The sequence below is a fragment of the Saccoglossus kowalevskii genome, chromosome 1 (assembly GCF_978046115.1).
Source record: "Saccoglossus kowalevskii chromosome 1, keSacKowa6.1, whole genome shotgun sequence".
Taxonomy (NCBI): Eukaryota; Metazoa; Hemichordata; class Enteropneusta; family Harrimaniidae; genus Saccoglossus; species Saccoglossus kowalevskii.
The window spans coordinates 8,342,085-8,918,800 of NC_140641.1; the positions used below are offsets into that span (position 1 = coordinate 8,342,085).

General features: G+C 35.7%; 18 protein-coding genes and 4 long non-coding RNA genes across 31 annotated transcripts in view; 13 read left to right on the forward strand and 9 right to left on the reverse strand.

Moving 5' to 3' along the window:
• Positions 1-447: 447 nt before the first annotated feature.
• LOC146750348 (uncharacterized) lies at positions 448-3,085 on the reverse strand. Its single transcript, XR_014929454.1, has 2 exons — positions 2,755-3,085; positions 448-582 (listed from the first exon to the last, which is right to left on the reverse strand). It is a non-coding gene; the product is annotated as an uncharacterized LOC146750348 (long non-coding RNA).
• Positions 3,086-9,197: 6,112 nt separating this feature from the next.
• Positions 9,198-31,044, forward strand: LOC100369112 (ATP-binding cassette sub-family C member 4-like). 3 transcript variants are annotated; one of them, XM_085498653.1, is made up of 28 exons: positions 9,198-9,358; positions 11,818-11,890; positions 12,329-12,434; positions 12,737-12,847; positions 13,262-13,385; positions 14,193-14,408; positions 14,600-14,689; positions 14,971-15,134; positions 15,603-15,728; positions 16,717-16,966; positions 17,705-17,812; positions 19,517-19,606; positions 19,941-20,132; positions 21,711-21,892; positions 22,001-22,097; positions 22,242-22,511; positions 22,834-23,046; positions 23,309-23,491; positions 24,213-24,423; positions 24,665-24,895; positions 25,199-25,429; positions 25,951-26,051; positions 26,768-26,959; positions 27,063-27,218; positions 27,479-27,568; positions 27,684-27,856; positions 28,187-28,292; positions 30,337-31,044. In XM_085498653.1, the coding sequence occupies exons 3-28, from the start codon at positions 12,370-12,372 to the stop codon at positions 30,616-30,618; spliced, it is 4,254 nt and encodes a 1,417-aa protein (XP_085354779.1). In that variant the 5' UTR covers positions 9,198-9,358; positions 11,818-11,890; positions 12,329-12,369; the 3' UTR covers positions 30,619-31,044. The 3 variants fall into 3 exon arrangements, with proteins under 3 accessions (XP_085354779.1, XP_085354780.1, XP_085354781.1); XM_085498654.1 differs by having other exon boundaries at positions 24,665-24,763; XM_085498655.1 differs by lacking the exon at positions 24,665-24,895.
• Positions 31,045-129,709: 98,665 nt separating this feature from the next.
• On the forward strand, positions 129,710-148,067 carry LOC100369001 (uncharacterized). The gene is made up of 7 exons (XM_085499481.1): positions 129,710-129,996; positions 131,692-131,830; positions 132,327-132,546; positions 140,786-140,880; positions 141,047-141,192; positions 147,797-147,883; positions 147,973-148,067. The coding sequence occupies exons 1-7, from the start codon at positions 129,792-129,794 to the stop codon at positions 148,047-148,049; spliced, it is 969 nt and encodes a 322-aa protein (XP_085355607.1). The 5' UTR covers positions 129,710-129,791; the 3' UTR covers positions 148,050-148,067.
• A 14,595-nt stretch (positions 148,068-162,662) lies between these two features.
• On the forward strand, positions 162,663-191,441 carry LOC100373891 (cullin-4A-like). Its single transcript, XM_085498656.1, has 19 exons — positions 162,663-163,053; positions 168,153-168,372; positions 168,804-168,873; positions 169,357-169,430; positions 169,558-169,720; positions 170,181-170,270; positions 170,356-170,506; positions 171,153-171,271; positions 171,555-171,747; positions 172,885-172,989; positions 173,231-173,341; positions 175,109-175,194; positions 175,974-176,081; positions 177,453-177,566; positions 178,368-178,473; positions 183,244-183,317; positions 183,699-183,797; positions 186,518-186,670; positions 187,357-191,441. Exons 1-19 carry the CDS (start codon positions 162,771-162,773, stop codon positions 187,450-187,452), a joined length of 2,415 nt encoding a protein of 804 aa, XP_085354782.1. The 5' UTR covers positions 162,663-162,770; the 3' UTR covers positions 187,453-191,441.
• Positions 191,442-192,570: 1,129 nt separating this feature from the next.
• LOC100373743 (GPI alpha-1,2-mannosyltransferase 4-like) lies at positions 192,571-195,942 on the forward strand. The gene is made up of 3 exons (XM_085501457.1): positions 192,571-192,583; positions 193,104-193,253; positions 194,255-195,942. Exons 1-3 carry the CDS (start codon positions 192,571-192,573, stop codon positions 195,940-195,942), a joined length of 1,851 nt encoding a protein of 616 aa, XP_085357583.1.
• Positions 195,943-196,224: 282 nt separating this feature from the next.
• On the reverse strand, positions 196,225-205,316 carry LOC100373593 (mitochondrial chaperone BCS1). Its single transcript, XM_085499531.1, has 7 exons — positions 204,871-205,316; positions 202,617-202,756; positions 201,227-201,421; positions 199,806-199,869; positions 199,187-199,356; positions 197,784-197,895; positions 196,225-196,679 (listed from the first exon to the last, which is right to left on the reverse strand). Exons 1-7 carry the CDS (start codon positions 205,188-205,190, stop codon positions 196,424-196,426), a joined length of 1,257 nt encoding a protein of 418 aa, XP_085355657.1. The 5' UTR covers positions 205,191-205,316; the 3' UTR covers positions 196,225-196,423.
• A 223-nt stretch (positions 205,317-205,539) lies between these two features.
• Positions 205,540-230,154, forward strand: LOC100368095 (calpain-5-like). Its single transcript, XM_085498657.1, has 13 exons — positions 205,540-205,681; positions 213,709-213,881; positions 215,256-215,387; positions 215,620-215,828; positions 217,508-217,694; positions 220,210-220,409; positions 221,417-221,494; positions 222,141-222,336; positions 222,596-222,712; positions 223,983-224,179; positions 225,605-225,726; positions 226,257-226,393; positions 228,728-230,154. The coding sequence occupies exons 1-13, from the start codon at positions 205,678-205,680 to the stop codon at positions 228,908-228,910; spliced, it is 1,935 nt and encodes a 644-aa protein (XP_085354783.1). The 5' UTR covers positions 205,540-205,677; the 3' UTR covers positions 228,911-230,154.
• Positions 230,155-240,762: 10,608 nt separating this feature from the next.
• LOC100372901 (ATP-binding cassette sub-family C member 5-like) lies at positions 240,763-303,167 on the forward strand. Its single transcript, XM_085498658.1, has 24 exons — positions 240,763-240,887; positions 245,079-246,118; positions 248,644-248,802; positions 248,915-249,062; positions 252,723-252,956; positions 253,824-254,000; positions 257,142-257,289; positions 257,799-257,947; positions 258,057-258,164; positions 258,991-259,290; positions 259,979-260,248; positions 260,599-260,802; positions 262,617-262,878; positions 264,445-264,629; positions 269,355-269,501; positions 270,192-270,321; positions 272,939-273,221; positions 273,762-273,948; positions 274,544-274,633; positions 274,836-275,025; positions 275,184-275,343; positions 294,523-294,715; positions 299,776-299,940; positions 300,236-303,167. The coding sequence occupies exons 2-24, from the start codon at positions 245,103-245,105 to the stop codon at positions 300,347-300,349; spliced, it is 5,019 nt and encodes a 1,672-aa protein (XP_085354784.1). The 5' UTR covers positions 240,763-240,887; positions 245,079-245,102; the 3' UTR covers positions 300,350-303,167.
• On the forward strand, positions 265,028-267,313 carry LOC146750349 (uncharacterized). Its single transcript, XR_014929383.1, has 2 exons — positions 265,028-265,150; positions 267,077-267,313. It is a non-coding gene; the product is annotated as an uncharacterized LOC146750349 (long non-coding RNA).
• On the forward strand, positions 295,066-297,433 carry LOC144359202 (uncharacterized). Its single transcript, XR_014929527.1, has 2 exons — positions 295,066-295,290; positions 297,192-297,433. It is a non-coding gene; the product is annotated as an uncharacterized LOC144359202 (long non-coding RNA).
• A 7-nt stretch (positions 303,168-303,174) lies between the features above and the next one.
• Positions 303,175-310,754, reverse strand: LOC100373049 (GPI alpha-1,2-mannosyltransferase 4-like). Its single transcript, XM_006811186.3, has 3 exons — positions 310,708-310,754; positions 306,260-306,382; positions 303,175-305,575 (listed from the first exon to the last, which is right to left on the reverse strand). Exons 2-3 carry the CDS (start codon positions 306,369-306,371, stop codon positions 304,059-304,061), a joined length of 1,629 nt encoding a protein of 542 aa, XP_006811249.2. The 5' UTR covers positions 306,372-306,382; positions 310,708-310,754; the 3' UTR covers positions 303,175-304,058.
• A 324-nt stretch (positions 310,755-311,078) lies between these two features.
• On the forward strand, positions 311,079-328,607 carry LOC100373197 (DNA-directed RNA polymerase II subunit RPB1). The gene is made up of 25 exons (XM_002730436.4): positions 311,079-311,541; positions 312,698-312,967; positions 315,834-316,016; positions 316,254-316,535; positions 316,767-316,928; positions 317,034-317,254; positions 317,663-317,795; positions 318,054-318,178; positions 318,496-318,706; positions 318,931-319,140; positions 319,357-319,695; positions 319,960-320,088; positions 320,230-320,452; positions 321,625-321,835; positions 321,954-322,098; positions 322,265-322,370; positions 322,599-322,804; positions 323,048-323,272; positions 323,515-323,862; positions 324,163-324,267; positions 324,495-324,677; positions 324,793-324,996; positions 325,574-325,754; positions 326,114-326,236; positions 326,407-328,607. Exons 1-25 carry the CDS (start codon positions 311,455-311,457, stop codon positions 327,591-327,593), a joined length of 5,799 nt encoding a protein of 1,932 aa, XP_002730482.2. The 5' UTR covers positions 311,079-311,454; the 3' UTR covers positions 327,594-328,607.
• A 1,597-nt stretch (positions 328,608-330,204) lies between these two features.
• Positions 330,205-336,556, reverse strand: LOC100372751 (dynein light chain Tctex-type protein 2B-like). Its single transcript, XM_006811184.3, has 5 exons — positions 336,367-336,556; positions 332,991-333,124; positions 332,369-332,438; positions 331,520-331,583; positions 330,205-330,383 (listed from the first exon to the last, which is right to left on the reverse strand). Exons 1-5 carry the CDS (start codon positions 336,444-336,446, stop codon positions 330,336-330,338), a joined length of 396 nt encoding a protein of 131 aa, XP_006811247.1. The 5' UTR covers positions 336,447-336,556; the 3' UTR covers positions 330,205-330,335.
• Positions 336,557-336,785: 229 nt separating this feature from the next.
• Positions 336,786-379,005, forward strand: LOC102805359 (guanine nucleotide exchange factor DBS-like). Of its 4 annotated transcripts, none has more exons than XM_085498659.1 (26): positions 336,786-336,877; positions 347,812-347,895; positions 349,713-349,827; positions 352,269-352,292; positions 353,316-353,406; positions 353,669-353,782; positions 354,405-354,521; positions 356,096-356,364; positions 356,992-357,106; positions 357,742-357,861; positions 358,800-358,991; positions 359,450-359,641; positions 361,704-361,718; positions 363,921-364,190; positions 365,378-365,484; positions 366,474-366,656; positions 367,474-367,543; positions 367,670-367,768; positions 368,373-368,465; positions 368,635-368,760; positions 370,466-370,672; positions 371,762-371,854; positions 373,541-373,619; positions 373,852-373,939; positions 374,126-374,333; positions 375,949-379,005. In XM_085498659.1, the coding sequence occupies exons 2-26, from the start codon at positions 347,823-347,825 to the stop codon at positions 376,216-376,218; spliced, it is 3,330 nt and encodes a 1,109-aa protein (XP_085354785.1). In that variant the 5' UTR covers positions 336,786-336,877; positions 347,812-347,822; the 3' UTR covers positions 376,219-379,005. The 4 variants fall into 4 exon arrangements, with proteins under 4 accessions (XP_085354785.1, XP_085354786.1, XP_077868423.1 ...); XM_085498661.1 differs by lacking the exon at positions 336,786-336,877 and adding an exon at positions 337,354-337,651; XM_085498660.1 differs by lacking the exon at positions 361,704-361,718.
• A 5,890-nt stretch (positions 379,006-384,895) lies between these two features.
• LOC100373345 (cholinesterase-like) lies at positions 384,896-394,729 on the reverse strand. Its single transcript, XM_002730437.4, has 3 exons — positions 393,124-394,729; positions 391,896-392,059; positions 384,896-385,289 (listed from the first exon to the last, which is right to left on the reverse strand). The coding sequence occupies exons 1-3, from the start codon at positions 394,626-394,628 to the stop codon at positions 385,150-385,152; spliced, it is 1,809 nt and encodes a 602-aa protein (XP_002730483.2). The 5' UTR covers positions 394,629-394,729; the 3' UTR covers positions 384,896-385,149.
• A 31,787-nt stretch (positions 394,730-426,516) lies between these two features.
• On the reverse strand, positions 426,517-439,378 carry LOC100370293 (acetylcholinesterase-like). The gene is made up of 4 exons (NM_001319968.1): positions 439,269-439,378; positions 429,126-430,663; positions 428,822-429,009; positions 426,517-426,656 (listed from the first exon to the last, which is right to left on the reverse strand). The coding sequence occupies exons 2-4, from the start codon at positions 430,634-430,636 to the stop codon at positions 426,517-426,519; spliced, it is 1,839 nt and encodes a 612-aa protein (NP_001306897.1). The 5' UTR covers positions 430,637-430,663; positions 439,269-439,378.
• A 7,524-nt stretch (positions 439,379-446,902) lies between these two features.
• On the forward strand, positions 446,903-457,904 carry nrln (neuralin). The gene is given in 12 exon segments (NM_001164999.1): positions 446,903-446,976; positions 447,121-447,216; positions 452,458-452,561; positions 452,664-452,757; positions 453,316-453,458; positions 453,698-453,791; positions 454,826-455,050; positions 455,191-455,288; positions 455,828-455,930; positions 456,278-456,463; positions 456,584-456,691; positions 457,199-457,904. Coding segments are annotated over 11 exon segments (1,437 nt in total). The 5' UTR covers positions 446,903-446,976; positions 447,121-447,134; the 3' UTR covers positions 457,399-457,904.
• Positions 457,905-458,911: 1,007 nt separating this feature from the next.
• LOC100370443 (DNA polymerase delta subunit 3-like) lies at positions 458,912-470,663 on the reverse strand. Its single transcript, XM_002730580.3, has 10 exons — positions 470,564-470,663; positions 468,222-468,277; positions 468,030-468,123; positions 467,304-467,343; positions 466,906-467,038; positions 466,444-466,660; positions 465,587-465,776; positions 462,211-462,306; positions 461,644-461,769; positions 458,912-459,138 (listed from the first exon to the last, which is right to left on the reverse strand). Exons 1-10 carry the CDS (start codon positions 470,624-470,626, stop codon positions 458,978-458,980), a joined length of 1,176 nt encoding a protein of 391 aa, XP_002730626.1. The 5' UTR covers positions 470,627-470,663; the 3' UTR covers positions 458,912-458,977.
• A 3,116-nt stretch (positions 470,664-473,779) lies between these two features.
• Positions 473,780-519,483, forward strand: LOC102805865 (uncharacterized). 4 transcript variants are annotated; one of them, XM_085498662.1, is made up of 13 exons: positions 473,780-473,955; positions 477,819-477,979; positions 480,430-480,471; positions 490,418-490,528; positions 499,947-500,011; positions 500,121-500,201; positions 500,916-501,061; positions 502,084-502,583; positions 505,729-505,968; positions 506,962-507,138; positions 509,641-509,773; positions 510,279-510,386; positions 514,219-519,483. In XM_085498662.1, exons 2-13 carry the CDS (start codon positions 477,827-477,829, stop codon positions 514,542-514,544), a joined length of 2,082 nt encoding a protein of 693 aa, XP_085354788.1. In that variant the 5' UTR covers positions 473,780-473,955; positions 477,819-477,826; the 3' UTR covers positions 514,545-519,483. The 4 variants fall into 4 exon arrangements, with proteins under 4 accessions (XP_085354788.1, XP_085354790.1, XP_085354789.1 ...); XM_085498664.1 differs by having other exon boundaries at positions 510,279-510,372; positions 514,219-514,389; XM_085498663.1 differs by lacking the exon at positions 514,219-519,483 and adding an exon at positions 510,867-510,934.
• Positions 519,484-543,499: 24,016 nt separating this feature from the next.
• LOC146750350 (uncharacterized) lies at positions 543,500-544,482 on the reverse strand. Its single transcript, XR_014929602.1, has 2 exons — positions 544,163-544,482; positions 543,500-543,673 (listed from the first exon to the last, which is right to left on the reverse strand). It is a non-coding gene; the product is annotated as an uncharacterized LOC146750350 (long non-coding RNA).
• An 11,480-nt stretch (positions 544,483-555,962) lies between these two features.
• On the reverse strand, positions 555,963-560,023 carry LOC144356792 (tetraspanin-21-like). Its single transcript, XM_078011510.2, has 2 exons — positions 559,836-560,023; positions 555,963-557,473 (listed from the first exon to the last, which is right to left on the reverse strand). Exon 2 carries the CDS (start codon positions 557,455-557,457, stop codon positions 556,438-556,440), a length of 1,020 nt encoding a protein of 339 aa, XP_077867636.1. The 5' UTR covers positions 557,458-557,473; positions 559,836-560,023; the 3' UTR covers positions 555,963-556,437.
• Positions 560,024-565,307: 5,284 nt separating this feature from the next.
• LOC100376736 (rhomboid-related protein 4-like) overlaps positions 565,308-576,716 on the forward strand; it is a 20,193-nt gene continuing 8,784 nt past the window's right edge. For both annotated transcript variants that reach the window (XM_085498665.1, XM_002737422.4), the window contains exons 1-3: positions 565,308-566,070; positions 567,251-567,481; positions 569,332-569,535. In XM_085498665.1, coding sequence (XP_085354791.1) covers positions 565,608-566,070; positions 567,251-567,481; positions 569,332-569,535 — 898 coding nt within the window. In that variant the 5' untranslated portion in view covers positions 565,308-565,607. The remainder of the gene's footprint in view (positions 566,071-567,250; positions 567,482-569,331; positions 569,536-576,716) is intronic.

Genomic DNA, 576,716 nt, shown 5'->3' on the forward strand with positions numbered 1-576,716 from the left:
GGATTGTGTTCAAATAATAGAAGCTGACATTTTTGGACTAACATTATGTAATTGAAACACAAAATATAAGTATTAGAGGGATTACAAAAGAGGCTATAGTTAATATGGGCAGATGATTTGCTGGAGCTGTTGGTAAATTTATTTAATTGATTTTGCTGTGACAATGTATACAAGTATGAACAATTATGTGAATATGGTGTTGTGTGTTATAGGAAGTAGGTGATGTCTTAAGTCTTTTGGTTATGTCATTTGAATCAAGAGGGTTAAAGTACTTGATCAGAAAGAATGATTATATTTGTTCTTTGGCAGTGAATGGCTTATTTGTACTTGACTGTGACCCACCCACCACTCGATTGTAATTTGGCCAGCTGCTATTAGACATCACTCAGCATGACTAGTTGGAAGACAACCATGTAAAAATAGTGTGAATAGAATAAACGTCTGTAATGAACAAGGAAAAAATAAAGTTTTTATTTTTTATCTTAACCATCAATATACAACAAGTTTACAAAAAAATTCGAGTAAGAATAAAGTAAAAAGTTGAACCAATAGGAGATACAGGTGATGGTTGAATTATCTCGCCTGGAAGAAAATAAAAAAACAAGTGGTAAGGATTATATATTGTAATGAATGATTTGAGTAAGGTGTTGAGGAATGTTCAATAGGAAGAACATTGTTGAAATGCTTTGGATATGATTGGACTTTCCATAAATTAAATCTTGAGGCACATTGTAAATAACTAGTGAGAGGATGCTGAAAGCACTACCGTGCATTCAAGCATCCTCTCAATGAAAACACAGGTTATGCACATTATAATGAGGTAAATTAGTGTTGTAAACGGAGTGTCATGATTAAATCTGGTATGATGTGCATGGAACGACTCATGGTGCAAAAGCAGATAAGTGTCGATGGAAGACCCAAATGATAGGTATCACCACCGACCAATTTGGTAGTAGTCATATTACCGAAAATACTATATCTTGTTTTTTCAACAAATATATGTGCAGCAACAATAAACTATACAAAACCAGTAGTTAACTGTGTACAAGACAGTATTATAGACCCATATCATGCAAAGTTACAGGGTGTTGTACAAATATACCCCCTAACTTTTAGGCTATTGTATGTTCATCCAACTGTCCATTCAGAATGAACAAGAAATAAAGTAGGTGCAAAGAGACTATATGGAATGTAATTGTACTTCATAGAGTTATCAATGATGATATCAATTCCATCAGACTGATAGAACCGGTAAAAGTAATGAATTTATCGCATGGCAATGGTAATGTGTCATCTGACATATAACCGGAGTGAATTGACTATGTGCAAAAACAGCATTGTTGGTTTTCATAAGACAGCCCACACACATGCTATAAGGAGTAAACTTCTTGTATCACCAATGACAAGGCTGTAAATGAGTCAACATCAAACCAGAAACATAGAATGTAAATGCATGGACCTGTTTGTACAGAATCCCAGTTCATCCCTCATTATTTATGTGGATCATGTTAAAAAGATCTCAAACCATTATGAGGCCAATGAAAAACAAATTTGGTGTTTCCAGTATTATTAGAGTAAAAACTATTGGGTAGTTAGGCAGGGATTTTATTATTTTAGATTTATTTTTTCCCCAACATGTTCATTCTATATCAAATACAATCATTTTAAACAATTTTTTTTACATGATGATATTACTATCAAATTTTGTTTATTTTAGAAAAAGGTAACTCATTTCCATAAAAATAGAATTAATAACAAATGACAACACATGTCATTGTTTAAGGTTGAGGTGAGTGGCATGAACTGTTGATCGGTGGCACCATTTCAAAAATGACAGCTGGCAACAGAAAAACCTTCACTGATGTACATGTGTATGTAGTGAGCACAAGGAATTGGCCCCTATCAGTTTCTGCCTAATAAATGACAGTTATGTACATTCCTGCTGTGGCCATTTACCTACAGTAGCAACATCACAAGCATGATAAAAGCCTCCTGATGTACACATTGCAGCTCTTGCTGTTTCTTGCATGTGACAAAAATACGTCTAAATCACAAGAAACTTGTAGTGAGCCAAACAATGATCATGAAAAAGTAAGAATGAATACAGCCAGCCATGCCAATGTGGTGAATCAAATGCAATTTCTTGCATGACTTTCTGCTCAATATTATAGTGTGTGGTAGCCTATGCCGAATAATCAATGGTGTGGTCACAAATGATCATGAAGATTAATCATGATCACATACTTCATATACATTATAACATTACATTAATGGGCAAAGACTATAAATCATATCCATGCCCCTAGACATGGCTACATCCGAGGTCATCATTTTGCCAATGCCATTCTTGCATTTTATTATTGCTGGTTGCATAGACAAGACTATTAATGTACAAGTATTTACACATATCGGTCTTAATTGGTTTTAGATGCTATTTTATTGAGACGCATCGCGACAACTGTGGCCGTGGTAATTGTTACTAGTCGCACCGTGCACACACATCATATGAGTTCACAGGCCATAGGCCTAGTAAATCGCTGTCATCATTTATATACGATGCAATATTTATTTTTGGTCATTAGTTTCTCTGATTCATGACATCATGTGCCAATAAATCCTGAAAATTGGCTTTGCTAAGCGATGAGTCGTTTAGTACAAAACACTGAATGATCATAGCATGGTGTGCAGAGTTTTAGAGGTAAAGCAATTGTTAAGAATATATTAAAATTTGTGGAAAAGGGCAAAGGCTCTTACCTTAGTACAATGTCTGTACGGCGTCCTGGGCTGGCTGGTAAAATAAACACGTCATCGAAAGATGCGTGTACGTGTACTGTCGACAATTTCCATGACGCTGCATTGTATGCGTAGAGTCAACGTCACGATTTCTGCGTATCAATTTTTCTCCGCCTTTTTCAACAAATAATTCACTTTTTTCTCATGGGAAAACGTCGTCAATCTTATTTTATTAGCCTGAACTTTGTCTTGACAGCGCAAATTATACCCAAATAAACGTCTTTTGGATGATTTCTGGCACCCAAAATTGATTCTCGACTCAGTCCTAATTACGCGTTTAGGAATGACCCGGTGATCCAAAATTGACCTCGAATGGAAATACTGCCGCCTACGGCGGGTCCCGGGATCATTGCGTCTAGAAATTACCCTATTGGCCTTTGTCTGGATATATCCATATTAGTACCTTTTAAACAATGTGGAAACATATTGTGACGTTGTATGCAAAGGGTCTGTCCACTAGAAACATATGTTATTATTACAGCAAGGCTACCACATATGTGAAACGCGTACTACACTTGTTCACATTTGGTGTAATCCTTTATGCTTATCTAAATGCACGCACATTGAACACTAACAACTTCTAATCAACTAGTTAGTATATTTAGGCGACTTTATGTTTTAGCGACAAAGTGACCTCATCTGTACAACATTACATCAATGTGAATAAGAATGTCCCCAATATACCACTGTTCTAATGGTTCGCTATACTGTACTGTATTGTCACGATTACTTAGGCACGTTTGCCAGTGATTAATGGCGATTAAAACATTAATTTAAAACAATTAGCAATACAAATATAGCTAGCAGAATGTGTCATGGTTTCCATGTGAAACTGCAAAAAGGGAATGTTCTACTATAACAGTTGGACATACGAGTATGTAACAAAGAAAATATACCACGCATACGCGAATATGTAAACATGTGAACTCTAAAAGCTGGCATAAATACGACTTTATAAACACTCGTACGTTTCTATCTGTGAGTATGCTGTATTTCGATGCTCGGATTCATCTTTTGCATGTCTCGTGTACATTTTCTTTTCGTAATTTATTGTGAGACATAGACTGTAATACTAGTATTAACTTGTACCTCTCTTGGCATGTATTGTAATGTTTTCATTTTGTGATACTTCTGCTTATGTCCAAGCCGTTTCGGCTTAGGGTCATGTCTAAAGATACATCCGCTATATGAGGGATTCCCAGTCGCTTTTTTGTTTTCAGTCTTCGAGTGATGATATCAGTGTTTTCGTAATTTATTTTCTGCTATATTTCGCTTTCATATTAATGCTTTCTAAGCTTTCGTGGTAATGTTCTACTCAGGTTCTGTTCAGTCCTTTGGCCTGTTAATATTACATTCGAATCTGTGTATATAATTTTTGGACGTATGAATCAATTCTTTTTTTTTCAAAAATGGTACGTATTTGTTATCAAAATAGTTACAAGAAGAACCGAACAATCGTGACTCGGTACGAGTATTAATAATATCAACATTTGTATTCATATCCCGAAATTATCAAAAGAAACAATGATCCAATGTTAATACGCCTATTGCCTGCAAACTTTACATTCAAAGTCATAATTTTATTTGAAATATAAAGAAAAAAGTATGTCATATAGGGGTGTGTGGTGTCCATAGTAACGTCATTACGGCAGTAATTTGGTTCAAGAACAATAAACAATTTATTTTTTTCACATGAAGTCTGTGGGATACATGCATATATTATGTCCGTGAGTGTATTGTGTGTTCTGGGTCAAATGGGTGTATTTAATTGTGTGTACTTGGTCAAATGGGTGTATTTTAATTGTGTGTACTGGGTCAAATGGGTGTATTTAAATTGTGTGTACTGGGTCAAATGGGTGTATTTTAACTGTGTGTACTGGGTCAAATGAGTGTATTTTAATTATGTGTACTGGGTCAAATCGGTGTATTTTAATTGTGTGTACTGGGTCAAATGAGTGTATTTTAATTATGTGTACTGGGTCAAATCGGTGTATTTTAATTGTGTGTACTGGGTCAAATGGGTGTATTTTAATTGTGTGTACTGGGTCAAATGGGTGTATTTTAACTGTGTGTACTGGGTCAAATGAGTGTATTTTAATTATGTGTACTGGGTCAAATCGGTGTATTTTAATTGTGTGTACTGGGTCAAATGAGTGTATTTTAATTATGTGTCCTGGGTCAAATCGGTGTATTTTAATTGTGTGTACTGGGTCAAATGGGTGTATTTTTATCGTGTGTTCTAGGTCGATTGAAAATATATTTCAATTGTGTTTTCGGAGACAACTGGGTGTATTTTAATTGTATGTTCAAGGTCAAATGGTTGTATTTTAATTGTATGTACTGAGTCAAATTGGTGTATTTTAACTGTGTGTACTGGGTCAAATGGGTGTATTTTAATTGTGTGTACTGGGTCAAATCGGTGTATTTTAATTGTGTGTACTGGGTCAAATGGGTGTATTTAAATTGTGTGTACTGGGTCAAATCGGTGTATTTTAATTGTGTGTACTGGGTCAAATCGGTGTATTTTAATTGAGTGTACTGGGTCAAATTTGTGTATTTTAATTGTGTGTACTGGGTCAAATGGTTGTATTTTAATTGTGTGTACTGGGTCAAATTGGTGTATTTTAACTGTGTGTACTGGGTCAAATGGGTGTATTTTAACTGTGTGTACTGGGTCAAATGAGTGTATTTTAATTATGTGTACTGGGTCAAATCGGTGTATTTTAATTGTGTGTACTGGGTCAAATGGGTGTATTTTAATTGTGTGTACTGGGTCAAATTGGTGTATTTTAATTGTGTGTACTGGGTCAAATTGGTGTATTTTAACTGTGTGTACTGGGTCAAATGGGTGTATTTTAACTGTGTGTACTGGGTCAAATGAGTGTATTTTAATTATGTGTACTGGGTCAAATCGGTGTATTTTAATTGTGTGTACTGGGTCAAATGAGTGTATTTTAATTATGTGTACTGGGTCAAATCGGTGTATTTTAATTGTGTGTACTGGGTCAAATGGGTGTATTTTTATCGTGTGTTCTAGGTCGATTGAAAATATATTTCAATTGTGTTTTCGGAGACAACTGGGTGTATTTTAATTGTATGTTCAAGGTCAAATGGTTGTATTTTAATTGTATGTACTGAGTCAAATTGGTGTATTTTAACTGTGTGTACTGGGTCAAATGGGTGTATTTTAATTGTGTGTACTGGGTCAAATGGGTGTATTTTAACTGTGTGTACTGGGTCAAATGGGTGTATTTTAATTTTGTGTACTGGGTCAAATGGGTGTATTTTAATTGAGTGTACTGGGTCAAATGGTTGTATTTTAATTGTGTGTACTGGGTCAAATTGGTGTATTTTAATTGTGTGTACTGGGTCAAATTGGTGTATTTAAATCGTGTGTACTGGGTCAAATGGGTGTATTTAAATTGAGTGTACTGGGTCAAATGGGTGTATTTTAATTGTGTGTACTGGGTCAAATTGGTGTATTTTAATTGTGTGTACTGGGTCAAATGGGTGTATTTTAATGTGTGTACTGGGTCAAATGGGTGTATTTTAATGTGTGTTCTGAGACAAATGGGTGTATTTTAATTGTGTGTACTGGGTCAAATGGGTGTATTTTAATTGAGTGTACTGGGTCAAATGGGTTTATTTTAATTGTGTGTACTGGGTCAAATGGGTGTATTTTAATGTGTGTTCTGAGACAAATGGGTGTATTTTAATTGTGTGTACTGGGTCAAATGGGTGTATTTTAATTGTGTGTACTGGGTCAAATGGGTGTATTTTAATTGTGTGTACTGGGTCAAATTTGTGTATTTAAATCGTGTGTACTGGGTCAAATGGGTGTATTTTAATTGTGTGTACTGGGTCAAATGGGTGTATTTTAATTGTGTGTACTGGGTCAAATTGGTGTATTTAAATCGTGTGTACTGGGTCAAATGGGTGTATTTAAATTGAGTGTACTGGGTCAAATGGGTGTATTTTAATTGTGTGTACTGGGTCAAATTGGTGTATTTTAATTGTGTGTACTGGGTCAAATGGGTGTATTTTAATGTGTGTACTGGGTCAAATGGGTGTATTTTAATGTGTGTTCTGAGACAAATGGGTGTATTTTAATTGTGTGTACTGGGTCAAATGGGTGTATTTTAATTGAGTGTACTGGGTCAAATGGTTGTATTTTAATTGAGTGTACTGAGTCAAATTGGTGTATTTAAATCGTGTGTACTGGGTCAAATTGGTGTATTTTAATTGTGTGTACTGGGTCAAATGGGTGTATTTAAATCGTGTGTACTGGGTCAAATGGGTGTATTTTAATTGTGTGTACTGGGTCAAATGGGTGTATTTTAACTGTGTGTACTGGGTCAAATGGGTTTATTTTAATTGTGTGTACTGGGTCAAATGGGTGTATTTTAATGTGTGTTCTGAGACAAATGGGTGTATTTTAATTGTGTGTACTGGGTCAAATGGGTGTATTTTAATTGTGTGTACTGGGTCAAATGGGTGTATTTTAATTGTGTGTACTGGGTCAAATTTGTGTATTTAAATCGTGTGTACTGGGTCAAATGGGTGTATTTTAATTGTGTGTACTGGGTCAAATGGGTGTATTTTAACTGTGTGTACTGGGTCAAATGGGTGTATTTTAATTGTGTGTACTGGGTCAAATGGGTGTATTTTAATGTGTGTTCTGAGACAAATGGGTGTATTTTAATTGCGTGTACTGGGTCAAATGGGTGTATTTTAATTGTGTGTACTGGGTCAAATGGGTGTATTTTAATGTGTGTTCTGGGTCAAATGAGGTATTTTAATTGTATGTTCTAGATCAAATGGGTGTATTTTAATTATGTTTTCTGAGTCAAATGGGTGTATTTTAATTGTGTGTTCTAGATCAAATGGGTGTATTTTAATTGTGTGTTCTAGATCAAATGGGTGTATTTTAATTGTGTGTACTGGGTCAAATGGATGTATTTTAATTGTGTGTTCTGGGTCAAATCGGTGTATTTTAATTATGTTTTCTGGGTCAAATGGGTGTATTTTAATGTGTGTTCTGGGTCTAATGGGTGTATTTTAATTGTGTGTTCTAGATCAAATGAGTGTATTTTAATTATGTTTTCTAGGTCAATTGAAAATATATTTCAATTGTGTTTCCGAACACAACTGGGTGTATTTTAATTGTGTATACTGGGTCAAATGGGTTTATTTAAGTGTGTGTTCTGGGTCAATTGAAAATGCATTAATTGTGTGTTTTGGGTTAAATTACATATCAGAAACGTACTTTTTAATAAAACTAAATTATAAATATTCAGCAGTCGCATTTTTTCTTTTACCGAGAACATTGTAGATGGTCTGCTCTATGTAAATGACAAATAATCATTGCATCGTCATTTCATCAACGGAGGAAATAGTAATATTACACTGGGTGTGCGCCCTCTATAGACTTTCAACGTGGTATTTTAAAGTAATCTATTAGGCGACACAATTGCGAACATTGTTTTTTCGTCATAATTTTATTCCCGGGTGTGTTTATTTGGACTATGTTATTATTTGCTGTTTTATTAGCGGGTGCCCTTAACTTTTAAGATAAACGTGGTACCAACTAGTTAATATTGACGGAGAAAAACACTTTATCTGCCGGAACTGGCTCCCACTCACAACAATTTTAAACTAATATATTGCAGCTAAGCTTTGTCTTATTTAACGGCATTTATATCTAGTCATCCTATTTTATTCTAAATTCTGTGCCAGTAATGCTTACACCGTGTAACTAAAATTAAATACGCATATCAACGAACATCAATTAAATAGAAAATGTATTAGTCACTTCTTCCAGCCAAAATGCATATTAAAAGTTCGTTTACTACATTGCGGGGGCAATAGCGTCGTCTACTTCCTCGCAATCCTAATAGACAAAATATGTTATGAATAAATATCTAATAAAAATACTTATTACATTATTGTGTAACCTTGATGGTAGTGCACGTACAGTGATAATATTGAAATATTTATCGCGTATGTTTGAGTACGTATTCTTTTGTTTACATTCTACTCGGCGTACAAATGTAATATTTGTTTTCATGACAAACGATCCTTGTGTAATAGTTGAGCCGACAAGTGTTGTTTTGTCTTCGTCACTATTATAGCATCGACCAGCTACTTTTACCCTCGCTGATGACCGTGTGTACTTTGTAAGTATACTGTGTGTCAATTAAGTTGTGTCGTTCGATGGCTATAGGGTGTATGTGAGTATGACTGATATGTTCAGTCAACTAGAACAGTGCTGGGTGAACATATATATTACGCGAATGGTGGGCGTACATCGCTACATATTTCCTGGTGATATGACAAACAACTTCGTAGAATTCTTTTTTTATCGCGGGTAATATATACTGTGTTCAAAGTGTGGTCTATATTGTATCAATGTAAGGCGTGTCCAATCACATATTGATTAGGGATCAATATACGTATGTGTGTAGGCGGTACCCCGAGGTTACCCCTTGCTGTAGTTTGCTGATACGCCGCTCTGATAGTAACATACTCCTTCGTTACGTCGGCAGTTCTGGGTGGCTTGCGTCTGGTAAGTTAACACCTTCGTTGAATGATATGTGAGTTTTTAATTACAGCGTACTGTGGTTTGTAGTTGTATAATTCGTTGGCAACCATATGTTGATATTAAAGTTGTCCTAGGAATCCAAGTCCACCTATATTATGTCTAAATTCCTATCTATGACGGTGTCCGAATCACGCTTCATGCGTGCTATGTGATTGGTATGCCATACAAAACAAATGAGCATCATCCTTGACGACAATGTGATACAGGTACATGTGTATAAGAAGATTACATGGCCTGATACAGATTTTTTTTTTGAACTTGTAGTTTGAGACTGGTCAGTGACAACTCGGTCAACATTAGCGGTCCTAACCACGGGGGAATGCGGGTTCAAAGAGCATTCGAAAAATACCGTATGTCTTTTAGCAACATGTATTGTTATAAAATAGATTGGCGACTGTTTAACGTCTAGGTATTTATAGCATTGAACAGGCATTCCCATAGTAATGTCGCGCTATGTAAACATTTCAAACGGGATGCCACGGTCAACTTTAAAACCACAAATATACGAAATATAATTTAGTCACTATTTGATATACAATACGTCGCGTATGTGTTATTCCGTGATGTCATAGAATCAAGTTCAATATATGATTTAGTAATCCAAACGTGTCAACTGTAAACGTTCTGCGTATTGTATGTTGTCGTAGATACGGAACAAAAAAATAAACACATAGTTTTATAACTAAGTTTTAGCGTGTATATGAAAAAGTTAGTTTTGAAGCAAGTTCAATGCCGCCGTGCTTGTGGGTTGTGGTAACAAACACGCGACAATTGATATTTGTTAAAACAGTCCACCCACTTCATTCAGTCAAAAGTCTCACATACCGATCATAAGTAGACGTGTTTATTAATAATAACAATGAAGCGATTTAAGATTGATGGAGCATTTGATACAATCATTGGCCTCTATACACACGTCATTATTTGGATCCCTAAGACTTTTCCTACTGACACGTTTCAGTGCGATGGTATGATGTTTGTTTTGTTTTTAAACTCTCATATGTATGTATGTTATTGGATACGTTAATGTCATATGGCCAGTGGCGTACTCATATACTATTTAAGCAATTATTCATAATTCCAATCTTAGAATGAAAGAATCACACCATAAAAAATACTTTTAAAAGTTTAAATTCTTATACTTCTATTCATTCAAAATAATTATGTTTTTCAATAATAATTTATTAGATTCACAATAACTCAGTGAGTTTGATCGTGAAAAAAAATAAGTTTTTACCTCACAGAATTAACTGGATGGGGTCGACGATACGGTAGACGTATGGTAACGTGGTGAGTTGTTATTCGTTCAAAGGGCGAAATGAATCCGTCACAGTCAGCCACACCTAAAATAACTATTACGAATCGGTATACATAAATGACGCGTGTTTGGTTCGGCTAAATGAATACTTAAAGAGACAACGTAATGTAAGCAAATGTTTAATTATTTTGGAAACATAAATAACTGTGGCGGGCTTGCGTTCAGACGTCATAACGACCGTTACAGAAGTGTAGCCACATCACAACTTTTGTTTCTCAAATATTTACCCGGTTGCCTCGTCATAATGTCCACTGTGGGTGGATATTGTTTCCAGTAACCAATTTTGATTTCATTACAAATACTTCGCATATAATATGTTTCGAAATCGCGATGCTGTGATAACTTATCTATATATGTCACCAGATAATGTAAATAGTTATTGACATCGAGGTCGTGTCTTCCTGTTTCTAATGATTCTTCTATCGTGTATGGCCACTTTACTAGCACTCACATATAAACATTGGACATGATACGTAAACAAAGGGATACGTGATAGAATGCGTTCGGCCTCCAAATCAAAGAACGATTTGCGCAGGAACACATTCGTGACAGTTGTAATAATGTGTGTTTTCACATTCTAGTTTAAAAGATTTGTTTGCCCCGGAATATAACCAAAATATCACAGGTATTTCCCAAGTATACCGCCGGTATATTATCAATCAATCACTGTGTATTTTTTCAAAAAGAGAAGGCACAGAATACAGGATACAGTGTTGAAATTTGAAATAGTAGTCACCCACTGAATGGCTTGACACACGCGACCCACTACCTCTTGCCTGTAAACAATATGTTAAATTTAAAGACATTGATACAGGTCATTGCAAGCCTTGCTCTCACACCCACTCATGCTGGTACAGTGGTCGACGTACAGGTCATCGTAAGCGTGACTCTCGTAGATATCCTTCTTGACTCTGTGTCCGACGTACATTTCACCGCAAAGCTTGCCTTTCACACCTTCCCGCTCTGACACTGCGACCGACGTACGTAACCAGCGCAATTTTGACGTTGATGGATCACGACCAGTAGGAAGAAGATATGCATACTAATTAGATGATGCAGTGAAACAGTGAATATAATATCTACCTGTTTTTTTTTCCTTTCTCAGCTGCGTAATTATTACCAGAATTGTGAGTTCGATATTTGAACGTGTTAGCATCGCAAATAATCAGTAAACTGAGGTAAGTGCGATTGGCATGTTTCCGTGAATCCTCGCTGTTCAGTGTCTTTATAAAAGCTTGGGTCGTTTCGGTTCATCGTGTCTATAGTACCTTGGGGGCAACATCGCTCTTTGATTGTAGTTTTACATCTTCTCTGGCCTAAATACTTGAAGAAGCTTTACTGTCATCGTAAAACGATATGATACTGCTATTTGGTAATAATATGCGAGCTCAACGCACAGAAACAAGACATAAATAAATCAACGTAAATACGCACTACCAACCCTAAAATAGTTTTAATTCCATCCTGTACTGGCGTACATAGTTTATGCTATTATAATCTAATGTATGTGGTATGGACACAGATATTTACATCCACAATATTTGAGCTTTACATAACCCAGGACCATGTACACGTGACATACCCCCCCCTAGTCATCTGCCCATATGTGTTTACAGGTGCTTCGAATATAATAGTAACCTACGAAGAGTAGAGCAAGATGAATACGCCATTTGAACAACATCCATGGGAGTTTGCAACTTGTTTGTCCAAACTCTCATTTTGGTGAGTTTTATTCCTATTACATATTATATATATATATATATATATATATATATATATATATATATATATATATATATATATATATATATATATATATATATATATATATATATGTATGATACAGTATTCGGTCATTTGTCATGTATGCACTGCATATTAATAAAGTTAGTAGTCAAAGGGCTAACACATAGGCTCATTAGTTACTGATATTGTATTATCACATTCGTTATTTATGGACAAAATATACATTCCTATAAATTACCAAGGTCACTAATATTAAATATCGATTATTATATCTACAGGTGGTTGCACCCAATCCTAAAATTTGGGTATACAAACCAACTTAAATGCGAACATCTGTATAGTGTACCAAAAGAAGAAGCCTCAGAGAAACTGACAAGAAAACTTGAAAAGTAAATATTTGATACTAAGAATGTATTGCCCTTCGCCTGAAGTCGATACATTATTATTTGATGTGGTAATACATTACATTATATTACATTATTACTTGACATGGTAATACATTACATTTCATTATTATTATTTGGCTTGGTAATACATTACATTATTATTTGACTTGGTAATACATTATTATTATTTTTATTTTTATTATTATTATTATTATTATTATTATTATTATTATTATTATTATTATTATTATTATTATTATTATTATTATTATTATTATTATTATTATTTGACTTGGTAATACATTACATTACATTATTATTATTTGACTTGGTAATGAAATGAGTCCCTTTGCGTGACATGTGTTAATTTCATATGTCTCACTTCTTTATATTATTTTAATTTTGATAATTTTACAGAGAATGGGAAACTGAAGCTTCAAAAAATATTCCAACCAGTAGCAGAAAACCAAGCCTGTTTCGTGCAATACGAAGAACTTTTGGACGTAATTTAATACCGTGGGTGTTCGCTGCCTTGTTTGAGGTATTGTTGCGATATCGAGTATACTCAAATAAAACGCAAATATAATGTAACAATGTAGACTTACATATGGTGTACAACGTTTGTTCCTTATCAACGTGTTGTAAACTAGTGCATTGCACATATATTGTGGTAAAATAACGCACGCTTTTGAGCTTAAAATACTTGGGATATGGATGTCCCTCCCACCATTGTTTCAATTTATTCGTCATCACGTTGTAATTCGGAGGAGCCTCTCTTACTATAATATGTTTGGGTTGAAATCCGAGTAAAGGGCGTGTTTTAGGGCAGCATATCTGCGAATTAAATTTGCATATAGTCTCGTGTAACCAAAATCCGCTTCCACAAGAACTACCGACAAAACGAGGGCCGCCGTTCGCAACCGATGTTACCCGACACCGCTCTTTTGTCCATTCGGCATAATTTAGCAATCGTTGCATACATGGAAATAAGAAAATTGACGTTGACAGGCGTTGGATACAGGTCACACTATCATGAGGCGAAGGCAAATTATTGTATCTCATTTTGTATGAGCTTTTTCTAATATCGGTTAACAATATTTTCAAAAGAAGTAAATATTTGTTATTACATCCACTGGTGGGTGAACATGAATAATTTGCATTGAATAAAAGGTGTAAAATCGTCAACACGTGGTAAGATGGGACTACTACTTCGATTGTATTTTATATTTTAGGTCCCGCTGGCCCACCTACATGAAACCTGATTTGAAGTATGGATATTTCTAGTCCCGCCCTCTACTATTGTATTTTATGTTCATGGCGTCATGCATTTTTCTTTGTTTTCTTTCAGGGTTTTTTCAGTATTATACAATGTTTTTTTCTACAAAAACTAGTCTGGTACTTTACCCCCAATTCCGGCATAACTACATTTTATGCCTACTTGTACGCAGCCGGACTGAGTTTAAGCGTCGCTCTAATTGTAATTGTAAGCCATCCGGAATCGTTCGGACTTGCTCGGATTGGTATGCGTATACGAGTTGGCTGTAGTTCTCTGATTTACAAAAAGGCAAGTGTTCGTTTTTGAGAAAAGAAAAATAATCATGCAATAAATATTGTATTGTAATCACTTTTACATATCATCAGAAATATAGTACTAAATCTGTGCAAGCGTGTCACTTTGATGATCAATTCGATAATTAATAGCTATCTTCCATTAATGACATTAATATTAATTCTCAATATTGATTATTGCTATAGCTTTTGAAATTAAATCACGTGGCAATGCAAGAAACCAACTCGGGCCAAGTGATCAATCTATTAGCCAATGATGTCTACAGGTTTGATACAGTATGTAATTTATTTATTTATTTATTTATTTATTTATTTATTTATTTATTTATTTATTTATTTATTTATTTATTTGTTTATTTATTTATTTATTTATTTATTTATTTACTTACTTACTTACTTACTTACTTATTTATTTATTTATTTATTTATTTATTTATTTATTTATTTATTTATTTATTTATTTATTTATTTATTTATTTATTTATTTATTTATTTATTTATTGGGAACACACTGCTACACGCATCGCCACTCTAACCATACTTTGGTTCTTCTACAGGCCTTGTCGTTTATCAATTCGCTGTGGACTGGTCCAGTTATGATAATTGTTGTGTACGCTCTGGTATTTTTAGAGATAGGGCCTTATGCACTTGCCTCATTAGTACTAACCCTTATAATGATACCATTTCAAATATTAATCGGGAGACTGGAGGCACATATCAGGTAGGTTGGACACATAGTTACAAGAATGGTGAAATACAATGTTTCAAAGTACATATTTGCATGAATAATTATCGACTACATATTTTTCTTTCCAATTCAGTTATCAAAACATGTACATTTCAAACAAAACCATATGTTTCACTGCTCAACAACAATATGTAGTTAATTCGTCAAACAAGATTAATTTAACCAGTTTAAAATGTGGGTATTCTTTTTCTACAGACCACGATGGTATGACATATTTATTTTCAAACTTGTCATATTTTGTATGTATGTCGCAAATTAAATTTCTTATTTATACGCAAGGAGTATTAGTCGGCAAACCCCTTGGCTATAAGTAAATCATAACTAGTAACTTAGCATTGGACACAGTGTTGAGTTAACACCATGGTCTGATCACAAATTATTTCTAGAATATATATTCACCGTACATAACTGTGGTTCGCATTATATTTTGAATTTCAACAGAGACAAGACCGTGGTACAAACTGACGACAGAGTTCGCTGTCTAAGTGAAGTGATCACCGGTATGCGAGATATCAAGATGCATAATTGGGAGGAGTTTTTCAGTAAGAGGGTTAAAAGTATTAGGCAGTAAGTACAGTAATACCTACGTGGGATATTATGGTAGACGAAACATCTTGTCACGTAATGGGGAGGGGGTTAATAGCAGGCTTAAATGTGTACACCAGTTACTGTAATATGGTGACTTCAAATGTACCCAACGCCAAAACTTATTTTTGGGTGTAAAAATACGTACATTATGGTCAGTCTTCGGAGGTTGTTCTGATCTGATATAATGATAGCCTGTGACTTTCAATAGCATTCTGAGAATTACATTAACTAATTAATTAAAAATAGAATACATTATCACAGAAAATATTACGCTAAGAACTTTCTGTTTTTGACATTGTGAAATTGTTTCGTTTTTTTTTTTAACCGGAAAACAACTGATTTTGACAAGTTAATTCGGAAATATATAAAAAATATCTCATAAGAAAATGTATTCCACATGCACACCAATAATTTTTATAGTTACCGATTGCGCGTGAATATTAAAGACAAAACATAATTTGTTTGTCATATTCTCGATATTTTTGCATTTTATTTGTCTAGAATTATTACTGAAAGCTGCTGAATGAATTAAGAAATATGTAGCGAGTTTAACAACTCATGTTTGAACAATAACTTTCATAAACATCATAAATCTTCCTCCATAAAAACGAAAAAATTCCATAATGTCAAAAACGGAAAATCTTTGACGTTGTTTTAGAAGTAGTAGATTACCAAAATAGATACGTACGTAACTTTGCCATGTGAACCTAGCTGTCACTGGAATGACTTTTATTTACATTACATAATGTTGTCTCCTTGACGACGCCTTAACTTATTATTTAGTGACAATAGTGTTGTGTGGTCTATGTTGTAAACAACAAACAATCCGTAAACATTTGTACGTCCCCTGAAATGTGAACTGTTTCCTTAAAATGCAATATACACTAGTATATATTTCCTATAATTGGATTAATGAATAATTCCAAAATACAAATCATCCAAGTTAGTATCTCTGTATTTTTTTTAGGGCGGAAATCAATCAAGTTTCGCGAAGTTCTTATTTACAAGCAACAGTGTTCTTTTTATACTGTTCATGGAGTATGTTAAGCGGTTTTGCCACGTTTTTACCATACGTACTCAGTGGACATTCCTTACAAGCATATCAAGTATTCTACGCATTGGCTTTATACGATGTACTACGTGAATATACATTTTACGATTTCCCGACTGCCTTACAATACTCATTTGAAGCTATCGTGTCGATAACACGATTACAGGTTAGTATAATGGTATAACAAAATGGCAGATTATCTCAGCAATATACAGATCGGATTAAAACAAAATAACCTGATGATTATGTATAATTAATATCACATATTTGTAAAGCCGGTTGACATTCTAGAAACCAGTGACGTGACAGGCAACCTTATTTTCAAAAGGTGATGGTTATAACTGTGTCATACTACGGAATTTCGCCTTTGACGAAATCGCGTTCTATTATGACGTACGAGGGCGTCGTATTTACTTAATTGAAACACGTGGACCTGCCAGTACCTTGTGTGGTTCTCTCATACATTTGGCACTTTATGAACATATTCGATCTGTTACTCATTTTGGATCAACACAATGACATTTAAGAAACATGGTTATTTATTTCATTATGATATCTCTAAATTGCTAATATAGTTCTTGTTCATTCTGTCTGTTCATTCTGTTACTACTATCCACATATATAATGTTTACTATGTCTGGCGTCATACAAGCTGACCTTGAGAGTTGTCCGTTTCCTGAACTTGAATGTATCGTGAAACATATAAAGGCATTTTCAATATTTGTTCACAACTTTTTGTCCGATTATATAATCTAAAGACGTAAATAAGGTGTAATTATGTTAAAAGTTAAATGTTAAAGTTAAATGTTGAAGTTAGTGAACGTTTTCCAAAATTTTCTGATCAATCATGAAATGCCAAACAAATATACTAAGCCTATCGTATCACCTGTGGTTCCTACTTTAGAATTTTCTGCTGCTTGATGAGTGGAATGGATTCAGTGAAAACAAAAACAGTGAAATCGTTGCAGTTGGGAGTATTGATGTTAAAGATATGACAGCATCCTGGTCTAAGGTACGTATGCATAAAATATCAGTTATCGCCAATAGTACTACCTAGCGTACTGTTAGTTATCGCCAATAGTACTACCTAGCGTACTGTTAGTTATCGCTAATAGTACTACCTAGCGTACTGTTAGTTATCGCAATTGTACTACATAACTTACTGTTTGATTTCGCCAATTGTACTACCTAGCGTACTGTTAGTTATCGCCAATAGTACTACCTAGCGTACTGTTTGTTATCGCTAATAGTACTACCTGGCGTACTGTTAGTTATCGCCAATAGTACTACCTAGCGTACTGTTAGTTATCGCAATTGTACTACATAACTTACTGTTTGTTATCGCCAATTGTACTACCTAGCGTACTGTTAGTGATCGCCAATAGTACTACCTAGCAGACTGTTAGTTATCGACAATAGTACTACCTAGCGTACTGTTAGCTATCGCCAATTGTACTACATAACTCACTGTTTGTTATTGCAATTGTACTACCTAGCGTACTGTTAGTTATCGCCAATAGTACTACCTAGCGTACTGTTAGTTATCGCCAATTGTACTACATAACTTACTGTTTGTTATCGCCAATTGTACTACCTAACGTACTGTTAGTTATCGCCAATAGTGCTGCCTAGCGTATTGTTGGTTATCGCGAGATATGTTGGCGAGATTTAGGTGGTTTTGTAACTCATTTTGTGGAGATGGGCAATAAGCTCATGGTCTGTAGACATCGCACTTGATATATGTATTATCATATTGCACTGCATGTTGCATTCTATCACAAATACCCAGCTTAGCTCACACAACTTAGCTCACACAGCTTAGCTCACACAGCTTAGCTCACACAACTTAGCTCACACAGCTTAGCTCACACAGCTTAGCTCACACAGCTTAGCTCACACAGCTCAGCTTAACAGCTTAGCTCAACCGCTTAGCTCAACAGCTTAGCTCGCACAGCTCAGCTTAACAGCTTAGCTCAACTGCTTAGCTCAACAGCTTAGCTCGCACAGCTCAGCTCGCGCAGCTTAGCTCACACAGCTTAGCTCATACAACGTAGCTCGCACAGCTTAGCTCAACCGCTTAGCTCAACAGCTTAGCTCGCACAGCTCAGCTTAACAGCTTAGCTCAACCGCTTAGCTCAACAGCTTAGCTCGCACAGCTCAGCTCGCGCAGCTTAGCTCACACAGCTTAGCTCAACGCTTAGCTCAAATAGCTCAGCTCACACAACTTTTCGCACACAAACCACACTAATTGTTGGTTCGAATTGAATGTGTTGCTCAATCAATTTCCAATTTACACGTAGTAATGAAAAAATTGTATTCTCTTAAATCATATGAGAACAAACTCGTTCTGAATTTGGTTATAAGTAAATAAAAACATCCTCGTAAACACGAACGTTTCGTACAAAATAAAGAAACTTTCAGAGTAAGTGACTAAGATGATCTATTTCAAGATAAATACGGACACAGGATGATGAACGAAAATAATATCCGTAAAGTTATCTGACTTAGAACAATGAACACGAGACAATTTATCACAATATGTTGTAACACGTAGTGTATCGATAGTTATCGCCAATACTACTTACTATCAGTTGTAGCCAATAGTACTACCTAATGTACTGTCAGTTATAACGATAGGGCTACCTAGCTCATTGTCACAGATATCGTCAAAAACTGTACTGTCGTTGACCTGTGAGTTTTGTTCATTTTCGGTCAGACAATGGAAACTCCCGTACTTCATCAGATTACCATGGACGTGAAACCAGGAGAACTTATTGCAGTAATCGGCCCCGTGGGCTGTGGCAAGGTACGTGATCGACCTATGGTTGTCTCAAAGTACGTAGTGTAGTGTAGTGTAGTGTAGTGTAGTGTAGTGTAGTGTAGTGTAGTGTAGTGTAGTGTAGTGTAGTGTAGTGTGGTGTAGTGTGGTGTAGTGTAGTGTAGTGTAGTGTAGTGTGGTGTGGTGTGGTCTAGTCTAGTCTAGTCTAGTCTAGTCTAGTCTAGTCTAGTCTAGTCTAGTCTAGTTTAGTCTATATATTAGTAATATGCCAGTGCCGATGAAAATATTTACGTGATATACTTGCCGAAATCACTACTCTAATTACACACACTTGACGAATATCAAATAATATTTTTTTCAGTCCTCGTTACTTCGAGCCTTAATGAGCGATCTCACACAGGAAAGTGAGAAATTCAGTGTGGCTGGTACCTTATCTTATGGTTCGCAGCAACCATGGATATTTAAAGATACGTTGAAAGAAAACATAATATTCGGTAATACGTTCGATGAAAAGAAATATCAGACAGTGCTCGAAGTATGTAATCTTGTACAGGTATGTCGTTTATAGAATACATACTGTCATTATTACACACCGCTTACAGAGACTTGTGGTTTTAGGTTTGTTTTTCCTCGCTACGTTTCCTCGTGTTCTGTCTACAATTGGAAATTCCTGGTATTGCAACTAAATTCTATATTGACAAATACGTCACCATTAGGACCAACAATAAGATGTAAGTGTCGTTTATTTCATAAATATGAAGAACAATTCGTTCAACGGTGCCTTGAACTATGAGAGCGTTTTGCTGAACATTTACGCCACTTTAGACTGGTTTCACTTCCTTTTAATTATAAAGGGCATAGTATTACGGATATGTCCATTTCAGTAATATGTGATGTCAATTATCACGAGAATAAACTCCGATAGTATAATTACAGAAATATTTTGATAATAGCCTAATGGGCGAACGGCTTAAATCGCCATAGAATACCCTTCTTTTCTCTATTGATTCAAAGCTAGAGAAATACCCAATGAACTGGCTATTAATTCGTTTCTTTTGATTTTGTGTCATATTTAAATAACTTTCTAGAAATTTTATTCAATTAAGTGGGTTTCAATTCACAAATAAATAAAATTAAAAGAATTTACGTAACCACATATATCGCAATAGAGTTGCCCGGACAGTGACGGCGTTATTTCCCGCTTTTATCATAGCTTAATTCAATAGTTCACAGTACTATCTTATGTTCCAACAACGATTACCAAATATTCAGTTTCATGCTATATATCATATATCTATATTGCGTAATGCGATATGATTGTGCCACGAGAGTGATGAGAGTGATTACTCTGGGGCCCAATTGGACAAAATAATCACAATCAACTAAGGGATCAGTTTCTAGTACTATTTAAAAAGAAAATGTCCGAATCAGTTGACGACGAACACCATATATACACAAGTACGGCTCTGTTGTTCTCTATCAGATCGGAGGGCGTTTGGTAAACTGGTGTCGTTTTTACAAACTAGTTTTACAGAGTAACTGATTTTGTCGTATCGATATTTGCTATTTACTATTTTCTGAAACATAATAACCATATGGTGGGTTAGCACAGTTGGTAGCACAGTCACGCGTGATCATGTATCAGTCATATGTTCATTTCAGAATTTGATACTCGGTTTACATTTGAGAAATTTTGCAACGCCCGGTCGTCAATTACAACTACTCGGTCCTAATTCCCGGGAATGTTGTTACCCTAAAATGTCCTTTCATCTACACACTTCGTTGATATTGCCACAGAAATGTGTACTTTCAAATTTGCCCCCTCATTTATGTGACAATACTGTGAAAGAGTGTATTTTGACCGATATTCCATTCACGACGCCTTATCAGTTTGCAGTCAACTTCGCCCCGGCTGAATCATGAGATTAAAAAGAGGCAAAGAACGCCCACTGATTAGTGCATGTACAACTATATTGTACCAATCAGGGGGCGTCTACATGCGTGTTTGTCATGATTCATCAGGCGAAGTTTTGACCTACGTCAGGGCGCGACGACTGGGGCGTGTTATGAATCCTTAATGTGTCAAAATGCACAAACAGACATAAATTACTAGTTGAATCTTTTTTTTCAGGACATCGCGTCACTTCCAGAAGGGGATTTGACGTCACTTGGAGAGAAAGGCGAAGTCTTAAGCGGGGGTCAAAGGTCGCGGGTTAGTCTGGCACGTGCAGTGTACCATAACGCTGATATATACTTGATAGAAGATCCATTCAGCGCTCTAGATTATAAAATAGCCAGGGATATAATGGACAAGTTAGTATATGACGTAGTGATTAAATTAAATTATATTAAATTAAAATTAAACCCATTAAAATTCCATATGCTGTGAATCCAATAGACTTTTTTTTAATTCTATTGTAGATGTGTGTGTGGATACTTGAGTGGGAAAACACGAATCTTAGTAACACATCAGACGCAGTATCTGGACACAGTTGACAAAGTACTTGTGTTAAAAGAGGTATGCGTACATAGAGGGCGCACTGGCACCAATATGTAATTTGTCTTTCAATATTATCTTCAAGGCGACCGTCATGTCTGGTGTCTGTCGCAAACAATAATAGATGGCAATATTATATACATGTTTATCATACTTTTGGTACAGGGAGAAGTTCTTGCATTTGGTACCTTGCAAGAAATTCAGAATTCTGGCATTGACTGTGCTGACGTCATCAGAGAATGCCAACAAGGCAAACAACGCCGAGTACAGGCTAAACGGCGATGGGGTCGTTTAGCTGTTACCTTGGTTACGACGGGTGCATTCAAAACAACTGCACAACAACAGCGTAAACGGAAAAGACTGAAACACAGATCTGTGACGTCATTCGGAAAAGGTCACTTCATGACACTGCCATCTAGTTACAACGCACAACAGGTGAGTAATATATTGTTTACTGTGACGATTTAGTATGATATACATTAAATTAATAAATTTTGACCGAATAAACCCAAGTTTGACCTGATTTATTGTTGCAAAGCAGATCTGACAACACGTGACCCATAGTTAATATGCTAATTACCTAATTATTATGCATAAACATATACTAAAGCGATTACAAGTGTGTAAACTCTCTTCACACCACACCGTCGTGATTACCTAGAGAATCCCACTTGTTCAGACATTGGTATGACTTATATCAGACCCACTATATGATTTTGAAGTCATTTGGACTATTTGTTGTCGCTTCCCTTTTCAGGAGAGTTATTTGTCAGAAGATTATTTAAAGGAAATTAAGGCGCGCAAAGCTGGAAGGACTGAGCAAGAAGACGAGGCAGCCGAGGACGAGGACGAGACAGAAGAAGAAAGTGGAACGGGTCACGTGGGGTTACGAGTCTATGCACATTATTTGAAAGCAGGATTTGGCATAATTGGTAGCCTTGTTGTTCTACTAATTAGCATATTAGCTCAGGTAAGTAGAATGATGTCATAAATGAATATCTTTGATTGGAATAAATATTTTAAATTATTGATCCTAATTGTACTATTTTAATCACCAGAAAATCGTATAAAATGTGGTGGGATACAATGTTATTTTATTATTTTGTGATATTATGATATGATTAAAGTCACGGTAACCCTCCCAAACATGACTAATAATAAATAACTTATTGGTATTTGCGTGGCTATGTTGTTCTAATTGGTTGTTTTTATGTGTGTGTGTTTTCCACCAGGCGTTGTACATTTCATCCGATTGGTGGTTGTCAATATGGGTGGATGGTAATATTATGTTATTACACACTACTGAAATCAATGATACATTAATAGATAATGTTACCATGCCAACGTCGACAGAGCTTGCTATACAGTACGATGCAACTAATGGAAGTACAAATTCGTCCATTATAAATATACAGGTATGCTTAGCTGTGGATTAAACAGGTTATACCAGCGTCCAAGCTGACTCGGAGTCCACCCACTATCTCCGCACTTTTCCCGGCAATCACCACACTACATGTTTTCTCTCAACAATATGGCTAGCTTGAGCGTCTCACTGAATTTATAAGGAAGCAATCCCCTGGAACACTATAAACACAGCATAAAGACCACGAATATAATTGCCACACTGGCCATATCTCGCACTGTCAATGGATTCAGACCACAAACAACAGTCATTTTTCCATAATATAATGATGTGGTGGAATGTCTAACGTTGCCTACAGGTATCTCTGAGGGCCAAAACACTTGATGTCCATTTTGCCGCCCACATGGTTATTAGAAATTATTGAAATAATACAATTCGTTGTCTGATAGTTATGATTTGTTTTCAATTAATTGTATACACGCATTTGTAGAATAGCAAGAAACTGTTTTTAATTATTGGGGTACATCACGAATTAGTTGTAGCATTGCGTGACACGTAATTTGCCAAGTCATACATATACGCGTTGATACGTTTGCAGAATATCGGTCTTGAATGACAAATCCCTCTATTAAAATTGTGGCAATAGAACCGTCTCTGCCTGTACTTGTTGATCCCCTCACTTTTTCGGTAATATATGATAATAGTATGTGTGTTATTATTTTTAAATTGTTGTTATATTGTGTCTCGTTATATTCCCACCATATTCACTGTAGGTACCGATATTTGATGACAGCGCCCTCAGTGAAGATGATTACCTGTTTCTCGTTATCTACTCGTCGTTGGTGGCGGCATCTATACTGTTCGGACTAACCAGGACTGTCACGCTATTCAAAGGCGCCGTGCATGCGTCTAAAAATCTGCATAATCAGATGTTTGATTCAATAATGCAAACATCCATATGTTTTTTTGACAACAACCCAACAGGTGAGAACGTTGAGGGCACGCTAAGATATAATTGTTGTTTTTTCGCTTTGTAAATTGTTCAGTATTGGCGGATCTTTTTTGTGTGAGTATAGTGTAATTTAATCGACTTCTATACCCTATGGCATCACATAATGTTGAGGTTAAAGCATAGAGAATATCATTAAAAAGTGTGGCATCTTTTGATGAAATTAATTGCCATACACTTTTATATTCATTGCAATTACTTCCGTTTTCTTCAAAGGTCGCATTTTGAACAGGTTTTCCAAAGACGTTGGCATTACCGATGATCTACTGCCGTTTTCGTTCGTTGATTTCGTTCAGCATACAATGATATTACTTGGTATATTAATTGTGGTATTTCTGGTGAATCCATACGCCATACTTCCTACACTTCCACTCATAGGGATGTTTGTCTATCTACGCCGCTACTTTTTAATGACATCAAACGACATCAAACGACTTGAAGGAGTCAGTAAGTCAACATATATTGCACAGCCCCGAAAACGGGAAAGGGGTGAAATGTGGTTACTCTTTAATATATCCCGAACAAACATGTGTACTCAGTTAAAAGGGTAGGCACCGATTAGCCACTAATGAGCAAACACAGTATCTAACAATATAGTGAGCAAATCAACATAAGCTCACAAACCATATATGTATAGTCTTTTAATGTCAATTATTGGCGCCTCTACCCTCACTTTGCATTCAACGTTTGTTCACCTACATACTGCGCAATGCCCACAGTCAATGTCATATTTACTTTATAATTTTCCAGCTCGAAGTCCTGTATTTTCCCACATTTCGAACACTCTTAACGGAATATGGACAATACGTTCAGCCAGGGTTGAACACAAGATGGAAAAGCAGTTCTTCCAGCACGAGGACAAACACTCATCTGCCTGGTTTCTGTTCTTAGCAACTACTCGCTGGTTTGCGATACGATTGGACATACTTGTAGTGCTTTTTGTCACTGCCGTGGCTTTCTTGTGTGTCATAGCTGGTGATTGTACGTGTTTCAATACGGTATTTTACGATTTTGATTTGTTTATCATGACTTTATATATTGGTTATGTTACTGCCGTGAATCTAATATCTCGTGTGTTGATGTTACTTCACAAACCATTCAAAATAGCTGACAGGGCGCACCTGATTGTTTATGTGTGCGTGTTTACGCAACTCCAACTTAAATGTTAACTTGATCTTAAAGCGGGAGGGTCGTCACCTGTGCACGCGCGGGAATTGAGTCTCAAGCGACGATAACAACACACACTAAAACGCAAAGGCTCATGGGTAGACGCTTGTTTGTAAAGAATGACACGCTATGCCCATCTGACGCATGCGCAGGTGACGACTCCACCGCTTTAAACTGTAACTCCAAGAAATGATGTAATTTACTCCAATGGAAACACTGATTTCTAATCAATTTCAAACCGTACTATAGGAATATTCTTTGTACGTGAAAGAGTAACATGATACATTATAATTCATAGTAAGTGGTGTTATATTGATAATTGTGGTCATTTGCAGCTTTGGACGCAGGATTTGTCGGTTTATCACTTGCCTACTCCCTTAATTTAATAGGAGTCTTCCAGTGGTGTGTTCGAGCCAGTACTGATGTAGAGGGTCAGGTATGTGAACAAGCAATATATGTTATTTTATTTCTGAGGCCTGATCTTAATCTTGCACAGAAACAACACATTGCGACAGACGGACAGTGTCTGTCGTTTTCTACAAAAAAGCGTTTGCCCGGGAGGTCTTGTGTTTTAGCGCGCGTTGTTATCATCGCTTTCGACTCGATTCCCTCGCATGCGCGAGTGACGACCCCCCTCCCGGCTATAATTGTTCAAATATTTTAAATCATGTGGCAAAATAGCTGACATTGCTCTGACTATAGAATGACATAGTGCCTTAGACAACATTAGTTATAAACAGAGGGGTGAACGTATAGTGGTGATGTTGGCACAGCATCGATGTTTTGTAATTCATCAGTCGATAAACCCTTTATATGGTACATCACATACAAAGCAACAATACATACAATTAGATGTTAATTTTGAGGCGATTTTCACAGTTTTAGTACTCAAAGTTCCAAGTTTATTATTTTTTGTTTTAGTTTTTAGTTAAACTTTATTTACAAGCTTTCCGTGAAGCCTTGAAAACAGACGATATAAGTCCAAACTTGTATGCATTGCGCCTTGGCTTGGCACGTAATGCTTTCAATTTCCAGGGTCACGTTCATCTGTGTCTGCTGTTTTATTGAATGAATAAACATAATTATCCTCCACGACAGTACTACCTACATATATTTATTCGTTTACAAGATGTATATCGTTTTATGTGACAGATGATATCGGTGGAACGCATAATAGGATATACAAACCTGACGCCCGAATCCGACCCCAACGAAGAAACGCAACCGCCCATAGACTGGCCAAGTGATGGCGCCATTACATTCAGAGATGTGTCATACTCTTATAGCGAGGATGGTCCCTTGATATTAACTAATATTGGGTTCAGCATAAAACCAAAGGAGAAGGTAAACAATGTTAAGAATCATGTATTGTATCTCTACTAAGTATTGTTCATTGTTTCAAGTTATTTGTTTTATTACACTTTCTAATACTTGTATTCACCCGCAGGTTGGGGTTGTGGGACGAAGTGGCTCGGGTAAGAGCACAGTGATAGAAGCGTTGCTGCGCATGTCCAAACCCACAGGAGTTATTGCTATCGACGGAATTCCAACAACAAACGTTAAGGTTACAGAATTACGAAATAGAATTGCAGTGATTCCACAGGTAACTTCAAAAGTTAAAGGTGGTGGCGCCGCGTTCTGTTCGATATGAAATTCATAGCGACGCATACAAAGCGTATGTAATACATTGTTTACGTAAAATTTGAACGCACGCTCTGCAACAAACATCGCCCTTTAATATTTCGGTTAGAATATCACGAGAACGACGACTATGCGCAAATAACGAGGAGATAAAAAAAATCAGACAAACGATGAAAAGTTATTTAAAAAAATATCTAATTTTGCCTTAATTCAATCTATTAGGTACCAATGCTGTTTAGCGGAACATTGCGTATGAATCTTGATCCCTCCGAAGAATACGATGACGAACATTTGTGGAAGGTTATTGACCAGGTGAGTTTGACTGCTCCATCGATTTCTACCCTCCAGCAACAGCCCATAAATAAGTACGTACCTTAAAAACAACTTGAAAATATTGCATTTTAATAGGGAATAAACTGTTTTGCAGGTTGACCTACGTGACTTAGTGGTAGGAATGGGCGAAGAATTTGACAGTGAACTGTGTGAAGGTGGAAGTAATTTGAGTGTTGGGCAACGACAACTCGTATGTCTGGCACGTGCTATACTGCAAGGAACACGAATACTCGTGATTGATGAAGCCACAGCGAATGTAGACGCCACGTAAGTGATGTGTTATATCCCCTATAAACACGTGAACCTCGTGGTAGCACGTTTAGCCTGATAACGTGCGTGTTGCATCTCTCGTGTTATGTCTCGTATTATTGTGATCTTACTGAAATTGTCGTTCTTGGTTTACCTTGAAGACGACAGAAAACACATTAACTGTCTTGTGTCGTATATAACGGCTTACTTCTATATCAAGAATTCTACAAGCATCGACCAACGGCTTCGCAAGCACGTCACCAACGGCAAAATCTGTCGATGCTTGAAAAATGCTGCAATCTTTGTCGTTGACGAGGACGCCATATTATTATATTTATGTTTTTACAGGACCGATATGAAAATACAGAAGACTATACGTGATCAGTTCAAAGATTGTACAGTGCTTACAATAGCCCATCGTTTAAATACGATAATAGATTCTGATAGAATCATGGTAGGTGCATTTTACCTACTTATATATGACCTGAATTTAAAGGGAGGTGGTCGTCGCGCCGCCTGTTCAATACAGGACGCATAACGACGTAAACAACGCCTGTAAAATACATTGGTTGTTTACATGAAATTCGAACACGCGCTGCGCGACGACTAGCGCCCTTTAAGTTAGGATGGCTTTTCTGTTTCCTGTTCATGTATTAAAGTTCGCTAAATCACGGTCTGTGGGGCACACACACATGGGAAAATTTAAAACATGTTTTGAGGAACAAATACAGTGCAAAACGATTATTGAGAAAAAGTCGATCATCTCTGTTATCAAGAGAATTAAAAACTGAAACAAGAACTTATATTCTGCACTAAACAGATGTTAAATCTCTGCGCTGTGGCGCACTCAAGGGAGAGCGGATCAGATCGCAGCACCCCGAGACAGTGTTCAGATTATATTACACAGCATTGGGAGGGAGGGAGGAAAATGCCACATATCGTTGTCAGGGTTACTACGTATCACGACGATAACGACATCATATTCAGTGATAACACACAACGCAGCGTTTATGTAAATAACAATATTAAATCCAAAACGTGAAATGACTTATAATAGTGAGAAACACGTGTTTACAATGTGAGAAGTTCTAGATCTCGAGGCGTAAAATAAACTATATCTCCGTTAGTTTTCTTATCAACTAACTAGATGGACATGTTGTGATGCATAAATAACCTTCCTCATGACCGTGATAGAAAGCAATTGATAAAACCAATCAATGTGTACCGAACTAGCCGATAACAAATTTGAAGATTTGTTCCTATACTGCTATAAGTTGACGACTAGAATAATGCCTTAGATGTCATTAATACCCATACCTGTCATTGATTGTACGTGGCATTATTATCTGTATGTGTGAATAATGCCGTATATATCATTATTACATATACCTGTCATTGTTTTTACGTGTCATTACTATCTGTATGTGTGTGTAAATAATGCCTTATTTGTCATTATTACCTATACCTGTCATTGATTGTATGTGTCATTATTATCTGTATGTGTGAATAATGCCGTATATGTCACTATTACCTATACCTGTCATTGATTGTAAGTGTTTTATTACCTGTATGTGTGAATACTGCCGTATATGTCATTATTACATATACCTGTCATTGATTTTACGTGTCATTATTATCTGTATGTGTGAATAATGCCTTATTTGTCATTATTACCTATATCTGTCATTGATTGTAAGTGTTTTATTACCTGTACGTGTGAATAATGCCTTGTATGTCATTATTACATATACCTGTCATTGATTGTAAGTGTTTTATTACCTGTATGTTTGAATAATGTCGTATATGTCATTATTACCTATACCTGTCATTGATTGTACGTGTCATTATTATCTGTATGTGTGAATAATGCCTTATTTGTAATTATTACCTGTACCTGTCATTGATTGTAAGTGTTTTATTACCTGTACGTGTGAATAATGCCTTGTATGTCATTATTACATATACCTGTCATTGATTGTATGTGTCATTACTATCTGTATGTGTGAATAATGTCTTATTTGTCATTATTACCTATACCTGTCATTGATTGTAAGTGTTTTATTACCTGTACGTGTGAATAATGCCTTGTATGTCATTATTACATTTACCTGTCATTGATTTTACGTGGCATTATTATCTGTATGTGTGAATAATGTCGTATATGTCATTTTTACCTATACCTGTCATTGATTGTATGTGTCATTACTATCTGTATGTGTGAATAATGCCTTATATGTCATTATTACTATACCTGTCATTGATTGTACGTGTCATTACTATCTGTATGTGTGAATAATGCCTTATTTGTCATTATTACCTATACCTGTCATTGATTGTAAGTATTTTATTACCTGTATGTGTCGATATTACTCATGTATGTTATTACTTTGCGTGTCATTATAAGCCGTACGTGTAATTGTTATATATTTATAAGTCATTATTTGCCATATATGTGTCAATATTTCGTTCATCTTTTTTTTTACATACCTTATCAACAGGTAGTGCAAACTGGCAACGTAATAGAGTTCGACGAACCTCTCAAATTGATGGAAAAAGAAGAAGGCGTATTCTGTAGCATGGTAACTGCATCCAAAATGAGCAGTAAGATAAAATCAAAATTAAGACAACATGAACATAGAAAAGTGAATGAAGAACAAAAACATTCAGAAAGCAAAGAACATGAAAACAACACTGATATTCCAAACGGCGGTGCTTCAGTTGATGTAACAAGAAGTGGTTCTACTGACACTACAGGGCTGGACAATGACACGATAGTCTGATACCTCCCAGTAGAAGTGCCTGTCGTCGTTCAACTAGCGGTGCATCTGTACTCGATGGAAAGGCACCAGTGCGGACATTGACAAATGACCACAAGCAGTGCAATGGACCAGTGAGTTATTTGAAAGAACTAACGCTGTGTCGTCGGAGAGGGAGAGGCGTCAAACCGTTGATCATTTGAGTTTGGGACACAGACTTTATTAAGCTAAATATGTATATATTATACAGTTATTTTTTTGTATCAGTACATACACGGACTTGATAATATTATATTTACTCAGTCTTCGCAATATACACTATATATTTCGTACAGTAACGGGTTTTTTTTTAATAATCAAGCATATTGGCAATAAGTATTAGGTCTATCTTTATATATTGTTCATTTTATTAACATATCCATTTACTAAAAGCAATTATTGATCTTTTGATTCGCTTTTGCGTTTTATTGTGTGTTTGTGTTTGTGTGCGTTTCCGTGCATATATCAGGCCAAGTTGAATGTTCGACAAGCCATTATTAGCTTTCGTTCGGACGAAATCCTAAAACGTGGATTGACCTCCTGGTGTCCGTCCGTGCGTCGCCACTTGTATATTAGGCATGCTTCATACATTTTAGGAGACATATGTACGTCAATTCGTTTCACGATCTGGTCGAAATGGCGGGACTGCGACCATTTTTATGCTTAAAATTCATCAAAGTCAACCATTTCTGCCATTCCAGAGCCAGATTTCGATTGTGTATTGATTGACTTCATTCATACTTGGTACAGATATTGGACATAATTAGACCTTGATGCTCATCCTATTGTTTTTCAGATCGAATTTAAAATTGCCGACTGGCGGCCATTTTTTTATAAAAAACAATGTTCCGGGCCCATTTCTCGGACAGACATTTCAAGTATTTCTGCTATTCTGAAACAAAAATGGTGTTCGAGGGTTACGACACTGATAGTCTAGACTGATTGCAGTTAAACCTTAAAACTACACGGTGCAGCATGTTACACTCACTAAACATGAATTCATTTCAAGTTCCAATTCAAAATCGCTGACTCATTTCACTGTTGTTTACTATTGAAGGCTATCATGTCCCAGGTCAATTGTATACGCCTTACTTGAATCGTTCATTGTACATGGACTGTGGGCATCATTAAATATGCACGCAAAAACATGTAAACCGAGACCCAGATTATATATGACATTTCTTTGTCATTGAGCAGATACTGTTTTCGTGTTGCGTAAATAGTGCCTAGACTACTTTAAATTCTCCGAATTAAAAGCAGACCCCGAATATATTATTTAGCTCAATATATGGAAACCGTGTGCTAAATGGTTTATTTCCTCAAAGGAGATTAATTTTTCAACAGTTGCAGTGTCGAATTAAACACTAACTTGCTCAAATGAATGACGTAATCCACTTTGACAGGTTCCAGTAATAGCGACAAATTTGTGAAATATTAATAAATAACTTATATTCCTTTAATGTTTGTAACTTAAGATTAGAGATATGATAGCATCCATTATCACAGCAGTCAAAGCTGACGTCAGCGCGTCATTGAAGATATTCACTTTAAATAATTTATTATTGTACTTTATCAATCCTTGTCTGCCATGAGCTGAAAACGGCGCGTTTCGGTCATTTGTTAAAACCCGCTTTTATCAAGAACACATGTTTCTGGGCATGGTATGATGCCATGGTCTAGCTGTTGTTTATGCACCTTTAAGTCACACACAATGGGACGATTTACCGAAATTATTTTTCGTGCCTCGGTGTGTTTTTTCGGACTAGTATTTTTGAACCTTCAGTATATACGCTTCCGATTTGTTATAGGTGTACGTGTGTACATTTTGTCATGCCGTTTAAAAAAACAGTTTGTGACAAAATGGGAACTATTGGTCCATACTTCTAAATTAATATGCGTCATACATTTACCGCGTTCCGTTTTCGGGCAACCGTCTTAGCCACAGCTCCTCTATCCCCGGCCTAAAAGCAAAATGCAATATGCTGTACACATGCTCTGAGCGGTTAAATACATTGTTAACATACACTTCTGATAAGTATTTCGGAAGTTACACCATCTGTGACGTGACCCAAAATAGGCGTGCATGATACTAACTTACAAAGTTTAGTATCAGTGCGCATGCGTCGTAAGTCATAATAAAACCAAGCGAGCCTGGAATATAGAAGTCATTTAGGAATTTATTGTGGATTTAGTGAAGTATAATATCAATATTAGCATAAACATCAAAACAATCTGCCTAATAACAAATATGCAGGACAAAATCATTCTGCCAACAATTATCCCATCTTTAAGACATCGTCATTTTGACTTTATGGACGTTTTTAGTATCTTAAAATGAAAACGATATTCAACAAGCCGACCAATTTAACTACACATTGAATTTTTCAAAATGAAATATTTGCCGTTGTTTCACAAAATATAACAGGAACAGAAACATTTGATACGTTCATAATGTCGGCGATATGAACGTCATCGCATATTGAAAAGAAATAGTTCATAGTTCCTAAAAAAGTTAACAACATGCAGAATAACTGTAAAAATGAGAAATGATTGAAACCAATTCGTTTTATTCTTGCAAAAACAACGTTAAAATCTCGACCAAACTACTGTGAAAGTGTCTCTGTATTATAAGAATGTCATCGAAATTTTACATATTTATTTTCTCTCTAGTTTAATTCATGTTGCATTATGGGTATCAAGTGATGATATTGTTATTCATATCCACTGACGTTTACGTTAGTTATTGTCAAACTGGTTTATAGATGATTATTTAGACTTTCATCGCCCTCTTTCGTCTCCTAGCGATGGTGCGCTTCCGTTTCATCCAAATGAATTACTGGATAAAAGCAAGGTGGAATCACTGGCAGTTTATTAGTGTTGTAATTCGTCATTTAGAATATAGTCACATTATTAAAAAGAGTATTTGTTTGAGTATACGATTACAAGTCTAAACAACATCGCCTTTCTTTTCACTCATTTTGTCACCGATGATCCTAGTTCGATCTTTTGTCGGTTTGTCTGTTAATAAGATAACTAAGAAAGATGAATTCTCATAAATAAAGAGGGTTGCATTGGATACAAAAACGAACCTTTTGATTTTTGGTGCAACAATAGACAATAGGTTGCCAAGGAAACGGCAATTTCGTGAATGATTTTTCATTTATAACATAAAAAGTTATAAATGGATTCTTTTCATGGAGAGGTTGGCCATTTTTGCAAGCACGAATCAATGTAATGTAACTCCAAAGGTTACCAATGGATTCCCATGAAAAAAAGAATAGTCAATTAGATTGAGGTAGAAATGTGGGTTTAGTTGCCGTGGTAACAAACATTTTGGGAATAAGTTTAAATTCAGCAACTTATGGATGAATTTACATACAATTTTCAGAAAGGGGTCGCCCTTCCTATGGACCAAGCGTTTAGATTTGGTAAATATTCAAATGTGGCTACCATGAAAACAACTATTTCCTGAATTATTTTTCATTTATAACTCAAACAATAATAAACGGATTTTCAAAAACAAACATTCTAGAAAGGACACCCCTGATGCAATGATTAATCCATTAAATGTCGATAGAGATGTGGATGTGGTTGCCATAGAAACAACAGTTGAAGTAATAGTGGTATACATATAGTACATATACTATCTGAATCAACTGAGTTGTTTTAATTGCCAATGAATCCAATAATGTATACTAAGTGAAAGTAAGGGAAATGATTTTAAGTGTAAGTCATATAATTAATGTGGGTAACGAGCTGATTGGCGAGGTCTGCACGTTCTAAGTACTTTTGGTTATTTTATATATATTTTAATTTAGTTTATTATTTATTTGATAGTAGTCCTTTGAATGTTGTTGTAATCATGAAAACACAAAATGTGATGCATGTAATAAAACATATAATAATAAAAAATAAAAAAGTACATGCCATACATTACATTAATCAGAGTGCAAACAATCCATCTCAAATCCGAGTAAAATTGAGTGTACCCAAATTATTGTGCTCGCTGCCTAGAGCGTACATTGTACTTATTTAGAATGAACCGGCAATGTTGTATTAGCGTAACATACAGTCCAATCATGTTTCATTGTGGAAAGTGTAGACCCATTAGTGCTTCGCTAAATTACACAACATAGTGAAGTATATCTTTATAAGACTTAAACAGAAAATACAATAACAATTCAAACGCAGTTGGATTCCCGGGAGTTTGCATAATTTCGTCTAAGTACACAGCTGTTCTTTCGATGTCAGTTCTTTAGAGTGTCTTTTTGTTGTATAATCGATGAGGTTTTCAGACTAAAATGCTTTCTGTGTTGGCACTATGCATACAGGCATGGTAAATATATCACTAGCGTGCTAATTTGTCAAATTCACATTCAGCAACTCTGATTTATCAACGCCTGAAGAGACTCAACTAAATTACTAAAAGTGATTCCAACTAGTACGGTGTTTTAATTGCACACGGGTCGAAAATGCACAATATGAATGGCAAGGAACGGTGTGTATTTAATTCGTTCACTACCCCGTGTTTCCAAAATACGTATAATAGTCCCGAGTCAGACAACATATATTCGAACTCCCAGCACTGGAATGCGAGGAGATCTCATAAATGTGTTCCTCTATGTAATTCGTGACGCGAGTTACGAGTCATCAGCCTCGTTCTAGTAATCGGATATAAAACGTATTTTACTTTTAATAATAATCCATTTATGTACATAAACCAATGATTCGGACTGTGTTGACTTTAAGGTGGCATACATGTATATCATTTCAAACATAACATTTTTATATTCTAGAATTCAACAGAGTGAGCGGGAGAGGGTCTATTCGAGGGTCTTTCACTGAAAACCGCACAAAACCGGATTAAAAAGCGTGGAAATTTACATACCATATGTCGAACAAAATGCGGTAAGAAATAAATCAACCCATTTTAATGTTAGAATTTAAATTGATCTAAAACATGGTCTGCTTTTGTGGTTATTTGAACCTCCTATTCAACAGGTCATAACGTAAATCAGCACGTAAATCGTATGTCACTGGTGACATTTTGGAAATATCTGAGCGATGATTCAAATAGAACATCTAAGCACCAAAACCAAACACTAGTACCATGCAGGCGCTGTATATACGTATTGATCCAATTTACGAGTGAGAAGCAGACCAATTCACACACACACAACTGTGATAAATCCGTATTTATCGACAATTCTTGATAGAATTTTTTTCACAAAATCGTCTTTTTCTAACTCCTGGAGTTATATTGAGAAAAATTCCATAATTATTCCATGGTTACAATTCTATTGTAAGTCGTTTTTTTTTTCAGAATTGTAAAATTTCTCTTACGATTTTTGTACAAAGATCTATATGGTTTGATATGCTATTTTCATTTCGTCGTGCCATAGACCCTTGTCAATACCAAATGAAAACACAAAAGATGTTACAGCCTAAACACATGTCAAACGCACTTAAGACATGTAAAAACACTTAGACAGCTGTGAGATTAGTTCGCATTAAAAAAACTAATTCGATTCTAGCTATCTGTATACATATCAGCCTGTATTTACATTGCCGGACACATTGCTCATCGTCTTTTAATGTGCGTTTTATAATTCATGTTATCTGCACTGTCTGTGCGTACTTAAACATGATTGCTTCGTATTTTAGCGCGAATTAAGTGAACGTCGTCATGAAAGCCGAAGCCCTGAAGATAAGGTAAGGAAGTTACGAGAAGGAAAAAACACTTATTCAAAACCGTCGTGCCATGGTCAAAAAAGGTCGTTTTAAAGTAAAACTTGAATATTAATAACAATATAACTGAACTTTGGACGAAGCGAAAAATTGACCAGCCTTTCGCGATTATTCCAATGTGGAATACAAAGTTGTCAATCCGAATTGTATTCACGTCATAAAATTGGGTATTTCACGACCATCATAATGTAGGTTTTCTGCACCGACTTCGTACCGCCCACGACTCCGCCCTTATTGGTGCGACATAACACGGTGTCTGCACCGAATTCGTGCCGTCCACAACTCCACTCATATGGTGCGACATAACACGGGGTGTCTGCACCGACTTCGTGCCGTCCACGACTCCACTCGTATGGTGCGACATAACACGGGGTGTCTGCACCGACTTCGTACTGTCCAGGACTCCGCCCTTATTGGTGCGACATAACACAGAGTGTCTGCACCGACTTCGTACCGTGCACAACCTCACCGTATGATGCGACGTACTGAGCAGTACTACTTGTTCAACGAAAGTGTGACTTCTACAATTGCTGACAGTAAGCGGGTTCTGGCAGTGCTGCACACAGATTCGAATTTACGACGCCACGAGAAGTATCCATTACTCCGAACTTATTGCCTCAGGCATTTACGACAGAACTTAAATATATATCAGTTTGCATTATCATTTGGATGCTAGTTAGTTGAGAATACGAATATTTTGAAAATAAAAATTATTATAGAATTGTTATTTACAATATTGATGATTATTATTACTAATTACTAAATGAGACTTTTTAATTTGTACATGTATAAGCATTTTATTATTTGTGCAATAATTTAATAACCCACCAAACAATTATGGGTAATTATTATCCCATAAAATATTATTTGATATCAGTAAATAATAAAGGCATAAAATTGCCTCGTCAACTTAAAAAAATAAATTTATTCTTGTTTGTGGTCAATTTAGACGGCTAATTTACATATTCACATTTAATAAAACATGTTTTTTGGAATGCAAACAATATACTGATTTGGCAAAGTTTTGTTTCACTGAGGTAACTGTTTCCTATGTCCATTAACAAACGCATTAACGCACTCGCATATACTAGTATAACACGAGTTTTCATTTAAAAATATGTGTGTAACACGAGACGTATTAGTTACAGAACATCCATTATGTACTTCGCTTTGTATTCATATGCCAAATATTAGCAAGAATGCACATTTTGTTAAAACAGCAAAAAATGAATTCTAACGATAATGTACATAGTTAACAACTGCTTTGCGAAAACACAGTTTGGTATTTTAAAAGTAACATTATGATAATGTTCAGATATGTAATGCGTCGAAAAGTTTGAAAGTAACATGATATTTTTCTAATTTGTAATGCGTCACATAGTTTGAAAATAACATGCGATTTTTTCAAATTTGTAATGCGTCACAAAGTTTGAAAGTAACTTGAGATTTTCTAATTTGTAATGCGTCACAAAGTTTGAAAGTAACACGAGATTTTCTAATTTGTAAAGCGTCACAAAGTTTGAAAGTAACATGAGATTTTCCAATTTGTAATGCGTCACAAAGTTTGAAAGTAACACGAAATTTTCTAATTTGTAATGCGTCACAAAGTTTGAAAGTAACATGAGATTTTCTAATTTATAGTGCGTCACACAGTTTGAAAGTAACATGACATTTTTCAAATTTGTAATGCGTCACACAGTTTGAAAGTAACATGAGATTTTTCTAAATTTGTAATGTGTCATATAGTTTGAAAGTAACATGGGATTTTTCAAATTTGTAATGCGTTACAAAGTTTGAAAGTAACATGAGATTTTGCAAATTTGTAATGTGTCATATAGTTTGAAAGTAACATGGGATTTTTTAAATTTGTAATGCGTTACAAAGTTTGAAAGTAACATGGGATTTTGCAAATTTGTAATGCGTTACAAAGTTTGAAAGTAACATGAGATTTTTCTAATTTGTAATGCGTCACAAAGTTTGAAAGTAACATGAAATTTTTCCGATTTGTAATGCGTTAATGTTCTAATTTACAACGCTAGCAGCGCTGCTTAAATCATCATTTAAACACGTTTCCCACTTGCCCATTTCTTGGTCTAGTTCCCAGAACCTCTTTGATATCGATTTGCCGCTCAGTTTTTTCCGTTTCCCTGAATCAACATTCCTTACGCGGGAGTCAGAAGACATCCAGGCAAGGGATTTGCTAATAGTTCGTGGATATTCTTGACGCTTTAGTCTTTGGCTCGGTAATAGAATCTGTGACAACTGTCTACTAAGATTCTTGTCTCTCTCTTTAGTTTTCACATTTTCTTTTGCGTTTGTTTCCCGCAAAGTTTCTGGAGACGATGGACTAAACGAGGAACACGAGTATGTAGCTACAAGACTATCCGTAGGTGTATGTCTGCTGATAACCATGCTGTATTGACCAAATATGTCCGAATTCAGAGACTCCACTCGCACGGGGTAAACAAGTGTCTTATCCCCACGAGTGCAGTGGGGCAAATCCTCTTTCATATTCTTATCCGATGGAAGTTTCTTCGAGCCGTCTCTGCCACAGGTAATTTGTTTCAAGCGTCTACGGAAATTAGTATTAATGTAGCTATATATAGCTGCATTCAGTAGTGAGTTGCAGTAAATCATCCAAGTAAAAACACGAAATGTAATGAATACATTATTGCTGGCATGCCCTCCAATGGCTGCCGATACTAAAAGTACGTGATAAGGTGTTTGCAATACAACGATTACTATAAGAATCAATAGAATGGCCATACTGAGACGTTTTTCTAAGGTGCTAGTTGGAGGTGCTGGAGTCGCCGAGACAACGTGTTTGACAGCAGGCACATTTAAATTTAAGTTCTCATCCTCGTTATCTCGATGGCTGATATTTTGATTGGAAACGGTGAAAATCGCACTTGACGGTGGTGGATACTTTGGATCGTTGTTATGCCACTCGTTGATCTTACGTGAGCGCAAACGAGCCGTCCGATAGATTCGTAGATTAGTATACAGAATGACGGAGAGAGGAAGCGAGTAGCTAAAGACAAATAGAACGATAGAAGCCGGTATACCTTCAGCTTTCCCGAGGTCTAGAAAACATCCACGTAGTACGCAGTTATATTTGTAGTTAGAACCCAGACATATCGGTAGGGCTGCACATACGAGTCCATACAGCCATGCAAGAATTATCAGCACCATTGCACGTCGCGGTTTTAAGAGAGACTTGTATTTTAGCGGATGTAAAACGCAGACATAACGATCCAAACTTATAATCAATAAATTAGACAGTGTTGTCGTAAAGAGAGCAGCAGATATGTATCCATGGAAACCACAAAACGTGATCCCCAGCGTGTTGGGATTCACAACAACCAAGACGATATTTGAAGGGAGCAAAATGGATCCTATGACAAGATCGGAGACCGACAAACTCAGAGCAAAATATGGTGCAACAACTCGTTTGGTTTTGTATATCTGTACTTTGAAGAGAGCCACAATTATTAATATGTTAGCAGCGATTACTAGAAACATAGTTATTGCCAGGCATAGAGCAAACCACGGTTCAATCCCTGTATCAGACCAACAGGTTACTGCGCCGAAGTCGTTGCTGATGTTATTTCCTTCCATCTCCCACTACTGTAGCGTGGATTAATATCGAGCTTCGTGCAACTAGTATCTGTTTTCACCATTCAGTACTGATGGGCAGTTGTATTTGTCCACGAGCAGCCAATGAAGCGTTAGAAATGATCCTAGTTTGAATAATTAATATATCAACGTGTCACCTGACTTAACACTGCTTCTTATCCCAAGTAAACTGATAGGGTTGTCTGCATTAATGATATGAACATCGAATTATGCATATACGTGTTATTTAACAATTATATTGCACAAACTAAATTGATGACCATGAACAAATTTTATGAATGGTCATGCGCATGAATTAAAAAGGTCATGTGTTGGTGGCTTATTTTCAAGAATAGAGGACACTGAATTTGATCCTAACGGAATTGCGGATTGTAAAATGTTAGTTGTTACTACCAGATTTGAGAAAGCATAAACGCGATAATAAAATAAAATAGAAGAAATCCATAATACGCGTTTCCCATTTAATAAAAAAATGAAATGGACATAAAATGCATTTTTTAAGCAATAAAACAGCGCAGTAAAACATTTTATTGACTTTTATTACCAAAGGTGTTTTATCTCAGCGAATAGTTGGCACCATTATTCTATCCCAATACTCTTCGTGCTAGCTATCGCACTTATATAGTTTATTTAATGAATTGCTTAGAAAGAGTCTGGTCATGTTAGCTAGTGTAAACTGGGGAAGTATACGACAGCCTATTTCACACCAATTTCCGCAGTTCGACAACCTATTTCAAATGGCGTTAAAGTCACTAAGTGAGTTAAATTGGACGTGTCTATGAATATGTAGTAGAAAGTAAGTCACAGTGGAATGGAAACCGACGCTTCATGGAACATAGTATTTTCGAGATCCAGTTCGAGTTCAAGTTCAGACACACGTTATATTGATATAAACATTAAAAATAAAATGTATTCGACAAAGTTATGTCATAGAAAACTTAATCAATATATGATTAATAATGTATGATTTATAGGAAATGATTCATTTTATATTTAAACTAATTTTTTTGCACTTTTGATAAATTGTATTAATTATATTATTGCATGTCCCCGTAATGATTATCCCTTTTAACGATATTCTTCAATCTATTTAGCTCCATACATCCTTTTGATACAGGGCCATGCGACGTATACAACAGGTTACAAAATGCATTGTTTACACGAAATTCAACAACACACTGCACGACCGACGAAATACGCCTCTTACATTTTCCTAGTACATGAATTACATGAATTAGTTATATCATGACGCCAAATACACATATATGGTGTAACTTACATGTAATGGAATCACACGCCACATTCCTTCTTACACGTATATCTCCGTATTGATGTTAATGCTAATAGTTTTATATATTTCCACAGTCTATACAATTTATATATTTAGTCCCCTGTAAGCATGCGTTTTGTTTTGATCTTTTTAGTTTTAGTTTATATACAATGAATGCCACTGTAAACGAGTGAATCTCGTGTTATCCAACATAACTAGTCATGTAACCATAACAATAGCTAGGCATTACAAATCAACATTATGGTATCGTATTTTATATCGTTATTTTATTACATTATCCTGTTTGCGGAAATTTGTGTTATGTTTCGCGAATCATAATTGCGATAATTTTATCACAATCATAAATGTAATAATTTTATCACAATCATAAATATAATAAATTTATCACAATCATAAATGTAATAATTTTATCACAATCATAAATGTAATAATTTTATCACAATCATAAATGTAATAAATTTATCACAATCATAAATGTAATAAATTTATCACAATCATAAATGTAATAATTTTATCACAATCATAAATGTAATAAATTTATCACAATCATAAATGTAATAATTTTATCACAATCATAAATGTAATAACTTTATCACAATCATAAATGTAATAAATTTATCACAATCATGAATGTAATAAATTTATCACAATCATAAATGTAATTATTTTATCACAATCATAAACGTAATAATTTTATCACAATCATAAATGTAATAATTTTATCAAAACCATAATGTAATAATTTTATCGCAATCATAAATGTAATAATTTTATCATAATCATAAATGTTATAAATTTATCACAATCATAATGTAATAATTTTATCACAATCATAAATGTAATAATTTTATCACAATCATAAATGTAATAATTTTATCACAATCATAATGTAATAATTTTATCACAATCATAATGTAATAATTTTATCTCAATCATAATGTAATAATGTTATCACAATCATAAATGTAATAATTTTATCACAATCATAATGTAATACTTTTATCACAATCATAATGTAATAATTTTATCACAATCATAAATGTAATAATTTTATCACAATCATAATGTAATAATTTTATCACAATCATAAATGTAATAATTTTATCACAATCATAAATGTAATAAATTTATCACAATCATAAATGTAATAATTTTATCACAATCATAAATGTAATAATTTTATCACAATCATAATGTAATAATTTTATCTCAATCATAATGTAATAATTTTATCACAATCATAAATGTAATAATTTTATCACAATCATAATGTAATAATTTTATCACAATCATAATGTAATAATTTTATCACAATCATAAATGTAATAATTTTATCACAATCATAATGTAATAATTTTATTACAATCATAAATGTAATAATTTTATCACAATCATAAATGTAATAATTTTATCACAATCATAAATGTAATAAATTTATCACAATCATAAATGTAATAATTTTATCACAATCATAATGTAATAATTTTGTCACAATCATAAATGTAATAAATTTATCACAATCATAAATGTAATAAATTGTATTTTTTCACCTTATTGCAGAATCAAAACGCAATTAAAACAAAAAACAGTTAATTTAAAACATTCATTTTATGCAATATCAATAGATTCTGATCAGAGTGTAATGTATGATGTAATAATCTCACAATGTGTTACAGTTAAGGGACACGTCTACCTGAACTAGTAGTCACGAGGAGACCTTCGTATACAGGGAGAAGTCAAATACTCTGAGGATATAAAAGAAACACCCAGTGGGTAAAGAGAAATCATTCTAGATTACACTGAAGCATATCGAAGGATGATAAGAGACAACTCGGTTGACTGATAAAGACTGATAAAGAGACAGTAGCGTAGTTGCTTAGCAACTAAATTTTAAATTTATCACTACCGCAATAAATATGCGAGGTGTAGTGCTTTACTTCGTGAGGCATTGCGTCCTCACTGTTAAGACGTAAATATATGAAAATACAAACATAATTGTGGAAAAAACTACGATAACAAAAAATATTTTCAAAATGGTCTCTTCTGAGTGCCTATTGTTTATATTGACGTTTTTTCTCCGGCTTAGAATGTATCGCGGCATGGCTGTATCAAAGCACACGTTAGACGTAGAAACGAAGTAATTTTTGGACTTGATAAATGCACAGGTGCTAAGCCATTCAGTGAAAGAGGCAATGTTATTTGGTGGTGAGATCGTATTCGAGGGGAACATTAATGATATCAAAACAGAGCATAACATTGCTGGAAGTACGTACTACTGGATTTGTAGTAATCGGCAATTGTTTATCGTTTAACTTGAATCTATATATGATATCAAAACAGAGCATAACATTGCTGGAAGTACGTACTACTGGATTTGTAGTAATCGGTAATTGTTTATCGTTTAACTTGAATCTATATATATATATATATATATCTTTACGAATCCATGAACACTGTTACGCGCCGGTCATATATTTACAACGGTGATCAATGCATGTGTGTGTGTTACGTGGTAGAATGGTAAACTTTGCTAGAATTAAACACGTCAAAAATATAACAAAATTATTCTGTATTCTAAAGTTTGATCCTACTACAATATTATTTTAGAGGTCTGAGACACCGAAACATTCATACACCCTACAATGCACGTTGTGTTGAGAATAGAGCTATTACTCGTAATTACCGTGTCATTTACATTAATATATTCGAACTAAATTTGAATGGCATATCCTGTGATATATTGCAAGTGTACATTAAAATGTGTTTTGTTCATTTTGTTATATTCCTCAATCCCATAACTCCGGATGCGACTCACAATGTCAATAAAATATCCTTTTTTGGGTAATTAATCAAGATAATATTATATGTCCTATGTTGCAGGGAGAGTTTGTATCACTGAGTCTACAAACCCACTATTTGCCAAGACAACCCGTATTCTTATATACTTCCATGTCGGTGGTGTTGTGACAGATCGGTTACACAGCGTGTACAAAACATGCGATAGCTTTGTACAATATTACTCCATACATCATTACAGTACTAATGGAAGCGCGTTTACATCACATGCAAGGAGTGTTTATGTAATGGAAAATGTGTTTACGTCATTGAGTGTGTGCTTACGTCATGGAAAATGATTGTGTGTGTCACTTACACTGCCGGACGTATTATGACGTAACCGTTATATACGTACGTGTTTGCTTCCTATTCGGGTATCTTATTTGTAATTAATAGCTTTACTGAATAAAAACCGCTGTGTCTAGCGACCTCTGGGGGTGAGATTTCCTGCAGAGGGTGTCTTTTTCGCTTGTTCTCGGCGTCCCTTGCGAATGGCAATTCAGACGCAGGCAGGACGCAGGTAACTAGTAATCGCCATATATTTCCACTGGGCCCTGATTCCGGCCCAATGGCACGTGACTGAGTGACGTAATTCGAAAACATTCCAAGTTCCACTCTACGTAAACGTGTCTGCAATACTACAATAACGCCACGTCCATTCATTCCGCCTGAATATACTTCATACTTGAGGTGATTCTAGCCTTTTCACTCTTTTTGTACAAAGTGATAACAAACAAAAAAAGTTTTATATTCGTGAAATCCAAAGGAAAACTCTGCCCTCTATACAGAGCGTAAGCGCTGACGTCATGTAAACTAGGCGAATAGAACAAAGATTGAGAAGGTGATCAACCAATCGGAATGCTGGATACATTACTAGTTACCGGCCATCGGTGCTTTGGTGCGCCATGACACTTGAGGCGAGAACCAGCCAATGACCGGGTTTGACCGTTCCGAAAATTAAAAGAATTATACAAGCTCTATATTACTCACAGCAGTATATACTCTCCCTCGCCCAAACCTGTATTGAATATACTCTCTTTCGCCCATATTTGTATTGAATATACTCTCCATCGCCCATATTTGTATTGAACATACTCTCCATCGCCCATATTTGTATTGAATATACTCTCCATCGCCCATATTTGCATTGAATATACTCTACATCGCCCATATTTGTATTGAATATACTCTCCATAGTCCATATTTGTATTGAATATACTCTCCATCGCCCATATTTGTATTGAATATACTTTCCATCGCCCATATTTGCATTGAATATACTCTCCATCGCCCATATTTGTATTGAATATACTCTCCATCGCCCATATTTGTATTGAATATACTCTCCATTGCCAATATTTGTATTGAATATACTCTCTTTCGCCCATATTTGTATTGAATATACTCTCCATCGCCCATATTTGTATTGAATATACTCTCCATCGCCCATATTTGTATTGAATATACTCTCCATCGCCCATATTTGCATTGAATATACTCTCCATCGTCCATATTTGTATTGAATATACTCTCCATCGTCCATATTTGTATTGAATATACTCTCCATCGCCCATATTTGTATTGAACATACTCTCCATCGCCCATATTTGTATTGAATATACTCTCCATCGCCCATATTTGTATTGAATATACTCTCCATCGCCCATATTTGCATTGAATATACTCTCCATCGCCCATATTTGTATTGAATATACTCTCCATCGTCCATATTTGTATTGAATATACTCTCCATCGCCCATATTTGTATTGAATATACTCTCCATTGCCCATATTTGTATTGAATATACTCTCCATCGCCCATATTTGTATTGAATATACTCTCCATCGCCCATATTCGCATTGAATATACTCTCCATCGCCCATATTTGTATTGAATATACTCTCCATCGCCCATATTTGTATTGAATATACTCTCCATCGCTCATATTTGTATTGAATATACTCTCCATCGCCCATATTTATATTGAATATACTCTCCATCGCCCATATTTGCATTGAATATACTCTCCATCGCCCATATTTGTATTGAATATACTCTCCATCGCCCATATTTGTATTGAATATACTCTCCATCGCCCATATTTGTATTGAATATACTCTCCATCGCCCATATTTGTATTGAATATACTCTCCTCGCCCATATTTGTATTGAATATACTCTCCATCGCCCATATTTGTATTGAATATACTCTCCATCGTCCATATTTGTATTGAATATACTCTCCATCGCCCATATTTGTATTGAATATACTCTCCATCGCCCATATTTGTATTGAATATACTCTCCATCGCCCATATTTGTATTGAATATACTCTCCATCGCCCATATTCGCATTGAATATACTCTCCATCGCCCATATTTGTATTGAATATACTCTCCATCGCCCATATTTGTATTGAATATACTCTCCATCGCTCATATTTGTATTGAATATACTCTCCATCGCCCATATTTATATTGAATATACTCTCCATCGCCCATATTTTCATTGAATATACTCTCCATCGCCCATATTTGTATTGAATATACTCTCCATCGCCCATATTTGTATTGAATATACTCTCCATCGCCCATATTTGTATTGAATATACTCTCCATCGCCCATATTTGTATTGAATATACTCTCCATCGCCCATATTTGTATTGAATATACTCTCCATCGCTCATATTTGTATTGAATATACTCTCCTTCGCCCAAATCTGTATTGAATATACTCTCCATCGTTCATATTTGTATTGAATATACTCTCCATCGCCCATATTTGTATTGAATATACTCTCTTTCGCCCATATTTGCATTGAATATACACTCCATCGCCCATATTTATATTGAATATACTCTCCATCGCCCATATTTGCATTGAATATACTCTACATCGCCCATATTTGTATTGAATATACTTTCCATCGCATTGAATATACACTCTCCATAGCTCATAGTTGCATTGAATATACTCTACATCGCCCATATTTGTATTGAATATACTCTCTATCGCCCATATTTGTATTGAATATACTCTTCTTCGCCCATATTTGTATTGAATATACTCTCCATCGCTCATATCTGTATTGAATATACTCTCCATCGCCCATATTTGTATTGAATATACTCTCCTTCGCCCATATTTGTATTGAATATACTCTCCATCGCCCATATTTGTATTGAATATACTCTCCTTCGCCCATATTTGTATTGAATATACTCTCCATCGCCCATATTTGTATTGAATATACTCTCCATCGCCCATATTTGTATTGAATATACTCTCCATCGCCATATTTGTATTGAATATACTCTCCATCGCTCATATCTGTATTGAATATACTCTCCTTCGCCCATATTAGTATTGAATATACTCTCCATCGCCCATATTTGTATTGAATATACTCTCCATCGCCCATATTTGTATTGAATATACTTTTCATCACCCATATTTGAATTGAATATACTCTCCATCGCCCATATTTGTATCGAATATACTCTCTTTCGCCCATATTTGCATTGAATATACTCTCCATCGCCCATATTTGCATTGAATATACTCTCCATCGCCCATATTTGTATTGAATATACTCTCCATCGCCCATATTTGCATTGAATATACTCTCCATCGCCCATATTTGTATTGAATATACTTTCCATCGCCCATATTTGTATTGAATATACTTTCCATCGCCCATATTTGTATTGAATATACTCTCCATCGCCCATATTTGTATTGAATATACTCTCCATCGCCCATATTTGTATTGAATATACTCTCCATCGCTCATATTTGCATTGAATATACTCTCCTTCGCCCAAATCTGTATTGAATATACTCTCCATCGCCATATTTGAATTGAATATACTCTCCATCGCCCATATTTGTATTGAATATACTCTCCATCGCCCATATTTGCATTGAATATACTCTCCATCGCCCATAATTGTATTGAATATACTCTCCATCGCCCATATTTGTATTGAATATACACTCGATCGCCCATATTTGTATTGAATATACTCTCCATCGCCCATATTTGTATTGAATATACTCTCCATCGCCCATAATTGTATTGAATATACTCTCCATCGCCCATATCTGTATTGAATATACTGTCCTTCGCCCATAATTGTATTGAATATACTCTCCTTCGCCCAAATCTGTATTGAATATACTCTCCTTCGCCCATATTTACATTGAATATACTCTACATCGCCCATATTTGTATTGAATATACTTTCCATCGCATTGAATATACACTCTCCATAGCTCATAGTTGCATTGAATATACTCTCCATCGCCCATATTTGTATTGAATATACTCTCTATCGCCCATATTTGTATTGAATATACTCTTCTTCGCCCATATTTGTATTGAATATACTCTCCATCGCTCATATTTGTATTGAATATACTCTCCATCGCCCATATTTGTATTGAATATACTCTCCTTCGCCCATATTTGTATTGAATATACTCTCCATCGCCCATATTTGTATTGAATATACCCTCCTTCGCCCGTATTTGTATTGAATATACTCTCCATCGCCCATATTTGTATTGAATATACTCTCCATCGCCCATATTTGTATTGAATATACTCTCCATCGCCATATTTGTATTGAATATACTCTCCATCGCTCATATCTGTATTGAATATACTCTCCTTCGCCCATATTAGTATTGAATATACTCTCCATCGCCCATATTTGTATTGAATATACTCTCCATCGCCCATATTTGTATTGAATATACTTTTCATCACCCATATTTGTATTGAATATACTCTCCATCGCCCATATTTGTATCGAATATACTCTCTTTCGCCCACATTTGCATTGAATATACTCTCCATCGCCCATATTTGCATTGAATATACTCTCCATCGCCCATATTTGTATTGAATATACTCTCCATCGCCCGTATTTGCATTGAATATACTCTCCATCGCCCATATTTGTATTGAATATACTTTCCATCGCCCATAATTGTATTGAATATACTCTCCTTCGCCCAAATCTGTATTGAATATACTCTCCTTCGCCCATATTTACATTGAATATACTCTACATCGCCCATATTTGTATTGAATATACTATCCATCGCATTGAATATACACTCTCCATAGCTCATAGTTGCATTGAATATACTCTCCATCGCCCATATTTGTATTGAATATACTCTCTATCGCCCATATTTGTATTGAATATACTCTTCTTCGCCCATATTTGTATTGAATATACTCTCCATCGCTCATATTTGTATTGAATATACTCTCCATCGCCCATATTTGTATTGAATATACTCTCCTTCGCCCATATTTGTATTGAATATACTCTCCATCGCCCATATTTGTATTGAATATACCCTCCTTCGCCCATATTTGTATTGAATATACTCTCCATCGCCCATATTTGTATTGAATATACTCTCCATCGCCCATATTTGTATTGAATATACTCTCCATCGCCATATTTGTATTGAATATACTCTCCATCGCTCATATCTGTATTGAATATACTCTCCTTCGCCCATATTAGTATTGAATATACTCTCCATCGCCCATATTTGTATTGAATATACTCTCCATCGCCCATATTTGTATTGAATATACTTTTCATCACCCATATTTGTATTGAATATACTCTCCATCGCCCATATTTGTATCGAATATACTCTCTTTCGCCCACATTTGCATTGAATATACTCTCCATCGCCCATATTTGCATTGAATATACTCTCCATCGCCCATATTTGTATTGAATATACTCTCCATCGCCCATATTTGCATTGAATATACTCTCCATCGCCCATATTTGTATTGAATATACTTTCCATCGCCCATATTTGTATTGAATATACTTTCCATCGCCCATATTTGTATTGAATATACTCTCCATCGCCCATATTTGTATTGAATATACTCTCCATCGCCCATATTTGTATTGAATACACTCTCCATCGCTCATATTTGTATTGAATATACTCTCCTTCGCCCAAATCTGTGTTGAATATACTCTCCATCGCCATATTTGAATTGAATATACTCTCCATCGCCCATATTTGTATTGAATATACTCTCCATCGCCCATATTTGCATTGAATATACTCTCCATCGCCCATAATTGTATTGAATATACTCTCCATCGCCCATATTTGTATTGAATATACACTCGATCGCCCATATTTGTATTGAATATACTCTCCATCGCCCATATTTGTATTGAATATACTCTCCATCGCCCATAATTGTATTGAATATACTCTCCATCGCCCATATCTGTATTGAATATACTCTCCTTCGCCCATATTTGTATTGAATATACTCTCCTTCGCCCAAATCTGTATTGAATATACTCTCCTTCGCCCATATTTGCATTGAATATACTCTCCATCGCCCATATTTGTATTGAATATACTCTCCATCGCCCATATTTGTATTGAATATACTCTCCTTCGCCCAAATCTGTATTGAATATACTCTCCTTCGCCCATATTTGCATTGAATATACTCTCCATCGCCCATATTTGTATTGAATATACTCTCCATCGCCCATAATTGTATTGAATATACTCTCCTTCGCCCAAATCTGTATTGAATATACTCTCCTTCGCCCGTATTTGCATTGAATATACTCTCCATCGCCCATATTTGTATTGAATATACACTCCATCGTCCATATTTGTATTGAATATACTCTCCATCGCCCATATTTGTATTGAATATACTCTCCATCGCCCATGTTTGTATTGAATATACTCTCCATCGCCCAAATCTGTATTGAATATACTCTCCTTCGCCCGTATTTGCATTGAATATACTCTCCATCGCCCATATTTGTATTAAATATACACTCCATCGTCCATATTTGTATTGAATATACTCTCCATCGCCCATATTTGTATTGAATATACTCTCCATCGCCCATGTTTGTATTGAATATACTCTCCATCGCGCATATTTGTATTGAATATACTCTCCATCGCCCATATTTGTATTGAATATACTCTCCATCGCCCATATTTGTATTGAATATACTCTCCATCGCGCATATTTGTATTGAATATACTCTCTATCGCCCATATTTGTATTGAATATACTCTCCATCGCTCATATTTGTATTGAATATACTTTCCATCACCCATATTTGCATTGAATATACTCTCCATCGCCCATATTTGTATTGAATATACTCTCCATCGCCCATATTTGTATTGAACATACTTTCCATCGCCCATATTTGTATTGAATATACTCTCCATCGCCCATATTTGTATTGAATATACTCTCCATCGCCCATATTTGCATTGAATATACTCTCCATCGCCCATATTTGTATTGAATATACTCTCCATTGCCCATATTTGTATTGAATATACTCTCCTTCGCCCATATTTGTATTGAATATACTCTCCCTCGCCCATATTTGCATTGAATATACTCTCCTTCGCCCATATTTATATTGAATATACTCTCCATCGCCCATATTTGCATTCAATATACTCTCCATCGCCCATATTTGTATTGAATATACTCTCCATCGCCCATATTTGTATTGAATATACTCTCCATCGCCCATAATTGTATTGAATATACTCCCCATCGCCCATATTTGTATTGAATATACTCTCCTTCGCCCATATTTGTATTGAATATACTCTCCATCGCCCAAATCTGTATTCAATATACACTCCATCGCCCATATTTGTATTGAATATACTCTCTATCGCCCATATTTGTATTGAATATACTCTCCATCGCTCATATCTGTATTGAATATACTCTCCTTCGCCCATATTTGTATTGAATATACTCTCCCTCGCCCATATTTGCATTGAATATACTCTCCTTCGCCCATATTTATATTGAATATACTCTCCATCGCCCATATTTGCATTCAATATACTCTCCATCGCCCATATTTGTATTGAATATACTCTCCATCGCCCATATTTGTATTGAATATACTCTCCATCGCCCATAATTGTATTGAATATACTCCCCATCGCCCATATTTGTATTGAATATACTCTCCTTCGCCCATATTTGTATTGAATATACTCTCCATCGCCCAAATCTGTATTCAATATACACTCCATCGCCCATATTTGTATTGAATATACTCTCCATCGCCCATATTTACATTGAATATACTCCCCTTCGCCCATATTTATATTGAATATACTCTCCATCGCCCATATTTGCATTGAATATACTGTCATGAATTTGTTTTTGCTATCTGTTGACCGACTTAATTAGCTGATTATTAGCTGAATTGCTGTGTTATGTCTGTCATCGTTCAGGCCTATTTGAAGTTTTGGACGGAACTTGGCTCAGTGATTTGGAACTAATTACCAGATAACCGTCGCGATTCTGACAGTTTATATTCATAGTTATTAATGTAGTGAACGATTAATCAAAAGATATGACGTATTCATTACTTAGTGTGATTGGCTTTATGATTGAAGGTTACGCCCTATAGTCTTTTTACTGCTTTGTAATTGGTTAGAGTTGTGAAAATGAATAAAGAGAGTTTGAGTTGGTCTTGGGGAGCACAGCACGATAGATGCAGTAGAGAGAGAGAGTGCAGTCCTGGGCAGTCAAGGCCAGTTCTGGAGAGCCTTGGGACGAGTGTTGACGCAGTCTTGGGCGAGTCTTGGTTCAGCCTTGTGAGAGTCTTGGGGACTTTTCCCCAGGGCGCTGTGTCTTTTAGAGTGCTCCAAAAGATCGACTAAGACGAGAGTTGAAACGTATTTCGTTGTGTGTGTCTTATTTGACTGTAAAGTTAAAGTGACTTTCCCGATCCCGTACCTCAAGGGGACGAGATAGAGAGACGAGACGAGTTTCCCCCCTGACACGTGTGGAGAACCCTGTGGAGAAGAATTTCCCCCTGATTCGTGGTGGAGAACCCAGGCAGGTGTTTAACACACATTGACATCCTGTGAAGAGAAGTGAAATGGCGAAGATGTGTCTTTCTTGCGAACCGAACTAACTGGCTCGATGGCAGAGACGAAACCGCGCTTGACGACTAACACCATTAACAGTATGGCACCGATGTACAACGCTGAAGAGATGAAGATTTCAGAACCCCTTATGAAGGACGAGTATCGTATAGGACAGTATAATTAAGAATTGAGCGACATTAAAGACAGGAAGAAGAGAAAGAACGACCTGGACTAACGCGACAAGAGATGAGACGCTTATAGACTTTGACTTTAGCTATCTGTGTATTGCTTAGAGAACCGCTCGTTGGACACTGTAACTGACACTGTGTAACTCAAGACTTTGAACTCTTTTCCACAACCCTAACCCTATTGCTCAGTAATGTAATGTATTGCTTGCTTTTCCTATCGTTTTTACCGTTTTTTTTAGTGATGTCGAATTGTATGTATGTAAGCGCCCAGATCTTTGTTTCGAACTGATATTTGGTGACGTGCGAGGTCCTTTATACGATTTAAGCGCGCCTCAGTGGAAAAGTATTTGCAACACAGTGTTTTGAGTTTCGTGAAGTTTTATGGTGTTTTAATGAGTTTATGAGTACGGATTATGATGGGGAAAGTAATGCCCCAATGAGTTTTTTTTAAGAGTTTTGAGATTTGTCGATGTACAGAGATACCGACGTTTAAGAGTTGTTTTTGTTTATGTGTTGTTTCCGGAATACTTCTGACGCTTTTTGAGTTGATAGCACCTTTGTAACGTTTTTTAATGTCTTTTTGAGATGAGAGTTTGGTGCGCTTATATACGTATTGTTTGATATCGCAAGCTTTTGTTCATGATTGACAGGTTTATATGTAACTCAGTAGTGTGTATCTTTTTAGCTTTTCCCCGTCTTTTTGCCAGAGGAGTTATGTGTTATGAAAGCGAATTTGTCTTTGCATTCTGTTTCCACGCCGTATGACTTTTGTTTAGATTAACGACTTTTGAGTTCAGTTGAAGTTTATAAGTGTATATGACAGGAGTTTGATTAATAGCTTTTTATTCATTGTTTATTAGTTACCGCTTTGCAATGCTTTAACCGAGAGACGCATTCCTGGTAATCACGTGATCATGCTGTCGACTGCAGCGATTGGCTGATCGCTTGGTTACACCGCCACGCCTTAGTTTTTTTGACCTTTTGATATAGAGTTTGTAACCTTAGTAACGGAGACAGTGCAGCGATGGGTTACCTCAGCGAACTGTTTGAGAAAAGTGAGTCGATTGATAGCCTTTCCCTTGTTTTTGATTTATAACCGTTGATATTTGTGACTTTATAACCATTGTATTTAGACTTTATAATCATTGTACTTAATTAGTGTGTTTTACTCTTTTTGATTTATACCTTTTCTTAGTATTGTATTTAACCTGTATGACGATGAGTAGACGACGGTATCTTTGATTTGTGAACGTGCAATGCCGGGAGGCATATCTCTCAGTTTGGGTGAAGGGATGTGTTATGAATTTGTTTTTTCTATCTGTTGACCGACTTAATTAGCTGATTATTAGCTGAATTGCTGTGTTATGTCTGTCATCGTTCAGGCCTATTTGAAGTTTTGGACGGAACTTGGCTCAGTGATTTGGAACTAATTACCAGAAAACCGTCGCGATTCTGACAGTTTATATTCATAGTTATTAATGTAGTGAACGATTAATCAAAAGATATGACGTATTCAGTACTTAGTGTGATTGGCTTTATGATTGAAGGTTACGCCCTAGAGTCTTTTTACTGCTTTGTAATTGGTTAGAGTTGTGAAAATGAATAAAGAGAGTTTGAGTTGGTCTTGGGGAGCACAGCACGATAGACGCAGTAGAGAGAGAGAGTGCAGTCCTGGGCAGTCGAGGCCAGTCCTGGAGAGCCTTGGGACGAGTGTTGACGCAGTCTTGGGCGAGTCTTGGTTCAGCCTTGTGAGAGTCTTGGGGACTTTTCCCCAGGGCGCTGTGTCTTATAGAGTGCTCCAAAAGATCGACTAAGACGAGAGTTGAAACGTATTTCATTGTGTGTGTCTTATTTGACTGTAAAGTTAAAGTGACTTTCCCGATTCCGTACCTCAAGGGGACGAGATAGAGAGACGAGACGAGTTTCCCCCCTGACACGTGTGTAGAACCCTGTGGAGAAGAATTTCCCCCTGATAATACTCTCCATCGCCCATATTTGTATTGAATATACTCTCCATCGCCCATATTTGTTTTGAATATACTCTCTTTCGCTCATATTTGCATTGAATATACTCTCCATCGCCCATATTTGCATTGAATATACTCTCCATCGCCCATATTTGTATTGAATATACTATGATGAAATTGATTTTGTGTATCTGTCGATTGACTTAATTAGCTGATTACGAGTGAATGGCTGTGTTATGTCTGTCATCGTTTAGGCCTAGGCCTGCACGGAAATTGACTCAGTGATTTGGAACTAATTACGAGATAACCGTCGCTATTCGGACTACTATTTCTGACAGTTAGTATTCGCAGTTAATATTAATGTGGTGAACGATTAATCAAAAGATATGACGTATTCAGTACTTAGCGTGGTTGGCTTTATGATTGAAGGTTACGCCCTAGAGTCTTTTTACTGCTTTGTAATTGGTTAAGGTTTTGAAAGTGAATAAAGTTGTTTTAGTTGGTCTTGGCGAGTACACGAGGTGAGACGCAGTCTTAGTCTTGGGGTGAGTCTAAGGCAGTCCTGCAGAGTCTTGGGGCGAGTCTTGACGCAGTCTAGAGGCAGTCTTGGGTCAGCCTTGCAATAGTCTTGGGGACTTTTCCCCAGGGCGCTGTGTCTTATAGAGTGCTCGACTGTCTGGCTAAGACGAGAGTTGAAACGTATTTCGTTGTGTGTGTCTATTTGAGTGTAAAGTTTAAGTGACTTCCCCGATCCCGTACCTCATGGGGACGTAACATAGAGGCGATACGAGATTCCCCCTTGGCATGTGTGGAAGAGAAGAATTACCCCCTGATAATACTCCCCATCGCCCATATCTGTATTGAATATAATCTCCTTCGCCCATATTTGTATTGAATATACTCTCCATCGCCCATATTTGCATTGAATATACTCTCCATCGCCCATATTTGTATTGAATATACTCTCCATTGTCCATATTTGTATTGAATATACTCTCCTTCGCCCATATTTGTATTGAATATACTCTCCCTCGCCCATATTTGCATTGAATATACTCTTCTTCGCCCATATTTATATTGAATATACTCTCCATCGCCCATATTTGCATTCAATATACTCTCCATCGCCCTTATTTGCATTGAATATACTCTCCATCGCCCATAATTGTATTGAATATACTCTCCATCGCCCATATTTGTATTGAATATACACTCGATCGCCCATATTTGTATTGAATATACTCTCCATCGCCCATATTTGTATTGAATATACTCTCCATCGCCCATAATTGTATTGAATATACTCTCCATCGCCCATATCTGTATTGAATATACTCTCCTTCGCCCATATTTGTATTGAATATACTCTCCTTCGCCCAAATCTGTATTGAATATACTCTCCTTCGCCCATATTTGCATTGAATATACTCTCCATCGCCCATATTTGTATTGAATATACTCTCCATCGCCCATAATTGTATTGAATATACTCTCCTTCGCCCAAATCTGTATTGAATATACTCTCCTTCGCCCGTATTTGCATTGAATATACTCTCCATCGCCCATATTTGTATTGAATATACTCTCCATCGCCCATATTTGTATTGAATATACTCTCCATCGCCCATATTTGTATTGAATATACTCTCCATCGCCCATATTTGTATTGAATATACTCTCCATCGCCCATATTTGTATTGAATATACTCTCCATCGCCCATATTTGTATTGAATATACTTTCCATCGCCCATATTTGTATTGAATATACTCTCCATCGCCCATATTTGCATTGAATATACTCTCCATCGCCCATATTTGTAATGAATATACTCTCCATCGCTCATATTTGCATTGAATATACTCTCCATCGCGCATATTTGTATTGAATATACTCTCTATCGCCCATATTTGTATTGAATATACTCTCCATCGCCCATATTTGTATTGAATATACTTTCCATCACCCATATTTGTATTGAATATACTCTCCATTGCGCTAATTTGTATTGAATATACTCTCCATCGCCCATATTTGTATTTAATATACTCTCCTTCGCCCATATTTGTATTGAATATACTCTCCTTCGCCCATATTTATATTGAATATACTCTCCATCGCCCATATTTGTATTGAATATACTCTCTATCGCTCATATTTGTATTGAATATATTCTCCATCGCCCATATTTGTATTGAATATACTCTCCTTCGCCCATATCTGTATTGAATATACTCTCCTTAGCCCATATTTGTATTGAATATACTCTCCTTCGCCCAAAACTGTATTGAATATACTTTCCATCGCCCATATTTGTATTGAATATACTCTCTATCGCCCATATTTGTATTGAATATACTCTCCATCGGTCATATCTGTATTGAATATACTCTCCTTCGCCCATATTTGTATTGAATATACTCTCTTTCGCCCATATTTATATTGAATATACTCTCCATCGCCCATATTTGTATTGAATATACTCTCCTTCGCCCATATTTGCATTGAATATACTCTCCATCGCCCATAATTGTATTGAATATACTCTCCATCGCCCATATTTGCATTGAATATACTCTCCATCGCCCGTATTTGTATTGAATATATTCTCCATCGCCCATATTTGTAATGAATATACTCTCCATCGCCCATATTTGTATTGAATATACTCTCCTTCGCCCATATTTGTATTGAATATACTCTCCTTCGCCTAAATCTGTATAGAATATACTCTTCATCGCCCATATTTGTAATGAATATACTCTCGATCGCCCATATTTGTGTTGAATAGACTCTCCATCGCCCATATTTGTATTGAATATACTCTACATCGCCCATATTTGTAATGAATATACTCTCCTTCGCCCAAAACTGTATTGAATATACTTTCCATCGCCCATATTTGTATTGAATATACTCTCTATCGCCCATATTTGTATTGAATATACTCTCCATCGCTCATATCTGTATTGAATATACTCTCCTTCGCCCATATTTGTATTGAATATACTCTCCTTCGCCCATATTTATATTGAATATACTCTCCATCGCCCATATTTGTATTGAATATACTCTCCTTCGCCCATATTTGCATTGAATATACTCTCCATCGCCCATAATTGTATTGAATATACTCTCCATCGCCCATATTTGCATTGAATATACTCTCCATCGCCCGTATTTGTATTGCATATACTCTCCATCGCCCATATTTGTATTGAATATACTCTCCTTCGCCCATATTTATATTGAATATACTCTCCATCGCCCATATTTGTATTGAATATACTCTCCATCGCCCATATTTGTATTGAATATATTCTCCATCGCCCATATTTGTAATGAATATACTCTCCATCGCCCATATTTGTATTGAATATACTCTCCTTCGCCCATATTTGTATTGAATATACTCTCCTTCGCCCATATTTGTATTGAATATACTCTCCTTCGCCTAAATCTCTATTGAATATACACTTCATCGCCCATATTTGTATTGAATATACTCTCGATCGCCAATATTTGTGTTGAATAGACTCTCCATCGCCCATATTTGTATTGAATATACTCTACATCGCCCATATTTGTAATGAATATACTCTCCTTCGCCCAAAACTGTATTGAATATACTTTCCATCGCCCATATTTGTATTGAATATACTCTCTATCGCCCATATTTGTATTGAATATACTCTCCATCGCTCATATCTGTATTGAATATACTCTCCATCGCCCATATTTGTATTGAATATACTCTCCTTTGTCCATATTTGTATTGAATATACTCTCCCTCGCTCATATTTATATTGAATATACTCTCCTTCGCCCATATTTGCATTGAATATACTCTCCATCGCCCATATTTGTATTGAATATACTCTCCATCGCCCATATTTGTATTGAATATACTCTCCATCGCCCATATTTGTATTGAATATACTCTCCATCGCCCATATCTGTATTGAATATACTCTCCTTCGCCCATATTTGTATTGAATATACTCTCCTTCGCCCAAATCTGTATTCAATATACACTCCATCGCCTATATTTGTATTGAATATACTCTCCTTCGCTCATATTTGTATTGAATATACTCTCCATCGCCCATATTTGTATTGAATATACTCTCCATCACTCATATTTGCATTGAATATACTCTCCTTCGCCCATATTTGTATTGAATATACTCTCTTTCGCGCATATTTGCATTGAATATACTCTCCTTCGCTCATATTTGTATTGAATATACTCTCCATCGCCCATATTTGTATTGAATATACTCTCCATCGCCCATATTTGTATTGAATATACTCTCCATCCCCCATATTTGCATTGAATATACTCTCCATCGCCCATATTTGTATTGAATATACTCTCCTTCGCCCATATTTATATTGAATATACTCTCCATCGCCCATATTTGTATTGAATATACTCTCTATCGCCCATATTTGTATTGAATATATTCTCCATCGCCCATATTTGTAATGAATATACTTTCCATCGCCCATATTTGTATTGAATATACTCTCCTTCGCCCATATTTGTATTGAATATACTCTCCTTCGCCCATATTTGTATTGAATATACTCTCCTTCGCCTAAATCTGTATTGAATATACACTTCATCGCCCATATTTGTATTGAATATACTCTCGATCGCCAATATTTGTGTTGAATAGACTCTCCATCGCCCATATTTGTATTGAATATACTCTACATCGCCCATATTTGTAATGAATATACTCTCCTTCGCCCAAAACTGTATTGAATATACTTTCCATCGCCCATATTTGTATTGAATATACTCTCTATCGCCCATATTTGTATTGAATATACTCTCCATCGCTCATATCTGTATTGAATATACTCTCCATCGCCCATATTTGTATTGAATATACTCTCCTTTGTCCATATTTGTATTGAATATACTCTCCCTCGCTCATATTTATATTGAATATACTCTCCTTCGCCCATATTTGCATTGAATATACTCTCCATCGCCCATATTTGTATTGAATATACTCTCCATCGCCCATATTTGTATTGAATATACTCTCCATCGCCCATATTTGTATTGAATATACTCTCCATCGCCCATATCTGTATTGAATATACTCTCCTTCGCCCATATTTGTATTGAATATACTCTCCTTCGCCCAAATCTGTATTCAATATACACTCCATCGCCTATATTTGTATTGAATATACTCTCCTTCGCTCATATTTGTATTGAATATACTCTCCATCGCCCATATTTGTATTGAATATACTCTCCATCACCCATATTTGCATTGAATATACTCTCCTTCGCCCATATTTGTATTGAATATACTCTCTTTCGCGCATATTTGCATTGAATATACTCTCCTTCGCTCATATTTGTATTGAATATACTCTCCATCGCCCATATTTGTATTGAATATACTCTCCATCGCCCATATTTGTATTGAATATACTCTCCATCCCCCATATTTGCATTGAATATACTCTCCATCGCCCATATTTGTATTGAATATACTCTCCATCGCCCATATTTGTATTGAATATACTCTCCATCGCCCATATTTGTAATGAATATACTCTCCATCGCCCATATTTGTATTGAATATACTCTCCATCGCCCATATTTGTATTGAATATACTCTCCATCGCCCATATTTGTATTGAATATACTTTCCATCGCCCATATTTGTATTGAATATACTCTCCATCGCCCATATTTGCATTGAATATACTCTCCATCGCCCATATTTGTAATGAATATACTCTCCATCGCTCATATTTGCATTGAATATACTCTCCATCGCCCATATTTGTATTGAATATACTCTCCGTCGCCCATATTTGTATTGAATATACTTTCCATCACCCATATTTGTATTGAATATACTCTCCATTGCGCTAATTTGTATTGAATATACTCTCCATCGCCCATATTTGTATTTAATATACTCTCCTTCGCCCATATTTGTATTGAATATACTCTCCTTCGCCCATATTTATATTGAATATATTCTCCATCGCCCATATTTGTATTGAATATACTCTCTATCGCTCATATTTGTATTGAATATATTCTCCATCGCCCATATTTGTATTGAATATACTCTCCTTCGCCCATATCTGTATTGAATATACTCTCCTTAGCCCATATTTGTATTGAATATACTCTCCTTCGCCCAAAACTGTATTGAATATACTTTCCATCGCCCATATTTGTATTGAATATACTCTCTACCGCCGATATTTGTATTGAATATACTCTCCATCGCTCATATCTGTATTGAATATACTCTCCTTCGCCCATATTTGTATTGAATATACTCTCTTTCGCCCATATTTATATTGAATATACTCTCCATCGCCCATATTTGTATTGAATATACTCTCCTTCGCCCATATTTGCATTGAATATACTCTCCATCGCCCATAATTGTATTGAATATACTCTCCATCGCCCATATTAGCATTGAATATACTCTCCATCGCCCGTATTTGTATTGAATATATTCTCCATCGCCCATATTTGTAATGAATATACTCTCCATCGCCCATATTTGTATTGAATATACTCTCCTTCGCCCATATTTGTATTGAATATACTCTCCTTCGCCCATATTTGTATTGAATATACTCTCCTTCGCCTAAATCTGTATTGAATATACTCTTCATTGCCCATATTTGTATTGAATATACTCTTGATCGCCCATATTTGTGTTGAATAGACTCTCCATCGCCCATATTTGTATTGAATATACTCTACATCGCCCATATTTGTAATGAATATACTCTCCTTCGCCCAAAACTGTATTGAATATACTTTCCATCGCCCATATTTGTATTGAATATACTCTCTATCGCCCATATTTGTATTGAATATACTCTCCATCGCTCATATCTGTATTGAATATACTCTCCTTCGCCCATATTTGTATTGAATATACTCTCCTTTGCCCATATTTATATTGAATATACTCTCCATCGCCCATATTTGTATTGAATATACTCTCCTTCGCCCATATTTACGTTGAATATACTCTCCATCGCCCATAATTGTATTGAATATACTCTCCATCGCCCATATTTGCATTGAATATACTCTCCATCGCCCGTATTTGTATTGCATATACTCTCCATCGCCCATATTTGTATTGAATATACTCTCCTTCGCCCATATTTATATTGAATATACTCTCCATCGCCCATATTTGTATTGAATATACTCTCCATCGCCCATATTTGTATTGAATATATTCTCCATCGCCCATATTTGTAATGAATATACTCTCCATCGCCCATATTTGTATTGAATATACTCTCCTTCGCCTAAATCTGTATTGAATATACTCTTCATCGCCCATATTTGTATTGAATATACTCTCGATCGCCAATATTTGTGTTGAATAGACTCTCCATCGCCCATATTTGTATTGAATATACTCTACATCGCCCATATTTGTAATGAATATACTCTCCTTCGCCCAAAACTGTATTGAATATACTTTCCATCGCCCATATTTGTATTGAATATACTCTCTATCGCCCATATTTGTATTGAATATACTCTCCATCGCTCATATCTGTATTGAATATACTCTCCATCGCCCATATTTGTATTGAATATACTCTCCTTTGTCCATATTTGTATTGAATATACTCTCCCTCGCTCATATTTATATTGAATATACTCTCCTTCGCCCATATTTGCATTGAATATACTCTCCATCGCCCATATTTGTATTGAATATACTCTCCATCGCCCATATTTGTATTGAATATACTCTCCATCGCCCATATTTGTATTGAAAATACTCTCCATCGCCCATATCTGTATTGAATATACTCTCCTTCGCCCATATTTGTATTGAATATACTCTCCTTCGCCCAAATCTGTATTCAATATACACTCCATCGCCTATATTTGTATTGAATATACTCTCCTTCGCTCATATTTGTATTGAATATACTCTCCATCGCCCATATTTGTATTGAATATACTCTCCATCGCCCATATTTGCATTGAATATACTCTCCTTCGCCCATATTTGTATTGAATATACTCTCTTTCGCGCATATTTGCATTGAATATACTCTCCTTCGCTCATATTTGTATTGAATATACTCTCCATCGCCCATATTTGTATTGAATATACTCTCCATCGCCCATATTTGTATTGAATATACTCTCCATCCCCCATATTTGCATTGAATATACTCTCCATCGCCCATATTTGCATTGAATATACTCTCCATCCCCCATATTTGTATTGAATATACTTTCCATCGCCCATATTTGTATTGAATATACTCTCCATCGCCCATATTTGCATTGAATATACTCTCCATCGCCCATATTTGTATTGAATATACTCTCCATCGTCCATATTTGTATTGAATATACTCTCCTTCGCCCATATTTGTATTGAATATACTCTCCCTCGCCCATATTTGCATTGAATATACTCTCCTTCGCCCATATTTATATTGAATATACTCTCCATCGCCCATATTTGCATTCAATATACTCTCCATCGCCCATATTTGTATTGAATATACTCTCTTTCGCCCATATTTGTATTGAATATACTCTCCATCGCCCATATTTGTATTGAATATACTCTCCTTCGCCCAAATCTGTATTGAATATACTCTCCATCGTTCATATTTGTATTGAATATACTCTCCATCGCCCATATTTGCATTCAATATACTCTCCATCGCCCATATTTGTATTGAATATACTCTCTTTCGCCCATATTTGTATTGAATATACTCTCCATCGCCCATATTTGTATTGAATATACTCTCCTTCGCCCAAATCTGTATTGAATATACTCTCCATCGTTCATATTTGTATTGAATATACTCTCCATCGCCCATATTTGTATTGAATATACTCTCTTTCGCCCATATTTGCATTGAATATACACTCCATCGCCCATATTTGTATTGAATATACTCTCCTTCGCCCATATTTGTATTGAATATACTCTCCATCGCCCATATTTGTATTGAATATACTCTCCATCGCTCATATTTGTATTGAATATACTCTCCATCGCCCATATCTGTATTGAATATACTCTCCTTCGCCCATATTTGTATTGAATATACTCTCCTTCGCCCAAATCTGTATTCAATATACACTCCATCGCCTATATTTGTATTGAATATACTCTCCTTCGCTCATATTTGTATTGAATATACTCTGCATCGCCCATATTTGTATTGAATATACTCTCCATCGCCCATATTTCCATTGAATATACTCTCCTTCGCCCATATTTGTATTGAATATACTCTCTTTCGCGCATATTTGCATTGAATATACTCTCCTTCGCTCATATTTGTATTGAATATACTCTCCATCGCCCATATTTGTATTGAATATACTCTCCATCGCCCATATTTGTATTGAATACACTCTCCATCGCCCATATTTGCATTGAATATACTCTCCATCGCCCATATTTGTATTGAATATACTCTCCATCGCCCATATTTGTATTGAATATACTCTCCTTCGCCCAAATCTGTATTGAATATACTCTCCATCGTTCATATTTGTATTGAATATACTCTCCATCGCCCATATTTGCATTCAATATACTCTCCATCGCCCATATTTGTATTGAATATACTCTCTTTCGCCCATATTTGTATTGAATATACTCTCCATCGCCCATATTTGTATTGAATATACTCTCCTTCGCCCAAATCTGTATTGAATATACTCTCCATCGTTCATATTTGTATTGAATATACTCTCCATCGCCCATATTTGTATTGAATATACTCTCTTTCGCCCATATTTGCATTGAATATACACTCCATCGCCCATATTTGTATTGAATATACTCTCCTTCGCCCATATTTGTATTGAATATACTCTCCATCGCCCATATTTGTATTGAATATACTCTCCATCGCTCATATTTGTATTGAATATACTCTCCATCGCCCATATCTGTATTGAATATACTCTCCTTCGCCCATATTTGTATTGAATATACTCTCCTTCGCCCAAATCTGTATTCAATATACACTCCATCGCCTATATTTGTATTGAATATACTCTCCTTCGCTCATATTTGTATTGAATATACTCTGCATCGCCCATATTTGTATTGAATATACTCTCCATCGCCCATATTTCCATTGAATATACTCTCCTTCGCCCATATTTGTATTGAATATACTCTCTTTCGCGCATATTTGCATTGAATATACTCTCCTTCGCTCATATTTGTATTGAATATACTCTCCATCGCCCATATTTGTATTGAATATACTCTCCATCGCCCATATTTGTATTGAATACACTCTCCATCGCCCATATTTGCATTGAATATACTCTCCATCGCCCATATTTGTATTGAATATACTCTCCATCGCCCATATTTGTATTGAATATACTTTCCATCGCCCATATTTGTATTGAATATACTCTCCATCGCCCATATTTGCATTGAATATACTCTCTTTCGCCCATATTTGTATTGAATATACTCTCCATCGCCCATATTTGTATTGAATATACTCTCCTTCGCCCAAATCTGTATTGAATATACTCTCCATCGTTCATATTTGTATTGAATATACTCTCCATCGCCCATATTTGCATTCAATATACTCTCCATCGCCCATATTTGTATTGAATATACTCTCTTTCGCCCATATTTGTATTGAATATACTCTCCATCGCCCATATTTGTATTGAATATACTCTCCTTCGCCCAAATCTGTATTGAATATACTCTCCATCGTTCATATTTGTATTGAATATACTCTCCATCGCCCATATTTGTATTGAATATACTCTCTTTCGCCCATATTTGCATTGAATATACACTCCATCGCCCATATTTGTATTGAATATACTCTCCTTCGCCCATATTTGTATTGAATATACTCTCCATCGCCCATATTTGTATTGAATATACTCTCCATCGCCCTTATTTGTATTGAATATACTCTCCATCGCCCATATCTGTATTGAATATACTCTCCTTCGCCCATATTTGTATTGAATATACTCTCCTTCGCCCAAATCTGTATTCAATATACACTCCATCGCCTATATTTGTATTGAATATACTCTCCTTCGCTCATATTTGTATTGAATATACTCTCCATCGCCCATATTTGTATTGAATATACTCTCCATCGCCCATATTTGCATTGAATATACTCTCCTTCGCCCATATATGTATTGAATATACTCTCTTTCGCGCATATTTGCATTGAATATACTCTCCTTCGCTCATATTTGTATTGAATATACTCTCCATCGCCCATATTTGCATTGAATATACTCTCCATCGCCCATATTTGTATTGAATATACTCTCCATCGCCCATATTTGTATTGAATATACTTTCCATCGCCCATATTTGTATTGAATATACTCTCCATCGCCCATATTTGCATTGAATATATTCTCCATCGCCCATATTTGTATTGAATATACTCTCCATCGTCCATATTTGTATTGAATATACTCTCCTTCGCCCATATTTGTATTGAATATACTCTCCCCCGCCCATATTTGCATTGAATATACTCTCCTTCGCCCATATTTATATTGAATATACTCTCCATCGCCCATATTTGCATTCAATATACTCTCCATCGCCCATATTTGTATTGAATATACTCTCTTTCGCCCATATTTGTATTGAATATACTCTCCATCGCCCATATTTGTATTGAATATACTCTCCTTCGCCCAAATCTGTATTGAATATACTCTCCATCGTTCATATTTGTATTGAATATACTCTCCATCGCCCATATATGCATTCAATATACTCTCCATCGCCCATATTTGTATTGAATATACTCTCTTTCGCCCATGATTGTATTGAATATACTCTCCATCGCCCATATTTGTATTGAATATACTCTCCTTCGCCCAAATCTGTATTGAATATACTCTCCATCGTTCATATTTGTATTGAATATACTCTCCATCGCCCATATTTGTATTGAATATACTCTCTTTCGCCCATATTTGCATTGAATATACACTCCATCGCCCATATTTGTATTGAATATACTCTCTTTCGCCCATATTTGCATTGAATATACACTCCATCGCCCATATTTGTATTGAATATACTCTCCTTCGCCCATATTTGTATTGAATATACTCTCCTTCGCCCAAATCTGTATTCAATATACACTCCATCGCCCATATTTGTATTGAATATACTCTCCATCGCCCATATTTACATTGAATATATTCTCCTTTGCCCATATTTATATTGAATATACTCTCCATCGCCCATATTTGCATTGAATATACTCTCCATCGCCCATATTTGTTTTGAATATACTCTCTTTCGCTCATATTTGCATTGAATATACTCTCCATCGCCCATATTTGCATTGAATATACTCTCCATCGCCCATATTTGTATTGAATATACTATGATGAAATTGATTTTGCGTATCTGTCGATCGACTTAATTAGCTGATTACGAGTGAATGGCTGTGTTATGTCTGTCATCGTTTAGGCCTATGCGAGGTCCTGCACGGAAATTGGCTCAGTGATTTGGAACTAATTACGAGATAACCGTCGCTATTCGGACTACTATTTCTGACAGTTAGTATTCGCAGTTAATATTAATGTAGTGAACGATTAATCAAAAGATATGACGTATTCAGTACTTAGCGTGGTTGGCTTTATGATTGAAGGTTACGCCCTAGAGTCTTTTTACTGCTTTGTAATTGGTTAAGGTTTTGAAAGTGAATAAAGTTGTTTTAGTAGGTCTTGGCGAGTACACGAGGTGAGACGCAGTCTTAGTCTTGGGGTGAGTCTAAGGCAGTCCTGGAGAGTCTTGGGGCGAGTCTTGACGCAGTCTAGAGGAAGTCTTGGGTCAGCCTTGCGATAGTCTTGGGGACTTTTCCCCAGGGCGCTGTGTCTTATAGAGTGCTCGACTGTCTGGCTAAGACGATAGTTGAAACGTATTTCGTTGTGTGTGTCTATTTGAGTGTAAAGTTTAAGTGACTTCCCCGATCCCGTACCTCAAGGGGACGTAACATAGAGGCGAGACGAGATTCCCCCTTGGCACGTGTGGAGAACCTCAGAGGAGAAGAATTACCCCCTGATAATACTCCCCATCGCCCATATCTGTATTGAATATACTCTCCTTCGCACATATTTGTATTGAATATACTCTCCTTCGCCCAAATCTGTATTGAATATACTCTCCCTCGCCCATACTTGTATTGAATATACTCTCTTTCGCCCATATTTGTATTGAATATACTCTCCTTCGCCCATATTTGTATTGAATATACTCTCCTTCGCCCAAATCTTTATTGAATATACTCTCCATCGTTCATATTTGTATTGAATATACTCTCCATCGCCCATATTTGTATTGAATATACTCTCTTTCGCCCATATTTGCATTGAATATACACTCCATCGCCCATATTTGTATTGAATATACTCTCTTTCGCCCATATTTGCATTGAATATACACTCCATCGCCCATATTTATATTGAATATACTCTCCATCGCCCATATTTGTATTGAATATACTCTCCATCGCCCATATTTGCATTGAATATACACTCCATCGCCCATATTTGTATTAAATTTACTCTCCTTCGCCCATATTTGCATTGAATATACACTCCATCGCCCATATTTGTATTAAATATACTCTCCTTCGCCCATATTTGCGGTGATTTGGTTTCACCTGAATGGTATTATTGGAAAGCTTTTGATGAGTGAGAACTTTTCAAAAATGCTTGATACCAGTTTATTTTTTTCTGTTTAATTGCAATTAGCACGGGTCAAATGTCAGGTAATATAATTGTTCATGCTTCGTTGTCTGGACATTTGGATTTCTATATACAATTAGTGTATATTTACATATACATCAGATTAGCTTGATTATTAGAACATGACCTAATTCATGAACTGGTTTTTCATTGGAAGAGATAGAGACTGCTTTATGCCTGTAATAGATGGCCACTAACCCATAACAACAAGACGCATGTGTACTAGACTCTCATTTTTGAATACATTTAAATAATACTTGGGAATTATCTCATTGGAATTCTAATACATTCGAATTATGTTTAATTGAGAGAAGAAAGCCAAAAACAAATGTCTCTGAATATAGATGAATACCCAAGAACATGATTGTACATGCCCTATGAAGTGAAAACAGTGAGGGAAAAGAAGATTGTTTGTAATCGAGTGAGCATGAAATAGATATCATTCAAATGGATCTAAACAGTTCAGTGTTTGTGTCAAAACGAATATAGACGAAAACTGCATACAAATTGACTACTCTATTTCTAAGTCGTGTTGATTATTGAACCATGTTAATCAACATCAATTTCATTGGATGAATCCAAGGCGTAGACTACAGAATCGAGTAATGTTAGTCAATTGGAGGTAGTTACCAGTTACTCACATCCGTACAACATTTTTTGAATTATTTTTATACAATTAATATCCTATAGTCTTTGCTTTCACATCAAATTTAAAGTGCACTCACATTCCGTTGAATGTGTACTCGTATCACATCGAAAGTGTACTGTCATCCCATTAAAAGTGCACTCACGTGACTGTAAAAGTGTACTCACATCTTATTTAAGGTATATTTGCATAATATTGAAAATAGACTCACAGCACATTAAAGTGTACTCACATCGCATTGAATTTTTATTTACATCAGATTGGAAGAGTACTCACATCGCATTGAATGTTTATTCACATCATATTGAAAGTGTACTCATATCGCATTGAATGTTTATTAACATCGCATTGGAAGTGTACTCACATCGCATTGAATGTTTATTTACATCACATTGAAAGTGTACTCACATCGCATTGAATGTTTATTTACACCACATTGAAAGTGTACTCACATCGCATTGAATGTTTATTTACATCACATTGAAAGTGTACTCACATCGCATTGAATGTTTATTTACATCACATTGAAAGTGTACTCACATCGCGTTGAATGTTTATTTACATCACATTGGAAGTGTACTCACATCGCATTGAATGTGTATTAACATCACATTGGAAGTGTACTCACATCGCATTGAATGTTTATTTACATCACATTGGAAGTGTACTCACATCGCATTGAATGTTTTTTACATCACATTGAAAGTGTACTCACATCGCATTGAATGTTTATTTACATCACATTGGAAGTGTACTCACATCGCATTGAATGTTTATTCACATCACAATGAAAGTGTACTCACATCGCATTGAATGTTTATTTACATCACTTGAAAGTGTACTCACATCGCATTGAATGTTTATTTACATCACATTGAAAGTGTACTCACATCGCATTGAATGTTTATTTACATCACATTGAAAGTGTACTCACATCGCATTGAATGTTTATTTACATCACATTGAAAGTGTACTCACATCGCATTGAATGTTTATTTACATCACATTGGAAGTGTACTCACATCGCATTGAATGTGTATTAACATCACATTGGAAGTGTACTTACATCGCATTGAATGTTTATTTACATCACATTGGAAGTGTACTCACATCGTATTGAATGTTTATTTACACCACATTGGAAGTGTACTCACATCGCATTGAATGTTTTTTACATCACATTGGAAGTGTACTCACATCGCATTGAATGTTTATTCACATCACAATGAAAGTGTACTCACATCGCATTGAATGTTTATTTACATCACATTGAAAGTGTACTCACATCGCATTGAATGTTTATTTACATCACATTGAAAGTGTACTCACATCGCATTGAATGTTTATTAACATCGCATTGGAAGTGTACTCACATCGCATTGAATGTTTATTTACATCACATTGAAAGTGTACTCACATCGCATTGAATGTTTATTTACACCACATTGAAAGTGTACTCACATCGCATTGAATGTTTATTTACATCACATTGAAAGTGTACTCACATCGCATTGAATGTTTATTTACATCACATTGAAAGTGTACTCACATCGCATTGAATGTTTATTTACATCACATTGGAAGTGTACTCACATCGCATTGAATGTGTATTAACATCACATTGGAAGTGTACTCACATCGCATTGAATGTTTATTTACATCACATTGGAAGTGTACTCACATCGCATTGAATGTTTTTTACATCACATTGAAAGTGTACTCACATCGCATTGAATGTTTATTTACATCACATTGGAAGTGTACTCACATCGCATTGAATGTTTATTCACATCACAATGAAAGTGTACTCACATTGAAAGTGTACTCACATCGCATTGAATGTTTATTTACATCACATTGAAAGTGTACTCACATCGCATTGAATGTTTATTTACATCACATTGAAAGTGTACTCACATCGCATTGAATGTTTATTTACATCACATTGAAAGTGTACTCACATCGCATTGAATGTTTATTTACATCACATTGGAAGTGTACTCACATCGCATTGAATGTGTATTAACATCACATTGGAAGTGTACTTACATCGCATTGAATGTTTATTTACATCACATTGGAAGTGTACTCACATCGCATTGAATGTTTATTTACATCACATTGAAAGTGTACTCACATCGTATTGAATGTTTATTTACACCACATTGGAAGTGTACTCACATCGCATTGAATGTTTTTTACATCACATTGGAAGTGTACTCACATCGCATTGAATGTTTATTCACATCACAATGAAAGTGTACTCACATCGCATTGAATGTTTATTTACATCACATTGAAAGTGTACTCACATCGCATTGAATGTTTATTTACATCACATTGAAAGTGTACTCACATCGCATTGAATGTTTATTTACATCACATTGAAAGTGTACTCACATCGCATTGAATGTTTATTTACATCACATTGAAAGTGTACTCACATCGCATTGAATGTTTATTTACATCACATTGAAATTGTACTCACATCGCATTTAATGTTTATTCACATCACATTGAAAATGTACTCACATCGCATTGAATGTTTATTCACATCACATTGAAAGTGTACTTATATCGCATTGAATGTTTATTTACATCACATTGGAAGTGTACTCACATCGCATTGAATGTTTTTTACATCACATTGGAAGTGTACTCACATCGCATTGAATGTTTATTCACATCACAATGAAAGTGTACTCACATCGCATTGAATGTTTATTTACATCACATTGAAAGTGTACTCACATCGCATTGAATGTTTATTTACATCACATTGAAAGTGTACTCACATCGCATGGAATGTTTATTTACATCACATTGAAAGTGTACTCACATCGAATTGAATGTTTATTCACATCACATTGAAAGTGTACTCACATCGTATTGAATGTTTATTCACATCACATTGAAAGTGTACTCACATCGTATTGAATGTTTATTCACATCACATTGAATGTGTACTCACATCGTATTGAATGTTTATTCACATCACATTGAAAGTGTACTCACATCACATTGGAAGTGTACTCACATCGCATTGAATATATATTCACATCACATTGAAAGTGTACTCACATCGCATTGAATGTTTATTTACATCACATTGAAAGTGTACTCACATCGCATTGAATGTTTATTTACACCACATTGAAAGTGTACTCACATCGCATTGAATGTTTATTTACATCACATTGAAAGTGTACTCACATCGCATTGAATGTTTATTCACATCACATTGAAAGTGTACTCACATTGCATTGAATGTTTATTTACATCACATTGGAAGTGTACTCACATCGCATTGAATATTTAATCACATCACATTGAAAGTGTACTCACATCGCATTGAATGTTTATTTACATCACATTGAAAATGTACTCACATCGCATTGAATGTTTATTTACACCACATTGAAAGTGTACTCACATCACATTGAAAGTGTACTCACATCGCATTGAATGTTTTTACATCACATTGGAAGTGTACTCACATCGCATTGAATGTGTATTAACATCACATTGGAAGCGTACTCACATCGCATCGAATGTTTATTCACATCACATTGAAAGTGTACTCACATCACATTGAAAGTGTACTCACATCGCATTGAATGTTTATTTACATCACATTGGAAGTGTACTCACATCGCATTGAATGTGTATTAACATCACATTGGAAGTGTACTCACATCGCATTGAATGTTTATTTACATCACATTGAAAGTGTACTCACATCGCATTGAATGTTTATTTACATCACATTGAAAGTGTACTCACATCGCATTGAATGTTTATTCACATCACACTGAAAGTGTACTCACATCGCATTGAACGTTTATTCACATCACATTGAAAGTGTACTCACATCGCATTGAATGCTTATTTACATTACATTGAAAGTGTACTCACATCGCATTGAATGTTTATTTACACCACATTGAAAGTGTACTCACATCGCATTGAATGTTTATTCACATCACATTGAAAGTGTACTCACATCACATTGAAAGTGTACTCACATCGCATTGAATGTGTATTAACATCACATTGGAAGTGTACTCACATCGCATTGAATGTTTATTTACATCACATTGGAAGTGTACTCACATCGCATTGAATATTTATTCACATCACATTGAAAGTGTACTCACATCGCATTGAATGTTTATTTACATCACATTGAAATTGTACTCACATCGCATTGAATGTTTATTCACATCACATTGAAAATGTACTCACATCGCATTGAATGTTTATTCACATCACATTGAAAGTGTACTTATATCGCATTGAATGTTTATTTACATCACATTGGAAGTGTACTCACATCGCATTGAATGTTTTTTACATCACATTGGAAGTGTACTCACATCGCATTGAATGTTTTTTACATCACATTGGAAGTGTACTCACATCGCATTGAATGTTTATTCACATCACAATGAAAGTGTACTCACATCGCATTGAATGTTTATTCACATCACACTGAAAGTGTACTTACATTGCATGGAATGTTTATTTACATCACATTGAAAGTGTACTCACATCGCATTGAATGTTTATTCACATCACATTGAAAGTGTACTCACATCGCATTGAATGTTTATTCACATCACATTGAAAGTGTACTCACATCGCATTGAATGCTTATTTACATTACATTGAAAGTGTACTCACATCGCATTGAATGTTTATTTACACCACATTGAAAGTGTACTCACATCGCATTGAATGTTTATTCACATCACATTGAAAGTGTACTCACATCACATTGAAAGTGTACTCACATCGCATTGAATGTGTATTAACATCACATTGGAAGTGTACTCACATCGCATTGAATGTTTATTTACATCACATTGGAAGTGTACTCACATCGCATTGAAAGTGTACTCACATCGCATTGAATGTTTATTTACATAACATTGAAAATGTACTCACATCGCATTGAATGTTTATTTACACCACATTGAAAGTGTACTCACATCACATTGAAAGTGTTCTCACATCGCATTGAATGTTTTTACATCACGTTGGAATTGTACTCACATCGCATTGAATGTTTATTAACATCACATTGGAAGCGTACTCACATGGCATTGAATGTTTATTCACATCACATTGAAAGTGTACTCACATCACATTGAATGTGTATTAACATCACATTGGAAGTGTACTCACATCGCATTGAATGTTTATTTACATCACATTGAAAGTGTACTCACATCGCATTGAATGTTTATTTACATCACATTGAAAGTGTACTCACATCGCATTGAATGTTTATTCACATCACACTGAAAGTGTACTTACATTGCATTGAATGTTTTACATCACATTGAAAGTGTACTCACATCGCATTGAATGTTTATTCACATCACATTGAAAGTGTACTCACATCGCATTGAATGTTTATTCACATCACATTGAAAGTGTACTCACATCGCATTGAATGCTTATTTACATTACATTGAAAGTGTACTCACATCGCATTGAATGTTTATTTACACCACATTGAAAGTGTACTCACATCGCATTGAATGTTTATTCACATCACATTGAAAGTGTACTCACATCACATTGAAAGTGTACTCACATCGCATTGAATGTGTATTAACATCACATTGGAAGTGTACTCACATCGCATTGAATGTTTATTTACATCACATTGAAAGTGTACTCACATCGCATGGAATGTTTATTTACATCACATTGAAAGTGTACTCACATCGCATTGAATGTTTATTCACATCACATTGAAAGTGTACTCACATCGTATTGAATGTTTATTCACATCACATTGAAAGTGTACTCACATCGTATTGAATGTTTATTCACATCACATTGAAAGTGTACTCACATCGTATTGAATGTTTATTCACATCACATTGAATGTGTACTCACATCGTATTGAATGTTTATTCACATCACATTGAAAGTGTACTCACATCACATTGGAAGTGTACTCACATCGCATTGAATATATATTCACATCACATTGAAAGTGTACTCACATCACATTGAAAGTGTACTCACATCGCATTGAATGTGTATTAACATCACATTGGAAGTGTACTCACATCGCATTGAATGTTTATTTACATCACATTGAAAGTGTACTCACATCGCATGGAATGTTTATTTACATCACATTGAAAGTGTACTCACATCGCATTGAATGTTTATTCACATCACATTGAAAGTGTACTCACATCGCATTGAATGTTTATTCACATCACATTGAAAGTGTACTCACATCGCATTGAATGCTTATTTACATTACATTGAAAGTGTACTCACATCGCATTGAATGTTTATTTACACCACATTGAAAGTGTACTCACATCGCATTGAATGTTTATTCACATCACATTGAAAGTGTACTCACATCACATTGAAAGTGTACTCACATCGCATTGAATGTGTATTAACATCACATTGGAAGTGTACTCACATCGCATTGAATGTTTATTTACATCACATTGAAAGTGTACTCACATCGCATGGAATGTTTATTTACATCACATTGAAAGTGTACTCACATCGCATTGAATGTTTATTCACATCACATTGAAAGTGTACTCACATCGTATTGAATGTTTATTCACATCACATTGAAAGTGTACTCACATCGTATTGAATGTTTATTCACATCACATTGAAAGTGTACTCACATCGTATTGAATGTTTATTCACATCACATTGAAAGTGTACTCACATCACATTGGAAGTGTACTCACATCGCATTGAATATATATTCACATCACATTGAAAGTGTACTCACATCACATTGAAAGTGTACTCACATCGCATTGAATGTGTATTAACATCACATTGGAAGTGTACTCACATCGCATTGAATGTTTTTACATCACATTGGAAGTGTACTCACATCGCATTGAATGTGTATTAACATCACATTGGAAGCGTACTCACATCGCATCGAATGTTTATTCACATCACATTGAAAGTGTACTCACATCACATTGAAAGTGTACTCACATCGCATTGAATGTTTATTTACATCACATTGGAAGTGTACTCACATCGCATTGAATGTGTATTAACATCACATTGGAAGTGTACTCACATCGCATTGAATGTTTATTTACATCACATTGAAAGTGTACTCACATCGCATTGAATGTTTATTTACATCACATTGAAAGTGTACTCACATCGCATTGAATGTTTATTCACATCACACTGAAAGTGTACTCACATCGCATTGAACGTTTATTCACATCACATTGAAAGTGTACTCACATCGCATTGAATGCTTATTTACATTACATTGAAAGTGTACTCACATCGCATTGAATGTTTATTTACACCACATTGAAAGTGTACTCACATCGCATTGAATGTTTATTCACATCACATTGAAAGTGTACTCACATCACATTGAAAGTGTACTCACATCGCATTGAATGTGTATTAACATCACATTGGAAGTGTACTCACATCGCATTGAATGTTTATTTACATCACATTGGAAGTGTACTCACATCGCATTGAATATTTATTCACATCACATTGAAAGTGTACTCACATCGCATTGAATGTTTATTTACATCACATTGAAATTGTACTCACATCGCATTGAATGTTTATTCACATCACATTGAAAATGTACTCACATCGCATTGAATGTTTATTCACATCACATTGAAAGTGTACTTATATCGCATTGAATGTTTATTTACATCACATTGGAAGTGTACTCACATCGCATTGAATGTTTTTTACATCACATTGGAAGTGTACTCACATCGCATTGAATGTTTTTTACATCACATTGGAAGTGTACTCACATCGCATTGAATGTTTATTCACATCACAATGAAAGTGTACTCACATCGCATTGAATGTTTATTCACATCACACTGAAAGTGTACTTACATTGCATGGAATGTTTATTTACATCACATTGAAAGTGTACTCACATCGCATTGAATGTTTATTCACATCACATTGAAAGTGTACTCACATCGCATTGAATGTTTATTCACATCACATTGAAAGTGTACTCACATCGCATTGAATGCTTATTTACATTACATTGAAAGTGTACTCACATCGCATTGAATGTTTATTTACACCACATTGAAAGTGTACTCACATCGCATTGAATGTTTATTCACATCACATTGAAAGTGTACTCACATCACATTGAAAGTGTACTCACATCGCATTGAATGTGTATTAACATCACATTGGAAGTGTACTCACATCGCATTGAATGTTTATTTACATCACATTGGAAGTGTACTCACATCGCATTGAAAGTGTACTCACATCGCATTGAATGTTTATTTACATAACATTGAAAATGTACTCACATCGCATTGAATGTTTATTTACACCACATTGAAAGTGTACTCACATCACATTGAAAGTGTTCTCACATCGCATTGAATGTTTTTACATCACGTTGGAATTGTACTCACATCGCATTGAATGTTTATTAACATCACATTGGAAGCGTACTCACATGGCATTGAATGTTTATTCACATCACATTGAAAGTGTACTCACATCACATTGAATGTGTATTAACATCACATTGGAAGTGTACTCACATCGCATTGAATGTTTATTTACATCACATTGAAAGTGTACTCACATCGCATTGAATGTTTATTTACATCACATTGAAAGTGTACTCACATCGCATTGAATGTTTATTCACATCACACTGAAAGTGTACTTACATTGCATTGAATGTTTTACATCACATTGAAAGTGTACTCACATCGCATTGAATGTTTATTCACATCACATTGAAAGTGTACTCACATCGCATTGAATGTTTATTCACATCACATTGAAAGTGTACTCACATCGCATTGAATGCTTATTTACATTACATTGAAAGTGTACTCACATCGCATTGAATGTTTATTTACACCACATTGAAAGTGTACTCACATCGCATTGAATGTTTATTCACATCACATTGAAAGTGTACTCACATCACATTGAAAGTGTACTCACATCGCATTGAATGTGTATTAACATCACATTGGAAGTGTACTCACATCGCATTGAATGTTTATTTACATCACATTGAAAGTGTACTCACATCGCATGGAATGTTTATTTACATCACATTGAAAGTGTACTCACATCGCATTGAATGTTTATTCACATCACATTGAAAGTGTACTCACATCGTATTGAATGTTTATTCACATCACATTGAAAGTGTACTCACATCGTATTGAATGTTTATTCACATCACATTGAAAGTGTACTCACATCGTATTGAATGTTTATTCACATCACATTGAATGTGTACTCACATCGTATTGAATGTTTATTCACATCACATTGAAAGTGTACTCACATCACATTGGAAGTGTACTCACATCGCATTGAATATATATTCACATCACATTGAAAGTGTACTCACATCACATTGAAAGTGTACTCACATCGCATTGAATGTGTATTAACATCACATTGGAAGTGTACTCACATCGCATTGAATGTTTATTTACATCACATTGAAAGTGTACTCACATCGCATGGAATGTTTATTTACATCACATTGAAAGTGTACTCACATCGCATTGAATGTTTATTCACATCACATTGAAAGTGTACTCACATCGCATTGAATGTTTATTCACATCACATTGAAAGTGTACTCACATCGCATTGAATGCTTATTTACATTACATTGAAAGTGTACTCACATCGCATTGAATGTTTATTTACACCACATTGAAAGTGTACTCACATCGCATTGAATGTTTATTCACATCACATTGAAAGTGTACTCACATCACATTGAAAGTGTACTCACATCGCATTGAATGTGTATTAACATCACATTGGAAGTGTACTCACATCGCATTGAATGTTTATTTACATCACATTGAAAGTGTACTCACATCGCATGGAATGTTTATTTACATCACATTGAAAGTGTACTCACATCGCATTGAATGTTTATTCACATCACATTGAAAGTGTACTCACATCGTATTGAATGTTTATTCACATCACATTGAAAGTGTACTCACATCGTATTGAATGTTTATTCACATCACATTGAAAGTGTACTCACATCGTATTGAATGTTTATTCACATCACATTGAAAGTGTACTCACATCACATTGGAAGTGTACTCACATCGCATTGAATATATATTCACATCACATTGAAAGTGTACTCACATCACATTGAAAGTGTACTCACATCGCATTGAATGTGTATTAACATCACATTGGAAGTGTACTCACATCGCATTGAATGTTTATTTACATCACATTGAAAGTGTACTCACATCGCATGGAATGTTTATTTACATCACATTGAAAGTGTACTCACATCGCATTGAATGTTTATTCACATCACATTGAAAGTGTACTCACATCGTATTGAATGTTTATTCACATCACATTGGAAGTGTACTCACATCGCATTGAATGTTTTTTACATCACATTGGAAGTGTACTCACATCGCATTGAATGTTTATTCACATCACAATGAAAGTGTACTCACATCGCATTGAATGTTTATTTACATCACATTGAAAGTGTACTCACATCGCATTGAATGTTTATTTACATCACATTGAAAGTGTACTCACATCGCATGGAATGTTTATTTACATCACATTGAAAGTGTACTCACATCGCATTGAATGTTTATTCACATCACATTGAAAGTGTACTCACATCGTATTGAATGTTTATTCACATCACATTGAAAGTGTACTCACATCGTATTGAATGTCTATTCACATCACATTGAATGTGTACTCACATCGTATTGAATGTTTATTCACATCACATTGAAAGTGTACTCACATCACATTGGAAGTGTACTCACATCGCATTGAATATATATTCACATCACATTGAAAGTGTACTCACATCGCATTGAATGTTTATTTACATCACATTGAAAGTGTACTCACATCGCATTGAATGTTTATTTACACCACATTGAAAGTGTACTCACATCGCATTGAATGTTTATTTACATCACATTGAAAGTGTACTCACATCGCATTGAATGTTTATTCACATCACATTGAAAGTGTACTCACATTGCATTGAATGTTTATTTACATCACATTGGAAGTGTACTCACATCGCATTGAATATTTAATCACATCACATTGAAAGTGTACTCACATCGCATTGAATGTTTATTTACATCACATTGAAAATGTACTCACATCGCATTGAATGTTTATTTACACCACATTGAAAGTGTACTCACATCACATTGAAAGTGTACTCACATCGCATTGAATGTTTTTACATCACATTGGAAGTGTACTCACATCGCATTGAATGTGTATTAACATCACATTGGAAGCGTACTCACATCGCATTGAATGTTTATTCACATCACATTGAAAGTGTACTCACATCACATTGAAAGTGTACTCACATCGCATTGAATGTTTATTTACATCACATTGGAAGTGTACTCACATCGCATTGAATGTGTATTAACATCACATTGGAAGTGTACTCACATCGCATTGAATGTTTATTTACATCACATTGAAAGTGTACTCACATCGCATTGAATGTTTATTTACATCACATTGAAAGTGTACTCACATCGCATGGAATGTTTATTTACATCACATTGAAAGTGTACTCACATCGAATTGAATGTTTATTCACATCACATTGAAAGTGTACTCACATCGTATTGAATGTTTATTCACATCACATTGAAAGTGTACTCACATCGTATTGAATGTTTATTCACATCACATTGAATGTGTACTCACATCGTATTGAATGTTTATTCACATCACATTGAAAGTGTACTCACATCACATTGGAAGTGTACTCACATCGCATTGAATATATATTCACATCACATTGAAAGTGTACTCACATCGCATTGAATGTTTATTTACATAACATTGAAAGTGTACTCACATCGCATTGAATGTTTATTTACACCACATTGAAAGTGTACTCACATCGCATTGAATGTTTATTTACATCACATTGAAAGTGTACTCACATCGCATTGAATGTTTATTCACATCACATTGAAAGTGTACTCACATTGCATTGAATGTTTATTTACATCACATTGGAAGTGTACTCACATCGCATTGAATATTTAATCACATCACATTGAAAGTGTACTCACATCGCATTGAATGTTTATTTACATCACATTGAAAATGTACTCACATCGCATTGAATGTTTATTTACACCACATTGAAAGTGTACTCACATCACATTGAAAGTGTACTCACATCGCATTGAATGTTTTTACATCACATTGGAAGTGTACTCACATCGCATTGAATGTGTATTAACATCACATTGGAAGCGTACTCACATCGCATCGAATGTTTATTCACATCACATTGAAAGTGTACTCACATCACATTGAAAGTGTACTCACATCGCATTGAATGTTTATTTACATCACATTGGAAGTGTACTCACATCGCATTGAATGTGTATTAACATCACATTGGAAGTGTACTCACATCGCATTGAATGTTTATTTACATCACATTGAAAGTGTACTCACATCGCATTGAATGTTTATTTACATCACATTGAAAGTGTACTCACATCGCATTGAATGTTTATTCACATCACACTGAAAGTGTACTCACATCGCATTGAACGTTTATTCACATCACATTGAAAGTGTACTCACATCGCATTGAATGCTTATTTACATTACATTGAAAGTGTACTCACATCGCATTGAATGTTTATTTACACCACATTGAAAGTGTACTCACATCGCATTGAATGTTTATTCACATCACATTGAAAGTGTACTCACATCACATTGAAAGTGTACTCACATCGCATTGAATGTGTATTAACATCACATTGGAAGTGTACTCACATCGCATTGAATGTTTATTTACATCACATTGGAAGTGTACTCACATCGCATTGAATATTTATTCACATCACATTGAAAGTGTACTCACATCGAATTGAATGTTTATTCACATCACATTGAAAGTGTACTCACATCGTATTGAATGTTTATTCACATCACATTGAAAGTGTACTCACATCGTATTGAATGTTTATTCACATCACATTGAATGTGTACTCACATCGTATTGAATGTTTATTCACATCACATTGAAAGTGTACTCACATCACATTGGAAGTGTACTCACATCGCATTGAATATATATTCACATCACATTGAAAGTGTACTCACATCGCATTGAATGTTTATTTACATAACATTGAAAGTGTACTCACATCGCATTGAATGTTTATTTACACCACATTGAAAGTGTACTCACATCGCATTGAATGTTTATTTACATCACATTGAAAGTGTACTCACATCGCATTGAATGTTTATTCACATCACATTGAAAGTGTACTCACATTGCATTGAATGTTTATTTACATCACATTGGAAGTGTACTCACATCGCATTGAATATTTAATCACATCACATTGAAAGTGTACTCACATCGCATTGAATGTTTATTTACATCACATTGAAAATGTACTCACATCGCATTGAATGTTTATTTACACCACATTGAAAGTGTACTCACATCACATTGAAAGTGTACTCACATCGCATTGAATGTTTTTACATCACATTGGAAGTGTACTCACATCGCATTGAATGTGTATTAACATCACATTGGAAGCGTACTCACATCGCATCGAATGTTTATTCACATCACATTGAAAGTGTACTCACATCACATTGAAAGTGTACTCACATCGCATTGAATGTTTATTTACATCACATTGGAAGTGTACTCACATCGCATTGAATGTGTATTAACATCACATTGGAAGTGTACTCACATCGCATTGAATGTTTATTTACATCACATTGAAAGTGTACTCACATCGCATTGAATGTTTATTTACATCACATTGAAAGTGTACTCACATCGCATTGAATGTTTATTCACATCACACTGAAAGTGTACTCACATCGCATTGAACGTTTATTCACATCACATTGAAAGTGTACTCACATCGCATTGAATGCTTATTTACATTACATTGAAAGTGTACTCACATCGCATTGAATGTTTATTTACACCACATTGAAAGTGTACTCACATCGCATTGAATGTTTATTCACATCACATTGAAAGTGTACTCACATCACATTGAAAGTGTACTCACATCGCATTGAATGTGTATTAACATCACATTGGAAGTGTACTCACATCGCATTGAATGTTTATTTACATCACATTGGAAGTGTACTCACATCGCATTGAATATTTATTCACATCACATTGAAAGTGTACTCACATCGCATTGAATGTTTATTTACATCACATTGAAATTGTACTCACATCGCATTGAATGTTTATTCACATCACATTGAAAATGTACTCACATCGCATTGAATGTTTATTCACATCACATTGAAAGTGTACTTATATCGCATTGAATGTTTATTTACATCACATTGGAAGTGTACTCACATCGCATTGAATGTTTTTTACATCACATTGGAAGTGTACTCACATCGCATTGAATGTTTTTTACATCACATTGGAAGTGTACTCACATCGCATTGAATGTTTATTCACATCACAATGAAAGTGTACTCACATCGCATTGAATGTTTATTCACATCACACTGAAAGTGTACTTACATTGCATGGAATGTTTATTTACATCACATTGAAAGTGTACTCACATCGCATTGAATGTTTATTCACATCACATTGAAAGTGTACTCACATCGCATTGAATGTTTATTCACATCACATTGAAAGTGTACTCACATCGCATTGAATGCTTATTTACATTACATTGAAAGTGTACTCACATCGCATTGAATGTTTATTTACACCACATTGAAAGTGTACTCACATCGCATTGAATGTTTATTCACATCACATTGAAAGTGTACTCACATCACATTGAAAGTGTACTCACATCGCATTGAATGTGTATTAACATCACATTGGAAGTGTACTCACATCGCATTGAATGTTTATTTACATCACATTGGAAGTGTACTCACATCGCATTGAAAGTGTACTCACATCGCATTGAATGTTTATTTACATAACATTGAAAATGTACTCACATCGCATTGAATGTTTATTTACACCACATTGAAAGTGTACTCACATCACATTGAAAGTGTTCTCACATCGCATTGAATGTTTTTACATCACGTTGGAATTGTACTCACATCGCATTGAATGTTTATTAACATCACATTGGAAGCGTACTCACATGGCATTGAATGTTTATTCACATCACATTGAAAGTGTACTCACATCACATTGAATGTGTATTAACATCACATTGGAAGTGTACTCACATCGCATTGAATGTTTATTTACATCACATTGAAAGTGTACTCACATCGCATTGAATGTTTATTTACATCACATTGAAAGTGTACTCACATCGCATTGAATGTTTATTCACATCACACTGAAAGTGTACTTACATTGCATTGAATGTTTTACATCACATTGAAAGTGTACTCACATCGCATTGAATGTTTATTCACATCACATTGAAAGTGTACTCACATCGCATTGAATGTTTATTCACATCACATTGAAAGTGTACTCACATCGCATTGAATGCTTATTTACATTACATTGAAAGTGTACTCACATCGCATTGAATGTTTATTTACACCACATTGAAAGTGTACTCACATCGCATTGAATGTTTATTCACATCACATTGAAAGTGTACTCACATCACATTGAAAGTGTACTCACATCGCATTGAATGTGTATTAACATCACATTGGAAGTGTACTCACATCGCATTGAATGTTTATTTACATCACATTGAAAGTGTACTCACATCGCATGGAATGTTTATTTACATCACATTGAAAGTGTACTCACATCGCATTGAATGTTTATTCACATCACATTGAAAGTGTACTCACATCGTATTGAATGTTTATTCACATCACATTGAAAGTGTACTCACATCGTATTGAATGTTTATTCACATCACATTGAAAGTGTACTCACATCGTATTGAATGTTTATTCACATCACATTGAATGTGTACTCACATCGTATTGAATGTTTATTCACATCACATTGAAAGTGTACTCACATCACATTGGAAGTGTACTCACATCGCATTGAATATATATTCACATCACATTGAAAGTGTACTCACATCACATTGAAAGTGTACTCACATCGCATTGAATGTGTATTAACATCACATTGGAAGTGTACTCACATCGCATTGAATGTTTATTTACATCACATTGAAAGTGTACTCACATCGCATGGAATGTTTATTTACATCACATTGAAAGTGTACTCACATCGCATTGAATGTTTATTCACATCACATTGAAAGTGTACTCACATCGCATTGAATGTTTATTCACATCACATTGAAAGTGTACTCACATCGCATTGAATGCTTATTTACATTACATTGAAAGTGTACTCACATCGCATTGAATGTTTATTTACACCACATTGAAAGTGTACTCACATCGCATTGAATGTTTATTCACATCACATTGAAAGTGTACTCACATCACATTGAAAGTGTACTCACATCGCATTGAATGTGTATTAACATCACATTGGAAGTGTACTCACATCGCATTGAATGTTTATTTACATCACATTGAAAGTGTACTCACATCGCATGGAATGTTTATTTACATCACATTGAAAGTGTACTCACATCGCATTGAATGTTTATTCACATCACATTGAAAGTGTACTCACATCGTATTGAATGTTTATTCACATCACATTGAAAGTGTACTCACATCGTATTGAATGTTTATTCACATCACATTGAAAGTGTACTCACATTGTATTGAATGTTTATTCACATCACATTGAAAGTGTACTCACATCACATTGGAAGTGTACTCACATCGCATTGAATATATATTCACATCACATTGAAAGTGTACTCACATCACATTGAAAGTGTACTCACATCGCATTGAATGTGTATTAACATCACATTGGAAGTGTACTCACATCGCATTGAATGTTTATTTACATCACATTGAAAGTGTACTCACATCGCATGGAATGTTTATTTACATCACATTGAAAGTGTACTCACATCGCATTGAATGTTTATTCACATCACATTGAAAGTGTACTCACATCGTATTGAATGTTTATTCACATCACATTGGAAGTGTACTCACATCGCATTGAATGTTTTTTACATCACATTGGAAGTGTACTCACATCGCATTGAATGTTTATTCACATCACAATGAAAGTGTACTCACATCGCATTGAATGTTTATTTACATCACATTGAAAGTGTACTCACATCGCATTGAATGTTTATTTACATCACATTGAAAGTGTACTCACATCGCATGGAATGTTTATTTACATCACATTGAAAGTGTACTCACATCGCATTGAATGTTTATTCACATCACATTGAAAGTGTACTCACATCGTATTGAATGTTTATTCACATCACATTGAAAGTGTACTCACATCGTATTGAATGTCTATTCACATCACATTGAATGTGTACTCACATCGTATTGAATGTTTATTCACATCACATTGAAAGTGTACTCACATCACATTGGAAGTGTACTCACATCGCATTGAATATATATTCACATCACATTGAAAGTGTACTCACATCGCATTGAATGTTTATTTACATCACATTGAAAGTGTACTCACATCGCATTGAATGTTTATTTACACCACATTGAAAGTGTACTCACATCGCATTGAATGTTTATTTACATCACATTGAAAGTGTACTCACATCGCATTGAATGTTTATTCACATCACATTGAAAGTGTACTCACATTGCATTGAATGTTTATTTACATCACATTGGAAGTGTACTCACATCGCATTGAATATTTAATCACATCACATTGAAAGTGTACTCACATCGCATTGAATGTTTATTTACATCACATTGAAAATGTACTCACATCGCATTGAATGTTTATTTACACCACATTGAAAGTGTACTCACATCACATTGAAAGTGTACTCACATCGCATTGAATGTTTTTACATCACATTGGAAGTGTACTCACATCGCATTGAATGTGTATTAACATCACATTGGAAGCGTACTCACATCGCATTGAATGTTTATTCACATCACATTGAAAGTGTACTCACATCACATTGAAAGTGTACTCACATCGCATTGAATGTTTATTTACATCACATTGGAAGTGTACTCACATCGCATTGAATGTGTATTAACATCACATTGGAAGTGTACTCACATCGCATTGAATGTTTATTTACATCACATTGAAAGTGTACTCACATCGCATTGAATGTTTATTTACATCACATTGAAAGTGTACTCACATCGCATGGAATGTTTATTTACATCACATTGAAAGTGTACTCACATCGAATTGAATGTTTATTCACATCACATTGAAAGTGTACTCACATCGTATTGAATGTTTATTCACATCACATTGAAAGTGTACTCACATCGTATTGAATGTTTATTCACATCACATTGAATGTGTACTCACATCGTATTGAATGTTTATTCACATCACATTGAAAGTGTACTCACATCACATTGGAAGTGTACTCACATCGCATTGAATATATATTCACATCACATTGAAAGTGTACTCACATCGCATTGAATGTTTATTTACATAACATTGAAAGTGTACTCACATCGCATTGAATGTTTATTTACACCACATTGAAAGTGTACTCACATCGCATTGAATGTTTATTTACATCACATTGAAAGTGTACTCACATCGCATTGAATGTTTATTCACATCACATTGAAAGTGTACTCACATTGCATTGAATGTTTATTTACATCACATTGGAAGTGTACTCACATCGCATTGAATATTTAATCACATCACATTGAAAGTGTACTCACATCGCATTGAATGTTTATTTACATCACATTGAAAATGTACTCACATCGCATTGAATGTTTATTTACACCACATTGAAAGTGTACTCACATCACATTGAAAGTGTACTCACATCGCATTGAATGTTTTTACATCACATTGGAAGTGTACTCACATCGCATTGAATGTGTATTAACATCACATTGGAAGCGTACTCACATCGCATCGAATGTTTATTCACATCACATTGAAAGTGTACTCACATCACATTGAAAGTGTACTCACATCGCATTGAATGTTTATTTACATCACATTGGAAGTGTACTCACATCGCATTGAATGTGTATTAACATCACATTGGAAGTGTACTCACATCGCATTGAATGTTTATTTACATCACATTGAAAGTGTACTCACATCGCATTGAATGTTTATTTACATCACATTGAAAGTGTACTCACATCGCATTGAATGTTTATTCACATCACACTGAAAGTGTACTCACATCGCATTGAACGTTTATTCACATCACATTGAAAGTGTACTCACATCGCATTGAATGCTTATTTACATTACATTGAAAGTGTACTCACATCGCATGGAATGTTTATTTACATCACATTGAAAGTGTACTCACATTGCATTGAATGTTTATTTACATCACATTGGAAGTGTACTCACATCGCATTGAATATTTAATCACATCACATTGAAAGTGTACTCACATCGCATTGAATGTTTATTTACATCACATTGAAAATGTACTCACATCGCATTGAATGTTTATTTACACCACATTGAAAGTGTACTCACATCACATTGAAAGTGTACTCACATCGCATTGAATGTTTTTACATCACATTGGAAGTGTACTCACATCGCATTGAATGTGTATTAACATCACATTGGAAGCGTACTCACATCGCATTGAATGTTTATTCACATCACATTGAAAGTGTACTCACATCACATTGAAAGTGCACTCACATCGCATTGAATGTTTATTTACATCACATTGGAAGTGTACTCACATCGCATTGAATGTGTATTAACATCACATTGGAAGTGTACTCACATCGCATTGAATGTTTATTTACATCACATTGAAAGTGTACTCACATCGCATTGAATGTTTATTTACATCACATTGAAAGTGTACTCACATCGCATTGAATGTTTATTCACATCACACTGAAAGTGTACTTACATTGCATTGAATGTTTATTTACATCACATTGAAAGTGTACTCACATCGCATTGAATGTTTATTCACATCACATTGAAAGTGTACTCACATCGCATTGAATGTTTATTCACATCACATTGAAAGTGTACTCACATCGCATTGAATGCTTATTTACATTACATTGAAAGTGTACTCACATCGCATTGAATGTTTATTTACACCACATTGAAAGTGTACTCACATCGCATTGAATGTTTATTCACATCACATTGAAAGTGTACTCACATCACATTGAAAGTGTACTCACATCGCATTGAATGTGTATTAACATCACATTGGAAGTGTACTCACATCGCATTGAATGTTTATTTACATCACATTGGAAGTGTACTCACATCGCATTGAAAGTGTACTCACATCGCATTGAATGTTTATTTACATAACATTGAAAATGTACTCACATCGCATTGAATGTTTATTTACACCACATTGAAAGTGTACTCACATCACATTGAAAGTGTTCTCACATCGCATTGAATGTTTTTACATCACGTTGGAATTGTACTCACATCGCATTGAATGTTTATTAACATCACATTGGAAGCGTACTCACATGGCATTGAATGTTTATTCACATCACATTGAAAGTGTACTCACATCACATTGAATGTGTATTAACATCACATTGGAAGTGTACTCACATCGCATTGAATGTTTATTTACATCACATTGAAAGTGTACTCACATCGCATTGAATGTTTATTTACATCACATTGAAAGTGTACTCACATCGCATTGAATGTTTATTCACATCACACTGAAAGTGTACTTACATTGCATTGAATGTTTTACATCACATTGAAAGTGTACTCACATCGCATTGAATGTTTATTCACATCACATTGAAAGTGTACTCACATCGCATTGAATGTTTATTCACATCACATTGAAAGTGTACTCACATCGCATTGAATGCTTATTTACATTACATTGAAAGTGTACTCACATCGCATTGAATGTTTATTTACACCACATTGAAAGTGTACTCACATCGCATTGAATGTTTATTCACATCACATTGAAAGTGTACTCACATCACATTGAAAGTGTACTCACATCGCATTGAATGTGTATTAACATCACATTGGAAGTGTACTCACATCGCATTGAATGTTTATTTACATCACATTGAAAGTGTACTCACATCGCATGGAATGTTTATTTACATCACATTGAAAGTGTACTCACATCGCATTGAATGTTTATTCACATCACATTGAAAGTGTACTCACATCGTATTGAATGTTTATTCACATCACATTGAAAGTGTACTCACATCGTATTGAATGTTTATTCACATCACATTGAAAGTGTACTCACATCGTATTGAATGTTTATTCACATCACATTGAATGTGTACTCACATCGTATTGAATGTTTATTCACATCACATTGAAAGTGTACTCACATCACATTGGAAGTGTACTCACATCGCATTGAATATATATTCACATCACATTGAAAGTGTACTCACATCACATTGAAAGTGTACTCACATCGCATTGAATGTGTATTAACATCACATTGGAAGTGTACTCACATCGCATTGAATGTTTATTTACATCACATTGAAAGTGTACTCACATCGCATGGAATGTTTATTTACATCACATTGAAAGTGTACTCACATCGCATTGAATGTTTATTCACATCACATTGAAAGTGTACTCACATCGCATTGAATGTTTATTCACATCACATTGAAAGTGTACTCACATCGCATTGAATGCTTATTTACATTACATTGAAAGTGTACTCACATCGCATTGAATGTTTATTTACACCACATTGAAAGTGTACTCACATCGCATTGAATGTTTATTCACATCACATTGAAAGTGTACTCACATCACATTGAAAGTGTACTCACATCGCATTGAATGTGTATTAACATCACATTGGAAGTGTACTCACATCGCATTGAATGTTTATTTACATCACATTGAAAGTGTACTCACATCGCATGGAATGTTTATTTACATCACATTGAAAGTGTACTCACATCGCATTGAATGTTTATTCACATCACATTGAAAGTGTACTCACATCGTATTGAATGTTTATTCACATCACATTGAAAGTGTACTCACATCGTATTGAATGTTTATTCACATCACATTGAAAGTGTACTCACATCGTATTGAATGTTTATTCACATCACATTGAAAGTGTACTCACATCACATTGGAAGTGTACTCACATCGCATTGAATATATATTCACATCACATTGAAAGTGTACTCACATCACATTGAAAGTGTACTCACATCGCATTGAATGTGTATTAACATCACATTGGAAGTGTACTCACATCGCATTGAATGTTTATTTACATCACATTGAAAGTGTACTCACATCGCATGGAATGTTTATTTACATCACATTGAAAGTGTACTCACATCGCATTGAATGTTTATTCACATCACATTGAAAGTGTACTCACATCGTATTGAATGTTTATTCACATCACATTGGAAGTGTACTCACATCGCATTGAATGTTTTTTACATCACATTGGAAGTGTACTCACATCGCATTGAATGTTTATTCACATCACAATGAAAGTGTACTCACATCGCATTGAATGTTTATTTACATCACATTGAAAGTGTACTCACATCGCATTGAATGTTTATTTACATCACATTGAAAGTGTACTCACATCGCATGGAATGTTTATTTACATCACATTGAAAGTGTACTCACATCGCATTGAATGTTTATTCACATCACATTGAAAGTGTACTCACATCGTATTGAATGTTTATTCACATCACATTGAAAGTGTACTCACATCGTATTGAATGTCTATTCACATCACATTGAATGTGTACTCACATCGTATTGAATGTTTATTCACATCACATTGAAAGTGTACTCACATCACATTGGAAGTGTACTCACATCGCATTGAATATATATTCACATCACATTGAAAGTGTACTCACATCGCATTGAATGTTTATTTACATCACATTGAAAGTGTACTCACATCGCATTGAATGTTTATTTACACCACATTGAAAGTGTACTCACATCGCATTGAATGTTTATTTACATCACATTGAAAGTGTACTCACATCGCATTGAATGTTTATTCACATCACATTGAAAGTGTACTCACATTGCATTGAATGTTTATTTACATCACATTGGAAGTGTACTCACATCGCATTGAATATTTAATCACATCACATTGAAAGTGTACTCACATCGCATTGAATGTTTATTTACATCACATTGAAAATGTACTCACATCGCATTGAATGTTTATTTACACCACATTGAAAGTGTACTCACATCACATTGAAAGTGTACTCACATCGCATTGAATGTTTTTACATCACATTGGAAGTGTACTCACATCGCATTGAATGTGTATTAACATCACATTGGAAGCGTACTCACATCGCATTGAATGTTTATTCACATCACATTGAAAGTGTACTCACATCACATTGAAAGTGTACTCACATCGCATTGAATGTTTATTTACATCACATTGGAAGTGTACTCACATCGCATTGAATGTGTATTAACATCACATTGGAAGTGTACTCACATCGCATTGAATGTTTATTTACATCACATTGAAAGTGTACTCACATCGCATTGAATGTTTATTTACATCACATTGAAAGTGTACTCACATCGCATGGAATGTTTATTTACATCACATTGAAAGTGTACTCACATCGAATTGAATGTTTATTCACATCACATTGAAAGTGTACTCACATCGTATTGAATGTTTATTCACATCACATTGAAAGTGTACTCACATCGTATTGAATGTTTATTCACATCACATTGAATGTGTACTCACATCGTATTGAATGTTTATTCACATCACATTGAAAGTGTACTCACATCACATTGGAAGTGTACTCACATCGCATTGAATATATATTCACATCACATTGAAAGTGTACTCACATCGCATTGAATGTTTATTTACATAACATTGAAAGTGTACTCACATCGCATTGAATGTTTATTTACACCACATTGAAAGTGTACTCACATCGCATTGAATGTTTATTTACATCACATTGAAAGTGTACTCACATCGCATTGAATGTTTATTCACATCACATTGAAAGTGTACTCACATTGCATTGAATGTTTATTTACATCACATTGGAAGTGTACTCACATCGCATTGAATATTTAATCACATCACATTGAAAGTGTACTCACATCGCATTGAATGTTTATTTACATCACATTGAAAATGTACTCACATCGCATTGAATGTTTATTTACACCACATTGAAAGTGTACTCACATCACATTGAAAGTGTACTCACATCGCATTGAATGTTTTTACATCACATTGGAAGTGTACTCACATCGCATTGAATGTGTATTAACATCACATTGGAAGCGTACTCACATCGCATCGAATGTTTATTCACATCACATTGAAAGTGTACTCACATCACATTGAAAGTGTACTCACATCGCATTGAATGTTTATTTACATCACATTGGAAGTGTACTCACATCGCATTGAATGTGTATTAACATCACATTGGAAGTGTACTCACATCGCATTGAATGTTTATTTACATCACATTGAAAGTGTACTCACATCGCATTGAATGTTTATTTACATCACATTGAAAGTGTACTCACATCGCATTGAATGTTTATTCACATCACACTGAAAGTGTACTCACATCGCATTGAACGTTTATTCACATCACATTGAAAGTGTACTCACATCGCATTGAATGCTTATTTACATTACATTGAAAGTGTACTCACATCGCATTGAATGTTTATTTACACCACATTGAAAGTGTACTCACATCGCATTGAATGTTTATTCACATCACATTGAAAGTGTACTCACATCACATTGAAAGTGTACTCACATCGCATTGAATGTGTATTAACATCACATTGGAAGTGTACTCACATCGCATTGAATGTTTATTTACATCACATTGGAAGTGTACTCACATCGCATTGAATATTTATTCACATCACATTGAAAGTGTACTCACATCGAATTGAATGTTTATTCACATCACATTGAAAGTGTACTCACATCGTATTGAATGTTTATTCACATCACATTGAAAGTGTACTCACATCGTATTGAATGTTTATTCACATCACATTGAATGTGTACTCACATCGTATTGAATGTTTATTCACATCACATTGAAAGTGTACTCACATCACATTGGAAGTGTACTCACATCGCATTGAATATATATTCACATCACATTGAAAGTGTACTCACATCGCATTGAATGTTTATTTACATAACATTGAAAGTGTACTCACATCGCATTGAATGTTTATTTACACCACATTGAAAGTGTACTCACATCGCATTGAATGTTTATTTACATCACATTGAAAGTGTACTCACATCGCATTGAATGTTTATTCACATCACATTGAAAGTGTACTCACATTGCATTGAATGTTTATTTACATCACATTGGAAGTGTACTCACATCGCATTGAATATTTAATCACATCACATTGAAAGTGTACTCACATCGCATTGAATGTTTATTTACATCACATTGAAAATGTACTCACATCGCATTGAATGTTTATTTACACCACATTGAAAGTGTACTCACATCACATTGAAAGTGTACTCACATCGCATTGAATGTTTTTACATCACATTGGAAGTGTACTCACATCGCATTGAATGTGTATTAACATCACATTGGAAGCGTACTCACATCGCATCGAATGTTTATTCACATCACATTGAAAGTGTACTCACATCACATTGAAAGTGTACTCACATCGCATTGAATGTTTATTTACATCACATTGGAAGTGTACTCACATCGCATTGAATGTGTATTAACATCACATTGGAAGTGTACTCACATCGCATTGAATGTTTATTTACATCACATTGAAAGTGTACTCACATCGCATTGAATGTTTATTTACATCACATTGAAAGTGTACTCACATCGCATTGAATGTTTATTCACATCACACTGAAAGTGTACTCACATCGCATTGAACGTTTATTCACATCACATTGAAAGTGTACTCACATCGCATTGAATGCTTATTTACATTACATTGAAAGTGTACTCACATCGCATTGAATGTTTATTTACACCACATTGAAAGTGTACTCACATCGCATTGAATGTTTATTCACATCACATTGAAAGTGTACTCACATCACATTGAAAGTGTACTCACATCGCATTGAATGTGTATTAACATCACATTGGAAGTGTACTCACATCGCATTGAATGTTTATTTACATCACATTGGAAGTGTACTCACATCGCATTGAATATTTATTCACATCACATTGAAAGTGTACTCACATCGCATTGAATGTTTATTTACATCACATTGAAATTGTACTCACATCGCATTGAATGTTTATTCACATCACATTGAAAATGTACTCACATCGCATTGAATGTTTATTCACATCACATTGAAAGTGTACTTATATCGCATTGAATGTTTATTTACATCACATTGGAAGTGTACTCACATCGCATTGAATGTTTTTTACATCACATTGGAAGTGTACTCACATCGCATTGAATGTTTTTTACATCACATTGGAAGTGTACTCACATCGCATTGAATGTTTATTCACATCACAATGAAAGTGTACTCACATCGCATTGAATGTTTATTTACATCACATTGAAAGTGTACTCACATCGCATTGAATGTTTATTTACATCACATTGAAAGTGTACTCACATCGCATGGAATGTTTATTTACATCACATTGAAAGTGTACTCACATCGCATTGAATGTTTATTCACATCACATTGAAAGTGTACTCACATCGTATTGAATGTTTATTCACATCACATTGAAAGTGTACTCACATCGTATTGAATGTTTATTCACATCACATTGAATGTGTACTCACATCGTATTGAATGTTTATTCACATCACATTGAAAGTGTACTCACATCACATTGGAAGTGTACTCACATCGCATTGAATATATATTCACATCACATTGAAAGTGTACTCACATCGCATTGAATGTTTATTTACATCACATTGAAAGTGTACTCACATCGCATTGAATGTTTATTTACACCACATTGAAAGTGTACTCACATCGCATTGAATGTTTATTTACATCACATTGAAAGTGTACTCACATCGCATTGAATGTTTATTCACATCACATTGAAAGTGTACTCACATTGCATTGAATGTTTATTTACATCACATTGGAAGTGTACTCACATCGCATTGAATATTTAATCACATCACATTGAAAGTGTACTCACATCGCATTGAATGTTTATTTACATCACATTGAAAATGTACTCACATCGCATTGAATGTTTATTTACACCACATTGAAAGTGTACTCACATCACATTGAAAGTGTACTCACATCGCATTGAATGTTTTTACATCACATTGGAAGTGTACTCACATCGCATTGAATGTGTATTAACATCACATTGGAAGCGTACTCACATCGCATTGAATGTTTATTCACATCACATTGAAAGTGTACTCACATCACATTGAAAGTGCACTCACATCGCATTGAATGTTTATTTACATCACATTGGAAGTGTACTCACATCGCATTGAATGTGTATTAACATCACATTGGAAGTGTACTCACATCGCATTGAATGTTTATTTACATCACATTGAAAGTGTACTCACATCGCATTGAATGTTTATTTACATCACATTGAAAGTGTACTCACATCGCATTGAATGTTTATTTACACCACATTGAAAGTGTACTCACATCGCATTGAATGTTTATTTACATCACATTGAAAGTGTACTCACATCGCATTGAATGTTTATTCACATCACATTGAAAGTGTACTCACATTGCATTGAATGTTTATTTACATCACATTGGAAGTGTACTCACATCGCATTGAATATTTAATCACATCACATTGAAAGTGTACTCACATCGCATTGAATGTTTATTTACATCACATTGAAAATGTACTCACATCGCATTGAATGTTTATTTACACCACATTGAAAGTGTACTCACATCACATTGAAAGTGTACTCACATCGCATTGAATGTTTTTACATCACATTGGAAGTGTACTCACATCGCATTGAATGTGTATTAACATCACATTGGAAGCGTACTCACATCGCATTGAATGTTTATTCACATCACATTGAAAGTGTACTCACATCACATTGAAAGTGCACTCACATCGCATTGAATGTTTATTTACATCACATTGGAAGTGTACTCACATCGCATTGAATGTGTATTAACATCACATTGGAAGTGTACTCACATCGCATTGAATGTTTATTTACATCACATTGAAAGTGTACTCACATCGCATTGAATGTTTATTTACATCACATTGAAAGTGTACTCACATCGCATTGAATGTTTATTCACATCACACTGAAAGTGTACTTACATTGCATTGAATGTTTATTTACATCACATTGAAAGTGTACTCACATCGCATTGAATGTTTATTCACATCACATTGAAAGTGTACTCACATCGCATTGAATGTTTATTCACATCACATTGAAAGTGTACTCACATCGCATTGAATGCTTATTTACATTACATTGAAAGTGTACTCACATCGCATTGAATGTTTATTTACACCACATTGAAAGTGTACTCACATCGCATTGAATGTTTATTCACATCACATTGAAAGTGTACTCACATCACATTGAAAGTGTACTCACATCGCATTGAATGTGTATTAACATCACATTGGAAGTGTACTCACATCGCATTGAATGTTTATTTACATCACATTGGAAGTGTACTCACATCGCATTGAAAGTGTACTCACATCGCATTGAATGTTTATTTACATAACATTGAAAATGTACTCACATCGCATTGAATGTTTATTTACACCACATTGAAAGTGTACTCACATCACATTGAAAGTGTTCTCACATCGCATTGAATGTTTTTACATCACGTTGGAATTGTACTCACATCGCATTGAATGTTTATTAACATCACATTGGAAGCGTACTCACATCGCATTGAATGTTTATTCACATCACATTGAAAGTGTACTCACATCACATTGAATGTGTATTAACATCACATTGGAAGTGTACTCACATCGCATTGAATGTTTATTTACATCACATTGAAAGTGTACTCACATCGCATTGAATGTTTATTTACATCACATTGAAAGTGTACTCACATCGCATTGAATGTTTATTCACATCACACTGAAAGTGTACTTACATTGCATTGAATGTTTTACATCACATTGAAAGTGTACTCACATCGCATTGAATGTTTATTCACATCACATTGAAAGTGTACTCACATCGCATTGAATGTTTATTCACATCACATTGAAAGTGTACTCACATCGCATTGAATGCTTATTTACATTACATTGAAAGTGTACTCACATCGCATTGAATGTTTATTTACACCACATTGAAAGTGTACTCACATCGCATTGAATGTTTATTCACATCACATTGAAAGTGTACTCACATCACATTGAAAGTGTACTCACATCGCATTGAATGTGTATTAACATCACATTGGAAGTGTACTCACATCGCATTGAATGTTTATTTACATCACATTGAAAGTGTACTCACATCGCATGGAATGTTTATTTACATCACATTGAAAGTGTACTCACATCGCATTGAATGTTTATTCACATCACATTGAAAGTGTACTCACATCGTATTGAATGTTTATTCACATCACATTGAAAGTGTACTCACATCGTATTGAATGTTTATTCACATCACATTGAAAGTGTACTCACATCGTATTGAATGTTTATTCACATCACATTGAATGTGTACTCACATCGTATTGAATGTTTATTCACATCACATTGAAAGTGTACTCACATCACATTGGAAGTGTACTCACATCGCATTGAATATATATTCACATCACATTGAAAGTGTACTCACATCACATTGAAAGTGTACTCACATCGCATTGAATGTGTATTAACATCACATTGGAAGTGTACTCACATCGCATTGAATGTTTATTTACATCACATTGAAAGTGTACTCACATCGCATGGAATGTTTATTTACATCACATTGAAAGTGTACTCACATCGCATTGAATGTTTATTCACATCACATTGAAAGTGTACTCACATCGCATTGAATGTTTATTCACATCACATTGAAAGTGTACTCACATCGCATTGAATGCTTATTTACATTACATTGAAAGTGTACTCACATCGCATTGAATGTTTATTTACACCACATTGAAAGTGTACTCACATCGCATTGAATGTTTATTCACATCACATTGAAAGTGTACTCACATCACATTGAAAGTGTACTCACATCGCATTGAATGTGTATTAACATCACATTGGAAGTGTACTCACATCGCATTGAATGTTTATTTACATCACATTGAAAGTGTACTCACATCGCATGGAATGTTTATTTACATCACATTGAAAGTGTACTCACATCGCATTGAATGTTTATTCACATCACATTGAAAGTGTACTCACATCGTATTGAATGTTTATTCACATCACATTGAAAGTGTACTCACATCGTATTGAATGTTTATTCACATCACATTGAAAGTGTACTCACATCGTATTGAATGTTTATTCACATCACATTGAAAGTGTACTCACATCACATTGGAAGTGTACTCACATCGCATTGAATATATATTCACATCACATTGAAAGTGTACTCACATCACATTGAAAGTGTACTCACATCGCATTGAATGTGTATTAACATCACATTGGAAGTGTACTCACATCGCATTGAATGTTTATTTACATCACATTGAAAGTGTACTCACATCGCATGGAATGTTTATTTACATCACATTGAAAGTGTACTCACATCGCATTGAATGTTTATTCACATCACATTGAAAGTGTACTCACATCGTATTGAATGTTTATTCACATCACATTGGAAGTGTACTCACATCGCATTGAATGTTTTTTACATCACATTGGAAGTGTACTCACATCGCATTGAATGTTTATTCACATCACAATGAAAGTGTACTCACATCGCATTGAATGTTTATTTACATCACATTGAAAGTGTACTCACATCGCATTGAATGTTTATTTACATCACATTGAAAGTGTACTCACATCGCATGGAATGTTTATTTACATCACATTGAAAGTGTACTCACATCGCATTGAATGTTTATTCACATCACATTGAAAGTGTACTCACATCGTATTGAATGTTTATTCACATCACATTGAAAGTGTACTCACATCGTATTGAATGTCTATTCACATCACATTGAATGTGTACTCACATCGTATTGAATGTTTATTCACATCACATTGAAAGTGTACTCACATCACATTGGAAGTGTACTCACATCGCATTGAATATATATTCACATCACATTGAAAGTGTACTCACATCGCATTGAATGTTTATTTACATCACATTGAAAGTGTACTCACATCGCATTGAATGTTTATTTACACCACATTGAAAGTGTACTCACATCGCATTGAATGTTTATTTACATCACATTGAAAGTGTACTCACATCGCATTGAATGTTTATTCACATCACATTGAAAGTGTACTCACATTGCATTGAATGTTTATTTACATCACATTGGAAGTGTACTCACATCGCATTGAATATTTAATCACATCACATTGAAAGTGTACTCACATCGCATTGAATGTTTATTTACATCACATTGAAAATGTACTCACATCGCATTGAATGTTTATTTACACCACATTGAAAGTGTACTCACATCACATTGAAAGTGTACTCACATCGCATTGAATGTTTTTACATCACATTGGAAGTGTACTCACATCGCATTGAATGTGTATTAACATCACATTGGAAGCGTACTCACATCGCATTGAATGTTTATTCACATCACATTGAAAGTGTACTCACATCACATTGAAAGTGTACTCACATCGCATTGAATGTTTATTTACATCACATTGGAAGTGTACTCACATCGCATTGAATGTGTATTAACATCACATTGGAAGTGTACTCACATCGCATTGAATGTTTATTTACATCACATTGAAAGTGTACTCACATCGCATTGAATGTTTATTTACATCACATTGAAAGTGTACTCACATCGCATGGAATGTTTATTTACATCACATTGAAAGTGTACTCACATCGAATTGAATGTTTATTCACATCACATTGAAAGTGTACTCACATCGTATTGAATGTTTATTCACATCACATTGAAAGTGTACTCACATCGTATTGAATGTTTATTCACATCACATTGAATGTGTACTCACATCGTATTGAATGTTTATTCACATCACATTGAAAGTGTACTCACATCACATTGGAAGTGTACTCACATCGCATTGAATATATATTCACATCACATTGAAAGTGTACTCACATCGCATTGAATGTTTATTTACATAACATTGAAAGTGTACTCACATCGCATTGAATGTTTATTTACACCACATTGAAAGTGTACTCACATCGCATTGAATGTTTATTTACATCACATTGAAAGTGTACTCACATCGCATTGAATGTTTATTCACATCACATTGAAAGTGTACTCACATTGCATTGAATGTTTATTTACATCACATTGGAAGTGTACTCACATCGCATTGAATATTTAATCACATCACATTGAAAGTGTACTCACATCGCATTGAATGTTTATTTACATCACATTGAAAATGTACTCACATCGCATTGAATGTTTATTTACACCACATTGAAAGTGTACTCACATCACATTGAAAGTGTACTCACATCGCATTGAATGTTTTTACATCACATTGGAAGTGTACTCACATCGCATTGAATGTGTATTAACATCACATTGGAAGCGTACTCACATCGCATCGAATGTTTATTCACATCACATTGAAAGTGTACTCACATCACATTGGAAGTGTACTCACATCGCATTGAATGTGTATTAACATCACATTGGAAGTGTACTCACATCGCATTGAATGTTTATTTACATCACATTGAAAGTGTACTCACATCGCATTGAATGTTTATTTACATCACATTGAAAGTGTACTCACATCGCATGGAATGTTTATTTACATCACATTGAAAGTGTACTCACATCGAATTGAATGTTTATTCACATCACATTGAAAGTGTACTCACATCGTATTGAATGTTTATTCACATCACATTGAAAGTGTACTCACATCGTATTGAATGTTTATTCACATCACATTGAATGTGTACTCACATCGTATTGAATGTTTATTCACATCACATTGAAAGTGTACTCACATCACATTGGAAGTGTACTCACATCGCATTGAATATATATTCACATCACATTGAAAGTGTACTCACATCGCATTGAATGTTTATTTACATAACATTGAAAGTGTACTCACATCGCATTGAATGTTTATTTACACCACATTGAAAGTGTACTCACATCGCATTGAATGTTTATTTACATCACATTGAAAGTGTACTCACATCGCATTGAATGTTTATTCACATCACATTGAAAGTGTACTCACATTGCATTGAATGTTTATTTACATCACATTGGAAGTGTACTCACATCGCATTGAATATTTAATCACATCACATTGAAAGTGTACTCACATCGCATTGAATGTTTATTTACATCACATTGAAAATGTACTCACATCGCATTGAATGTTTATTTACACCACATTGAAAGTGTACTCACATCACATTGAAAGTGTACTCACATCGCATTGAATGTTTTTACATCACATTGGAAGTGTACTCACATCGCATTGAATGTGTATTAACATCACATTGGAAGCGTACTCACATCGCATCGAATGTTTATTCACATCACATTGAAAGTGTACTCACATCACATTGAAAGTGTACTCACATCGCATTGAATGTTTATTTACATCACATTGGAAGTGTACTCACATCGCATTGAATGTGTATTAACATCACATTGGAAGTGTACTCACATCGCATTGAATGTTTATTTACATCACATTGAAAGTGTACTCACATCGCATTGAATGTTTATTTACATCACATTGAAAGTGTACTCACATCGCATTGAATGTTTATTCACATCACACTGAAAGTGTACTCACATCGCATTGAACGTTTATTCACATCACATTGAAAGTGTACTCACATCGCATTGAATGCTTATTTACATTACATTGAAAGTGTACTCACATCGCATTGAATGTTTATTTACACCACATTGAAAGTGTACTCACATCGCATTGAATGTTTATTCACATCACATTGAAAGTGTACTCACATCACATTGAAAGTGTACTCACATCGCATTGAATGTGTATTAACATCACATTGGAAGTGTACTCACATCGCATTGAATGTTTATTTACATCACATTGGAAGTGTACTCACATCGCATTGAATATTTATTCACATCACATTGAAAGTGTACTCACATCGCATTGAATGTTTATTTACATCACATTGAAATTGTACTCACATCGCATTGAATGTTTATTCACATCACATTGAAAATGTACTCACATCGCATTGAATGTTTATTCACATCACATTGAAAGTGTACTTATATCGCATTGAATGTTTATTTACATCACATTGGAAGTGTACTCACATCGCATTGAATGTTTTTTACATCACATTGGAAGTGTACTCACATCGCATTGAATGTTTTTTACATCACATTGGAAGTGTACTCACATCGCATTGAATGTTTATTCACATCACAATGAAAGTGTACTCACATCGCATTGAATGTTTATTTACATCACATTGAAAGTGTACTCACATCGCATTGAATGTTTATTTACATCACATTGAAAGTGTACTCACATCGCATGGAATGTTTATTTACATCACATTGAAAGTGTACTCACATCGCATTGAATGTTTATTCACATCACATTGAAAGTGTACTCACATCGTATTGAATGTTTATTCACATCACATTGAAAGTGTACTCACATCGTATTGAATGTTTATTCACATCACATTGAATGTGTACTCACATCGTATTGAATGTTTATTCACATCACATTGAAAGTGTACTCACATCACATTGGAAGTGTACTCACATCGCATTGAATATATATTCACATCACATTGAAAGTGTACTCACATCGCATTGAATGTTTATTTACATCACATTGAAAGTGTACTCACATCGCATTGAATGTTTATTTACACCACATTGAAAGTGTACTCACATCGCATTGAATGTTTATTTACATCACATTGAAAGTGTACTCACATCGCATTGAATGTTTATTCACATCACATTGAAAGTGTACTCACATTGCATTGAATGTTTATTTACATCACATTGGAAGTGTACTCACATCGCATTGAATATTTAATCACATCACATTGAAAGTGTACTCACATCGCATTGAATGTTTATTTACATCACATTGAAAATGTACTCACATCGCATTGAATGTTTATTTACACCACATTGAAAGTGTACTCACATCACATTGAAAGTGTACTCACATCGCATTGAATGTTTTTACATCACATTGGAAGTGTACTCACATCGCATTGAATGTGTATTAACATCACATTGGAAGCGTACTCACATCGCATTGAATGTTTATTCACATCACATTGAAAGTGTACTCACATCACATTGAAAGTGCACTCACATCGCATTGAATGTTTATTTACATCACATTGGAAGTGTACTCACATCGCATTGAATGTGTATTAACATCACATTGGAAGTGTACTCACATCGCATTGAATGTTTATTTACATCACATTGAAAGTGTACTCACATCGCATTGAATGTTTATTTACATCACATTGAAAGTGTACTCACATCGCATTGAATGTTTATTCACATCACACTGAAAGTGTACTTACATTGCATTGAATGTTTATTTACATCACATTGAAAGTGTACTCACATCGCATTGAATGTTTATTCACATCACATTGAAAGTGTACTCACATCGCATTGAATGTTTATTCACATCACATTGAAAGTGTACTCACATCGCATTGAATGCTTATTTACATTACATTGAAAGTGTACTCACATCGCATTGAATGTTTATTTACACCACATTGAAAGTGTACTCACATCGCATTGAATGTTTATTCACATCACATTGAAAGTGTACTCACATCACATTGAAAGTGTACTCACATCGCATTGAATGTGTATTAACATCACATTGGAAGTGTACTCACATCGCATTGAATGTTTATTTACATCACATTGGAAGTGTACTCACATCGCATTGAAAGTGTACTCACATCGCATTGAATGTTTATTTACATAACATTGAAAATGTACTCACATCGCATTGAATGTTTATTTACACCACATTGAAAGTGTACTCACATCACATTGAAAGTGTTCTCACATCGCATTGAATGTTTTTACATCACGTTGGAATTGTACTCACATCGCATTGAATGTTTATTAACATCACATTGGAAGCGTACTCACATCGCATTGAATGTTTATTCACATCACATTGAAAGTGTACTCACATCACATTGAATGTGTATTAACATCACATTGGAAGTGTACTCACATCGCATTGAATGTTTATTTACATCACATTGAAAGTGTACTCACATCGCATTGAATGTTTATTTACATCACATTGAAAGTGTACTCACATCGCATTGAATGTTTATTCACATCACACTGAAAGTGTACTTACATTGCATTGAATGTTTTACATCACATTGAAAGTGTACTCACATCGCATTGAATGTTTATTCACATCACATTGAAAGTGTACTCACATCGCATTGAATGTTTATTCACATCACATTGAAAGTGTACTCACATCGCATTGAATGCTTATTTACATTACATTGAAAGTGTACTCACATCGCATTGAATGTTTATTTACACCACATTGAAAGTGTACTCACATCGCATTGAATGTTTATTCACATCACATTGAAAGTGTACTCACATCACATTGAAAGTGTACTCACATCGCATTGAATGTGTATTAACATCACATTGGAAGTGTACTCACATCGCATTGAATGTTTATTTACATCACATTGAAAGTGTACTCACATCGCATGGAATGTTTATTTACATCACATTGAAAGTGTACTCACATCGCATTGAATGTTTATTCACATCACATTGAAAGTGTACTCACATCGTATTGAATGTTTATTCACATCACATTGAAAGTGTACTCACATCGTATTGAATGTTTATTCACATCACATTGAAAGTGTACTCACATCGTATTGAATGTTTATTCACATCACATTGAATGTGTACTCACATCGTATTGAATGTTTATTCACATCACATTGAAAGTGTACTCACATCGTATTGAATGTTTATTCACATCACATTGAATGTGTACTCACATCGTATTGAATGTTTATTCACATCACATTGAAAGTGTACTCACATCACATTGGAAGTGTACTCACATCGCATTGAATATATATTCACATCACATTGAAAGTGTACTCACATCACATTGAAAGTGTACTCACATCGCATTGAATGTGTATTAACATCACATTGGAAGTGTACTCACATCGCATTGAATGTTTATTTACATCACATTGAAAGTGTACTCACATCGCATGGAATGTTTATTTACATCACATTGAAAGTGTACTCACATCGCATTGAATGTTTATTCACATCACATTGAAAGTGTACTCACATCGCATTGAATGTTTATTCACATCACATTGAAAGTGTACTCACATCGCATTGAATGCTTATTTACATTACATTGAAAGTGTACTCACATCGCATTGAATGTTTATTTACACCACATTGAAAGTGTACTCACATCGCATTGAATGTTTATTCACATCACATTGAAAGTGTACTCACATCACATTGAAAGTGTACTCACATCGCATTGAATGTGTATTAACATCACATTGGAAGTGTACTCACATCGCATTGAATGTTTATTTACATCACATTGAAAGTGTGCTCACATCGCATGGAATGTTTATTTACATCACATTGAAAGTGTACTCACATCGCATTGAATGTTTATTCACATCACATTGAAAGTGTACTCACATCGTATTGAATGTTTATTCACATCACATTGAAAGTGTACTCACATCGTATTGAATGTTTATTCACATCACATTGAAAGTGTACTCACATCGTATTGAATGTTTATTCACATCACATTGAAAGTGTACTCACATCACATTGGAAGTGTACTCACATCGCATTGAATATATATTCACATCACATTGAAAGTGTACTCACATCACATTGAAAGTGTACTCACATCGCATTGAATGTGTATTAACATCACATTGGAAGTGTACTCACATCGCATTGAATGTTTATTTACATCACATTGAAAGTGTACTCACATCGCATGGAATGTTTATTTACATCACATTGAAAGTGTACTCACATCGCATTGAATGTTTATTCACATCACATTGAAAGTGTACTCACATCGTATTGAATGTTTATTCACATCACATTGGAAGTGTACTCACATCGCATTGAATGTTTTTTACATCACATTGGAAGTGTACTCACATCGCATTGAATGTTTATTCACATCACAATGAAAGTGTACTCACATCGCATTGAATGTTTATTTACATCACATTGAAAGTGTACTCACATCGCATTGAATGTTTATTTACATCACATTGAAAGTGTACTCACATCGCATGGAATGTTTATTTACATCACATTGAAAGTGTACTCACATCGCATTGAATGTTTATTCACATCACATTGAAAGTGTACTCACATCGTATTGAATGTTTATTCACATCACATTGAAAGTGTACTCACATCGTATTGAATGTCTATTCACATCACATTGAATGTGTACTCACATCGTATTGAATGTTTATTCACATCACATTGAAAGTGTACTCACATCACATTGGAAGTGTACTCACATCGCATTGAATATATATTCACATCACATTGAAAGTGTACTCACATCGCATTGAATGTTTATTTACATCACATTGAAAGTGTACTCACATCGCATTGAATGTTTATTTACACCACATTGAAAGTGTACTCACATCGCATTGAATGTTTATTTACATCACATTGAAAGTGTACTCACATCGCATTGAATGTTTATTCACATCACATTGAAAGTGTACTCACATTGCATTGAATGTTTATTTACATCACATTGGAAGTGTACTCACATCGCATTGAATATTTAATCACATCACATTGAAAGTGTACTCACATCGCATTGAATGTTTATTTACATCACATTGAAAATGTACTCACATCGCATTGAATGTTTATTTACACCACATTGAAAGTGTACTCACATCACATTGAAAGTGTACTCACATCGCATTGAATGTTTTTACATCACATTGGAAGTGTACTCACATCGCATTGAATGTGTATTAACATCACATTGGAAGCGTACTCACATCGCATTGAATGTTTATTCACATCACATTGAAAGTGTACTCACATCACATTGAAAGTGTACTCACATCGCATTGAATGTTTATTTACATCACATTGGAAGTGTACTCACATCGCATTGAATGTGTATTAACATCACATTGGAAGTGTACTCACATCGCATTGAATGTTTATTTACATCACATTGAAAGTGTACTCACATCGCATTGAATGTTTATTTACATCACATTGAAAGTGTACTCACATCGCATTGAATGTTTATTCACATCACACTGAAAGTGTACTTACATTGCATTGAATGTTTATTTACATCACATTGAAAGTGTACTCACATCGCATTGAATGTTTATTCACATCACATTGAAAGTGTACTCACATCGCATTGAATGTTTATTCACATCACATTGAAAGTGTACTCACATCGCATTGAATGCTTATTTACATTACATTGAAAGTGTACTCACATCGCATTGAATGTTTATTTACACCACATTGAAAGTGTACTCACATCGCATTGAATGTTTATTCACATCACATTGAAAGTGTACTCACATCACATTGAAAGTGTACTCACATCGCATTGAATGTGTATTAACATCACATTGGAAGTGTACTCACATCGCATTGAATGTTTATTTACATCACATTGGAAGTGTACTCACATCGCATTGAAAGTGTACTCACATCGCATTGAATGTTTATTTACATAACATTGAAAATGTACTCACATCGCATTGAATGTTTATTTACACCACATTGAAAGTGTACTCACATCACATTGAAAGTGTACTCACATCGCATTGAATGTTTTTACATCACATTGGAAGTGTACTCACATCGCATTGAATGTTTATTAACATCACATTGAAAGTGTACTCACATCGCATTGAATGTTTATTTACATCACATTGAAAGTGTACTCACATCGCATTGAATGTTTATTCACATCACACTGAAAGTGTACTTACATTACATTGAATGTTTTACATCACATTGAAAGTGTACTCACATCGCATTGAATGTTTATTCACATCACATTGAAAGTGTACTCACATCGCATTGAATGTTTATTCACATCACATTGAAAGTGTACTCACATCGCATTGAATGCTTATTTACATTACATTGAAAGTGTACTCACATCGCATTGAATGTTTATTTACACCACATTGAAAGTGTACTCACATCGCATTGAATGTTTATTCACATCACATTGAAAGTGTACTCACATCACATTGAAAGTGTACTCACATCGCATTGAATGTGTATTAACATCACATTGGAAGTGTACTCACATCGCATTGAATGTTTATTTACATCACATTGAAAGTGTACTCACATCGCATTGAATGTTTATTCACATCACATTGAAAGTGTACTCACATCGCATTGAATGTTTATTCACATCACATTGAAAGTGTACTCACATCGCATTGAATGTTTATTCACATCACATTGAAAGTGTACTCACATCGCATTGAATGTTTAGTCACATCACATTGAAAGTGTACTCACATCGCATTGAATGTTCATTCACATCTCATTAAAATTGTACTCACATCGCATTGAATGTTTATTAACATCTCATTGGAAGTGTACAAACATAGCAATGTTTATTACTTTTCCAGGAAACTGTTATATTTTTTTAACATTTATATGGAACGTTATCGTTCAAATGACAATGCCAGTCGTATTGCAATCGTATTGTTGTCTGTAATAAATACTTAATAGCATGGATAGCATATAAGTGTCTCCAGAATTCCTGTGATATTGGAATTCATTCACCAGCTTAAATTCGATCAATTAAACACTATTTTCTTTCCTGGTTTAGCAACCACTTCTATAGTTCTACTGATGATTGGAATGATTCATTTGGACACTCGTTGCTAAGAGACAGGGCTGCGTGGTCTGCATCGCCGAGTGCACTCTTCATTATAGCAGAGTGTTATCCTTTTCGAGTTGAAGGCCTGGGTGTGTACATCGCTAAGGGTTCGACCATTAGACACTGGCGGTGCAATTACTCACTCCATTACATTTCCTGCTCACAATTGTGATGTTTACTAAGCAGACTCGTGTGTACTCGCGTCACTAGTTCCAACTTTAGTTAAGAAACATATATCATAGTAAGCCTACAGTAAACTGGACTCTTTTAATGTAAGCTAGTGACAATATCACAATGTGTGAAACGTAATGTAAAAAATATGAGATAACAATTTGTTTTTGTTTGCTCAATGTTTCTAAAATATTCCATCACACAATATTACAGTTTAATTTACGGGATTGTATCATTGACGATACGTACATATATCTGTGTTGTATATGTTCGTATATGTAAATTAGTTTGTACATTGGACGATTTTGGTTCTTGGGAGTAAAACGTAGCATTTCATACTGGGTGTTAAGCATAGGTATATATTACTGTTTATGGCCTTCAATACAGTTTACACCCAGCACAATATATACCACAGTAAACACGATAAACAAAGTACTATACATTATAACCGTTGAATAAAAACTTCTTTATATGCAGCATAAAGAAATTTACATGAATTACTAGTGTGTGGGTTTGTTGGTTATATTTTAGTGTTGCAAAGGGGGCAGTAAAAGACCTCGCAATAGTTGATACAACTCGCATTCAAAAATGAAATTCATTATCTATACTTTGAATGAATGATTTCACATATTCTTACACTTCGCTCTAAACTCATTTATCAATTGCCAGATGCTAAATTGAACAGCGTAGCTGTGATAAGGCTTGTTGATGTTTATTTATATAAACACTGGCAACTTTCAATTGTTGCTTCACCGTATACAATAAATCTTGTTACCAAGAGTCTTAAGGGGGGCAGGAAAATTGATTTCATAGCTAACGCCTTGGTTTACTCAAACATAATCAATTCTATATTTCGCAAATATGTTTCCCAATTAGTTTTCCCATGAGATATACGCATGTTATTTGACATTGATAATAATTGTAACCTGTGAACATACCTTATAATACAAAATAAAGACCCGATCACACTGACATCAACATTTGTAGGGTTCCCAAATGTAGTTTACAGTAGTGCAATGCAATCTTATTCATCGTCTTATAGCCATATATCCGAACCGTAAACTGATATTGGTCCGATAATAAAATAAGAATGGTAAAGCAATTTACAGTAGCAAATGCTTTTGCATATTCAGCTCATAATCAATACAGCTCTCTTTTCTAGTCTATTTGTTTCAGTATTATTGCTTATAGAGACACGTTATTATTTATAGTTGAAACACCCCTCAACCCTCCACCCTTCAATTTGCCAGGCACTCTGAAGATTTATCAGTCCGATTCGTTAGTCTTTCGTCAAATACAGTGGTAGATATTTCACTAAAATTGCGTAATAGAGTAATATCACTATAATTAGTTACATTGCCTGTGTCTACTTTCATACGAGGGGCGTTCAATAAGTAATGCCCCTGACCCATTTCCAGTTGTCTGATCCAGATGAAATTGTGCATGTGTAATGATTTACATATCTATGGGTTATGTTGCAAAAAATGAACTATTTGTTGTTTTTGATTTACAGGTGTTTGAACTGAGTCAGGTGTGAAATGGAGCCAGTTGAGTGTCGCGCAGTGGTCCGCAGTTTGTACGCATATCAAAGGAGACTTTTGATGAAATGAAAGAAACTTATCGTGGTGATGGAATCGCGAATTCATCGTGAAGTCTGTGGAAACAGCTCCCAGACTTGGTCGTCCCTCTTCACAGTCAGCTGGCGCATACGTGATAATAAAATAAATACGACATTTACTATATGGGGGCCGCCATCTTGAATGACGCATAAAACTAAATAAGAGACAAGTTGTGAAACGCGTTTTTCAGATTCCTACAAATCAGGACAAAAATACCAATCAAAATTCGGCCGAATTCGTCGTTTTTGTGTGGAAAAATCCCTTGCATACGAACACCTAATTACGCGAAGAACCTAGAACACTAAGCCGAAACTAAAAATTGGCATTCCAGCACAACAGCCAATCAGCGACGGCCTAACGCTTAGATGACAATTTCGGTTTAGTGTTCTAGGTTCTTCGCGTAATTAGGTGTTCGTATGCAAGGGATTTTTCCACACAAAAACGACGAATTCGGCTGAATTTTGTTATCGGTTGGCTTAATATAACCCCAACGGACCGTATTTTTGTGAAAGATTGGTATTTTTGTCTAGATTTGTAGGAATCTGAAAAACGCGTTTCACAACTTGTCTCTTATTTAGTTTTATGCGTCATTCAAGATGGCGGCCCCCATATAGTAAATATCGCTTTTATTTTATTATATCAGATGTGCGCCAGCTGACTGTGTCCCTCTTCTGCCATTGATGAGGCATCCATTTTGGAAGATTGACGCATTACTGTTCGCCAAATAGCCCAAGAGGTCAAGATTAGTACAGGGTCTGTGGAAACTATCATTCATGTCCATTTGCATATGCATAAGGTATCTGCCAGATGGATTCACAGGTTGCTCACACCTTTCCAGAAGCAAGAACGCGTCGAGTGCTCAAGGATTAATTTGGAGGTGTGCCAAGACATGAGTCAAAGTTTTTCAAAAGACTGATTATACACAGGATGAAACTTGGGTCCATCACTATGATCAAAGCCCAGTCAATGCAGTGGAAGCACTTGGTCTCACCACCTCCAAAGCAGGCAAGGGTCAGCCTCCGCTGGCAAGGTCATGCTCACAGTCTTCTGGGACCAGGACGGAGTAGTGATGATAGATTTCCTGGCAAAGGGCACCACAATTACAGAAGCCTATTACGCTTCACTTTTGATGAAATTAAGAGAAATTATCAAGATCAAGAAGCGGGGCAAGATCAGCAAAGGTATCCTCCTCCTGGAGGACAACGCTCCGGTCCACAGCTCGCATGTCGACAGATCAGAAACACGGGCGTGTGGCTATGAAATCCTCCCCCACTCCCTTACTCTCCTGACCTTGCACCCACTGACTTTCATCTCTTCCCAGCAATGAAGTTGTTTTTGAAAGGAAAGCGTTTCCCAGATGATGCAGCTTTGATTTCTGTAGTTACGACGTGGTTGGCGGACCAACCTGGGGTGTCCAGAGCTGCATCAAACGATGAGAGAAATGCATAACTCTGGGTGGTTCCTATGTAGAGAAAGACTAATAACTGTGCCAAGTTTCATTAATCTCCTGCTATGGGAAATGAGTCAGGGACATTACTTATTGAACGCCCCTCGTATGTAAATGTGTAATTATCCCTGTTGCCCAACCGTCCGCGTATTTAGTCAAATATTAACATTAAATAAACGGACCAGGAAGAAGTAAAAAGTAAACTGACATGCCTTTCAGAACCAGTGCTTTGCCATTTTAAAGTGTGTGAATTGCATATCTAATTTCACCACCAGTGATTATATTGTTTAATTACAGGATCTAGTCATCATTACTGTTTTGGAAACTGTAATGATCATTATGTATAGTGACCGTTCACTGATCTAAGGAATTTCAAATGTTTACACTCGTTATCGAACCGAGGAGCATGATATGATTTATTTTTATTAGATAATTTTAACTCAATTTCAAAACCTACTCCTGTTAGAATTTCACAAAAAAGTTCAATGGCATGAATTTCAGATTCATCCATCTATCTGTAACCATGGTTTTGTCTATAAAATGTTGGTATATTCTACTTTCCATTAGCACTTGTTACCTAGCCGGTAAGCTTCATTAGAATTAGTCATATTAATATGTATATAATTGTATAATTGACTACACTGCCACCATTATTCCATATCCAACTTATTGCGTCTATTAACATTAAGAATATCAAATGTTTTACATGGAGACATAAGCGATTCACTATAATTATCTTTGGATTTGCGTGGCAGAGAAAATTTGCTGTGCAAATAAGTTAATAATAAAAGCATTATTATTATAATCAGTTCTAGATTAGGATGGTTAAACTAAGACATTTTGTCATGGCTTATTTTAGAAGATGTATACCATTCCGATATGATAACATACTTTCTAGAGTGTTCAGAGAGAATGTAAACATAAAAATAAATAACTTGCCTGTAAGTTTGGAAATGGAAAACGTCGTTCGAAAACATAGAACAAAAACGTTATGTGGAAGGCATTTTACATGTAATTGAACAACGCCATTTACGGCAGAATTACTTGCATATACTAAAACGCTCCCGTGGACTTCATTGTGTGTTAGTCTTAGTTTATTATACACCACGTACCCAGGTATACCTGGGAGTCATTAACACAGACCAAGTACATTGTAATTTCTATAGTTATTCACACCTCCTAGATGTGCTTTTTCTAGAGTTATGATAACACACTGATCAGCATCTTGACAATGTAACGAAGTCAAAGACAAACAAAAAATGACGCGGTGACTCATGATTATGATAGTATGCAATTGTTATGATAACGACTTCACGCTCGCACGTTCGGTTCACATGTCGACTATTGTTTAGAATCAACAACTTGCATGTTTAGTGTGGAGATTATAAACATATATATATATATATAACACGTAATTAGTTCTTTCGAGAAAAAAGGTATAAATGACTTTTTCATCAAAATAGACAACACGTTCAACTGTCCTGGGTTTTCAATAATGAGAACTAAAAAAGTGTCAATTCAGTCAATGCTAAACAAAATGTCGTCAACGCTATAAATGTATATCCTAAGCTATCTACGCATCTACGTTTCTTTGATTAACAGTACCCGTGATTGATGCATGGATGCAAGGATTGATGCATGGATGCAAGGAATGATGCATGGATGCAAGGATTGATGCGTGGATGCAAGGATTGATGCATGGATGCAAGGATTGATGCAAGGATTGCTGTATGGATGCAAGGATGGATGCATGGATGCAAGGAATGATGCATGGATGCAAGGATTGATGCATGGATGCAAGGAATGATGCAAGGAATGATGCATGGATGCAAGGATTAATGCATGGATGCAAGGAATGATGCATGGATGCAAGGATTGATGCATGGATGCAAGGATTGATGCATGGATGCAAGGATTGATGCATGTATGCAAAGATTGATGCATGGATGCAAGGATTGGTGCATGGATGCAAAGATTGATGCATGGATGCAAGGATTGATGCATGGATGCAAAGATTGATGCATGGATGCAAGGAATGATGCATGGATGCAAGGATTGATGCATGGATGCAAGGATTGGTGCATGGATGCAAGGATTGGTGCATGGATGCATGGATGCAAAGATGGACTGCATGGACAAATCAGTACGAAGACAATATATGAACTATATGGCACACATGAAATGATAACCATTGTTATTAATACAAATTTAATTATTAATTAATAGCTGAAATTGAAATATCGGTAACATTCCCACATTAAATTAACTGCTGGTTAACTAACTGTACACCTTAAATAACTTCTCCACTTGTTACAAGATTATCGTACCTGGAAAGGAGTTTTGTGTATTCGACCAACTTATGTAAAACGTGCTAGAAGTATCTAACATACTGTTGAGGGGCGTCGATCATTGGGGGGGACACGCCCCTCCCCCCACTTTCCAGACTTACCCAAGTATCAATAATAGGCTTATATCATAGACTGCGTTTGTGTAAGACCTTTGGTTTTGTGTACATGTACTGTATTCTTAATGATCAAGAATGACAATCCACAAGTATGCACAAAATGACTTCATTTTGGTTGCATTTTTCAAAATTGTCTACTTTCTGAGGGGGCACATCCCTCCTCAGCTTCTCAGACACCCACCTGTTCGCGCAAGCGCGGACATTGGCCGCTTACGCGGACACAAAAGTGCCCCCCCCCCACTTTTCAGAATGGGTCGACGCCCCTGATACTGTTTGGTAACTCTACATTAACACTTCACAAAAAAAAGTTGGGCGAAGGTCAAGTTCGAATATAATTTATTACTGGTTCATTCATTCATTCATTCACCAACAATTTTTTACCAATCAGTCGCCAATGAATTCATTCGTTCGTTTATTCCAATATCAACAAAATAAAAAAATATATATATTGCTATAAATAGCACAGGACAATATATATGTATATGCAGATAACAATAGGATGCATAATTGACTAGGATTGTAAATTTACAGCGTGGAATAGGTGGAATGGAATAGATGGCTTAGGGTCTAAATTAAGGGATCGTTTTCTGAAAACTGGCCAGTTGACGCTAATGATGACAGGTGACAAGAAAGTTGGGCGAGACAGGGAAATATTTGCGAATGATATATTTTACTATTATATTATATTATATTATATTATATTATATTATATTATATTATATTATATTATATTATATTATATTATATTATATTATATTATGCTTTTTGGTTCACGGGTAAAATAAAATAAAAGACGATCACGTAACAGTACAAAAACACCTTGGAACCCCGTAGGCAGGCCGGTGACACCGGTTCGCACTTAAGGGGGTACCAACCCCCCTGCCAAATTCCAAGGGAAAATCAAAACATTTAAAACACAGAACAAGTAACATAAAACATATATGCGCTGCTGTAAGTGTGTGCAATGATAGCCCACCAAGAGGACAAAACTCTTGGCTCCTGTGCGAGCGCTAAGTTTGTAAATACAATGGTGTTCGTTTGTATCGATGTTTAACAACAAGACAAAGCAACTTCCTGCTTTAAATAGATCGTACCTGCCATGTTTACAGTAGAATGCGAAGTGTGTTATCCTCGATTTTACATAGTGCATCCTCTACCGTCCACATAATCTCAAATTCAGGCAGTTGGTTCATGATCCGGAAACATTCATATTCTGTTTCAAGCCTCGACTTAATACTTTGAATAAAAATGTCCAGAGGCTCACTCGATCCTTTGTTTTGCCTTTTATTACGACGGCTGACATGAATTGCAACCTTAGCCATGCACGCTAAGAAACAAAATAAACCTTGTGCCTTGCTCGACATAAAGTGTTTTGAGCGATGGGGTGGTAAAATAGTGAACCACCAAATCGGAATGCGAAAATCTGGTTGAAGCAGTCGCGACGCGATGTTATTAAAATAATGGAGTAAGGCGCTATTTGATGGACAATCATAAAAAATGTGTTGAAGTGTGTCAACTTCATCACAAAAGGGACATTTATCTGAATTGTTCAAACGAGCTTTGAACAGAAATCTCCCCGTTGGAAAGGCACCATGGACAATACGCCACTGCAGATCCCCATATTTGTTAATGACTGGTGTTTCATAGCAATCCTTGAAGTTGGGTTTAGCACTTTCAGGCAGACTAAGGATGTCCCGCCAAACAGTGTCAAGTTTTTGTAAGTGTTGTGTTATTGACTGGACACGTATTAGATATTTATAGATTGCGCCTTTTTCAAACTTATATAGTGGCAAATTTAGATCATCAGAAAAGTGCAGTTCAAAGCTATGATGTGAAAGAGGTTGATTACACTTCCCATTCCCTTTGAAGTAGGTGTTGATAGTATCTTTCCATTTGGTAGGAATAGAATCGTGAATGACCTTGATACTGAGATGGAGAATACGCTCGGAATGGATTTTAATTTTATCCGACATATCAGCGGCCTCCAACCAAATTTTATTCGTTTCTGATACCAAATCACATACTTTGGTTATTCCCGCGTCAACAAAATGTCTGAGCGCAAAAGGCTCATTTCGTATGGGATGTATGATGAGTGGGTTGTTAAACAGTGGCTCATTAAGAATATCAGTTACGTTATTATCATTGAACTTACGCACTTTCTCTACAGATTTCCAACACTGGAGGAGCTCACAATAAAATAATGGCAATCTATGTAAAGGTGCTTTGACAGTGGTGCATCGTAGTTGACTTGCATATGACATATTGCTCGCTTGCATAAAAAAGTAGTCTGTGAACTTAAAACAGGGGTGGTCATGGTTATTATATAGATATCTTTGAATATAGGAAAGTCGCATAGTACTTATGCGTGTTGGAAGATGTGTAACATTTTGTCCACCTCTTTCTAAGGGGAGGTACAGTGTTGCAGCAGATACCCAATGTCGCCCTTGCCAAAAGAAGTCGAGCAGCATTTTCTGTACCTTCAGAACTACGTCCGATGGCGGCACAAGGCTATTAAAGCGATACATTAACTGCGATGAAATCAGATTATTAATGATAAGAGCGCGCGTTCTGTAAAACATGCTGTAAACAAAATGATTCCAGAAGTTGATCTTATTATTTACTTTTGCAACAAGTTCAGCCCAGTTCTGATTCGTATAAGTTAGATTATTCCCAAGATAAACACCCAACAGTTTCAACCCCTCGCTGTTCCATTTTATATTGAGAGGGGAGTAGGTGATGTTGCGCCAGCTACCTACCCATAACCCTTCTGATTTTTCGAGATTGATTTTAGAGTTTGACGCAAGCTCGTAGACATGTAACCAGCGACTTAGTAAGTTGAAATCCTGCTTGCGAGTTATGAAAAATTCCACCCTTGCCTAATGCCACGGGCCACTGTGATGGGTGTAGTAAGGGCGCAGTTAACGCGGACCAGGGACTGGGCATTGGTATACATGAGGCGAATGTAAGAAAGGAAACGGTCACCAAAATCAAAGGCACGAAGCGTATTAAAGAGGTATCCGTGATGTATCTTATCAAATGCCTTTTCCTGGTCAATGGCAACAATAGCCAGGGGCGAGTTAGTTAAGTTGGCATAGTCAATACTGTCACGAAGTAGATTTATATTGTCGTGAATATGCCTGTTTGGTATGCTGCAAGTTTGGTCTGGATGAATAATGCTGCCTAAAACACCGCGCAAACGCAATGCAAGCGATTTAGTGAACATTTTGTAATCGCTACATAACAGACTCACGGGTCGCCAGTGTTTTACGTTCTTTAGGGAGAAAGAGTGACCACGGCCCTTGTGCAGGATAGGGGGAGCACATTTTCGTTTGTGGCAGCAGTAAATACATCGCACAGATCACTTCCAATGATATGCCAAAAAGTTTGGTAAAATTCGTTTGGTATTCCGTCGATACCGGGAGTACGCCCATGGGGAAGTAGTTTGACCGTGGCACTCAGTTCGTCAAACGTGATTGGTTTGTCAAGGTCATCACGATCTGTTTCATTTAGTTGAGGTAGCCCTTCAAGGAGGCTATTTTGAGCTTCAATGTCAATGTTATCAGGTGTATACAGGTTATTGTAAAAGGTGTGTATGATTTTCCGTATTTCAGTTTGATTTTCAGTAAGAGTATTATCCTGGTGCCTCAAATGAAAGATCGCTTTTTTGGTTCCCTTCTTTTTCTCTAACTGGAAAAAGAAGGAATTGCAAACATCACTTTCATTTAAAAACTGATGTCGCGCACGCGTAGCACTGCCTTTGTGTTCACGTTGAACAAGGCGTGCGAGAAGTTTTTTTCTTTTCAGTGTAACTGTTTAAGAGCGGTGCATCGTGTGCAGTACAACGTTCGATGGTTTTAATTTCCATTTCCAATGCTTGTTTTTCGGTTTTGTATTTATTTTGTTTGAGTGTGCAATACTGTTGTGTGAGTAACTTTATTTTATTTTTGCCAATATCCCACCATGTCTATATATTTACATAATTATTTCGAAGTGTTTGCCACTTCGCCCAAAAATCAGTTAAGATTGCCACATACACTTCATCGCGCAGAATTTCTGTATTCATACACCACACTGGACTTTTGTTTTTACTGTCACCAATGGCGATGTTGATGTGGACAAGGGAATGGTCAGAAAAAGCTAATGCGCCATTGCTTGTGTCAATATTCTTAATTTTCCCACGCATACATTTGCTGACATAAAACCTATCAAGGCGCACAAGCGTACCACCACGCCCCCAAGTAAAGTTTAATGTGTTCCCGTGGTATTGGCGCCATGCATCAAACAGTTTGTGATGATTCAGGACAGATTTGAGGAGCTATGCAGTGCGCATGTTCGGTTCAGTCCCTCTATTACGGTCAATGTCGGGTTCAGTAGTACAATTAAAATCGCCTCCCATGATTACTGGGTCATTATTTAGAGAACTGATGAATTGTTCAATTTTAGTGAAGCATTCCACACGCTCAGCGCCATTAATAGGTGCATAGACATTAATTATGTGAACAAGATTTTCATTAATTTGAACATGAGCGTGCAACACGTACCCAGGCATGATCTCAGATTGTGATAAAATATTCACAGTTGCTCCTGGCGAAAACAAAATAGCCAAAACAAAAATACCAAGGCCACGCCACACAAGTTTCCAAATATTTTCATCGGAGACAAGAGAGAGTGTTTCTTGTAGCATATAAATATTACGGGGATGGTCACGCTTGAGATAATTGAAAACACTGTACCGTTTGAGGGCGTCCCGGCAACCATTGACATTGTAAGTTGCGCATGTAATTGTGTTTGCCATCATAACAAGGGAAATTAAAAATCAGCGATAAAGTTACCCGTTTTGATTTGCTGTTTAATTTTTTTAATGAGTCTGTGCATGCGAGATTTATCAGATGTGTTCAACTGCGTGGTATTGCGGTAGTTTATCAGATGTCGGACCAATATTTTAAGATTGGGGCAAAATTCAAAACACTTGTCTATAAATCTACGTGAGTGAAGTGTAGACACTAAAAAGGTTTTGATATTAGCGTTTGATATTGTTGATTCGCTGTTATCAGTACATGTTGAAACATTTGAAATGATAGACCCCTCATTCTCACTACATTCGCTGGCAGTTTCCTCCATATCATCAGCGGTTTTATTTTGTGACATAGGTGTGCTGAAAAGGTCTTGTGATTGATCAGTTAAACCACTTAAATCAATGGGGAGTTCGGATAGCGGCGAATCGCGCGGGGATTCAACTGTGAACTCAAGTGAGGGAGATGATGGAAATGGGGCCGACTCCGTAAGCTCGGGCTGTGGCTTTGGAGTGCACACTGTTACATTGGCATATACGTGGGGAAAGGGTTTGTGGGGTGGAGGGGGTGGGGGAGGCGATGGTGGTGCAATGGAAGGGGAAGGAGGGGTTCGTACCCTCTCTTCATCAATCGGACAATTTTGTTCAACAATTTCGATTGCATTTTCATCGTTACGCTTTTTAGAACTTGGTTCACATTTATTTTCGTCATTTAACTGGTCATTGTTTTGTTCTTCTCTATGAACTGGTGATCTAGAGCGCGTGCGCTTTTTGCTCATATATTTGGATGAATCTGTATTCATTTCAGTTTCAATTTCAATGTTATCTGTTGTACCATCGGTCTCATGATTGTTTATCTCAGTATCTGATGCTTGGGTGTTAATTATATCAGTTATGTCATCGTCTTTGTCGTGCAATGTGTCAGGGGAATTTAAATTAGTTATTACATTCACCTGTTGAGAGTCTGTCTGAGTGCTATTTTGGGCACTATTGTTTTCATCATTCATCATTTGCATATTCGTTGTTTGAGAGTTTGGGCAAGTTTTACGTGTATGTCCCTTCATGTTACATGAAAAGCACGTCAATTCGTCAGACGAAACGTAAATATTATATGTCTCACCTTGAAAAGTAATAGGTAATAAACCGTTGATATTGAGATCTTTTAAATATACATAAACTTGGCGGCGAAAAGACTTTACATGTTTCAGTGCTGGTCTTTTGCACCCGAGTGGGATCGCTCGCACCGCGCTCATGACACGCCCGTATTTAGCTAAGGCATCTGTAATAAAATTGTCAGGTAAAAAAGGGGGAACATTTGATAGCACAATTTTTGTAGAGGGCCGGACAAGAGGTTCAACAGAAACATGGAGGTCTCCAATGTCAAGGCCAGCGGCAGAAACCATGTCGACCCATGTAACCTTATTTAAAAAGACAATAACCGATCGGTTCATACGGGATGCAGCCACAATATTACTGGCCCCGACTAAATCTGCAACCGACTCCACATAAGTTTCAACAGGAATGCCATCAATGTTTTCACACCGTACCGCATGGTTTCTAGTAAGGTGACCTGTTGGTGTTGACGGTGGCCTTGTGTGAGCGGCAGCCATCTTGGTTGCCGACCACCTTGCCAAGGCAAAGGCAAAAACACTCCAAAACCCACAATAATAACGAAAACAACAACTATAAATTACTCACGTAAAAGGTAGACACACTATATATACAGCTGTGTAGAAACACGGGCGCACAACGAGCGCAAAAACGCAAAACAGGCAGAAAATCGGGGAGCGCTGAAAAGCACCGCGTTCACCCGATTGTATTATATTATATTATATTATGCTTTTTGGTTCACGGGTAAAATAAAATAAAAGACGATCACGTAACAGTACAAAAACACCTTGGAACCCCGTAGGCAGGCCGGTGACAACAGTTCGCACTTAAGGGGGTACCAACCCCCCTGCCAAATTCCAAAGGAAAATCAAAACATTTAAAACACAGAACAAGTAACATAAAACAGATATGCGCTGCTGTAAGTGTGTGCAATGATAGCCCACCAAGAGAACAAAACTCTTGGCTCCTGTGCGTGTGCTAAGTTTGCTAATACAATGATGTTCGTTTGTATCGATGTTTAACAACAAGACAAAGCAACTTCCTGCTTTAAATAGATCGTACCTGCCATGTTTACAGTAGAATGCGAAGTGTGTTATCCTCGATTTTACATAGTGCATCCTCTACCATCCACATAATCTCAAATTCAGGCAGTTGGTTCATGATCCGGGAACATTCATATTCTGTTTCAAGCCTCGACTTAATACTTTGAATAAAAATGTCCAGAGGCTCACTCGATCCTTTGTTTTGCCTTTTATTACGACGGCTGACATGAATCGCAACCTTAGCCATGCACGCTAAGAAACACAATAAACCTTGTGCCTTGCTCGACATAAAGTGTTTTGAGCGATGGGGTGGTAAAATAGTGAACCACCAAATCGGAATGCGAAAATCTGGTTGAAGCAGTCGCGACGCGATGTTATTAAAATAATGGAGTAAGGCGCTATTTGATGGACAATCATAAAAAATGTGTTGAAGTGTGTCAACTTCATCACAAAAGGGACATTTATCTGAATTGTTCAAACGAGCTTTGAACAGAAACCTCCCCGTTGGAAAGGCACCATGGACAATACGCCACTGCAGATCCCCATATTTGTTAATGACTGGTGTTTCATAGCAATCCTTGAAGTTGGGTTTAGCACTTTCAGGCAGACTAAGGATGTCCCGCCAAACAGTGTCAAGTTTTTGTAAGTGTTGTGTTATTGACTGGACACGTATTAGATACTTATAGATTGCGCCTTTTTCAAACTTATATAGTGGCAAATTTAGTTCATCAGAAAAGTGCAGTTCAAAGCTATGATGTGAAAGAAGTTGATTACACTTCCCGTTCCCTTTGAAGTAGGTGTTGATAGTATCTTTCCATTTGGTAGGAATAGAATCGTGAATGACCTTGATACTGAGGTGGAGAATACGCTCCGAATGGATTTTAATTTTATCCGACATATCAGCGGCCTCCAACCAAGTTTTATTCGTTTCTGATACCAAATCACATATTACTTTGGTTATTCCCGCGTCAACAAAATGTCTGATCGCAAAAGGCTCATTTCTTATGGGATGTATGATGAGTGGGTTGTTAAACAGTGGCTCATTAAGAATATCAGTTACGTTATTATCATTGAACTTATGCACTTTCTCTACAGATTTCCAACACTGGAGGAGCTCATAATAAAATAATGGCAATCTTTGTAAAGGTGCTTTGATAGTGGTGCATAGAAGTTGACTTGCATATGACATATTGCTCGCTTGCATAAAAAAGTAGTCTGTGAACTTAAAACAGGGGTGGTCATGATTATTATACAGATATCTTTGAATATAGGAAAGTCGCATGGTACTTATGCGTGTTGGAAAGTGTGTAACATTTTGTCCACCTCTTTCCAAGGGAAGGTACAGTATTGCGGCATATACCCAATGTCAGCCTTGCCAAAAGAAGTCGAGCAGCATTTTCTGTACCTTCAGAACTACGTCCGATGGCGGCACAAGGCTATTAAAGCGATACATTAACTGCGATGAAATCAGATTATTAATGATAAGAGCGCGCGTTCTGTAAGACATGCTGTAAACAAAATGATTCCAGAAGTTGATCTTATTATTTACTTTTGCAACAAGTTCAGCCCAGTTCTCATTGGTATAAGTTAGATTATTCCCAAGATAAACACCCAATAGTTTCAACCCCTCGCTGTTCCATTTGATATTGAGAGGGGAGTTGGTGATGTTGCGCCAGCTACCTACCCATAACCCTTCTGATTTTTGGAGATTGATTTTAGAGTTTGACGCAAGCTCATAGACATGTAACCAGCGACTTAGTAAGTTGAAATCCTGCTTGCGAGTTATGAAAAATTCCATGTCGTCAGCATAAGCAGTGAGTTTAGAATGTTGGTTTTTGCTGTGAGGTATAACCAACCCTTCAATGTTTTCATCATTCCTGATTTTATGAAGTAGTGGTTCAATGGCAATGACGTAGAGGGCAGTGGACATTGAACATCCTTGCCTAATGCCACGGGCCACTGTGATGGGTGTAGTAAGGGCGCAGTTAACGCGGACCAGGGACTGGACATTGGTATACATGAGGCGAATGTAAGAAAGGAAACGGTCACCAAAACCAAAGGCACGAAGCGTATTAAAGAGGTATCCGTGATGTATCCTATCAAATGCCTTTTCCTGGTCAATGGCAACAATAGCCAGGGGTGAGTTAGTTAAATTGGCATAGTCAATACTGTCACGAAGTAGATTTATATTGTCGTGAATATGCCTGTTTGGTATGCTGCAAGTTTGGTCTGGATGAATAATGCTGCCTAAAACACCGCGCAAACGCAATGCAAGCGATTTAGTGAACATTTTGTAATCGCTACATAACAGACTCACAGGTCGCCAGTGTTTTACGTTGGTAACTTCACCTTTTTTAGGGAGAAGAGTGACCACGGCCCTTGTGCAGGTTAGGGGAGCACATTTTCGTTTGTGGCAGCAGTAAATACATCGCACAGATCACTTTCAATGATATGCCAAAAAGTTTGGTAAGATTCGTTTGGTATTCCGTCGATACCGGGAGTACGCCCATGGGGAAGTAGTTTGAAGTAGCTGTTTAATTTTTTTAATGAGTCTGTGTATGCGAGATTTATCAGATGTGTTCAACTGCGTGGTATTGCGGTAGTTTATCAGATGTCGGACCAATATTTTAAGATTGGGGCAAAATTCAAAACACTTGTCTATAAATCTACGTGAGTGAAGTGTAGACACTAAAAAGGTTTTAATATTAGCGTTTGATATTGTTGATTCGCTGTTATCAGTACATGTTGAAACATTTGAAATTATAGACCCCTCATTCTCACTACATTCGCTGGCAGTTTCCTCCATATCATCAGCGGTTTTATTTTGTGACATAGGTGTGCTGAAAAGGTCTTGTGATTGATCAGTTAAACCACTTAAATCAATGGAGAGTTCGGATAGCGGCGAATCGCGCGGGGATTCAACTGTGAACTCAAGTGAGGGAAATGATGGAAATGGGGCCGACTCCGTAAGCTCGGGCTGTGGCTTTGGAGTGCACACTGTTACATTGGCATATACGTGGGGAAAGGGTTTGTGGGGTGGAGGGGGTGGGGGAGGCGATGGTGGTGCAATGGAAGTGGAAGGAGGGGTTCGTACCCTCTCTTCATCAATCGGACAATTTTGTTCAACAATTTCGATTGCATTTTCATCGTTATGCTTTTTAGAACTTGGTTCTTTGGATGAATCTGTATTCATTTCAGTTTCAATTTCAATGTTATCTGTTGTACCATCGGTCTCAAGATTGTTTATCTCAGTATTTGGTGCTTGGGTGTTAATTATATCAGTTATGTCATCGTCTTTGTCGTGCAATGTGTCAGGGGAATTTAAATTAGTTACTACATTCACCTGTTGAGAGTCTGTTGGAGTGCTATTTTGAGCACTATTGTTTTCATCATTCATCATTTGCATATTCGTTGTTTGAGAGTTTGGGCAAGTTTTACGAGTATGTCCCTTCATGTTACATGAAAAGCAAGTCAATTCGTCAGACGAAACGTAAATAATATATGTCTGACCTTGAAAAGTAATAGGTAATAAACCGTTGATATTGAGATCATTTAAATATACATAAACTTGGCGGCGAAAAGACTTTACGTGTTTCAGTGCTGGTCTTTTGCACCCCAGTGGGATCACTCGCACTGCGCTCATGACACGCCCGTATTTAGCTAAGGCATCTGTAATAACATTGTCAGGTAAAAAAGGGGGAACATTTGATAGCACAATTTTTGTAGAGGGCCGGACAAGAGGTTCAACAGAAACATGGAGGTCTCCAATGTCAAGGCCAGCGGCAGAAACCATGTCGACCCATGTAACCTTATTTAAAAAGACAATAACCGATCGGTTCATACGGGATGCAGCCACAATATTACTGGCCCCGACTAAATCTGCAACCGACTCCACATAAGTTTCAACAGGAATGCCATCAATGTTTTCACACCGTACCGCATGGTTTCTCGTAAGGTGACCTGTTGGTGCGTTGAGTGGAAACCCCGGAAAACACTAAACCTGTCGAAAAACACCAAACCTGTCGAAAAAGACTAAACCTGACAATAAAAACACTAAACCCGAGGTAAAGGGTGTATTATGGGTGTACCATAATCGTCCAGTGAATATTTGATTAAAAGAAAGCGAAAACATGAAACAGAACCCACGACGGCAGCTGATTTCACAAGGGCGCCCTCAATGTAATCTAAACCCTAACCCTAACCCTAACCCTAACCCTAACCAATTGCCAATATGCCAATTGCTGTGTTCATAATTTGTAAATATATAAATAAATAAAATAAAATGTTTGGTTTGGGGCGCGATATACTAGTATCTAACATAGAGGGCGTCCTGCTGCCAAATCAGCTGCGGCCCTGGCCTCGATCATAAATTGATTTTTCTTTAGCTTTCTTTTCATAAATACTCAACTGAACGATCATGGTATATCCATAATTCGTCCTTTACGAAGGGTTTAGTGTTTTTTCAACAGGTTTAGTCTTTTTCAACAGGTTTAGTCTTTTTCAATAGGTTTAGTGTTTTTCAACTGGTTTAGTGTTTTCCGGGGTTTCCACTCAACGCTGTTGGTGTTGACGGTGGCCTTGTGTGAGCGGCAGCCATCTTGGTTGCCGACCACCTTGCCAAGGCAAAGGCAAAAACACTCCAAAACCCACAATAATAACGAAAACAACAACTATAAATTACTCACGTAAAAGGTAGACACACTATATATATACAGCTGTGTAGAAACACGGGCGCACAACGAGCGCAAAAACGCAAAACAGGCAGAAAATCGGGGAGCGCTGAAAAGCACCGCGTTCACCCGATTATATTATATTATATTATATTATATTATATTATATTATAACGTGACGTAATGATAACAAATCGTCTCTTGCAGTTCAAATACACATTCTGTTCGTACTCGCTTCAATTCAATGAGTACATGTTAAAAAGACAGACAATAAATGTTATTAAGAATCAATCACATAGGCCTCATCGTTATAAAAGTCTCCATCGACCTCGCAAATTCATAACACTTATTGGTGCGTCTAGGTGATTTCCTTTATGTATACCAGAAACCTCTACGCAACTCTGGCTGGGTCGTCATTTTTATTGGTTCATATTTTTCTGAGTTGGTTTTATTCGATGTGTTTGTTGTGCTGCCAACCTGCCACTGACATAATAGCTTGTAAGGGGTGGGCCAAAACAAAACTGTACAAAATATTTGTTTCTCTTAGTTTTGTGGTATTTTTCGATTTTAGGATGAATTCGTTGTATAAATAGTCGTTCAGATTGTTTTCCTGTTATTTATCCCGACAGGTTTATCCCCTAGATGTTTTCTGCCGTCTCTCAACCCCAAATTGTGAATCAACCCTTAATACAATAATAACACACAACCCGCTCTGTGTGTTCGTGCACAGTTTGTGAACTATGATCAACTGTACGCAAATAATATTCTTCAACCTGGTATTTTTTATAGATTTTATTTATCGTTATGTTCGTCTGTTTTTTCCAGTTTAAAACATATGAGCTGGCTGGAGCCTTCATCCCTTGTATATTTCTTACACTAGATACCAGCCGATACCCCCCCCCCCGCTCATAGGGAGTGCGTACAGTTGATTATCGTTCCTGGGCTTCCTTTGGTTTGTGTATGTTCTTTTTGTTTTGAACTGAAATAAATCAAATGCATGTAAAGAAATGAACATTCTCTGACCCTGTCCTGCTTGGTAATTTATTTAATTCATGTGTGTGTTTTTATCAGGAATTGCTAAAATCGTATGATAATGTAAGATAGTAGTAGAAAACACTAATATCTTGTTTAGTGGTAAAATAATATGATAAAAGCTAAGATAATGGGGAAAACACTTACAAATGTTGGTAAAATGATAAAATAGTAATGTAACATGCTAGTCCTTCAATATAACATACTGTTATTTACGCATTTTTGTTATACATCGTTGCCTTTTGGCCATATGACATTAGTTCTAAAATGAATAATTTATAAATAGCTCATCTCTATTTGTTGCCGGTTCAAGTTATTAATGGCTGCATATTCCGAGGGAATCCGTCGTTCCATGACTGTGTCAGAGACGTTCGACTCACACGCCTATCTTTAACTTCAATCACCATATCATGGCTGTATCAAAGCATACGTTGGACGAAGAGTCTGAGTATTTTCTTGACCTGATAAATGCGACAGCGGGAACTAAGCCACCCAGTGAATTGTCAGTCGAGGAGGCAAGATACCATGATGATGCCACGTCACGGTTATTTGGTGGTGAAATCGTATTCGATGGAGACATTAATGATATCAAAACAGAGCATAACATTGCCGGAAGTACGTACTACTCGATTTGTTTGACATTGGGTAGTTTCCGCCCTTGTTTATCGTTGTATAAAACTAGAACATGTGTCGTATCGTTGTATATACTAGAACATGTGTCGTATCGTTGTATATACTAGAACATGTGTCGTATCGTTGCATATACTGCAGCTGGTACATGTACGGGTGCATGAACACAGTGTGTTTCAAGATATAATTTATGACATGTAGGGCGGTTTTAATATGCTATCAGATTAATCTTGTATACACGTACAGTAAAATATGTTTGAACTACACAAGTCATAGACAACAAGAAAAGGGACTGTTCAAGTGTTTATATATATCTGCCCATCGGTGTTCGTGGTAGAGATTTCATTGCTGCTAAAACGGCATGAGTGGGGTCATTTTCACAACAAATGAACGAGCCGGGTCGTGTATGGTTTTACTCTGTACAAATCTAAGTACAATTGAGAAAAAATGTGTTGGTTGCACCGGTGGTGACACCAGACATGATTGCACCTTTGGTATTAAAATGAAGGTAACACACTTTGAACGTAGTGTCAATTTAAGAAAACGTGTAAGTTTGAAAAATTTTATTGAAAATTTCATTTTAGAATGTGCATTATAATACGGAATAGAGTTATTTTAAATGTAAAATAAACCAGAAAAGCATAAGGTAAAAATGTTATGGTTATCACAATAATAGAAAACTAACTATGGTCATGGAGTTCTCTAATTCGGCTTTTTGTGTGATACTATTAACGAAGAACGATACGACTCATAGTGCCAGTACCTATTTTAGTTCCCGTTTTTGGCGAAATCCGTCAGTCCATCCATCCGTCTGTTCGTCCGAGTCATTTCTCAGTCATGCTTTGACCACTGTGAACGTATATTTTCTTTCCCATTTGATTAAATATGGCTAACTGGCGACCATGTTGGTCCTCAAATTCTCATACTTAAACGTATCCGGGATCGTTTCTCGGATATTCAATACCAGAGGTTGTGTCATTTTGTGATTTGTCGGCGGGCATTTTGTCTAAAATCCTAAAATTGCACCCTGTAAACGTGTCCGACACCGTTTCTAATAAATAAACTGTAGATAAACTGGGCAATTGCACTCAAACTTTGTTTCAGAATCATGAATATTGAGAGACAGGTGAAACACACTTCTACAATACACCCATCATTTTCACGAAAATTTAGCTTGTGATCCCCACCTTTTTAAAGTAAATATCCTTATATTGCTCGGAAGTACAATTTATTGAAAAGAATGAAAAGCTTAAACTAGCAATCGTCATCTGCAAACGTGTCCGAAATGGTTTTTCAGAGACGAGGGTGATTTCATCCAAACTTTGTATCATCATCATGCATATATTACAAGTGCAAGGATATGTTGTCGGACATTTTCTATTATTTGTAGTAGTTATCTCTGTTTTTTCTGGCTCGCGTGATTTCCTTGAAACCAAGTACAATGTATGCAAATGATACTGGAATTAGGTTGCACATAATTTTTTTCACTGATTGGACCAACTATTTTCTGCTCATTACAGTAAAATGCCAATACAAACTCTGATCGCACCATAGCCACAAGTAACCCATGGTCATGAACCAATGATAGTAATGACATAACGAAGACTGCACATTCTCAATGTTTGTTTCGTTAATTTGTATTGGTAATTAATCAAGATAATATCATGTTCTTTGTGACAGAGAGTGTTTGTATCATCGTAAGAGTCTACAAACCCACTATCTGTCAAGATGACCCACCAATTTTGATATACTTTCATGGCGGTGGTTTTGTGATGGGTCAATTACACAGCGTGGAGACGACATGCAAAAAGATTGCCTGGTAAGATATTATTACTCACTACATTACTTACATAGATATTTTACTCACTGTTGTGAATGTAATCACATCACATTGACTCACCATATGAAATGCAGATCGAAACCACAAATGAGATATTGTTTATAACCTGCTCGTCTATTTTATTTTTCTCATCAGCAACTTATGTGTTTTCATGTCAAATTGAACGTGTACTTATTCAGTGTATTCATGTGGCATTAATCTTTTCATTACATAGTAGTGTGTTTACGCCACGTCATTCGTTTTTACTATTCGCCGCCATCTTTTTCTTTTACAGGGATAAACTCATCCGTGACTACCATTTATCATTTATCCCGCTGTGTGTATTTACGGTCGTTATAGCACAGACAATTGTAGAGAATTTATTTTCACTGATTTTTTAGGGAGTTGAATGTAAAATGTAGTAAAAACAATATTCGCTGGATTATTTTTTCACTGAATCATCCATCTATTTTTGTATCATTTGTTTTGTTCTAAGCTTATCTAAATGCATAGTGATTAGCGTTTACTATAGACTAGCACCAGAGTACAAATATCCTACGTGTTTTTATGATGGTATTTGTACTACTAAGTGGGTGATTGGAAATAAGACTACCATTGGAGGAAATGAGCAAAGCATTGTGGGAGTATGTGGTAGCAGTGCTGGTGGCACCATTGCAGCGGTCGTTGCCATAGAAGTTCCAAGTGTCAGTTTCCAGGTATGTATACGTATGGGTTTGTCGAAAATATGAGTAGTGTATTGTACGCTATGGCTTTAGATAGAATATGGTAAATCGTCAATTGACCAAATCAGATGATATACCCTACCCACGTGTCCGAATAAAGAGTACGAAGTACTTATTATTTATTTATTTATTTATTTATTTATTTATTTATTTATTTATTTATTTATTTATTTATTTATTTATTTATTTATTTATTTATTAAAAACACGTACACTAAGAAAAATAAAATAAAATAAAATAAAATAAAATAAAATAAAATAAAATAAAATAAAATAAAATAAAATAAAATAAAATAAAATAAAATAAAATAAAATAAAATAAACAGTGCTACTTTACTTGTGAATACAGCTACTCTACATAGGTGAGCTACATTGACATTTTATTGAAATTCTAAAGAAAAAATCAACCTTTCTGACCACCGAGTGCCAACTCGGTGCTTGCAGAGAAAACACGCGAATCAATTGGTGGGACTAGGATTGAAATTTACTTAGAGGCTATTGCCCCCCCCCCACTCCCTATATTTAGGGGGGCCTATGCTTGTTCCCTCATTTTTTGACCCCCCCCCCTATCTAGGGAAAAGAAGAAAATTTAACCCCCCTTTCACGTGCTTTTCCGATGAATTTCACCCCCTATCTAGGGAACTTTTCAGTCTAAAACTCCTTTTAAACCCCCCTGTTTTGTATATCTCGGGAAGTGTTTTGAAATACACCCCCTATTTTGAGAATCTCGGGAAAACAAGCAAAAAATGCCCCCTTTTCTACGATTTTCTCGGGAAAATGTTCCCGAGACAGATCGTCAAAAAGTACCCTCTTTCCCGAGAAGATGGGAACGCGCACACGGCCCCTATGGATCCTGAGTGGGGGGCCGGGGGCATCAAGAGCATCAATGGTTCCGTACTCGTTTTTCTTAGCTCCGTCACCTGGGTGAATGACATCTGCACTAGAGGGTTGGAGTAGATATTCAATACACGTAGAGGCACTAATTAAACATGCAACAAAGATGTGGTCTCCGGTGTACCACCGTTTATACCTGACGCACACACTCATTCATTATGAATTATCACGATTTGGTAACTTTATAAGCACTGTCCGATATATACCACTGGGATGTAAGAACAAGGCCCTAAAACATGTATAATCTTTCCGGAGATACGCATTTGTACTACTGGATTCTGACTTTCGAGGTGAACTATATGGACAAACGGATATACAATTTCAAGAAAAAAGCTACAAAGTTTATTTGTCAGCAGACCAAATAAGATGTTTAACTTCCAGCAAACGGGTCACATACAAAGAAACTGTCCAAACTTACAACAGTCAATTGAAACACCTGACAACAATACTAGCATTAACGCCGCCGAACATTCCAACAAAAATCTGCCCACGTAGACCAACAGCCAACTAATGACCGTATACCAACCACTGAACCCATGAGCAACAATGAGATAACAAACAAAGTAAACAAGAGCCAATCAACAGCAACGAAAGCACACCGAATGACGTCACCGATCAGGCTATTATACCGCACGAGCCAAATGAGCACAGCAATACCCCGAACGTACACACCGAAAACGACCAACCTGAAACTAGTACTGACACCGAAATAGCAACCAACAACAACGACAGCAATGGTGACAAACAATAAGCTCGAATCTACAAAATGATCACTAAAATAAGAATTCACCTGAAATCAACCGGCAGAGCCATCGCGGTTTAGGACAACACGCCACCTTCACAACCAACATGTTAATACACAAAGTTTACATCATACTTATGTCATGAATTTGTTTTTGCGTATCTGTTGACCGACTTAATTAGCTGATTATTAGCTGAATTGCTGTGTTATGTCTGTCATCGTTTAGGCCTATTTGAAGTTTTGGACGGAACTTGGCTCAGTGATTTGGAACTAATTACGAGATAACCGTCGCTGTTCTATCGATTCTGACAGTTGGTATTCATAGTTATTAATGTAGTGAACGATTAATCAAAAGATATGACGTATTCAGTGCTTAGTGTGATTGGCTTTATGATTGAAGGTTACGCCCTAGAGTCTTTTTACTGCATTGTAATTGGTTAGAGTTTTGAAAATGAATAAAGAGAGTTTGAGTTGGTCTTGGGGAGCACAGCACGATAGACGCAGTCGAGAGGCAGTCCTGGAGAGCCTTGGGGCGAGTGTTGATGCAGTCTAAGAGAGTCTTGGGTCAGCCTTGCGATAGTCTTGGGGATTTTTCCCCAGGGCGCTGTGTCTTATAGAGTGCTCGATTGACCGACTAAGACGAGAGTTGAAACGTATTTCGTTGTGTGTGTCTTATTTGACTGTAAAGTATAAGTGACTTTCCCGATCCCATACCTCAAGGGGACGAGATAGAGAAACGAGACAAGACCCCCCCCCCCGGCACGTGAGGAGAACCCCGTGGAGGAAGAATTCCCCCCTGATGAACCCGGGCAGGTGTTTAACACACATTGACATCCTGTGAAGAAAAGTGAAATGGTGAAGGTGTGTCTTTCTTGTGAACCGAACTAACTGGCTCGATGGCAGAGACGAAACCGAGCTTGACGACTAACGGCTTTACCAGTATGGCACCGATGTACAACGCTGAAGAGATGAAGACTTCTGAACCCCTTATGAAGGACGAGTATCGTATAGGACTGTATAATTAAGAATTGTGCGACATTAAAGACAAGAAGATGAAAGAACAACCCCGGACTAACGCAACGAAAGAAGAAGACGCTTTATAGACTTTGATTAGAACTTTAGCTATTTGCTTAGAGAACCGGTCGTTGGACACTGTAACTGACACTGTATAACTTAAGACGTTGAACTCTTTTCCACAACCCTAACCCTATTGCTCATTAATGTAATGTATTGCTTGCTTTTCTATCTTTTTTCTTACCGTTTTTTTTGTGATGTCGAATTGTATGTTATGTAAGCGCCCAGATCTTTGTTTTGAAATGATATTTGGTGACGTGCGAGGTCCTTTATAACGATTTAAGCGCGCCTCAGTGGACAAGTATTTGCAACACAGTGTTTTGAGTTTTGTGAAATTTTATGGTGTTTTAATGAGTTTATGAGTACGTATTATGATGGGGAAAGTAATGCCCCAATGAGTTTTTCAGAGTTTTGAGATTTGTCGAGTACAGAGATACCGACGTTTTAAGAGTTGTTTTTGTTTACGTGTTGTTTTCCGTAATACTTCTGACGCTTTTTGAGTTAAGAGCACTTTGTAATGTTTTAATGTCTTTTTGGAATGAGAGGTGGTGCGCTCATATATGTATTGTTTGATAACGCAAGCTTTTGTTCATGATTGACAGGTTTATATGTAACTCAGTAGTTTCTATCGTTTTGCTATTCTCCGTCTTTTTGCCAGAGGAGTAATGTGTTATGATTGCTTTGTCTTTGCATTCTGTTTCCACGCCGTATGACTTTTGTTTAGATTAACGACTTATGAGTTCAGTTGAAGTTTATAAGCGTATGTGACAGGACTTTGATTAATAGCTTTTTATTCATTGTTTATTAGTTACCGCTTTGCAATGCTTTAACCGAGAGACGCATCCCTGGTAATCACGTGATCATGCTGTCGACTGCAGCGATTGGCTGATCGCTTGGTTACACCGCCACGCCTTAGTTTTTTGACCTTTTGATATAGAGTTTGTAACCTTAGTAACGAGAGACAGTGCAGCAATGGGTTACCTCAGCGAACCGTTTTGAGAAAAGTGAGTCGATTGCTAGCCTTTCCCTTGTTTTTGATTTATAACCGTTGATATTTGTGACTTTATAATCATTGTATTTAGACTTTATAATCAGTTTATTAATTAGTGTGTTTTACTCTTTTGATTTATATCTTTTATTAGTATTGTATTTAACCTGTATGACGATGAGTAGACAACGGTATCTTTGATTTATGAACGTGTTATGCCAGGAGGCACAATCTCAGTTTGGGTGAAGGGATGTGTCATGAATTTGTTTTTGCGTATCTGTTGACCGACTTAATTAGCTGATTATTAGCTGAATTGCTGTGTTATGTCTGTCATCGTTTAGGCCTATTTGAAGTTTTGGACGGAACTTGGCTCAGTGATTTGGAACTAATTACGAGATAACCGTCGCTGTTCTATCGATTCTGACAGTTGGTATTCATAGTTATTAATGTAGTGAACGATTAATCAAAAGATATGACGTATTCAGTGCTTAGTGTGATTGGCTTTATGATTGAAGGTTACGCCCTAGAGTCTTTTTACCTCATTGTAATTGGTTAGAGTTTTGAAAATGAATAAAGAGAGTTTGAGTTGGTCTTGGGGAGCACAGCACGATATACGCAGTCGAGAGGCAGTCCTGGAGAGCCTTGGGGCGAGTGTTGACGCAGTCTAAGAGAGTCTTGGGTCAGCCTTGCGATAGTCTTGGGGATTTTTGCCCATGGCGCAGTGTCTTATAGAGTGCTCGATTGACCGACTAAGACGAGAGTTGAAACGTATTTCGTTGTGTGTGTCTTATTTGACTGTAAAGTATAAGTGACTTTCCCGATCCCATACCTCAAGGGGACGAGATAGAGAAACGAGACGAGATTTCCCTCTGACACGTGTGGAGAACCCAGAGATAAAAGAATTTCCCCCTGATACTTATAGCATATGTCTTTTACCATGGCTCTGTCATGTTTAACCCTTAACGTACGTGGGTGTAGGGGCTCACTTAAACGATTCCAAATCTTTGAGTTTTTGAGACATAACAACACTGCAGACGTCTACCTATTACAAGAAACTCACACGAATCCTAGAGATGAGAAAACATGGCCGTTGATATGGAATGTAAAATGCATTCTATCGCACGCCACTACGTACAGTGCGGGGGTAGCTATTTTATTCGCTTCAAATTCCTATATAGAAATAACCAGCAAATCTGAACCAATCCCCAGGCACTTAATACACGTTAATGTAAAGATCAACGACATCCAAATCAACGCATTGCTTTCTTCATTAAACTTTCTACATTTCTCTCCGGCCTGAAAGAAGATACAATAATTATCGGCGGAGATTTCAACTGCTCTATTAAACCAGACCAAGACAGAATTCACAGCACCGAACCCGCACCTTGCACAACACGATCTTTATCCAACCTTATAAGTAAACAGAAACTCACGGAAAGCTGGCGCTATCACCATGGTAACAACAGAAACTAGGGAAATGGCGCAAGGAGGAAGGTAACCATGATAATTTAATCACGTGGTGGGAAATCGGAAAGTGGAAAATTAAACTGCTTATCCAGCAATACTGCACATCTATGCACAGTGACTTAAAAAAGAAAAAAAAAGGAACTCGAAGAAGATCCAAGATCTTGAAAAAAACATTCACCTGAACAATGCCATACTTAAAGAATACAATGAAAAGAAAAGAACTCTTACACAAATAATCCAAACAGAAAGCAAAGGAGCGGCCGTACGGGCCCGCCATCAACTACTCGAGAACAGTGAAATTCTTCTTCAACCTCGAACGTATAAGAGCAAAATCAAAACCTATCATTCACCTTAAAAAATTCGACGGCACTCTAACAGAAGACCCACATGAAATACGCAATATAATATACAACTTTTATCAATCCTTGTACACCCCAGACACCATTGACGACACATGCCAGACACAACTCTTGAACCAATTGCCACAACTCGATCAAACCGACCTCGAAAATCTAGAAAGCGAAATTACGTACGACGTATGTTAAGCCAGACCGCACCCCGGCATCGACGGCTTACCGTGTGAATTTTACCGAACCTTCTGGCCTACCATAGGCACGGACTTACTTAAGGTTCTCATCCAGTCAATTAAAAATGAAAAACTTCCACTGTTTAGCAGAGAAGCAGTCATTTGCTTACACCCAAATATAGGAGACAACACTTTAGTCAAAAACTGGCGACCAATTAGTTTATTAAGCAGCGACTACAAGAGACTTGCAAATACCCTTTCACTACGCCTTCAGTCTTGCCAATACGCCAGGGATGCTCTCTCTCGGGCCAACTATACGTCATCGCATTGGAACCACTTCTAAACAACATAAGAAAACAAATCTCCGCACCAACAATACCCTTTTCGCCTAAAGTCAAAGTATACGAAAAAGCATCAAATGCGAAAGTCAACCTCGAAAAATCAGAAGGTTTGTGGTCTGATAGCTGGCGTAGACGCACAGACAATCAACTGGGAATACAGTGGCGGATCCAGAGGGGGGGCAGGGGGGTCATGCCCCCCCCAAAAAAAACCGCATGACGATTCATATCATCAGGATTACGCATAGCTTCTCTGCGATTTACGCTCCGTATATTTTAAGCGAAGCTTGGTACCCCCCAATACATTTTGCTGGATCCGCCAGTGTGGGAATACCATGGAATACAGAAAGACTCAAAGTTCTAGGAGTTTTCCTAGGTAACAACGTCACCTTTGTTAAACAAAACTGGTCACAACTATCACAAAATATTAAAGAAAAAGTAAAAAGTTGGTATGCGTTTGCTCCATCCATGTCCTATAGAGGGCGTGTTCTTGCGATAAATAAACTGATTGCTCCGAAACTCCATCGCCGTCTTGCATGTTTCTCTCCACCCAAGCCAATCATCCTGAACCTAAAGTCGCTGTTTAACAATTTTTTCTGGCAGGGTCGACACTGGACGCCTTCAGAAACACTCTACCTACCGCTAGACAAAGGGGGCCAAGGACTAGTTCACCTGCAATCACGTATTACGTCACTCCGTTTAGGCTTTATTCAGCGATACCTGTACCTGGACTCTGATCATCCCATTTTTCACTTCACGGACTACTACTTCAGCCTCAGGCTGGTCCGAGACTTACACTACAAGAAACAACTTTTGCTTACAACAGGAATAGATTACTGCAAAAATAAAATACATGACTATTATTTAGAATTACTTCAATGCTGGAACGCGTTAGAAAAAATACGTAAAGACAAACCCACCAACCTCGTAGCCTTAATGAACCTCTTTACCAAAACTCCATGATTTTACACCCAATACGTGGCTGCCCCTTTACTCTAACACATCTAGCTTACGCCGGTATTACCAAAATCAGGGGAAAAGATGGCTTGGTACTGAGGACTTCGTAGGAAAAAAATAAAAATTAAATCCCTACGTGTACTCGACCTTACGCTCAAAATCACCCACAATGCAACACCCATGGACTTAAAAGCAATTATTAATAACCACTTTAGACGCGAACAACCACACCAGGTGCACGGTATACATTCCAACTACACCAATCAACAGACTTAAACCTCCCTTTATACAAACTGGAAAAGGGAGCCATATATAGTTACATAATCTTTGTACACCGTATGGAGAGACTTGCTCAGCTTGCCGGACTGTACAACACTAAATTTTAAAGCATGTTACTACCCCCCAATTACCAAGCGAGAGGGCGACCTCCAGTGGTGGATTATCCATGGTGCGTATACAACAGCTACTTTTCTCTACAACGCCGGCTTCCAAAGACACTTGCCCCCTTTGCAGGGACGACGACCCCCTATTACATATTTTTTTTGTATGTCAGGCAATCCAACCTTTACAGCTGAGAGCACACCTTATTAAGCCGGACAAAATCGTACCCACCAACTAAGTACAGGACATTTGTTAACAAACATGCTCTCTACCAATTCATTTACATCACCAGTTCAGTTAAGATGACAATACACCTAAGCAGAAGAAACAAAATGCAGCACTAGACAATTGTAGACCCACTTGTAATCTTTAAAAGCAGACGACGATCAAGAATACAGCTGGAATATTAATACTACAAACTTGAACAAGATATACACACTTTCTGTGAAACATGGGACATCAACAATTCATTATGTACAGTAATGAACAATGAACTGGAATCAATTTCTAATTCTATTTGCCCCCATAGCCTTGTACATATAATATGTAAATATACAACCCCCCCCCCTCCCGAACACGTGATCACTGCTTGTCCATAATGACTTTATATATGTTTACTTGGTTTACATTCATACATTTACCACTTTATACTTAATAATATATTGACTTGTAATTTAGTACATTTTATGAATAAATGTTCCTTTGAAGACGATGACGATGGTCCTGATGATTGTGTTTGTCTAGTATTGTAAGTTCGGCATTATCTTCGTTGTATAAGTCAATATTCACAACTGCTATCGTGTATTTTTGTATTGTAATCCAAGAAATATAATCTTATTTTGACAGATTTTGTTTTATCCCCCAACTCGCATGAACGGAGAGTTCCAATCACAAAGGGAATTTGAAAAGGGGTATTATTTAGAAATGGATACAATTCGGTGGTAAGTAAACAGTGCAGTTTTCTGGGTCGATGCCTTGATTCATATTATGATTTAGTGACAGTAGTTTATAATGTAAAAACAAAAAACATATATGTCCAAAATTCTTGGGGCAACTTGCTTTCACTCTAGCCAGTGTAAAATTCATCACTAAAACGTTTTTTTTAAGGTTGAGCAACTACTTCTATAATTCTACCGATGAATGGGATGATTCATTTGGACACCCGTTGCTAAGAGACAAGTCAGCGTTGTCTGCATCACCGAATGCTCTCTTTATTATAGCAGAATGTGATCCACTTCGTGATGAAGGTTTAGGTGAGTACATCACTAAGGATTCGATCATTAGACACTAGAGAAAAACAATTATGCACACAATTTGTTGTTCTGCGGATTTGAGCAAGACGTCGTGCACATTTATTTTGCTGTTAATATTTTCAATTTTTATTGAAGATCGATGTTAATAATAAGTGACATTATACACGTAATTTGGTAATCAACTATTCTAAGAGAAAGTCACAATTTGATAGTGATACATAGAGCAATGAGGAAGTGAACATTTGGTAGTGATGCATAGAGCAATGAGAAAGTTAACATTTGATAGTGATGCATAGAGCAATGAGAAAGTGAACATTTGGTAGTGATGCATAGAGCAATGAGGAAGTGAACATTTCGTAGTGATGCATAGAGCAATGAGAAAGTTAACATTTGGTAGTGATGCATAAAGCAATGAGGGAGTGAACATTTGGTAGTGATGCATATAGCAATGAGGAAGTGAACATTTGGTGTTGATGCATAGAGCAATGAGAAAGTGAACATTTGGTGGTGGTGCATAGAGCAATGAGAAAGTGAACATTTGGTAGTGGTGCATAGAGCAATGAGGAAGTGAACATTTGGTAGTGATGCATAGAGAGATGAGGAAGTGAACATTTGGTAGTGATGCATAGAGTAATGAGAAAGTGAACATTTGGTAGTGGTGCATAGAGCAATGAGAAAGTGAACATTTGGTAGTGATGCATAGAGCAATGAGGAAGTGAACATTTGGCAGTGATGCATAGAGCAATGAGGAAGTGAACATTTGGTAGTGATGCATAGAGCAATGAGGAAGTGAACATTTGGTAGTGATGCATAGAGCAATGAGAAAGTGAACATTTGGTAGTAGTGCATAGAGCAATGAGGAAGTGAACATTTGGTAGTGATGCATAGAGCAATGAGGAAGTGAACATTTGGTTGTGATGCATAGAGCAATGAGGAAGTGGACATTTGGTAGTGATGCATAGAGCAATGAGAAAGTGGACATTTGGTAGTGATGCATAGAGCAATGAGAAAGAGAACATTTGGTAGTGGTGCATAGAGCAATGAGGAAGTGAACATTTGGTAGTGGTGCATAGAGCAATGAGGAAGTGAACATTTGGTAGTGATGCATAGAGCAATGAGGAAGTGAACATTTGGTAGTGATGCATAGAGCAATGAGAAAGTGAACATTTGGTAGTGATGCATAGAGCAATGAGGAAGTGAACATTTGGTAGTGATGCATAGAGCAATGAGGAAGTAAACATTTGGTAGTGGTGCATAGGGCAATGAGGAAGTGAACATTTGGTAGTGATGCATAGAGCAATGAGGAAGTGAACATTTGCTTGTGATGCACACAGCAATGAGAAAGTGAACATTTGGTAGTGATGCATAGAGCAGTGAGGAAGTGAACATTTGGTAGTGATGCATAGAGCAATGAGGAAGTGAACATTTGGTAGTGATGCATAGAGCAACGGGGAAGTGAACATATGGTAGTGGTGCATAGAGCAATGAGGGAGTGAACATTTGGTTGTGATGCATAGAGCAATGAGGAAGTGAACATTTGGCAGTGATGCATAGAGTAATGAGAAAGTGAACATTTGGTAGTGGTACATAGAGCAATGAGGAAGTGAACATTTGGTAGTGATGCATAGAGTAATGAGAATGTGAACATTTGGTAGTGATGCATAGAGCAATGAGAAAGTGAACATTTGGTAGTGATGCATAGAGCAATGAGAAAGTGAACATTTGGTAGTGACGCATAAAGCAATGAGGGAGTGAACATTTGGTAGTGATGCATATAGCAATGAGGAAGTGAACATTTGTTGTTGATGCATAGAGCAATGAGAAAGTGAACATTTGGTGGTGGTGCATAGAGCAATGAGGAATTGAACATTTGGTAGTGATGCATAGAGCAATGAGGAAGTGAACATTTGGTAGTGATGCATAAAGCAACGGGGAAGTGAACATATGGTAGTGGTGCATAGAGCAATGAGGGAGTGAACATTTGGTTGTGATGCATAGAGCAATGAGGAAGTGAACATTTGGCAGTGATGCATAGAGTAATGAGAAAGTGAACATTTGGTAGTGGTACATAGAGCAATGAGGAAGTGAACATTTGGTAGTGATGCATAGAGCAATGAGGAAGTGAACATTTGGTAGTGATGCATAGAGTAATGAGAAAGTGAACATTTGGTAGTGGTGCATAGAGCAATGAGAAAGTGAACATTTGGTAGTGATGCATAGAGCAATGAGGAAGTGAACATTTGGTAGTGATGCATAGAGCAATGAGGAAGTAAACATTTGGTAGTGGTGCATAGGGCAATGAGGAAGTGAACATTTGGTAGTGATGCATAGAGCAATGAGAAAGTGAACATTTGGTAGTGATGCATAGAGAAATGAGGAAGTGAACATTTGGTAGTGATGCATAGAGCAATGAGGAAGTAAACATTTGGTAGTGGTGCATAGGGCAATGAGGAAGTGAACATTTGGTAGTGATGCATAGAGCAATAAGGAAGTGAACATTTGCTTGTGATGCATACAGCAATGAGAAAGTGAACATTTGGTAGTGATGCATAGAGCAGTGAGGAAGTGAACATTTGGTAGTGATGCATAGAGCAATGAGGAAGTAAACATTTGGTAGTGGTGCATAGGGCAATGAGGAAGTGAACATTTGGTAGTGATGCATAGAGCAATGAGGAAGTGAACATTTGCTTGTGATGCATAGAGCAATGAGAAAGTGAACATTTGGTAGTGATGCATAGAGCAATGAGGAAGTGAACATTTGGTAATGATGCATAGAGCAATGAGGAAGTAAACATTTGGTAGTGGTGCATAGGGCAATGAGGAAGTGTACATTTGGTAGTGATGCATAGAGTAATGAGGAAGTGAACATTTGGTAGTGATGCATAGAGCAATGAGAAAGTGAACATTTGGTAGTGATGCATAGAGCAATGAGAAAGTTAACATTTGGTAGTGATGCATAGAGCAATGAGAAAGTGAACATTTGGTAGTGATGCATAAAGCAATGAGGGAGTGAACATTTGGTAGTGATGCATATAGCAATGAGGAAGTGAACATTTGTTGTTGATGCATAGAGCAATGAGAAAGTGAACATTTGGTGGTGGTGCATAGAGCAATGAGGAATTGAACATTTGGTAGTGATGCATAGAGCAATGAGGAAGTGAACATTTGGTAGTGATGCATAGAGCAATGAGGAAGTGAACATTTGGTAGTGATGCATAGAGCAACGGGGAAGTGAACATATGGTAGTGGTGCATAGAGCAATGAGGGAGTGAACATTTGGTTGTGATGCATAGAGCAATGAGGAAGTGAACATTTGGCAGTGATGCATAGAGTAATGAGAAAGTGAACATTTGGTAGTGGTACATAGAGCAATGAGGAAGTGAACATTTGGTAGTGATGCATAGAGCAATGAGGAAGTGAACATTTGGTAGTGATGCATAGAGTAATGAGAAAGTGAACATTTGGTAGTGATGCATAGAGCAATGAGAAAGTGAACATTTGGTAGTGATGCATAGAGCAATGAGAAAGTGAACATTTGGTAGTGATGCATAAAGCAATGAGGGAGTGAACATTTGGTAGTGATGCATATAGCAATGAGGAAGTGAACATTTGTTGTTGATGCATAGAGCAATGAGAAAGTGAACATTTGGTGGTGGTGCATAGAGCAATGAGGAATTGAACATTTGGTAGTGATGCATAGAGCAATGAGGAAGTGAACATTTGGTAGTGATGCATAGAGCAACGGGGAAGTGAACATATGGTAGTGGTGCATAGAGCAATGAGGGAGTGAACATTTGGTTGTGATGCATAGAGCAATGAGGAAGTGAACATTTGGCAGTGATGCATAGAGTAATGAGAAAGTGAACATTTGGTAGTGGTACATAGAGCAATGAGGAAGTGAACATTTGGTAGTGATGCATAGAGCAATGAGGAAGTGAACATTTGGTAGTGATGCATAGAGTAATGAGAAAGTGAACATTTGGTAGTGGTGCATAGAGCAATGAGAAAGTGAACATTTGGTAGTGATGCATAGAGCAATGAGGAAGTGAACATTTGGTAGTGATGCATAGAGCAATGAGGAAGTAAACATTTGGTAGTGGTGCATAGGGCAATGAGGAAGTGAACATTTGGTAGTGATGCATAGAGCAATGAGAAAGTGAACATTTGGTAGTGATGCATAGAGAAATGAGGAAGTGAACATTTGGTAGTGATGCATAGAGCAATGAGGAAGTAAACATTTGGTAGTGGTGCATAGGGCAATGAGGAAGTGAACATTTGGTAGTGATGCATAGAGCAATAAGGAAGTGAACATTTGCTTGTGATGCATACAGCAATGAGAAAGTAAACATTTGGTAGTGATGCATAGAGCAGTGAGGAAGTGAACATTTGGTAGTGATGCATAGAGCAATGAGGAAGTGAACATTTGGTAGTGATGCATAGAGTAATGAGAAAGTGAACATTTGGTAGTGATGCATAGAGCAATGAGAAAGTGAACATTTGGTAGTGATGCATAGAGCAATGAGAAAGTGAACATTTGGTAGTGATGCATAAAGCAATGAGGGAGTGAACATTTGGTAGTGATGCATATAGCAATGAGGAAGTGAACATTTGTTGTTGATGCATAGAGCAATGAGAAAGTGAACATTTGGTGGTGGTGCATAGAGCAATGAGGAATTGAACATTTGGTAGTGATGCATAGAGCAATGAGGAAGTGAACATTTGGTAGTGATGCATAGAGCAACGGGGAAGTGAACATATGGTAGTGGTGCATAGAGCAATGAGGGAGTGAACATTTGGTTGTGATGCATAGAGCAATGAGGAAGTGAACATTTGGCAGTGATGCATAGAGTAATGAGAAAGTGAACATTTGGTAGTGGTACATAGAGCAATGAGGAAGTGAACATTTGGTAGTGATGCATAGAGCAATGAGGAAGTGAACATTTGGTAGTGATGCATAGAGTAATGAGAAAGTGAACATTTGGTAGTGGTGCATAGAGCAATGAGAAAGTGAACATTTGGTAGTGATGCATAGAGCAATGAGGAAGTGAACATTTGGTAGTGATGCATAGAGCAATGAGGAAGTAAACATTTGGTAGTGGTGCATAGGGCAATGAGGAAGTGAACATTTGGTAGTGATGCATAGAGCAATGAGAAAGTGAACATTTGGTAGTGATGCATAGAGAAATGAGGAAGTGAACATTTGGTAGTGATGCATAGAGCAATGAGGAAGTAAACATTTGGTAGTGGTGCATAGGGCAATGAGGAAGTGAACATTTGGTAGTGATGCATAGAGCAATAAGGAAGTGAACATTTGCTTGTGATGCATACAGCAATGAGAAAGTAAACATTTGGTAGTGATGCATAGAGCAGTGAGGAAGTGAACATTTGGTAGTGATGCATAGAGCAATGAGGAAGTAAACATTTGGTAGTGGTGCATAGGGCAATGAGGAAGTGAACATTTGGTAGTGATGCATAGAGCAATGAGGAAGTGAACATTTGCTTGTGATGCATAGAGCAATGAGAAAGTGAACATTTGGTAGTGATGCATAGAGCAATGAGGAAGTGAACATTTGGTAGTGATGCATAGAGCAATGAGGAAGTAAACATTTGGTAGTGGTGCATAGGGCAATACGGAAGTGAACATTTGGTAGTGATGCATAGAGTAATGAGGAAGTGAACATTTGGTAGTGATGCATAGAGCAATGAGAAAGTGAACATTTGGTAGTGATGCATAGAGCAATGAGAAAGTTAACATTTGGTAGTGATGCATAAAGCAATGAGGGAGTGAACATTTGGTAGTGATGCATATAGCAATGAGGAAGTGAACATTTGGTAGTGATGCTTAGAGCAATGAGGGAGTGAACATTTGGTAGTGATGCATAGAGCAATGAGGAAGTGAACATTTGGTAGTGATGCATAGAGCAATGAGAAAGTGAACATTTGGTAGTGATGCATAGAGCAATGAGGAAGTGAACATTTGGTAGTGATGCTTAGAGCAATGAGGGAGTGAACATTTGGTAGTGATGCATAGAGCAATGAGGAAGTGAACATTTGGTAGTGATGCATAGAGCAATGAGGAAGTGAACATTTGGTAGTGATGCATAGAGCAATGAGAAAGTGAACATTTGGTAGTGATGCATAGAGCAATGAGGAAGTGAACATTTGGTAGTGATGCTTAGAGCAATGAGGGAGTGAACATTTGGTAGTGATGCATAGAGCAATGAGGAAGTGAACATTTGGTAGTGATGCATAGAGCAATGAGAAAGTGAACATTTGGTAGTGATGCATAGAGCAATGAGAAAGTGAACATTTGGTAGTGATGCATAGAGAAATGAGGGAGTGAACATTTGGTAGTGGCAGGTAGAGCAATGGGGAAGTAAACGTCTTGCAGTAATACATATAGCCATACATAAGTCAACTTTTGTATGTGGTACGTAGAACAATGAAACAAAATTATATGGTCAATCATGGGTATCTTGAACCATCACCAAGACGGAAAGCTCATTAATTGAGCCGTGGTGTTAATGTATTTGTGCAAATCGCACTGTCGTATGTACATATCATGTAGTCATATGGATAGTTTTCGATGTCCACTTTTTCCTAGCGTATGCTGACAAACTAAAGGATGCTGGTGGACATGTGGAGATATACGTCATGGAAGAAGTGATTCATTCATTCTTTACTTTACCACGTAAGTATTGGAGATGTATTTCACGGACATCTGTGTCAATTACCGTGTAATTTAACGTCATTTCATTCTGTCCTGTGCTCATATTTCAGGACACTTCAGAAGTAACTGGTCCAAAGCATACAGTAAAGTGGACGCTTTTATTGCTAAATGTAAACTAGAACAATAAACTACTGTAAATATCGGATTCTTGTTACTACAAGAAGCTACCGAGGATAAATGCTTACAGTGCCAACAGCATATACTTGTTTATTTCGTGAAACTACGACTTGATTTAGTTACTACTATCGGTGGCGATATGTAAAAACTGTTCATGATTTCAGATGAGAGCAAACATCGAAAATTGGGCGATATTTTAGTCTGTAACTCCAATCCGTCAGTCATGCTAAGCTCGAATATGTTGTAATTATGTCGTCTTTGGGTATGTGTATATGTGTTTGCAATCATCTTGATCTACTCAATGAATGACACAATATGAAAGAAATTACATTCTCGTGCTTTGCACGTCATATCAGTTTGTTCCCGCCGAATTGTGTCGCAAGTGATACCTGACTGTCTAGCGCCCTCTTTCACACATCATTTGATGAATCACAATCGCATTTCTTGGCCACTATTGTTCCTATAGAATAAAACTTTCTGCACAATTCTACCCGATTGTAATGTTATGAATCATAGTTTGATTTCAACCTAAAGAGTGATAAGTCAAGACTTTCATTTTTCCTGAACTCATCATTCTACGACGAAACACTTCATTATTTCATGACAAATTTGTATCATTTCATGACATAACTCTTTGTTTTGCCCTCAAAATCTGCAGATAAACACTATGTTAACAATTTTATTAGATCGCAGTGATTTTAGATAAAAACTTTAAAATGTGAAAATGCCCGGCCCGGTGTCCATAAATCAACACATCTTGTTAGTTTGTAGACGTGTATTGGTGATGGATAAATAAAAGGTCAACTATTTTTTGGTGTGTGGTTTCTGATATCTTCGGGATAAGATGATACGAATTACTTGCCAGAAATGGAAAACTGGCATACTTAATGTCAAAAAGTCAAAGACCGAAGAAACCAATCTTTCTCGTGTTGACAACATTGCATATTTCAATATATGGAGGCGAACACTTTGTGCAGGGGTTTCTCAATGATGTGTCTTCAAGTTTGTTATAAGGAATTAAATATTTGTTATGTATCGAAAAAAAGCTTTAGAATAATTAATTTTCAGCTAATTGATTAATTGTATATGTGATAAGATACGCGTACATTAAATCAACGTTAACGTCATTCCTTATCCGTTGCAAGTGGCATGTCGACTGCCACTCAGCCGGTCCGGTTATTGCCGGGTTCTATGTATACGATCAGTACATTTTAATATTTAGCGTTTCGAGCCCAGATGAGTCAACTGCATAGTATTTATTTCCAATGGCAGCTTCAGACGATAAGCCGTTTTTAAAAGAAGATTTTAGATTTTTTTTTTTTTTTTTGACATTTTTTTTATTCTCATGTCATGCAAAGCATCATGGGAAAGGGGGAGGGCCCAGTATGTTCCGTCTGAAATATATCAAGCACTGTTACATATATGACATGCAACCAGTGCAATATTGAAGCCATGGGACAAGAAATGTGACTAAAATATCATATGCCCATATATGCTCATGCAGACTGGCGCACTGGCGATTAATTTGTTTTTGTAGTTTAAATAAAATAAAATATATCGCGAAATCTTCTGTAACTGCGAAATCACCCTGACTGGTTTATTCTGCATGACACTGCAGGAACCCGTCGATTTTTCAACGGGTAACTTTGTTAATGAGTGTTCTAGTTGACAATCATCAAAGCCAATCACAACGTCTCTTCAACTGACTTCTGACCGAGAAGACGTCGGCTGATTGTAGCAGCCGATTTTTTTTTAATTGTCATCTAGAAACTATATTAAAACTTACGTTTTACAGTTTCTATGCTACATTCTAAGTCTATTTACGACGACTACGACAAACTCGAATTTCAACGTGCCGCCATGTTGGGTCTGCAGTGTGATCTTTACCATGTTGACCTCATTATGCACGTAGTTCAGTCCGCGCCCACCTCATTATAATATGTGCATTCATGAATATTAGAATAAACCAGTCGGGGTTAGGATTTCGCGCTAACACCTCAATTTCGCGATTTTTTTTATTTTATTTAAACTACAAAAATAAATTAATCGCCCCGACTGCGCCAGTCTGATGGTCACGTGACCTCATTAAATATGAATAAATGTAATATCTCAAGCACTGTTACAGATATGGACATGCAACTGGTGCAATATTGAAGCCATTGGGCAAGAGATGTGGCCAACATTTCAGCTGATCATATTTAGTCACGTGACCTCATTAATTGGCGTAACGGTAATATCCACAGCACTACTGACGATAAGAACTTAAATCATTAGGCAAGATATGTCAAGATAAACATATTTGTTGATTATACATAGTCATGTGACCTCATTAATATGCATCACGGTAATATCCCAAGCACTGTTATAGCTAAGGGCATGTTACCAGTGCAGTTTTATAGCTATTGCACATGAGATGTGACTTATATATCAAATGACCACATAAGGTCATGTGATCTCATTAGTATGCATAACGGTAATATCTCAAGCACTGTTACAGATAGGAACATGCAACCAGCATAATATTGAAGCTATTAGGAAAGAGATGTCACAAACATATCAGATGACCATACATAGTCATTTGACCTCATTAAATATTCATAATTGTAGTATCTCAAGCACTGTTACAGATATGGACATGCGACCAGTGCAATATTGAAGCTATTGCACAAGAGATGTGACTAACATATGATCATGCAACCTAATTAATACGCTTAACATTAATATCTCCATTTCTGTTACAGACACGGACATGCAGCCAATGCACTTATGATGGTGTTTGCCCAGAGAAATTAGTCACATTTCTTTTTGCCATATATGGTCATATGACCTCAATAATATGCATACCTGTATTCTCTTACACACTGTTACAGATAGGGATATGTGAAATGTTCAGTATGAAGGCCGTGTAATTCCATTGATATATTCTTGTCAATGATGTTAATTTCAGAACGCTGCTAATAAGTCACGCAGGACTCGAAACCCAACATTGCTGCAACGCAGCTATACTAATATTTAAATTTATTTTCTCTGTATTTACTCCATGCTTCCAGTCGAAGGTAATGTAGACTGCATCCTATATATATCCATATTTCCCGTTTCAAACATAAAACCTAATTTACTATTATCTTAATGTTGGTTGCTTGTAAGCCCTGTTCCAATACTGTCAAATGACTAATTTTCACTGGGTTTAAATTTCGCTGATTTACCATTTCAGGCATATTCAGTGGGTATTAAATTCACGTTTTTTTCATTTAGATAATGTTTTCTATGCTCAATTTTACATATTCACTGGGTTTTAATTTAGCGCATTTCCCAGTCAGCGAAATAAGCAAAATTAAAACCCAGTGAATAATTAATCCCTTTACAGTATTCATTTATTCACGACACATCCCTATCTTTGCTGAGTTGGTGGAATACAACCTCTACATTTTTGTTTCAAGATTTTCAACTGGAAAGATGTGTTGCTATGAAAGATATTTAAAGAGTTGCCCGGAATATACAGCATTCGTTTTTAGTAGTAGTTGCTATTTAGTGGAGATTCTTAATCGGCATTTAATGTACTCAGTCTGAGTCTGGAAGTCAAGTTGTTTCCAATTTCCTTTAGTGAGAGCAAGATATCGCGACGAACAAAATTACCTATATGGATAATGTTTCACTGAACAGAAAAGTAGTATTATCTAAATACAATTATTACACCAAGTTGATGCAACTGTTTTAGTGACTCGGAATTAGCTTCAGACTGTCACTGCTATAATCGTTCGTAAGAGGTGGACCATTAGAAACTCACAATTCAGAAAAACTGTGCGAACTATTTTTTATTCACTTAGTTTTGTGGTATTTTTCGATTCTAAGATGAATTTTCTGTATGAATAGACGCGCAGACTGTTTTCCTGTTATTGATCATTGATCACCCAAACTATACCATTTCCCAACCCCGGAGTTTCCAATGTTCAACCTCGAATAAAAAAAATGACACAGTCGGCCCTTTGTTTTTGTGATGATTGTTTGTTTGTTTTGATCTAAATAAATCAAATTTGCCTATGACCCTTCCTTGCTTGGTAATTTATTTAATTCATGCTTTTTTATGAGGAATTGCTAAAATGATATGATAATGTTACATAGTAGTAGAAAACACTAATATCTCGTTCAGTGATGAAATAAAATGGTAAAAACATAATGGTGAAGAACACTTATAAATGTTGGTAAAATGGTAAAACAATATGTTAATGCTAACATGGTGGGGAGCACCGTGACTGATATTTAATGTTAAAATGGTTACATAGTACTAATAACTTGTTAAAGTTGTAAAATAATATGATAAAATCTAATATAACACTAATATTTGTTGGTAAAGTAATAAAATAATGTACTAGTAACAACACTGATTATTAAATTTAACATACTACATGTATTATATACCAATATGTATTCTTTATGCATTATTACTTTTTTGTTTTTTGGCATTAGTTCTAAAATTAATAGTTTATAAATAGCCCATCCATTTTTTTGCCGGTATTATTACCCACGGGTGGCAATGCGTATTCAGGGAAACCCGGCGGCTCGCCAGTTGACACTGTGCATACCACGGGAACGACGTTTCATGACAGGGTAAAACCCCGGGGGTCACTCTATATAAAAACCTTACACCATGTGCGTTCTCGCTAAAAAATAATAGGCCCCTAGGGCTGGCAGCACATTGGCAAACCATACCCCGTATTGCGGACGCAATGTAAATTTAGTACCCCATGGAGCAGACATATTGAAGAAAAAAACACCCCCTATTTCAGACACATATAGAAAACATCCTACCCCATATTGCGAGCATTCTATGCCGTTTTTTTTTTTTTTTGCAATCAAGTGGAGTGTGATCAACTCAAACAAGTTACTATGTATGCAACTCCTGTTGGTGTCATTCATAGATGAAGAAAGATGAAAACTATTGACATGATTATGAATATGATCATTTATTTGATTTATTTAATACACAGGATTTTTATTTCCCCAGATATCATTGCGCAATTTTATGTTCAGCACCTGGTGACTTTGGCATGAATACAGGGCAGAAAAGCCAGAAAAAAGGCAGGAGCTGGATACGATTGAGACCGAGGCGCGAAAGAAGTTACGGAAGTGTGGATGACTCCGGGGAACGACTTTCTGTATGCGGCTTATTGTAATCGACGAAACGAAACAAAACGGGATAACACACATAATAAAAATTAAACTGTAATCAGTGAAAATGTGTTTTATACGCACAATATTTACAAAATATTTGCCGAAAATAATAATATTTAATATGTATATGGCTCGTTTCGCTAATTATAGATAATCAAAAATCTGTAATCAGCGAAGCAAGGGTCTGAAACGTACAATATTAACAATTGTCGGTCAAAACTTGACCAGTATATTCACCATTCAGTCGCGTATATAACGACATAAAACATTTGCTGAAAATAACGGGGATTTTATGATTAGTGAATGGTTCATTTCGCTAATTATAGATAATTATTTTATGAAGTTTTATACACGACTGAAAGTTAAAAATACTGGTCAAGTTTCGTCCGATATTTGTGATTATTGTATCTGTAATTTAATAAGACCCTGTTTCGCCGCGAGATTGCAGATTTTCGATTATCTGTAATTAGCAAAACGAATCATTTACTGATTATATTGTTATTATCGGAAAATGTATTATTTCGTTATATACTCTTACTGAAAGGTGAATATACTGGTCAAGTTTCGTCCAACAGTTGTGTTCGTGTCAGACCCTTGTTTCGCTGATTACAGATTTCGATTATCTGTAGTTAGCGAAACAAACCATTTACTAATTAAAATCCCGTTATTTTCGGCAAATGTTTTATGTTATTATATACACTACTGAAAGCTAAATATACTGGTCAAGTTTCCATCGACAGTTGTACATTTTGTACGTGTAAGAACCTTGTTTCGCTAATTACAGATTTGTGATTATCTGTAATTAGCGAAACGAGCCATATACGTATTAAATATTATTATTTTCGGCAAATATTTTGTAAATATTGAGCATATAAAACTCACCCATATTTACTGAATACAGTTAAATTTTTATTAGGTGTGTTATCCTGCTTCGTTTCGTTTCTTCGATTACAATAAGCCTTCTCCGTATGTTCGTGTTGGAAGTGGCGGGTAAGTCCCAGTGGGAAAGTTCAGGCAGACGTTTGCGGCCTAGTCGGGGCTATGGGTCCGCCAATTCGGGGCCTAGGGCGGTGTGTGAGAGTGGTTGTTGCAAGAGCGGGCCTACAACGGGCGCAGCAACCGTGTGAGTTTATTTCTGGGGGGCTATTGCAGACATTAGCATTTTAAAGGGGGCTATTTGCCGCCTCCCGCGCGGGCCCGCTCTGGAAGGTGAAAAACACCCCGCTTCCCCGCTAAATTCGGAACGCACATGGGGTAGTAACAGCATATAGAGTGACCCCCCCGGGGGTAAAACACGTTCGGCCAACACGGCTATATTTGACCTCAATCACCGTATCATGGCTGTATCAAAGCATACGTTGGACGAAGAGTCTGAGTATTTTCTTGACCTGATAAACGCGACAGCGGGAACTAAGCCATTCAGCGAACTGTCAGTCGAGGAGGCAAGACACAGTGATCAAGTAATGTCACGGTTATTTGGTGGTGAGATCGTATTCGATGGAGACATTAATGATATAAAAACAGAGCATAACATTGCCGGAAGTACGTACTACTCGATTTGTTTGTAATTGACAGTGGGTAGTTTCCGCCCTTGTTTATTGTTTTATACAAGTACATGTGTCGTATCGTTGTATATACTAGAACATGTGTCGTATCGTTGTATATACTAGAACATGTGTCGTATCGTTGCATATACTGGTTCATGTACGGGTGCATGGACACAGTGTGTTTCAAGATATAATTTATGACATGTAGGGCGGTTTTAATATGCTATCAGATTAATTTTGTATACACGTACAGTAAAATATGTTTGAACTACACATAGAAGGAGAGATGTCTATAAACAACCATAAAGGGGACCATTCATTTACTGAGTACGGTTTTAGTGGTCGAGACGGGAATTTGATCGTAGCACAGATATATTTTATTGCTGTTAAAACGGCACATTCAGTCACGAATGGGGTCATTTTCACGACAAATGCACAAGCAGGGCCGTGGAATGTCTGTACAAATCTAAGTACAATTGAGGACAAATGTTTTGGTTGCACCGGTGGTGACCCCAAACATGATTGTATCTTCGGTGACGCCCTGAACTTGCTTGAGACGTAATTCAAATACGAATTTCATCCCAGAATTAGGACAACACTACATTGGGACGAAGCGTCATTGGGAGAAACGACAGTCCTCCGCGGGGCAGGGGTTCGAATCGTTGTGTGGTGCTGTCGTCTCGCGACTATTCTTATCCTAATGTACTGTACCAACAATTCCCCTTTCCCATGATTCTATTTCATTGACACAGTTTCGTCCAAACGCGGTCGTAATAAGATTGGTTTAGGAAAAATTAATTTTAATTAGAGTAAAATTGATCAACTATTAAACATTGCAAAAGATGAACAGTCGAATACACAGACAAGAGCAAATTAATTTTAAAAAAACTACAGTGTAATAAAAAAGAAGGAAACTAAATTAGAAGGTACACTATTTCAAGAAAGCATACAAGTTTGACGAAATATGTGAATTTAATTATAAATTTCAGTCTTCGTGGAATAGTACCAACATTTCGTCTTAGAATGTGCAAGTTGTGTCACGGAGAAAAAAAATTCATTTAGTGATTGTAAAATATAACAGAAAAGCATTAGTAAAGATGCTATAATTCTGTAACAGTGAAAAACTAACAGTGGTCATTCAGTTCTCTAATTCGGCTTTTTCTGTGATACTATAACGAAGAATGACACGTCTCATAGTACCAGTACATATTTATTTGAATATATCGTCCGTTAATTCGTCCATGTACCCGTCTGTCTATCCGGATCACTTCTCACATTCTAACTTGACACAAAAACCATGTATGGTGACTTACATATGCATTGTATATTTTCTTTTCCATTTGATTAAATATGGCTGACTGGCGATCAAATTTGTCTTATTGACGGTCATTTTGTCTGAAACCCAAAAAATCGCATCCTGGGCAATTACACTTAAACTTTGTATCAGAATCATGCATATCTATAGACAAGTGCATTTTGTTTTTATTCATTTCCATACTGATTACTCACTAATATATCGCCGGATTCAGTCTAAAATGTATTCACAAGTATTATACTAGTACTCAAATGTGTTTTTTGTGTGTGTGATTGCATCTATCGAATTCATAACCATTTTGTCTAAAAACTTAAAATAGCAATCGTAATATGTAAACCTGTTCGAAACGATTTTTTAAGAGACGAAGAGCGATTTTATTCAAACTCTGTATCATCATGCATATTATTTCTATTATTAGTAAGTAACATCTATGTCTCTGGTTCATGTGATTTCCTTCAAACTCAGTACAATGAATACTAGTATACTTGATACTGAAATTTTGACTCACATAACATTTGTTTTCACTGATTGGATTAAATATTCGTTGTTAAACATTGTTTTTTGCATTTTTTGTGACAGAGAGTGTTTGTATCATCGTAAGAGTCTACAAACCCACTATCTGTCAAGATAACCCACCAATTTTGATATACTTTCATGGCGGTGGTTTTGTGACGGGTCAATTACACAGCGTGGAGACGACATGCAAAAAGATTGCCTGGTAAGATATTATTATCTTAAAGTGTCTTCACATCACATGTCGGAAATTTTACTCACTGTTGTGAATGTAATCACATCACATTGACTCACCATATGAAATGCAGATCGAAACCACAAATGAGATATTGTTTATAACCTGCTCGTCTATTTTATTTTTATTTTTCATCAGCGATTTCATCAATGATGTGTCTTCACATCACATTGTATGTCTCATTTGACGCCACGTCATTCGTTTGTACTTTAGAATATCCGCCGCCATCTTTCCCTTTTACAGAGATAAACTCATCCGTGACTGCCACTTATGATCTATCCCGTGGTGTGTGTACGGTGGTTAGAGGGCAGTGTTTGAATTATTTCCCAGGACACAATACTGTAAAATACGTCATTTCGCTAGAAAGACTTTTTGGATGTAGTGGTGGAATTTATTTTCACTGATTTTTGAGTAGTTGAATGTAAAATAAAGCAATTAATTAAATATTCGCTGAATTTTATTTTCACTGAATCATCCATCTGTATTTTTCTATCATTTTTTTTCATTTGTCCTAAGCTTATCTAAATGCATAGTGGTTAGTGTTGACTATAGACTAGCACCAGAGTACAAGTATCCTACGTGTTTTTATGATGGTATTTGTACTACTAAGTGGGTGATTGGAAATAAGCCTACCATTGGAGGAAATGAGCAAAGCATTGTGGGAGTGTGTGGTAGCAGTGCTGGTGGCACCATTGCAGCGGTCGTTGCCTTGGAAGTTCCAAGTATCCGATTCCAGGTATGTCATCGTCCGAATCGCACGGTTTTACTGAAGCCGGCCCTTGGCTGGCGAAGATGCAGGTATGTATACGCATGGGTTTGTCGAAAATACGTGTGGTGAATTGTACGCTATGGCTGGGTTTACACTAATAAACTGCGCTGCTGTGTAAAAAACATCGTAAATCGTCACCGAAACAGATGAGATACCACGTATCCGAAAAAGTGCAATTTATTGATTTATTTATGTGAGAATAACAGGACGGCCAATAGACAATTTTAATTTGAAATAACAAAAGAACGATTGTTTCAATGTTGCAAAGCCGAATTTTTCATTGTTTTGTCAATAATTTCAGCTCGATGAGTGTGAACGCTACAGTTGCGTTATGCTTAGAAATACATTCAGCCTTGCGTTAACTATCACCATAAACGTAAACTATCTCGCACGCTTACCATTACGTACGTCATACTTAGTCGCGAGGCACATCCGAGTCGTTCAGGTCATTCGTTCAGTCATGTAAATCTAAACTTGTTTCCATGCATATTAATAACCAGCCACACTTAATACAACATATCTTGTTACCACTTACTAGTTTTGAAATAGAATAGGAGGGAAAATTCTTCGCAGCAACAAAATACAAAAAAAGTCACTAATAGTCGAAATAACGCCTGGATTCTGGTTCACGTACGCTACATATACACCAATGACGATTAAAATATCCCAATGATACAATCAATGTCATGTAATACGTAATGAATTTATTAATGAGCGAATGACAGAGCGTACAATATACCCGTGTGTATTCACGAGTATACACGAGTTAGGGTACGCTAAATAAACGCCACAGTTTCTGCAATTTCGCAATTGTGTCCAAGCATATATACAAAACAGAACGTGATACGTCGAAATACACACACGACAACAAGCTGTACTCTGATTGGTCGGACTGTTACGCGTTAGGGTTAGGTAACCAATGGGGCACAGTCTTGTAAGTAGCTCTGTGTTGACTCTAACTAGTAATCCCGGACTTAACAAAGAAACGGGCATTTTGCAACCGACAAAAATGGCCGATTCTGGAAGAAAATGTCGTCTACAAAAAATAAAAGACATACTTAAAACAACATAGAGACATAGCAAATAGTGGTATTATATATAGTACGAATGGTTTCAAGAATGGGTCACATGATGATGAGAGGTATAATGTAGGTTAATTGTAATTGTTTACTTTGTCCATCGCCGCAATTGTTTGTTGAATGTTTTAAGGGGTTAGCATACGTTCGCTGGTTCAATTTTTTGGTCTCAATTTACGGACTGAAACATACATTTTACCCATACATGTTATATACCATAATAACGATCTTGTTTCAAACTTTGGAAATATGGCAATTTTTTAAATTATGCAAATACCAAGTCACGTGATCACAAGAATACGCGAAAATGGAGTAAAACGGTTAATGACGCAATTAATAATTAATTTGCAGCACGACTGAATATATGTTTTTATGTAAATATTATAGAGGGGTGCTTCATTTACAATGTTCTTCGTTTTTTTGCAACTATAATTTGTTTTTGTGGTATAAGTCGGTAATCACATCTTCTTATCGTGTATTCTTTATTGTAATCGCAATAAATATAATCTTATTTTTTACAGATTTTATTTTATCCATCCACTCACATGAATGGAGAGTTCCAATCACAAAGAGAATTTGAAAAGGGGTACTTTTTAGAAATGGATACAATGCGGTGGTAAGTAAGCAGTAAGCAGTACAGTTTTCTGGGTCGATGCCTTGATTCAATTTGGCAATTGCTGGTGCATTCAACACTGCCACCCATATTATGATTTTGTGACAATAGCTTATACACGGGACTTAATCAATGTAAAAACACAAAACATTACAATATTATTGGTGTATGTAATATAAACTTGAACACGTGACAAATAACACTATATGTCACAAATTCCTGGGGCACGGGCGTTTATAGTCGCCAGTGTGAAATTCACCACTAAAACATTTTTTTAAGGTTGAGCAACTACTTCTATAGTTCTACTGATGAATGGGATGATTCATTTGGACACCCGTTGCTAAGAGACAAGTCAGCGCTGTCTGCATCACCGAATGCTCTCTTTATTATAGCAGAATGTGATCCACTTCGTGATGAAGGTTTAGGTGAGTACATCACTAAGGATTCGATCATTAGACACTAGAGAAAAACAATTATGCACAAATTAGTTTTGAGAAGGATGTTGAGAAAATGTATTTGCTGTCGATATTTTCAACTTTTATTGTTCAAGATCGATGTTAACTTAATAATCAGTGACATTATACACGTAATTTGGTAATCAACTATTCTACGATAGAAATACAATGGGAAAGCCAACGTTTGGAAGTGGCAGGTAGATTAATGAGAAAGTAAGTGTCTGGTAATGGCACGTAGAGCAAAGAAATCATGGTCAATCATGAGTATTACACAAAGCATAATTGATATCGTGGACCATCGCAAGAGGGAAAAATTACTCACAATGAATTGAGCCGTGGTGGTGAAAGATGTTACAAATCGAGTGAACAAAATAAAGTGATGGGTCCCATTCCGAGGTGAAGCACGTAACAAGTATTTGCAACAGAGTATTGTTGTTGTTTCAAATTTTCCAACACCCCTCCAAGCTTTAATAGTTGACTCCTAAATAACGTGTTGCACCTGTCCCTTATAGATTGTTTTACACTCAACCACCGCTACACAACCGCTACTGTCATGTTACATTATGATATAGTTATATATACCTTTATGTACATATATATTCACTCCACTTTTTCCTAGCGTATGCTGACAAACTAAAGGATGCTGGTGGACATGTGGAGATTTGCGTCATGGAAGGAGTGATCCATTCATTCTTTACTTTACCACGTAAGTATTGGAGATGTATTTCACGGACATCTGTGTCAATTACCGTGTAATTTAACGTCATTTCATTCTGTTTTGTGTTCATATTTCAGGACACTTCAGAAGTAACTGGTCCAAAGCATACAGTAAAGTGGACGCTTTTATTGCTAAATGTAAACTAGAACAATAAACTACTGTAAATATCGGAGTCTTTTAACAAGTGATGAATTTATTGTAAGCGTGACAAATCAAAATGCACATCATATATCGGTTCACTTTGTGATTCCTCCGTTTGGAATGATATTCGTACTGCAAGAAATAATATTATATTGAAATCATTATTTTTATAATAAACTCTTCGTCTTGCTGATATACCTAAATATGTTGTTGATGTATTCATACAGACAATACACAGTGACGTACTAATCACCGTCCCCGTATCAATGGGATATTACTAAATCACGCTGAATTATATGTGGATGCACATAATAAGGTGTCTGGAGATTTAGAGGAGCGGTGTATGTCATCGACCGCTTGGAAATAAGAACTTGTTACTACAAGAAGCTACCGAGGATTAATGCACAATGTTACCAGCATACATACATGCTTAAACCAGCTGTTTCAGATAGGACAAATTAACCATTTTTCTATGTTTAGAAATTTGAGCATCTTGTTCGATTCGCTAGTTTGCTATTTTTAGAACAATTCCATAGAGCACAATGTTAAAGAAAAATTGCATTTTTTGACACTTTTTAGAACCCAGATTTTTGATATAATTGAGGACAGGAAAAAGTACCCCACTATTCACAATATATTATTTTGTCAGACAATATCAGCCTGCAATTTGAGATATGGCATAATATCTCTGCCATAGGAACCTATGGTAAAAGCACTATAATACTGCCAAAATGGCCATTATCTACTAAAATGCAACCACCATTTTCTCGAAAATTAATGTGGTGACCCCATCCTGTTCGATATGAGATTCATAGCGACTTGTAGAACGCGTGTAAAACATATTGTTTATTTGACATGAAATTCGAACTCTTGCTGCGTGACGACTGACTCTAGCTCTGTAATTCATTATTTCACAGCACTACACTTTGTATCATTTCATGGTAAAACTCTAAGTTTTGTCTTCAAAAAAGGCATAAACCGTATGTCAATCGTATTATCTGAAAATAACAAATTTAATGACACAAAATACATCAGAAATGACTAAAATACCATCACAAAGACTGAAGAACGACACAAGAAGAGCTATGGACCCACAGCTAGTCCGGTTATTGCCGGGTACTATGTATACCGTCGAACGAATATTTAAATTTGATTTTTTCCATATATTTACTCCATACTTCGTATGTAATGTAGATTGTGTTCACAATGATCCTATCTACTATTTCCCATGCACGTATTGTCGGTTCAAGGTATATGCCTACATGCAATGACAGATAACCAGTCAAAGAAAAGAAAATTTAGTTGAGAAGGCTGACGCCCCGTGACTGACGGTAAAGCTATGGGTTTGCCAAGGCAAAACATGGATGAACTAGTAAATCATGTGGAAATTGCAACAGCATAACAAATTATTGATATTTTGCAGAGTGAAATCTTCCAGTCATTAAAACAAAACAAGTATATGTTAGAAAACGATTATATTCAGTATTTTTATGCTACAAACTGTAAGTATACCATGTATGTAGTCTGAAGTTATCATAACTACATAACATAACTACATTTCGATTTGATTTTGATCATATATTTGTATTACATCACAACTGAATAAATAAATAAATAAATAAATAAATAAATAAATAAATAAATAAATAAATAAATAAATAAATAAATAAATAAATAAATAAATAAATAAATAAATAAATAAATAAATAAATAAATAAATAAATAAATAAATAAATAAATATATATAAATGTGCGTCTTCATGTTAGTTCAAAGTGTCATTTCACGTATTGCTAATAAAACAAATACGTATAATATGGTGATCTAATGACAAATATGAACCTTATTCATAAGAACAAAATTTAGATTTGTTATATATATTAACATTTTTCGATATAAAATTATGATAATAATACTAATACGAGTTTGACTGGAATCTTTGTTTACAATTCTACGGGACATTACCTACTCAGTGGGTGAATAGAAACCGTTTGTGCACCACCTATGACTGCGACCTATGACCTAACAGCTGCTTCTAAATTCCCAGAATGCTCAGCGACAAGTCAGCCATCTTGATTTTTTTGCATGCCAAATTATAGTCGTATATACCCTGTAAGTTTCTTATATTTTCGAATTTCTTAGCTTTAGAGGCCGTTCCAGGGCCACATCCGGCTGTTGCATGCCTCTGACAAGTACAGAGAAGAGCCCGTTCATAAAAACGGAACTGGAGACAAATCTCAAAAAGCGCAGACCGGACGAAAACAATCATCATCTCCAGAACTCGAGTAAGAAATTTCGTGACGATTCACCTAATGAAAGCTCTCCCATGGCTGACTCTACACAAAGAAGGCCCAATTTTTCAGCGTTGAATCCAACAAATAATGGGTTTACAAACAGGACATCACCCTTGGCAAATACCAAGCCTGGATCCACCAAAAAACTAGTAATCAAGAACTTTAGAGGTATGAATATTACTCCCATATTTCATTTGTTATGATATTATTGTTACGTTTTTAGGATGAAAGCCGTGCTTCACCGTAACGACGACATCAATTTTATCTTAATCGAATTGTATATAATTCTGGATTGTTTTATTCCAAAAATATAGTTGCTGTATAAGTTTGGTTAGTTTGAATGATGTATGACCATCATACTGTACGTCTGAGCAAGGAACTGTTTTTAGTAGGGTATCAGATTTAAAGTGCCTGTGAAATGGCTGCTATTTTCACGCCTAAAATTATCCATTGATACATAAATATTATTAATTTGTATGTTTCTTAGCATGAATTATTTTTTGAAGTGAAAAAATGTGTTTTAAACTCAATCTACGGCAACTTTATTTTTGTGTATTTTAAAACGAGGCTACTCATTAGCTTCTTATTTGCATACAGAAATTCCCCTTGTGACGTCAGAAGGGGAAGTCGCATGGCAGCTTGCATTGCCGATACGTGTAAATAAGGCAAATTTCTTCTGCAGTTTTCTCGTCTTTGACTAAATTTTCACTTATGTACTTTTTCGTCGAGAAATAATGGACCATAATGAACACATAGTATCAATTTTTGTTGCATGGGGTTGAGTTAGATGCGAAATATGTCCGTTCTGGTGTAGCTGGTCACCGTGATCATCAGCGGCGCACGTTTGTACACAGTCGCTGGACAAAACAGAATTTGACGTCGGAATTATCTCGTTATTTAGCAGGTTACTGGGCACGTCACTAAACTGTTTTATTTCATCGATCGTCTGAGTAAAACTTTTAAAATTAAAATAAAAGAGAACATATTTTGACATTCTAAACATTAGACTATAGTGATCACTATAAAATAATTAAAAAAAACGACAAATCACAGTTACTAAATAAATGACAGCCGCGTGGAAATAAATTGAAATTTTGTTGAAATAGGTGAACGCGTCGGGTCACGACGAGGGCAAGTGCGTTACAGTCTGTAAAAGCGGCGTTTAATTGGATAACAAAAATAATCGAGATCGACACACCTACAGATAAATTCAGAGTGGATTCGAGTTAGCGTGATCCATGGCGTGATTGTCATAATTATAACATTATATTAAAACTTTATTTGGTGGAAACACATTGACCAAGCCCGGATTCTTATTTCATAAATTATTACGCAGATCAAGCTGCAAGCATGGAGATAAAAAAAGAACAGAGGTGTGAATTCGACATTCAACACCAATCACCAAACAATTCAGAAACTTTTAGCCTTCGAAAATGAAAACAATTAGCAGTGTGTAAGGGCTGTGTAATTTCCTGTGTGTCCGACGCTTCGTTTTCGTGTCACTGTCAAAATTATTGCTACCTTTTACTTAACAGGAACTAAATGGTCTCTATAAAACGATAATCGGGATCGCAAAAAAGTCAACTCATTTGAAACACTTGCCGGACGTCCCTCTCTCTTCTGAAATCCGCCTCGGTGATCATGGTCCGGAATCTATTTCTTTCAAAAGTGTTGCGCCAGGTTTATGTTGTCGGCGTTTCTCTTTAAACCTAGTTGTTTTTTTCATGGACGAGGACAGTTTTTCCAAAAAAAAAAGGAATCTGAGGTTAAGTGGCTTTCGTCCACTGATGTCGCACCTTCGGATCGATTAGAAACGTGTGAATACTTACACTATGACTATACGTTTCACTGCAACTGCCCACAACACAACAACTAAAAACTCTCTCTCAAAAAAAAAGAAAATAGACAAAAAAAGAAGAAAAACGCCGACTGAAAAATGTATATCGTTTTAAAGTATACTGAATGACCAGTGTTATTACAGCTCAGGGGTATGACTTCCTCTCACATTTTGGCATTTGGTGGCGCACTTTCGGCGAAAGTCGGAAATCCGGAAACAGTCGACCGTTTCAGGATAGGTGGGCGTGACTACAACACGAGAAATATCCCAAATTTACTTGGATACGAGTAATCATTTTCAGCAAAAAAATCAATATCTGCCCATTTCAGTGGGACACAGATCTAAAATGGGAAACGTGAGGGTGGGCATTGCACAGGCACTTTAAGGAACATGTTTGGTTTCATCATACATGTCATTGTATAATCACGGATACTCTCCTATATCAGCAGTGTAGAGTTATGGGACAGTCAACTTCTTCTAATATTCAAATTTATATCTTGTCCACAATGGCTAGAACAGGTCTATTTGTCTATATATGTTTTTCCAAAGTTGATTAGTTTCATTCTCATCCATAGTTCAGGTGGTGAACTCAATGAACCCTGGTTTTGGCCTATGTATGGGTGAAATACTCTACAGTAACTATGTTTCACTGAGAATCTTGAATTCAAAAGCTATCACAATTCCTGGCAATAAGCCATCTTTTTTTTCATTTGTTTGAATCTTGTTAGTATTGAACAGACTATTGTTTTGAATATCAGTACTGAAGTCTCCTTTGTGTTGGGATTATTGTATGCGAATATTTTAAAGGTCTGTTTCATTTCCCTTATGAAATATGAAACAAATAGACTTTTAAATGTTAATATCAATGACAAAGAACAAATCCAAAGTGCACACATCACAGGCAATATGAATTGCTTCTTTTCCACATGTCTCATAATGGCCTTCAATGCATCACCTGCTGAAATTCTGCCGAATTCGTTGTTTCTTCATGGAAAAATCTCTTGCCTACGAATACCTAATTACATGAAGAACATAGAACACTTTCTTGGGGTATTTGAAACCAAAATTGTCATCTAACTCTAACTGTAAAGTCATCCCTGATTGGCTGCTAAGACGAAATGACAATTTTTGCTTTCAAATACCCCAAGGAAATGTACAGCAATGGTCCAGCATCAACTTGCCCTTCACATGACCAGCCCCAGGGTTCTCCCCAGAAAAAATGTATAGCGCTGCAACTAATTTGCATATTAATTTGCATATCATTTACATACCTTTCCTTCATTAATTAACAGAACTCATTTACAATTATGAATATTAATGAGCTCGGTCACAGTGCAAATATTTTTTTTAATAGAATCAACACATTATGTTTCACAATTTAGAAGAGTTTGAAACATTCTCGAAATACAAATGCTGCAGACTAAAAACAAATAAATTATTGTTGCAATTTAATTGTCTATTGTAAAATGTTAAATGAAACGCATTCGAAACGTTAAGCAAGAAATATGTTCACGAATTTCATGATTTTATTTACTCCAAAAACATTCTCCTTCAAAAAATCGACAACGTAATTAATTGGCGTATTGTTGTAATTTATTATTCGTACCATCAACTTCGTTTAACTACCATCAATGTAAACGTTTACATTTACAGTAATGAACGAATAAATATAACTTCAAAACGATCATCAAAGTTACAACGTGACATAACTCACTTGGCGATGTTATACACCGGTTATACCAGTAATTCCTTGTACTCCGTCATGATGCCATGCAAAAAATGTTGCTTCTTTTTTTTTATATGAAATAAAAGTAAAATCCAACTTATTTTTATCGGGAGAGATTATTTTTGATCACTCGATCGCTTCGGTAAAAAAACAGACCCGCCATGATGTTTGTGAAACATTAGGATGTGTACTTTGACCTGATGGGTCAAGAACGCCATTAACCAATCAAAATGCCGTAGGGTAATGCCGGTAGAATCCGAAGTTTTCTGAATGGTAGTGATCATAAAAATTACATTGCGGAAATGTCGTAGCAGATGCGTTAAACTGCATGATGGTTTCCGAAAGAGGTGATTAGCAATTTTTAAAAGGTAAAATAGGTCTTGAAAGAAGAGCTTTTACATGATTCCCGATGATAACAGTTCAAATGTATTTTACCAAATCATGCAATAAACACGTTGTTTTTTTTCTTGAGTAGCGTGAACTGATCGTGAACTCCGCTTTGACCATGTTATATCGAGGTAGAATTGATTTTGAAAGAATTTTAGCTTTCAATCTAAAGACTGTGTCTATCGCAGAAAGTATTTTCTTACAAACAAAGAGGTGCTAATTTCACAAATTTGACTAACCACTACCTATCGTGGCACTAGGTCTACTGTGTAGAAATTATAATCCACAACTGGCAGGATGCATGTCAGTCGATACATAATAACAATCGGACAATAGTCCTGGTCGGAAGCGTTTCCGACCAGCGTGGCGAACTAATCTTTTGCACATCTGAAATTGGCATGGCAAATATGAAATTAAGCTAAAAAGCCCTGGGGAGAACCCTGCAGCCCACCTGAAATAAAATGAAATGGCACATGTTTATCGATGCCATTTGTGTTTAATTGTTTTTAAAGATTATCATGTTTTCCAAACTTGTAAGGTAAAAACTTAAGTATTGCAATCGCAAACAGCTATAACAGAACATGTTACTGTGATTTATCAAAATACGAACATCCGAGAAAAAAACAAACCATATCACCAAAAAGTAAATGTACGTATCTATTTGCATAATAAACAAATGTTGAATGCTGTTTTCTAACTATTAAAGGGGCCAATCCGCTGACAACGCGTTGAGTAAGTTCAGTAAATCAAAAACAAAATGGCGCCCTTGAATAAATTCTCGGGGCAAACAAAGTCTTCCTACTTAATTCCTGGCAGTGCTTAAGAATTGATACTGCATTCTTACATGTCACCAGCATTGTAAACTACATTCCATATATATGCTTAAAAACAAAAATAATGGCACAATAATTTGAATGGCAATGAATCGGCGAAAGGCCATTTTTATTTTGAACGGAAAACGTGAATGCCTAAATATGATACATATATTGTATATAATATAATAAAACAAGCACAATAAACTGTTCTTTACTCGTCCAACTTACCACCCCAATTTTTCTAGTTCTATTTTCGGGCTCGTATTCAAGAGTTTGCGCACAATTGAAAACATTCTACAATGAAGATAGTGATGAAGCTTTTGAATTTGACTGTTTTCCTACTGATCCTAATAACTTTACACCATAAATTACACCATCATTTAATAATGTTTCATTCTAGACATTCACAACAATTAGATCTGTATATCTGTATTTAGGAATAGATTTAAGTTCTTTTACAGGATTCACTTGTGATTCACTTTACTGTTGTATGTTCTTGCAGTAAAACCAGAGTTACCAGAGAACTATCAGGAAAGGACATGGGGAAAACTAAAAGAAGCTGTACAAGCTATCCACAAGCACACATCTATCAAATACAGTTTAGAAGAACTTTATCAAGCTGTTGAAAATATGTGTTCACATAAGATGTCAGCATCATTATATGACAAATTAAAAATTGTGTGTGAAGAACATGTAAAGGCACAAATTTCACTGTTCATAGGATATCCTTTCATGTATGATGTGTACTTGCTATCAGGAAGTAAAGCACAGAGAATTTAATCAGTCCATCAATGTGTAGTGTACATCTTGTATAACATGCATTACCTGACCAACCTAACTGATTTGCTAGATCTAGAATTGACTTCAATGTCTGCTAAACGACAATACAGTTTTAGTATCTTATTTGCATTAATTTGTAATAATAAAAGCATAAAGAAGACACATCTACTCATCAATTGACCCTTACCTTCTAAAAACATTACTCGTGTCCTGTTCTTGGTAAAGGCGTGGTCATTTTTTCTTCAATATATTTGTTTTTCACTATATATGAATGCTGCATTAATTGCTTCCAAGTTAGTATTGCTTATTTCAACTTGTGTGCTCGTTGAGTTAGAATTTTCACTGTAGTTAAATATCCTTGACTGAACTATACTGATTCAACAGATAGTGTCTCTTATCTGAAAATATTAAATAATTGTTGGCTTGACCACTGCAGGCAAATGGTAAGTGCAAGTTTTGGAAATTTATTCTTTGTATCTTTCTCAAAATAAAAATGAACAAGAATGATGGTGGGTAAATAAATGTCTGTTCATCATCTTGAACTTAACATCAAAGTTATAGCAGTGGGTGGACCGCTAATCAGATTTGATGCTTTTATGATCTTCAGTTGGCTATTTTTAAAACATTAGGAAAAATTAGAATTTTTCATAAACCTGGATGATTTGATTTGTTGGTTTGTAGGTAATCATATAGATTATGTCAAAATTTTCAGTTACAAATGATTCCATTAAACACCTTTAAGTGAATATTTTTGTTATTTTTTGGGGTAGAAATATTTTTTACATCATTCCTGTATACAGTAATACCATATATTGGCAATATGCAAGAATCACGAGTGTAGATTCCAGCCTGTGGCTCTGGAATTTAATTTTAGTGCTCTGAGAACAAAATTATATTGAATATGTTTCCTTTTCTCCTGTTGACAGATAATGATACGTAGTATATTTTTATTTCTGGACCGTACATACGTGCTTCAGAATTCATTAATATCATCATTATGGTAAGTGCATGATTGTTTTCATCTTTCATCATCTCAGGTAATGCACTATGGCATTGTGTGTTTGTACAGATGAAGTATACTGAGATAAATCTCCATATAGAATAACATCACATTTTTGTTTTGGCAGGGACATGGGTCTGGAGTTATTTCGTCAGCATATTATCAGTCACAGAATTGTTGAAGCAAGAACAGTGGATGGATTACTGTTATTGATAGATCGGGAACGAAATGGTGAAGTTGTGGATCATAGTCTATTGAAAAGTTTATTACGAATGTTGTCAGATTTGCAGGTATTAATAGTTGTTAGCACTGTTGCTTATCTTTATTATACACAGTGCAAACTATGCTTTTTGTCATCATGATCTTTCTCCTGGAAATAAGAATATTGAAGGTACACGTTATGTGATAACATCAGAGACACTGGTACATTGTAATTATTCATCTACTGTAGCACTCTAGATACACTTTTATATGAATTTATTGCATGTAAACACAATATTGCAATTTGCAAGGAAAACACTAAAATCAAAGCATCTATCAATACATAGTGTATGTGTCCACATTCACATCAGTGTCCATGATGTCATTTGTTTTGTGAATGTGAGCGTTATTGACATGAACACAGACACGTATGAACATATAACGAGCTGTTTGTAGCAACTTCAATTCAGATTTTACATGCATATTTTCACAAAAATTTGCAAAGGTTTGCCTCTGTAGAAAAGTAATGTTTTATTTTATTACTGTTAGATCTATGAAGAAGCCTTTGAGTGTAAATTCCTTGATGCAACAGATAAACTATATGCAGCAGAGGGTCAACGACTAATGCAAGAAAGAGATGTAAGTGTTATTCTGTAAACATCTACTAGTAATGCATTGATAGATAATACAACTTTATAAAGTATTCTGTACATTGTTTTCATAGGTACCAGAATACCTTGCCCATTGTGACAGGAGATTAGAAGAAGAATCACAGAGAATATTACATTACTTAGATCACTCTACAAAGAAATCATTAATTGCTTGTGTAGAAAAGCAACTACTTGAAGTCCATGTTAACAGTATCATTCAGAAAGGTATTATTAATCTATATGCTTCAATTAAGCACCAAATCACTGCTTGGTGTAATATACTACTAGAATTGGTGGTTGATTCTGAACCTATGGTTAAGGAATTGTAAGCACACACATTGGCAGTGTAAATTCCAACCTGCTGAAGTTGAGTCACGTTTGATCTAAGAGTCATCATCATTTTTATAGTCCATCAGACTTGGTGGCAAAGAAGAATACAAAACCTTACTTTGTGACACAGATAGCTACCCAATTGCTGGCCATGATCCACATATAACCTTTTCATCACCAGTTCCCCTTTTAATCACAAATTCACAAAAAAGTCCTGTTTATAGTCTGCACTTTACTTCAGAAGATTTGGACAAAAATATTTGAGTAAAAACGAAAAATTTACACAAATTTGTCTATTGGCTCAAAAATTAGGGTTCATTTCCAGAAATATTGAGGAATATAAGAAAAGAAAGGCGAGAAAGTGTGATGGTGAAAAGATTAAGCAAATGGATGCTGAGAAAGTAAAAAACATTGATTTTAGGCTATATTTCTATGCGAAGCATGCAATGAGAGTATATTAATTGAACATATGCAGTTCTATCACACTTGCAGATTGTAATAATAGGTTCTACATAGTAATCTTGCTTGTTGTAATTTCCAGGATTAGATGTTCTTATTGATGAGAATCGAACAAAAGACTTGGCCTTGATGTGCAACTTATTTCAAAGAACAAAATCTGGTCTTCAAGAACTCTGTATGAATTTTGGAATATACATTAAGGTAATTGAATATAAAGTGGAAACCGAACACAGTGACTGCAAAATGCTATTACAATAAATGGTTGAGATACAGATTGTATAATCATTCATATTTGAATTGTTGATTGATACTGAATATGCTTTCTGTGCTTATAATTTTTTTTTTTTTTTTTAAATGTATGTTTTAGTATAAATAAGTAAAAATACACGTCGCTTAACTCAAATGGGTGAAAGGTATTTTTGGTGAAATAGTGCGTTGAGTTTTCATGGAAACTAATTTACTTATTACTTGTAATGTTTAACAGAAAACTGGTACATCTATAGTAATAAATCCAGAGAAAGATAAGACAATGGTACAAGAACTGCTAGACTTCAAGGATAAAATGGATTATATTCTCAACCATTGTTTTGCTAAGAATGATAAATTTGTTAATATAGTAAAAGAAGCATTTGAGACATTCATCAATAAAAGAGTGAATAAACCAGCAGAGCTTGTAGGTAAGTCTGGTTGACATGATGAGCATTATAAATAAAGAAAGTCATAATTAGACAAGAATTTGGAACTATGTTGTGATGATACTGTAATAATTTAACTTTCAATATATACATTTGTATGTGTTTTGAATGGATCATGTGGTTTGTCAGAGAAATGGAATGCTAGTAAATCATATTTGGACTTAACTCACCTTTGGAGCTGGATTTTATTTCATGAAAGATTCATTGAAGCATAAAGGGGACTATATCTTGCATTTGAATATAGATTTTAGACTGGCCAAATATTCTTTCTGATAAATTAGGGAGGAAATAACCCATTGGCTAACAACCATATGATTTAATGACCATGAGAGCTGCTAAGCAAATTATTGTTATGAGACCTTAGCAGCAAGTTGGCAGTATTATATTAGTGGCAACATTTGTTTGAGTACTTTGCACCAAAAAACAAATGTTAACAGTGTTCATGGGCCAATCTTGATCAAAACATTTTGACAAATTTGATTTACTACTGTAACAATATATTACACATTCAAAGTGTTCAAAATGTGCTCTCATGAAGTGTCAATGTGAGCAAGAGTCGTCTAAATTCTAAACAAAGATTGTAGTGTGCATCAGAGAACAAACATAATAGGAAAGTTTTCATACTGAATTTTACTAAAGATTCTGTGGTAATAGCATAATTGTTGCATTTGGTAAATGTCAACATACTATTTCATACGTCATTGGCAGGACTTTGAATAAATTATCGGCAACCTGATTGCAAATGTATCCTGTTTATTGGTGGTGCATTTCCATTTGTGTAATTTGACTTTTCATAAAACAAAATCTCCACACATGGCAATTTGATATTATACTGCTGGTAATATATTAATAGCCACTTTTATCCAATTCAGAATAAACGACCTATAAGCTGGCGAAAAACAATTGATGCAAAACTGAAAAGAAACTGAGCTCTATTATGCCTGTTCATCACAAACATTACACAGGCTTGTAAAGTTGTAACCCATCTGTATGTATTTGTCAATGGATTATGCTATAAAAATAATTAGTAATTGCCCTCTTTATGTTTGGTGTGCAGTATTGGAGGGATTTCAGTGTAGTGTTTGGTAGCAATTATGATGAGTAATCTGTCTTTTACAGCTAAGTATGTTGATAATATAATGAGAGCTGGAAATAAAGAAGCTACTGAGGAAGAATTAGAAAAAATGTTGGATAAAGTGATGGTAATATTCAGGTTTATACACGGTAAGTATCGTTGGCTATATTCGCAATATAATATGTATCTCATGCCATCAGAGTATATTTTCTGAATCAGAGATATACCGGTAGCGCCATAGGATTTAAACAACATAAGTTGACAGATTTTGTTTAAATTTTCAGATTAGGGTGTCTGCTAATTTCTATTCATATGATCTGTCTTCTGCATTAGTGATGTTTTTATTTGTTGTCATAATGTAAAATCTACAATAAGTTTTTCACTTTGTAGGCAAAGATGTCTTTGAAGCGTTTTATAAAAAGGACTTGGCAAAAAGGTTATTAGTTGGAAAGAGTGCTTCAGTGGATGCAGAAAAATCTATGTTATCAAAGCTTAAACAAGGTGAGTGCAATAATATTCAAGTCATGTTATCAAAACTTAAACAAGGTGAGTGCAATAATATTCAAGTCATGTTATCAAAACTTAGACAAGGTGAGTGCAATAATATTCAAGTCATGTTATCAAAACATAGACAAGGTGAGTGCAATAATATTCAAGTCATGTTATCAAAACTTAGACAAGGTGAGTGCAATAATATTCAAGTCATGTTATCAAAACTTAGACAAGGTGAGTGCAATAATATTCAAGTCATGTTATCAAAACTTAAACAAGGTGAGTGCAATAATATTCAAGTCATGTTATCAAAACTTAAACAAGGTGAGTGCAATAATATTCAAGTCATGTTATCAAAACTTAGACAAGGTGAGTGCAATAATATTCAAGTCATGTTATCAAAACTTAGACAAGGTGAGTGCAATAATATTCAAGTCATGTTATCAAAACTTAAACAAGGTGAGTGCAATAATATTCAAGTCATGTTATCAAAACTTAAACAAGGTGAGTGCAATAATATTCAAGTCATGTTATCAAAACTTAAACAAGGTGAGTGCAATAATATTCAAGTCATGTTATCAAAACTTAGACAAGGTGAGTGCAATAATATTCAAGTCATGTTATCAAAACTTAGACAAGGTGAGTGCAATAATATTCAAGTCATGTTATCAAAACTTAAACAAGGTGAGTGCAATAATATTCAAGTCATGTTATCAAAACTTAAACAAGGTGAGTGCAATAATATTCAAGTCATGTTATCAAAACTTAAACAAGGTGAGTGCAATAATATTCAAGTCATGTTATCAAAACTTAAACAAGGTGAGTGCAATAATATTCAAGTCATGTTATCAAAACTTAGACAAGGTGAGTGCAATAATATTCAAGTCATGTTATCAAAACTTAGACAAGGTGAGTGCAATAATATTCAAGTCATGTTATCAAAACTTAGACAAGGTGAGTGCAATAATATTCAAGTCATGTTATCAAAACTTAAACAAGGTGAGTGCAATAATATTCAAGTCATGTTATCAAAACTTAGACAAAGTGTATGCAATTATAATATCATTATGTGGTTATTATGAATATACTAAAAAGTGTGCATGAAGACAGTACAGCGGGAGTATCGACTGATATGCAGCAGAGGTCGATGCAACGACATACTCTCTGAGTTCATACTTTCCGGTATCCTTGTAATAACCTTATTATTATACATCTTCTCCTCCCAATGATACATCATGGGAATGCCAAAATTCAAAAAGTTTATAACAAATTTAGCAAACTTCTTTGTGTGGGGGTCTGGTCAAACCCTTGGGGGCCGCATACGTGCATAATCATTCAATATTTGGAACTCTCATTTCCTAATATGGTAGGATGAAAATACCCAGTACAATACCACAAAATTACAACATGCTGTAACTTACGGTGTTACAGTGACAGATGTATAATAATCTAAGTTATGTTATCAAAGCTTAAACAAAGTTAAATATTTTGTTCATGAACTTCCAGTCATACTTAATTTAAATTGATATACATATGATGCATACAGTCCTTTGGTAGACATGTATATCTACATGTAATATGTATTAAACACCAAGTTTGATTGTGCATTGACAATGCTTGTTTTGGCCATGAGTAACAGGAATTTAAGTTTGTGCTCCTTTTCCATAAGTTGCCTTGTTTTATAGCTGAGCTGCATGTAGCTCACCATGTTTTACACAGATTGGTATCACTTGCAAGTGTCTGTTTAAGATTTATTTAATATTTTATTTATTTCAGAATGTGGTGGTGGTTTTACGAGTAAACTGGAAGGAATGTTTAAAGACATGGAATTATCAAAAGATATTATGGTAGCATTCAAACAGGTACATGTACATCACTGAAAATAAGAATTTAACATTGTATATGCATCAAATCACTTGTTAGCTGCAAACAGACGTCTGAAAAGGAGACTAGTCAAGTGGTTTTGTGTTGTATAGATTATTTTGTTTTCATCAATATGAATTTGGTACACAGACATTAGAACAAGCATTCTGTATCTTGGATTCATTGGTCGACTTGATTACTACACTCATGTAAAATTGTTGACATTGAATCCAGTACATCAGGGCATATAGTTAGTTTTAGTAGTCACAAAGTGGGTGTGTTTATCTCAGAATTAACCATGTTGTTAATAGACTGAATTCAGTCTATGATCTGGTGGCCATTTTAGTTTCTGAAAACTGGAGATGTCTCTAACTGCTTTCATTCATTCTGTTGTGGACTTGTATCTTGGACTGCCTGGACTGATGAAAAATCTTCAAAATCAAGCATTACTGGTATTCCGGAACCGGATCTTGGCTGTTTACAGATAGATTTTGTTCAAACTTGGTACATACATTAGACATTATGGATCTTTGATGCACGTCAATTTGTTTTTCATATTGGATTGCTTTTCCAGAGCAATATTTCCCAATATTAAGTGCTCGTTTAATGATCAGACACATGATGCATAAATGTCATCATAATCAATCATGTTTATGTTCAAACTATATTACTAAAAACAAAACTATATATCTTAAATTTAGTAACTAACAGGGACTGTGATCAATATAGTTTTTATAATCCATACAGATGTCTAATTTATGGTAATTTTTTCCCCCAGAGCATACAATACCAGCAAAACCCAGGCAATATAGAATTAACAGTTAACATTCTAACAATGGGTTATTGGCCAACATATACACCAATGGAAGTTCATCTCCCAACTGAGGTAAGTTACAAGTCAAGAGAATGAAGATCAATGTCCTTCTTCTCTGATGGTCAGCCTAGTGCTATATGTGTATCTACTGTGGAATACTTTATTTTCGCTGGAATTAATTTTCGCTGAAAAGGCTTTTTGGGTGTTTTGTATGGAATTTATTTTCACTGATTTTTGATGAGTTTAATGTGAAATATAGGAAAAAAAGTATATTCGCTGGATTTTATTTTCAGAAAATCATCCCTTCAGCGAAAATAGCGAAAATAAAATATTCTACAGTATCTTATTAGCAATTAGCTACATTCATGTTACATGATCTCGGCAAGTGTTGAATATTTTTAATCCCTCATGTTTGCAGAAAGATTACAATAGTTGAATTCATGATGAAAACTCAGTTGTAAAACTATTTTGTGCAAGTGCTTAAATTACTAAATGCTAATGCTTTTACATGTTAAAATTGATTGAACCTGGAATAAATTTTTGTCATTTGATTTTATTGGGGGGGGGGGGAGATATCAAACGTTTAGTCTACCGACAGCCCTAAAATATATGATTGTTACTTACTAAGCGACATTGGGTGGTGAAATAAAAAACTATTTACCAATAAAGTCTGGTGATATCTTAAACAATTAAACTTCCTGGGAATTGAAATATACAATGTGTCCGAGTACTGCAATCAATCAAACAATGCAAAAAAAATGCAAGGTGCGATTTCTATTTAAAAAAAAAATTATTATTGTTTATCTCAATCATGATGAACTTTGTAAGATCCAATTAGAAATCTAATTTTATGCAATGAGTGTCATGTTACACACAAGTTTTTACTGTACTTAACAATATAGCATAATATTTGTTGGCCAACATTTATTTTAAAACAGACGTTTATTAATATTTTTCAATATCAACAGAGATTGGAACCAGAACTGTTCCTGAAACCATGTCACAGTTCTACTATTATGTCTACACTGTGCAGCAATGTTATCTAATAACATCAAGGTCTACACAATAAATTTTGAATTAAAATATTTATTTTGTGATCAGATATTCATATAGTACTTTATAAGTACATCAACGTATTTCATAATAATGAGTGCCTGTCATGAATTATGACCAATGGAGATGGCACTGTGCTTACAACTCTGCCATAAGTCTATTTGTCACAATCATCCACTCATGTTTGCTGATCAAATTGCAGTCCTGAGAAAGAGGTCATTTACAGCTAGTACAAGAAATAACATTGTATTAGCCAAAGCAATATTTATCATTTTTTCTAGGTATTTTTTTTCTCACAATACCTCAGTCTGTTACTAGTATTAGCTGTGAATAAATATGATATTTGGTGATTGTCCCAATAATGTTGTTCTTTGTCTGATCCTTTCTTAGATGGTGCAATTTCAAGAAGTATTTAAAAAATTTTACCTCAGTAAGCACAGTGGGCGTAAATTACAGTGGCAGCCAAATCTTGGGCATTGTGTATTGAAAGCTTGTTTTAAAGCAGTAAGTTCATATCGTACTGTACTGTTTTGAATTAAATGTCTAGTTGCAGTACCATATACTGTCATTAAGAATGGTGGTCATTGGGCAAGAGGCCTTCATATGATGGCAGGAAATTTTAAGTTATTACCTAACAACAATTTCATTTCCTGATTCTGTAAGCATCAAAATTTGATTGATTCACCATTTCACCATATACATGTATCTATTTTAAATCAAAACAACATTGACACGTCTCGTGCTGATGTGCACTGTTTTGCCTTATTTCACATTATTGTTTGTATTGTAAACAATTCTAGAAAGACTTTCCGTACCCCCTTCTTTATCCAACCTCAAACTCTAACCCTCTCGCTCCCAATTCAAGTGTATATGTACCTCTAGATAACTAGAGGGGCATACACTATTCATTTGGTGGGCGATGGAGTGTAGGGTTAGTGCGAGGGTTAGGTTATGGAGTGGGGTTTACAATGCATGCTTAAAAATTGAATGAGTAGATTCAAGTGAGAAATTTAAAATGTAACAACGACTGCGAGTCAGACTAAGATCATTTGGGAAATGTGGTCAGGTCAGTCCATGTGTCTTGCTTCATCTCGTTTACTTTCACATTGACTGATCTATGATTTCTACAATCCTTTTTTTTGAGAGACAATCTTTTATGAACTATGCGTATGTGTTTGTTTCATGATAAAATTCAAAATGACTAACTGGTGTTTATTCCTGTGCCAAGCATTTGTATCATTCTGTAAGGTACAAATGAATTATCTTGTAATCTCTATTGATTCCAATATTATTATCTACATATAGGGAAAGAAAGAATTACAAGTTTCATTATTTCAAACCTTAGTTCTGTTGATGTTTAATGATCAAAACGAGGCTAACCTAGAAGAAATAAAACAAGCTACTAGCATTGGTAAGTTACACAACCTTGTATCATTTACCGTATACCATGGGTATACAAGATTTCACTGTACTACAATCAGTCAGTCATTTTTACTACACTATGTGCCTTCACTGCACTACAATCAGTCAGTCATTTTTACTACACTATGTGCGTTCACTGTACTACAATCAGTCAGTCATTCATTTTTACTACACTATGTGCTTTCACTGCACTACAATCAGTCATTTTTACTACACTATGTGCTTTCACTGCACTACAACCAGTCATTTTTACTACACTATGTGCTTTCACTGTACTACAACCAGTCAGTCATTTTTACTACACTTGTGCTTTCACTGTACTACAACCAGTCAGTCATTTTTACTACACTATGTGCTTTCACTGCACTACAACCAGTCAGTCATTTTTACTACACTTGTGCTTTCACTGTACTACAACCAGTCAGTCATTTTTACTACACTATGTGCGTTCACTGTACTACAACCAGTCAGTCATTTTTACTACACTTGTGCTTTCACTGTACTACAACCAGTCAGTCATTTTTACTACACTATGTGCTTTCACTGCACTACAACCAGTCAGTCATTTTTACTACACTTGTGCTTTCACTGCACTACAACCAGTCAGTCATTTTTACTACACCATGTGCCTTCACTGTACTACAACCAGTCAGTCATTTTTACTACACTTGTGCTTTCACTGTACTACAACCAGTCAGTCATTTTTACTACACTATGTGCTTTCACTGTACTACAACCAGTCAGTCATTTTTACTACACTTGCGCTTTCACTGTACTACAACCAGTCAGTCATTTTTACTACACTATGTGCCTTCACTGCACTACAACCAGTCAGTCATTTTTACTACACTATGTGCCTTCACTGCACTACAATCAGTCATTTTTACTACACTATGTGCTTTCACTGCACTACAACCAGTCATTTTTACTACACTATGTGCTTTCACTGCACTACAACCAGTCATTTTTACTACACTATGTGCCTTCACTGCACTACAACCAGTCAGTCATTTTTACTACACTATGTGCCTTCACTGCACTACAACCGGTCAGTCATTTTTACTACACTATGTGCCTTCACTGCACTACAACCGGTCAGTCATTTTTACTACACTATGTGCCTTCACTGCACTACAATCAGTCAGTCATTTTTACTACACTATGTGCTTTCACTGCACTACAACCAGTCAGTCATTTTTACTACACTTGTGCTTTCACTGTACTACAACCAGTCAGTCATTTTTACTACACTATGTGCGTTCACTGTACTACAACCAGTCAGTCATTTTTACTACACTTGTGCTTTCACTGTACTACAACCAGTCAGTCATTTTTACTACACTATGTGCTTTCACTGCACTACAACCAGTCAGTCATTTTTACTACACTTGTGCTTTCACTGCACTACAACCAGTCAGTCATTTTTACTACACCATGTGCCTTCACTGTACTACAACCAGTCAGTCATTTTTACTACACTTGTGCTTTCACTGTACTACAACCAGTCAGTCATTTTTACTACACTATGTGCTTTCACTGTACTACAACCAGTCAGTCATTTTTACTACACTTGCGCTTTCACTGTACTACAACCAGTCAGTCATTTTTACTACACTATGTGCCTTCACTGCACTACAACCAGTCAGTCATTTTTACTACACTATGTGCCTTCACTGCACTACAATCAGTCATTTTTACTACACTATGTGCTTTCACTGCACTACAACCAGTCATTTTTACTACACTATGTGCTTTCACTGCACTACAACCAGTCATTTTTACTACACTATGTGCCTTCACTGCACTACAACCAGTCAGTCATTTTTACTACACTATGTGCCTTCACTGCACTACAACCGGTCAGTCATTTTTACTACACTATGTGCCTTCACTGCACTACAACCGGTCAGTCATTTTTACTACACTATGTGCCTTCACTGCACTACAATAAGTCAGTCATTTTTACTACACTATGTGCCTTCACTGTACTACAACCAGTCAGTCATTTTTACTACACTATGTGCCTTTACTGTACTACAACCAGTCAGTCATTTTTACTACACTATGTGCCTTCACTGCACTACAATCAGTCAGTCATTTTTACTACACTATGTGCCTTCACTGCACTACAATCAGTCAGTCATTTTTACTACACTATGTACCTTCACTGCACTACAATCAGTCATTTTTACTACACTATGTGCTTTCACTGCACTACAACCAGTCATTTTTACTACACTATGTGCTTTCACTGTACTACAACCAGTCAGTCATTTTTACTACACTTGTGCTTTCACTGTACTACAACCAGTCAGTCATTTTTACTACACTATGTGCTTTCACTGCACTACAACCAGTCAGTCATTTTTACTACACTTGTGCTTTCACTGTACTACTACCAGTCAGTCATTTTTACTACACTATGTGCTTTCACTGTACTACAACCAGTCAGTCATTTTTACGACACTATGTGCTTTTACTGCACTACAACCAGACAGTCATTTTTACTACACTATGTGCTTTCACTGCACTACAATCAGTCAGTCATTTTTACTACACTATGTGCCTTCACTGCACTACAACCAGTCAGTCATTTTTACTACACTATGTGCCTTCACTGCACTACAACCAGTCAGTCATTTTTACGACACTATGTGCCTTCACTGCACTACAATCAGTCAGTCATTTTTACTACACTATGTGCCTTCACTGCACTACAATCAGTCAGTCATTTTTACTACACTATGTGCCTTCACTGCACTACAATCAGTCAGTCATTTTTACTACACTATGTGCTTTCACTGCATTACAATCAGTCAGTCATTTTTACTACACTATGTGCCTTCACTGCACTACAACCGGTCAGTCATTTTTACTACACTATGTGCTTTCACTGCACTACAATCAGTCAGTCATTTTTACTACACTATGTGCTTTCACTGCATTACAATCAGTCAGTCATTTTTACTACACTATGTGCCTTCACTGCACTACAACCAGTCAGTCATTTTTACTACACTATGTGCCTTCACTGCACTACAACCGGTCAGTCATTTTTACTACACTATGTGCCTTCACTGCACTACAATCAGTCAGTCATTTTTACTACACTATGTGCCTTCACTGCACTACAATCAGTCAGTCATTTTTACTACACTATGTGCCTTCACTGCACTACAACCAGTCAGTCATTTTTACTACACTATGTGCCTTCACTGCACTACAACCAGTCAGTCATTTTTACTACACTATGTGCCTTCACTGCACTACAACCGGTCAGTCATTTTTACTACACTATGTGCCTTCACTGCACTACAACCGGTCAGTCATTTTTACTACACTATGTGCCTTCACTGCACTACAATAAGTCAGTCATTTTTACTACACTATGTGCCTTCACTGTACTACAATCAGTCAGTCATTTTTACTACACTATGTACCTTCACTGCACTACAATCAGTCATTTTTACTACACTATGTGCTTTCACTGCACTACAACCGGTCAGTCATTTTTACTACACTATGTGCTTTCACTGCACTACAACCAGTCAGTCATTTTTACTACACTATGTGCCTTCACTGCACTACAACCAGTCAGTCATTTTTACTACACTATGTGCCTTTACTGTACTACAACCAGTCAGTCATTTTTACTACACTATGTGCCTTCACTGCACTACAATCAGTCAGTCATTTTTACTACACTATGTGCCTTCACTGTACTACAATCAGTCAGTCATTTTTACTACACTATGTACCTTCACTGCACTACAATCAGTCATTTTTACTACACTATGTGCCTTCACTGTACTACAATCAGTCAGTCATTTTTACTGCACTATGTGCCTTCACTGTACTACAACCAGTCAGTCGTTTTTACTACACTATGTGCCTTCACTGTACTACAACCAGTCAGTCATTTTTACTACACTATGTGCTTTCACTGCATTACAATCAGTCAGTCATTTTTACTACACTATGTGCCTTCACTGCACTACAACCAGTCAGTCATTTTTACTACACTATGTGCCTTCACTGCACTACAACCGGTCAGTCATTTTTACTACACTATGTGCCTTCACTGCACTACAATCAGTCAGTCATTTTTACTACACTATGTGCCTTCACTGCACTACAACCAGTCAGTCATTTTTACTACACTATGTGCCTTCACTGCACTACAACCGGTCAGTCATTTTTACTACACTATGTGCCTTCACTGCACTACAACCGGTCAGTCATTTTTACTACACTATGTGCCTTCACTGCACTACAATAAGTCAGTCATTTTTACTACACTATGTGCCTTCACTGTACTACAATCAGTCAGTCATTTTTACTACACTATGTACCTTCACTGCACTACAATCAGTCATTTTTACTACACTATGTGCCTTCACTGTACTACAATCAGTCAGTCATTTTTACTACACTTATGTACCTTCACTGCACTACAATCAGTCATTTTTACTACACTATGTGCCTTCACTGTACTACAATCAGTCAGTCATTTTTACTGCACTATGTGCCTTCACTGTACTACAACCAGTCAGTCATTTTTACTACACTATGTGCCTTCACTGTACTACAACCAGTCAGTCATTTTTACTACACTATGTGCCTTCACTGCACTACAATCAGTCAGTCATTTTTACTACACTATGTGCCTTCACTGCACTACAACCAGTCATTCATTTTCACAACACCGCCTGCCTATACTATGATAAGTTGTTTATCAAAGATTATTATCATTGAACAGAGGATGGTGAACTGAGAAGAACATTACAGTCATTAGCTTGTGGTAAGGCTAGAGTTATAGCCAAGACACCAAAGGTAAGATTACAGTATGTAGAGATTGATGCCATAGTACTCAGTCAGCTGATGTACTAGTAATAATCAAATAAATATATGGGGTAGGCCATCTTGAATTGGACCTGGACCAGTTATGTAATGCAAACTTTAGATTCCCACAAAACACATCGCCTGCCGATGCTTCTATTTAACATTCATATCGGCTATCTGTGGAGACTCACAGCAGGCAATGTATGTCACTTGTATGCCAGCTGACTGATAATAAATAATCACATGGTGTTTAGCATTGTGCTCAATTTATTATTTTGATTTTAATCATGATTAAGGATAATAAATTTTATGCAAGTATTGTGAGGTCAATTTCATTGACATATACTCACCATTTCAGTATTTTCTTCCCAGGGCAAAGAAGTTGATGATGGCGACATATTTACATTTAATGAAGACTTTAAACATAAATTATTTAGAATTAAAATCAATCAAATACAGATGAAAGAAACAGTAAGTATTTAAATAAATAATGAATGAATGAATAGTAGTACAGTAGAACGTCGATTATCCGAAATGTTCGGTTATCCGAACCTACTGTGTGTCCAGTGTTCTCCCCAGGCCTCTGAAGCGACACGGTACCGTGACGCTTGGACACTCGGTCGTGATGCTTGCCCTTTGTCCGTGACGCTTGGTCACTCGCCCGTGAGGCTTATGTTTTTGTTTACAAGTGTCAGTCTCGTCTTGCACGTATTTCAAACAATAACATGTATTGATCGAAAGGTAATCCCGCTTTTGTTAGCCATACAAAGACAGTGATAAAAATGGAAGTCTGCAATATGTTGCGAAGTCTTTCAAAGGTGCAGAGCCTCCAAATCAAAAAAAAAAACTAACTACAGTAGCAATAATTTGCCCATTGCACGCAACGGCAACAATGTGACAAAACAAGTCACGGCGTACGTCGGGAAGATCAACCCCGATTTGCTGCACTCTGATTTGTTATCACTCAATCGCTGGTGACATTAATTACCCCGAAATTAAAAAAACAAAACAAGTGAAATTAAGTCGCATTGGAAAGAAAAGTAGCAATAGCAGCGGTGAATACCCGTCCAACGCAATGCCGTCAGCTGACAATGTTACGGTGATCGTAGCATTGTACTCACAAGGTATATTGCAATGAAAAATCGCCGAACTGCCATTGTAGAATTTTTTTTTAATTATTGATTTATTAATTTCAACATATTTCGATATCTTGCCGACTTTATAAATTTAACCAAAAAATGTTTTCCCTGACGTTCATATGAACCGACATTGACATGGGCTCTAAAACTTATACACAATGATGAACCAGTTACATCCATGGATAACACTATATTCACTGACTGGCTATAACACAAGTTTTTCAATTTTTTTTCCTTTTTTGATGTTCCATTTCAAACTTTATTTGACTTGATACAAAAACATAAAATACAATGCAGTAAAATGATATAAAATTTATCAGATATAAAAATATCTTGTCTTTAATTAATTGTAGATTGACAATATTTGTTGGGAAAAACTGATCATTATGCAAATAAAAATTATGCAAATTAAATGCATTGTTATGCAAATTGGCCGTGATGCTTGACATGAAGTCTGGGGAGAACACTGTGTGTGTCCCCCAAAGTTTGTATGCAGGTCTGGCTGTGTTCCGTATAATACAAAAGTCAACTGTGAACAATAAATACTACAGTCGTCTTGTGTGACTTCCTGGTGCAACACTTTCAATAAAGCTGTTATCAACATGTAATCCGACGTCTTTCACATGTACGTTCATAGTTTACAGTGTCTGCGCAAACAATGAAACGAATTACAGATCGAATAATTTCCTAAATTCAGACAAGCCTATTATGCAACACCAGTGTTCCACTGTAAATAAAAAATGTCCTAAAACACAAACTTCATCAAATGTCTTCTCCACTGTTTACAGTCAGACCTCAACTTTACCAAGTTGTAAGTCACTGCAGTTCGGATATGTTTCCTGGGAAAATTCTACGGAGTTCCACTGCCGTCAAAGAAATGCGGCCATGAGCCGATCCCATGTTTTTTCCGATTTTTAATTTAATGTCCAGTATCAGAAGTCACATCCTTTTCGGAATAAAAAAGGAAAGAAAATAACTTCTGGGATGTCTTGCCACAGAAGTGACGCCAGTTCAATAGTGCAGTGAAAAAGAGTGACGAAACGACAAAACCTTGGTGTGCCTCTTTGATGGTTTATCAGCAGACAACGGCAACTAATGACCACAGTCGGCGGGCCGTTTGATGGTTCACAGCGTCGAAGTGTTTACATCCGGTGATCACAGCAGCCAACCTGGATTTTTACAACAATTTATTATGTCAATCGTTCTAGGTGTTAAAAACTTTGCTGAATCCAATAAAATCGGGACATCTTGTAGCAGTTTACCATTCGAAAATCCACGAGCAATCTGGTAACATCGAGCCGATCTATACACAACAAATACGAAGCGACCTTTCACCTGTTTACTTTATCAGCGTCTTTTATCTAGCGTTGGCATGGCTACCCCAGTGAAACGCAGACGCTGTGAGTTTGATTTGGATGCGAAGGTGTCAATTATAAATCGACTAGAACATGGCGAAACCGCAAGCAATCTATCTACTGAGTAATGTGTTGGTAAATCGACGATATTCGATATTAAGGCAAAACGAAAGCTGCTGGATTTTTCCAGTAAAATGGATTCAAGTGCAGGACTGAAACGAAAGATAATGAAAACAGCCAATGACGATCGTTTAGAGAAATCCGTCTTTACTTGGTTCCGGGACTTGGTTTTTCCAAGAAAGAAGCAAAGGAACTTTATCATCGCTACATTTTACGGAAATTTTGAAACATTTTTTTAATATTCCAGCGTGCAACATTTTTATTACAATGTATTACTGATTAAATAAAAATGTTTTTAATGACGTTCTCTACATGTACTATTGTTTGATTTTATTACAGTCATGTGCGTTAGAATTTGTGTGTACGTGAGCTTGTAAATTTGAGCACGCCCACACAAGATCGCATATCCGAACTGTTTGCATAACCGAACAAAAAGCATGTCCCCCTAACAGTACGGATAATCGACGTTCTACTGTATTTGAAATGTAGGCATGTGAATTCTATCTACCTGATAACTAAATGCATTAGAGTTTGAGTTGACTATATTCATGACTGTTTACAATTAATGTTTGCATAGGCTGAAGAACAATCTAATACGCAAGAGAGAGTGTTTCAAGATAGACAGTACCAGATTGATGCTGCCATAGTGCGTATCATGAAAATGAGGAAAACTTTGAGTCATACATTGTTAGTATCAGAACTTTATAACCAACTTAAATTTCCAGTTAAGGTAAGATTCTACAATTACTTATTGGTTTCTACTGCATGTCATTTTGTTACCTCCGCTGAGCACCCGAAGATTCAACAGCAAATCACTAATTATGGCATTATGTGATTTGCAATAAGTTTTTTTTATTTGTCACAAAAGTGACAAATTCAAAAAATCAAATATATATATATAAACATGTTTATGTCATGAACAAAATAGGTTTATTAAAACTCATAAAAGAACATTTCCCAACTTTGAGGTGGGTCAACTTAATACAGTACTACTGAATCACTTACTCAGTCACAATAGTTCATCTACTAATTCAAGAAAATATTCTCATGTAAGTTGTATTAATAACAAGTCATTGTTAATCACCTTGTCCTTGCTTCATTTTGTTGTTCACAGTGATTACTAATGTTTCATATTATATATAATTTGTACAACCAGTTTATGTGTTGTATATGATATTTAGTTTTGTTTTAGTTTAGTTATTTAGTTTTGTTTCGTATATGGTCTAATTAACTGTTGAATCAATTTCACTATGACCTAATTTAGGCATTGTTGGCAATGCTTTAGAAAACTATGTAATTGATATACACTTACTGTAAAATACTTTATTTTCGCTTGGAATATATTTTCACTGAAAGAACGATTCAGCAAATATACCTTTTTTCCCTATTGTCTCAACATTGCATTCTCATTCACAGCCGGCAGATTTGAAGAAACGTATTGAAAGTTTAATAGATAGAGACTACATGGAACGTGATAAAGACAATCCAAACCAATATCATTATGTGGCATAGTGTTTTATTTCCAATATGACTTTTGATGATGCCTGCTTTACACAAGACATTGCGGGATAAGGTGAATGCTAGCTACCAGATGGAAAGTGAGACATTGAAGGCACTGACTTTTAAACTCTACATTGCCATGGATGGTGATCGGCTCCCACCAGTATTTTATTCAAGGATGTGGACACACTTTTCTGCACTTTTGATATGAAAGCTAGAAACAATATTGTTATTCTAATTAGACATATCGATCTCATTTGATTTTGTGCAACACACTTGTATGTGTAATGTGTAGCTTTTGGTACATTACATGCCATTACAATTATGTATTTATGTAAATATGTACTATCTTTTAGCTCAGCAAGATTCCAGTAAGCTATGTTTCACTTGCTATTTTTATTTGGTCATTTCACCACAATGCATATTCAGTTATGTTGCAAGGGCTTGTCAGGCTACGTTTCTATGACTACATTGATTTATATTACGTGTAAAGCCAGATTAAATGTCACAACTAATTCATAATTTGTGTACGATGTTTTGTCATTAATATAAGTTAATTTGTTACATCATTATTAGGAAAGTTATTTTGTCAAACATACATGGTAATAGAGTTGATTGTGTAGTGTGAAGCAGTTCTGGCAACTAAGATGTCTAAGACTTATCGACCTTGTGGAGGAAATATTTTACCATTCTGGTGGAACCTGTTCGAATTTTGAGCCCCAGATTTGTGTGATCAATGCAGATATATTCACAATTAATAAAATCTGTAAAGCTTGCAATTTTGTTTAACATAATGTCAAATTTATTTCAAGGTTGATCCCTTCACTGACATGACAACACAGCAAGAATGCACACAAACAATTTCCCATTTTCTGTACACATGGTTATGTGATATCAAACAGTAGTGCAATGTCTTTGTCTGTCTGGTGACCCTGTATTTCTCTGATTGTTAGGCACAATAAAATCAAAATACCTATCACGTTTCATTTTGGTATAAAATGAGAAGCAGCTATTTACAGAAATGTTGATAAAATATGGTATTACAGCACTACATTGGAAATGGCAAAACATAAAATTAATTGTGTTCAAATAGTATTGTTAAACACAAATGTTATTTTATTTGGGAATTTCTATGTTAAATGCTGACATTTTGAAATACAAATAGCAGGCAGCATTGCAAACTTTGCTGTCCCCTAACACAATAGTCATTTTATACCTTATCCTATGTTGATTTATTCCTACCACTTTATTGTTGTCCCAACTCATGTCATAAGGTGCAAATGCTATTATATTTCTTATTTATTTGCTGTATGATCACACCAGTATTTTTTATTCACACTTTCATTGTTATGATTATTAATTTAAAATTTCTGACTTGAATTTTGTTGGAAAATAGCTGGGCATAATACTGATGCAGGGAAAAGGTCAAGTTCATGCTATAATTTATTACATGGTTGTGTGGCACAGGAAATCAACCGATAGTGCATAACACTAGTACTCTGAGTACTGGTACCTTCAATCTATCATGGTTGTAATTCACATCTGTTATGTACAAATATATACTGTCTGATGTTTCAACACTCATCCCTGGTGGTGAATCCTGAATTATGGAACAGTACTATATGTATGCTCTGGGGTGTTGAGTGACAGTATTTCTACCTCTAGCCTTTGTCAGTTTTAAGATAGTACACTGACAACCTGTATCAAAGTTAACTGTGTGTAGTTGAGTATTTGCCATGGATTTTGGTCTACATACAATGTAGTATACTGCCCCATATATTCAGTGCATACTCATTCAGCATTACAAATATAATTCAACTCAAGTTTGCATAATGTCAAAGCTTGAATAACAAGTGTGTATCAGTGATAACTGATGGTTGTTCTTAAAATTTGTTTTAATTGGACCAATTTTTTTGTTAGCTCCGCTGTCGACTTTGTCGAGCGGAGCTTATCATATGAGCGATTGTCCGTCGTCCGTGTCAATGTTTTATTTTTTCGACTTCTTCTTGAAAACTACAAGCCTGAATGCTTTGATACTTGGTGTATATATACCTTGGGTAGACCTCTCTTAGTTTTGTTCATTTCATGTTGATATCTTCAATTCTCTAATTTTGGTGAATATTTTTGTCATTTTTGGTAAAAAGTGATATTTTCAACTTCTTGTTAAAAACCGCATGTCCAATTGCTTTGATATCACATATATAGGTACTACATATGGACCTCTCTCAGATTTGTGCACTTCATAATGATATCTTCAATTCTCTAATTTTGGTGAATATTTTTGTCATTTTTGGTAAAAAGTGATATTTTCAACTTCTTGTTAAAAACCGCATGTCCAATTGCTTTGATATCACATATATAGGTACTACATATGGACCTCTCTCAGATTTGTGCACTTCATAATGATATCTTCAATTCTCTAATTTTGGTGAATATTTTTGTCATTTTTGGTAAAAAGTAATATTTTCAACTTCTTGTTAAAAACCAATAGTTCAATTGCTTTGATATTACATATATAGATACTACATGTAGACCTTTCTCAGATTTGTTCATTTTGTGATGATATCTTCAATTCTCTAATTTTGGTGAATATTTTTGTCATTTTTGGTAAAAAGTGATATTTTTGACTTCTTGTTAAAAACTGTAAGTCTGATTGCTTTGATATTACATATATAGGTACTACATGTGGACCTCTCTCAGATTTGTTCATTTCGTGATGATATCTTCAATTCTCTAATTTTGGTGAATATTTTTGTCATTTTTGGTACAAAGTGATATTTTCGACTTCTTGTTAAAAACTGCAAGTCCGATTGCTTTGATACTATACATATTGTTCATTTTCTAATGATGTCCTCAGTTCTTTAATTGAAATGTGCATTGCTAACAGCGGAGATATCTCAGCCGATAGGCTGCTTGTTTTAATTATTTATGCTAATAATCAGTAACCTCGCTAATCATGTTATTTTCCACTGATGTCATTATGCAGATTTTGAGATATTGTATTGGATTCTTTACCAGGGTAACAATGGTAAAATATTAAAAAGAAAACCCCCACCTCTATAGTCGTGAAATGCCATGTAACAATTCTCTAAGATTGAACTGAAGTTACCATTTACTACAACTGACAATTAACCAGACAAAGTACTGTTTTGTGAGATTGATATTGTTTAGATATTGGACACTGGTTACTATAGAAGTATGATTGATGCTAACCCTTATGTGCCGTCTTTGTCTTGTTTGGCATCACTACTTCATAGTGTCCTGATATTTACCCTTGTTATAATCCAGTTTAGTGTTTAACTATGCATTACACACTAACTTACATCAACACACTTCAATCCAGAATTCTATTGAGTGTAGGCAAAAAATGTATGCTTTTAAATTTGTTTTTACTGATTTTCCCACCAATAAATGCAGCAGTTTTGGTCTAAACATAGTTTTACACGTACCATCCTTCGGAGGGCTGATATGAAATTTGAGTACAATTAGCAGTTTGATTAATTAAGTAAAAAAGAATGCATAATAACTTCAGTTGTAGGTTTTGTAAAGTTATTTTGTACATGCAGTTTGGGTTTTCACTCATCTCTAAGGTAGTGTTATGTACATATAATAGTCACAAAGTTGAATTGGTGACAGTTGAATCCCTAGTACATAAATAGCTTATCAAAATACCACAACTTGGTGTTCAAGTATTGATTTTTACAATTAGTGACATTTTTTTTTCTATGGACATCCAAGTTGTTTCCTTATTCTGTGGTCAGTCAATTCAGCTGGAAAACATGCCTTGTTTCAATTACTTGCTGCATAGATGCCGGTTAGAATTTGAATACTTTATAAATTCACTTGTTATATTTACTGAACTGCAACTTGTATCTCTTTTGATTCAAGTTTGTTTTCCTATTCTGATATGTAAAATGTATAGCGGTAGTTATATAGTGCTTAATTGTAAAATTTCTTGTATATTTGTGTGACTGAGAAATAAATTTCCAGTTGTTACTCTATACATGCAGTGTTGTAATGTTATGTTCAGATAGATAGGCTTTTAGGCTAGTTCGCTATGCGAACTACAGGGATTTTGATTGATAGATTTGGTAGAGGCAGCCATGACACAAGTGCAATTGCCATGGGCGACCAGTTTCATAGCCCTAATTCTGACTTCAAAGTAACGTATCCTGGCAACAAATTCAAGTTTACAACCAATTTACAAGTATGGTATTCATTCTGTAAACACATCCAATCACTATGTTCCTAATTTTAATACCAACTAACTACTTGTCCGCTGATGAAATGAAATTGAAGAAACTTATTTTTACTAGTGTTCAAATGAATGGTAGAAGCCTTGACTAATTAATGTGTTTGTTTCTTGTTATATTCTTTATTTTATTTTTATTTTTTTTAGGATTGAGAACTGACATGAAAATTTGTAACTTAGATTACCTTCATAAATAAAGTGCTATATTATTATCTATAAGACAACATTCAGTGAATGTCATGTAGGAACCCCATAGAATGCTTCACCGTTACAAAGGCAACCCCCATGCCTCTGCTGCAAAGATAATGTAATGTAGGACTCACTGATTTGTGAATATTTTTAATCCATTTACAGCACACTTAACCTGTTATATTTTATTCATGGGCATCAAAAGTGGTCGTAGATCTACTAATCGGGCAAACATTTGTACATATTTATTTTACAATATAGCATACTGCAGAGATTTGGAACAAACAAATTAATAATAAAGATGAGTAGCTGTCAGTCATTTAGAATATGTGATCTATAAACATATTTTATAAACTTTCTCTAAACTTGTTTGAATTATTCAATATGTTGTTTTTGTCATGGTTCAATACAACAAAAAAGTTAGCAATATCAAGGTTGAACATACTGTAGATACATTAATTATTAACTGATTTGTAATTTTTTTATTTTTGCATACAACAAATATGTAAAATAGAATAGAGCAATAGAACTTGTTTCCCTGGTTAATTCATAAAATACAAATAGTGAAATTAAACATCAGTAAAAAATAAATAGTTTCACAGTAGAGCTCATTGAATATGAACTTTGAACCCCACAGACCAACAGTTAATGTTTAACTCAAATGTGTGTTTCTTTTTATAAAGCACACTATGGTTGCTAAAGGTGAGTCTGTTGTAACAGTTAAATATATCCTGGATTATTTACATGACTTGTTATATCAAATTATGAACTAAAATATTAAGCACAACAGTCACTAGAATTTCATGAAAACAATGTATTGGTCATTGCACTGTGACGTCATTTTTTACATTTTTACTAACCAGCATGCAAATATGTGATAATAGCACTAGATAAAAATCTAATGTGACAATGTTGTCTATACTAACAGGGACAGAGACATGTACATGTACCGGTAGTGAACAACACCATTATTTCATCTTTGTGCGAGTGACCGGTTCTCATTAACTCGTCACTGTGCATATATGCAAAACATAAGCAAGTGTGATGGCCTATACACATGAGACCCATTTTAAACACTATGCAAATTAAAGTCAGTACTAAGGGGCACTTTTAATAATCATTTTATAGTGCTCAGTCTTTGTGTTAACAATCATCAGAATATACAGTCAATTACATCATACAAACTGAAATATAGGTATCACACCACAATTTGATGTTTCAGTTATTATGTTGCTGTCTACTATATCTACAAGACTGGTTGTTGCTATGACAGAATATTGGTGGATTACATTAAGGATTATCTTGGTTATCCTACCTCAAAATGGATTTGTATATCCTGACGAGTTTTTTCAAAACCCAGAAGTCATAGCTGGTAATTATTAGTGTATATTGGTTTGTGTTTATTAATTAGAAGACATTGTTGTCTTGTATGTTTCTATCAGTTTGATTATGCTGTGGGGATAATTATAGCTGATCTTATTAAGGCTACATTTCAGATTAACATCAAATCTGGTATATCCTTGGACATCCAGGTATTTTCATCTCCTGGCAACCATCACGGTGAACAAAGGCCGAAAACTCTCAGAAAACTGTACTTTGGGATGGTTGTTGAGACTCTACTAAACTGTGTAACAAGATTAGCCCTATATGTGCAACATATATACATTCGGTTGCTCATGATTACTTCAAAGTTGAGTTTGTGCTGTTTCCTCGACTTTAGCCTTTTTCAACAGCTCTTCAACCGATGTTCTACAGCAGCTCATGCAGAGCCCATAGGAATACATGGTACAGTGATGCACGTCTCAGCAACGTGGAACGTCTTGTAATGTAGCTCCGCTCCGCTCCCGGGGATGAATATGTTCCACAAGTCAAATTCGGCATGCTGGAGGCCTAAGTCAATTTCTAGAGACAGCGCCCTCTATGGTGGCATTGATTTTGTCACTATATTGTATAAAACATTTCATGATGAATACTAGTATATGATTACTAAAAAAATAGTTGATTTTTTTTTGTTTTTATCACATGAAGAGAATCTCTTCAAATAGTATGAAAAGAAATCTGCAAAAATTTATATTAAATTTTGATATTAATAAATATTCTAAAATGGAAATTTTTATAGAAAAGATATTTGTTTAGGGATCTAAATTATAATCAACAAATGTTTATAAAATCATTTTTTAGTTGGTCAAATTTGACTATATTAGTTTATACAAGACAAGTGTTTACCTGTAAACATTGAATTTTTTCCAGCATTATTCTGAGGTTAAAATTATATATAAAAAAACTAATATTGGTTTATATGCACAAACATGGTTTACAACCAATGTTTGATTTTTAAATACTGAATATTCTAATTATGTTTTTGTCTTGCAGGAGATGTATTTGGATATGAAGTTTATACACCATGGGAATACAATAACAACTCTCCATGTCGGAACATTCTGTTCCCACTCATATCATCAGCAGTGCCATTCATATTACTCAAAATTCTAAACATATTTTTTAAAGATATCGTAACAACTTACACACTTTTAATATTCCCTAGAATGTTCATGTTGTTAGTCTCTTTTATTTTAGATTACTGCATATGCATCTTATGTAAATTACTGAATATTAATCACAGAAAATGTCAAATTCTGTTGACAACATCTTTTATAACATATGTATTTCACTGTAGAACATTTTCTAATTCTTTTGAGTCTATTTTATATGCAGTTTTGTTAGTAATATCTATTCAGTCTATCAAATCAGCCAATGAACACCAAGGTATCAATTCAGCCAATCAGCATGAATGTAGCAGACCAACCAATCAGCATGAATGTAGCAGACCAACCAATCAGCATGAATGTAGCAGACCAACCAATCAGCATGAATGTGTCAAATCATCCAATGACCAACTATGTATTGAATCAGCCAAATATCAACATATCAGTTACTGTGCTTTCAAGATTTCCTTGGTCACTGTATTTGCATTTTTTGTAAGACCCACATTTTTGTTTTTTGCTCCATGGCCAATACTTTATTTCATGTATCATATTGTTGAGATATTACCATGGAAACAGTACTCATCTTTAGTGTTATCTGTTCTATGTGGAGCTACGATACCATTTGTATTTTGTATCTTGTTAGATTCCTGTTATTACACATTTGACATTTCATTTATGTTACAATATGGCATTGACCTGCAACAGGACTTTGTTATAACTCCACTTAATTTTATGAAATACAATTCCAATATTTTTAACTTTTTAGATCAGGGTATAGATCCCTATTACAAACACTTTGTGTACAATATTCCAATTGTATTTCTTCCAATAATTCTATCAATGGCGCATAATTTGTATCAGTCAATCAAACATCATGGTGTGTTACCATGGTTTCATAACATTGACAAAGATCATATTTTTTTGACTATATGTATACTATTTCCAGTGATGTGTTTATCTCTGTGTCCTCATCAGGAAGTACGTTTCATTATACCGACACTGACACCACTTATTCTGCTCTACTCAAAAACATCAACTGACAGTTCAAAATACTTAATAACTTTATGGATTTGTTGGAATGTAGTTTGTGGTTCAATATTCGGAATCGTCCATGAGGGCGGTTTACTCAAATCGCTTGGTTACATCAGAGATTTAGTAAATGATAGTAATAACGTGACTTCCTACGATTTCATATTTTACCATACGTACACACCACCAAAACATTTACTAGCTTACAACCCATGGCTAACCAATCGGCCATTAATGACGATCCACAGTCTCCCTTCATTAGATGAATCTCATTTGCATAATACCGTAACTCGTTTAATGACCCAATGGCCACCTGGTTACCACGACAAGTTTGCAGTATATGTTCTTAGTCCATCACCTTTGCAGTATATATTCGATGAAGATCACGATGAGTACAAATATCAAATCAGGGAACAGTTTTATCCTCATTTTTCTGTGCAAGACCCTCCAGATTTTCATGTCACTGAAAATGGGATATTTGACTTTTTATCACAATTTAGTTTAATTCTGTACAAAGTTGAACTGGATCATACCCTTGTGACTTAAGTTTAATTAGTTTTCCAATTGATTGAATGTATTTCATGTTTCCTAGTTTAACTTCCATATTAATCCAAAATGGTGTCCATGTCATCTACGGTACCAACATGGTGCCACCAGAGTTCATTGTCAATAAATGTCAGTTATTTTTGAAACTGTGAAAAATTGGTTGGTACATGAATGGTCTTTTTTGAGGGCCAAAATGTGACGAAATAACACCTGATTTCATGAGAAACAAATCAAACAAACCAGAAATGTCATACATACTTTAACACAATGAATAACAGGGGATTATTTTTCAAAACAATAGATCAAAAACATTTATTGTGAAAAACAGACTTGTTTAGATTCTCAAATTCCTTGCAAGAAAGATACAAATTGACACACAACATCAATTATTTAACAACATGCATATTATATAATGATGACCTAAAAATATTCACTTTATTCACCAAGTTCCATTAAAACAACACAATCCACTAGTGGTTGATCACAATGTCCATATATTGTGTGTATTTTGTATAACAGCCTGTCCATCTAATTTATTCATCATAAAATAACCTTGAATCTGGGCGATACTGACTTGTTTGTTATGTGATAAAACTGATTTAGCAAAGTCATATGCACTGCTTTCTGGGTAATCTGGATAAAACCGAGAATACATCTGGATTAACTGATCTTCAGAAGCATGTCCTATTAATTCCTTCATGTCGACCCGTCCTGGTCGTATTAACGCTGGATCCAATCTATAAATCAAGCATAAAGACAATTTGTGATATTTTACAGTTGATAAATATGTTGTCCATACAGTGAAAGGCACAAAGCTGAAGTCCATCATCAGCTTTCATTAAAATTCAAATATTTAACAGCGATTACAAAACATTGTCTACTCCCATAATGTGCGAACATCACATAGCAACTGTAACCGCCCACAGAGGTACTTGCTGATTGGAACTATTCATTACTATTAATTAAAACTAATACCATATCCTGCTTGGTCAATTTGATTTTCAGCATCCATATTGATTTATAATATTTATAATGATCACAGATTTGTGCCATTCACTGTATTATATATATCAGGTCATACACATCTCCAACATTGTTATAAAACCCTGGCTACATGGCTTCACTTAATAGTTACAAGACAACTGTGGTAAAATATGCTAACATGTTAGTAATCAGTAGCTTGTAAATGAACCAATCAGTGTGCCTTCATCCGTCAGGGAACCAATCAATGTACTTGTTGAAGCAGATGCTCCATGCCCTTGTTCTAAAACAACCACTGATTGGTCATTTGGTTTCATGATGCTTACTCAAGAATATTAAAAAAATATTTTCCAGGCATTGTCAGATAATGTTAGAATTATAGTGGGTGGTATCCAGGTAGTCAGCTAATGTGTAATAGGAAGCACTTACTGTGTGTTGAAGATATCAGAGACAAGGACTGATAGACATAACAGAAATTGTAAATATCCAACATAAATTAAAGTGCAAATCATTCACATTTGCCAAATAGTGAAGAAGATACACAATTACATTTAATTAAATATGTAAATGAGCTCATTAATACTGCATAATTCACCCCTCACTAAAATCAAATATGCTTAGGTAAATAATATGTTTTTAACCAAAAACAAATCAAGCAATTATACAGACTATTTCAAAGAATTGAAATTCAATAATTGGTTCTTAAGTTAAGACACTAGTAAAACAGACACACAGACTCCTTTCTGTGACTCACAATGGGAGATTCAGAATAATCTGGAATTGTTCATTTATATTTTTCATGTAATTATGACAAAATCTACCATCAACATTATTAACAATAATTTAGAATAATTACTGACCTTTCAAGATAGTTTGTTGTCATGAAGACTATTCTAGCTTCCGTAGATGCTACACCATCCAGTGCATTCAATAAACCACTAAATGTAACACGACCCATACCTTCATATTTAGCTACAAATCAAATAACAAAAGAATCACAATTTGTTACAGAGCCCTCTAGTGATGAAAATATGAAATTACGCTCAATTTTTGGATGTAATTTCATAATGATCATTAATGACTTGGTAAACACAATATAGTAATGAAATTTTATGTTACAACAGTAATGCCACTAATCAACTTAAATGCCTTGCAAGAACCAATAAAATTTTTTAAATATTTTTTTCTCAGGTTCTCCCTGTTTGAGGGCGTAATCACCTGGATCAAAGGTGAGACCAACATGTGGTCTTTTGTTTACTACTTAGCGACTGTGTACATGTGGGTTTATTCTGTGTGTATTTGGATGTTTTAATCTTGGTGTTTTTCCAGGTGTGTCTTGTTTACCTGAGATTTGCAAGAGTTTGAACTGGCCAACATGTTAGTTTTTTTCATATGGTTGATTACTGGCATGTTGATTTCCCATTTTTGAGCCATGTTTTCAACTTTCTTCGTCATTTTCATATAGCAATCTCGTCATATGTTAACATTGTCGTCTATGGAAATTCAATTAGTGGTATGAGCCCATTATAGCAACTGTTGAAACCAGACAATGTATGTTTACAAACAGCACCCTCTAGAGGCAAAACTAAATCAGCAGCAATTCCTTAAAATTCATGCTACAGTATGAAAGACAATGAGTGAAAATCCTTATTTTTTAAAGCTTATCATTTTAAAAAGCAAGATCCTAATATGGAAAAAATTTTGCATTACATTTGTTCCAAACTCCACCTGATAGATTGGAATATGTTGGTAAGAAGTTAATTTATACAAATTATTTTATTTTATTTTGCTACTGTGAAATACTTTATTTTACCTGGAATTAAATTTTGCTGAAAAGACATTTTGGGTGTTTTGTATGGAGTTTAATTTCACTGATTTTTGATGAGTTGAATGTAAAACATGAAATAGGGATATTTGCTGGATTTTATTTTCACTGAATCATCCCTTCAGTATTTTACAGTATTTCCTGATTAGACTTGAATCAAACTTCATTAACTTGAGAGCAAATCACAAAAAAGTTTGCCCCCAAGGGATGAATAATGGAAATGTGTAATGTCATGCACAATTCACCATTCACCATTGTTCAATAGGGTTACCATTGTAAAATGAGAGTTTCCCACACACAGTACATGTATATTGTATAAAGTATTTGAGAATTAATAACAATGTTTACATTGACTAGGTGTATTTTGTCAAATAGAGGGCACACCACTGCTTGATACAATGAGACTCGCCATATAGATACATTGTGATAAATACTTACCTTCTTTACTCAGTTCTCTTGTAATGAAAGCAGCATCGATGTCTTCTAATAAGATAATACTTTGTTGAGGTGCTACACACAGTAAATGGTTGAGTCTATCATCTGACAAACCTTTATCACTTAGATTCAACACACATATACTGTAATCCAATGCACCAGCAAGTGCCATTCTATAACCATAAGTCAATCAAAAAGAAAGATGAGATGAAAAAAACATACATTCACTCAATTAAAATTCTGTAAATCTATTCCTTCTACAATGCCACAATCTACAATCGTGAAGTTTCAACAATACATAACTTATAGTGAGAATGAATTAGCAATGAAATCAACAACATCAATGTCCTTGGCTCAGAATGTCATTTTTAATTTTTGCTATTCGCAATATTTATTATTTTATTATTTTATGGCATTCATCAGTTTCATGAAAGTTGCTGACACAGAACAATCAAAATAATTTCTACAACAAGATTTCAAAATTTTCACTGACCCTCAGAATTTGGGAAAATATTTCACTCACAAAATTAGAGTGGTTTAGAGTAACATATGTGAGCCAACACTGATGTACTAAATAAGTATTGTTGAGAGTTGTAAGGTTAAATGGTGTAGGAATGCTTACATGTAACTACTTTTACCACACCCAGGAGGTCCATGAAGTAAATATCCTCTTCTGTATGGAATGCCTGTGATAAGAATTGACAGTCTGACATTAAGTAAGACAGTATAAAACAGAAAACAATAAAGTGCATAAATATGTACTGCGACTATATTGATTACGTTATGTTTAAATCAAACTTATCTTTTTTGTATGTACAAGTAAAATCCTACCAGTACGAAACAGCAGATTTTAAACAGTCTGCAACTGACAGTAACCCAGCCCACTGAGTGCTTATATTGGTCAGACTGTAATCATTAGTAACCTAGCCCACTGAGTGCTTGTATTGGTCAGACTGTAATCATTAGTAACCCAGCCCACTGAGTGCTTGTATTGGTCAGACTGTAATCATTAGTAACCCAGTCCACTGAGTGCTTGTATTGGTCAGACTGTAATCACTAGTAACCCAGCCCACTGAGTGCTTGTATTGGTCAGACTGTAACTGTTAGTAACCCAGCCCACTGAGTGCTTGTATTGGTCAGACTGTAATCATTAGTAACCCAGTCCACTGAGTGCTTGTATTGGTCAGACTGTAATCACTAGTAACCCAGCCCACTGAGTGCTTGTATTGGTCAGACTGTAACTGTTAGTAACCCAGCCCACTGAGTGCTTGTATTGGTCAGACTGTAATCATTAGTAACCCAGCCTACTGAGTGCTTGTATTGGTCAGACTGTACCTGTTAGTAACCCAGCCCACTGAGTGCTTGTATTGGTCAGACTGTAACTGACAGTAACCCAGCCCACGAGTGCTTGACCTGTAACAACGTCCTTTGACCTAATGGGTCAAGTCTGGAATTAATCAATCAGAATTTTGTGTTGTACCGATGCAATTCTGCAGAAATTCTAGAAGACTTTCTGGTAACGCAATGCGGATTATCGATGTTGTACTAACATAAGTACAAGTAAACTGAATATGGCATGAAATATTTACCGCATTTTACTTTTATTAACAGGTCATTGTCGAAGCATGGTTTATGCACGGTTACCGTGGTCTACGCATTTACAACATATTCACAGCGGTTGATATCCACGCTGTATCATACATTTTGTATAAAAACGATTACCAGTATTCGTTAAGCAATGATCAAAGACCAAGTTTTAAATTAGTGGCATTTTGATGGGGTGGACACTTTGTCGAATGTGACCCCAATTATAGGAATTGCGTAAAAGTGGAGGGTGGGCACTTGACCGGTCATAGGAGCAAACATAGTCCAGTACGGTATATTGAAATAAATTTCCAACATACCAGTACACAGACGGGAAAAACAACATGCAAAGTGTGCACCCAAATATTTCAAATGCTGTGTCAATTATCTAACCCAGTGGCAGTACTTGTCTCAGGTCATCATTTAACAGTGTTTGTCTCTCTGGTCTAATTTATTCACCTCTATCTGCATACCACTTGGGATCACCGATAAATTCTTTGACATCCTTTAATATTCTTTCCCCAATATCTTTATGCAAGATAACAGAAGTGAATGGCCTTTTCTTTCTTGGATATCCAAACTGCCTCCATTCTGCTCCCATTGGTGTGTACATTATGGTTTTACCTTCTTGTTTCGCCAAAGCTAACTCACGTGCTACAATCAAAATTATTGTTGTTGTTATCAGCATTACAAATTAATATCATTGCCATGAAAAGAACAAAGCTGAGAATACTGCCTTAGGTACATGCATCATTTAAATGGAGATAAAAATATTTTATCTGTTCAGACCAAACATTAAATACATGAAAATTACAATACAACAGATATTGTGAATTCAAGGTATACAATGTACCAAATACGGAAGCAGTCAAAATATCAAGCAGATGTACCTGTATAAAAAGTTGACAACAAATGATGACAGACAATCTCTATAAGCTCTATGTCAGTGGAACTAACTGACATATTTCATTCTAAAATAAGGTGATCTGAGACCATAGTTGAGTAATAGTATAGCTATATGTATTTAGTTAAAAAATATGAAACATCAACACCAATCTATAAATGAAAATGGCTGTTAGAATTCAAATAGATCAATACAAAGATGGTAATGGGGCATCAGAGGAGGTTCTAATTAATATTAATGAGTTAGTTAAACAAAATCCAATCAGTAAATGTTTTCTAAGTTGCTATTTCACTTATAGTACACCCATTATTATATAATATTATCAAACATTCAAATGCAAACATAGTTTGTAATGGTTTTGGACTTGTGAAAAAATGGGTCAAAAATGTTAAATACTGTGACATTCATTATACCTACTCGGGTAGTAGGAATTTCAAAGCAAGTTAAAAAAGGTCTACAAAATTGTAATAAAAATTTTCATAAATATCACAGATTGCAAAGTGAGTTTATATGAAACAATCTTCAAAAGAAACTACCTATGTCAATACAAGAGCACACATACTATCGTCATGGCTAACCCACTTTTGAGACAGAAATTCATGAAACTTTAATTTTGCTAAATTATTTCTTGTGATCGGGTGTTTTAACATATTGCCTGATTTTTTTCCCCATTTATTTCTGCTATTCATGGAGGATTTCCGCCGGTGATGTGTACCGAAACTAGTATTGGAACTATTATCCTAATTTTTCTATGAATTTTGCTAATTTTTCAATCCAAAATGGTCACCATATTAGAGTTTAAATCGCAAATTCATTGATTCCATGGAAACACATTTTGATGCAATTCATCATTTATTTGGTAGAACATTACTCAGTAAAAGATCCAGTATTTCATCCTTGAAGTCAAAACCTGCCTCATCATCAGCCTCATTCATTACAATTTACCTTGATCGAGGATTTCAAAGAATATCTTTTTGTTTCTTCCGACAGAGGTTAACGTGACGGTTTCCCAGGGTGTTCCACTATGAAGATCAATCATTTGTTTTTCCCGGTTTCTTTCCACTCGTATTAAATAATTTGCATACCTGAAGAAGATTAAAAGAGAATCGAGAGAAAATCCCAAATCCCAAATTTTGAAAATGAGTGAGTGTCAAAGGAGAGGTTAAAGATTAACTGACCACAGTTTTATACAGGTTGTATTCATTCGCTAAGGCTGGTCAAGTTGTTTTGAATCGCTATTTGAAATTTGTAAATCTGAATAATACTTTACATTTCATAAAGGCACAAATTTGTTTTATACATAGAAACATTTATAAGTGTTTCTGAAACATTTATCCCTATATACCCTCGCACTTCATTTAAATTCAAAGAAGAAGTTTTCATTGGCTATAAAAACCATTGGGTAATGCCCCATAGCTGAAGTGGATTTACTAGCCATGTTTAACACAAATAATACAAATGTAGATGTTCAAAATATAACGGTCCGCTGGCAGCATGTGTTCAAATTTCATGTAAGCAAACAATGTATTTTACAAGCAATACATGTATGTACATTGCTATTAGTCCCATATTGAACAGGACACAGTGCGACGACCATCGCCCTTTAAAATGTTTGGAGATAGCGATTGCTGGAATAAATTAAAAAAATGCAAGTACAATTAAAGTAGTACAATTATCATTTGGTACAGAACGTTAAATTGCGAAAGCAAATCAGTGTCAAATGAGAGGTTAAAAAATTGCAGTGGAGTTTTGTACTGTGGCAGTATTCATCCGCTAAAGATTGTGATCGGTTAAGCTGTTTTCCATTACCATTTAAATATTTTACCCTTGGTGCAACAAAGGCATTCCTTCATCATTATAAATTTCAATGGAAGTTGAATCAAACCAGCCAATTAATGGGTACAATGTGTAATACATCTTTGGATCAATCGGCCAATAGAATCCTCTTGTTTCAGTTAATAATAATAATCAAGTTTTATTGCATCCTTAGAAATTACAATATTTCTTTTGGTAAAGAAGCAATAAATATATCCATACACAACACAATTACAATACAATATAAATAGATACGTTAAAGTTTTCTGTACTCCATGGCTTTAAGTAGATAGGTCCCCATACATTTAATTGCCTTGGAGTCCTTGTTGCTCATCAAAAATATAAAATTACTCAATTTATCTCCTGCATTAGTTAATGTAATTTCTGTGAGCAATTCATGTCTAATATGTTTGTACCGATCACATTCTAAAAGGAAGTGAACTTTATCTTCTATTTTATTTTGGGAACACAAATTACAAATTATTTTTTCAATGGGAGTTTTTGGCTGTGTGTGCCTTCCTTTTTCAATAGCCAAACAATGGTTACTTGTTCGAAAGCGTGACATGCAGACTTGATGTTTTTTCTTAAGACAATTTAAGTATGACTCAAAATTATAAGTGTTTTTGAATTTTGCATATGTTCTTAGTTTTGTGTTTTCTTGATTGACATTCTGTTTCCAAAATGTAATATAGTTTTCTTTTAAAGTCTTATCAATGTTCTTCATATAATTCAAATCTGTTTTACTAGTTTGGATTCTTGAGTCAATAACTAAATTCTGAAACGATGAACACCATGGTAAATTGAATTTCATTTGTTAATAATATGCTTGTTTTGTAAGACATTTATCTGGAAGCCCTTGTATGCATAACCAATACTTGATAAGGTTTTTCTTGGTGTCTATTAGTAATGGGAAACAGCCCAACTCTGCCCTACAAGCTAAATTTGCACAAAATTTATTTAGGCCTAGAATATTTCTACAGAATTTCAAATGTAGTTTTTCACTTGTAGTTTTGTCCCATTTGTTTTCATTCAAAACTTCAATTCCTAAAATTTCTGAACCATAAATGAGTACTGGAAGAATACATGTTCTGAACAGATAGATAAATGTTTTACAGTTGCATTCAGGTGGAATGTGTCTTAACATTGCATATAAGGCTCTGTTGGCTTTATCTGCCATGTTTTGTCTGGCTTCAGTAAATTTCCCATTGGACTGCATTGTAACACCCAAGTGTTTGAATTGTAATATTTATAAAGATGAGGGAATCCATTTGTTGCACCAAGAATATATAAAACAAATTCCTGAAACCTGGTGTGGAAAATTCATGAAATGAACAATATAAAATAAAATAAAATATAAATTTACAAGTTGAAAAAATCAACTTACCAAAAGAAATGAGTGCCTGGACTAGGGACAAAGTCAAATTGCGTTTTGATGCTACCACTCTCTGTTTGGTGAAAAGTTGTTTCGACACTTAGATGTTGCGTTTTTTTGGCATGTGTTGTTATCCACTGTAACAACCAAAAGTAACTTTTATCTTTGCTTGGCACTTCTAGCGTCATCATGTAATGTCTTCTGAATGCAACCATTGCAAACTGACTACCTTTACGAGCAAACGCTAGAACAGCACCAACACCAACTAACCCAAATCCAGCACCGAAGTACGGATTGTCTTTTAATGATGATATGATATCTGCTAATGGCATTGTTAGTTATTCAAATATAGTCATACATTCGGCAAAATATATTACAAAGAATATCAGCATCTTCTGGCAGCGGTATCGTACGTTGCAGAGGGATTTGGTGCAAATATGAAAGAACGCATGTTATGGTCCATGTAGGCCGCCATGTTTTAAAGGTTAAAGTTCACCAGGACAAAGTTGTTTAATTAAAAGTTGAATACGATATATTTAGTTCTGAGTTGTGAGTCATTATAGCAGTGTGCATAATCTCTTATTGCGTAACATTAATTAAATTGACGGCGTGAATAAAGTTAGTTAGTGGCTTTGTTAAACGAGTTCCTATTTCGGCAATCTTCGGTAGGTTTCGGCAATTTCCGAAAGTGGGCTTGGTTTAATAATATTCCAGAAGGGTTTGTTCCTGTTTTGTTAACGCTGCATATTTAGACTTTTAATTTATGTCTTGTTGTTTGTTGTACATATAGTGAATAGTCAACAGTCTGAGATTGCAATAATGAGTAAGTACGAGTTAAAGTATATTTTTATGTATGTTTATATTCACATTCTGGTCGTGAACTTTCTCAGCGGCGTAAACATTACATTACATTGTCATTACCAGTGTCATTACCAGTACACTCACGTCGTTTACACCTGGTACTACAATACACATACACTAACGGTTACATCAGCACGTCTGTTGTGGGAAACATGAAGGTACATCATAGTACAGCGCACCTACGTGTTGTTATTAAACCGATAACGTCTGATACGTACGACAACGATGGCCTTGCAATTTTATGGCGTCGTTGAAGGCAACTGGTGGCACGATCACAGGGGCTGGGCACGATTACCTAATGCCATGACATGCATGTGATTTTTGTCATACACTGATAATTAAATCTTTAAACAAAATCTACGACTGCCTACCGAACTCAATATTAACAAGTTTGTTATTGCCAAAAATGGAAATTCGTGAACAGACGCCAACACTGAATTTAAGCTAAAAATATAACTTGTATTATGATAGTAAATGAAAGATACAAAAGAATTGAAATTTGTTGACAAATGTGCATAGTCAGTCATCCTCAAACAGTGTTACTATAACAAGAATTTGATAAGATTACATATTGCTTAAGTCAACAATTTATTATCTATAATGGGACACAGGTGATGGCGATTTGATACTCATGTTACAACAAAACATTCCCTACATCTTTATAACCTTTTGTCTTGGTTTGAATTGTGAAATTTATAAATATATATAAAGATGAAGGGAATGCCTCTTTGCGCCGAGAGTAGTAAAGTAATTTTACTTTTGGGCAACTGCAATATGGTGGTACAAGAAAAATAATTGGAATTAAAAGTCCATTATTTGACACAAGACTGACCAGACCTAGAAAAATGTACTTATCCTAGCAAATAGCAGAACTGTAATTTATGAAATACATAGTCTTTAAAAATTATGAAAAATAACATTGCTCTTTCACTATATCTTAAAAATACCATATACAAAGCACCTCCTGTGTAAACCCCTGGGTAGGGAGAGCCTTTACTTTGATTTAACCTTAACTTTTACTTTACTGTATTTGTATTACTTTCCGATTTATTTGTAGTTATTAGAATTTTAAATTTGTAGATATTTTTACTTGTATTACTTATATTTTATTTTACACTATTTTTACTTTACTGTATCCACAGCAGCTAGATTACAGTTGCGTAATAAACTATTACATTATTATTATTATTAAATTGGTGATAATGCACACGGCAACCAGTAAAAATTATAATCTGTTCACACACTTTAGAAAAGATACAGGAGACAAGAGTAGAACGTTAAACAATTAATGTCTCCGGTCATCTTCAAAAGGAAACCCCTAAGCTAAAAATTTCAGACAAAAAATTGTATTCACTTCATTATGAAAGCATTCCGAAATATGTTACTGTTGATAAAATATTGCTGCAGTATATTAGTAGTGTTGTGTTGCTGAATATTACCTAATAATCCAAAGAATGTTTTAATCAGTAAAAGGTGTTGTCATACTTTGCCCATAAAACAAAAGGTATCATATTTTATGGATCCATCATTTTCAGTCAGTCCGTCATAAATACATGTATTCTACTTTCATGTTCATTTTTGGGGGAGGGAAGGTAGGATTATAAATAAAATACCTTTTGTTTTTTTACAATCTTTGCCAAATTGAGAAGACGCCTAGCAGGAGAATGTTGCCGTACAGTTTGGTTAGTTAGTAACCACACCAATATTTATATAATCACAAACTGCATGTTTATATGGTTGTACATGTAAATGTCAATATATATGTATATGTGAATAAACTTTTTTTGTAGAGTTGGGCCATTTGAAGACAAAACTCTTCACTTGAATTGATTAACCCTTTTCCTGCAAGCTTCATGTAATTTTACATTGACTTGACCAGATACATGATAAGAGTTATTAATGTTCAAAAAATAACTTCATCTATTCATCTATATTTACTTCATAGCAAAATATTAATATTTAATATTTTTTATTTATTGCATCATTCTTTAGAAATACAGTATTTCTATCAGTACAGTAGCAATAAAAGTATAACAAAGTATAATAATAATAATGAAATAATAAAGAAAGAGAAAATATTATAAAATATTGATTTCAACTCCATTCGTCAAATAAGCATATCTGCAATGTTCTATCACTACATTAGTTTGATAAAACTTTGAAAAATATTGTGATGAGTTACTGTAAAATACTTTTCACTGGAATTAATTTTCGCTGAAAAGACTTTTTGGTGTTTTATATGGAATTTATTTTCACTGATTTTTGATGAGTTGAATGTAAAATATAGGAAAAAAGGTATATTTGCTGAATTTTAGAGTATGTATAACATATTCTACCTAGGTAACTCCAAAAAATTAATTTTAATTTTTCTATAGTAAAATACAGTTTGGTATGTAATAAACTTAATTAGGTAAATCTGATATCCAAAATATCACATGTAATACGTACACTGAATATGTGATTTTCCCTTCAACTGCGAGGTCTCGCAAGATGCATGAAAGACGCGCGTCGAACGTCTGGCGCAAAAATCAAACGATTTGATTTTGAACTCAAATTTCTTTATTTTGTAGCTCACATCGAATACCCTGACTTAATCAAAATTGCCCATCATCAAATGTGTACAGCACATTATTAGGCATGGAAATGTCTCCCAAAATACGTTTGTCGAATCCCACGCGATGTTTGACACCACTACAGCACTATGACTTTTGTTTGTCCTGTTTTTATGTTCGATGTCACGCATAACCCGTGATTCTCGCAGTGATCGGAAAATGGTCTATTATATTTTTACAAAACTTAGTATTCAATTGTGCTAGACAAGCCACCATCTTTTTAATATGAGGTCATTATTTTGTAATATAATTAAACGGTTTTGTTTGTTTGTTCATTTGCAAGTATTTTATGTCACTGCTTCCATAAATTGACAAAATAACAATGGTAATTAATAACTTATACAATAATAGATAATACCCACTGTTAATTGATTATATGTAAATTATGTAAGTACTGCATGTATACAATATGTTATAGTTGTACATTTGATAACTGCTAGGTCACATACACAGCTGTTGTTGACTACATTCATCTGATGGGGATGGGTCATTTATTAATGTTTAACACAGCTTTAGTCATTGTCATGTCTTTAGGTGATTAAGATGATTAATGGGATCACATAGAGAAGTTTGTGCTAAAATTGATAACTGGGTTTTATTGAATTACTCACGGGTGATTAACATGTCATTCAGATCAGAATATGTGAACAAAAATGTTTAAATAGAGTTTTGACTGTTCATACAATGTTGTGCAGCACACATAGCTCAAATTCTGTGTAAATAATTGTATTTTCTAACGTGGGATGACACAGTGTGGTATGTGACTTAAATATTAATAACAATGATGCAGCAGGAAGCTGATGCCATTCAGACATTGAATAGACTAATACAGAGACACTGAACTGAAATATGAAAAATAAATTCCAACCGAAGGGCTGTAATATTTGTTGTTTTATATATAAATAGCATGTATGCACCTGTGGATAAAATGCACTATTTATTCACACACACACTTTGAATGTCTGTTATAATGACCAACTCACAATTATTTCCAATACCAGAATTATCTGGTTATTAATATATTCACTTTTCTTTAATTTTCATTGAATTTTTATTTTATATTTTTTAAACTTACACTATAGAACATATTCCAAATGTTCAAAAAAATATTAATGATACTGGTATTTATTTATGATATGCATGTACAGATATAATAAAATACAGATATAAAAAAATACTTGTTGAATCAAGTTGTTTATTAATAAACATAATTTAAATTATTAAAACATGATGTAAAATATGAATATGTATTGTGTGTCTGTTGTTTGCATTCTTTGCTAAAAATACATTTTCTAAAATCAATAATTTAATTAATTGAAGGTCACTTCAGTTTTTAAATTTAAAAAATTCCTAGTCAGTAATAACACATTTTTGTTGCATAGGGCAATTGAGTGAGATATATTTTTAGGTGCATGTGTTTATTACTGGTACTTACATACAAATGACAAACCTGTTACAATTATTTTGTACTTTATACTATTAAAGTCGCTGTTATTTAATGAGTATTAATTTTATAAATCTTCTGGCATTGCAGTCCTTTATTTTAGAAAGTGAGATTTAAATGTCATATTAATTCTATTTTTAAAACCTAATTTTCAATAGAAGGCAAACATTTATGTTAGGGGATTTATGCCCCAGTATATAAAACTCCCACTGTAATTTGTTTATGAACAGCGATTTAACATAAGAACTATACAGTAATACAATACATTTGTTTATGAACAGCGATTTAACATAAGAACTATACAGTAATACAATACATTTGTTTATGAACAGCGATTTAACATAAGAACTATACAGTAATACAATACATTGAAACATTTATATAATTTATAGTTCATTTATGAACAGTAGTTCTATGAATAAAGAAGTTCCATTGTTAGAATTAAATGTGCATGTCCATTATGCACAGAAACAAGTCTCCAAAATCCAAATTAAAACATTTCTTTGTTAAATAGTTTTTACTACACACCAAAGTCAGGTAAAGTGGGTACATTTGAAACAATTTATAAACATGTATTAATATGCATGAGTGTATGCTGGACAGAATAGAGTAAGGTGCCTACCTAGTCGGTCCTTTTATTTAGCTTTGAATGGAATTGAACTTCAAATTAGTTTATTAGTATAAACATGCTTTACCTGACTTCAATCTAACAACTGCTAGAATTTTGTAAACAAGTACTTTTTATAGATATCTCTGCCTGTACCGATAACATTCAAACTTATTGCTTTAGTACTTGGTGTATATGTATTTCTCGACCTTCTCCTAAAATATCATCAAAAATCAAGCACATCTGGCATTCCCTCACTTCAATTTGTTTCATGATCTGATTCAAGATGGCTCAATGACGGCCATTTTTGTGCTGAAAAATCATGGAAATCAAGCATTTATGGCATTCCGGAACTGGATCTTTATTGTTTATTGATGGATTTTGTTCAAACTTGGTACATACAATGGACATTGTAGGATTCGAAAAGGTCGACTGACGGCCATTTTGTTTTAATTAAAGCTGTTTCAATACCAATAATATGGTCAAGTACTCGTTTGATGATATAAGATGACTGAATTTCAATCATTTTCAACTTTCAGTATCAACTTCTGGATCTATATCTCTGTTTATATTACAACTGTATCACTACATTGTATAAACAAAACTACATGTACCGGATTCAGCTGATACCCCGCCCTGGGCGATCTTATGGAGGATTTGGGTTTTTTTTTAGAAAAATGTGGACCAAAAGATCGCCCGGGCGATCTTTTGGCAGATATTACGAGGCCCATCTTGTCTGGAAAAATAACCCTGCGTTGATAAAAATGGTCTAGAAAAAATAATGTTTCGCGTTGACCAAATATAATCATGCAAAGTATAAATTCAAAGTATTTTAATACATTGGTGAGACCGTGAGAGGTCGCATTTTACGTGAACAAGAACATGCACTAAGAAGGAAAAGCAAGTCAAAGTCGAAACGAGGTGCATCATGGACATGACACAACACAACACACGCTGCGACAACTGGGTGATCAACGACATCATTTTGGGACGCAATTGAATTTCAAGTACTTTGCGAAACTTGCTGCGCGGCGATGCTGGCATCAAGTGTGTATTGACCGAAGTTTGACCCCAAGTCACGCACTGAACTGGCGCGTTACCTTAGCAACTATTTTCTTTTGTGGTCCACACGTCGATCTAGTAAAATTGTTATTATGTCCGACGGTACTGTCATTACGCAACTTGTATGCAACTCTGTACTGGCTTTGAATATATCAACATCGTTTACTTATAAATATATCAAATTTGTTTACAATATTGTACCAGCTCTGAATATTTCAACTTTGTAATGTATTGCTTTCATGATAATTCCGCAAACTCAAGTTAATTTTTACTATTGTTAGGATGCTGACCTGGAGTATTGGGTCTGTGAATATTTCAATATTAACGACTTGATAATGCGTTGCATCCAGCTTGATGCAAATCAATATAGTTACTTGTCATGTGTTCAAAAAATCTTTCAACTCTCACAAATACCATGAACGTGAAGTGTTAACTGGGGGTTAACTGAAAAGGAATGTCTTTTTTTGGACAAAAAACACGTCAGTACAAGATTATGTGCACAAGGTTAGATTTATAGAACGTACATGACCGCTTCACTTAGTGTTTTAATAATCATGTCGCATGTGAAACGCAGGAGACATTTTAGTTCACCCATTTTTTGTTTACTGACTTTTTGTCTGGAATGCGATACAGACAAAGATTAAACATTGCTGATAACAACCAAGAGGCTCGAATCCGGAAAGCTTGGATATTTTAAACTTAGTAAATAACATTCTTTTCAAGCGTAGACTTTATTCGAGTGTAATAAACGTAAGTGAAATGTATTTTAACGAGTCATAATATGCAACAACAATTAGTATACAGCATTGGTTTTATTGAAGTTTTAATGCTTTTCGACTTTACAGTGAATTATTTTAGTGTCATATTTGAAATAGTGCGCTCGATACAAGATGTCGGACGGGAAAATTGGGGTCTGTAAAAATGTTTGCTGGTTCAGTCAGGCAATCTGTGGACCAAAACATCGCTCACTATTTGAAACATCGCCCATGGGCGGGGTTTAGGATGGGCGGGGTATCAGCCGATATATCTTAAATTTGATTACTAGTAAGAGGGACTGTTATTTTGTGATTCAGTCAAATTTGACGAATTTACGACTATTTTGTCTAAAATTGTTAAATCACTGTCTATAAACGTGGATTTCATTGAAACTTTGTATCATGTAAATACAACAGCCATCAAAGAGTTTATTTGTTTGTTGACATAATGTGTGATAAGATGCTGACAATTTGTTGAAAACAGTCTATGATTTTTGCCGACAATGCAAACACAACCTTGATTGACGACATTATCAAAATGAATATTCATTGAACTCATTGCAACTTTGCGACTTCGCAGTATTGATCTTGCCGACAAGACATACACTATTCTGTTAGGCGTTAATGAGGGCTGATGGCGTTTGGCCTGAGAGGGCGCTACTCACGCCTACATGTCAGGCTAGCCAACTGGCCTTTTTGTTTTTATTCATGTCTGTGCTGATTCCTGACTAATACTAATACCAGTTTAAAAAACTGTCCACAGAAAGTTTTAAACTTAACTACCTAAAATCTGTCTCATACATGTTAGAATTTTTATTAATCTATGATTGTGCTTGTACAGTCTTCCTGTATCTTGTATATAACTTTGATTCTTTAGAAGGCAGTTCACTGCATACACACTTGCAGCAGCAAAATACAAGTTTGTCCAGTCTACAATTAAAATGTCCAAGTGACTTTAAATTAAATACATAGATATTTTATACAACCTAAGTGTGAGGGTGGGGGTGGGGGGGGGGGCACTGTATATATTTCAGTTCAGGTTTGTTGAATTACCTAATGCACTATATTTATTCAATAGAAACACAATCACTATAAAAACTCTATTACAGTTTAGGCATCACCATTTAGGGTTCTATTGCTAAACATATAATATATTAAGAAATAAAGTGTGCATGTTTTTGCAGTTTGATACAATTTTCAGTAGTTTTGCATAAAGTGGTTGTCATTAAAACATATGTTTCTCTTATAGAACTTGCATTATTTGTTTGAATTCAGTATAATGGCATTTGGTTGCCCATTGCATTTTTCACACAGTGAACAAAATATTTTCTGCAACAGAATACATCATTATAGCCACATAATTTCCTGGACCATAATTGTGAATCGCTACTAGTGATAGACTTTGTATTTAATTCATTTATTTATTTCTGTTGGTGTTAACGAGTAGTATATTTTTTATTAATAAGTTGTATATTTGCTGTTGTTAATTTCTAGTATATTTGTTCACAGGTAGTATATTTGGACCTAAGGTGAAACCCTATAAAGGACAGAAATATGAGGAGTTGAAAAAAATGTGCCAGGAACAAGCAACTCTGTTTTCTGATCCTGAATTCCCTGCTGAAGATAGACAAATATTTTTCAGTAAATCTGTACCAGGCAGAGTAGAATGGAAACGACCTAAGGTGAGTTTATACTGTAAACCAATTTAAGGATGTAAAAATGTAAAAAAAATAAGGCTCTCGGCAGTGCGAAGCGCTGCAGCGAGACCGGTGTAGGCAATCAGAGGCAGAGAGTAGAAGGCCAATTTGGGCTTGTAGGAGGCCATATGGCCAGCGACCGGCTCTTAACAAAACCCAATTTGTCAAGCAAACCTTAGAAATTACAATACAAGATGCCAATGGCCAGGGAACCCTGGCTGAAATTTCAAATATGTCGCCATCTTAGATGGGCCAAACCCGGGGGGCCAAGTCTCTCTCTGATTCTTTCTCTCTGAAGAATATACGGTATGTATTATTTATCATAATAGTGTTTTAAAACATACACTTCAAAAATTCTATTCATCTTTCCCCTGTCTTATGAATTAAACCTGCAAAGTATATAAACATTTAATAAAAAGCTTAATTATTAACTTGCTTTTAACTTTACTTAATTTTAATTATTTGTAAATTTGTTGTAAAGTAATTAAACCCAAGGGAACATGTATAAGTAATGATAAGGGTGAATTATTAAAGATTAAATTTTAGGCTGTTTTTATAAAAGTATTTAATTATATGTGAATTGGTTACTTCATCGTATTGTTCGATTAAATCATTGTGTGTTGTGATTACATCAATGTGTGGTTTGATTACATCATTATGTGGCTTGATTACATCGTTGTGTGGCTTGATTACATCGTTGTGTGACTTGATTACATCATTATGTGGCTAGATTACATCGTTGTGTGGCTTGATTACATTATTGTGTGGCTTGATTACTTCATTTTGTGGCTTGATTACATCATTATGTGGTTTGATTACATTATTGTGTGGCTTGATTACATCGTTGTGTGACTTGATTACATCATTATGTGGCTTGATTACATCGTTGTGTGGCTTGATTACATCGTTGTGTGACTTGATTACATCATTGTGTGGCTTGATTACATTATTGTGTGGCTTGATTACATCGTTGTGTGACTTGATTACATCATTATGTGGCTTGATTACATCGTTGTGTGGCTTGATTACATTATTGTGTGGCTTGATTACTTCATTTTGTGGCTTGATTACATCATTGTGTGGCTTGATTACATCGTTGTGTGGCTTGATTACATCGTTACGTGGCTTGATTAAATCATTGTGTGTTGTGATTACATCGTTGTGTGGCTTGATTACATCATTATGTGGCTTGATTACATCATTATGTGGCTTGATTACATCATTGTGTGGCTTGATTACATCATTGAGTGGCTTGATTACATTATTATGTGGCTTGATTACATCCTGGAGTGTCTTGATTGATTGATTTGATCACACCATCTGTAGTTTGACTATTTCAATGTTTTACTTTGATTGCAGGAAATTAGCAATGATCCTAAACTGTTTGTAGAAGGAGCAAGTAGTGGTGATGTCAGTCAAGGAAGTCTGGGTAACTGTTGGTTTGTGGCAGCTTGTTCTAGTCTAGCTCAGCAGCAAGAGCTATGGACAAAGGTATATGCTAAATACTATTTCAACAAAAATATACTAGATGTATACATACTTTGTAGTATCCACATTAAAAATCTGAGACATTTAGTGAAGCTAGATGAGTCAATATGATTGACTGTGGTTATCTACATTATTATTACCCTAGCACTGTACAATTTAGGAATTCAGTCTCTTTTTTTCAATATTAAAGTTTTCACATATTTAATATAATTGTTCTATTTTGATCACATGATAGGTTGTACCAACTCATGAGGAACAAGAATGGGATTCTGAAAACCCACAGAAATATGCTGGTATATTTCACTTCCGCTTTTGGAGATTTGGTGAATGGTTAGATGTTGTAGTCGATGACAGATTACCTACTATTAACAATCAACTTATCTTTGTTCATTCACAAACAAAGAATGAATTTTGGAGTGCGCTCTTAGAGAAAGCATATGCTAAGTAAGTATCTTGATGTAGAGTGTTTAGCATCTGTGGGATATTGGGTGTTACAGTGTGTCAGTAATTAAGCAAACTCTCTTTAAGACATCAACATGCAAAATCACCCATGGCTTTTGATTTGTCAATACATACTGCAAATGTTTTTTTCATTAAACTGCTTATTCAATTGACATTTACTGTTTGAAAGATTAATCAACAAAATTAAGACAGGTATACTGTTGTTATGTTTACGCGGCAGCATTCTATCGGAGCCGAACTACTGCTTCTTCCACCGATTAACAGGAGATTCTCTCAAATGCGTTTACACGGTCGGGCCGTGATCTGCCAGCATAGAGTTCAATTCAGTTCAATCAGAGTCGAAAGGACAGTGCCCTCAAATTCTTAGTATGAAGACAACATGGCTGAAAAAACAATTTTGGTTTTGTGCTTGTGTTGTGTTTCTTGATATGGCACGATGCTGTTGAGCTGAGAGATTAAACAGTCATGCGTCTGAGACAGTACACAGTCTTTAAAACGTTTCTTCAATTTCGATTGGATTTGTTCTGATCAGTCGTTTTTGTCGCAAAATAGTTAGACGTTTTGAGCACTGGCTCTTTATCAACAGCATTAGAAAAAAATGTTTAAAATGCATAGGTAGAAAATAAGAACTTAAGAACAAGCAGAACAATATAAAAGATTCCTCAATAGAACATGTATACGTGAATTTGGGAGTTAGCACAGGGAATGAGTTGAACAGTTTGTTAAATCCCTGTAGTTCCAAGGTAGAATATAGTTGTCAATGTGCCTGATTTAATTGTCGTTGTCTTTGCCATTGACAACACTTATACCAAAAATTGACATGTTGACTGAAATGTTATGCCCCTTGAATAAAATCAAGTGGAACCAGATAAAAACCTGCCTAGTATGTCGTAGATACATTGTATACAGCAAACCAATCTCCTAGTCAATATACTGCAGAACCAATATATAGTTCCCCACATTTTTACATGAAATGGAATAAACAAGAATCTGATTCATCAAGGCACATCATTTTGTTTTTCAGATCAAACTTAAAATGGCTGACTAGTGGCCATTTTGTTCTAATGAATACTGTTCTGGAGCCATATCTCTGACATGCCTTGACCAAACATTTTCAAACGTTATTTATACTTAATACATCATAGCGCATATATTTTTGTTTGCTGATCAGATTCAAGACATTGTCTCAGTGCTAAAAATATAGCATTTCCATTATTCCAGAGCCGGATCTTGATTTTATATTAATAGTTATTGTTCAGACCAAATTGCTACATTGAACATAATGGAATGTTTTTTCAGCTCAGAATAAGAATGGCTGAATGACAAATTTTATTGTAACAAATGTTGTTCTAGAGTCATATGTCTCTGACATCATTGACTGATTGCAATCAACTTTATATTATACTACATTGTGCAGCATATGTTACACTTACTAACATGCATTCATTTCAAGTTCCAATTCAAAATGGCTGACTCATTTAACTGTTGTTTACTATACACTTCTAATTGATTAAATACAGTATATTTTCTCTTGTTTTAGTAAAATCTTAAACCTGAATTGCTAGAATATTTGTGAAGACAATCTGGTTGCCATGAAAACATTAAGCTTGTAATATAGTAAATGTCTTGGTTGATCACATATAATTTTTTTTCTTTTTAAGAATATCTGGTTGCTATGAGAATCTTGATGGTGGCAATACAGCTGATGCCTTGGTTGATTTTACTGGTGGTGTTGCTGAAAATATTGATCTGATGGAGCCAGCTGTGGATGAAGAGAAACGTAATGTCTTATTTAAAGAAATGCAGAAATGTTTGGATAGAAATTCATTGATGAGTAGTTCTATCAAAGTAAGTTGTTTAAGTAATGCTTATTAAAATATGGTATTGTAATATGTACATGGTTACAATAGTGTGTTGTCTGTGCATCTCAATTCAGAATGATGCACCATTCAGGTTTGGGATGTAAAACTCATCAAAATAGATGACATCATCATTTCATTATAACTTGTACCGGTAACATGTATTGATAGTGTATCATAATAACAATAATTAACTTTCCTATTTGATCTAGAGTCAGTTCTGTGCTCATTGCTTGAACACTATATCTGAAATAGTATTGCAAAGTTCAGTATATCTCACATACTGTAATTAATTTTCACCTTGAATTTATTTTTGCTGAGGGATGCATAAGTGAAAATCCAGTGAACATACTTTTTTCCTATGTTTTATATTTAACTTATAAAAAGTCTGTGAAAATAAATTTCCAAATGACAAAAATTTTTTTTTAGCACAAAATTAATTCCTGGACCAGCTGAATATAATAAAGATGGTAGTATAGACTCCTCATTCAATATTGTGATATACACAGTTGGTTATTGTTTCATAAGGTTTATAGTTATTCAGTGCAGATGTTTTGTATCTGATGATTAATGCACATGAACTTGTAGACATGGTCCAGTCACATACATAACTCTACATCTGTGTATTTATTTCTTTACTTTATACACCTATATGTATTTGTTAGTACTTATAGATGTCCTGCTTGGCGTTATTTATGATATACATGTGTAACTGTATGTTATATTCATACTGTTGGTTAGTTTTCCTCCATTCTGTGTGTATCTACTACATTCTTGGAGATATTGACATTCTTGTCCATATCCAGCATTATATTAAAGATGTCCAACATGCATGATTCCATCATTCCTTCAATATTTTCATTGCTAGTTTCCAAATAATGGCCAACTTTGATCTGGGGAAGTCGTATTGAAATCTGAGACATCAGTGTGTTGCTAATCACAGCCTATCAAGTGTTCACATGTGGTGTTACATTCTATTAGCTTTTTCCTTCAAAGTTCAGTCTATTATTTGAGATAAACTGCTGTACACCTGGTTGCATGCGATTCAACACTTGTTAACAATGTTTTTGCACATATTAGGGAATTTATACTAATCATTAGCATATTTATACTAATCTAAGTATATTTTAAATAGAATGTTGGGAATATAGGAATGTTTTCATAGTGAGAATAATTTTATTGCATTACAGGTTTTATGTGTAGCGTTTATTGAGGTACAAGTCATATAATAATAATATAAGTCACTATTACTTTATAAGGTACAGCTCTGCTGTGGTATAGTGACATTGTAATGTTCAGATGCCATCCCATGTATATGGATGTAACAAAATATGTTACAGTCAAATGGTTCATGTACGTCACATGACATTGTGTAATGCATTGTGGGATTGGTCCATGGATACCGTTATCAATTATACATGTTGTCATCTCATCTCTGTCTTTCTTCGTTTCTTCCTTTCTTCTGTTATACAAGAGTGTTTTGCATGACACATGTGACTGGTAAGACTCACTTAATCACCACATATTTCACATATTGTCTTCTGGTAATGTACGTATTTGTATTTAGTGTGTAAATACTGTGATAACTCAAAGAAAGCATGATATTCAGGTGCATTTAATTTTTATTTACGTAATTTGTTTTTTTATATAAATTAAATATATCAAAATAAATCGTTTAGCTGTGTTGGAATTTACACATATTAGTTTTTCAGTGTTACTCTGAGAATGTTCTGTGTAGAATAACTTTAGGTAGATCTACAGGTACAAAATGTAGTGATACCTCTATCTGAAATTACACCACCAATTAATGTACTGTGACCTCACACACAATATACAATAAAACACTGTCTACGATATTTACATAGGTTTGATCATTGATCATGTGTTGTAAATCATTAAAAACTTGTTTATCATTGCTTATCTGATTGAATTTCAGAGCACTTCAGATTACACACATGTAATCTTTTATTTTTACTCTGCAATTAAAACTTGCGTCACTCTATCCTAGTTTTCACAGATTTATTGTACACGTGCACATGCACAAAGTAATGCATATGACCTTCTCAGAGTGTTGATATTTACTTGCAGTAGGAATTTGTTTTGGAAAATTATACCTAGATGCTATATAGTTTCAGTTAATTTGTAAATATGTTTTTTTTTGAAATTTGACTGTGACAATTCCAGGTACCAGTAACTGCAACCAGTTCAGGCATGTGTGTACAATATTTTACATCGCTGTATAAAACACAGCAATATAGTCTGACTAAGATTGGCTATTAATTCAGTCTGTATTAGGACCTTTTCAGTCACATGATAGTACTTAAGGTGAACTGGTTGTACAGACCAAAATAGTAAAACAGTAGTTTTTAAATAAAACATGCTTGTTGTTGTTTTTTTAAAGAAGGATGTATATGTCTATATACTCAACTAACATAAATGTATGATGACAGTGAATACACTAAGACGTTTAAGATTATTTGACATGCTTATTTTCATCTCTCTAGGTAACATCGGCTTCAGAGATGGAAGCCAAGACTGAAGTAGGATTGATTAAAGGGCATGCATATGGTGTGACTGACGTCAGAAATGTCAAGATCGGTGATACTGGATTGTTGTCTTACTTCAAAGGTATTGAGAAAATAGCAATGATACGTTTACGTAATCCATGGGGTGAAAAAGAGTGGAATGGAGCCTGGAGTGATCAGTAAGTCTCTGTATGTTTCACATCACAAATATTTACATGTTTTGCACCATATTTTATGCCACACTAAATGAAATAATAATTGCAAAATATTGGTAGAGTGCCCTCTGGTGGCTGGGACATTGTTCTTTCTTTTTTATGACTGAAATGGTATTTTTGGTGTAGGTCAGTCAGTTTGCCTGATAATATTATATATGTGTCAGTACACTATTTACAATATCATATTTAGCCCGATGAGAGTCAAATTCTATTTTTCTCCTTTCACACAAAAAACAGCACCATTTTTTTTATATTTTTTTTTCAAAGATTTTGACCAAGACCTGTAGCAAATAGAAAATTGTGTCTAATTTCATTCAAAATTAACAAAGAAATAAAAAAAGCACAACAAATTTAAAATTGTTTGGCAAACTTGGCTAGAAAAAATATGGCATTCAATAATGGTCTAGGTAGTGGCCATTTATTTTTATCGGATACAGTTTCAGAGCTATATCTCGTACATATTCTAACTGATCATGTTTAAATTTTACATATACCGGCACATCATGCTGCACATGGGAATATTTGGTTATCCAATTCAAGATGGCCAAATTGCGGTTGTATTGATGTTAAACATAAATCAAAATCAAGCATTTCTACAATTCTTGATCTTGGTTAGTTCAGACTTGGTATGTATATTGAACTTTAATGGATCTTAATGGCCGACTGGTGGCCATTTTGTTTTAGTGAATGCAGTTTTGGAGCCATATCGCTGACTGTTCATGTTCAAGCCTTATATATTTGTTAAACTTAAAAACTCACAGCTACTATGTAATGCAATTACCCTGGTAATTGTTGTCAACAGTTTGGGCAATAAAAATAGCAAATACCTTTTTCTTGTTCAAATGTAGCTTTGGGCTATGGCATTATGAATTAAGTTGAGACGACCATGGTCTTAAAATTGAAGCCTGCTATACAAGTCCAGTGTAGACATATCAGTATTGTAATGCATGTTTTATCCATTATTTTTCAAGATCTCCAGAATGGTCAAAAGTCAGCAAAAGTGAAAGAGAAAAAATGGGTCTTACATTTGATGATGATGGAGAATTCTGGTAAGACATTTTAATTTAATGTCTTGGTAATATACTAGACGTATACTGGTAATCCCATTCAACTCGCCTAACCCACAGTCCCACATTCACATCACGTATTGCATTACCAATAAAATGAATGTTTAAACAATCTTATAAGTGATAAAATATGAACCAATGTATTTGGTAGTTATGAACTTACTGTTATGCATACAACATTTAGTTGGCCAGATGACATGAATTCCGATTACCAAATATGTATTTTACTAAATTAGAATTGCATACGTTACATAAAAAAAAAGGTTAAGAAAAATGAACAGTTAAGTTTGCTGATATAATTAAATTTATTGCAGATGTACTTTGAATTGAGCAAATACAATATACCATATTTTCTCTATTATTAGCACATGTGCATACTGCTCATATAAATCTATGATCAATATAAGTCATATTTTGGTTATGTGCACTTTCATTAGAAATACCCTTCTAATAGAGAAAATAGGGTGTTGAAATAATGTGTTTCAGTGGCATCAGGTGTGTTTATTCACTTGGCAACTAGTTGAACCTCGTGCCTTTTCTGATACCCAGGGAAAATAATATTATCCCAACATATTTTTCAAGAGTTTTGTTTAAATAAGGCATGACATAGTTTCCTTTTCTGGTACAGGATGACTTTCCATGATTTTTGTACAAATTTCACCAATGCTGTCATATGCCGTCTTCCAAATACTGCCTTCCTGACGATTCGTAAAACTTGGAGAGAGAAAATATTGATAAGTAAATGGAAGAAATACCAAGATCGGTTGCGGAACAGAGCAGGAGGATGTATCAATAACAAGGAAACGTTTCTACAAAATCCACAGGTTTGCAAACCAACTAATATTATTACATATTTTACAACATTAAATCAAATTTGATAATATTTCTTATTTGTACAGCAAATATCAGGGCAGCACGTTGTCAAGATTTTTGACAAGTTGTAACCGTTGCTGTGTAAGCAATCATACAAGTGTCAATAATGGTTGAGAGAAACATGATATTCCTCTCTGACTCATTTACAGTGATGATTTCATAATTCAATGCTGTTCACAATGCTTATACTGTATTCATATTTGTTTTTAGTTTGTCTTTACTATATCTGATGACGATGGTGATGAGGTGATGTTATCAGTTACACAAAGAGATACAAGAGCAGATATTAACCAAACTAATCTAACTATTGGATTTTATGTCATGAAGGTATGTATCATATACAACACATTGTTCCATTGAAGTTGCTGATATTGACAAATAAAATGCATTGCTACATTGACTATCTCATTGTGACACTGACATGTCCAACTCACTGTGACACTGACATGTCCAACTCACTGTGACACTGACATGTCCAACTCACTGTGACACTGACATGTCCAACTCACTGTGACACTGACATGTCCAACTCACTGTGACACTGACATGTCCAACTTACTGTGACACTGACATGTCCAACTTACTGTGACACTGACATGTCCAACTCACTGTGACACTGACATGTCCAACTCACTGTGACACCGACGTGTCCAACTCACTGTGACACCGACGTGTCCAACTCACTGTGACACCGACGTGTCCAACTCACTGTGACACCGACGTGTCCAACTCACTGTGACACTGACGTGTCCAACTCACTGTGACACTGACGTGTCCAACTCACTGTGACACTGACGTGTCCAACTCACTGACACTGACATGTCCAACTCACTGTGACACTGACATGTCCAACTCACTGTGACACTGACATGTCCAACTGACTGTGACACTGACATGTCCAACTTACTGTGACACCGACGTGTCCAACTCACTGTGACACCGACGTGTCCAACTCACTGTGACACCGACGTGTCCAACTTACTGTGACACTGACGTGTCCAACTTACTGTGACACTGACATGTCCAACTCACTGTGACACTGCCATGTCCAACTCACTGTGACACTGACATGTCCAACTCACTGTGACACTGACATGTCCAACTCACTGTGACACTGACATGTCCAACTCACTGTGACACTGACATGTCCAACTCACTGTGACACTGACATGTCCAACTCACTGTGACACTGCCATGTCCAACTCACTGTGACACTGACGTGTCCAACTCACTGTGACACTGACATGTCCAACTCACTGTGACACTGACCTGTCCAACTCACTGTGACACTGACATGTCCAACTCACTGTGACACTGCCATGTCCAACTCACTGTGACACTGACGTGTCCAACTCACTGTGACACTGACATGTCCAACTCACTGTGACACTGACATGTCCAACTCACTGTGACACTGACGTGTCCAACTCACTGTGACACTGACATGTCCAACTCACTGTGACACTGACATGTCCAACTCACTGTGACACTGACGTGTCCAACTCACTGTGACACTGACATGTCCAACTCACTGTGACACTGACATGTCCAACTCACTGTGACACTGACATGTTCTACTTCCCAATTTGTTTTTTAGGTGGAAAGTAATCGTAAATATCGATGTCATGTTGTCAAACCAAAAGTTGCTGATTCTACTTACATCAATGCTCGCAGTGTATTTGAAAGAATTCATTTGCCTCAAGGACGCTACGTTCTTGTTGCGACAACATTTGATCCTAACGAGGAAGGCGATGTAATGTTTCGTATTTTCAGTGAGCATGATGCAAATGCCAGGTAAGTCACAGTTTTAAATGCTTATATTCTCTCATTTGGTAAACTGAAATTCACATTTTATAACAAAATAATTGGGGTCACAACATTTTAGTTTGTGCCTTAATTCACACATACAGTAGCATACAATTCAGTAAATATTAATATAGCATTGAATTTCTAAATTCCTTTTATTCCATACTTTATTTGATATCTCCCTTATAGATAGTATACTTATTAGTCCCCGGGGACTATTAATTTGCGTTCGTACTGTATGTTCGTACGACTGTACGACCGTATGTCTCTACGTACGTCCGGAGCTATATCTCAGACACCCATTGGTGGATTTCATTCAAACTTTACATGAAGACAATACATAATGTCTTACATATGCACTTCAAGTTACTTTATGATCAGAGCAAAAATGGACGCTTTTGGATGTAAAATTTGCTATTTCTGATACCTAAACGTGTCTGCAGCAGTTCCTCAGAGATGACTGGGCCGATTTGGGTCAAAGTTGGTATGATGATCATACATATTGGGTTGTAGGTTCTGTAATTCGAACAAACATGGCTGACTGGTGGCCATCTTGTTTTTCATGGTTCCCATGCTACTTTATCTTGAATGCAATGAACGTTTCTGTTTAAACTTTGTACAAAAATAGTATACATCAACATGATTTTTGTGATTCAATTCAATATGGCTGGCAGACGCCCAATTTTTATGTAAAAGCGCTAAATCGTCATTTTTTACATGTTCCAAGCTGTTTCTCAGAGATGACTAGGCCAATTTGGATCAAAGTTGGTATGATGGTCATACATATTGGGTTATAGCTGTATGTCATATTTTTTCTGTGATTCAAACTAATATGGCTTACTGGTGGCCATTTTGTTTTTCATGATACCCATGCCTACTTTCCCATGAATGCAATGAACATCAAATTGATATGTCAGATTACAAAACGGGGACTGTGTCATTAACAATGACTTGTTACAAAATGATGCAACTAATATGCCAACTGACTTGACACCTTTACATCAGCTGTTTGTAAAACAGTTTATTTATATTTTCTTTGCATTAGATTATAGTTACCCATGTTTACTAACAAACAGTACTTCAATCATAGACCTTAATCTAAGATCTATGCTTCAATGTACAATTTTTCAGTGTTAAACAGTTACATGGATGTACCCCCAATCGCATATAAGGAGTTATAGAACCAAAGAGTTTGGATTTAAGTTGTACATATGTCAGGTTTGAAGTAGCTGGTGAAATAATTATGATTTAACTTTAATTTTTTTCAATCACCATTTGCCTCTCTTTATTGGGTTTTAGGTGAATTCTTAAGTAATGCAACACTCTCAACATGACTATATGTGCATATCTCAGTGGTATGAATTGCTGTAAATCACTTCATCATTTTTTGCCATACAATTGTTTTTATTACAGTGAATTGGAACTTGACTGTCCTCCCAGGACATGCTGGTCTGGACTGTGTGGCTATCCTACCATTGCTACATCTATCAATGTCGTCAGTGCAGCTGGTTTACAGAAAATGGACAGATTTGGAAGTGAGTTTTTATGTATACAACACAAATTAGTTTTTGTTTGATCAAATGATGAACTATAGAATAGAATAGAATAGAATAGAATAGAATAGAATAGAATAGAATAGAATAGAATAGAATAGAATAGAATAGAATAGAATAGAATAGAATAGAATAAAATCGAATAGAATAAAATCGAATAGAATATAGAATAGAATAGATTAGAATAGAATAGAATAAATAAATAGAATTCCTTATTATTACTGCAGAGATGTGATTTCGTTTTTGGTTAACAAGTTAATAAAGGTTTTGACATAGTTGAGCAATTATAAAACTATCAGTGAATTTTGAAGATGAGACATTCTACATATTGGGCATTATCTATATGTACCGGTAGTGTGCTACTAGATCTAGATTCAGATTGGGTCAATTAAGCGAAATAATAGCATACATAACAGTTTAACCCATAAAGATGTGGCATGCAGTAGTTTTATCAATTGTGTCAATATAAAACTATGGCTTTCTAATCATCATGTGATGTGTTAAATATGTAGGTGCAGATGCCTATGCTTATATCAAATCTGAGGGGAACACATATAAATCACCAATTAAAAAAGATCAACTGAATCCTGAATGGCAGTTTAGCATCATATTGTATAGGAAAAAGCCCCAGCAGCCAATCACTGTACAGGTAAGAAAGCTTTCAAAGAAATAAGTGAAAATATACCAATTGGCAATATTTCTTAATACTGCACTCTCAGCTATTAGTTCCCATTTAAACATTTAAGTCCCTAACATTGACATATAGTTTAGTTGTTTAGTCCTTGTGTGTACATAGGTGCATGCATCCAAAGCTGTGTCTCAGACATGTCTAGAACCAGATATACTGGATGTGTGTTGTTCAATTTACTTTAACTTGATGGATGGAATAACTATTTCGAATAGTTTATGCACCACACTTTGATATGTAATTGACTCCCGTGTGCGAAGCACAAAAGGGAGTCTTTGCAGTTACCCTGTCTGTATGTCTGTATGTATGTATGTATGTATGTCACTTTTTTTGTTCCACCGTTATCTCAAGAACCACTAATCAGATTTTGGTGAAACTTGGTACATAGATGCTCTGGGATAATGCGCAGAGTTGATTAGGTTTTGGTAAAAATCTATGAATATTAATTACCTAATTTGCATGATAATTAGCTGATTTTTAGCTGTTCCATGACTGTTCCACTGATATATGAAGAACCACTCATTGGATTTTGATGAAACTTGGCACATGGATGCTCTGAACTAATGCGCAGATTTGATTTGTTTTTGGTAAAAATCTATGAATATTAAATACCTAATTTGCATGATAATTAACTGATTTTAAGCTGTTCCATGACTGTTCCACTGATATTTGAAGAACCACTCATTGGATTTTGATGAAACTTGGCACATGGATGCTCTGATCTAATGCGCAGATTTCATTAGTTTTGGGTAAAAATCTGTTTATATTAATTACCTAATTTGCATAATGATTAATCAATTTTCGGCTTTTCCACTGATATCTCAAGTACTAATCATAACATTTCAATAAAACTTGGTACATAGATGTCATATGAGACTGCACAGATAGTTTTTAGTGTAATATCAGTACATATTAATTACCTAATTTGCATAATTAATTAATTTTCAGCTATTGATATTTCAAGTAGTAATGAACACATTTCAATGAATCATGGTACATAGTTACTTGAGGACTGTGCAGAGACCTAATTAGTTTTTGGAGAAATATTTGTGCATATTAATCACCTTATTAGCATAATTAGTTAATTTTCAGCCCTTCACCTGATATCTCAAGTACTAATCATCACATTTCAATGAGACTTGCGACATAGATCTTCTAGGACTATGCAGAGACTTGATTAATTTTAGGATAAATTATTGTGCATATTAACTACTAATTTGCTTAATTATAGTAGTTAATTTGTCCTAAGAACCACTCATTGAATTTTAATGAAACTTTTAAAGAGTGCTCATCACATTTCAATGAACCTACATGTGTAGGACTATACACCATATTAGTTTTGGTAAATATTTATGCTTCTTAATCACCTAATTAACATAATTAATTAATTAATTAATACTGATATCTCAAGTATTGATCATCACATTTGAATAAAACTTGGTACATAAATGCTCTAGGACAATAGACAGCCTGATTAATTTTGGATTAAAATCTGTTCATATTAATTCTCTTAATTAGCACAATAATTAATAATTTTTTGGTTCTAATCACATTTCAATGAAACTTGGTACATACATGTAGATATTACATTACGCAGATCTTATTACTTTTACATTGCGCAGACCTTATTAGTTTTACACTTAAATGTGTTCATATTAGTTACCTTATTTGCATAATTAGTTTTCTGCATTTCCTTCAATATCTCAAGTTCAAGTAATTTTGAATTAATTTTTAATGTGTCTTCAATACTCTCAGCACACGGGAGTTCTTTCTAAGCTTTCTTTAATTTTATTCTGAGATGGTTGACTGACAGCCATTTTGTTGTTAACTACTCGGTAATTCTATTTTAGAATATATCTTGTACATGCTTTAAGCAATTCACTTTATACATAGACAGAATATCATGACATACATATACACTTACAATAATTTTATCATCTGATCAAAGATGGTCAACTTCTGACCATTTCGATTGTTAAAATACACATAATTTGTCACCTGATCTAAGATTGCCCAATGGTATTGTGACATGTCCAAAACCAGATCTTAGACATTTGTTGATTTTCTTCAAAATTGCTGACCATTATCACAGGTTGGTGCTTGTTACTTTGATTTGTCAAAGTCTAGTAAAGTCTACTAAAATACTGCAACATTATGAGCTTTTTGCAATGTAAAAAAAATGCGCAAGACTAGGAGCTGAATTATCCCCAAATATGTATTGTTTTGAAATTGAACATAAATGAATTATGTGCTTTGGTCATTTTATGAGTAACCAATGATTTATTTTATGAACAGATTTGGAACAGCAATCTTATTAAAGATGAATTTATGGGTGAAGCAATTATTATGGGTCAAGCTGATGGCGAACCGAAACATTTCTCTGCAACGCTAAATGACAAAGGGAGGAAAGCAAATGAAAAAAAGCCTGGTTCACTGAATATTACCATGACTACCACATCCAATATCAAAGCTTTGTAAACAAATCAAAATTGGCAGATATCCTATAACACCAATTCTCTGTTGAATTGAAAATTGCACGTACTCCATTTTTGATCAGGTGACCTCAGATTTGTTGAACAAGATGTCACAGCAACACCTTATAACAAAGTACGTTAGAAAGGGCACTATTTTGTATAAATACCATATTTCTTTAGAATTTTAAAAAATATATTATACAAATAGTTTAACAGATAATTAGGTATATGATTATAATAGACTAACTAATGTCATCAACAATGTGTTCTAATTACCTGAATTCTTCCGGATTTTATGCTCATAAACCTAAAATTTTACTTTTATCTCAAAATTTTACTTTTTAATTATATCGTAAAAAGCAAGTCAATTATTGATTATATTATGCATGTGTGTATTACTTTAATAGAATAGTAAGAGAGGAAAAACACTGCATTGAATTCCCATTTTGTCATTTTGAACATTCGTAATAGTATGCATGTGAATGATTCTACTATTGCCTTGAATTAAATAAATTATCTGTGTGTGTAGTATTTATAGATTGGGTCAATGAATGTGATATAGAAGCTCAAGCTGCAAATCAGAATACTTCACTTAATTGTTATTTATAGTATAATGATGCAAGTTATGATAATGAGGTGTTTATAGTGCCTTGATTCTACTCTCATGCTACATGTTATGATAATGAGGTGTTTATAGTGCCTTGATTCTACACTTGCCCTACATGTTATGAAAATGAGGTGTTTATAGTGCCTTGATTATACAGGCACTACATGTTATGATAATGAGGTTTTTATAGTGCCTTGATCTACACTCTCACTACATGTCATGATAATGAGGTGTTTATAGCAGAGCGATGCAACCCGCCACTTCATGGTGTAATTTTGCACAGCTTCACCAACAGAAGGTATAGATGAAATTTACATTAAAATCAAAGATAATAAGGTATTTATAGTACGTTGATCAACCATTATTACACTAATGAGGTGTTTATTGTACACTATAATTCAATGCATATAATACATGTTTATTTATATCCAACTGCTTCACATCAAATAGTTCAAGCATAATACTTTTACTCAAGTCATTATTTGTTTTTTTATTGAATCTAGCAATAATAATCATTTTTTATGACAATTTGTTGCATTTTTTAGCAATATTTAAAATTTTGATCAATATAGTTTTTGCACATACATTGTAAAGGTTTTATTGTACATAATTGAATAAATGTGCATTTTCTTTTGAACACATTGCTCTAAGTGAATAGTTTTTTTTTTTTTTTTTTTTTGTGTTTATCTATTTTAGTAATTATGCTACAACTTATGTACCAGGTAGTCAGTATTGAATATTGCTGTGTATGGTGTACCCTGTCACTGTGCTGATTAGGTAGTCAGTATTGAATATTGCTGTGTATGGTGTACCCTGTCACTGTGCTGATTAGGTAGTCAGTATTGAATATTGCTGTGTATGGTGTACCCTGTCACTGTGCTGATCAGGTAGTCAGTATTGAATATTGCTGTGTATGGTGTACCCTGTCACTGTGCTGATTAGGTAGTCAGTATTGAATATTGCTGTGTATGGTGTACCCTGTCACTGTGCTGATTAGGTAGTCAGTATTGAATATTGCTGTGTATGGTGTACCCTGTCACTGTGCTGATTAGGTAGTCAGTATTGAATATTGCTGTGTATGGTGTACCCTGTCACTGTGCTGATTAGGTAGTCAGTATTGAATATTGCTGTGTATGGTGTACCCTGTCACTGTGCTGATTAGGTAGTCAGTATTGAATATTGCTGTGTATGGTGTACCCTGTCACTGTGCTGATTAGGTAGTCAGTATTGAATATTGCTGTGTATGGTGTACCCTGTCACTGTGCTGATTAGGTAGTCAGTATTGAATATTGCTGTGTATGGTGTACCCTGTCACTGTGCTGATTAGGTAGTCAGTATTGAATATTGCTGTGTATGGTGTACCCTGTCACTGTGCTGATTAGGTAGTCAGTATTGAATATTGCTGTGTATGGTGTACCCTGTCACTGTGCTGATTAGGTAGTCAGTATTGAATATTGCTGTGTATGGTGTACCCTGTCACTGTGCTGATTAGGTAGTCAGTATTGAATATTGCTGTATATGGTGTACCCTGTCACTGTGCTGATCAGGTAGTCAGTATTGAATATTGCTGTGTATGGTGTACCCTGTCACTGTGCTGATTAGGTAGTCAGTATTGAATATTGCTGTGTATGGTGTACCCTGTCACTGTGCTGATTAGGTAGTCAGTATTGAATATTGCTGTGTATGGTGTACCCTGTCACTGTGCTGATCAGGTAGTCAGTATTGAATATTGCTGTGTATGGTGTACCCTGTCACTGTGCTGATTAGGTAGTCAGTATTGAATATTGCTGTGTATGGTGTACCCTGTCACTGTGCTGATTAGGTAGTCAGTATTGAATATTGCTGTGTATGGTGTACCCTGTCACTGTGCTGATTAGGTAGTCAGTATTGAATATTGCTGTGTATGGTGTACCCTGTCACTGTGCTGATTAGGTAGTCAGTATTGAATATTGCTGTGTATGGTGTACCCTGTCACTGTGCTGATTAGGTAGTCAGTATTGAATATTGCTGTGTATGGTGTACCCTGTCACTGTGCTGATTAGGTAGTCAGTATTGAATATTGCTGTGTATGGTGTACCCTGTCACTGTGCTGATTAGGTAGTCAGTATTGAATATTGCTGTGTATGGTGTACCCTGTCACTGTGCTGATTAGGTAGTCAGTATTGAATATTGCTGTGTATGGTGTACCCTGTCACTGTGCTGATTAGGTAGTCAGTATTGAATATTGCTGTGTATGGTGTACCCTGTCACTGTGCTGATTAGGTAGTCAGTATTGAATATTGCTGTGTATGGTGTACCCTGTCACTGTGCTGATTAGGTAGTCAGTATTGAATATTGCTGTGTATGGTGTACCCTGTCACTGTGCTGATTAGGTAGTCAGTATTGAATATTGCTGTGTATGGTGTACCCTGTCACTGTGCTGATTAGGTAGTCAGTATTGAATATTGCTGTGTATGGTGTACCCTGTCACTGTGCTGATTAGGTAGTCAGTATTGAATATTGCTGTGTATGGTGTACCCTGTCACTGTGCTGATCAGGTAGTCAGTATTGAATATTGCTGTGTATAGTGTACCCTGTCACTGTGCTGATTAGGTAGTCAGTATTGAATATTGCTGTGTATGGTGTACCCTGTCACTGTGCTGATTAGGTAGTCAGTATTGAATATTGCTGTGTATGGTGTACCCTGTCACTGTGCTGATTAGGTAGTCAGTATTGAATATTGCTGTGTATGGTGTACCCTGTCACTGTGCTGATCAGGTAGTCAGTATTGAATATTGCTGTGTATGGTGTACCCTGTCACTGTGCTGATCAGGTAGTCAGTATTGAATATTGCTGTGTATGGTGTACCCTGTCACTGTGCTGATTAGGTAGTCAGTATTGAATATTGCTGTGTATGGTGTACCCTGTCACTGTGCTGATTAGGTAGTCAGTATTGAATATTGCTGTGTATGGTGTACCCTGTCACTGTGCTGATTAGGTAGTCAGTATTGAATATTGCTGTGTATGGTGTACCCTGTCACTGTGCTGATTAGGTAGTCAGTATTGAATATTGCTGTGTATGGTGTATCCTGTCACTGTGCTGATTAGGTAGTCAGTATTGAATATTGCTGTGTATGGTGTACCCTGTCACTGTGCTGATTAGGTAGTCAGTATTGAATATTGCTGTGTATGGTGTATCCTGTCACTGTGCTGATTAGGTAGTCAGTATTGAATATTGCTGTGTATGGTGTACCCTGTCACTGTGCTGATTAGGTAGTCAGTATTGAATATTGCTGTGTATGGTGTACCCTGTCACTGTGCTGATTAGGTAGTCAGTATTGAATATTGCTGTGTATGGTGTACCCTGTCACTGTGCTGATCAGGTAGTCAGTATTGAATATTGCTGTGTATGGTGTACCCTGTCACTGTGCTGATTAGGTAGTCAGTATTGAATATTGCTGTGTATGGTGTATCCTGTCACTGTGCTGATTAGGTAGTCAGTATTGAATATTGCTGTGTATGGTGTACCCTGTCACTGTGCTGATTAGGTAGTCAGTATTGAATATTGCTGTGTATGGTGTACCCTGTCACTGTGCTGATTAGGTAGTCAGTATTGAATATTGCTGTGTATGGTGTACCCTGTCACTGTGCTGATCAGGTAGTCAGTATTGAATATTGCTGTGTATGGTGTACCCTGTCACTGTGCTGATTAGGTAGTCAGTATTGAATATTGCTGTGTATGGTGTACTCTGTCACTGTGCTGATTAGGGAATGTATTAGTATAAGATCAACTGTAAAAAAAGGAAGCCTTTTATATACTTAAAATGGTTTATATGTAACTGAATTGGTCACAATAGATACTAACATGGGAGAAACCTGGTGTTCTTTATGCTCTGTTTCTTATTAAAATTAAACAAATTCTGTCCTTTGCATTGTTGCTTTCTCAATAAATCTTTTATTTTTGTTTTTATCATTTATGAAGTATTAATTTAAGTTTATGTTCTTGTTCTTTTGTTGAATTATATTTTGATTTATTGTAATATTTTTTTTTTTAATTAAACTGATTTCATGTTTGATTTGTGAAAATTAGGTCTGCTGTCTTGTCGATAATAATGTGCATTGTTTGTAATCTGTAGGAAACTATTTGAAGAGTTCACATGATGAGTGCGAATTTCCATGCTTACTTTCATTTTCAGTTTATTTTATATTCAGAGACTTGTCAAGATAATAAAAAACCTTTTACATAATAAATACAGAATAGTTTTTATCTATGTATACTTCCAAATCAACTAATTATATTTATATTCTTGTTTTTATAAAAACAACAATTCTGGTATCAATTCATTCACTATTATGTCACCTTTTACCAGACCAGGGAGAGAGAGAGAGATTGGAGATGAATCAATTTTTATATTACATTGATGACACTAAAGTTTAAATCAAAAGTAATTACCAGTATACAGTATTTTTACATCATCTGTTTTCATTCATTGCGGCTGTCAGTATAGGTTTTCAGCAAGTGATTTGATAAATTACCATTGGTAGCTGTTTTGAATATTTTTTAATTTTCAATTATTTATAATCCTGTATCATAAAGGTATATTGATCTCTTGTATCAGCAGGATACAATGACAGTGTCAACATATTGTTACTCCTGATTGTCACTATCAATGTTTATCAGCACTATGTAATTAGTAATATATAATATTTTATTTTCTACTTTATCAATCACATCTGTCTTTTATCTTTTTGTATTGTATTGTCTTGTGTATGGTACTTCTGGTACTGGGTTCTTTATTTTATACTTTTTTTGTCTGTAGTAAATAAAGCTGTACATGTCACAATCTGCTGTCTTTGTTACATTTGATAAATGAATCAGGCCTTGATGCATGCAATTCTGTTTTTAGATTGGATTTGAAATGGATTAGTTTTGTTTTAATGAATGCTGTTTCAAAGCCATATCTCTAACATGCCTTGACCACACCTGTCGTCGTCCGTCAACTTTTGTCATTCAATCGACTTCTTCAAAACCGTCGGGCTGGATTGCCTTGCTATTCACACCACACCTACCTGGGATGGTTCTCTGTCAGATTTGTTCATTTCATTACATCACATGTAAACCTTATTTATTTGAAAGTATTTTTGTCATTTACGGTTTAAATTTATTTTTTCCATAACAGCTTGTCAGATTGTGAAAGTTATGATTTGTTTGTTTTTTTACTAAATCCCTCCCCAAAATCTTCAAGGCACCAGGTAAAGGTCATTTTAAGATAACATGTCACTTTGTCATTGTCAGTGTCAATTTTGTCTTTTCCATTCTCTATTCAGTCACATGTACAGTAACCAAATAGTGCAAAAATATATTCTGGTAATAGCTTCAATTTCCTGTACATCATCATTTATACATATCCGTGCATTAAAACATGTACGTTTCATCTTCTTCCACTTCTCCTATCCACCTGGTATTGCCATCTGTACTTGTCAATTGCAGCGGAGTTCTACCGACCGCAAGGTCGCTTGTTTTTGTTTGTTTTTGACCAGATTCAACCATGGCGGCCATTTTGTTTTAATGATGCAGTTCCCGTGCAATATCACTGTCCTGGCCGTGGCCGATCATGTTCAAACTTCACATATAATCATGTCGGACATGTACACATTTGGTTATCCAATTCAAAATGCCTGAATTGTGACTGTTTTAATTAATGTTACAAATTCATCAAAATCCAGCATTTCTGCAATTAAGAATGGCATATGTGACATTCTTGCATGGAAGACCAATCTGGCTTGCATGACTGCTTATTTGGTGTATTTTGACACGCTCGTAAAACTTCAACTATGTCAAGGCGCGTTCCTCGTAAATCTATAATTGTGTTATTATACAGTTGTGAAAATTGACGTAACTGTACACAGAAACTTGTATGGGTCGCATGAATATTACATTGGCCTTTGTAGTTGGCAAAAGTTGATTGTACTCCCATAAAAGCAACAGAAAAGTTGCGAAAAGTGATTGGAATGTTGATGACGTTAGTTGCAACTTTCACCCAAATTGTCACATTGATTACCCCAGACCATTCGTCCCGGTGTTATCGTGTGGCGATAGCGATAACACCTGGACGAATGGTCTGGGGTACACATTGATACACTTAGTTGAAAGGTCGAAACATTCTAATACATGTTTATTATATTAGAAGATCGTCATATGAAGAATGTAGGGTCAACTCAACTTCAATTGAATTTTTAACCACTTCCAAACATTGAATGGCTGACAATTCAAAATAAATTCAGTCAACTGCCATAACATGCCGGGCGATTTTCGTATGAGAAAACACCGTGCTGGGGAGTAAAAGAAACATGCAAGGTTGTGAAAAATGATCGAAAAATTGATGACATTGCTTGGAATTTGAATCTGTATAGTTATCATGTTTATTGTTTGGAAATTTCACTTATGCTGCTGTCAACAGGCCCCTTTATACTTTTTTCGTTATCCGTTATGAGGGCTTTTTAATTCCTGGTGATGCGTTCTCGGGATTTTTAATTCATGGTGATTCGTTCTCAGCTAATTTCTCGATCTTCGTTATAGGGTGTAATGAATTCCCGGTGATACGTTCTCGCAACTTTTAATTTCGCGTTATGCGTTCTTTGATTTTATTTCCCGTTCACTGTATTGTACGTTGAATTGCGCCACCAATAGTTTAAAATCGGTACATCTGAGTGTTGTTTTTTTGTACACTCATGTACTTGTAGTATAAGAGAGTTCTTCCCATTGGTCAATTCTTGGAAGTGTATGGTGATCTTTTACCAATCAAATCTACTGCTCTATAATGATTACAGCAAGTCTCAGAAGTATTCGGGCAGCCAATTCGCAAACTCGCTACTTGGGTTTTGACTACTGTAAAGGGGATAATTATTCACTGGGTTTTAATTTAGCTTATTTCGCTGACTGGAAAATGCGCTAAATTAAAACCCAGTGAATATGTAAAATTTAGCATAGAACACATTATCTAAATGACGAAACCGTGAATTTAAAACCCACTGAATAGGCCTGAAATGGTAAATCAGTGAAATTTAAACCCAGTGAAAATTAGTCATTTTACAGTAAACAGTTGGCTTTCGAATTTCGCTGGCGCCGTCTTGTTGTTATATGAGTGGTAGGCGAATGTACCGGCGACTGACTAACTATGCCGACCCTACTTTAGGTCATTTTTTATTATCCAAGAAACATTCCGAGCGCCTGTGGTTTGCTGGTGTGTCTAGGAAATGTTAAAACGCTTTATTACATGATAAATTATAGTTTTCTTTTAAATTGCCCTATTGTTTATTGATTCCTTATTTCGTCATAGTTTTCCAATAGAATAATAAAGGGTTCATCACTTTTAATAATGTATAGTAGATAAGGAAAAAATGTTAAAGCGTTTTCTCTTGTTCTACAGGGATGTATAATATTAGAATTAATTATTCATTTGAGAACAATTTTTAATGTGCAAATTATTTTCATACCTATGAACCCCTTTCCCCTCATATTTACTGATTTCTATACATTTCTAGATCACGAGTTAAAGTCATTATTTGGCTATATATGCAATGTACAAACCTGATTAGTTTCAGGTTAAAATCTGTTGATATTAATTCTCTGATTGATTAGTATATTTTTTGAGTTATAATCTCATTTAAATGAAACTTGCTACATGGATGGTCTGTTACATTGCACAGACCTTATTAGTTTTACACTAAAATCTGTTCATATTAATTATCTGATTTGCATAACTAGTTTTAAGTTTTTCCATCAACATCTCAAGTACAAATAATTTTGAATTATTTTTTAATGTGTCTCCATTACTGAGCACACGAGAGTTCTTTCTAAGCTTTCTTTGATATTATATTTATTTGACAAACTATTTTTCGTCATCTTTACTTAATTTAGTTGTTTATTTTGTATCAGTATGCCAGATCATTTGGGAACACAATTAAAGAAAGTTTGAAAAGATCATGTAATTGGTCAGTCTATTACTTCATCAATCCCTCATCGTTTTATCCACCAGCCACGAACCAAGATTCATTTTGAGACATTCCAAAGCTCCAACCATTACCAGTTGTACGCATGAGAAAAGAGGATCATGAGAAATTGGGCTGTTGACAATGGGAAAGTTGTTAGATAAAGATCAATCCGACAAGAACACACAAAGTATAAGGCAGGTACATTGCCACTGAATCTGTAGGAGAAGGTGATACCAATTGGTGAAACATTGCATAGAGAGAGACATGATTTGTCAGATGGGTCAGCTGTCGAGAAGGACACATCTGAGAAAACTGATGAGCAGAGAGAAGAACATAGTAGAGATGAAAACAGTGGTTCAGAAACTGAGGAAGTAGATAACACGAAAGAAGTGACATTTCATGAATTGCTGAACAAAGAGAAGCGGTGTGTGCAAGATAGGTTGGCTCCTAAACAGAAAGCAACTAGGGAAATTGTTGCACAAAGGGACAACTGCAGTAATGACGAGAACAGCAGTTTAGAAACGGAGGAGATAGATAGTTTCAAACAGAAAGATCAGTTAAGAAATATATGTCTAACTACTAGGTCTGACCAGCAATCAAAGTTAATGTCAAATATCTTCAATAAATGCTTTTATATTCAACAACAATTCCTGGTGATTAGTGAATAAGTAATTGGAATTCCTGGTGATTGGTGAATAGGTAATTGGAATTCCTGGTGATTGGTGAATAGGTAATTGGAATTCCTGGTGATTGGTGAATAGGTAATTGGAATTCCTGGTGATTGGTGAATAGGTAATTGGAGTTCCTGGTGATTGGTGAATAGGTAATTGGAATTCCTGGTGATTGGTGAATAGGTAATTGGAATTCCTGGTGATTGGTGAATAGGTAATTGGAATTCCTGGTGATTGGTGAATAGGTAATTGGAATTCCTGGTGATTGTGAATAGGTAATTGGAATTCCTGGTGATTGGTGAATAGGTAATTGGAATTCCTGGTGATTGGTGAATAGGTAATTGGAATTCCTGGTGATTGGTGAATAGGTAATTGGAATTCCTGGTGATTGGTGAATAGGTAATTGGAATTCCTGGTGATTGGTGAATAGGTAATTGGAATTCCTGGTGATTGGTGAATAGGTAATTGGAATTCCTGGTGATTGGTGAATAGGTAATTGGAATTCCTGGTGATTGGTGAATAGGTAATTGGAGTTCCTGGTGATTGGTGATTGGGAGGGGGTATAAATGGGCCTTTGTCAAGTCGACATACATAGCTCAAAGATGGAAAACAGTCACATATCGGTCTCTTGTATCAGCGGATTGGGATACGAGATGACCGCAATCTGCTAGAAATAGCGTTGTGAAATACATTGTGAAAAGCTAGTGATGTTATTTGGAAATTCGACCAGCGTTTTTGTCAAGTCGAAATACGTAGTTGAAAGCTAGAAAAGTCACATAATAGTTTATTGTATCAGCGGATTGTCATACAAGATGACTACAATTTATTTAAAATTCATATTGTTATCTGAAGTTGAAAATAGTACGCAAAGTTGTGAACAGAAAGTTATTGACGTTACTTGGAAATCTGACCCACGTTGCCGTCAAGTCAAAACACAGTTGATAAAAATGCTTGAAAGACCGATTTAAAACGATAAGATTCTTTGAGCGCGCCAGTATCATTTGCCACGAGAGATAAATTTAAAATACAAGCCAACAATTGTTCTCCTCCCTTAGTGTAGGCTGATGATACAAGAACTGAAATCGTGGCAACGTCAAATTTGGTGTTTTGTCCTTTTAAAAAAGTATATTTATACCTCACATTGTATTAATATATCAGCGATTCGTTTTACACGTCAAAACTCTTGATATGGCGCGGGTATCTTTGAGTATGCATAGGCGTAGTTTAGATCCAATCATCAGTTGCGCAATAAACAAAAATGGAACCAGCAGTCTTGTCATTAGGCAGTATCGATTGTACTTGTTTTCTCTCTAACTGGGAATAATTAATGACATTCACAAGATACATTATTCCATCAACTCTGTGTGCACTGTAAGCGTGGCTTTCAACAAAACAGTATCGACATCACAGTTACGAAGAAAACATTATTAATAAACCACTTCTCGACTTTGTTCTTTCTGTCGGCTGACAAAATTCGTATCAATTTTAAATAAAAACTATGCCATCGAAACCATTTAATGAAACAGGCGGAGTTCAGTTTGCCGTAACGTTGCCACTTGAAACACTTGTGGGAGAGTATATCGTAAGACTGGAGCAGGGTTCAAGCCTGCTCCCCAATTGGAATTGTTATGAACGATGGAAACACGTTTTGGAATTGCTACTAAAACTTGTGTTGTAGCATAGACCTTAGAAAGAGATCTCTTTCTAAGGTACTGTAAAATGGTTAATTATTCACTGGGCTTTAATTTAGCTTATTTCGCTGACTGGAAAATGCGCTAAATTTAAACCCAGTGAATATGTAAAATTTAGCATAGAACAAATTATATAAATGATAAAACCGTGAATTTAAAACCCAATGAATATGCCTGAAATGGTAAATCAGTGAAATTTAAACCCAGTGAAAATTAGTCATTTTACAGTATATGGTTGTAGCAATCAATGCACGTGTACGCACATTATATATAAACACACGACCCGTTTTGTAAAAATCGCTTCATACTACATGCGGTGTGTTTTTGTTTATAATTGAGACAAGACGCAAAAAAAACAAAAAAAACAAAAAAAAACAACAACACTAAAACTAAAGGCGTTTTAAACTAAGTAAATACATCGAATTAATTGCCAAACAGTTGTTTGAAGTTGTTATTGCAAAACGCTAAAAAAAAAGCACGAAAAGAGGGGCAGATGCTAACTCGCAGTTATCTATAGAATCTATGAATAAACCAATGTTATTCTTATTATTTTTTTAAATACCAATAACAGTATTGTTTATAATATTACTAAGCGAGGAAGTACCATCTTTATCGTTTAAATGTTATTCAATCCAATCACTCCCTTGACCGTGACGAATACGTCAAATCCTCAGACTACTAGCTCTTTTTATTTGACTGAATATTTTGTTTTTGAATCCCTTAAATTAAAAGGTTGGCTATAGTTCTCTACATAGAATTAATTGCACTACGGTGACAGTCAATGGCGCTGTGGTGGCAGACATTGTGTACAAATTGCTCGTCAACTTACGAGGAAACATGTTGAACTTAACCAACGTTAGTTAGGGAGGTAACTCAGGTTATATATAGAAGGGAAGAAAGTGTAAACAGGTGTTGAGGGCGCTGTTCTCGCGGTGCATCAGCTGAAACCTAAAGCGAAAGTGTGATGAAAACCTCCATGATGGAATGAATGGAAATTGCGTTTTTTAACAGTGTCTGCCTGCATTCATATACTGACTGGTGAGTTGAGAAAGAAATTCCTTGTCATTTGCAGCTGTAAATACAAATAGTGTGCGCGTCAGGACACAAGGACGGGTGTCACGGTTGGTTAGTTGTCACGTCCCACGACCGCAGCGTACGTGACCTCAACATAGTGTGACTCAGCAGCGTAACGTTCTATTTTGATGATAATCTTGTCTGACGTGTAGTACTAGTAGTCTCAGTGTGGAGCACACTTTACCAGACAAATTTCGAATATATTCATAAAGTTATACGCCAGTCCCGAAAGCCCGAGCTTTGTATCAAAAAATATTTTAGTTTACCGTAACTGCAAGTATCATGACTATTCACAATACACTAAGCCCCATTGCTAACGTTTCTTATTTGTGTTGTGCTAATAAAGTCAATGTTACAAACATAGAGCTAAAAAATATGGTTATAAACTATCTCAAGAACCGTATGTTGGTTTTTAATGAAACTTGGTGCATAGATGCTCTAGGCGCAGATTTGATTATGTTTTGGTTGAAATCCATGCATATAATTAATCTAATATGCATAATGATTAGTCATTTTTTAGCTTCGCTGTCGACTTTGTCGAGTGGAGCTTATCATATGAGTGATTGTCCGTCGTCGTCCGTGTCAATGTTTTACTTTTTCGACTTCTTGAAAACTACAAGCCTGAATGCTTTGATACTTGGTGTATATGTACCTTGGGTAGACCTCTCTTAGATTTGTTCATTTCATGATGATATCTTCAATTCTCCAATTTTGGTGAATATTTTTTGTCATTTTTGGTAAAAAGTGATATTTTCAACTTCTTGTTAAAAATCGCAAGTCCATTTGCTTTGATATTACATATATAGGTACTTACATGTGGACCTCTCTCAGATTTGTTAATTTCGTGGTGATATCTTCAATTATCTAATTTTGATGATTATTTTTGTCACTTTTTTGTGAAAAGTGATATTTTTGAATTCTTGTTGAAAACAGCAAGTCCCGTTGCGGAGCTATCTCAGCCGTCAGACTGCTTGTTTAACTTGCTGTCATTATTAATTAAGCATTTCATCCTGGTAGCCTATAAATAATAAATGTACCCTTATTATCATGCAAATTATACCAAAATAAACTTATTCTTCAACACAAACAATAAGATGGTCAATACTACCCTCATACTATAGTTGTGTTCACGTTACACAAAGTACGGGCTAAGATTTAAGCTGATTTAGGCTTATCTAGCATATTTGCATTTCGGCTAGACCCAATTGCGTCCACGCACAGGGAGGGCCAGTCGTTAGCACGGGCTAAGGGGCGCCATCAGTTGGTGACCTTTGGCAAGCCGCTATTTACGAACGAAAAATGGATGACACACGCGAGGTTCTATTTCTGCTGCTGACATGTTTCGTTCTGTGTGACGTGCACAGGAACGCGAGAGAAGATGGACCCAACTTTATATTTGGATGCACAGAAACAGTATACAACGGCGTAACAGAATACAGAATTTTATTAATGCATGTCGTAGACAGCAAACCAGATTTATTTTGTCTACGATTGGAGCGGCTGTACGTTCTATTACAGCATGGATGTACTAGTACATCCATGACTACAGCGACCCGATCAGTGTGGAAGCGTGTACACTGAGCTCGGTTGCCATTTTGGGAATGAGAAAGTTGGATATATTTGATCACGTGCATAATGTTTACACCCAAAGGTCGCTGCAGAGGGTGCTTAGCCCTGGGCTAAGTGTTTGCGCACACTTCGTTAGCCCGTGCTAAGGGTCTAGACCGCGTCTTAAATTCAGATCAGATTTAACCCGTACTTAGCATTCCTTAGCCCGTGCTAAGCGTTCATGCACGTTTGCTTAGCACGGGCTAAGGAATTTGACCTCTTAGCCCGTGCTAAGGAGCTGTGTGTGAACGCAACTTATGTTTCAATGTTAAGGTAGTTTGCTTGGAAAATAAACTGCAGGGATGAGGAAAGGGTTGAGATTACAATACCTTAAATTCAATAATTATTGAGTGTGTGATATTCAGAGAACATATATCATGAATAAATGAGCATATGTTTTGAGTGAAGTGTCTAGAAAAGTTTTCTATTCAAAACACCCCACAAAAACAATTTTAATCTAAACCCCATTTCAATCTACTATGCATTCTCAGACGATATATCACATGGCTTTCTCAATATTTGAATCAGTTAGTCTTTGGTTTGTAACCTTGTGATTGGTACATGACAAATTATAAAGAGACCTTGCCTCCAATTGTGCCAGATTTAATATTGGGGAAAGTAAAGGTAAGGCATAGGGAAAATTTAAAAGAGCAACTAATATTTTTCAAACTGGTATTTTTGACCCCTGTGTATGTATGTTTATATGTCTGTTCCATCATTATCTCAAAAAACGCTTTTCTGTAGATACAATTGCACAAGTTTGGGTAAATATCTATACATATTAATGAACAACTCATGGCTTTTCTGTAGATATTTCAAGTACTAATCATCACATTTCAGTGAAACTTGGAACATAAATGCTCTAGGACAACAAACAGACCTGATTAGTTTGGGGTTGAAATGTGTGCATATTAATTACCTGATTTGCATAATTAGTAATTTTTGGGCTTTTCGAGTACTAATCATCAATGAAACTTGGTAGATAAATGATCTGTGACATATACTTTATATATGCAAACATGTATCTATGGAAATAGTCTAATGGCCATACTTAAAGAGCCAAACAATTTTTTTATAGTGGCAATAAAACAAATTATAGTGGCAATAAGGATATCTAGGACTATAGAACCCAATGAGTTAGAAATACAAACCAATAGGACAATAAGCTATAGAAAATTATATGAAGGTACGAGCTATATTTTTACTCACATGTGCGAAGCACACAATGGGAGTCTTTGCAGTTACCCTGTCTGTATATATGTGTGTGTGTGTGTGTGTGTGTGTGTGTGTGTGTGTGTCTGTCTGTCTGTCTGTCTGTCTGTCTGTTCGTTCCACTGATATCTCAAGAACCGTATGTTGGTTTTTAATGAAACTTGGTGCATAGATGCTTTGGGCTAATGCGCAGATTTGATTAGGTTTTGGTTGAAATCCATGCATATTAATTACCTAATTGGCATGATAATTAGCTAATTGTTAGCTGCCCTGGACTAATGCACACATTTGATTAGTTTTGGGTAAAAATCCATGCATATAATTAACCTAATTTGCATAATGATTAATCAATTTTTGGCTTTTCCACTGATATCTCAGGTACTAATCATCATATTTCAAGAAACTTACATAGATACATAGGACAATGCACAGACAGATATGTGAAATATTAATTACCTAATTTGCATAATTAATCAATTTTCAGCTTTTGATATTTCAAGTACTATCACTTCATTATATTCAATAAAACTTGGTACTAAGATTTTCTAGAACAATGCAGAGACATGATTAATTTCGAGTAAAAATGTATGCATATTAATCAACTAATTTGCATAATTTTCAGCTTTCTACTAATTTAGTTAGGATTGATCATCACATTGTAATGAAACTGTACATGTGCATCCTGAAACAATATACAGACCTAAATTTATGCATAATAATTGCTTAATTTGTATAATGATTTATTTGGTTCATTGAGGTACATGTAGTCCACAGACGTGATTAGTTTAATGTTGATAAACATGCATATTGTTTATTTATCTATTTACCTATTAGCCTATTCCTGATTCAAATTTAAATTGAATTCATCACAGAGGTACTCTAATTAATTTTTTAATTAGACCAAAAACCATGGATGAAATTTTCTGTATGTATTATAAATTTTGATAATGTGAATCACATTGTTTTCATGTTGTACATCGCAAATAGCAGACAAATATTAGTTGCTAAGCTTCTCGTTTGAAATGCAAATCTTAAATTTTGAATTAATTTAAATGTTTCTCCAATACTCTCAGCACACAGGAGTTCTTTCTAAGCTTTCTTTGATTTCCTATAGGACTGGCAGTTTAAAGTTTATAATCCTATAGGACTTATGATCTCATGTATTAGTCCTATAGGGCTGCCAATTTAAAATCCTGTAGAACCTATTGTTCTATAGGATTATGCTGGAAACGCTATGGACTATACATGTCCTATAGGATTTTGAACCAGTAATTATTTCAAATTTAATAATATTCTGAGGTATTAGTTTTTTTTCTTCTGTCTATACTATTCCAGCAACCTCATACTTTACTCTGTGGAATGGCAGAACAAACTAAAGTAAAATTTTATGAAAATGATGAAAACTGTGATGATAAAAATGGTGATGCTGATGCAAATAATGTAACTGATGAGATGGAAAATGCCAGTGACAATGGAAATGTTAAGACTGTAGTGGATGACGAATCAGTGATTGGTAGTGACGATGCAGAAATGATCAGTGATGCGATGAAAGACACCAGTGATGCTGATGTGCTGAAAGACACCAGTGATGCTGATGTGCTGAAAGACACCAGTGATGCTGATGTGCTGAAAGACACCAGTGATGCTGATGTGCTGAAAGACACCAGTGATGCTGATGTGCTGAAAGACACCAGTGATGCTGATGTGCTGAAAGACACCAGTGATGCTGATATGCTGAAAGACACCAGTGATGCTGATGTGCTGAAAGACACCAGTGATGCTGATGTGCTGAAAGACACCAGTGATGCTGATGTGCTGAAAGACACCAGTAATGCTGATGCAATGAAAGTGATGAAAGACACCAGTAATGATGAAAATCATGACAAAACAGATCATGATCAATCAGATATTACTGATGCTGAAGTAATTGACTGTGATAACAATAGAGAAAGTGACAAATTGTTAAACACTGAAAGAGGGAATACTAATGATGATAGGAAAAACTCGATTGTTGATGAAGAAGATAAAATAGATGAGAAGAAGGGTTTGCTTGCTGCGAGTGGCTCTGATTTCACACCAACACATTTATCCAGTGGTAGTATAGATCGGGTTGACTCTTTGAAGGAAAGTTGTGTTCTAATTGATGAAAGTAATGAGGGGTTATCTCCATCACGAGGAGAAACTGTAGATGATGTGAAAGTGGAATTTTTACCAACTCAAAATGGACCAAGAACTATCAGTGATGAACAAGAAGAATTTACTGAGATTTTTCTTGATGATGATGGTGATGAAGATGAAGATGGAGCGGGGACGATAAGAAAAGGAAAGTATAGACAATCAATGAAATTACTGATACCTATAAGACCTAAGAATATGTGAGTACCAATTGTTTTCTACAGTCATACTTTCACACAATATTCAATAAACTGTAAAACTATAGAAATTTTAATCATGGTGAAGAATATCATGTATGGTTCAAGTGTTCTATAATTGTATGGTTCAAGTGTTCTATAATTGTATGGTTCAAGTGTTCTATGATTCTATGGTTCAAGTGTTCTATAATTGTATGGTTCAAGTGTTCTATGATTCTATGGTTCAAGTGTTCTATAATTGTATGGTTCAAGTGTTATATAATTGTATGGTTCAAGTGTTCTATAATTGTATGGTTCAAGTGTTCTATGATTCTATGGTGTAAGTGTTCTATAATTGTATGGTTCAAGTGTTCTATAATTGTATTGTTCAAGTGTTCTATAATTGTATGGTTCAAGTGTTCTATGATTCTATGGTTCAAGTGTTCTATAATTATATGGTTCAAGTGTTCTATAATTATATGGTTCAAGTGTTCTATAATTCTATGGTTCAAGTGTTCTATAATTATATGGTTCAAGTGTTCTATAATTGTATGGTTCAAGTGTTCTATAATTGTATGATCCAAGTGTTCTATGATTCTATGGTTCAAGTGTTCTATAATTATATGGTTCAAGTGTTCTATAATTGTATGGTTCAAGTGTTATATAATTGTATGGTTCAAGTGTTCTATAATTATATGGTTCAAGTGTTCTATAATTGTATGGTTCAAGTGTTCTATAATTGTATGGTTCAAGTGTTCTATGATTCTATGGTTCAAGTGTTCTATAATTGTATGGTTCAAGTGTTCTATAATTGTATGGTTCAAGTGTTCTATAATTGTATGGTTCAAGTGTTCTATAATTATATGGTTCAAGTGTTCTATAATTATATGGTTAAAGTGTTCTATAATTATATGGTTCAAGTGTTCTATAATTGTATGGTTCAAGTGTTCTATAATTATATGGTTCAAGTGTTCTATAATTATATGGTTCAAGTGTTCTATAATTATATGGTTCAAGTGTTCTATAATTCTATGGTTCAAGTGTTCTATAATTATATGGTTCAAGTGTTCTATAATTGTATGGTTCAAGTGTTCTATAATTGTATGGTTCAAGTGTTCCATAATTATATGGTTCAAGTGTTCTATAATTATATGGTTCAAGTGTTCTATAATTATATGGTTCAAGTGTTCTATAATTGTATGGTTCAAGTGTTCTATGATTCTATGGTTCAAGTGTTCTATAATTGTATGGTTCAAGTGTTCTATAATTGTATGGTTCAAGTGTTCTATAATTGTATGGTTCAAGTGTTCTATAATTATATGGTTCAAGTGTTCTATAATTATATGGTTAAAGTGTTCTATAATTATATGGTTCAAGTGTTCTATAATTATATGGTTCAAGTGTTCTATAATTCTATGGTTCAAGTGTTCTATAATTATATGGTTCAAGTGTTCTATAATTGTATGGTTCAAGTGTTCTATAATTGTATGGTTCAAGTGTTCCATAATTGTATGGTTCAAGTGTTCTATAATTATATGGTTCAAGTGTTCTATAATTATATGGTTCAAGTGTTCTATAATTATATGGTTCAAGTGTTCTATAATTATATGGTTCAAGTGTTCTATAATTCTATGGTTCAAGTGTTCTATAATTCTATGGTTCAAGTGTTCTATAATTATATGGTTAAAGTGTTCTATGATTATATGGTTAAAGTGTTCTATAATTGTATGGTTCAAGTGTTCTATAATTGTATGGTTAAAGTGTTCTATAATTATATGGTTCAAGTGTTCTATAATTATATGGTTAAAGTGTTCTATGATTATATGGTTAAAGTGTTCTATAATTGTATGGTTCAAGTGTTCTATAATTGTATGGTTAAAGTGTTCTATAATTGTATGGTTCAAGTGTTCTATAATTATATGGTTCAAGTGTTCTATAATTGTATGGTTCAAGTGTTCTATAATTGTATGGTTCAAGTGTTCTATAATTATATGGTTCAAGTGTTCTATGATTATATGGTTAAAGTGTTCTATAATTATATGGTTCAAGTGTTCTATGATTATATGGTTCAAGTGTTCTATAATTGTATGGTTCAAGTGTTCTATAATTATATGGTTCAAGTGTTCTATGATTATATGGTTAAAGTGTTCTATAATTATATGGTTCAAGTGTTCTATGATTATATGGTTAAAGTGTTCTATAATTGTATGGTTCAAGTGTTCTATAATTATATGGTTCAAGTGTTCTATGATTATATGGTTCAAGTGTTCTATAATTGTATGGTTCAAGTGTTCTATAATTATATGGTTAAAGTGTTCTATAATTATATGGTTCAAGTGTTCTATAATTATATGGTTCAAGTGTTCTATGATTATATGGTTCAAGTGTTCTATAATTATATGGTTCAAGTGTTCTATAATTATATGGTTAAAGTGTTCTATAATTGTATGGTTCAAGTGTTCTATAATTATATGGTTCAAGTGTTCATTATTGAATAGTTCATGTGAAATTTTGTACATCTCATTTTCAATTAATATTTTTTTTTATAGAGTTAAATCCAGTAGTCCTTTTGAACAGATTGGCTTTTTGTCTTTTATTACAATTAACTGGCTCAATCGTATAATGTATCTGTCATACAAGAATAAACTGACTATGGAAAAAATGCCTGAATGTTCTAAATATGACAGTGCCTTACCAAATGCCATCAGGTAAGTTTTGAGGAAACTTTAACCGTTCTGTTTTTTATCACAAATTATTCCAGTAATAGAACCTTCTCGTTATCAGTACAAACGATGTGAATGTCAGTGTATTTTTTTACAGACTTGAAAAAGCTTGTAAAGAAATTCTAAGAAAAAAGGGACCAGAGGAAGAATATTTTAATGATGCCATATTCAGGATAATAAGATCTCGACTTTTTGCCGTATTACTACTACAGAGTTTATTTCCATTTGCAATGATCATTTCCGCTGTAAGTACAGATATTATCTTATTGAAATCAGATTTGCAAACTTTTAGTCTGAAATTTTTTTGCTATTTGTAGCAATTTAATGATATTGTTAACATACCATATCATGAATAAACAATATGCAAGGGAGCCACTGGAAATTCATCCTTTTTTTAGCTTTGCTGTCAGAGCAGGGTTGTTCATATAGGTGATTGTCCGTCCATCATCAGTCAACAATTACAGTCAACTTCTTATTGAAAACTACGAGCTAAATTGCTTTGATACTTGGTATGTAGTTACCTTGCGTGAATCTCTCTTCAATTCTCTATTTTTAGGGAATATTTTTTATCATTTTTAGTAAAAAATGCTATTTTCGACTTAAAAACTACCAGCTCAATTACTTTGATACTTGATATGTTCAGATTAGTTCATTTTGTGACAATATCATTTTTGGTAACAATTGCTATTTTCAACTACTTCTTGATATGTTTTATTTTAAGTACCTTCAGTGGATCTCTGTCAGATTTATTTATTTCATGATGATATCATCAATTCTCTAGTTTTGGCAAATATTTTTGAAATTTTCTTTTCAACCTGATTGCTTTCATATTTGAGGTTTAAATTATTTCTGTGAACAATTTGTTCTCGACTTGGCTACCACAATGTTCTTGTAGGACAGCAGAGCTATATCGACCGTCAGGTCACTTGTATTAATTCATCTTCACCATAGTTTCCCATATATGAGGCCAGTGTACCATCAAATGTGACATATATGGGACCAGTGTACCATCAAATGTGACATACATGGGACCAGTGTACCATTAAATGTGACATACATGGGACCAGTGTACCATCAAATGTGACACACATGGGACCAGTGTACCATCAAATGTGACATACATGGACCAGTGTACCATCAAATGTGACATACATGGGACCAGTGTACCATCAAATATGACACACATGGGACCAGTGTACCATCAAATGTGACGCACATGGGACCAGTGTACCATCAAATATGACATACATGGGACCAGTGTACCATCAAATATGACATACATGGGACCAGTGTACCATCAAATGTGACATACATGGGACCAGTGTACCATCAAATATGACATACATGGGACCAGTGTACCATCAAATGCGACACACATGGGACCAGTGTACCATCAAATGTGACATACATGGGACCAGTGTACCATCAAATGTGACATACATGGGACCAGTGTACCATCAAATGTGACATACATGGGACCAGTGTACCATCAAATGTGACACACATGGAACCAGTGTACCATCAAATGTGACATACATGGACCAGTGTACCATCAAATGTGACATACATGGGACCAGTGTACCATCAAATGTGACACACATGGGACCAGTGTACCATCAAATGTGACGCACATGGGACCAGTGTACCATCAAATATGACATACATGGGACCAGTGTACCATCAAATATGACATACATGGGACCAGTGTACCATCAAATGTGACATACATGGGACCAGTGTACCATCAAATGCATCTCATTTACAAAGTTTGTTTAAAAAAAAAATGTATTCAAATTTGTTAGTATATATAACGGTATATACATATATAATGAACATTCCACTCTGTTTTTAGCTCCGCTGTCGACTTTGTCGAGCGGAGCTTATCATATGTGTGATTGTCCTCCGTCGTCGTCGTCCGTCGTCCGTCGTCCGTGTCAATGTTTTACTTTTTTGACTTCTTCTTGAAAACTACAAGCCTGAATGCTTTGATACTTGGTGTATATGTACCTTGGGTAGACCTCTCTTAGGTTTGTTCATTTCATGTTGATATCTTCAATTCTCTAATTTTGGTGAATATTTTTGTCATTTTTGGTAAAAAGTGATATTTTCGACTTCTTGTTAAAAACCGCAAGTCCAATTGCTTTGATACTACATATATAGGTACTACATGTGAATCTCTCTCAGATTTGTTCATTTCGTGATGATATCTTTAATTCTCTAATTTTGGTGAATATTTTTGTAATTTTTGGTAAAAAGTGATATTTTCGACTTCTTGTTAAAAACCACAAGTCCGATTGCTTTGATATTACATATATAGGTACTACATGTGGACCTCTCTCAGATTTGTTCATTTTGTGATGATGTCTTCAATTCTCTAATTTTGGTGAATATTTTTGTAATTTTTGGTAAAAAGTGATATTTTCGACTTCTTGTTAAAAACCAATAGTTCAATTGCTTTGATATTACATATTTAGATACTACATGTAGACCTTTCTCAGATTTGTTCGTTTCGTGATGATATCTTCGATTCTATAATTTTGGTGAATATTTTTGTCATTTTTGGTAAAAAGTGATATTTTGGACTTCTTGTAAAAAACCAATAGTCTGATTGCTTTGATATTACATATATAGGTACTACATGTGGACCTCTCTCAGATTTGTTCATTTTGTGATGATATCTTCAATTCTCTAATTTTGGTGAATATTTTTGTCATTTTTGGTAAAAAGTGATATTTTCGACTTCTTGTTAAAAACTGTAAGTCCGATTGCTTTGATACTATACATATTGTTCATTTTCTAATGATGTCTTCAGTTCTTTAATTGAAATGTGCATTGCTAACAGCGGAGCTATCTCAGCCGATAGGCTGCTTGTTTACAGACCGGGATTGAATTACAGTGATTTTGAAAAAAATGTCATCATCTTAATAGTGCCCATTAAGGTAGAGATGCAGGTTCGTGGGCGCTTGGGAGTGAATTTTTTTTTTTTTGCTTTTTATTATTCAAACAGTCTTGGCTATAGACTGTTAAAATTTTGTAGAATTTTGAATAGTGGAACATACTCAAATGACAATTTTAAACTATAGATAACAGGGGCAAACATTCTCTCTTTTGAATGGTTAGCAAGATTTAGCAAGGCTGTACATAAATAATAAAAAAGAAACATGGTGAAAAAAAGTAATGACGGGATCTCCATATTCTGCACTATATTTAACTTTTTACAAAACGATAATAGGTTAAAATTTGGAACTGTTACAGCCATTTTAATTATGAGCATAAGCAAACTTCTTAATGAGTGAACGGTTATGCAAATTAGCAGATATCTCAGCTTCTTTTTAGTGCACCTCCCAGAACGTTAAAAAAAATAGCTCCTAGATGCTTTGACCTTTTGTTTTGAAATTTTCACAAATGATTGACAATGTGTTTATCTTCAAAACGCAGTTGGGGCATTGTTTTTGGTTGAACAGTGTTACAACAATCGTACAGACAACTAGCCTGGGTGTTAATTTATGCATAAACTTGAAGTAGTGAAATTTGAGCTGCTGCCCTGCAAAATTGACAACAGTTTTCAAGACGGCACTTTCTTCATAGTAAAAATATGTACCCATAAACCAATTTCGACAGGAAACAGAAGCATGGTTTAGAAGCCAATTTTTTTAAAATCACTTTTGACCAAAAAAGCATGTTTTTGTGCATATTTCAAGCTACAGTGTCCATAAAAAAAATACTTACAAAATTTTAAAATTCATACAATAAGTTTTCCGAAAATATATAGTTTTGTGGACAAGGGAGGTCATCTTGGTTTCCTAAATAACTAATTAAAATAACTCTCAGGTAAACTGCATCTCTACCTTAATCAAATCAGTTCAATAAAATATTACTAGGTCTTTGTTTCTCTCAAACTACAGGGATTTTTGATTCGTGCTATATTGGAATACCTTCAGCAACCTGAACCAAATTTACAGTATGGCCTGTTATTGGTATTCTGCCTGGCAATATCAGAATTAGTTCGACTCATGTCATTATCTGGATATTTTGCATTCACGTCAAGAACTGGTTTGCGAGTTCGCAGTGCTATCATGATGGTAATATATCGTAAGATGATTAGACTACGTAGTCTGAAGAACAAGACAGTTGGAGAGGTATTATTTATTAGTTTGCCACATTGTTTTTCAGGACACTGATTGTAAGAATTTGACATTTGTTCCTTCATCACTAATATTTCAGACTTGCCTTGGCCTATTGTATTTAACCTTTACATAAATGATATAGATATATATTATGTAAACCATAATTGGCAGTTGTTTTGTGATCCCGTTCTAGATGGCCGAATAACAGCCATTTCAGTGCAAAAAATGCACCAAAAGGAAATAATTATGCTGTTATGTAACTTGAGCTGGATTTAATTCTTTCAAACTTGGTTCATACACCAAACATCAAGGGACTGAGTTAATGCATGTCATTTTGTTTTGTAGATCAGATTTGTATTATCAGCCTCACTGTCATCCCGCATCCCACATCAACTTTTTTTTTTCAAACGACTTCTTCTTGAAATCCGTTAAGTCTGTTGCTTTCATCCCTGGGACACATGTTCCTGTTCCTCAGGTGGAGGTATGTTGACCGTCAGGACACTTGTATGTTTTTATCCATCCATACATGCAACCGTCCATCCACTCCATCCCTTCCACTTTCCCTCCATTCATCTATTCCCACCCTCCATCTATCCATTCATCCTCATCCTTCTCTTCCCTCATATTTCTTCTTTCCTTCCCTGCCCTCCTGCCCATATCTAATATAACAATACTTTGATCAGAGAATATTCACTGTGTTCTTTAACGTATTACGCAGTAAAGACTAAAAGACGATGACACATACTGTTTATAGTAAACTTAAAGAATGACCAGTTGCCTTTTTCTATTCTGTGCATATTTACTAGTACAATATGCAAATAAGCAATATGCAAATATTACATAAATAATGCTTGACTACATAATTCTTCTGTTTTTCAGTTAGTGAACCTATGTACCAATGATGCACAACGTTACTTTGAATTGTATGTGATTGTTCCTCTTCTTGGTGGTTGTACTCTGCTTACATTATTGGGAATTATTTATATTTCTGTACTCATGGGGATATCTGGTGTTGTAGGAGTTTTTGCAGCTTTTTTTGTTTTCTGGCCAATGCAGGTAAATATAAAATGTAATACACCTTAGTGGAAGTTTGGTAAACAGTGTTTTTTATTCCCTGTCAAACATATTTTTTTTAGTTCTGTCCATCCATCTATTTGATGATATACATGTGTTTCATTTCCGCATGGATTCAACTCATTACAGCGAATTTTATAGATTTTTATCAAAGGGGGACAGTAGACAGGCTCAGCTGTGGGTTTTTTTTTTCAATTAAATTATAATAATAAAAAACTTGGGATGAACGCAAAACCACCACAATTTTGTGGTTACATGGGATTTCACATTAACACCTCCATTTCGCGATCCAACTACCCATGACCGTGACTTACTGAGGCGAGACTGTATATGCAAATAAATTTGGTTTTTAATTTACTGATTTTTGTTGAAAAACATAAAATAATCACCAGTTTCTGAGGCATGCCTAGTCGATTGGTGGATGGGTTGATTATGCAAGTCATTTTGTTGTGCAATTTAATTGATTCCAAGTGCTGATTGTTACTTGCCCAGCCCTTTTTCTTGCATGCTCTACCCATCGATTTTGTTAAATTTAGAACAAGATATAATGATTTATATAACAATATCTGTTTGTGATTATCCTGTCTCTCTGTCTGTCTGTGTGTATCATGTGTGTTAACCATTGAGTGGATTTGAATGCAATTTTTTTACGCAGATACTCCAAAGACTTTATGGTATACATTTGTGCATATTACATGTAATAAGTATTTTGCATAATTAACCAGTTGTAGCATGTATCATCTGTGTACACATATCCCATTGAATAGTTTGTAATTATTCTGTGCATATTTATTTTCAAGTTTGCATACTATTTAACTATTTTCAGTGTATTTATTATGTGTGATAATAATATTCATGCAAAGTGTAAGCATACTTTTTGTGTAGTTGCAGGACTGGTATTTATTCTGTGCATTTTAATTTGCTACTTTGCTTAATTAACTAGGTTTATCATGTTCTATGTACTAGTATATCTTTTGACAGTTTGTTCCAATGCATTGAAACTTTGTATGTGCATGCTGTCTGTAGAGAAGAATACACTGGTATATGCATGTTATTACCCTGTCAAATCTCAAACTTGTGCTTTTGGGTTTCTTTGGGTTGTGTCTGTATGTTTGTCTATCTAACATTGTTTCTTGGAGATGTCTTGACTAATTTTGTTCAAAGTTGGTTTAATTTATATCCTAGATAATCACCAATGTGATAAACACAGTCCAGTTAGTATCCTTTTGCATTATCTAGATTCTAGGCAAGGCTGTAATAGTTTCACTGTGTTTTGAAAGTTTGGAGTTGTTCAGTAAAATTACTTGCCCAATACTTTCAGTTATATTTCAAACTTAATGATTTTAAAATAATATAATATATATTTAGTATTTTTGTCATATTATTGCCTCCCACACAAGTTCTTTCAATGCTTTGATTTATGTTTGTTGACTCCCATGTGCGAAGCACAAAAGGGAGTCTTTGCAGTTACCCTGTCTGTATGTCTGTCTGTATGTATGTATGTATGTATGTATGTCACTTTTTTTGTTCCACCGTTATCTCAAGAACCACTAATCAAATTTTCGTGAAACTTGGTACATAGATGCTCTGGGATGATGCGCAGAGTTGATTAGGTTTTGGTAAAAATCTATGAATATTAATTACCTAATTTGCATGGTAATTAGCTGATTTTTAGCTGTTCCAAGACTGTTCCACTGATATCTGAAGAACCACTCATTGGATTTTGATGAAACTTGGCACATGGATGCTCTGAACTAGTGCGCAGATTTGATTAGTTTTGGGTAAAAATCTATGAATATTAATTACCTAATTTGAATGATAATTAACTGATTTCAAGCTGTTCCATGACTGTTCCACTGATATTTGAAGAACCACTCATTGGATTTTGATGAAACTTGGCACATGGATGCTCTGAACCAATACGCAGATTTGACTAGTTTTGGGTAAAAATCTATTAATATTAATTACCTAATTTGCTTGATAATCAACTGATTTTAAGCTGTTCTATGACTGTTTCACTGATTTTTTAAGAACAACTCATTGGATTTCAATGAAACTTGGCACATGGATGCTCTGAACTAATGTGCAGATTTGATTATTTTTGGGTAAAAATCTGTTAATATTATTAATTACCTAATTTACATAATGATTAATCAATTTTCGGCTTTTCCACTGATATCTCAAGTACTAATCATAACATGTCAATAAAACTTGGGACAGAGATGTCATATGACCCTGCACAGACCTGATAGTTTTTAGGGTAATATCAGTACATATTAATTACCTAATTTGCATAATTAATTAATTTTCAGCTTTTGATATTTCAAGTAGTAATGATCATGTTTCAATGAAACTTGGTACATAGTTACTTGAGGACTGTGCAGAGACCTAATTAGTTTTTGGGTAAATATTTGTGCATATTAATCACCTTATTTGCATAATTAGTTAATTTTCAGCTTTTCACCTGATATCTCAAGTACTAATCATCACATTTCATTGAGACTTGTTACATAGATATTCTAGGACTGCAGAGACCTGATTAATTTTGGGATAAATAATTGTGCCTATTAATTACCTAATTTGCATAATTAGTTAATTTTTTGCTGTTCTATGGCTGTTGCACTGATGTTTAAAAGCCACTCATTGGATTTCAATGAAACTTTTAAAGAGTACCCATCACATTTCAATGAACCTAGGACTATACACCATATTAGTTTTTGGTAAATATTTATGCTTCTTAATCACCTAATTAACATAATTAATTAATACTGATATCTCAAGTATTGATCATCACATTTGAATAAAACTTGGTACATAAGTGCTCTAGGACAATAGACAGTCTGCTTAATTTTGGGTTAAAATCTGTTCATATTAATTCTCTAATTAGCATAATAATTAATATTATTTTGGTTCTAATCACATTTCAATGAAACTTGTTACATTGTGCAGACCTTATTAGTTTTACACTTAAATCTGTTCATATTAGTTACCTAATTTGCATAATTAGTTTTCTGCGTTTCCATCAACATCTCAAGTTCAAGTAATTTTGAATTAATTTTGAATGTGTCTCCAATACTCTCAGCACACGGGAGTTCTTTCTAAACTTTCTTTGATTTTTTCTAGCTTGTGAGTGGCAAATTAAGCCAATTAATCCGAGCCAAATCCATCAAAATGACTGACAAGAGAGTAAGACTTATGAATGAAGTGCTTAGCTGCATTAAACTTATAAAGATGTATGCTTGGGAGATTCCATTCATGAACACAATCAAAGGTAAGAACAAGATTTGATTAACTACACCGAGTATAAAAGAATTGGATATAATTTATTGACTGAATAGAATAGAATAGAATAGAATACAATACAATACAATACAATACAATACAATACAATACATTTTGAAGACAATCAAAGGTAACAAGATTTGATTAACTGCACAGAATAGATTAGATTAGATTAGATTAGATTAGATTAGATTAGATTAGTTTTGGTTTTTTGACAATAGTGATTCGAAATTCAAAATATATGACTGACAATTAAGGCAATGGATATATATTTATCATTTGAGATCCCATATCCGCCACCAATCACAGAAAAAAGAAATGGAAATATATCACTTATATATAGTTAATTTATTTGAAGAAGAAAATAAAAATTACTATAATAAGTATAATATAATAGTAAAATTGCACAATGAGCACTGACATTCTTTATCTAATCATAATAGCTATAATTACAGGGAGGAAGGTGATTATCTTGTTATATTCTTGATATATTTTTAGGTATAAGAAAAAGAGAAAAGAACCTTTTAGAGAAAGCAGGTTATGCCAACAGTATTGGTATTTCTCTTGGACCAGCAATACCACAAATTGCAACTGTAGTAACAATATGCATACATCTTGCAATGGGAAATACTCTAACTGGTGCAGAGGTGAGTTAAAATTAAACAAATGCTACCGCATGATTGGCCGAACTACTAAATTGAGTACTGTTGTGATTAGGTATTTATCATACTTCTATATTGTTTTGTTTTATTCTAGGCATTCACACTGGTATCTGTTTTCCATACTTTAAGTTTAGTGTTTGGTATTGCCCCATGGAGTGTAAAAACATATGTAGAGTGCAGAGTAGCCAGTGTCAGAATAAGGGTAAACACTGTTATAGTTTCTTTCATTCTCGGTCTTTTCATGGGATATTTCACACAAGTTTTGAAAGCAAGAGCGTGTATTGACTGAAGTGTACCCTCTTCCACAATTCAACATTTTGTTTTTAGGTCTATTTTAAGTTACTTGGGCTATGTTTTTACAGCCGCCTTTTCAATTAGATCGACCTTGGTAGTTTACCAAGTTCAAATTTGTGATCTTGTGGTAGAATATCATGTACATGGGGATGGGGTGTGTGTTTATATCAAGTTTGTGAAATCAAAAACACTAGAAAATACAGGGGAAGGCAACTGCGGAAAACATCAAAGGTAATAGAAGATGTTTAATTGGTACAACGTCTCTTGGTGCATCACGTTCTATAATATAATCGTCTAGGTGCATGCCACATACCTTTTCCAGTAAACCCAATTTTCAAAATACGCTGTATCAAATATGTTCATATATTACATAGATTTACATAGACTATGACATGTAAACTTGTTTTTGTTTCAAAATCGTTCTATAAAAATAGATTGTATCTTATTAAGATCGCACAAAAGTCAAAATTTTAGAACAAATTGTAGGTGTTTCATTCTTGCCTGATGCCTAAACTAGAATACTGATGGCTATTTTCATATTTTGCAAGCTCTGTCATGACTATTGTATTTAGGTTATAGTATTTAGCTTGCACTAGACCAAAAATATGACCCGTCTCCTATTTGTGTGATATTTTCATAGGTTAGCGATTGCATCACAGTTATCTCTCTACATGGTTGAACATCTCTATATTGTTTTCACAGTTTAATGGATGAAAGTAATATTTATATTGTAGAGCCTTTTAATGATGGAAGAATACGAATGCTTCACAACAAAACCCAAAAATAAAAATCATGCCATTGAGATTGTCAATGCTACCTTTGCATGGGATAAACAAGAACAACAAAATAATGATGAAAAAAAAGAATCTGCATCTAAGAAGGAAGATAAGTCTAATTTTAATTCTGAAAAAGGAGATGTTACCATGGAAACAACAAATACATCCGACAAGGAAACTATGGAGATAAAAAAAAAGGATTTGAATGGTGAAAATATTGTGGAAGTTCTCTTTGATATAAACCTTACTGTGATAAAGGTGAGCATTTGTCTGTTCATTCATTTGTATGACAGCTTGTTTGTTTATTTCTCCATGTCTGTGATGTGGGCTACAATCCCAAGCTATCACTAGGGTAATATACTACATCAACAATATCTAATGGTTTTATATGTAGCTTGGATGAGTATCCATCTGTCCATCCATCTGTTTGTCTATGTCATTGATGTGGGCTACTATCCCAAACTTTCACTATGGTAATACTACATCAACAATATCTAATGGTTTTTATGTAGTTTTGGTGAGTATCCATCTGTTTGTCCATGTCGTTGATGTGAATTTCATAAAGGCATTGATGATTTAATATAAAATGTTAATAAATTTTCTATAAATTTCAAAATGAAGGATGAAAATATCTAGACCAACCATAATGTGTGAATGGATGCATGTAAGTAAATTGGCTAATGATTGAAGTAATACTTGCGAATAATGGGCATTACCAAATGGCATTTATAGCAGTTATACCTATTTCTTGCATACAAGAAATGGGTAAATGGGTTGTATATAATTAGTCTCCGTTCAGACGCAGTCCGAAAACGGGGACTTTTGTTTTGACCTTTGTGTGTCCGTGCATCTGTCAAAGTAAAAAATACATGCCTTTATGAAATTTGCTGTATCATGGGTCACTCTTTAAATATTCTCCATGTATTGTTCAACTTGTATATTACAGGGTGACCTATTAGGTGTCTGTGGTAGTGTTGGTAGTGGTAAAAGTTCACTGATGTCTGCAGTACTGAGTCAGATGAGACTGGTGAAGGGGCAAGTGTGTGTTGGTGGTACCATTGCATATGTGGCTCAACAAGCATGGGTATTCAATGCAAGTCTCAAAGATAATATCTTATTTGATAAGCCATATGATGAAAAGAGATATACTGATGCTGTGTTTGCTGCTTGTCTTCAACAAGACATTGATATGCTACCAAATGGTGACCAGACTGAGGTAATTATCAATTAAGTGTCATCAAAAGAAAAATTGTAACATTTTATTTTGTGTTGTGAAGCACCTGTTTACAAAACTTCCAATGCTTTTGATCATTTCCTCATCTCTATTTCTCAATTTTTAAGTAGATATATAAGTTTCTGGAATGAATTGGTGATTTATCTAGGAATTCAATATCTGCCAGGATTTTTTGTTGGTCTAAATGATATTTAGCGCAAAGTTCTAAAAGGTGTAATTCAACTTCAATCTCATTTAGCCAGCATTATGAATGCCAATTCTATTCTATATACACTATTTTGTTTTCTTGATGAGAACAATGTTTTTTATTACATGAATTATATTTGTTGTAGATTGGTGAGAAAGGAATCAACTTAAGTGGAGGTCAGAAACAGCGAGTGAGTTTAGCTAGGGCTTTATATGCTGACTGTGATATCTATTTACTTGATGATCCGCTCAGTGCAGTAGATACCCATGTAGGACAACATATATTTGAAGTATACATAAAGCAAGCTTTACAAAACAAAACCGTTATCTTTGCCACACACCAACTTCAGGTAAGTTTCTTCTCTCTATTTCATCCGTCCATTATAAAATTCACTAATTCATGATAACTTCATTGTAATCGTATCTTTATTAGGATGTTGACTTGAAAAGTACAATATACAGTTGGTTACTGTTGTAATAATGAATAGTTCTGAAAATAAAAAAAACAAAATACAAATGATTAGTTTAGGGGGCTTCGTGCCCTGAAATTTATTAAGGTAGAAACCTACTCATACTTTTTGAGAAAGTTGGTTATTGGTTTATTTATGTACAATCACGTAGCTATTGTCTCATAGAACAATGAAACGTCATTATTTTGTGTTTTACAGGGATATTTTTTTGAGAAACTTGCTTTTAAGAACTCGCTATTTTTAGACCAATTCCATAGAACACAATGTTGAAGAAAAATTTAATTTTTTGACACCTTTTAAAACCAAAATTTTTGAAATAATTCAGGACAACAAAAAGTACTCCATCATTGACATGATTTCGTATATTTTATGTCACCAGCCTACAATTTGACATATGGCATAATATCTCTGCCATAGTAAGCTATGTTAAAGAAATCATATATAATAAACCTTTTTTTATGTCAATATATTGCCTTAGAGTACAATTTATTGCAAAATGAATAAATTCTGGGTATTTTTAGTTTATTTATGGATTGATCTTTGTGCGTCTATGTGTCTGTGCATTTGTGTGCCTGTGCCTTAGACATGCCTGGACCAATCCCAATCAAACTTCACACGTACATCATACATAATATTATACATATGCACATCAATTTGTTTCACGATCTGATTCAAGATGACTGAATGGTGGCCATTTTTGTGCTAAAAAATCATAAAAAATCAAACTTGGTACAAACATTAACGACTGGTGGCCATTTATGAATGGATTTTGTTCAAACTTGGTACATACGTTAGACATTATTGGACCTTGATGCACATAATTTTATTTTTCAGATCCCATTTAAAATGTACGACTGGTGGCCATTTCGTTTTAATGAATGCAGTGCTAGTGCTATATCTCTGACATGCTTTGACTGATTATAATCAAATTTTATATATTCATTATACCTCATGACATGATATATTGGTTTGACTATCTGATTCAAAATGTTCAAATGGCAGCCATTTTTGTGTGAAAAAATCATCAAAAATCAAACTTTGTACATACATTAACAACTGGTGGCCATTTTGTTCTAATGAATGCGTTTCTAGAGCCTCATTTCTGACATGCTTTGACTGATTATGTTCAAATTTTATATATTCGTTATACATCATGTTATAGATATATAGATGAATTCAAAATGGCCGACTGATGTTCCATAGCAATATTTCTCAATATGGACAAGTACTCGTTTGAAATTCAGATACAAGATATCAATCATTTTAATGTTAAAAAATAATCATTATCAAACATTAGCTTCTGGATCCATAATTCTGACATGTTTTTGTTCCAACTATATTACTATTAACAAAACTATAAATCTTAAATTTGATAACTAATGGGGATTGTGCCATGTATGGCTTGGTTATTTATGAGTCAGCTTCTACCTTCACAAAGCTTGGCAGGGTAGCCCCATAGTATATTTAGTTATATTCAAATAGTGTCATAATAAAGTACCAGGTAATCAATTGTGCTGTAACTCTTTCAATAGACTTCATTTACTATTGGCTACCTAGATATAGATTGTTTTTGTTTCCCCAAATAGGGTTCCATACTCTACCATCTATTGAGTAAAGTCTATAGAATCATATTAATTTGCAGTAACAGCTGACTATACTTGTGTTATTGTTTTTATTTGTTGATATTATTCCAGTATTTAAATCAATGTGATGATATCATGATGCTAAAAGATGGTCATGTGACTGAGTATGGTACACACAGTCAGCTGATGCTGGATGACAAAGAATTTGCAAATCTCATTAAAACATATCATGAATCAAAACAAGAAGAAGAAACACCGCCTGATATCACTTCTTTTAAAAGTCAACTAAGTCGTCAATTAAGTTTATCTTCTACAACATCTCAGTCAACTTTATCCAGTGAGGACAGCTCTGATATCGCTATGGATACTGATGGTATGTTTTTTTTTAATTACTCGACAACACACAATGTATAGACTGGACAGTACCCATCCTACCAGTTGCTTAATTCGCTGTTCAGATATGTAGCTATAAGATAGAGGGATATAGGCAAATAAAAGTTCTTTGAGATTTTATCCTTGCCAGGTTACACAAGTTATAATGTATGTTAGTTTATAAATTTCACTTTTCCTCTTGCTGGTTAAGCACATTGGGAAATTGGGAGTTACTTTTTGTCATTGGCTTTGTTGACATTACTACTGGTGAGGTAAGTATTGGGTCTGTAAATCACATACATGTAGGTGCACATTACAAAATGTATCAGTTGTGAGTAAATTCAGGTGATCAAATGTCACTTTTGCAATAGAGAAATGCATCAGTTGCGAGTTATGTGAGTGCAAAAGAGGAAACTTATATGTAACGTATTATATTTTTGAGAGATAAAATGTAGCATGAATCCTCGAATTTATCTAGCTGCTATTAACAAAGTTAGCCAACATGCGACCATTCACCATATTGATAGAGGTCTACAACATGGTAGGAGTACTGTGCTTGTACAGTAAATGGTTTTCCAGAGAGTATGCAGAGAACTCTTGTGCTTTGTACAGTCTTTTTAGCAATTTATTTATCACTTTACATGTAGTGTCGATCAATGTCACTTTACATTGTCTTCCATTTTGATGTTGATATTCAGACAGTTACTCACAACCCTTAAACCCTGACATGCAACTCAATTTGTATAGTATTACATCATGCGTATTTTATAATGCAGATCAAGCCCAAGCACTTATATACTCTCAACTTACATTCCCACTCATAATTACATCACTTGAAACTGTTAAGGTACTGTGAGTGTGACATTTGACCACTCATAATACTCATACTGTTATATAATGTTATTTATAGACCCATTCATACCTGCATATATGTGCAAGAACTGTCATGCCTAGCCTGCCTATTGCAACAAATTCCCAGATAGCATCAATGATCAAATGTGCCAAACATGAAAAGCTAATTTTTATCACATTTCGCAACCTTCCTAACATGAGTAATAACATGTGACCAACTTTCAAAAAAGAGACCCAACTGGGAAGACATTAATTTCTCTATCAGCAACAGAATGTATGAGCTGAAATTTTGAACAGTGTCATACATGTGGTCATTTTTATTGATGAATTATAAATATGGTTTATGAATGGACATATTCAATTTGTTTTTTCTTGGTTTAAAAAGAGTATATGTATGAAAGCTCATGATGATCTATAGTCCAAACATATGTCAGCTTATGAATACTTTAAATTAATTTATTTTCTCTTGGACTTTATTTTTACTCTGCAATCCAGTGGAAATACAATCCAGTGAAAATAATTTTTTCTCGTATATTTTATGTTCAAGTCATCAAGAATCAGTGAAAATAAAATTCATAAAAAACAATCAAAATCTCTTTTCAGCAAAAACTAATTCCAGCTAAAATAAAATATTTCACAGCAGAGGGGAACATATTCTAGTTTTCAGATAGAATGTTAATTTTATAAGAAACTTTTTCTTTCAATACTTTTCCAGGAAAATTGATTGTAGCAGAAGAGAAAGAAACTGGATCAGTTAAATTGAGTACTTATGGTGCATACATTAAGTCAGCTGGTGGATGTGTAATCGCTTGTATTGTGTGTTTGCTATTTTTATTGTATGTCAGTAGCTTAACATTCAATGCATGGTGGTTAAGTTATTGGATTAGCAAAGGAAGTGGGGTAAGTAAAGCTCATCTTTTATTATCCACTCTATAACAATTACCAACATTTATAAATACTCTTTATGTATAATTCAACTAAAATGCAATGTTTCAGCCATTTCTCAGACATGCCTGTGCTAATTAGCCCCCGCCGGATCTGCGATCCGGGCGGGGGGTATTAATTTGGGTTGTGTCTGTGCAATGTGCGTGCACATTTTCATGTTACCAGCTTTTTCTCACACATGTGTGATCCAATTAAGTTCAGAGTTGGTACAGAGACAGAAATTGATGGTGCTATGGTGCACATCAAGTTATTTTTTCGATTCTTCAAAGTTTCACTGTGTTTTTCCTTGATTTTTAACATTTTTCCTTCAAAATCCGACTTTTCCCGAAATTACCCGAGTTTAATCCGAGTTTTGATGACGCTTACGCAGTTCTCGTCTCGGTGGAAATCAGTCAATTTTGTGAGGATATTGTATCCCGGAATCTTTATTTGCGCAACGCTTCTATGGACAAAATTGTGTCTCGTCAATTTCAAAGGTAAGAAACTGTGCTTGTTATGGTATTTATACACTTTGTATTATCGTTTGTGTCTCTGGTTTGGTGATCGTGAGAAACTATTGCTAACCTGGCGAGAGTTTCGCCAGAAAAACTGCCTTTTTATTATGGTTGTAGGAACTGATTATGTATTGTGTAAATTGAAAGTTTACCTCGTGACTTAAGAGGTTTGCAGTGCTCTCACCGGGATTCAAACGTCGTGGTGGTGTCGGTGTAATGCTGCTCTGAGACGCTTGCCAGACTCTGCCTCGCTCAAAATCATTATCGCCATGCTTGATTTCCGCAACATTTACATTTGTTTATGATTTCCACAGCTATTGTTCTATGAGATGCGTCCTCGCTGTTCATAAACAGCCATAAACAAGTTTAGTTGGGTCGGCATGTACTCATTGAAAGTGTTGGTTTATTTACGTAATCCACTGATCAGGCAATAGGCGAAGTTAAAAATATGTCGCTACTCAGGAGAGCTTGCCCACAATGCTAAATGTCCCAATATAAACGTACCGGTACGTTTATTTTTTCCACAGAAAAATTCCATCCGGCACATTTTTATTTGGGACGGTACGTTTATTTATTTTTCTAAATCCGATTAAAAAAATCCTGCCTTTTTCCCCATGAGAAACGAAGCCAAAAGATCGCACTAAAACATCGGTAAATCTGGTCTTTCGTGTTGCTTTGAACTGTCATATTTAAATGCTTTATGGTAATTTGAGCACATGGGCACCATCCAGCATTTTGATTGGTTGATTAGCGACTTGACCTATCTGGTCATTATAAACATGCGTCGTGGGCATGGATAACATGGCGGATATTGTCTCATCGAGCGTTAACATGTAACCGAAAACATTTGCTTACGATAAAACTAAGTTGAATTGTACTTGCATTTCATAACAATTCAACAAATTTATTTTTTGTACGTTAATATAATCACTACTGAGTACTAATCAACAATTACAACACTTCGAAAACAAGTAAGCTACCGTACCGTGCTACCAACAAAAAAATAATGCATAATGAATATAGTGAATATTTGTTGTTGTCATGTGAACAGTTTTTTTGATTGACTGTAATTTTCCAACATTCCATGACGTCTATTGTAGCACCAAATTAGGGCTTTTCACTCCTCCTTGACGCTTATTTAAATGATTAGACGGCATCTTGTCGCCAGCCACGAATGTCACACTAGACGAACTTGATCGATACTGCCGACTATTCCATGCATTTTTTATCGACGCACAACGACACGCAAATCGAGAAAAGTATTGTCCTTGCAACAATTTTGCGCAATACGTCACCACTATACAGTGACTGATTTTAATTTTTATTCAACATTAAAACAAACTACAGTGAGTTGTTCTATGGTCATATAAAAATAAAATAAACTACATTAAGATACAGTAAAGTTAACCAACTAAACAGAATGCTAAATAAAGCTAAATAATATTACAAACACATAGAATCACAATAAACTTGTACGATACAGTACAATACAATACTCTACTATTGCTAAGGAGTGGAAAATCACATTCACATTAGAGTCATAACTATGGAAAGAATATTTTTATATTTGGTGGAGCTGCTCATATATCATGAGCATACATTTTTGTATGTACTGTGCAGTTTCCCAGCCAGTCAGACTACTTCGCTACTTCGCTACTTCATTACATCTTGCAGCCTTTCAAACAGTATATTGCTAGAAATGCATCAATTGTTGTCCATGTATATTCCTAATTGCTCAGTGAAAACTTGCAATTTCTTTCTGGCTGGTATAAATATATTAAGTAATATATTTTCGTACTGAAAAGACAGTACGAAAATATCTTTTTTAATTAAATTTAACAGCTAATGGGAGCATATATGCTACAATCTCTGCTTACTTTTGACTAAATGTTTTTTTGTTTTATTCAGGTGCAGAGCCAGAATTTTTTTCTCGGAAAGCAAAGCCACTGAAACTGCATATACAATGTATTACAAAAGCATACTATTCGCTGCATGTCTGACAATTGTATAAAGTTTTGCAGGTCGTCTTTTTTTTTTTTGAGAAGTGCTGTCAACCAAAGCATAAATATGTGTTTCTCTGTACATAAAAGTTCAATTTCACACGATTTGTTAATATTAATGTATGATAATAAAAACTTGATAATATTTTTTCTTGATTCTTGCACTTTATTTGTATCATTGTCATATGAGAAGTACTCTTGTCCTTATTTAGAGATATTGAAACTAATTCAGGGCCATAAACTACATGTAGATCTGTACATGAAGTACATGGGAAGTAAAGTTGTTGACACAAATAATGTACACCAAGGATCATTGCAGTTTCTCAGTTCTTCATCTGGTGCTAGTACTTGTATGACAAACGGTATCTTTGCTCTGTTACTGTTAGAAATATCAGAAGTTTTTCGCTGGAACAGTTCTGTGATTGACGGTGTTCTTGTATTAGGAATACAGTTGTACAAAGAAGTTTATCCAAACAGACACAACACTGACTCTTCAACATATTTGCAGATCTGATTTGCATACTTGCATGTCATTTTACCTGTTGTACTTGCTCTCTGGTGTTCTTGCTGAGAATGCCATAGAAATCATGTTTGCCAATTTACATCCAAACCAAAAACTGGACAAATTATATGTTGCAACTTTCAGTGTCATTCATGACCTGTTTGATTGGATAAAGTTTTACGACTTGGAGGCCATTTTTTCCCTCAAAAATCTAAAAAAAACAAGCTTTTTCTCAGATATGTCATCCAGTTTTGTTCAAAGTTGGTACAGGGACAGGTAATAATTGCGGCTGATCTGCACTGGCTCGGAAGATGAATTCTGATTGGCTAAAAAAACAAAAAACTTGTCGCGTTGAATGCACATTCATTGTCAGTATTGTTATGCAAATTCAAACTAGCTAATCATTTACAACCTTCCGAGCCAGTGCAGATTAGCCCAATAATTGTTTACAAGTGCACATCACATTATATGTTTAACAAGTTATAAATTGTCTCAGAAAAGCCAAATGAATAAATTTTTACCCCACCCCCTAAAATTGTAACACATCAATTCTGAACATTTAATAACAGAATTTTAATACAGCTCATAATGAATTAATTCACTCTGACACAAACTAAGTTCAATATAAGTTTTTAAATTTTTTTCTGAGCGGGGGCTATGACATGACATGTCATGTTGTTTCATTCAAAATTCGCATGATCTCATTTAATATAATTTAATTCATAATGGCCGACTAGCAAACTATCCATATCTCTCACTTTCATTGATTTTGCTATGATAATTTTAACGTCACTGAACCACTGATTCCCCAATGCTTCCAATTATTACACCAAGTAATCATCCTACCAACTATATGTGTAGTTATATATCACATCTTTAAACTCTTATAGTCACTAACTTTGTAGTGAACTAAATAGCATTCAAGCTGCCAATCATTATTCAATATCGCATGCCGATTCTAATCAAAATACGTGATACCAAAAATTCATTAGGCGCGATACTCATCTGGTTCACTATTCATGGTTCAGAGTCAGCTCAGCCACTCAGTCGAGTAAAACACTTGAGTAATCAGTTGATATGCTGAGAAACACTGTCTCTTGTGATCAATTTAACACATTTTCAGTTGAGTTCCCTCCTGTGTAGCATCTTGCTTGACAATAGTATTTCATCAGCTCACCACCACTTATGTTGTGCCGGCGAAACATTTGATTTTCACTCATGTCATCTTTCATTACAATATCAACAATATTTAGTGATTGTATTTTGTTAGCTAGCATATATTCTTGTACCTTGTGACCATTTCCTTTCCCTCTGGGGATTGTGTAAGAGTCAATAAGTAAATAAATAACAATATCAACCAACCACATACATGTAGTGAAGGTTCATGTGATACTATTCTGCCATAGTTCATAGTTTGCTGTATTTTTATTATACCTCATTATATATATTTGTTAATTTGCCTGTAGTAATAATTTAGTGGGATTTTCATGTAACAGCTTGAAATATATTTTCAGTGTGCATGTGTGTCTGTGTTTTGTGACATGATATTTTCGTTATATGCTACATTGTTGATGAATCCAATGTTATTGACTCAATTGTTTTCTTGTTTTTTTATATTTAGAGAAAAACAAGAGAAACAGTTAATTCTATCTGGTAATTTTATTTTCCTCTTTATTGCCAACAGAATACAACAGTATTAGTGGGCAATGAAACAGTTATAAGTACAAGTATTTTAGATAATCCTGATTATGATATATACATTATGGTGTATAGTTTATCTATAATTGGTATCCTGATATTCAGTTTTATGCGATCTATTGTCTTTGTCACGGTAAGAGCTTAATACCGTTAATTGTGGATTAAATTTATTTTCAGTGCCATAACTTAAATGAATTTTTTGTGTATGCGGTAATTGTATAATTAATGTATGATCAGACTTTTCCTCGTGGTTTATATTTTCAACGTCTCCTTGAACAATGCCATGTTATTAGATTGTGATAGTTTGTATAGAATTATTCAATGGCAAAGAACGAACCCCACTCAAGCGAAATGAAAATAACCTGAACAGAAATGATTGGGCACGAACAGCGTGCGATGTAAACAGTGCATGTAAACAGAATGAAGCGAATTGGCTACAAGAATCATGCGCAGTGGAGAAATGAAACAAACAACCGAAGCTTATGCAAATGAAAAGTATGCAAATGAATAATTAACAATTTTGAACTGCCTACAAAATACAACCATGAAACAGGAGTTTCTAGATTAACTTGCATGATTGTGTATGTGTTACATGATCATCTGCAAAGTGTTGGTCATAAAATTTGAAAACTTGATATATGTATGAAGTTTTTGACCTTGTAGTATCTTTCAAATACCATAACTGTTGGATTTGGTGTGTGGTACATACCAGTATTACTTCATACGTCAAGGATTTCCAATAACACATATAGCTTGAACTTGTAAAATTGTTTCTGAACATACATATGTGTAATTATTTTTTACTGACTGCTGTGGTTTGTAGGTGTGTCTTCGCTCTTCTTCAAATCTTCATGACAAAGTTTTCAGCAAAATCATTCGAAGTCCAATGAGTTTTTTTGATACTACACCATTAGGAAGGATAATGAATAGGTTTTCAAAAGACATGGATGAAAGTAAGTGAAACTAAATGTTAGATGTGCATGAAATGAAACCATGTGCTGACATTCATATTTAAATCATGCAATGTATGCTTGTTTATCAATAGAATCACAGGATACTGATTATTTGATAATATGCTGTGTTCAAGAACACATTTGCATATAACACTGTGCATTACATATCATCATACTGGGGTAAATTATAGACCCAAGTCTTTTTATCTACCTGCACTCAATACACTGAATTTCAGAAATTTTTTTGTATAATAATTTTTTTTCTCCCTTTCATACAATTTTAAATTATTGTTGAAATCAAATTGACCAATGCCTTAGCAAATCAATACTGTCGGTATACAATTCCATGATCAGTTTGACATTTAACCTCATTGTACTACGTGACAATTTCCCTGCTATCTTAAAATGAATAATTATACAATTTGAACATTCAGTGCCAAACTACTTGTGATATTCTAAATATATAATACATTGAATGCATTTAATGGGATCTATATTTTTCTTATATAAGCCAAGATTTAAGACGTAGGGTTTCTCTAGCTGACTTGAATGTGGTGTGATGGCTTCCAGGGCGAATGGCTTTCATTCTGAAATTCATCTCCGATGGAATAATACAATTTGTGATATTGTTTCTAGAGGGTGCTGTGTATGTGGTTAAATCTGTGTATCTGATTCGGGAATGCATCATAATGTGTCTGACTTCATTTTATGGAAGCGCTTTGACAAAATCAATTCAAAATATGTGTGGTAAATTTGTTGCATATGATCCAACATATGTGATAGTCAGCTATTTGTTAATTTTTGATCAGACAAGGTTCAAAAACCTTATGGGAACTTATAGATTGACCACCACCATTGTGTATGTGCATCCCCATCTGTATCTCGGACATACCTGGACTGGTCAAATTAAAACTCTACACATACATCTTACATCTTGGAATATGCATGTGCTAAAAATTCATCAAAATCAAGTATTTCTGCTATTCCATAACTGGATTTTGGATGTGTATGGATGGATTTCATTCAGATTTTTGTTTTGATCAATTTCAAAATTGCTGACTGCATGATGACCATTTTTAGAACCAGTTTGAATTGACCTCTGCCGAATAGCCTGTGAAATGCCAACCTACACATTTAATATGTTTTTGGTTTCTGTTGCTTTGAAATGAACATTTGGAAAATAAACAACATAAATAAAAAATCATCTACGAGTAAAATTGAAAAAAAGATTTTGATTTGTAGCCTTGTACGCCCCTTCCTGCCACAGTCAATATTTTCTGGCTTTCTGACTTTTTCCAGAGTAAAACCTTGCTTTTGAATTTCAATTTGTACTATGTTTACAATGTAGTTGCTTGTGTACCATTACAGAATAGAGTAGTTAGTTTTTGAACATTACTTCAAGACTTGTTGTATGTTATATTTCAATAATCTTATACACCACATGTCACACATACAGTATGTACATGTAATGATCAGAATCAAGATGGCAGAATGACAGTTTTAATGTTAAAAATTCATTAAATGAAGCATTTCTGCTATTAAAGCACTTGATCTCAGTCAAGTATGGATGAATTTCATTCAAACTGTGTGCGTCCGGACCTGTATCTTAGAAATGCCTGGACCAATCACAATCAAACTTCACACATACATCATACATGATATTATACATATGCACATCAATTTGTTTCACGATCTGATACAAGATGGCTGAATGGCGGCCATTTTTGTTCTAAAAATCATCAAAATCAAGCATTTCTCAGCTGTTTGCAGATGGATTTTGTTCAAACTTGGTTTATACGTTGGACATTATAGGACCTTGATGCACATCATTGTGTTTTCAGATGAGATTCAAAATGACCGACTGGTGGTCATTTTCTAGTGCCATATCTCTGACTTGCTGTGACTGATTATGTTCAAATTTGAAATATTCATTATGCATCATGTCATAGATATACAGATTTATTGGTTTGATGATCCGATTAAAAATGGCCAAATGGTGGCCATTTTTGTGCTAAACAATCATCAAATATCAAGCATTTCTGGCATTTATGGATGGATTTTGTTCAAACTCGGTACATACGTTAGACATTACGTGTTCCTGATGCACGTTATTTTTTAGATTGGATTCAGAATAGCTGACTAGTGGCCATTTTGTTCAATGAATGGGCTTTTAGAGCCATATCTCTGACATGCTTTGACTGACTATGTTAAAATTTTATGTATATTCATTATACATGTATTCAAAATGGCTGAATTTGTTTTAATTAATGCTGTTCCAGAGCAATATCTCTCAATACTCGTTTGACGATCAGATACAAATGTCAATCATTTAAATGTTAAACAATCATCATAATCATATTCCTGACATGTTTATATTCCAGCGATATAACTATAAACAAAACTATATATCTTAAATTCGATAACTAACGGGGACTGTGCCATGCATGGCTTGTTTGTTTGGTGATCTGATTAAAAATGGCTGAATGGTGGCCATTTAAAAAAAATTAACTTTCAGGAACCGAATCTTGGTTGAGTGTTACAACGACGAGACATAATTTTCACTCCTCAAATACAAAAAAAGAAAATGTCATTTAACAATCATTTGTTTTTATCCTAGTTGATGTCTGGTTACCACTAATCATGGACCTGTCTCTACAGAATCTATTTGTGTTAATAGCTGGCTTGGTAGTCATCATGATAGTGTTTCCATGGTTTTTAGTTGCTTGTGTGCCACTGTTTATCTTATTCTTGCTGTGTTTGATGTTTTTTCGAGCCGGTGTTCGAGAATGCAAAAGACTTGACAACATTAGTCGTTCACCGTGGGTGTCAATGCTGGCCTCCACTGCTCAAGGACTGTCAACAATACATGCATATGAAAGGTCACAGAATTTTATCCAAAGGTAGGAACACTAGATAAAATTTACAAGTAATGCACTTTTAATGTACATGTACTTCTGGCAGCCAACACAATAAAATTCATTTATCTATAACATTTGAAAGTGTTATGAACTCGCTTGAATGTCTTTGTCATTTTGAAAAAGTGAATCACTTTGCATGGTATGCAGCACCAACGTAGTACGTAACTGAATGCAAATAATCGCACAGGCATGAGTACTTTGTGAGGAATTTTTGCTTGCATTTCACTATATTACTATAAACAGGTATAAAGATGTATAATAATAAAGTTGTCACAGGAATATCATGCACTCAGTCAATAGAAGAGTGCTTAGACTTGCATTACACATCAGTCAATACCATCACTGTGTATAGTGCATCTTGGATATCACAATTATTAGTCAACATAATTTTTAAACTTGATTGTGTTTTTAGTTGTCATTCAAAGCTAGACATTATTATTCATTGTTTGTTGTTTACATCATTCAACTTTCACAAAAATGAATCCTCTATAATTTTATTTGGTGTTATTTTGTCTTCCTCAGTTTCAGTGACAAAGTGGACGCCAACTCAGTACCATTTTTACTATGTATAATGTGTAGTAGATGGGTTCAATCACGCTTGGATTTTATTACCTTGTTTGTTACTATAATTACTGCTCTTTTCGCTGTTCTTGGTCATGGTGAAATATCGGCAGCTGTAGCTGGATTAGCACTCTCTTGTACCATACAGGTAAACACAAGCATGTACAATTTGTCACCATCTTTTCACTAGATTTATTTTGATTATATTAAATCACTGGCTTTTCTCAAGTGTTGTTCATTAGTATATGGTGGGATAAATATACTGTTGATAAAAGATGGGTGTCATGATTTATCAGGAAATTCCAGTAATTAATATTAATTTTTATCAATAATACTTCAATATCGACATACCAAAAAATATTCCATATATTGGATGAAAATAACAAATGCTGATGACTTATGTTAAAAAAAAAATATTATTATTATGTAACAATTTTTAAACAATAAATTGAATATATGTGATTGAGTGCTGTAAATGCATTACTAACTCACTGGGTTTTAATTTTGCTATTTTCGCTGATGAGTAAAATCCGCTAATTAAATCAACATGTAAAATAGCAATAAAATTCATTGTTTCCCCTGACAAATTCGTGAAATTAAAATCCAGTGAGTATGCTCAAAACATTAAAATAGCAAAATTAAATGTCAGTGAAAATAAATGTTTTTATAGTATACTACAGGGCAGAATAAAAAGACTGTTCAGATGTAACGTTATGCTAATTGAAAAAGTTCTTTGATTGCAGACTTCTAATGCTCTCAATTTAGCAGTAACAATGGGTGCTCGAGCAGAGGCCAGATTCACCAGTGTGGAACGGATGAATTATTATTACAAAGTGAGTTCATTCAATGAATTAATATTATTGGTATTTTGTGATTAATTAATTTTATAATATTGTCATTAATATGTAATTTAGTTTAATACATATAAAGACATGTATTAAACAGTGGCCGTATCATTATCTGTATCTGTCAAAACTGCATAAAAACGATTTAATTATATATTCATGGCTGTATAATTTGCATTTTATTCTACAGAACTTGGAATCAGAAGCCCCCATGAAAGTCAAGGGTTATGAGCCTCCCCCTGACTGGCCACAAGAGGGCAGTGTTTCTTACCAAGACTACAAGCTTAAGTATAGAGATGGTTTGCCAAATGTTCTGAAAGGAATAACTTTTAATATAAATCCAAAAGAGAAGATTGGAATTGTGGGTAGAACAGGATCTGGTGAGTTTTCTGAATTGTGGCAATTAGTTTATCCCTGGATTAAGGTCTGAGGTCTTTAAATATATATGAATAAATGAGATAGACTTTGTACTGCAATGTAGTACATGGTTTTATAGTACAAACATAGATTCAATAAATTCAGTGTTTTGTTTTAACAGGTAAATCGTCTCTGGGTGTGGGTTTGTTTAGATTGGTAGAAGCTGCACATGGCACAATAAAAATAGATGATGTGGATATCAGTGAAATTGGACTGTATGATCTACGTTCTAAACTATCCATTATTCCACAAGACCCTGTACTCTTTATAGGTACTATACGGTAAGTTTAAATCACTTGTCATGATGACACTGGGATATACAAATAATTCATGAGTTTACAGCCACAAACTGCTTATTATTATTTTCACCATTTTACATGCAAACTTAGGTCAGGATAGCCTCAGATTTAATAGGTAGACAGGGCCATTTTACATGCAAACTTAGGTCAGGATAGCCTCAGATTTAATAGGTGGGCAGGGCCATTTTACATGCAAACTTAAGTCAGGATAGGCTCATATTTAATAGATGGACAGGGCCATTTTACATGCAAACTTAGGTCAGGATAGCCTCAGATTTAATAGGTAGGCAGGGCCATTTTACATGCAAACTTAGGTCAGGATAGCCTCAGATTTAATAGGTGGACAGGGCCATTTTACATGCAAACTTAGGTCAGGATAGGCTCAGATTTAATAGGTAGACAGGGCCATTTTACATGCAAACTTAGGTCAGGATAGCCTCAAATAAATAGGTGGACAGGGCCATTTTACATGCAAACTTAGGTCAGGATAGCCTCAGATTTAATAGGTAGACAGGGCCATTTTACATGCAAACTTAGGTCAGGATAGCCTCAGATTTAATAGGTGGACAGGGCCATTTTACATGCAAACTTAGATCAGGATAGCCTCAGATTTAATAGGTAGACAGGGCCATTTTACATGCAAACTTAGGTCAGGATAGGCTCAGATTTAATAGGTAGACAGGGCCATTTTACATGCAAACTTAGGTCAGGATAGCCTCAAATAAATAGGTGGACAGGGCCATTTTACATGCAAACTTAGGTCAGGATAGCCTCAGATTTAATAGGTAGACAGGGCCATTTTACATGCAAACTTAGGTCAGGATAGCCTCATATTTAATAGGTAGACAGGGCCATTTTACATGCAAACTTAGGTCAGGATAGCCTCAAATAAATAGGTGGACAGGGCCATTTTACATGCAAACTTAGGTCAGGATAGCCTCAGATTTAATAGGTAGACAGGGCCATTTTACATGCAAACTTAGGTCAGGATAGGCTCAGATTTAATAGGTAGACAGGGCCATTTTACATGCAAACTTAGGTCAGGATAGCCTCAAATAAATAGGTGGACAGGGCCATTTTACATGCAAACTTAGGTCAGGATAGCCTCAGATTTAATAGGTGGGTGGGGCCATTTTACATGCAAACTTAGGTCAGGATAGGCTCAGATTTAATAGGTGGACAGGGCCATTTTACATGCAAACTTAGGTCAGGATAGCCTCAGATTTAATAGGTAGACAGGGCCATTTTACATGCAAACTTAGGTCAGGATAGGCTCAGATTTAATAGGTAGACAGGGCCATTTTACATGCAAACTTAGGTCAGGATAGCCTCAAATAAATAGGTGGACAGGGCCATATTACATGCAAACTTAGGTCAGGATAGCCTCAGATTTAATAGGTGGGTGGGGCCATTTTACATGCAAACTTAGGTCAGGATAGGCTCAGATTTAATAGGTGGACAGGGCCATTTTACATGCAAACTTAGGTCAGGATAGCCTCAGATTTAATAGGTGGACAGGGCCATTTTACATGCAAACTTAGGTCAGGATAGCCTCAGATTTAATAGGTGGACAGGGCCATTTTACATGCAAACTTAGATCAGGATAGGCTCATATTTAATAGGTAGACAGGGCCATTTTACATGCAAACTTAGGTCAGGATAGCCTCAGATTTAATAGGTAGACAGGGCCATTTTACATGCAAACTTAGGTCAGGATAGCCTCAGATTTAATAGGTGGACAGGGCCATTTTACATGCAAACTTAGGTCAGGATAGCCTCAGATTTAATAGGTGGGCAGGGCCATTTTACATGCAAACTTAGGTCAGGATAGCCTCAGATTTAATAGGTAGACAGGGCCATTGTACATGCAAACTTAGGTTAGGATAGGCTCAGATTTAATAGGTAGACAGGGCCATTTTACATGCAAACTTAAGTCAGGATAGCCTCAGATTTAATAGGTAGACAGGGCCATTTTACATGCAAACTTAGGTCAGGATAGCCTCAGATTTAATAGGTAGACAGGGCCATTTTACATGCAATTTTAGGTCAGGATAGCCTCAGATTTAATATGTGGACAGGGCCATTTTACATGCAAACTTAGGTCAGGATAGGCTCAGATTTAATAGGTAGACAGGGCCATTGTACATGCAAACTTAGGTTAGGATAGGCTCAGATTTAATAGGTAGACAGGGCCATTTTGCATGCAAACTTAGGTCAGGATAGCCTCAGATTTAATAGGTAGACAGGGCCATTTTACATGCAAACTTAGGTCAGGATAGCCTCAGATTTAATAGGTAGACAGGGCCATTTTACATGCAAACTTAGGTCAGGATAGCCTCAGATTTAATAGGTAGACAGGGCCATTTTACATGCAAACTTAGGTCAGGATAGCCTCAGATTTAATATGTGGACAGGGCCATTTTACATGCAAACTTAGGTCAGGATAGGCTCAGATTTAATAGGTAGACAGGGCCATTTTACATGCAAACTTAGGTCAGGATAGCCTCAGATTTAATAGGTGGACAGGGCCATTTTACATGCAAACTTAGGTCAGGATAGCCTCAGATTTAATAGATGGACAGGGCCATTTTACATGCAAACTTAGATCAGGATAGGCTCATATTTAATAGATGGACAGGGCCATTTTACATGCAAACTTAGATCAGGATAGGCTCAGATTTAATAGGTAGACAGGGCCATTTTACATGCAAACTTAGGTCAGGATAGGCTCAGATTTAATAGGTAGACAGGGCCATTTTACATGCAAACTTAGGTCAGGATAGCCTCAGATTTAATAGTTGGACAGGGCCATTTTACATGCAAACTTAGGTCAGGATAGCCTCAGATTTAATAGGTGGACAGGGCCATTTTACATGCAAACTTAGGTCAGGATAGACTCATATTTAATAGGTAGACACGGCCATTTTACATGCAAACTTAGGTCAGGATAGGCTCAGATTTAATAGGTAGACAGGGCCATTTTACATGCAAACTTAGGTCAGGATAGCCTCAAATAAATAGGTGGACAGGGCCATTTTACATGCAAACTTAGGTCAGGATAGCCTCAGATTTAATAGGTAGACAGGGCCATTTTACATGCAAACTTAGGTCAGGATAGCCTCAGATTTAATAGGTAGACAGGGCCATTTTACATGCAAACTTAGGTCAGGATAGCCTCAGATTTAATAGGTAGACAGGGCCATTTTACATGCAAACTTAGGTCAGGATAGCCTCAGATTTAATAGGTGGACAGGGCCATTTTACATGCAAACTTAGGTCAGGATAGCCTCATATTTAATAGGTGGACAGGGCCATTTTACATGCAAACTTAGGTCAGGATAGCCTCAGATTTAATAGGTGGACAGGGCCATTTTACATGCAAACTTAGGTCAGGATAGGCTCAGATTTAATAGGTAGACAGGGCCATTTTACATGCAAACTTAGGTCAGGATAGCCTCAAATAAATAGGTGGACAGGGCCATTTTACATGCAAACTTAGGTCAGGATAGCCTCATATTTAATAGGTGGACAGGGCCATTTTACATGCAAACTTAGGTCAGGATAGCCTCATATTTAATAGGTGGGCAGGGCCATTTTACATGCAAACTTAGATCAGGATAGCCTCATATTTAATAGGTGGACAGGGCCATTTTACATGCAAACTTAGGTCAGGATAGCCTCAGATTTAATAGGTAGACAGGGCCATTTTACATGCAAACTTAGGTCAGGATAGCCTCATATTTAATAGGTGGACAGGGCCATTTTACATGCAAACTTAGGTCAGGATAGCCTCAGATTTAATAGATGGACAGGGCCATTTTACATGCAAACTTAGGTCAGGATAGCCTCAGATTTAATAGGTGGACAGGGCCATTTTACATGCAAACTTAGGTCAGGATAGGCTCAGATTTAATAGGTAGACAGGGCCATTTTACATGCAAACTTAGGTCAGGATAGCCTCAGATTTAATAGGTAGACAGGGCCATTTTACATGCAAACTTAGGTCAGGATAGCCTCAAATAAATAGGTGGACAGGGCCATTTTACATGCAAAATTAGGTCAGGATAGCCTCAGATTTAATAGGTGGACAGGGCCATTTTACATGCAAACTTAGATCAGGATAGGCTCATATTTAATAGGTAGACAGGGCCATTTTACATGCAAACTTAGGTCAGGATAGCCTCAGATTTAATAGGTGGACAGGGCCATTTTACATGCAAACTTAGATCAGGATAGGCTCATATTTAACAGGTAGACAGGGCCATTTTACATGCAAACTTAGGTCAGGATAGGCTCAGATTTAATAGGTAGACAGGGCCATTTTACATGCAAACTTAGGTCAGGATAGCCTCAGATTTAATAGGTGGACAGGGCCATTTTACATGCAAACTTAGGTCAGGATAGGCTCATATTTAATAGGTAGACAGGGCCATTTTACGTGCAAACTTAGGTCAGGATAGGCTCATATTTAATAGGTAGACAGGGCCATTTTACATGCAAACTTAGGTCAGGATAGCCTCAGATTTAATAGGTGGGCAGGGCCATTTTACATGCAAACTTAAGTCAGGATAGGCTCATATTTAATAGGTAGACAGGGCCATTTTACATGCAAACTTAGGTCAGGATAGCCTCAGATTTAATAGATGGACAGGGCCATTTTACATGCAAACTTAGGTCAGGATAGCCTCAGATTTAATAGAGGACAGGGCCATTTTACATGCAAACTTAGGTCAGGATAACCTCAGATTTAATAGGTGGACAGGGCCATTTTACATGCAAACTTAGATCAGGATAGGCTCATATTCAATAGGTAGACAGGGCCATTTTACATGCAAACTTAGGTCAGGATAGGCTCATATTTAATAGGTGGACAGGGCCATTTTACATGCAAACTTAGGTCAGGATAGCCTCAGATTTAATAGGTGGGCAGGGCCATTTTACATGCAAACTTAAGTCAGGATAGCCTCAGATTTAATAGGTGGACAGGGCCATTTTACATGCAAACTTAGGTCAGGATAGGCTCATATTTAATAGGTAGACAGGGCCATTTTACATGCAAACTTAGGTCAGGATAGCCTCAGATTTAATAGATGGACAGGGCCATTTACATGCAAACTTAGGTCAGGATAGGCTCATATTTAATAGGTAGACAGGGCCATTTTACATGCAAACTTAGGTCAGGATAGGCTCATATTTAATAGGTAGACAGTGCCATTTTACATGCAAACTTAGGTCAGGATAGCCTCAGATTTAATAGGTGGGCAGGGCCATTTTACATGCAAACTTAAGTCAGGATAGGCTCATATTTAATAGATGGACAGGGCCATTTTACATGCAAACTTAGGTCAGGATAGCCTCAGATTTAATAGATGGACAGGGCCATTTTACATGCAAACTTAGGTCAGGATAGCCTCAGATTTAATAGGTGGACAGGGCCATTTTACATGCAAACTTAGATCAGGATAGGCTCATATTTAATAGGTAGACAGGGCCATTTTACATGCAAACTTAGGTCAGGATAGGCTCATATTTAATAGGTAGACAGGGCCATTTTACATGCAAACTTAGGTCAGGATAGCCTCAGATTTAATAGGTGGACAGGGCCATTTTGCATGCAAACTTAGGTCAGGATAGCCTCAGATTTAATAGGTGGGCAGGGCCATTTTACATGCAAACTTAGGTCAGGATAGCCTCAGATTTAATAGGTGGACAGGGCCATTTTACATGCAAACTTAGATCAGGATAGGCTCATATTTAATAGGTAGACAGGGCCATTTTACATGCAAACTTAGGTCAGGATAGGCTCATATTTAATAGGTAGACAGGGCCATTTTACATGCAAACTTAGGTCAGGATAGCCTCAGATTTAATAGGTGGACAGGGCCATTTTACATGCAAACTTAGGTCAGGATAGCCTCAGATTTAATAGGTGGGCAGGGCCATTTTACATGCAAACTTAAGTCAGGATAGGCTCATATTTAATAGGTAGACAGGGCCATTTTACATGCAAACTTAGGTCAGGATAGCCTCAGATTTAATAGATGGACAGGGCCATTTTACATGCAAACTTAGGTCAGGATAGCCTCAGATTTAATAGATGGACAGGGCCATTTTACATGCAAACTTAGGTCAGGATAGCCTCAGATTTAATAGATGGACAGGGCCATTTTACATGCAAACTTAGATCAGGATAGCCTCAGATTTAATAGGTGGACAGGGCCATTTTACATGCAAACTTAGGTCAGGATAGCCTCAGATTTAATAGATGGACAGGGCCATTTTACATGCAAACTTAGGTCAGGATAGCCTCAGATTTAATAGGTAGACAGGGCCATTGTACATGCAAACTTAGGTCAGGATAGCCTCAGATTTAATAGGTAGACAGGGCCATTTTACATGCAAACTTAGGTCAGGATAGCCTCAGATTTAATAGGTGGACAGGGCCATTTTACATGCAAACTTAGGTCAGGATAGCCTCAGATTTAATAGATGGACAGGGCCATTTTACATGCAAACTTAGGTCAGGATAGGCTCAGATTTAATAGGTGGACAGGGCCATTTTACATGCAAACTTAGGTCAGGATAGCCTCAGATTTAATAGGTGGACAAGGCCATTTTACATCCAAACTTAGATCAGGATAGCCTCAGATTTAATAGGTGGACAGGGCCATTTTACATGCAAACTTAGGTCAGGATAGGCTCAGATTTAATAGGTAGACAGGGCCATTTTACATGCAAACTTAGATCAGGATAGCCTCAGATTTAATAGGTAGACAGGGCCATTTTACATGCAAACTTAGGTCAGGATAGCCTCAGATTTAATAGGTGGACAGGGCCATTTTACATGCAAACTTAGGTCAGGATAGGCTCAGATTTAATAGGTAGACAGGGCCATTTTACATGCAAACTTAGGTCAGGATAGCCTCAAATAAATAGGTGGACAGGGCCATTTTACATGCAAACTTAGGTCAGGATAGCCTCAGATTTAATAGATGGACAGGGCCATTTTACATGCAAACTTAGGTCAGGATAGCCTCAGATTTAATAGGTAGACAGGGCCATTTTACATGCAAACTTAGGTCAGGATAGCCTCATATTTAATAGGTAGACAGGGCCATTTTACATGCAAACTTAGGTCAGGATAGCCTCAGATTTAATAGGTAGACAGGGCCATTTTACATGCAAACTTAGGTCAGGATAGCCTCAGATTTAATAGGTGGGCAGGGCCATTTTACATGCAAACTTAAGTCAGGATAGCCTCAGATTTAATAGGTGGACAGGGCCATTTTACATGCAAACTTAGGTCAGGATAGGCTCATATTTAATAGGTAGACAGGGCCATTTTACATGCAAACTTAGGTCAGGATAGCCTCAGATTTAATAGATGGACAGGGCCATTTACATGCAAACTTAGGTCAGGATAGGCTCATATTTAATAGGTAGACAGGGCCATTTTACATGCAAACTTAGGTCAGGATAGGCTCATATTTAATAGGTAGACAGTGCCATTTTACATGCAAACTTAGGTCAGGATAGCCTCAGATTTAATAGGTGGACAGGGCCATTTTACATGCAAACTTAGGTCAGGATAGCCTCAGATTTAATAGGTGGGCAGGGCCATTTTACATGCAAACTTAAGTCAGGATAGGCTCATATTTAATAGGTAGACAGGGCCATTTTACATGCAAACTTAGGTCAGGATAGCCTCAGATTTAATAGATGGACAGGGCCATTTTACATGCAAACTTAGGTCAGGATAGCCTCAGATTTAATAGATGGACAGGGCCATTTTACATGCAAACTTAGGTCAGGATAGCCTCAGATTTAATAGGTGGGCAGGGCCATTTTACATGCAAACTTAAGTCAGGATAGGCTCATATTTAATAGGTAGACAGGGCCATTTTACATGCAAACTTAGGTCAGGATAGGCTCATATTTAATAGGTAGACAAGGCCATTTTACATGCAAACTTAGGTCAGGATAGCCTCAGATTTAATAGATGGACAGGGCCATTTTACATGCAAACTTAGATCAGGATAGCCTCAGATTTAATAGGTGGACAGGGCCATTTTACATGCAAACTTAGGTCAGGATAGCCTCAGATTTAATAGATGGACAGGGCCATTTTACATGCAAACTTAGGTCAGGATAGCCTCAGATTTAATAGGTAGACAGGGCCATTGTACATGCAAACTTAGGTCAGGATAGCCTCAGATTTAATAGGTAGACAGGGCCATTTTACATGCAAACTTAGGTCAGGATAGCCTCAGATTTAATAGGTGGACAGGGCCATTTTACATGCAAACTTAGGTCAGGATAGCCTCAGATTTAATAGATGGACAGGGCCATTTTACATGCAAACTTAGGTCAGGATAGGCTCAGATTTAATAGGTGGACAGGGCCATTTTACATGCAAACTTAGGTCAGGATAGCCTCAGATTTAATAGGTGGACAAGGCCATTTTACATCCAAACTTAGATCAGGATAGCCTCAGATTTAATAGGTGGACAGGGCCATTTTACATGCAAACTTAGGTCAGGATAGGCTCAGATTTAATAGGTAGACAGGGCCATTTTACATGCAAACTTAGATCAGGATAGCCTCAGATTTAATAGGTAGACAGGGCCATTTTACATGCAAACTTAGGTCAGGATAGCCTCAGATTTAATAGGTGGACAGGGCCATTTTACATGCAAACTTAGGTCAGGATAGGCTCAGATTTAATAGGTAGACAGGGCCATTTTACATGCAAACTTAGGTCAGGATAGCCTCAAATAAATAGGTGGACAGGGCCATTTTACATGCAAACTTAGGTCAGGATAGCCTCAGATTTAATAGATGGACAGGGCCATTTTACATGCAAACTTAGTTCAGGATAGCCTCAGATTTAATAGGTAGACAGGGCCATTTTACATGCAAACTTAGGTCAGGATAGCCTCATATTTAATAGGTAGACAGGGCCATTTTACATGCAAACTTAGGTCAGGATAGCCTCAGATTTAATAGGTAGACAGGGCCATTTTACATGCAAACTTAGGTCAGGATAGCCTCAGATTTAATAGGTGGGCAGGGCCATTTTACATGCAAACTTAAGTCAGGATAGCCTCAGATTTAATAGGTGGACAGGGCCATTTTACATGCAAACTTAGGTCAGGATAGGCTCATATTTAATAGGTAGACAGGGCCATTTTACATGCAAACTTAGGTCAGGATAGCCTCAGATTTAATAGATGGACAGGGCCATTTACATGCAAACTTAGGTCAGGATAGGCTCATATTTAATAGGTAGACAGGGCCATTTTACATGCAAACTTAGGTCAGGATAGGCTCATATTTAATAGGTAGACAGTGCCATTTTACATGCAAACTTAGGTCAGGATAGCCTCAGATTTAATAGGTGGACAGGGCCATTTTACATGCAAACTTAGGTCAGGATAGCCTCAGATTTAATAGGTGGGCAGGGCCATTTTACATGCAAACTTAAGTCAGGATAGGCTCATATTTAATAGGTAGACAGGGCCATTTTACATGCAAACTTAGGTCAGGATAGCCTCAGATTTAATAGATGGACAGGGCCATTTTACATGCAAACTTAGGTCAGGATAGCCTCAGATTTAATAGATGGACAGGGCCATTTTACATGCAAACTTAGGTCAGGATAGCCTCAGATTTAATAGGTGGACAGGGCCATTTTACATGCAAACTTAGATCAGGATAGGCTCATATTTAATAGGTAGACAGGGCCATTTTACATGCAAACTTAGGTCAGGATAGGCTCATATTTAATAGGTAGACAGGGCCATTTTACATGCAAACTTAGGTCAGGATAGCCTCAGATTTAATAGGTGGACAGGGCCATTTTACATGCAAACTTAGGTCAGGATAGCCTCAGATTTAATAGGTGGGCAGGGCCATTTTACATGCAAACTTAGGTCAGGATAGCCTCAGATTTAATAGGTGGACAGGGCCATTTTACATGCAAACTTAGATCAGGATAGGCTCATATTTAATAGGTAGACAGGGCCATTTTACATGCAAACTTAGGTCAGGATAGGCTCATATTTAATAGGTAGACAGGGCCATTTTACATGCAAACTTAGGTCAGGATAGCCTCAGATTTAATAGGTGGACAGGGCCATTTTACATGCAAACTTAGGTCAGGATAGCCTCAGATTTAATAGGTGGGCAGGGCCATTTTACATGCAAACTTAAGTCAGGATAGGCTCATATTTAATAGGTAGACAGGGCCATTTTACATGCAAACTTAGGTCAGGATAGCCTCAGATTTAATAGATGGACAGGGCCATTTTACATGCAAACTTAGGTCAGGATAGCCTCAGATTTAATAGATGGACAGGGCCATTTTACATGCAAACTTAGGTCAGGATAGCCTCAGATTTAATAGATGGACAGGGCCATTTTACATGCAAACTTAGATCAGGATAGCCTCAGATTTAATAGGTGGACAGGGCCATTTTACATGCAAACTTAGGTCAGGATAGCCTCAGATTTAATAGATGGACAGGGCCATTTTACATGCAAACTTAGGTCAGGATAGCCTCAGATTTAATAGGTAGACAGGGCCATTTTACATGCAAACTTAGGTCAGGATAGCCTCAGATTTAATAGGTAGACAGGGCCATTTTACATGCAAACTTAGGTCAGGATAGCCTCAGATTTAATAGGTGGACAGGGCCATTTTACATGCAAACTTAGGTCAGGATAGCCTCAGATTTAATAGATGGACAGGGCCATTTTACATGCAAACTTAGGTCAGGATAGGCTCAGATTTAATAGGTAGACAGGGCCATTTTACATGCAAACTTAGGTCAGGATAGCCTCAGATTTAATAGGTGGACAGGGCCATTTTACATGCAAACTTAGGTCAGGATAGCCTCAGATTTAATAGATGGACAGGGCCATTTTACATGCAAACTTAGGTCAGGATAGGCTCAGATTTAATAGGTGGACAGGGCCATTTTACATGCAAACTTAGGTCAGGATAGCCTCAGATTTAATAGGTGGACAAGGCCATTTTACATCCAAACTTAGATCAGGATAGCCTCAGATTTAATAGGTGGACAGGGCCATTTTACATGCAAACTTAGGTCAGGATAGGCTCAGATTTAATAGGTAGACAGGGCCATTTTACATGCAAACTTAGATCAGGATAGCCTCAGATTTAATAGGTAGACAGGGCCATTTTACATGCAAACTTAGGTCAGGATAGCCTCAGATTTAATAGGTGGGCAGGGCCATTTTACATGCAAACTTAGGTCAGGATAGCCTCAGATTTAATAGGTGGACAGGGCCATTTTACATGCAAACTTAGATCAGGATAGGCTCATATTTAATAGGTAGACAGGGCCATTTTACATGCAAACTTAGGTCAGGATAGGCTCATATTTAATAGGTAGACAGGGCCATTTTACATGCAAACTTAGGTCAGGATAGCCTCAGATTTAATAGGTGGACAGGGCCATTTTACATGCAAACTTAGGTCAGGATAGCCTCAGATTTAATAGGTGGGCAGGGCCATTTTACATGCAAACTTAAGTCAGGATAGGCTCATATTTAATAGGTAGACAGGGCCATTTTACATGCAAACTTAGGTCAGGATAGCCTCAGATTTAATAGATGGACAGGGCCATTTTACATGCAAACTTAGGTCAGGATAGCCTCAGATTTAATAGATGGACAGGGCCATTTTACATGCAAACTTAGGTCAGGATAGCCTCAGATTTAATAGATGGACAGGGCCATTTTACATGCAAACTTAGATCAGGATAGCCTCAGATTTAATAGGTGGACAGGGCCATTTTACATGCAAACTTAGGTCAGGATAGCCTCAGATTTAATAGATGGACAGGGCCATTTTACATGCAAACTTAGGTCAGGATAGCCTCAGATTTAATAGGTAGACAGGGCCATTTTACATGCAAACTTAGGTCAGGATAGCCTCAGATTTAATAGGTAGACAGGGCCATTTTACATGCAAACTTAGGTCAGGATAGCCTCAGATTTAATAGGTGGACAGGGCCATTTTACATGCAAACTTAGGTCAGGATAGCCTCAGATTTAATAGATGGACAGGGCCATTTTACATGCAAACTTAGGTCAGGATAGGCTCAGATTTAATAGGTAGACAGGGCCATTTTACATGCAAACTTAGGTCAGGATAGCCTCAGATTTAATAGGTGGACAGGGCCATTTTACATGCAAACTTAGGTCAGGATAGCCTCAGATTTAATAGATGGACAGGGCCATTTTACATGCAAACTTAGGTCAGGATAGGCTCAGATTTAATAGGTGGACAGGGCCATTTTACATGCAAACTTAGGTCAGGATAGCCTCAGATTTAATAGGTGGACAAGGCCATTTTACATCCAAACTTAGATCAGGATAGCCTCAGATTTAATAGGTGGACAGGGCCATTTTACATGCAAACTTAGGTCAGGATAGGCTCAGATTTAATAGGTAGACAGGGCCATTTTACATGCAAACTTAGATCAGGATAGCCTCAGATTTAATGGGTAGACAGGGCCATTTTACATGCAAACTTAGGTCAGGATAGCCTCAGATTTAATAGGTGGACAGGGCCATTTTACATGCAAACTTAGGTCAGGATAGGCTCAGATTTAATAGGTAGACAGGGCCATTTTACATGCAAACTTAGGTCAGGATAGCCTCAAATAAATAGGTGGACAGGGCCATTTTACATGCAAACTTAGGTCAGGATAGCCTCAGATTTAATAGGTAGACAGGGCCATTTTACATGCAAACTTAGGTCAGGATAGCCTCAGATTTAATAGGTAGACAGGGCCATTTTACATGCAAACTTAGGTCAGGATAGCCTCAGATTTAATAGGTAGACAGGGCCATTTTACATGCAAACTTAGGTCAGGATAGCCTCAGATTTAATAGGTGGGCAGGGCCATTTTACATGCAAACTTAAGTCAGGATAGCCTCAGATTTAATAGGTGGACAGGGCCATTTTACATGCAAACTTAGGTCAGGATAGGCTCATATTTAATAGGTAGACAGGGCCATTTTACATGCAAACTTAGGTCAGGATAGCCTCAGATTTAATAGATGGACAGGGCCATTTACATGCAAACTTAGGTCAGGATAGGCTCATATTTAATAGGTAGACAGGGCCATTTTACATGCAAACTTAGGTCAGGATAGGCTCATATTTAATAGGTAGACAGTGCCATTTTACATGCAAACTTAGGTCAGGATAGCCTCAGATTTAATAGGTGGACAGGGCCATTTTACATGCAAACTTAGGTCAGGATAGCCTCAGATTTAATAGGTGGGCAGGGCCATTTTACATGCAAACTTAAGTCAGGATAGGCTCATATTTAATAGGTAGACAGGGCCATTTTACATGCAAACTTAGGTCAGGATAGCCTCAGATTTAATAGATGGACAGGGCCATTTTACATGCAAACTTAGGTCAGGATAGCCTCAGATTTAATAGATGGACAGGGCCATTTTACATGCAAACTTAGGTCAGGATAGCCTCAGATTTAATAGGTGGACAGGGCCATTTTACATGCAAACTTAGATCAGGATAGGCTCATATTTAATAGGTAGACAGGGCCATTTTACATGCAAACTTAGGTCAGGATAGGCTCATATTTAATAGGTAGACAGGGCCATTTTACATGCAAACTTAGGTCAGGATAGCCTCAGATTTAATAGGTGGACAGGGCCATTTTACATGCAAACTTAGGTCAGGATAGCCTCAGATTTAATAGGTGGGCAGGGCCATTTTACATGCAAACTTAGGTCAGGATAGCCTCAGATTTAATAGGTGGACAGGGCCATTTTACATGCAAACTTAGATCAGGATAGGCTCATATTTAATAGGTAGACAGGGCCATTTTACATGCAAACTTAGGTCAGGATAGGCTCATATTTAATAGGTAGACAGGGCCATTTTACATGCAAACTTAGGTCAGGATAGCCTCAGATTTAATAGGTGGACAGGGCCATTTTACATGCAAACTTAGGTCAGGATAGCCTCAGATTTAATAGGTGGGCAGGGCCATTTTACATGCAAACTTAAGTCAGGATAGGCTCATATTTAATAGGTAGACAGGGCCATTTTACATGCAAACTTAGGTCAGGATAGCCTCAGATTTAATAGATGGACAGGGCCATTTTACATGCAAACTTAGGTCAGGATAGCCTCAGATTTAATAGATGGACAGGGCCATTTTACATGCAAACTTAGGTCAGGATAGCCTCAGATTTAATAGATGGACAGGGCCATTTTACATGCAAACTTAGATCAGGATAGCCTCAGATTTAATAGGTGGACAGGGCCATTTTACATGCAAACTTAGGTCAGGATAGCCTCAGATTTAATAGATGGACAGGGCCATTTTACATGCAAACTTAGGTCAGGATAGCCTCAGATTTAATAGGTAGACAGGGCCATTTTACATGCAAACTTAGGTCAGGATAGCCTCAGATTTAATAGGTAGACAGGGCCATTTTACATGCAAACTTAGGTCAGGATAGCCTCAGATTTAATAGGTGGACAGGGCCATTTTACATGCAAACTTAGGTCAGGATAGCCTCAGATTTAATAGATGGACAGGGCCATTTTACATGCAAACTTAGGTCAGGATAGGCTCAGATTTAATAGGTAGACAGGGCCATTTTACATGCAAACTTAGGTCAGGATAGCCTCAGATTTAATAGGTGGACAGGGCCATTTTACATGCAAACTTAGGTCAGGATAGCCTCAGATTTAATAGATGGACAGGGCCATTTTACATGCAAACTTAGGTCAGGATAGGCTCAGATTTAATAGGTGGACAGGGCCATTTTACATGCAAACTTAGGTCAGGATAGCCTCAGATTTAATAGGTGGACAAGGCCATTTTACATCCAAACTTAGATCAGGATAGCCTCAGATTTAATAGGTGGACAGGGCCATTTTACATGCAAACTTAGGTCAGGATAGGCTCAGATTTAATAGGTAGACAGGGCCATTTTACATGCAAACTTAGATCAGGATAGCCTCAGATTTAATAGGTAGACAGGGCCATTTTACATGCAAACTTAGGTCAGGATAGGCTCAGATTTAATAGGTAGACAGGGCCATTTTACATGCAAACTTAGGTCAGGATAGCCTCAAATAAATAGGTGGACAGGGCCATTTTACATGCAAACTTAGGTCAGGATAGCCTCAGATTTAATAGGTAGACAGGGCCATTTTACATGCAAACTTAGGTCAGGATAGCCTCATATTTAATAGGTAGACAGGGCCATTTTACATGCAAACTTAGGTCAGCATAGCCTCAGATTTAATAGGTAGACAGGGCCATTTTACATGCAAACTTAGGTCAGGATAGCCTCATATTTAATAGGTGGACAGGGCCATTTTACATGCAAACTTAGGTCAGGATAGGCTCAGATTTAATAGGTGGGCAGGGCCATTTTACATGCAAACTTAGATCAGGATAGGCTCAGATTTAATAGGTAGACAGGGCCATTTTACATGCAAACTTAGGTCAGGATAGCCTCAGATTTAATAGGTGGACAGGGCCATTTTACATGCAAACTTAGGTCAGGATAGCCTCAGATTTAATAGGTAGACAGGGCCATTTTACATGCAAACTTAGGTCAGGATAGCCGCAGATTTAATAGCTGGACAGGGCCATTTTACATGCAAACTTAAGTCAGGATAGGCTCATATTTAATAGGTAGACAGGGCCATTTTACATGCAAACTTAGGTCAGGATAGCCTCAGATTTAATAGGTAGACAGGGCCATTTTACATGCAAACTTAGGTCAGGATAGCCTCAGATTTAATAGGTAGACAGGGCCATTTTACATGCAAACTTAGGTCAGGATAGCCTCAGATTTAATAGGTGGACAGGGCCATTTTACATGCAAACTTAGGTCAGGATAGCCTCAGATTTAATAGATGGACAGGGCCATTTTACATGCAAACTTAGATCAGGATAGCCTCATATTTAATAGGTGGACAGGGCCATTTTACATGCAAACTTAGGTCAGGATAGCCTCAGATTTAATAGGTGGACAGGGCCATTTTACATGCAAACTTAGGTCAGGATAGGCTCAGATTTAATAGGTAGACAGGGCCATTTTACATGCAAACTTAGGTCAGGATAGCCTCAAATAAATAGGTGGACAGGGTCATTTTACATGCAAACTTAGGTCAGGATAGCCTCAGATTTAATAGGTAGACAGGGCCATTTTACATGCAAACTTAGGTCAGGATAGCCTCATATTTAATAGGTAGACAGGGCCATTTTACATGCAAACTTAGGTCAGGATAGCCTCAGATTTAATAGGTAGACAGGGCCATTTTACATGCAAACTTAGGTCAGGATAGCCTCATATTTAATAGGTGGACAGGGCCATTTTACATGCAAACTTAGGTCAGGATAGGCTCAGATTTAATAGGTGGGCAGGGCCATTTTACATGCAAACTTAGATCAGGATAGGCTCAGATTTAATAGGTAGACAGGGCCATTTTACATGCAAACTTAGGTCAGAATAGCCTCAGATTTAATAGGTGGACAAGGCCATTTTACATGCAAACTTAGGTCAGGATAGCCTCAGATTTAATAGGTAGACAGGGCCATTTTACATGCAAACTTAGGTCAGGATAGCCTCAGATTTAATAGCTGGACAGGGCCATTTTACATGCAAACTTAAGTCAGGATAGGCTCATATTTAATAGGTAGACAGGGCCATTTTACATGCAAACTTAGGTCAGGATAGCCTCAGATTTAATAGGTAGACAGGGCCATTTTACATGCAAACTTAGGTCAGGATAGCCTCAGATTTAATAGGTAGACAGGGCCATTTTACATGCAAACTTAGGTCAGGATAGCCTCAGATTTAATAGGTGGACAGGGCCATTTTACATGCAAACTTAGGTCAGGATAGCCTCAGATTTAATAGGTGGGCACGGCCATTTTACATGCAAACTTAGGTCAGGATAGCCTCAGATTTAATAGGTGGACAGGGCCATTTTACATGCAAACTTAGGTCAGGATAGGCTCAGATTTAATAGGTGGACAGGGCCATTTTACATGCAAACTTAGGTCAGGATAGGCTCATATTTAATAGGTAGACAGGGCCATTGTACATGCAAACTTAGGTCAGGATAACCTCAGATAAATAGGTGGACAGAGCCATTTTACATGCAAACTTAGATCAGGATAGGCTCATATTTAATAGGTAGACAGGGCCATTTTACATGCAAACTTAGGTCAGGATAGCCTCAGATTTAATAGGTAGACAGGGCCATTTTACATGCAAACTTAGGTCAGGATAGCCTCAGATTTAATAGGTGGACAGGGCCATTTTACATACAAACTTAGGTCAGGATAGCCTCAGATTTAATAGGTGGGCACGGCCATTTTACATGCAAACTTAGGTCAGGATAGCCTCAGATTTAATAGGTGGACAGGGCCATTTTACATGCAAACTTAGGTCAGGATAGGCTCAGATTTAATAGGTGGACAGGGCCATTTTACATGCAAACTTAGGTCAGGATAGGCTCAGATTTAATAGGTAGACAGGGCCATTGTACATGCAAACTTAGGTCAGGATAACCTCAGATAAATAGGTGGACAGAGCCATTTTACATGCAAACTTAGATCAGGATAGGCTCATATTTAATAGGTAGACAGGGCCATTTTACATGCAAACTTAGGTCAGGATAGCCTCAGATTTAATAGGTAGACAGGGCCATTTTACATGCAAACTTAGGTCAGGATAGCCTCAGATTTAATAGGTGGACAGGGCCATTTTACATACAAACTTAGGTCAGGATAGCCTCAGATTTAATAGGTGGGCACGGCCATTTTACATGCAAACTTAGGTCAGGATAGCCTCAGATTTAATAGGTGGACAGGGCCATTTTACATGCAAACTTAGGTCAGGATAGGCTCAGATTTAATAGGTGGACAGGGCCATTTTACATGCAAACTTAGGTCAGGATAGGCTCAGATTTAATAGGTAGACAGGGCCATTGTACATGCAAACTTAGGTCAGGATAACCTCAGATAAATAGGTGGACAGAGCCATTTTACATGCAAACTTAGATCAGGATAGGCTCATATTTAATAGGTGGGCAGGGCCATTTTACATGCAAACTTAGATCAGGATAGCCCCAGATTTAATAGGTAGACAGGGCCATTTTACATGCAAACTTAGGTCAGGATAGGCTTATATTTAATAGGTGGGCACGGCCATTTTACATGCAAACTTAGGTCAGGATAGCCTCAGATTTAATAGGTAGACAGGGCCATTTTACATGCAAACTTAGGTCAGGATAGCCTCAGATTTAATAGGTAGACAGGGCCATTTTACATGCAAACTTAGGTCAGGATAGCCTCAGATTTAATAGGTGGGTGGGCAACATTGCATACAAATTTATTCATCAGTTATGTATAATAAAAAGTACTTTTATTCAGAGCATATATGACATTATGACATAAATATGATCTTCATTCTTCATTCTAACTCTAATCTGGTTTTGCCTTTTCATAAAATCTTACAATTTGATATCATTGTCATCATGCATTTTTTTCAACTTATTCTGGTATGAAAAAATTTTATGCAGTTTACATGTATGATGGATTTAAAAACAAGCTAAGCTAGTTTTAAGCCAGCTATGAGTTAGCTAAATGTTAAGTTATGCTCAGACTGTATTATAGTTGTCTTGGATTATGTCAGCACAGGCACACGTTTCTGTAAGTATTTATTTAAAACCAGTCATAATTTTGTGAAGCCACAACACATTACCTTTTCATAACCTCTGATGATCAGTGAATGAGTGTTTACAATAATGGAATGGTCACATATACAAGTACATACATATTCTATTTTTTTGTGTTTTTAAGAGGCAACCTGAAATCCAAATTGAAGAAGGCCGAATGGCAACTATTTTAGTGCTAAAAACTCTTTCTGCTATTCTAAAACTGAATCTCAATTTTGCATGAAAAGCTTTTGTTCAAACTTAGTACATAAATTGTCTATAATGAGACCTTGTATGTCATTTTATTTTTTCAAATCAGATACCCGATTCATTTTATTTTTGAAAACTTTCGCACATAAGGAATTGTATCACATCATGACTTGTTAAAAATCTTTTTATCCCAGTTATAATTTAGATCCATTAAATCAATACACGGATCAAGAATTATGGGAATCTTTGGAGAAGACCTATATGAAGTCAACAATTAGTAATTTGGATAATCAACTCGAAAGTCCAGTCATCGAGAATGGTGAAAACTTCTCAGTAGGAGAAAGACAACTTATATGCATGGCGAGGGCTTTACTTAGGAATAGTAAGGTATGTCTGAAAAAAGCTTATATGCATAGCTTTATGTAGGAACAGTTAGAGTTGTCTTACAATTACAATAAATACATAGTGCATACATGTATGATACATGTAAACCTTGTATACTTCCTTCAGTTTGAATCGCACAGTTTGTTGGTGCAGACTTATTGCAGACTCCACCAACCCATGCGGGATCACTGTATTTTTAGCCCCCGCCGGATCTGCGATCCAGGCAGGGGGTATTAATTTGGGTCGTGTCTGCAATGTGTGTGCACATTTTCATGTTACCAGCTTTTTCTCACACATGTGTGATCCAATTCAGTTCAGAGTTGGTACAGAGACAGAAATTGATGGTGCTATGGTGCACATCAAGTTATTTTTTCGATTCTTCAAAGTTTCACTGTGTTTTTCCTTCAAAATCCGACTTTTCCCGAAATTACCCGAGTTTAATCCGAGTTTTGATGACGCTTACGCAGTTCTCGTCTCGGTGGAAATCAGTCAATTTTGTGAGGATATTGTATCCCGGAATTGTATCTTTATTTGCGCAACGCTTCTATGGACAAAATTGTGTCTCGTCAATTTCAAAGGTAAGAAACTGTGCTTGTTATGGTATTTATACACTTTGTATTATCGTTTGTGTCTCGGGTTTGGTGATCGTGAGAAACTATTGCTAACCTGTCGAGAGTTTCGCCAGAAAAACTGCCTTTTTATTATGGTTGTAGGAACTGATTATGTATTGTGTAAATTGAAAGTTTACCTCGTGACTTAAGAGGTTTGCAGTGCTCTCACCGGGATTCAAACGTCGTGGTGGTGTCGGCGCAATGCTGCTCTGAGATGCTTGCCAGACTCTGCCTCGCTCAAAATCATTATCGCCATGCTTGATTTCCGCAACATTTACATTTGTTTATGATTTCCACAGCTATTGTTCTATGAGATGCGTCCTCACTGTTCATAAACAGCCATAAACAAGTTCAGTTGGGTCGGCATGTACTCATTGAAAGTGTTGGTTTATTTACGTAATCCACTGATCACGCAATAGGCGAAGTTAAAAATATGTCGCTACTCAGGAGAGCTTGCCCACAACGCTAAATGTCCCAATATAAACGTACCGGTACGTTTATTTTTTCCACAGAAAAATTCCACCCGGCACATTTTTATTTGGGACGGTACGTTTATTTTTCTAAATCGGATTAAAAAAATCATGCCTTTTTCCCCATAAGAAACGAAGCTAAAAGATCGCACTAAAACATCGGTAAATCTGGTCTTTTGTGTTGCTTTCACCATGAGGTCGCTGAACTGTCATATTTAAATGCTTTATGGTAATTTGAGCACATGGGCACCATCCAGCATTTTGATTGGTTGATTAGCGACTTGACCTATCTGGTCAATAAACACGCGTCGTGGGCATGGATAACATGGCGGATATTGTCTCATCGAGCGTTAACATGTAACCGAAAACATTTGCTTACGATAAAACTAAGTTGAATTTTACTTGCACTTCATAACAATTCAACGAATTTATTTTTTGTACGTTAATATAATCACTACTGAGTACTAATCAACAATTACAACACTTCGAAAACAAGTAAGCTACCGTACCGTGATCATTTGCTACCAACAAAAAAATAATGCATAATAAATATAGTGAATATTTTTTGTTGTCATGTGAACAGTTTTTTTTGATTGACTGTAATTTTCCAACATTTCATGACGTCTATTGTAGCACCAAATTATGGCCTTTCACTCCTCCTTGACGTCTATTTAAACGATTATACGGCATCTTGTCGCCAGCCACGAATGTCACACTAGATGAACTTGATCGATACTGCCGACCATTCCATGCATTTTTTATCGACGCACGACAACACGCAAATCGAGAAAAGTATTGTCCTTGCAACAATTTCGCGCAATACGTCACCACTATACAGTGACTGATTTAATTTTTATTCAACATTAAAACAAACTACAGTGAGTTGTTCTATGGTCGTATAAAAATAAAATAAACTACATTAAGATACAGTAAAGTTAACCAACTAAACAGAATGCTAAATAAAGCTAAATAATATTACAAACACATATAGAATCACAATAAACTTGTACGATCACATTAGAGTCATAACTATGGAAAGAATTTTTTTATATTTGGTGGAGCTGCTCATCTATCATCTGCATACATTTTTGTATGTATCGTGCAGTTTCCCAGCCAGTCAGACTCGAGTAGTGATTGGTTTGCTACTTCATTACATCTTGCAGCCTTTCAAACAGTATATTGCTACACATGCATCAATTGTTGTCCATGTATATTCCTAATTGCTCAGTGAAAACTTGCAATTTCTTTCTGGCTGGTATAAATATATTAAGTAATATGTTTTCGTACTGAAAACACAGTACACAAATATCTTTTTTAATTAAATTTAACAGCTAATGGGAGCATATATACTACAACCTCTACTTACTTTTGACTAAATGTTTTTTTGTTTTTTTTCAGGTGCAGAGCCAGAATTTTTTTCTCGGAAAGCAAAGCCACTGAAACTGCATATATTACAAAAGCATACTATTCGCTGCATGTCTGACAATTGTATAAAGTTTTGCAGGTCGTCTTTTTTTTTTTGAGAAGTGCTGTCAACCAAAGCATAAATATGTGTTTCTCTGTACATAAAAGTTCAATTTCACACGATTTGTTAATGTAATTAATGTATAATAATAAAAACTTGATAATATTTTTCTGGATTCTTGCACTTTATTTGTATCATTATCATATGAGAAGTACTCTTGTCCTTATTTAGAGATATTGAAACTAATTCAGGGCCACAAACTACATGTAGATCTGTACATGAAGTACATGGGAAGTAAACTTGTTGACACAGGTAATGTACACCAAGGATTGTCATTCATGACCTGTTTGATTGGATAAAGTTTTACGACTTGGAGGCCATTTTTCCCTCAAAAATCTAAAAAAAAACAAGCTTTTTCTAGCTGTTAACAGCTTTTTCTCAGATGCGTGTCATACAGTTTTGTTCAAAGTTGGTACAGGGACAGGTAATAATTGTTTACAAGTGCACATTGCATTATATGTTTAACAAGTTATAAATTGTCTCAGAAAAGCCAAATAAATATATTTTTACCCCACCCCCTAAAATTGAATTTTAATACAGCTCATAATGAATTAATTCACTCTGACACAAACTAAGTTCAATATAAGTTTTTAAATTTTTTTCTGAGCGGGGGCTATGACATGACATGACATGTCATGTCTTGTATGTTAAACTAATGACCAAGTTTGATTGGAAATCGGTGCTGCATTTTTCTTCCTGTTTTCCACAATTTTGTTTGCCAACGTTGCAGGCTGTTTATGTCATACTTGGTCAGCAAAGTAACAAATATTTAACCATGTTTTAACAAAGTAATGAAACTGTTAACTCTGAAATAAAGTCTCAGAATCTATACTCGACTGATCATTCAAGAGTTGAACTGTTGCACAATTTTCGTGATTTGCCACTCCCTGTCCTCATTGCAACAAACTAAAATTTTTCAGCTAGTAATGCCTCAATTGCATGGTTTGGGTAATTGGTGAGGTTTTTTAATTCCTGTTCAAACGAAGTTCGAAAACGAGGACCTATAATTCGGACTCTGTCTGTCTGTGTGTGCGTCAAGATTCATATTTCAGAATCCTTTGGACCGATTTTGTTCATTCTTTGTATGTGCTTAGTACTTTATGTGGGAAATATGCACATGCAGTGGTTTAGCGATTCGATTCAAAATGGTCAACTGGCAGCCATCTTGTTTTTTGAAAATGTCTTATTTTGGACATGCTTTGTCTGTTTTCATTCAAATTTGGTACATAGATTATACATGTTATGATACATGTCTATGACAATTCTTTCCGCAATTGGATCAAGGATGGCTAATTGACAGCCATCTGACCTTTTGGCCTTACTACTATGTTTCCAAGATTTATGTACCATTATCATTCGTATTTGACACATATATCATACATCATACATGTCAGTTTGTTCCATAATCAGATCAAAAATTTAGCATGTCATAAATGGATACATGTACATGTCAATTAAATTTGCAATTTGATCAAATATGGCGGACTGGCAGCCATCTTGTTTGTTTAAAATGTGATAAGTTGGACATGCTTAGACATTTTTGAATCGGGCCTATGCCTAGCTTACTCTTATTCAACACATTATTTTGAACTGATATTTATTAAAACTGCCAATTTGAAGACACTGCCTTCGGCATATTATTCAACATAAGAGGGTGCTTGACTTGTAGAAAGGGTCTATTGGCCACTTTAATCCAGAACTAACAAATGAATATAATTACGAAGAGTTGCAATTGCTGTATACCCTATCCCAGAATCTCAAATTCGGTCATTACACATATGTTAACATTGTAAGCCTCATGTAAATATTTATTGTAGGACACCATGGCAACAAGCATTCATATTCATGAAATGTATGGTAATGTAATTTTAGTACTTCATTCCCATCCTCAGACTTGCATTTTCTCAAACATACTTTAAACAATTTTAGCAAGTGCAATAACATAGTGCACCTCAATTTGTTTTACTTTTACTTGTGATCTATGTTTTCCTTTGCTTTGTCTTAAACCGGAAGGGTCGTCATGCAATTAACACGTGTTCGAATTTGATGTAAAACTAACAATCTGTTGTACATGCCATTTGGGAATCAAGTTTCAAAGGACACACTCATAACACCCCCCCCCCCCCCCTGTTTTAATATGACAAGTACAAAGAGAACTTTCAAAAATGTAACAAGGACTTTGTCATTTTCAATGACTTGTTATTTGAAAAACTGCGATAGCTGAATGGCTTGGGCGAATATTAAATACACATTGTAGTGGTTCAATCTGCCAAGGGTTAGTTTGGAGGGATGACCCGAAACAAACATTCCTTGGCTGGCGAAGATGAAGAAGGGGCTTTAGTTACCAATGTGTTAAATAGTCATAAGTACCCTTAGCTGTGACATATCAATTGTCTGTTCATGTATGTATTATAGTGGAATGATATGTGTAATATTTACATCTCATTCTTTGCATAGATATTAATGTTGGATGAAGCTACAGCAGCTATTGATACGGAAACAGACAGTCTAATACAAAAGACGATACAAGATGCATTCAAGGATTGTACAATATTAACTATAGCTCACAGATTGAATACAGTCTTATCTTCTGATAGAGTAATGGTGATGCAAGATGGCAAGGTAAACTCATTTACAAGCACAGCTGTATATCACTTCATAGTATGATTCATACATAGAATCCATTCAAATATGGCTGACTGGTGCCCATAAGTTTGACCAATTCTTTAAGTCATCCTTCAATAAGTTGGTGTAACTTTATTTTGATAACTTTATATCATAATCTAAATCATTGACATTCAGGACACATCTGTATAGCTCTAGATAATGCTGTGACCGAAGCAGTGAAATTATAAAACTTATTATAATAATGCTGTATGAGCACTAAGCATTTTTACTTCTGTCTTTCCATCTATAGGTTGTTGAATTTGATAAACCATCAGTGCTGCAAGCAAATACTGAATCTAAATTCAGTGCCATGATAACTGCAGCTAAACAGGTCAACACCAAAGACAATATCGCTGTATTGTAACACCATGATGGATGCAACTAAACTAAATTAATATCACTGAATTGTAACACCATGATGGATGCAACTGAACTAAATTAATATCACTGAATTGTAACACCATGATGGATGCAACTGAACTAAATTAATATCACTGAATTGTAACACCATGATGGATGCAACTGAACTAAATTAATATCACTGAATTGTAACACCATGATGGATGCAACTGAACTAAATTAATATCGCTGTATTGTAACACCATGATGGATGCAACTGAACTAAATTAATATCACTGTATTGTAGAAAATTGTAGAAAACAGCCATAGATTTTCGGTCCTGCTCAATGCCTGAAATCTGAAATGAAAACCTTCTTTTTACTGTAGATAGCTTAGAAATTTTTGAATCTTTTACATTTTAATCAAGCAAAAATAAATTTAATAGGTGTAATTCTGGTAAATAAGTAACAAAGTTTCATATAGCAACAAGAACATGTTTACTCAGGGATCACAACTTTGAACACTTCTAACAACCTTCACCGGTTGGCCTTTTCTATTCGTCATGTGTTTTAGAAAGATCAATGTTTTTTCGTTTATTGTATAGCTTAAACCTAGTTGTAGTTGGCGGATTGGTTCATTGTGCTTGTTTTATTATATTATATACAGTATACGTATCATATTTAGGCATCACTTTTTCCGTTAAATATAAAGATGGCCTCTCGTTGATTCATTGCCATTTGAATTTTCGTGTCATTATTTTTGTTTCCAAGCATATATTTGGAATGTAGTTTACAATGCTGGTGACATCATGTCACTAAGAATAACATCCTGCTGTATCAATTCTTAGCACAGCCAGAAATTTTGTTTTTGATTTACTGGATTTACTCAACACGTTGTCAGCGGGTTGGCCCCTTTTATAGTAAGAAAGCTGCGTTCACTTATAATAATCTTTTCAATGTGAATAGATATGTACATTTACCTTTTGGTGATGTGGTTAGTTTTTCTCTCGGATGTTCATATTTTGATAAATCACGGTAATATGTCCTGTTCTGTTTGCAGTATGTGATTGCAATGCTTAAGTTAGTGTATGCTCAGCTTCGTGGCTAATTGTCCAAGGTGTGAACGGTCTATTTACCCGCAACCAGCCCTGAGGGGACAATAGACTGCGAAGCATTTCCAGACCGGGGATAGAGAGACTGTGCTAGTATTATACCCTGTTAATGCAGAGCATGAAATATACGCTTATAGTATGTCCCACATCTGTCTGTTTCTGTGAAACAACTTCTCACAACTAAACAGGCAGACTTCAACCAAATTTTGTATAAAGATAACACTTTCTAATGCATATTGTTATTCAGGATTATATTTAATCTTTTGTTTTTACCTTGTCGGCATAATCATAGAAAAAATGAGGTGAAAATATTTGTTTTCTTTTTTCTTGTGGTTACAATAACTCAAGCAGTGTTTATCTTTCAAACTAGGATATTACTCAGTTTGGGATCTCAGTCGAGTTTGATTATGGTACAAGTTTTATGTATATTTTTCAAGATATTCAATAAATTTTATTTAAAATTGTCTTCTTCTTGTGGTTAAAGTAATCCAAACTATTTTTATCTGATCATCTTCAAATTTGGATATCTTATCAATCGCTATGAAATGTCAACAAAGATAATTTAATGGGGTAAAATTTGAAATTTTTAGACTTAGAAATAAGTGTACAGAATGAAGACATTTATACTGCTGATAATGAGTTTCAGGTGTTAGCAAGATCTGTTAATTAGATAAATATTGTTATGAATAAAACAAAACAAGCAGACTCTCGGCTGAGATAGTTCCGCTGTTAGCAATGCATATTTCATTTAGTCGAAAAATATCACTTTTCACCAAAAATATTCATCAAAATTAGAGATATCACAAATCAATAGAAGATCCATCCAAGGTACCTGTATGTTTAATATCGAAGCAATCTTGACTATATTTATCTAAATTAGAGACTTGAAGATATCATTATGAAATGAACAATCTAAGTGAGGTCTACGCAAGGTACATATACACCAAAGTTGACGCAGACATCGACAACATGCAATATGACAAGTGCAGTGTTTCCTGCCTTTTTCAAATCCGGCTAGTATTTTGCTTAAATATATTACTGCAATATTTGGGAACTTTTTTCATGCATGAATATTTTATAATATACATTGAAATTAATACAGTATATGTAATTGAGGAATACATTAACTAGTATTTTGCTTAGATATGTTATTGTACTGTTATATTTTTAGAAACTTCTATTGTATGAGGAACGGTAAGATTAATACAGTACATGTAGTATTATTTGAGTAACAATTTTTTATGTAATTATGACATTTTTAGCCTGTATTTTTCATGCAAAATGCTTAATGTATTTTTGCATAGTTTCGGGATTTTCTACTCACTTTTGCCATACAAAGAAAAGAAAAGATATTGCAGCGTTTATTTGTTATCCATCCATTTGTTATGTAATCCAGGTTCTCAATGGACAAGGTTGTAATAGTTGCACTATGTTTTGTAAATATATTTTGTAAAACAAAAAGAAACTGAATATGCTAATTTGTATAGTGGTAAATGTGTCGATATTGTTTTTTTTTGGAGTAGCATTCTATTATTTCATATTTATATATATAGTGTTGATAATACTTAAACATTGTACAGATTATATTTGTTAAACTTGATAGCCACTGCAATGATCATTGACTCTTTTATTGTAATATTGTAGCTTATCTCTTGACAACTGAAATACCAGTGTCTTTATAAATTAATTTATTGTTACATATTTATTTAAATTAAATGAATGATGAACCAGAGCCAACATTGTGTAAATAAGTGATCATTTATTTTAATGATGAAATGTTGAATATCCATGCATCGACAAAAGCAAAGACGTATGAAATTACATGAATCAGTTTGACTTGAGTGAAAAAAATATATATGAAATTGATCATTGGCACACAAAACGTCTATTTTAACATTCATGATTTGTTTGTATTATTCCATAACATTTTGTTGTTTGATCTGAAAGTTTTGAATTTAGTTTGAAAAGTGTACGAGATATTTACCAAATGTGAGAACAGTGGCAAACTACTTTTCCACATCTCAAATTTAGTATCAAAACTATGCTGAAAGATATCCCATCTTTCCAAACTAGTTTTAAAAACTTTCATGTCAAATTTCTTGTATATCAAAGCAACTAACTATTTTTGGAATTTGCTAACAACTTTTCTACATATCTACCAATATGATTTTTCCAATTTTAAAGACTAATTTTTCCCATCTTCCCCAAAAAACCACCACCTGACTTCCCCCATCTTTCTAAAGACATTTTTCTTACCAGTGAAAGTTACTATAGATAACTTTTCCATTTTGAAAAAAATACTTGTTCAACAATACATATACAGACAATTTTCTCCAATGAAAGCAACTTTGAAGATGAATTTTGTGATCATCTCAAACCGTAAATAAAATATTTATGCTATGAAGACAACTCAACGACATGAAGATTTTCCAGACAATTTTTCACCTCTCAAAGCAACTTTTAACAATGGTGTGACCCAATTAATATCATGTGACATATTCATTACTTGCTGCCATATTGATTTTAATTATTTGGATGAGTGAGTCTGTTATTAGCAGAAACTGATCACAGAACTTCAGTTAGGACAACTATGTCTCTACAAAGACATAGACATAGTTTGATACTAATCCAGTGAAATCTTATATACATTCATACTAAAATACTTCTTGATGAAATTAAAGATGTCAGACTCGTCCTGATTGCATTTATCAGGCATGTGGTAATTTGGTATGTCTTCTACAGTGAGATGAGGATAAAACTGGGAAATAAGTTGAAAATTGTACATGCCTTTTTTGTGACAAAACAAATGATGTAAACTTGATGGACTCACAACATACACTAATGAATCATCAAGTGGAACAAGCCTGTCTAACTTATTAAATAATAGCAAATCTTCACCATGCATTAAATCATGTACTGTTATCTGATTGGTGGAATTTTGAATTTGACTGGCTGATAAAATATGTCTTGGTGGCATGTATGTGTGAAAGAATATATAATGACACATTGTTTGTGATGAATGCTGAATACTGTCAAGGTATATCATACTCGGTAGCAATCCACCTTGATGAACAACACCAAACATAAGAGAACCTAAAAGATTCCAAACAATCCAGGATACTTTGAATCCATGTGACAAACGTGTCTCCATTTTACAAAATAACAAAACAAATGGGCAAAGTAATGGCATTAGAAATCTGGGCTCTTGATGTGGTGCTAAAGATAATATGAAGAGTGGAACCACAATGGATGATATCAAAAATACATTAAAATTGTCTCGGATTTTTTTATATTTTTGGAAAAATAATACTAGAATTGACCATAATAATGGTAGAAATAACAATGGAGTATTGACTAAGATATGAGTGATATACGGATGAAGGGTGTGCTCAGACAGATTTGATACATCCAAATTATATTGTAAAAAGTTCAGTGGTGTTACTGTGAAATGGTTCAGTAACTCAGAAGATGAAAAAAGATGTGTTAAACCTTTCAATGAAAACAAATGTTCAAATGTAATAAAGCCATAATATAAAGAGTCAATGACTGTGCAGAGTAAAGTAACTATTACAATAGTGGGAATAAATGATATCATACATTTCAATACTGTATGGAGACTATAATTCAACTTGATATGATATAACCAGTATAGCACTGGGAAAACAGCAAAACTTAAGAAAGTAACACGAACAAACACACCAATAACAATGATAACTGATAAATGAAATATGCACAAGTAGAAATGGCTTACTGATTTGTGTGTGTGTTGTCGCATTGACGAAGTAGATTTCAGTATTACATACAGAAGTATAAAGAAAAGTAGGGATTCCAATGTGTTTGAAAACAGTCTAGTATAAAATACAAGCATTACATAGGAACTAGAAAGTAAATTCAAACTCAACTTTGTATTTATATGCAATAAGTGTGATAGCTTGTACATAATATAGTCAAAAATAAATGAAAATAAGAACATGACTAGTCTTGGCATGACATAGAGAGTATATGATGATATCAATTGTGGGAACACCTTGAGTAGAACAAATGCTGGTCCACTTGTCAAATATGGGAATATACATGTTCTGATTGGCTGCTGACTCTTCCATTCCCATGATCTATATACATTGATATCAAAGAGATCACCTAATGCATAAATAAATGAAATAGAAAAATAAACGAGTCATTGTCAATTTGCTAATTGTGTTCGATACAGACATTAGAGGACATTTTTCAGTACGGCAACTTATTGCTTGACATTCATATGCCTAAAATACACCTGCCTCTGTCTATATAATTAAAATAACCAGAGAAGGGTACATACCATATTTGCTCAATTAAAAGCACAAACTAGTGCACATAAACCAAAAATTACATTTATCATACATTAAAATACGACTTATTTTGACATTTTTATTTGACATTTCTGTCATTTACCTAAGAGCATGCACTACTAATAGAGATAATATGGTACACATAAAACGACCATGGTCATCTATTAATTACCGGTAGTTGAAAACAATGATCTGAATACAAGTAAAGTTCAAATATGCAGAAATATATAAGTTTATTGGTCAATGAATTTTTTTAGAATTGAATGTACACAAAAAATACAAGAAAATCAAATCTGAGACTTATTTATTTGCTGGGTTTTATTTTCACTTATTTAGCCGATTGTTAAATTCACTATATTAAACATTTCAACTATTTTCAGACAGAAAGAAAAAATAAACATTTTGAATACACCAAAAATTAATTCACATGGTGTAAAATTTGTCCTGCGTTTTTCAAATATAGAAGACTCAACTTTATTTAAAGAGTAAAACTTACCGGCAACAATTTCTGAATTTTGGAAGAATTCGTCTGGATGTATATAAGCATTGTGCGGCAATAACACTAGTGTAAGTCGCAAACAAACAAACACCAGCCAAACTTTATTCATCGTTAGTCAAACTGTATAAACAAAACAAACGTGGATATTACATTGTTGTTAACAGGAATCAGAAACTGGACAGGGCATCTCTATAAAATTAGACATATTTTAATATGTTAAAATTTTATGGTAAACCTATGCTTAAATATGATATGTTACAATCAAACCTGCGCTAGTTACCACCTCTATATAAAAACCACCTGACTATGTAGTTACCACTTTTAGGCAGTCTCAAGGCATAACTTAGCAACCTATGTAAAAAGACCACCTGTCTCATGTGGCCACTCGCAATAATTTGGCAGATATGCCTTTTTTTTTCAAAGACCAAAATATAATAATCAGCATTGTGCTATAAAACATTTTTTTTTGTCAAATTTATTTAATTTTTATCAACTCAAATACATATGCTTTTGATGCAATGGAACCATCTCATTAATTTCATGTCATGCAAAATTTAAAATGTATCTTAACTGACCATGGCTATTTGCATAGAAATTACATTTTGGAGCTTGGTTGTATAAAATATGAGAAAGTTGAGTTATGAGAAACACAGGATTTATTTGATTTCTCTTAATACACCATCTCATCACATCAAGTCAACATGGTGTACACTACAAACATTGAGTCGGTTTGGAAAATATAACTTGTGTGATTTAAAGCATTTCATTTGTGGTCACCAGAGGGTGAACTTCAAGATTTTACAACTGAATCTCCAATTCTGCTTCTATTGGGCATTAATTCTCAATAAAAGTTGCTAATACTGGGCTAGCAAAAATGCAACATTGGTTCTCAGTGTTAGATAATTCATGCAAATCATATAAAATTGAACCTAGGTAAGTTAAAAGAAGATCAAATAAATAAAAATACAGCATGGCTATTACATAACATAACCTTGCATTTAAGGTAGAATACAAATATTGTCATTTTATTTATTTTTACATATTTTATATTACATGTTACAAGGATGATTGCTGGGATTTGAGCTAATCTAATCTAATCTAATCTAATCTAAGAGCCCTATTTTGAAGCATTTCACATTTATCGCCTTTTTCATAACCACACAAACTCCTGAGAAATAATCAAGAATATTATATTTTATGCAAATTATAACTATGTTTTCTTATCAAATTGACAAATTATTTTGCCCATTTTGTTCATCCTGTTTGGTGATAAACAAAACATGCCTCACGATAAAAAACTTGGTGGGGGGGGGGTCTGTGACAGATAACTTCTCAAAATAAAACAAAAAAACAAAATAAATCCTACCTACTTACACATTTTTTTCCTTGGCCTGAAGTACTCTTAATAGTTTGTGGTGTGGGTTATTTTTATCATAAGATTTGCACCTTTGCTTGGGTTATAGGTTTACCATTCTGGTATTGTGTTTTTGTACTTGTATTCCAAAGTTAGTTGACAAAAATGTTATGGTTTCTTTATACTTTCATTTCAAGATAACAAGAACAGTATTAGCATGCAAATATGTGACTGGTTAATTAATCCTTATCCGCAGCCAATACTACTTTAAAGGCCCCCCCCCTGTACCAGTTCAAAAATCAATTGCCCTGCCCTTCAAATAATGACTGGTCCCTTACGTTCTAGTTGTATTGGGAAACTGTTTTGTAGCATAATAAATTCTCATCTTAATAACTATATTGAAGAGAACAAACTAATCTATAATAACCAAGCTGCTTTTAGAAAGAAACATCGTACTATTGATCATATTTTTGTCTTAAAAACTCTAATTTCAAAACAATTATGTAAGAAAAAGAGACTTTTTGTATGTTTTGTTGATTTTGCTGAAGCTTTTGATTCAATTTGGAGAATAGGACTTTTTTACAAACATCTTAAACATAATATCAATGGAAGGGTTTACTGTCTCATTAAAAATATGTACTCTAAAAAGCACATATAAAAATATCAAATTTAATTACCCAGAGTTTTGATGTTACAAAAGGGATGAAACAAGGCTGTGTAATTAGTCCAACATTATTTAATATTTTCATTAATGATTTTAAAGACCGCCTTGACAAAACAAACACAGAACCACCAACATTGAATAATACACCAGTAAATTCATTAATATATGCAGATGACATGGCTCTCATTTCCACTACATCAGATGGACTTCAACAAGCTTTGAATGAACTTGAACAATATTGCTCAAATTGGCAACTTAAAATAAACATATCTAAAACCGAAATTGTTATTTTCAATAAATCACCACTGCAAAAAAAGATACTTTTTTTACTATTGGCAACCATTGCATTAAATGTAATAAACAGTATATTTATTTAGGGATTATTTTCAGTTCAAATGGTAATTTCAATGAGGCAACAGCCAATATAGCAGAGAAAGCTGGAAAAGCACTTTTTGCTATGAACAAAATACTATGGGATAATAAAAATATTAAACTATCTTTACATTTATTTAACGTTTTTATAAAACCCATCCTTCTATATGGATCAGAGGTATGGGGACAAAGTTTTATCAACAACAACAAATGGGAAAAAAACACGATAGAAAAAATTCATTTGAAATTTTGTAAGCAAATCTTGCAGATTAACAGGACCTCATGTAATCTAGCAGCAAGAGCAGAATTGGGGCAATATCCTCTTTTACTTGACATCAAAAAACAAATAATAAAATATTGCATATCGTAGAATTACCAGATGATAATCTAACTAAACAAGCATTCTATGAACAGAAAAAGTCATCTATATCAAATAGTAGTTGGTTCATTAATCTTAAAACCATATTACAGGAAGCATCATTAGATTTTCTTCTGAAAAGAAAAATCCTCAAAACACAAACAATTTGTAAAATTTTACAATCAAATTTACAAAGCAGGTATGTGAACAAGTGGAGAACTGCTATATCAAATGAAAATTCTAAACTCAGAACATATTCAAAATTTAAAACAAAGTATAATTTGGAGCCTTATTTACTTAATTTGAATGGTGAAGATAGAAAAATGTTCACTAAAATCAGGGTTAGCGATCATAGTTTAGCTAAAGTACCAATAAATAACAGACTTTGTCAATTTTGTAATAACTGCATTGAAGATGAGATTCATTTCCTTTTAGATTGTCAAAAATATGAACAGCAGAGATCTCAACTGTTACATAAAATTAAAGTCCCGGCTGACAATAACATTTCTTGTTTCACATATTTACTTTCACATCCAGATAAATTAGTTCAACAAGAGATATCAAACTTTATTTTAGCTGTGACCAAAATTAGAGATTAGATTTCTTTAATAATTTTTTTTTATACATACATATTCATTTATTTGTGAATTTTAAGTACATTCATTCAAGTTATTTTCAAAATATTGTCTTGTTAACAAAAACTCTTTATTGTTGCAAACACCCGATGTAACCTACTCTTTTACACCGGAACAATAAAATTCATTATTACATATGTCCTGCAGTTTATTTTGATTCGTCCCTGAAATCAAAATCGGTATTTCCACAACCCATATGCAAATGAGGTCTGAGAGCAAACAAAGTATTCCCTTCAGGAGTACAGTTTTTCGAAATAAACAATATTTAGAAGTATGCTATTTTCCCCTTGGGGTACATGAATATACTTGCCGAGTGAAATGAAATTTGAACAACAGTAACGGTACTTTTAGGCAGTCACTTATTTTGGCCCAAACTAATTTGCATATCACCCATGCAATAATGTTTTCGGTATTTTCACGGTCGATATGCAAATGAACATGGTATTTTCATTGGCTACCGAACTATTTTTATTTTGTAAACACATTTTCGTCTGCTATTTCTATCCAGTTCAAATCGTTCAACAACATTTTTGGCATGTCAGGTGTACATCACATGGAATACTACGATTGGGAGAACTTAATGTATGTTGACCACCTGGAAACTGAGTTTTATAAACCTTGAAAGGCTCTCAGAAGATCCACCAGCAGTAAAATCAGCGAGCGATTACTATGCAGCCGCAACCATAAGCATCGAGATAGCAGGTTTCTGCTGGCGACGTTGCGGCGTTACTCAGTTCCAAATAAAAAATACCAACGCCAAAAGAGCAACATTTTAACCGGTAATCAAGACTCAGTCAATCGCTTCGCTCGTGAAAGTACGGCCGCAGGATACACCGCATCACTCGTGAAAATAACTTCCATACGCAACGAAAGCCACGGGAAGGGTGTGGGGTTCTGTCATATTCAACTTCCGGCTTGGCGGTTTTATTGTCTGTGCAACATGCTGCGCTATCGGGGCGATTGTGTGATACGAAAGTCGACCCAAATACTGTATAGAGTCATAGCTAACATATTTTTTGTGAAAATTATCTTTGAGGGAAGGAAATTCAGGAAAATACTCGCCTCGCATGAGGAGTTGCACTTCGATCGGCCGATGGTGCGCCCTTTGTGGCGAAAATGGGAAATGTTGTAAGATGGGGGGGGGGGGCTCTCCATTTGAAAACTGGGGGTGGAGGAAATGTTTTATTCTTCCAATTGTAAATTTATTCTTATTGGCATTGAGATAATTGTTTTATTATATTATCTTACATTATAAAATAATTACGCATTATTTTGCCTTTCACTCTAGAAAAATTCAATCACAAAATCCTACAGTCCCACCCAAATTTTCAAATGGAGCACCCCTTGCCAGAAAATAGTTTTGGGATTTTGTGATAACCTGTCAATGTTCAAGGTTCTCGCTTCGTTGTCGGGTTTTGGAGAGTTATTGTGTATTCTTGTACCCAAGCATGTGTAATTTACGTAATCTTTAGTTCAAAATACTAAGCTTTCAGTGGATTTTGTAAATTTCGTCCCTGAAAATGAACAAGTGAAACCCCGCACATTATAACGAAACTCTATAAATAGCCGAGGAACTGCTATGTCAGCCATTGTGCGCTACAGTAGCGCAGCCAGCGTCCTGTCTTCGTTCAGCGCCTTTTATGTGAGGTTGTGCTGCAACGCTGAGAGATTCCTTCTATAAGTATCTGACCAGAAATACAAAAGATCGTCACGCAGAGATTGTACTGAACCGTATTTAGCGAAGCTACAGTCTACATTGTCAAAAGATCACATCGACGACTCTGGTGTTGTGTTCTGCGAAATCACAAAATGGCGTACCAAATGTGCAACGATTCAAAGGCCCCTTTACGGGAAGTAGTACGAGTGCAGTTCAGCATATTGAGTCCCGATGAAATAGTACGGATTCTTATTATTTGTATTTATTTCTTTGTAGTTAACTTCGCAGCTGGTAAACATGCTGCTGTAATAACACTTGATCACGAGATGTATCCGCCAGTGCAAAGCAAGTTGTATTATTATTGTATGACGTCATCCAGATTTCTTAAAACAAACTTAGTTGGTGCCTCTTCAATTCTGAGTTGCTCGGTTTGGCTTGTGCTTTCATTTTAATCCCAATAACGACTACTAGTATATAATCCAGACTGACACAGTGCAACATGAAGATTGCTGTATAGCCTGGTGAACTAAAATCTGGCATACACGTATCAACAAAATAAAATTACATGATAGTAAACTTATGTATAAAGAGATGACATTACCGCTTGTGTGGGAAGTTTTTTTTTGTACCACTAATTATAAGATCCTATAACCCTCACTTTAATTGTGTATGCCCCCTTTAAATACCTATAGGTGTCCTTATGTAAGAGGCATATGCAATTAAATTGGGAAGTGTTTGAGGGTAGGGTTAGAAAGTAAAAGTTCCTTGGGGCTCTCACTTGTAACTCTTATCCTAACCATGCCACTCCATTGCCTCCCCCATTTCAATTGTATATACCACACTTAGTTTATTTGGAAGGGCGTATTGAATTACAATGGGGGCCTTGATTGTTAGGTTTGGGGTGAGGAGGCCATAAGGAACTCTTTCTTGTTAGGATGGGGCTATGAAAGCCTATTCTATTTTTTTACACAAGTCATTACCAGTAGTTTATTGCCAACCACCTTGCATTGTTACTAAGTGTGTATGACAACTCTGTATCTGCTTTGTGTGCCCAAAATTCAAAATGTTGCAGAACGTTTAGTGATCATGTGTACATGTACTAGAACCAAAACTACCAGTCGGTACATGTTACATATCGGGTCAGGTTTAAGACACAAGACATACCAGAAATGGGTGATATCACCATGGATTAAACATGTAACACGTACTGATGGTATTTATATTAACGTCTTACTGTGACAAATTGACTGACAATTCAATTCTATGCGATTTTCACTCAATGCATGAACCATATTTTGTTGTTAGTAATTGAATTAACATTCGTGGCTGATATATTGTAAGCTCCACCAAACAGTGACCATGATATAAATAAAAACACGATGCCATTATTTCCAGAAACGAATGTCTGTAACTGAAGGTGGCATCCGATATTCAGAAACTACAGAAGGCGGACGACCTAAATTACAAGGTTTGATGGACCCACGACAAGGTGTAGTGGACAGATTATCACGATGTCAAACCTGTGCAGGAAATATGCACGATTGTCCCGGACATTTTGGTCACATAGAATTGTCCAAGCCTGTATTCCATGTTGGATTTATTGCCAAAGTTGTTAAAGTTTTGAGATGTTTCTGCTTTTATTGTTCAAAGTTGTTGGTTGATAATGTAAGTATCTAATTCAGAATTGGAAATAATTTTTTTTTAGCTTCGCTGTCGACTTTGTCGAGCGGAGCTTATCATATGAGTGATTGTCCGTCGTCGTCGTCCGTGTCAATGGTTTATTTTTTCGACTTCTTCTTGAAAACTACAAGCCTGAATGCTTTGATACTTTGTATATATGTACCTTGGGTAGACCTCTCTCAGATATGTTCTTTTCATGATCGTATCTTAAATTCTCTAATTTTGGTGAATGTTTTTAGCTCCGCTGTCGACTTTGTTGAGCGGAGCTTATCATATGAGTGATTGTCCGGCGTCAGTCGTCCGTGTTAAGGTAGAGATGCAGGTTCGTGGGCACTTTTTAGTCCCCGTTCCGAAAACGGGGACTTATGTTTTGCCCTGTGTGCGTCCGTGATCACCTGTATCTCGAACATGCATGGACCAATTAAGTTCAAACTTTACTCATACATCACACATTATATGGGACATATGCACATGCATTTTTTTCATGATCCGATTATCAATAGCCGAATAGCGAATCAAAATCACACATTTTCACCATTCCGGACCCGGATCTCAGTTATGCATGGACGGATTTCAGTAAAATTTGGTACATACATTAAACATAATAGGACCTTGATGCACGTTATTTTTTTTTTTCGGATCAAGTTCGAAATGGCCGACTTGTTTTAAAGAATTCAGTTCTGGATCCGTATCCGAGACATGTCTGGATTGATCAAGTTCAAACTTCACACACACAAGGTACATCATGTCACAAATATGTATGTGCATTTGTTTCATGATTTCATTAATGATAGCCAAATGGCGGCCTCTTTAAGGTCGAAAATGCATTGAAATCGCACATTTTCACCATTCCGAACCCAGATCTCAGTTATGCATGGACGGATTTTGTTCAAATTTGGTACATACATTAAACATAATAGCACCTTGATGCACGTCATTTTTTTTCGGATCAAGTTCGAAATGGCCGACTGGCGGCAATTTTGTTTTAATAAATTCAGTTCTGGATCCGTATCCAAGACATGTCGGGATTGATCAAGTTCAAACTTCACACACACATGGTACATCATGTCACAAATAGATATGTGCATTTGTTTCATGATCCGCTTAACAATAGCTGAATGATGGCCATTTTAAGGCCGAAAATGCATCAAAATCACGTATTTTCACAATTCCGGAACCTGATCTCAGTCGTGCATGGATGGGTTTTGTTCAGATTTAGAACAATGTGTTGTACATATGCAGGTGCATTTCGGTCATGATCTGCTTTGAATGTATATGTCACTCAAATATGAACGGAACGGGGACGTCTCATTGACAATGACTTGTCGTGAATTTTTTTTTTTTTTTTGCTTTTTCTTACCCAGACAGTCTTGGCTAGATAGTGTTAAAATTTTGGAGCATTGTCATTGTTGGAACATACTCAAAAATCAATTATAAAATATAGAAAACCGAGGCAGCGTATGTGATTAAAAGTCCAGAAAGTTTGTTTGTGTTGCTCTTTGATTGACAAGTCACTGTTGATGTTATATGCAAATGATTGCTGGCCCCAGTTACGGAGCAGCCGGTGTACGACTTCCTGTCCTGGCTCTCTGTTTACTTACCTCAAGCGCGATCAACTAGCAAACTACAAAAACAGACAAGACTTAGACGCTTCCAGCATGCAAGCGTAATGAAACAAAACATACACTTGTAACTGATAAGTAAACTTTTTCACCCTTAAATAAATTGATTTTTCATTTATTTTTATGTAGGAGGTAGCGTCGATGGGGCGATTTAATTTTCGCGCAAAACAAGGGATACAATTTCTTTTGTTTTCTTGGTGCATAGATTTCAAGCTTTTTCGCATTGTGGGCGAAACTAACAAAATTTTCCACAAATTTTTACTCCAACGGCATTTTAACACTGAAGTAAACATTTTTCGTTCGCTGTAAAGATTATCGTGCTGATAGAATTGCAATGCAATTGGCAAACAGCACAGTTGTTGCTGTCATCGCTAACTTTTCAGTGTTAAAATACACAAACATAAAATGTTTGGTTAATTAAAAATAAAAAATACCCTGGAAAGTACCGAAAAATGGGCAATGAGATGCTGTTTTTAAACACCGCGGAAAAATCATGCACTGTGCGATGCCATCTTGGTTACCTTAATCGGGAACCCCCTTGTCGGCTAGCATGCACCGGTAGCGATGTTGCAAACTACGTCGTGATCACTCAGATTTGTTCATTTTGTAATGATATCTTCAATTCTCTAATTTTGGTGAATATTTTTATCATTTTTGGTAAAAAGTGATATTTTCAACTTGTTAAAAACCACAATCATTTATGGTGAAAAATGATATTTTTGAATTCTTGTTGAAAACAGCAAGTCCAGTTGCTTTGATATTACATATATATATAGGTACTACATGTGGACCTCACTCAGATTTGTTAATTTTGCAATGATATCTTCAATTCTCTAATTTTTATCATTTTTGGTAAAAAGTGATATTTTTAACTTCTTCTTAAAAACCACAATCATTTATGGTGAAAAATGATATTTTTGAATTCTTGTTGAAAACAGCAAGTCCCATTGCATTGGTACTATGCATATTGTTCATTTTCTAATGATATCTTCTGTTCTTTAATGAAATGTGCAGTGCTAACAGCGGAGCTATCTCAGCCGAGAGGCTGCTTGTTTAAACTGTAAATTTAGTCTAAAAATAATAAAGTGAAATGGTAAATATAGTAACTTCAGCCATATTTTATTTGTATTACATGTACTACATTCTGTACCTACATGCTTACTCCCAGAATGCAGTATTCCTCTATGCTATTCAAATACATATACCTAATGTTGTGTGTTTATTGCCAGAATCATCCCAAAATCAAAGAGATTTTAATCAAGTCCAAAGGGCTACCTCGCAAAAGACTGGGACATGTGTATGAACTGTGTAAAGGTAAAAAGGTGTGCGAGGGTGGCGAGGAGATGGACCACAAATTTGATGCTGATTTGGCGCAAAGAGAAGATGAAGCAGATCAACCAGTCAAACCTAAGGTAAGTTAGGCATACTAGTATTCATGTGTACGAGTACCATATCTATGGCTGGTTCTGATTTATAGATTATGTGCATCCATCCATTTCTCAGACATTCAAAGTCAATATTCGAAGGCATACATTTTACTCGCCATGCAAAATCTGAATCTTATTTTTATAGTCAATGCCCAAGGTTTCAGCCACTTGTCAGAGGGATCATGTTATGGTATTTATGTAATAATTTGTTTGGGTTATCAGGGTCATGGTGGATGTGGTCGATACCAACCTAGTATCAGGAGGGCTGGTTTAGAGTTGACAGCTGAATGGAAAAATGTTAATGAAGATTCACAAGAAAAAAAGATCATACTTACAGCTGAACGTGTTTTAGAAATATTTAAAAGGATATCAGATGAAGAGTCTTTGATTATTGGAATGGATCCTCAGTATACTAGACCTGATTGGATGATTGTAACAGTGTTACCAGTGCCACCGTTAGCTGTAAGACCAGCTGTAGTTATGAATGGCTCAGCTAAAAATCAGGTTATTACTATAATTGTAATACTTTTATTTCTGATGGATAAATATACTGATATGCCAGTACCTAAGCAACGCTAGTGATATTAGTGTCCAGACAGCTAGAAATGTTGTTTATCTTGGAGATTAAAGAAGATCTTTGTTTATTTTTAATAAATGTGGACAAATTCAACAATGTATGCTTTGTACTATGCTATTTTGCAAACTAATATGCATTGCTTTCATTCACCATTTTAGGATGATTTGACCCATAAGTTGGCAGATATTGTGAAAGCCTCTAACCAGTTAAAAAGAAATGAACAGAATGGAGCCGCTGCACATATTATTGCTGAAGATACTAAAATGTTACAATTCCACGTTTGCACTATGGTTGACAATGAACAACCAGGTTTACCAAGGGTATGTTTGCTATGGCATTACATTTTACAAAAAGGGTTTACTCCATGGTGCAATTGAATGAATTGATTAATAATACAGTATTCTTTGTTTATTTTACATTTTTAGGCAATGCAGAAATCGGGACGTCCCTTGAAGTCAATTAAACAGAGACTGAAAGGCAAAGAAGGGAGAATCCGTGGTAATTTGATGGGAAAACGAGTTGACTTTTCAGCACGAGCTGTTATTACTCCAGATCCCAATCTTTCTATTGACCAAGTTGGTGTACCTAGGACTATTGCACAGAACTTAACATTTCCAGAGTTGGTCACTCCATTCAACATTGACAGGTAAGACTGGCATGGTCACGTGTACATACATAGCTTTTGAATGTCATTTAGGCCATGAAAATGTCATTGTTGTCTTTTATTATGTTACACAACATTGTTTATAATAATAAAACCAAGACAGTCTCCAGCCATGACCACTCTCACCCCCCTCTCCACATGATCACTGGTATCAAAATTGACATTCTTTTAATTCAAACTGTCCTTGTATTCTTATGTGTATATAGATCCATTCTCATAGCATTATTGGCCCCACTGGTACACGTCACTTTTGTCATACATGTAATCGTGACTTTGATTAGAAGCCGTGCTTCTGCTTGAGATGCTCAATACACTTGTAAAAAGCAAATACTCTGCCTATAATGTACACTGTATGTGTAATATTATAAAGTTGTACATTTGATTCCTTAGAATGCATGAATTGGTTAAAAGAGGCAATAACCAGTATCCTGGTGCGAAGTATATTATTCGTGACAATGGTGACAGAATTGATCTCAGATTTCATCCCAAAGCTAGTGATTTACATTTACAGTGTGGATATAGGGTAAGAAATACAATGATTCTAGTCAGTGCATGTTAAGTATGAAGTAAAACCATATTTTGGCTTTGTGGGAAATTTTTATTTATTTATTGCATTTCTGATTTTGTTATGAAATACATAAAAAAGAATTCAGTATGGTTAAATGGCATTAAGATGTAGTTGTATTTACATCTGTTATTTTAAAGACATCTTTGTAATATGATTGTCTGACCTTGAAACTAAAACATATTGTTTATCATTGCTGATTGTTATGTATTGCAGGTGGAGAGACATATCAGGGACAATGACTATGTTATATTCAATAGACAGCCTACGCTGCATAAAATGTCTATGATGGGTCATCGTATCAAGATTTTACCGTGGTCAACATTTCGTCTTAATCTGAGGTATTATATTATCTATTGAATAAATGAATATGTGAGACATATTATTTGCAAAGGCTTATCTGCTGAAAACTAGATTGCATCAACTATTATATATCATAAATGTGGTGACAGTGAGTAAAAAAAGAGTGTGTTTGTGCAGACTAATATAATTTGGCATACATGTATGTACATGTCAGACACATAAAATTGTGAATAACTACTCAAATGCTTTCTGTTAACCAGTTAGTTTAGATCATGGCAGATGTTTAATTCACTTTTTACTAAGCTAATATACTTTTTAGATGATATGCAAGGCACTTATGTTTGTTTGTTTGCAGTGTAACTACTCCATACAATGCTGATTTTGATGGAGATGAGATGAATCTTCATGTACCACAATCCTTGGAGACTAAAGCTGAAATTAGTGAGATTATCTTAGTACCCAGACAAATTATAACTCCACAATCCAACAAACCAGTCATGGGTATTGTGCAGGATTCATTAGCAGCTGTCAGAAAATTTACAAAAAGAGATGTCTTCCTTGAAAAGGTAACTTGTATTTCAATGCCTAGGAGTATACACTATTGTTGTTGACACCATTGTTTGGTCCATTGTTAATTTCACGATTTACACCATTGTTGCATCATACATTACACCATACTTTATGACGTTGTCAATCTGCTTTTTATTTGTCGGAAATTGATGAAGACAACATTAGGATTTTTGCAACCAATTACTTTAATCACTAAAACTAGTATTAATTTGTATTGCAGGAAGATGTAATGATTTTATTAATGTGGTTGCCATCATGGGATGGTAAAATGCCTCAACCATGTATATTGAAACCCAAACCGTTATGGACAGGTAAACAATTGATGTCTCTGATTGTACCTGGTAATGTTAATTTAGTACGTACGCATAGCACCCATCCTGATGAAGAAGACACTGGTCCTTATAAATGGATATCACCAGGAGATACTAAGGTAGGTCAATTACTCATGGTGGAGATACCATGTTCTAAGCATTGAAAACATAAAATAACTCTATTCAAGCTTGTATTAATTTTGATTGCAAAAAATATAATGTACTTGCCATGTGCATGGTTATTACAGTTGTACTATGTTCATTTGCAACATTCATCCATAACAACATTGGTAGAATTGATGGTACTAATAAATACTACATTATGGTTTATTTAGGTGCTGATTGAGAATGGAGAAGTTTTATCTGGTATTTTATGCAAGAAGACTTTAGGTACATCGAGTGGATCTTTGGGTCATGTGGTATTTGTGGAAATGGGACATGAAATTGCCAAAGAGTTTTATGGAAACATTCAGACAGTAGTAAATAATTACTTGCTTATAGAAGGTCATACTATTGGAATGGGTGACTGTATTGCTGATGCTCAGACCTATGATGATATTCAGAATACAATCCGTAAAGCTAAACAAGATGTGATAGAAGTTATTGAGAAAGCTCATAATGATGAATTGGAACCCTCCCCTGGTAATACTTTGAGACAGACGTTTGAGAACCAGGTATGTGGGAAAAAAAACTAGGCACTCTCCCTTGTTCAACAAAGTTTGAAAACCATTTGTCAGTTCTGGTGCATTTCTGAGTTCATTCAAGATTTATACCAAAACAAAGTCATGTGCATGTTCCATAATGAATTTGTTTCATGCGATGTAAATACCTAGATTCCCAGTGCCTTATCTGCCGGCAGAGCCAGGAATCAATTGTATATAAAAATGTATCATTGGACCTAATGTAAAGTTTTTATACATGTTGAATTTCCTTTTCAGGTCAATCGTTTGTTGAATGATGCCCGTGATAAAACTGGAAGTTCAGCTCAGAAAAGTTTATCAGAATTCAATAATTTCAAAGCTATGGTGGTCGCTGGATCTAAAGGTTCCAAAATTAACATTTCACAAGTAAGAGCTCTTGTTCTAATATTCAGTATTTTTACTTTAAGGCAGGTATGTGTAAAGCAGTTTTCGGTGGTTGCACTTCCGTAATTGTTACAGAAATGTTTTAAATACATGTAATTAAGTTACACTGTTTATTTTTCCAAGGTTATTGCTTGTGTGGGTCAACAGAACGTTGAAGGTAAACGTATCCCATTTGGTTTCCGCCATCGAACACTGCCACATTTCATTAAAGATGATTATGGTCCAGAAAGTAGAGGGTTTGTAGAGAACTCTTATCTTGCTGGTTTGACACCTACAGAATTTTATTTCCATGCTATGGGAGGACGTGAAGGTCTTATTGATACTGCTGTCAAAACTGCCGAAACTGGTAAGAAACATAGCAGTATCAGTGCATTCTATGTTTGTAATAAATGATAGCCAGTGTTTCCCCAGGAAAATGGCATACCTATTGTCTAATTTCCACATTAATAAAATATGCTAATCATCTACATTGTATCTATTGTTATAGTTGTTTATCTTAAATTTAAATTTGGGGAGAACCCTTATAGCATTATGTGTGGTGCGATGAAACTGTATGTTAATACCGTACTCGACCGCGTTAGCGCCCAGGGGCCTCAACTCAGAAAATCACGATTTTTTAGGGGTGGGCGCTCACCCGAGCACCCCCCTCGAAAAAGTGCAAATGAAAAATTTGATTCATCAAGTAACAGATTATGTCTTTGAGGGAAATCAAATTACGAAATTAGTTGAGTTGTCATTGATTTTCACAATGAAGAAACAGAAATGATCACAACAAATATGCACATTTTATTAAAATATTAATTACGTACCACCAGAATTCACGAACTTAAAAACATTTGAGTCTGTTGGAACACAGTCGAAGTCAAAATTGTCATATTATCTCCACTGACGAAGGTGTTGGATCGTACGCAAACTCTCGATGAAAATCACTTTCCGCCATGATGCATTTGCAGATTTCACCTGCAGCGGCGTCCTTTGACCTAATGGGTCAAGTTGGTTATTAACCAATCACAATGCTGTGTTGTACTGACGCAATTCTTCGGAAATTCCCGAAGACGTTCCGGTAACGCAATGCGGAAGTGAATTATCGACGTCGAAGTACGATCTGTTGGAATTGATTTCAGCGAATAAACGACAGTTTTTCCAAAAAACTAGTAACTAGCCATTTTTGAGAGGTAAACTGTATATGGCATGAAATATTTACCGCATTTTACTTGTATTAACAGGTCATTGTCGAAGCGTAGTTTACGCACGGTTACCGTGTTCTACGCATTCACATGTTCACAACAGTCGATATCCACGCTGTATCATATAAAAAACGATTACCAAGATTCGTTAGGCAAGACCAAGTTTTAAATTAGTTGCATTTTGAAGGGGTGGGTGCTTTGCCGAATGTGACCCCAAATATAAAAATTGCGCAAAAGTGGGGGGTGGGCGCTTGCCCGGGCATGGGCGCTAACGCGGTCGAGTACGGTATATATTTTGGTACTAATATTAAAATAACATTTTTTATTGCAGGGTATATCCAGCGACGTTTGATTAAAGCTATGGAAAGTGTTATGGTACGATATGATGGTACTGTACGTAATAGTAATGATGCATTGGTACAGCTGAGATATGGTGAAGATGGTCTAGATGGGGCTCATGTAGAGTTCCAAGATATGCCTTCCATGAAACCATCAAATCAAGCCTTTGAAAAGAGATTTAAATTTGATTACACCAGTGATAGGTAATAACAGGAACTCATTCTGCCACTAACTAGCTTTTAACTTTGATGTGTTCTTAAGTTGTAAAGTGTGTATGAATCTGTTAGTCACTATTGTGTAATGTTTTGATGGTTGTATTAGGGTTCTAAGACGATTTTTAACTGAAGATGTTGTCAAAGATATCATTGGTAGTGCGCAAGTTCAAGCTGCATTGGAAGAAGAGTTTGAATTGTTAAAAGAAGATCGTCATACTCTAAGGAGTATATTTCCTACAAGAGAAAGCAAAGTATGTATTCATTGTACATTGTATGCTGCTATGGTTTTGACATTACACATTTGACATGTCATCTTGTGTGCATGTGGTTGCTGTAATGTACAACAAGCATATGAGACAACAATGTGTTCACCTATATACTACTCCATTATAACAATATTTGATTTGTTTGTTACAGGTTGTTTTGCCATGTAATTTACAGCGTATGATTTGGAATGCTAAAAAGATATTCCATATTAACGTCAGAAAACCTACAGACCTGCATCCTGTGAAGGTTATTGAAGGTGAACTTTCTTGACTTTTTTTGTGATGTTGGGAGAAGTCATCAGTTATTTTTGATCTTTCTACCTCGGTATAATAAGTTCATAAATTGTAATATACTTTCCTTGGTCCCACAAGTCATGTAGCCAACTGGATGTTGAATTTCTGCTTGCATCCCCACAGGTATAAGATGTCAAACTGAGAGATGCCATTGCACCGAATTACCTTTTTAAATTGCATTTTTTATTCAGGTCTGAGTGAATTAACAAAGAAACTGGTTATTGTGAAGGGGGATGATTCAATCAGTAGACAAGCACAGGAAAATGCCACATTGAATATGAATATATTAATAAGAGCTACACTGTGTTCTAGAAGGGCTACTGAAGAGTTCAGGTTATCAGCTGAAGCATTTGAATGGTTACTTGGCGAAATTGAAACTAGATTCCAGCAGTCACAGGTATGTAGGGTACTCTGTTATTACACTATAATCTGCGTATTCTTTTCACCAACAGACTTTATCACCCAAACTTTTCTGCATTTCTTTCCTATAATCTTCAATATTTCTGGAAAGGAACCTGAATTTTGGAACCAACATTTGATTAAATTTTCAGTTTTAATATAGATACATGCATTATATTTTAGTTTTTTTTGTTTTTTCTCAAACCAGGTCATACAATTTATTGTTTCTTGTTAACTTTAGGCGCAGGCAGGTGAAATGTGTGGTCCATTGGCAGCTCAGTCTCTCGGTGAGCCAGCTACACAGATGACATTGAATACATTTCATTATGCTGGTGTATCTGCTAAGAATGTAACACTTGGTGTACCTCGACTCAAGGAAATTATCAATATATCTAAGAAACCAAAGACTCCTTCTTTAACTGTATTCCTTACTGGACAGGCAGCAAGAGATGCAGAGAAGGCCAAGGTATGCTCAAGAATCAAATTATCTCTTCTTGTATCTATTCATACTTTCTATGTAGTCAAACCTGACGTGCTTACAGACGGGCATTCAATGGGTCAGATCAAGGTTGCTGCCATGGTTACTGCCTTTGATTTTCTATATTCAGGACTTGGACTAAAATAACACTCCCTCTCCCTTGGTATGGTAATTTAATCTATTCAAAATTCAGAATGTCAAAGATTAATCATATTTTTATTTCTCTGTAGGATGTACTGTGTAGATTGGAACATACAACATTACGTAAAGTCACTGCCAATACAGCTATATATTATGATCCAGATCCACAAAACACTGTTATTACTGAAGACCAAGATTGGGTTAATGTCTATTATGAAATGCCTGATTTTGATCCAACAAGAATATCACCATGGTTATTACGTATTGAATTGGATCGTAAACGTATGACAGACAAGAAACTGTCCATGGAACAAATTGCTGAGAAAATTAATGCCGGATTTGGTGATGACTTGAATTGTATATTTAATGATGATAATGCTGAGAAATTAGTATTGAGGATACGAATAATGAACAGTGATGAAAATAAGTACCAGGATGTAAGTATATATTTTTGTATTGACTCCTATATTTTGTTTTTTCCGCATTTGTGTGTTGTCTTTGCTCAGACAGTACATCATGATATTATTGTGGATAACATAAAATTCTATTATGCATCAACTTATTACTTTGTTCATCAGTGTGCACAGATTGTCCAATGTCTATCTACTTCAAAATCTATTGATTACATGTACATAACTGTGTGTTCATTTCTATTCATATGGATTTGACTTATTTGAGTGCATATATTCAATTTGGTAATTGTCATCAATTCTTAATCATGGATGTTCTCCTGACAGGAAGAAGAACAGGTTGATAAGATGGATGATGATGTATTCTTGCGTTGTATAGAAGCAAATATGTTAACAGATATGACATTACAAGGCATTGAGCAGATTAGTAAAGTAAGTTTAAACAATTCTATCAGTGTTTTCACTGAAGTGTTTGTTTTGCTTTGTTCATTTGAATCTGCATATTATGTCACAGTTGAAATATTATCATTATTATTATATTCTCTGTTCATGTCTTCAGTGGACATAACAAAAATCACAGTATTCTTGTTGCAATGAATACCAGATTCTTGATGGGTAAATGAAATATTCTGTAATGGGAAGTTTTCTTTCAATTCTAGGTGTACTTGCATTTACCAAAAGAAGAATCTAAAAAGCGTATTATTATAACAGAAAGTGGCGAGTTCAAGGCTTTGCAGGAATGGATTCTAGAAACTGATGGTACATCATTGATGAAAGTATTAAGTGAAAGAGATGTGGACCCAGTCAGAACAACTTCCAATGATATCTGTGAAATATTCCAGGTAGCGTTACATAATCCCATACAGTACATATCCGGTAACCTAATGGATAATGTTTCAATCTATAGTGAGTAAACTTTGGGACAATTCGTTCTTAATAATTTAAATTTACTTTCAGGTGTTGGGTATTGAAGCTGTCAGGAAGTCTGTTGAGAAGGAATTAAACCATGTTATCTCTTTTGATGGTTCATATGTAAACTATCGTCATTTAGCTTTACTCTGTGATATCATGACAGCGAAAGGACATTTAATGGCCATTACAAGACATGGTATCAATAGACAAGATGTTGGTGCTCTTATGAGGTGCTCGTTTGAAGAAACCGTAAGTAGATTTCATTTCTATGCTGTTTTATACTGTGACTTATTTATCAACTTATTTTTATACTTATTTATCAGCACAACACTTTCTGTAGCTATCATGAAAACGCTGTGCTGTCAGTATCTTGAAAGTCTCATTTATATCACAATCTAACATTCTTCTTCTTGCTAAAACATCAGGCATATGAAACACAAACACATCCCTTGCACTGATTGGTGAATTCAAATGATGCGTTTCCCCTCTAAAAAATCACTATTTAAACATGTTTGCTATATGCCTTGACTGGCTTCATTTGAACAATACTATTAATCCCGGCCATTAAATATGGCATTGATCCCCCTCATTATTTTTGGTATATTGTGATTTCATCTAAAATTCAATAAGATTTATTTTAATTTTAAAATGCATGAAATTAAAAAGAAAGTTTCTCAGGGTGCCCAATTTCACTGAGAAATCTGGAACCTGACTAAAAAAAAAAAAGGCAGATAGGTAACACTTCATGTTTTTTGTGCCTTTTTCTCTTGTCAAGAGAGCTTTGTCTCTCACAGGAATGTAATGCAATTATGTATTTTACTCATAGGTTGATATTCTAATGGATGCCGCAATGCATGCAGAAACAGATCATATGAAAGGTGTCAGTGAAAATATCATGTTGGGTCAGTTAGCTAAGATTGGAACAGGATCATTTGATTTACTACTGGATGGTGAAAAATGTAAATATGGCATGGAGATACCAAGTAATATTGGATTAATGCCTGGAGGTAGGTAACTGACTGAGAAAAGTGTTGTTGCTTGTATTTTGTTGTCTGTATCGCCCACTCACTGTCAACCATATTGTGAGATGTGCAACCATGAAGATAACTAATTATGAAATATTCTTGTTATAAAAACCTACATTTGCTTGGTACATTGTATGCATTTTGATGACCACTAGGTTAAATACAATTGAATGTTGTGATGATGTCTAGTGGTCCGTTTTTATTATCAACCATGGATGGATGGCCTTCATAATATTATTCTCGGACAACTTAACTGTTTTAATACTGATGGTTGGGAACAGTTTGTAGAATTTCTATTATTTGAATATGAATTGCATTAAAAATTATAAATTGTATTCTAGGTGGTACTACTGGCATCTTCTTTGGATCACTTGGTACCCCAGCTCCTGGCATGTCTCCTCAGATGACACCCTGGAATCAAGGAGCAACACCGGCGTATGGCGCCGCATGGTCACCTGGTGTTGGTGAGTCTCTACTATGATAATATTTATTTATTTATTTCTCCTCTATGCCTTCTATTATCTGCCTTATTGTTGACTAGTCTGAACTTGCATAGATGCAAGTAACTCGTGCTGTGCCTAAAGAACAGTGTGGAGGATATCTCAGTAACTCTGGTTTCTTGATTGTTTTCTAGGGAGTGGAATGACCCCTGGTGCAGCAGGATTCAGTCCTTCAGCTCAGTCAGATGCAAGTGGATTTAGTCCCGGTTATAGCCCAGCATGGTCGCCTCAACCAGGATCACCATCATCACCAGGTCCTACTAGTCCATACATGCCATCACCAAGTGATGCTATGTCACCAACTTATGCTCCAACTTCACCTGCTTATGAACCTGGCTCACCTTCAGTTACACCACAGAGTCCATCATATAGCCCAACTTCACCATCGTACTCTCCAACAAGTCCAGGATATTCACCGACTAGTCCAAAATATTCTCCGACCAGTCCAAGTTATTCACCAACTAGTCCCAGTTACTCGCCAACGAGTCCTAGTTACAGCCCGACTTCACCATCTTATAGCCCGACAAGTCCCAGTTATTCTCCCACAAGCCCTAGTTATAGTCCAACGTCGCCAAGTTACAGCCCAACATCACCTAGCTATTCACCAACAAGTCCATCATATAGTCCAACTTCACCAAGCTACTCGCCGACGTCGCCAAGCTACAGTCCAACTAGCCCATCGTACAGTCCGACGAGTCCAAGTTATTCACCAAGCTCACCACAGTATACACCAACATCACCAAACTATTCACCTACTAGTCCTGGTTACTCACCGACCAGTCCGAGTTACAGTCCTTCATCTCCAAGTTACTCCCCAACATCACCGAGCTACTCTCCAACATCACCTAGTTATAGTCCAAGTTCACCCAAATATTCCCCACATTCACCTAGTTACAGCCCAAGCTCTCCTAGTTACTCCCCATCTAGCCCTAAGTACTCGCCAACAAGCCCATCATACAGTCCAACATCACCGAGTTACAGTCCAAGTTCTCCCCAGTACACCCCAACTTCACCGAAATACAGTCCAACAAGTCCTACATATTCGCCAGCTAGCCCAAGTTATTCCCCATCAAGTCCCAAATATTCGCCGACAAGCCCTAAATATTCTCCAACTAGCCCAACCTATTCGCCAACATCTCCAAAGTACAGTCCTACTTCACCCACATATTCACCAACCAGCCCCAAGTATAGCCCAACATCACCCACATACTCTCCAACAAGTCCAAAAGGATCAACATATTCCCCAACTTCTCCAGGGTATTCCCCAACATCACCGTCATACAGTCCTACAAGTCCTATGGAAGATAGTGATGAAGGTTAGACATAACAGCCACCATATGTTAATTTGCCAAGGATACAATCAAGACAAAAACAGGAGCTTGCATTAACTTGGGTCAAGTCTTCTAAATTCATTTTTTTGATTTAAGAATTGAAAAGGAATACCAAGTATATTTTGTATTATAAAGCTTGGTATATTTTACTATATTCAAAACTCTACTCCATGTACAAGTTCTGGTATGATTTATATTATGGAGTTCCTATTTCATAAAATGAAATATGTTGTGTGTGAAAACAAGATATAGTTGTATTTTTCATCATATTTTTTTTAATGTTTGCAATATGAAGAAAAATTTGCATGTTGTAATCATACATACAAAACAAAACAAAATTGTATTTTTGTTCTCACAACTTAAGGTCATTTTCAGTGAGAATTTTGATTTTCAGAGCTTCAAATATCTTTAGTAAAGTAAAAATACTATACTTAACTTAGAGATACAAGTCCTTAAACAAGCACAGGGTTGAACAGTTGTACACCATTGTGTAGCTCATTGTGGTGGTTGATGTTTTTAACAGACATGGCTTTTTTTAACGCAATATATCAAGGTAACAAGTGGGTCCATGTGGATAAGTACACAGGACATTTTTCTGAACCGCCTGTCGAACCTTAGTCAGTATTGATATGTTCACATATTAATGACGAGTGCATGTCTGCCTTCTATCATATTTACAGACAGTGGATTGTGTTCCAAATTAACAAGAAGAAAAATATGTACTGAAAGTTATAAAAAAAAATTAGAAACTGAGAAAACTAGGCTAAATAAACAAAAATTTTAGACTAGTTTCTTAGATTGTATGCTCATCAAATGCAAGATGTAGCTGCAGACTTCTGTGAATATTGACCAATCTAGGTGATTCAGAAAATCTTGAAGTACTCCAATGGTTCAACAGTCTATTAGTAGTGGAAATGACTGATTGGCTGTCGTAAATGAATCTATATTGACTATAATTGTAAAAATAACTGTTCTAAAAATTTGAATAAATTTTAAAAAAGTGATATTCTTGTGCATAGTTTTTGTTTTCTTTGCATGCAAGGTTGTTGTTGTAGTAGAAGTCTTGTGTTCTATGGTACATAATGTATTCTCTGGACCAGACATTTGCACTGCCTCTCAACCATCGTGGTGAAACAAAGGCCAAAAACTCAAAACTACTTTAATATAGTTGTGGAGATCCTCCTGAACTAGAACAGCGTGAAAAGATTACCCCTACGTGAACAACATGTATAAATTTGGTTGCTCAGGATTACTTTATAGTTTAGTTTGTGAGCTGTTTTAATGGTACATGTATTCCACAGTTCTGAGTCTGCATTTTGAGAAATTTTTCAGCAGTAAAAATTGTGGTACTACAATCTTGTGATATGTTGTCTTCATCAATGCCATAGAATCCTGAAATCAGCAAAATTGTTATCAGTGAAAATTAACGGTTTACAGTATATCATTACCACTCGACACTACTGTTAGTATTACACAAGGGCGCCCTCTTCTGGCCAGGAGCAAAGAGGGGTCTTTCTGTGTTATGGCTAATTAGATAATCAGTTTTTGGAGTGGAATAGATGCAAATTTCAAGGAAGTTGCCAAAATTCTGATCTTTGTATTCCACAATTGGTCATAAGTAGAATTACATTATCACTGGATGTACCAGATCAGTAAAAACGCTAAATTGCTGTGGGGCAAATACGGAAGTGAGGTACACTGAAATGTGAATAAGAAAATCCTGATACAGACTCGTTGAATAAATTCTAGAGTTTATGTATGACAAGTGATTAGGTCATGCACAGATACTTTGTGACATGAATTCAGAATTATCATTAACCATGGAAACAAAACCCAACTTTAGATCTCAGCTGCTGTGATTGTTATTGAACGACACCTAGTCTTGAGGGCGACATACACAATCGTAAAATAAAAGCATGCACAAAATTGTGGGTCATACCTGGAATACCTTGTTGCTAGGCAACATTAACCAATGATCAATCAGTGCTGAGATACTTGGTTATACATGTTGGGGATGAACAGTAATGTAATCATTGTTGAGGACATCAATCAGCATGTTGGGTGGGTGGATGGGTCACACAAACTCACTGGTGCAATAGTGCAACACTACCAGACATAAACAAGAACATGCAAACTTTTACAAAAATATCTTTCTTCCATGAAATTCAGAATTCTTATGCATATACCTTGATCATTGAAGTGACACTCCAAGGCAAAAACACAGTGAAGAAGAAAAACTTCCAGAAACAGCAATTCTTGAATATCAAAGAATTTAATACAAATGAAAAAAAATTACAAACAAAAACCCATCAGTGCCTGAACCTTATTCTGGACTCTTATTCACATAGCCTATCTACATAGTTGTAAAATGCATGTTTTTTATCTTAATTTATATACATTCATTACATATAAAAATTTTCCGAGGTTTTAAATTGGTCATTAACATGACCAAGTTTGGAAACGATCTGATAATAGAGTTATTGAGACCACAAGAATTTTAGCCTGCACATGGGCAGCATGGTGATTACACATAAACATGTGCACAAAGTTAAACTTATAGCATTGTAAAAATGTAACCCAGTGTATAGATTGAAAACAAGATTACTTTGTAACCTAGTAAAACTAAAGGAACAGTTTAGTTTTATACACCAGGTAATATGATGGGGAGTGGTTACAAAAACACAATGTTGTTAGATATTTACAATGGATGGATGTACAGCACAATAGACCATTTAGTAGTAGTAAACACCGAAAGCAGCAGCCACACAAAATAAGGAATCCTAAAAACAAACATAAAAAGGATATTATGTCCACATATTAATGGCGTTCATGTTTGAGATCTTGGCAAAGACGAACGGTTGGGACTGAGTCATTATGTGCCGAAAAAAACTTGATCTTGGCCCCGATAGATGCTTGGGACCGAAACTCGGCACATGCCAAGATTGGTTACCTGAATGCTCAACACAAGCCAAAATCATGCCCTCGGTGGTGAATTTAAGAGAACATGTACTGATTCATACTAGTATGACAAGCCAATGGAAAGAAGTGAAGCTATATATGATCAGATGCTGTATTAATGAATGAAATAAATGCAGAACGCCGTCAGTGAAGCATATTTATGAGCTGATGTAACCTTTTTTTTGCAATACTCCATCGACGTGAAAAAAAAATATTGTTTTTCGAATCTTCTTTGCCGTTCATGTGCACAATGACTCATAATACCATACCATAACAGATAGATATAATTTCAATATAGCAATTATTATTATCATATGCCTATTGTGTCAAATAATAGATCAAAGAATGAGGGCATGATTTTGGCACGAGCCGAGTTGGTCCCAAGTGTGGCCTGACTAACATGAACGCAACTGCTGTAATCCATTTGCAAACGCAAAGGATTAACAATTTCGGTATGTGCCAAGATCCTTTAACGTGAATGTCGCAAATAATGGCTTACCACAATTATAGCACTTTTGGTCATGTGACCTATTGTTTTGTCCATTGGTTTATTTTTTGTGAATCTATGAATATGCACAATGTAATTTCTACAGTTGCATTCATATGCTAAGTGTAATTGCTACAGATAACTATGGCATATTTTATAAACTGGCATTGTCTTAGCCACATAACTGCAGCATAATTTGTAATTCACTATGCTATGCTATTGTATCTCAGACCTTGAACCTTGGCTAGGACTGAGCAGTTTTGGTCAAGGTGGGACGTCTGGAGTTGACAGGGAGATAGATTTCTTTCTCAATCATTGAAAAAGTTGGCGAAATAAGGTGTTGAAATGACTACATCAACCACAGGAGGTAGAGCCATAACGACTGAGCTAAAGAATAGTCAATGGAGGTTTCTTGGGAAAGGTCATGTCAATATCAAGTGTTATGCATTGAATTATTCATGACATACTTACATTCATATAAATATCTTGTGCATAATTATCTGTATCAGAATCCCAGAAACACCTACATGCCATTCTGATGAAATAAAGTCAAATAATTGATAATTAAAAATTACTGATTTATGTTTTCATCTTGCAGCTATAGAAATATCTCACAACAAGTAACTAGATTTAGAAACAATTCTGCAGTATTGTACTAAAATGTGCATAACCTAGAGCCAAGTAAGGTAAACCCACAACACAGGAATATATATATAGAGTACATAGCACCATATGCATGTTGTACAAAACTAACTGAACAGTAACTGACAGTAGTGAAAAAAAAGTATATTTTTAATGGGGCTATAGTCAGTTTACAAACTGTCATATGTAAATGCTAAAATACCCCGGTATACAAAATTCAAATAAATTTCTCCAGAGTACGGTACCGGTATATGTTGTTAACTGAACTCACTTTAATAAATGAGTTTCAATTTATAGCGCTATCAGTTTGTTTCCATGCAAGAATTAGGGGTGGATTTCTAACTCATGTTAGCTGGTTTCCCTGGTTCCCATCATTCTGATGAGCTAGCGAACGTAGCAAAAACAACTCCCCTATACAGATGAAATTGGAATGTATTTATATTGTAAGTATTGCGGTGGAACTCTATTAGGTGTCCCCTGTGTTGGTGCTATAGTAGAATCTGGCTGGTCAATGATTGAGATATTATAGCCAATGAATTATGACCTCAAATAGTTGCATTGTATGCAAAACTTTCACACAGCTTCAATATAGGAAATGGTTGGCAGTTATCCTCAAATCAAGTCTGTGATAGTAGTTACCCTTATGTTTTAGACTGAGCAATTTGACCTAAGACTTACTTGACTCCTTCCCCTCTTTGTTCACCTATAACAACTTGTACTAAAAATTTATATCTGTCCATTCCTTTTTCTGAAAATAAAAACATCAGATTTAGTAACAAATCTTGACAATCACACACATACACGCACAAAAACAAAAAGCACCAAAAACATAAACTTGTTTTGGACTGCATGTGTGTTTTAGAACTAGGTGGATAACTGATTCTTACTTAACTCCCTTGATGTTAAAATAACTGCTCAGTTTCCATTTTATCTACCGGGGTATGTTCTAAATTATGTGAGATATGTGACAGAAATTGTGTTTATAACCATATAAATCGCATACTACAGTGAAACAAATATGTCAGTTTTGATCAGTAGAGCCTGTGTAGTGCTAAATAAATCCAAACAGCTGGACATTTTGGATAAAGGAAATCACAAGTATTTAGTGTACAGAATGAGAAAATAGTTATTATGGTTATTGTGAGATCTAGACTCCTACAGGATGTACTGTTACTCATAGACCAATGTACATTGTAGTATGGCTAACTTTTTATTTTTTTTCATTTTCATCATGTATATGTGTTAAATTAGGCTGAATAAGAGAATCATTACAAATATATACACATGTACAATGGTATACCTTTAAGCCTGTCTTTGATTTCATCTGATATATTTTTACACCAAGTTGTTGTTTCCTCTGCATCATATTGTCTATCTCCTAACATTTCATTGAGAACAACATGAATGGTTTCTTTTACATCTGCTGGACGGAATCTGGAAGAAAGATTAGATATAAAGATTCTTTCATTTAAATGTTTTGAAATGTTTTTCACATTTTCATATGTACATGTATATTTAATTCACATTCACACAAAATCTGTATTAGAAGCCGCATCCCTAATAGAAGTTGCACCCATTCTTTTTGAATAATTGAGAACCAAAAATTCTTCATTTCACATATGTGTAGATGCTCTAATAGAAGCCACATCCCTTCTGTTGCATTGTACCATTTTAATAGAAGCAGTGGTTTCTAATACAGATTTTACAGTAAGTATTGTCCACTAGCAATGAAGAGAATACAAGATAAAACATTCAAAATATATTCATCAACGTTTATGAGAAGAACTCATAAAAGTCATCATGTACACCATTTTCAATTTCAAATCACATTTAAACATTTCCCTCTCAAAAGTCAATATATTGAGTGTTGAATACGTTTGTAGAATACAGACTAAATACTAGTACCACATTACACAGCTCATCCATAAACCTACTCAGTACTCAGGGTTCTTGCAGCCATTCTAGAGTTTTAAAAAATGATACATTATAGACTATATCATAGAAAATAATACAACATGATATGTTTATTTCCATAAAATTTGTCATAACCATTTACATATGCATCACTCTTGAAATAAATACGATGACTTCTCATATAAGTTTCTAGAAAAGTAATTCAATTGATTAAGCATTGGTTCAGAAAAAAAAAAAATTGTTTTCATTCAGGGAAGTAGAAGAGTTTATGTAACAACCTGTGTCGCCATGTGTCATTAAAGTAAATACACGCCATTTATCAGGGTATACCATGCAGTGACATGTACATTCCAACAGACTCTATTTAATTAATCTCGTAAATTTGGGTGGTATGCCATTAATATTGTAATAAAATGTGCATATTTGACCATTTCCGTTTCTTCATTGTAAGAGTCAATGACAATCGACAGACCTACTTTCGTAATTTTATTTTCCCTCAAAGATGTAATATCTCCCTCAATCTGTCACACGGTGAATTAAAATTGTCATTTGCGCTCTTTTCCGTGGGGGGTGCTCGGGTAAGCACCCACCCCTAAAACATTTTATAAGTTGAGGACCTTGGGTGCTAACGCGGTACGGTAACTCTGTTATCATAGTTTACTTCAAATTTTGGTTCTAATACAAATGGCTAAAAACTGAGAGCAAATGTCAGCAAAGTTTTATTCTACCTTGACAAATTTTACCTTTGTTGCTATTTTAACTGTGCTTCTGAGGAGAAAAAAAACAACACTAAACCAGGTGATCCAAGCCAGCCTTTAGAAGATAGGCTCCCAAACTGTTGCAAAGTTGATTACCGATATCAATAATTCAAAGAAGTGTCATTTTGCCCAGCCCAGAAATCTTAAAAAATACAGCTGCATCTGGAAATTAAGCCTGGCCTTGCCTGGTACTACATTATATACAGAATGTCCCAATAGATTGAATTGAATATCCATGAAGGCAAGATCTTAACATTTCTCGCCCATTCTCTCATAATTATCTTATTGTTAGATCGACAATACAATACAATGTACAATTATGTAAATCTTAGGTCAGACAACATCTCGCCATCTATTTGAATCCCATTTTCGGTTATATGTAATTTTTTGGCAGTGTAATAACGTTTTCTTAAATAAATAAGTAAAATAAGTAAATAAAATATTGAGAAAACATAAAAAGACTTATTTTTTTCAAATGCATGAATATGTCATTACTAATAGGATTTGCCCAAAAAATGCCATTTGATGATTTTGAATAATGTATAATAAAGTTAATGAATTCATAATGTCAATAAGTAATGGATTATACAATGTAATAACCAACGTAATATTTGTACGCTACATCAAAATAGCTTTAATTTGATATATAACATGATGGTGTTTGTCTGAGGAATTTCTATTTAATATGTGACAGGCTATTATGTAATTATACAAATATCTTGAAAAAGAGGTGTCCGTCACTTAAATAACTTCCAAATCCAGACTCTTTATATAAGGTTGGTCCCATTAAATTCACTTATTATTTGACGCTGTGTTTAATTTTTTAAAGCTAACACATTCACCCTAATTTTTCGAGGGAAATTATACCCTTTATATCTCAAAAACCAAAATTTACCAAATTAATTCCCATGTTTCTGTTTATTTTATGGCATGAAAATTTTGACAGCTTTGTCTCACATTTTAATTGTACAACCAGTATTCTGTAACTATACTGATCGCGTTGAACAGAGAAAAAACATGTTGCTTTGTTCTACCGTGGGGAGGGGTATTTGGCCACATTTGGCTTCCGAACACGAGCGTACATATTTTCATTGAAAATATGGCACATTCTGGCCGGCTCAGGATTTATTGAATGATCGTCAACCATAAAAGTACTAAACAATATAATTTAGGTCTCCTCGAGTACAAGTTCTCAAAGGCCCACATGAAGAACATAGGGATGTCGAAATATAGGAATGTCGGAACACAGGTTTGTCGGAATATAGGGATGTCAGAATATAGGGTTGTTGAAATATAGGAATGTTGGAATATAGGAATGTCGGAACACAGGTTTGTCGGAATATAGGGATGCCGGAATATAGGGATGTCGGAATATAGGGATGTCGGAACATAGGGATGTCGAAATATAGGGATGTCGAAATATAGAGATGTCGGAATATAGGGTTGTTGAAATATAGGGATGTTGGAATATAGGGATGTCGAAATATAGGGATGTCGGAACATAGGGATGTTGGAATATAGGGATGTTGGAATATAGGGTGTCGGAACATAGGGGTGTCGGAATATAGATTTGTTGAAATATAGGGATGTTGGAATATAGGGATGTCGAAATATAGGGGTGTCGGAACATTATGATGTCGGAACATAGCGGTGGTGTTAGAATATAGGTGTGTAACCCTGCCAATACAATCTTCCATTTCAGTTTTAATTGTGAAATTTATAAATATGTTTACAAATGAATTTAATGCAAATATACAGAACTGCAACAACATCATGTATAGCCTATAGGGTCCACATGTATATGTACATGATATAGCCAGTGTAGACCACATACTAAACATTTATGTTGATTGTGTGTTTAGGTCATCAGTTTACCACAGAAAATGGTAAAATGTTCTATAATTCGAGATAATTTTAAATTAAAAATCACAAAATATATCTGTAGCCACCCGATTAAGCCCAACAGAGACACATTTTGATCTAGTCATTTGTAATACTACTTACTTGTACAGAAAATTGGGTCGTATCGTGTAGGTATTTTCTATTTGCGGTTCTTCTGGTTTCGCTATCGCTTCTTCACTCATATTTTCAAATTACTTTGCGCAGTTGGCAATATTTTATCAAATATACGAGTAGTAATCAGTTACATGAACCAAAACGAGCTCCAACAGATCAAAACAATTTCCTTAACGACAACAAGAACCCCCAAGATGCCGTTTTTTCATATGTTTGGAAAGTTACCATTCTCCCGTAAGTTATTTTACCTATGAATATTCATACATTATGAGTCAATGGTTGAAATAGTATTCCATTTGAATTGAGAAACCACTGTTTTAGTGGTAATTTTAATATAGCATAAAACGAGAAATTGCGATAATCGTTTAGGAAGAGTCCCTAACTGACAGAGTAATATACATGTCAAAGGCTAAAATGAAAATGGCGGATGACCTGCCGTTGTTTTTAATTTGCATGGAATCACATGGGATAATATACTAGGCTGTTAAACGAGGGCCAGGTCTGTAACAGATTTATTTACTCTATTTATATTACCTGTAGCATGCACATCATTCCGAACCTGTGGTAAGTTTTGATTCACTTTCGAAAGATTTTAAGACAATGGAAATTTAAATCGGGCATGTTTGGGAATGCTCGCAAGGGGCGTTCACCTTGAATGAATAACAGTCAATGTTGTTGTCCATACGCTAGCTATCAGCAGGTCCCTTACGCCAATAGTACATTGTGTTTTGGTGCAGCGGGTTTTTTACATAATATTTCAGAGATGCGCGACGGCGAAATGTTAATTGATTGTTTTAATATTTGTAATCGTGTTTGCCAGGACGCCCTCTGTAAAGTGTCCGCCTTCACGGCGATTCATCAAATTATCATATAATTATGAAAATGTTGTAAGAAATGAGTCATCTTGAAATTGACATGGAGATGTGTAAAGCGTTCCTTTAGTCCTGGATTTACCATTTTCCTGGTGAAACAATCAATCTGTTCTTGTCAATGTTGTCTGTGTCACCTTGTGGAGTCTTAGATCAAGAACTTCAATCGCCGAGAATGTACACATCGACATCATCAGTGGCATGTAACACAACGGTGAACATCAACTCGCCCGTAAGACTTGATAAATATGATGACTATGGACTTCATGAAAATTTGAGTGTACTCAAGATTGGTCGTCAATTTCATTCAAGTACGGATTCTGATTTATTTGATCTGTCACAAAATGACAGAGATATTGAGCACAAAAACATTAATACAGACAAGATGACTAAAACCGGAATAGGTAAATATCTCATACAATTAACATATTCATAATGATGATATTTCTTTTCCAATTCTTATGTGGGAGTGCATTACACAGTCTAGTTCCAACAATAACATGGATGATGTATCCGCATGGTGATTGCTAATTTGATCTTGTATTTAAATATTTTTATATGTGTTAGAATGTTTTTATTTTGAGGATTATTTGCCGTGAGTTTGAATACATCTAAATTGTAAAATATTTTTATAATAAATAGATATTTATTTATTTATTTGTTTGTTTGTTTGTTTGTTTGTTTGTCTGTTTGTCTGTTTGTTTATTTGTTTGTTTATATTAAATAAATAAAATTTTAGATGACAGACTGAGTTGGAAACAACTTGGACATGAATTGTACTGTATTTAAAAAAATGCTGTTTCCAATATTTATGGTCTTTAAACATATTTATAAATTTGAGAACTAATGTTGACCAATCAAAACATGTCTTTAAAAGGGATCACCCAAGCTATGTGTGTTTGCAGCCAAAATCTTATTGGCTTTGTGACACATTGTGAAACACCATGCAAATTATTATAGCCAATTCAGCTGTCTTGATTGGGTTTGCATAAAACGTTCGATAAATATGTTATAATTACCTAAAACAAGCACTGTAATGAATGCATACCATTATTCAGAAAAAAACTTTCATGTGCATGGTAGCAAATGAGCCAGTGATTGAAAGAAAGCCACAAAGACTTGTGAGTGATGAGTGTTATTGAATAGCATATATAGCCAATGAAATCATCTTCTGTATTGAAATTTGAATGAAGCATGAATGTCTTCTTGGGTAAATGTTTCCACATTTTATAAATTTCCATCAAAAACTCATAGCTTAATGAAATTCACTATATTCATTATTGATTGAACTCTAAATATCCAAAGTACTTTTTGATACTTTACAATTTATTCATGTTATATAAATTATTTGCACTATTAATATTTCAAACAAGTTACTATTTAACCACTAAACCGTCATCTGTCCGGGTACCATGAAATGCACAGAAGCATTTACATACAATCATTTATGCAGTGACTCTGTGCAATGTTGAGTGTTATGCCAGGGATGGATACAGTTTGTTGTTGTTATATTATTCCCCAAAAACTTTTATTTCTGGCACATTTCAAACGCTAATTATCAATTGTGATTGACTTGCATACACTTATTTTTGTTACTGGTACATCTATGTGTTGTTTTAACCAAGCAGTGCGTTTTAATGTGTGTCATATGTGAATTCAATCCCACAGGTAGAGATTCTAACACACTGCTCTTTCTATCTTAGATGCATGCAAGCGAATTCATATCTTAACTAGAAAACTTATAAAATTCACACCATCATGCCACTACATTATTGTAACTTACCACTGCCCCTTTGAACATTGCATTATGTTATTAAGTTCCTATCACCCTGATACATTCTGACACTAAATTCGGCAACAAAAAATCATGCAACTTTTTTGCTGTTGCTGGGTTTGTGACGTAAAAATAAAAGCTTATTATACAAATGAGTTGAAACAAATCAATGTATGTATCAACTGTACACAGTTGTTTACAACTGACTCAGTGTCATTTGTGTGTTTCAGCTTAGAGCAATATGCATGTTCATGTTCCAGGGCCATGGCCTTCTACAGCCTGTGTACCAGTCAGGCTTTAGAGTAAATCAAGCATTGTCATATTGTGTTCAGTTGATTCTATGAGTGTATCTTGCATAGAATAAACTTCTCATCGAATATGGCACTGTGAATTAAACATTATTAATATAATACTGTAGATGCAGAGTAGGAAAGCTGTGGTTGAGTTGAAGCATATATACAAGGCTGAATTTGATAGGTTGAACAAACCTGTCAACAAAACAAGATTCTCTGTTAGGGTTAGGTAGCTAATCAGGTGCAATATTGTAAATAGCTTTACTCTGACACAAAAACTACGATATGGTTATTAAAATTGAGTACTTATACATGTATAAACCCATTGCCTAATTAATTATATTTGTTGAAAAATTATAAAACAAATTCATGACATTTTGAATTTGTGAAAATTTAAACCCCCCAATCAACATCAACATTGGCACTTTCAAAGGTATTTACTGTGGCACACTATTTTTTATGAAACAGAAACAGCAGAGAACTTTTTAGCTCCGCTGTTGACTTTGTCGAGCGGAGCTTATCATATGAGTGATTGTCCGTCGTCGTCGTCCGTGTCAATGTTTTACTTTTTCGACTTCTTCTTGAAAACTACAAGCCTGAATGCTTTGATACTTGGTGTATATGTACCTTGGGTAGACCTCTCTTAGGTTTGTTCATTTCATGTTGATATCTTCAATTCTCTAATTTTGGTGAATATTTTTGTCATTTTTGGTAAAAAGTGATATTTTCAACTTCTTGTTAAAAACCGCAAGTGCAATTGCTTTGATATTACGTATATAGGTACTACATGTGGACCTCTCTCAGATTTGTTCATTTTGTGATGATATCTTTAATTCTCTAATTTTGGTGAATATTTTTGTCATTTTTGGTAAAAAGTGATATTTTCGACTTCTTGTTAAAAACCGCAAGGGCAATTGCTTTGATATTACATATATAGGTACTACATGTGGACCTCTCTCAGATTTGTTCACTTTGTAATGATATCTTTAATTCTCTAATTTTGGTGAATATTTTTGTCATTTTTGGTAAAAAGTGATATTTTCGACTTCTTGTTAAAAACCGCAAGTCCAATTGCTTTGATACTACATATATAGGTACTACATGTGGACCTCTCTCAGATTTGTTCATTTTGTGATGATATCTTCAATTCTCTAATTTTGGTGAATATTTTTAGTAATTTTTGGTAAAAAGTGATATTTTCGACTTCTTGTTAAAAACCACAAGTCCGATTGCTTTGATATTACATATATAGGTACTACATGTGGACCTCTCTCAGATTTGTTCATTTTGTGATGATGTCTTCAATTCTCTAATTTTCGTGAATATTTTTGTAATTTTTGGTAAAAAGTGATATTTTCGACTTCTTGTTAAAAACCAATAGTTCAATTGCTTTGATATTACATATTTAGATACTACATGTAGACCTTTCTCAGATTTGTTCATTTCGTGATGATATCTTGGATTCTATAAATTTGGTGAATATTTTTGTCATATTTGGTAAAAAGTGATATTTTCGACTTCTTGTTAAAAACCAAAAGTTCAATTGCTTTGATATTACATATATAGATACTACATGTAGACCTTTCTCAGATTTGTTCATTTCGTGATGATATCTTCCATTCTCTAATTTTGGTGAATATTTTAGTCATTTTTGGTAGAAAGTGATATTTTCGACTTCTTGTTAAAAACTGTAAGTCCGATTGCTTTGATACTATACATATTGTTCATTTTCTGATGATGTCTTCAGTTCTTTAATTGAAATGTGCATTTCTAACAGCGGAGCTATCTCAGCCGATAGGCTGCTTGTTCATTTTGTTGTCATTACATCAAAACTAATTATCCAGAGGGGGTGATACATAGAAAAGAACGGCTTACAATCAGTTTATATACGAGCAAGCAGGGACTGATGTCAGAATGCATAAATATGCGCTACAAATACAAAAAACATTACACAATAACCTTAAATGTTGTGTACATTCAGCATTAAATAAACAAAATGACTATGAAATGCTTCTTTTCTCACATTTTCTATTGCAATTGATCAATAATTTTTCAATTTCACAAACAAACTTTGTATTCCAGTGAAATTTTAAATATTCAGTTTCAATAAATCTATGTAAACATAATCTGAAATATCTAATTATTGCAAATATGTAGTTTTCAAGCCATTGTTTACATAGTTACATGTTGTTTTGCATAACAAAAAATTAAAATTTTAAAGTACAATTGATAGAAATTCACCATTATCTCTGTTTACCATTTGGCACTTTTATTGTCTATCAAAAAAAAAATTCACATTCCATGTTGGTTTTTGAAATTTATCTCATTTTTGGTGTCTTTACATAGTTTGCAATCAATAATGACACGGAAGTATATTACTGGTACAACTAGGGTAGATTTAAATTATATTATGATTTGAATTTTATTTTTTTCCAGGCTTCTGAATATAGCTTGGGTTCTGTGTGGGGAAGGAGGTTGAATATGGTGTATGTGATTATGTCCATTTATATTACGAATGTACACATGTAAAGATATTCTGTAATGGAACACTTTCTGTAAAATCTGTATTAGAAACTGCTGCTTCTATTAAAATGGTACAATGCAACAGAGGAGATGCGGCTTCTATTAGATCATCTACACATATGAGAAATGATGATTGGATCTCAGTTATTCAAAAAGACTGGGGGCGATTTCTATTAGGGATGCAGCTTCTAATACAGATTTTACGGTACAAACATAAGGCAAATTCTGATTTGATTTATGAAAATGAACAAGTAAAAGCTATTCACATTACTTAGTATCTAATGTTGTCTACGGCAACTTTTAAGTCTCCTTCAAAATTTTGAATGATTTATTATCATATTTGTTCATTTGGTGATAATAAAAAAAATGTTCTCTATTTTCATTGAATGTTATTTTTGGTGAAAATTGTATTTGTTGCCCTGTTTGGTGTTCCTGTTCTCAGTGAACAGTTAAAATCACAGTGCAAGAAATTTCCAATGCCACTTCTTACCTAACCTTTGAATGAACCGAAGAGTAAATTGCATCACATACTGTGTAGATACATCATTCTACTGTCTCTTAGCTTTGAGGGATCACAAGGGAACCAATGAAATCTTTTCTCATTATCTGTAGCCCTATTATATGTATAATATATTATCAGTGTCCTCGTTCACTGTCCTTTTTCTGTATTGTCACACTAATTTTATCAGTGGTACATGGAAGTACACTGTACTAACTGCAGTGCATAATTGCTTAATTCAAAAGAAAGCTGCTGTTTGCGCCAAATACTTTCTTCAATAATGAATTCGATTCAATACATGGAAAGGGGAAACAATTGCCATATTAATTTGGCAGGTATATTTATTTACAGATTTTCTGCAAATATAACCTAATATATAGTGTACACGGAAGAGTTATCTCTGTATAATATTCTTGAAACACTCATTGCTTTGTCCATAATGTATATGCAGAAAGTATAAATAATGAAGTAATTTAAAATTTTTGATTTGTTTGTCTGTTTACTCAACTCTGTCTACACACTACATGTAGCTGTCTGAAATAAAGTGAACATAATAAAGTAGTACTGAAATTTAACACAAAATGCCTCTCACTTACATCAACTAAAATTTCATTTGTAGCTTTTTTATTACTGCTTTATTGTTTCAATTTTAAAATACATATTAGGAAAACAATAAATCAATGTGTGCACAAATATATGAATCAGTATTGGAAATGTTGTCCATATTCTGGAATAGGTTGATAATATTATATACAGTGATTAGTATTCCTTTAAAGTAATTGTGAGGCAGCCACACATAAATCTTAAACACACATATCAAAGTTACGTGCTCAAATGACATCATGCTCTTAAATTAATGTCTACATGTACGTCATGGGAAACATGGATGTAGAATACTCTTGCCTCTGGTTCATAATTATGAATATTAATTTTTATTTAACTCACAGCTTCTAAACTATTAAGCTAATCACGTCTGTTTCATTTAAACATGATGCTAAAATACAAGAGACTGTAATTTATGTGGTCATCATTTGCTAATACAATAACATGAATAGGAATCACTTTTATCTACTAATTTGCTTTATTTAGCATTATAATGATTAAATTTGCATAACAATAATATTTTATATAAATACTGGTGCATATGCTGTGTTCATAGTAGTGGGCATGTGTCACATGAAAACACAGGATATCTACTGAGCATGCTCAGTACAGTCTATTCGAATCATGTTATTCAATACCGATATGTTTGCATGTTTAATACCTTCATACCTTTAACAGTTCAGCCAGCAGCTTTGCTTCAAATAATTCATATCTAATACTATTATTTTGAGGTATGTAATAATGTTAGTTTTATATTTGTTGCATAATGAATGACTGAGATTATTTTGGTGCGTTGTCTGACACCATGTGATGTCTAGCATACATGCACCCACTCTATGTTGTGTTTTTTAATCCCGTATTTCCAAGGTTTATCAATATTTTACATGTCAATGAACCATGTCGTAAATTTGCACGTGCTGTTTGTTTTAATCCCAGTTTTAGTGGGCTGGAAATGTTACCGTACGGGCTTGGTTGTTTTGATGTAAAATTACATTGATCTCTCAATTGAGTTTGACACTTACAATATATTTCATTGTGTTAGGTTTTAGGTTCAGGAAATCTGTTCTATTTTTATAAATATGTACAATGTAGACTGCAACTATATGTATTAGGGAGTATATATATGATATCACCTATTAACCATGCTTAGTTGTAATATATTAAATATTACAATATCATTAAAATTTTATTAGGTGAAGCGTAATGTTTGTAGTTCATGATAGTTTGTTATGCTTATTATTTTGAATGTAAATATTCAATACAGATAGAAAGGAAATTGTTATATTGTACTATCCTGGTAATTACATTCATGCATTCATTAATTTAATAACTAATGAAAAAACAAACAGTTGAGTCTATTTTGTTTTGTTGTGGATTACTTAGGTTTGGTGAAAAAATAATAACAAATATTAACCTTGCTGCTTACTGTTTTATTTGCTGTAATTCTCTCTGTATGTGTATAATGTGCACATCTGCTGCACTCCAATGAAAAGATCTCTGTCCACTTGTATCTATACATGTAGCTAGGCTCTGACTGGATTATATAAAATGTTAGTAAAATTCAGAATTTATAATTAAAGGAAAGCGTTTTCTATGCACATACTGCTGTAAAATATTTTAGCTGGAATTAATTTTTGCTGACATATTTTTTTTCATTTTTGGCTTTTTTATATAAAGTTTATTTTAAATGTAAAATATAGGAAAAAGTGTATTTTCACAGGATTTTATTTTCGCTGATTAATCGATTTAGTGAAAATAAAGTACTTTATAGTAATGTAAATTTTTAATAATTCATTTCCAGAATTTTAGTCAATTTTGAAAAGAAAAAATCCCCAATTCACTGCTGAAAGGGAAAGCACAAAGTGGGTCACTAGCTAGGGTAGATATCAATCAACCTACTCGGTAGTAAATTATATTTTTTAATATTCCCTGATTTTGTTTTGGTCTATAGATACTAGTGTTTGATATAATCTGTCTTGTTCACAAAACTGATAGCTGGATTGAGTAATATATTAACATGTGTAAAGGGTTGGTAGGTTTTATAAGAGACATAAATCATGTTAAATTTTTTTAACTTGGCAGCTGAACTATGACAGCAACTGAATTAATTCTCTACAAATTGGAGGACTCTCTACTCTAATTATCCTAGTAATAAATTATTCAAAGCTTTAGTGTCACATTACATCAGTTTGCATAAAATACATGTAATTAGGGTAGGTTGAGAGGTGTATCTATTCACATTTAAAGGCCCTATTTAGAGTGTAGTGTGAAAATTGAGATTATTGCCATCCATGTTTGTATCTGTTCAGACAATACATGATGAAATAGGTTATCTTTTAGAAAGCAATTGTTCACTCTGTGTGGGAGCATTTAAGGTCATTAAGTATTCAGCCTGTAGGGAAATCAAATGACAAATTTATGACAGTTTTATTTTCAAAGTGTTATATCTTGTATTTGGATGATAGTTTTTTTTATATATAATTTTGGAGTAACGCTGTGAGAAAAAAGCTTAAAAAATGCTTATTGCCATAGAAAGTGTGTTTTGAAATCATTACAATGTTTCATGTATTTCATGACAACCATAAGTACCAGGCTTTTAGTCAGCCACCTGTCTACATTGTACCTGTCATTTTAGACAGGCAATCCACATTTTAGACAGACACAAAATTTCCTTTGACAGACAAAATTTCAACAAACCTGCCTAACTTATTGAAAATTATTAGTAAATGACAATATACCCATGAATAATAAAAAAAATTGATTGTAATTCAGTAGTTAATAGGAACTGCTACATGTATTTTCTTCCTGATATTTCAATGAGTCCAAGGTATTTGTAAAAATTTAGTTGGTTACATTTGCGGTTCTATGCACATTATTTGGTTTGATGATTTAATTTAAAATGGCTGACTGGTAGCTATGATGACAATTTTTTGATTTTCAATGAAATTTAACCAACTGGCAGCCATTTTATTTTATTTTTAAATTGTCATTTTTCTTACCTGACATGCTCAACTAATATCAGCACAAAGGTAAGACATAATGCTTTCACATGCATACCATTATTTTCAGTGAAAGTTTTTATTTCTACTTCCTTCTGTGTTTTCAAATAAAATGTGTCCAAATATGGGCAGGAACTACATCATTGACAATGACTCATTTTGTGAAATGCATATTAATAAAACCTACATTGTAAAAGTCAAGAGAATATGATGACCAGTTTTAATGGTAAATAAATACCTTGAGATAACTGTTCTATCTAGGTTGGGTCATTGACCTATTCAATCCGATTTACTTCATACAAGCAATATAGCCATTTTTCTGTATTTTTATGTAAGTGTGCACATGAGTGACTGGTTGGCAAGAACTAGTTGTTCGCACCAAAAAATAAAATAACTACACTGTTCACTGAAGTTGTTATTAAAGCTCAGTGGTCGTCGCGCAGCACGTGTTCGAATTTCATGTAAATAAGCAATCTATTTTACATGCGTTGTATACGCCGCTATGAGTCCCATATCAAACAGAACGCGGCACGACGACTGCCGCCCTTTAAATATACTGTAGATGTTATTAAAATTACTTGCGGACATCGTTGTCTCAGCAGATCTCGATCTAGTGGTGATTAGTGAGTGCCATTTGTTATTAGACATTTGCATGACGGTTGGCAGTAGTGTATGAATGAGTACAGTCACAGTGGATTGTCTATTAAGTGTGCACAAATGTGTGGAGACTGGTTATCTCCCGAAATTATTAAATAATATGCAATCAATATCTAGCCTAAATGTTATTACTTGTGAGGTGACTGGGTAATACTGAATATTATTATGTTGCTGGAAATTAACAATAGTGAAAATATTAGTGAATAGCAGTGGTTTACTGATTCAATCCAAGATGGCTGACTCATAGCCATTTTGTTTGTTGAAAATGTGGTATTTATACATACTTTGTCAGTTTTTGTTCAAATTTAGTAACATACATTATACATGTTAGGATACATATCTGTGATGATTCGTTTCATTATCAAATCAAAGATGGCCAACCGGCAGCCATTTTGTTTTTGGAGAATGTGGTATCTTATGCATGCTTTGTCAGTTTCTGTTAAAATTTTATACATACATTGTACACTTTTGATTACATGTTCATGACAATTTTTTTACAATCAGATCAAAGATGGCTGACTGGAGGCCATCTTGCTTTTTGACCATACTACTACTGGTAGTATATCTCCAAGGCGTATGGACCATTTTCACTCATAATTGGCACATACATCATACATCATACATATAGGAATGTCAGTTTGTTCTATAATCAGATCAAAAATGGAGGACTGGCATCCTTTTTGATTTTTGAAAATGTGGTATCTTGGACAGGATTTGTCGGTTTTCAAATTGGATACAAATATTATGCATGTTGAGATACATGTCTATGATGTTTCATCTTGTGTTTTGTATCTCTGTACATGAGCCTGGACAAATGAAATTCAGTTTGGATACAAAACAAAACAAAACATGAATAGCATATCCTGTTTAATTTCAGACCATTTATTATGAGTCCCTTTAATACATCTAATTTCTGCTACAATACCAGTCAATTATTCACTATAAACTATTAACTATGCTTTTGGTGCATATTACTTTATTTTTGCATGGATAACATTTTTCCTATCCAACAGGGACTATGTCATTAACAATGACTCGTTACGATGTGGAATATTACAGTAGTAAATACCATCATATCGCTGTAAATTGTTATTTCTGTATTTTTTGACGTTGGCAACCAGTTTTCATATTTAATTGTCCATAACAAAAGTGGTTGTCCTGACAACTACCAATTATGGCCGATGTAACAATAGTAACAATGAATTTGTTTTTTCAGATGGGCTGAGAATGGCAGAAAACGATGACATTAAGATTCTAGATGTTGCAGAATTATTACAGGCCAATATAGCATATATCTCAGGTTTGTATCAAAATAAAAATTATCAATCACACAGTGAAAACAACAAAAATAATATCAAATATTTATATATGTTAATAAAACATAACAAGAATATTAACTTAAACTTGAAACCTTTAGGGGGTTTAGTATGGTAAATAACAAAAGTAAAAAAAAGGTAACCTACAAATAAAATAACTATAATTTTACAGTTCTTCTTTTTTTGGTTTCTACACATGTACACATGGAAATAAAGCATTTATCTTAGAATACATGTTTAAAGTACTTGGGCCAAACACACTACCGGTACTATAGCATAGTTTCAACCCTTTATGTGTTAGCTTGTTGCACCAGTATCTTCCGACTCGCATATATATATATTTACAATGGAAGTCCAGATACACACTCACCAAACTTTTCATTTCATTTCATATTGCTTTTTGCCATCGGACTCAATTTAATATTTACATGTATACAATTCCCTGGGTGAAGCCCTGTCATATTTTATCATTTCATCAAAAACACTTTATTTGCATGTGTTTTACCTTTCAATCTTTAATTAAACAAAACACTGACATGCATTATTCACTCAGTATGGTGATTTTATTAGTCCCCGTTCGGACGCAGTCCGAAAACGGGGACTTATGTTTTGACCTCCGTGCGTCTGTGCGTGCGTCCGGACCTGTATCGTAGAAATGCCTGGACCAATCACAATCAAACTTCACACATACATCATACATGATAGTATACATATGCACGTCAATTTGTTTCACGATCTGATTCAAGATGGCCGAATGGCGGCCATTTTTGTGCTAAAAGTCATCAAAAACAAGCATTTCTCAGCTGTTAACAGATGGATTTTGTTCAAACTTGGTAAATACATTAGACATTATGGGACCTTGATGCAAATAATTTTGTTTTTTAGATAAGATTCAAAATGGCCGACTGGTGGCCATTTTGTTTTAATGAATGTGGTTCTCGTGCCATATCTCTGACTTGCTTTCACTGATTATGTTCAAATTTTAAATATTTATTATACATCATGTCATAGAGAGACAGATATATTGGTTTGACGATCCTATTCAAAATGGCCAAATGGTGGCCATTTTTGTGCTAAAAAATCATCAAATATCAAGCATTTATGGATGGATTTCGTTCAAACTTGGTACATATGTTAGACATTACAGGTTCCTGATGCACATCATTTATTTTTCAGATCGGATTCAAAATGGGTGTCTGGCGGCCATTTTGTTTTAATGATTGGGCTTCTAGAGCCATATCTCTTAAATGCTTTGACTGATTATATTCAATTTTTTTTATTTTATTCTCACTCTGGTTTATCAGGCTGTGCTTTCCATATTTATGTTCTCTATCAATAGTTTAAATGCAAAATTAATTATTTTGGATAAAGGAAAACAGATTAAATATATACTATAGCCTAAACATAAAGACATTAATAGCTTTTTAAGTATAATTGAATAATAGTAAATGAACAATGAGTAAACATTAATCACACTTATGTTATATGTTTTTATTTTCCCCTTCATTTCCATAAATTATTTACTAAGCAAAATTTATTATTAACTTTGATACATTTTTCTATATGGTGAGAAGTTTTTTTCCATCTATCTATTATTTATTAAATATGTAAACCTTTTGATTTTTGGTCAAAATTTGTGGTCACACATCACATATTAAAATTTTGTGTTAACAAGCAGTGTATTTTACCTATGTTGCTACAACGCTATGGGACCCATATGAAACGTCATGCGATGTGACGACTCCCACCGTTAAAACTGATAATTTATACATATGAATGTATTTGTTATTTGAATTATTAGGTGGGCATACTGAAGAAGGATTTCCCATTATAACATTTCCAGAATGTCCAGTGTTTAATACAGTGTCAGATAAAGACTTTGTAAGGGTCATGACCTATCTTACAACTGTACCAAGGTAAGAAAATTGTTACAAAATTGTACTGTAAACCCCATAATTTTCGAGATTTGATGATTTTATGGTATTCATCAAGACAACATTTTGTGAAAGTCACTGAGACTCCACAGTATTTAATGTGCCATGAGAAATTAAGTTAAAGAATAATAAATAAATACAACCTGACGAAATAGGAAATTAACTAAATATAAACATTGGCCACATTAATTAAATCACAGAAATTTAGTAAGGCAAATGGGAATATATATGGGAATATAGAAGGAAGCTATATATCTGCAAGGCTGTCTTGTGTGTGAAGCTTTATCAAAAATTTAGGTGATTCCAGAAAAGGTGGCATTGCGACTAAGAAGGCAGTTGATCAAGTAGAACAAACACAGGGTTTAGCTTGTACTGTTGAAGTATCCCCTGCTATCCACTGTATTGTACCACAATTGTTATAAATTCGAAGTACCACAAAAATACCAGTAGCACATGAGTCAAAGTGTCTTGTCTATTGTCCAAACTGTTTGCCACATGAGCAGGTGACGACTCCCTCGCTTTAAGTGAATATATGTTTAGTATTACTACTGGTGTTCAAGTTCAGTTGTCCCCACAACTTTACTCATATGTTTTAATGAGATTAAATTAATAATTTTGGCAGGTTTCACAGTACACAGGACCTGGCAATAAGATAAGCTTTAAATAAACTCCCTATAAAAGTTTTACAGGATGTTCCCACCCTAGGCTTACAAATTCCTCTACAATAGGTGTAATCACATTGTGTAAGATTCTCTATAAATACAACAAACTTTCCCTGTAGCAATAATAAATACTTAAGCTGTATGTATGTATTCATAAAATAGTTTTTATGATTTGTACAATTGGGGGAGTATAAATAAATATCAAAAATACTCAATCCTTTAGATGCCCTATTTGTTCCTGTCTTTATTTTGATGTAACATTTATATGCATTTTTTTAAATAATTGTTATTAGCTCCGCTGTCGACTTTGTCGAGCGGAGCTTATCATATGAGTGATTTTCTGTCGTCATCCGTGTCAACTTTTTACTTTTTCGACTTCTTCTTGAAAACTGGTAAAAAGTGATATTTTCAGCTTCTTGTTAAAAACCGAAGTCCGATTGCTTTGATGTTACATATATAGAAACTACAGGTAGACCTCTCTCAGATTTGTTCATGTCTTGATGATATCTTTAATTCTCTAATTTTGATAAATATTTTTGTCATTTTTGGTAAAAAGTGATATTTTCAAATTCTTGTTGAAAACAGCAAGTCTGATTGTTTTGATACTATACATATTGTTCATTTTCTAATGATATCTTCAGTTCTTTAATTGAAATGTGCATTGCTAACAGCGGAGCTATCCCAGCTTGTATTAATATTGGAGCTAATAGATACAATATTTCATGAACTACAGGTTTTGATAAAAAAATTCAAAAGAATAAGGTTTATTATTTCTTGCATACAATGGCATATCAATCAGATTGCGTTAATGTGACGCCATTTATGTGTCTACCTGTGACTCATAATACCCTCTACTGGTGTTACCATAGTAACAAGGTAGATATATATTTCATGAGTCTAAATGTCATTTGTCAGTCTAGTGTGTGACAACTGGTTGATTTGAACCTACTTATAGTTCTACTGTCACCAAAGGTGACTGAGCAGAGCTGAAGTCTAACGTCCCATGTCAAATTTTGTATAAAGTACTCCTTACTAACTTATAGTGCTTTGATATTTGGAATGTACTTTTGGTGGGGATATATAGCAACTGTGTAATGAAAAATTCAATTCTTCATTTCTATGATGTCAAAATAGATGACAAATAATGGGATATTGTTATGAAATTACGCAAGGTTTGTGTCACGTCTGTTTTGCCATTTTGAAGAAGTCAAAATTTGAAAGTTGACAACAGTGATTGAACCAACCCAATCTGCTCATTCAGCTTTGGTGAGTGTGGGGTAGGGTGGAGGGTGGTGGATTCACATTCTTCAATATTACTCTTATGCCATGTTTTCATGCCAGTATACAAATAATTGACATGTGGTACATAAAGAGTGTGTCACCAGCTGTTACCACCTGTCAGGTTGATTTGACATATTTATTAACCTCTTAAAAATTGCACATTTATATGTTTAATATTATTATAGTTATGATTAATATTCTCATGGAAACATAACCACAGAATGAATAAATGAATAAATAAATAAATAAACTGTTCTATGTTATTGTAGGGATGAATAATTTTTTTTTTTTTTTTTTGGGATACATAACTTTAGGATCTTAAGTTTGCTATTTGACCTTTGACCCCTGACCCCCAACCCCCAGTACATGATTAGGAATCATTCATGCAACCTCCCCCACATTTCCCTGCCCCTCCCCAATAATATTTGTTGATCTACAACCCATTGTTTTTTTCACGTCTTGTTTTGTCTTGCGCTGCAGCCTGTCAAAAAGTCAACATGACAAGTAAGCCAAACCGTCTACTCTTACTGCATGTTTTACCCACTAGCATATACAATTGTTTTAACTGAAATATTCTCTGAAAATTACTAATTAATCTGTTAATTGTTTTAAATGTAAGTCATCCAGACATGCCTTTCTTGTTACACTACACTGTTGTATATGTATAGCCATAATTAAAAGCTAAGGTATTCTTTTCATAAATTTTGAAACGTCATCATAAATGCATACATGCGCTTTGTTTACACGATTGTGATAAATTATTGAATGCATGCCAAGACCTTTCTACATATTTTAACCTATTGAGCCTATAATTTGTCCCGCCAAAATGTCTATGCATCATTTTGCCATTTTTTATGCATTTTTTTTGTAATTCAAAATTCTGGTAAAATGTGGGGTTTATTTTGGTGAATAGTAACAGAAGTTGACTTTTTAATCAATGTCTTTTTTCTCCTAAAGTCTGTGTTGTAATCATATTTTTTTTTCCTTTACCACTACATGTACCTCCTAATATTTGTATTCCTCAGTCTCAAGCTGTTTTAAGCAGTGTGTGTGTATATGCTTTTCTGTGTGTCTGTCTGTTTGTTGTTCTCTTCAACTGTTTATCAAATATCACTGAAATTTGGTGTATTCAATATATCCCTGCAGACACAACATGGTTTTGGTGAAATCCATGAATTTACATGGTAATCTGATAAGAGTTTTCCTGTTGTAGACTATGATTTGGTTTAGTATTGTAAAACAAAACTTTCCTAGTAAAAAAAAGGAAATATGCTCTATGATATTGTAATTTTGCTTGAAAGAAATGGCATTGGTGCATGGGTGCTACCAAGCTTTTCCTAAATTGGATGGATGGATGTTCAAACATCAGTGACAACAGGAAATATATGCAAATCTGCACTTACTGGGTATTTACAGTACAAAGTATGTAAATTTGCACAAAACTACACTATCCTTGATTTTTATATTACTCTGTAAAATTATAATTATTATTTACACATGTATACATTTTATTAATTGTATTTTCAGTTTGCAAGAAGTGGATCTCGGTTTTGTAATAATTGTTGACAGACGTGAAGACAAATGGAGTTCTGTGAAATCAGCACTTGGCAAAATTGCAGTGAGTATGAAGCACTTGTCTTGTGATTCAGGTTCACCCAACTATAGTGTATTCTCTGGTCTACTTAAGTAAACCGCAGAGCTCCAGGGGTACTTTGCTGGAAATAGACTGTTTTATTTTGATCACCTATCTTATGTGGGTCCACCCAAAGCACTCCACTGTCATGTATTCTCATGTAACAACATGTACATATGTATGCATGTTCTAGAAGGCATTCCCAGACTAAAAATGTGTTATTAATTGATGTATACTTACATTACAGGGTTATTTCCCTGGTACTGTACGTGAGGTATTTGTACTTAGACCTAGTGGGTTTTTCCAAAGAACATTTACAGATGTTGGATTCAAATTTTATCGAGATGAGTTTAAATTTAAGGTAAGTACAACATCAACATTTTTCTTTTATTTGCTTTATAAATATATAAATGTAATTTTGTGTGATTATACTCTTGATGCAACAAAGGCATTCCCTTAATCTATATATATATTTTAGGGAAACAGACTCGACTAGCCATATTGTGCTATTTCTGTTTCCCTGCCATAGATTATTGAAAGTTTATCATTATTATTATTATTATCTTACATATTTTCATAATTTATTTGTATTTATTTATTTATTTATTTATTTATTGATTTCCTTGTAATACTTACAATCTATGGCGAATAAATATTATTATTATTATTATTAATGTCAATGGCAGTTGGATCAAACCAGCCAATCAACAGGCAGTGCATATTTTAAAATGTTACAATGTTATTCCATCAGCCAATAAAAAACTCTTGTCTGAATTGTGAAATTTATAAATATCTAAAGATGATAAAGATAAAGATGAAAGGAATGGCTTTGTTGCACTGAGAGTACTACATTCTGGATGGCGTTGCCTTGCATGCATATACAAATGTATAATGTTATTGAGTTGCCATTGGTACATCCATAAACATTAAATGGTAACATTATACAGGATTTCATACTACCTACTCTGATTTATTTCATCTAGGTGTTTATGTTGGAATCACTGAAAGAATTACATGACCACTTTGATAAATCACAATTAACAACCCAATTAGAGGGTGATATCTCGTATGATCAAAATGAATGGCTTGAGATGAGAGTGGTAAGTATTGTCATGTATTAGTTACCGTGGAAATGAAATAAACATGCTCCAAACATCTAGATTGTGATTTCAACAAAAAAAACAAGGATCCATTGCAGTGTCAAACACACAAGAAAATAATATTTCCAACTACATGTATCAGTATATGTTAAATATAGCACACCCAAGAGAAGTGAAACTAATCTAAAACAACTTGTTTAGGGAATTAAGGAATATAATGTAACAATACATATGTACAACCAATACTCAAATGCATCCATTTTATGGAGTCGATTATGTTAGAAGCTTATCATATTAATATTTTGTGAGAAAATTAGTCATACATAAATCACATGACAATATTCATTACTGGTATGTACAGTTATGGCGGTATAGTTCCATGGTAACATAAAACAGCATTCTAAAATTTGCCGGATATCATTCAAAAATTGATGTTTTTATAACAGTTTCATTATGACCACAAGGTTAGATTTTAAATTCAGATTTTTGAAAAAATATAGAAAAACAAAAAGTATCCCATCAATAACAGAATGTAATTTTTTCACCCCATGGCACCAGTCTACAATTTGAGATATATCTTAATATAATATTTCCACTATAAAAACCAATATTAAAAATGTGCTATAATACTGACAAAATAGATGCTATTCACAGAAATATATGTTTTTTTCGATAACATGCTAATATTGACAGGGAGTAGAATATACTGCAAAATTGAAAAATTCTTGGTATTTTCATTTATGAGTTGACTTAGTGTAGTCGTAAATTATCCATAGCTTTATTCTACATCCTACCTTAGAGTCCAGCTTTGGAGCAATTGATGAGAAAATAGATGGGGGTCAGTATGATGATAATTAATGCAAAAGCATCACTTATTATCGTATTCATAGTTTTCATTGATTAGCAGGTAACCATAAGCTACCCACAACACTTATTTAACAATTCTCTAAGACGAACCAGAACAGACAATGCTTCTTTCAATTACCACCCCTACCTCCACTAAAACAAATATGCATCCTCTTCTTTCATTCTGTTCCAGCTCTTAAACACAACATTCAACTATGCATTGTCAAATATTTGTAGCTATGTAATGCCGTAAACCATGCATATATCATATGATGTTTGCATAAATTATTAAATCAACTCATTTATTCATATTACCATCAAGAACTGACACATATACATGGCTGTCATTAATGTTGTTGACTTTCAGATCTACAAATGAACACAACACAACTATGCGAGTCTTTCTGCAAATATTCAGAATTTAATAATACTTGGCATATACAATATAATTTGTAATATGTGCTAACCTTTTCACCACCGGACGTTCTTGCCTTAATTTTTCTGCACTTTTTTCTTATATTCTTCAATATTTCTGGAAATGAACCCCAATTTTGAAGCCAACACACAAAATTTGAGTCAGTTTTCAGTTTTTACTAAAAAAATTGGCTATTTTGTCCCAAGCTTCTGAAGGAAAATGCAGACTATAAACTTGAATCTGTGGTGAAAAATGGGAACTGGTGGTGAAAAAGCTAACGTTTACAATGTAAACATTATATGTTTTATTTCAGGCGATAGAGAAATTTTCCGATAACTGTGATACAATCAGTAATGAATTAAAATCATTGGGACAGCAATTTAATGAGACACAACTGCCGGAAGACGTGCAGTCTACTGGTATATTACTAACAGAACATAGAAAACAACGGTATGAATTAAAAGAAGACTTACATAGTGCCATACAGTTGGGTGGTACCTTAATGAATTGTATGAGGAAATCACTCAATATAAGTGAAAATAATCCAATGCAAAGATTCTCAAATTCTTGTGCAATACAAAGGTATGTGGCTGCATATTATGAAGTCTAGTACTGCATAATAATGACATTGTGTTGTTGTCTGCATGACATATCTAACCTTTTCACCACCAGACTTTTTTCTTATATTCTTCAATATTTGTGGCTAATCTTAAAGCCAAGTGACAAAATTTGAGTCAATCTTCAGTTTTTACCCCAAATTTTGAAGGAAGGAGCAGACTATGAATGAGACTATTTTTTGAATTTGTGAGGGACCTGGTAGTGAAAAGTCTATCTATATAGTATTATTTATTTGTTATTCCTTGGTATGTCTATATGTTACTGCTTAAGAATTGCCCTCCAATATAATTTATGGAGATTTATTTGGACTCCATCTCTATTACGTGAATGGTGATCTTATTTTGCACAAATTACAGGAAATATAAAAACTTTCAATTTTCCATGATTTCCATAATTTGCACATTTTAATATCATCAAATGTATTACATAATAATCCCAAGACTCCAATAAACTGTTAAGAATAATAAGGTGTTTCTCTATAATAATATATAAAGGCATATATGTATACTGTTATATATATATTATTAGTGATTACATCATAATTACATCTTATTTTAAATTGACTTATATGGGCTACTTGAAATATTACAGACTCCTTGCCCAGCTTGAAGAAACAGAGAAAGCATTTGATGTGTTTTGGTGTGATCATGAATTAAAACTTATACAGTGTTTGCATCTGAGAGAGTTTGAACAAGAATATAATGAAGTAAGTGGTTTATCTTATTAAGAGCAGAATTCTGAAATATTATGTAATGTCTATTCGTAGATGTATTATTGATGCCACTACAGTATAGTGTAAATCTAGCATAACACAGCTGCAATCCTTCACTTTAATTCATATCCTTCACTTCTATACCCCCTAAGTCAGACGTCAATCACATGGATACCTAGTGCTAACAAGTTTTGCTTAACATATACATTTTTCAGGAGGAATTAAAATACTTGCATAATAAGACAAAATACAGTAAAATTTTTCAAACAAAAAAACGAAGTGAAGACTATGTTTTCAAATGGTAGTGTCGCTGTCTTGAATCAGTTTTTAATCATGTTACTATTTTCATCACTCGTTAAAAATAAAAATTTGTCATTCACCGAAAAGGTCATGAAGTTGGTAAAATTTGTGAGAATGGCATCTGAGGGTGAAGTGATATCCATCTTTGATTTCTTCATCAGTACTAAAGTAGTAAATTCGGTTTCAACTACTCCAATACTGACATTCTGCATCTTTTAATTATTTGTTGCATTATGAGATTTACTTACATATACACATTGCTGTGCTTCTTACTTGAATGCTTATATTTAGTTTACTGATGACATGTGATTTTCTTGTAACATTTGCAGGTGAAAGCTGCTCTTGATTCTTCATTATTATCTTTGAATCAGATGACAGAGCTTGGCGATACTGTTGCTAGGGTAGAAATGCTGATCAGGGAATACAATTTAGTAAAAGATAAAACACAGGTTGGTATATTAATTACATGGCCATTGGTCACGTAAGATCATTCTTTTTTTTTTTCCAGACAAGTGAACAAATTGACGGGAAGTCGAGTATAACACTATGACAGGGTTTCATTTTTCAACTTTTCTTAATTTCAATATCTCTGCACTCATTTTTTGATTGATATGTTTAGACCAATGACAAAACAGCAGGATATAAATTTTCATTTTAATTTTTGGTTAGATAAAATTATAAGTTAAAAATTCATTAAAATAGATAAAATTTAACTGCTAGGTATTTTGTTTATTTGATACACCCCATATTACATAGTTTTTTTTGCAATTATGTTCATGTATATACAAGCAGTGCATTATGGGATACTTCTATACCTAATGTTGTTTTGTGGTCTGAAGCAAAATTGCTGATTGGCAGCCATTTTGATCATAAAACTTGTTAAATTCTAATACTTGAATGGTTCCTCAAGATGATTAACTCAGATTCAGTCAAACTTATTACTTGGGTTTTCGATATGGATGCATATTATTTTGTTTGGAATTCAATAATTTAAGAATTTTCACTTATATGGGTAATGTTTAGTCACTGTTACCATGGGAAACCTTAATATGAAGCTTTATCTCAGTGACTTATACTATATGACTTCAATCATCAAAAGCAAACACTAGTGAAATGTTTATTCCTTACATAATTTTTTTACCAAATTATCTGTGCCAATTTTCGTCATATGGACTTTTGCAAACTTGCATACTTGTTCAGATTACTTGAACACAAGACTACAGTTGTGAAAATAGCATAGTTGTTTGCAAATAATCTAAATAACTTCAGTGCATGTATTATTTTAGCCAGGAAGGTACACTGGTTAGATACAACCAACTCAAATGCTCCAAGTTTGTTGGTGCATGGGAATTTATGAATAATATAATATTGAATATTTTGTTTACAGCCATTTTTATGTAGAAATCAAAAATTAATATTGGATGGTCAAGAAATGATAAACAACAAACATTATGCTACAAATGACATTGAACCAAATTTAAATGATTTAAAACACCTGTATGATGTCATCAGTATCAAGTCTGAACGGCGAGGTAAAGCTCTAAATGCGTCGTTAGATTTACAGCAGAGGATAGACAAGGTATGTATAGAATACAGTATTGGTGTAGGTGGCTTTTAGTAATATAAATGAGCTTGTCTGTTGTAAACAACACTAAAATCTCTCAGCACGTTCTCCACAACTCACTAATCTGCAAGAGGTGATATATGTGTGTACATTGTATTAAACTCTTTGAGTGCCAAATATTTTCATGCTCAAAATTTTCTGTTATTTTCAATGAATTCAGTCTTAATTTTGGGCCAAATGGACTAAATTTATCATTGCTTTTAGTTTTTGATCAATTTGTCAATGCTTTATGTAGAGAAGAGCAGACTGTAAATGGAACTATTTTATTTATGGTGATTGAATCACATTTTTGTCAATGCTTTTCCCTCTTAGTTGCACTAGATTCCTGGTTTCTTTCCTTCTGCCATATTTTTTTTTAATTCTGTTGCCTAGTGATGATACAGTGACTAAATTTGTGTATATTTCTATTTCAGGCCAATAAATGGTGCAGTGATGGAGTAGACTTATTAGCTGCACAATCAATTGATAAATGCCAACTTCTGGAAGGTGCTCAGTTTGAACTCAAGGAAATTGATAATTTTGTTGAAAAATCTCAAGAAATAAATTTAGATAATCCTAAAGAATTCCACGCTATGTTTGATCCTATACTTACACCAGAATTGAAGGTAAGAGTATCTTCAAGAACAGTGTCATGTGATATTGGTTACTGTTATGTCATGTGACTTTACTTCAAGGTATCTATTGGCCAAATAAAATTACCACTGGTCTGCAATTAACTAGAACTAACTATAAACATTATAGTATATATATATTAGTGTTAGTATAATCTTAGTTAAGCAATGATAATCATAAAAATATTATATACACAGACCCAGTTTAATATAAGTTATTAGTATATTAGTAACTTTTTTCCATCTTTGTCATATTTCAGGTGAAGCTATACTTTCATAAACACTGTGCTATAGTAACATTATTCCACATTTTATTTATTTTAATACAAAACCAAGATTAAAATATATGGTCACAAAACTACTTTTTGCACAAAACACAGGTCAAACACATCTAAATTATAAAGTAATAAAATTTGATTATTTTTATGGTTCATTTATATTCCACAAAAACTATTTGTTACCGGTATATGGCACTAAATACTGACCACAAACTTTCAATTCATTTTAGGTAGCTAGATTGTTTAGTTCCCTGTGAGGATCCTGAGCTGTTTATGGGATAGCTATTTAGTACTAATATATTGACAAATAACTTTACTAAGCATGCAACATAAATACTAATAAATCTTCATTTATAGCTGTGATCTCTATTTCCTAGATTTATAATTTGGTTTCTGAGCTAAAATAACTTTTTCTGTCCAATCATTAGGTTTTCATTATTGTTAAACTCAATTTCAAAACATAATTTGGTATATTACCAGAATGTCTGAAACGAGGACTTGTGTTTTTAGTCATCAACTGTTTCTCAGGCCAATTGCATTTAAACTTGGTATTGACATCAGTCATGGTAGGTTACTGATGCACGTTACATGGAGGCCATGTTTGTTTTATTTTCATGTGTCCTTATTTCTCAAGTATGCTTTGACCAATATTGCTGAACATACTGGTAGATACAAAAACAATATATTATATGCATGTCTAATTGCTTTTTGCCATTTTTGTCTCACCCCCCCCCCCCCCACCTCTAAGTCTTCAACTGTTTCTATTTTATGTTTTGGCTTATTTATTCAATCTTAGTATAAACAACCCACATGATGGACTACTGATGCATGCAAGTTTGTTCTCTGAATTGATTGAAAATGACTGACTGGTGGTCATGTTGGTTTTACTATTTCTCTGGCATACTTAGACAAATTCGTTCTACTCAGTTGGTAGCATGTTATTATGTTGAATACTTACCCAATATTTAATTATAATCTATTTTTTTCATTGTTTTTTCATTTTTCATTCACCAAGTCACTAACAACTGAATGGTGACCATGACATTGACAATCTAAATGAAGGACAAAGAATACTACTCTCAACATTTTCGGGAGTGGGCCGATCTCACAAATAGGACCCCTACTTTTGAGACCAAACTGTAATAAAATTGAGTTTTCATTATTTCTAATCTAATTTAGCATAACTCAAAATTATCACACAAAATATACTATAATTATACAGCCTTTGATTTTAAAGTTCAGCTAAAGGCTCCAGTCCGCTCCTATACATGCATATTCTAGTAATTATTCTAAAATTCTACTTAATAACTAAACTGACTATGGGCAAGGTTGCAGCAGTTGTGCTATGCTATTTCAAGTGACGAAATAAGGAACAAATCTTTGTAGTTTAATAAAGTAACATTGAGGGCCATTTCAAACTTATTGTGACTATCCAAGTAGTCAATAAATCTATATTCAAGATTACAACTACGGGAATATTTGCTGTAGAGTAACGATGGAGTAAACATTACTAAACGTGGGTTTCATTTCATTTATAGTATCAACATTTTTTAATGGAGGTAAATAGATAAATGAAGAAGGTATTGTTGTTAATATAGTTATTATTGTTACTACAAAAATTAGTGGTGACGATTTATTGTGAAATGACATTATGTGATTTTTTTGAACTTTGCTGACTAATAACTGGAGGCGATGTATTCTTACTATGTATTCTCATTTCAGTACTAAAACCTTTCATTTCATCCTTCTCTTCATTCATATCTTGGCTTCTTATCTAGGATCATCATTACCAGGTTGGTGTCTATACACACACATTGCTTTCATATTTCACCTTCATATTATAAAGTCTGTATTGGTTTGGCTTCAGATTTCTGTTGCATTGTCATGTCAAATTACAAATGCATTTATTATTTTGTAGAGGGGAGGTATAAGGAGAGGTGGGCGGTGCTGGCTTATAAAGGTGCTCCCAATTGAGCAATAGTAGTATGTAGTTAGTTACGTATCGGTGGCTGAAAATAGTTCTGATTGAGTCTGGTTACTATTCATGCAAGGAGGTTCAATCATTACTTGTACTGATTAAATCGCCAAAGTCGTTGCACTGTGATATGTTTGCACATTCATTGCTCCATGACATGTGGTCCCATGTTACATATATACAAAGTCTATAAATTATACATGAAATTTGAACACTTCCCACATAGCGACTGTGGCGTTTTAATCTAATTTTTATATATATATTTTCAAATTAAATATTGTTTTGTCAAATATTGTTTTATTGTTAAATGTCGTAACATATGCTCACACATTATCATTCTTTTTACTAAAGATATTTGTTGATGTCCACTTGTACTGATTGTATTTTAACTTGTATTTTCAATGACTGATATATGGTGTTAAAACAAAAATATGAGCAAGTTTATTTGAATAGACAAAAACATAAAGTATACACATTCTACAAATACATAAGAATATTGAGATGAACACTAAACATTTATCTCACAAACTCACTCTCTTGCTATTCTAATAATGTGCTTTTGTCTTCACCACATGTTACCATAGTTTCATACCTTATCTACTTCTTTTTCTTTGATGTAATATGTTATGCTCCAACACAAGGTGTTATTGCCTTCCTGTATTACAGAATTTCAACACAAGGTGTTATTACCTTCCTGTATTACATGACTCCAACACAAGGTGTTATTGCCTTCCTGTATTACAGGATTCCAACACATGGTGTTATTACCTTCTTGTATTACATGACTCCAACACAAGATGTTATTACCTTCCTGTATTACATGACTTCAACACAAGGTGTTATTGCCTTCCTGTATTACAGGATTCCAGCACAAGGTGTTATCACCTTCCTGTATTACAGGATTCCAACACAAGGTGTCATTACCTTCCTGTATTACAGGATTCCAACACAAGGTGTTATTGCCTTCCTGTATTACAGGATTCCAGCACAAGGTGTTATTGCCTTCCTGTATTACAGGATTCCAACACAAGGTGTTATTACCTTCCTGTATTACAGAATTCCAATACAAGGTGTTATTGCCTTCCTGTATTACAGGATTCCAACACAAGATGTTATTACCTTCCTGTATTACAGGATTCCAAAACAAGGTGTTATTGCCTTCTTGTATTACAGGATTCCAACACAAGGTGTTACTGCCTTCCTGTATTACAGAATTCCAACACAAGGTGTTATTGCCTTCCTGTATTACAGGATTCCAACACAAGGTGTTATTACCTTCCTGTATTACAGGATTCCAACACAAGGTGTTATTGCCTTCCTGTATTACAGGATTCCAACACAAGGTGTTATCACCTTCCTGTATTACAGGATTCCAACACAAGGTGTTATTGCCTTCCTGTATTACAGGATTCCAACACAAGGTGTTATTGCCTTCCTGTTGATTCCAACACAAGGTGTTATTACCTTCCTGTATTACAGAATTCCAATACAAGGTGTTATTGCCTTCCTGTATTACAGGATTCCAACACAAGGTGTTATTGCCTTCCTGTATTACAGGATTCCAACACAAGGTGTTATCACCTTCCTGTATTACAGGATTCCAACACAAGATGTTATTGCCTTCCTGTATTACAGGATTCCAACACAAGGTGTTATTGCCTTCCTATATTACAGGATTCCAACACAAGGTGTTATCACCTTCCTGTATTACAGGATTCCAACACAAGATGTTATTGCCTTCCTGTATTACAGGATTCCAACACAAGGTGTTATTGCCTTCCTGTATTACAGGATTCCAACACAAGGTGTTATTACCTTCCTGTATTACAGAATTCCAATACAAGGTGTTATTGCCTTCCTGTATTACAGGATTCCAACACAAGATGTTATTACCTTCCTATATTACAGGATTCCAACACAAGGTGTTATTGCCTTCCTGTATTACAGGATTCCAACACAAGGTGTTATTGCCTTCCTGTATTACAGAATTCCAACACAAGTTTTTTTTCATTATTTTCAGTTAATAGCACAACATACATTGAAAAGAATAGAGGATGTGCAGCAAATGTTTGAGAAAAGAAGATCAAGTTTAAAAAAATTAGCCGTAAAATTGGAGAGACCAGTACAGGCTGTTGTACCTGCTGTTCCTGCGCTCAATAAATCACAAGCTCTTTCAACTTCAATGTCATCACTTGGATCCAAGTTAACACCTCCGCCGTCACCATCACCCAGTGAGAGTGATTTTAGAAGGCAGAAATCATTATTAAAGAAAGCTAAAAGTGCACCCAAGGTACCGTAACTGCTCATTGAATTTTAGTTTATTCTTGTCATGATGTTCAGGAAAAGATGATATGGAAAATGCAGTGTCAGATACTCAAGTCTGTTGTCTGAAAAAACGTTTTTTTATGAATGAATTAGGACTTGAACTTCAGGCAATCTCTGAAGTCTTCAAGTCAATGCTTTCCATGTCTCCTTGAAATACAAGCCTTAATGAATAATTCATAAAAATAGCAGATACAGCACATGATAGACCAATGCTGAGCTATTATCAGATGGCCAGTAAACAACCAAACATAGACAGCTACTCCTGTATGCATGCAGTTTTACTTATATATGTTGCCCTGTAAGCATGCAGCTTTAATCATATGTGCTGTCCTGTATGCATGCAGCTTTAATCATATGTGCTGTCCTGTATGCATGCAGTTTTAATCATATGTGCTGTCCTGTATGCATGCAGCTTTAATCATATGTGCTGTCCTGTATGCATGCAGTTTTAATCATATGTGCTGTCCTGTATGCATGCAGCTTTAATCATATGTGCTGTCCTGTATGCATGCAGCTTTAATCATATGTGCTGTCCTGTATGCATGCAGCTTTAATCATATGTGCTGTCCTGTATGCATGCAGCTTTAATCATATGTGCTGTCCTGTATGCATGCAGCTTTAATCATATGTGCTGTCCTGTATGCATGCAGCTTTAATCATATGTGCTGTCCTGTATGCATGCAGCTTTAATCATATGTGCTGTCCTGTATGCATGCAGCTTTAATCATATGTGCTGTCCTGTATGCATGCAGCTTTAATCATATGTGCTGTCCTGTATGCATGCAGCTTTAATCATATGTGCTGTCCTGTATGCATGCAGCTTTAATCATATGTGCTGTCCTGTATGCATGCAGCTTTAATCATATGTGCTGTCCTGTATGCATGCAGCTTTAATCATATGTGCTGTCCTGTATGCATGCAGCTTTAATCATATGTGCTGTCCTGTATGCATGCAGCTTTAATCATATGTGCTGTCCTGTATGCATGCAGCTTTAATCATATGTGCTGTCCTGTATGCATGCAGCTTTAATCATATGTGCTGTCCTGTATGCATGCAGCTTTAATCATATGTGGGCAGCACATGTAGCTTTACTAGTCTAGGCTATATCACAATTTAAAATTTAATGGTTTTGTTTTTACTAACATTTTTAGTTAAATCGTCAAATCGAGATTGTTCGTGATGATACAGTTGATGCCAACCTTAGTACCACAGATGAAAGTGATTCTGAAAATACAGATACATTATTCTCAAAGAGAAGGTAATTTGTTATTATTGTTATATGCTACTCTGCTTAAGCCATGATAATCACGGCACAACAAAGGCATTCCCATCATTTTTATCAATATTTCCCAATTCATAATAAAATGAGAGGTTTTTATCGATAAATTGAATAATGTAAAGACAATAAAATTGAAATTGTTATACAATGTGCTGGTTGAATTCAACTGTTGTGGGAAATTGGATTTTTGGACGTAATATTCTTTATAATACCAGCAGTCCAGCAGTCAGACAAGACAAATACTTTCAAGAGTAGAACACAAGTTGTTTATTCGTGAACATAACATAGAAGCGCCCTGAAACAATTACAATGGATGCTTATATACCCTCGTGGGGATTCTGAATTTGAGCGGGGAAACTTAGATACAAATATACAATACTGTGATTGATCAATACAAATATTGTGGTGTTGCCTCTCACGTTCGCTCATAACACAGTGTTCAAGGTCATATCCCGTTTTGTTACATTCAAGCTTAGGCGATATAAACGATGTATATAGCAGTATAATAATATAAAACGATACACAATATCAGTAATAATAGTAAACAATAATTCTATCCATATCTATTTCCGACAACTGTCATTGAAATGTTTAAATATTTATAAAGATGAAGAAAATATGAATGGCTGTGATTGCAATCAATGCATTTGCAATAGTATCACATTTTCCCCATCTGAAACTGATGACTATTAATTAAGCTTCCATCCACCAATGTTTGTGTCTACCTCTTCATGATATTTTTGGTCTGATTTCATTTTTTCCTCAAGTCTTCATTTTTAAAGTAATATCAGCAGCTATTTGTTGGACATTCTTAAGACAATGATGCACATCTTTCATTCATTGATGTATGAATTCTATTCTATTCTATTCTATTCTATTCTATTCTATTCTATTCTATTCTATTCTATTCTATTCTATTCTATTCTATTCTATTCTATTCTATTCTATTCTATTCTATTCTATTCTAGGCATATTATGAAAGAGTTGATTGATACTGAGAGGTTTTACGTCAAAGAACTATTAAGTATAATTGAAGGCTATGAGTATCAGATGGATAATTATGAATTGCAACATTTAATACCGCCATTATTAATCGGAAAAAGGGATGTACTGTTTGCAAATTTAGAAGATATTCATGAATTCCACAGAAGGTAGGTTATATTGTCATCTATGGAGTATATTTGTAAATTCTTCTGAAGGTAGATTTTATACTGTCATCTATGGGGTATATTTGTAAATTTTTCTGAAGGTAGATTTCATACTGTCATCTATGGGGTATATTTGTAAATTCTTCTGAAATAAGATTTTATACTGTCATCTATGAGGTATATTTGTAAATTCTTCTGAAGGTAGATTTTATACTGTCATCTATGGGGTATATTTGTAAATTCTTCTGAAGGTAGATTTTATATTGTCATCTATGGGGTATATTTGTAAATTCTTCTGAAGGTAGATTTTATACTGTCATCTATAGGGTATATTTGTAAATTCTTCTGAAGGTAGATTTTATACTGTCATCTATAGGGTATATTTGTAAATTCTTCTGAAGGTAGATTTTATATTGTCATCTATGGGGTATATTTGGAAATTCTTCTGAAGGTAGATTTTATACTGTCATCTATAGGGTATATTTGTAAATTCTTCTGAAGGTAGATTTTATACTGTCATCTATAGGGTATATTTGTAAATTCTTCTGAAGGTAGATTTTATACTGTCATCTATGGGGTATATTTGTAAGTTTTTCTGAAGATAGATTTTATACTGTCATCTATGGGGTATATTTGTAAATTCTTCTGAAGGTAGATTTTATACTGTCATCTATGGGGTATATTTGTAAATTCTTCTGAAGGTAGATTTTACACTGTTATCTATGGGGTATATTTGTGAATTCCACAGGGGGTAAGTTTTAGGTTGTTATACTATGTACACAGTGAATTCACAGTCTGATCATATTTTGTCTTTTTTCAGTATATTTCTTGTGGATCTTGAAAACTGTAGAGACACGCCACCATTAGTCGGTAGATGCTTTGTATCAAGGGTGAGTATGTTTATAATTTATATTAGTCATCAATCATCATGGTTACTTATTTCTGAAGTCGTACATTTAAAATATTTAGCAATGATATATACATTTCATGTATTTCAATTTTTGTTTTTATTACAGAAAAATGAATTAGATAAGTTATATAGCATTTATTGTCAGAATAAACCACAGTCTGAAATACTTAGGCGTGAATGTGGCAATGACAATGATTTTTTTAAGGTGAGAAAAAACACTGAATTATTTGCAATTCACATTTGATCATGACTGACTATATTATGATTAACTGAATATAATATTAACTGACTACAATAACAGTTAACTGTCTATATTACTAACTGCATGTCTAGACTAACAGTAACTGACTACACTAATAGTAACTAACTATACTAATATTAACTAAATACTAATATTATATTAACTGACTATACCAGTACTAACAGTTAACTACTGTACTATTACTTGAATACAATATCGGTAACTAACTATACTAATATTAACTAAATACTAGTATTATATTAACTGACTATACTAACAGTTAACTACTGTACTATTACTTGAATACAATATCAGTAACTAACTATACTAATATTAACTAAATACTAGTATTATATTAACTGACTATACTAACAGTTAACTACTGTACTATTACATGAATACAATATCAGTAACTAACTATACTAATATTAACTGACTACATTTATAGTAGCTATATTTATATTAACTGACTACACTTATTGTTACACTAATAGTAGCCGATAAAACTAATTAAAACTAATTATAACTAATATTAACTGAATATTTATTCCATATCTACCTTCCTAAGGAATGTCAACAAAGACTAAACCATAGATTGCCACTGAGTGCCTATTTATTGAAGCCTGTACAAAGAATAACAAAATATCAACTATTACTCAAGGTTTGTATGATTACCATCACTCTTAGGTGAATATGACATATCATCATTTGTATTCTTAATCATGTTTTGTATTCACGGTATAGTCAGGGCCTGTAATATTGTGTCTTTGTGGTCATAGGATTTATTTTTATCTTGACACTAGTTTTACTTCCTCTTGTGTTTATTTCAGGAAATGTTGAAATATTCTCACAATGAAGAAGGTTATGAAGCTTTACAGGAAGCATTAGATTCAATGTTACATGTACTTAAATATGTAAATGATTCTATGCATCAGTTACGAATCACTGGCTTTGAGGTAAGTCTATCATATTGGAATTCATGTATACTAATATGGTAGGATGAAAATACCCAGTGCAATACCATAACATTACGGCATGCTGTAACTTATGGCAATAGATATATAATAATAACCATTATTTAAACTTGATAGTCTTTTGTCTTTCTACCGGAAAGTAAATCTCCAATTGAGTAAAATTTTCCTCTGATTATATTTTTAAAAAAATGTCCTGTGCCTAGATACAATGCATAAGTAGAAGCTGACTGTGTAGCTCTGGAACTCAGAAAAAGAAAGTTATTTATATAAATGGGTGCTTATAAAGTAACACAGTCTCAGTAAAATAGTTTTTTGAGGGTCATGTAAACAGCATTAAGTATTTTGCATGCAATTCTTGCATGTAATATTAAAATCTGTTTTTTAATTACTCATAAAATTGTACCCATACTGGGCAATAATAATATAAGAATGGCACTATTTAAATAATAACACATGCTTGTGAGGGTAATATCACTATTTGTTGCCTGCCCAAAGGATGGTGGTCATGACCATAATATTGTATTATTGTCATGAACAACAGCCCGAGGGCAGACAACAAATAATGATATTGCCCGAATAACCATGTGTTATTTATTTTATCACATCGAACAGACATCCACCTTGACAATCACAGCTACCATACATCACTCACACCCGCTCTCTCACAAAATAACAACACTTCTATTTGAAGTATGCAATATTTTATTTTATCTATTATAACAAGTTTCACATTACTCAATAACATATATACATTGTTTTCTGAAAAAAACAACAAAATACACTCAGTAAATGTTATTTTCAGCCATGGATAGTCTTTTTATTTGAACCGTGTTTTAGCAGTGTGAATCCCTCAAATTATCAAGAATTATATTTTTGAAATGAATTGAGAAATTCTCAAACGCAAGTTATTTGATCACTCTACAGATAAAAATGTCAGAGTGCCGTGGAAGTGACTGAAATTACTTTCTCACAAACATACCACACCTATTCACAAGCCACACAGCTTTAGAGTGTTTTCGGTTAGCATCGGCGTGGAACACGTAGAAATGCTCACAGCGTAGAACGCGCTGCACGTTCACTGTCTATTTCGAATGGCTAAAGTTCCTTTAAAATCTTGAAAACAACAGCGGTCGGGGCAGCCCCAGTGCAGAGAACGACAATTTGTTATGCGCAGTGTCATTGCACAGTAGTTTAAATGACGTCATCCATGTGATATTTCTATGTAATATCCACTTGGCGGGCAATATACCATGTAATATCCATTTTTATTCAATGTCATGTGACCGAGTCTCAACCAATCACAGCATGCGTAACAACAGTGAGATGTGATAAAAAAGTAATCAAAACAAATTTGCAAGGTAGATAGTTCTTCAGTTTCTTCAACTTGATGATGTTGGAGAGTTGTTCATCCCATTTGAGATCTTCAAAAATCTTGACTCCCAACATCTTCTCACAATGGACTGTATATATTTCATAGTGGTCTAATTAAGTGTGTTTCATGTGAGTTGTAATCAACATTGTTTAACTTTTACAGCTAATATAAACATTTTGTTTTCACAACACCACATTGGATATTCTAGGAATAAACCTGCTAAAAGAACCACTGAATCATCAGTATACATATGTAAATTGCTGTCGTTTTCACAACACTGTAAATAATTAATTATGAATTAATTTTATATTGCAGGGGAATCTCTCAGAACAAGGCAAACTCTTGATGCAAGGATCCTTCAGTGTTTGGGTTGAACATAAGAAGAATAACATTCGAGATATAAGATTCAAACCAATGCAAAGACATTTATTCCTCTATGAAAAGTTATTTTTGTTTTGTAAACGACGAGAAGATGAAGGACCGTTTGATAAAACAACGTACAGTTATAAAAACTTCATCAAGGTATATTACGTTCTTATTCTGCATGCATTCTATTGTTCTCAACTGTCTTTTTTAGGGTTTATGAATTGAGTCGTGTCCGTACGTCCGTGTGTGTATGTGTGCATATATGGATTACTAGCTTTTTCTCACACATGTGTGATCTAATTCAGTTCAGAGTTGGTACAGAAACAGACATTGATGACGTACAGGTAAACATCAAGTTATTTTTTGATTGAATAAGTTTTGAGTGGTTGGTGGCTATTTTTGTCTCCAAAAATCTATAAAAAAAACGTTTCCTAGTAGTTACCAGTTCTTTCTCAGATATGTGTCATCCAGTTTTGTTCAAAGTTGGTACACAGACAGGTAATAAGGGTTTACAAATGCACATCAAGTTATATGTTGATCAAATTATTTATTTAGCTTTTCTGAGACAATTTATATTTTTTTACCCCATCCCCCCTAAAATTGTTCCACATCAATTCTGAACAATTAATAACGGAATTTTAGTACAGCTCACAATGAATAAATTCACTCTGACACAAATCCAGTTCAATATCAGTTTTAAATTGTTTTCTGAGCGGGGGTTATGACATGACATGACATGTCTTGTTTTACTGGGAATGCATACATGCCTCTGACAATTTTATTTTTATGTGCACACTTTCTACTTATCTAGTGTTCCACCACCACCAGGTTTTTTAACATCACTGTATATTCGCCTCAGAATAGACCAGTCATAGTGATTTTTTGTTGAACCAAGATTTAAAAGAAAAGACTTATTATAAAAATATATAAACAAGAAAATTACTATGGCTGGGCCAGTCCAGCAACCGGGAATCTGGTTATTTAATATATCAAGTAATTTTAAAATTAATTAATTTTGAAGAACTCAGTGGAACCCTTATTTGTAATGAACCATATTTTTTTCTATCAGAGGCAAATAAGCGCATGTAAATGGCAGTTGTATGTCTGTGGTCTAGCAAGTCGTATTTTAATCCTGTATTCAATGGATATAATTTGTTTGCATTACTGATATCACTTCTTCTAGTGCAAATATGGTATTTAGTTGACTTTTCTTTTTTGTTAATAATTGAATTTTCATTTGTTTAGATGTGTGATGTTGGAATGACTGAAAATATCAAATCTGATAAAAGAAAATTTGAATTGTGGTTACATGGAAGAAGTGAAGTCTATGTAATACAGGTACATGTATAACTTTACTTGGCCATTCAATACCATGGTTGGCCATCCAATACCATGGTTGGCCATCCAATACCATGGTTGGCCATTAAATACCATGGTTGGCCATCCAATACCATGATTTAAACTGGTACATTGACTGAACCAAAACAAAGTCTTTGACTACCATGGGTGGCCATCCAATGCTATGATTTAAACTGGTACATTGACTGAACCAAAACAAAGTCTTTGACTACCATGGGTGGCCATCCAATACTATGATTTAAACTGGTACATTGACTGAACCAAAACAAAGTCTTTGACTACCATGGGTGGCCATCCAATACTATGATTTAAACTGGTACATTGACTGAACCAAAACAAAGTCTTTGACTACCATGGGTGGCCATCCAATACTATGATTTAAACTGGTACATTGACTGAACCAGAACAAAGTCTTTGACTACCATGGGTGGCCATCCAATACTATGATTTAAACTGGTACATTGACTGAACCAAAACAAAGTCTTTGACTACCATGGGTGGCCATCCAATACCATGATTTAAACTGGTACATTGACTGAACCAAATCAAAGTCTTTGACTACCATGGGTGGCCATCCAATACCATGGTTGGCCATCCGATACCATGATTTAAACTGGTACATTGACTGAACCAAAACAAAGTCTTTGACTACCATGAGTGGCCATCCAATACCATGGGTGGCCATCCAATACCATGATTTAAACTGGTACATTGACTGAACCAAAACAAAGTCTTTGACTACCATGGGTGGCCATCCAATACTATGATTTAAACTGGTACATTGACTGAACCAAAACAAAGTCTTTGACTACCATGGTTGGCCATCCAATACCATGATTTAAACTGGTACATTGACTGAACCAAAACAAAGTCTTTGACTACCATGGGTGGCCATCCAATACCATGGTTGGCCATCCGATACCATGATTTAAACTGGTACATTGACTGAACCAAAACAAAGTCTTTGACTACCATGGGTGGCCATCGAATACTATAATTTAAACTGGTACATTGACTGAACCAAAACAAAGTCTTTGACTACCATGGGTGGCCATCCAATACCATGGTTGGCCATCCGATACCATGATTTAAACTGGTACATTGACTGAACCAAAACAAAGTCTTTGACTACCATGGGTGGCCATCCAATACCATGGGTGGCCATCCAATACCATGATTTAAACTGGTACATTGACTGAACCAAAACAAAGTCTTTGACTACCATGGGTGGCCATCCAATACTATGATTTAAACTGGTACATTGACTGAACCAAAACAAAGTCTTTGACTACCATGGTTGGCCATCCAATACCATGATTTAAACTGGTACATTGACTGAACCAAAACAAAGTCTTTGACTACCATGGGTGGCCATCCAATACCATGATTTAAACTGGTACATTGACTGAACCAAAACAAAGTCTTTGACTACCATGGGTGGCCATCCAATACCATGGTTGGCCATCCAATACCATGATTTAAACTGGTACATTGACTGAACCAAAACAAAGTCTTTGACTACCATGGGTGGCCATCCAATACCATGGTTGGCCATCCAATACCATGATTTAAACTAATACATTGACTGAAGCATAACACTGTATTTAACTACCATGGTTGGCCATCCAATACCATGGTTTGAACTATGATTCCTTATTTTTGTAGGCACCAACATTTGAAATAAAAAATGCTTGGGTTCGCGAAATTAGAAGAGTATTACAAAGTCAGTTTGAAGCAGCTAAAGGTGAGAGTTCTTCTGTAATTCATCATAACTGGATTAGACATTTGACAAGTGTCTCTTTTATTTTAACATTGAACCTCGGGGTATAATGATGTTTGCTACCATAGTAACACACAATGCTATACTTTTACTTGTATGTATGTTTTTATGCACATGTGTATAACAAATACGACTTGATGATATTGATTGTTGCTATAACAACAGTATATTTAAATTTTTCTATTTTCATCACTAGCTACAAGAAGGAAATCCACAAGCGATAAAACAATACAAAATATTGAGAATGCAAATAAACATCTATCACTGCCTGGGAGGACAAAAAGGTAAAATGATTTAATTGCTATCATAATAAATTGATGTTTACAATTATAAACCATACTGTAGGTAGAATCTTGTAAATGTCACTGAGGATTAACCCTTACTTAATTACTTGTTAGCTCTCATTATGCAGAGAACAAAGTAAGGAACTATGTCATATGATCTTCTAATTTACACATTGCTCCAATTAGGTTGCCCTCTCCTAACACACCGCCACCAGCTAATGGAAATGGTAATGTAATAAGAAGACACAGAAGATCGCCCTCTATTGATAGAACAAATGCCAATGCTTCGCCACTGCCAAGTGATGAGATGGGTGAAGAAAGTGATCTGGAAGGTTGGTCCACTGATGAATTTACTGATGATGATATGAGTGAAAGTGGTAGAGATATGTGTAAGGTATGTATTGAATATATCACATGGACATTGTTACCATAGATACTGTGATGTCACCAGTATACTCACATACATATCACATGGACATTGTTACCATAGATACTGTGATGTCACCAGTATACTCGCATACATATCACATAGACATTGTTACCATAGATACTGTGATGTCACCAGTATACTCACATACATATCACATGGACATTGTTACCATAGAGACTGTGATGTCACCAGTATACTCACATACATATCACATGGACATTGTTACCATAGAGACTGTGATGTCACCAGTATACTCACATACATATCACATTGACATTCTTACCATAGAGACCGTGATGTCACCAGTATACTCACATACATATCACATGGACATTTTTACCATAGAGACTGTAAACTCACCAGTATACTCACATATATATCACATGGAGATTGTTACCATAGAGACTGTGATGTCACCAGTATACTCACATACATATCACATGGAGATTGTTACTATAGAGACTGTGATGTCACCAGGTTACTCGCATACATATCACTTGGACATTGTTGGCATAGAGACTGTGATGTCACCAGTATACTCACATACATATCACTTGGACATTGTTACTATAGAGACTGTGATGTCACCAGTATACCCACATACATATCACATGGACATTATTATCATAGAGACCGTGATGTCACCAGTATACTCACATACATATCACATGGACATTGTTACCATAGAGACTGTAAACTCACCAGTATACTCACATACATATCACATGGACATTGTTACCATAGATACTGTGATGTCACCAGTATACTCACATACATATCACATAGACATTGTTACCATAGATACTGTGATGTCACCAGTATACTCACATACATATCACATGGACATTGTTATCACAGAGACTGTGATGTCACCAGTATACTCACATACATATCACATGGACATTGTTACCATAGAGACTGTGATGTCACCAGTATACTCACATACATATCACATTGACATTCTTACCATAGAGACTGTGATGTCACCAGTATACTCACATACATATCACATGGACATTGTTACCATAGAGACTGTAAACTCACCAGTATACTCACATATATATCACATGGAGATTGTTACCATAGAGACTGTGATGTCACCAGTATACTCACATACATATCACATGGAGATTGTTACTATAGAGACTGTGATGTCACCAGTATACTCACATACATATCACATGGAGATTGTTACTATAGAGACTGTGATGTCACCAGTATACTCGCATACATATCACTTTGACATTGTTGCCATAGAGACTGTGATGTCACCAGTATACTCACATACATATCACTTGGACATTGTTACTACAGAGACTGTGATGTCACCAGTATACCCACATACATATCACATGGACATTATTACCATAGAGACCGTGATGTAACCAGTATACTCACATACATATCACATTGAGATTGTTGCCATAGAGACTGTGATGTCACCAGTATACTCACATACATATCACATTGAGATTGTTACCATAGAGACTGTGATGTCACCAGTATACTCACATACATATCACTTGGACATTGTTACCATGGGACTATGATGTCATAAACGATCTGTATTTATTGGCAGGCAATAACAATGAATCAATATGCAGCATTATCAGAATACAACCAAGTTGAAAAAGGAGAGTTATCAATGAAAGAAGGTGACATTGTAGAAGTGCTAAAAGTTGGTAATGATGGATGGTGGTTTGTTAAACAAGTATCAAATAAAGAACAAGGATGGGTTCCTGCAAGTTATTTAGAGTCCTTAGCTAAAAGAGCCTCTAGATCCAGTATATCGATGGCTAGTCAAGGCAGCCAGAGCAGTGCTGGTAGTGGTGTTACACTTAATGTATGAGCAGAATGATTACGCATATATTCACTTAACCAGATGTTCACATTTATTTTGACCAATCATGAAATGCTAACTTGCCACAGATTTGCTTTCCCGCATATTTATGGAATGTGTTCTGTGATACGACAGTCACTGTGCAAAGTCTTTGGTATCTGGTTCTATCCAGTTCTATCCAGTTTCAATGCTTTTTGGTTACATCACTGCTTAGTACTTGACCCCCCCCCCCTCATTCTGTGAAACCTCTAGATCTGCTATATCTCACATTATGTATAAACATTAGTTCAATTATTGAAATTCTAAGTATAACTCGTGGGCTTGACAGGTCTAACGTTTCCATCCCTGAATAATTAACTAATATAACACTGCCAATTTTGGGCGATTTGCATGAATGTGTGTTGACAATACCTAGTCTAATCATCATGTGTTACATCAGAGAGAAGAAACTTTAGAAAACTGTGATTATTTGTTATTAGTTGTATCTGTACAAGACTGGGATCCTTTTCCAATGTATAAAAAACAATTAAAAAATTTGAAAGATTAAAATATAAAAATAATATAAAATAAATGTAAAATATTTGGTAAAACTCTCAATTTTCATGACTATTATAATTTGGGGACAATTTGTGTTTTGTATAAGTATGTATTAGAGCTTGCAAAAAATAAATGTATATATGCTGAATGAGACGACGTGTATGGTGCATTCAATACTTCAACAATACTATATATTATATCCTAAACTTAAGAATGGATTTCAAAAAGATGTTGTGAACTGTGTATGCAGCACTTATTTACTGTACATTTCAAATATATATATGTTTTACACACAGAAAATTGAATTTAGTATTCAGCATAAAATATTCTAAGTCTATATTTATATGATGGTTTGATTCATCAGAAAAAATATTAAGCAATCATTGTGCAATAGAAGTGATTTCATCTATTTGAGTAACACATGATGACTTTGAGTAGGATTTATTTTCAGTATGTCACATCTCAAGTTCATAGTCAATTTTTGATCTCCAAGCATTTATTTAGATTGGAATGCAGTGGTATTTCTTCTTAATATATGAGAATGCAGTTATCTGTTTATTCAAGCTGCCAACACGAGCACCGTTAGTGACTGCTTTTGAAAGCAATTTGCGTTAAATTGTTAGTCACACCATATAATGATATTGGTGGTGTACCTAACTGTCATTTCTTATCAAATTATTTCAAGGAGGGTAAGTTTCCCTCCACCATTTTGTTGTGAAATATGCTGAAACAGTACTGACCTGTAAACATTTTGTCAAACATGTCCATTGTACTTGTCTGCTGTTCTAGACAAACTTGCACTCTTAAGATGTAAGAAATGGAGAATCGACCATTTGAGAAAGTCGGTTGGCGTTGTGTTGGTTTCTCTGCCATTCTCTCTGGATGTTGCCTGCTCTCTGCCAGGCTCCCTGGATGTTGGCTTCTCTCTGCCAGGCTCCTTGGATGTTGGTTGCTCTCATCCTCATGTCATTGTTATATATTATTCCTAAAGTTTATACAGACAATGTTGCCGTGTTATCTCTAACCAACCAGTATGGTACCAAGCAGGTGATGATAGCATGTTAACCATATTAGAAACAAAATTACTGAATTGTTAACGTTAATATATTTTATCTTGTTCATCAGGAAGTGACTGTTTAATTTAGGGTGTTTATGTTAGGTCCTATCAGCCCAGAATAAAGCATTGTGAGTAAGTAGACTATAGAGTGCATCAATACCAACCACTTCAAAGGTCATTATCTCAAATACTGGTGTACAATTGTAAATATAGATATATATAGTATAACTCTTTAAAACACAAATCAATCAATCAATAATATTTTAAAATATATCAAGATTCTTTATTGTAGTTTATACTATATTTCCTAAATTAGAAGTGCATCCAATGTAATCCAGACTGATGTTACTGTCACTGCCATATCGTTCAAAGCACCAAAACAGCAACATTGCTAGGCAATCACATTGTGATATTTTATTTATATTCAATGTGTCTGAGCGCCTCCCCCATGCTGTTAGTTTGGCGTCTCCTGTTCAGTTCGGTTTGTCCGTAACAGTCTCCAGGTTTTCATTGCAATCCAGTCAGCAACTTAGCTGGCAATGTTGCTGTTTCGGTGTTCAGAACATTATGGTGGCGACAGTAACAAAGTATTTACTATGCTAATGCACCTCTAATAGAGTAACCATGGTATATTAAATTTAGAACTCAGTCAAACCTCAGAGATGATATCATATAAAGTCCTTCGATGTAATTTATCTCATAACAGTTTTTCTTGATGTCATAACTTGAATGGCTCAATATGACGGTTACAATCACTGTGCAATCGTAAATACAGATCTGATAATATATGTACAATACCAATAATTTAAGTCTTGCTTACTAGCATACACTAAGACTTTGTTAAGTTCCATATGAAGCTCATATCTACATGTACTTTTTTTTTTAGTGTACTGTCTTTCAGTCTTATCGACAAATACCAAATCAAGTTTCCTCTGAAGGGGATATAATTTTTTTCAATTTTGTATCGTGCTTTATTTGTAGATTTTATTTGCTGTCTTTATATTTAGGCATTTTTCAAAAAAGATACATTTTTATTTGAGACAATTATTGCTGTATATATTGGGTTATTTTACTGTCTTCCAATGCTGGACTAAATATATTTCATTTCAGAGTACATTTTATGTTCCCCCAACATTGTTAATATAATTATAGATTTAATGTATCTTTTAAGAAATAAACTTTTTTTAGAGATTGACCAATAATTTCCAAAAGTCTTGAATAGTTATTTCCACTAAACTTGCGCATTATTTCTATGAGTGAGTTTAACAATTACATGATTCAAATCACCAATTAGAACATGGCCAGATGTTGTTATTTCACCTTATATTCAATTATGCATATTTTATGCAACAGAATCCGAGCATATACTGTATATATGGAACTTCAATGCATGCTTGAGGAGAGGATTTACAGTTGTTTTACAAGAAATAAAGTTGATAGGATTGTTGTGACCATATTATGCATATTGGTCATCCAGGTTAAGTTACTTAGATACCTCAGTACTGCTTATTGTTCGTCTAACTCAGTATAAAGGACTGTGTGTTGGAGATAAGATTTATATGGCAGCACCCGCAACCCTCAATCATAACTCTGCACAGTAGAAATTGGTGTGAATCATCCTGTAAAATTGGTGATGCAGTAATCATATTGATATTGAAGGCAAAATGTAACTAAGACAACTATTTGTGAGAAACTCCAAGCAACCATTAATCCTGAAAGTGAAACTGCCTGTTCAACTTGGTTGGGGGATCGCATGACTGTATTTATCCTAACACCTGACACTCGGTCCTGTATGGAGGGTTAGGGGTTCCTGTGTTATAAGTAGCCCATGGATATATACGTTCTATCACAGGCAATTTTAGAAATGTAAATCAAAGAACATAGTTAACTGGTTGGGCATGAGCTAGTTAAGGTACAAGAGGTACCGTAAATGTGTGAGCCCGGTCAACCATACATAACACAGCACATACATTGTATTAACAGAATTAAAAGCCTGATTGAAATCAGGTCATGAGAATTATTTTGTAATATTTTTGTTCACATTAACTGTCATTTCCACAGAAGCACTGCGTTTTCTGGACAGATATGCCTAAGTTGAACCTAAATTTAAACCATAAAAACAAAAGCACATTATAGATTGGCCACCTATTTCTTCGTTTATGTGAGGGCGCTGTCAACACCTTCGAATCTCCAATGGCAGTTTCTACAAGCACGGCCAGTCTATTACAAGCTGCAGTATATTGATCAGTAGTGCAAGACATTTAGTAAAAAGAAATGACGACTAACAGTACATTCCAATAGATGAATTCAGTAAAATATCAATAGGAAAATGGCGTAGTGGCGCCAGTGATGGATTCGCCAGTATATAACCTTGTTAATTTTGTAGACTTCTCTGTACCTTGTCCACAGTTTAAGTCACGTGATCAGTCAGCGAAAAACAGTCGGTATGGTTTTCAAATTAATATTAACTTTGTTCAGAGTTTGTGGTCCATGTTTATCAACCCAATTCTCTTATAAATTCCAATTTTTTTCTAAATTTCATCACACGGGAGTTGGGGATTTCTTTTATCGCGGACGTGTTTGTCTTCGACACTGTGTCATGTGTGGTAGATTACGAGTATTTTTCTTCTTTAAACATTTATGCTTGAAACTTGTTCAGGATCATCAACTGAATCTCCGATGAAGCCTATTTCACGTAAAGATAATAGCTGTATTTATTAAGACAGTTAGGCATTTGTTTACGTAAACACTGTCCGTTCATTAATCTCCGTAACTGACATGGGGTATTTCGGGAATGACTGCACTTGGGTCGAACTTCATGGTCCGATTCGAGAAAATGGGACGTGGACATTTTTGATGGTGTCATGACTATATATGGGTAGATGTTTGTTTGGATCCGAAATTATTGAGTTTTCGTTTGATAAACAATTGACGTCAGAGTTATATTATTCATGATGTGGTTATCTAAGTACAATTATAAATACTTTTTGTGATTTGGCAATGGTTTCCTATACATATAGACAGCGGCGGATCCAGGCTTTGAGGTTCGTGGGCTGGGGAGATTTTCCGCATTTGGGATGGCAGTTATATTTTTCTGCACATAAATGAGAGGGTCAAATATATTTTGGTGAGAGGTGGGGAGATTTTTACGCGTTTGGATGGTATTGTTATCGTATTCTCTATGGGACTTTCATTATAGAATACAATAAAGGTATAGCTATGAAAAAATAAAATAAAATTACAAGAATTATAAAACAAAGTTATTAATAGAATATAATACATTAAAATAAATGTTTTTATTTATTTTGAGGCAGCTGGTAGTACTCTCTTCAGTACTCTCTTCTATTTAGTATTGCAACTATTTTTTCTATGTCAGAAAGTGTGAAAGGTGGCAGCAAATTTTTGAGAAGGTTATATTTTTTCTTATAACGGCCGCATTTAAGGAGGAAGTGTTCTTCATTTTCTATTTCATTTAATTGACAAAACTTACATTTTCTGTTTGAAATGGCAATGTTTTTATGTCTTCCAGTTTCTATTTCTAACACATGAGCACTGATTCTTAGTTTGGTCATGGATGACCTGTGAAAGGGATTTTGCATTTGTCGACACTGCTATACATTTTGTTAACAGTGCCCTCTATATTGACTTTTCTTATGCAAGTGAACAGTGCCCTCAATGGCTCACCTTTGGGCGCCAAAATCTGTAACATGACTGGCCCAAATTCTGTGCCTTCTGTGGCCACTCAAGATCGATAGGTCACCCATTTGAAGGGTAGGATTCGGGTTAAACATAAGAGGCCAAAGCAGACAGCATGTCATTATGCATTAGTCAGACTGCGCCCTGAGTATCTTGGTGCATAACTAAATTAACCAAAAAAGAGCACACAAAATATCCCCCGTTGGCCCCATACGAAATGCTACAAGCATAACCTTACATTGCGGCACAGTGCATACAAAATTAATTGGATTTATTTCATTTGCGCTGTAGCTTTATGGCTATATATCATCAGAATACATCAAAATACTGAGACATGCAAATCCGTCATTTTAGGATTTTAACATTTGCCAATTTGTTAATAAAATGAAGACAAATTACCATGGAGATCATACGACATGTAGCAAAGTAGGGAATCCTACTTAAGGCAGTTTGAGTCGAATTCAAATTTTGCTCTACTGAGCATGTTACTGCACATATATGCAATGCATTGTGGGAGATAACCTCCCATTGTATAAAATAGAAAATTATTACCACCCTGGAAACTCATTGAATTATATATTGAAATATTTGGATTCAATAATAATATACGGCTTTCTCACCCCATGTCAACGAACACAATTTTTAGGTATGAATAAATAATTACACTATAGAAACCAATGGGAAAAATGACAATTTTGACCATTTTTCATGTGATTCGAGAATTTGGTATCTCGAAGAATCGTCTGCTAACGAACATGACAACTTAGTATAATTTTGATTTCGACTCGAGCGCCTTAACTGTATCATATGTCTTCAAATATGGATACAAAAATTATATACATACCCTTACAAGAGAAATATTTATACAAATATCAGTATATATTATTACTTGTTGAGTGCATTGTGGGAGTGAATAATAAAACAAATTTAATTTTGACAAACACGTTGGTAACAATAATGCATAGACTATAAGCGGCCAAAGTAAGCCATGTTATATACGTATATACAATATTATATTTGGTAGAACGTCCATTATCGAATAAATATAGAATTACACTAGTAAAATAGTTGCTATGAACACACCTATGCATAGATAATACAAGTATACTGCGAACAAATAAAATACACATTGTTAAATTCAATAGAGAATATTCTAAAAGTGAATAGTTTTGATTTAATACCACAGACGAAGCATATGTGTATATAGTCTAAATTATTAACGACAATATATTAGTCTTTAGATATCAGAGAATTACAAAATCAAACTCGATACATTAATCAAACATAACTACTCGATAGTCCTACTTTATCACTTTGGCAATCTAGTGCATGCAACCATAAACTGTAGATTGACTAGATTTAAATTAGGTCGACTTGCACGCATAAAATATCACCCAATAAATAAATTTGTAATTATTGCTATCTAAATTTCACCAGTATTTCACAAATCATGAACAAAAATTCACATAGAAAGTGTATGTTGCAATTGTGTATTTGATTATACCGGAGTAGCGTACAACTGCAGCATATACCTTTATTTACACTCAGCAATCCTGTTTTAAGATAATATTGCTTTTCACGGAAATTAAGGAGTTGTTATTACACATAAGACTGTATCTCAATTTACTTATGTATTTACAAATTTTAATTGTTAATGTTTACTGATAAAGAAGAATTATGAAATTAACAAGGATAAAAATATTATTACTTGTATAATTCTGCAATATCACGTGACCTCTAACATATATGCAGTTTTCTACCGATTTTACATGTGCGTTTATTTTAGTGGATAGTATAACAAGACACTATTTCGTGTCAAAATTTGTCTGTAATTAATCTTTACATTGTTAGTCAATTGTATGTGGACTTTTTATACTTATTGTTAATCTGTTTTTTGTGTGAAAACTTGTCAAATAATTTAGCAGCGGTTCCCATAGTACGCCAGTGTTCATAACACAACCTAAAAGATAAACTGGATATGCACACAGAAAGCGAACTACGCACATCTCAATGACACGCGCCCTCTTTCCCAGGTGTTCGTGGGAAAACATAATAAATGGATTCGAAAAAAAAATAATGCTGTCCGCAAATGAATAATCCTGTTTGAATATATCTAAGCGATCAATGGAATCGCTGGATAAATGAACGTCTCAGATGTGACGTGGTAACTTGCTGTCTTCACTTTAATATACTACAGATTATTATATAACGTAACGATATAAATTAAATTCTTTGACTCTTAAAGTTAAAATATCATGCGATATTTTATTGAAAACATTGTATGATATTGTCATTGACAATGTTTATAAAAGCGATACATTCTGGGGCGTTTTAGTATAAAAGAAAACAATATATAATTAAAAAGCAAATAATTACATTTTATAAATATCAAATATATTTTATCCTAAACTGATTTTGATCTAGCTACTTCGTTCCCTTTAAAGCGCAATTGTCATCGCACTACGTCGCGTTTGATGTGGGGCCATGTGATATATATATATATATTAACGTGTATTTCGGAAAATCTTAAAGGGCGGCAGTCGTCGTGCCGCGTCCTGTTCGATATAGGACTGTTAGCGACGTACACAACGCGTGTAAAATACATTGTTTATTTACATGAAATTCGAACACGCGCTGCGCGACGACCATCGCGCTTTAATCCGACGTTCTCCCGTCAAAGGCTTTAACATTACATTCACGTAACCAAACCTCTTAATTACTACATCGAACAAGATGTGAGTATGAAACAATTTTGTTATGACCGAATGTTGATGTTTTAGGGATTGGTCAGTTACTTCGGCCTAGGGGGGGGGGGGTCGGCAGATTCCATTTTGCCAGCTGTAAATCTCAGTTGACCCACCCCCTATCAAATAAAAAAAAGTGGGTGACCCCCCCCCCCCCACATTATATTTTAAAACTTAAAACATGCTGACCCCCCCCCCCCAAAAAAAAAAAAAACAACAACAACAACAAACAAACAAAGAAACATTAACAGTTTTGGCTCTGACATGATTACAAAATGTATTATATGTGCATTGAAAATATCATGGTTTGCCATAATTTTTACATAATCTTTAGTGTTTGCATTTAATAGACCTTAGGAGGGGAGGGGAAGCATAAAGCCAAAAAACGACTATAGAAAAGGCTGCAGGAAGGAGGGAAATCTATTCTGCTAAAGATAGTAAATAAAAGCAAAGCTGTGGAGTACTTACTCGATAAACGCCCTTATAAGATAGGAAAAGAGGATTTGAATCTAGGCGGTTTGAACTCTTTGAAAACTAAGTTGGATTTAAAATATTATTATTTAAAATATTATTAAGATATCAACATCACATAATACGGATGTATGTCATGGACATATCGTGACACTTTTATGTAGATATCAACATCACATAATAGGTTTGTATGTCATGGACATATCGTGACACTTTTATGTAGATATCAACATCACATAATAGGTTTGTATGTCATGGACGTGGGAATAGGGTGATAATTTTATAGTAAGCCGAACTCCATCAATACAGTAAAAAATAGAAAAAAAATTAAATCCTTTCAGATCGAGTTTTCTCTGAATTATGTTGAGCACGCTCAATAGTTGATTCTTAACATCGATCGATCGTGTCACTTAACAAGGCGCATATCATCGTACACTACGGATCATTAATAGCGCTACAGACTTGACCTTTATACGTGACATATGTTTGGAATTCGGTTTTCCAGTCGCCCATATATTTGGTGCTCCATTGATGAAACTCTTCTTTCCACCGTTTCTCAGCCTCTTCAATGTCAGCTGAAAAAAAATCGTTGAATTGAATAACGAAACTGTCATTGTTATGCACGACAGAACTTAACGAGATGACATATTATTTAATTGTGAAGATCACAAAATATCACGTTTCCGTCGCCAAGCTATTTAAAGCGTATCCAATAACCTAATGAATCTCAATCTCTCACCATTGTATACGTTGTGTAACTAACGAGTTAAGTATAATATTGCATACATTCACGTTTACTAAGGTCGATTTTACGGCTCAGACTGGCTCCAGATATCAGTTTTAGTGGGACATAAAGAAACAAGGTTGTAATTTACAAATGTGTTATATTCACACGATGCTAGACTAGACTAGATGCAGTGTAGTGTATGCCGATTCCTACCTGTTTGTACCATGCTAGACTAGACTAGATGCAGTGTAGTGTATGTTGATTCCCACCTGTTTGTACCATGCTAGACTAGACTAGATGCAGTGTAGTGTAGTGTATGCCGATTCCTACCTGTGTGTACCATGCTAAACTAGACTAGATGCAGTGCAGTGTATGTTGATTCCTACCTGTTTGTACCATGCTAGACTAGATGCAGTGTAGTGTAGTGTATGCCGATTCCTACCTGTGTATACCATGCTAAACTAGACTAGATGCAGTGCAGTGTATGCCGATTCCTACCTGTTTCTACCATGCTAGACTAGACTAGATGCAGTGCAGTGTATGCCGATTCCTACCTGTTTGTACCATGCTAGACTAGACTAGATGCAGTGCAGTGTATGTTGATTCCTACCTGTTTGTACCATGCTAAACTAGACTAGATGCAGTGTAGTGTATGTTGATTCCTACCTGTTTGTACCATGTTAGACTAGACTAGATGCAGAGCAGTGTATGTTGATTCCTACCTGTTTGTACCATGCTAGACTAGACTAGATGCAGTGCAGTGTATGTTGATTCCTACCTGTTTGTACCATGCTAGACTAGACTAGATGCAGTGCAGTGTATATTTATTCCTACCTGTTTGTACCATGCTAGACTAGACTAGACTAGATGCAGTGCAGTGCAGTGCAGTGTATGCCGATTCCTACCTGTTTGTACCATGCTAGACTAGACTAGATGCAGTGCAGTGTAGTGTATGCCGATTCCTACCTGTTTGTACCATGCTAGACTAGACTAGATGCAGTGCAGTGTATGTTGATTCCCACCTGTTTGTACCATGCTAGACTAGACTAGATGCAGTGCAGTGTAGTGTATGCCGATTCCTACCTGTTTGTACCATGCTAGACTAGACTAGATGCAGTGCAGTGTATGTTGATTCCTACCTGTTTGTACCATGCTAGACTAGACTAGATGCAGTGCAGTGTAGTGTATGCCGATTCCTACCTGTTTGTACCATGCTAGACTAGACTAGACTAGATGCAGTGTAGTGTATGCCGATTCCTACCTGTGTGTACCATGCTAGACTAGACTAGATGCAGTGCAGTGTATATTTATTCCTACCTGTTTGTACCATGCTAGACTAGACTAGACTATTGGCAGTGCAGTGCAGTGCAGTGTATGCCGATTCCTACCTGTTTGTACCATGCTAGACTAGACTAGATGCAGTGCAGTGTAGTGTATGCCGATTCCTACCTGTTTGTACCATGCTAGACTAGACTAGATGCAGTGCAGTGTATATTTATTCCTACCTGTTTGTACCATGCTAGACTAGACTAGACTATTGGCAGTGCAGTGCAGTGCAGTGTATGCCGATTCCTACCTGTTTGTACCATGCTAGACTAGACTAGATGCAGTGCAGTGTAGTGTATGCCGATTCCTACCTGTTTGTACCATGCTAGCCTAGACTAGATGCAGTGCAGTGTATGTTGATTCCTACATGTTTGTACCATGTTAGACAAGACTAGACGCAGTGCAGTGTATGTTGATTTCTACCTGTTTGTACCATGCTTGACTAGACAAGATGCAGTTCAGTGCAGTGTATGCCGATTCCTACCTGTTTGTACCATGCTAGACAAGACTAGATGCAGTGCAGTGTATGCCGATTCCTACCTGTTTGTACCATGCTAGACTAGACTAGATGCAGTGCAGTGTAGTGTATGTCGATTCCTACCTGTTTGTACCATGCTAGCCTAGACTAGATGCAGTGCAGTGTATGCCGATTCCTACCTGTTTGTACCATGCTAGACTAGGCTAGATGCAGTGCAGAGTATGCCGATTCCTACCTGTTTTTACCATGCTAGACTAGACTAGATGCAGTGCAGTGTATGCCGATTCCTACATGTTTGTACCATGCTAGACAAGACTAGATGCAGTGCAGTGCAGTGTATGCCGATTCCTACATGTTTGTACCATGTTAGACAAGACTAGATGCAGTGAAGTGTATGTTGATTAATACCTGTTTGTACCATGTTAGAGTAGACTAGATGCAGTGCAGTGTATGCCGATTCCTACCTGTGTGTACCATGCTAGATAAGACTAGATGCAGTGCAGTGTATGCCGATTCCTACCTGTTTGTACCATGCTAGACTAGACTAGATGCAGTGCAGTGCAGTGTATGTTGATTCCTACATGTTTGTACCATGTTAGACAAGACTAGACGCAGTGCAGTGTATGTTGATTTCTACCTGTTTGTACCATGCTTGACTAGACAAGATGCAGTTCAGTGCAGTGTATGCCGATTCCTACCTGTTTGTACCATGCTAGACAAGACTAGATGCAGTGCAGTGTATGCCGATTCCTACCTGTTTGTACCATGCTAGACTAGACTAGATGCAGTGCAGTGCCGTGTATGCCGATTCCTACCTGTTTGTACCATGCTAGACTAGACTAGATGCAGTTCAGTGCAGTGTATGCCGATTCCTACCTGTGTGTACCATGCTAGACTAGACTAGACTAGATGCAGTGCAGTGCAGTGCAGTGTATGCCGATTCCTACCTGTTTGTACCATGCTAGACTAGACTAGATGCAGTGCAGTGTAGTGTATGTTGATTCCTACCTGTTTGTACCATGCTAGACTAGACTAGATGCAGTGCAGTGTATATTTATTCCTACCTGTTTGTACCATGCTAGACTAGACTAGACTAGATGCAGTGCAGTGCAGTGCAGTGCAGTGTATGCCGATTCCTACCTGTTTGTACCATGCTAGACTAGACTAGATGCAGTGCAGTGTATGTTGATTCCTACCTGTTTGTACCATGCTAGACTAGACTAGATGCAGTGCAGTGTATATTTATTCCTACCTGTTTGTACCATGCTAGACTAGACTAGACTAGATGCAGTGCAGTGCAGTGCAGTGTATGCCGATTCCTACCTGTTTGTACCATGCTAGACTAGACTAGATGCAGTGCAGTGTAGTGTATGCCGATTCCTACCTGTTTGTACCATGCTAGACTAGACTAGATGCAGTGCAGTGTATGTTGATTCCCACCTGTTTGTACCATGCTAGACTAGACTAGATGCAGTGCAGTGTAGTGTATGCCGATTCCTACCTGTTTGTACCATGCTAGACTAGACTAGATGCAGTGCAGTGTATGTTGATTCCTACCTGTTTGTACCATGCTAGACTAGACTAGATGCAGTGCAGTGTAGTGTATGCCGATTCCTACCTGTTTGTACCATGCTAGACTAGACTAGATGCAGTGTAGTGTATGTTGATTCCTACCTGTTTGTACCATGCTAGACTAGACTAGATACAGTGCAGTGTATATTTATTCCTACCTGTTTGTACCATGCTAGACTAGACTAGATGCAGTGCAGTGTATGCCGATTCCTACCTGTTTGTACCATGCTAGACTAGACTAGATGCAGTGCAGTGTATGTTGATTCCTACCTGTTTGTACCATGCTAGACTAGACTAGATGCAGTGCAGTGTAGTGTATGCCGATTCCTACCTGTTTGTACCATGCTAGACTAGACTAGATGCAGTGTAGTGTATGTTGATTCCTACCTGTTTGTACCACGCTAGACTAGACTAGATGCAGTGCAGTGTATATTTATTCCTACCTGTTTGTACCATGCTAGACTAGACTAGACTAGATGCAGTGCAGTGCAGTGCAGTGTATGCCGATTCCTACCTGTTTGTACCATGCTAGACTAGACTAGATGCAGTGCAGTGTATGCCGATTCCTACCTGTTTGTACCATGCTAGACTAGACTAGATGCAGTGCAGTGTATGTTGATTCCTACCTGTTTGTACCATGCTAGACTAGACTAGATGCAGTGCAGTGTAGTGTATGCCGATTCCTACCTGTTTGTACCATGCTAGACTAGACTAGATGCAGTGCAGTGTATATTTATTCCTACCTGTTTGTACCATGCTAGACTAGACTAGATGCAGTGTAGTGTATGCCGATTCCTACCTGTTTGTACCATGCTAGACTAGACTAGATGCAGTGCAGTGTATGTTGATTCCCACCTGTTTGTACCATGCTACACTAGACTAGATGCAGTGCAGTGTAGTGTATGCCGATTCCTACCTGTTTGTACCATGCTAGACTAGACTAGATGCAGTGCAGTGTATATTTATTCCTACCTGTTTGTACCATGCTAGACTAGACTAGATGCAGTGTAGTGTATGCCGATTCCTACCTGTTTGTACCATGCTAGACTAGACTAGATGCAGTGCAGTGTATATTTATTCCTACCTGTTTGTACCATGCTAGACTAGACTAGACTAGATGCAGTGCAGTGCAGTGCAGTGTATGCCGATTCCTACCTGTTTGTACCATGCTAGACTAGACTAGATGCAGTGCAGTGTAGTGTATGTTGATTCCTACCTGTTTGTACCATGCTAGACTAGACTAGATGCAGTGCAGTGTATATTTATTCCTACCTGTTTGTACCATGCTAGACTAGACTAGACTAGATGCAGTGCAGTGCAGTGCAGTCTATGCCGATTCCTACCTGTTTGTACCATGCTAGACTAGACTAGATGCAGTGCAGTGTAGTGTATGCCGATTCCTACCTGTTTGTACCATGCTAGCCTAGACTAGATGCAGTGCAGTGTATGTTGATTCCTACCTGTTTGTACCATGCTACACTAGACTAGATGCAGTGCAGTGTATGCCGATTCCTACCTGTTTGTACCATGCTAGACTAGACTAGATGCAGTGCAGTGTAGTGTATGTCGATTCCTACCTGTTTGTACCATGCTAGCCTAGACTAGATGCAGTGCAGTGTATGCCGATTCCTACCTGTTTGTACCATGCTAGACTAGGCTAGATGCAGTGCAGAGTATGCCGATTCCTACCTGTTTTTACCATGCTAGACTAGACTAGATGCAGTGCAGTGTATGCCGATTCCTACATGTTTGTACCATGCTAGACAAGACTAGATGCAGTGCAGTGTATGCCGATTCCTACATGTTTGTACCATGTTAGACAAGACTAGATGCAGTGAAGTGTATGTTGATTAATACCTGTTTGTACCATGCTAGACTAGACTAGATGCAATGCAGTGTATGCTGATTCCTACCTGTTTGTACCATGCTAGACTAGACTAGATGCAGTGCAGTGTATGCCGATTCCTACCTGTTTGTACCATGCTAGACAAGATCAGATGCAGTGCAGTGTATGCCGATTCCTACCTGTTTGTACCATGTTAGACTAGACTAGATGCAGTGCAGTGTATGCCGATTCCTACCTGTGTGTACCATGCTAGATAAGACTAGATGCAGTGCAGTGTATGCCGATTCCTACCTGTTTGTACCATGCTAGACTAGACTAGATGCAGTGCAGTGCAGTGTATGTTGATTCCTACATGTTTGTACCATGTTAGACAAGACTAGATGCAGTGCAGTGTATGTTGATTTCTACCTGTTTGTACCATGCTTGACTAGACAAGATGCAGTTCAGTGCAGTGTATGCAGATTCCTACCTGTTTGTACCATGCTAGACAAGACTAGATGCAGTGCAGTGTATGCCGATTCCTACCTGTTTGTACCATGCTAGACTAGACTAGATGCAGTGCAGTGCCGTGTATGCCGATTCCTACCTGTTTGTACCATGCTAGACTAGACTAGATGCAGTTCAGTGCAGTGTATGCCGATTCCTACCTGTGTGTACCATGCTAGACAAGACTAGATGCAGTGCAGTGTATGCCGATTCCTACCTGTTTGTACCATGCTAGACTAGACTAGATGCAGTGCAGTGCAGTGTATGTTGATTCCTACATGTTTGTACCATGTTAGACTAGACTAGATGCAGTGCAGTGCAGTGTATGTTGATTCCTACATGTTTGTACCATGCTAGACTAGACTAGATGCAGTGCAGTGCAGTGTATGTTGATTCCTACATGTTTGTACCATGCTAGACTAGACTAGATGCAGTGCAGTGTATGTTGATTCCTACATGTTTGTACCATGCTAGACTAGACTAGATGCAGTGCAGTGTATGTTGATTCCTACATGTTTGTACCATGCTAGACTAGACTAGATGCAGTGCAGTGCAGTGTATGTTGATTCCTACATGTTTGTACCATGTTAGACTAGACTAGATGCAGTGCAGTGCAGTGTATGCCGATTCCTACTTGTTTGTACCATGTTAGACTAGACTAGATGCAGTGCAGTGTATGCCGATTCCTACCTGTTTGTACCATGTTAGACTAGACTAGATGCAGTGCAGTGTGTGATCGTTCTTACCTGTTTGAATATTGAGGTTGGGTAAATAATAGTCCCAGAATCCACATTTATTTGCACGGAGACCTATACCAACTTTAACATCGTCTAAAGAATCGGTGTTTAGAATTAAATACTCTTTACTAGTCGGCGTATATACTGGCCACTCATCGCCTGTATTGGGGTTACTATGAGAAAATAAACACAATTAATACTATATCCATAACGCCCCGATTCAATTGAAAGATTTATTTTTTCTTAAAATGAAACTCTAGCATTGGCAAGTCTGGTCTTAGTATTAATCAAACGGGGCGATATTCAGATGCTGAAAATTGTTACATTTACAATGTTTTGTCATGTTTCTTCGCTATATGGCAATTATTAGGAAAACTGTATAATGTAAAAAGTAAATTTTTCAATTTAAACTGAGTTATCAACATACTTGCCGAATGTATCAATGAATACACAGTGCTATGGTTAAGAATACCACGACCCAATTACACGAAGGTGTACATAAGGTGTAATATATCTAACGTTTTGATCGAATTACAATGCCTCTCGAGACCCTATTTGTCAGGTCATAGAAAGGACGAATTACGACGCCGCCTGGGGGAACTTATTTGTCAGGTCATGACACAGAACAGAGAAATTAAATAAATAAAATCTAATTGAACAGTTTTAAGAGGAGCATTCTGTTGATTATTTTCCACGGACAATTAACCCGTGTTTTCAAGTAGACACTTACGAAAATACCTAAAATGTTGAATTAAAACAGTTTGAATGACCAGCCTATTTGTATTTTACATTTGTTAATTGCAGTTATTCTGTTACTATTAGAACGCTTTGCTATGCTAGAATTATTATGCCATATCTGAAATTGTAACATATGGTGAACAAATTGTATATCGTGACTAATCAAGACATTCTTGTTATTCCGTTTCGGGGTTTTAAGGGCTATTATGATGTTGAATGTTGTAATAAATGTGTTTAACTTCTACGGAAATACCAATTAATGACGTCATTTAAGGATGTTCCAGTCCGGTATGCGGGTCGACTCGCCCATAGACCGATCAAAACCACATTCGTATCCGTACAAATGGCGTCACCGTACATTAACGCAAATTTTGCATCCACGTCTTTTCTTACTGTGAACGTTTACACTTAACACTGTCACAATGCTTTTGAGAACTAATTCAATTTATTAAGTAGTTGACTGCCAAATAAATTAATTTATAAGCGTTTTTGTTCTTACCCTGTTTTGGCGAAATTCGTCCAATATTTCATGATTTTTCTACTAAGTTGTATTTCTTGTGTCGAGAATCCAGTACTTATATCCAAAGGAATACCAAAAACATAGGCGATCTCATCACCATGGAGACTGCCCAACCAATCACGCCAGGGGGAGTTGGATGACACTTGAGTAAAATAATATTTATAAACAGTTTGCTGAACTCGAGCATACGACGTTGCGAATTGGTTGGCAGGGCATATAATATTATAATCACCAACCATCGCATCCACCGCATTACGTAACATTGTGTCATTATCTGGATCCATCCAATCAATGTACTGAAATGATATGGCGTCAAGGCCGAACTGATTGTAATCTTGAAAGCTTTCCTTTGTTGCTTGCTGGTACAGTGAGTGGTTTAACAAACTGTCAGTGAATGCGTTAAAGCCACTGGTACCGTAGATCAAAAAGAAATTTCCTTCGTTGAGATTCGATCCAATCAAAATAGAGGTGTTTTTAAAAGAGTGTCTGTCTAAAGATGATTGCGGAGTTTCAGTAAGGAACGTGCCGTCTACCACTGGTACAAATGGGAACACATAAACGCCATAATCCTCCCATTGATTATTAACAAGTTCTTGTGGGCCAACCTGGCGTAGACAAGATAGCATTATGCTAAAATCGCCATTGTAACATCCAACGGCGAGTGCTAAACGACTGGCTCGATCCGTTGCTAATTCCAGACTAACAGACGCCCACGGGTTGTTCGGTGTTCCACTTTCTAATATAGCATAGTTGAACAAATCACGACTTAATGGCGATAATAGATGCATTCCAACACTAACGGATCCAGCGCTTTCTCCGAATATTGTAACTCTAGTAGGGTCGCCACCAAAATTAATGATATTGTCTTGAACCCACTGCAAAGCTAGCACTTGGTCTAGCAACCCCATGTTTCCTGGTGTGTGTTCATGCAGGTATAGAAACCCTAATGGGCCCAGACGATAATTGAGAGAAACCACAATCACACCTTCTTCTGCAGCTAAGTACTTTCCATTATACACATCCAGCCCCGAAGTACCACTGTAAAAACCGCCGCCGTATATCCAAACCATCACAGCGGCATTTTCAGGTCTTGGATGTGTTGTCCATACATTTAAATTCAGACAATCTTCGCTTAGAGGTTGTTTAGAATTCCACATCTGTGTTCCCGAGAAATTACCATAGTAGTTGTCAATCCATCCATAGCAAGCGTTTCCATACTGAGTTGTGTCAAGTACCCCATCCCAGTCATCAACTTTGAGAGGAGCTTTGAATCGTAACTCCGCTATAGGTGCTTTACCGTACGGAATGCCAAGATACGCGTCGACTACCTTGTCCAACACTGTCTCGCGTTTACCACGAATAACCGAATTTCCACTCAGGGTAATCAATAAATCGTCATCATTGACGTCATTGCTAGATAGCGCAAAGTTAATGGCAACACAACATAAAAGAATGAAAGAGAGAATGTGTACATCCGCCATCATGTATGAACTGTCAATAAATGTGATAAGCAGTGAGTGCACGCTTTTCTGCCTGGCTTAATGTAGATTATAATCGACTCAACCGTTTTAAAATCCTCACGGTACGGCAGGTGAATGCATAATTAGTAAAACAAGTGCATACCGTCGTAAGAACACAGCCAGCGACGTCACTGTACACCACTCGATTCCTTCGTGCACTGTGGTATCTGCTGGTGAGAGTAGACTAGTTTAACATAACGAGTCACAGACACTAAAAGGTATCCAATTCCTAATGAGAGGCGTTAAAAACAGGGTAATAATTGTTGGATTTCTTCAAAATCGTCGACGTCACACCTTTTCATAACGAGTGAAGCCCTATTAATGTCTGGTCGATATATAGAAATTCATTACCTGTACTCAGCTTGCAGAGAGGTATTGATGTTTTTTACCACTGACCTTTCTTGGTAAGGTATGCCCTTGCTGCACAGTCATTGTGGTGTGATCAATGACCCGCTAAGTAATGGCTATGCACAATTGATTATATTAGCATACGTTGACGTATTGTTATTGACCCACTACATATATGGTCGCTGGACAGTCGGGATACATCATTATAACAGCCTCACACACGTGTTTCTAGTTTTCACCAAGTATCCAATTTAAAACGCCAATCTTGACTTCCCAGCTGCATGCAATGCATTTGTTGATAGTTACTAGTGGTATTATCACAATATTGTTTCTTCTATCTTGACCTTTAGCACTTCTGTTTTGTCAAGAGTGTTTACTGTACGTCATGGGTGATGAAGTGTGTGCACTGTAAACGTAGCTTCATGCTTCCATGGACCAGTAGACCCACAGTGCTTTCATACTGCAGTTGCAATCCTATTGAGGTCAATAAATTGTAACTGCCTCAATACGTAATCACGTATCGTGGGCGTCATTTGCATTTACTGGTAGCGTACAGGTTTCCTGTGACCCCACTTGTTATTGTCCTGGACATTACAATTTAATTTTACTGTCCCGGGCAGTAGAAGCCCAGGGACACTTAGTTCCCACTGTCCACACTCATCAAATTGCAGCATCTCTTTAAATTTTCGAATTTTTAAATTAAAAATATAATTTATATTTGTACCAGAGTTTAATTCCGAGGTTTGATACAGGGAAGCTATTGTTCATTTACTCGTGAAATGGATTATTTTATGTGAGAGAAACTATATATAGATCTATGATTATATATACTACAAACTATGATTTTTCTGTAATTTATAAATTATATATATATATTTCAAATAACTGAAACAGCAATATATTAAATCCAATAAACCACCAGAACTGATGATTATGACATATTTATCCTAATTTGCACGTCGTGGATTTAAATCCAATGAACGATCAATATTGCTAATTTAAAACCATGTCGCCGTTGCCGATGTCACGTCTTTATAAAGAGGTGGCCAGCAAATTACGTCTCGTACTAACATACGCATATGTATCTTATTAGATCTTGAATTGGAACACTGACGCTACAAACACATCAATTGTACAGGTCAGATACTTCACAGTGACGGACATAAAAAGCAATACAAATCTTATCTTTGACAATTCTAACTGGGTCATTTTGACTCGCTTTTACAGCTAATACATGACGTCTTTTCATATTTTGGAATCTGTAGTGAGAGTGACGAATACATCTCCACTATGAGCAACAAACATATGCCACTTCCCATAGCTCAATTCATTATGGTCAGTCTTAATACCAGAACTGTGTTTTGAATGAGTATTTGTTTGTGTTTTTTTCTTTATTAGTTTCGTTATGTATGACCGTTTTTTATCTTCTTCGGGAAATAATATGAGTAATAATAATAATATTATCATCGCCTTCAGAATGCAAATGTTGGGCCTAAGACAGTTGCACTGGTTTTGGTACATACGAACTAACCCTTGTTAGATGTAGACTAACTGTGTCATATCTGTTTAGATTTTCTCATGAATATGTTGCTGTACAAATTTCTTAACTTTCCCCAATTTTATAAATATATTTTTCTGCAGTTTTCGCTTTACAAATTTGGTTCCCAAAATACGGGGTTCGTCCTATTACAATATCGTTATTTTTACACGATTTCTCATAATGCGACACGGTAATGACGTAATCCATTCTCAGTCTCTAGAGTGTATAATGACTAACTGTAGCTTTCACGTGTCCTTCACAGTAGACGAATAACAATTTATTTACGAGATCTTCACGCAGGAAAATTATCAGCGGTTTTCATCTCACATGTAAATATGTTTTTTAATAATAAAGTTGAGAAAACAATAAGACAAGTAGTAGAATACGCAGAGAACTGCTTCAAAACCAGAGCAGTAAAATTGAAAACAATAAAGGGTCAGCTACTTTAAGATAAAGTCATGTACATGCATTAGTAAACACTAATATTTTACTAATACAAATATGATCACTAATACAAATCTTTTTATGACTACATATGTCATTTGAATTGAATTGACCACATAACATACAGACGACTGAGAGTGACTACATATGTCATTTGAATTGAATTGACCACATAACATACAGACGACTGAGAGTGTCTACATATGTCATTTGAATTGAATTGACCAAATATCAAACAGACGACTGAGAGTGACTACATATGTCATTTGAATTGAATTGACCACATAACATACAGACGACTGAGTGACTACATATGTCATTTGAATTGAATTGACCACATAACATACAGACGACTGGGAGTGACTACATATGTCATTTGAATTGAATTGACCACATAACATACAGACGACTGAGAGTGACTACATATGTCATTTGAATTGAATTGACCAAATATCAAACAGACGACTGAGAGTGACTACATATGTCATTTGAATTGAATTGACCACATAACACACAGACGACTGAGAGTGACTACATATGTCATTTGAATTGAATTGACCACATAACATACATACGACTGAGAGTGTCTACATATGTCATTTGAATTGAATTGACCAAATATCAAACAGACGACTGAGAGTGACTACATATGTCATTTGAATTGAATTGACCACATAACACACAGACGACTGAGAGTGACTACATATGTCATTTGAATTGAATTGACCACATAACATACATACGACTGAGAGTGTCTACATATGTCATTTGAATTGAATTGACCACATAACACACAGACGACTGAGAGTGGCTACATATGTCATTTGAATTCAATTGACCACATAACATACAGACGACTGAGAGTGGCTACATATGTCATTTGAATTGAATTGACCACATAACATACAGACGACTGAGAGTGTCTACATATGTCATTTGAATTGAATTGACCACATAACACACAGACGACTGAGAGTGTCTACATATGTCATTTGAATTCAATTGACCACATAACATACAGACGACTGAGAGTGACTACATATGTCATTTGAATTGAATTGACCACATAACATACATACGACTGAGAGTGTCTACATATGTCATTTGAATTGAATTGACCAAATATCAAACAGACGACTGAGAGTGACTACATATGTCATTTGAATTGAATTGACCACATAACACACAGACGACTGAGAGTGACTACATATGTCATTTGAATTGAATTGACCACATAACATACATACGACTGAGAGTGTCTACATATGTCATTTGAATTGAATTGACCACATAACACACAGACGACTGAGAGTGGCTACATATGTCATTTGAATTCAATTGACCACATAACATACAGACGACTGAGAGTGGCTACATATGTCATTTGAATTGAATTGACCACATAACATACAGACGACTGAGAGTGTCTACATATGTCATTTGAATTGAATTGACCACATAACACACAGACGACTGAGAGTGTCTACATATGTCATTTGAATTCAATTGACCACATAACATACAGACGACTGAGAGTGACTACATATGTCATTTGAATTGAATTGACCACATAACATACAGACGACTGAGAGTGACTACATATGTCATTTGAATTGAATTGACCACATAACATACAGACGACTGAGAGTGACTACATATGTCATTTGAATTGAATTGACCAAATATCAAACAGACGACTGAGAGTGACTACATATGTCATTTGAATTGAATTGACCAAATATCAAACAGACGACTGAGAGTGACTACATATGTCATTTGAATTGAATTGACCAAATATCAAACAGACGACTGAGAGTGACTACATATGTCATTTGAATTGAATTGACCAAATAACAAACAGACGACTGAGAGTGGCTACATATGTCATTTGAATTTAGTAAATAACACACAGACGGCTGAGAGTGTCTACATATGTCATTTGAATTGAATTGATCACATAACATACAGACGACTGAGAGTGACCACATATGTCATTTGAATTGAATTGACCAAATATCAAACAGACGACTGAGAGCGACTATATATGTCATTTGAATTGAATTGACCAAATATCAAACAGACGACTGAGAGTGACTACATATGTCATTTGAATTGAATTGACCAAATAACAAACAGACGACTGAGAGTGGCTACATATGTCATTTGAATTTAGTAAATAACACACAGACGACTGAGAGTGTCTACATATGTCATTTGAATTTACCAAATAACACACAGACGACTGAGTGTGTCTACATATGTCATTTGAATTGACCAAATAACACACAGACGACTGAGTGTGTCTACATATGTCATTTGAATTGGCGAAATAACACACAGGCGACTGAGTGTGTCTACATATGTCATTTGAATTTACGAAATAACACACAGGCGACTGAGTGTGTCTACATGTCATTTGAATTGACCAAATAACACACAGACGACTGAGTGTGTCTACATGTGTCATTTGAATTTACGAAATAACATACAGACGACTGAGAGTGTCTACATATGTCATTTAAGTTGACCAAATAACACACAGGCGACTGAGTGTGACTACATATGTCATTTGAATTGACCAAATAACACACAGGCGACCGAGTGTGACTACATATGTCATTTGAATTGACCAAATAACACACAGGCGACTGAGAGTGGCTACATATGTCATATAAGTTGGCCAAATAACACACAGACGACTGAGAGTGACTTCATATGTCATTTGAATTGACCAAATAACATATTGACCACTGAGTGTGTCTACATATGTCATTTGAAAGTCCAAATGTCATACACGCGACTGAGAGTGACTACATATGTCATTTGGAATACCAAATAACATACAGACGACTGAGGGTGACTACATATGTCATTTGAATTGACCAAAAATACACAGACGGCTAAATGTGTCTACATATGTCAATTGAACTGAATTGACAAAATAACACACAGATGACTGAGTGTGCCTACGTATGATATTTGAATGACAAAATAACATACAGACGACTGAGAAAGACTACATATATCGTTTGAATTGACCAAATAACACACATACGACTGAGAGTGACTACATATTTAATTTGAATTGAGCAAAACACACACAGACAACTTTTATGGCCAAAATGTAGACTTATGCATTGTTGTTGTGTATGTTTGTTATAGAGATTATGTCAAATTTTCACAAAATAGATAGTGTGTACAATGCATATGTTTGTAAATTGTTAGTTCAACCGGATGTGCATACAGCGCCTCTAGTGGTAGATTTGGGTAAGTCAAGGCCTGATGTCAGTGATTCCAGTTTGATGGCATGGAAAGTTGTTTGTGAAGCTCTGTAAACGTTGCCTGGATTACTGCCATCAGCCACTCCAAATCCTGACTGATTAACAGCTGCAGAATTGTGTTGGTTACTGGGCCAATCTATAAATACGGTGAGAATACTATTATTTTAATTTGCCGTGTTTTATATGTACTGAGACAAGAGCCTATAGACTAGGATGCAATAACATGTGCAGTGAACACTAGATCATATAGTATGATCGATTAAACTATGTTTATACTGTATGAATTGTTATGTATAGCAATTTGCATATTGACAGATTCTGTTTGTTTGCAGTTCAATAGTTACTTGTGATGTTGGGACTGGAATAAATTAGTTGCAAGTCATACTTGTTTATATTGATTTGTTTCATTCATTCATTGGCAAGATACACTCAGATGACCTTCTAGTAGCAGTGAACATTTTCATGTGTCACATTAAACATGTATTGGACCCCGGTATCTTAGAGTCTGATCATAAAACGCCACATTTCTCATTGACGTATTTGGTTGATATTCTCAAGATATCAAGTACCACAAAAAATGTTGGAATTGCATCACAGCTTTCGATTATGCGTAACAGCACAAGAAATCGAACTGAAAAAGAAAGACATACTTTATGGAGGTGAAGCAAAGAAAACATAACAAGCCATGTAAGCAGTTAAATAGAAAGACAGATGAAGTCTTACAATTAATGACAAATGAAGCAGATTTACAAACGACCTACACACACTGGATTGTGATAACCAGGGTTGGTTTAAAAACCATTATGAGCCCTTCAGAGAATTTAAAGTGAAAGTAAGAGAGTGATGTTCACATTATGCTAAGTGAGTAGAAATTCATTTTAAGAAATCTCACATCAGCACTACCTCTTCACTTAGTCGCTCACTTGCTATGGCAAATGCAATGGAGGACCCGAAGAATGCTGAATTGTTAGCCAGAGCTGCTAAATTGAGGCAATGTTAGGAGCAAGCCAGGCTACAATTGAAAATTTAAGAAGAGCAGTTAGAATTAAAAACTGAAATGGTTGTAACTGATGCAAGACAGAAAGTCCTTGCTTATGGAAAGCCATGACTGTCTTATCCTACTCATTTACATTACATGATATGCATTCACCATTACATGATAGGCATTCACCATTACATAATAGGCATTCACCATTACATGATAGGCATTCACCATTACATGATAGGCATTCACCATTACATAATAGGCATTCACCATTACATGATAGGCATTCGCCACAACGTGATAGGCATTTATCACAACGTGATAGGCATTTACCACAACGTGATAGGCATTCGCCACAACGTGATAGGCATTTACCACAACGTGATAAGCATTTACCACAACGTGATAGGCATTTACCACAAGGTGATAGGCATTTACCACGTGATAGGCATTCACCAGTACATGATAGGCATTTACCACAACGTGATAGGCATTTACCACAACGTGATAGGCATTTGCCACAACGTGGTAGGTATTTACCGCAACGTGATAGGCATTCGCCACAACGTGATAAGCATTTGCCACAACATGATAAGCATTTACCACAACGTGATAGGCATTCACCATTATATGATAGTCATTCACCACAACGTGATAGGCATTTGCCACAACGTGGTAGGTATTTACCGCAACGTGATAGGCATTCGCCACAACGTGATAAGCATTTGCCACAACATGATAAGCATTTACCACAACGTGATAGGCATTCACCATTATATGATAGTCATTCACCACAACGTGATAGGCATTTGCCACAACGTGGTAGGTATTTACCGCAACGTGATAGGCATTCGCCACAACGTGATAAGCATTTGCCACAACATGATAAGCATTTACCACAACGTGATAGGCATTCACCATTATATGATAGTCATTCACCACAACGTGATAGGCATTCGCCACAACGTGAAAGGCATTTACCACAACGTGATAGGCATTCGCAACAACGTGATAGACATTTGCCACAACGTGATAGGCATTTACCACAACGTGGTAGGCATTCACCACAACGTGGTAGGCATTTACCACAACGTGATAGGCATTCGCCACAACGTGAAAAGCATTCGCCACAACGTGATAGGCATGTACAACAACGTGATAGGCATTTACCATAACGTGATAGGCATTTACCACAACGTGATAGGCATTTACCACAACGTGGTAGGCATTTACCACAACGTGATAGGCATTTACCACAACGTGATAGGCATTTACAACAACGTGATAGGCATTTACAACAACGTGATAGGCATTTACCATAACGTGATAAGCATTTACCACAACGTGATAGGCATTTACCACAACGTGATAGGCATTTACCACAACGTGATAGGCATTTACAACAACGTGGTAGGCATTTACAACAACGTGATAGGCATTTACCACAACGTGATAGGCATTTACCACAACGTGATAGGCATTTACAACAACGTGATAGGCATTTATAACAACGTGATAGGCATTTACAACAACGTGATAGGCATTTACCACAACGTGATAGGCATTTACCACAACGTGATAGGCATTTACCACAACGTGGTAGGCATTTACAACAACGTGATAGGCATTTACCACAACGTGATAGGCATTTACCACAACGTGATAGGCATTTACCACAACGTGATAGGCATTTACAACAACGTGATAGGCATTTACCACAACGTGGTAGGCATTTACCACAACGTGGTAGGCATTTACAACAACGTGATAGGCATTTACCATAACGTGATAGGCATTTACAACAACGTGATAGGCATTTACCATAACGTGATAGGCATTTACCACAACGTGATAGGCATTTACCACAACGTGGTAGGCATTTACCACAACGTGATAGGCATTTACCACAACGTGATAGGCATTTACCACAACGTGATAGGCATTTACCACAACGTGGTAGGCATTTACCACAACGTGATAGGCATTTACCACAACGTGATAGGCATTTACAACAACGTGATAGGCATTTATAACAACGTGATAGGCATTTACCACAACGTGATAAGCATTTACCACAACGTGATAGGCATTTACCACAACGTGGTAGGCATTTACCACAACGTGATAGGCATTTACCACAACGTGATAGGCATTTACCACAACGTGGTAGGCATTTACCATAACGTGGTAGGCATTTATAACAACGTGATAGGCATTTACAACAACGTGATAGGCATTTACCACAACGTGGTAGGCATTTATAACAACGTGATAGGCATTTACAACAACGTGATAGGCATTTAGCACAACGTGATAGGCATTTACCACAACGTGATAGGCATTTACAACAACGTGATAGGCATTTACAACAACGTGATAGGCATTTATAACAACGTGATAGGCATTTACCATAACGTGATAGGCATTTACCATAACGTGATAGGCATTTACCATAACGTGATAGGCATTTACAACAACGTGATAGGCATTTATAACAACGTGATAGGCATTTACCATAACGTGATAGGCATTTACCACAACGTGATAGGCATTTACCATAACGTGATAGGCATTCACCACAACGTGATAGGCATTTACCATAACGTGATAGGCATTTACCATAACGTGATAGGCATTCACCACAACGTGATAGGCATTTACCACAACGTGATAGGCATTTACCACAACGTGATAGGCATTTACCATAACGTGATAGGCATTCACCACAACGTGATAGGCATTTACCACAACGTGATAGGCATTTACCACAACGTGATAGGCATTTACCATAACGTGATAGGCATTCACCACAACGTGATAGGCATTTACCACAACGTGATAGGCATTTACCACAACGTGATAGGCATTCACCACAACGTGGTAGGCATTTACCACAACGTGATAGGCATTTACCACAACGTGGTAGGCATTTACCACAACGTGATAGGCATTTACCACAACGTGGTAGGCATTTACCACAACGTGATAGGCATTTACCACAACGTGATAGGCACTTACCACAACGTGGTAGGCATTTACCACAACGTGATAGGCATTTACCACAACGTGATAGGCATTTACCACAACGTGGTAGGCATTTACCATAACGTGATAGGCATTTACAACAACGTGATAGGCATTCACCACAACGTGGTAGGCATTTACCGCAACGTGATAGGCATTCGCCACAACGTGATAAGCATTTGCCACAACATGATAAGCATTTACCACAACGTGATAGGCATTCACCATTATATGATAGTCATTCACCACAACGTGATAGGCATTTGCCACAACGTGGTAGGTATTTACCGCAACGTGATAGGCATTCGCCACAACGTGATAAGCATTTGCCACAACATGATAAGCATTTACCACAACGTGATAGGCATTCACCATTATATGATAGTCATTCACCACAACGTGATAGGCATTCGCCACAACGTGAAAGGCATTTACCACAACGTGATAGGCATTCGCAACAACGTGATAGACATTTGCCACAACGTGATAGGCATTTACCACAACGTGGTAGGCATTCACCACAACGTGGTAGGCATTTACCACAACGTGATAGGCATTCGCCACAACGTGAAAAGCATTCGCCACAACGTGATAGGCATGTACAACAACGTGATAGGCATTTACCATAACGTGATAGGCATTTACCACAACGTGATAGGCATTTACCACAACGTGGTAGGCATTTACCACAACGTGATAGGCATTTACCACAACGTGATAGGCATTTACAACAACGTGATAGGCATTTACAACAACGTGATAGGCATTTACCATAACGTGATAAGCATTTACCACAACGTGATAGGCATTTACCACAACGTGATAGGCATTTACCACAACGTGATAGGCATTTACAACAACGTGGTAGGCATTTACAACAACGTGATAGGCATTTACCACAACGTGATAGGCATTTACCACAACGTGATAGGCATTTACAACAACGTGATAGGCATTTATAACAACGTGATAGGCATTTACAACAACGTGATAGGCATTTACCACAACGTGATAGGCATTTACCACAACGTGATAGGCATTTACCACAACGTGGTAGGCATTTACAACAACGTGATAGGCATTTACCACAACGTGATAGGCATTTACCACAACGTGATAGGCATTTACCACAACGTGATAGGCATTTACAACAACGTGATAGGCATTTACCACAACGTGGTAGGCATTTACCACAACGTGGTAGGCATTTACAACAACGTGATAGGCATTTACCATAACGTGATAGGCATTTACAACAACGTGATAGGCATTTACCATAACGTGATAGGCATTTACCACAACGTGATAGGCATTTACCACAACGTGGTAGGCATTTACCACAACGTGATAGGCATTTACCACAACGTGATAGGCATTTACCACAACGTGATAGGCATTTACCACAACGTGGTAGGCATTTACCACAACGTGATAGGCATTTACCACAACGTGATAGGCATTTACAACAACGTGATAGGCATTTATAACAACGTGATAGGCATTTACCACAACGTGATAAGCATTTACCACAACGTGATAGGCATTTACCACAACGTGGTAGGCATTTACCACAACGTGATAGGCATTTACCACAACGTGATAGGCATTTACCACAACGTGGTAGGCATTTACCATAACGTGGTAGGCATTTATAACAACGTGATAGGCATTTACAACAACGTGATAGGCATTTACCACAACGTGGTAGGCATTTATAACAACGTGATAGGCATTTACAACAACGTGATAGGCATTTAGCACAACGTGATAGGCATTTACCACAACGTGATAGGCATTTACAACAACGTGATAGGCATTTACAACAACGTGATAGGCATTTATAACAACGTGATAGGCATTTACCATAACGTGATAGGCATTTACCATAACGTGATAGGCATTTACCATAACGTGATAGGCATTTACAACAACGTGATAGGCATTTATAACAACGTGATAGGCATTTACCATAACGTGATAGGCATTTACCACAACGTGATAGGCATTTACCATAACGTGATAGGCATTCACCACAACGTGATAGGCATTTACCATAACGTGATAGGCATTTACCATAACGTGATAGGCATTCACCACAACGTGATAGGCATTTACCACAACGTGATAGGCATTTACCACAACGTGATAGGCATTTACCATAACGTGATAGGCATTCACCACAACGTGATAGGCATTTACCACAACGTGATAGGCATTTACCACAACGTGATAGGCATTTACCATAACGTGATAGGCATTCACCACAACGTGATAGGCATTTACCACAACGTGATAGGCATTTACCACAACGTGATAGGCATTCACCACAACGTGGTAGGCATTTACCACAACGTGATAGGCATTTACCACAACGTGGTAGGCATTTACCACAACGTGATAGGCATTTACCACAACGTGGTAGGCATTTACCACAACGTGATAGGCATTTACCACAACGTGATAGGCACTTACCACAACGTGGTAGGCATTTACCACAACGTGATAGGCATTTACCACAACGTGATAGGCATTTACCACAACGTGGTAGGCATTTACCATAACGTGATAGGCATTTACAACAACGTGATAGGCATTCACCACAACGTGGTAGGCATTTACCACAACGTGATAGGCATTTACCACAACGTGGTAGGCATTTACCACAACGTGATAGGCATTTACCACAACGTGATAGGCACTTACCACAACGTGGTAGGCATTTACCACAACGTGATAGGCATTTACCACAACGTGATAGGCATTTACCACAACGTGATAGGCATTTACCACAACGTGGTAGGCATTTACCACAACGTGATAGGCATTTACCACAACGTGATAGGCATTTACCACAACGTGATAGTCATTCACCACAACGTGATAGGCATTTACCACAACGTGATAGGCATTTACCACAACGTGATAGGCATTTACCACAACGTGATAGGCATTTACCACAACGTGGTAGGCATTTACCACAACGTGATAGGCATTTACCATAACGTGATAGGCATTTACCACAACGTGATAGGCATTTACCACAACGTGATAGGCATTTACCACAACGTGATAGGCATTTACCACAACGTGGTAGGCATTTACCACAACGTGAAAGGCATTTACAACAACGTGATAGGCATTTACCACAACGTGATAGGCATTTACCACAACGTGATAGGCATTTACCACAACGTGATAGGCATTTACCACAACGTGATAGGCATTTACAACAACGTGATAGGCATTTACCACAACGTGATAGGCATTTACCACAACGTGATAGGCATTTACCACAACGTGATAGGCATTTACAACAACGTGATAGGCATTTACCACAACGTGATAGGCATTTACCACAACGTGAAAGGCATTTACAACAACGTGATAGGCATTTACCACAACGTGATAGGCATTTACCACAACGCGATAGGCATTTACCACAACGTGATAGGCATTTACCACAACGTGATAGGCATTTACCACAACGTGAAAGGCATTTACAACAACGTGATAGGCATTTACCACAACGTGATAGGCATTTACCACAACGTGATAGGCATTTACAACAACGTGATAGGCATTTACCACAACGTGATAGGCATTTACCACAACGTGATAGGCATTTACAACAACGTGATAGGCATTTACCACAACGTGATAGGCATTTACCACAACGTGATAGGCATTTACCACAACGTGATAGGCATTTACCACAACGTGAAAGGCATTTACAACAACGTGATAGGCATTTACCACAACGTGGTAGGCATTTACCACAACGTGATAGGCATTTACCACAACGTGATAGGCATTTACCACAACGTGATAGGCATTTACCACAACGTGATAGGCATTTACCACAACGTGGTAGGCATTTACCACAACGTGAAAGGCATTTACAACAACGTGATAGGCATTTACAACAACGTGATAGGCATTTACCACAACGTGATAGGCATTTACAACAACGTGATAGGCATTTACCACAACGTGATAAGCATTTACCACAACGTGATAGGCATTTACCACAACGTGATAGGCATTTACCACAACGTGATAGGCATTTACCATAACGTGATAGGCATTTATAACAACGTGGTAGGCATTTACCACAACGTGATAGGCATTTACAACAACGTGATAGGCATTTGCCACAACGTGGTAGGCATTTGCCACAACGTGATAGGCATTTACCACAACGTGATAGGCATTTGCCACAACGTGGTAGGCATTTGCCACAACGTGATAGGCATTTACCACAACGTGATAGGCATTTGCCACAACGTGGTAGGCATTTGCCACAACGTGATAGGCATTTACAACAACGTGATAGGCATTTGCCACAACGTGGTAGGCATTTGCCACAACGTGATAGGCATTTACCACAACGTGATAGGCATTTACAACAACGTGATAGGCATTTACCATAACGTGATAGGCATTTGCCACAACGTGGTAGGCATTTACCACAACGTGATAGGCATTTGCCACAACGTGATAGGCATTTGCCACAACGTGGTAGGCATTTGCCACAACGTGATAGGCATTTACAACAACGTGATAGGCATTTGCCACAACGTGGTAGGCATTTGCCACAACGTGATAGGCATTTACAACAACGTGATAGGCATTTACAACAACGTGATAGGCATTTGCCACAACGTGGTAGGCATTTGCCACAACGTGGTAGGCATTTACCACAACGTGATAGGCATTTACAACAACGTGATAGGCATTTATAACAACGTGATAGGCATTTACCACAACGTGATAGGCATTTACAACAACGTGGTAGGCATTTACCACAACGTGATAGGCATTTACAACAACGTGATAGGCATTTACAACAACGTGATAGGCATTTACAACAACGTGATAGGCATTTATAACAACGTGATAGGCATTTACCACAACGTGATAGGCATTTACAACAACGTGGTAGGCATTTACCACAACGTGATAGGCATTTACAACAACGTGATAGGCATTTATAACAACGTGATAGGCATTTACAACAACGTGATAGGCATTTACAACAACGTGGTAGGCATTTACCACAACGTGATAGGCATTTACAACAACGTGATAGGCATTTACCACAACGTGATAGGCATTTACCACAACGTGATAGGCATTTACAACAACGTGATAGGCATTTACCACAACGTGATAGGCATTTACAACAACGTGATAGGCATTTACCACAACGTGATAGGCATTTACCACAACGTGGTAGGCATTTACCACAACGTGATAGGCATTTACCACAACGTGATAGGCATTTACCACAACGTGATAGGCATTTACAACAACGTGATAGGCATTTACAACAACGTGATAGGCATTTACCACAACGTGATAGGCATTTACAACAACGTGATAGGCATTTACCACAACGTGATAGGCATTTACCACAACGTGATAGGCATTTACAACAACGTGATAGGCATTTACAACAACGTGATAGGCATTTACCACAACGTGATAGGCATTTACCACAACGTGATAGGCATTTACAACAACGTGATAGGCATTTACAACAACGTGATAGGCATTTACCACAACGTGATAGGCATTTACCACAACGTGATAGGCATTTATAACAACGTGAAAGGCATTTACAACAACGTGATAGGCATTTACAACAACGTGATAGGCATTTACCACAACGTGATAGGCATTTACAACAACGTGATAGGCATTTACAACAACGTGATAGGCATTTACCACAACGTGATAGGCATTTACCACAACGTGATAGGCATTTATAACAACGTGAAAGGCATTTACAACAACGTGATAGGCATTTACCACAACGTGATAGGCATTTACAACAACGTGATAGGCATTTACCACAACGTGATAGGCATTTACCACAACGTGATAGGCATTTATAACAACGTGAAAGGCATTTACAACAACGTGATAGGCATTTACCACAACGTGATAGGCATTTACAACAACGTGATAGGCATTTACAACAACGTGATAGGCATTTACAACAACGTGATAGGCATTTACCACAACGTGATAGGCATTTACCACAACGTGATAGGCATTTACCACAACGTGATAGGCATTTACCACAACGTGATAGGCATTTACCACAACGTGGTAGGCATTTACCACAACGTGATAGGCATTTACAACAACGTGATAGGCATTTACAACAACGTGATAGGCATTTACCACAACGTGATAGGCATTTACAACAACGTGATAGGCATTTACCACAACGTGGTAGGCATTTACAACAACGTGATAGGCATTTACCACAACGTGATAGGCATTTACCACAACGTGATAGGCATTTACAACAACGTGATAGGCATTTACAACAACGTGATAGGCATTTACCACAACGTGATAGGCATTTACAACAACGTGATAGGCATTTACCACAACGTGATAGGCATTTACAACAACGTGATAGGCATTTACAACAACGTGATAGGCATTTACAACAACGTGATAGGCATTTACCACAACGTGATAGGCATTTATAACAACGTGAAAGGCATTTACAACAACGTGATAGGCATTTACAACAACGTGATAGGCATTTACCACAACGTGATAGGCATTTACAACAACGTGATAGGCATTTACAACAACGTGATAGGCATTTACCACAACGTGATAGGCATTTACCACAACGTGATAGGCATTTATAACAACGTGAAAGGCATTTACAACAACGTGATAGGCATTTACCACAACGTGATAGGCATTTACAACAACGTGATAGGCATTTACCACAACGTGATAGGCATTTACCACAACGTGATAGGCATTTATAACAACGTGAAAGGCATTTACAACAACGTGATAGGCATTTACCACAACGTGATAGGCATTTACAACAACGTGATAGGCATTTACAACAACGTGATAGGCATTTACCACAACGTGATAGGCATTTACAACAACGTGGTAGGCATTTACCACAACGTGATAGGCATTTACCACAACGTGATAGGCATTTACAACAACGTGATAGGCATTTACCATAACGTGATAGGCATTTACAACAACGTGATAGGCATTCACCACAACGTGATAGGCATTTACCACAACGTGATAGGCATTTACCACAACGTGATAGGCATTTACCATAACGTGATAGGCATTTACAACAACGTGATAGGCATTTATAACAACGTGATAGGCATGTACAACAACATGATAGGCATTTACCACAACGTGATAGGCATTTACCACAACGTGATAGGCATTTACCACAACGTGATAGGCATTTACCACAACGTGATAGGCATTTACCACAACGTGATAGGCATTTACAACAACATGATAGGCATTTACCACAACGTGATAGGCATGTACAACAACATGATAGGCATTTACCACAACGTGATAGGCATTTACCACAACGTGATAGGCATTTACCACAACGTGATAGGCATTTACCACAACGTGATAGGCATTTACCACAACGTGATAGGCATTTACCACAACGTGATAGGCATTTACCACAACGTGATAGGCATTTACAACAACATGATAGGCATTTACCACAACGTGATAGGCATTTACCACAACGTGATAGGCATTTACCACAACGTGATAGGCATTTACAACAACATGATAGGCATTTACCACAACGTGATAGGCATTTACCACAACGTGATAGGCATTTACCACAACGTGATAGGCATTTACAACAACGTGATAGGCATGTACAACAACATGATAGGCATTTACCACAACGTGATAGGCATTTACCACAACGTGATAGGCATTTACCACAACGTGATAGGCATTTACCACAACGTGATAGGCATTTACCATAACGTGATAGGCATTTACCATAACGTGATAGGCATTTACCACAACGTGATAGGCATTTACCACAACGTGATAGGCATTTACAACAACATGATAGGCATTTACCACAACGTGATAGGCATTTACAACAACATGATAGGCATTTACCACAACGTGATAGGCATTTACCACAACGTGAAAGGCATTTACCACAACGTGATAGGCATTTACCACAACGTGATAGGCATTTACCACAACGTGATAGGCATTTACCACAACGTGATAGGCATTTACCACAACGTGATAGGCATTTACCACAACGTGATAGGCATTTACCACAACGTGATAGGCATTTACCACAACGTGATAGGCATTTACAACAACGTGATAGGCATTTACAACAACGTGATAATCATTTACCACAACGTGATAGGCATTTACAACAACGTGATAAGCATTTACCACAACGTGATAGGCATTTACCACAACGTGATAGGCATTTACCACAACGTGATAGGCATTTACCACAACGTGATAAGCATTTACCACAACGTGATAGGCATTTACCACAACGTGATAGGCATTTACAACAACGTGATAAGCATTTACCACAACGTGATAAGCATTTACCACAACGTGATAGGCATTTACAACAACGTGATAGGCATTTACAACAACGTGATAGGCATTTACCACAACGTGATAGGCATTTACCACAACGTGATAGGCATTTACAACAACGTGATAAGCATTTACCACAACGTGATAAGCATTTACCACAACGTGATAGGCATTTACCACAACGTGATAGGCATTTACAACAACGTGATAGGCATTTACCACAACGTGATAGGCATTTACCACAACGTGATAGGCATTTACAACAACGTGATAGGCATTTACAACAACGTGATAGGCATTTACAACAACGTGATAGGCATTTACAACAACGTGATAGGCATTTACAACAACGTGGTAGGCATTTATAACAACGTGATAGGCATTTACAACAACGTGATAGGCATTTACAACAACGTGATAGGCATTTACCACAACGTGATAGGCATTTATAACAACGTGATAGGCATTTACAACAACGTGATAGGCATTTTTACAACAACGTGGTAGGCATTTACAACAACGTGATAGGCATTTACAACAACGTGGTAGGCATTTACCACAACGTGATAGGCATTTACAACAACGTGATAGGCATTTACCACAACGTGATAGGCATTTATAACAACGTGATAGGCATTTACAACAACGTGATAGGCATTTACAACAACGTGATAGGCATTTACCACAACGTGATAGGCATTTACCACAACGTGATAGGCATTTACCACAACGTGATAGGCATTTACCACAACGTGGTAGGCATTTACAACAACGTGGTAGGCATTTACAACAACGTGATAGGCATTTACAACAACGTGGTAGGCATTTACCACAACGTGATAGGCATTTACAACAACGTGATAGGCATTTACCACAACGTGATAGGCATTTACCACAACGTGATAGGCATTTACCACAACGTGATAGGCATTTACCACAACGTGGTAGGCATTTACCATAACGTGATAGGCATTTACCACAACGTGATAGGCATTTACAACAACGTGATAGGCATTTACCACAACGTGGTAGGCATTTACCACAACGTGATAGGCATTTACCACAACGTGGTAGGCATTTACAACAACGTGATAGACATTTACAACAACGTGATAGGCATTTACAACAACGTGATAGGCATTTACCGCAACGTGAAAGGCATTTACAACAACGTGATAGGCATTTACCACAACGTGATAGGCATTTACCACAACGTGGTAGGCATTTACCACAACGTGATAGGCATTTACCACAACGTGGTAGGCATTTACAACAACGTGATAGACATTTACAACAACGTGATAGGCATGTACAACAACATGATAGGCATTTACCACAACGTGATAGGCATTTACCACAACGTGATAGGCATTTACCACAACGTGATAGGCATTTACCACAACGTGATAGGCATTTACCATAACGTGATAGGCATTTACCATAACGTGATAGGCATTTACCACAACGTGATAGGCATTTACCACAACGTGATAGGCATTTACAACAACATGATAGGCATTTACCACAACGTGATAGGCATTTACAACAACATGATAGGCATTTACCACAACGTGATAGGCATTTACCACAACGTGAAAGGCATTTACCACAACGTGATAGGCATTTACCACAACGTGATAGGCATTTACCACAACGTGATAGGCATTTACCACAACGTGATAGGCATTTACCACAACGTGATAGGCATTTACCACAACGTGATAGGCATTTACCACAACGTGATAGGCATTTACCACAACGTGATAGGCATTTACCACAACGTGATAGGCATTTACAACAACGTGATAGGCATTTACAACAACGTGATAATCATTTACCACAACGTGATAGGCATTTACAACAACGTGATAAGCATTTACCACAACGTGATAGGCATTTACCACAACGTGATAGGCATTTACCACAACGTGATAGGCATTTACCACAACGTGATAAGCATTTACCACAACGTGATAGGCATTTACCACAACGTGATAGGCATTTACAACAACGTGATAAGCATTTACCACAACGTGATAAGCATTTACCACAACGTGATAGGCATTTACAACAACGTGATAGGCATTTACAACAACGTGATAGGCATTTACCACAACGTGATAGGCATTTACCACAACGTGATAGGCATTTACAACAACGTGATAAGCATTTACCACAACGTGATAAGCATTTACCACAACGTGATAGGCATTTACCACAACGTGATAGGCATTTACAACAACGTGATAGGCATTTACCACAACGTGATAGGCATTTACCACAACGTGATAGGCATTTACAACAACGTGATAGGCATTTACAACAACGTGATAGGCATTTACAACAACGTGATAGGCATTTACAACAACGTGATAGGCATTTACAACAACGTGGTAGGCATTTATAACAACGTGATAGGCATTTACAACAACGTGATAGGCATTTACAACAACGTGATAGGCATTTACCACAACGTGATAGGCATTTATAACAACGTGATAGGCATTTACAACAACGTGATAGGCATTTTTACAACAACGTGGTAGGCATTTACAACAACGTGATAGGCATTTACAACAACGTGGTAGGCATTTACCACAACGTGATAGGCATTTACAACAACGTGATAGGCATTTACCACAACGTGATAGGCATTTATAACAACGTGATAGGCATTTACAACAACGTGATAGGCATTTACAACAACGTGATAGGCATTTACCACAACGTGATAGGCATTTACCACAACGTGATAGGCATTTACCACAACGTGATAGGCATTTACCACAACGTGGTAGGCATTTACAACAACGTGGTAGGCATTTACAACAACGTGATAGGCATTTACAACAACGTGGTAGGCATTTACCACAACGTGATAGGCATTTACAACAACGTGATAGGCATTTACCACAACGTGATAGGCATTTACCACAACGTGATAGGCATTTACCACAACGTGATAGGCATTTACCACAACGTGGTAGGCATTTACCATAACGTGATAGGCATTTACCACAACGTGATAGGCATTTACAACAACGTGATAGGCATTTACCACAACGTGGTAGGCATTTACCACAACGTGATAGGCATTTACCACAACGTGGTAGGCATTTACAACAACGTGATAGACATTTACAACAACGTGATAGGCATTTACAACAACGTGATAGGCATTTACCGCAACGTGAAAGGCATTTACAACAACGTGATAGGCATTTACCACAACGTGATAGGCATTTACCACAACGTGGTAGGCATTTACCACAACGTGATAGGCATTTACCACAACGTGGTAGGCATTTACAACAACGTGATAGACATTTACAACAACGTGATAGGCATTTACAACAACGTGATAGGCATTTACCACAACGTGGTAGGCATTTACAACAACGTGATAGACATTTACCACAACGTGATAAGCATTTACAACAACGTGATAGGCATTTACAACAACGTGATAGGCATTTACCGCAACGTGAAAGGCATTTACAACAACGTGATAGGCATTTACCACAACGTGATAGGCATTTACCACAACGTGGTAGGCATTTACCACAACGTGATAGGCATTTACCACAACGTGGTAGGCATTTACAACAACGTGATAGGCATTTACAACAACGTGATAGGCATTTACAACAACGTGGTAGGCATTTACAACAACGTGATAGGCATTTACCACAACGTGGTAGGCATTTACCACAACGTGATAGGCATTTACCACAACGTGGTAGGCATTTACAACAACGTGGTAGGCATTTACCACAACGTGATAGGCATTTACCACAACGTGATAGGCATTTACAACAACGTGATAGGCATTTACAACAACGTGATAGGCATTTACAACAACGTGGTAGGCATTTACAACAACGTGATAGACATTTACAACAACGTGATAGACATTTACCACAACGTGATAGGCATTTACAACAACGTGATAGGCATTTACAACAACGTGATAGGCATTTACAACAACGTGGTAGGCATTTACAACAACGTGGTAGGCATTTACAACAACGTGATAGGCATTTACAACAACGTGATAGACATTTACAACAACGTGGTAGGCATTTACCACAACGTGGTAGGCATTTACCACAACGTGATAGGCATTTACCATAACGTGATAGGCATTTACCATAACGTGGTAGGCATTTACCATAACGTGATAGGCATTTACCACAACGTGGTAGGCATTTACCATAACGTGATAGGCATTTACCATAACGTGGTAGGCATTTACCATAACGTGATAGGCATTTACCACAACGTGGTAGGCATTTACCATAACGTGATAGGCATTTACAACAACGTGATAGGCATTTACAACAACGTGATAGGCATTTACCACAACGTGATAGGCATTTATAACAACGTGATAGGCATTTACAACAACGTGATAGGCATTTGCCACAACGTGATAGGCATTTACAACAACGTGATAGGCATTTACAACAACGTGATAGGCATTTGCCACAACGTGATAGGCATTTATAACAACGTGATAGGCATTTACAACAACGTGATAGGCATTTACAACAACGTGATAGGCATTTACAACAACGTGATAGGCATTTACAACAACGTGATAGGCATTTACAACAACGTGATAGGCATTTACCACAACGTGATAGGCATTTACCACAACGTGATAGGCATTTACCACAACGTGATAGGCATTTACCATAACGTGATAGGCATTTACCATAACGTGGTAGGCATTTACCATAACGTGATAGGCATTTACCACAACGTGGTAGGCATTTACCATAACGTGATAGGCATTTACCACAACGTGATAGGCATTTACCACAACGTGATAGGCATTTACCACAACGTGGTAGGCATTTACCACAACGTGATAGGCATTTACCACAACGTGATAGGCATTTACCACAACGTGATAGGCATTTACCACAACGTGATAGACATTTGCCACAACGTGATAGGCATTTACAACAACGTGATAGGCATTTACAACAACGTGATAAGCATTTACCACAACGTGATAGGCATTTACCACAACGTGATAGGCATTTACAACAACGTGATAGACATTTGCCACAACGTGATAGGCATTTACAACAACGTGATAGGCATTTACAACAACGTGATAGGCATTTACAACAACGTGATAGGCATTTACAACAACGTGATAAGCATTTACAACAACGTGATAGGCATTTACCACAACGTGATAGGCATTTACAACAACGTGATAGACATTTGCCACAACGTGATAGGCATTTACAACAACGTGATAGGCATTTACAACAACGTGATAGGCATTTACAACAACGTGATAGGCATTTACAACAACGTGATAGGCATTTACCACAACGTGATAGGCATTTACAACAACGTGATAGGCATTTACAACAACGTGATAGGCATTTACAACAACGTGATAGGCATTTACAACAACGTGATAGGCATTTACCACAACGTGATAGGCATTCGCCACAACGTGAAAGGCATTTACCACAACGTGATAGGCATTTACCACAACGTGATAGGCATTTACAACAACGTGATAGGCATTTACCACAACGTGATAGGCATTTACCACAACGTGATAAGCATTTACCACAACGTGATAGGCATTTACCACAACGTGATAGGCATTTACCACAACGTGATAGGCATTTACCACAACGTGATAGGCATTTGCCACAACGTGGTAGGCATTTACCACAACGTGATAGGCATTCGCCACAACGTGATAATCATTTGCCACAACATGATAGGCATTTACCACAACGTGATAGGCATTTACAACAACGTGAAAGGCATTTACCACAACGTGATAGGCATTTACCACAACGTGATAATCATTTGCCACAACATGATAGGCATTTACCACAACGTGATAGGCATTTACAACAACGTGAAAGGCATTTACCACAACGTGATAGGCATTTACCACAACGTGATAGGCATTTACCACAACGTGATAGGCATGTACAACAACGTGAAAGGCATTTACCACAACGTGATAGGCATTTACAACAACGTGAAAGGCATTTACCACAACGTGATAGGCATTTACCACAACGTGATAGGCATTTACCACAACGTGATAGGCATTTACAACAACGTGAAAGGCATTTACCACAACGTGATAGGCATTTACCACAACGTGATAGGCATTTGCCACAACGTGATAGGCATTCACCATTACATGATAGTCATTCACCACAACGTGATAGGCATTCGCCACAACGTGAAAGGCATTTACCACAACGTGATAGGCATTTACCACAACGTGATAGGCATTCGCCACAACGTGAAAGGCATTTACCACAACGTGATAGGCATTTACCACAACGTGATAGGCATTTACCACAACGTGATAGGCATTTGCCACAACGTGATAGGCATTCACCATTACAACGTGATAGGCATTTGCCACAACGTGATAGGCATTTACCACAATGTGATAGGCATTTACCACAACGTGGTAGGCATTTACGACAGTCAGCTGGCATCGGTGTCGCTGGGTATGGGTGTATATGATAAAAGGGAAGTTGTGCAACCAAATTTGCCGAGTTCGCAGTTTCCGCCAATAAAAAAATAACTAAGGCAAAAACTCACGGGTTTTCAGCATTTTTGTAATAAAGAAATTATTCTCTATCAATAATCCTCCTAAAACAGGAACATTTTTACTAATTCTTGTGTTTTTTCGACGTCATGCATGTTGAGAACAATACTATTGACTGGAAAGGTATCAAGAAAGCTGTCCGAGAATTTTTGCAATTGATGTTGAAGTCATAAAACCTGAGAATAAAGATGGGGTGTATTCCACAAGCACAAATGATCTGATTAGTATCAATTTAAATTATCGATAAAGATGGCATATGAAAAATCCTGTGCCTACTGCAAGAACGCTAACCATGCTCTAGATAGGTGTGAACGCTTCACAGGAGAGTCGTATGATTTTAAACTGAAATTGCTGAGAACCAGTGATGTCTGTTTTGGATGTCTGAAGCCAGGGCATCAAAAAGGGCAGTGTGCACTCGATGCGGGAATGCAACACTACCATTTTACACAATGAAATATAAACCTGATAAACCAATGAACCGAAGCAAGGAATTGTAGTGTGGCTGTTGAGACGTGTTTGTTTCTTTATCCTGAGAGTAGTGTATCATTTTGCACGGAAAATTTGATGAGGAAACTTGGACTAACTGCTAGCAAGGCTAAAATTACCATGGTACAATGTGTATACCCCACACCATGACAACATATATTATTAAAGGCTTGGAGGGGTGTGATATGAAATGTGAAAATATAGACAAGCTTCCTATGTTATACACCAAAGACAAAATGTTAGTTTCTCAACCCACATGCCCACCAATGAAGACATTTCAAGATGGCCTCATATGCGCGATATTGATCTTTCACAGATAAATGCAGAAGTTGGCTTGTTAATTTGAACTGGCGTACCAGACACATATACACCCATGAAGATATTACCTGGTCCACGTGGGAGTCCCTGTGCACCCAAAACCCTCCTAGGATGGGTTGCATGAAATGTTGTTCGTGATGCAAGTAGAGAGTGTAGCATACACAACTGTATGACCATCAACAGAGCAGAAGTGAGTGCCATACAGAGAATGGAAGAATTCATAGAACTCGATCAGTTGGTAAGAAAGTTTATAAACCTGGACTTTCCAAAACACAGTATTGATGATAAACTGGAATAAGTATTTTTCGAGAAAGTACAATCAAACATGTAGATGAACACTATGAAATTGGATTGCCATTTCGCCAAGATGGCATACAGTTACATGACAGTAAAGGACATGCAAGGCAGCATCTCAAGGGCCTTGAAAGGAGAATGAGAAAGGATTCAAAGTTCCACTCTGAGTACAAGGTATATATGGTTGTCAACAAAAAATATGCTATGCAAGTCCCGTAAGTGATGCTGGATCGAGATGATGGTAGAGTGTGGTATATACCACATCATGGAGTGTACCACCAAAAGAAGCCAGACAGGATTCAGGTTGTTTTCGATTGTTTGGCCAAGTACTCCCGTGTATATCTAAATTCCCTTTTATTACAAGGTCATGGTTTAACGAATAACCTCGTTAGTGTACTATTACATTTCAGACAGGAACCAGTTGTGTTAATTGTAGATGTGGAGGCCATGTTCCATCAAGTGAATATTCCGGAAAAGGACATGGATTGCCTACGTTTTTACTGGTGGCCAAATGACAATATAGACAACCAATCAGAACTATACAGAATGAATATTTATCTGTTTGGTGCTGTGACATTACCAATCTGTTTAAATACAGCAGTGTGCAAGGCAACTAAGGATAATAGTCATAGGTTTCAACCAGAAGTTAGTGATGTACTGGTGAATGGTTTTTATGTAGATGAATTAGAGTCTTGTCATACTGAGACAGAATCAATATCTTTTGTTCCGGATCTTATCAGTATTTGTCAACTTGGTGGGTTCAATTTAGTGGGTCAGTAATAGTCGTACTGTGTTGGAAACTGTCCCTGTAGATAAACGAGCCAAAGATGTAAAACAGATACAGTTAAGTTTTCATGATCTTCCGACACAGCAGGCACTTGGTGTATACTGGGCAGTGGAATCTGATGTTCTAGGATTAATATTCTACTCATATAGGTTTTTTATCTGTTATCAGTTTAATTTATGACCTACTTGGACTCACTGCACCATTTATCCTACCTGCCAAAATAATCCTACAAAATTTGTGCCACGGTGGAGCTCGATAGCAGAGACCTGCAAAGATGGCAAAACTGGGTTTCAGATCAGCAGCAGTTGAAATCAATATTCGTACAGAGGTGTTTTAAGCCTGTTGTGTTTGGAATTGTGACTTCATCCCAAGTCTACCATTTTCCAGATGCAAGTGAGAAAGTTATGTAATTTCAGATCTTTGGTTCATAAATGAAAAAGGACTGATTCACTGTGCACTTCTATTGGGCAAAGCCAGAGTGGCATCATTGAAACCATGCATGGAGTTGACGGCTGCTAGTTTTTTTGTGAGTACGACATAGATGAAACGTTCTTCTGGACTGAAATTTTGTCAGTCATTAGGCACTGTGCTAAGAAACCACTCGTTTCCATACATTTGTAGCAAACCATATCAATCTGATTTGTGAAGGGTCAAAATTGTCATAATGGAAATATGTAGATACAAAATCCAATCCAGGAGACAACTCACCTAGAGGTCTCCGTGTTGATGATACCTTGCAGATGAAGAGATGGTTGAATGGTCTTTAAATTCATTTGAAAACCATAAACAGAATGTCCTAGAGATGAAACCATGTTTATTATTATCGCAGACAAGGAATCTCAAGGTCAAAACTCGCAACTGTTACTGTAGAAATATTAAGAAGAGCAGAATAAGCAATAATCGCATTTGTTACTGAAGAAGTTGAAGCCTTGAAGTACAACACCAGACTAAAACGCTCAAGTCGTTTGTACAAATTGAATCCTATTATGAAGGATGGGCAAGTAACAAGTTGGGGGACGCCTAGAACATGTCAGATTACCAGCATGAAACATTCTGTTGTGCTACAGAAGATTTCCCAGCATTCCATCTTATCATAGAATACATTCACAAGTCAGTGGGCCATCTAGGCAGAAATTAAATGCTGAGTAAGTTGCGAGATATTGGCTATTGTGTGCAAATCATGGAATAAGACAGATCGTATTCAATGCTGTATTGTTCGCCGATGCTACCGAGCAAAGGTTGGAGAGCAGAAGATGGCTGATCATTTACACACACTGGTCTTGATTATTGTGGACCATTCGAGGTAAAGCATTGTCGTTTTGTCGTGAAGAGGCACGATGTAATTTTTACATGTATGTCTATGCGTGTGGCCCACTTTGAGATTGCACACTCACTTGATCCGACTCTTGCATTAATGGTATCAGAAGATTCAAGGTCGGAAGAGGTTGTGTAAAATCCATCAGGTCAGACAATGGAACCAACATTGCGGACCATAACATAAGTTGCAACAAACTGTGCCTGCTTTTGGAGGCAGATATAGATTGTGACGTAATTAATTCCTAGATTGTGAGTTCCTGTGAGTGGTATCTAACTTTGAAATTTCAGCATGTGGCTTGTGGTATGGTAACATTTGCCATCTTATGCACCTTTCACGTTTGCACTGTCATTTACACTGCCCTGCGTCTGCCTGTGCCATGCTTGGATTTAGCCAGACTTGTTATTTTGGGGATTTTGGCCTTTCTGTGAGGTGATGTATCTCAACAATCAGAGGGCCGACATGTTATGGCGAAAATGTAGATTTATTTATTATTGTTGTTTATGTTTGTTATCATGTTTAATTGTCTACAGAAACAACAAAGAGTATCTACATATGTCCATTGAATAGACAAAGTAACATACATACGACTGAGAGTGACTACATATGCCATGTGAATGATCCAAATAATACACATACGACCAAAAGTGTTTACATATGCCGTGTGAATGGTCCAAATAATACACATACGACTGAGAGTGTATACGTATGCCATATGAATAGTCCAAATAATACACATACGACCAAAAGTGTCTACATATGCCGTGTGAATGGTCCAAATAATACACATACGACTGAGAGTGTATACGTATGCCATGTGAATAGTCCAAATAATACACATACGACCAAAAGTGTCTACATATGCCGTGTGAATGGTCCAAATAATACACATACGACTGAGAGTGTATACGTATGCCATGTGAATAGTCCAAATAATACACATACGACTGAGAGTGTCTACTTGTGCCATGTTAATAGTCCAAATAATACACATGCGACTGAGATTGTCTACATATGCCATGTGAATGGTCCAAATAATACACATACGACTGAGAGTGTATACGTATGCCATGTGAATGGTCCAAATAATACACATACGACTGAGAGTGTCTACTTGTGCCATGTTAATAGTCCAAATAATACACGTACGACTGAGAGTGTCTACATATGCTATGTGAATGATCCAAATAATACACAGACGACTGAGAGTGTCTACATATGCCATGTGAATAGTCCAAGTAATACACATACGACTGAGTGTCTACATATGCCGTGTGAATGGTCCAAATAATACACATACGACTGAGAGTGTCTACATATGCCATGTGAATAGTCCAAATAATACACGTACGACTGAGAGTGTATACATATGCCATGTGAATGGTCCAAATAATACACATATGACTGAGACTGTCTACATATGCCATGTGAATAGTCCAAATAATACACATACGACTGAGAGTGTCTACATATGCCATGTGAATGGTCCAAATAATACACATACGACTGAGAGTGTCTACGTATGCCATGTGAATAGTCCAAATAATACACATACGACTGAGAGTGTCTACATATGCCATGTGAATGGTCCAAATAATACACATACGACTGAGAGTGTCTACATATGCCATGTGAATAGTCCAAATAATACACATACGACTGAGATTGTCTACATATGCCATGTGAATGGTCCAAATAATACACATACGACTGAGAGTGTCTACATATGCCATGTGAATAGTCCAAATAATACACATACGACTGAGAGTGTCTACATAAGCCATGTGAATAGTCCAAATAATACACATACGACTGAGAGTGTCGACATATGCCATGTGAATAGTACAAATAATACACATACGACTGAGTGTCTACATATGCCATATGAATGATCCAAATAATACACATTCGACTGAGTGTCTACACATGCCATGTGAATAGTCCAAATAATACACATACGACTGAGAGTGTCTACATATGCCATGTGAATGATCCAAATAATACACATACGACTGAGAGTGTCTACATATGCCATGTGAATAGTCCAAATAACACACAGACGACTGAGTGTGTCTACATATGTCATTTTAATTGACCACAAACACACACAGACGACTGAGAATGACTACACATGTCATTTGAATAGACCAAATAATACATAGACGGCTGAGAGTTACTATATATGTCATTTGAATAGACCAAATAAACACAGACAACTTAGTGTGTCTACATATGTCATTTAAACAGACGAAATCGCATACAATGGATTTGAAATTCGAAATGTTTTGTTTTAATTTTTGTTTCGATTTTCCCCCAACGAATGTCTTACAAACTTTCTTATTACTATTTCATGCAAGTAACATCACCTGCAATTGACCTTCCCCTACACGTAGACTAATTTGATTAATACTGGATTTGCATGGACAACTCAGTAAGTCCCAAGGGAGGGTATATTTTACTAGTTTTTGGATTGACTACGATATCCTTAGCTCACATCCATTGAACATATTTTAGAAAATAACTACGAGCCGTCTTTTCTATCGTGCCTCATCCAATTATGTGAATAACATATTAATGAGACACATGACTGACATTACGTATCACCACACATACTAATTATCATAAGATGACACAACAAATATCAGGCAATATATTTCACTATGTGACGTCAACATTGGTCGCTGATGATGCTATTCATTGTAAACGCACAGAATTGTCATAATAGTCACTAATTGCATCACAATGGGTTCCTATTCCGGGCATTTTAATTTTCGTTTCTATGACAACCGGATTTAACGCACTGACTCTTGGTCCATAGAAGTGTTCGCTCATACTTCACACTGTGACCGATCGTTCAATAAATCCTAGTCAAAGAATACATTCGTGAAAAATCAATTAATTTATTTCATTTACAAAATCAACACTTAAATGGGTCACGTGACAACAACTAGCGAAGAAAGCGATTGTTATCCACATTATACAAGTCAATGTGCAAATCGGAACCCGTGTAAATATAAATCGGAAAGAATAAAAATAATGTAAAACTGTGAACCGTTGTACGTATATTCCTGAATGCCAAAATAAGTGCACATTCACTACTTTGGCCATGACCTCCACCTGACCCAAGATCTTGTTCCGGCTTCCTCATTATCTCGATTTAGCCTCGACCTCCACCTGATTAGTTCTCGATGTGGCCTTCACCTCTTGCATTTCCGGGGTCTACGCTTACAACCGTACACACGTTATTTGGCAGTGATTCACGACTGCCATTCATATTACGTAATCATTTTCAATTACATTTTCTGCTTCTTTACTATATCATACTGATATATTATTTACTATGGTTTCTAGACCTAATAGTTACTTCTAATCATTAAATAATACCAAGCCGTATTTACATATATTCCAACATTTCATTATTTACTTACATATATAACATACAATATTATTTAAATATTATTATTGCTCAATAAATGAGTTATGAAAATCCATTGTTCCATAGACTCCACATAACAACAGGAAATTTGTATAGAAAAAACATGTAATACATATCACACAGAGTTGTTATCTAACCAAACAATAAATATTACAATACAATAATACAATTTGACACTGGAAGTATGATTCAAATATATGACCATGTCACATGACCATATCAGTCCATATTACAGAAACGTGTACGTATTTTTATTATTAGTGTCATAAATAACTCACGTGAAAATGTTTCATAAAAACACCACCCGTTTAACGGAAGTATAAAAGAGAATGACCTATACTCAGACAACAATCGTAATACTGATACCTGCCTCCCTGTCTCTGTCTATCAGGGCGCCTTTCCTTGCCGGGACCCCATAATCCTATTCGCTACTCATTCATATCACACATGTTTACCTAGCTAGCTACATACATGAGTGCTTCTCGTCAACCAAACACATGCATTGAGCGCCATATGTTCCTATGTATGTCTGTCTATCAGAATGCTTGTGCCTTAGTTCTCAGTGTTTCGACATTTCATTCGTTGACATCCGCATCACATCCTTGTCCCCGGTTAGTAACATAATGGTTAAATTCTGCTTTCCAGTCCACCATATATTTAGTGCTCCATCGATGGAATTCCTCTTTCCATTTTTGCTCTTCTTCTTTAATATCAGCTGAAACAACGAAATATGAACATACAGAATTGTGAATGAAATTGTGAACATCCAAGTGTCATTTTGGATTCATAATATTCACAATGAAATCAAATACAATACAATACAGATATTGACAGTGACAGTGTGGAGAGTTTATAAAGATAATGCATATTATATAACATAATGACATCATGCATATCTATAATGACACTATTCATGCACATTGTATATGACACCTCATACATTCAGTGTATATAATGACATGATGTATGTGCAGTGCATATAATGGCACCATGTATGTGCATTGAATATAATGACAACATATATGTGCAATGTATATGACACCATGTATGCGCAGTGCATATAAGGACACCATATATATATATGCAGTGTATATAATGACACAATTTATGTGCAGTAGATAGAATGACACCATGTATATAATGGGGGCATTTACTGATATTGATGTAATTACTGCATTTATGTACAAGTGGAAAATATACACGTCAAAATGAAACACTAACTTGCTTCAAATTTCATTTTCAATTGTTTGAGATGCAATATGGACGAGAACATACATATTTAATATTGTTTTCGATACTGTACATTGAAATCGAATTAATCATTAACATTTGTATTCGCTGGATACACAACATTTCTGTTATATGAAAAATCAATACCACTAACATACCACTAATGTACAGTGATTGTTGTTGTGTGACCCTCCTCGAACATATAAGAAATATTCATTACTGTATGACCGTCTGCTTTCTAGAGTGGTCTGAAACTACCGGTAATTTGGCTTTAAAAGCAGCCTGGGACTGATGATTGTTTGGGTACAGAGAGCAGTGAGACTGATGGTAGTAGTTTGGCTTCAGAAAGCAGTATGAAACTGATTGCTTTTGGGCTCCAGAAAGCAGTCTGGGACTGATGGTATTTTGGCTCCAGGGAGAAGTCTCAGACTGGTAGTAGTTTAGCTTTAGAAATCAGTCTGGGACCGATGGTAGTTTGAGTTCAGAGAGCAGCCTGGGACCGATGGTAGTTCGGCTCCAGAAAGCAGTCTGGGACTGATGGTATTTTGGCTCCAGAGAAAAGTCTCAGACTGATGGTAGTTTAGCTTTAGAAATCAGTCTCGGACTGATGGTATTTTGGCTCCAGAGAGAAGTCTCAGACTGGTGGTAGTTTGGCTGCAGAAAACAGTCTGGAACTTATGGTTGTTTGACTCCAGAGAGCAGTCTAGGGTTGGTGGTAGTTTGGCTTCAGAGAGTAGCTTGAGACTTAGAGTAGTTTGGTGAAAGAAAACAATCTGGGACTGACGGTATTTTGGCTCCAGAGAGCAGCCTGAAACTGATGGTATTTTGGCTTCAGAGAGCAGTCCGGGACTGATGGTATTTTGGCTTCAGAGAGCAGTCTGGGACTGATGGTATTTTGGCTTCAGAGAGCAGTCTGGGACTGATGGTATTTTGGTTTCAGAGAGCAGTCTGGGACTGATGGTATTTTGGTTTCAGAGAGCAGTCTGGAACTGATGGTATTTTGGCTTCAGATAGCAGTCTGGAACCAATGGTAATTTGGCTTCAGAGAGCAGTCTGGGACTTGTGGTATTTTGGTTTCAGAAAGCAGTCTGGGACTGATGGTATTTTAGTTTCAGAGAGCAGTCTGGGACTGATGGTATTTTGGCTTCGGAGAGCAGTCTGGGACTGATGGTAGTTTGGTTCCAGAGAGCAGTTTGGGACTGATGGTATTTTGGTTTCAGAGAGCAGTTTTGGGCTGATGGTATTTTGGTTTCAGAGAGCAGTCTTGGACTGATGGTATTTTGGTTTCAGAGAGCAGTTTGGAACTGATGTTATTTTGGTTTCAGAGAGCAGTCTGGGACTGATGGTATTTTGGTTTCAGAGAGCAGTTTGGGGCTGATGGTATTTTGGTTTCAGAGAGCAGTCTTTGACTGATGGTATTTTGGCTTCAGAGAGCTGCCTGGGACTGATGGTATTTTGTCATCAGAATTGATGAGATTAGTGATAGAACAGCTGAGTAAATCAAACCTGGCAAATAATACGCTACAATGACATGCATAGTTGTATATGAATTGACACAAATAATTAAATCATCACTGGATCATGCTTTTCCAAGAAATACACATATACACAAAATATGTTGTGTTTCATAAAATCATCACCCGTACTTACCAGTAGTTGTAACTAAATTAGGAATATATTCTCTCCAAAATGCACAGTAATCCAGTCGTGAACCTCTTGAGTTTGGTTCTCCATCTGGGAGGGTTGCCGCACTTATCACAAAATTGTGTTTTTCTGACGGTGTGTATTTCTGCCACTTTTCTTCTACCACCTCGTCCAATGAAGATTTATTAGGATTTCTGTGCACAAAACAGAATAAAAAGAACCAATGAACAAAAAATAAAATAATTCTACTATATGTTGTATTACAATTATGGTCATCGAGAGTCAGTTTTACCAGATTAATAATACATACCCAGTTTTGGCAAAGTTAGCCCAGCTTCTCATGACGTGACGACTGACAGCAATATCCCCAGTTGAGTAATTACCTTGTTCATGAAGTGGCAGTCCAAATACATATGCAATTTCATCACCGTGTAGCACTCCCATCCATGGATGAAACAAACTATTGGATGCACGTTGTGTGAAATAATATAAATACACATCCTCCTGGCCAGTGGCATATGAATATGCAAACTCTTGGGCAGGACAATGAATGTTTTCATCACCAATCATATTACTGAATCCATCACGTAACATAGCACCTTCATTAGTGTCCCACCAGTTGATGTACCTGAAAGCAACAGCATCACGCCCAAATTTGTTCAGATGTTTAAAACCAATGTCTATAGCCTTTTTATAAACAGATCGATCAATTAAGCTCTCATTGTCATAACGAAACTCTGGTACATAATAAATGATGAAAAATGGTCCTTCGTCTTTATTGGTCCCAAGCATGACAGAGGTAGGTTTGAATGCATGTCTTTCTAATGACGATTGGGGTGTTTCTGTGAGGAACGTCCCATCAACAACTGGTATAAATGGAAAACGATAAATGCCATGCATATCGTCAAACCATTCACTGCTTATTAAATCTCGTGCATCCTGCCTTCGCATACACAAAGCAATGTCTTCATTATTGGTCATACTATGTTCATTATAACATCCTAATTCTTTGGATAATTTTAGACTTCTACGCCGAGCTTCGTCTGCCGTCACAGTGGCCCAGGGATTATTAGGTGTTCCACTTTGAAGGATAGCTCGCGCAAACAAATTGCGACTCACAGGTGAGAGCAGATGCAATCCAACACTAACAGATCCAGCACTTTCTCCGAATATTGTAACTCTAGTAGGATCGCCACCAAAATGAATGATATTGTCTTGAACCCACTGCAAAGCTAATACTTGGTCTAGCAGTCCGATATTGCCAGGCGCGTCCTCGTGACCCAGGTAGAAGAATCCCAATGATGCAACGCGGTAGTTGAACGACACCACGATGGTTCCCTCTGTGGCAGCAAGGGTAGCTCCATGATATACTTCCAATGAGGCTACACCAGCTACAAATCCGCCTCCATAAATCCAAACCATAACTGCAGCATTAGTTGGTCTTGGATGTGGTGTCCACACATTAAGATACAGACAATCTTCATCAAGTAAGACATTAGGATTCCACATATTAGTACCTTCAAAATCGCCGAATTGAGTATCTGGTAACTGCATACACCCTTTACCATACCGTGTACCATTCAACGTGCCTTTCCATGGTTGATGAGGTGTGGTTGGTTTAAAACGTAATTCGTCGACGGGTGGCGTGGCATACGGGATACCCAAATATTGATCTACATATTTCTCTGTAACTTGTATGCGATATCCACGGACCTTGCCGTACATAGTAGATACCACGTAATCATAATCTTCGTCAGCTTGGGCACTATAATTTAGCATTAGAGATATATATATACACGCGAATAATGCACAGGAAACCATGGTGATACGCCCATATACTTGCAATGCCTAATAATATACAAAAACAAAAATACGGAATATGTTATTATGCAGTATAAGTATCATGTCACTATGTTAGTGAATTCTTTACGAACATGAATGGGTAGACTAGAATTTCAATTTAGATGGATGTGTTTGGCGGTCGTGATACAAGAATTAACAATTGAGGCTTGCCAATAATTAATAAACTACTGTCGTTTCCCCTCCATTTCAATTAGCAACTGGTTATAAATATTTATAATGTGTGTAGGTTTTATTAATTGTTAACAAAGAGCTGTGATTAACTAGGAGAATGCCAACGGCACCGCCCATTACACCCAGCGTGACGCCAGCTGCTCAATTATTCTTGTTAGACGAATCGTGCCCAATCATCGTTTACAGCGTATATACATTTCTTGCCATGGGACCTGTAACATAGACTCCAGTATATGATATTAAAAAAAAGTCCTAAATATATATAAAATTTATATTTAGCGTACAGAGTGACAAACCACAGCACTGCTTGGCTTTGCATAGTATTGCCTGCAATTAAGTATCAAGTAAATAAAACAGTCCACTCTTGTTATAACATGTCAATTATTGATTAATGTTGTACATATTATGTCAATGTAAAATGAAAAAATAAATAACGTGTGTTTTAGTTATTTTACCTCATTTCATAGTTCATACATAAGTAAGTATAATATCTGTGTTGAGGATGCGGTCTTGGTCTGTTTCTGTGAGTAGTGAGTAAATGTTTGAATGAGTCAAGCCGCTGGATAGTGTTGCCACTGAATGAAGCTGGTATACAGAATTAAAACGTTGGAGCGTATTCAAATTTATTTCAAGGGGGAGAAAATAGGAACACTGTATTTTAATCATACCCGAAAAAATAATGGCTACAAACTGTCATAAAAAATTGACTTATTCACGAGAAATTATGACGGATAATTTGCCTTTCTATTAAATAATTAATCAATAATAACCATGCAGCTGGGACATTATAGAAAAAACAATAAATCAAAATGAACGCATTTAACAGTTACATTAGTGATCCATCTCATGATAGATTCGCCATTCTTCCGTCATGCACCCTTTTATTCTGTAAGATACATTCCCATAAAAAATAAGAACAGCATGCGTCCTTTCCTGCAATCCAAGTCACGAGGGGCAAGTGAACATTCAAGCAATTCACCAAGTCACAAGTGAACATTCAAGCAATTCACCAAGTCACAAGGGACTAGTGAACATTCAAGCAATTCACCAAGTCACAAGGGACCAGTGAACATTCAAGCAATTCACCAAGTCACAAGGGACCAGTGAACATTCAAGCCATTCACCAAGTCACAAGGGACCAGTGAACATTCAAGCAATTCACCAAGTCACAAGTGAACATTCAAGCAATTCACCAAGTCACAAGTGAACATTCAAGCAATTCACCAAGTCACAAGTGAACATTCAAGCAATTCACCAAGTCACAAGGAACCAGTGAACATTCAAGCCATTCACCAAGTCACAAGGGACCAGTGAACATTCAAGCAATTCACCAAGTCACAAGGGACCAGTGAACATTCAAGCAATTCACCAAGTCACAAGTGAACATTCAAGCAATTCACCAAGTCACAAGTGAACACTCAAGCAAGTCACCAAGTCACAAGGAACCAGTGAACATTCAAGCAATTCATCAAGTTACAAGGGACCATTGAACATTCAAGCAATTCACCAAGTCACAAGGGACGAGTGAACATTCAAGCCATTCACCAAGTCTCAAGGGACAAGTGAACATTCAAGCAATTCACCAAATCACAAGGTACCAGTGACAATTCACACAATTCACTAGGTCGCAAGGGTACAATGAACAATCACGAAAGTCACCAAGTCACAAGGAACCAGTGACAGTTCACCAACTTACAAGGGACAAGTGAATATTCATACAATTCACCAAGTCACAAGAGATCAATTCACGTGGCCAACAAAACTCAGTGGCCATTTATGCAATTCACAAAATCACGATGATCCAGACACCGTTCAAGCAATTCACCAAATTACAATTAACCATTATTCAAGCAATTTACTTCAAGCAAGTCACAAGGGACCAGTTATCTAAACAAGCAGCCTCTTGGCTGAGATAGCTCCGCAATGCACATTTCAATTAGAAGAAGATATCATTAGAAAATGAACAATATGCATAGTATCAATGCAATGGGACTTGCTGTTTTCAACAAGAATTCAAAAATACCATTTTTCACCATAAATGATTGCGGTTTTTAACAAGAAGTTGAAAATATCACTATTTACCAGAAATGACAAAAATATTCACCAAAATTAGAGAATTGAAGATATCATTACAAAATGATCAAATCTGAGAGAGGTCCACATGTAGTACCTTTATATGTAATATCAAAGCAATTGGACTTGAGGTTTTTAACAAGAAGTTGAAAATATCACTTTTTACCAAAAATGACAAAAAATATTCATCAAAATTAGAGAATTGAAGATATCATCATGAAATAGACAAATCTGAGAGAGGTCCACATGTAGTACCTATATATGTAATATCAATGCAATTGGACTTGTGGTTTTTAACAAGAAGTAAAAAATATCACTTTTTACCAAAAATGACAAAAATATTTACCAAAATTAGCGAATTAAAGATATCATCACGAAATGAACAAATCTCAGAAAGGTCAACATGTAGCATCTATATATGTAATATCAAAGCAATTGGACTTGCGGTTTTTAACAAGAAGTCGAAAATATCACTTTTTACCAAAAATTACAAAAATATTCACCAAAATTAGAGAATTGAAGATATCATCATGAAATGAACAAATCTAAGAGAGGTCTACCCCAGGTACATACACACCAAGTATCAAAGCATTCAGGCTTGTAGTTTTCAAGAAGAAGTCGAAAAAGTAAAACATTGACACGGACGACGAACGACGAACGACGGACGCCGGACGCCGGACGCCGACGGACAATCACTCATATGATAAGCTCCGCTCGACAAAGTCTGATTCCCGGAAATATTGTCTGGAAACCTCAAGGATTTTTTTGTAAAATACTTGTAAAGTCGAGATTATCCATTACCAGTGTAGGCCAAAGGTTATATTTTACCTTTAAGTTGTACGCTAAAAGGGGGTATTAATTGACATTGAAACTTCTTTCAGGTTGGGCACTAAACTTCTTTAATTATTCCCCAATATTTGTAGTACCACATCCAATAGGTGGAACACCCACATGTGCAGCATCCGCACACCACAGGTGCAGCGTCCACACACCAATGGTGCAGTACCCATACTCCAGAAGTGCAACATCCACACACCATAGATGCAGCACCCGCAACCCCCAGCTGCAACACATACACACTCCGTATAAATTCAAATGCCAACTGCCCTCGACCCACGACCGAATATCTCCTCGTAAAACGGTTAATATCATGTTATGTTGTACTTTGTAAGTTGTATTTTAGGTTGGATACTCAGCTTTTTTTGAAACTCAGCTTTTTATTGAAACTTCTTGCAGACTGGAAACTCAATTACACTCAATATGTGTTCAACGGTAGCGCTCATCCATGTGGAAGAGTTATAAAATACAGACATCGTGATTCTGATTATGAATGATTGATTGAATCCCAGGGTCTTGTTGTAAAATAGTAATTGCCTACTACTCATCAATTTACACGACAAACAACGAACCAACAAATGTGCTTCACTTCAGTTTAACTAATCGGCCCAACTTTTAATAAACACTAATACCAACCTGATTTGTAGATAATGTATAACCGATTTAAGAAGTCTCAATGCTGGAGAATGAGTTAAAAAATAGCTCTCAGTGAGGTTTTTCATGAGCTACAATATTGATGAAACGGTTTTTATTTAATGAAAACATGTACTCAGGTGAATAAGCGGTTGATAGGTGGTTACAGTTACAGTATGCATGGCACAGTCCCCGTTAGTTATCAAATTTAAGTTATATACAGAAGCTAATGATGATTTTTAACATTAAAATGATTGACATTCAGTCATCCTGTATCTGATCGACAAACGAGTACTTGTCCATATTGAGAGATATTGCTCTGGAACAGCATTAATTAAAACAAAATATCCACCGGTCGGCCATTTTGAATCGAATCTGAAAAACAAAATGCTTGAAATGCTTGATTTTTTAGCACAAAAATTGCCGCCATTCGGCCATTTTGAATCGGATCGTCAAACCAATACATCTGTCCAAACGGGGACTAACAATATGAGCTCAAATATTAAGGATGAGCCTTGTATACCTAATTAGAGCATTTACGATAAAAGTGATATGTAAAGAAAAAGCTGACGAAATTAAACATCTGACATCATTATCTTACCCACCTAATCAGTATAATACCGAGTGTAACAGTCTAAAGCACATCCAAGCACACTATTTTACCTTCTCCACAATCAGGCCCACATCCAATACAATCAGGCAGTTCATTACCTGTTCTGACCGTCCCCAACCACACCCACACAACATACAGACTATACATTACCAAATTCGGCGGTCCCTCCCCCACCCCATCCGATAGTACACTACTAGTCTGATGGACCATAATCCCACCCTATCAGAATGTACATAACCAATTAATCAATCAATCAATTACTTTATTTAACTTTGAAATACAGACGTAACGTGCAGGTTGGTAATACATCTGGAAAAAAAATACTGATTAAACTATATACATTAAATTGAAAACAAATTACATGACAAAACATGAAACAGAAGAAACGGGAAAGAAATAAAAGCACAGCTTCAAGCAAGACAAAATTTACAATTGCAATCTGAAGCAGCAGCAGCAGCATTATTATTTTTTCTGATTTGATGCACTCACCCTACTCTCGGCACAATAAAGGCATTTCTATTTGTTTATATGTTTTGTTATGAATGGCATTTGAATCAAACCATCCAAACGATGAGGACAGTGCGCAACAACGTCATTTGAAAACGTTCCAATGCTGTTCAATTAACCGATAGAAACTTGATTCAGTTTGAATGTGAAATTAGGAAATATTTATAAATATACACATATTATGTGGTATTTGTATATACCTCAACGGTCTTCAGCCCAACCCAAATTATATATCACCCATTCTGGTTGTCTCTAAGCCCGACCAATCAGAATAACAACCAATATGACTGTCCCCAACCCCACCAAAACAGTCTAAATTACCAGTATGGCTGTCCCTAGCCCCTCCCAAACAGAATACATTATCAGTGCGACTACCCAACCTCACCCAATCAGACTACATTACCAGTTTGACTGTCCCCAACCCCACTCAGACTACACTTCCAATCTGACTGTCCACAACCACACCTAAACAGACTACATTATCAGTATGGCTGTCCCCATCCCCACCCAAATAGAACACTTTACCAGTACGACTCCCCCAACCCCACCCAATCAGACTAAATTACCAGTATGGTTGTCCCCATCCCCACCCTAATCGAATACTTTACAAGTACGACTCCCCCAACCCCACCCAATCAGACTAAATTATCAGTACGACTCTCCCAACCCCACTAAAACGATCTACGTTACTAGTATGACTGTCCCCAACCACACCCAAACAAACTGCATTACCAGTATGGCTGTCTTCATCTCCATCCAAACAAACTACATTAACTAGTACGACTCCCCAACCACCACCAACACACGACTCAAATATTATACAGTTTGCAACCAACCCTGTCCCCCCGACCCAATACAACCCAATCTAGCAGTACAGTGCCCAATTACTATCCCAATTTAAACGCAGTCTGGCAGTTCAGTACCAATCACTATCCCAAATTCAACTCAGTCTAGCATTTCAGTACCAATCACTATCCCCAATTCAACTCAGTCTAGCAGTCCAGTACCAATCACTATCCCCAACCCAGGTCAGTCTGCCAGTACAGTATTAATTAATAAACATCTACCCACACCCAAATTCAGTCTGGCAGCCTATGTATGACACTAACTTGCAACCATCCCTGTTCCGACCCAATCCAACCCAAACCAACAGTACCGTATCCAATCACTATCCCCAATTCAATCCAATCTAGCAGTCTTGTACCAATCACTATCCACAATTCATTCCAGTCTATCAGTCCAGTACAAATCACTATCCCCAATCTAACCCAATCTAGCAGTACCGTACCCAATCACTATCCCCAATTCAAACCAGTCTAGAAGTCCAGTACCAATCACTATCCCCAACCCAATTCAGTCTGCCAGTACAATATTAATTACTAAACCCACACCCACACCCAAATTCCGTCTGGCATGACACTATCTTAGTAGATATCTATATTTGAGAAACAAGTGCCACATGATCGAACAATTATATTACTGAAAAAACAATTGAATAATTGTACTAGTGGATATTCAGTTTAAAACAAGACAAACATTCAACGAAAATTTGGCTATATTTTCTAATTAGATTAGATAGTTAAAATTAATGAGATTATTTGGTAAATAGAAAATTGTTCATATTTATGACCATTCATCCATAAAATGTACTAAATATGTTAATTCAAAAATTGGACACATAATTAAACCTCGCTACTTAATCACATTAATTACGAAGCAGCACTACTCGTTAGATGACGACTATCGAGGCGGAACATCTAAATGAATTAATAGCTCCCCTGCCACTAGCACTATAATTCAAGATAGCACAAACTATTTAGATAAATTTGTATTCGCGAATAAAATCAAACCCACTGGCATTAAAATATAATTGGCAGCTTGTTTAACATTGCAGTGTAACGTTTCGCCATGCCTCGGTACAATGACTACGTAATTATGTCATTGACGCACAGTGATTACGTAATTCTGTCACTGGGGTTTGTTTTTCATTTAGACGTACCGTGATAGATTCTAAAGCACACCATTCTGTCATTGAGGCTCTTTCATTGAGGCGCATCAATATGTAATTTTGTCATTAAGGTTCTTTAATTGACACACATTAGATACGTAAATCTGTTACTGGGGTGTTCTCACTAAGGCAGGTTGAGTACACAATTATGTCACCGAGACTCTCCCATTGAGGCAAGATGAGTAAGTCGTTATGTCATTGAGGTACGAAGCACATTGAGCATGAATTCCGTCATTAAGGTACTTGAAGCACATAAAGTACGTAATTTGGGAACGTTGGTTACGAAACTCTGTCATTGGGACTCTCATTGAGGCATAAATATAATTCAGTTATTGGGGTGCTCTCATTGATACACAATAAAGCATATAATCCTGCCATTAAGGCTATATCATTGATGCACATTGAGTACGTAAATGTGTCATTGAAGTGTTCTCAATGCACTTTGAGTATGTAATTCTTTCATTGATTTGTTTTCATTGAATTTAATATGTAATTCTGTCATTTAGGCTCTCTCATTGAGGTACGTCGAGTACGTAATTCTGTCAATGAGGCATACTGGGTAGATGAACATGTCATTGAGGCCCACCAAGTAGAGAAAACACCGATACGAGTTGTACATATCGGTACAAAAATGTCTGTTTACATTAAAATATCATTCAAAACACTCATCAATCAACTATTTTGTTGCGCGCAGTGGACAAGAAGATTAAAGTAGAGCTTGCTCCCTGTTGACTAGCCTAATGGATCATATCTGGCGGATGGATATCTTCAAATCCCCTTGCAATTATACTGACTTATCACGCTATGCTGTATATCACGTCAATTACAACATTGTCGATTGACGACACGAAGTTGTCAACAAAAATAAGAGAATAACTAGCGATACACTGAATATAGAGTTGACACGACCTTGACGATACAGTATGTTAAATAGAGGCTGCAATCCTAGTTGGTAAATTAGACGAGAGATGTAAAGATAGCGTGGAGTTTGTAACTACTGGACCCCTGACTGATACTCGGACAACACGGCTACTCAAGTCAGGCAATTTAAACTTAAAAGCTACGTTTAAATAGCATGATTACAGAGGATAAATTAACCATGCCAACGCAATTGGTAGTTCTTCGTAGTAAACTGACGAGTCTTATTTAAAAGTACAACTTAGTACCCTGTAGGCCCCTCCAATGCACTCAGGCATTGTAATGCAGCAAATGAAACTGTTAAACAAACAGAATTTTTAATAAGTGAATACAGTTTACATCTTGCATAACAATGTCTAATTTAGCGTTTTGATATTTATCTAGTAATTAAATCAGGAAAAAATAACACCTGCACTGGAACCTTAATTTAACCTATGTCCATTGCGTTTATCGTAAAATCTGTGTCACTCATATAATATGACACGCACATAGATCAGTGGAACGCCGTGGGGCCTCATATTGCGGCCTTGAAGAAACTGAATGCTTACTCGAATATTAAATTATTGGGAAACAAATCCTTGCTATTCTGTACTATTCCAATATAATTAAGTTGTGCACCTCTATTATGACAATGATCCGCATATTCCAAATGATTAGAATACGCATAAACGACAGGCAAACCGACAATCCCTTGATTGGCAGACCGCAAAATGTTAGATTTGTAAAATAAAGCATAGATATTTGAAGAGCGAATACATTGCATAGTGTTACAAAACTGATTTATATTGTATCCAGCTGTGATAGGGGGAATATACGAGAACGTAACGTACCTACACTGACGATTTCCCAGGGTTTGAGTGGTGATCGATTGAGACGCAGCAAAGTACAGACGATCCGGTCAGAGTAAGTGAGCGCAGAGAGAGACTGTGGAAAGCTTGGCTAGATTGTCACGTACTGACGGGTTCAGTGCAAGTGATCTTCACACTTTAAGCAGCTCACTTGATATCAATCATAATGCATAGTAATTTAAAGTGAATTCATTTGTCGTTTACCATCAGTGAGATGGAGACTCACTCAGGACTGATAACACGGCGAGGTCCCGCTCAGTAATGTGGCTTCTCTCTTTTCATATTAAGTGGTTACCATGGCATCAATAATTGTCCTGCAAATATCATTAGATAACAATCTTTTATTTTTCTCATGTTTGACTAGAGAGGGCGCTCAGACGAATTAAATATCTAAATGTTGGTTTTCTATAGAATAAATAATTTCAGTAAAATTTCTTTTTCAGATTTGTTCATTATATATTGTCACTATGTAAGCACAGTTTATATATAATGACACCATGTATGGGCTGTGTATATAATGTCACCATGTATGGGCTGTGTATATAATGACACCATGTATGGGCTGTGTATATAATGTCACCATGTATGAGCTGTGTATATAATGACACCATGTATGGGCTGTGTATATAATGACACCATGTATGTGTTGTGTATATAATGACACCATGTATGTGCTGTGTATATAATGACACCATGTATGTGCTGTGTATATAATGACACCATGTATGGGCTGTGTATATGATGACACCATGTATGTTCAGTATATATAATGTCACCATGTATGTGCAGTGTATATAATGACACCATGTATGTTCAGTATATATAATGACACCATGTATGGGCTGTGTATATAATGACACCATGTATGTACTGTGTATATAATGCCACTATGTATGTTCAGTATATATAATGACACCATGTGTGGGCTGTGTACATAATGACACCATGTATGTTCAGTATTTATAATGTCACCATGTATGTGCAGTGTATATAATGACACCATGTATGTTCAGTATATATAATGACACCATGTATGGGCTGTGTATATAATGACATCATGTATGGGCTGTGTATATAATGACACCATGTATGGGCTGTGTATATAATGACACCATGTATGTTCAGTATATATAATGACACCATGTGTGGGCTGTGTATATAATGACACCATGTATGTGCTGTGTATATAATGACACCATGTATGTTCAGTATATATAATGACACCATGTGTGGGCTGTGTATATAATGACACCATGTATGGGTTGTGTATATAATAACACCATGTATGGGCTGTGTATATAATGTCACCATGTATGTGCAGTGTATATAATGACACCATGTATGTTCAGTATATATAATGACACCATGTATGGGCTGTGTATATAATGACACCATGTATGTGCTGTGTATATAATGTCACCATGTATGTACAGTGTATATAATGACACCATGTATGTGCTGTGTATATAATGACACCGTGTATGGGCTGTGTATATAATGACACAATGTATGGGTTGTGTATATAATGACACCATGTATGGGCTGTGTATATAATGTCACCATGTATGTGCAGTGTATATAATGACACCATGTATGTTCAGTATATATAATGACACCATGTATGGGCTGTGTATATAATGACACCATGTATGTGCTGTGCATGTAATGACACCATGTATGTGCTGTGTATATAATGTCACCATGTATGTGCTGTGTATATAATGACACCATGTATGTGCTGTGTATATAATGACACCATTGATGGGCTGTGTATATAATGACACCATGTATGGGCTGTGTATATAATGTCACCATGTATGTGCTGTGTATATAATGACACCATGTATGTGCTGTGTATATAATAACACCATGTATCGGCTGTGTATATAATGTCACCATGTATGTTCAGTATTTATGACACCATGTATGGGCTGTGTATATAATGACACTATGTATGTGCTGTGTATATAATGACTCCATGTATGGGCTGTGTATATAATGTCACCATGTATGGGCTGTGTATATAATGACACCATGTATGTTCAGTATTTATGACACCATGTATGTGCTGTATATATAATAACACTACGAAAACAACTTATTGAGCTGCATGTTTTATTTTATTCTACCACATCCATATAAGGTAATTACTATGTTAATGTAAACATAGCTACCCAAAGATGGCCATGGCTATTGTAGTGTGGACATAGCTATCATTAAACAAAGATAATTTATAATACTAACTCAAGAATGCTAGAAAGAAATATAATACTGTTATATTGATTCTAGTTCTCGGTATTGTAATTGCTTTCAGACTTTAACCGCTGCCGTTGGTGGCGGTAGCATTTTTTCTCCAAAAAAAATTACAATTTTCGCTGATCAGAGGTACGATTTTAGGATATTTGACCAAAAAATATCGCATTTAAGAAATCTCGAATTGCAAAATGTGTCAATGAAGAAAGTCCGTTTATCTCCTCGATTTTGTAACCAAACTAGTTTTCAGTATTATAATGTGGCAGAGGTTGTAATATATAACATAAATAACGTGACTATTGATATAGTGTGTTCGACTTAAATCCTTTTTGAATCAACTAACCTGGATGCTGACCTTCACTATGGTTATTATTTGTTCGCCGCGACATGCCAAATAGATGGGAACAGACATATGGTCGACATTAATCAACCAGTACCACTACGCCTGAACGGCGACTGGAAAGTCTTATTCATTTCATCCTCTAATTCATTGCCTCCTTGAATAGAAATTGACATTAGGTTGTAGCAATAAGTGATTAATTACAAAATATATTAAATAAGACGGCATAATAAAAAGAGCATATACAAATGACATTCTGACTGAATTGAAGATTATTTGTCGTCTTCTTCGTGCTTTTATATTATGGGTTAATACCATTAAAATATCCAAGTAGAGAAAAAATGGGTCACCAGCCAGTTTTTTTTAAAAAAAAACAAGTGTCCGAAATGTCATGGGAATTGCATTTTACACTGGTTTTCTTTTGTGCAAATTTCTATCGGAATTATTCTCGGTGGCTTGGGATGAAAATTCATATGTATTATTAAATTGTAGTTGATGAGTATGATAACAGTTTATACTTGTTTATATTTTCTATCCAATTTGGTTTTACTTGTTCCAGTCAATGCATCCCTAAGTATCCCTAAGATTGATTCTAAATATGTATTTTATTTCCTCTGAAATGACAATTTTGTTATTTCCTTCATTCAAATTTTATATAAATCTATTGGTTCCGCTTAAAAGGGCGTAGAACTTCGGTTACTTCAAGGCGACCCGGGAGACGCCCCGTAGTGATCAACATCACAAGATTTCGACTACGACCATGTCGACACAATAAGGGGCGAATCAGTCTGAACCCGTTCCAGCCTTTATACGACCGAAAATTGTGTTTATTTACATTATATTTGCATTATATGTTAAGTGTTTTGCCATCCAGGTAAACCGTGTAGATGAAGTGCGAAAATAAGACAATACGTATGTTGTCATGGTAACAACATATGATCAAGAGCCTATATGAGGGAGGTTATTTTGGACCTTTTAAAAATAACAAGCAACTGTAGTACTAACGGCAGCGCCCTCACATTCAATCGTACGAACGACAGCATCGTCAAAGTCAGTAAGACCATGGACGTACTAGAGACTCTAGTACGTCCATGGTAAGACTCAACCAGATACGACCACACCATATTCACTTTGTGGTAAATCACATAGCTGGTTTTCATAGCACTGTGCTATATGTGCTTTGTTTAGTTGCCTACGTGCCCAGGTATCGATCACATGCAGTGCGGTCGTCACTCTCCAAATGTGCGTAGCCCCACCCCCTCTCCCAATGCCCGGGAAATTCACGAAAGAAACAGAACATTTGCTATCCCATTTTTATAAATTCTTATTTGAACTGATATTTTACATAAATATTTGAGTTGCCAGTGGTGTGTAGCTATGATAACCGTAATGTGATCATGTATATTGATTTAAAGTGTTACACGTATGGAGATATGGTAATGTAATGTAATGTAATGTAATGTAATGTAATGTAATGTAATGTAATGTACATTGATTTGAAGTGTCACGCGTATGTAGCCATTGTATCTGTTATGTAATGTACAATCATTTGAAGTGCCACTTTGTGTAGCTTTGGTAACAATAATGTAATGTGCATTGATTTCGAGAGCCACTCACGTGCACTCGTATTTTCAATGGGAATAGAATTACAAGTTACAAGGGACACGTTATTGTCAGTAACATGGTCCTCGTTTATATTTTAATATCTAGGGAATGCATCGAAACAATTGTCGTAATATTTCCTTGAACAATCTTTGTCGAGATATGTACGAGAATAACGCCGGAAGCATGAACTGATCCCATAGCTTAAGTCCTCATTACAATTTACGGCATATCAAATGTTATGTTTAAAGAAGTTAACAATTAATTTAATAATTTCAAGACGATTTAAATTAGGCAATGAATGTGTTCTCAGTGTTGTCATGGGAATTGTTTTAATTCCTATAGTGTACTAGTTTATTTTGTGTTGTTCTCTATTGTTGTCATCGTTCATTCCACTAGTTATGTATGTATTATTTATTCGGGAAAACATTGCGTCAAATTGAAACATTAAATTACAGGGCGGTGGTCGTCGCGCCACGCATGCGGGATATATGAGTCTCATATAAACAAACTGAAGATGGCGACTTTGACTGTTGCACAGATCAACGAGTACAAACTGAAGGAGTGACCGGCAGTAAATTGTGGGGAAAAAATGTTTATCAACACAAGTGTCGCACATGCGCAGCGCACCGCGACGACCGCCGCCCTTTAATCTCTATCTCTATCTGTGATGTGTTTTGCCATGTACTAGTACCTTAGAATGAGGTCTATGGTTTTGCAATACACATTTCAGAAAGATGGTTGATGACTAATAATTGCAACAAACAATATGCTAATTATTATAAAAAAGAAAAGGCAGGGACGAGAGAATAATTTGAATAATGACATGCGGCGCTGACAAAAAATGTTTGTCGGAAAATGTTCGGATTCTGAATAGTTTTATTTATCTAAGGTAGACCGACACCTTGCTGACGTCACGTTCGTGTTGTTATGTATTCAGTATTTTAACCGTTTGCGTTAGGTCAGAAATGCCGGGGAAATAAGCTATGATAGCAGCGAGAATACAAAACTGAATTAACTGTGCCCCGAAATACGTATTTGGAGTCCATTACGGTGTTCCATGTAATATGTACTTGATCGTACACGAGAAAAAGGCGTCCAGCACCCTGTTGCGCTTCGTAACTCTTTGCGTGCATCGGGGGACAGTGACAAAATATAGTACCGTAACTTTACATCGTTCCTACCAGACACTACGCCATTATCGTTCAAAACCAATAAATTGAGCATGTTTTGGTGACCCACATTACAAAATGTCCGTAACCTCGGCCGTAAAGTAAATTTATACGTTGGACAGAATATTTCGGGTTTCATAACGACTCAGAATTACGGAGATTTCGCTGTTGTCGACGTTGTGGCGACAGGAAAAAATAACTACTTTTATTTCAAGAGTCATTTTTAATATTCAAGTAGACGATGGGTTCCCAGGAAATTCGCATTTTGCAGTTGTCTCGTTTTTGTTGGATAATCAGCGTTAATTTAGGCGTAAAGTATACTGTGTCCACATCAATTACCACACTGAAAGTAATTCCTATTCAGCCAAGAAATGTCATATCAGCGGTTAGTTCCCCAGAAAACCTGAAAATTCTGGATATTTCTTTCGATATATAACCGAACCGTTCGCTTGACTTATTTTTTTTTTCAAAGTTTTTAATTGAAACTATATAACATTCGTAAACCTGAAAACACCGAAATTGTATTTCGTCGGGTTTATATGTATAACCGTGTTGATCTGGCTCTATCTCCATGCGAAAGGAATGCGTGCACATTATCAATCAAGTGTAGTTGCATTCCCAAACTTTATCAATAGTTGCACGACACGAAGTTGCCGCCTGTAACGATCACTCCACTATCACTGGTCAGGTTGTCTGTCTCTTACTGTCTCACCGCTGTTCCTGTGCAAACTATTTTAATAATCGCTATCGTCGCGACGGAATACTAAACAAAAATGTCGTCTACTATCACCCCCACAATTTGATTGATTTAGAAGTTGACAATGATAATGTTACCTGGCTAGCAAAGCTTACATGTAGATGTGAAATATATTTTATAGATTGGTCGTTGCCAGGTAACCATGCACTTGACTCAAGTACACGTCGCGCTCTACATACGTTAATATCTGACCTTAAATAACTATTTTGAAATCTCATCGGAACCACATACACCATATTTGATGTTTATGTTTGAACCAGTCACCCTGCCCAATAGGCAAGCTGTGGCAGTTTTGCTACAGACAACCGCATACCGCAGTGATCCGAGTATTATTTTCAGAAGCGAGTTAAACAACGCAACCTGGCTAAGTAAACTAAAGTCAATTATTGAAACCAATCAATTAACTAAACCGAGTGTAAAAAGACATGCGACAACACCAATGGTTGTATGGTCGGGTGTAATATCCCTGGGAGGGCTGTCGTACTTTTTAAAAAGTGGCGCAACTTCGGTTGATGTCTCCTGACAATATCTTTTATTCAAGGTACATCGCAGCCAATTGAAATCCACTTAGTGAAGGAGGGGTTGGGATGAATGCCATAAATTGGGGTTCATACAGGTTTATGTAAAGGACCGAAGAATACTAGCATTGATGTATTTCAAGTTGAACACATTTAAAACTCACGAGACGTTCTGAATTCGCTATAACTGAGGCGTCACTGGGGCGAAACAACAAAGCGTTTCCTTTTGTTAATTTCTTGTACTTGGGAGCAGCGCCGGACGCACTCAGCTTGAGAGCGACGGGATAGGATGGGAAATTTTCAAGTAGTTTTAAAAGAAGATTTGGCATTAATCCAGCCAACAGTCTCTTCCCAGTTTGGTTAGGCTAGTCGTCGCTAAATGCCGCCGTAATGAGTCCTCAATATTAGCGACATCTCGGTGCCACGGCGGGCAAGGTATGATAGCTTAAAACAAGTTATGTCACTGTCAAATATTTTCAACCTGTTGGAATAGCGACTGGAAGTCAAAGAAATACCTCTCTGACGCTTAATATCCTTAGTAAGAGGGGGTACAACCCCCCACCACACACACGCCATCGATTAACAAGTAACCATGGAGATATTCTCAAATGATAACGCACACATGTAAATATTTTTATTCAGACACGGTGTCTTTGATTAAGATCGGTCTAGCGGCATCGTAAACTTCATTGTGTCTGTGAACACTTGTCAGTGGAGACCAGCCTCCCTCTCTGCATTAAGTGAGCATGACAAACAAACTAAAAACCTAGTGGTAAACTCAGCCACAGTCGTGGTGTCGCCACATCGCGTACTCTTGGTCAATCTCGGAGGTGGTGCAGCCAGAGCTCGTTAAAGTGGAGTCGCAGAGGTGCTAATTTACCCTAATAGACATAATTGCCATCGTCGCATTGCTACATATACGTATACTTATAAAGACCCTCTAACAGCGCAGATCACCATTTCTTTCCTGCACTCGTTCAAGTAAACTACACACATACACCCGTCCATATACATCACCGCCACCCGTACAGCAGGAGTTCTTATACAGGTAAAATTAACAATGCCCATTTCAACTTGTTACCATTCGTGTACGTGTTGCCGAGGACCTGATTTTAGGAGCTTGTACGACAGATCACGAATTTCAACGCATATGTTATGGAATTATTGTATGATGATTATTTTCTTTTTTCAGATATTGTTGTGAAAATGAACCATATCCTTACTGTGAGTCTTATTATATGTATTGGTTGTAAAAGTATTGATGCTCGGCCAAGGCAAAATGAAAAAGGTGAGCGTCTAATTTCTTGGAATTGTACTTTTGAATGTATTCAAATAATTGCCGGTGGATAGTAGCGAGATTCACAGTATCAGTGAACTGTAAAATACTTTATTTTAGCTGGAATTAATTTTTGCTGTTTGGTAAAACATTTATTTTCATTGAATTTTAATTAGTTGAATAGGAAAACCATAGGGAAAAATATATTTTCACTGATTTATTTAAGTTCAGCGAAAATAGCGAAAAATTAATCTAAGTGAAAATAGAGTACTTTACAGTATATGTAAACAGATTCTGATTCACAATATTCTGGTAGTTGCTGTTACTTTCAAATTCATACACATTTCTCCAAGTTTGAGACTTTTTTTCCAATATACTGTATGTTATATTATGCATGGTTCGTAAATCGGAATCAGAAGTCGTTCACGTTGGATTGGCGAAAGCCGTGTTGTATGCGACCAGTAGTCTGTCACATTGCTGTGTTGTACCAATGCGACCTGTAGTCTGTCACATTGCTGTGTTGTACCAATGCGACTTGTAGTCTGTCAGATTGCTGTGTTGTACCAAAGCGACCTGTAGTCTGTCAGATTGCTGTGTTGTACCAATGCGACCTGTAGTCTGTCACATTGCTGTGTTGTACCAATGCGACCTGTAGTCTGTCACATTGCTGTGTTGTACCAATGCGACCTGTAGTCTGTCACGTTGCGGTGTTGCGACAAATCAAATTACCATTATGACAAAGTCGATTAAGAGCCTCCTGTAAATAGACGAACAAAAATTAAGTTACTATCTATTAACATGTTGTGCAATAGCTTAGAATAGGGTGCGATTATAAACAAAGCATCTTTCTTTTCCTGGAGACTGTATATGTCTACTCCTAGAAAGAAACATTTATAAACTAAATGAATGTTCTTTTCATCGCTGCAGTCAGACGCTCGTCCGCGTTGTAGGAGTTGTCGCCTAAAATACGCCGGCAGCCGGACCTCAAGTCATTTTTAACTAAACATATAATTCAACTGAGCCTAAATATTGTGCAATGTTTCGTCTATCAAGACCCTCTCTGAAGCTATGCTTTTTACACTCTGACACTTCAACGCCACATTGCTTTCCGCCATTACATGGATGTCTGGGACTTACGCAAGCAAATACGGAAAACACAAACCCTAACCCGACATTTTTCGAAAATACCGATGAAAAATACTATTGAATGTAAGAATGCATACTCCTCCACTCCATGTGCTTTACATAAGAACAACCTCTTCATGTGTCACAAAATCGACTCTTACCCGCGGAATTTGTCAGAAATGCAGAAATAACCTCTTGAAAATGTCAAAACATGATTTATTTTTCATCAATCTATAGAATAATAAATTAGTCAAATTGTTACATATTAGTAGACCGAAGTCTAAGTATACCCCTTAAGAACATATTCTGTTGTTTGGACTGCATTGCGCAGAACAAAGAATTTATAATTACTCATTTTCTTTTTCGTTGTGCACGCACATAGTTCTACCAGAGAGTCTAAGTTCCTGGCGATACTTTCGGGTGCTAGCCCATCACGTTCTGTGTCCCGTTCTCCCCTTTCCTACACGTGAGGGTACGCTAACCTCTTGTTGTGTATGTTCTATTCCGCGTTCCCCCCCCCCCACAGAAACGCGAGGAGATGTCAACCCCTCGTGTTCAGTGTCCCATTCTGCCCTCCCCGTGGCACACGGGAGGGGGCGACCCTCGATATCAGCATTCACGGGTGAGAAGGCATTATTATCGGACTTTTCGTCCGTACGACTGCCATAACAAATCAACGCTCAATTGATACGCGTATATCAAGCTTACTGGCGTGAAAAATTAAGAACACGCCCCTACTTAGTTTCCAACAACCACACATCAATTATAGCAGCGGCACGGCGTCATATCCACCTCTAACCGTTTACCACAACCGCAGAACAGAAAAAGACTGAGGTCAACCAGCAGATAACTTAGCGGTAAACACATTAAATCCAGTAACTCATTTTAAGGCTTGACTCACAAGTAAGAGAGCGGATATGAGAATAAATTTGGCACGACGTCTAATTTGATTTGTCAGTGTTACGGGGATATTTGAGGCATGGAGACACGTAAAGTTGGCGTCAGTCTGCAGGCACTAATTACTAATGCTGTACGAGACACTCTTTTCCACTTTACTGGTCAATTGTTACCGTTCATTATACTTTAAATACTCAGAAAGTAGTACAATTACAAATATCATAGTTAAAATTACTTGATGTGCACTGGTGACACCTCACCACGCCACGGCGCATGCGTGATGAGAAGTGTGACGTTTGTTGAATAATTGCCGAATCGCAACAAAACGAAGTTGTTGGAAATATACTACAACCGGTTATCCCGTTCTAAACGCTCACCATACTGGCTGCAACACAATATTCAACTGCGTAGTTTGTCAGGGTGAATATTTGGGAGGTCAAATATTAATAGAATGATGTACCCTGATATCAACGACTCGCAATCAAACTGAGAATAATGTTGCCCGTTACCTTGTGAGCGAACTTGACGCTACAATGATAGAACTTGGCGTGACACGAGTCGGTAATATTGGCGGTATAAAACATAGTACATGATCCAACAATGCACTAGATTAATTGGAAGGAAGTGTCGTTGTCTTTAAATTAAAAATTACATAACTTTTCAAAAATTCATTATCACATTCTCGACGGACGAGTGTTTGTTTGCCAAGAACAAACATAAAAGTGCAATATCTTCGAAAGTCTGCCCCACCGTGACAATCAAGGCTTTTGTTTTGTACGGACTGGCCCTGTTGCTAAGGAAATGTCAATTATTCAAGACACAACACTGTATTAATGGACCATCATTATACGGCGACTTTATAATAACTGTTTACTTAATGCAAAATCAAGGGCCAAACCTAGCGGCGCCTCCGACACCCACTGTGACGTTCACACCATATGGGCTAAATTAACTATGTAATTGATAAACTCACTGTAATGTTTGACTGTTTACATGTAAAGAAAGGAACAAGGAACATTGACAACGTTATTTGTTTTTCAATGACATTGACCGTCAAAAATATCACCGTTCTTGAATCAAAGCATGTAAAAATGTTCACCTCAAAGGACACGACAATTAGTCAAAAACCCATCCGACGATGCCTACAAATCAAAGAAGAAAACGAATATTATACACGTTCACGTCCTCAGACTAGTAATACTAATCTGAGTAACGGCTAAACCATTTATCTTCGTTGACTAATTACATTGTGCTTCTAGTCTTCGTAAATCAATATGCAAATAAGACTAATTTGATAATCACATAAGCCTCACATTGGCGGCCTTGAGAGGGCAGCCTTATGTAAATTTGCTATCCACTTACCAACTATTATAGATTATCAGTATGCAAGCATGTCAGTGTAAAATTGCGTAACCTCATGTGACCTCTGAGTAGCCAATCACAGCAACGACCGAAAAAGTAATGATATTTGAATTGACCCGAGTAGGAATTATAATTATCAGACAGTAATAGGAAATTGTTTTGCATCTAGTACTTTTCGCCTGATTGCAGTTTTAATGTCAATTATTGTAGATTTTTTGAGTTATTTCATTTGTTATGTAATCATTTTTATTCCGCCGCCGTGGAATTGTATGTGCTTTAATATTCAAGACAAAAACAAATGCGTTTGTAAATGTAAAGCAATGTTATATACATGATCCGTATTTCTCTCGTCTTTAAGATCGCTATAATTTAGAAGGAAATAAGAAGTATATGAAAACATTACGGAATTGATGAGGTCTATTTGTTTAGCTCTGTAATTACGGAAAGGAAGACATTTATCGTGCTATACCTCTTTGCAAATCAGCTAATAAAGTGAATTCTATTTTGCACTGTAAATAAAATTACAATGAAAACTGCCGGAGATTCATTAAATGTAAATAGCTTTTTCTCGGGAAGAAATAAAATGTGAATTTAAATGTTTATAGACCATACATAATTATTTAGGAATGATACATCAAAGGATATTCGACAACTTCCTAGTAATATTTTATGATTCAATGAATTATGAATAGCAATGTTATGTTATTTTTGTTTTTGCTATTTTTCAAATGATAATAAAATATTAATATTTTGCAGTAGTTAATATTTACACACGCGTATTTATTGGACATGTTAAATTAAAGTTGATTTGTCGGCAAAACAGTGTTTGGAGGCTTTGGGGTGTGATGTAAAATGCGTGATATAATAAATGTAACTACTACAGTGTTCACAAGATATCCACATCAGAAATTTCTCACAAAGCTGAACATCACCGTATGTTTCTACTTTGTGGATTTATATGACGACTATTTACTGGTGTTAGCAACACAAACTGTATAGTACAGTACGTACTTTCTAGATTGGTTGTGTTTAGGGCGAGCTCAAAGCAGCAATGCATAAATGTAGTAGTGATTTGATTGGTCGCTAAACGTGACACGTTTCGATTAGTATAACTCGCGTTCACCAGACGTGCATATAGACTCTTGTTTTTTTCAATAAAATAAAATATTATTATACACTCAAATAATATTTTATTCAAAAGAACACCAAAAAACTAACAAGGTACTGTATGAAAATCTAGCGAACGCCGTAATTATATACCATAAGGTTTCCTTTCAAAGGGAATACGATTACACATCAACAAAGCATTGTGGGTGCTTATCGGAATCCATAAAATAATGCAAGGTTTCTTGATCACATTCTAAGTCACGTGTAGCAATAAAATTCACACTATTCCCTGGAGATTGAAATACTAAGAGAAAATAAAACTATCCAGATTTGTTGGCAACTTTGAATTTATCAGATTTTTACGCCATAGGGGGCGTAGTTCCTTTTCTTACGGCGACAACTGCAAAAGGAACAATTCGCGTCTCGTTTTTAGTTTTTCATCCTCGTTCAATAAATTTGAAACAATTGAATATAACATTCTACCATTTCGCACTTGGAGTATCACGTTTACTGTACATACAGGAAGTAGAGGATTAAGTGGAGGAGTAAGAGGGGAATACAAGAGGATCATGCAACTTCAACAATAGCATAATGTGGAGCTAGAATTTTTTCTTCCAAATCTCAGTAAAATTTGACGTTTTTATTATTAATTGTCAGAATCAATCTTACCTAATTTTTGAAACACATTTGTTTTGGTGGCATGATATGCTTCCTGTATTCTAACCACTATGATTTCTTTCACTTAATTTCTTTATTTCACAGATTCCTGTTCATTTGGTGATCTTGGTTATTCAAGTGGTGAATCGTGGCATCCATACTTACAGCCAATAGGATATCTTTATTGCATCACATGTACATGCAGAGAGGTACGTTGAGGAGTATGAAGTAAATTCAAAACAATCTCAGACTATAATGCTCTTAAATATCCCAAAACAGCATCAAACATTTTTCTCGTTTCTCATTTTCAGGGTTTGGTGAACTGTATGAATATTAAGTGTCCTGCGTTGTCATGTCCAAACCCAGTGTCTGTACCAGGTCAATGTTGCAAGCAGTGCAGTGAAGGTACAGAATGCTTTATATGAACACTAATTTTTACATACTACATTAGGAATAGACGGAAAAATGTACTCTGGAAAATCTTTATACAAAGGGAATATGATTACCCATCAGCAAAGCATTGTGGGTGCTTAACATATCTATTGTAACATTGGAATATTCCTAGGAAGATTGACAGCTGTATTTATTTATTTTGACTTTCAATAGAGAAAAGCTTACAAGAAGGATAACTGGCTGGCAAAAACAAAGTTATATAGTGTTCGCTTAATATTTAAATTGTCCATAGCAACTAAGTTTTAACCTGCATGTTATGTTGTGAGCATCATGTGATGTTATTTCACTTTGATAAAATGGCTACTTCCATTTTAAAATTTTATTTTATAAAGGTTGATAGCAATGACATCATAATGAACACTGCCCTCAATAATTTAATGTTGCATTGGATACTGATGATGAGGAGATGATGGTTTGTTTGTGTGTATACAATGTACATTGACATCTGCTTATGAAATCTTATATTAATTTCGACATACTCCATAACAATCTCAAAAACCTTTTTTTCAGATCTTGGCAGAGTGTCTTTATCAGAAACCCATGGTAGTAGTTGTCATTACGCAGACAAGGATTATTATCATGGCGAACTGTTCTCAATAGAGGGCGTATTTAACTCTCATCGTGATGACCAATGCGTGCAGTGTAGCTGCTCGGTGAGTAGACATCTATATAGATCCCTATATATGCAAATTGGATTGGGACTGTCCACACTATGGGAGGGTGGTCTTTATATAAAGGTCAGTCATGAACATGGATTTGACTTACTAACTTACTGACTTGGTTGTAAATGTGCACTTATTAGCTGGTTGATATGTAAAAAAAACAATGCATGTTGACATAAACAAAGACAAGTATTAGTATCTTATACTGTGCTTTGTATTACCTACCACAGGATTCACGTGTATTTTGTGCATTGCGTAACTGTCCAGTAGTGAACTGTCCACAATCTGTAATACTGCCAGATTCGTGTTGTCCTGTTTGTCCAGGTGAGTTCAACCAATATTACTACAGACCACATGACAAAATATAAAAACATGCATTATGGCCATGAACTACATTGTTACAGTGTAATAGCGGGACTACAGTGTCAGGGATCTCGCCACGCTGGTCGGCCTTGACCGGCACTCTAAATTAGCTGAATATTGAATATTATTACTCTGAATAGTGGAATTAATGTGCAATAGCGAGACTATTGTGTAATAGTGGCAGTATTGTGTAATAGCGAGGCTATCGTATAATAGCGAGACTATCGTGTAATAGAGAGACTATTGTGTAATAGCGAGACTATTGTGTAATAGTGGAACTATTGTGTATTAGTGGGAGTATTGTGTAATAGCGAGGCTATCGTATAATAGCGAGATTATTGTGTAATAGTGGAACTATTGTGTAATAGTGGGAGTATTGCGTAATAGTGGGAGTATTGTGTAATAGTGGGAGTATTGTGTAATAGCGAGGCTATTATATAATAACGAGACTATAGTGTAATAGCTAGACTATAGTGTAATAGCGAGACTATTGTGTAATAGCGAGACTAATTTGTAATAGTGAGACTATTGTGTAATAGTGGAACTATTGTGTAATAGTGGGAGTATTGTGTAATAGCGAGGCTATCGTATAATAGCGAGACTACTGTGTAATAGCGAGACTATTGTATAATAGCGAGACTATTGTGTAATAGTGGAACTATTGTGTAATAGTGGGAGTATTTTGTAATAGCGAGGCTATCGTATAATAGCGAGACTATTGTGTAATAGTGGAACTATTGTGTAATAGTGGGAGTATTGCGTAATAGTGGGAGTATTGTGTAATAGTGGGAGTATTGTGTAATAGCGAGGCTATCATATAATAACGAGACTATAGTGTAATAGCTAGACTATAGTGTAATAGCGAGACTATTGTGTAATAGCGAGACTATTGTGTAATAGCGAGACTAATTTGTAATAGTGAGACTATTGTATAATAATGGGACTATTGTGTAATAGCAGGACTATTGTGTAATAGGACTATTGTGTGTCTACAGATAAGACGGATCGTTGGGAGTATGACTACTATGATACTGACTACAGTGAGGGTGCCACCAATCAGCAAAAAGCAAGAGAACATCTATTTTCTGATGTGCTGAAAGGAGAAGTGATACTATCTGGTCCAATCAAAGGTATCGGTGCAGAGGATGCAGAGGAGGAAGAAGATCAAATAGAAGATATGACATCATGGAAAGAACCTGAAGAGACATCTGACGGAAGAGGTAGGTCAACTACACATTGAGAACAAATTTTTAAGTGACTTATTTTGTAACTCCATTGTATGTTGGGTCAAGGTTGCATGGTAATAAGACTGGCATTATGTTATGGCAATATATGTGTATGTATATTTCTATCTTCCCAGAATGCCTTTCTAATGGTCAGATTTATGAGCATGGTAAATCTTGGAATCCTTATTTATTTCCATTTGGTAAAATGAACTGTATTATATGCACATGCAGGGTAAGTACTGAAACGATACATGCATGATTACCATATTTCCTCTATTAGTAGCGCATACACTTGCATAAATTAACAAAAATGTGTCTATAATCAAATTACATTTGAGTGATCAATTATACAATAATTTAATTAATTATACATATTATGAACTATTTAACACCATAAATAATGTGTTTCATGTCAACATGTCTGCATCTGTTGAATGCCTGGATTGTTTTAAATGACATCACTGTGCTTTGCATCATGTGATCAATTAATCATGAATTTGTTCGATTAAGACAAACAAAAGAGCAAACAAAAACAAAAATAGCAACAGATGTGTTAGTAACTACATTAAATATTAATGAAGTCTTTTTTCAGGCAACAAACTGTCTTTGGTTTTACAACAAATCACCAAAAATGAGAAACAGAGACACTGAGTGTGTGAACAATCAAACATGGATGTTCTACATTGTTGTCATTTTAATAACCCAGGTTTAGTTTTTAACATCTGAAAGCTTCAACATTTTTGTAATATAATTAAATTTTTTTTTTTACAGAACACAAAAACGAAATGCGAGAGACTCACCTGCCCTGAAGATCATGAACTTGCATGCGATAATCCTGTCAATATTCTAGGACAATGTTGTAAAAGTTGTCCTGGTAAGTTGTGGATGAATAGTTTTAAAATATGAGATTGTATATACAATTCAGCATGTCATTGGCGTTGAATGGGAGAAAATTAACCTTCTTGAGAGTCAGAGTCAACTTTTATCACCGTTTACAAAATTAAAAGTAAACATTTAAAAAAAAAAATTGTGATCAAGACTCATGAAATAGGAAATTATATTTGTTTGGTTCAAAATTAAATTGAAAAAATATACCAAAAAATTTGCAAAACGTTGCGCACATTTTTGTCAGTAAAACTATGGCATTTAAAGGGTTACCTAATGTTACAAAGAGTTTTAACAAAAGAATAAACAATGTTATGATCATTATCTTTTCACCAGGTGACTCTGATGGTGCCGTGATGGTTACAGAAGATGATACCTGTTTACTGGATAGAGAAACACTGTTAATATACGAGTATAGACGCAACTCAGCAGAAAATATGGAACATACCGGCATACAGCAATATGCAATAGATAACTTAAAAGAAAAGATTACTGAACTACATAAATGGCAAATAGAAGGAGGTAGGTGTACTTTCTGTATGGTAATAGGGCAAAGGAAAGGTCAAATCAAATAATGAACTCTGTATTATCTTCAAGATGATATCACATGACCAATGACTCACATCGTCTTTCATATCGCAGGTGAAATGAGAAATTTTGAAATACTGAAACTATCAGTTGAAGATTTTGTTCAGTTACGAGAACAAGACACCCAAGGAAGATTTGAACTGACAGGCGCTAGCACAGAACGTGAGTGAAAATTTTGTTCATTTAAACAACCATCTCATTTGATTAAATATGCTTTTAGGTTACAAAATGGAAATCAATAAAGAACACATTGCACAGACAATAGAGATTTATTTTAACTGAAAAATTAGAGAAAGTTGCTCGGATCGATAAATATATGAAGATGATAGTATGTAATCATAGTGTAATTAAAATAACCAGTGCAATGTAGTTTCAAATGATGGCCCTTTTTCAGTAGAATAGAATATCTATGATCTCTCACTTGATTCAGATACAAGAAAACCATTGGTCAAAACATCTGGTTATATTGTCCATTTACTAAGGACTATGATTACCAACTACGCCTTCTCCATATATTATATTTCTACCGAACCATAGTAGAGTTCATGACATCGAACAAGTTATTTTATATTTTATTATCCAGTACTATGACATTTGTATTATCATTGAATAACAATGTAACAACTGTTTAAATACATTTTTAAAATTACCAAATGTTGTGTTTTGCAGATCGTTTGAAGAAACTGAAAAAAAAAGAGAAACAGCTGTATGACAATTGTAGCGAAGACTGCCATCGTGAAATCACAAAATTATTGAGGACATTGAAACCCAGGGAAATTGAGAAACGGGTCAATCTATGCCAGAATCAGAGAACCTTGAAAGAAGATGAAAAGAATAACAGTAGTCCAGAACGCCATAGAGGGCAGTAGTCCAAAACACCACACAGGGCAACAACAGTCCAGAACACCACAGAGAGTAGCAGTCCAGAACACCACAGAGGGCAGTGTTGCAAGTTAATAACGTGACAGGAGTTTCTTAAATTAAGCTCGCACCCATTTTCATTATTTAAACATTTTATTACGCACTACTCAAGAATAGCCAGAATTGAAGTCAGGGTACTCTCAAGACTACACTTGTAGATGAGTAGAATACAGCATATCCTCTATACTACCCTATGAATATAACAAATATATATACAAATCACTGTTTTAATGGCTCAAATATGGCACCATTGAACAGAGATTATAATCAACTTATCTCGATTATCTTTTATAGGGGGGAATAGGGCAAATATTTTTATATAATGTAAATATGAAAATGATATAGTTTTGGATATCTTTGAAGTAATTATATTATTTTTTTCACCATTCAATTAAGAATATCGCAATTGTATATCATGTATGTTCAAAGATATAATAAACTGGTGAATAATGTTCAACTTGGTATCTAGTCAAAACTACCACTACTTTAAGACCCATGTCATTTCTCAGATTGGAACTTCAAGGCCCATGTCATAACAGAATTATGTTAATCACTTCTATCGTGTCTATTGTTATGATTATTACGTTCTATTGTTATGATAATTACGTTCTATTGTTTATCTAATAGTAAAGGTAGGAAGTGCTGACTTTATGATGGTCTGGGGAGAACTCAAATACACAGATCCACCTACGGTCCTGTCTGGAAAAGCAGTCCCCATTATTAAGTTGATGCTAGAGTAAAAAAGTGCAGCCTTGAACTTCACAAAGTTATCCACAGCAATTGCCTCAATGCTCAAGGAGTTTACTTTGGTGCACTTTGTAAAATATATTATTCTTTATACTACTATTATATGATAAGGCAATTTATGAAATTTGTCTTAAAAATGGGCGTCCTCTCAACTATATTGTTCAAGTCCTGAACCAGTAATATTATTATTATATTAATATTATATTATTATAGTAATATAAATAGACTTGCTCTGTTGACTTCGGTGTGATTAATGCTAGCATTGTGAAAGAATTATGCGATGATCTACAGTAGTCTCAACATCAAATTCTGCTTATACCCCAGTATGAGACCACTGATCAACCTTCCGTTTTTCCAATACAGGAAAAGATAGTTCTCCTATATTTTTCTAGTGATTACCAAAATCCTGTGGTTCAATAAAGTTTGAAAATCATTGGTTTTGTTCATACGAGACACATGTAAGTCGCCTTGGTAATTTGGCGGCAGCCATCTTTAAATTTCACTCTAAAAAGTATCAAGGTCCATTGTTTGAGCAGGTGTACAAAACTCTGGTATATGTTGGATTACGAGTGCATAACTGGTCTACAGGTAAATGAAAAGTGTTCAGCTCAACAAATAGTTTGAATAAGTGATATCAGACTAAAGATTAACAACATCAACTCTTGGAATTTCATTAGTGGGCTTCTATCAAATAAAGAAATACAATACATGCACTTCTACTGCATACACATTTATTGGTAAATAAATCATTGGAGTAAACATTCTCTTCTCTGTTACAACTCATTTTTTCTTGAAGAAACTCATTAAGGATGGTTGTTTGCTTTTCATTGGAGATTTTTTCTTAAGCTTGATGGGATTGGAATTTGTTTGTTGTTTTTGTTTAGTGTTGACTTCTTCAGGCTCACTGTCAGCTGATTCATTTTCCCAAACTTTTTCGGTAACTGTCAACAAATTGAGAATATTTACATGCATCAAAAAAATACTTTACACTGGATAGCCATTACATATTGAATAATCATTTTTTGACTATCTGAAATGGAAACATGTGTAACTATAGACCTTAGAAAGAGAGGGACGGGCAACTGGATTATAAAACAAAGAATTTCACAACATCAGGCGTGCAACATGGGTTACTACAGTTATAAACAAATGACCTAGCTAAGGAAGCCATATGACGTCACTCACAATTAATTTGCCGCGCAGTTTAGACACGTCTTTCAGTGCTTGTGCTCATTACATCGAATTTTTACTAGATTTCAATACAAGATCTATTTTTTGTACTGGTTATTAGATGACACTTAAGGTAGAGAGACTATTATTTGTGTTGAAAATTACGATTTTCACATTTATTTATTAATTGATGAAATGCACTATAAACTTTCATGTGATAAAGTCAACATAACATAGAATGTCATGTAAGTTGGTTAAAATGTAGATTTTCTGAAGGGGAAGCAAGGCAGCCTCAGTAGTGTTTTCCAAAATCAATAACACAGGTTTAATCTGTGTGCCTATAAGTTTCAAAGATAAACTCAAGACAAAGCAATGTTAGGATGTGTTATCAGTAGCTATCTGACACACAATGAGTGTTTCCAAACATTTTAGTGGTTTGTCTCCGCCCCTGTTTGTTTCACAGATTAGTCATTTGCATATGAATGTGTCAGACACAAGGTCACACAGCCACTGAAAAAAAATCATTGATTTTGGTGTTTTCATATGCCGAATTTATCCAATTATAGCTATCCCATTCCTTTATTTTTTTGGTTTCCAATAGCCTTACACATTTGGATGTCCCTACACATGTTAAAGCAGACCTTGATGGGAAAACAAATTGATTGTGCCGATAAACAAGCTTGAAAATCTTTGCTGTTACTTCATGGACGTTTTCTAGGAGTTTATGTTTTTCAAAATACAAGGTCTTTAACAAAAAATAACGTATACTTATTGTCATCGGATTAACACCAAATTTTCACAGCTTTAAGGTGACAGTGAGAGGAACTTGAATGTGTCCAGACAAACTATTTCATCGATTATTCACCAACGAGTTGTGGTTTGAGTAGGGGGCAATGCGACTAAAACAGTAATTGAAATTCAGCACACTATTTTTTAAAACGCGTTGCTTGCATAAAACTGACCAGACACATTCAATTTACCAGACTATTGAACAACTAGGAAAAGTGACAAAAATACTTCTTATCGCCAGCATAAATGCGTAATTATTTTTTTACAGAAAAAGTAATTTTTCACCTTTTATTAAGTAACGGGTCATAGAATGCAGATACGGGCATGGCAAACACACCTTTGCAAAGCTTGAAGTCTGGTGATTCTAAAAATATATACTTTCCTGGGTCTATTTGTAGTCATTTGGTCACAATTAGAAGATGAAAACAAGTAAGCAAATAATAGTCCCGCTACCTTAATATGAGTTACAATTTGTTTTTTTCATTATTATATATTAACTACTCGGCTGATTTTTTGTGCAGTGAATGGTTGACTAATACTTACTAGTATCCTGCGACTGCCACATTTCCAGGAAAATAAAAACAGTTTTTTTTGCATTATCATATTATCACTTAAATCATACTATTTTCAAGGATATCCGCGTATTTTAGTTTTGCTAGTCTATATTTTGAAGTCATAATTCTGAAATTTCTGAACTGTCTGAATGGCCTTCTGGACAGATTTTCGCCCGATTTCTCAAAAATAAAACATCTGTTGTTCAAATTATTGTGTTTTTTTACTTGAGTCGTGCTATTTTCGAAGTAATCAGGGTATTTTAATTTGATGACTTGCTTTACAAAATTCAAAATTACTAATTTTCTAAACCGTTTGAAAATGTGTGAAAGTCGGCTTACATCGGAAATGGCTGACCTGGTTTGTTTTAGATCGCTGTAATTTCACCCGATTTCTGTTGTTTAAATTATTGCATTTTTTACTTGAATTGTTTTATTTTCAAAGCCATTAGGGGATTTTAGTTGGTAAATTGCTTTACAAAAGTCGAAAAATTAGCATATTCAAGGCCGTCGCTTCTGTAGTCACGCAGGGGCACTCGCGCGTTTTACGCGATTTCATGAGTGCTGCCGACAGTGCAAATAAACAGATGGTTAACCCAGGTTAAAACAAAAGAAATACTATAGTTGCCTGTCCTTCTTTTTCTAAAGTCTATGGTGTAACAGAATACATTATGTATTTTTTAAATCGGAGCATGATCTGTTCAAGCATGTCAGAAACATAGTGGGTCAATTGTTTTTGAACTTTATTCCAAAGGTGACATTCATTATGTTTCCATGTATTTACATTAAAATTATGGTGAGAGTGTATATTTTCCAGGACAAAGCTGTTATATAGAAGCATTCTTGAATTACATGTACAGTATATTCATAATGACTAAATGACACCTCAAGTAAAAAACTGACTATTTATGAGCGAGAAAGATGATAAGTACTTACCCATACATCCATCATCATCCATGAAGGTCTTAGATTTCAAAACTCTCCTTTTTTTCTTGTAATGTCCACTAATATTACCAGCATCATGTTTGACCGTGGTCTCTGATGGTTTCTCCTCAACCACTTCTATGGATCAATCAAATAATGCGTCTTCAGAAGAGTAAGCATTTGTGATGCATCAACATCATTTTAATATGTGCATAGATAATAATAATAATATTTTTATTACACCATAATGAATGACAGTTCATCTTGAATTGAAGTAGCCATTTTGAACCCTTTCCAAAGGCCTAGCCAATCTGAATTTTTGGTTGTACATCATTGATATAAGTCTACCAAGATTGTGAATAACAAAATTTCAGCCATTTTGCATTTTCAGAAAAATGGCAAAAAAGCTGAACACATTAAAATTTGACTCATACCGTCTTTTTATCAAGTGTATTAAAAGTTTTTGGTACTGACATATTTGTGATGGAAGATGCAATATGTTTTGGTACTTGCACACATTGTGATGATTGGTGCAAAAGAAAGTGAATGCTCAGGTGAATCTGCTTAATAATGTCTGACCTTTAGCCTCGTCATCATCATCATCACTGTCAGACATCTCTCTGACTCTGCGCCTTTTTCGTTTTTTCATTGGTTGTTTTGTTACCTCTTCCTTTTCTATATAAGATATCATTTTGTTATTGCAATCATTATTTTGATATATATATCATACACATGACACTACTGTGATATATATCATACACAGGACACTACTGTGATATGTATATCATACACAGGACACTACTGCAATATATATATCATACACAGGACACTACTGTGATATATATATCATACACAGGACACTACTGTGATATATATATCATACACATGACACTACTGCAATATATATATCATACACATGACACTACTGTGATATATATCATACACAGGACACTATTGTGATATGTATATCATACACAGGACACTACTGCGATATATATATATCATACACAGGACACTACTGCGATATGTATATCACACAAAGGACACTACTGAGATATATATATCATACACATGACACTACTGTGATATATATCATACACAGGACACTACTGCGATATATATATATCATACACAGGACACTAATGTGACATGTATATCATACACAGGACACTACTGTGATATGTATATCATACACAGGACACTACTGTGATATGTATATCACACACAGGACACTACTGTGATATGTATATCATACACAGGACACTACTGTGATATGTATATCATACACAGGACACTACTGTGATATGTATATCATACACAGGACACTACTGTGATATGTATATCATACACAGGACACTACTGTGATATGTATATCATACATAGGACACTACTGTGATATGTATATCATACACAAGACAATACTGCGATATATGTATATCATGCACAGGACACTACTGCAATATGTATATCATAAACAGGACACTACTGCGATATATATATATCATACACAGGACAATACTGCAATATGTATATCATACACAGGTCAATACTGCGATATATATATATATATATATCATGCACAGGACACTACTGCGATATATATATATCATACACAGGACACTACTGTGATATGTATATCATACACAGGACACTACTGCAATATATATATCACACAGGACAATACTGCGAAATATATATATCATGCACAGGACACTACTGCGATATATATATCATGCACAGGACACTACTGCAATATATATATCATACACAGGACACTACTGCGATATATATATATATCATACACAGGACACTACTGCGATATACATATCATACACAGGACACTACTGCATTATGTATATCACACACAGGCCATTGTTGTGATATGTATATCATGCACAGGACATTACTGTGATATATATCATACACAGGACACTACTGCGATATATATATATCATACACAGGACACTAATGTGACATGTATATCATACACAGGACACTACTGTGATATGTATATCATACATAGGACACTACTGTGATATGTATATCATACACAGGACAATACTGCGATATATATATATCATGCACAGGACACTACTGCAATATGTATATCATACACAGGACACTACTGCGATATATATATATCATACACAGGACAATACTGCAATATGTATATCATACACAGGACAATACTGCGATATATATATATATATCATGCACAGGACACTACTGCGATATATATATATCATACACAGTACACTACTGTGATATGTATATCATACACAGGACACTACTGCGATATATATATATATCACACAGGACAATACAGCGAAATATATATATCATGCACAGGACACTACTGCGATATATATATATATATCATGCACAGGACACTACTGCAATATATATATCATACACAGGACACTACTGCGATATATATATATATCATACACAGGACACTACTGCGATATATATCATACACAGGACACTACTGCGATATACATATCATACACAGGACACTACTGCATTATGTATATCACACAAAGGCCATTGTTGTGATATGTATATCATGCACAGGACATTACTGTGATATGTATATCATACACAGAACACTACTGCGATATGTATATCACACACAGGCCATTGTTGTGATATGTATATCGTGCACAGGACACTACTGCGATATGTATATCACACACAGGCCTCTTGTGATATGTATATCATGCACAGGCCACTACTGTGATATGTATATCATACACAGGACACTACTGCGATATGTATATCACACACAGGCCTCTTGTGATATGTATATCATGCACAGGACACTACTGCGATATGTATACCACACACAGGCCTCTTGTGATATATGTATATCATGCACAGGCCCCTACTGTGATATGTATATCATACACAGGGCACTACTGTGATATGTATATCACACACAGGCCTCTTGTGATATGTATATCATACACAGGCCACTACTGCGATATGTATATCATACATAGGACACTACTGTGAAATGTATATCATACACAGGACACTACTGTGATATATATATCACACACAGGCCACTACTGCGATATGTATATATATCATACATAGGACACTACTGTGATATGTATATCACACACAGGCCACTACTGTGATATGTATATCACACACAGGACACTACTGTGATATGTATATCACACACAGGACACTACTGTGATATGTATATCATACACAGGACACTACTGCGATATGTATATCATACACAGGACACTACTGTGAAATGTATATCATACATAGGACACTACTGCGATATGTATATCATACATAGGACACTACTGTGATATGTATATCACACACCGCCACTACTGCGATATATATATATATCATACATAGGACACTACTGTGATATGTATATCATACACAGGCCACTACTGCGATATATATATATATATATCATACACAGGACACTACTGTGATATGTATATCACAAACAGGCCACTACTGCGATATATATATATCATACATAGGACACTACTGTGATATGTATATCATACACAGGCCACTACTGCGATATATATATATCATACACAGGACACTACTGTGATATGTATATCACACAAAGGACACTACTGTGATATGTGTATCATACACAGGACACTACTGTGATATGTATATCATACACAGGACACTACTGCGATATATATATCATACACAGGACACTACTGCGATATATATATATCATACACAGGACACTACTGTGATATGTATATCACACAAAGGACACTACTGTGATATGTATATCATACACAGGACACTACTGTGATATGTATATCATACACAGGACACTACTGCGATATATATATATATATCATACACAGGACACTACTGTGATATGTATATCACACAAAGGACACTACTGTGATATGCATATCATACACAGGACATTACTGTGATATGTATATCATACCTGATTCTTCAGAATCAGCAATTATATTTTCTGCAACTTGTTCCTCTTCTGATGAGATTCTTACATCTTCCTCCTCATCCAAGATTTCAGTTTTTGATTTTTCTATTATTGTTTTCTTTTTCTCTATTTTCTTTGGAGCATCTTCATTAAAAAACGAAGCAAGTTTTTGTGTTTTGGGTGCAGTTGAATTCTGTAATAAAAAAAAAAACAGTGACGTTATTGTACTTCTTGATTGAAACACATTACCTCAGAAAACAATGAGGTCATACAAATTAAACCTAAATGTGTGCAAATTTAATATCACTCTGAGCTGTATTTATAAATAAGATTTGATAGAACACATGCTGAGGGGACACAAATGTGTGGCATTCAAAGCAGTGTTTATACACTCCCATAATAGCCTATAGCTTGTATTCATATCAAACTTGATAACCACTTAGGTCAGAACCTAATTGGACTGATTTAGGCCAGAAGCACAGTGGACCTTCTCACCATCAGACTTTCTCATCCAAATTTTTCTGCACTTTTTTTTATTGGAGCCAACAAAACAAAATTCGAGTCAATTGTCAGTTTTTACTCATAAAATTTACCTATTTTTGTCCCAGACTTCTGAAGGAAAGTGCAAACTATAAACAAGACAATTTGTGAATTTTCGAAGAAAAGAGGGAACTGGTGGTAAAAAGATTTAGGCAAATATTATAGTAGATCTAATCAAGTCAGAACCACAGTGGAATATTTCAACCATGTTGTTCTATTACTACATTACATGAATGAAGATAGATGATGTAATCATATAAAGCACACATAACTGACAGAAACCATACAAAAACTGATATTATTGTAGAAAAAAACATCACCTCTTTATGAACAGTGCCATTTTCTTCCTTTTTAGGTTTAGTTTTACTTTTAGCTTGTACTTTACTAAACATTTCACCAATACCAGTTTTGCCTTTATTACTTCCCTTTTGAGTGACTACTTTTGGTTTTGGTATTGATTCAGTTGTATTCTGTGTTACTTCAGTTACACCTTGCCTTGGCCGTGGTTTGGCATCATTACACTGGATGGCACCGAACCTGTAAACAGCAGAGAGCAACCATTCATGAAACATGTCATCCTGCACATCAAAGTTGGTTTAAATAAGTTTTGGCATATTTTGAACAACTGACAATAGTACATCTAAATCAATTACAACATATTCAAATGATTAATACAAGAAAATATAAAATTATTTAATTTCTATTCAACAGAAAGTGGATGCAAATAGAATCCCCTCCACACACATAAACATTTAAGATTTGATTGAGGCAAGCATACTTACTTATTAGATTGATGTAAATGTTCCTTAGTGATATCATAGTCCACAGTATACAAAGCATTGCTGTCCTTAAGTAGGCATTTATGAATGCTATAAATATGCACACTAGTAACTTTATCTAAACTGCATTTCGTAGCTGTTAAAATAAAGAGAAAGTACTATGTAAAGAATTTACCACTGAGCCATAGTTCATTATTACTAAGAAATAACCATGTTGGAACCCAGACTGATTGAGTTGTGCAGCGGGTCACTACCATAATTTTGGGTTTTTACAATCTTTATTCAAGAATACCAGTCAGCTTGTCTGATTGTTTTCTCTGATGAGATTGAGTCTAATGATGCAGCAGTGTAAGAGACTGAACTGTATAAACCGGTACATTGAAAGAGTGTTATTCACTTACCCTCTAACTGGTTACCTCTTACTAGTGATAACTTTTTCATCTACAACAATGAAAATGCAATTGGAAGTTACAGTGGACACCGAAATAAACTGATCATGAAAACCTTTACCTTCCTATTAATTTCCCCTGAAACATTTCAAGATCTCAAGGGATATATTTAGCTGGGTTTGTTTTGATACCAGCACTTTTAATCCCACCAAGCCAACAGTTCTGGACACAACCAATTTCACAAGGGGTGTTTGGTGATAAAAACAACAATAAGAAAATCATAGATAAAATCATAAATTTGTTTTTCCATTTTTCATTCCACCAGTGTAACATGTGGAATGTTATGTTGAGAATTCAGATATGGCTGTATATCATGAAACATTCATGTCTCATCCATATTCAAATTACAACAGTAGACTGGTTGCCAATATTTTCGAATAATGTAGCAGATGGCCATCTTTCATCTTTAATATACAATATCTGGTTAATAGACCCATGCATGAGCTTTTTCAGGACAATGTTGAATTACAACTGTAAACAACTTTTGTATCTTATAGACAATATTAAAATGGTGATTTTTTTAAATCCGCAAAGTGTTCTGCGCTTGAACTAACTGATATCTGAAAGCGATCGGCAAAAATATTAAATTAATAGCTGTTATTTTTTGTTCTACAACTTTATCTCTGAGAATAGCTATGGCTGTGAATTGTGGGTGTGTATCATATACTTGTAACTTACCACCAAACCATCACCATCCTTCTGTTCACCTCCTACTAAGTATGTTACACATAAATCTTTTTTCTTCTGCTTCTGAACATACATGTAAAGCATTCTGAAAACAAAATATTGATTTGCATTCAATGATCACATGATCACACTAAACAAATTAAAGGTAATAAGTAATAAAGTTGGTATTGATAAATTACTCACTGCTTTGCTTGATTTACGTGTACAGATAGAGTCTTACTAAGCCATTTATACGTCACCTGTAAAGACACACATTAATAATAAAGCAGTGATATCATTTCAACAGTCCCAAATTGTACAATTAGTATATTTTTTATTTCATATGTACATTATACGAAAAATTCTTTGAATAAAACAAAATGGAATTTTGTAGGAAATGTAATTTGTCTTATAGTCTTACGATTATTACATAAATTTGTACAAATTAGTACCTCACTTTTTGTAACTACCAATTAAGAAAAGGAAAAGAGTGAAGTCAATCTTTTTTATAACGTGGCAAAGACTAGGTCCCAATATCACATGCTAGAAAAATTAAATGAATGTTACATTTTCTGATTCATACAGATTAGAACCTTAATTTATTAATTGGTGGGTTACGGTAGTTTAAAATTTACTCTGAACTTTGAATCCTCATAGATTTTTGTATGCAGTTACATTTTCTGCACAGATGCAAGATTTTGGTCTGCATTACTTTATACATTAATGATGTGCATGACCGTGAATTTCTGCATGGTAAATTCTTAGGAGTTTATGTAAGTGTGAGAATGGCTTACTAACAACTACTGATAATAATTAATAGTACATCAAAAACATCCTAAATTACATGTAATTTGTACATGTTCACAAACATCTCAAGTCATAATTTCATGACTTAATGAACGTACGTACTATTCAATAACAACATGTCCACTTCATCACAATTTACTAGATTTGTGAGTAATGTGAGTACCGGTACTATAATATAAATTATAATATGTTTTCCATTGACATGGATTAGCATATTCAATATACTCCAAAAAAAAGCCATGCAATCTATATGGGCTCAATATATCAGGTGACAGCAGAAATATAACAAAAAAAACAGATGATGAAAAACTAATATTCATTCTGGAAATAAGGACAAGGAATTACTAAATGAGTTATCAAAATATGTTCATAATTGCTTCACAAAAAGTAAGAAAAATTAAAAGCACTATGACAGCTGCCTCAGTTCAAACCACAAAATAATAATTATCACATAAACTATTACATACATAAGATATACATTATATATATATTTTTATGAATGTAATAATAATTTTATTGCATCCTTAGAAATACAATGTTTCTATCAGTTAATAGCAATAAAGATTAGTTATGATAACTACAAATGTACTACCATAAAAGGAAAGAAAGTTGGATAAAGCAAGTGTTACATATCAGATGGCATGAACATGAATACAGTTGCCAATCTTTTTTATTATTACATCATCTTTTAAAGAAATCAAGAAATTAAATTTTTGGAGATCATCTTATGTTTCTTGTGGAAATGTAATGTCTTGTATGATTTGTTGGCATATTAATTTATATTGAGAGCATATCATAACAAAGTGCAGTTCATCTTCTATTTCATTCTGTGTACATTGTTTGCAAATTCTGTTTTCAGTAGATATTTTTGGTTGCGTATGCCTCCCTTTTTTTATTGCTAAATTGTGATTACTAGTTTGAAATTTTGTTATTGAAATTCTTTGTTTCAAATTCAACACATTCAAGTATTTTTAAACAATTATAAGAGACTCTGAATTTTTCCTGAAGTCCTCAGTTTTGTTTTTTCAGTTATATGTTTTCTCCAGAAATTTATGTATTTTTGCTTTATATGTTTTGTTAACAAACCATTCTGTTGTTCTAGTGAAAAAATTATGTTGTTCGTCATTTTTTGTATTGAAGAGTACCATTGTAAATAGGATTTCTTTTGTTCAAGGTATGCTTGTGTTGTGATATTATTGCCTGGTAGTTTACTGATACGAGACCAGTGTTTATTAAATTAATCTGAATATCTACCAAGAGTGGGAATTCTCCGACTTCGACTCTGCATGCAATATTTGCCACAGATTTGTTCAATATTAGAAATTGTTCATAAAAATTCAATTGTGTTTTTTCTGTTATTGTTTTGTCCCATTTGTTGTAATCTTGAATTTCACGACCCCAGATTTTAGACCCATGTTTGTTTGTTTTGTTATTTCCATATACTTATCCTGAAGTGATTGGATTGCAATAAAGATATTATTATCAAAAAAACACATACCACCTCATCAGTATCATAATTAAATTCATAATTTTAATAACGATACGAACGCAATAAACAATATTTAGTATTGTACCTCCATGATTTCAGTACCAAACCATGTATTGATATTGTCGTGTTGATGTCAACTCCGACCCTTAGCTGAGTCCGGATTTAAGCATCGAACTGTTAAGTGATAATCACAGTTTGACATATTGGCTGGTTCGTCATCTGTGAAGAGTAATAGACATAGATAACTTACAATTTTGTTCTCATCTACGACATATTCTTGAAGATTCTCCAGATACAGCTCATCCATCGCCATCTTATTTGCCGCGCCAGTTTAACCTTTCACCTATGACCTATGCCACAGTCTTCTTAACGTGTCACGTGATGTGTGTAACTAACTTCAGAGATAAATTTTAAAATTTTGGCGGTGAACTGTATTAGTATTTTAAATACAGGCAATGCAGATGTTCAAAAACAAGTTTTATATATATACGATTCTTCGAACACTCTTCAGGAAGTAAATCACAGTGGCGTGCTGATGGCGCGCGTACATCAGCATCCCATAATGCAATGCGGTAATGAAGTCATTGTAAAGAGAGAATAAGTACCAGCACAGAAAAATGAGATAATAAAATTATGTGTTTTATTACCGCAATATAGTCAACGGCTAAAAAGTACACAGTTTTGACAATAAATAACATTTGGTTAATGTGACGCCAAAATTATGAATATGAAACTATTACATCACGCGCATACTCGTATATGTTTCTCGTTTCTTGAATGCGAAATTTACACACTTTGAGGTGGGTACTACTCACGGGGTATATACATGTTCTTATATTTGAATGTGTTCGATGTCATTTCTTTTTAAGGGGTGTACCTTTTACATGTAAAAACTCTGGTGCGATCATGACAGAATTGAAGCCGAAGAAAACAATGTGCACGACTGTTTCATAGGAAAAAATATTAGAGGGTTGGCAAGTCTTGAGGGGTATTTACGTAAGCTGTAGTCAATTGTATTTATTTGCGTAACAATGTAATTCAAATAAATAAAAAAACGTAAATTCGTTGACATGGGCAAGTTGTAAATTGTAATCAGCTATTTTATTCGTCCGTAATTTGTACAAAGATCTAATTTTTTGTAAGCGAATAAAGCATTTTCCACATTAAATGCCGTAATTCGTGCCCAATTTCAAATTTTGGTTCTTAGACACAAATTATCAAGTACATTATAAAAGTGTAAAATGTTATTAGGAATTTGCATTATTTGTAAAGTGTAAAAACCCATTTTTTTTTACTGTAAATGAAACTTTCCATTTTATTTCCTGTTATTTTCTGTAACCTGTATCAGCTATCCCCCTTGCCCCCTTTATATTACATAAGGGGAATGAAAAAAAATACAACGAATTCATTCTTTGAAAAAATAACACAAACTAATTGAAGGAAAACAATATTTTGCATAGTTTTTCAGTTTTTCATGAGTTACTATCTCTAACTCATGATTATTCAAAAAAATGGTATTCGTCTTCGATTGTGTTTAAATCAATAATTTCAATAATTAATTTGTGTGCATATACTCTAAACATATGTAACGACGAATTTGAGAATATACTTATCAACACATAGCAAAGTTTTAAACATTTTAGATTGTTTTTGTGACCATTCGCGTCTTCTTGCCAGTTATTATAGAAGCATTTGTACTTGATATGCCCAATAAATGTATTTTTTTAGCGCAGTCGAATTGAACATTGTAACATTTATATGCATAACGAAAAATACGAAAATTTAAATACGAAAATCCAGTGTTAATAATTCTAATATAGCGTCGTGATTGAGTAGGCTGCACTGACCAAGCGTACATCTTACAGCATAGTTACACGCATAAGATGAGAGTTTGCAATACATATTTACAAAATGTGTGAATATCGCTTTATTATCAAATCCTCAATTTTTTCGTATTTTGCACTCAAACAAGTCGAATAATTTTTAATTTAATTGTGTGTGCATTTTTATTTTGATCTTTTGAAAGTTACCCACGTTAAGAATTTTATTAAATAGTGCCAATAACATTTATTTGGAAATTTCTGGAGAAATATCGTTAAATTCAGACGATTTGTTTAATTTTATGGCATTACAATTCTGTATATGCAATTTTGTAATCCTTTATTTTCTAAGTCAAGGTTCATTCTTTCTGGTCCTTTTAATCGAGAATCGTCAGTCTGGTTAATGTTGTTTATTATATCAATGTCCTTATACGAATCATGAATTCCATGAAATTATCGAGGTTACCAGTGACATGTTAACATGTAAATACAACAATCAAGGGGTAATTCATTGTCAAACATTGCTGTTAACATTACAAATAGTTCATTGTCAAACATTGCTGTTAACATTACAAATAGTTCATTGTCAAACATTGCTGTTAACATTACAAATAATTCATTGTCAAACATTGCTGTTAACATTACAAATAGTTCATTGTCAAACATTGCTGTTAACATTACAAATAGTTCATTGTCAAACATTGCTGTTAACATTACAAATAGTTCATTGTCAAACATTGCTGTTAACATTACAAACAGTTCATTGTCAAACATTGCTGTTAACATTACAAAAAGTTCATTGTCAAACATTGCTGTTAACATTACAAATAGTTCATTGTCAAACATTGCTGTTAACATTACAAATAGTTCATTGTCAAACATTGCTGTTAACATTACAAATAGTTCATTGTCAAACATTGCTGTTAACATTACAAATAGTTCATTGTCAAACATTGCTGTTAACATTACAAATAGTTCATTGTCAAACATTGCTGTTAACATTACAAATAGTTCATTGTCAAACATTGCTGTTAACATTACAAATAGTTCATTGTCAAACATTGCTGTTAACATTACAAATAGTTCATTGTCAAACATTGCTGTTAACATTACAAATAGTTCATTGTCAAACATTGCTGTTAACATTACAAATAGTCCACGTCACAATACAGATAATCAATTAAATATACACTTCAAACATTATGCAAACATTTAGTAGTGCTGGATTGTTTATTTTTGTAAACACCAATTTCAGTCGCATTCCGACGAATTGTCTCATGTGTTTAAAAAATATACTATTTTTTCCTTACCTTAAAAAAATAGTTAATTAATTGTTAATTAATAGTTAATTAATAGTTAAATATAATTAAATCAAGTACCATGTATTGAATGATATCATGATTGTTTTGACATGTCAAGAGAACACTATAGAACGATCAGAAATGAGACCAACAATAGAGAAAACTACACACACGCATACAGATTTTTAAATAATAAAGTACACCAGTTGAAAAAATGTAAAGAAATGTAAAAACAACAGAGAATTTGTTATTTCTTCGCGGTTAATTAAGGGAATAATATTGTTATATACAACACCTTATACATTGAGATATACAAGTATATCAGGATTCGCGCCCTCATCGTCTGTAATTTTCATTTCCGGGGTATCCAACATTCTCAGTGAAGTGTTTTGATATACGTAATTGTGCACTTGGACCTCTTTGATCGGAGTGGAATCGATGTAATGCAGAGATGTGACAGTTGGGACAGTTATTATTGGTCGTAATAAAAGCTGTAGCGCAAAAGGACCTTATATACTAAGGTAAATGTTTAATATCAAATACTGTGACATCGTTCATGGCTGACAATAATATTATAATGACAACGCCATGGTGTACGTCTTCAATGGGAGTGGGCGATTTAAGAACGCCATGAATTCAAAATTTACGTTGATTTTCGTTTGGTTTAACCAAACTCTACCAGTTACAGATAGTATTTTTTGGGTCATTACCAGACTGTAAGTGTCGTCACGTCATTGTTTATTCTTTATGGTCGTGGTTGGCCATTATACACTTAAACTGTGACCACTAACTGGCCCTGACCACCTCGACCTTGCACCCATTTGACCAGACGATAGTTATCAGTTTCCATCTCGTCTGTCCTAAATTTTCTAAAATTTGTTAAAATACAATCTCCTAGTGTTTCCGTTATCACCACTGTGTGCAGAATCACGTAAATGTGATATAATCAATGGCATGTTGTATTGCACTATTGTATTTAAATGAGTTGTTGACAACACGTTATATTATTATACGCCACTCATGGTCTGTGGGATGGCTGTTATTTTTCTCTCAGTTACTGTCCGTCAGTCAGTGATGCGTCTGTTGTGTTGTTGAATAAATCTACCGGTAATATAAGCTTGGCATAAGATCAGCAAACATATTGAATTGCATCACGAGCTTTACTGTGACATGTTTGCACAGGACGTTTATATTTCTGGAATGAAGGGTATTTGGCTTTGGGTTCAAACCATAAAACGTTTTTGGCTTGGGAACAGGGGATTCCTGGTATGAAATTCTTTAGCTTGAGGAGGTTGCTGTTCATAACTGGTACATTATCATAAATTGTCATCAATTTTGTTGAAAATCTCTGTCACTGTCCAACGAACATGTGAGTCACATTTCCTAACAGTGACTCATACAATTTAATTTTAAATTTAACTAAATGCTGACATGCAAACTCTGATTAATTAGTTTACAGCTGTAGTCTTATTAATTTGCCACACTAGTTTTAATAGGATATATTGTGCAGCGGGTTGCATGTATGTACACTATAAAGATGAAGGTGTGTATGCACATACAGTGGATGATGGTTGGCTGTGTCCATGTAGATGGTAAAAATATCATTGTGAAAAGTCATTTTACTTTATTAAAATAAAATACAGTAAGAGGGTCCCTAACAATGACAGACTATACTAGTATTGTAGTATTGTAAGAGGTCTACCTAGTGATGTTGTAATATATGGCAAAAAGGTCCGTGCCTAGTAATGCATGATAAGAGGTGTCCATAGCAATGATGTAATAAATGATAAGTGGTCTCCCTAGTAAAGAAAATATATGGTAAAAGTCTCCCTAGCAATCATATTCCAGTAATATATAATAGTAAGAGATCCATTTAAAGCTGTGAACAGCATTGCATAGGTCCTAGCATATGCCTGGTCAGAGGACCATCTAACAGTTTATTAGGCCCCGTTTAAACAAAGTTCGAAACAGGGACTTGTATTTTAGTCTCCGTCCGTCCAACATGAGTCATATTTCAGAACCCTGTGAACCAAATCTGTACATTCTTTGCATGTGCCTAGTACTTTATCTGGGACATATGCACATGTAGTGGTTTACTGATTCAATCCAAAATGGCTGACCGGAAACCATTTTGTTTTTTGAAAATGTGGTAACTTATGCATGCTTTATCAGTTTTTGTTCAAATTTGGTACATACATTTTAGATTACATGTCCACGACAATTTGTTTTACAATCAGATCAAAGATGACCGACTGGCGGCCATCTTGCTTTTTGACCGTACTACTATGTCTTCATGGCTTAGGAACCATTTTTATTCATATTTAGAACATACATCATAAATATAGAAATATAATGTTCATGTCTTGTTTTTTGGAAAATGTCATTTCTTGGACAGGATTTGTCCTTTTTTGTTCAAATTTGATACAAATATATGTTGAGATACATGTCCATGATGGTTTGTTTTGTGTTCAAATCCAAAACGACCAACTGGCAGCCATCTTGTTTTTTCAAAATGTAATGTTTACATGTTTTTTTTCTCTTCAAATTATACATATTAGGATACACGTCCTTGACAATTGGGTCAAAGATGGTTGACTGCCTGCAATCTTGCTTTTTGAAATTCAGTTTGGATACAAAAAATTCATGAATAGCATATCCTGTTTAATTTCTGAGCATATATTTCAGTTTTGGAAGAGTAATTTAATACATCTAATTTCTGTTGATACCAGTAGTAGACCAGCCAATTATTCGCTCTCAATTACTAACTATGCTTTTTGTCCATAACTTTATTTTTTGGCATGAATAACATTCGCCCTAATTTCAAGTCATTAACACTGATTTGTTCAAACTTATTCACCCATGTGTACTGTAGGAATTAAATATGCACTTTTTATTCTCACATCATTGTAAAATAAAGTTGATAGTTAAGGCACTCATAAGTAACAAATGTTCTTTTGGCCATTTTCAAAGAAATTCAAAGATGGTGGCCAAGTCACATGATTGTCTGAATTATTTGGCTTGTGCCTGAAGTAATTCAGTGTGGAGATGTAACATACCAAATTTCGAATCAATCAGATAACTGTGGCATCAGTCAAAAACTGCTTCCTGTTTGGAAGAAATCCAAGATGGAAGCCAAACCATGTGACCATTCACAACAAGCTTTACAAACTTTAATGACCTTTATACATAGATGCTAGAACAGTTCAAAGGTGATGAAGAAGAAGATTTTTAAACATTTTCTAATATGGCTGGAAAGGTCATAATGCTACTATAAAACAATTAAAATTTCTAGGCCCTCAGAAAAATGGTCACTTTCAGTTTAGTTTCAATCCAAGATGGCAGACAAACCATGTGACTAATCAAAATTATATTATTTTTCCCGAAGCCATACAATGACCATACAATGCACACCACACAATGTACACCACACAATGTACACCATACAATGTACACCATACAATGTACACCATACAATGTACACCATACAATGTACACCATACAATGTACACCACACAGTGTACACCATACAATGTACATGGTACATGTATATACAAAATATCAAGTTTAATGATTTAGGCCCTCAAGAGAAAAAAATTCCCTAAGTTTTTGTCAAAAATCAAAGATGTCACCTAAACCATGTGACTGATCAAAATTATTTTCTCATACATGTAAGAATCTATGGCCATACATATCATATACGATATATCAACTTAATTGGTTGAAGTACTCTTGAGAAACAAATTCCCAAAATATTTGTAATTTTTTACTGAAATCCAAGATGGCAGCCAAATCACATGACTGATCTGACTTATTTTTTAGCTTTCTGAAAGAGAGAGATGCAACATGGTAAATTTGAAGATAGTCTTCAAAGTGTGGCATCAGTCAAAAAATGACTTCCTGTTTAGAAGAAATCAAAAATGGCGGCCAAACCATGTGACCAGTCATAACAACTTTTTCAAACTCAAATGTGCTTCAAATCTAGATGCTAAACAACAATTTCCGATTACTGTGTTCTAGTGGTTCTGAAGAAGATTTTAAAGTGTTTTTGTCGTTTTTCAGAGAAAAAACATGGCAGAAAAAGTCACATGACTGCTAAAGTTTTTATTGGTGATATCTATTACACATAAGGTTGTACTATCTGCCATAAAAACAACTGATCGTCTAGACCCTCAGAAAGTGGTCAAATAGCCACTTCTGGTTCAATTTCAATCAAATATGGCTGCCAATTGGCCAATCAAAATTCTGAATGCTTGGACCCCAAATGAAGTCAAAATAAAGGGGACTTGCAACTCTACATGAATACTCACAATGATGACATTTTATGACAGTTGTATGGTTGGGCTCATTCAAAAATTATTAATTGATCAATATATTCATTACACAGGTTTTACAATGAATGAATATAATAGTAATGGATATGGAGGAGTTGTGACTGCTCAGAATGGAAACTATGTGTTAGATACATCATCCAATACAACATTGGAAAAACCTAACTATAATACATTAAGAAAAGAAAGACATCAAAGAACAAGGGATACTATGAAAGTATGTATTGAAACCTCAGTTACATTTATTGTATTATTTAGTCTGTCTGTGTCATATCTGTTTTTCTTCTCCAGACATGGTGTGATTGATGTACTTATGTTGACAGAATATGCTAATTTGCATATATTAATGAATTTATATTGCTGTATGGTAAATTTTGTATGGGAAATGTAACTATTGGTTCATTTATGACAGCAGTGTGTTTGTGCTAATTTGCATGTGTGAATATATTTGTTAATGCTTATGGACAAGGTCATAAAAATAGAGCATTTCTATTCTGATCTTTTGAAAAACTTGGTTAATGTATTTATGGGTGCAATGTTGACTATTAACCTATATGCAATGAAGGTATGTGCTGCTTTAATTATATTAGTACCTAATTTACATTGATTCTAGAAAAAATTCTTGCATTCGTTTAATTAGTTGCAACAACATGTCAGGTCTCATTTGCATATTTTAGTCCCAAGGAATAATTGTAGTAGTGTATTAATAATCAGGACTAAGTACTTTCTACTTCCTTTCTATGTTTATATACATGTACAATCACTTTACAAAGTCACGCCAGGTTTCCAGGAAATCTGCCCTCTCTGATGGCTTACTTGTTTATGAACAATTCTAGTTTAATTTGGTTTGTACAATGCTGGGTCTTAAGATTTTGATGAGAAAGCCTAATAAAGAAAGCAGGCGTTAAGATATTTTCTACATTCACAGTCTTTAGAAAGTAAATGTAGACATCTTATGAGTCATTAACAAGTGTAGATGGCTGGCCTACATCCACCTTGTAATGAAACCCTTTGTCACACGCAACGTAATATTACCGTAATTGGTATAGTACAGGTGTGATGGTTCAAATACCAAAATGGCAACAGTAACAGAAAGACTTCCCTGGCGGCGATGATAAAATACGAACACGGAGCCAACAGATGAGGTTTCAACTGGTACTGGTTTTATTATACTCTGCAAACATCAAGTACAATAACGCTGTAAAACTCCACTACTCCAATAACTAGATACTTAAACTCCAATACAATTCAACGAGATCTCCGATCTGAACTCAGTGCTGAACAACTCCCCTATATATACCCACACTGTCTATAAATAGACCATTACATCAGCATAGATAATGAGTCTGGAACTACAAATTTCTAGAATGTTTCATTACCTTCTATTGCCTCATACAGTGTTCTATTACCTATTCAACCAGTTTCTAAAAAAAATCTAGAATATTCCACCCAGACACAGTACGGTTTTAGAACATTCTTAGTGACACGGAAGTGGTAAATAAGTCGTATGCGACCCCCTTGTAATGGTGATGAAGTCACATGTATAGAGCACAGATGTTTTTGTATTTACTGACATTTTTGGTTTCCATATGTGAAGCTCATAATAAATAGTACCCCTATGTTTACCCTGTCTGTGTGTCTGTTTTATCAAATATTTCGCACTTGCACACATCGCTATCGGAATGACTTTACAGATAGCCGTTATCATTTAATGTTAATTTCATTAACACAAAAGTTATGTAATAATATCAATATTCCAGAAGAATTGAAAAATGATGTCCAGATATCAAGAGAAGACATACTAATAAGACAAGTTGGTGAATACAAAATATTTGAAATCAGAAATAACAATAACTGACATTTTACTTTAGTACTAACATTTTATTGCTGTCAACTAATAGAAACTATTTCTAAGGATGCAATAAATTCATTATAACATATTATGTAATGTTGATTTCCATTTAATTGTGTACTTGGATAAAAATTATGAATTTGTGAGAAGTTTAATTACATTATCAATATATATAAATTTGTATCACAACATGCAGTGTAAAATCTGTGACAAGACATAGAGATTAGTCCCTGAATTGGATTTATCGTTTGGTTGTATGTCTCTTCCTGGACATATTCACTGATGATCACTGACAGCCTTCACGCATATGTGACCTGATTCATGACTTGTTCATAATGGGATCACACAATGTGTTCACATAATCCTCTATTTTCAGTTTTAGTTGAATTATATAAGTATTTAGGTTGTCTGAGATTTTTCTTTTTGTTATATTTATGGTTAGCTGATATCAAAGTGTTTTTCAAATCTACAATAGAGAAAAAATGACAAAATTTCAAAGTCAAACAATCTATTAGGGTAACATTAGGGTAACCAATGAAATTTAATCACATTTGGTTTTTTTGCAGCAAAAAATCTTTGCATTATGCATAGAACATTTTTCTAAAGTATTTTAAACCAAAATTATCATTTCAACTACATTGTATAAGACCTTCACTGATTGTCTGCCCCGTTAGATGATTCACTAATATGCAGGTAGAATGAATGGTAACCAATGATCAATAGGATAATTCACATCATGCATAAAAGACTTCTATGATATGATATACACATTGTATGTTATCCTCCCAGTGAATGTATTCTATGTTGTCTTACAGGCATTGGATCCCGCCTTAACCCAGAGTCTTATGCCTGAAAAGGTGAGTATTCTGTTATATTATCACATCAGTACATGTAACAATCCTCTGAGAAAAGTCCATGAAAATCAACAAATACTTGATCTGTAATATAACTACAAGGAACATGAACACATTGATAATGTCTAATGTTTCATATCCCAACCAACATATTAATTGATGCTATAGTTAATCAGATATCACATCACCATCTATACCATCCACAAAGTACAATGTACTTGTGTGTGTGCACTCACTTACAACATTACTTTAAGTATTGACCAACAATTTCCAGTGACATATCAATCTCCTTATTTTAATTCAGTCAATTTGATTTAGTTTCACCACGAGACTATGAATAATCTTGCCACATCATATTTGACCTGAATGTTTTGATGCAACCATTTGCTCTATTAGAAGCACATACATGTAAAAGCCACTGAAAACAAAACTTGCATTTATTTTATACTTGATAATTAAAATATGACTTATTTTGACCATAGATAGAGTTAATATGGCACAGATGATCAGCTTTATGTAATCCTACATTCTCTCACAAATGCTTTGATCAATCCTTTTCAAATCAGAAAACCATTTGTTATTGTGTACTAGTTGTTATTGTAAACTATTTGCTTGCTGCCAACATCAGCCATACGTCTGTTGATCACAGTACTTTAAACCAACCATGTAATGTTACTTTACTAGACTGATATATTCCTTCATTTATATAATTTCCTTTCAAATTTGAAGCTAAATCTTTTCACATTCAGATATATTGATGTTTTATCCGTAATTTTTATAATTAGCAATTTTACTCCACTAAATACAACTTGCTTTGTATCTATAAAGTTGAATTTCACTGAAATAATTGTAGTGAGCACATTTAGTTTCTTCATTGATGAAATATTTGTAGAATTTAGAGTTTTTATCCATTCAGCAGGTACATATCGACCACTTAGTTCAATTCCAAATAAAGATTATGCATTTACCAATCATAACAACCCTCCCTTTACATCTCTTATGGGTGGGAAATGTGGATGACTCTTTGACATTGTGTGTTGCCCTCTGGTGGGCAGTATGTGTAGACTTTTGTTTATTTTCTACCATGACTGAAATCTCTTGTCTTATTGATGTGTACAAAACATTTCCTATATGGTATGCAAGTCTTAGTTACGATGGACTTTTGTATGTTTCTCACATTTTTATATGGCAACCCAAACATTCTGTTCAAAGCAAGGTTAGAACAGAAAACTGAATGTACAATCCTGGTAGCACATGTTGGTGGACGGCAACAATATTCTAAATTAGAAAACATGTGATTGCAGAAAAGTGAAAAGGTTTCAGGAATATAAAAATAAAATTAGCTTTATACTGTTGTTGCCATAATTCTATATTGTTTATATATATGATGATACATTTGTCATACTTATTATTACACTTGTACAAGTTGGTATAGCAATATAGCTTATGAAGTTGTCAGTGAATTTAAAACAACACTCATAGAAATGCTGCAAAGACAGGCTTTTCTGTCACCAAATCACACCACTGGGCATACATCTATTTACTTGATTCCTTTTTAACAGCTGTTAGTCAGAAGGCAGGTCTTACAGGAACTTCGCTAAAACCGTTGCCATGACTAAATCTACTGCATACATAGTATTTGCACTAAATTGCATAGTGCTGTTAAAATGAATTTTAGACATACATACATAGTGCAAATTAAAGTATAGCACATTAAAGATATCTAATAAGGGCAATGTGTGCAGACATTTTCAACCCTATCAATGTTACTTTGCTGTGTTTTGTTGTGAATGCCAAGGAAGATAACTTCCTGAACAAAACCCTTTAGAAACTACTTCAACACCACATGAGTTATTTTAATTTGTGTTTTCTCATTTGTTTGTCGTAATGTCCTCATGAATAATTAATCACATGATGTTGCTTAGTTACATCATTTAAAACAACACTATACTGATGACATGTTAAACTTTCCCTGATAAACATGCATGTGGACTGTCAATACTCAAATATCAAGTGCCAACAAATGAGGTCCTGATAATTCATCTAATGAAATATAAAAACTAAACTTTGAACTGATATTCTGACATGTTTGTGGCTCTGAACTTGCTCTCTAAAATGTTTAGTGAAAACAATGAATATTACATATGATAATACATTTGACTCAAAATGGCCGACTAGTGGCCATTCACTAGTGACCACTTTGACTGATTTTGTACATTTATTATAATTACCTGCTTTTTAAAGTAAATTAAGCAGTAGTTTACTTGAACACACCTGCCCTCCTTATATCTGTATCCAATCTTTTCATTGTGGTTCCTTGGAAATGGTGAATGATTGACAGGCATTGACCCGTGTTGCAATGTGGGTTATTCTTTTGTTGGATCAGGTGAGGGCAATCTACTTTTCGTATATTCATTCTAGTAATTAAACTGGACTGAAGTGGTAATAAATTTCAATGTATGCTCACTTTATGGTGGTGGCAGGTTTGTGGTGGAGGGGTACGTGTGAGGATGCGTTATAATGTAATAAGCAACAGTCACTATCCAAGGATTTAATTTTGTACAGTTTATTGTTCTCATTGTTCCACATATATTTGTATCACTGACCTTACAGAGGTCACCCTTAGATCACATTTACCTCTGATTGGATTGACACAGTATTTCATTTCATTATGGTGTGATATTGTATGTCGTATGATTATAGTAGGTATATACTGTCCTCTATATATATATAATTTATTTGGTGGCACAAAAATTGGGTAATTTTATTATATAGTATGCATGATAATCCTTACCCTAAGATCGCTAAGGTATGATCACTGTATGAAAGTGTTGTTGGTAGAATCTTCATATTTTTTTTTTATCATATGAGTGATTGTCCGTCATCGTCCGTCGTCGTCGTCTGTCTTCGTCTCCGTCGTCCGTGTCAATGTTTTACTTTTTCGACTTCTTCTTGAAAACTACAAGCCTGAATGCTTTGATACTTGGTGTATATGTACCTTGGGTAGACCTCTCTTAGGTTTGTTCATTTCATGTTGATATCTTCAATTCTCTAATTTTGGTGAATATTTTTTGTAATTTTTGGTAAAAAGTGATATTTTCGATTTCTTGTTAAAAACCACAAGTCCGATTGCTTTGATATTACATATATAGGTACTACATGTGGACCTCTCTCAGATTTGTTCATTTTGTGATGATGTCTTCAATTCTCTAATTTTGGTGAATATTTTTGTAATTTTTGGTAAAAAGTGATATTTTTGACTTCTTGTTAAAAACCAATAGTTCAATTGCTTTGATATTACATATATAGGTACTACATGTAGACCTTTCTTACATTTGTTCATTTCGTGATGGTATCTTCGATTCTATAATTTTGGTGAATATTTTTGTCATTTTTGGTAAAAAGTGATATTTTCGACTTCTTGTAAAAAACCAATAGTCTGATTGCTTTGATATTACATATATAGGTACTACATGTGGACCTCTCTCAGATTTGTTCATTTTGTGATGGTATCTTCAATTCTCTAATTTTGGTGAATATTTTTGTAATTTTTGGTAAAAAGTGATATTTTCGACTTGTTAAAAACCAAAAGTTCAATTGCTTTGATATTACTATATAGATACTACATGTAGACCTTTCTTAGATTTGTTCATTTCGTGATGATATCTTCAATTCTCTAATTTTGGTGAATATTTTGGTCATTTTTGGTAGAAAGTGATATTTTCGACTTCTTGTTAAAAACTGTAAGTCCGATTGCTTTGATACTATACATATTGTTCATTTTCTAATGATGTCTTCAGTTCTTTAATTGAAATATGCATTGCTAACAGCGGAGCTATCTCAGCCGACAGGCTGCTTGTTATTTTGTAAATTTTATTTTAAAATTTTTTTATTTCATGTTTGAAAGCAGAATGTTGTTTTTCATTGCGTTCACTCAACCATTGAGTTATTGAAATAACCAAATAACTGTTTTCAATTATTTACATTGTATACAAATTATAGTGATGCTTATCATTAGAATGTACTATAGCTCAACACACGACAGTCATTCCTTCCATTGAGATAAGGGGCTCCACCTACATATAAATGGAATAATCCAATTTCAGATCTCTACATCTTGTTAAGTGCATGAGGCCCATCTCTGATACAAAGGAATTTTGCCTTCACTACATGTATTTAACACAGCTGTATACAAAACATACTTAATATTTCTAGAATTCTTTTCTATTCTACCAGTATATATCAGATTTATAAATATATATAGATATACATAACAAATATATAATCATGTTAACTAAAATATACTGTATTAAAATTTGGTATATAATAAATGTACTGTGCTATATGTAGGTGTTAGAGCTTATGTTGCATTTGTAAACTGTTTAAGTCAGTTCTGTCAATCATGAATGCTACGTGTGTACTAAATTCAATTTGGTAGGTCAGCGGCATCCATAGAAAACGACATATTTATGAAATGCAAGCAGAAAAATAATTTATGATGATTGATGAGTTTAATAGAACAGAACCAATTAGTTTTATTTATAGCAAAATCAGGGGGTTGGTCCTCATTTCCTGGAAGATCTCCTTCTATTTCACCTGAGTTTCTCTACACGTATCATTCATTAGCATTTTGTTTTTTGTGGAGCCCGTTGAAATTTGTATTCATGAGCCAGTTTCTGAGTTGCTGATAGTCAGGCAATACACATGTGTATGTCCATCTGCGGTTACATGTTTTGAAAATGGTTCTGGGTTTTGATGAAGAAATCCTGCAGCTGCAGGCAGACTGTTATGTGTCAAGGAACCTACAGTATTTTCTGGTATTTTTAATTTTAATATTTAATCTTCCGTGTACATCATTTGTGTATTATATTGTGTAAAATGCAGCCTGGATGATATTGCGCAATAAGGATTAGCCTAAATGTTCAATACCTACATGTAACTTTTCTAAATATGATATTGCACCTGAAGCCAAACTGTACGTGCTGGAATGAATTGTGAACCATCAGTGCCAAGGTCATCTGCTATGTTTCACCAAACCTCATATACATGTAATTGAATTTTCAGAATTTCTATAAATACGTTAAAATAGTGGATAGTCTATCAGAATTTTATTTTGTTAAGATTGCAATCAATTTGAGTACTTTTTTAATCCTGTACTATTTCCCAGTTGCCTGTTAATTCTGCATTTGTCTGGTTTTCCATTCAAATCGAAATTGAGTAGGAATACTGCTAAAATTATCGTTCACATGTCTGCATTCAGATTTTGTAATATGTATATATAGTTGTTATATTTTATTACCACAATTACGATTAATTTGTTTAGTTCTTGTAAAATTGAAATGGTTTTACTATATTAGCATTTTACTTTTTCCGGTTTGTAATTTTTTTATAAACGACTGGAGGTCCAACTCTTTCAGAAAACAAAATTGTTCTTCATGAGAATACCTGATTTATGTGAACACAACATGACACAAGAGATTATTCTTCCTGTGTGAAACCACTCAATTTATGTCAACTCGACACATTTACACAACACACAAAATTGTTCTTTCACATTGAAAATGCTCAATTAATGTGAGCACGACACATAATATTGTTCTTTTTTGTAAATGTTAAATTTGTGTGAACACAACACACAAAATTGTACTTTCTTTGTGAAATGTTCAATTTATGTGAACACAACACACAAAATTGTACTTTCACAGTGAAAACGCTCAGTTTATGTGAACATGACACATAATGTTGTTCTTTCTTTGTGAAATGTTCAAATTATGTCAACACAACACACAAAATTGTTCTTTTTTTGTGCAATGTTCAATTTATGTGAACACGACACACAAAATTGTTCTTTTTTTGTGAAATGTTCAATTTATGTGAACACGACACACAATTGTTCTTTTTTGTGAAATGTTCAATTTATGTGAACACGACACACAATTGTTCTTTTTTGTGCAATGTTCAATTTATGTGAATACAACACACAAAATTGTTCTTTTTTTGTGAAATGTTCAATTTATGTCAACACAACACAAAATTGTTCTTTTTTTGTAAAATGTTTAATTTATGTGTACATGACAAAATTGTTCATTTAATTTAAAAATCTCAATCTTTGTTAACATAAAACACAAAATTGTTCTTTCACAGTGAACACACTCACATTATGTGAACAAATAACAAAACAAATTGTTTGTTAAATGTGAAAATGTTTGTCACATGTCATGCTGTAATAAACAATCAGGCATGTATATTCATTCCCCAATTTGATCGAAGAATACAGGGCAGATTTCTCTCCTCTTTCTAAATACAAGATTTTTATCATACCTCACTCATATGCTAGGCTGGTTTCTCAATTTCACCTCGTTGATCTTTGCTTGTTTCAGTATTCTTTTCATTCATGTCAATGATTTTCATTCAAATCACTTTTATTCGATGGAATTTTTTTGTTTCATTGTATTGAAAAGACGTACACACGTTTACATTCAATTTGTCATTTTCCAATGAGTGTTTTCTACTTCAGGAATGGTTGGGCACTTACGTAGTTCCATGAATGTGTTGCATTGTTGGTGATTTCCAATGATGTAATTTCCCTTTTTGCAAATCAGACGACAGGAACTCTCATTAAGGATTGCCTTGTTGGAAATAATAGCATTTACTGATGAAATAGGCTATAACTCACACATGCAGTTGCATATACCGATGATTTCTAAAAAATGGCCAAGAAAAATAATGTGCACAAATCACAGGCCTGCTTATTGCTATTGAGAGGGGTAGACAAAACATTAGTACTGGAAATGAAATACACACACACCAAAATATTGAGTTAAAGCTTCTAGCTTTAATACCTCTCAAAATAATCGTAAGAAATAAAGCACAGAAAATTACAATGAATAAAGTCACTAAAATAAGGGATTGCTGAAGGAATTGTGCATTGGTGATGCACTCACAGTTCCAGGATGTAGAGATGGTTGACAGTCAATGGCTTCTGCAACACAACATTGAAAAAATACAGGAGTCTCACAGAATGATGGTTGAAGCCTGTATCACTTGTCTCACAATATTGCAGTAGGAGCACACAGGTTACACAGTAGAAATGATGGACCCAACTGTCCTCACTCTGTCCAATTTATAGGCATAAATGGCCTAGATTCAGGGACACCACCTGGGTTTCCACATGAGCCAATCAGAATGTGACCTTGCTTGCAGCCATAGACAACTCAGTAAATCATAAACAATTCTTTGTTAGTATGTAAATCACAAGCACACCTGGTAGATTCCAATTGTCCTTCCAGAGTTGTAAACATCCTTTGTTATGTAAATCACAAGCACACCTGGTAGATTCTAATTGTCCTTCCAATATTGTAAACAAGTATGTCAATCACCTTTATGACAGTTATCACATGGCAATGCACACTGTTTCTTCCTATGATGTCATGCATACTTCTATTCTCAGGGTTTGAGGTAATATGACAAAACTTAGAATAAAGGATGCTGACACCCTCATTACCAAGTCTGTAATTGAGTGCGTAATATGCTTTTTCAATCCAATAAATACTGACTAAATAATTATTAAAAATAAATCCGTGGTTGGATTTACATGTAGTTTATTCTTATTCCCTGGTTGAGAAATCAATGTAAGACAATTTGTCATTTTGATATCAATTTAAAACAAAATTCAATATGTACATTTTGTAATTGTATAACATGTATTCTATATTTTTGCTGTTGAAAATTATATTTAGTTGTGTGTGTCATTTTAAACTGGATCTTGTTGTAAAATTTTCATTACTGACTTTGTGCCTAGTTTCTCAATAATTGCATGTATTCTGTGTATTCTGTTGTTAGTCCCTGCACATGCCAATTTCAATCTGACTGTTCAGACACACTTTTCGTCATGTGACAACTCAGCACTTGCCAAGATCTTTAATGTGAATTCATGTATATTCAACCATGTGTGATTCCTTAAATTCTCTGAGGGAGTGTGCTTATAACGGCTCATTCAAGTCATGTTCTTCAGGTCAATGCACTTGGACTATTAGTCACGAATGTATTTTCAATGCACTTGGCTTAGTCATTGTGTGTTCTGTGTCTTACCATCTCATGATTCCATCTTTTATGCGCCATATTTACTTATTGAATATTCTAATCCTTCTCTGTAGATAGAAATTGCTCGGCAGGCAATTTCTAGCTTTTTGCTGCTTTTCATCCCTAAATATCTGTAATATATTAGTACACGTATACAATGCAAGAAATATCATCCAGCACGAGATCCCAGTGAAATGTTCATTGAACCAATTACATTATTCTAACTTGAGAAATTAAGGTTTATATAATCATCATACTCAAGTAAAAATAGGATTCAATAACTGAGACAAATGTTGGAGAATTTCCACTAGGACACTAATTTATCTAATCTAATCTATCATAAGATGTCATATACTTAATACGTGTATCATACATACAATTGAATTCCCACTCCCAAGTGTCAAAACTTGAATACCGGCAGCATGCAATCCTTTTTTTACATATCTTTGGTGGCGTAGCTACATCGCAGAACATTCTACATTGCTGAGACATGCACCACTGTGCCATGTATTTCTATGGGCTCTGCGCGAACTGCTGTGGTCGAAGAGCCGGTGAAAACAGCTAAAGTATAGGAAACAGCACAAACTCAAGCCTAGCAACCAAATGTATATATGTTGCACATGTAGGAGTAATCTTGTTATACTGTTCAGGGGAGTCTCTTTTCTGAGAGTTTTCGGCCTTTGTTTTCACCATGATGGTTACCAGGCGGTGAAAATGCCCCGATGTCTGCCCCGAGAATAGAGCAAATGAGCCAACTTTACTTTGGTTACTACCAACAAATTATAGCAGTTTGTCTAGTTTTTAAAATTAAAAATCACACAGTTTCATCTCAAGTGTTGAAAGTCCCAAAATGAAACCAATTCATTGGTATTGGTGATATTAGAAAAGTTGACCCAGCTAAGTCTAACTGTTTAAAATTTTATAAATTTGACAATTCAAACATGGAATATTTTCAAATAACCTTATTGTGCACTTGCTCATTGGCTGCCTGTGAATTTTTTAAGTATTTACAAAGATTAAGGGAATGCCTTTGTTGAGCTGAGAGTGTCATATTAAACAGTTTGAAATATAAGCATACTAATTTTTTTAAATATACATGTATAAAGTGGATTACATTCATGGGTTGTCTATGTGATCGTATGCTTTGATACAAATTCCATTGTATGAAATCAAACCAATATACATATATATGTATATTAGATAGAATGTATAGTGACAAGATGACTTCATTAGTGAATAAATTATAAGAAGAATAAGGCTAAAAAAAATGTATCTGGTCTTGAAATATTTTTTTTTTCAGGGTGTGGGAAGGAAATTTGTTCTTTCATTATCAGTCTTTGGTAGAAAACAGAAAAATAAGTCTTAGATGGCCATATTTGAGCTGACCCAGAAACAAATCATTTATTGTGTTTGGTACATTGTTGTGTTTGATGTAGGTTCCATGCGATGGTACACATATACATTGTTTGTTGAAACAAAATGTTGATGTATGCCAGTAATAGTGGTACTTGTTTGGTCATTTATAGAAGAACTATAATAGCTAATGACATGAGTAGAAATAGTGGTTTAAATTATTCAACTATTTGTGTTTTAACACATTGCCTGTGACCCGTTAAATACCATTCATATCTGCTATTTGTGGAGGCTTGTAGTAGAGAATGTGTTAAACAGATTGTCTGGAATTTTACTGAGTAAACCAGACAGTTTGTCAACCAGTCCTGTCATTTCATATGATGTACACACATGTTAAGTGTCACAACTTTGACAGATTCTCTAAATGGCTATAGTGACCTCATAATTTAGCCACAGATTTCCCTATGATTTTGACTATAACAGTTTTTGATGATGTCATACATTTATATTACAGGTGGATAACCTATCAAGAGAAGAGAAAGCAGCCATATGTATACAGTGCCATTATAGAGGGTATTTGGGGAGAAAACAGTTCCTGGAGTTGTTGTTTGAACAGTTTAAACAGGTACGTGTATGTTACATTTGATTAGCAAACCAGGAAATTATATTGGTAATGGAAAATTATGGTGATATTGGGAATGGAATACATTTGGAGTTGTCAGAATAGAATACATTTGGAGTAGTCAAAATGGAATACATTTGGAGTAGTTAAAATGGAATACATTTGGAGTAGTCAAAATGGAATACATTTGGAGTAGTCAAAATGGAATACATTTGGAGTAGTCAAAATGGAATACATTTGGAGTAGTCAAAATGGAATACATTTGGAGTAGTCAAAATGGAATACATTTGGAGTAGTCAAAATGGAATAAATTTGGAGTAGTCAAAATGGAATAAATTTGGAGTAGTCAAAATGGAATACATTTGGAGTAGTCAAAATGGAATACATTTGGAGTAGTCAAAATGGAATACATTTGGAGTAGTCAAAATGGAATACATTTGGAGTAGTCAAAATGGAATAAATTTGGAGTAGTCAAAATGGAATACATTTGGAGTTGTCAAAATGGAATACATTTGGAGTTGTCAAAATGGAATACATTTGGAGTAGTCAAAATGGAATACATTTGGAGTAGTCAAAATGGAATACATTTGGAGTAGTCAAAATGGAATACATTTGGAGTAGTCAAAATGGAATACATTTGGAGTAGTCAAAATGGAATACATTTGGAGTAGTCAAAATGGAATACATTTGGAGTTGTCAAAATGGAATATATTTGGAGTAGTCAAAATGGAATACATTTGGAGTTGTCAAAATGGAATATATTTGGAGTAGTCAAAATGGAATATATTTGGAGTAGTCAAAATGGAATATATTTGGAGTAGTCAAAATGGAATACATTTGGAGTTGTCAAAATGGAATACATTTGGAGTTGTCAAAATGGAATACATTTGGAGTTGTCAAAATGGAATATATTTGGAGTTGTCAAAATGGAATAAATTTGGAGTTGTCAGAATGGAATACATTTGGAGTAGTCAAAATGGAATATATTTGGAGTTGTCAAAATGGAATATATTTGGAGTAGTCAAAATGGAATACATTTGGAGTTGTCAAAATGGAATATATTTGGAGTTGTCAAAATGGAATATATTTGGAGTAGTCAAAATGGAATACATTTGGAGTTGTCAAAATGGAATATATTGGGAGTAGTCAAAATGGAATACATTTGGAGTTGTCAAAATGGAATACATTTGGAGTTGTCAAAATGGAATATATTTGGAGTAGTCAAAATGGAATATATTTGGAGTAGTCAAAATGGAATACATTTGGAGTTGTCAAAATGGAATATATTTGGAGTAGTCAAAATGGAATACATTTGGAGTTGTCAAAATGGAATATATTTGGAGTAGTCAAAATGGAATACATTTGGAGTTGTCAAAATGGAATATATTTGGAGTTGTCAAAATGGAATATATTTGGAGTAGTCAAAATGGAATACATTTGGAGTTGTCAAAATGGAATATATTTGGAGTAGTCAAAATGGAATAAATTTGGAGTAGTCAAAATGGAATAAATTTGGAGTAGTCAAAATGGAATAAATTTGGAGTAGTCAAAATGGAATAAATTTGGAGTAGTCAAAATGGAATAAATTTGGAGTAGTCAAAATGGAATGTATTTGAGATAGTCAAAATGGAATGTATTTGGAATAGTTTGAGAAAAAGGGAATGAAATATCTGAGAATGGCATATAATTCACTCACCAAGTATTTTCACAAGTCATCTCTAATGGTAACTATAAGTTTGGGTGGTGTCCAGACTATCATCAACACATTTATTTCAACCTCTGTACAGAGTCATTACATGATGTAAATGTATAGCATGTCAAGTTGCTTTTTCAGTTGATCAAATTATTATCATCTCTGCAGACAGTTACTAGTGTATTGTTTGTGTACTTTTTGCTCAAAAGTAGCTAGTCGTATTACTATTTTTTACTTCCTTAAATGTCAATGGTAAATATGATTGTCTTGTGTATGCAAGTATCAGCAGTTTGAGAACATTTATTTCTAATTTTATACTGTCTTTAATAATGTAAGCTGCTTTAAAAGGCGACGGTCATCGTGCCGCGTCCTGTTCGATATGGGACGTATACAACGAGTGTAAAATACATTGTTTATTTACATTACATTCGAACACGTGCTGCTTGGCGACCACCACGCTTTAATTTCAATTATTTGTGAATTTTGCGAGCCAGTGAAAATTTCTCTTGTATTGTATGACAAGGAGTGTCAGTAACTTTCACAAAATTTTGTCTTAACAAAATGGTTTAAAATCCTGAAATTGCAAACATTTTTAGCAGTGAAAATTAAATGATGTACAGTATTTATACTTGTTATACTAGTTTAGTTATGTTTTTTTTTAGTTCTAACACTGTAACCACTGCAGTGTTTATTTTCACGTAATGCACATTTATGAACGCTCAGGATTTAGAATTATAAATCATTAACTGTAATTTTAGCTTCATCCTGTATTTCCTCTCATCAAAAGTACTACAATTTAGCTAATTTAGCAAAACTTAATAATAGTACTTACTCAACTGTATTTGATACTAATTTTAATGAAGATATTATTTTCCAAATTAAAGCAAAGAGTTGAGTCTGCTAACATTTCATGCAGCTAAATGTAGTTTATAAGTTAATACAAATGAGGGTGTGATTTGTGTGGTTAATTAATATGCAAATTAGCTATTATTAAATGTAATCTTATTTTCATCTCGATAAGCATTCAAGTGATTGAAATATTGTAGGGACTGTTGCTGAATCATATTGACATGAATAATTAATATACAACTCATAATAGTAACCACATACACTTGTACATTATGACTGTTCAGCCTTTTAATAATTATAATGTGGTTTTCAAACCTTAAATTGAAATCTAACAAAAAATTATGCTACCAGTAAAAAAACCAAAACGCTAATAAGAAATCAGTTTCATTGACATTCTTGAAGTTATTTTCATTATTGGCAACTTGCCAGATATATGTAGACAATCTAACCAACACAGGCAGCCATAGTGATTTTTTCCCCTTGAACAGGGGGTCACAATTGACTAGCTAGATGTCTCAAGGAGGCTTCATAAAGGTATTTGATTCAACTTAAAAAACAGGCAACTAGCAACATTGAATGGATTACGGTAACATTCATGTCATTATTGTGCTGAAAACCAGGTAATGATTGTCTTCATCAATTTGAGAATTTGAGAATTTTCAGATTTTCTTGTTGTTTCCAATCCTTCTATAAAATGCTCTTCTTATGTGATGATGACTTGAATGAAGTAGATGATGAGGCCGCTAGTCGGCAACTGTCTTGTAGCCCTCATGTTCAAATCGTCTAATCTTAAGCTTTAATCAAGTTGGCCTATTCAATTTACTAATATTACTATTAGTACACGAAATGATGATGACAAGATACTCTCTGTCAATGGCACATCATCAAGACAGAACAGTGTGTATAAATTCCTAATGGCTGCCTCAGTCCCTGTGTATATATATATACATTAAATAAATGTCACAGTAAATTATATGTACTTTTTATATGATCTGTACAACGATAAGCTATTAATGTCAATATTTAGTTGATAATTGACATGTGATTTAATAATCTTTCATTGACTTGACCTTCAGTTTAGAATGATATTATATGCAATGATTTTGTGATGTAAGATTCATGTGCTGTATAATCAAGGTTACTGTGTCTGATAGTGTAATAAAACCTGTCTACAATGTCACTGATCTGACTATCTTTGGTTACTGAGTTATTAAGCATATGCTATTAGTGTGTAAAATATGTTCTTATTGTTATTAGTTAATTGGTAGAATACCTATCATGCCAAGTCACTCTAGAAATAATATGGTGTTGTCAGGGAGGAACAAACTAGTCTCTAGGAAATATGTGAGACTTGTTATTTCCATGTCATCAGTTTGGAATAGGACTATTGTCTTTTCCATGTCACCAGTTTGGAGTGGGACTATTGTCTTTTCCATGTTATCAGTTTGGAATAGGACTATTGTCTTTTCCATGTCATCAGTTTGGAATAGGACTATTGTCTTTTCCATGTTATCAGTTTGGAATAGGACTATTGTCTTTTCCATGTCATCAGTTTGGAATAGGACTATTGTCTTTTCCATGTCATCAGTTTGGAATAGGACTATTGTCTTTTCCATGTTATCAGTTTGGAATAGAACTATTGTCTTTTCCATGTCATCAGTTTGGAATAGGACTATTGTCTTTTCCATGTTATCAGTTTGGAATAGGACTATTGTCTTTTCCATGTTATCAGTTTGGAATAGGACTATTGTCTTTTCCATGTCATCAGTTTGGAATAGGACTATTGTCTTTTCCATGTCACCAGTTTGGAGTGGGACTATTGTCTTTTCCATGTTATCAGTTTGGAATAGAACTATTGTCTTTTCCATGTCATCAGTTTGGAATAGGACTATTGTCTTTTCCATGTTATCAGTTTGGAATAGGACTATTGTCTTTTCCATGTCATCAGTTTGGAATAGGACTATTGTCTTTTCCATGTCATCAGTTTGGAATAGGACTATTGTCTTTTCCATGTTATCAGTTTGGAATAGGACTATTGTCTTTTCCATGTCATCAGTTTGGAATAGGACTATTGTCTTTTCCATGTCATCAGTTTGGAATAGGACTATTGTCTTTTCCATGTCATCAGTTTGGAATAGGACTATTGTCTTTTCCATGTTATCAGTTTGGAATAGGACTATTGTCTTTTCCATGTCATCAGTTTGGAATAGGACTATTGTCTTTTCCATGTCATCAGTTTGGAATAGGACTATTGTCTTTTCCATGTTATCAGTTTGGAATAGGACTATTGTCTTTTCCATGTCATCAGTTTGGAATAGGACTATTGTCTTTTCCATGTTATCAGTTTGGAATAGGACTATTGTCGTTTCCATGTTATCAGTTTGGAATAGGACTATTGTCTTTTCCATGTCATCAGTTTGGAATAAGACTATTGTCTTTTCCATGTCATCAGTTTGGAATAGGACTATTGTCTTTTCCATGTTATCAGTTTGGAATAGGACTATTGTCTTTTCCATGTCATCAGTTTGGAATAGGACTATTGTCTTTTCCATGTCATCAGTTTGGAATAGGACTATTGTCTTTTCCATGTTATCAGTTTGGAATAGGACTATTGTCTTTTCCATGTTATCAGTTTGGAATAGGACTATTGTCTTTTCCATATCACCATTTTAGAATAGGACTATTGTCTTTTCCATGTCACCAGTTTGGAATAGGACTATTGTCTTTTCCATGTTATCAGTTTGGAATAGGACTATTGTCTTTTCCATGTTATCAGTTTGGAATAGGACTATTGTCTTTTCCATGTCATCAGTTTGGAATAGGACTATTGTCTTTTCCATGTCATCAGTTTGGAATAGGACTATTGTCTTTTCCATGTTATCAGTTTGGAATAGGACTATTGTCTTTTCCATGTCATCAGTTTGGAATAGGACTATTGTCTTTTCCATGTCATCAGTTTGGAATAGGACTATTGTCTTTTCCATGTTATCAGTTTGGAATAGGACTATTGTCTTTTCCATGTCATCAGTTTGGAATAGGACTATTGTCTTTTCCATATCACCATTTTAGAATAGGACTATTGTCTTTTCCATGTTATCAGTTTGGAATAGGACTATTGTCTTTTCCATGTTATCAGTTTGGAATAGGACTATTGTCTTTTCCATGTTATCAGTTTGGAATAGGACTATTGTCTTTTCCATGTCATCAGTTTGGAATAGGACTATTGTCTTTTCCATGTCATCAGTTTGGAATAGGACTATTGTCTTTTCCATGTTATCAGTTTGGAATAGGACTATTGTCTTTTCCATGTCATCAGTTTGGAATAGGACTATTGTCTTTTCCATATCACCATTTTAGAATAGGACTTTTGTCTTTTCCATGTTATCAGTTTGGAATAGGACTCTTGTCTTTTCCATGTCATCAGTTTGGAATAGGATTATTGTCTTTTCCATGTTATCAGTTTGGAATAGGACTATTGTCTTTTCCATGTTATCAGTTTGGAATAGGACTATTGTCTTTTCCATGTCATCAGTTTGGAATAGGACTATTGTCTTTTCCATGTCATCAGTTTGGAATAGGACTATTGTCTTTTCCATGTTATCAGTTTGGAATAGGACTATTGTCTTTTCCATGTCATCAGTTTGGAATAGGACTATTGTCTTTTCCATATCACCATTTTAGAATAGGACTTTTGTCTTTTCCATGTCATCAGTTTGGAATAGGACTATTGTCTTTTCCATGTTATCAGTTTGGAATAGGACTATTGTCTTTTCCATGTTATCAGTTTGGAATAGGACTATTGTTTTTTCCATGTTATCAGTTTGGAATAGGACTATTGTCTTTTCCATGTCATCAGTTTGGAATAGGACTATTGTCTTTTCCATGTCATCAGTTTGGAGTGGGACTATTGTCTTTTCCATGCCCTCAGTTTGAAATAGGACTATTGTCTTTTCCATGTTATCAGTTTGGAATAGGACTATTGTCTTTTCCATGTCATCAGTTTGGAATAGGACTATTGTCTTTTCCGTGTTATCAGTTTGGAATAGGACTATTGTCTTTTCCGTGTTATCAGTTTGGAATAGGACTATTGTCTTTTCCATGTCATCAGTTTGGAGTGGGACTATTGTCTTTTCCATGTCATCAGTTTGGAATAGGACTATTGTATTTTCCATGTCATCAGTTTAGAATATGACTATTGTCTTTTCCATGTCATCAGTTTGGAGTGGGACTATTGTCTTTTCCATGTCATCAGTTTGGTATAGGACTATTGTTTTTTCCATGTCATCAGTTTGGAATAGGACTATTGTCTTTTCCATGTCATCAGTTTGGAATAGGACTATTGTCTTTTCCATGTCATCAGTTTGGAATAGGACTATTGTCTTTTCCATGTCATCAGTTTGGAGTGGGACTATTGTCTTTTCCATGTTATCAGTTTGGAATAGGACTATTGTCTTTTCCATGTTATCAGTTTGGAATAGGACTATTGTCTTTTCCATGTTATCAGTTTGGAATAGGACAATTGTCTTTTCCATGTCATCAGTTTGGAATAGGACTATTGTCTTTTCCATGTCATCAGTTTGGAGTGGGACTATTGTCTTTTCCATGTTATCAGTTTGGAATAGGACTATTGTCTTTTCCATGTCATCAGTTTGGAATAGGACTATTGTCTTTTCCATGCCATCAGTTTGGAATAGGACTATTGTCTTTTCCATGTCATCAGTTTGGAATTGGACTATTGTCTTTTCCATGTTTTGACCTTAGAATAGTACTATGGTGTATGATCATTAAAAATATTTTTTGATGGACAGGAATTGAAATCTATAAACAAAAGCCTGTTTCACATTTAGCTTGTTTATGGGCAGTAAATTTGTTTGTTTGTTGCATAAACAAGATTAAAATTTTGTTCACTTTCACAGTCTAATCGTCATTATTTAGATCGACCTAAAGAGCCCTGATTTCTTTGTCTCCAACATGGCGTACCTCAACTTGTTGTTTCTTCTCGTCATTTTTCTGTATTTACATGTACATGGCAATCTATATGGAGTTTGCATCATCGGCATGGTGTCTTAAATCATCCTCTAGTTCCTCCAACTTATTTGAATCATGGATGACAGGCAGAGTGGTCACAAACCAATGGTTCAATTTAATTTGAGATATGGTTGTTTTTCAACTGTTGAATGGAAACTTGGTGACAGTGAGACAACTATTGTTTCAAATTCCGAAGAAGTTGCAGTTTTATTTGCATATATGCTATTCTTTTTATGCTGTCTTTGCAATTACTACTGAGAATTCCTTCCTTTTGCAGTCTAAATGACTTCTCACACAGCCATTATTGTTATGATTGTGAACAGATTCTGAGACTGTGCTACAAAAGTCATGAACCTAATTGCATATTTAGTCAAGGATATAGTGGCCATTTTGTAATCTTACCTGGCTCTTGTTCATACTGCCAGGCTAACTTAGGGAATAAAATTAGGCCCAGCCCTGCTACTCTAAGGTCAGCCTCATTTTCTAGTATGAAACCACCTACAGTCATTAAGTAATTGTCATGACACCTTGTCTCTTTGCTACCTTGTTCCAAATTGACAAGTGCTAAATATTTATCCTAAGTGAATTCATGACCTTGACATTCATCTTTAAAAATATTCAAAATGTGTACACAAAACACAGTTATTAGTCCCCCCGTTCAGACGAAGTCCGAAAACGGGGACTTATAATTCGGTCTCCGTCCGTGCGTCCGTCCGGAGTCATATCTCAGAATCCCTTGGACCGATTCCGTTCATTCTTTGCATGTGCCTAGTACTTTATGTGGGACATATGCACATGCAGTGGTTTAGCGATTCGATTCAAAATGGCCGACTGGCAGCCATCTTGTTTTTTGAAAATGTTGTATTTTGAACATGCTTTGTCAGTTGTCATTCAAACTTGGTACATAGATTATACATGTTAGGATACATGTCCATGACGATTTATTTTGCAATTGGATCAAAGATGGTCGACTGGCAGGCATCTTGTTTTTGTTTTTTTATGCGGTATCTTGGAGGTGCTCTGTCAGTTTTCATTCAAATTTGGCACATACATGTACTTTATACAGGTTAGGATGCATGTCCATGACAATTTGTTTCAAAATCTGGTCAAGGATGGCCGATTGACAGCCATCTGACTTTTTAGCCTTACTACTATATTTCCACAATTTATGTACCATTTTCATTCGTATTTGGCACATACATCATACATATCAGTGTGTTTCATAATCAGATCAAAGATGGCTGAATAACGGCTGTTTTTATTTTGGCCATATTACTATGACACGAAACATGTGTTCTGATGTAAATAAACAATCTTTTGTATACGCCACTTGGAACTCAAGTTTCAAGGACACGCTCGCGACAACCCCTCCGCTTTAATATGACGAGCACAAAGAGAACTTAACGGAGACTGTGTCATTTTCAATGACTTGTTGTTAATGTGACTTGAATGTTGTTTCTCTCAATTTCACAAGCCTTAGTCACTGGTTCTGTATAACAGTTCATATTTTTTTTTGACAAAAAATTAACAAAAACAAAAGAATGATCATGCCATCTAAGTTATTGTCTTTTAATCTGAAAGCATGGCATATATACTTTGATAAAGACAGAAAAACAAATGAGTTATGAGAATTTAGTGAAATAAATCTTATATGTTTAACAGAAGTTATATTATGTTTCACAAAGACACCATACGAGTCAAAGTATTTCCCTGAGCTGGTAGTTGGATTTTAATGGTTTTGCAGCATACATGTAGTTGTATAATGAGTATTTTAAATGGTTGTTTTCTGATTAGTTCATTTACAAATGATTTTACGACAGAAAGCTTACAATATATTGTAACTGATTTCAGGAGGAAGAAATGCGCATGCAAAGAACTTTAAAACAAGTGGAAGAAGGAGAATTATTAGTAGAAAAGTAAGTATCATCTTGCAACGTAATTCCACTGCTCAATGCTTTCATACCTTGTGATGTCATGTGATATGTGTTATATGTCATGTGATACATGTTTCAAATCTCATTTCAGTCATAAATTAGAAGTAGAGTTTGATGATAATACAAGCATTAGAAGAAACCGCTCTCGTTTCTATATTTCAAAAATTATTACGTAAGTATGCATTCTCTATATAAAACCTTCTCTTGCCATGCATGATGTTTGTCGACATGTAGGTTTATAAGAGAACAGCTGGTCGATACGTAATGTACATGTAAAGTCTGATTTGGTTGATTGATTTCTTTTAGTTTGGCCACTCTTATTTTCGGCTCCTAAAATAGAAGAATTTTTATTCATGAATATTACAATTTGATTTCTTGATTGTAGTGCATTACAGTGGATTATTTGTGTAAAAATGAAATAATTGACTATGGAACAAAACAAGTTGAATGTTGCACATAGCTATTTTGTTATAATTTCCACAATTATATCATATTTGCCATTACATCACTTCAAAAAAAATACATGACATACATTGTAGCAGTGCAAGTTAGTTTAGTGACCTGAGTATGGTGTAATGGTTAGCCTGTTTACTTGGCATAAGCAGACTTTTCACTCAGCAGTAAAAGCTAAGAGTACATTCAGTGCGAATGATTTGAGACTATGCTGTCCAATCAGACCGACAATAAAATCTGCTGGTCTCATGTGTATCTACTGTTCTTGTCTCCAGTGCATGTTTAAAAACCCAACCCAAAAAGTACAACATTTCCATAGGATGGTTGGTGCCTTTCTTGCATGTCATAGAACTGGGATAAATAATAAATATAAAATAAATCCCCTCAAAAAAACTGTTTATGCATCTGACTGTGTATTGTTATTTTTTTTTAGAATTCAAAGAGCTTGGCGTGCATATTTAAAAAGTCGTAGCCTTAAAGACAATAATGAGCTGTCATGTGACAGTGATAGTACTGTAGATAGTGACTCTAGTGATGAAATGAACTCACAATCAGAGATGATACATACCACTGAACAAGGTAATCAACTCATTTTTCAAAGACACCCATCTTACACAAATATTGTTGTAAAACTTTTTGAAAATAACTGAATGAATAGAGGGATTCAGTTATTTAAAAATTAGCTTTTAAAGGACATTTTGTCTGAAATGGCAACTAGCATCATGGGACATTTCATATTCTGTGTGTAAAACAGTAAACTTAACTTAGGTCATTTGTCTAAAATGATTGAACAAATTTTAATGACAATCATTATTTTTTCATAGCCATGTAACAAAGAGGTGGTTTTTACACTATTATGAACAAAAAAATCACAATATTTTGGATTATTTAAGGTACAAGCCTACTCATCATTTCAATAAACTGTACATCCTGGCATTATAAGAAGATTGACTTAAAAAAAAAGTTGGGGGTCACTAGCTTAATTTTTGAGAAAATTAGGGTTGTATTTTAGTGGATATTGGCCATTTTGACAGTAATATAAGCTTTTACCATAGGTTCCTATGGTAGAGATATTATGCCATATCTCAAATTGTAGCCTTTGTGACATAGGCTTTTTGTTGTCCTAAATTTTTTCCAAAATCTGGGTTTCAAAAAATGTAAAAAATACTTTTGAAAATATTAGGATAAGTTTCTTGAAATACGTCACTGTAACATGATGCCATGGGACACTAGCTTCATGATTTTACATAATACCAATGAACACTTTCATATGATTTGTGACTAACTTTCTCAAAAAAACAACTAAGCTTACCAAGCATGTTCCTAGCAAATCTAGTGACATTGTTTCATAAGCTATATACTTATGCTGAAATCTCACGAAAATAGTTACCTTCATAAATCATGAATTCTGTGATTTGTTGCTGGTTATATTACATGAGTAACCTACTCATTGCATCACTGTAAAACAATGGTAATTTCATCTGCATTTAGTAACCAGCAGTCTAAAACTAGAGTAAAAAGTTGTTGTCTGCTGAGTAGTTGCCATGGAAATTAAGTACTGGTTGTTACTATATGTCTAATTTAAGTATAATTTTTATCAGAGGATCCAAGTCCTGTTATTGCTGAGAGTGAAGGAGTCATTGCAATGTATGACTTAGAAAGTAGTGTGGAACTAGATGACGGTGAATTTGCAAGGTTACAGCAAGCCATAGAAGACAAGAACAATAAAAATGTCAATAATTTAAGTCTAGCGGAGGAGTTTGCAAACCTGCAAGGAACCAACTCTGAAGATGATGATGAGGAAAGTAGTAGTGTTTCAAAAGACAATGAAAGTGAAGTAGAAACAAATGAAAATATTATTCTTAAAGAGGACATAGAGGACTCAGAAAAAGAATGTGTGAATGAAAGGACAGCATGCAAACAAGCTAGGACTGAAAACAAACTAAAAATTGAATGTAAACAAAAAGATGAAGAAATAAGCCCCCCTGTCGGGATATTTGATGTGTATAACTTAGAAGATACAACAATGCCCGTTTTAGATTGGGCGTCATTAGAAGAACATCTTGCTAATATGTCTAAAGATGAAAATACAGCAAGAGAGGTGAGTTGTTTTAACATGCATAGTATCAGTGTTCCCATCTAAGCTGATTTGATACATTATAAGAACACAGGGATTTATAGTGGACGCAATTATTTATTCTAATTCTTTGACACAGAAAATATATTTTGATTCAAAATTCAGAAGTTACACTATACCTACATACAGTATTTTTTAGCTCCGCTGTCGACTTTGTCGAGCGGAGCTTATCATATGAGTGATTGTCCGTCGTCGTCGTCGTCCGTCGTCGTCCGTGTCAATGTTTTACTTTTTCGACTTCTTCTTGAAAACTACAAGCCTAAATGCTTTGATACTTGGTGTATATGTACCTTGGGTAGACCTCTCTTAGGTTTGTTCATTTCATGTTGATATCTTTAATTCTCTAATTTTGGTGAATATTTTTGTCATTTTTGGTAAAAACTGATATTTTCGACTTCTTGTTAAAAACCGCTAGTGCAAATGCTTTGATATTACATCTATAGGTACTACATGTGGACCTCTCTCAGATTTGTTAATTTTGTAATGATATCTTTAATTCTTTAATTTTGGTGAATATTTTTGTCATTTTTGGTAAAAACTGATATTTTCGACTTCTTGTTAAAAACCGCAAGTCCAATTGCTTTGATACTACATATATAGGTACTACATGTGGACCTCTCTCAGATTTGTTCATTTCGTGATGATATCTTCAATTCTCTAATTTTGGTGAATATTTTTGTCATTTTTGGTAAAAACTGATATTTTCGACTTCTTGTTAAAAAACCGCAAGTGCAATTGCTTTGATATTACATATATAGGTACTACATGTGGACCTCTCTCAGATTTGTTCATTTTGTAATGATATCTTTAATTCTCTAATTTTGGTGAATATTTTTGTCATTTTTGGTAAAAACTGATATTTTCGACTTCTTGTTAAAAACCGCAAGTGCAATTGCTTTGATATTACATATATAGGTACTACATGTGGACCTCTCTCAGATTTGTTCATTTTGTAATGATATCTTTAATTCTCTAATTTTGGTGAATATTTTTGTCATTTTTGGTAAAAACTGATATTTTCGACTTCTTGTTAAAAACCGCAAGTGCAAATGCTTTGATATTACATATATAGGTACTACATGTGGACCTCTCTCAGATTTGTTCATTTTGTGATGATATCTTTAATTCTCTAATTTTACTGAATATTTTTGTCATTTTTTGGTGAAAAGTGATATTTTCGACTTCTTGTTAAAAACCGCAAGTCCAATTGCTTTGATACTACATATATAGGTACTACATGTGGACCTCTCTCAGATTTGTTTATTTCGTGATGATATCTTCAATTCTCTAATTTTGGTGAATATTTTTGTCATTTTTGGTAAAAAGTGATATTTTTGACTTCTTGTTAAAAACCGCAAGTCCGATTGCTTTGATATTACATATATAGGTACTACATGTGGACCTCTCTCAGATTTGTTCATTTTGTGATGATATCTTCAATTCTCTAATTTTGGTGAATATTTTTGTCATTTTTGGTAAAAAGTGATATTTTCGACTTCTTGTTGAAAACTGTAAGTCCGATTGCTTTGATATTACATATATAGGTACTACATGTGGACCTCTCTCAGATTTGTTCGTTTTGTGATGATATCTTCAATTCTCTAATTAATTTATTTTGGTGAATATTTTTGTAATTTTTGGTTAAAAATTAATATTTTCGACTTCTTGTTAAAAACTGTAAGTCCGATTGCTTTGATACTATTCATATTGTTCATTTTCTAATGATGTCTTCAGTTCTTTAATTGAAATGTGCATTGCTAACAGCGAAGCTATCTCAGCCGATAGGCTGCTTGTTTTTTCTTTGAAGACTCGCCATCCCATAGCCTACCTGCTGACTTGATTTTGGAGGATTTCATTTTAACTAGTGATCCCGGCAAAGTTGGTCATGTTAGAGGGCGCACTTATGATCTATTTGGTGTAGTAGTAATATATCTATTATTTTGTATACAATGTATAATGAAATTGTCCGTTTTTTTTTTCAAAATAACTTCTGTGGGGACATTCCAATTATCACATATTGAATTGCTCAGCTGGATCAAACAGACTACGTGTCAACTCATTCAGAAGACGAAAAAACTCAAATTTGGAATGTTTGTTTTTATACCTTTATTAGTCCCCGTTCGGATGAAGTCCGAAAACGAGGATTTATAATTCGGTTTCCGTCCGTCCGTGTGTCCGTGCGTCTGTGCGTCCGTGCGTCCGTCAGGAGTCATATCTCAGAATCCCTTGGGCCGATTCCGTTCATTCTTTGCATGTGCCTAGTACTTTATGTGGGACATATGCACATGCAGTGGTTGAGCGATTCGATTCAAAATGGCCGACTGGCAGCCATCTTGTTTTTTGAAAATGTTGTATTTTGGACATGCTTTGTCAGTTTTCATTCAAATTTGGTACATAGATTATACATGTTAGGATACATGTTCATGACGATTTATTTTGCAATTGGATCAAAGATAGTTGACTGGCAGGCATCTTGTTGTTTTTTTTATGCGGTATCTTGGACGTGCTCTGTCAGTTTTCATTCAAATTTGGCACATGCATGTTTATACATGTTAGGATGCATGTCCATGACAATTTGTTTCAAAATCTGGTCAAAGCTGGCTGATTGACAGCCATCTGACTTTTTGGCCTTACTACTATTTTTCCACAATTTATGTACGATTTTCATTCATATTTGGCACATACATCATACATATCAGTTTGTTTCATAATCAGATCAAAGATGGCCGAATTACGGCTGTTTTAATTTTTTGCCATATTACTACTACACAGAACACGTGTTTTGATGAAAATAAACAATCTGTTGTATACGCCACTTGGAACTCAAGTTTCAAGAACACGCTCACGACAACCCCTCCGCTTTAATATGATGAGCACAAAGAGAACTTTCAAACATTTAACGGGGACTGTGTCATTTTCAATGACTTGTTTCAAGTTTAATCAAAACTGGTAAGACTATACAAGATTGTTGAGGCAGTTAAAAATTTACAAATCTTCCAGTCATGTCAACTTATAACATGAGTGCCACCCTCCGTTAAGAATAATTTCTTATATCCGGAGGTTTTTAGAAAGTATAACACAGTTAATGATGCTGTTCTCATTCATACAGCATCAGAGAAACAACAGAGAAGAAATCTTGAGAAAACTTGCAATGGCTGGTGATGATGATGACATAGAAGGTGACATTTATGGCAAAGGAAAAGAAAAACTATCAAGTAGATTACAAAGTGGCATGAATCTACAAATATGTTTTGTGAATGATTCGCTGAGTGATAGTGAAAATAATGATGAGGATGATATTGTGGAATCTCCCAAGCCTATCACAAAAGAGACACTAACACCACCTCAGGTAAAGATATTTGATTGTAGCAAAGTATGAGAATATTGTCAAGAAAAGGGGAAAGTGTATTTGGAATTTGTCTTTGTCTGCAATTGCTAAAACAGACTGAAATGCTGATGAGTTTGGTGATTGAGTAATGCACTTATGACACGGTTGTCGGGGTTGAATGTATAGTTACCTAATTAATAGTACTAATTGTAATACCTACTGTAGACTATTAACAAATTCAGTCCAGAAAATGCTGCCCTCATTTGCATATGCAAATGAGATTTTATTTTGAATGAGATACTCAATATGCAGACATGGCTCAGGATCATTGACTTCTATCATGAGTGGGATAGATTACTTGATTAGTTGGTTTCTTTCACTTCTGATAAGATTTTTCCCCAAAACAGCTGATTACCATTTCTTTATTACTTCACTGTCATCAAAAGTTATCTAATCACTGTATGAAAATATATCCAATAATGCATTTCTACCGTGTTCCATGATAATGGTTATATATAAAAATTAAACATGCATTGTTTGTGTTTTTAACTTGAAAAAAAAACAACTTGACCTGTATTTAAGTGATATTTCTGTGTACAAATTTTTCACACTTTTAAAAAATAGATGTCTGATGACATGAGCAGTCCCTGATGATGTGAGTTGTTCAACTGTGTTTCAAAGCAAGGCTATGTAGCATACTGAGTAATAATAATAACTTTCACAAATCCAACCCATATTCTTGAGTGGTTTGCGGTTATTGCCTTACTCCATTACATCAAGTCCCATTCATGGGCATTTGTGTTAAGTTGAAGGGTGGTGGTCATAACGACCATGTTCGTTGAAATGCATTAAAATTTTGTGTAAATAGAAAACACGTACATTTGACCTGAATGTGTATATGTTGCTATGCATAGTATGGGACCCCTAACAACTAGTTGTGACAACCTTAAGATTGTGTAGCATAGTGTACAGTTATGCAATGTAATCTGACATTCAACATATTTTTTGATTTAGTCACCTGTATGTGATGATAAACCTGAAGTGAAGCAAGAAGAAAGTGAAGATTTTGCTGTTAAACAAGCTAGATTACAAGAAGAAGCTAAGTTAGCATTGGCACAGGCTAGACCCATGGCTAGAATGCAAATACAAGTTGAAAAACAACAAAGGAAAAAGTCACCTGTAGCTGAACTGGTACGTCTTGATCATTGGGCAGATACATTTCCTGATGAGATAGGTGTATGAAATCTTAGCTGAATTGTATTAGGTCAATGTTATTGATTCCCATGTACAATCACGCAATGGGGGTTGTTTACTGTCTATGTGTCAACTGATATCTCAAGAATCACTCATCGCATTTCAATGACACTAGGTGCCTGGATGCTCTTGGATAATGTGCAGACTGAATTGTTTTTGTCTAGGCCATGGTTACTAAAAAAGACGGTTAGGAAACGCTATTGTAAAAAGGGGTGAATCTGCCTAATCCTTCAAGGATGCGTGTCGCGCTGTGTACGCCCTCTATTGCTTGAGATTTCAAGGCCCACCATTTTGTTTCATTTGTGTGTCGATCACTTGATGTTCCGCGAATTTGAAATTTTATGCTCGTTTTCGATAGAATATCCACGTTTAGCGCACAAGCTCTACGAAGAACTACACGTACATTTCGGATGAGTACTCTTTGTGACTGTGATAACATTCAGAATTGAGAATCGTCATTTATCGTTTTCACTGTTGTCATGAAAGTAAGCTTGGGTCCCGGAAGAAAAAGTGACAAAAATTCTAACCCCTAAGTCACTATTTTAAAATACATTATATTATAAAAAATACTACCAAATGAATATTTAGTATACTACTGTGGTTACTTATGAAGGTTGTGTGCGATTTGGGGGCTTATTAGAGTAAATTTTATCGCGTCACTGTATCAGCCATTTTGTTTAAAGTCGTAACACTTTTTTTGTAGACGCCGTAGAAATCGTTGAAAATGTATTCAACATTTTCCGCCAGTTTCATAAAATGCCTGTTTAATTGTTCTTATCTGTCCTTGTTTCGGTTTTTTGGTAAATTTTTCATGTTGCAATATTCAGCGTGCCGTTAAATGCAGTTTTAGTCCACGCTACAATTTTTGAACACATTGAACTGTCGGTACAATTTTCTAGCAGTCTCTTCGCCAAATCAATTTTTCGAACCCTTTGTAACCGTTCGTAATTTCATTGGAACTGCCTGTTGTTGCATATTTGGTCTGCTTACATGCATTTCGTAGAACATGGGCAGGTTATTTCAGTTATTTTATCGCATATTTTGTTTATTTCCAACAAAATGTATGTGGTATCATGGCTCCTCATTAAAACTTTCGCATGGCTGAAATATAAACACTTGTATGGTTTCTTTGACGTCTTTTTTTCTGATCATGTTTTGTTGGTTTTTTTATTAGCTCCTCTGTCGACTTCGTCAAGCGAAGCTTATCATATGAGTGATTGTCCGTCGTCGTCCGTGTCAATGTTTTACTTTTTCGACTTCTTCTTGAAAACTACAAGCCTGAATGTTTTGATACTTGGTGTATATGTACCTTTGGTAGACCTCTCAGATTTGTTCATTTCATGATGATATCTTCAATTCTCTAATTTTGGTGAATATTTTTGTCATTTTTGGTAAAAAGTGATATTTTGTTTTGATATTTCATATATAGGTACTACATGTGGACCACTCTCAAATTTGTTCATTTCATGATATTTTAAATTCTGTAATTTTGATGAATATTTTTATAATTTTTGGTAAAAAGTGATATTTTCGACTTGTTAAAAACCACAATCATTTATGGTTAAAAATTATATTTTTGAATTCTTGTTGAAAACAGCAAGTCCCATTGCATTGATACTATGCTTATTGTTCATTTTCTAATGATATCTTCTGTTCTTTAATTGAAATGTGCAGTGCTAACAGCGGAGCTATCTCAGCCGAGAGGCTGCTTGTTTCAGTTTTCTGCCGATCTTGTTCTTTAGAAACGAAAATGCCATACAAGACAGGCAAATTTGTATTGAGTTTAAACCGAGCGACAGGTTTTGTCAGGATTCACTGGAACAACTTACACTTTAGTATTACTGAAAGTATCGACAGAGACACAATAAAATGGCGTGCAGTTGTTGATTGCAATGAACTATGGGAAAAATGACGTCATATTTGCATGATTTCCTGTCTACATTTTATGTTAATGATTTATCACAGATTAGTACGTCTTTTGTTTCAAATGTTTGCCCGCGACACGCATCCAATGAAAAGAACATGGTTCGTTCCCTAACCGTCTTTTTTAGTAGCCGTGTCTAGGCAAATATTTGGCCTCCTATTTAAACTTTGTAATTAATTTTTATTGATATGCCTCCATTATCCTTAGCACACATTATCCTTTTCAACACCAGTTACCTCTCTTCATCACAAATTCACAAGATAGCCACGTTTATGGTCTGCTCTTTCCTTCTGAAGGTTGGGACAAAAATATCCAATTTTTTTGAATAAAAACTGAAAATTGAATCGAATTTTGTCTGTAGGCTCCAAAATTAGAATTCATTTCCAGAAATATTAAAGAATATAGGAAAAAAGTGCTGAAAAATTTGGGCGAGAAAGTCTGGTGGTGAAAATGTTAATGTATCACTTGTGCTTTGTAAATGAAGAATGCATTTATTGGGATTTGTTTTTTAATAGGCTGGAGCTGCAGGTCTGACTGAGATTACTGATGGTTTATGTGGCAAGAGAATGCTCAAGAAATCCACATTAGTCACCATGACAGTCAGTCAAATTAAAACTATTGTTAATGATCTTAGATCACAAATTGAGAGTAAGTATATATACACATATCCGTGTCACAAATATAACTAAATATGTCTAACCCTTGACATAAATGAAGAGAAATGTACACATACAATGGCTGATTACAATGGCAATGTTACCATATCATTTCATTTATTTTTTCCCCGATTGTGCTTCCTTAACTCAAGAACCTGTCATCCATTTTGGCTGTTTGCAGGTTTATTTTTAAACTGTCTCTCAGCACAATTTAGCTTTCTTGACTTGACAAACTTTTATTTGTCTTTAAAAGTAGAAATCACAGAATTTCCAAGCAGATACATTATGTTCAAATTGTACTGACCGAGGACAGATGACTCGCATCTTAGAACCAATGTTGAATGTGTCCAGATGTGTTTTTTTTGCTCCACTATCATCAATAATAATGGGACACAGCTGTTAATATCAGTGATTTCCTTTTCTTCCATCAACAATTATACTTTATGGTATGTCAAGGTAAACCCACTTTTATTAAAAGCATTATTTTCACTTTTTAGATTTAAATGAAGAATTGGTTCAACAGTTAATTATTCGTGATGATTTGCAGATGGAACAAGACAGTAAGCTGGTTGATATAGAGGACTTAACAAGGTGGATTAACATGAGTATGTCATGATATTACATTAAATAGAAGTGATTGGTCTTGTGCCAGTCATTTCAACATCAAGTGCCTACATGTATGTCAATATGATTAATGTCAAAAATGGTGGAAGGTTACGTTTTTGTAGATCATGCATGGTGTCACCCTTACAGCAAACTTCACTCCAAAAATGCAAACTGTCATCACCTTGATTCACATTGTCGACTGTTTAAGCATGCATCGCTAATGTTAAAAAAAATATGTATTATCTGCCAAATATTTATAATTGTAAATATTTGTTGAGTGAAGCAAATATCAGTTGCAAGCTTCTATGGTTAGTTATATATCCCTGTAGAGATTAAGTTTATTCTTTATCCCGTTCATCCCATTGCAACAAGTGGCACTTGATTTGATTTCTATTTGATGTGATGTCAGTCATCATCAATATTTATTTATTTATTATTTATATATTTTGCTGATTCATTTTCCTCCTACCTTTTTGAAGAACATTTTTTGGAATGCTGTAAAGAGAAGAATAGTTCAAGATCTGTTCTTTAGTTTATTGTTGTGTTATGTAGTCACGTAAGCATGTTATTTTGTTTATTAACAACAAATTCCATTTTCATGTAAGAAATTGTAAAACCAGCAACTGACAATTTCATCAATTTTAATTGAAATCAACTGTGTTGATTATCATGATAAAAGCTTTTATCCATGTTTTAAATTTTTCATACATCACAACTAGTTAATAAATCTGACTTGCTTTAAATTTGTTATACATAAATCTGACATCACAATTGGTTGATAAATCTGACACGCTTTAAAGTTTCCTCACTTGATTCATTGTAGCATGCTGTGACTGTCTCACTTGATTCATTGTAGCATGATGTGACAGTGTCTCACTTGATTCATTGCAGTATACTGTGACAGTGTCTCACTTGATTCATTGTAGCATGATGTGACAGTATCTCACTTGATTCATTGTAGCATGATGTGACAGTGTCTCACTTGATTTATTGTAACATGATGTGACAGTGTCTCCCTTCATTCATTGTAGCATGTGACAGTGTCTCACTTGATTCATTGTAGCATGATGTGACAGTGTCTCACTTCATTCATTGTAGCATGATGTGACAGTATCTCACTTGATTTATTGTAGCATGATGTGACAGTATCTCACTTGATTCATTGTAGCATGATGTGACAGTGTCTCCCTTCATTCATTGTAGCATGATGTGACAGTGTCTCACTTCATTCATTGTAGCATGATGTGACAGTGTCTCACTTCATTCATTGTAGCATGATGTGACAGTGTCTCACTTGATTCATTGTAGCATGATGTGACTGTCTTACTTGATTCATTGTAGCATGATGTGACAGTGTCTCACTTCATTCATTGTAGCATGATGTGACAGTATCTCACTTGATTCATTGTAGCATGATGTGACAGTGTCTCACTTCATTCATTGTAGCATGATGTGACAGTATCTCACTTGATTAATTGTAGCATACTGTGTCAATGTCTCTCTTCATTCATTGTAGCATGATGTGACAGTATCTCACTTGATTCATTGTAGCATGATGTGACAGTGTCTCACTTCATTCATTGTAGCATGTGACAGTGTCTCACTTGATTCATTGTAGCATACCGTGACAGTGTCTCACTTGATTCATTGTAGCATGCTGTGACAGTGTCTCACTTCATTCATTGTAGCATGATGTGACAGTGTCTCACTTGATTCATTGTAGCATACTATGACAGTGTCTCACTTCATTCATTGTAGCATGATGTGACAGTGTCTCACTTGATTCATTGTAGCATACTGTGACAGTGTCTCACTTGATTCATTGTAGCATGCTGTGACTGTCTCACTTGATTCATTGTAGCATGATGTGACAGTGTCTCACTTGATTCATTGTAACATGATGTGACAGTGTCTCACTTCATTCATTGTAGCATGATGTGACAGTATCTCACTTGATTCATTGTAGCATGATGTGACAGTGTCTCACTTGATTCATTGCAGCATGCTGTGACAGTGTCTCACTTGATTCATTGTAGCATGATGTGACAGTCTCTCACTTGATTCATTGTAGCATGATGTGACAGTGTCTCACTTGATTCATTGTAGCATGATGTGACTGTCTCACTTCATTCATTGTAGCATGATGTGACAGTGTCTCACTTCATTCATTGCAGCATGATGTGACAGTGTCTCACTTGATTCATTGTAGCATGCGACAGTGTCTCACTTCATTCATTGTAGCATGATGTGACAGTGTCTCACTTGATTCATTGTAGGACGATGTGACAGTGTCTCACTTGATTCATTGTAGCATGATGTGACAGTGTCTCACTTCATTCATTGTAGCATGATGTGACAGTGTCTCACTTCATTCATTGTAGCATGATGTGACAGTGTCTCACTTCATTCATTGTAGCATGTGACAGTGTCTCACTTCATTCATTATAGCATACTGTGACAGTGTCTCACTTGATTCATTGTAGCATGATGTGACAGTGTCTCACTTGATTCATTGTAGCATGATGTGACAGTGTCTCACTTGATTCATTGTAGCATGATGTGACTGTCTCACTTCATTCATTGTAGCATGATGTGACAGTGTCTCACTTGATTCATTGTAGCATGATGCGACAGTGTCTCACTTGATTCATTGTAGCATGATGTGACAGTGTCTCACTTGATTCATTGTAGCATGATGTGACAGTGTCTCACTTGATTCATTGTAGCATGATGTGACTGTCTCACTTCATTCATTGTAGCATGATGTGACTGTCTCACTTCATTCATTGTAGCATGATGTGACTGTCTCACTCGATTCATTGTAGCATACTGTGACAGTGTCTCACTTGATTCATTGTAGCATACTGTGACAGTGTCTCACTTGATTCATTGTAGCATACTGTGACAGTGTCTCACTTGATTCATTGTAGCATACTTTGACAGTGTCTTACTTGATTCATTGTAGCATACTGTGACAGTGTCTCACTTGATTCATTGTAGCATACTTTGACAGTGTCTTACTTGATTCATTGTAGCTTGCTGTGACAGTGTCTCACTTGATTCATTGTAGCATACTGTGACAGTGTCTCACTTGATTCATTGTAGCATACTGTGACAGTGTCTTACTTGATTAATTGTAGCATGCTGTGACAGTATCTCACTTCATTCATTGTAGGATGATGTGACAGTATCTCACTTCATTCATTGTAGGATGATGTGACAGTGTCTCACTTGATTCATTGTAACATGATGTGACAGTGTCACACTTCATTCATTGTAGCATGATGTGACAGTGTCTCACTTGATTCATTGTAGCATGATGTGACAGTGTCTCACTTCATTTATTGTAGCATGATGTGACAGTGTCTCACTTGATTTATTGTAGCATGATGTGACAGTGTCTCACTTGATTTATTGTAACATGATGTGACAGTGTCACACTTGATTTATTGTAGCATGATGTGACAGTGTCTTACTTGATTCATTGTAGCATGATGTGACAGTGTCTTACTTGATTCATTGTAGCATGATGTGACAGTGTCTCACTTGATTCATTGTAGCATGCTGTCACAGTACCTCAGTAAAGTGTAAAATTTTGGTGATTAGGAAAAAACTGTTTTTGATTGGGGGTAACATATTTCACACCAATCTTTGTGGTCAACCTTCTTTGAGTTAACAACCATTAATTTCATACATAAACCATTCAAAATATATATGATACATGCTGTGTTTGATAAACAAAACTGCATTTTATCAAGTATTCCAAGCTCATTCCACACTTTGATTCAGATATTGTTCTAACTTATATGAATCTTTATTTTCTCTCAATAGACATGGAAAGGAACAACAACAAAGCTAGCATTGATGACAAACAACAACGATTAATAGACAGTGGTAACAAACGACAATATGATACCTTACTTTCATTGTTGAGTAATACCCTGCCTGTCAGTCGAAAATGTATGTGTGGAGTTAGTCGCAGCTCATCTATGTCAAGTCGGTCAATTTCAAGTCCAGAAAGTCAGAAGTCATTGACAAGTCCATTGGAGAACATGAAAGCACTAAGCAGTCCCACAGATAGTACTGGTACTGATCATATTTCAAGCCCAGAACTTACATGGGTTCGGCAAGCTATAGTTAAATATTGGTATACTTAGCACAACGATTTGAATTTTTTTTTTTCAAAACTTGATTTTGTGTATGTGCTATGTTTTATTATAGAATAGAGTTAGTAAGGTGACAAATGATTACAATAGTATCAGTTGATATGTTGCAAAAAGAACTGCTGTATACATCACTTTGCCTTGCTATAAGTGTCCCCCCATGCGATAGTGCCATTGTCCTCCACACATGCGATAGTGCCATTGTCCTCCACACATGCGATAGTGCCATTGTCCTCCACACATGCGATAGTGCCATTGTCCTCCACACATGCGATAGTGCCATTGTCCTCCACACATGTGATAGTGTCATTGTCCTCCACACATGCGATAGAGCCATTGTCTTCCACACATGCGATAGTGCCATTGTCCTCCACACATGTGATAGTGCCATTGTCCTCCACACATGCAATAGTGCCATTGTCCTCCACACATGCGATAGTGCCATTTTCCTCCACACATGCGATAGAGCCATTGTCCTCCACACATGCAATAGTGCCATTGTCCTCCACAAATGTGATAGTGCCATTGTCCTCCACACATGGATAGTGCCATTGTTCTCCACACATGTAATAGTGCTATTGTTCTCCACACATGTAATAGTGTCATTGTCCTCCACACATGTGATAGTGTCATTGTCCTCCACATATGCGATAGTGTCATTGTCCTCCACACATGTGATAGTGTCATTGTCCTCCACATATGCGATAGTGTCATTGTCCTCCACATATGTCATAGTGCCACTGTCTTCACACGTGCCATAGCGCCATAGTCCTTCAAATGTGCCATAGTGCCATTGTCATCTCCAAAATGTGCTATCGACCTCCCCACACGTGCTGTATTGCCATTGTCCCCCCCATATGCTGTAGTATTATTGTTCTCTACACTTGAGCTATAGTGTTGTTGCTGTCTTCCTCATCAGTGCTGTATTGCCACCATCCTCCACACTCATTGTTTGCATGTGATCCCAATGACTTAAAACGATTTTATATCGATTTATGACATTTTTTTAATACAAAATCTTGGCAAATTATTAAGTAATATTCCTATAATAGTGATAACAATTGTGATTCATTAAAACATGGAAAAAGTAATACCATTTGGTAAAGTTTTGTTTTTGTTATAAATCATGTCTGCATCATTATGTTCTCCATGGCATGGGATTGTGGGGTCAACATGTATGAATTATGAACTTTGAACTGAAATTCAAGATGTACGCCTATCTGAGTGAACACCGTATGTCAACTCCTTATCACTTTGTATAAAATGTATGAATGATTCATGGTCCACTGAAACCATAGAGGATGTTTTATTTTTGTATTAGGTTAAAATAAAGACTAGTGTGATAGAAATGTTAATTATGTTAATAGATGGGAAACGTTTAGTTCACCAGTTTACGTGATAGATAAGCACCAACTCCGAGATGTGACCCTTGGTGATTCTCTTTGTTTGAAATAGTTGATGCTCATTTACATATTATCTGATGACACCATTGCTTTGCCCGTGTATTATGCAACATCTTGTGCAGATGAACAATGGGCCATTGATCAGATGAGCAGACAAATCACAGTGTAATAACAGGGAACTTACAATCACCTGCTTAGCTCAGTCAGTAGAGTGACTCGTCCAGAACTGATTCCAGCTGATCTTAAAATTAGGGGTTGTTTCCCAGTCTTGGACTTTCATGATGGGAGAAAACAACCTTGAGTTTTGAATGGTCTAGTCATTCTGGGAAGTCCATGCTGCTCAGCACAATACTATTATGAGTGTGTTTTAAGTTGACATGGACCCCTGGGGCACATGTCATTTATCATTTATCAGTATTGGCTGTGATTTGTATTGCAAAGTGGGTAACTTATTATCACATAAATTCATTCAGAGAGCATTGTTATTTTATACACAGATTTTTCCAGTTATAAGCAATTACATATGTTGTGTGGGGATTGGAAGCATGCCCCCTGACTACATCAGTAAGTAAATACCCAGTAGTCTGGTTACAATATATAAGAATGGAGTGCATCTGTTGCTCACATGTAATATGATTTGCTTGTGATATTGAAATATTGTGAATCCAAAGAATTTTGTACATTATTATCACTAGAAATTAATTTGATAACTGAAATAAGTATTTATTTGTCTTGTATTCTTTTGCAGTCCATTGCTTCAAACTTTCATTTACACTTGACCTCAGCAGTCAGTAGTCCGACAAATAAACATGGTATGAGCACATATTCTAGATTCATATATGCAAATAATTTGAATAAATTACCCATCATGCATTGCAGGCTAATACATGTGACAAGGTTTTGTTTGATGTTGAGGAAACAACTCCCTACGACTACCGTCATTAATTCGCAATTATGTTTCTGTATTTGTTTCACAATATACTAATACTATGCACTCTATAGACCTAGCTAATTTAGGTTGTTCAATAACAGAAGCTTATATAATGTGTATGTTAATGTCTTCAATGATAATCATGACAAACTTTCTGCTTTTTTTTCTACGATGGCTGGACTGTGTAAGGATGTGATCATATAATCTTGCACTTGGTTCTACAGGGATATATTTTGTAAGGGGCCCTTACCAAATTAAGTGTGCAATATGATCATAAATATATTTTAAGCATACTTTTAATGACATTAAACCATATCATTTGTAGCCAGAAATTACCTGTTGCTATCCAAGTGTGGAATTAATGTGTTGAAAATACATTGTAATTTGTTTTACTGGCTTGTTGATAATTTTATTGGTTCTTCTAGAAACATGTTCATTCCCACATGTGGTTCTACAGGAATATTATGTGTAAGGGTATGGCCATGCAATTCTACATGTGGTTCTACAAGAATATTATGTGTAAGGGTGTAGCCATGCAATCCTACATGTGGTTCTACAGGAATATTATGTGTAAGGGTGTGGCCATGCAATCCTACATGTGGTTCTACAAGAATATTATGTGTAAGGGTATGGCCATGCAATCCTACATGTGGTTCTACAAGAATATTATGTGTAAGGGTATGGCCATGCAATCCTACATGTGGTTCTACAGGAATATTATGTGTAAGGGTGTGGCCATGCAATCCTACATGTGGTTCTACAAGAATATTATGTGTAAGGGTGTGGCCATGCAATCCTACATGTGGTTCTACAAGAATATTATGTGTACGGGTGTGGCCATGCAATCCTACATGTGGTTCTACAAGAATATTATGTGTACGGGTATGGCCATGCAATCCTACATGTGGTTCTACAAGAATATTATGTGTACGGGTGTGGCCATGCAATCCTACATGTGGTTCTACAAGAATATTATTGTAAGGGTATGGCCATGCAATCCTACATGTGGTTCTACAAGAATATTATGTGTAAGGGTATGGCCATGCAATCCTACATGTGGTTCTACAAGAATATTATGTGTAAGGGTGTGGCCATGCAATCCTACATGTGGTTCTACAAGAATATTATGTGTAAGGGTGTGGCCATGCAATCCTACATGTGGTTCTACAAGAATATTATGTGTATGGGTGTGGCCATGCAATCCTACATGTGGTTCTACAAGAATATTATTGTAAGGGTATGGCCATGCAATCCTACATGTGGTTCTACAAGAATATTATGTGTAAGGGTATGGCCATGCAATCCTACATGTGGTTCTACAAGAATATTATTGTAAGGGTATGGCCATGCAATCCTACATGTGGTTCTACAAGAATATTATGTGTAAGGGTATGGCCATGCAATCCTACATGTGGTTCTACAAGAATATTATGTGTAAGGGTGTGGCCATGCAATCCTACATGTGGTTCTACAAGAATATTATGTGTAAGGGTATGGCCATGCAATCCTACATGTGGTTCTACAAGAATATTATGTGTAAGGGTATGGCCATGTAATCCTACATGTGGTTCTACAAGAATATTATGTGTAAGGGTGTGGCCATGCAATCCTACATGTGGTTCTACAAGAATATTATGTGTAAGGGTATGGTCATGCAATCCTACATGTGGTTCTACAAGAATATTATGTGTAAGGGTATGGCCATGCAATCCTACATGCGGTTCTACAAGAATATTATGTGTAAGGGTATGGCCATGCAATCCTACATGTGGTTCTACAAGATTATTATGTGTAAGGGTATGGCCATGCAATCCTACATGTGGTTCTACAGGAATATTTCATGTAAGTGGGTGGCAATGTGATTCTAAGTATTAATGTTATGGTTGGTAGTCACATATACAGTAGTCCATTCAGTAGCCGCCAATGTTCTTTGATCACCATTTCTTCATCAAGAATTTATAGATTGTATCTCTTATTGTACTCAATACAAGATATTAAAATGGAGACAATTTGTAAATCAAAAATGTCATATACTTTTAGTAATTCATTATTGTACACTTAGCAAGTGTCACTACTTTTTCTGTTTATAACTGTATTTTGACTTGTGTTGTACTCTCTGTTTCAGATAGCATGAATGATTTTTATATAAAATATTTAAAAATAAAGGAACTTCACGATATCAATGTTTAATGGATGCCTAATGCCTGAATAGAATATCTTCTGCATATATAACAGTAAATGGGTCAATTTTGGTAATGGCAGTTATCAAATGACTTCTGTAGTCTATGAAAGAGTCTTCTTTAGAATGTCTTCTGGCATAAATGTTTTAAAGATTTTTTATAAAAATATTCTTGCCTGGGTGAAATGGAGTGTAGTGGTGCACATTTCCTTTTTTGTCTTCCAAATATTCATTTTATTTTAATTGTTATATCACGTCTAGACAATTTATTTACAAAGTTATTTTTGCATGAATTTGCTAATTTTATAATTATTTACCCACAATGCTTAAGTGATTTAAGTTCACATTCTTGAAGTGATATTTCTTGCTTGTAAATATATACCATTGTGAAATAAATTATTTGTATGTGGTAGCATAAAATTGCAGTCTGTCACTTTGTAGCATAGAATTTCAGTCTGTCACTTTGTAGCACAAAATTGCAGTCTGTCACTTTGTGGCACAGAATTGCAGTCTCACGTAGCACAAAATTGCAGTCTGTCACTTTGTAGCACAAAGGTTCAGTCAGTCACTTTGTAGCACAGAATTGCAGTCTGTCACTGTTGCACTGAATTGCAGTGTGTCACTTAGTATCATGGAATTGCAGTCTGTCACTGTTGCACAGAATTGCAGTCACTTTATAATATAGAAATTGCAGTCACTTTGTAGCATGAAATTACAGTCTGTCACTTTGTAGCATAGAATTGCAGCCTGGTGCATGGAACTGCAGTCTGCCATTTTGTAGCATAGAATTGCAGTCTGACACTTTGTTGCATAGAATTGCAGTCTGCCACTTAGTAGCATAGAGTTGCAGTCTGCCACTTTGTAGCATAGAGTTGCAGTCTGCCACTTTGTAGCATAGAGTTGCAGTCTGCCACTTTGTAGCATAGAATTGCAGTCTGCCACTTTGTAGCATAGAATTGCAGTCTGTCACTTTGTAGCATAGAATTTCAGTCTGTCACTTTGTAGCACAAAATTGCAGTCTGTCGTTGCAGCATAGAATTGCAGTCTGTCACTTTGTAGCACAAAGGTTCAGTCAGTCACTTTGTAGCACAGAATTGCAATCTGTCACTGTTGCACTGAATTGCAGTGTGTCACTTAGTATCATGGAATTGCAGTCTGTCACTGTTGCACAGAATTGCAGTCACTTTATAATATACAAATTGCAGTCACTTTGTAGCATGAAATTACAGTCTGTCACTTTGTAGCATAGAATTGCAGCCTGGTGCATGGAACTGCAGTCTGCCATTTTGTAGCATAGAATTGCAGTCTGACACTTTGTTGCATAGAATTGCAGTCTGCCACTTAGTCGCATAGAATTGCAGTCTGTCACTTTGTAGCATAGAATTGCAGTGTCACTTTGTAGCATATAATTGCAGTCTGCCACTTTGTAGCATAGAATTGCAGTCTGCCACTTTGTAGCATAGAATTGCAGTCTGCCACTTTGTAGCATAGAATTGCAGTCTGTCGTTGCAGCATAGAATTGCAGTCTGTCACTTTGTAGCAAAAAAATGCAGTCTGTCACTTTGTGGCACAAAGGTTCAGTCAGTCACTTTGTAGCACAGAATTGCAGTGTGCCACTTTGTTGCATGGAATTGCAGTCTACCACTGTTGCAATGAATTGCAGTCTGTCACTTAGTAGCATAGAATTGCAGTCTGCCACTTTGTAGCATAGAATTGCAGTCTGCCACTTTGTAGCATAGAATTGCAGTCTGCCACTTTGTAGCATAGAATTGCAGTCTGTCACTTAGTAGCATAGAATTGCAGTCTGCCACTTTGTAGCTTAGAATTGCAGTCTGCCACTTTGTAGCTTAGAATTGCAGTCTGCCACTTAGTAGCATAGAATTGCAGTCTGCCACTTTGTAGCATAGAATTGCAATCTGTCTCTTAGTAGCATAGAATTGCAGTCTGCCACTTTGTAGCATAGAATTGCAGTCTCTCGTAGCACAGAATTGCAGTCTGTCACTTTGTAGCACAGAATTGCAGTCTAACTGTTGCACTGAATTGCAGTCTGTCACTTAGTATCATGGAATTGCAGTGTGTCACTGTTGCAGAGAAATGCAGTCACTTTATAATATAGAACTGCAGTTTGTCACTTTGTAGCACAGAATTGCAGTGTGCCACTTTGTTGCATGGAATTGCAGTCTGTCAATTTGTGGCACAGAATTGCAGTCACTTTATAATATGGAATTGCAGTTACTTTGTGGCATGAAATTACAGTCTGTCACTTTGTAGCATATATTTGCAGTCTGTCTCTTTGTAGCATAGAATTGCAGTCTGTCACTTTGTAGCATAGAATTGCAGTTTGTCACTTTTTAGCATAGAATTGCAGTCTGTCACTTTGTAACATAGAATTGCAGTCTGTCACTTAGTAGCATAGAATTGCAGTCTGCCACTTTGTAGCATAGAATTGCAGTCTGCCACTTAGTAGCATAGAATTGCAGTCTGTCACTTAGTAGCATAGAATTGCAATCTGCCACTTTGTAGCTTAGTATTGCAGTCTGTCACTTAGTAGCATAGAATTGAGTCTGCCACTTAGTAGCATAGAATTGCAGTCTGTCACTTTGTAGCATAGAATTGCAGTCCGTCACTTTGTAGCATAGAATTGCAGTGTCACTTTGTAGCATATAATTGCAGTCTGCCACTTTGTAGCATAGAATTGCAGTCTGTAACTTTGTAGCATAGAATTGCAGTCTGTCACTTTTTAGCATAGAATTGCAGTCTGTCACTTTTTAGCGTAGAATTGCAGTCTGCCACTTTGTAGCATAGAATTGCAGTCTGCCACTTTGTAGCACAGAACTGCAGTCTGTCATTTTGAAGCATAGAATTGCAGTCTGCCACTTAGTAGCATAGAATTGCAGTCTGTCACTTAGTCGCATAGAGTTGCAGTCTGCCACTTTGTAGCATAGAATTGCAGTCTGCCACTTTGTAGCATAGAATTGCAGTCTGTCACTTAGTAGCATAGAATTGCAGTCTGCCACTTTGTAGCTTAGAATTGCAGTCTGCCACTTTGTAGCTTAGAATTGCAGTCTGCCACTTAGTAGCATAGAATTGCAGTCTGCCACTTTGTAGCATAGAATTGCAATCTGTCACTTAGTAGCATAGAATTGCAGTCTGCCACTTTGTAGCATAGAATTGCAGTCTCTCGTAGCACAGAATTGCAGTCTGTCACTTTGTAGCACAGAATTGCAGTCTAACTGTTGCACTGAATTGCAGTCTGTCACTTAGTATCATGGAATTGCAGTGTGTCACTGTTGCAGAGAAATGCAGTCACTTTATAATATAGAACTGCAGTTTGTCACTTTGTAGCACAGAATTGCAGTGTGCCACTTTGTTGCATGGAATTGCAGTCTGTCAATTTGTGGCACAGAATTGCAGTCACTTTATAATATGGAATTGCAGTTACTTTGTGGCATGAAATTACAGTCTGTCACTTTGTAGCATATATTTGCAGTCTGTCTCTTTGTAGCATAGAATTGCAGTCTGTCACTTTGTAGCATAGAATTGCAGTTTGTCACTTTTTAGCATAGAATTGCAGTCTGTCACTTTGTAACATAGAATTGCAGTCTGTCACTTAGTAGCATAGAATTGCAGTCTGCCACTTTGTAGCATAGAATTGCAGTCTGCCACTTAGTAGCATAGAATTGCAGTCTGTCACTTAGTAGCATAGAATTGCAATCTGCCACTTTGTAGCTTAGTATTGCAGTCTGTCACTTAGTAGCATAGAATTGAGTCTGCCACTTAGTAGCATAGAATTGCAGTCTGTCACTTTGTAGCATAGAATTGCAGTCCGTCACTTTGTAGCATAGAATTGCAGTGTCACTTTGTAGCATATAATTGCAGTCTGCCACTTTGTAGCATAGAATTGCAGTCTGTCACTTTGTAGCATAGAATTGCAGTCTGTCACTTTTTAGCATAGAATTGCAGTCTGTCACTTTTTAGCGTAGAATTGCAGTCTGCCACTTTGTAGCATAGAATTGCAGTCTGCCACTTTGTAGCACAGAACTGCAGTCTGTCATTTTGAAGCATAGAATTGCAGTCTGCCACTTAGTAGCATAGAATTGCAGTCTGTCACTTAGTCGCATAGAGTTGCAGTCTGCCACTTTGTAGCATAGAGTTGCAGTCTGCCACTTTGTAGCATAGAATTGCAGTCTGCCACTTTGTAGCATAGAATTGCAGTCTGTCACTTAGTAGCATAGAATTGCAGTCTGCCACTTTGTTGCATAGAATTGCAGTCTGTCACTTTTTAGCGTAGAATTGCAGTCTGCCACTTTGTAGCATAGAATTGCAGTCTGCCACTTAGTAGCATGGAAATGCAGTCTGCCACTTTGTCACACAGAACTGCAGTCTGTCATTTTGTAGCATATAATTGCGGTCTGTCACTTTTTAGCATAGAATTGCAGTCTGCCACTTAGTAGCATATAATTGCAGTCTGTCACTTTGTAGCATAGAATTGAGTCTGCCACTTAATAGCATAGAATTGCAGTCTGGCACTTTGTAGCATAGAATTGCAGTCTGCCACTTATTAGCATAGAATTGCAGTCTGTCACTTTGTAGCATAGAATTGCAGTCTGTCACTTTGTAGCATAGAACTGCAGCCTGTCACTTTGTAGCATAGAATTGCAGTCTGTCACTTTGTAGCATAGAATTGCAGTCTGCCACTTTGTAGCATAGAGTTGCAGTCTGCCACTTAGTAGCATAGAATTGCAGTCTGCCACTTTGTTGCATAGAATTGCAGTCTGTCACCTTTTAGCATAGAATTGCAGTCTGCCACTTTGTAGCGTAGAATTGCAGTCTGTCACTTAGTAGCATAGAATTGCAATCTGCCACTTTGTAGCTTAGTATTGCAGTCTGTCACTTAGTAGCATAGAATTGAGTCTGCCACTTAGTAGCATAGAATTGCAGTCTGCCACTTAGTAGCATAGAATTGCAGTCTGTCACTTTGTAGCATAGAATTGCAGTCTGTCACTTTGTAGCATAGAATTGCAGTGTCACTTTGTAGCATATAATTGCAGTCTGCCACTTTGTAGCATAGAATTGCAGTCTGCCACTTTGTAGCATAGAATTGCAGTCTGTCACTCTGTAGCATAGAATTTCAGTCTGTCACTTTGTAGCACAAAATTGCAGTCTGTCGTTGCAGCATAGAATTGCAGTCTGTCACTTTGTAGCAAAAAATTGCAGTCTGTCACTTTGTGGCACAAAGGTTCAGTCAGTCACTTTGTAGCACAGAATTGCAGTGTGCCACTTTGTTGCATGGAATTGCAGTCTACCACTGTTGCAATGAATTGCAGTCTGTCACTTAGTAGCATAGAATTGCAGTCTGCCACTTTGTAGCATAGAATTGCAGTCTGCCACTTTGTAGCATAGAATTGCAGTCTGCCACTTTGTAGCATAGAATTGCAGTCTGTCACTTAGTAGCATAGAATTGCAGTCTGCCACTTTGTAGCTTAGAATTGCAGTCTGCCACTTTGTAGCTTAGAATTGCAGTCTGCCACTTAGTAGCATAGAATTGCAGTCTGCCACTTTGTAGCATAGAATTGCAATCTGTCACTTAGTAGCATAGAATTGCAGTCTGCCACTTTGTAGCATAGAATTACAGTCTCTCGTAGCACAGAATTGCAGTCTGTCACTTTGTAGCACAGAATTGCAGTCTAACTGTTGCACTGAATTGCAGTCTGTCACTTAGTATCATGGAATTGCAGTGTGTCACTGTTGCAGAGAAATGCAGTCACTTTATAATATAGAACTGCAGTTTGTCACTTTGTAGCACAGAATTGCAGTGTGCCACTTTGTTGCATGGAATTGCAGTCTGTCAATTTGTGGCACAGAATTGCAGTCACTTTATAATATGGAATTGCAGTTACTTTGTGGCATGAAATTACAGTCTGTCACTTTGTAGCATATATTTGCAGTCTGTCTCTTTGTAGCATAGAATTGCAGTCTGTCACTTTGTAGCATAGAATTGCAGTTTGTCACTTTTTAGCATAGAATTGCAGTCTGTCACTTTGTAACATAGAATTGCAGTCTGTCACTTGGTAGCATAGAATTGCAGTCTGCCACTTTGTAGCATAGAATTGCAGTCTGCCACTTAGTAGCATAGAATTGCAGTCTGTCACTTAGTAGCATAGAATTGCAATCTGCCACTTTGTAGCTTAGTATTGCAGTCTGTCACTTAGTAGCATAGAATTGAGTCTGCCACTTAGTAGCATAGAATTGCAGTCTGTCACTTTGTAGCATAGAATTGCAGTCTGTCACTTTGTAGCATAGAATTGCAGTGTCACTTTGTAGCATATAATTGCAGTCTGCCACTTTGTAGCATAGAATTGCAGTCTGTAACTTTGTAGCATAGAATTGCAGTCTGTCACTTTTTAGCATAGAATTGCAGTCTGTCACTTTTAGCGTAGAATTGCAGTCTGTCACTTAGTAGCATAGAATTGCAGTCTGCCACTTTGTAGCATAGAATTGCAGTCTGCCACTTAGTAGCATAGAATTGCAGTCTGTCACTTAGTAGCATAGAATTGCAATCTGCCACTTTGTAGCTTAGTATTGCAGTCTGTCATTAGTAGCATAGAATTGAGTCTGCCACTTAGTAGCATAGAATTGCAGTCTGTCACTTAGTCGCATAGAGTTGCAGTCTGCCACTTTGTAGCATAGAGTTGCAGTCTGCCACTTTGTAGCATAGAATTGCAGTCTGCCACTTTGTAGCATAGAGTTGCAGTCTGCCACTTTGTAGCATAGAATTGCAGTCTGCCACTTTGTTGCATAGAATTGCAGTTTGTCACTTTTTAGCATAGAATTGCAGTCTGTCACTTTGTAACATAGAATTGCAGTCTGTCACTTAGTAGCATAGAATTGCAGTCTGCCACTTTGTAGCATAGAATTGCAGTCTGCCACTTAGTAGCATAGAATTGCAGTCTGTCACTTAGTAGCATAGAATTGCAATCTGCCACTTTGTAGCTTAGTATTGCAGTCTGTCACTTAGTAGCATAGAATTGAGTCTGCCACTTAGTAGCATAGAATTGCAGTCTGTCACTTTGTAGCATAGAATTGCAGTCTGTCACTTTGTAGCATAGAATTGCAGTGTCACTTTGTAGCATATAATTGCAGTCTGCCACTTTGTAGCATAGAATTGCAGTCTGTAACTTTGTAGCATAGAATTGCAGTCTGTCACTTTTTAGCATAGAATTGCAGTCTGTCACTTTTTAGCGTAGAATTGCAGTCTGCCACTTTGTAGCATAGAATTGCAGTCTGCCACTTTGTAGCACAGAACTGCAATCTGCCACTTAGTCGCATAGAGTTGCAGTCTGCCACTTTGTAGCATAGAGTTGCAGTCTGCCACTTTGTAGCATAGAATTGCAGTCTGCCACTTTGTAGCATAGAATTGCAGTCTGTCACTTAGTAGCATAGAATTGCAGTCTGCCACTTTGTTGCATAGAATTGCAGTCTGTCACTTTTTAGCGTAGAATTGCAGTCTGCCACTTTGTAGCATAGAATTGCAGTCTGCCACTTAGTAGCATGGAAATGCAGTCTGCCACTTTGTCACACAGAACTGCAGTCTGTCATTTTGTAGCATATAATTGCGGTCTGTCACTTTTTAGCATAGAATTGCAGTCTGCCACTTAGTAGCATATAATTGCAGTCTGTCACTTTGTAGCATAGAATTGAGTCTGCCACTTAATAGCATAGAATTGCAGTCTGGCACTTTGTAGCATAGAATTGCAGTCTGCCACTTATTAGCATAGAATTGCAGTCTGTCACTTAGTCGCATAGAGTTGCAGTCTGCCACTTTGTAGCATAGAGTTGCAGTCTGCCACTTTGTAGCATAGAATTGCAGTCTGCCACTTTGTAGCATAGAATTGCAGTCTGTCACTTAGTAGCATAGAATTGCAGTCTGCCACTTTGTTGCATAGAATTGCAGTCTGTCACTTTTTAGCGTAGAATTGCAGTCTGCCACTTTGTAGCATAGAATTGCAGTCTGCCACTTAGTAGCATGGAAATGCAGTCTGCCACTTTGTCACACAGAACTGCAGTCTGTCATTTTGTAGCATATAATTGCGGTCTGTCACTTTTTAGCATAGAATTGCAGTCTGCCACTTAGTAGCATATAATTGCAGTCTGTCACTTTGTAGCATAGAATTGAGTCTGCCACTTAATAGCATAGAATTGCAGTCTGGCACTTTGTAGCATAGAATTGCAGTCTGCCACTTATTAGCATAGAATTGCAGTCTGTCACTTTGTAGCATAGAATTGCAGTCTGTCACTTTGTAGCATAGAACTGCAGCCTGTCACTTTGTAGCATAGAATTGCAGTCTGTCACTTTGTAGCATAGAATTGCAGTCTGCCACTTTGTAGCATAGAGTTGCAGTCTGCCACTTAGTAGCATAGAATTGCAGTCTGCCACTTTGTTGCATAGAATTGCAGTCTGTCACCTTTTAGCATAGAATTGCAGTCTGCCACTTTGTAGCGTAGAATTGCAGTCTGTCACTTAGTAGCATAGAATTGCAATCTGCCACTTTGTAGCTTAGTATTGCAGTCTGTCACTTAGTAGCATAGAATTGAGTCTGCCACTTAGTAGCATAGAATTGCAGTCTGCCACTTAGTAGCATAGAATTGCAGTCTGTCACTTTGTAGCATAGAATTGCAGTCTGTCACTTTGTAGCATAGAATTGCAGTGTCACTTTGTAGCATATAATTGCAGTCTGCCACTTTGTAGCATAGAATTGCAGTCTGCCACTTTGTAGCATAGAATTGCAGTCTGTCACTCTGTAGCATAGAATTTCAGTCTGTCACTTTGTAGCACAAAATTGCAGTCTGTCGTTGCAGCATAGAATTGCAGTCTGTCACTTTGTAGCAAAAAATTGCAAGTCTGTCACTTTGTGGCACAAAGGTTCAGTCAGTCACTTTGTAGCACAGAATTGCAGTGTGCCACTTTGTTGCATGGAATTGCAGTCTACCACTGTTGCAATGAATTGCAGTCTGTCACTTAGTAGCATAGAATTGCAGTCTGCCACTTTGTAGCATAGAATTGCAGTCTGCCACTTTGTAGCATAGAATTGCAGTCTGCCACTTTGTAGCATAGAATTGCAGTCTGTCACTTAGTAGCATAGAATTGCAGTCTGCCACTTTGTAGCTTAGAATTGCAGTCTGCCACTTTGTAGCTTAGAATTGCAGTCTGCCACTTAGTAGCATAGAATTGCAGTCTGCCACTTTGTAGCATAGAATTGCAATCTGTCACTTAGTAGCATAGAATTGCAGTCTGCCACTTTGTAGCATAGAATTACAGTCTCTCGTAGCACAGAATTGCAGTCTGTCACTTTGTAGCACAGAATTGCAGTCTAACTGTTGCACTGAATTGCAGTCTGTCACTTAGTATCATGGAATTGCAGTGTGTCACTGTTGCAGAGAAATGCAGTCACTTTATAATATAGAACTGCAGTTTGTCACTTTGTAGCACAGAATTGCAGTGTGCCACTTTGTTGCATGGAATTGCAGTCTGTCAATTTGTGGCACAGAATTGCAGTCACTTTATAATATGGAATTGCAGTTACTTTGTGGCATGAAATTACAGTCTGTCACTTTGTAGCATATATTTGCAGTCTGTCTCTTTGTAGCATAGAATTGCAGTCTGTCACTTTGTAGCATAGAATTGCAGTTTGTCACTTTTTAGCATAGAATTGCAGTCTGTCACTTTGTAACATAGAATTGCAGTCTGTCACTTGGTAGCATAGAATTGCAGTCTGCCACTTTGTAGCATAGAATTGCAGTCTGCCACTTAGTAGCATAGAATTGCAGTCTGTCACTTAGTAGCATAGAATTGCAATCTGCCACTTTGTAGCTTAGTATTGCAGTCTGTCACTTAGTAGCATAGAATTGAGTCTGCCACTTAGTAGCATAGAATTGCAGTCTGTCACTTTGTAGCATAGAATTGCAGTCTGTCACTTTGTAGCATAGAATTGCAGTGTCACTTTGTAGCATATAATTGCAGTCTGCCACTTTGTAGCATAGAATTGCAGTCTGTAACTTTGTAGCATAGAATTGCAGTCTGTCACTTTTTAGCATAGAATTGCAGTCTGTCACTTTTTAGCGTAGAATTGCAGTCTGTCACTTAGTAGCATAGAATTGCAGTCTGCTACTTTGTAGCATAGAATTGCAGTCTGCCACTTAGTAGCATAGAATTGCAGTCTGTCACTTAGTAGCATAGAATTGCAATCTGCCACTTTGTAGCTTAGTATTGCAGTCTGTCACTTAGTAGCATAGAATTGAGTCTGCCACTTAGTAGCATAGAATTGCAGTCTGTCACTTAGTCGCATAGAGTTGCAGTCTGCCACTTTGTAGCATAGAGTTGCAGTCTGCCACTTTGTAGCATAGAATTGCAGTCTGCCACTTTGTAGCATAGAGTTGCAGTCTGCCACTTTGTAGCATAGAATTGCAGTCTGCCACTTTGTTGCATAGAATTGCAGTTTGTCACTTATTAGCATAGAATTGCAGTCTGTCACTTTGTAACATAGAATTGCAGTCTGTCACTTAGTAGCATAGAATTGCAGTCTGCCACTTTGTAGCATAGAATTGCAGTCTGCCACTTAGTAGCATAGAATTGCAGTCTGTCACTTAGTAGCATAGAATTGCAATCTGCCACTTTGTAGCTTAGTATTGCAGTCTGTCACTTAGTAGCATAGAATTGAGTCTGCCACTTAGTAGCATAGAATTGCAGTCTGTCACTTTGTAGCATAGAATTGCAGTCTGTCACTTTGTAGCATAGAATTGCAGTGTCACTTTGTAGCATATAATTGCAGTCTGCCACTTTGTAGCATAGAATTGCAGTCTGTAACTTTGTAGCATAGAATTGCAGTCTGTCACTTTTTAGCATAGAATTGCAGTCTGTCACTTTTTAGCGTAGAATTGCAGTCTGCCACTTTGTAGCATAGAATTGCAGTCTGCCACTTTGTAGCACAGAACTGCAATCTGCCACTTAGTCGCATAGAGTTGCAGTCTGCCACTTTGTAGCATAGAGTTGCAGTCTGCCACTTTGTAGCATAGAATTGCAGTCTGCCACTTTGTAGCATAGAATTGCAGTCTGTCACTTAGTAGCATAGAATTGCAGTCTGCCACTTTGTTGCATAGAATTGCAGTCTGTCACTTTTTAGCGTAGAATTGCAGTCTGCCACTTTGTAGCATAGAATTGCAGTCTGCCACTTAGTAGCATGGAAATGCAGTCTGCCACTTTGTCACACAGAACTGCAGTCTGTCATTTTGTAGCATATAATTGCGGTCTGTCACTTTTTAGCATAGAATTGCAGTCTGCCACTTAGTAGCATATAATTGCAGTCTGTCACTTTGTAGCATAGAATTGAGTCTGCCACTTAATAGCATAGAATTGCAGTCTGGCACTTTGTAGCATAGAATTGCAGTCTGCCACTTATTAGCATAGAATTGCAGTCTGTCACTTTGTAGCATAGAATTGCAGTCTGTCACTTTGTAGCATAGAACTGCAGCCTGTCACTTTGTAGCATAGAATTGCAGTCTGTCACTTTGTAGCATAGAATTGCAGTCTGCCACTTTGTAGCATAGAGTTGCAGTCTGCCACTTAGTAGCATAGAATTGCAGTCTGCCACTTTGTTGCATAGAATTGCAGTCTGTCACCTTTTAGCATAGAATTGCAGTCTGCCACTTTGTAGCGTAGAATTGCAGTCTGTCACTTAGTAGCATAGAATTGCAATCTGCCACTTTGTAGCTTAGTATTGCAGTCTGTCACTTAGTAGCATAGAATTGAGTCTGCCACTTAGTAGCATAGAATTGCAGTCTGCCACTTAGTAGCATAGAATTGCAGTCTGTCACTTTGTAGCATAGAATTGCAGTCTGTCACTTTGTAGCATAGAATTGCAGTGTCACTTTGTAGCATATAATTGCAGTCTGCCACTTTGTAGCATAGAATTGCAGTCTGCCACTTTGTAGCATAGAATTGCAGTCTGCCACTTTGTAGCATAGAATTGCAGTCTGTCACTCTGTAGCATAGAATTTCAGTCTGTCACTTTGTAGCACAAAATTGCAGTCTGTCGTTGCAGCATAGAATTGCAGTCTGTCACTTTGTAGCAAAAAATTGCAGTCTGTCACTTTGTGGCACAAAGGTTCAGTCAGTCACTTTGTAGCACAGAATTGCAGTGTGCCACTTTGTTGCATGGAATTGCAGTCTACCACTGTTGCAATGAATTGCAGTCTGTCACTTAGTAGCATAGAATTGCAGTCTGCCACTTTGTAGCATAGAATTGCAGTCTGCCACTTTGTAGCATAGAATTGCAGTCTGCCACTTTGTAGCATAGAATTGCAGTCTGTCACTTAGTAGCATAGAATTGCAGTCTGCCACTTTGTAGCTTAGAATTGCAGTCTGCCACTTTGTAGCTTAGAATTGCAGTCTGCCACTTAGTAGCATAGAATTGCAGTCTGCCACTTTGTAGCATAGCATTGCAATCTGTCACTTAGTAGCATAGAATTGCAGTCTGCCACTTTGTAGCATAGAATTGCAGTCTCTCGTAGCAGAGAATTGCAGTCTGTCACTTTGTAGCACAGAATTGCAGTCTAACTGTTGCACTGAATTGCAGTCTGTCACTTAGTATCATGGAATTGCAGTGTGTCACTGTTGCAGAGAAATGCAGTCACTTTATAATATAGAACTGCAGTTTGTCACTTTGTAGCACAGAATTGCAGTGTGCCACTTTGTTGCATGGAATTGCAGTCTGTCAATTTGTGGCACAGAATTGCAGTCACTTTATAATATGGAATTGCAGTTACTTTGTGGCATGAAATTACAGTCTGTCACTTTGTAGCATATATTTGCAGTCTGTCTCTTTGTAGCATAGAATTGCAGTCTGTCACTTTGTAGCATAGAATTGCAGTTTGTCACTTTTTAGCATAGAATTGCAGTCTGTCACTTTGTAACATAGAATTGCAGTCTGTCACTTAGTAGCATAGAATTGCAATCTGCCACTTTGTAGCTTAGTATTGCAGTCTGTCACTTAGTAGCATAGAATTGAGTCTGCCACTTAGTAGCATAGAATTGCAGTCTGTCACTTTGTAGCATAGAATTGCAGTCTGCCACTTAGTAGCATAGAATTGCAGTCTGTCACATAGTAGCATAGAATTGCAGTCTGCCACTTTGTAGCACAGAACTGCAGTCTGTCATTTTGAAGCATAGAATTGCAGTCTGACACTTAGTAGCATAGAATTGCAGTCTGTCACTTAGTCGCATAGAGTTGCAGTCTGCCACTTTGTAGCATAGAGTTGCAGTCTGCCACTTTGTAGCATAGAATTGCAGTATGCCACTTTGTAGCATAGAGTTGCAGTCTGCCACTTTGTAGCATAGAATTGCAGTCTGCCACTTTGTTGCATAGAATTGCAGTCTGTCACTTTTTAGCGTAGAATTGCAGTCTGCCACTTTGTAGCATAGAATTGCAGTCTGCCACTTAGTAGCATGGAAATGCAGTCTGCCACTTTGTCACACAGAACTGCAGTCTGTCATTTTGTAGCATATAATTGCGGTCTGTCACTTTTTAGCATAGAATTGCAGTCTGCCACTTAGTAGCATATAATTGCAGTCTGTCACTTTGTAGCATAGAATTGAGTCTGCCACTTAATAACATAGAATTGCAGTCTGGCACTTTGTAGCATAGAATTGCAGTCTGCCACTTATTAGCATAGAATTGCAGTCTGTCACTTTGTAGCATAGAATTGCAGTCTGTCACTTTGTAGCATAGAACTGCAGCCTGTCACTTTGTAGCATAGAATTGCAGTCTGCCACTTTGTAGCATAGAGTTGCAGTCTGCCACTTAGTAGCATAGAATTGCAGTCTGCCACTTTGTTGCATAGAATTGCAGTCTGTCACCTTTTAGCATAGAATTGCAGTCTGCCACTTTGTAGCGTAGAATTGCAGTCTGTCACTTAGTAGCATAGAATTGCAATCTGCCACTTTGTAGCTTAGTATTGCAGTCTGTCACTTAGTAGCATAGAATTGAGTCTGCCACTTAGTAGCATAGAATTGCAGTCTGCCACTTAGTAGCATAGAATTGCAGTCTGTCACTTTGTAGCATAGAATTGCAGTCTGTCACTTTGTAGCATAGAATTGCAGTGTCACTTTGTAGCATATAATTGCAGTCTGCCACTTTGTAGCATATAATTGCAGTCTGCCACTTTGTAGCATAGAATTGCAGTCTGCCACTTTGTAGCATAGAATTGCAGTCTGTCACTCTGTAGCATAGAATTTCAGTCTGTCACTTTGTAGCACAAAATTGCAGTCTGTCGTTGCAGCATAGAATTGCAGTCTGCCACTTTGTAGCAAAAAATTGCAGTCTGTCACTTTGTGGCACAAAGGTTCAGTCAGTCACTTTGTAGCACAGAATTGCAGTGTGCCACTTTGTTGCATGGAATTGCAGTCTACCACTGTTGCAATGAATTGCAGTCTGTCACTTAGTAGCATAGAATTGCAGTCTGCCACTTTGTAGCATAGAATTGCAGTCTGCCACTTTGTAGCATATAATTGCAGTCTGCCACTTTGTAGCATAGAATTGCAGTCTGTCACTTAGTAGCATAGAATTGCAGTCTGCCACTTTGTAGCTTAGAATTGCAGTCTGCCACTTTGTAGCTTAGAATTGCAGTCTGCCACTTAGTAGCATAGAATTGCAGTCTGCCACTTTGTAGCATAGAATTGCAATCTGTCACTTAGTAGCATAGAATTGCAGTCTGCCACTTTGTAGCATAGAATTGCAGTCTCTCGTAGCAGAGAATTGCAGTCTGTCACTTTGTAGCACAGAATTGCAGTCTAACTGTTGCACTGAATTTCAGTCTGTCACTTAGTATCATGGAATTGCAGTGTGTCACTGTTGCAGAGAAATGCAGTCACTTTATAATATAGAACTGCAGTTTGTCACTTTGTAGCACAGAATTGCAGTGTGCCACTTTGTTGCATGGAATTGCAGTCTGTCAATTTGTGGCACAGAATTGCAGTCACTTTATAATATGGAATTGCAGTTACTTTGTGGCATGAAATTACAGTCTGTCACTTTGTAGCATAGAATTGAAGTCTGTCATTTTGTAGCATAGAACTGCAGTCTGTCTCTTTGTAGCATAGAATTGCAGTCTGTCACTTTGTAGCAACAAATTGCAGTCTGTCACTTTGTGGCACAAAGGTTCAGTCAGTCACTTTGTAGCACAGAATTGCAGTGTGCCACTTTGTTGCATGGAATTGCAGTCTACCACTGTTGCAATGAATTGCAGTCTGTCACTTAGTAGCATAGAATTGCAGTCTGCCACTTTGTAGCATAGAATTGCAGTCTGCCACTTTGTAGCATAGAATTGCAGTCTGCTACTTTGTAGCATAGAATTGCAGTCTGTCACTTAGTAGCATAGAATTGCAGTCTGCCACTTTGTAGCTTAGAATTGCAGTCTGCCACTTTGTAGCTTAGAATTGCAGTCTGCCACTTAGTAGCATAGAATTGCAGTCTGCCACTTTGTAGCATAGAATTGCAATCTGTCACTTAGTAGCATAGAATTGCAGTCTGCCACTTTGTAGCATAGAATTGCAGTCTCTCGTAGCAGAGAATTGCAGTCTGTCACTTTGTAGCACAGAATTGCAGTCTAACTGTTGCACTGAATTGCAGTCTGTCACTTAGTATCATGGAATTGCAGTGTGTCACTGTTGCAGAGAAATGCAGTCACTTTATAATATAGAACTGCAGTTTGTCACTTTGTAGCACAGAATTGCAGTGTGCCACTTTGTTGCATGGAATTGCAGTCTGTCAATTTGTGGCACAGAATTGCAGTCACTTTATAATATGGAATTGCAGTTACTTTGTGGCATGAAATTACAGTCTGTCACTTTGTAGCATATATTTGCAGTCTGTCTCTTTGTAGCATAGAATTGCAGTCTGTCACTTTGTAGCATAGAATTGCAGTTTGTCACTTTTTAGCATAGAATTGCAGTCTGTCACTTTGTAACATAGAATTGCAGTCTGTCACTTAGTAGCATAGAATTGCAGTCTGCCACTTTGTAGCATAGAATTGCAGTCTGCCACTTAGTAGCATAGAATTGCAGACTGTCACTTAGTAGCATAGAATTGCAATCTGCCACTTTGTAGCTTAGTATTGCAGTCTGTCACTTAGTAGCATAGAATTGAGTCTGCCACTTAGTAGCATAGAATTGCAGTCTGTCACTTTGTAGCATAGAATTTCAGTCTGCCACTTAGTAGCATAGAATTGCAGTCTGTCACTTAGTAGCATAGAATTGAGTCTGCCACTTAGTAGCATAGAATTGCAGTCTGCCACTTAGTAGCATAGAATTGCAGTCTGTCACTTTGTAGCATAGAATTGCAGTCTGTCACTTTGTAGCATAGAATTGCAGTGTCACTTTGTAGCATATAATTGCAGTCTGCCACTTTGTAGCATAGAATTACAGTCTGTAACTTTGTAGCATAGAATTGCAGTCTGTCACTTTTTAGCATAGAATTGCAGTCTGTCACTTTTTAGCGTAGAATTGCAGTCTGCCACTTTGTAGCACCGAACTGCAGTATGTCACTTTGTAGCATATAATTGCAGTCTGCCACTTAGTAGCATAGAATTGCAGTCTGTCACTTAGTCGCATAGAGTTGCAGTCTGCCACTTTGTAGCATAGAGTTGCAGTCTGCCACTTTGTAGCATAGAATTGCAGTCTGCCACTTTGTAGCATAGAATTGCAGTCTGTCACTTAGTAGCATAGAATTGCAGTCTGCCACTTTGTTGCATAGAATTGCAGTCTGTCACTTTTTAGCGTAGAATTGCAGTCTGCCAATTTGTAGCATAGAATTGCAGTCTGCCACTTAGTAGCATGGAAATGCAGTCTGCCACTTTGTCACACAGAACTGCAGTCTGTCATTTTGTAGCATATAATTGCGGTCTGTCACTTTTTAGCATAGAATTGCAGTCTGCCACTTAGTAGCATATAATTGCAGTCTGTCACTTTGTAGCATAGAATTGAGTCTGCCACTTAATAGCATAGAATTGCAGTCTGGCACTTCGTAGCATAGAATTGCAGTCTGCCACTTATTAGCATAGAATTGCAGTCTGTCACTTTGTAGCATAGAATTGCAGTCTGTCACTTTGTAGCATAGAACTGCAGCCTGTCACTTTGTAGCATAGAATTGCAGTCTGTCACTTTGTAGCATAGAATTGCAGTCTGCCACTTTGTAGCATAGAGTTGCAGTCTGCCACTTAGTAGCATAGAATTGCAGTCTGCCACTTTGTTGCATAGAATTGCAGTCTGACACCTTTTAGCATAGAATTGCAGTCTGCCACTTTGTAGCGTAGAATTGCAGTCTGTCACTTAGTAGCATAGAATTGCAATCTGCCACTTTGTAGCTTAGTATTGCAGTCTGTCACTTAGTAGCATAGAATTGAGTCTGCCACTTAGTAGCATAGAATTGCAGTCTGCCACTTAGTAGCATAGAATTGCAGTCTGTCACTTTGTAGCATAGAATTGCAGTCTGTCACTTTGTAGCATAGAATTGCAGTGTCACTTTGTAGCATATAATTGCAGTCTGCCACTTTGTAGCATAGAATTGCAGTCTGTAACTTTGTAGCATAGAATTGCAGTCTGTCACTTTTTAGCATAGAATTGCAGTCTGTCACTTTTTAGCGTAGAATTGCAGTCTGCCACTTTGTAGCATAGAATTGCAGTCTGCCACTTTGTAGCACAGAACTGCAGTCTGTCATTTTGAAGCATAGAATTGCAGTCTGCCACTTAGTAGCATAGAATTGCAGTCTGTCACTTAGTCGCATAGAGTTGCAGTCTGCCACTTTGTAGCATAGAGTTGCAGTCTGCCACTTTGTAGCATATAATTGCAGTCTGCCACTTTGTAGCATAGAATTGCAGTCTGTCACTTAGTAGCATAGAATTGCAGTCTGCCACTTTGTTGCATAGAATTGCAGTCTGTGACTTTTTACAGTAGAATTGCAGTCTGCCACTTTGTAGCATAGAATTGCAGTCTGCCACTTAGTAGCATGGAAATGCAGTCTGCCACTTTGTCACACAGAACTGCAGTCTGTCATTTTGTAGCATATAATTGCGGTCTGTCACTTTTTAGCATAGAATTGCAGTCTGCCACTTAGTAGCATATAATTGCAGTCTATCACTTTGTAGCATAGAATTGAGTCTGCCACTTAATAGCATAGAATTGCAGTCTGGCACTTTGTAGCATAGAATTGCAGTCTGCCACTTATTAGCATAGAATTGCAGTCTGTCACTTTGTAGCATAGAATTGCAATCTGTCACTTTGTAGCATAGAACTGCAGCCTGTCACTTTGTAGCATAGAATTGCAGTCTGTCACTTTGTAGCATAGAATTGCAGTCTGCCACTTTGTAGCATAGAGTTGCAGTCTGCCACTTAGTAGCATAGAATTGCAGTCTGCCACTTTGTTGCATAGAATTGCAGTCTGTCACCTTTTAGCATAGAATTGCAGTCTGCCACTTTGTAGCGTAGAATTGCAGTCTGGCACTTAGTAGCATAGAAATGCAGTCTGCCACTTGGTAGCATAGAACTGCAGTCTGTCATTTTGTAGCATAGAATTGCAGTTTGTCACTTTTCAGCATAGAATTGCAGTCTGCCACTTTGTAGCATAGAATTGAGTCTGCCACTTAGTAGCATAGAGTTGCAGTCTGCCACTTTGTTGCATAGAATTGCAGTCTGTCACCTTTTAGCATAGAATTGCAGTCTGCCACTTTGTAGCGTAGAATTGCAGTCTGCCACTTAGTAGCATAGAAATGCAGTCTGCCACTTTGTAGCATAGAATTGCAGTCTGCCAATTATTAGCATAGAATTGCAGTCTGCTACTTTGTAGCATAGAATTGCAGTCTGTCACTTAGTAGCATAGAATTGCAGTCTGCCACTTTGTAGCTTAGAATTGCAGTCTGCCACTTTGTAGCTTAGAATTGCAGTCTGCCACTTAGTAGCATAGAATTGCAGTCTGCCACTTTGTAGCATAGAATTGCAATCTGTCACTTAGTAGCATAGAATTGCAGTCTGCCACTTTGTAGCATAGAATTGCAGTCTCTCGTAGCAGAGAATTGCAGTCTGTCACTTTGTAGCACAGAATTGCAGTCTAACTGTTGCACTGAATTGCAGTCTGTCACTTAGTATCATGGAATTGCAGTGTGTCACTGTTGCAGAGAAATGCAGTCACTTTATAATATAGAACTGCAGTTTGTCACTTTGTAGCACAGAATTGCAGTGTGCCACTTTGTTGCATGGAATTGCAGTCTGTCAATTTGTGGCACAGAATTGCAGTCACTTTATAATATGGAATTGCAGTTACTTTGTGGCATGAAATTACAGTCTGTCACTTTGTAGCATATATTTGCAGTCTGTCTCTTTGTAGCATAGAATTGCAGTCTGTCACTTTGTAGCATAGAATTGCAGTTTGTCACTTTTTAGCATAGAATTGCAGTCTGTCACTTTGTAACATAGAATTGCAGTCTGTCACTTAGTAGCATAGAATTGCAGTCTGCCACTTTGTAGCATAGAATTGCAGTCTGCCACTTAGTAGCATAGAATTGCAGACTGTCACTTAGTAGCATAGAATTGCAATCTGCCACTTTGTAGCTTAGTATTGCAGTCTGTCACTTAGTAGCATAGAATTGAGTCTGCCACTTAGTAGCATAGAATTGCAGTCTGTCACTTTGTAGCATAGAATTTCAGTCTGCCACTTAGTAGCATAGAATTGCAGTCTGTCACTTAGTAGCATAGAATTGAGTCTGCCACTTAGTAGCATAGAATTGCAGTCTGCCACTTAGTAGCATAGAATTGCAGTCTGTCACTTTGTAGCATAGAATTGCAGTCTGTCACTTTGTAGCATAGAATTGCAGTGTCACTTTGTAGCATATAATTGCAGTCTGCCACTTTGTAGCATAGAATTACAGTCTGTAACTTTGTAGCATAGAATTGCAGTCTGTCACTTTTTAGCATAGAATTGCAGTCTGTCACTTTTTAGCGTAGAATTGCAGTCTGCCACTTTGTAGCACCGAACTGCAGTATGTCACTTTGTAGCATATAATTGCAGTCTGCCACTTAGTAGCATAGAATTGCAGTCTGTCACTTAGTCGCATAGAGTTGCAGTCTGCCACTTTGTAGCATAGAGTTGCAGTCTGCCACTTTGTAGCATAGAATTGCAGTCTGCCACTTTGTAGCATAGAATTGCAGTCTGTCACTTAGTAGCATAGAATTGCAGTCTGCCACTTTGTTGCATAGAATTGCAGTCTGTCACTTTTTAGCGTAGAATTGCAGTCTGCCAATTTGTAGCATAGAATTGCAGTCTGCCACTTAGTAGCATGGAAATGCAGTCTGCCACTTTGTCACACAGAACTGCAGTCTGTCATTTTGTAGCATATAATTGCGGTCTGTCACTTTTTAGCATAGAATTGCAGTCTGCCACTTAGTAGCATATAATTGCAGTCTGTCACTTTGTAGCATAGAATTGAGTCTGCCACTTAATAGCATAGAATTGCAGTCTGGCACTTCGTAGCATAGAATTGCAGTCTGCCACTTATTAGCATAGAATTGCAGTCTGTCACTTTGTAGCATAGAATTGCAGTCTGTCACTTTGTAGCATAGAACTGCAGCCTGTCACTTTGTAGCATAGAATTGCAGTCTGTCACTTTGTAGCATAGAATTGCAGTCTGCCACTTTGTAGCATAGAGTTGCAGTCTGCCACTTAGTAGCATAGAATTGCAGTCTGCCACTTTGTTGCATAGAATTGCAGTCTGACACCTTTTAGCATAGAATTGCAGTCTGCCACTTTGTAGCGTAGAATTGCAGTCTGTCACTTAGTAGCATAGAATTGCAATCTGCCACTTTGTAGCTTAGTATTGCAGTCTGTCACTTAGTAGCATAGAATTGAGTCTGCCACTTAGTAGCATAGAATTGCAGTCTGCCACTTAGTAGCATAGAATTGCAGTCTGTCACTTTGTAGCATAGAATTGCAGTCTGTCACTTTGTAGCATAGAATTGCAGTGTCACTTTGTAGCATATAATTGCAGTCTGCCACTTTGTAGCATAGAATTGCAGTCTGTAACTTTGTAGCATAGAATTGCAGTCTGTCACTTTTTAGCATAGAATTGCAGTCTGTCACTTTTTAGCGTAGAATTGCAGTCTGCCACTTTGTAGCATAGAATTGCAGTCTGCCACTTTGTAGCACAGAACTGCAGTCTGTCATTTTGAAGCATAGAATTGCAGTCTGCCACTTAGTAGCATAGAATTGCAGTCTGTCACTTAGTCGCATAGAGTTGCAGTCTGCCACTTTGTAGCATAGAGTTGCAGTCTGCCACTTTGTAGCATATAATTGCAGTCTGCCACTTTGTAGCATAGAATTGCAGTCTGTCACTTAGTAGCATAGAATTGCAGTCTGCCACTTTGTTGCATAGAATTGCAGTCTGTGACTTTTTACAGTAGAATTGCAGTCTGCCACTTTGTAGCATAGAATTGCAGTCTGCCACTTAGTAGCATGGAAATGCAGTCTGCCACTTTGTCACACAGAACTGCAGTCTGTCATTTTGTAGCATATAATTGCGGTCTGTCACTTTTTAGCATAGAATTGCAGTCTGCCACTTAGTAGCATATAATTGCAGTCTATCACTTTGTAGCATAGAATTGAGTCTGCCACTTAATAGCATAGAATTGCAGTCTGGCACTTTGTAGCATAGAATTGCAGTCTGCCACTTATTAGCATAGAATTGCAGTCTGTCACTTTGTAGCATAGAATTGCAATCTGTCACTTTGTAGCATAGAACTGCAGCCTGTCACTTTGTAGCATAGAATTGCAGTCTGTCACTTTGTAGCATAGAATTGCAGTCTGCCACTTTGTAGCATAGAGTTGCAGTCTGCCACTTAGTAGCATAGAATTGCAGTCTGCCACTTTGTTGCATAGAATTGCAGTCTGTCACCTTTTAGCATAGAATTGCAGTCTGCCACTTTGTAGCGTAGAATTGCAGTCTGGCACTTAGTAGCATAGAAATGCAGTCTGCCACTTGGTAGCATAGAACTGCAGTCTGTCATTTTGTAGCATAGAATTGCAGTTTGTCACTTTTCAGCATAGAATTGCAGTCTGCCACTTTGTAGCATAGAATTGAGTCTGCCACTTAGTAGCATAGAGTTGCAGTCTGCCACTTTGTTGCATAGAATTGCAGTCTGTCACCTTTTAGCATAGAATTGCAGTCTGCCACTTTGTAGCGTAGAATTGCAGTCTGCCACTTAGTAGCATAGAAATGCAGTCTGCCACTTTGTAGCATAGAATTGCAGTCTGCCAATTATTAGCATAGAATTGCAGTCTGTCACTTTGTTGCATAGAATTGCAGTCTGTCACTTTGTAGCATAGAATTGCAGTCTGCCACTTTGTAGCATAGATTTGCAGTCTGCCACTTTGTAGCATAGAATTGCAGTCTGCCACTTTGTGCCATAGAATTGCAGTCTGTCACTTAGTAGCATAGAATTGCAGTCTGCCACTTTGTTGCATAGAATTGCAGTCTGTCGCCTTTTAGCATAGAATTGCAGTTTGCCACTTTGTAGCATAGAATTGCTGTCTGCCACTTAGTAGCATAGAAATGCAGTCTGCCACTTTGTAGCATAGAACTGCAGTCTGTCATTTTGTAGCATAGAATTGCAGTTTGTCACTTTTTAGCATAGAATTGAGTCTGCCACTTTGTAGCATAGAATTGCAGTCTGTCACTTAGTAGCATAGAATTGCAGTCTGTCACTTCGTAGCATAAAATTGAGTCTGCCACTTAGTAGCATAGAAGTGCAGTCTGTCACTTTGTAGCATAGAATTGCAGTCTGCCACTTAGTAGCATAGAAATGCAGTCTGTCACTTTGTAGCAGAATTGCAGTCTGTCACTTTGTAGCATATAATTGCAGTATGTCACTTAGTAGCATAGAGTTGAGTCTGCCACTTAGTAGCATAGAATTGCAGTCTGCCACTTAGTAGCATAGAATTGCAGTATGCCACTTTGTAGCATAGAATTGCAGTCTGTCACCTTGTAGCATAGAATTGCAGTTTGTCACTTTGTAGCATAGAATTGCAGTCTGTCATTTTGTAGCATATAATTGCAGTCTGCCACTTTGTAGCATAGAATTGCAGTCTGCCACTTTGTAGCTTAGAATTTCAGTCTGCCACTTAGTAGCATAGAATTGCAGTCTGCCACTTTGTAGCATAGAATTGCAGTCTGTCACTTTTTAGCATAGAATTGCAGTCTGCCACTTTGTAGCATAGAATTGCAGTCTGTCACTTAGTAGCATAGAATTGCAGTCTGTCACTTCGTAGCATATAATTGAGTCTGCCACTTAGTAGCATAGAATTGCAGTCTGTCACTTTGTAGCATAGAATTGCAGTCTGCCACTTAGTAGCATAGAATTGCAGTCTGCCACTTAGTAGCATAGAATTGCAGTATGTCACTTTGTAGCATAGAATTGCAGTCTGTCACCTTGTAGCATAGAATTGTAGTTTGTCACTTTGCAGCATAGAATTCAGTCTGCCACTTAGTAGCATAGAATTGAGTCTGCCGCTTAATACCATAGAATTGCAGTCTGTCACATTGTTGCATAGAATTGCAGTCTGTCACTTAGTAGCATAAAATTGACTCTGCCTCTTAGTAGCATAGAATTGCAGTCTGCCACGTATTAGCATAGAATTGACTCTGCCGCTTAATAGCATAGAATTGCAGTCTGTCACATTGTAGCATAGAATTGCAGTCTGCCACTTTGTAGCATAGAATTGCAGTCTGCCACTTAGTAGCATAGAATTACAGTCTGTCACTTAGTAGCATAGAATTGCAGTCTGCCACTTTGTAGCTTAGTATTGCAGTCTGTCACTTTGTAGCATAGAATTGCAGTCTGCCACTTAGTAGCATAGAATTGCAGTCTGCCACTTAGTAGCATAGAATTGCAGTCTGTCACTTTGTAGCATAGAATTGCAGTCTGTCACTTTGTAGCATAGAATTGCAGTGTCACTTTGTAGCATATAATTGCAGTCTGCCACTTTGTAGCATAGAATTGCAGTCTGTCACTTTGTAGCATAGAATTGCACAATCTGATTAAAATCTGATGTAGTGTACGGGCTTTAATTATTTTAGCTATGAAGTTATTTTAATTTTATTTTTCATTACTTTTGTTATTAATGCCCTTTTATTTTATTATTTTACTTTGATTTTTTTTTAAATTCCGCCCTACCTACATCTGATCCGACGCCTATGTAAGTCTCGTTCAAATCTCGCGTAAGTAACAGCCAATCACAGACCCCCTTTTATACAGGCTGTCGGTTGCTTATTTTTCAGTGTATACGGGCAATCTTTCTGTACATTATATTTTGCCCACTTGAATAAACCATTAATAAAAAATTGCTCGTATATTTTTATTTGCAAAAGAAATTCCACAGCATTTTACAATTTTTGTCATTACATTGAATATTTTTTTCACTTCCAACAAATGTGTACACTTCCAGATACATCTTCGCCAGCCAAGGTTCGTTCATTCAGTCATCGCTTCAATTTTACATCACTGAGCATAATTATCTAGAATGGAAGCAAAAAAATAAGTAAATCGTAATGATTAGAACACTGTAAACAGCTATAGAAAACAATGCAAACTGATTTTAAATTGTATAACGGCCCACGGCATCGACGCAGACAAGTGGAGCAAAATAATATTTCCTGATCAATTGCGATGTGTTCCAAATAAAAAAATATTTTATTCCAGTCCAAATCAGCTCAATTACTTTAATAAAGAGTTATTGTATAATGTACAAAACATTGATACAATTTGATGAATATTTACAGCTACGGCTTCAATACCGTAGACGATTTTGGCCCGATCGTCAACAAAACATCACCCGTCTCCAGGGCAGGCGACTGGAAAAAGACACCGGTGTTCGGTCGAACCGGTGGAAACAAAATCGTCACTCCCAGAATAACTATGCAAAATAACGATCTAAAGTCGAACCATTCGAGCCACAATATTAACATAAAAATGACTTTCGTTGCATTTTACAATGATAAACTTACCGAAAAGCCGTGTCATTCTCGGTCGCTAACGTCGGTATAATCCGCCATTTTATTTGAGTCTGTTTGCTACCTGACTCTGCTCGGTGACGTCATCATGTGCGCTATAGAAGGAGGTCTGTGATTCGTTGACTAAAATCGTCGATAGTGGGTCTCGTTGAAATCTCGTTACATAGGCATCGGCTCAGATGTAGGTAGGGCGGAATTAAAAAAAAATCACAAAATCAAAATCAAAGTAAAATAATAAAATAAAAGGGCATTAATAACAAATATAATAACAAAGAAAATTAAAATAAGTTTATAGCCAAAATAATTAAAGCCCGTACACTACATCAGATTTTAATCAGATTGAGAATTGCAGTCTGTCACTTTTTAGCATAGAATTGCAGTCTGTCACTTTGTAGCATAGAATTGCAGTCTGCCACTTAGTAGCATAGAATTGCAGTCTGCTACTTTGTAGCATAGAATTGCAGTCTGTCACTTTGTAGCATAGAATTGCAGTCTGTCACTTTGTAGCTTAGAATTTCAGTCCGCCACTTAGTAGCATAGAATTGCAGTCTTTCATTTAGTAGCATAGAATTGCAGTCTGCCACTTTGTAGCATAGAACTGCAGTCTGTCATTTTGTAGCATAGAATTGCAGTTTGTCACTTTTAGCATAGAATTGCAGTCTGCCACTTTGTAGCATAGAATTGAGTCTGCCACTTAGTAGCATAGAATTGCAGTCTGCCACTTTGTAGCATAGAATTGCAGTCTGCCACTTTGTGGCATAGAATTGCAGTCTGTCACTAAGTAGCATAGAGTTGCAGTCTGCCAATTTGTAGCATAGAGTTGCAGTCTGTCACTTTGTAGCATAGAATTGCAGTCTGTCGCTTAGTAGCATAGAATTGCAGTCTGCCACTTTGTTGCATAGAATCGCAGTCTGTCACTTTTTAGCGTAGAATTGCAGTCTGCCACTTTGTAGCATAGAATTGCAGTCTGCCACTTAGTAGCATGGAAATGCCGTCTGCCACTTTGTCGCACAGAACTGCAGTCTGTCATTTTGTATCATAGAATTGCAGTCTGCCACTTTTTAGCATAGAATTGCAGTCTGCCACTTAGTAGCATATAATTGCAGTCTGTCACTTTGTAGCATAGAATTGAGTCTGACACTTAATAGCATAGAATTGCAGTCTGTCACTTTGTAGCATAGAACTGCAGTCTGTCACTTTGTAGCATGGAATTGCAGTCTGGCACTTTGTAGCATAGAATTGCATTCTGCCACTTTGTAGCATAGAGTTGCAGTCTGCCACTTTGTAGCATAGAGTTGCAGTCTGCCACTTATTAGCATAGAATTGCAGTCTGTCACTTTGTAGCATAGAATTGCAGTCTGTCACTTTGTAGCATAGAGTTGCAGTCTGCCACTTTGTAGCATAGAATTGCAGTCGGCCACTTTGTGGCATAGAATAGCAGTCTGTCACTAAGTAGCATAGAATTGCAGTCTGTCACTTTGTTGCATAGAATTGCAGTCTGTCACCTTTTAGCATAGAATTGCAGTCTGCCACTTTGTAGCATAGAATTGCAGTCTGCCAATTAGTAGCATAGAAATGCAGTCTGCCACTTTGTAGCATAGAACTGCAGTCTGTCATTTTGTAGCATAGAATTTCAGTTTGTCACGTTTTAGCATAGAATTGCAGTCTGCCACTTAGTAGCATAGAATTGAGTCTGCCACTTTGTAGCATAAAATTGCAGTCTGTCACTTAGTAGCATAGAATTGCAGTCCGTCACTTCGTAGCATATAATTGAGTCTGCCACTTAGTAGCATAGAATTGCAGTCTGTCACTTTGTAGCATAGAATTGCAGTCTGCCACTTAGTAGCATAGAATTGCAGTCTGCCACTTAGTAGCATAGAATTGCAGTATGTCACTTTGTAGCATAGAATTGCAGTCTGTCACCTTGTAGCATAGAATTGTAGTTTGTCACTTTGCAGCATAGAATTGAGTCTGCCACTTAGTAGCATAGAATTGAGTCTGCCGCTTAATACCATAGAATTGCAGTCTGTCACATTGTTGCATAGAATTGCAGTCTGTCACTTAGTAGCATAAAATTGACTCTGCCTCTTAGTAGCATAGAATTGCAGTCTGCCACTTTGTAGCATAGAACTGCAGTCTGTCATTTTGTAGCATAGAATTTCAGTTTGTCACTTTTTAGCATAGAATTGCAGTCTGCCACTTAGTAGCAAAGAATTGAGTCTGCCACTTTGTAGCATAGAATTGCAGTCTGTCACTTAGTAGCATAGAATTGCAGTCCGTCACTTCGTAGCATATAATTGAGTCTGCCACTTAGTAGCATAGAATTGCAGTCTGTCACTTTGTAGCATAGAATTGCAGTCTGCCACTTAGTAGCATAGAATTGCAGTCTGCCACTTAGTAGCATAGAATTGCAGTATGTCACCTTGTAGCATAGAATTGTAGTTTGTCACTTTGCAGCATAGAATTGAGTCTGCCACTTAGTAGCATAGAATTGAGTCTGCCGCTTAATACCATAGAATTGCAGTCTGTCACATTGTTGCATAGAATTGCAGTCTGTCACTTAGTAGCATAAAATTGACTCTGCCTCTTAGTAGCATAGAATTGCAGTCTGCCACTTTGTAGCATAGAACTGCAGTCTGTCATTTTGTAGCATAGAATTTCAGTTTGTCACTTTTTAGCATAGAATTGCAGTCTGCCACTTAGTAGCAAAGAATTGAGTCTGCCACTTTGTAGCATAGAATTGCAGTCTGTCACTTTGTAGCATAGAATTGCAGTCTGCCACTTAGTAGCATAGAATTGCAGTCTGTCACTTTGTAGCATAGAATTGCAGTCTGCCACTTAGTAGCATAGAATTGCAGTCTGCCACTTAGTAGCATAGAATTGCAGTCTGTCACCTTGTAGCATAGAATTGTAGTTTGTCACTTTGCAGCATAGAATTGAGTCTGCCACTTAGTAGCATAGAATTGAGTCTGCCGCTTAATACCATAGAATTGCAGTCTGTCACATTGTTGCATAGAATTGCAGTCTGTCACTTAGTAGCATAAAATTGACTCTGCCTCTTAGTAGCATAGAATTGCAGTCTGCCACTTTGTAGCATAGAACTGCAGTCTGTCATTTTGTAGCATAGAATTTCAGTTTGTCACTTTTTAGCATAGAATTGCAGTCTGTCACTTTGTAGCATAGAATTGCAGTCTGCCACTTAGTAGCATAGAATTGCAGTCTGCTACTTTGTAGCATAGAATTGCAGTCTGTCACTTTGTAGCATAGAATTGCAGTCTGTCACTTTGTAGCTTAGAATTTCAGTCCGCCACTTAGTAGCATAGAATTGCAGTCTTTCATTTAGTAGCATAGAATTGCAGTCTGCCACTTTGTAGCATAGAACTGCAGTCTGTCATTTTGTAGCATAGAATTGCAGTTTGTCACTTTTAGCATAGAATTGCAGTCTGCCACTTTGTAGCATAGAATTGAGTCTGCCACTTAGTAGCATAGAATTGCAGTCTGCCACTTTGTAGCATAGAATTGCAGTCTGCCACTTTGTGGCATAGAATTGCAGTCTGTCACTAAGTAGCATAGAGTTGCAGTCTGCCAATTTGTAGCATAGAGTTGCAGTCTGTCACTTTGTAGCATAGAATTGCAGTCTGTCGCTTAGTAGCATAGAATTGCAGTCTGCCACTTTGTTGCATAGAATCGCAGTCTGTCACTTTTTAGCGTAGAATTGCAGTCTGCCACTTTGTAGCATAGAATTGCAGTCTGCCACTTAGTAGCATGGAAATGCCGTCTGCCACTTTGTCGCACAGAACTGCAGTCTGTCATTTTGTATCATAGAATTGCAGTCTGCCACTTTTTAGCATAGAATTGCAGTCTGCCACTTAGTAGCATATAATTGCAGTCTGTCACTTTGTAGCATAGAATTGAGTCTGACACTTAATAGCATAGAATTGCAGTCTGTCACTTTGTAGCATAGAACCGCAGTCTGTCACTTTGTAGCATGGAATTGCAGTCTGGCACTTTGTAGCATAGAATTGCATTCTGCCACTTTGTAGCATAGAGTTGCAGTCTGCCACTTTGTAGCATAGAGTTGCAGTCTGCCACTTATTAGCATAGAATTGCAGTCTGTCACTTTGTAGCATAGAATTGCAGTCTGTCACTTTGTAGCATAGAGTTGCAGTCTGCCACTTTGTAGCATAGAATTGCAGTCGGCCACTTTGTGGCATAGAATAGCAGTCTGTCACTAAGTAGCATAGAATTGCAGTCTGTCACTTTGTTGCATAGAATTGCAGTCTGTCACCTTTTAGCATAGAATTGCAGTCTGCCACTTTGTAGCATAGAATTGCAGTCTGCCAATTAGTAGCATAGAAATGCAGTCTGCCACTTTGTAGCATAGAACTGCAGTCTGTCATTTTGTAGCATAGAATTTCAGTTTGTCACGTTTTAGCATAGAATTGCAGTCTGCCACTTAGTAGCATAGAATTGAGTCTGCCACTTTGTAGCATAAAATTGCAGTCTGTCACTTAGTAGCATAGAATTGCAGTCCGTCACTTCGTAGCATATAATTGAGTCTGCCACTTAGTAGCATAGAATTGCAGTCTGTCACTTTGTAGCATAGAATTGCAGTCTGCCACTTAGTAGCATAGAATTGCAGTCTGCCACTTAGTAGCATAGAATTGCAGTATGTCACTTTGTAGCATAGAATTGCAGTCTGTCACCTTGTAGCATAGAATTGTAGTTTGTCACTTTGCAGCATAGAATTGAGTCTGCCACTTAGTAGCATAGAATTGAGTCTGCCGCTTAATACCATAGAATTGCAGTCTGTCACATTGTTGCATAGAATTGCAGTCTGTCACTTAGTAGCATAAAATTGACTCTGCCTCTTAGTAGCATAGAATTGCAGTCTGCCACTTTGTAGCATAGAACTGCAGTCTGTCATTTTGTAGCATAGAATTTCAGTTTGTCACTTTTTAGCATAGAATTGCAGTCTGCCACTTAGTAGCAAAGAATTGAGTCTGCCACTTTGTAGCATAGAATTGCAGTCTGTCACTTAGTAGCATAGAATTGCAGTCCGTCACTTCGTAGCATATAATTGAGTCTGCCACTTAGTAGCATAGAATTGCAGTCTGTCACTTTGTAGCATAGAATTGCAGTCTGCCACTTAGTAGCATAGAATTGCAGTCTGCCACTTAGTAGCATAGAATTGCAGTATGTCACCTTGTAGCATAGAATTGTAGTTTGTCACTTTGCAGCATAGAATTGAGTCTGCCACTTAGTAGCATAGAATTGAGTCTGCCGCTTAATACCATAGAATTGCAGTCTGTCACATTGTTGCATAGAATTGCAGTCTGTCACTTAGTAGCATAAAATTGACTCTGCCTCTTAGTAGCATAGAATTGCAGTCTGCCACTTTGTAGCATAGAACTGCAGTCTGTCATTTTGTAGCATAGAATTTCAGTTTGTCACTTTTTAGCATAGAATTGCAGTCTGCCACTTAGTAGCAAAGAATTGAGTCTGCCACTTTGTAGCATAGAATTGCAGTCTGTCACTTTGTAGCATAGAATTGCAGTCTGCCACTTAGTAGCATAGAATTGCAGTCTGTCACTTTGTAGCATAGAATTGCAGTCTGCCACTTAGTAGCATAGAATTGCAGTCTGCCACTTAGTAGCATAGAATTGCAGTCTGTCACCTTGTAGCATAGAATTGTAGTTTGTCACTTTGCAGCATAGAATTGAGTCTGCCACTTAGTAGCATAGAATTGAGTCTGCCGCTTAATACCATAGAATTGCAGTCTGTCACATTGTTGCATAGAATTGCAGTCTGTCACTTAGTAGCATAAAATTGACTCTGCCTCTTAGTAGCATAGAATTGCAGTCTGCCACTTTGTAGCATAGAACTGCAGTCTGTCATTTTGTAGCATAGAATTTCAGTTTGTCACTTTTTAGCATAGAATTGCAGTCTGCCACTTAGTAGCAAAGAATTGAGTCTGCCACTTTGTAGCATAGAATTGCAGTCTGTCACTTAGTAGCATAGAATTGCAGTCTGTCACTTCGTAGCATAGAATTGAGTCTGCCACTTAGTAGCATAGAATTGCAGTCTGTCACTTTGTAGCATAGAATTGCAGTCTGCCACTTAGTAGCATAGAATTGCAGTCTGTCACTTTGTAGCATAGAATTGCAGTCTGTCACTTAGTAGCATAGAATTACAGTCTGTCACTTTGTAGCATATAATTGCAGTCTGCCACTTTGTAGCATAGAATTGCAGTCTGTCACTTTGTAGCATAGAATTGAGTCTGTCACTTCGTAGCATAGAATTGAGTCTGCCACTTAGTAGCATAGAATTGCAGTCTGTCACTTTGTAGCATAGAATTGCAGTCTGCCACTTAGTAGCATAGAATTGCAGTCTGTCACTTTGTAGCATAGAATTGCAGTCTGTCACTTTGTAGCATAGAATTGCAGTCTGTCACTTTGTAGCATATAATTGCAGTCTGCCACTTTGTAGCATAGAATTGCAGTCTGTCACTTTGTAGCCTAGAATTGCAGTCTGTCACTTTGTAGCATAGAATTGCAGTCTGTCACTTTGTAGCATAGAATTGCAGTCTGTCACTTAGTAGCATAGAATTTAGTCTGTCACTTTGTAGCATAGAATTGCAGTCTGCCACTTTGTAGCATAGATTTGCAGTCTGCCACTTTGTAGCATAGAATTGCAGTCTGCCACTTTGTGCAATAGAATTGCAGTCTGTCACTTAGTAGCATAGAATTGCAGTCTGCCACTTTGTTGCATAGAATTGCAGTCTGTCACCTTTTAGCATAGAATTGCAGTTTGCCACTTTGTAGCATAGAATTGCAGTCTGCCACTTAGTAGCATAGAAATGCAGTCTGTCACTTTGTAGCATAGAACTGCAGTCTGTCATTTTGTAGCATAGAATTGCAGTTTGTCACTTTTTAGCATACAATTGCAGTCTGCCACTTAGTAGCATAGAATTGAGTCTGCCACTTTGTAGCATAGAATTGCAGTCTGTCACTTAGTAGCATAGAATTGCAGTCTGTCACTTCGTAGCATAAAATTGAGTCTGCCACTTAGTAGCATAGAAGTGCAGTCTGTCACTTTGTAGCATAGAATTGCAGTCTGCCACTTAGTAGCATAGAAATGCAGTCTGTCACTTTGTAGCAGAATTGCAGTCTGTCACTTTGTAGCATATAATTGCAGTATGTCACTTAGTAGCATAGAGTTGAGTCTGCCACTTAGTAGCATAGAATTGCAGTCTGCCACTTAGTAGCATTGAATTGCAGTATGTCACTTTGTAGCCTATAATTGCAGTCTGTCACCTTGTAGCATAGAATTGCAGTTTGTCACTTTGTAGCATAGAATTGCAGTCTGTCATTTTGTAGCATATAATTGCAGTCTGCCACTTTGTAGCATAGAATTGCAGTCTGCCACTTTGTAGCTTAGAATTTCAGTCTGCCACTTAGTAGCATAGAATTGCAGTCTGCCACTTTGTAGCATAGAATTGCAGTCTGTCAATTTTTAGCATAGAATTGCAGTCTGTCACTTTGTAGCATATAATTGCAGTCTGCCACTTTGTAGCATAGAATTGCAGTCTGTCACTTTGTAGCATAGAATTGCAGTCTGTCACTTTGTAGTATAGAATTGCAGTCTGTCACTTAGTAGCATAGAATTGCAGTCTGCCACTTTGTAGCATAGAATTGCAGTCTGCCACTTAGTAGCATAGAATTGCAGTCTGCTACTTAGTAGCATAGAATTGCAGTCTGCCACTTTGTAGCATAGAATTGCAGTCTGCCACTTAGTAGCATAGAATTGCAGTCTGTCACTTAGTAGCATAGAAATGCAGTCTGCCACTTTGTAGCTTAGTATTGCAGTCTGTCACTTTGTAGCATAGAATTGCAGTCTGCCACTTTGTAGCATAGAATTGCAGTCTGTCACTTTGTAGCATAGAATTGCAGTCTGTCACTTTGTAGTATAGAATTGCAGTCTGTCACTTAGTAGCATAGAATTGCAGTCTGCCACTTTGTAGCATAGAATTGCAGTCTGCCACTTAGTAGCATGGAATTGCAGTCTGCTACTTAGTAGCATAGAATTGCAGTCTGCCACTTTGTAGCATAGAATTGCAGTCTGCCACTTAGTAGCATAGAATTGCAGTCTGTCACTTAGTAGCATAGAAATGCAGTCTGCCACTTTGTAGCTTAGTATTGCAGTCTGTCACTTTGTAGCATAGAATTGCAGTCTGCCATTTAGTAGCATAGAATTGCAGTCTGCCACTTAGTAGCATAGAATTGCAGTCTGTCACTTTGTAGCATAGAATTGCAGTCTGTCACTTTGTAGCATAGAATTGCAGTGTCACTTTGTAGCATATAATTGCAGTCTGCCACTTTGTAGCATAGAATTGCAGTCTGTCACTTTGTAGCATAGAATTGCAGTCTGTCACTTTTTAGCATAGAATTGCAGTCTGTCACTTTGTAGCATAGAATTGCAGTCTGCCACTTAGTAGCATAGAATTGCAGTCTGCTACTTTGTAGCATAGAATTGCAGTCTGTCACTTTGTAGCATAGAATTGCAGTCTGTCACTTTGTAGCTTAGAATTTCAGTCCGCCACTTAGTAGCATAGAATTGCAGTCTTTCATTTAGTAGCATAGAATTGCAGTCTGCCACTTTGTAGCATAGAATTGCAGTCTGTCACTTAGTAGCATAGAATTGCAGTCTGCCACTTTGTAGCTTAGAATTGCAGTCTGCCACTCTGTAGCATAGAATTGCAGTCTGCCACTTTGTAGCATAGAATTGCAGTCTGTCACTTTTTAGCATAGATTTGCAGTCTGTCACTTAGTAGCATAGAATAGCAGTATGCCACTTTGTAGCTTAGAATTGCAGTCTGACACTTAGTAGCATAGAATTGCAGTCTTCCACTTTGTAGCATAGAATTGCACTCTGCCACTTAGTAGCATAGAATTGCAGTCTGTCACTTTAATAGTAGCATAGAATTGCAGTCTGTCACTTAGTAGCATAGAATTGCAGTCTGCCACTTTGTAGCATAGAATTGCAGTCTGCCACTTAGTAGCATAGAATTGCAGTCTGTCACTTTAATAGTAGCATAGAATTGCAGTCTGCCACTTTGTAGCTTAGAATTGCAGTCTGCCACTTAGTAGCATAGAATTGCAGTCTGCCACTTAGTAGCATAGAATTGCAGTCTGCCACTTAGTAGCATAGAATTGCAGTCTGCCACTTTGTAGCTTAGAATTGCAGTCTGCCACTCTGTAGCATAGAATTGCAGTCTGCCACTTTGTAGCATAGAATTGCAGTCTGTCACTTTTTAGCATAGATTTGCAGTCTGTCACTTAGTAGCATAGAATAGCAGTATGCCACTTTGTAGCTTAGAATTGCAGTCTGACACTTAGTAGCATAGAATTGCAGTCTTCCACTTTGTAGCATAGAATTGCACTCTGCCACTTAGTAGCATAGAATTGCAGTCTGTCACTTTAATAGTAGCATAGAATTGCAGTCTGTCACTTAGTAGCATAGAATTGCAGTCTGCCACTTTGTAGCATAGAATTGCAGTCTGCCACTTAGTAGCATAGAATTGCAGTCTGTCACTTTAATAGTAGCATAGAATTGCAGTCTGCCACTTTGTAGCATAGAATTGCAGTCTGCCACTTAGTAGCATAGAATTGCAGTCTGCCACTTAGTAGCATAGAATTGCAGTCTGCCACTTAGTAGCATAGAATTGCAGTCTGTCACTTTGTAGCATAGAATTGCAGTCTGCCACTTAGTAGCATAGAATTGCAGTCTGCCACTTAGTAGCATAGAATTGCAGTCTGCCACTTAGTAGCATAGAATTGCAGTCTGCCACTTAGTAGCATAGAATTGCAGTCTGCCACTTTGTTGCATAGAATTGCAATCTCAATAGTTTGTAGCATAGAATTGCAGTCTCACTAGTTTGTAGCATAGAATGTTTTGTTCTATGCTCCAGTCCACCATTCCAGGCGCATGGTGTCAACATACAGTTCTCAGTGTAGCAAACACAGAGCAATTTATTACAATTTAATAAGTCAACATTTTATTATTCCATCACTTCCACATACAGTGGAAGCATGTGTTTAAAGTCAAACATAATATATAAGTAGCGTTCATGGCCTCAATGTTGCAGATGTCCCAAGCAATTATTTTATTATTCAATCAAACAAGAGGTGGGTATCAGTCTTATTCTACTTCCAAATACAGGACATGTGCGATAGAAATTACCTGAAATAATAATTCATGGTAATAGCGCCCTCTGTGACAGACTGGAAAAGTTGTAAAACCTCATAGAAATAGCGCCCTCAGTGGCTAGCAGTGCACCCTGTACACTAATATAACGCCTCACTGACACAGGAAGAATTGCTGTGATGCAACTAGTTGTGCCAATTCTCACAGGTGTGTCCTTCAAACAACAGAGAATCATACAAGGATATAGTGATCTTGAAAAGCATCTTACCATATACAAATTCAATTTTTATAAACAAAATAGTGTACAGTAAATACAAAGACAATCAGGGAGCACAACAATTTTGCTTGTACCTCAAGGCACCTATATAGTCACATACAATTTCATTTTTTGAAGACCTTTTCAGTAGTTAACAACCAGACCTGATAATTTGGATTCCTACAAAATCATTTCTGTTAAGGGGCACACTAGTGGCTCTATGGATTTTTCTATTGTGAGAGGTTTGGGATGAAACTCTGAATAACCATATCTTAAAAACTTTCTTTGTCTGACTAATTTTTGAACGACTTAATGCACTGAGCTTTATAGCGAGAAGATGCATCACCTGTGGACGCGCGGGAGTCCCAAGCGATGATAACAATACACACTAAAAATGCAAAGGCTCATGGGTAGACTCTTGTTTGTAAACAATGACACGCTATGGCCATCTGACGCATGTGCAGGTGACAACTCCCTCGCTTTTAAATTGCACACTAGACATAGTTCTTTGATAGCTTGGAACTATTATGTGAAATACTCAATTGTCTTCAAATATTATGGATTCATCAGTTTGACATTAGTTCCACAGTATCAGGCAAATCTTTGTGAATCCACTTGGCATCAGAAAACTCAAAATCATTGGCAAATAATTTGAATAGGAATTGCCAACATTTAGACATTTGTTTTTAGTACATATTTCCTGAAATTTTGACAAATTAAATATTTCAAATAAAGAGCATTGATAATGCATAGTTTGATTGAAAATACCCTATTTAACTTTGAACTGAATCAGGTCATATTGGCCTGTTCATCTCCAAGAAACAGTTCCGGACATGTTACAGAATGATATTTTACTTTTTTTTGACAAAATGGCCACCATTTCGACAAATTTGATCAAATCTCAAGACAAAACATGTTGTTGTGTTACCTTGCAGTATACTATCTACGTACAAGCTTTCAAGTGAATCAGGCCATATCTTATGGAGGAATCAGCACAAAAACGGAAAAACAAACAAACCAGATCTCAAAAAAAAGTGACGTGTACTTATATGCCAATATGCATGATCACCATACAAAGTTTGATTGAAATCACCCTGTTCAGCACCGAGAAACAGTTCCGGACACATTTGAATATCAGAATTTAGCAAATTTGAGGACAAAATGGCTGCCAGTCAGTGAACGAAAAGATCATCATATATTGTCTTTATGAGATCGTTCAAAGGGTGTCCAAGAAATGGTTCTGGACAGACACATGGGCGGAACCCAAATTAATAGTCCCCGTTTTCGGACTTTTTCCGAACGGGGACTAATAATACACAACAAAAGCTTCACTCAAAATTAAAAATATTTCTTACTTTATTGAAAATGCAATCAAAGCAATTGAAGTTTGTCACAAAATGCCCCTTTAACCCCTTCCTCCCAAACATGTATTTGATAAACTGAGAACATCCCTTAATATAATTGCCATAACTAAGAGACGGTATAAGATTATGTAAATAATATATATTCCATTGCATAGTCCTAATAATATCTAATATATCTCTGGCACATCTTTTCCTTCTTGTACTTTTATAATATTTTTATGGAACTTTTGCATAAAAGCAAAAAAACATTCATAAAAATAATTAAAATTTCTAGACAAAAATATTTTTGTAACTTTTCATACATTCAAGAGAACTAGCTGAATAGCTAAATTTTATTGTCTTGCCAGATCGCATAAATCATCCAACTTATGATAATGCTCGCATACCATCACATGGTCACTACTAAAGATGCGACAGTGCTCTGACGAAATACTTGTATTCTATCACATGGTCACTACATAAGATGCAACAGTGCTTTGACGAAAGACTCTGCAACCTCTGCAGACAGAGCCTAATGCAACAACTATTTCAATTACAATCATTAAGCTGTTCACCAATTCAATCACTTCAAAGTAATATTGCAAGTAATATGTGAGTGGCCGGTGGCAGCCATTACTAAAGACAAGAGTTGAGTTCACTGTTTGCACACACCCAAGTAATGGATCAGCCATTTCACAATGGCAAGACACTGGTATAGTTATATTGTTATACCTTTGCCAGTCTGTGTAGCTATTAATACCACAACACTGGAATGCATGTTGCATCGTATCCCAATATTCTCGTGTACTCTCTTCCTGGTTATAATGATCTGATATGGACTCTACCATGTCTTGATAAAGAACACCGTTACCATGGAGATTACTGCTTTTTACTCCACATGTGATTATAGCAGCTAGCTCAAAAGATACTATAATAATAAGTGCCATAACAAATGAACGCAGATCTCTGGGATGATTAGAATATAATGTCAGTGTATCAGCACATGATATAATCAACAGAAACACTCCTGCAATGATAGTGAGTATTGCCGGCCAATGAGCAGTTACAGCGGTCATTTCATAATACACAGGTTCATCAATAACAATCCAACTTCCAATACATACCAGTACTAATCCAACTAGTATATTTGCAACAACTACTGCCAACATAACAGTGTGCACTTGTGACTTTTTATTTTCAATTGATTTTTTCTGGATTGAAAACTCAGCATTTTCGGCATCCATTGCGTGAGGACGATGTGAAGACTTTACCGAGGAATCATCATCCATTCGATGGTAATTATGTGAAGTCATTGATGAAGAACCATCTGATGTATGGTGATTATGTGAAGACATTGCTGAAGAATCATCCGATGTATGGTGATTATGTGAAGATATTGATGTAGAATCATCCGATGTATGGTGATTATGTGAAGATATTGATGTAGAATCATCATCCATTCTGTGGTGATTATGGGAAGACATTGCTATCCAAGTGTTACTGTAAAAAAGGATAAAATGCAGTATTTTTAAAATAATTACTTATTGTCACCACCAAAACTTTGTCACATAACTAGATGACTGGTTTGCTATGTGCATCTCAAGATCTGATAAAAGCCAATAATAAAATAAGATGTCAAATACTGAGGAATATCAATACAAGTTGAACAAACTAAAAATCACAAAGATATTCACCCTGTCCCAAAACATAAAACAACAGATATTGTCACCACAGAATTGTGTGAGGACATGTGACCCCAGGGAACCTTTATATCAAAGTAATTTGAATTACAATTTCCAAAAAGTTGAAAATAACATTATCAAAAAAAATTGCAAAATATTCTTTGTAAAATGAAGGTGTAAACTTTGGGGCATTGTTACTGTACACACATTCACCATTGAGCTATCACCATAGAAACAGGGTTGCTGGTTCTTTTGACAAATGAGTTTTGTCCTAAGTACACTCACTCTCATTTAACGTCCAGTCAACAAGACAATAAACAAACTATTAAACTATTGTGTTAATATTCCTTTGTCATAATCATTCATTTCTTAGTAGAACCATGAGAGTAGCACAATGCACAATGCAGAGAGGGCTTTATCATTCTTTTACTTGTCTGAGGTTTTATCATAGACATTAAAAAAAAGGTCTATGGTTTTATAGAGTTTGTGATATAGCATGGTCGGCAGTTCCACTCTTTAAATTAATAACATTGCTGAAAAAACCATGCACTAACTCTAAGTTGGTGAAAGTCGCTAAGACTGATTAATATACTGTAAAACATGTTGAAAAAGAGACATGCAAAAATGACGTAAAAGCGAAATGTTGATTTAGCGAATCTCTCAAGATTGTCATTGTTGATTGTCTGTCGCACGCCAAAACAAATGCGCAGTTATCACCTACTTAAAAACAAAAAAAACCTGTCAAGTGTAATTTGATTCTGTTCGCAATGATAAAAACTGATTCAACAGGGATTTGAAAAAGCGAGTATCGTTGCTACGTACTTCTAATTTCCGTAACAATATATCAATATCACTTCATTTATTTATTTTCAGTGAAATAATGACCACAATGAATACCTTTATTTTTTGTGTTAATTTACTTTTCAATAAAGTGTATCTATCATGTCAGAACGTTTTTTTGTGTTGTTACAAAATGTGTGTGTGGGGAAAAAAGACCTTGTTTGGCGACATCTTGAATTAGCGAATCAGTTCTTTCGCTAAATTTGCTAAAAATACATGCTCGTGAAAAAGACAGTAATATACTGGAAATGATTGTAGGTAATCTATCTTTGATGATTATTTAATATAACCAGACGTTTCAGACAAAACATCCTTTCTCAATGAATGAATGAATGAATGAATGTCTTTGTTCGAAATGGTTATTGATTTACCAAGGACTACAATTACCTACAACCATTTTCTGTATATTAAAGGGCAGTGGTCGTCACGCTGCACATGTGCCACATTTGTGATGATAAACATTGATTTTTCCACAATCTAATGCACTCTTCTAATAGAAATCACAAATATGAGATTTGACCTGGGCGCGACTTGCCCTAATTAACGCCATTGACTCCTAAATACTTAATTAAAGCTTGGTAATGTCTCAGTTTGTACTTTAAATTTAAAGTACATTACATTACAATTTAAATGAAAAATTGCAATGTAAAAATTGAAATGCAATATTTTCTTTACGGTGTCAATAAAGCACTATTCTATGAGACCCATATATCTTGCGCATGCATGGCACAACGACTACCACCCTTTAAACGTCGTTCAAGTGGATCTTTGCTTTTTAATCATAAGCAATTATACCACTAATACCCACTTGTGTGACAGCTAACTGGATGTGTGCTGAGCTAGTTCATTGTTTTTGTTATCTCTATTTTAGTATTCATTTGGTAATTTCATTAAAAAATTACTGACCAGCTGAGATACTGAAAATACAGACACCCAAATGTGAGTGACCTTGTAAAGTACGTTGGGCTACAGTCAGTACCCCCATTAGACCATCAACTAGCATGAAAAAGAACCAAATTGCATGTTTCATAGAAACTTGTATCTATGAAATGAAACTACACCCGAATGTACAACAAAACAAATGCAAAAGCGTTTATCTTGTTTTCTAAAACCTGAAATTCAACTGGTGTTAAACGAGTTTCTCTGAAAAATAAAATGTCATAAGTGATACTACCTTTTTCAACTCGAAACTCAGTATTTGGATAACAGTTGTCATCTTTGTTATACATTGAAGAAATATTCACAATTCCAGAATAAATAGTTTAGTATCATTTATCACTTGTAATTTCCTACAACAACCGACTCTGACGCTCTGACTTTCGTGTGTTTTGAGAACTGACCTTCACTGTAACTGAAATCTAATAAGACTTCTCCAGCGTTGGGTGACAATTTATTATTCACGGAGATTTGGTGATTGATGGTATCGCCGACAACGTGACATCTTCGTCAACCGCATTCGACGCTCATTCTTGTGATTGGAAACAGGAATACAAAATGGAGAGTTTGACATCGTAGTGCCTTCGAGGTCACGTTTAGATAACACGTGATTTGCATATGAAAAGTATTTGTGAGATGGTTGCATAGCAACAACTAACATATCTCAGGTTTAAACAAAGCCATTACGTTGTTATAGTCAGGTGAAAATACGTCACTGCTAAAGACTATCTAACAGCAATACACAGTTTAAGGTAGCGAGAAGGGTTTTGTGACATTTTCGAATAAAACATTCTCTGTCTGTTGTCTCGTTCAGAACAGTAATTTAGCTTATAAGATAAGATAAGATAAGATAATTCTTTATTACAACCTTATAGAATGAATTACATATCTATTTTGGTTTATGAAATGCAATAAAGGTGTTAAAATAAACATAACAAGTTAGATATCTAAAATCTACTACAATACAGTTCCATGAAATAATGTAAAAAAAAAGACTATTTCAAAAGACTAACTATAGAGGTACAAGTTCGCACAAACTGGACAGTCATTGTTTACATAATTATCACGTGACATCAAAAATGGCGAACCTTGTAAAAATGACTAAGTCCGCGATTGCGAGAGCACACTGGTGAAATTTACGTCATGTAATCAAAAGACCTATTATTCCGATTTCTATGCAGGTTTGTTTTTTGTCCTCAAATTGTTTCATACTTGGCACCTTTAACAGACTATTATTCTGTGACAAAGCATTTTCTTTAAAAACCCAGACATATTTCGCACCATCATTATCTTTTGAACGATAATTGCGAGATTGAATGTCCTAGTCCGAACGCGCTTGATTTGGCGGCGGTCCCAATGAGTCGTACTCAATCAAAACTTCAACTCGAGAAAAACGCGAAAAACAGTTTTGGTTAATAAAACACTGTAGATTTGCTGCATTATTATAAATATACACTAAAAATGACCAAACATATTAATCACTGATATCATAGAGCTCATAAAGAGTGTCAGATCATGAATAATTTCAAGCTCGAGCGTGAATAATGAAGAAAACTGCTGGCATTTGAGTCCGTACTGCAGGATCGTTCGGGTTTTTATTGTTATGCAAACGAACAACGAGGAATAATCCTCTGACAAACATTACTGTCCCACTGTACACGCTGACAGTTTACAAACAAGCTAATCCTTCAAGTGTCTCTGATAAGAGATCTAATAAAACGGTTTTCTTGGTGAAACAAAATGGCCGATGTTTGAAAAAAAAATGCTGTTTCAGACACTGAGTGGCAGATTTTTTTTGCCTCGTCTTTCTTTCTTTTCTTCGCCATTGCGTTAGAAAAAATAGTATTAGTAAAATTGATTTGGAAAATAAAACGATTTAAAAGAAAGTTGCGCAAAGTTACAGTACCTATATCGCACAACCTCCCGCCCGCCTCCGATTTCCAAACACCTTTTTCTCTCGCTTTTGCGACTGCTTGTTGAATTCGACCAGACAATTTCCGCGTAAACTCCGAAATATCACCACCCACTTGCTCGCTCGCGCGCATTCAAAATTCGGACTAATAGAAAAATTTCCGAGGTTCACATTGTCTTCGAATTGTCTTTCTGGTTTTTATGAATGTTGAACAGCTGACAAAAGTTCAAATACTTTTTGTTTTAACTATCTATAATTATATGCACGCAATCTGACCATTTGACCTCGATTTGGCTTGGACTGAATATTTGTAATATTCTGACGTGAAACACAAAATGTATTTCAACACAAGTACGACATGGTTGTCTGGGTTTTCTTTCCTGATTGTTGGGTCTTCGCAATGTGTTTTGTATAATTATTGTTGTTTTCCCCCGAGGCGAAGACAAGCTGAAGGACCATGAAGCTAAATGGCAGTTCCATGCATGGGCTGAGTGAAAGGAAATATTTTAAAGCCTAAAATAAAACCTAATATCACACCTCTTTGTTTATTTGTTAATTTTACATGTGCTTTTCATGACAGTATGTCTGTAAATATCTAGAAAAATCTCGTCTTTCGTTGATAATTTCGATTGTTTGGAATGTCTGTCGACCGTGTCTCAATAATTTGTTTGGAATGTCGATCCCAGTTGGTTTCTCCATACTGAGTTTAGGAAGGGCGTCGATCAACACAATCAGCCGAGACAAGACAAACATTGACCGCAATTCATGGGGATCATGTTCGTAATTTGTGGGCTGAAACCCCAAATAATTAAACAAGTATTATTATTATAATATATATTTTATTTTACATTGCAAACCTACAACAGAGCTAGAGTTGTTTGCGGTGAAGACGATGCAATTTCAACTAGCCATTTCTTACCTTGAAATAAAAAAAATAAAAATTCGAAGAGCATCGGGGAAAATATTAAAAATCATTCTTATCAAGCGCTTGCTTTATTTTATTCGAATCCATGAAATTCACGAGTTTTTTTTTACATTTGTTGGCAACTTCCGCGCTAAAAAAGACTGAAAATGTGAACGTGGTTCTTTTGCGAGTTCCTGTTTATAATACGGACAAATATGTTTTTGTGACCCAGGTCGTGCATCGATCAAGTGAGTTTCAGCCAATCAGTGATATTGTAACAAAGTATATTTGACGCTAATTGAAGGGTCGTCGTACCATCCTATTTCCGGCGTCGATTCACATAGTGTTTTTGTGCTGTGACAGGCTTCAAAATTATTCGCTGAAAAACATCGGTATATTTTGACAAACGGGTGGAATTTGACCTCAGTTTAAAAAGAAAATACTAGACTGAAATACATTAGAGTCCACGGCGAATCAGTTTTCACTACAAGTTGGGAAATAAGTAAAGCAGAGTAGGGTCGACGATTTTAAGCCCTGGGGGACTTCCGTGTGAATCCTGAGTTTCGAATTGTTCATCGACTGGCCACCAAATATGTATGGCTATACTGTAAAGGGGGTAATTATTCACTGGGTTTTAATTTAGCTTATTTCGCTGACTGGAAAAATGCGCTAAATTAAAACACAGTGAATATGTAAAATGTAGCATAGAACACATTATCTAAATGACAAAACCGTGAATTTAAAACCCACTGATTATGCCTGAAATGGTAAATCAGTGAAATTTAAACCCAGTGAAAATTAGTCATTTTACAGTAACTAAATTTGACACGTTTTTTTAAGCTCTATTCGATTTGTTTAGGGCATGTGGCCGTTTTTAGTCGAAAATATTTTTTGTGGGAACACTTTTACGGTATGTATACGGTATAGACTGAACTCATTCTGAATCAATGATCGTGACTTATTTTTGAAAATTGAATGTCAAATTTTACCAGACCGACCGACGTGGATTTGGTATCGTTATTTTTGAAATTAATCATAAACAATTCCTTGTTTCTGTGCTCTGTCAAAATGAGTTACCCATGCTTTTTTCACGTAACTGTCTCATTAAAATAATATAAAATATTACATCTAGAACAAGCACCCAAAACACGTAACAAGAAGTCCAGTTGCTTTCACGATACAAGTGTCATACAACTATGAGATTTAAAGTGTCGTTCAGAATGTTCACACTTTACTATCAAAATCACCATTTGGACCACTCACGTGCCAGTGATCAGTGTTTGGGCGAGCGGTCGGTGTTTCAATAAGCGAGCGAAAAATAAAAAAAACGCGATTAAAATGCGGTCGGTATCCGGTCAGACAAGACCGCGTGGTCGGAAATTAAGCGATAAGCGGTAGATGTAAAAGCGGAAGGTTGGGCGAAATGAGTACTGTATGCCCGGAGTGCATGACCATGTTTCTCCGACCATGTAGTACGTCCATGCTCCGACGAAGTCTCGACTGACAATAATGCTGACAATTGACGTTAGATAAACACGCATTGTTTGCGACGGAAAGCTTATCACCCGTTATATCAGAATCGTCAACAACAGAGTATACAGATAAGATGTTATCATTTAAACCCTTCCAAAGATAAACATTATGCAAATATCCACGAAACGGCAGTTGTAGTCTTTTCTGCTAGCGCTTTAAAACACTAATTTAAGCAACGTTATTTCACAATTTCAATCTTTTGTAAACCTGGGATGATGTATCAAGGTCTAAAGTAACCGTTTAATCAATTTTTGAAAAATCAAGAAAAAAGTGAAAATTTCCCTTCTCGCTACCTTAAGGGGAAAAAACTCACACAAACTGACAAAATCATATTTTTTGGGGGATGACCGAGGTGAAAACGTGCCGTAAAGAGGGCCGTAAACGAGTAGGCACTTGGGACTGAAAATCAATAAATACTTTTTTTTTTTTTTAAAAAGTCTTCCGAAAAAAAAGTTCTTTCGCTACACGCATATTTATGTGCGTATTCCGGATGACTTTAAAAAAATAGTATTTATTGATTTTCAGCCCCAAGTGTCTGTGTCGCGTGCCTACTCGTTTACGGCCCTCTTTACGGCACGTAACATAAACTTACATTAATTACTACTGATCGATAGAATGTGAAAGAGCGGAAATACATTTCTGTAGTGAATACATTTAATAAGTATACAATAAAGTAATTTCATATTTATTCAGTATGTATGGGCTCCGCTGAATAAACGAATAAGTCCTAGCCAAACTTAAATCGGAATGTTAGTTTTAACACTGCGATAGACTTTCCGTTTTCGACATTGTGAAATTCTTTCGTTTTTATGCAGAAAATTGCAGTATTTCTACCAAGTAAAATCATATTTATTAAAGTTATCGTTCGTACATGAGTTGTTGAACACACTACATAGTTTGTAATTTCATTCAGCTTTTTTCAGTCAAAATTCAAGACATTTGTAAATGGCAAACATATAGATACATAGCAAATTATCTTTTTTTCTGTAATATTTTGTGTAATCGGTAATTATGAAAATGATTTATGCGTGCATAGGAAATTCATTTCGTTATTTCGTTTTTCTTAATCTAAATTTTTGAACTATCTTGTCAAAATCAGGTTTTTCAGAGGTTTTCTTTCAAAAACGAAAGAATTTTACAATATGGAAAACGTAAAATCTTTATCGTAGTGTTTACAATATTTGTTCTGTTAGCATTACAGTAAATATTTACTGAATAACACACTCTCGCAAAAAACAAAACATGTTTCGTTAGAAGATATAAAGAACATCTGCATTTTAAATCCGGCACTTGCATTCCTATATAGGAACGTAATTTAATTTAAATCGTAATTCGCAGTTTAGTGGTGGTCCTATGCTTAACCCAAACGTTAACATTGTCTTTGACCTTGCTGAAACCAAATTGTTCAATCCTTTACTGCGACCAAAGGCGCTAGAAAAATACATATGTATTTTCTAGTGTGTTTTTGATGCGACGCAGGCGCAGTCGGCCACGCTGTCTGTCTGTCCTTTAAGCTACGTCATCTCAATGTTATGATGACAGTCATCGAGGTATTTCGTCAGTTGTTTTTAAATATATACCAACACACCTACTAATCACCAATACAGTGACGATAATAACGATATGATGACGTGTTAATGCAGACGATACAATATAAACTCGTCGCCATCCAACGACACAGTACAGCTACCGGACGAGGTTATTATACAACTACGCGAACCCGGAAGTGGCAAGTGCTTAAGTCTGTTGACGAACAGTCCATCTGAGATATACTGAAATTAACTGGTAGTCATCGAGTGTATTTAGTTGGCTTACATATTTTCTAATATGATTGGTAGAAGGCGAGGTGCTATGTACGGCCGGCGGCGAGCGGAAGGTCTTGGAATATTACTGCTGGCGATCCAGGTTATGCGTGTGGGCTTGGACAATATACCTCCTGTAACACTCGCTTCGTTGGTTGCAAACACTGTTATATATTTACGTATTTTACAAGTACCCAGTATACAAACTGTGTGTGTGAGCGCAGTGAAAGTGTGGCATCAGCATGAATGGTCACGCTTACTTCTAGCTTCATGGTTTCACACAAGTGACATGCACCTTTACTTTAATATGGCTTCATTTCTTTGGAAAGGAATGTCCCTGGAAAGAAAGCTTGGAAGCAAATACTTTGCTTATATGATAGCCGTATTTTCTGTATTGACAAGTTCTCTTCTAGTTTGCCTGGATATATTAGCTTCTGAAGTATTTGGTGATGCGTCATATCTATATTCATGTGCTGTTGGTTTCTCTGGTAAGCTGTAGTTTACAATGGTATACTACATTCAAGTCAACATTAGGTATTAGAAAGACCACAAGGCAATGTGGGTGTACCCGTAATTTGGGTCAGAGTTAAGTAAATTGCACAAAGTATCAGTGCATTGCCATATTTCATGTGTCAGTTGACATGGGATGACAACTCCGTACAGAGTTCTCATAAAAATCTTGGATATGTTTTTGAATTGAAAATCATTCCCCAAATGCACTTTGAATCGAAATCAACAGCGTACACAATTTGCCAGAAGCTGATATTGATTTATAGTTTAGTTAATGTAACAGGTTGTTCCATAGTACATCCATAGGATCCACAGTCAATTTGTTCACATTTGTCCCAGTACACTTTTGTACCGTTGCCATTGTACAAGTTGTCGATTTTTACGTACATATGAAAGAATAAAGTCTGTGTGTGTGACTTCCTAAATATATATTGGTACCAAGACTATTCAAGCTTGATGCATAAAATTACATTTGAAAAGCACAACATATTCTTACAACAATTTATACTGTATTTAAACAACTTTTACCATGTTTACCATTTGTTGGCATATTAATTATTTATACTATAATCTTGAAATATGAATAACTTGATTTGATGATTGATGGATTGGTGAATTGCAAATAATACAATAAAAGACTGGGGTTCAGTCTTCGGTTACTGTCGTATTCACAATGAGTGCATTACACGATTAGATGGAGTTTGTTGTTCAAATTTTGTTGTATCGAGCTAACCTAATAAATCGGACAAATCAACTTCAGGAGAAATAAACTTGTGGGATGAATTGACTGGGAACAAATCAACCTGTTAGATGAAATGACTTGGGACGAATCAACCATCCACCATTTCTCATCTTGTCATACACATTGACATTAACATGCATTGTTTGAACAAAATTCAATTTAAGTTGATCAATGAAATTGTCTGAACTGTTGATACTGTTCCAAGTATTGTAACCTTACACTGTGTTGTTACACAAATCATGAGATTTATCTTGTGTATGCAAAATACTTAATTGCTTCTGAACAACATGAACTCGAATAAATATTCTCTCTAGTTTTCGGGCCATTGATGGAGTTGTCTACACTTCATTTTATAGAAAACATTTAGACATGTCATTGTATTGAGAACATAATTCAATATGTCATATTTTTTTCAGCTGTGATATTTTCCATTAAAATGGTTACCACCTACTCAATGGCTCCTGGGACGCAGTGGATTATGGGATTGATACCTGTACACTCAAGAATTGCCTGCTGGGTAGAATTGGTATTGATTCAAGTTTTAGTACCAAATGTCTCATTCACTGGACACTTAGCTGGGATATTGGTTGGCTTGGCATATGTTAAAGGCCCACTCAAACGTAATATGGATTTATTCTTGCAGCCGGGTAAATATTTAAACATTTTTTTGATAAACATTATGAATATAAATTGCTAGTTAAAGATGGATAATTGCTCTACAACCCAACTTACACTACACATGAATATTACTTGTGTGGTGAGGTTGTGGTGAGGCTGCCACACACACAGATTTATTCATATTCAAGCTACCACATTATGAAAGTAACATACATGAAAGAAATAAAACCTTCTTGCACCATATTTAAGTGCAGATACGTTTACACATTCTATGGAATTACACTAAAATAACTGCATATTATATAATGCTAAATCTCCATAAATACACAAAGCTATCCAGAAAAAAGACTCTCAAAACCTGTATTAATTTTTGGACAAATGTACTCTGTAAACCTGCAAACGTTACAGTGCTATTAAAGTGTGCCTAAGGTGGGAAGGGGGTTACAATATAGCAATTTTTGTATAAACACAGTCCCTCTAGAAGGACTGTGGTATAAATAAACTTTTTAAATGAAGTTAAATTTATGAACATTAAAATTGATAAAAATGTTGATGGTAGTTTACTCTGTGACAACTCGTACGATGACCACCTCTTGTACAATTGTAGTTTACTCTGTGGCAACCCGTAGTATGACCACTTCTTGTACAATTGTAGTTCACTCTGTGGCAACCCGTAGTATGACCACCTCTTGTACAATTGTAGTTTACTCTGTGGCGACCCGTAGGATGACCACCTCTTGTACAATTGTAGTTTACTCTGTGGCGACCCGTAGGATGACCACCTCTTGTACAATTGTAGTTTACTCTGTGGCGACCCGTAGGATGACCACCTCTTGTACAATTGTAGTTTACTCTGTGGCAACCCGTAGTATGACCACCTCTTGTACAATTGTAGTTTACTCTGTAGCAACCCGTAGTATGACCACCTCTTGTACAATTGTAGTTTACTCTGTGGCAACCCGTAGTATGACCTCCTCTTGTACAATTGTAGTTTACTCTGTGGCAACCCGTAGTATGACCAGCTCTTGTACAATTGTAGTTTACTCTGTGGCAACCCGTAGTATGACCACCTCTTGTACAATTGTAGTTTACTCTGTGGCGACCCGTAGGATGACCACCTCTTGTACAATTGTAGTTTACTCTGTGGCAACTCGTAGTATGACCACCTCTTGTACAATTGTAGTTCACTCTGTGGCAACCCGTAGGATGACCACCTCTTGTACAATTGTAGTTTACTCTGTGGCAACCCGTAGGATGACCACCTCTTGTACAATTGTGTAACACCGTCCTTCGTTGTACAGCGTAAAAAGGTAAAAAGTTACAGCAAAATGCAATCAAATGATCGCTCTTTATTTGTTCAACTCACCCTGTGCTGTGTTTTACAGGCAATCCTTCTCAATCTCATGATTAGACAATCAGCATGCACACTATCACAAAAAAGAGCCACAACATAGCACCCTCTATTAACAAAGTGATGAAACCTGCAAAGTTTGTGGCCCATATAATATTTTAGCCAAAAAAAAAAAGCCCAATTTTTGAAAATTATTTTGACTAGATCAGAAACATTTTGTTTGTAAGGCCCTACTTTTTTTGCTTTAATTTAGTCTTTTACATTGAGTATTCATCCAATCATATTTGTTCTTCCTGTGTCATTATTATAACACTGAATGTTATGTAAAAATATATATGCAAAATAGAACAATAATTAACTGACTTTAAAATGACTAAATAAGCTATACAAAAATGTTATCAGGTGGTACTGTCAACAACTATTAATTTCATTAGACATGTTTTCAAATAAAAAGCTCACAATATACATGATTCATTGTTCAATAGTCTAATGGGTTAATTGTTTAACCATCACTCTATTAATCAACAGACAATGAGATAAGACACAGAGGGCGAACACAGGGAAACAGAAATACCTGGTCACAAAGATTCTTTGGTGGTGGAACAACGGGTACACAAAGACAACCAGTGCATGTACGTAATGCAAATCAGTATGATGAAGTTGTTTACACTGGTGGACTTAGTGAAGATGAACAGTTAGCAAGGGCACTCCATGATAGTTCTCAGCACACAGGTTAGTCTATACACCAAGTCATCTAAGAATAATGGTGTTATAACAACAACCACAAGTGAAAAAACACTAAAACAACTTTAAACATGCGTCTTCTTCCCCAAGCTATAACACATATGCTTTACATTTCAACCTAATAAAGCATACAAGCTTATTGTCCAATCCTACATGTCTACTATTCTATATAACATACAAGCTTTGTATCCAATTGTAAAAGCCTACTATTCTACATAGTTTACAAGCTTATTGTCTAATCCTACATGCCTACTATTCTATATAACATACAAGCTTTGTATCAGATTGTAAAAGCCTACTATTCCATATAGTTTACAAGCTTATTGTCAAATCCTACATGTCTACTATTCTATATAGTTTACAAGCTTATTGTCCAATCCTACATGCCTACTATTCTATATAGTTTACAAGCTTATTGTCCAATCCTACATGCCTACTATTCTATATAGTTTACAAGCTTATTGTCCAATCCTACATGCCTACTATTCTATATAGTTTACAAGCTTATTGTCCAATCCTACATGCCTACTATTCTATATAGTTTACAAGCTTATTGTCCAATCCTACATGCCTACTATTCTATATAGTTTACAAGCTTATTGTCCAATCCTACATGCCTACTATTCTATATAGTTTACAAGCTTATTGTCTAATCCTACATGCCTACTATTCTATATAGTTTACAAGCTTATTGTCTAATCCTACATGCCTACTATTCTATATAGTTTACAAGCTTATTGTCCAATCCTACATGCCTACTATTCTATATAACATACAAGCTTTGTATCCAATTGTAAAAGCCTACTATTCCATATAGTTTACAAGCTTATTGTCCAATCCTACATGCCTACTATTCTATATAGTTTACAAGCTTATTGTCTAATCCTACATGCCTACTATTCTATATAGTTTACAAGCTTATTGTCCAATCCTACATGCCTAATATTCTATATAGTTTACAAGCTTATTGTCTAATCCTACATGCCTGCTATTCTATATAGTTTACAAGCTTATTGTCTAATCCTACATGCCTACTATTCTATATAGTTTACAAGCTTATTGTCTAATCCTACATGCCTACTATTCTATATAGTTTACAAGCTTATTGTCTAATTATACATGCCTACTATTCTATATAGTTTAAAGCTTATTGTCTAATCCTACATGCCTACTATTCTATATAGTTTACAAGCTTATTGTCTAATCCTACATGCCTACTATTCTATATAGTTTACAAGCTTATTGTCTAATCCTACATGCCTACTATTCTATATAGTTTACAAGCTTATTGTCTAATCCTACATGCCTACTATTCTATATAGTTTACAAGCTTATTGTCCAATCCTACATGCCTATTATTCTATATAACATACAAGCTTTGTATCCAATTGTAAAAGCCTACTATTCCATATAGTTTACAAGCTTATTGTCCAATCCTACATGCCTACTATTCTATATAGTTTACAAGCTTATTGTCTAATCCTACATGCCTACTATTCTATATAGTTTACAAGCTTATTGTCCAATCCTACATGCCTACTATTCTATATAGTTTACAAGCTTATTGTCTAATCCTACATGCCTGCTATTCTATATAGTTTACAAGCTTATTGTCTAATCCTACATGCCTACTATTCTATATAGTTTACAAGCTTATTGTCTAATCCTACATGCCTACTATTCTATATAGTTTACAAGCTTATTGTCTAATCCTACATGCCTACTATTCTATATAGTTTACAAGCTTAAATGTAAAATTATACATGCCTACTATTCTATATAGTTTAAAGCTTATTGTCTAATCCTACATGCCTACTATTCTATATAGTTTACAAGCTTATTGTCTAATCCTACATGCCTACTATTCTATATAGTTTACAAGCTTATTGTCTAATCCTACATGCCTACTATTCTATATAGTTTACAAGCTTATTGTCTAATCCTACATGCCTACTATTCTATATAGTTTACAAGCTTATTGTCTAATCCTACATGCCTACTATTCTATATAGTTTACAAGCTTATTGTCTAATCCTGCATGCCTACTATTCTATATAGTTTACAAGCTTATTGTCTAATCCTACATGTCTACTATTCTATATAGTTTACAAGCTTATTGTCTAATCCTACATGCCTACTATTCTATATAGTTTACAAGCTTATTGTCTAATCCTACATGCCTACTATTCTATATAGTTTACAAGCTTATTGTCTAATCCTACATGCCTACTATTCTATATAGTTTACAAGCTTATTGTCTAATCCTACATGCCTACTATTCTATATAACATACAAGCTTTGTATCCAATTGTAAAAGCCTACTATTCTATATAGTTTACAAGCTTATTGTCTAATCCTACATGTCTACTATTCTATATAACATACAAGCTTTGTATCCAATTGTAAAAGCCTACTATTCTATATAGTTTACAAGCTTATTGTCTAATCCTACATGTCTACTATTCTATATAACATACAAGCTTTGTATCCAATTGTAAAAGCCTACTATTCTACATAGTTTACAAGCTTATTGTCTAATCCTACATGCCTACTATTCTATATAACATACAAGCTTTGTATCTAACTATAAAAGCCTACTATTCTATATAGTTTACAAGCTTATTGTCTAATCCTACATGCCTACTATTCTATATTACATACAAGCTTTGTATCCAATCCTACATGTCTACTATTCTATATAACATACAAGCTTTGTATCTAATTGTAAAAGCCTACTATTCTATATAGTTTACAAGCTTATTGTCCAATCCTACATGCCTACTATTCTATATAACATGCAAGCTTTGTATCCAATCCTACATGTCTACTATTCTATATAACATACAAGCTTTGTATCTAATTGTAAAAGCCTACTATTCCATATAGTTTACAAGCTTATTGTCCAATCTTACATGTCTACTATTCTATATAACATACAAGCTTTGTATCCAATCCTACATGTCTACTATTCTATATAACATACAAGCTTTGTATCCAATTGTAAAAGCCTACTATTCCATATAGTTTACAAGCTTATTGTCCAATCCTACATGTCTACTATTCTATATAACATACAAGCTTTGTATCTAATTGTAAAAGCCTACTATTCCATATAGTTTACAAGCTTATTGTCCAATCCTACATGTCTACTATTCTATATAACATACAAGCTTTATATCCAATTGTAAAAAGCCTACAATTCTATATAGTTTACAAGCTTATTGTCCAATCCTACATGTCAACTATTCTATATAACATACAAGCTTTGTATCCAATTGTAAAAGCCTACTATTCCATATAGTTTACAAGCTTATTGTCTAATCCTACATGCCTACTATTCTATATAACATACAAGCTTTGTATCTAATTGTAAAAAGCCTACTATTCTATATAGTTTACAAGCTTATTGTCTAATCCTACATGCCTACTATTCTATATAACATACAAGCTTTGTATCCAATTGTAAAAGCCTACTATTCTATATAGTTTACAAGCTTATTGTCCAATCCTACATGTCTACTATTCTATATAACATACAAGCTTTGTATCTAATTGTAAAAGCCTACTATTCTACATAGTTTACAAGCTTATTGTCTAATCCTACATGCCTACTATTCTATATAACATACAAGCTTTGTATCCAATTGTAAAAGCCTACTATTCTATATAGTTTACAAGCTTATTGTCTAATCCTACATGCCTACTATTCTATATAGTTTACAAGCTTATTGTGTAATCCTACATGCCTACTATTTTATATAGTTTACAAGCTTATTGTCTAATTATACATGCCTACTATTCTATATAGTTTAAAGCTTATTGTCTAATCCTACATGCCTACTATTCTATATAGTTTACAAGCTTATTGTCTAATCCTACATGCCTACTATTCTATATAGTTTACAAGCTTATTGTCTAATCCTACATGCCTACTATTCTATATAGTTTAAAGCTTATTGTCTAATCCTACATGCCTACTATTCTATATAGTTTACAAGCTTATTGTCTAATCCTACATGCCTACTATTCTATATAGTTTACAAGCTTATTGTCTAATCCTGCATGCCTACTATTCTATATAGTTTACAAGCTTATTGTCTAATCCTACATGTCTACTATTCTATATAGTTTACAAGCTTATTGTCTAATCCTACATGCCTACTATTCTATATAGTTTACAAGCTTATTGTCTAATCCTACATGCCTACTATTCTATATAGTTTACAAGCTTATTGTCTAATCCTACATGCCTACTATTCTATATAGTTTACAAGCTTATTGTCTAATCCTACATGCCTACTATTCTATATAACATACAAGCTTTGTATCCAATTGTAAAAGCCTACTATTCTATATAGTTTACAAGCTTATTGTCTAATCCTACATGTCTACTATTCTATATAACATACAAGCTTTGTATCCAATTGTAAAAGCCTACTATTCTATATAGTTTACAAGCTTATTGTCTAATCCTACATGTCTACTATTCTATATAACATACAAGCTTTGTATCCAATTGTAAAAGCCTACTATTCTACATAGTTTACAAGCTTATTGTCTAATCCTACATGCCTACTATTCTATATAACATACAAGCTTTGTATCTAACTATAAAAGCCTACTATTCTATATAGTTTACAAGCTTATTGTCTAATCCTACATGCCTACTATTCTATATTACATACAAGCTTTGTATCCAATCCTACATGTCTACTATTCTATATAACATACAAGCTTTGTATCTAATTGTAAAAGCCTACTATTCTATATAGTTTACAAGCTTATTGTCCAATCCTACATGCCTACTATTCTATATAACATGCAAGCTTTGTATCCAATCCTACATGTCTACTATTCTATATAACATACAAGCTTTGTATCTAATTGTAAAAGCCTACTATTCCATATAGTTTACAAGCTTATTGTCCAATCTTACATGTCTACTATTCTATATAACATACAAGCTTTGTATCCAATCCTACATGTCTACTATTCTATATAACATACAAGCTTTGTATCCAATTGTAAAAGCCTACTATTCCATATAGTTTACAAGCTTATTGTCCAATCCTACATGTCTACTATTCTATATAACATACAAGCTTTGTATCTAATTGTAAAAGCCTACTATTCCATATAGTTTACAAGCTTATTGTCCAATCCTACATGTCTACTATTCTATATAACATACAAGCTTTATATCCAATTGTAAAAAGCCTACAATTCTATATAGTTTACAAGCTTATTGTCCAATCCTACATGTCAACTATTCTATATAACATACAAGCTTTGTATCCAATTATAAAAGCCTACTACTCCATATAGTTTACAAGCTTATTGTCTAATCCTACATGCCTACTATTCTATATAACATACAAGCTTTGTATCTAATTGTAAAAAGCCTACTATTCTATATAGTTTACAAGCTTATTGTCTAATCCTACATGCCTACTATTCTATATAACATACAAGCTTTGTATCCAATTGTAAAAGCCTACTATTCTATATAGTTTACAAGCTTATTGTCCAATCCTACATGTCTACTATTTTATATAACATACAAGCTTTGTATCTAATTGTAAAAGCCTACTATTCTACATAGTTTACAAGCTTATTGTCTAATCCTACATGCCTACTATTCTATATAACATACAAGCTTTGTATCCAATTGTAAAAGCCTACTATTCTATATAGTTTACAAGCTTATTGTCTAATCCTACATGCCTACTATTCTATATAGTTTACAAGCTTATTGTGTAATCCTACATGCCTACTATTTTATATAGTTTACAAGCTTAGTGTCTAATCCTACATGCCTACTATTCTATATAGTTTACAAGCTTATTGTCTAATCCTACATGCCTACTATTCTATATAGTTTACAAGCTTATTGTCTAATCCTAAATGCCTACTATTCTATATAGTTTACAAGCTTATTGTCTAATCCTACATGCCTACTATTCCCTATAGTTTACAAGCTTATTGTCTAATCCTACATGCCTACTATTCTATATTACATACAAGCTTATTGTCTAATCCTACATGCCTACTATTCTATATAGTTTACAAGCTTATTGTCTAATCCTACATGCCTACTATTCTATATAGTTTACAAGCTTATTGTCTAATCCTAAATGCCTACTATTCTATATAGTTTACAAGCTTATTGTCTAATCCTACATGCCTACTATTCTATATAGTTTACAAGCTTATTGTCTAATCCTACATGCCTACTATTCTATATAGTTTACAAGCTTATTGTTTAATCCTACATGCCTGCTATTCTATATAGTTTACAAGCTTATTGTCTAATCCTACATGCCTACTATTCTATATAGTTTACAAGCTTATTGTCTAATCCTACATGTCTACTATTTTATATAGTTTACAAGCTTATTGTCTAATCCTACATGTCTGCTATTCTATATAGTTTACAAGCTTATTGTCTAATCCTACATGTCTACTATTCTATATAGTTTACAAGCTTATTGTCTAATCCTACATGTCTACTATTCTATATAGTTTACAAGCTTATTGTCTAATCCTACATGTCTACTATTCTATATAGTTTACAAGCTTATTGTCTAATCCTACATGCCTATTGTGTATAGTTTACAAGCTTATTGTCTAATCCTACATGCCTACTATTCTATATAGTTTACAAGCTTATTGTCTAATCCTACATGCCTACTATTCTATATAGTATACAAGCTTATTGTCTAATCCTACATGCCTACTATTCTATATAGTTTACAAGCTTATTGTCCAATCCTACATGTCAACTATTCTATATAACATACAAGCTTTGTATCCAATTGTAAAAGCCTACTATTCCATATAGTTTACAAGCTTATTGTCTAATCCTACATGCCTACTATTCTATATAACATACAAGCTTTGTATCTAATTGTAAAAAGCCTACTATTCTATATAGTTTACAAGCTTATTGTCTAATCCTACATGCCTACTATTCTATATAACATACAAGCTTTGTATCCAATTGTAAAAGCCTACTATTCTATATAGTTTACAAGCTTATTGTCCAATCCTACATGTCTACTATTCTATATAACATACAAGCTTTGTATCTAATTGTAAAAGCCTACTATTCTACATAGTTTACAAGCTTATTGTCTAATCCTACATGCCTACTATTCTATATAACATAC

Coding starts and splice junctions, on each gene's coding strand:
- LOC100369112 (XM_085498653.1), top strand. CDS start 12,370: ATGAATACGCCATTTGAACAACATCCATGGGAGTTTGCAACTTGTTTG. Junction 19,607..19,940: donor GCCCCGTGGGCTGTGGCAAG/GTACGTGATCGA, acceptor TATTTTTTTCAG/TCCTCGTTACTTCGAGCCTT. Junction 22,098..22,241: donor AAGTACTTGTGTTAAAAGAG/GTATGCGTACAT, acceptor CTTTTGGTACAG/GGAGAAGTTCTTGCATTTGG.
- LOC100369001 (XM_085499481.1), top strand. CDS start 129,792: ATGGCTGTATCAAAGCATACGTTGGACGAAGAGTCTGAGTATTTTCTT. Junction 129,997..131,691: donor AGAGCATAACATTGCCGGAA/GTACGTACTACT, acceptor TCTTTGTGACAG/AGAGTGTTTGTATCATCGTA. Junction 140,881..141,046: donor GAAATGGATACAATTCGGTG/GTAAGTAAACAG, acceptor GTTTTTTTTAAG/GTTGAGCAACTACTTCTATA.
- LOC100373891 (XM_085498656.1), top strand. CDS start 162,771: ATGCCTCTGACAAGTACAGAGAAGAGCCCGTTCATAAAAACGGAACTG. Junction 169,721..170,180: donor GAATGTTGTCAGATTTGCAG/GTATTAATAGTT, acceptor TATTACTGTTAG/ATCTATGAAGAAGCCTTTGA. Junction 177,567..178,367: donor TGAAAGCTTGTTTTAAAGCA/GTAAGTTCATAT, acceptor ATCTACATATAG/GGAAAGAAAGAATTACAAGT.
- LOC100373743 (XM_085501457.1), top strand. Junction 193,254..194,254: donor AAACCCAGAAGTCATAGCTG/GTAATTATTAGT, acceptor TTTGTCTTGCAG/GAGATGTATTTGGATATGAA.
- LOC100373593 (XM_085499531.1), bottom strand. CDS start 205,190: ATGCCATTAGCAGATATCATATCATCATTAAAAGACAATCCGTACTTC. Junction 197,896..199,186: donor AAGAGAACTGAGTAAAGAAG/GTAAGTATTTAT, acceptor TTTGATTTGTAG/CTAAATATGAAGGTATGGGT. Junction 196,680..197,783: donor ACAACAAACTATCTTGAAAG/GTCAGTAATTAT, acceptor CTTGATTTATAG/ATTGGATCCAGCGTTAATAC.
- LOC100368095 (XM_085498657.1), top strand. Junction 213,882..215,255: donor TAGAATGGAAACGACCTAAG/GTGAGTTTATAC, acceptor CTTTGATTGCAG/GAAATTAGCAATGATCCTAA. Junction 225,727..226,256: donor GAAAATGGACAGATTTGGAA/GTGAGTTTTTAT, acceptor TTAAATATGTAG/GTGCAGATGCCTATGCTTAT.
- LOC100372901 (XM_085498658.1), top strand. CDS start 245,103: ATGGCAGAACAAACTAAAGTAAAATTTTATGAAAATGATGAAAACTGT. Junction 249,063..252,722: donor TTGCAATGATCATTTCCGCT/GTAAGTACAGAT, acceptor CTCAAACTACAG/GGATTTTTGATTCGTGCTAT. Junction 299,941..300,235: donor TGGTGATGCAAGATGGCAAG/GTAAACTCATTT, acceptor TTCCATCTATAG/GTTGTTGAATTTGATAAACC.
- LOC100373049 (XM_006811186.3), bottom strand. CDS start 306,371: ATGAATAAAGTTTGGCTGGTGTTTGTTTGTTTGCGACTTACACTAGTG. Junction 305,576..306,259: donor AAATTCAGAAATTGTTGCCG/GTAAGTTTTACT, acceptor TTTATGCATTAG/GTGATCTCTTTGATATCAAT.
- LOC100373197 (XM_002730436.4), top strand. CDS start 311,455: ATGGCGTACCAAATGTGCAACGATTCAAAGGCCCCTTTACGGGAAGTA. Junction 318,707..318,930: donor GAGATGTCTTCCTTGAAAAG/GTAACTTGTATT, acceptor TTTGTATTGCAG/GAAGATGTAATGATTTTATT. Junction 322,805..323,047: donor CTAGATTCCAGCAGTCACAG/GTATGTAGGGTA, acceptor TGTTAACTTTAG/GCGCAGGCAGGTGAAATGTG.
- LOC100372751 (XM_006811184.3), bottom strand. CDS start 336,446: ATGAGTGAAGAAGCGATAGCGAAACCAGAAGAACCGCAAATAGAAAAT. Junction 333,125..336,366: donor CGACCCAATTTTCTGTACAA/GTAAGTAGTATT, acceptor TCTTTCTTCCAG/ATTCCGTCCAGCAGATGTAA. Junction 331,584..332,368: donor CAAAGAGGGGAAGGAGTCAA/GTAAGTCTTAGG, acceptor TTATTTCATCAG/AATGGCATGTAGGTGTTTCT.
- LOC102805359 (XM_085498661.1), top strand. CDS start 337,369: ATGTTGTCTGTGTCACCTTGTGGAGTCTTAGATCAAGAACTTCAATCG. Junction 354,522..356,095: donor AATGGCTTGAGATGAGAGTG/GTAAGTATTGTC, acceptor GTTTTATTTCAG/GCGATAGAGAAATTTTCCGA. Junction 370,673..371,761: donor GTTATAAAAACTTCATCAAG/GTATATTACGTT, acceptor TCATTTGTTTAG/ATGTGTGATGTTGGAATGAC.
- LOC100373345 (XM_002730437.4), bottom strand. CDS start 394,628: ATGATGGCGGATGTACACATTCTCTCTTTCATTCTTTTATGTTGTGTT. Junction 392,060..393,123: donor ACGAATTTCGCCAAAACAGG/GTAAGAACAAAA, acceptor ATTTTCTCATAG/TAACCCCAATACAGGCGATG. Junction 385,290..391,895: donor CAACCTCAATATTCAAACAG/GTAAGAACGATC, acceptor ATTTTTTTTCAG/CTGACATTGAAGAGGCTGAG.
- LOC100370293 (NM_001319968.1), bottom strand. CDS start 430,636: ATGGTTTCCTGTGCATTATTCGCGTGTATATATATATCTCTAATGCTA. Junction 429,010..429,125: donor GCTAACTTTGCCAAAACTGG/GTATGTATTATT, acceptor TTTTGTGCACAG/AAATCCTAATAAATCTTCAT. Junction 426,657..428,821: donor TAATTTAGTTACAACTACTG/GTAAGTACGGGT, acceptor TCGTTGTTTCAG/CTGATATTAAAGAAGAAGAG.
- LOC100370443 (XM_002730580.3), bottom strand. CDS start 470,626: ATGGCGATGGATGAGCTGTATCTGGAGAATCTTCAAGAATATGTCGTA. Junction 467,344..468,029: donor AGGATGGTGATGGTTTGGTG/GTAAGTTACAAG, acceptor TCATTGTTGTAG/ATGAAAAAGTTATCACTAGT. Junction 465,777..466,443: donor ATGGCACTGTTCATAAAGAG/GTGATGTTTTTT, acceptor TTTTTATTACAG/AATTCAACTGCACCCAAAAC.
- LOC102805865 (XM_085498662.1), top strand. CDS start 477,827: ATGAATGAATATAATAGTAATGGATATGGAGGAGTTGTGACTGCTCAG. Junction 500,012..500,120: donor GGAGAATTATTAGTAGAAAA/GTAAGTATCATC, acceptor ATCTCATTTCAG/TCATAAATTAGAAGTAGAGT. Junction 505,969..506,961: donor AGACACTAACACCACCTCAG/GTAAAGATATTT, acceptor TTTTTGATTTAG/TCACCTGTATGTGATGATAA.
- LOC144356792 (XM_078011510.2), bottom strand. CDS start 557,457: ATGTCTTCCCATAATCACCACAGAATGGATGATGATTCTACATCAATA.